This window comes from Dermochelys coriacea, chromosome 9 (genome assembly GCF_009764565.3).
Source record: "Dermochelys coriacea isolate rDerCor1 chromosome 9, rDerCor1.pri.v4, whole genome shotgun sequence".
Taxonomy (NCBI): Eukaryota; Metazoa; Chordata; order Testudines; family Dermochelyidae; genus Dermochelys; species Dermochelys coriacea.
Window position 1 is genome coordinate 21792514 of NC_050076.1, and position 576716 is coordinate 22369229.

Consider the following 576716-nt stretch of genomic DNA (forward strand, 5'->3'; position numbering starts at 1 on the left):
GCCTAATTTAATGGTGTCCAGTTTGCAAATTAATTCCAATTCAACAGTCTCTCGTTAGAGTCCGATTTTGAAGTTTTTTTGTTGTAATACTGCAACTTTTAGGTCTGTAATCAAGTGACCAGAGAGACTGAAGTGTTCTCCGACTGGTTTTTGAATGTTATAATTCTTGACATCTGATTTGTGTCTATTTATTCTTTTACGTAGAGACTGTCCGGTTTAGCCAATGTACATGGCAGAGGAGCATTGCTGGCACATATCACATTGGTAGATGTGCAGGTGAACGAGCCTCTGATAGTGTGGCTGACGTGATTAGGCCCTATGATGGTGTCCCCTTAATAGATATGTGGACACAGTTTGCAACAAAGCCCGTTGCCAGGATAGGTTTCTGGGTTTGTTTTTTTGTTGTTTGGTGTGTGCCATTGTTTCATGTTCTCTGTGTATATAAAATCTCCCTCCTGTATTTTCCACTCCATGCATCCGATGAAGTGAGCTGTAGCTCACTAAAGCTTATGCTCAAATAAATTTGTTAGGCTCTAAGGTGCCACTAGTACTCCTTTTCTTTTTGCGGACACAGACTAACATGGCTGCTACTCTGAAACCTGATAGCTATATGAAACAGAGAGATGTACAAGATCATCAGAGTGCTGTAAGTGCAGCATTAGCACTCTCGTAGTTTTGTCTTTTAAATAAAAGGGCTTAATTTGTCACTTGTTTTTAGAGTGTGTGTTCTCAGAATAGCTTCAGGGATAGAACCTACTGCAAGGCATAAAGGAGCAACTAGTTTGCCAAGATTAACATCCTTTCGGCATGGTCATAAATAGAAAGGGAAGGCTAACCCCCTTTAAATCCCTCCTGGCCAGAGGAAAAACCCTTTCACCTGTAAAGGGTTAAGAAGTTGACCAATGAGGAGACAAGATACTTTCAAAGCTGGAGGTGGGGCCGGGGGAAACAAAGGGTTCTCTCTGTCTGTGGCTTTTGCCGGGACGAGAGCAGGAATGCAGGTCAGAACTCCTGTAAAGGGTTAATAAGCAATCTAGTTAGATATGCATTTGATTCTGTTTTGTTTAAATGGCTGTTAAAATAAGTTGTGCTGAATGGAATGTATATTCCCTTTTTTGTGTCTTTTTGTAACTTAAGGTTTAGCCTAGAGGGATTCTCTATGTTTTGAATCTGATTACCCTGTAAGGTATTTACCATCCTGATTTTACAGAGGTGACTCTTTTACTTTTCTTTAATTAAAATTCTTCTTTTAAGGACCTGATTGATTTTTCATTGTTCTTAAGATCCAAGGGTTTGGGTCTGTATTCACCTATGCAAATTGGTGAGGATTTTTAATCAAGCCTTCCCAAGGAAAGGAGGTGTAGGGCTTGGGAGGATTTGCGGGGAAAAGACGTTTCCAAGTGGGCTCTTTCTCTGTTATATTTGTTAAATGCTTGGTGGTGGCAGCAATAAAGTCCAGGGACAAAAGGTAAAATAGTTTATATCTTGGGGAAGTTTTTACCTAAGCTGGTAAAAATAAGCTTAGGCGATTTTTCATGCAGGTCCCCACATCTGTACCCTAGAGTTCAGAGTGGGGAAGGAACCTTGACAGGCATGAACCCCTGAATGTCCTGTATTCACTCCATATGATTTCTGATACACAAATCTGCTTTTATTTTATTTGTAAACCTTCACTGTCACTGTGTAAGCTTCTCTATGGTTTTCTCACGCTTCTGCCATATTGTCACCAGACTATGATGACCCATCAACATACCACCTCCCCACATGCGGAAAGGTGTTTTTGTTTTTTTACTGTTCCCAGATGGTTAAATACCTCAGGCTCTGGCAGAACAAAGATATAAAGTGAATTCCAAAGCAAAGGACCCCTTATAGAAAAACCATGTATCCTATTTGTTGCTGCCACTCGTTTTAAATAAATAGAGATGCTCTATCTCAAGTGCTTACACTGAACGCCACATTGCAATATTGCATGCAAGAAAAGGCAGCCTTAGATTATAAACAGGAAACTCAGCCATGTAGTATTGTGGAAGAGAAGAAGAAGAAACTAGAACCCAAATTGCATATAGTTAGCTATTATTCCAGTCCTAGTACAGAACTTTGGGGCACTCCACTGTATCCTTTTTGCCAACCTGAATATTGACCATTTATTCCTATGTATTCTTCTGAGTCTCTTTGTCAGTCCTTGACATTACTTTTCATTAGCCTTAATATTTCATAATTTTATCTTTGATTATTATTTCAACCAATTTTTCTGGCAAACTGATCTGTAATTCCCAGAATCACTCCTTCAGTTTGTTTTAAAATAAAGACTGGCATATTTGCTACCATTCAGTTTCCATAGATTATAAAGACAGAGGGGACCACAGTGATAATCTAATCTGATTTCCTGTATAATCTAGGCCATAGGACTTCCCTGAATTATTGTTTGAACTAGAGCATGTCTTTTAGACACACATCCAATCCTGGCTTAGAAAATTGTCAGTGACAGAAGAACCACCACAACCCTGATTAAATTATTCCAATAGTTAGTTACCCTCACTGTTAATAATACGCACCTTATTTTCCATAAGAATTTCTCGAGCTTCAATTTTCAACCAGGGTATCTTGTTATAAAGTTATTTGGCACAGTACCACATCCCATGTGAAAAACAGACAAAGAGGAGGTGGACCTCTCACTGGACTGGCTGAGGAGAGGAAATTCTTCCTCATCTTTTAGTGGGATAAGGGAAAGTGTGCTCCCCCCTTATTTTAAGCACAGACTACATCCATTCTTGTATTCCTAGATTTTCTTCTTTAAACACACATATCCAATTTGTCCAACATTATGCACACGAGTCTCAATGTTCTGTCTTATGTTATAGAACAATTTATTAGTACAGACCTTTTAAAACAAGTTGAGAGAAATAATACATGCTATTCTGAAACATAAGATTACTTTTAATGCTCAGTTATGCTTTAATCTTCCTTACATTATCATTAACCTGTTTTGACAGTGATATTTTATTCTTATTAGCGATACAAGAAGTAACCGAATGGAATACCCTAACAAAATCCACACCACAGTGGGTAACTTGCATGAACCTCTCTGGACTGACTCTTGCAATGGATTTCAACAAATCACCCTAAAGGGCTCCATTGAATCTGCAAATAAATAGCACTAACATAAAACTTTCAGTGACTGAAAAACACTGAACTGAATCTACTCTTTAGCTATGTAATAGAGAAATAAAATCCTGACAAAGGTCTAAGATGGAGTAAATTAAAGAGCTTCTGACATAGCTCATTATTCCTACACTGACAGAGTTTTTATAAGTAAGGCAAGACAACAGTAATGCAGATTTTAGGCAGTTTTCTCCCTTGCATGTAATGTCTGCAGTTGAGACAACACATGTATAGGTTCAGAGAGGCAGTAGCTGCAGGCCTTCTGTGCATCATTAGTGTCTGATCGCTGTCAGAATTCTTCAAGAAAGATACCTCTGCTGTTTGACCTGCCAAAGCAGATGAAGGAAATCCAAAGCCTTCAGCCATAATATAGCAGCAAACACAAAACAAATGGAGAGCTCTTCAGCTGGTGAATTTTTTCCCCCCGAATCAGCCTTCAGCATGAACTGTTCCGGTTTGCAAAACCTATTTGCAAAACCCAAACTAATAGTAATAATCAACCCTACCATACATAACCCAGATAAAAATAATGGGGGTTGAACTAGGAATTCATGAAACCCTTTTGAGTTTTCCTTATCCCCGAAACAAACTACAGATCTATAGCACAGACTGCTAAAGGGCAGTGAAAAAGACTTCTGAGGTTGCTCTCCATGTGTCAGAAGACACTAGCAAGTAATAATACCATCCCCAGATGATTCAAGGAGGAAAACTTCCCTGGCTGGGAAACTGGGTGAGAGTCAGGGAGCAGGAAGTTTGCGGGGAGGGAGAGAAGAGACACACGGTTAGGTATCATTCATAGAAACAACATGCAAAAGATGAAGAGGACGAGCTCTGTTCACTTCTCTTGTCTGGGCTAGGCCAGAGAATGGGTTACTGAAAAATTCAAGGAGTACTTGTGGCACCTTAGAGACTAACCAATTTATTAGAGCATAAGCTTTCGTGAGCTACAGCTCACTTCATCGGATGCATCCGATGCTGTAGCTCACGAAAGCTTATGCTCTAATAAATTGGTTAGTCTCTAAGGTGCCACAAGTACTCCTTTTCTTTTTGCGAATACAGACTAACACGGCTGCTACTCTGAAACCTGAAAAATTCAGTTGCTGACATTCATTTTTTTAGAAAAAAAAAAAAAAAATCGGTGTAGTCTCCCCTTTCGCCTAACCCCTCCTGCTGCTGCTGGGCCCAGCCCCTCACAGAATGGGGAGCCCGGCCCACACCCTTCCCCAACAAAAGACTATCCAGGCAGTCGGTGTTAATTATTCTGGACACGCAGAATCCACCCCCTAGAGTTTTTACTGCCCAAACAATTCACTGAGGTAAAGCGTGTCACGTGACGCACGGATTCTCCCCGCTGCCCTCAAGAGCTGTGGGAGACCCCAGCCCCCCCCCCTCCCCGCCCCCCGCTAGGGACTCTCTGCTGTGGCCCCTGAACTCCCAGGTCACGAGATCTCCGCGCCCAGCGCCTCCTGCCCCGAACCGGTCATCCCCCGCATGATCCACGCCGCCTTGCCCGTCACCATCGGCACCACATCCCTCCGCACTCGACGACGGTCCCCGCCCCCCCCGACCCGCAGACGGCGGGGGCGGCCCGATGCAAGGGAGCGGAGATCGGCGCACGCGGCTGCTGTAGCACCAACCCGGGCAGGGCCGCGAGCGGCTCCCGCGGGGCGGCGAATCGCGCCCGCCGGCTAACGGCGCAAGGTCTCTCCCCGCGCGAGTCCTAAATAGGGACACGCTCCCGGCTGCTGCCTGCCTGGAGCTCACCCGGGCGCTATCCCGCCTCGCCCTCACCCCTGCCCGGCCGCGGACGCAGCGGCCTGTCTACAGCAGCCATGGCACCGGCAGCACCGCGCGAAGGTACCTGCCCCTCGCGCCCCCACTTCTTGGGCCTGTCCCTCCCCTGGCGGGGCGGGGCTCGGCTGCTTCCCCCTCTCCAGAGCCCCGGAGGGAACCAGCCGCCTACACGCCCCAGCAGCCTGTGCGCTTCCGCCTCCCTTGTGATGGGCAGGAACCAGCTCCAAGGCTGCTGGGGCCTGTAGTCTGGGGAGCAGACGGGCGCCTAGCATTAGAGAGGACTGAAGACGCCTGGCCCGGCCCAACATCAGGCATCCCAATCCCCAGCCTGCCCTCCACAACTCCTTCAGCAGGCAGAGCAGCATCTCAGGCCTAGCACTAGGCTTTGCAAGGCCCCATGCAGCCAGCTCTCTCTCCATCTGTGAGTGCCCCCATGGCGTCATATGTTGCTCCAGCCTTTGGTTACTCCATAGCCTCCCTCCAACCACAACGCCTCCCCCCTTGGGTGGGTGAGGGGGGGGGGGAAATCGGGTCATTCAGGGCTTTGACCTTCGCTGTAGCGAGCTGGTCAGAGGGGAATCACAGAGGTGAAGTAGGCTGGTGCTGTGCCAGGGGGTGCCACTGGTAGGCATGTAGCAGGCAAGGCTTCTGGAAGTGCAGGGTCCTATGCAGCTGTATGGGACACATAGGCTGAAGTCTGCAATCAAAGCAGTTGGTGTTGGGGGAGGCGGCATTTGAAAGCCCTGGATCTATCCCTCACCTGTCAGTGGCAGGTGTAAATCTATAGGTTAATTTAATCTGGTTTTGCTGTTGTAATATGATACATAGATTCAATTCCCCTTCCTCATGCCTTTGCCCCACGCTCCTCAGGAACATGGGTCAAACTCTGCTGTGCAACCGTTAACTAATTTTCTCTGCTTTTCTAATCACCTGTGCCCCACAGCTGGTTCCACATGTTACTAACTGTCAAGAAGAAAAGGGTGGGTTTATCAGGGTTGGTGAAGAGACATAAAAGGGAGCAGGGGTTGGGGTAGCTACTATCATCCAGCTGCCCAGGAGCAGATAACAGCTACTTCTTCAGTACCCACACTTCTCTTTGTCATTTTACATATACACAGAAGTAACACTTCCTATGCTGTGTATTCCTCACAATCACTCTCATTATAGCAGCAAGTGGCATAAGAAAAACATGGTAATGACAGCATAAGATCATTTGGGAATTACAAGGTTTAACTAATTATGAGCTTTTCAGGATTATTGCCTTCTTTGATGTTTGTACAGGTCTCACCACATTCATGTAGGCTACTGAGAACAAGTCATTTAAAAATCCTGATGACAAGCACCATAGCAGCAACACTATATATTACCATACTGGCTTAGAGTCTAATGAAAATTAAAATATAAAATAAGCAAATAGGCTGACTGCTGATAAGGCAATTTCAAAAACAATATTACATGAAACTCCAGACTAAATATTCTTCTCAGGTTTGGCTATCCCTGTGCTTTGTCTTAGTCTAAATTGTCTCTAGAGGTTTTAGCAGTTTCTAGGGCTTTTTCCCTCAGGACCTGTCTGGTCCAAACCCTAGGTGTCTTCTTAAATCTTTATTTTGGTTGCAATAACAAGCCAGCTGCACCACTGAGTCAGCAAAACCGACTTAAAAACATTTTCCCAGGAGGGTTAACACCTGCTAACAGAGATGGGTGTTTCAGAAAAGCTCTGCCAAAGTTACAACGTACCACTTTTTCACAGCATGATTTTAAGATAGCAATATAGTTATTGATCAACTTCTAAATTAGTCATAAAAAATAACAGGAAAAAGCCAAATACAGTCTAACTGTAGCATCATTCTTTTTCTGCATATGTCGGGTCACGAGTAAAAGGTGCTAGATGAGAAAAATAGGTCTTGCTTTTCATAAGTGATGTTTTAAAGAGAAAAATTTTAGAACATTCAGCATATTCTCTGACGATAAAAGTCAAGTCTCTAGAGGAATTACAGCACTACAAGATATTAAATCTGTCTTCTAAAATTGCTTTAACTATAAGGAACTAAATTTTAAGTGTGCCTAACAGGAATTTTTCTCTTTTCTTTCTGTCTCTGATGCAGGAAGTTATTTTTACTAGAACAAATTTAAAATGAACAGAGCTTTTTAATATTGTTTCCAAACTTTTCAGAATATCAATTTTTAATCTCATAGGATTCTCCAGTTATCTTAGTGTGGATTCTTCCTTCCCCCCAACCCTAACCCCACAGGTCCAATATTGCAAACACTTAGGCACGTGAATAGCTTTGCTCATGTGAGTAGTCCCACTGACTTCAATAGAAATACTCATATCAATAAAATTACACGTGTGTGTAAATGTTTGCAGGATCAGGGCCATAGATCCTTAAGACTGTCAGTGTCTGAGGTTCAGGTTGCATGAACATTGGCAGTTATACAGAGTTTGACCCAACTGTTCACTCTGTGCTCCTCAGTTTATTGTATAGTCCAATTCCCCTTCCTACAATATAGGCAAATTTAGCATCCAGATGTCCAGCAGATACTGAGTATTTGTTAACTCCCTGAGAATAGAAATGCTACTTAGTGTCTTTCACTGAAATCCCAATTGGCAAAATGGTGCTTTTGGGTTTACAAACATCTCCTGGGATCAACATAAGGGAGTGAACTGAAGGGGGAAGAAGGTCAAGGTACAATAGTGGAGAAATAGTCATTCACCCAAGGAACAATTTTTTTTCTCCTTCCACATGGGCAAGTTGCAAGGCCAACAGCAGTCAGCAAACATTAAATCTGCTTTAACCACGTCTTCATTTTGAAATCTCCTCCCCACAAGATTTCTAATTTTTTCTAAATAAAGCACAATTTTGGTCTTACACATTTATACCATGTTCTAATCACCACCTACCTCTCTCTAAAATGTACAATAGCTTAAATAATTATACATATTTGGAGTCTTGTACATGCATCTGAAAGCAAAATATGGCCTACAAATTACAAATGATAATGAAGGGAAAGTGACATGCATTACTCTCCAGAAATGCATCACTTTTGCTGTCTTAGGGAGCGCCATTGACAGCTCTTAGAGGGGGTTGCATCCAACTCTCCCTGCAAAAGTGAAAGTCATTCAGTCAATCTACAGAAATACAACTAATCGGGAAAGGAGCAGAGGAGACAGTTCATTTTCAGAGACTGGGATTCTGTTGTTGATTTTATCACCTAGATACTACAGGAATGAGCACACATGAGATAGAAAGGAAGTGGGGCTAAGGAAAGTGAAGGGCCTTCAGAATGTACAAAGTCACCAAGGGTTATTTTGTAAAATATCCAAGGGAAATGAGGACACTTCCAGTGTTTCAGGATAGGGCCCTTAAAATGTCATTTACTTCATCAGAATGACTACCTTGTTAGTCACTTGTACTGTGCCATGTCCATCAGTGACACTATGTAACAGTCATTAATAAATTATGGGATCTGCAGTTTTATAGGATTTTTAAGTAATTAATCATGGTTTCTGACAGAGCCCCGAAAGCAATGCAATTGGCAATAGCCAACCTATTTAAGCAGGATGGCTCCTGCAGGTTCTGCTGTCACGCTCATTTGTACTAACACAATGATTTCAGCTTATAGCAGTAAAAGGTAGATGTGTGCATCAGGAGTGGATGGTGTCCTTTACTTTGACCCCCTGAACCTTCTATATTGCATGTGTTCCCACAGCGAGACCTAGTGAGACTCCAACTCCAACGCTAAGGAAAAGACCAATACACAGGGGTCATCTGTGCACTGAAGAGAAAGCTAATTCACCACACGCTGCTGTTATGTCTAATACTAAGGGAGTATAGTACTCCTGTTTTACAGTTGTCTCACCTCAATCAACAACTCCTACCAGCCCTTTCAAATTGGATGCTTTAGGATTCTACACTTGCCCTGTCACCTTTCCTTGTCACAACACTGATTATCCTCTTCACAGTGAAACTGCAAAGCAGAAAGAAAAGGAGTACTTGTGGCACCTTAGAGACTAACATTTATTAGAGCATAAGCTTTCGTGAGCTACAGCTCACTTCATCGGATGCATCCGATGAAGTGAGCTGTAGCTCACGAAAGCTTATGCTCTAATAAATGTTAGTCTCTAAGGTGCCACAAGTACTCCTTTTCTTTTTGCGAATACAGACTAACACGGCTGCTACTCTGAAACCTGCAAAGCAGAGACACAAATCATGTTTATGTCTTGTGTTTGTTTTTTGCCATACAGAAGTTATAGAAAATATCTATGCAGCAAATGGAGGAGCATCCCTCAGCTGGAAAGTGATATAATACTTGCCAAGCAAGCTGTTATTGAAGGAGAGAAGGTGACAGCTTCATTCTCTTCCTCTGTGTGCTGTCCATGCTGCTTCTGCTATTGCGCCTTCTGTTGCCACTATACTGGCTCTGCTTTATTCCCCGGGACATTGAAAACAGTACAGTAATTACCTCTATTTGTTGCACTTCGGGCAGAGTTTACAACCAGGATTTATTCTGGCCTGAACCTTGACCTCTATAAAAAAAAAAGTGGACCCAGACTGTGCTCATCTCTCTCTTGGCTGAAGTGGCAGTAAGAAAACATTTTCTCTATGCTCCGAGTCGTACAACACTTTGTGGTCTCTCTCTTAAATATAATGAATGAACATTGTCACCTAATGAAGTCATCTCAAAGATTTAATTTCCTATTAAAACTAATGGTGTTAAAAAAAATTTAAAAAATAGAGAGAGAGAGAGAACCTCACATCCAACCCGTTTTTTGTTTCTGGGTGCAGGAGGAGCAGAGGTATCCAGCTCTGCTTTGATGTATATCAGATGCATTGTCCTGGGAACATCCCTGCAAGATTCCTAAACAGAAGTTTGAAACAACTACAGGAGGGAGTGTCCCCAATGATTCCCTCCCAGATTTTGCAGTGAGCCCAGTGACTGCCAGGAAAGGACTTTGGGAGTGTGGTCAGTGCTATGTGAATATGCATATTGCACAACACAGCCTATAGTTGATGTGCTTCACTAGCAAGTCTTAATTTAAGGAGCTTCCCAGTAACCTAGGGTAGAAGAGTTTTCAGATACCAGTTCGCAGGGCAAGGAATTATTGGAAGAACACGTATTCTAGAAATATTTCCCTAGTACCAAGGAATAGAATAGTCCTCAGAGAACCCCAAAGTACTTTATTAACATGAACCAAGCCTCAGACTAAAGCTCCAAATCCCATTCATTCCACAATGCTGTGGTCGATGAATTTGACACAGAATCTATCCCTTGCTGAAAAATTGTGCTCCCGATTTTTTTTCAGTTGAAATGAAGTGGCCACAAAATATTTTTCATCCTATCTAATTTAAATGTGGCTGTTCCTGTTAGCCATATAAATGTACAGTCTTTTTCTGAATCCTACTAAATTCTTGGTCTTGATATCTTCTGGTATTGAGTTCCACAGGTTAATTATATGCAATATTAAAATGTATTTCCTTTTAGACTTTTTTTTTGCCTTTAAATTCCATTGGCTATCGCTTGTTCACATGTGCTTTATCTATTTTATGTATAATTTAGTATAGCTCTATCATGTCACCTCTGATTCCTCTCTTTTCTAAATAGTCCTAATCGTTTCTCTCTCTTGTCAAATGGAAGAGATTATTAATATTTTCCTTCTTAGTCACTGATCCCGACCTCTATTTCTGCAAAAATAACGTGATTAAATTTTTTCAAAAAGTGGGGGGAATCACTTTAATGACAGTCTAAAATTACTAGATATTTTGCTAATCTTACCATTTCATATACAGGATTGCTAAGCAGTCGCAAATGGGAAGGGAGATGATCTGTGCAATTATGAATGAGAGTGTAAGTGGTCCATGAATCACTCTATTATGGCATGGCTCACCCTATGAAAATGTTTGAGAACCGCTGATTTAAGTAAGAGAGCATTAGGGCATCACTGGTTCATATAGCTACTATAGATAAGCACATTAGCAGGATGTTTCTGAAATATTAATATTTAAATTGTAGTAATAAGGTTTCAAAGTTGATGCCCTTCTGAGACAAATGAAGAGGTCTAATGCTTTTTAGTCCTTCTGGAGGCAGGCTCAGAAAGGCAAGACAATGCAACCTTTGGATAATCAAGGCTTTGGACTCTTTATTTAAAGCCTGCAGAGTCTCTATCCCTGTGACCTGGGCTAAGGCCTGCTGAGTTCAGAAGCGATGATGGAAAGAACCAGGAAGAGAGGTTGAAGCTGCCTGAAGCACTCTTCCCTCCTCCCGACACTCTACCTGGTACAAATTTCTATGCAGAAGCCCTTAGGTATAAAAAAGGCTTAATCTAGGTCATGTCCTTTTCCTGCCACTCCCTTTTCCTCACTGAAATGAGCCAGTTGGCTACTTCCATTATCCAGGCCATACTTTTCTGACCATGTAGATGACAGGGGCTTTTGAATAATTGATGGTTGGATATACTGCATTATTTATTCTGCAGTGAAGATACTCTATTATATTAGTTATACTGTACTGCATTAGTTCGCACTCTGTAATCAGTCTTCACAAGCAGAAAGTAGAGGAAGTGATTTTTTTCAAATGAAGGCGTAGAAGCTGGAAAATCATTCATTCATTGAAATACCACAAGTTTGCCAAACTTGTAGATTCCTTGTGTGCTTATATTTCAAATTCTACTTATATCTTTACGATTCTGAAAACAAAAAAGCAGAATAATAACTCTTCAGAAGTAGAATATACGACACCCCTACGTTAATTACTGCTTAAAAAATGGGATAGCTTGCTCCTCTCCAGTGTGTCAGCTCAATACTTTTCAAAGAGTTTTCCTCAGCAAAAGTCAGTGCTGTCCATTGATAGTAATCACTACATTTTACAGAGAAGGGAGGTTTCCTTCATATTTTATTCTTGTAATGATTAAGATAGGAAGAAAGACTCATTCAGAATGAGAATTTGAGAAGGGTTTTCTTTATCTTCATAAATTTTCTACCAGCAACTTTCAACAAGTCCCCTGCATGTCTGCACTACAAATATAATCTGTAGTGTTGCTTTTTCTCTTCAACTGAATGTAGCAAAAGTTCAGTATTTTCCTTTATATATGGATCTTAAGCTGATTCTTTATTCAGATATTTTACTACATCTGTCCTAGTTTCACTAATTCTATAGAATAAGAAGTAGAAAACTAGTTTTGAATAGTCAAGTCAAAATTTAAGACTGTAATCAAATGTCTCTGGGGAATTTATATAAAGCTATGAAACAAAAAGGCACACTAACTTGTGTACATTTTAATCTCTTTAGCTTTTCAAGGAGACTCATTTATTAACATTACATGAATCTGTTACCTTCCTACAGGGAGAATGAGAAGTCATCTATAAAACTGAGAAACTTTCCAGTTAACTCTAATTTTACCTTCACAGCTTTACCATAAAAATCCCATGTTATAGCTGTATACCATTTCTACAACCCATGTAAATTGGACAGGAGTCTCTGTAGCTTGTCAGTACCACAGGATGCCAATGTTAAAGGAGGAGTCACTGGTGAGCAGCACAGGCACTCACTCCCTCAACAAGAGCTGCTGCTGGCCAATGAGTTAATTTGTCTCCTGCATAGCAATAAAATATTATTACTTGGCAAACCATGAATTGATGGTGCCTTTTGTATATGTCAAAGCAGACTGAACTACTTTCACACACCAGATGTTAACACTTCATTTGTTTCAGAGTAGCAGCCGTGTTAGTCTGTATTCGCAAAAAGAAAAGGAGTACTTGTGGCACCTTAGAGACTAACAAATTTATTAGAGCATAAGCTTTCGTGAGCTACAGAGCTCTGTTTTTTCCACCAAATGCATCCGATGAAGTGAGCTGTAGCTCACGAAAGCTTATGCTCTAATAAATTTGTTAGTCTCTAAGGTGCCACAAGTACTCCTTTTCTTTTTACTTCATTTGTTATAAGTGAAACCCTGTGGCCAGAAACTTCAGAGGGAAAGTGCTCTCAACACCATCTTGATGAAAAAAGAAAAGTATTGCCTTACAGAGCTTTATTTGCATAGGCTACTTATCTACAATCCTCTAGTGCCATTTGGGGAGTCACCATAACTGGAAACTGAATTTTGGAAAGTAATGGGTTCCCAGAGAAGGAGGACCATAGTTCTTACTTTGTGGTAAGAAGCCTGTTTCCAAACAGCCAGGATTCTGCTTAAGGGCCCTGTGATGGGTTGGTTCACAGAAACCCCCTTGGGAACTGCCACCTGATGTGCTGGGACTACCTCTGAGCCCATTTTCCCTGTCAGCTTGGGACTTCAGTGCCCTGCCTGGTTGTGCCAGACATGCTAGTCCATTACAAATACAGACCCTGGTCTGAACCACGTCCCCCAAAAACTGCAGGATTAACTGAAAACAGCTTAAGTGTTCCTGTCTCCAACACGCAGATATCAAGTTCCCAATGGGATCCAAACCCCAGATAAATCCATTTTACTCTGTATAAAGCTCATACAGGGTAAACTCATAAATTGTTCACCCTCTATAGCGCCAATAGAGATATGCACAGCTATTTGCTCCCCCAGGTATTAATACTTGCTCTGAGTTAATTTATAAGTAAAAAGTGATTTTATTACAATATAAAAAGTAGGATTTAAGTGGTTCCAAGTAATAACAGACAGAACAAAGTGAATTATCAAGCAAAATAAAACACGCAAGTCTAAGCCTAATACAATAAGAAACTAAATGCAGGTAAATCTCACCCTCAGAGATGTTCCAATAAGCTTCTTTGACTGATTAGACTCCTTCCTAGTCTGGGTCCAGCAATCACTCACATCCCTGTAGTTACTGTCCTTTGTTCCAGTTTCTTTCAGGCATCTCTTTGGGGTGGAGAGGCTATCTCTTGAGCCAGCTGAAGACAAAATGGAGGGATTTCCAGGGGCTTATATAGTCTCTCTCTTGTGGGTGGAAACCCCTCTCACCCCTTGAATAGAATCACAGCTACAAGATGGAATTTTGGAGTCACATGGGCAAGTCACATGTCCATGCATGACTCAGTTCTCTACAGGCCGAGCCATTGCCCACATTAGCCTGAACGTTCCCAGGCAAGGTCAGATGTGGATTGGCGTCTATCAAGGTCCATTGTTAGCCAAGTACTTCCATTTACTTGAATAACCCCTTCACACTATGTTGATCAAATCTGCCTTAGGTGCTTTTTACAGCAAACACTTTAAATACAAGCATAGAGCCAATGCTCATAATTTCAGATATAAAAATGATACATGCATACGAATAGGATGAATACATTCAGTAAAACATACCCTTTTCAAAGATATGTTACATGGCATATCTAGCATAAAACATATTCCAGTTATGACATATTTGCACTGGTAACCATATTTCTATAAAGCATTATGGGGTGCAACTTCACAGGTCCTAAGCATGCCTAGTTTCCTGCCCATGGGAACTTTACTGCAAGAGATAATACAGATTGAGGACTTTGCTGCAAGAGATGATGCAGAGTACAGGAACTGAGTGGACTCAGGCAAGGCTCTGCCTACCCACCACATTACTAAAGCTCAATTGATAAGCTGGATGGTGGTGCCTCCTGGTGGGATCAGGCAAGTAGCTCCTTTGGAACTGGAGACAGACCTGTAAAGAGATACCTGAACTTCTGCTACTCATTGATCCAAAATGTGAGTGGGATTGGTGAGGTGTTGCCATCAAGGGACATTCTCATTGTTGAGTGGGAAGGGAATTAGATGGAGTTATTGTCAAAGTTACTAGAAGAAGGTATTTTACTCTATCTTAATATCTATTCTGCTGCCAGGTTTCCCCAAGTTTATGGCTTATTCCCTTTAACCTAATAAAGAGTTCATTGTCTGTACACAGTCCTAGAGTGCTTCTGATGTCTGTTCAGAGCACCCAGGGAAGGTGCTTTTAATTTTCCCAGGTTTCTGGGTGGCAGCTAGACCTTCTTTATTATTTTTTAATAGAAACCCTAGATATATTGAACCTGGCCCTTCTTGCTGCCATTAAGCAGTTGGCAGAAGGATTACATAAATCTCATCTTTTCAGCATAGATCTTGCCATAGCTATTTTGGAGGCTGTGGTAATCCAAGCTCTCTCTCATATACTTGGATTTCTTAGCTAATCATAACCAATTAATGCTTAACATTCAAACTAGATTGGAAGTGGGCTAGGAGTCTGGGACACCCTTTGGAAACATTCTGAAATCTGCAGAACTAAATTATTTAGTTTCTACAAATTACGTCCCCAATCCCACAAAGCACTTAAACACATGAATAGTCATGCTGACTTCAAGCATGTGTTCTGGTAGATGGGGCCCTCTGGCACTTATCTTGTAATGTAGATATAGACGTAGCTTGAGTAACCTGCGTAATCCTATTGAAGTCAACAGGACTACTCACATGTAAAGCTACACCTGTGCTGAAGTGTTTGCAGGCTCAGCACTGTTTAGCTTCCAAGCTAAGACCCTCCACGTTATCTGCAAATGTAAAACATCAATAGCATAGACACTAAAATGGAAAGATCACTTACTGCAGAAATAGAAAGCATAAATACTGTACAGGGTTGTTATAAGATAGCCACTGAGACCTTATTAAATGGATGTATGTGTGCTTGTAACAGTTCTATTTATGCCTTCCTGTGTTCCTGTTAACTGTCTAACTCTTGTTTACACTGATCTTACTGCTTGTGCACTCATTTTCTTTAATCAAATATTTAATCATTAGAAATAACTTGTTCTGCTAGTTCTGGTGTCAGTCACAGAGCTTCACATAATGGATGTTAAAAAACAAGAAAATAAAGATTAAACTAGCCCTATCAGGCATAATTTTTCTGTCATGCTGCTGAACTGTATTATGCATCATTCACTTTTCTCTCAAATAGCCTTCTGAGTCATAGGTTCTCAACCCACACAAGGGCTCGGAACAAGTGTTGAAGGGCATAATTGCCTTCCTTGTCAATATGGCTAGATGTAGGTCCTGAAACTTTTAAAAACTGTAACCTGTGTTCAACATAGAAAAGTTGAGAACCATTGTGGTTTTATTTATTTTTTGCATTACAATAGTGCCTAGAAGCACTAACTGAGATCAGAGCTCTATTGTGCATGGTACTGTTCAGATTAGTAACAGTCTCTGCCACAGAAAGCTTACATTCTAAATAGACAATACTGACAGAGTTAGGCTAAGTCTACACTGCAAGACAGGAGTTTCAGGTACCCACCTATTTCTGGCAGGTTTGTACTCAGCACAGTTCAGCTATGCCTCCCCTGCCAATACCCATGCTACCTCAGCTACACTGCTATTTGTACTCATGTTAGCTTGAGTATCACACCCCTAGCACGTAGTGTAGACATAGCCTAAGAGGAGAAACAGGAGCATAGAGAGGTGAAGTGACTCGCCTAAGGTCATCCGGCAGGTCAGTGGCAGAGCTAGGAGCAGAACCCACATCTCCCAACTCCCAATCCAGATTACTGTCTATTTGATCACACTACCTCCAAAGCTGAATCCTAGGCTTTGTCTACACTGGTAAGTGAAAGACAAAACTTGTCGTTCAGAGGTGTTAAAAAACACCCACGCAAAAGACAAAAGTTTTGTTGACAACAAGTGCCAGTGTGAACAGTGCTTTGTCAGCAGGAGCACTCTCCTGATTACAGTGCTAACGCCGCTCATTGGGGGTGGAAGTTTGTTGGCAGGAGAGCTCTCTCTTGCTGACTGTCATAAATATAAAGGGAAGGGTAACCACCTTTCTGTCCCCAGTGCTATAAAATCCCTCCTGGCCAGAGGCAAAACCCTTTCATCTGTAAAGGATTAAGAAGCTAAGATAACCTCGCTGACACCTGACCAAAATGACCAATGAGGAGACAAGATACTTTCAAAGCTGGAGTGGGGGCAGGCGGGGGGGGTGGTGGAAATAAAGGGTCTGTCTGTGTGATGCTTTTGCCAGGACCAGGTCAGGAATGGTTTTCAGAACTTCTATTAAGTTAGTAAGTAATCTAGCCAGAAATGTGTTAGATTTATTTTGTTTAATGGCTGCTAAAATAGCTGTGCTGAATGGAATGTATGTTCCTGTTTTTGTGTCTTTTTGTAACTTAAGGTTTTGCCTAGAGGGATTCTCTATGTTTTGAATCTGATTACCCTGTAAGGTAATTACCATCCTGATTTTTACAGAGGTGATTCTTTTACTTTTTCTTTAATTAAAATTCTTCTTTTAAGAACCTGATTGCTTTTTCATTGTTTTTAAGATCCAAGGGTTTGGGTCTGTGTTCTTCTATGCAAATTGGTGAGGATTTTTATCAAGCCTTCCCCAGGAAAGGGGGTGTAGGGCTTGGGGGAGATATTTTGGGGGGAAGACGTCTTCAAGTGGGCTCTTTCCCTGTTCTTTGTTTAACATGCTTGGCGGTGGCAGCATAGGGTTCAAGGACAAAGCAAAGTTTGTACCTTGGGGAAGTTTTTAACCTAAGATGGTAGGAATAAGCTTAGGGGGTCTTTCATGCATGTCCCCACATCTGTACCCTAGAGTTCAGAATTGGGAAGGAACCTTGACATGGTTGACAAACAGCAGCTACGCTGTGCGCCTTTTAGTAGCATGGCTGTAGCATCACAGCCATGTTGCTAAAAGCTGCGTAGTATAGACGTAGCCCAAGCAAAGGGCTGCAAATCTGCAGGTGTGAGATTTGAGGTGAGTTTTTTTTAAAGCATCACATTCTAACCAACTGAAGTTTAACATCATCTTCTCACCTTAACATAAACTGTCCATAAAATCAAGTAAAGCCTCTTTTCCTTTTTACCACTTTAAGAGGAAGACAGCAAGTTAGCATTTTAATTACTAGACTGAATAGTGAGGGTAATCCCCTCACAAGACAAGAGTATTTAGGTTATTCAATACTAAGGAAAACAGCAAGGAACCCCAGAAGGACTTTACAATGTTCCACTGTTCCTGAAAGACTTCAGCGATCTGGGAAGGGAGGTGAAGGAGAGGAATATCCAGATGAATATCCAGAGAAGAAAGAAGGCAAAAGATACTGGAGGTGAACAGCTGATTAGGTAAATAGCATAGGGGAGAAGGTTTTGGTTTTGTGGAACACTGAGGCAGCTCTATGAAAAAGGGGTTGTATTGTTCTGATGGCTTCCATGTCAGTAGTTGGGGTACCAATCTCCTGGATGATTAGTCAGTCAGGAGGGCTCTAAACCAATGGTTTCCATGACATTTTTGGTGGCCTCAGAGTGCAGCCACCAACTTGCGGGTGGCTGCTCTGACACTTTTTCCTTAATACACTTAATTAACTTTAGGAAAAAATAAATAAGCACATGTACACATCCAAATCATTGCAATTTATTTATTGCTAGCTAGCAAGTCTGCTGTGAAGTCTGCACTATTAGGTGCTGTGGTTCAGCCCCAGCACAAATGAAGCACTGGATGGGGGGAGATGGATGGGGAGGCAGGGGGTCCACAAGCAATGGGGGGAGCCCAGGAATGCAGTAGGGGCCCTCGGGAAGGTGGGTTTGGAACTCTCCTGCCTCCTGTGGAGTCCAAGGTTCCTCCAGCATTGTGCCCCATGTGTATCCCGAGACAGTGTAGGGTATTGACCCCTGCTGGTGGTACCAACAAACTCCAAGGCAGTACATCCAGGATCAACAGGGAGGGGAGGGGGCCACAGCTTTGCTCCCCCCTTACACTCAATCACCTCCTAGAAAGCTGTTGTGCCCACAAAAAAAGCCGCTGGTGTCCACATTTGAAAAACACTGCCCTAAACAACATAGGAGCATGGTGGTAATGGGGTAACCATCATATAAATATATAAAACAGCCTCATGGTGTCATGCATGAGAGGAATCCAAGCATGGGCATGTAAAGAATACATTTTTATATTGTCTGTATACTAATGATAGGAGCCGAGGTATTAAACAAGGAGTTGGAAATGGTCATATGAAAACATGTGATATGGTTGTATGCATTGTTGTTGTAGCCATGTTGATCCCAGGTTGAGAGAAGGTGGGTGAACCAGTATCTTTTAAAACCCCCTCCAACTGCACACCTCTAGTTGTCACCTGCCACCCCACACTGGAACCCATACAGGATATAATTGGACAATTAAAGCCCATATTCAATGGGGACCCTGTCCTGAAAGAAATCTTTCCTGAATCCCCTTTTTTGGCCTTCAGACAACCCCTCCACCTCATCAGAAGCAAGCTCTAGAGTCTAAGAGACACCAGCTCAAAGTGGCACCAGACCCTACCAGAACAACAGATGAAAAACCTGCAGACATACCTCTACTGTTACAATAATCAACACCCCCCCACCACAACCCACCTTTCAAGAGCCAAAGGTTGGATACATGCCTATCACAATATGTGTCATACTTCATCCAGTTCACTAGATGCCCCAACAGAATGCAAAAAGACGCAAAAGAATGAATGGACACAAATCAGACGTCAAGAATTATAACATTCAAAAACCAGTTGGAGAACACTTCAATCTCTCTGGTCACTCGATCACAGACCTAAGAGTGGCTATACTTCAACAAAAAAGCTTCAAAAACAGACTCCAACGAGAGACTGCTGAATTGGAATTAATTTGCAAACTGGATACAATTAACTTAGGCTTGAATAGAGACTGGGAATGGATGAGTCATTACACAAAGTAAAACTATTTCCCCATGGTATTTCTCCCTCCCACCCCACCCCCCACTGTTCCTCTGATATTCTTGTTAACTGCTGGAATTAGCCTACCTTGCTTGTCACCATGAAAGGTTTTCCTCCTTTCCCCCCCCTGCTGTTGGTGATGGCTTATCTTAAGTGATCACTCTCCTTACAGTGTGTATGATAAACCCATTGTTTCATGTTCTCTGTGTGTGTGTGTGTATATAAATCTCTCCTCTGTTTTTTCCACCAAATGCATCCGATGAAGTGAGCTGTAGCTCACGAAAGCTTATGCTCTAATAAATTTGTTAGTCTCTAAGGTGCCACAAGTACTCCTTTTCTTTTTGCAAACATACAAATATCACTTTTCAGAGCAGCAGACTTACTAGCTAGCAAGTCTTGAAGCAAACAAAACAAGCAAGAGAAACAACAACAAAAGACAAGAACATGCAAAACACTTTATTTTTGTTTCTATTCAGTTTTGATCCAGTAAAGGATAGAGACAGTTGTACATTATTTGTATGGAGTTTAAAAAAACACACCCTTACATAAATAAATTACAATGATTTGGACATGTATATGTGCATATTTATTTGTTTTTCCTAAAGTTAGTTAAGTATGTTAGGAAAAATTGTCAAAGCAGCCACCAGAAAAAGTTGGTGGCTGCATTCTGAGGCCACCAAAAAAATTGTTGAGAACCCCAACTAATTTCCCAGACCTGAAAAGCTCTTTGTAAACACCTCTCTCTCACCAACAGAAGTTGGTACAATAAAAGATATTACCTCATTCCCCTTTTCTCTCTAATATATGGTTAGCAAATGGGTCTGTCACAGGATTATCACTCATTGCTAGATGGTGCCCCCTTTGGACAATTCCAGGGATTAGCTCCACCTGATTCAGCACCCCCTATCTTCTGCTGTTGTATTCTCCTCTCACTCGCAGCCCTGATCTACACTACGAGTTTAGGTCGAATTTAGCAGCGTTAGATCTATTTAACCCTGCACCTATCCACACAATGAAGCCATTTTTGTTGACTTAAAGGGCTCTTAAAATTGATTTCTGTACTTCTCCCCGACGAGGGGATTAGCGCTGATATCGACATCACCGGGTCAAATTTGGGGTAGTGTGGATGCAATTTGATGGTATTGGCCTCCAGGAGCTATCCCAGAGTGCTCCATTGTGACTGCTCTGGACAGCACTTTTAACTCAGATGCACTAGCTAGGTACACAGGAAAAGCACCAGGAACTTTTGAATTTCATTTCCTGTTTGGCCAGTGTGGCGAGGTCATCAGCACAGGTGACCATGCAGTCCCAGAATTGCAAAAGAGCTCAAGCATGGACTGAACGGGAGGTACTGGATCTGATCGCTCTCTGGGGAGACAAATCTGTGCTATCAGAATTCCATTCCAAAAGACGACATGCCAAAATATTTGGAAAAAAATCTCCAAGGGCATGAAGGACAGAGGCTATAACAGGGACCCAGAGAAGTGCCGTGTGAAACTTAAGGAGCTCAGGCAAGCCTACCAAAAATCCAAAGAGGCAAACAGCCGCTGTGGGTCAGACCCCCCCAGACATGCCACTTCTATGATGAGCTGCATGCAGTTCTAGGTGGTGCCCTTACCACTACCCCACCCCTGTACATGGACTCCTGCAAGGGGAAGTCTCACACAACAGGGATGAGGAAGATGATGAGAAGGAGGATGAAACCATTCTCCCCGATAGCCAGGAATTGTTTGTCACCCTGGAGCCAATACCCTCCCAAGGCGGGCTCCCAGCCATTGAAGGTGGAGAAGGCACCTCTGGTGAGTGTACCTTTGTAAATATAATATAATACAGAGGCACAGTACAGCTGCTTTATGACTCAGTCCTCTGGCCAGGTCACACTTTAATTTCCCTTTTGGGGGAGTCTTCCAAAGTCTCTCCTCACAAGCAGGATCAGGCAGTCTTCACACCTACTGCCCTGACAAGTTCGCTCCTGTAACGAGTCAGCCAGACTTCCTAGTCACTATCCTATGCAATAGTGCTCTGCAATGGATAGTAGGGGAGCCAAGGCCCATCCACCCACCGCTACTCTAGGTTCCACTTCAGAGGCCTGTCAGTGAGCAGTGAAGGGCTATATCTACATCAACCTTACTACTTTTACCCCAGATTCCTTTCTACTATGCTACTTCTCTCTTGCTTTCTCTCTTACTTCAATGACAGGAACTGTACACTGGTGCCAGCCTCCTGGCTTTATAGAAGCCCCCACACCTGTTCCCTCACAGGTGAGATTCCTCCTAATCAGCAACCTGTACACAGCCTAAATCTCCCCTTTTTGCAGCTTAATTGGCTGATTAGGCCCATCTGGCCTAATTCAGCTCTTGCAGGGGCAGTTGGGGGAGTACACCCCATCACAGAGTCATATGACTGGAATGTTAAAATTGATGATTACAACTTGTGCCATAAGAAGAGGATGGGGAAAAGAGGAAGGAGTGGTATAAAACATCAAAGACACTGTTATTAGTAAAATTAAGGCTATCCTGACCTTACAGACCACTTAATCTCAGAGAACAGAACAAACTGCTCTTTAAGCATCTGTCTGTAATGTACAGGAAGAAAATTGTGTTATCTGGAGTGACTTCAACCCTATATTTTCACACAGGGGAACATTTGCTGGACTCCTCAGTTGGCCAATAACAAAATTCCTTAGTTTCTAAAAATATTAAAATGTTCTCTGGTCTCTTTGTCACCTTCAAGGGATATATTCAACAGAGGCTCTATCAAGCTGCATCAAGAATGATGAAGAGTAAAGGGATTTCATTTATCTTTAAGATAATCTGATATGCCAATCATATAGGAAGGCAAATCAGGGACAAATGTTTGATATAAAAATTTATGAAACATGAAATGGGCTCTAAGAGTAAGTCTTCCCATACACCTGAAACAATAGGTCTCTCTGAAGTGTCAGGGTCCTGAATAATTTTATGGTGCTTTGTAGCTGTAAAATGATGAAGTACAGTATGTGAGGAAAGAATTAAAAAGATAATTGAATACTGGTTCATAAATCCATGAAGATTCAAGTGCCACACTATGGGCATTAAACAATTCTTGCTAAGAAATATTTCTTCCCAGTTAGATTGTAAAGGTTAATAATAAGTAAAATCTTCTGCCTAAACATCTCTTATATTTCTTATAAGACATGACACCATTGACCCTCAGTTATCAGTCATTTATTTGATGATTATGCCTGCATTTGCTAGTAAAGATTATTCTTCACTCTTTGATTAAATTAGAACATGATCTCAGACTTGGATTAATACAGAGTAGTAATATCTCATTCCTCCATTGAGAATATGTCCTAATTTAGGATCAGGCCAGGGAGTGGAGTGAATGTTCTTCTTTAAGTTTTGAAAGTGATCAGACTTCTTAGAAGACCACTCGTGATATTTGCATTATTAATCATAAAGGTGGATATTGCATATGTATAAGAGAAGATATTTTTAAACTAGCCATAAAATCTCTAAAGTTCTACAATAACAAATGGCCACTAACAAGAAAGGGGCACTGTTACAGGATGGTTGGCCCCTTGAACTGAAGTAGATCCAGCGCCACTGTGCCAAAACAGGTGCTTCCACTTGGGCCAATTAAATGGGCAGGGCTGCACCAGAGGCCATAAAGGATCTGAGAGAGGCTTAGTGAGTTACAACTGAGTGGGAGTGGTACCGGAACCGGAACCAGAACCAGAGTCAGAGTCCCCTGGGAAGACAGGCAGTGAGAACATGGAGTGTAAAGGGTAAGCTGAGGAACTGTTAAGTTTGGACAATAAAACTGCCTAAGAGATGGGGGTGCAGTGGGGGGAGTGAGTCCTTACCAACCTGGTGACACCCCCTGTCTTATTACAGGTACAAAAAAATGTGTATATAAAATAGTTACTCCAGAGACCTCCTTTCAGATATTTTCATATTTGGTGGCCAAAGAAAGAGTTGACTGCTTTTGAATCCTGACAGGCCTGCAGAGTCAACATAGCTAAAATTGAGTGCCCTCCAGAATCTGTTGTCTTGTGTATCATCAGTGTAATAGCTTCCTAAATTCCAAATAGCTATGAAATGAGGCTACTCCTGCATACCCACCTTTGAGACTCACTCTTGACTGAACACTATGTAAATGCAAAGCACCATTAACAACTAATAGCACCCAACAGACATAGCTCTGAGTCTCCAGTTAAAGCATCAGATCACACTCCCCTCCAGAGCCAGGAGTAAAACCCACAAGACCTGATTCCCAGTATTCTGTTATTGTCTAGCAAATAGTTATGGTACCCAAGGGCAAAGGGGTCTGCTAGAGATAGCAGCCTATTACTGCTATCTGTTAATAGAGCTGTTCCTTTAGCTCTACTGATAGAAATCTGTGGGGTGGATCTGAAAGCCCTAAGTTCAAACCCTGCTGATGACCCATACAGGAGTACATTACAGTTGTATAAATAAGTATTTTTTCCAGTTTTCTTTTTACCAAAAACTAAACAAATATTACATTAAAGGAACACTGTCAAAGATGCAAAATAAAGCATTCAAAATGTGGAAATGCCAGAATTAAGGCTTCCTGTGTAACATCAATTCTACGCTCTTGTGTAGCTACAGTCTTTAATTTTGTGATCACATTCTATTTATGTACTGTTTGAGACTACAAAGTATGTGCTTTTTAGTTGAACATCACTCTTTTTTATATAAATTTTCAGAATACTTACAGTTTTTATTTTTGTCTTAACTTTGATTTGGCATTAATGGCAAAAGCCAATTTCTGGTTTTTCATTATTCCACTGCATTAGTGAAACTAGGACATGTGATAAAAGAAATATCTGAATAAAAGGAGCTTAAGAGCCATACATAGGGAAAAGACTGAACTGTCAAGTTCACATGGAAAAAGTAGCATTATAGATTATCTTGGCAGTGCAGCAATGCAGAAGACTTGTTGCTGAAAGTTGCTGTTAGAAAACTTAGGAAAATAAAAGAAAAATCCTTCATAATACTATTTAATGTTTTAATCATTACAAGAATAAAATATGAAGGACCATCTGTCAGATATTACTAATTAGTATGGATGGACAGCATCTTTTGTTGAAGAAAACTCTCTGAAAAGCATTGCGCTGACATACATTGGAGAGGAGCAGGTTGTCCCCTCTTTTTAACAGCAGTTAATGTAAGGATGCAGTATATTCTACTTCTAAAAAGATTTATTGTGCTGCTCTTATTGGGCTTCCAAAATTGAAAGTATGGGTGAAGGAAAGAGATAAGCATGGTCATAGAAATTCATGCACAGAGGATCAACAAATTCTGCAGATTTAGCATCTCTCTACAGAGAATTTTAATATTTTTCCTAGATTTTAAGCTCTCATTTAAAGAAAAAAGTTTTTAGCCCCTCTTTCTGGAAAGATCATTGCAGAATGTAAATTCACAGATTAATAGATTCCAAAGCCAGAAGGGACTATTGTGATCATCTAGTCTCACCTCCTGTATAACACAAGCTATAGAACCAACCTTGATTTAATGCACCCTGTGCAGCCTCCATTATCTGAACCTCCCATGTCAGAAAGCCTGCTATCTAACATAGGGCATTGTCCCCTCACTCTGTTAGATGTTAGAACAGCAAGTATCTCCCCATCCAAACCAGAACTAAAAAATAGGCCCTTTCCCATGTTGGTGCCACACCAGAAACAAAATATGAGAGGAGAGATTGGGGGTAAGGTTTCAGTTTTCACCCATTTCTAGTTTTAACGGGATAATGCTAATGCCCTAAGACAGTATCTGGTTCCTCTTTGCACTGAGAAATAGTTTTCACCTCTAAAACTCACTTTTGTTTCACATTCCAGATCTACTCTAAGCAACGAGTAAGCTTCTTCATTAGGGCACAATGTTCATTCATTATATTTAACGGAGAGACCATAAAGTGTTATGGGAGCCGGTATAGAGCAAAGCAAACATGTTCTTTCATACTGCTACTTCAGTCAAGAGAGAGATGAGCACAGTCTCTGTCCATTTTCTATAGAGGTAAAGATTCATACCAGAATAAATCCTGGCTGTCAGCTCCACCAGCAGTGCAGCAAATAGAGGCAGTTACTGTACTGTTTTCAATGTCCTGAGGAATAAATCAAAGCTGATATAATGGCAGCAGGAGAAGAGCAATAGCTGCAGCAGGAGCATGAACTGCACATGGAGGAAGGGAATGAGGCTGTCACTTTCCCTCCTTCGATAACAGCTCGCATGGGGCCATGTGCAGTGTTATATCACTTTCCAGCAGAGGGATGCTCCTCTGTATGCTGCATGGATATTGTCTGTAACTTCAGTACGGTAACAAATAAACATGACACACACACATGATTTGTGTCTCGGCTGCACAGTTTCACTGTGAAGAGGATAATCAGTGTTTGACAAGGAAAGGTGACAGGGCAAGTGTAGACTCCTAAAACATCCAATTTGAAAAGTCTGACTGAGGCAAAACAACTGTAAAACAGGAGTATTTAGTATTAGACATGACAGCAGTGTGTGGAGAATTAGCTGTCTCTTCAGTGCACAGATGACCCCTGAATATTGATCTTTTTCTTAGTGTTGGAGTTGAAGTCTCGCTGTTGGAACATATATGATACAGTAGGTTCAGGGGGTCAAAGTAAAGGTATGATCTACTTATGGTGCTCATGGTGCACTAATTTTTACTGCTGTAAGCTGAAATCATTTGATATATGCCATCATGTGCCAGCAATGCCCCTCTGCCATGTACATTGGCCAAACCAGACAGTCACTATGCAAAAGAATAAATGGACATAAATCTGACATCTAGAATTATAACATTCAAAAACCAGTAGGTGAACACTTCAATCTCCCTGGACACTCAATAAAAGACTTAAAAGTGGCAATTCTTCAACAAAAAGCTTCAAAAACAGACTCCACCGAGAAACTGCAGAACTGGAACTAATTTGCAAACTGGACACCATCAAATTAGGCCTGAATAAAGACCGGGAGTGGATGGGTCACTACAAAAACTAATTTCACCTGTTGATACTCGCACCTTCTTGTCAACAGTTTGAAATGGGACACCTTGATTACATTGGCCTCATTAGCACTACAAAAGTGATTTCCACCCCTTCTTGTCAACTGTTGAGAATAGCCCACTTCCACCTTAATTGAATTGGCTCATTAGCACTGACCCCCCACTTGGTAAGGCAACTCCCATCTTTTCATATGCTGTGTATTTATACCTCCCTACTGTATTTGCCACTCCATGCATCTGATGAAGTGTGTTTTAGCCCACGAAAGCTTATGCCCAAATAAATTTGTTAGTCTCTAAGGTGTTGTTTTTGTGGATACAGATTAACATGGCTACCATTCTGAAACCTAAAATCATTGTGTTAGTACTAATGAGTGTGACAGCAGAACCTACAGGACTCTAAGGTGCCACAAGGACTCCTCGTTGTTTTTACTTTTAAATAGGGTGTTTTCACTGTTTTTAATTAGCAGTGATTAATTACTTAAATTTTACTGTTACTTAATTACTTAAATTTTTAATTAAGCAGTGATTAATTACTTAAAACCCCTATCAAATTGCAGATCTCATAATTTATTAATGACTGTTACATTGTGTTGCTGATGGGCATGGCATGGTACAAGGGTCTAACAAGACAGGATCACTTCTTTGTGGAGCTGACAGTAAGCAACTTAATATGTTAATTGATGAGTGCCCTCAACTCCCACTGATGCTACATGGAGTTGAGATACTTTCTTTTACTCTCTAAGAACTACTACCTTGCAGAATGGTAATTAACAGCTATAAACAATTGTGGGTAGGGGACAAAGGGATGGAGACAATATAAACAATGGGACAAAACCACAGTATTTGTCTGCCCCCCCACCCCCACTGTTTGTAGTTTAAGATTTGTAGCGGGGTTATGGTCAGGCATACTGTAAAGTAGGCAGCCCCAAAGCATCTCTTAAGGTGGAAAGTCATCTGAGAGTAGAGTGTTTGCAGGAGTGATTGGCTATAAAAAAGGCGTTCACAGCATCTGATCGCATCATTTAACAGAGGGGTGCCATAAGAGCAAACTGCACCCCCAGGAATGAATCTGGCTCTCTTACCTTTTGCTTTACTCCATGTCATCATGGACTGCCTCAGATAATGTGATTGTGGCAAACTTGCAGACAGTCGGGTTTATGTGAATGCTGAGAGCAGTCACCCCTGCAGGGAGGAATGATGGATTTAGTATTATCCTGGTATCATTTTCCTAAAACATACTGTTGATTAGAAATTAATATTGATTAAGAGGATGTGATGGTGGGGCAGTCTGCAACTGTTTCAAACTCATTCCCCTGAGCTGGTATCACCTTCACAGTGTGGTGCCTCGGGAGACCTAGTATAGCTGTGGGAATTAGAGAAAATAACGGCGATAGAAAGAAATTTTAAAACAAAAACATTCTAGTTCACTGAAGAATGTCATGTGAGGTCTCAAATGAAACTGCTGTCACTCTGGTCCTTAAGATTGTAGTGAAATGTATGTACAGATACTATTTAAGGAGTTGTGTGTGTATATACTGCAAATATCTTTTAAGGTCTGTGTGAAGGTACCATAAAAATGGAAAAACAGATTTACCTCCAGACAGGAGGTTAAAAAAAGGTGTCTCTCTCTGTTATGATGTAAATTACTGTTTTCAGTGTTGTTCTAGCCATGTTGGTCCCACAATATGGAAGAGACAAAGTGGGTGAGGTAATATCACCCATCTTGTCTCTTGGGATGTAAATTAAGCATTGTAAACTAACATAATGACTGTCCATCTACATACAAAGTTAACAGGAAAGGAGCCCACAGCAATAAACAAGCCACGGAAGGTTATCCTGGATGTGTGCAAAGATAATGAATGTTGTGGGTGGGGTATTGGTAGAAGGCAAGAAGACACCCCATCTTCCTACCCTACAAAGTAAATGGACAGTGCATTTACATTAATGAAAACAGGATCTCAACCAACCTTGACTGAAAATTCTGCAGAGAACTTTTGTTGAGATAAACTTCTTTAGGCAGGAGATTAACCTGTTAGTTAAGTTTAGTTTCTAGAAGGCATTTTTGTTTTATATGTAACCATTTGTTTCCAATGTTCTTACTCACTATTACCTCAATCTTGAGTCTTTGATAATAAATTTATTCTTGTTTTCACTATAACTATATCTAAGTGCTAGGATGTTAAGAAAAGTGCTGATCCTGGATTGAATCTTACAAGCTAGTGTGTTCTGTTCCTTTAGAAATGGTGGACCTAGTAGTTCTGTGAGTAGCCAGTGTTAGGGGATGGATATCCCAGGGGAATGTTTCAAAGAGACTTGGGGACTGAGGTGTATGTATTGTTAAACTGCAAGGCAAAGTAAGGCTGACATAGCCTAGAAGGGAGTACTTGAGTGGCTAACAGGCTAGTTGTTGGTGGTAGAAAGGTGACACCCAGCTAAGCACAAGCAGGTCTCCTTCATGCATGCTAGAGGGAGAGTATAACAAGGTGACTTCACAATCTTGGGTGCTCTGGCAACCAGGCCTCACCATGTGCGATATGTTGGGAGCCTGATAAAGCGAAGGTGGCATGATTGGAGTACTGTTGCATTCCAGAAATCCACTGCTGCTGTAACAGGTCCCTTCTGGCCTGTTGCAGCTGAATGCAAGTTAGAGTAACCCTGAGGTAGCCCAACCAGCCTTAGGATTGGATGCAAGGAGGGTATAAAGGTGGCATCAAGTCACGTTGATCTCCCTCACCTCAGATCTGGTACCAAGCAGAACTCAGCCAGACTAAGAATCTAGCCCAGAACACAGCCCATAATATTTTACAAAGAGTGTATTTGAAGGCAGTAAAGGTACAAGGAATTTAAGCTTGTAAATCAAAGTTATGCACGTCACATAATGCAAATTAAACAGTCTAGAACACAATACAAGAAACATCTGCTTAACCAAGTAAACGTTAATGACAAAAATTAGGATTCTTTTGTTGTTGATTTCTATCTATTTGTGCCCAAGCCTGAGAAAGATGTAATAAGAAAGCTATCAGTTTATTGCCAATTCAAAGTGGCTCTAAACAAATATTTATTGCTAACACCTTGTTGAAATTTTCATTGTTGGTAAGTATGTGATGCATTAATCCACCAGCCACTGTTCTGACACATTTCCAAATATATCTTCACTTTGTAGTAATGCAAAGTTATGGTGCGATATAAATATTTAATGAGATAATGCATTAGCACAAGGCTTTGGCAGTCAAGATAATCTTCTGATTCACCCATTGAGTTGTTCTGTGATATCACAGTCATGTACCAACCCCAGGTGAATTTATATCTGGAAAATAATAAGAAAAATACATGCATTGAATAATTGCAACATTAAGGGCCTAATAATGGAAACCTGTGGGAAATGAAAGGGCATTTTGCAATTAGAGGGTGTATAGGTTATGACCATGATCAGAGACTTCCAGGATGAAATTCTGGTCCTACTGGGGTCCATGACAAACCTCCTATTAACTTCAGTGGAAGCAGAATTTCATTCCTGGTTTCTAATTCCACTTCTGCCCCTGTGTAACCTTAAACAAATTGTTTAATCTCTCTGTGTTCCAGTTTTTCTGAAAGTATCTGTTATAAATCTGGATAGTCTGGTAACTAACTACCTGTGACTACGGAGACTACAGTAACTCTTCTTGTCCACCCTTTTCTCTTCTTCCTTCCTATTTGTCTATTTCCTGTTGCATATTACCTGTATCACAGACTGTGATCTCTCTAGGACTGGGTTGATATTTGTTTTCTCTTTATAGAGTGACTAGTACAATGAGGCCCTAATTCCTCTTTGGGATCCTGTGGTGCTATCACAATAACTAATAACAAATTCAAAAAAATGTTCAGGCCCAATTCTGTTTCTTGGTGACTTGGTTTATAGGTGCTGGAGGATGGGGAACATCACAAATTATCACTTAGAGATATTGGGCCAAATTGTGCCTTAAATCAAGTGTATGCATCTTCCCTTGACTTCAGTGTTTCTTGGGACACACTTGGCCATGTGTGATGGGGTGCCCACCCCACACAGGAATGAAGGGGGTTAAGATGGCCAGACAGGCCAATTAACTCCACAGGCCACACCTGGAGGAGGAGCCAGGGAGTAGGGAACTAATTGGAAGCAGGTTCAGCTGGGCAGAAATAGGAGTTAGGACTGCTAGGGAGAAGGGACTTTGCTATCCCAGAAAGGGGGAACACTGAGTGACCTGGCTGGAGGGCTCAGTCATGAAGAGGATGCTGTGGTTCTTGGAGTGAGAAAGGGACTGCAGGCCACAGAAAGAGACAGAGTGATGGTGTGCAAACTGTGGAGGTGGTGGGGGGCAGGGATCTCCCTCCATGCTGTTCCTGCCTGCAAGCACCGCCCCAAAGCTCCCATTGGCCGGGAACAGGGAGCTGTGCTCAATGGGAGCTGTGGGGGTGGTTTTTGCAGAGAGGTGGTAGCATGCAGAGCCACGTGTCTCTCCCCTCCCTTCCCGCTCCAGGGACCGCAAGGGCGTGCTGGCCCCTTCTGGGAGTGGTATGGGACCAGGGTAGGCGGGGAGTCTGCCTTCGCCTCGCTACACCACTGACTGGGAGCTGCCTAAGGTAAGTGCCGCTTGGCAGGAGGCTGCACCTCAATCTCCAGCCCAGAGCCAGCACCCTGAACCCCCTCTTGCACCCCAACACTCTGCTCCAGCCCAGAGCCCCTCCTGTACCCAAACTCCCTCCCAGGGTTTACACTCCTCACCCCCTCCTGCACCTCAACCTCCTGACCCAGGCTCAGCCCAGAGCCCCCTTCCACACTGTGAACCCCTCGGCCCCAGCCCAGAGCTCACACCCCCTTCTGAACCCCAACCCCCTACCCCAGCTGGTGAAAGTGAGTGAAGGTGGGGGAGATCGAGCGACGAAGAGAGTGGGGGATGGAGTGAGTGGGGCAGGATTTGGGGAAAGGGACGGGGTAGATCCTATGTTGCCCTTAAATTTAAAAAGTGATCTTGGGCGTAAAAAGATTGGAGACCACTGCCCTAGAGTGATGAGGAGGAGTTGTCAGACAAGCGGTGAGTGATGAATCCTGTGACACCATGTTATAAAAAAAGACAAAAATATGGAATCCCTCTCTCTGTGACTTTTCTACTACCAGTGGTAAAAATATTCTTCTGTTTTGGAAACTCAAATGTTAATGTTTGTCTATTGAAAAAAAAATGAGTAAACCTCACATCACTCATCTCTGTGTGTGCATTCCTGGGTTTTCTGTCCATGTACAGGGTAATGAAAACCTTCAATCTTGTGCTTTCCACCACACTCAGGACATGCACCAATGGCCCAGGAATATACAGCTTCTCTGTATATGCTCTGTGGTTTGGTGTGTATGTATAAAGTACCCCCTGTACTATGTACCTATGTTGGTATGAGCCATGCTGAAAAAGTTTACTGTTTCTAATCCCAGTGTAGACAGAATTTAACAATGTAATAAGTGCTGTATAGTCTATAGGCTAAACTATAACAGACTCAGCTGTTTGTTCCTCTGTATCTCAGAATTTGACATAACACGTTTCTAGCAAGAACAATTTCTAACTTTATAAATCTGAACTCTGCCTCTACAGCCAAACTGGCTGGTTCAGAATGGGTGGTCCAACCTTTTCAGTGCTGTGATTTGGATGTTTGTTTTGGATGCTAGTTTTCCACAGGCCACATACATAAATACATCCTCTACAAAAAGGATTCCTCCATGCAGCATAACCTCACATGTATGGTGGGTGCAAGCAAAGGTGAAAGTAACATTTACACTTACCGGTATGGGGGCCGGGCCTTGGGCGGAAGGGACTGGGCTGGGGGTCAGCATCCTCCAGCCAGCCCATTTGCGCTGCCTGGCCCGTGGTGGCTGAACCCCCTAAAATGGCATACAGCTCATCATAGAAGCGGCATGTTTGGGGCTCTGACCCGGAGCGGCCGTTGGCCATCCGGTTTTCTGGTAGGCTTGCCTCAGCTCCTTAAGTTTCACGCGGCACTGCTTCAGGTCCCTGTTATGGCCTCTGTCCTTCATGCCCTGGGAGATTTTCACAAATGTTTTGGCATTTCGAAAACTGGAACGTAGTTCTGATAGCACAGATTCCTCTCCCCATACAGCGATCAGATCCCGTACCTCCCGTTTGGTCCATGCTGGAGCTCTTCTGCGATTCTGGGACTCCATCATGGTCACCTCTGCTGATGAGCTCTGCATGGTCACCTGCAGCTTGCCACACTGGCCAAACAGGAAATTGAAATGCAAAAGTTCGCGGGCCTTTTCCTGTCTACCTGGTCAGTGCATCTGAATTGAGAGTGCTGTCCAGAGCGGTCACAATGGAGCACTCTGGGATAGCTCCCAGAGGCCAATACCATCTAACTGCGTCCACATCGATTTAACTCTGCTAAATTAGACCTCAACGCCTAGTGTAGACCAGGGCTTAGTCTCTAAGGTGCCACAAGTATTACTTTTTGTATTACTACACAGGTTGACCTAGACAAAACCAAACAATGTTGCAACTCTGGGACCGGATCCTTCACTGGTATAATGGAGCTATGCTGATTTACACCAGCTAAAGATATGGTCCTTGGTATTTGAGTGAAGTCAAACCCAATATAAACCATTTTGGCCTTTTAACTTGTGTTTGGAGATGAGAAAAAGAACTTGTTCTATATGTAAATTCCTCCATTTCCCCATTATTTTCTTTCCCCGTCCATCCCTTTGTTTTTATTCATCTGTATTTGTCTCACCACATGTATGTAAACCCAAAAGCAGAATTTTGCCAAATGGGGATTTATGTGAAAGATACTGTTAAAGCACCACTTTCTTGTCCCAGGAAATCACAATCAGTCATTCATTAGTATACACTATGGGCCTGAGTCTTAGGCCCCTTTTCTCATGCTCTGGCAGTGTATCAGAGACTATGTATTTGGGTACAAAATGTAGCCTATTATGATGGAAGGGAAACTGAGAATCACATTTCTCCAGCCTCACTCTGTGCCTAATTGATCACCATATTTGGGGTCAGGAAGGAATTTCCCCCAAGTCATATTGGCAGAGACCGTAGGTGTGGGGGTTGCTTTGCTCTGCAGCATGGGGTATGGGCCACTTGCAGGTTTAAACTAGCGTAAATGATGGGGGGGGGCACAGAGCAAGGGAGGTAGAGTGAGGAGAAGAGAAGGGGAGAGGAAGGGGGAGGGGATAGGGAAGAGAAGGGAATATGGGAATGGGTGGAGGGAAGCAGTGTTGGATCATATTAAAGAAGTTCTGTATTAAAATCACAAATTAGTTTGATTCCCCATAGTTTAAATTCCAGGGCATTAATAATTAAGAGGTCTCTTGGTTTTTGGTACTGTTTCTCTCCCTCTGTGTGTGAAACTTGCAAGCTGCTAATTGTGTTAGTACATTCTAAGACAGTCTGTTCTCAAAGCAATTCTTTGTAACAATTCTTTGTAACTACTCACACAGAGAGAGACTCAAAGCAATACTCTGTAACAACAGAAACAGCACCCAGAGACTCCCTGCCCTTTTGTTGTATTCATCTTGCTTTGTTAACAATTGTGATTAAAGTAGAGAGAGAGGATGTATGTGGATGGATGCTTGGTGTGGATAATAACTGAATGATCAGGGAGGTGCCAGCCTAAGAATTCAGTGTCCATCGGCTGAAGAAGGCATCAAGTGGAAATAACCAGAGGACCCCCGAAGGGCAGACTGGAATCCACCCAACAGCCTCAAGAATGGGAGAACCAAATAACAAGATAACATCTGGCAGCACGGAGCCGTCAGGAATGTGCCATCTGCTGACGGATTCAGCAACAGCATGATGAAGCAATTATCATAGACTGGCACAGGAAGAAATTCCTATAAAAATGGACTCTAGAAAGTGAGAACTTTGGGGTCTGATTCTCCAAACCAACTTCCAGGAACATCAGATGAGCATCTAACAAGGCCCTGCTCCCTCCTCCTGTCCAGGCCACCTGGCCAGTGGCTTGGCATGAACAACTCTAAGGCTGGTAACTATGATAACAACCTTGCAGAACCAGTGTGTGTGTGTGTGTGTGTGTGTGTGTGTGTGTGTGTGTGTGTGTATGAATGAATGAATGTGTGAATAAATATGAAATTGAATGGAATGTTATAGCTATAACTAACTGCTTACTATGATTCTTTCTGTATTCACAATAAATGTGGCATTTTGCCTTTTCCCCTTTAATAAGATCTTGCTGGCTTTTATTTTATTGGTATAACAGCAGGAGCCCAGCATGTAGCATTCCCTGGGCAGCAGCAGCCCCACCAGGGAGGCAACTGCATCAGCACCAGAGCAGTGACATCACCGCAGCAGCCGGTGCCAGAGCGGTTGCCAATAGCAGCTGGGGCTCCCCCATTACGCCGTCCCGTCCCCCACAGCACCAGCAGCCCACGTAGCACTGTAGGTGTGGGGAGAGAGCCAGTGAACCAAGGGGACTGGCTTCAGTGTGCACATGCATGCTTTGCCTCCCCAAATATAGCAGTCAAACTACGCCTATAGCCCTGGGACTGGAGGAGCTCTAGCTCCCTGCTGCGGCCTAAAGGCTGGTGGAGCTGTCCCTGCTGTGGCTCGGGGCCATGGCGAGGGAGGAGGGGACAGAGCTTCTTCAGTCTTGGGGCCTCAATGCAGGGGGGAGAAAGGAGCAAGGTTGTGGGGCTGCAGTGGGGGGGGGCAGAATGGGGCTGACTGTGTGTGGAACGGGGCAGGGCGGCAGGGGGAAGGGGCAGAACTGGGATGGGATTGCAAGCGGAAGGGGTGAGGAGGGGTCCCCCACTTGCTTTGGCCCAGGGCCCCACAAAACCTTAATCTGACTCTGTATATAACACAGGCCATAGAACATTCCCAAAATAAATCCTAGAGCATATTTTTAAAAAAACATCCAATCCTGATTTAACTATAGCCAGTGATGTAGAAGCCACCATAACCTTGGTAAACTGTTCCACTGGTTTACTCTCTCTGTAAAAAATGTATGCCTTATTTCCAGTCTGAATTTCTCTAGCTTCATCTTATAGCCATTGGATCATATCATACCTTTCTGTGCTAGATTGAAGAGTTCATTATTAAATATATGTTTCCCATATACATACTTACAGACTGTACTCAAGTCATCCTTTAACTTCATTGTTAAACTAAATAAATTGAGCTCCTTGAATTCATCACCATGATGCATGTCTTCTAATTCTTTAATTATGCTTGTGGCTCTTCTCTGAACCCTCTCCAATGTATCAACATCCTTCTTGAATTGTGAAATGCAGAGGTAAAATAACCTCTCTACTTCTATTTGAGATTCCCCTGCTTAAGCATCTTAGAATTGCATTAGCTCTTTTAGCCAAAGTGTCATGTTGGGAATTCATGTTCAGCTGATTATCCACATGACTCCAAGTCTTCTGAGGATAGATTCCCCCTTCCTGTGTGTATGGCCTATAGTCTTTGGTCCCAGATACTACATTTAGCCATATTACAGGGCATATTGTTTGCAACATCCCTACAGCAAATTCCCTTGGTGGGGTTAAGTGCGACAAGGAAGATTCCACACTGAGATTCCTGGCATTCGCTACAAGATTAAAATAAATATATCATTCTGAAAACAATACTCTGAAAGCTTTGCTGATTTTTAACTCTGAGATCAAAAGAAAAGAGAATGTTCCAACAGAAAGTTAGGCTCTAGTTTCCTATTGTGAAAACAATTGTACAAGACAATTTAATATCTTGCAGTGCTGTAATTCCTGTGGAGATATTCTTTTCTTTGTCATGGCTAGAGAACACTCTGAATATTCTCAGATTTGTTTCTTTAAATATCTGAAATAATGAGCAATAATCATAAATCAGCAAGAGTTATAACCCCCCAAAAAGATGTTCCTCCTTATCTGAAATAATTTTAAAAAAAGATTGTTTTATAGTTAGCACTGATACTGGATTTTCTGTTACTACTTTTGGCTAATTTATATGTTCATCAATAGAAAGGGGAAAATATCTGGTAAGGTTCTTTTTTTATTTTAATACATACAATCCAATACTTTTCCTACAGATAGAGGGCCTAATTCTCCATTCAGCTACGTTAGTGTAAATCTGGAATTGACTCCATTCTTGTCACTCTAAATTTACCCTGAGGTAACTGAGAAGAAAACTTGTATCAAAATCTTTGTCACAGAGGATATTATAAAATATGTATGTTGTAGAATTTTGATAGGACTATTACAAGCAACCTTCCATCAAACTGAATCCTGAATTACACTTTAACGTTTACTAGGCAGATTGCAGAATTACGGAACCATCTTTTCACAATCCATCCCCAGGGTGAAATAATGATGCACTCAATCAGCATCCAGAGTAAATTAAATAGAATTATAGCTTGATTATTATTTAAATTTGCCTTATACATATCTTTATATAATTACATATTCTGAGAATAAAAACTTCTTATTACAAGCAAGAAATTACAGCATTAACAGTGCTGAGTAAATTACCCAACAGTAAATTACTTTCCCAACATTAATTTTTGAATTCTGGTTACCATGGAAATTACTGACAAATGAAAATCATGTGTTGCATATTTTCAGAATCAAAAACCTTTTAAAACTGAATTCCAGAGGCCCCAAATGATGACTCCATTACCCTATGCAATATGTATCTAATCTATGTTCTACCCATCACCATAGTTTCTGAATGTTGTATTTATAGTAACAGCTAATTTGCTGTTACAATTAACACCTCAAGCAAATGGAGTCAACAACCATACTATTCTGTGGTACTTTGTAAGCAGCAGAAGGAGCTGTTGAGCAAGAAATGCCTTTACATTTTCAGAGGTCATTATGTAATGACTATTACTATCAGTGTAGTGGAGACTGTGAATTTATGGAGTTAATTCAATTATTGTTCATAATTCAGTTCAGAAACAAACAAAATGCAACCCCCCCCCCCCCCCACCTTACGAATTCACTATCAATTTGCAGCATTGGCATGAGTAGCATAGGATCCTGTCAGTGTCTTTCCACTTACCCCATTGCTACAGGAAGGTGTCTTGCCTGAGTGAGCAGTGCAGGACTGAACCCAAAGAATGCACTGTAAAACACTTAGGTGTTCAGTTATTCACATTGGTCTGACTGAACATTCCTTCTGAATTCTATAACTTTGCATATAAGGTGCCTAGCTGTGGAACTTGTGCTCAGATTGTTCCATTTTAACTTTTGGATAGTTCCATTTGAAGTTGTGCTGAATGGAAGAAGATAGGGCTCTGTAATACTTTACAGCATACTCTGAAGATGCTTCTGTTTCTACTGCAACTATTTTCCCAAACTTTTCAGTTGTACCAATTTAGCAGATTTGAATCTTGTCTGTACCCTGTAGTTTCCCTTGCTCCCTCTTCAGATGTACATGCTCTAATCTAACCTACAGTTTGGGTTCCAGAGCATTCCAATGTCATAACGAAGATGAGTTTTTAACAACTCCAGCTCGCTGGCAGGTTAGAACATGCACAATTCAATAAGAGGCGGGGATCATTGTCTTGTCATTAATGGCCAGATTCAGCATGGTGTGGAGCACCTTCTACTCCCATAGGACTGAATGGGAGTTGAGGGTACTCAGCACCATGCTGAATCAGGCCTCTTGATAAGTATGTAGAATACCAGTCACCCAACCTGAAAAACCAATATTGAGTCACATACTGGTGGCTAGGAACCACTATTGCAAGATGTATGACTTGCACATCATCCAGGATGGAACCATTCTGGTTCACTTTGTAAATCCTACTACAGCCTGAATTAAAACTGTCCATGAAACACAACTTTAATACAAGCAGTGGTACCCACAGGATACCATATACATTTTTATTTTATGACAGTGATGATTATTCTCTACATTTTAAAATGTATGTTAAACCTTTAAACACAAAAATAAAGATAAGTTGATGTCAAAAAGAGAAGCAATAATTCAGCAGTTACTAAAAACATTATGGAACAAATGTTGCTGTAGCAGACACAGGCATCTCTCACATAAGGCTATCCAGCTAATATAATAAAACAATTCAAAAAGAAGTTCCTTCAGCAGATAGGCAGATACAGCAAAAAGCCAGGAAGAAACAATTGGCTCTCTGAGGGCACATCAACACTGGCAAATAGACAGTCAGGGGATTGTGTTATAATGGTTTCATCTTGCCTGTTTAGATGGGACTAAACTGTAGCCTGGTCTACACTTAAAAATTTTGCTGGCATACTTATGACTATTAGGATTGTGGAAAAAAAAATCACACGCTAACTGACATAGCTGTACTAGCGAAAGCCTTCCTGTAGACAGTTAAATCTGCAAAAAAGACCTCTTGCTTGTATAACTTCATTGGCAGCGGGTATAATAGGCCAGGTGAGGCTTAGCCTCCCCTGGTGAGACTTAGGCTCCCCTGGTGTAGCTGTCAGAGCCTGAGCCGTGGTGTCCCTGCCTGTGCTCCGCCCCTTCTCCCGAGGCCCCGCCACCTGCCTCCACTCCACCAACCTGCCCCTAGAGTTCCCCGCTGCCCTCCTCTCCTCCATCCGCCTCTGCTGCAAGGCCCCCACATCCCTTCTCTCCTCACCCCCCTCTCCTGTGAGGCCCCACCACTGCCTGGTGAGTCCCTCCTCTCCTTTACTTCACTCCGGAGGTCCCTGCCGCTCCCCGCATCCATCCTCTCCTCTCCCTCATGAGGCCCTCCCCCACTTGCTGCATCCCTGTGGGCGGTGGGGGCCTTGTGGGGAAAGGGAGTAGGAGAGGAGGGATGCAGGGAGTGGCAGGTGTGGGGGTCTCGTGGGGGAAAAGGGTTTGGAGGAGAAGAGGGAAGGGGGGGGCCTTGCAGGGAAGGAGGTGTGGAAGAGAGAAGGGGTCTGGGGATGGACTGCATGGGGAAGAGGTGGGACAGAGAGCTAGCCTCCCCCAGGGGAAGTTTCACCTGCCACCCATGTATAGCTTATTTTGGTCAGGGCTCGGGGTCTATTACAGGAGGGGGTAGGTTGAGGTTCCGTGGCCTGCAATGTGCAGGAAGTCAGACTAGATGATTGATTGTCCCTTCTGACCTTGTAGTCTGAGGCTATATCTAGAATAACACTTTTGTTGGCAAAACTTTTGTCGGTTAGGGATGTGAAAAAAAACAAACCATCCCTGACAGACAAAAGTTTCACCGACAAAAGTGCCGGTGTGGTCAGCAGTATGTCAGCGGGAGAGTGTCTCCTGCTAACATAGCTACCACCACTCGTTGGGAGGTGTGTGTGGAGGGGTTAATTATGCTGGTGGGAGAGGTTTCTCCCACTGGCATAGAACGGCTACACAGGAGACCTCACAGCGGCGTAGCGGTACAGCTGTGCCACTGTAAGTTCCATAGTGTAGATATACCCTGAAAATCTGAGCTTGCTGGTAGAACTCTACCAGTAAAACACTCATGTAAACAAGGCCTGTATTGCAATCATGTTGCAAAACCCTGGGTCCAAATCTTGGACTGCAGCTAGAAAGCTTGCAGCCCAATGCAGGGGGGAGGTCTGAACTGTATATATGAAGTAGATGACACTCACAATAGAAATGTTGGTTGCCCTGAGAATACTTTTGGAGTAGTCTCTTACTATACTATACAACAAATTGTGGTCTTCCTGTAACTGCTTTTATTATGAGACCATATATATTAACAGAACTGTATTGGTTGTGTCAAAAGGCAAGAACTGTAGTTTGTGTTTAAATATATTGGAATATTTAAGGGCAAAGAGGATACGTTAATATCAATTCTTTGCTGAGACAAGAGGATAACCTTGGAAAATTGTTTAGTTTCCTTTTGTTCCTGAGCTGCAGGTAAATAAAGGTCAAAGCAATTATTGGGGACATTTTATGTAAGTATAATGGTGATATTCCTGTATTAAATGAAAGACGTGTTCCTCATAATGGAAAAGTACTTAGAATAACATAGAGAGACATTGATGTGAGTTTTGAAATATTGGAGTTTTTACAAAGTCCTGGTACCTACAGGGAAGTGATTACATGAGAATCTCAACTTGTTTGTTTCTAGCTCTTGAGATTGTAGAGAAAATCCTGAAAATGTGAACTGAGCTCACTTCAAATGGCTCAGAATCCAGAAGGTTGGGCTGAGCTTTGAGATAGTGTGGGTGAAGTGCTGCTGTGGGGAAGGATAGAAGTTGGGAATGTCTTTATCAGTGGGGAATTACATTACAACATTAGTAAAATCTGCAATATACCTTTTCATCTGATCAGCACTAAAATAATATAATTTGATCAGCTACTAACTGTTCCCCGCCTGCCCTGCCCCCCATAGCATATGAATTGTGCCCTGTGTAGGAAGGCAGCACAGCGTAGTGATTAAAGAATGGCTCTAGGAGTCAGATAATGTGGGTTCTGATACTACTCTGTCAAAAGTGTCTACTAATTTTGGGTGCCCAACTTGAGGTACCTAGGGCCTAACTTTGAGGTGCTGAGCACCCTTAATGCTAATACATTTCAAGAGGAGTTGCCGGTGCTCAGCACCTCTGAAAATGAGGAGCCTGATTTACCATTGCATTTCTCCACTTACACAGCAATGTAACTCTATTGAACTCACTAGCTGTCACCCAGTTGAGGCACCCAAAATTAGGGGTGCTAGGGAGGCTCCTGAAAATTTAGGCCTAAAAGATTTTCTCAAGGTCACACAGCAATCCAGTGTTTCTCAATTTCCCCACGAATATAATACCAAACTTTGTGTAGGTACTTGGTATACTTGAATTAAAAGTGCTGTATGAATGTTACAATTAAGTATCTTCATATCCAACAGTAGACCTTAACTTCCCTGCTTCTGATGCCTGGATGTGAGAGTCAGATATATACAAATAGGTGTTTCTGGTTACCGTTAGGTTAAGCTGTTTGACATAATGTGCTGAAACTGATCTTTGCAAAATAAGCTAAGAAATCTAGTGCTTAGATATTTCCTTCTAACTGAAAAAGAAGTATGTGGAAGGGAAGATGTGTCCCTAAACACTGAGTGTTGGCCAAAAGGCACTCTATGTTGACTGGTTTTCTTGTCTCTTGTGGTTCTCTGATTAATTTTCCAGCCACACTTGTGTTGGTGGGGGTTATGTCAGCTGTCATATTCCTTTAAGGTTGGTTGATAAATTTGGTCAGTTTCTAAAAGCACCATCAGTCAGCTAGCTGGAAAGCAAATGCAACAGAAATAATATAGTGTCATTTTTCTTCCAGCAATGGTCTCTGCAATACAGTCACACGTGGTAGCTTTCACTGGTTTTTAATTAGTAGACACACATCTATTGGCTAAAGTTAGTCGAAAAACAAAACATTTATTAAAAAATTGTGCTTTATTTTCTATTGAAAAGTCATCTGGATGGAAATGCTAACTGGCTCTACAAGTAGTTTAATCATTTGGAAATTGAAAATCTGCTACCTTCATTCCTCCACCTGTCTGTGAATATGAATATTTGGGACCAATTACCAGGCTCATCTAAAAATATTAATATTAAACTCCCTTCAGATCCAAATTTATTACTGTTTTGTTTTTTAACTTCATTAGATCTTGATCCAGTAAGATCATACTAGGAGTTGCTGCCATTGGATTTAGAAATATTCATCTTCAGTCTCAGCTGAGCTTATGCTTTCACTGCCATGTTCTTCTGATGCCACTTCCTGCTGAGATGAGGAAGAGTCTGGAAAATCTGTAATATCAAAGCTGTAGTATAGTCTCATCTAGCAGTTTGCATCCATCTTCACTTCCATGTCCTTTCTTTTAAATGCATTATTTAAAAATATATTTTTGGCCCCTACCTCGGCAAAGAGAGCTGACCACTTGTCTGACAGTATTTGTCTTCTCCCCTATGAACGGAGCTGGCTGCAGATGACAAGGTTAATCACAAAGCCACAGAGGTTTTCAGAAACAAAAAAGGGGACTCAAATTAACACTCATTTCCTTCTCTTAACTAAGCTCTTATACCAAAATTCCTTAGCACTAAAGTCTGTGCTGTTTGACAAAGCATAGAGATTAAAACCTAAACAGTTTATCCATTTACTTTTTCTTCTGAGAGTGACTCTTTTGTAAGCTGGATGTGTATTTTAATCACCAGGAAATGTGTTGTGGCCTTTATACTGGCCATCTTCACAAGTGGTGTGAAACCATTCCCACCCCCCACATTAAGAGATTCGCTCAACCTGCCAAGGCCGAAATGTGTAACAAAGATCCAAAGGAAGGAGCCCTCCACCCCTCTGAAAAGCTTAACGAAGATATTCAAAATGTTGATTCCTTCTTGTAACATTAATAACATTCTGTAAGTTTCGTTTGATTCTTTACGTCTGATGTAAAGAGTTTTCAATAGCAAAAGTGAAGGAACATCAACTTTGGGTGGAATGAAGGTATGGATAAGGGGTCCTCTAAAATAAAGGCCATGTGTGGGGCCCTGGAGGGATGGGAGAACCCAGCCTTAGCTCGATGGACCCTTGCAAAGCCTTCTGCCAGCCTTCTGCCTGACACCTCACCCTGTCTGCCGAAGGCGTTGCAGAGGGGAGGCAGGGAGGAACAAGAGTTGGGAATTTTTCAACGCAAAATTTTTCATCAGAAAACCTCAATTAATTACTAATTAATAAAAACTTTAACAGTTTTGATGAAATTTCCTCTGTGTAGATTTCTCAGGCCCAGGATGGAATTTCTCATCAGAAAGGGACCAGACCACCCCAAGGTCAACATTTCTGCATAGGGAAGATGGAGGCTGAAGTCCCTGCTCTGAAGCAGGCAGTGAGAGATGTGAACCCATCCCAGGTGAGCTGAATGCCAGAAGCCTTGGCTGCCCTGGGCTGGACACTCTCACTCCCTCTCTTCACAAGAGAACGTGCAAGGTCTCGATTTCCCCTCCGACCCGCCTGGGAACAGATGTTGAAACCTTCATTGCCCCCAACCCAAGTCCTGTTTTGTGCCCAGCCCACGGTGGGGCCAAGTCACCCACCCCTCAGTGCACAGAACCCGGCTAGACCGGGCCAGGCGTTTTCAGTCCTTGTCCAGGGTCCAGCCTGCTGCTAGGCCGGGGCCAGGCGTCTGCAGTCCCCATCTAGCCTGCTCCCCAGACTACAGCCCCCAGCAGCCTTTGGGCTGGTTCCTGCCACAGCGAGGCGGAAGCGCACAGGCTGCTGGGGCTTGTAGGCGGCTGGGTCCCTCTGGGGAGGAGGAGGTGGCGGAGCCCCGCCTCGGCCGGGGGAGGGACAGGCGCAAGACGTGGGGGGCGGGGGGGGGGGCGAGAGGCAGGTTGGTACCTGCGCGCGGCCCTGCTGGGGCCATCGCTGCTTTGGGCGGACGGCTGGCGCCGGAGCCGGGCAGGGGTGAGGCGGGAGAACGGGGTGTGCGCCCGAGCCGCCCAGGCCTGAGGGAGCCGGTGCCCGTGAGCTCCAGGCGGGCAGCAGCCGGGGGGGCTCCGCAAGTGGGACCCGGCCCCTGGCTTTGCAGTGCTAGCGGGCAGTGTCCGGATCCTGCTCCTGGCGTCCCCGCAGCGCCAGGCAGGCAAGCCGGGGACCCTGCCCTTGCGGGGCGCGCAGCCTTAGCAGAGCGTGCCCTGCTCCGGGCGTCAGACCCGTCCCTGCAGCAGGCAGAGGAGGGGGCGAGCCGGAGCCCCGCTGCTCGGGGGTTTGCATTGTGCGCTGTTCTCCGCTGCCTCTGTCCTAGCCGCCGGGCTGGGTGGCCCGCGCTGGAGCGGGCTAGGTTGCCCTTGCCGGATGTGCATTAGTAGAACACAACGCGAGTCGATTTGCTGCCCTGCATCAAAGCTGGCTGCAGCCATCCCTGTGTGAGACCCCTGAAGCAGGGGCCGCCGGGGGAACCTGACCTTGCCTTGCAGTAGCAGAGCAATTGTGTCATCGGGCCGCGTACATCCCGCTGTAGCATCCGAATAACCCTGCCCTTGTTTGTTGCACTAACAGAGAGTACATTGGTCTTTGCTGTTTCACATCAGATCTGCCCCTGTGGGAGCTGGCTGAAGCAGCAGCAAGAGGAGGTGGCGGCTAACCAACCCTGTCCTTGTTGGATTACTTTGTAGCACCAACATGCGCTGATCTCTGCCTTGCATCAGATCCATCCCAGCCGTCTCTTTGTGAGTGAGTGAGCCCACTTGAAGCAGCAGCAGGAGCAAGAGGCTGCAGCTAGCCCTGCCCTCACTGGGCTTGCATTAGCACAGCATGCATTGATTTGCTGCCTTGTCTTAGACCCATCCCAGCCATCGGGGTGCGTGGTGCATGGTGTGGGAGATACACTGTCTCTATAATAAATGATAGAGGATACAATGACTTTGCTGTCTCTGCTGGGCCGGATCATGCGTTACTTCTTGCTAAGACCAGAGACCCTGTTCCTGCTGTGCATCAGCCTGGCCCTCTGGAGTTATTTCTTCCACACCGATGAAGTGAAAACCATCGTCAAGTCCAGCAGGGATGCTGTGAAGATGGTGAAGGGCAAGGTGGCTGAGATCATGCAGAATGATAGGTTCGGGGGGCTGGATGTGCTGGATGCAGAGTTCTCCAAGACCTGGGAGTTCAAGAGCCACAATGTGGCCGTCTACTCCATCCAAGGGCGGAGGGACCACATGGAGGACAGGTTCGAAGTGATCACGGACCTTGTCAACAGGACCCATCCCTCTATCTTCGGGATATTTGATGGGCATGGAGGAGAGGCAAGTTTGTGGGGTGATTAATGCTCACAAGGGGGAATGAATGGATGAGTCCCCATTTCTGGGGCTTCTTTTGGGCTAGATGTTCACTTTTTTTTTTTTTTTTTTTTAGTTCCAACAGCGAGTTCCTAGGCTCAGGGGCAGGGCTAAGTCTTGGGTCTCCCTTGTCTTCCAGTATCAGAGCTCTTGGAGGAAGCGGGGAGAATCCGTGCATCGGCACGCTTTACAGCAGGGAATTGTTTGGACAGTAAAAGCTCCAGGAGGTGGATTCTGCCTTGCAGAATAATTAATACAGACTGCCTGGATAATCTTTTGTCAGGAAATGGTGTGATCTGGGCTCCCCATTTTGTGAGGGACTGGACTCAGCAACAGCAATGGGGGTTAGTCTAGGGGTAGACTACACAGAATAAACTTTTTTTTTGGTAAAGAATTAATATGAGCAACCCTAAGTTTTCATACATAGGAAGAAGCTTTATTTCCCTCAGTAACCCACCCTCTTGGTCAAGGCAAGAGAAGCGGAGCTTCTCTTTATCTCTTGCATCTCTCCTGTTTAATGATTTGTTTCTTCTTTTGAGGGGAAAGCCAGGGAAATTCATGTTGCCACTAAAATTTTTTGCTTGCTGGTGCTAAACCTTTTATTTCCCAGCCAAGGAAGTTTTTCTTTTTTTCACATTGTTTTCTGTGGCTTACATTATTACTTGATGAGATGCATCTTTACCTCAAGCAGTAGTTGTGAAAACCTTCTTTAGCTTTTTCCCCCATCTAGGAGTACAAAGTTGCCCTTTAACTGTTGGCATTGCACACAAAGAGCAAGTTCTTGTAACTGTGGCTTATTTTTCAGAGTGGAAAGGAAATTTAGAAGGAAGGTCCCTTTATGATATCCTAGCTTCAGCCCTGTTATCTGTACAGTATCAGGTTTGTGTATGATTAGGGTAGGAGTTTTTTGGAGGAGTTGGAGAAGAGAAGCATGTTAAAATTTCTTCTCACCAGTTGAAGAGTCTGTTTCTGTATGTTTGTTACTGTGCTGTGGCATGATGGCTTTGGATTTCCTTCAGCTGCTCTCGCATATCAAGCAGCCAAGGTATCTTCCTGGAAAAGCTCTGACAGAGATCAGGCACTTGGGGAGCACACAAGGACAGCAGCTGCTGCCCTTCTAAACCTAAATGTGCTGTTCCTAAACCCCATGCATTGGACAGATGGGAGAAAATTGCCTTTATCTCCTTTCAGACAAAATGATAGACATCTACATTGCTATTGTCTTGCCTTGGTTAGGATTTTGTCACCTCAGTAATAACAACCGATTGTATAAGTAAACTTAACACTTTGATTATTAAAGGCTTTTGTCAGGTTTTTATATTTGGTTGTGACCAATACCGTATTTTTCCTCTTGGATTGGAAGGAGGGGTACATGGCAGTGCTAGGTTCCTAGCCATCCTCCAAGGAGTGGCAATTAATTTGTATAGAGAACAAATTCATGCCTGCCCTGCCCTCCACAAACCTGATAAAGATCATCTCTGAACTGCTCTGTCCTCTGAGCAATGTCTGAAACCAGAACGTGGATTAGAAATGCAAGTTTAAATTTTTTGAAAACTCTAAACAATTTTCGTTGTATACACCAGCCAGTCAAACCGTGTCTGGAACAACATTGAATTTTGTTTAAAAAGCCCAATGTAGACAAATGCATAGTACAAGCTGTGTGTGTGTGTGTGTGTTCGTTCTGTCCTTCTCCTCTGTGGGGACAGGAGGTGCTAGAGGAAATCTAAGCATTTCTTTCCAAAGCTGAAGATACTAAATAATGCAAGATTAGAAAGTGCAGTTAAATAACAAAAATATTAATACAAGTACTTTCACTTTTAATAGACGTAGGTCTGACCTCAGATTCTAACACTATATACATGTGATATATTGAACTAATAACTTTATATCTCTGCAAACCTCATTTACCTTCTATACTAATATCCACCCGCTGCCGGTGCCTCTGAGAATTTGTTCTAATTGATTAACATTGTGGGCAGTGTTTAAAATAAAAATCTCTAATTTTGAGGGCTTTAATAGATCTCTCCAAACTTTACTCAAGCTAATATTTTACAATACAAATTCAGTACCCATTATCTAGCTTTCAAATGAAAGTATTATATGGGTCCTTATTTACTACTTTTCTTAAGAATAAGTGTCTAAGCGCTTCATACATAAATGGTTTTCTGTTTTTGTGGTGTTGCATAAAAGAAAATGAGTTATCAGAGCATGACGTGCCTGGCCTATGTGCATCACATTAAACACCCTGTGGGCATAACAGTTAATTTTATCTACATATGCTTTGTTGATTTGAAGAGTAGCATAATACTTGCTTTTATTGCATGCAAAATATTTGTCTCGTTTTGGAGTCTTATGTTTAAAGAGTTTTTCTGGATATCTGGGGGGAATCCTAAAACAAGGTTAATGGCTCCTTGGAATACTGTGCCTAAACATATAATAAAGATTTCATAATGACTTAATTTTCCATTATTTTTTTTTGGCTAAGTAGCTTCTATAAAACCTCTTGTCTTGCATGCAAAGGAGAAGGGAATGGCAGTCCCTGAGTTATATGTGGAACAATACGTGAAGCAGATTTTACTTTTCTTAACAAAGAGCACTGCAAACATAAAATGCTGAATTAATTCTTCCCTACTATTTGTTGCCACATCAGGTGAAGGACAGAGAAGCATCAGCCAAGTAATATTAATTGCTGTGCAATGTTAATTTGTGAACATTTTAATTATTTTAATATTGTTAGTTTTACATAAGTAATTCTATTAGGAGTGTGGGTGATTACAAGACAAGAGAGGCAATCTTTAGTCTGAATGGTCAGAAGCCACCCACTGCAAATTTTGATGGCTGCCTAGACAATAAGTAGACAGTCAAGAATAAAAATTCGTGGCATATGTTATAGTTAAAGGTCTGGTTAGCTACTGCAGTTATGAAAGTTAAAAGGAAAATTACTTTGGGGAATGAAACTTGATGCATTATATCGTGTATAGTGCAAACTTTCTTTAGGTAAAAATTGATTTGACTATTTCTTGAAGAGCAATATGAACTACTCTTGCAGTATGTGTAGAGAAGTGTGTGTGTGTTAATGGTTAAGGCAGATAACTGGCAGAAGAAGATATGGAATCAGTTCATCTGACACTTTATGGTGTGACTTTGGACAGTTCTCTTAAAGGTGATCTACAAATGGGGGTAAAAAACTGGTTGGTGCCTTTTTTAGTTTTTTTAGGATATAAAGAAGGCCTGAAAGGCTGTGTATGCATTTTTAAAAAGAAATTCAGGTCCCATACAGGCTGGAAGAGTGTGAGGAATAGAAAACTAGTTCAATGGTATAATAACAAACCATAAGCATAAAAACAGACCAGCTGAAAGAGGAAGGGATGTTTAGTCATACTTTAACACTGATAATTTTAAATGTATAGCTGTATTGATATAGTTGGCTTTTCTTAACAATATAGGAAGGGAAACTTAAATAAAATCAATAAATAGCTACATACTGGATGTTCTCAATAACTAGGGTAAAAGGAGCATTTTGCAATTGATATCATATTGGCCTAGTTAAATGCTTAGAATGTTGAATGTTCTTTTCAACTTTTTTGGGATCTTGGGAAGGGGAGAGGGCAGAAGGCATTCACCAAATAAACAATTAATGGCTTATTTAAAATACTTGCAAACCACTCAGTACACCCTTTTGTGCCAGAAGATCTAGAAATTAATGTTCTAAGTAATCAGCAGGAGATGCTGATAATTGATTAACTTAGTTGGTGCTGCAATGTATAAAGTGGGTGGAGTTGGGGGGCGGAGAGCAGTGGCCAGCAGATAACAGTGTAGAGTCCTTACTAATGTTGTCAGGAATGTACTGTATGTAGGTCACTCTACCCTTCCAGCCTTCTGCAAATATTGTAAAAACTTTCTTAAATTCTGTGCCCAGTAAACCAACTAGAGATGATGGCAGACTACTGGAAGGAAAATAGTGTTCTATTTTACCTTTTTGACAAAAAAAATTAAAAAATCCCACCACCCCCATTTTTTTTTCTCAAGCATTCGTTTTTATCCTGATAATGAGAGCTTTTGGTGCAGTGCATTATAAGGAAGAAAACAGGCTGATCAGTTGTTTTGCCTTTACTGGTATCTATTGAACACAGAGCTTGTCAAAACTTGTACATGACACAGAGGTAATTGTCTATTTCCTGTAACACTGAAGATAAAGTTTCATCACTAGCATTAAAACAAATTAGCTCATCTTGGGCTGATTTGATTAATTGACATTAAAGGTTCCTATTTGCAGACTTTACTCTTGTATTCTAGAAGTATTTTAATTTAAGTTATGTCTGAAGGAAGTAAATGAGCTTTGATTTTTTTTTATTTGCCAGATAACGCTATATCTCATTTTTAATGTACATTTTCCAAGACAGTCAGAGTTCATATGAGCACAAGGAATTGTTAGGGTTACTAATGGTTTTCCTTTTATAGTAACTTCCTTCATTCTTCAATCTGGGATCCTTTGCAAAGCATGTACTGTTTTGAGTAAATACTTAGAGTGATGGGGTTATGTTGATACATGAGTCTCAAATCTCTATTGGCCCAAAGAATCCCCCTCCTCCCAAAATAAAATGAAATATAGCAAAATTTCTATTTTTGGATAGTAAAACAGTCTCAGCTTACGAGTATGATGTCAGAGAGCTACATTTCTCACATTGCAAAATTACTCTTATATCATTCTAATTAAGACGTGCTGTATACACAAGCACAAGTTAAGCTATAGGTATGATATTTAAGCCAATTTTGTTAAACTGGTGGAAAACCTTAATTTCATTTTTAAACGTGGCTTATCTGTTTAGTTTGCACTAGCAAACTTACAGGTGCAAGCCAAACTGAGATAAATTATTTTAAACAGATGTATGTGTCCAGACACTGACTTGCATTGGTTTAACTCAGTGGTTCTCAACTGTGGTCCACTGCTTGTTCAGGGAAAGCCCCTGGCTCACCAGGCCGGTTTGTTTACCTGCTGCGTCTGCAGGTTCGGACGATTGTGGCTCCCACTGGCCGCGGTTTGCCGCTCCAGGCCAGGGGGGACTGCAGGAAGTGGCGCAGGCTGAGGGATGATGAAATGATAAACAGAAGAAATAGTATTTTTCAGTTGACCTCAGACAAGTACTGTAGTGCAATCTCTTTATCGTGAAAGTGCAACTTACAAATGTAGATGTTTTATTTTTGAATGCAGTTATGTAACAAAAAAAAATCTAAATTTTAGAGCCTCCAGTCCACTCAGTCCTACTTCTTGTTCAACCAATCGCTAGGACAAACAAGTTTGTTTACATTTACAGGAGATAATGCTGCCTGTTTCTTACTTATGTCACCAGAAAGTGAGAACAGGCATTGCATGACACTTTTGTAGCTGGCATTGCAAGGTATTTACGTGCCAGATATGCTAAACATTCATATGCCCTTTCATACTTCGGCCACCATTCCAGAGGACATGCTTCCATGCTGATGATGCTCGTTAAAAAAAAATGTGTTAATTAAATTTGTGACTGAACATGGGGGAGAATTGTATGTCCCCTGCTCTGTTTACCTGCGTTCTTTGATATACTGGGCCATCGTTAGGCATACACGGAATATGCAGCTGTGTAGCCAAATTTCATGGTGCCCATGGCAGTTACATGCTGCGTATGTGGTTTTGATTCCAGCAGCCAGCCCCATTCCCCGGCCAGTCCCCCTGCTCTGCCCCCACCCTGCCCCAATTTGATCCCTTCCTCCAAACCCCCACCCTTGCTCCACCCCACCCCACCTCTTCTCACCCTGCTCTGCCCCCACCCGCCCCCATTCCACCCCTTGCTCCCTCCTCGAGTGATGTGGCCCGCGGGATTAGCGGGGGTACTGGAGCCAGCAGAAGGCCTCTGGCTTGCCTCACACTCAACAGCAGCGGGAAGCCCAGCGACCCGGCCCCAGCCCGCTCCACTCTGCCAACTTCCAGCTGTGTTGCTCTGATTCCCGCTGACTGTGCTGCTGGCACCAGGCCCCCCTCTAATCCCTACGCTGCCCTGGGCCTCCCTGCTGTGCTGCTGGCCCCACAGCTCCTTGCCCTGCAGCCCCTGAGCGCAACCCTTCCTCCCCTCTGGCGGAGGGGCCGGCTCCACCGGCGGAATGGCCGCTTCCCCTGCAGAACGGGTGCAGGTGCTTGGGCTGCGTAGGGCACCACTATAGGTAGGGACGGCCCTGGCCATATAGTTCATGTTATAGCAGTCTCGGATGATGACCCAGCACATGTTGTCCATTTTAGGAACACTTTCACTGTAGATTTGACAAAACGCAAAGAAGGTACCAATGTGAGATTGCTAAAGATAGCTACAGCATTCAATGCAAGTTTAAGAATCTGAAGTGCCTTCCAAAATATGAGAGGGACGAGGCGTGGAGCATGCTTTCAGAAGTCTTAAAAGAGCAACACTCCGATGCGCAACTACAGAACCCAAGCCACCAAAAAAGAAAATCAACGTTCTGCTGGTGACATCGGAGTCAGATAATGAAAATGAACACGCGTTGGTCTGCCAGTGCTTTGGATTGTTATCGAGCAGAACCTGTCATCAACATGGACGCATGTCGTCTGGAATGGTGGTTGAAGCATGAAGGGACATATGACTCTTTAGGACATCTGGCACATAAATATAATTGCAACACCGCACATCAGTGCCATGAGAAAGCCTGTTCTCACTTTCAGGTGACATTGTAAATAAGAGAAGGCAGCATTATCTCCTGCAAATGTAAACAAACTTGTTTGCCTGAGCAATTGGCTGAAGAAGAAATAGGACTGAGTTAACTTGCAGGCTCTAAAATTTACATTGTTTTGTTTTTGAATGCAGTGTTTTTGGTACATAATTCTTCATTTGTAAGTTCAACTTTCATGATAAAGAGTTTGCACTACAGTACTTGTATTAGTATTTTTCCATTCACACTATTTCTTTTGTTTTTTTACAGTGCAAATACTTTTAATCAAAAATAAATGTAAGTGAGCACTGTACACTTTGTATTCTGTGTTGTAATTGAAATCATATATTTGAAAATACAGAAAACATCCAAAAATATTAAATGAATGGTATTCTAATATTGTTAACAGTGTGATTAATCATGTGATTAATTTTTTTAATTGTTTGACAGCCCTAGTTAAAATGAATAACTGCGATTGTCTGGTCTCTGGAGACTTGACTTTCAAGCCAGCCTGTGGCTTGTAGAAGTGGTGTTCTGTAGAGCCCTGCAGTGGGACTGGAATATAGCCATAATAGCTGGAGCAGGTGGGTGGGATTGTTGTGGATGGGATTGGCGTGCAAAAAAAACCCCCAGACTGTGGTAATTTGCAGGAAAACACTAAATCTTTCCTCTATTTGTCGTAAATAGAATTTCAGCCATTTTTTAAAAGAAAGATTTTAATACTTAAATTTAAGCATGGGATAGAAGAAAAAAATTTGATGTGTATTATAACAAGGTTTAAGCAAGATTTGTTTTATACTTTTAGTGGTAAAAATTGTCTGTATTCCGTTTATATAATAATGGATCCTATTTATTGTTAGTGGCACGGGGAAGCTCTCTCTCTCTTGCAGGGATTTGCGGCATCTAAGGTTTTTGTGGGTGGGAACAGGATAAAATGCAAGAAACAATGTAGAAGCGGGAGTGGGTATTGTGGAGCAGAAACAGGATGGGAGGGGGATTTAAAAAAGTAGTCCAGTGCAGGGCTCAGGTGTTCTGTTTCTAGCTGTTGGGTAAGAGAAGAAGCTTTATCTTTTCTCCCTCTTCCAGTTTTTCCTGGATGTTACAAGACAGACAGTTCTCCTCTACTCAATTCATATTTTCCCCCAGACATTTTGTAGTCACTTTACTCCTCCATAAATAACTACACTCTTCTGCTTAGCACAAAGCTCAAACATCAACAGGAAATTGACATGATTCTTAAGTCTCATTGCTGCCCATAAGGTTCTATATAGCAGCTAGTGAAACGGACCAATTTCCTGTTAATTTCTCTCAATTGACTGGTAAACCTGTATACCAGTAGAGGCACTGCAGCTGTAGGAAGGCAGCACTGTATCATCAGTTTATATTGGTTCTTGTTAGGAAGACCCTTTGCATCTAGAAGGGCTAAGTAATAACTTAGAAATATTAAAATGAAAGTTTTTAAATTTGTTAAACACTGTTGATTTATGCCCCCACAGTTGCTAGAGAAAGCTTCTCCAATTCTCTGAGCGGATTTCTCCAAGCATCTGCACCCTTTGATTGAATGCACTGACTACTCTGTATGAGCATCCTTCTGATTTTTAAATCCTTTAGATTGTTGTTATTAAAGGATTTAAATACTTACTGTCAAATGAAAAGACTTGATCAGAAAAGTACAGTATAGAAAACTTAAATTCTGACATACCTACAGACATTTTTTCCTGCAAGTTATCAGAATATTAGCAAATAATTTAGTTTATTGAATGAACGGGGTAGAGAGAGATGGGGGAAGATTTTTAATAGCAGTTTGAGAGCTGTCCATTATACCATAATGCATTGTAAAATGACACAGTTCTTCTTGGACCTGTATAGATGGTGCTATTGCAGACTGTTCTATCTGTTCAATAAGTTAGTCCATGAAATAATAAACAGACAATCCTTGTAGTGACTAGTAGGGTTTCAGGTCTAGAATAACAAAAAGGCAATAAATATTCTGATTAAATTTTTGATGAAACAATGAATTTTATTCTAGGAAAGTAGCTCAAGGATGAGAGGTGCTCAGGTGGGATAGAGCCTCTTAAATGAGTAGAGAAGCCCCAGGATTGTCAGGTAATACATGAAGTGGGGCAGGGCAAAGAAACAGCAGCATAATTATTCTTCTTGGGAGCCTTAATGAACTTCAGTGAGAGAGCTGCATGACAGCATGGGTAGTACCAATCATACCGCTGATGATACAAATTGATTATTATGATGCTGAAACATTGCCAGCTCTCATCATCTCCGACCTTGTCTGATTCACAGCTGTGTGAGCAGCTGACATCTCCAGCCAGACAAATCAAAGTACGTGTTGTAACTGCTAACCACAATTGCAATTATCCATTGCACTGCATGTCGGTGAACCTCAAAGCTCCCCTGGAGAATGAACATTTATTTGCATTTACTTTCAATCTTAAAATTTCTGTTATTTCCTTGCAAATTTTCTAGTCATCATTACTGTTGGCAAATCTTTTTTTAAACAAAAACCCCCTTAGGATAAACATTAATTTAATAAAATTCTGTTTTTAATAGCAGAGACTGTCAGTGCTGTGTTCAACCAATAAACTGTTTAATGAAATAATCTCTTTACATTTCATTTTCTACCAGTTATAAAACTTCTGGAAGGCATTAAGCATTTCTTCTAATCAGTGAAAGTGCATGTCCCATAATGTACTTCTCTGGGTCCATCCCAGGTCATGTACCATTTTAAAATAACTAAACAAAACAAAACCTTGCATTTAAATGAGGATGTGTTACTTTGCAGGTAATCTAGATGGATCACTAAACTGAAATTGCCTAAATCTCTTTTCCCAACCCAGTGAGGTAATTGTATTGGGATAACTGGTATTGATTTAGTGTTATGTAAAATATAAATCAGGGTTCTGTACATGTGCATGGAATCTTAGTGGGGGAAACTTTAAAAAATGTTTTGGGTAAGATATGATTTTTTAGACCTGAATTTTAATTAAAATGTTATAATTTGACATAAAAAACTCTCTGGATTCTCTCTAGTTTTAAAAAAAGGTCTTTTATAGGACACTGAACAAAACTGTGAGGGATGTGGGAGATCCCTGAAATGTTTTATGAATAGTCCCATCTGTTTGACTGTTGTTGTCTTGTTTGCTGTATTGATTACAAGGCATTAATTCCAGGCAGGAAAGTAGTAAATAGTCTCAAAACCGCACTGTTCACGGAATGGACCACGGAGGTGTCATTTTCTTTTTTAAAGTTTACTCTGAACATGCTGATTTCAACATCCTGGCTGGTACAGAGCTGATGGATGGATCCAGGCAGAAACTGGAACAAAGGACTTCAGGAGGGATAAAAGCAGAATCCTGAAATGGGGCTGAGGGGGTGTGTGAAAGAGAGGCAAGGACTTTGAGCATGGGAAACTAGGCCCATCTAAAACCTTAGGTAAAATGGTTTTGCTAAAATCCTTTCTTTTGTTATGCTGTGTTCCTACTGCTGAGATAAACAATTTGTTTTGAGAAAACTATTTTCACTGGTGTGAACTCCCAAAGGTGTCAAACCCCATCAGACCTGCTAAGTAATCACAGTTGGCATACATGTGGATGTGAATAGCAGTGCCTTCTGAAGTGCTGCGTGGTAACCCCCCCCATGTGGATGCTGGGGGGTGCAAACTAACAGGTTGTTTGCATTAATGAAATCCTCTTCAAACAGGGCTATATTAACATGAACTAGAACCTTTTAGTTTGTGATGGCACATCCACATAGGGGAAAAAGAAAAGGAGTACTTGTGGCACTTTAGAGAAGTACTCCTTTTCTTTTTGCGAATACAGACTAACATGGCTGCTACTCTGAAACCACATAGGGGAGTTACTTTGGTACACACTGCTATTTAGCAAAAAGAAAAGGAGTACTTGTGGCACCTTAGAGACTAACAAATTTATTAGAGCATAAGCTTTCGTGAGCTACAGCTCACTTCATCGGATGCATCCGATGAAGTGAGCTGTAGCTCACGAAAGCTTATGCTCTAATAAATTTGTTAGTCTCTAAGGTGCCACAAGTACTCCTTTTCTTTTTGCGAATACAGACTAACACGGCTGCTACTCTGAAAACTGCTATTTAGCCCCCCCTTCCCTGTTAGTCCAACTGCAGAGCAGTGTAGAGACACCAAGAGGCCTAATACGTGGGGGAGGGGTGCAGACACAACAGAAAGGTCTAAGGTGCAACTGACACTGAATTGTGACAAAAATGATGGGACCATATTCTGTCAAGTGCATGAAAAGTGTGTAGCCACCCTGTCTTCCTCATAAGTGATATGGGGCTACTGTAAGCTGTGGTTTAACATCCATTTGTACATAGACTACAAGCAAGCTTGCCACACTACCATTATATGCCATACTACCATTATATTTCAACAAAGAGACAGAATAGTTGAGGGCATAGAAGCCATTAGTGAGTCAGGGAATATTTGTCAACTTGCAGACCATGCCCCAGACACCTTGGCTACGTCCCTGCATGGAAGGCCTATGGAGAGGCATTTCCAGTGTCAGTTTTCCTGATTCTGGACGCTAACTTTTGCTCTGTGCTCCTACTGCTGGTAATCAGTTTGTTGCCATGTGCCTATACTCGTCATAGGGGACTTGGCTCAGTATTTTGTTTTCCGTATAAATATTTTGCAGTAGCAATTGATGGAGTGTCACGATTCCCAGAACTGTGTGGCCTTAATGTTGCTTCTCTTCTAAAAGAAATGCTAACTACTACTTAAGTTATAAACAAATATGGGCATGTTAACGTCTCCTTTTGGAAGAGAGTGAATAAGTATTCTAAATGTTGACTTTTGCAAGAGTCTTATACACAATAGGAGAAAACAAAACAGTGCAAAAAGGTGTGTTTTTAATACAAATGAAGTCAACATGTAGCTAACTTAATAAAGTTCAGTTCCTCATAATGAAGATGGATTGCTATGTAACATTGCAAATGATTGTTAGAACATCTTATTGTACAAATAAGTGAACTACATGGCAACTGAATAGAACTTTTCTCAAAGCTGCTAATTACAGGCTGTGATATTGGAAGAAATAGCCGACCATTCAGAGTGATTGAATCCCCTTGGATGCACATTGCATGGAAGAGCCAAAGACTATAATGCACTGGAATAGTACCTTTTTAAAGTGGTAATGATATTTTTAAAGCTATGGGACAGAAGCACTTTCTAACTCCTTCTGCCTCCCAGAAATGCTTGGTGGTCTGCTTGAATATAAAATAGTTGTTTAAGTATGGTTGTGGTTGCGGAGTTCTACATGGGTTGTCTTCAAAACCAGCTTTACTTGAGCATCAAGTCTTTGAATTACTTCACTGGGAGAATATGCAGAGTGCACCTGAAGTCTTAATTATAATCGTTCTTTCCTTTTTATTTTTTTTTTTTAGTTGCTTGGATTGAAGTTTACAAATTCTTAAAGATAAGTTAATGTAAACTTGTTTCTGAACTAGACTGGGAATTCTTTATAGCTGTTTCAGATAAACTACACAGCATTTTCAATTTATACACCACGAAAGAAGAATCAAATGAAAATGCATCCAGAGTACCAGCAACTTTTTAAGAGGCTGGCCTTCACTTGCACTGGCTTCTCCAAAGAGATTTAAAAGCTTTTTTGCAGGTGGAATATACATCTCTTACTGAAGTCTTCCTTCATAGCCAGCTGTTTTAAAACCATGTTGCTGAACAGCAGGAAAGGGCATATCCTAAAACCCATTATGATTAAACACAAATGAATAGGGCCCTACCCAAATTCATTGCCATGACAAACGTGTCACGGACATGAAATCTTGTCTTTTATGTGCTTTTATCCTGTATTATACAGATTTCACAGAGACCACCAGCATTTTCCCAGATTGGGGATCCTGACCCAAAAGGGAGTTGCTGGGGGTTCACAAGGTTATTTTAGGGAGGTTGTGGTATTGCCACCTTAATTGTGCACTGCCTTCAGAGCTGGGCGTCCAGAGAACAGCGGCTGCTGGCCAAGCGCCCAGCTCTGAAGGCAGCATCCTGCCAGCAGCAGCGCAAAGTAAGGGTGGCAATGCTATACTATGCCACCCTTATTTCTATGCTGCTGCCTTCAGAACAGGGCAGCTGGAGAGTGGTAGCTGCTGATTGAAGGCCCAGCTCTGCAGGCAGCATCGCAGAAGTAAGGGTGGCTATACCATGCCATGCTATCCTTACTTCTGCTCTGCTGATGGTGACGACTCTGCCTTCAGAGCTGGGATCCTGGCCAGCAGCCACTGCTCTCCAGCTGCCCAGCTCTGAAGGCAGTGCCACCACCAGCAGCAGCGCAGAAGTAAGGGTAGCAGTACTGCAACCCTCCCTTAATGGCCTTGCAACCCCTCCTCGCCCCGTCCACAACTCATTTTTGAGTCAGGACCCCGACAATTACAACCACCGTGAAATTTCAGATTTATCTGAAATAATGAAATTTACAATTTTAAAATCCCATGAATGTGAAATTGACCAAAATGGACCATGAATTTGGTAGGGCCCTACAGAGGGAGAGAGAGAGCTGAAAATAAGACACAGTTGTTGTTAGAATTCTTGAAACTAAATCATGAGCAACCTGTTAAACTACGCAGCATTTCTTTTCTTGGCAAGTTAATCAAGAAAGTGGTGGCATTTAAGCTCCAGCAGCACTTGTCCTCCATCAGCATTGCATATCCTTCACAAGAATTTTTAGGGCAGAACATGATATAGCAAAGGCCCTGCTAATTCTGATTATCTAAGGGCCTCAGATTAGAAACAATGCTGATGTCTTTGCTGGATCACAATAGGGTGCGTGCTTGGATCCCTTGGAGTCATGAAGGACACTTCTAACCAAGCAGGCCCCTCTATTTTGTGGCTCTCCATAATCACAATATTCTTTCCTCTCTAAATATCTGCATGCGACCGCATCAAGATGTGCAATATCATAGACTCATGCTAGCAGTACTTTAATGTGCAGATGATACTTGACTACTTCGCCCAGCTATGCACCCCTTGCTTATCACCAAGGTGTTCTAATACCTGGAAGAGATAAATGGAGGGATAAAGAACAGGTAGCTAACGCTCAATGGAGGAAGACATGATTACTTATGGAGTTATGAACTTTGATGGCTGGCTGTCTATAGTATTGCATCTCTAAATTGTGAAACTATGCGGAATGTTCAAAAACTGGTCTGTAGGTTTTTGTTTGATAATCCAAAATAGTTTCTTAGGGCTTGTCTTCGCTACTGGGAGATAGATGCAAGTGCAATTGATGCAGTGGGGGTCGATTTAGCAGGGCTAGTGAAGATCCGCTAAATTGACGGCATTGCGATCTCCGGTTGACTCTGGTACTGGAGCTCCCCAAGAAGAGTAAGGTAAGTCAACCAGAGAGCGTCTCCTGTCAACGCAGTGCAGTAAAGACACTGTGGTAAGTCGCCCTAAGCTATGTCACGCAGCTGGAGTAGAGTAACTTAGGTCGACTTAACCCGGTAGTGTAGACAAGGCCTTAGTTTTGTAAGATTTGTAACTGTACTGGGCTTACAGAGATCATCTTACTTACCAGTAGTCTAACCTCATTTAAACAGTAGACAACATCAGACCAGTTGTCAAATTAGTATGAAGTCCAAGTCATGCAGAACTTCCCACATATGGATTTCTCACAGGATTTCTTTCCTCTCTGACTGGCCAGGCAGATACGTACACTTTCCACATTGGACCACTGTTGTACATGAAACAGAAGCCACAGGCTCCTCACACCTGTGCACATCTGAACTCTGCTAGTTTCCTTGTTCACTTCTGAACAGAATATAAGTACTGGCCTATCTACAGAGCTATAAAAGAGAGGGACCTGGCTGCTAGAGAAATTGGCCTTACCTTCTGTGGCCTGCAAAGTAGTTGCACTCCAGAGTACAGCTGATGTGGCTATAAGATCTAAATTTAGGTTATCGGTGGCTGGGAACAGAGCTTTCCTAGTAATAGGATGCTGGCTATAGAATTCTTTGCCTTAAGAGACTGTATGGAGCCCAACCCTAGATTTGTTTATTTGGAAGTAAGATTTAGCTTTCTGTAAAAAGTCTCTTCCATGGGAATGATGCCTTTAAATAAATAACTTGGCCCTTAAACGGTGACAGGTTTCAGAGTGGTAGCCATGTTAGTCTGTATCAGCAAAAAGAATGAAGAATCCTTGTGGCACCTAAGAGGACTAACACATTTACTTCAGCATAAGCTTTCATGGCTAAAGCCACTTCATCAGATGCATGCAGTGGAAAATACAGTAGAAGATAGATAGATATAGATGTATATACAGAGAACATGAAAAATGGGGGTTGCCATGCCTACTCTTAACGAGGGCCAATCGATTAAGGTGGCTATATCAGCAGGAGAAAAATAACTTTTGTAGTGATAATCAGAATGGCCCATTTCAAACAGTTGACAAGAAGGTGTGAGTAACAGTATGGGGAAAAGTAGCATGGAGAAACTGTTTTCAGTTTGTCTAATGACTCATCCTCTCCTAGTCTTTATTCAAGCCTAATTTAATGGTGTCCAGTTTTGCAAATTAATTCCAGTTCTGCAGTTTCTCACTGGAGTGTGTTTTGAAGTTTTTTTTTGTTGAAGAATTGCAACTTTAGATCTGTAATTGAGTGTCCAGGGAGGTTGAAGTGTTCTCTGACAGGTTTTTGAATGTTATAATTCTTGACGTCTGATATGTGTCCATTTTATTCTTTTGCGTAGAGACTGTCCGGTTTGGCCAATGTACATGGCAGAGGGGCATTGCTGGCACATAATGGCATATATCACATTGGTAGATGTGCAGGTGAACGAGCCTCTGATAGTGTGGCTGATGTGATTAGGTCCTATGATGGTGTCTCTTGAATAGATATGTGGAAAGAGATGGCAACAGGCTTTGTTGCAAGGATAGGTTCCTGGGTGAGTATTTTTGTTGTGGTGTGTGGTTGTGTTGCTGGTGGTATTACTTCAGGTTGGGGGGCTGTCTGTAAGCGAGGACTGGCCTATCTCCCAAGATCTGTGAGAGTGAGGGGATCATCCTTCAGGATAGGTTTGTAGATCCTTGATGATGCACTGGAGAGGTTTTAGTTGGGGGCTGAAGGTGACGGCTAGTGGCTTTCTGTTACTTTCTTTGTAGGGCCTGTCTTGGAGTAGATGACTTCTGAGTACTCTTCTGGCTCTGTCAATCTGTTCTTTACTTCAGCAGGTGGGTATTGTAGTTGTAGCAATGCATGATAGAGATCTTGTAGGTGTTTGTCTCTGTCTGAGGGGTTGGAGCAAATGCGGTTGTATCTTAGAGCTTGGCTGTAGAAAATGGATCGTTGTGGTGTGGTCTGGATGAAAGCTGGAGGCATGTAGGTAGGCATAGCAGTCAATAGGTTTCCGGTATAGAGTGGTATTTATGTGACCATTGCTTATTAGCACTGTAGTGTCCAGGAAGTGGATCTTTGTGTGGACTCGTCGAGGCTGAGGTTGATGGTGGGATGAAATTGTTGAAATCATGGTGGAATTCCTCAAGGGCTTCTTTTCCATGGGGCCAGATGGACGAAGATGTCATCAATGTAGCACAAGTAGAGTAGGGGCATTAGGGGACGAGAGCGGAGGAAGCGTTGTTCTAAGTCAGCCATAAAAATGTTGGCATACTGTGGGGCCATGTGGGTACCCATAGCCATGCCACTGATTTGAAGGTATACATTGTCCCCAAATGTGAAATAGTTTGGGTGAGGACAAAGTCGCAAAGTTCAGCCACCAGGTTTGCCGTGACATTATCGGGATATTGTTCCTGATGGCTTGTAGTCCATCTTTGTGTGGAATGTTGGTGTAGAGGGCTTCTACATCCATAGTGGCCAGGATGGTGTTTTCTGGAAGATCACCAATGGATTGTAATTTCCTCAGGAAGTCGGTGGTGTCTCGAAGATAGCTAGGAGTGCTGGTAGCATAGGGTCTGAGGAGAGAGTCTACATAGCCAGACAGTCCTGCTGTCAGGATGTCAATGCCTGAGATGATGGGCATCCAGGATTTCAGGTTTATGGATCTTGGATAGCAGATAGAATACCCTGGTCGGCCGTTCTAGGGGGTGTGTCTGTGCAGATATGTTCTTGTGCTTTTTTCAGGGAGTTTCTTGAGCAGATGGTGTAGTTTTCTTTGATAACCCTCAGTGGATCAGAGGGTAATGGCCTGTAGAATGTGGTGTTAGAGAGCTGCCTAGCAGCCTCTCGTTCATATTCCGACCTATTCATGATGACGACAGCATGTCCCTCGTCAGCCTTTTTGATTATGATGGCAGAGTTGTTCCTGAGGCTGTGGATGGCATTGTGTTTGCACGGCTGAGGTTATGGGGCAAGTAATGCTGCTTTTCCCCAATTTCAGCCTGTGCATGTTGGCGGAAGCACTCTATGTAGAAGTCCAGTCTGTTTTTTCGACCTTCAGGAGGAGTCCACCCAGAATCCTTCTTTTTGTAGTTTAGTAGGATGGTTTCTGTGGGTTGTATGTTGTTCAGAGGAGTGTTGGAAATATTCCTTGAGTCAGAGATGTCGAAAGTAGGATTCTGGGTCACCACAGGAACTGTATCATGTTTGTGGGGGTGGAGGGGCAGAAGGAGAGGCCCCGAGATAGGACAGATTCTTCTGTGCTGGACTAAGAGTATTGCTGGATAGATTAACAATGTTTTTGGGTGGGTTAAGGGAACCACTGTTGTGGCCCCTTGTGACATGTACTAGTTTAGATAGTTTAGTGTCCTGTTTCCTTTGTAGAGAAGCAAATGTGTGTTGTAAATGGCTTGTCTAGTTTTTGTCCAGCCACGAGGACTCCAGCCACGAGGAAGTGTGTGTCTAAGGTTGTTTTTTATGAGAGAATTCAGTTGTGAGAGCTCATTCTTAATCTTTCCCTGTTTGCTGTACCAGATGTTGATCAGGTGGTTCCGCAGTTTCTTTGAGAGTGTGGCACTATCTGTCAGCATAGTCCTGTGTGGTATGTAGATTGTAATGGATTTTTGAAAGTTTATGCTCAAATCATGTGTTAGTCTCTAAGGTGCCACAAGTCCTCATTCTTTTTGGCCCTTAAAAGTGGACTCTGCATTGTTTATACACTCTAAGCATGTGAAGATGAGATGTGGATACAGGGTCTGGTAGCTTGCGAGAAAAATACCTGTGACTTTTATGGGGAAAAAATGTCTAAATGATTCTTTCTCTTGTATGCTGTAACTGTCTGATTCAGGCTGACAGTCCCAGGTGCAGCAAGGACACAAGCATGGGATGCTGCTGAAAGAGCATGTGTGCTTTTTGCTTCAAGTTATTAATACCCCAGAAGACAGTGAGCCCCTGGAAATAATAAGGGTCTGCCTGTAGCAGTGTCCAAGGGCGTCAAGTCTACAGTGGGCTTAACTCTCAGTGACCCCTGTGGATTAACTAGCTAGGGCTTCCAGTTTCCTCTGTGTGTCCAGGTGGATAGAAACTGAGCTGAGTCTTGTGCCATTTCTGAGATATCTCTTCCCCACAAAAACCCTTTACTTCCTTCTCAGGTAGGGACTTGGTGCCTCTCTTCGTGAGGCAACAAGGATCTTTGGGGGTAGGGGAATGAAGGACTTGAAAGGCTTGACTTAGTTTCTGTCCTTTATTGATCAGTATAAAGGAGGAGGAAAGTCTATTGCAGACTAATCCATCAAGGTGCTAACAAGGTTAACCAGCTGCAGCTTGGGTCTCCCAGAGCTGCCAGAGGTAGTCCCCTCCATTCTCTCTGTCTGTTGCTGGTGTATTTGTGGGCTCAGTAAATATTCTGAAGGAGTAGGCAATGATCCTCAGCAGTATCTTCATGCTTGCTGCCCCGAAGGATCTAGCAGACCAGCTTCCTGGACGCTGCAGACAGTTCTGAGAGTGACTGCAGCAGCACAGTGGGGAATTGTGTCCTCAGCGCAGGTAAGGAAATAAAGGTGATGAGTACGATCCATTTAAAGGCCTTTTTTAAAGGAAATAGACCCAAAGAAGGTGAGGTCAGTGCATTTTACCACCTGTTTTAAAAGTATAAAATTAAGAGTGAAATCCTGCTCTGTGCTGGTTTGGTTGAGTGGGATGCTTCATCGCTGATGGGAATTGCACTAATTAATGAAGGCATTTGTAGGGTGAAAAAGGAAAATTGAAGTGAACAGTAAATGGAAGTTAAGTGCATTTGAAATAAGAATAGAGGAAAAGTGTCAGGAGCTGCAGCATGTGTGTGCAAGAACTCCCCATGTATGGAGAGAAACCAAATGAACTGAATAAATTAGAGTGCTGAACATATGTCCACTATCTTCATATTAGGGATGTTGCCATTTCTGAAAGCTAGTAGTTTCAGGGAACTCTATTGGTTACTGGAGAGAATCCTGTGTGCGAATGAGAGAGCAGGCAGACTGTATATTCCTGTAGTTCTTACAGTAGAGAGGAAGAGTGGTCAAGTTTTTGTTGAGAAGTAGCTCAAGGGAAACCCGTGCGCTCAGAACAAACTTACTGGAGTAAGGCTAGAAGGGCAGGCTTCAACCATTGGAGAAACATGTATTCTCCAATAAACAGTTTCAGGGATGCAAATTTCTGCATCACATCTTAACCCACGTCATTAACTATTAAGCTTTCCTCGCCAAAGATCAAATAATTAGCAGAACTAACTTAAACAAATATCAAAGTGTGGGGATCATTGTTCATGAAAGCTTGCTGTACAGGTCAAAGAGAAGGCAGATTAAACACCCCTGATTTAGGCTAGCTGGTCATCTCCAGGAACAAAAAAGCACCACATTTTCTTCCTACCTTTGTGGATTCTTGCATGATGCTGCTGCCCAGGCTACCAACGGTAATATCAGGCAAGACTTCCTGACATACAGTGGAAACTTATTTACTACAATGGCCTTTTGATAGATATAGCACAGAATGCCTTCAAATGACAAAAGTGGAAATATGGTGACAAACATTGCTTGTATCACCTAAAGTGTGCTGGGCACTTTACAAGCTATAAGAGAGAGAAATTATTTCTGGGAAGAGCTTAAACTGTAGTGCAGACATAATACAGATAAACAAGTGAGTTGGGAGGTATGAGGAACTAAAAGGAGGAGGGTGGAACTGAGCAGCCTACAGAAGGGTAGAGGAAACAAAGTGAGGGTTGGATGATGGTAAGAGGAGGAGGTGAGGTGGAGGGTGTGAATAGCAAGTGAGATAGCTTTAGTAAAGCAAAAGAACTTGGGCGGGGAGGCAGGAGAGCCCCTGCTGCTGGAGCAACGTGTTTAGCAGGCTTAAGACCTTGTTTAGTTTAATTACAGTTCTGCTCTGTAGAAATAGAATTGTAGAGTTCCACACGAGGTGTGGAATTTTCAGAAAGCACTGAAGTCACTTAGGAATACAACTCCCATTGGATTTGTGCTCTAAATTCACATAGGTGCTTTTGAAATAGGATTTGTGCTCTAAATTCACATAGGTGCTTTTGTGTCAGTGAATTGTGGTTCAATTGGCTCAAGCCACAGCCTCTCAAAATGGGTGCCTGTCATTAGGTTCCTAGAGACAAATGCAGACACCTAAATGAGTGGCCTAATAATTGTGAGCGCTCATGACTTCAACAGGAGTTGCTAGGTACACTCCATTCCTGAAAATCAGGACAAGTAAGGATTTGAGACCATAGGCATGTACTTTGGAAAAGCTGGCTTCAGTTTATAGATAGAAAGAGATGTTTTTTTCAGACTGTTGCATCTGTAAAAACTCAGCCTAGCATCTAACACCTAAGCTGGGTTCTTTCTGGTTTGTGCTTTACAAACAATAAAGAAATGTTGAAGCTTTTCATGCCAAATTCTTCTGTCAGTTACTTATGCAGCTCCATTGTCAGTTATATCTAGTGGCAGAATAGGAACTGGAATTTGCTAAAATATCAGATGCATGAGCCAGAGTTTAATTTGATTAACAGTTTTGATTCTGAAGCACTAACAGGAGGACTCCTCTGTGCTAACCCCAGGTGCTTTTGTTTTGCTTGTAACCCTTAAACTGGACCTCAAGAAGCTATCTTGATGTTTAATCCTTGTAATTGTTTTTTTTTTAAACCTAGCAAAAAGCCTAAATTCCAGATGTACTTCTTTCTTTTTGTTTTAATAAAATTTACCTTTTTTTTTTTTTTTTTTAAGAACAGGATTGGACTTTTGTGTTCCTAAGAGGTTTTGTGCATATGTTGTTTGATTAACTGGTGACAAAAGCTGATTTCCTTTGTTTTCTTTCTCGGCTCTTCCCCAGAGTGGGGGTGAAAGGGCTTGAGGGTACCCCACAGGAAGGAATTCCCAAGTGCACCTTCCCGGGTTCTGCAAAAGAGTTTTTGCACTTGGGTGGTCTAGCAGCATCTACCCATCCAAGGTTAGAAAAAAGTTGTAACCATTGGAGTTTAATACAAGCTTGGAGTGGCCAGTATTAATTTTAGAATCCTTGTGCTCAAAGTGCCAGAGTGGGGAATCAGCCTTGTCAGTAGTTAACTCGTGCGATTAACTCAAAAAAATTAACTGTGATTTAAAAAAAATTAATCACAATTAATTGCACTGTTAATCGAATACCAATTGAATTGTATTAAATATTTTTGAATGTTGCTCTACATTTCAAATATATTGATTTCAATTACAACCACAGAATACAAAGTGTTACAGTGCTCACTTTATATTATTTCTGATTACAAATATTTTGCACTATAAAAATGATAAATAAAAGAAATAGTATTTTGCAATTCACCTCATAACAAGTACTGTAATGTAATCTGTTTTATCGTGAAAGTGTAACTTACAAATGTAGATTTTTTTTTGTTCGTTACTGCACTCAAAAACAAAACAATGTAAAACTTTAGAGCCTACAAGTCCACTGAGTCCTACTTTTTGTTCAGCCAATTGCTAAGACAAACAAGTTTGTTTACATTTACAGGAGATAATGCTGACTGATTCTTATTTACAGTGTCACCTGAAAGTGAGAAACAGGCATTCACATGGCTTTGTAGCTGGTATTGCAAGGTATTTACATGCCACATATGCTAAACATTCATATGCCCCTTCATGCTTCAGCCACCATTCTAGAGGACGTGCTTCCATGCTGATGATGTCATTTTAAAAAAAAGCATTAATTAAATTTGTGACTGAACTCCTGGGGGAGAATTGTATGTCTCCTGTTCTGTTTTACCCACATTCTGCCATTATTTCATCTTATAGCAGTCTCAGATGATGACCCAGCACATGTGCATTTTAAGAACACTTTCACAGCAGATTTGACAAAATGTAAAGAAGGTACCAACGTGAGATTTCTAGGGATAGATAAAGGCATTTGGCCCAAGGGGTTAAGAATCTGAGGTGCCTTCCAAAATCTGAGAGGAACGAGGTGTTGAGGATGCTTCAGATATCTTAAAAGAGCAATGCGAAAACTATAGAACCCCAATCACCAAAAAAAAAATGGACCTTCTGCTGGTGACATCGGACTCAGATGATGAACATGAATATGCGTCAGTCCCTCTGCTTTGGATTGTTATCGAGCAGAACCCGTTATCAGCATGGACGCATGTCTTCTGGAATGGTGTTTGAAGTATGAAGGGACATATGAATCTTTAGCGCATCTGGGACATAAATATCTTGCAACGCTGGCTACAAAAGTGCCATGCGAACGCCTGTTCTCACTTAGAGGGTGACATTGTAAATAAGAAGTGGGCACCATTATCTCCTGCAAATTGTAACCAAACTTGTTTGTCTGAGCGATTGGCTGAAATAGGACTGAGTGGACCCATAGGTTCTAAAAGTTTTACTTTTGTTTTATTTTTGAATGCTGTTACTTTTTGGTACATAACTCTACATTTGTAAGTTCAAGTTTCACTATGAAGAGATGGCCCTACAGTACTTTACAGTACTGTATTAGATGAATTGAAATGTACTATTTCTTTTGTTTTTAAAGTGCAAATATTTGTAATAAAATAAATATAAAGTGAGCACTGTACACTTCGTATTCTGTGTTGTAATTGAAATCAATGTATTTGAAAATGTAGAAAAATCCAAAAATATTTAAATAAATGGTATTCTATTATTGTTTAATAGTGTGATTAATCGCGATTACATTTTTTAATTGCTTGACAGCCCTTTCGTCACTTTAAAGAGAGCCAGATACCTTAAATTAAGGGGGATTAGTATGAAATGACAAAGAGAAACTGTGAAGTTCAAGTAAAAATAAATGTTTTGTTGTGAACTGATTTTTTATAAACATGTCTGTAAGATGTTTGTAAAATCTGGTTGTATTTTACATCCTCTTTCCTGAAGAGTCTGAATTAAAATGTCATAGCAATGGTATCTGAGCAGTATGTACCTCCCTCTGTAATCACCAACTGCCTGGTTGAGAGAGGATAATGATTCTCAGGTTGCTAATTAGCAGTTCTTCATTGCAGTAGCTGAGGTTACAGCCTTATGTGGACACCACAATTTAGGCCCTACAAAGAGCTTGCCCTGGTATAGCAAAGAGTGGGAAATGGGGGCCTGGTACTTCCAAATATGCATGTGTGATTAGGAAACAAAACAAACACATTCATAAGAGATTCCTTTGAAAAGAAATCCATTTTATTCACCATAATGAAACACTAAAAGGCAAAAATAAATTTGTTTGGCACGTTTCATTTCAGCACAAGTAAAAGATCTCCAGATTTGTAGGCACTGCAGACTATTTCTTGGTATGATTCCCAAAGAATTGGGATTTATTCCCTTTTAGGCATAGAGGCTAAATCTGCCTTTTCAGTTTTGAATGTTCCCTGAAGGACCTGTTGAATTGTGTGAGATGTAGAAGTTGGTGTTGTCAGAAGTGTTGGAAGACTTTTTCAATAGGATGTTTAGGGGAGAGAGCAGCCCAAGTGCCAGAAAGATGACTGCTACCAACAAACCTTTTTTTTTTAAACAAAAACAAAAAAAAACCCTGCTTAAACCTCATCGTGGGCCAGTTGAAGTTCATATGCACCTGTGAAATCATTGTCGTAACAGTCAGTGTTTTCTGACACTGGTGGATTATTCATTGTGTTGCCTGCATCCTGTCTACATTTAATGTTCCGATAGTGGCTACAAGTGATGGAGCTGCAACCATAGGGACATTTTTAGGAAAAAATGTACTGCAGACTTGATGTTAGATCAGTGGTTCCCAAACTGGGATTCATGAAATATTACACGGGGTTCTCGGGAAAAAATTCCCTAATGGTGGACAGAGTTGTCCTTAGGAACCCTGGGCAGTGCGGGGCCAGCAGCCCAGAGCCCCTGGATTTCCAAACTCTAAACTGATGAAAGCAAGCGCATCTATCACACTGAGGAGATTTAACTTCAAGACTCCTTATAAGAAATGGAAAGGGAGGTGGATATTTTTTGCTGTTTTTAAATTAAATAGGCAACTAGTGTTGTTTTTTAAAATTATGATGAAGAACAACTTTAAGGTCATTGTAACATGCATTGTTTGCCTGGACTGCTCAAGACCTGAATGCTTGTGTAGGAGGAACTCTGAGTTGGCTTCTTAAATACCTTCATGCTGTTTCACATCTGATACTCCTTGATGAAACATAGGAGCCTTGTCTTTATAACAGACTTATTCAAAGTGACAAACTACGAAAGTGAGATCTTGGAAGAGTGTTGCCGTTTCATATTGTAATAAAAATACTGTAATGATAATTAATAATAGTGTGTAATAAGCATGTCATAAAAACAAATTTTATATTGCAAGATCAATGTTTTATAATTTATACTCGGGTAAAGGAGAAAATCCTTGGAAATATTCATTTTTAGGAGGGGGTTCACGAGACTTGACATTTTAATGAAAGGGGTTCACGGGTTGTCAAAGCTTGGGAACCACTGCCTTAGATCCTAACCTTTTACTCACATTTTACCATGGAATTCTTCAGTTCACTAAGAAATAATTCTAAATACTGAATGAAAAGAGTGACAAACTCAGAAAAGTAATATCCTTTGACAAAGAAGAAGAAGAAACTTGAAGTCTTGGTGCTTGTATTGCTAATTCAATCTGTAATTACGGCTGTAGGGCATGAAGTCAGTAACTACATGACAATTTGAAATCCTATACAGAACACTAAAAAAGTTATGCTTAGCAGCACCATATAGCTGCAATTACTGTTGACCTTCTAACATCTGCCACGTGACTGCAGTCGCTATAAGTATCATGAATCATGTATAAACAAAACTGAAACATGACAAACTTTATTGTAATTTGCAAGTATCCTACTCTATCTAACTGAACTGTTGTACTGTGTTTAACTCAGCATTCAAGCATTAGAGTTTGTGTGGCTGCTTTCAGCAGACAGGTTGTAGCTTTTCTCCTATACGTTCTCCAAGTAAGTTCCTGACTTTTCTGATGTCTTCATGAGTTCCCATTTGTCCCCTGTTTTTTACAAAAGCTATCAATTTGTGTATTAGTTGTTTAGCGCATACTAATGAAAAGGAGTAGCATTCTGGGCAAACCATTTTGAGAGCCGCAGGAACTCTGGATATCTTGGATGTGCTTCATAATATTGGGGTATTGTGATATTGTAATGATTGATATAGTATAAGAACTTAGATGGATGCAAAAATAAAATTTCAGATAGAATACAGATGCAATTTCAAAGGTCTTTTGCCAGTACTGCTGTATTAGAGATGAATAGGTTGCACACTAATTGCAATGCACCTTGATATTGATAATGTGCTTAAAGGTTTGCAAAGAGCCAAGTCTTGCTCTGTGATATAACATCCTATCAGGGAAAAGAGCATCTTGTGCACAACCCTGAAGCTTTAATGGATATTGGATAGCACTTTAAATCTTCCTTAAGAAGAGAGAATAGAGCTATAGAATACAGAATAGCATCAGTTTATGAATATTTGGAGATGCAGCCACCTCCTTCAGTCCTGCTTTATTTCCTGCAAAGTAAGTAGAAATCTTTAACTACTTAAATATAATCTTTGGTAGTCATAGAGGAGTGAATATTTGATGCTCTTCTCCATGGTTTTCCTCCTATCAGTCACTGAGGAAAAAGCCGCTGGAAGGGCTGACCCAGCCTATTCTATTCTATATAGGTTTTTACACTATGTTCGTTGCTGTATTTGAGTACCTTCCAGTTGTGCATTAACTTGACTTGCATCTGTTACATGTTTGTCTTCTCCTCCACTCCCCAGGGGCAGAAGTGTATGAAGTGTTAATTTATTTTCTTACACGGTTACAAACACATGGCAGTATGAATATGTTTGAGAAGGTCATGAAGTTTCTGAGTCCCTTAGTTCCTTTGGGAATTTTGTGTCTGTTTTTGGCCCCTGAGAAAGCTCTGTCTTCTGCATAAATAAACTTTACCATTATTATAGAAGGTTCTTTTGTGCCATAGGAGTAATGGTTCTTGAACATGCTTCATCCTGGAGCTTTAAAGTTTAGATGATCTTTTCAGTACCCAGGGCCTAGGCCACTGAGTGGCTTGAAGATAAAGAACAAGACTTTGAACTTGATTAGATATTCTGTAGGAAGCCAGTGTAGGGAGTGCAAGATAAGTTTGATGTATTTGTGGTAGCTAGTGGTGCTGGGGAAGACTTGCTGCTGGAAATGAGGTAATGGTCCCCATATTGCTGTCAGTGGGAGTTGGGCACCTATTTCTCTTAGGCACTATTTAAAATCACACTCCAAATTAACATTGTAGGTCAGGATGAAGGTGCATTGGAACAGCTTGCACAATACTTACCTGCACTGTACTGGGATCTAGTCAGTGACATTGAGCCTTCTTTTTCATTCACACCAAAATCACAAAAGTGTTTAGTTCATTGAGGAGGTGGAGTAAAAAAAGTCTACGTTTATTTCATGATAGGATCACAGTGCATGCATACATTTTTATTTTGGAGGGCATTCTGTGCCAAAAAATTAAAATTCTGCACACAGTATTTTAAAACTGTGCAAATTTTATTTGTCAAATAAATGTGGAGGCTCTAACATGGCATTGGGGAGCACAGGCCACAGGCTGCACAGAGCTGGGAGCTTACTGTGCAGCTCCCCTCCCCCGGGACACAGACTTAGCGGTGAGGCTTCACTCAACCCTGACAGAGTGCAAGGACCGCGCCTGGCCCAGAAATACCCCAGGGCCCTGCCCCTCCATGCCAGGTGCACCAGGTGTGTGCAGGCAGGCTCAGCAAGGCAGGATCCAAGTGTGGAGGGACTTAGTGTGGGGTGATCCAGGTGTGGGTGAGAGGGTTCTATGTGGGGCAGTCTGGGTGCGGGCGGTTCAGTGAGGGATCCGGGTGCAGAGGGGATCTGGATGCACAGGGGCTTGTTGGGGGTAGGGGTGGGTGCCATGGTAATGGGACTTTGCAGGGGGGTCCAGGGGAAGGTGGTTTAGGATAAGCGAGGGGGAGGGGGTCTGGGAATGGGGGGGATAGGTCTTGACAGCGGGGTCTAGGTGTTGGCAACTCTGGGGGGGGGGTCCAGATGCTGGAGGAGTGGGGTGGGAATCCAGGTGCAGCTGGTTGGGGCTCGTTGGGGTGAGGATCCGGGTGCGGATGGCTTGTTAGGGTGATCTAGGTGCAAGGGGAGTGGGGATCATTGTGTGGGGGTCTGGGTTTGAGGGGGTCTGGATGCATGGGGTTTGGTGGATGGGGGAGCAGCTCCCTGTACAGGGATCCCTCCCCCTGCAGCTGAGAAGCAATGGGTGCAGGAAGCAGGGGGAGGGGGAGTTTGCAGTGCTTCCTGCAGCGGGGGGGGGGGGGGGGGATGGGTTTGACCCGGCCCCGGATGCTGTCCAGGGGAAGAGGAAGTCCCGTCCTCCCCAGTCCAGACTACCAGCTGAGCCTGGCACAGGGTAGGAGCCATCAGCCAGGTCTTCCCCAGTCTCACCTCCTGCCCCACAGTGATTTACCTCTCTGCCAGCTGCCCTGGGCACCCAAAACATACTGCTGGGGTCAGTTGCGTAACCGCTCTTGTGACTTTCATTTTTTTCCCTGTTAGAAAGTCATTTTTCTGTGGGGAAGCAAAGAAATCCGTGGGAGACGTACACTCTGTGCATGCACAGTGGTGCAGCATTCCCCCAGGAGTAATAAATGTTGTGAGATCATGCTTAGAAGTTCTTGTAAAGCTGAAAGCAGATATAACCATAAACATGGTTTGTACCCTGAAAATATATTTAGTAGGAAATTTTACCTGCTAAGATAGATGTCTGTGTTTGGAGTGAGAGCTGTACTTGACCGCATATGCATGTAAGATCAATGACACTGCTATATCCTCATTAATTTCCATGTAGTTTGTTTACTTTTGCGTGTTTTAATTTACAGAAGCTGGTTAAACGATATCCTTTCCTTGTGCATGTAGATTTGACTTAAAGGAGAGGAATGTAGAATACAGTGAAATATTCTTTTGCTCACACTTTAGAAAGGTTGCTTAGAGCTGCCCTAAGAGTGAAGTTCACAAATATTTTACATCACTAACACGGTAAAAATTGCAACAGTATGTTGGCTGAATAATTTATTTCTCCTTGGTTTAAAGCCTGTGCCTTCCCTGCTATAGATTAAAGTTCTCTAAGACCTTTCTAGTTGTAAACTATCAAGGCATATGACATGAGAGTAAAATGAAAATCTAAATTGAGACTTAACCAGATCCTATATATGTAAAGAAAGAGGTGGTGGAGCGAGGGGGACCGGGGGCAGGGGGAGGGAGGGGAGAAGAAAAAGGTATCATGCAGCTTGTTGTCTTGATATTGATTTATTTTTTTTATTTGGTAGGAGGCGTAGGGGTAGTGCTCAGTACTTCTTGTTACCAGCCCAGATTGCACTTTCAGTTCTAATCCGACTCCTTGGATCAATAGGGGCTAGAAGTGCTGCATGGAGGGCACTCACTGGGTACTGGTGAGTTCCTTGTATGAACTGCAGTCTCTCACTGCTCAATTAAGGACTGGTATTGACTGGCTCTGAAGGGGGGAAGGTGTTGTTCCTCTCAAGCATGGAGGAGGATAGTGGCCATGGGGCAGAGCTTAGAGGAAATATGTGAAGTGTGATGTATTGAAAATGAGAAGGGGGCAGAAAAGTGCAGGACACTCCCCACCATCCTCAAAGACTGTTTTCCCATCAAGTCAGTATTTCTAGAGCCGTGGTTCCCTGAGGCTGTTTTTGGAGGCTATGTGCCTTGGGGTGGCTTGGCAGATAGCAGGTGGATTTCAAAGTCATCTAACAGCGGGACAAAGAGTAGTGGCATTTGAATCCGCTCAAACACCTGCCTGCAGCTCTTGGAAAGTAGTATCTCTGCCTTAGATCACATAACTGAAATATTAGAAACTGAGGCTCCGGACTCACTATACAAGTTGGCTTTCATGAAGGAATGGAAAACTCCAATCCAATGAGCTTTTTCCAGAACGGATCCCAAAGCTACATGTAAAAGGTAATAAAATTTTTTAAAAAAACTAATCAGACACCAGAAATGGCTAAGAAAAACAAACTTAGCACCGCACCTGCACTTATTTGCTTTCAGCACTTTAAAGACAAGGAATCCATTTTACAGGCTGCCATGAGAGGGATCATTCTGAAAAGGGGAAACCCATTTTTTCCTGTTTTTTTTCCTCTCCCCTTTTTCAGAGACAGGGAACTACATTCAGCCATCAAGGACTCTACTCAGTGTGTCAGATATCTTACTTTCTACCCAGCAACCTTGAAGGCGCAAGACTTTCAAAAATTGAAGCCTAAAGTTAGGCTCCTAAATCTGTGTAGGCACCTGCTTGACCTTCAAAAGTGTTGAAATCGATAGGAGCTTTTGAGCTTTTGTTTTGGCATTTTTGAAAATAAGCAGAAATTCTATTTGAAAAACTATAGATTCCATTTCCAGTATTTTCAGCATTATCCTCTGAGTGGGCGATCTTGTTTTCTAGGAACTGCAGGCATCCTTCCTCCTCCCCTCCCCCCGCATTGATTGAAGACAACCAACTAAAAAGTTTGAATGATATAATTCAAAGTTTGTCATGATTAATTTCATTTACTATTAAACATGCTCAGCAAACTTCATAGTGCTTGAAAAACTCCATTTCCTATGAATATTATAATATGGGTATTTAAAAAAAAGCGGGGGGGGAGAGAGAACATTGTCTGTTACCTTATGTTCTTTCGTAATTATAAATCAGACAGGAACCAGCTGACTATTATTGGATGTTTCTGCGATAACTTTAATTATTCAACCTTTATTCTATCTATAATGTTGGTTGTTTAATAAGCAGTCCATTTGTTTCTGAAAAGGAGGGTGGAAATTGCTTTGAGAACATATTTCCTTAGCAACAAGAAAGGGAAAGCATGGTGGGGAGAGAGGAAATGTAGCAGGTACTTCACCAGCTGAAAGAACGATGCAGTAAGTGATCATTGCAAATTGATCAGTTGAGGGCAGCTGCTTGGCCCTCTCAAACTTAGAGCTAACCCCACTAAGTTGTAGTGTAGACATAACTTCAGTTGTGATGCTTTTCAGCCATCTGCTTGGAGATCTCCACAAATAGTTTCTTCTTGTGGTGGTTGGCTGTGAGCTGCTTGCACTGACATTTCTCCCCAGACAGCAAGGAGATCAAGGATGTCACCATGGCTCCAAGTGTCTGCTCGAGGCATATTGAAAGGCTTCAGGCGCATTATTGCAGCAATTCTGATATATTCAAATCCAGATTAAAATGGGCAAATTCTGGGCTTGTGCCAGTTTTTTTTAATGGGGGAGGGGACATCTGATCAACTTGACCCCAAAGCAGTGGAGGGCACACAGGTAAACAGACAGGTTGGTTACAGATGCTTGCCAAGCAGAGTGGGATAGCAGTTGGAGGATGCATCAAGTGAGGTATTTCCAGTAGAGACAGGGAAGTGTTAGTATCATTATACTGTATAAGGCACTGGTGAGATCTCATCTGGAATACCGTGTGCAATTCTGGTCTCCCATGTTTAAAAAAGATTAATTTAAAGTAGAACAGGTACAGATAAGGACTACTAGGATGATCTGAGGAATGGGAATCCTACGTGATGAGAGGAGACTCAAAGAGCTTGGCTTGTTTAGCCTAACCAAAAGAAGGCTGAGAGGAGATATGATTGCTCTCTAGAAATACATCCGAGGGAAAAATACCAGGGAGGGAGAGTTATTTAAGTTAAGCACCAATGTAGACACAAGAACAAATGGATATGAACTGGCCATCAACAAGTTTAGGCTTGAAATTAGACGAAGGCTTCTACCATCAGAGGAATAAAGTTCTGCAACAGCCTTCCAAGGGGAGCAGTAGGGGCAGAAAACCTACCTGTCTTCAAGATTAAGCTTGATAAGTTTATGAAAGGGATGATATGATGAGACTGCCTACAATGGCATGTAGCTGATCTGTGACTGCTAGCACCAAATATCTCCAATGGTGGTTGATGGGACGCTAGCTGGAGTAGGCTCTGAATTACTACAGAGAATTCTTTCCCAGATGTCTGACTAGTGGGTCTTGCACACATGCTCTGTGTTTAACTGATTGCCATATTTGGGATCAGGAGGGAATTTTCCCCCCGGTCAGATTGGCAGAGACCCTGGGGGTTTTTTTGCTTTCCTCTGCAGAATGTGACACAGGTCACTTGAAGGTGTAAACTACTGTAAATGGTGGATTCTATGTAACTTGAAGTAATTAAATCATGATTTGAGGACTTCAGTAATTCAGCCAGAGGTTAGGGGTCTATTACAGGAGTGGGTAGGTGAGGTTTTGTGGCCTGCAATATGAAGGACATCAGACTAGAGGATCATGATTGTCCCTTCTGGCCTTAGTCTGTGAGTCTGAGTCTAGGGGCTTGTCTACACTGGCACTTTACAGCACTGCAACTTTTTCACTCAGGGGTGTGAAAAAACACTCTCCTGAGCACTGCAAGTTTCAGTGCTGTAAAGTGCCAGTGTAGACAGTGCACCAGCATTGGGATCTGCGTTCCCAGCATTGGTAGCTATTCCCCTCGTGGAGGTGGTTTTTTTTTTTATAGTGCTGGAGAGCTCTCTCCCAGCATTTGGCTGCAACTACACAAGCCACGTTAAAGTGCTGCCACGGCAGTGCTTTAACGTTGCTAATGAAGACGTGCCCTTAGAGACTGCCAAAGTAGTGCATAATCGCATTGCGTCCACACCAACAGTCTGCACTAACTCAATTCACATCAAATTTCCAACAGAATAGGGACTAAGCATGCTTTAAGAGTTTGCATCATTTGTACATAGGCTTTTTCAATCTGTTAGTACTGACTAACACCCACATGGTAGCCAGCCATACCCTCATTTATGCTAAAAACGAGTAATTGCTCATTTTATCCATGAACATAAATAGCATTATTTTGAAATAAATGACAAGGAGGCAGACTCTGCACAGGTTTTGTATGAAATCTATAGAATTAAACACTAGAAGAATGACCATTCCAGATGTGACACACAGGAAAAAAACAATCTTGAATGGATTTTTAGTGCTTTCCGAGAAGGTGAAGCAGCTCAGTTTGACAGTGTTACTGAATTGTGAAGGCACCAGGAAATTTCTTCCATGCCCAGAACTTTTTAATAAAAGACAGATATATGCTTTCAAAAATCTGTGTTAATGTTTTGCTATCCTGCCAATTATCCAAAAGTTATGTCCATAACTACACCAGAAGAAAATAAAAACTGATAAAGCATTAATATAAACACTTGATTCTACAAAATTTTATTCACCCTCAGTAGTTCTTGATACAACATAAATACACAATTTTTTGAAGAACCTAAAAATCTGGCAGATGCCTAAGAGCAAAAAAGTACATTTTGAAGTAGAGAGATCACAGCTGAAGTTTAGAATACTATAAAGGACTTTCTAAATGGTAAAACTCCAGTTGGTGGACAGTGTTGGCAGGGAGTTCTAGAAATCTTTACAGGAGTTTCTAATCCTTCAAATGTTCACTCACACCCTTGAATAAGGAAAACTTTGCCCAAAAAGCAATATAATCCTACTTTATCCCCCACCCCAGAAATCTAGAAGATTATAAATTGTACCAATATAATAAATTTAGACATTCAAATACCAGAAAAAATAATTGTAAACCATACGTCTACTTCTAACCGCATCATTACTAATTCACATGGACTAATCTGCATTTATTCTAGGGAAAGCCATAAATCAAAATACTTAAAGAACATTAACCATTCTTTACGTTAAACAAACAAAGGCAGCTGCTTTACAGCATTGGATGTAGGAAGGCATTCAGTAAAGTGCTTTGGATCTATATCTTTGTAGTACTGGAGCTATTTATTTAATCTGACATCAATTTATAACCTCAATCAAACTGTTCTAAAATTTTCCATATGCATTGGTTTATTTGAAAGCTTCCAGTGGAGACTTTTTACTTTGAATATATAAATAGGGATGATTGGAGCAGGGTGGCTCACCAATGAAGTTTATTGCAAGCTACTTTTGGCTGTCTGCTGTGTTGAACCATTTTTTTTCTTCCTCATTCCCTCTTTGCATGCCCCCTTCCAGTCGCACACTTTCCTTGACCTGAATTATGTCCTTGACTATGTATTGTCCTTGTTGTAGTCTATTTGTAGTGGAGATAATAATAGAAAATTTATTATCTTACTGTAAGAATCCCCTGGATGACACTGATTTGATTCTGCATTCAGCTCTTTGCCTTCAGGAGACTGAAAAACCTAACTCTCTCGTAAACCAAAAAAATGAGCTCCCTAGGACTTTATTACAAAAACAGACATTTGCTTCTCTCCTTGGTTCTTTAGTTGTGCTTTAGCTAATCTAAATTTATATATGAGATTAAGAAAACTCTTCTTCTGGTCTCATTGAGCATAAATATATGGGAAAAATCTTAATTTTAAATGTTTCCACCTGTCAAGGAATGTTTGTTTGTTTTTGGCAGGAGGGAAGAAATTATTTGATCATATCAGAAGTGTCATGCCCCTTTCACCACTAAGGGACACAAATATGTGCGACCTAATTCACTTTCTCTGAAAGGAAGTGCACCTGAGACAATCCTATTTTCATTAAAATTAGAAATGTAGTTTATGGAAACATTCTAACTCGACATGCTGAATGGCTACAGACTTAAAAGAAATCTGTCAGCTAGTTACCAGTAAATTTTGCACGTGTTTGATTTGCTTCAGTAATTGGTTGCAGCTGCGTGTGTGTGATATATATGGACTTGCTTATTATTTGAATTCTCATTTTGAAATACAGAATTAAAAATTCTCTGATGTGGGATGTTTGTTGTGATGTCTTACATAAGTGTCTAGCACGTCGGGACTACAAAAAATAGCAAAGATGCATTGCGACTTCGTCATAACTTCAGCTGTGATTATGGAAGCCACAATAAACTATTGGAATTGACCACATGGATTTTGCACTGTAAATATAAGGCTGAGGCTCTTCAAAAACAAGAGGACCCATGTTGAACAGTTTGTCTTTGTTTTGACAGTTATTGGTCCTATCAGCAGAAAACTCATAAACAATCTCATCTTGGCCTCATTGTTGAACATATCTTACAAGTTCTTATTATGGTTCATTTTCACAACGTAATCAAAAATGTCCATTTGCCCAAATTAGCTTTCATGCATCTTGACAGCTTGCACTGTTTCATTTCAGACATCTTTTAAATGATAAACAACCTAGACTTCAATAAACCACTCCAAAAGTAGGTCTACTTCTGATGTTAGCTGTCGTTTCCTTTCTAAGTGACTTTCCTCTAAACTTTAAGTTAGAGGAAAGTCAAATCGTATTTATAAACTTAAAAAATGTTAACCTTACTGCTCATCCCTTATGGGAATAAAAGATGGGTTAATGTTCTTTCTAGGCTACACAAGCAACTGACTGGTGGCAGTTACTTCAGTTACTTGACTGTATTCTGATACTGTTTGGCCTGGGTGGGGTAAGACTGTAGAAATGGTATTTTCTTTTAAATAAAAAAAACCCTTTTAGGCTAGAATAAATTCTAGGAATATTTGTATTTTAATCTCATAAACCTTCCCCTTCAATGTAATCGCCTGAGTTTAACATTGTTGGACAGCAAACTGCTCTCCTGTTGTTGCTAAACTCCATTGATTGCTTAGTATGGTTGGGAGCTCTGTTTTAAAGAGATACAGAACATGAAATGAAAGGGAAACCATTTTAATTTTGAAACTGGAAAAAAGTTTAAATAAGCTTAATTGAAAGTTTCTGTTTGGAAAACTCATAGTACTGGTTCAGATCCTTAAAATCTTCATAATGGTAGCATTTTTTTTGCTTTTCTTGGAGAAAAATTAACTGACTTGCTTTTTATCGCTTCTCAATTTGTTTTAAACTTTTTAAAGAGATTTTTTCAAATTAAAGTTTGATTTCAGAAATTGGCTGAATAAGAAAAATATTTTAAATCTTTATTGCAACGCTAGATGAATATTCATACTTGTCTCTCCAAATATAGAATCATATTGAAAGTGATTATGGCAGTAGTCAGAGACAGTGGCAGCCTTCCAGTATATTGGTTTGGGATTAAGATCTCAGTCTGCAGAAGTATTTGCTTATTTGGTATTTTCAGTTCAAGGATTCAGTCAGAAAAATAAACAAAGTAACACACTTCTAGCCTGGCAAGATAATTTGAAAACCACTATGAATTAGAGCACGTAATATTGATTTTCAGTTTTTCTTATTTGAGATGTGAGGTTTATAAAGCCATTAAGATATGGTAAAACTTAATGGTGACAAACAACAATATAAAAAGATGGAAAATTCAGTAATGGCATTCTTAAAAGGCTTCAGTGAGCTCTCTTTGGAGCATGTCTTCTCTGAAGCTAGTATGTGTAATCTGCCCCCTGAAGAGGCATCACTATCTGACTTTTGTTGGAGGAAGAAAAAAAAAAAAAGGCAGGTGAACCTGCCCAGATGAAAATAAATATTCATATTCATTTTAAAATTGAGTGTATTTACTTAAATAAAAAAGTACCCATGGTGAGCTAGATGCTTTATGGATGAATATGAAGACAGAAACCTTATCTCCAAAATGTACAGGAGTATCAACATGTTAACTTCTCAGCGTTTTGCTTTAACATATTGGAGAGCCTTGGAAAGCAGAGAGATCAGACTAAAAATGACTTTCTACTCCCATCTGTTGATTACCATAGTTACAAATGAGTGGGATTTGTGTTAAATTCATGTTGTGTAACATAAGGTTGTCCAGCTGTTAGACAGGAAGAAATGGATAAACAAGGTGAGAGAAATCTCTTGTATGCATTGAAAAGTGTTTCAAGAGGCTAGTTCAGGGGTCGGCAACCTTTCAGAAGTGGTGTTCCGAGTCTTCATTTATTCATTTTAATTTAAGGTTTTGCGTGCCAGTAATACATTTTAACGTTTTTAGAAGGTCTCTTTCTATAAGTAATATATATAATATATAATATATAACTAAAGTATTGTTGTATGTAAAGTAAATAAGGTTTTTAAAATGTTTAAGAAGCTTCATTTATAATTAAATTAAAATGCAGAGTTTATAAGTTTAGTGTGATCCTTGCCCTTGCTTTTCCTTGCTGAGGTTTCCAATGTTTGGCATGTATTTGGATACTTTAAGCTGCACACAGGCTTCTGTGTGATCAGTTGTTAACCAGCTCTGAGAGGGACAGAGGATAGATTTCGTGTATGAAAATACCTGTTCACACAGGTATGTGGATCCAAATGCTGAAAGCATTGCAAACACAATTTTCTTCGATCAGTTAAATTTCTTCAGACAGGGACATCCAAGCAGGTCAGAATAGAGGCCATGATCTCTCTCGGTAGCTTCAAGTGCACTCCGCAGATCCAAACTTTGATGCCCACAATTCTGAGCTTTTTAACTTAATGAGCTGCATTTCAAAATCTTCAACACCCATCCACTGAAATACAGACAAATCCAAGTCGCTTTCATTGAACTTTTCAGATTTAATTAGAAAGGAAAGCATGGGGCCAAATCGCCGGAAATCTTGAAATCTGTCAGAAAATTCTGATTCCAGTTCTTGCATGTACATTCTAATCTCAACATCAAATGCAGTGCGCTGTTCCACGTGGCGTGATAGTGATATAAGCAGCAAATCAGGACTTAAAAATATCCCAGTACAGTGGCACTGGAATAATTTTTAAGGTGAGGGTGTTGAGCTGTGCCCCCTCTTGCCCTGTGTGCACCCCTCACTGCTGGGGCCAGTGGGCCACAGCTGGGGCCAGCTGCAGAGCTCCAGGTCAATGGCTGGGACCCCAAGCCGGCAGCAGAGCCCCCCCCGACTGGTGGCCGGGGCTGACAGCGGGCTGAGCAGGGCCAGTGGACGGAACCCCGGCTGGCAGGGGGCCGGCAGCGGAGCCCCCGGGACCGGTGGCCAGGACCCGGGGCTGGCAACGGGCTGAGCGGGGCTGGCAGAGGGAACCCCAGCTGGTAGGGGGCTGGCAGCTGGTACCCCAGGCCAGCCGCGGAGCCCCCCGGGCCAGTGACCAGGACCTGGGCAGTGTGAGTGCCACTGAAAATCAGCTTGCGTGCTGCCTTTGGCACGCATGCCATAGGTTGCCTACCGCTGGGCTAGTTTATTGGCTAGAAAATTACAAAGATATGACAGATTCAAGTACTCCCAAAGGGATGTTTTTAACTAGAGGAGCTATTTTGTTAGCCTACATTCAAAATTATACAGAACACATTTTTAAATGGTAAAAATAGCTAGTGAAATAATTCTGATTTTATTGTTGATTCTTCTTTTGTACATTTCCCCTTTTTAAAATTTGAAAGACTAGTGAGTTCATAAATCCTAGTACAGTTTTTTTTGAGAGTTTCTAGGTTTTTCCTTTTAATAGACTAAAGATAGCTAGTTTACTTCTCAGCTATGACTACTAGAAATAAAATCCTGTTTTTAATTACTTGCTTGTAAATAGAGATTTAGGTAGCATGTATATTATAAATGGCACCATTTTATTAAAAATGTCAGAAGTTGGAGAATTAAACTAAACTATTGGAGTTTAAACTCCAGCAGTGCAATACAGTACAGTACAAAATAGGAACAAAACCTGAGGGCCAGAAACAGTTACTTGAGAAGACTTCTTAATTAATTTAAATGTGTGAAGGAAAATTTGATCTGCTAAATACATATATAAATGTTTCTTTTTAAAAAGTTTGCCATAGAGAAGAAGCTCTTCTCAATCCTGTAATTGTATTGAGAAAAAGCTCTTCTCAATAACTGTAATTAATGAAGTATCTGTTTGCATCAAAAATTGTAATTATTGTTTTATGTTTCAGCATGTAGCACAGTCTCCTTTGGAATAGGTACATATTCTGATGTATAGAATTCAGAAAGTGATTTGATATTGGAGCTACTTCAAAAGCCAGTTGGTTATACAGTTCCACTCTACACTGTAACATTACTGTGTTGGGGGACCAGGTTATAACCAGGTAATGACCTGATCGTTAAGTGTTCATTTGTCAGTGTAGATGAGACTAAACAAACTTAAGCGTTTCTTTCCAAATTGTCTATAGCCCTGCAAATTGTTTGGTTTGTGTCTAAAATAATTTTAGTTCAGTTTACACTGGCAAGACTGAACTTGAAATGTAAGACCAGTACTTTTTATAAAATCATCCAAGTGGTAGCATTATGGGCTCCCCTGGTAGACAGTGCTCACTAGGTGTCACAGATCTGGTTGAGCTCAGTCAGTTGGACATTCATTAGACTTCTGTGAGGGGATCCAAATGCCGAATTCCCCATGCCCTTAGCTTGCTGTGTCTGGGCAGAGTTTAGGCACTCTCTGGCTTTGGGCATTTATTCCAGGTACAGGCCTCATGTCCAACACCTCTCTTGACAGTGGGAACCTGTGACGGGGTGCTCAACTAATTGTTAGGATGGTGCCGCCTCCTAGTCTTTCTGGGGAATAGCTCGCAAGATCAACACCACTTCCCACAGTTGCATGCAGTCTCTCCACCACACTCTCTGTATCTGCAGCACCTCTCTCGCTCCAGAAGCTACTGCTGCTGCCTCTTCATGACTTAGCCCTCTGGCCAGGTCACTCTACGTGTTTTCCCCTTCTGGGGTACCAAAGTCTTCCTTCAGCAATCTAGGCAGATTTCCCATTCACTGCCTTGTCGTGCCACTCCCTCCATGGCTGGCAGGGAAACCCGGGCCCACCCTCAATTCCGGGTTCCGGATCAGGGACCCTCTAGCCAGCAGTCAAGGCCCGTTCCCTTCTAGACTTTTACTGCCTTTCCCTAAGCCCTGTCCTACCTTCCTGGCTTCTCCCTTCTGCCAGAGAGTGATCTCAGACTTTCCCAGCAGCCCCCTTCTGCTGCCGATTTCCTGCCTTTATAATCCCAGCCCAGCTCCTTCCTCCTCAGCTGGGCTTCCTCATTCAATCAAGAGATTGCTTAGCCACCTGAATACTCTCAGCTGTGGCCTGTTGGGTTAATTAGCCCCTTCTCAGACTGCATTAACCTTTTCAGGGCAAGTGAGGGGTGTACACCCCATCACAGGACTGCATGATCCAATTGTCTAGGCCCTGGAACTAGTGCTGTCTCCCTTGAGCCTCTCTAGAGTCTCTTGCCCGTTCCCTAGAATCCCATCAAATGTGTGAGCCTTCTGGTTTACTGTTTACCTCTTTGGGGCATTTGACAGTGAAGGCCAACAGACACAGAGACTTTGCACAGAATTCTAAATTGCTCTTTACTTAACAGAACACAGGCTTATACAAAATAATAAACATACCAATATGCATTTCTCTGTCTCAGGTTCCTCACAGCTTATGAGGTTTTTTTGGGTGTGGGTAGAGTCTTCCGACTTGTCTAGGGTCCTTTGCCTGCAGTTCATGGCTTCTCTTCAGAATCAAGAAGCTTTTCCAACTCAGCCAGCTTTCTCTGACCTTGGCTGGTCAAGCAATTAAATCGAAATCCAAACTGCCCCTGCTACAAAAGCCTGCCCATCTCTTTCAGTCTCCTGCCCAAAACTTCCTGTCCCTTCAAAAGCATTCACCTCTGTTCCTCCGTGAGTACTTTTTCAAACCCCTTCATTGTCACCTCACTTCATTTGTCCTGTTTGGGAATTTTCCACTCTCTGTACTTCCCCCTCCCTGCAGACGAGTTGTAGGAACTAGCTGCAGCCAGTTTCCTTAACATGCGCATTGTTTTGGTCAGAGTACAGTTGTTAACATAACGTTAGCAACTCTCCATTTTCCCTGGTCTGGTGGGTATGTTCTGCAGCCCATATCAGCAAGTGGTGGATGCCACATTCTCATTCTCAGTTGTACAGACGGTTTCCCCAAATCATTCCACCAAGACCTATAATGACCTTTTACTGGTCAAATTTCAGGGTCCATACTCTATCCTTCTCCTCCTTGATCTGGTCTGTCTGTCTGCCTTTTTGTGACGTTGATCATACTGGACTTGAAATTCTGTTATCCCTGGGCTTTTATGACTGCATCCTCTCCTGGTTCTGGTTCTCCTCCTCTGTTTTGGATTGCTTCAGTATCTTGTTTGATGGGTCCTTCTCTTCCTCTTTTTATGGGAGTCTCCCAGGGTTCTGCTGTTGGCCCCTGTTCTTCTCCTTCTACACTTTCTAAATATGGTGGTGACTACAAACTTCATGCTGTTGACTCACAAATCTCCCTCTCCACTCTGGACTGGTCTCCCTTCATCCAGACTAAAATGACAGAATCCTTGTCTAAACTCTGATCCCCTTGCACTGTTACTATTGTAATATTTCTTGACATTTGCTTGTCTGAGGACCAAGCCTAGCAGCCGAAATGAAAACTACCTGCACTGCCATAACACTCCACTACCTGAGCCATGCTTTATACGGTCACATCAAAGGTTCCAAATCAATTAATTAATTTTGCTCCCCCCCAATAATTTGGCACCTCTTCCAATATGCGCACACCAATTAATATATTCTGAACCCCCCTCTTTCCCAAATATGTTAATACTGAGCCTTTTTACCTGTTTGCAGGGTTCCTTTTGAGGTTGCCCCTTCTTGGACATACACAAACCATCAGCATCCTACTTCCTTTCTCTATCCGTTTCCCCTCATTTCTGGTAAATCAGCCTGCATTCCAAATGCTCTGTCCCCCCTCCCTTCTTAAAGGAGAAGTTGCATTTTTGCCAAAATTATAATGTCTTTTTGGCAGGGAGAAGGTTTGCATGTTCATTCACAGAGGCTCTGGGCTGTTTTAGAGTGAGCATGCTTCCAGGGTTGCTGGGGCACATACAAACATTACAGGGTTTGAAATGAAAGTAGTTACCTGCCAGTAATAAAAGAAGTCGCATCAGAATATTTTCAGATACTTTCCAGTGGCAGAGTCATTTTCAGTGCCTAATTAGAATTACTGTTTTGCTTTAGCATTTGGGAATACAAATCTGAAACGCAACCTAGAAAAAAAGTATAGTTAAATTTGTCACTTGTAATGTTGAATGAGTAGCATTACCTTTTAAAATTCAATGTTTACAGACTCTTAAAATGAACATTTTTTGCATCATGGTTGAACCTCTTACAATTAAACAGCTGACTGTCTAATACAATTCTCAGCTGGGAAAAAGACCAAAATTGACTCTGACAGTGCTCTTTCACTCTATGGGTTTCTCATTTTGATCACCCATACAGAATTATCAGCTATAAATAGAAATAAGCTAATTTGATGAAGAGGCTGTAGTTCTGCAGATAATTGAACAAATATGTCCCTGTACTAAAAACACACAACTTCTCTCCCACCCAATCCCAAAGAGACAACAATTGTGCTGGGGGTATGGGAAGTAAAGAAAATAGAGAAGAACAATAATGGATTGTGCAAAAAAAAAAATCCCTACTTCACATGCTTTCCGAATAGAAGGCAATTGTTCCTTTGAAAGCTTTCTGCTCTGTTGGCTTCCTTATTCTCTTGCAGGAATGGCGTGCCTACTCTGAAGCAGGGTATGCTGTTTTGACAAAAGGGCTTTTTATTTATTTATTTATTTATTTGCATTCACAAATGTTTTTGGTTGCCAGATCTTTTTTTAACTGATTTTTACCTTCATATTTGGAGTGAGTTTTTCCTAACATCACTTATTTTTGTCTTTTAATCACAGTAAATTAATCCAGTGCTATCTCTTTTTAGTTCTGATTCTTATGCCGACAACAGAGTTTTTGAGAGAGGTCCAGAATGTAAACAGAGAGAAAAAGCTGTGTAGTGCTTCAGCGCTGGGTGGCAATAATTTAAATATTCAACTAGTCTCGGATGACTTTGGTGGGTTCCCTGTGCCTCAGCTACATCTTACCCTCCACTCTTTTCATCAGTCCTTTACTCCTGCTTTTAAGTTTCCTAATCATGTCAGCCATACTTTCAGGATGCTCACATCTGCACCTTCCAGCAGAGCACAGTATTTCCACAGGCTTTCATTGACTTCATTGGGTTTTGGGTTAGGCCCTAACTGGTTTGTGGCAGACAGATTTGGATTAGATATTCTCTCTTGCATAAGCAGTAAAACATTAGGGCCAGCAAATCACATAGTGACTTGTAAGTGTGTGTAAATGGCTACAGGATGTGAAGGGCAAAGACTTTGCATCTTGTCTAGGTACAGCAAAGCCCTCTTGTTTCTGGTCCCTCAGCCCTGCTTAGGCTTTGTCTACACACCCAGTCCAATATAAGTTTCACTGCCAAAAGTGCTGGTCGGCAGGAGAGGCTTTTCTGCTGACATAGCTATTGCTGCTTGTTGAAGGTGGTTTAATTATGCCAGCAGGAGAACTCTCTTGAGCAGTACGGCTGTGCCGCTGTAAGGTCCGTAATGTAGACGCAGTCTTAGGGATGGAGTTCATTCTTTCTCAGCATTCTCCTAGGATGTGCATCCTCTATACTTAGCATCTGATCCTATTTTCTGCTGTGATCTAGTCATGTGAACAGCTCCCCGGGAACCAGTAGAAAAAATGAAATACTTAAAGGTTTTCAAACTTAAGGTAGGTAGGTGATTACAGACCCATGTCTGTCTCATTTAAATGCTTCCACGTCTGTATCCTTCAATTTTCCTTTTTTATTAAGAGCTATACTATGAACTAGAAACACTTCCTGTTTAACTTCTAGACAGTTAAGTTTTAAATACCACGTAATCACAGTTGGCTAACTCATGAAAGTCATGACCATGGAAAGCCTGGGGAGAGGATTCAAGATCATCAGGAGGATTAAGCTAATATATCTTTTTTTTAAAATGACTCTTCATATAGTGAATTCTGTGGCTTGCGTTAGTTGTCATTTCATGAAGATCTGCTTTTTTTGTGTGTTTAGCCTTGACTGCTAGCTTGGCATAAGTTACACATAAGTGTCTCAATGATACTTATGTAAATGGGAAGAGGTATTAATCCTACTTTCCAATATGTAATTTTTTATTGGGTTGTTAGCACAAATGACGTGCAAAGATTGTCTGCAGTGCTGCTTCTGTATTTTTCACATTCCTTTAGTGATTTTTTTAAGTGAGATTTTATTTTCCTAAAACTGGTGAAGCTGACATTGGGTGATTGATGTCCTAAAAGTGAAGAATTATTTAAAAAAAAATATTGGTACCATGTGTTCATCCTCTCCAAATATAAACCTTTGGCTCACCCATCTCTGTCCATAATTCTTTAAAACTGGGAATTCTGTGGTAGCCATGTATCCAAGGTATCTGGAGTCCATCTCCTTACATACGAGATGGGACTCCTCCCTGAACGTATGGGGGATGTAAGGCACCAGTCAACTGATATTATACTGCTCCCCTTTTCTAGTGTACTTGCTGGCTCATCAATTCCATTGAAAATAAATACATAGCTGCATATTCTAATAGGAGTGCATATAATCCAAATGTTTCTGTTGTAGTGAAAATATTCACAGGTTTCAGAGTAGCAGCCGTGTTAGTCTGTATTCGCAAAAAGAAAAGGAGTACTTGTGGCACCTTAGAGACTAACAAATTTATTAGAGCATAACCTTTCGTGAGCTACAGCTCACTTCATCGGATGCATTTGGTGGAAAAAACAGAGGAGAGATTTATATACACACACACACAGAGAACATGAAACAATGGGTTTATCATACACACTGTAAGGAGAGTGATCACTTAAGATAAGCCATCACCAACAGCAGGGGGGGGAAAGGAGGAAAACCTTTCATGGTGACAAGCAGGTAGGCTAATTCCAGCAGTTAACAAGAATATCAGAGGAACAGTGGGGGGTGGGGTGGGAGGGAGAAATACCATGGGGAAATAGTTTTACTTTGTGTAATGACTCATCCATTCCCAGTCTCTATTCAAGCCTAAGTTAATTGTATCCAGTTTGCAAATTAATTCCAATTCAGCAGTCTCTCGTTGGAGTCTGTTTTTGAAGCTTTTTTGTTGAAGTATAGCCACTCTTAGGTCTGTGATCGAGTGACCAGAGAGATTGAAGTGATGATCATCAAGGATCTACAACCTATCCTGAAGGACGAGCCATCGTTCTCTCAGATCTTGGGAGACAGACCAGTCCTTGCTTACAGACAGCCCCCCAATCTGAAGCAAATACTCACCAGCAACCACAAACCACACAACAGAACCACTAACCCAGGAACCTATCCTTGCAACAAAGCCTGTTGCCAACTCTGTCCACATATCTATTCAGGGGATACCATCATAGGGCCTAATCACATCAGCCACACTATCAGAGGCTCGTTCACCTGCGCATCTACCAATGTGATATATGCCATCATGTGCCAGCAATGCCCCTCTGCCATGTACATTGGCCAAACTGGACAGTCTCTACGTAAAAGAATGAATGGACACAAATCAGATGTCAAGAATTATAACATTCAAAAACCAGTTGGAGAACACTTCAATCTGAGCTGTAGCTCACGAAAGCTTATGCTCTAATAAATTTGTTAGTCTCTAAGGTGCCACGGGTACTCCTTTTCTTTTTGCGAATACAGACTAACATGGCTGCTCCTCTGAAACCTGAAAATATTGAGTCAGTCAAGTCTGAAAAATAATGTAGTGGCAGATTAAATAAATCAGTCAATAAAAATACAGCACTCAGTTCTATATTTTAGATTTGTGTTCTTGAGTTAAACAAACAAGTAACTCTTTGTTTGTCCAAAATAACAAAATTATCATACAAATAAATGTGAACAGAACAGTTGCATAAACCTACTTAAATATATTAAGAGCTTTAAAATGCGGTTGTATTCTCAGGGAGGTACTATAAGAAATTTAGAAATACAACGTTCTGTATACATGTTGGACAAAGTCCTAGAAAAAGGTTATTTTCATCTCCTTTCTTTTCACAGCCCATTGCATACAATATGATCATGTTTTCTTTACAGGAAGAACAGAAATCTAGTTGCAAATATTAAACTTATTGCTTCTCCTTCAGTGAGTGTGAAAGTCTTTTAGAAGACCTGCACAAGCATAATTTAGCATATATTTTGCTTTGTCTTGCAGAAAAAGGAATGTAATGCATATAATATATGGAGAATTGGTGGAAATAAAATTTAAAATAAAAAGTACCAAGTGTATGTCTGTGTAGATTATGCTCTTATTCTGGATCTTTGAAGATCTGGCTTCAAATTTAACATAAGGGTTCAAGTGAAAATAATTTGTTCTGTAGTAGGTGGCGTGTTCCCTTCTTCAAGTGATCACACAATTCGGCACAAGTGACAGTATGCACTTGGGAGAAGTACAGCACTGAAAGAATGGGAATCTTGCAGGTGTGGTAGGAAAAGCTGGTGCTTGGCATGAGCTCATGTTAAGGGCGTCTGATTTTCAGGAATAGTAATATTTTATTAAATTCACACCAAAATGAAAAAAAAAATCTTGCAAAGAAAAGCATAACTGAATAGGAAAGAAACTTGAACAGCGTGGGCCTGAATCTCAGGCAAACAGCTTTTGATGCGTCTTTTGCAGCATAAACGGGTCTTTAAAGTAGATGGAAATTACTCCATGCCTCCTAGAGGAAAGCTATCATAAGAGCTCTACACTGTCCCTGCTTCTAGCCTAATGGGTCTATGCAGGGCATACCAGAGTGCACTTCACTATGGCTGTTTTCTGTGTCCCAGTGCCCAAAGGGGGCTGTGGAAGAAAGTATAAATCAGAACAGTTCTGTGACTAAACTAACTTGTGCCCTAGCAGACAGGGATTACAAAAGTACCATAGTCCTCTTTTTTTCCCCCTCCCACTTCCATTGTTGCCTGAAGTGTAGGAACTGAGTAAATGAAACATCAGGGCCTGTGTATCTTTACAAGACTTTTAAATCAACATCAATGTAAATAAAATTGCCTGTCTGCTTTTTCCTAACCAAATAAATAAATAAATAAATGAACAAAAATTCAGCTTCAGTGTGACAGGATCCAAATTGCCTGTGTGTGAAATTCTGATTGTTAAAAAAAGTTTTCTACTGCTGATTATACAGGTTCATTAGTGACTTTTTGAACATTGGATTGGAAGGTGGACATGTAGCAAGTTATACCTCACTAATAGAAATATAAATCTTTCGTGTGTGTTTACATTCTCCCTGACTTCATTTCAATAGACCAAAATGTTCAGAAATTGATCATTTAGTTTTTCTTTCCTAAAGAACATCTCTTCACTCAACGTAGTTGTTCAAAATGTATGTTTTGTTTTACTCTCTACTCTGTATTAGTTATGTCCATGATTCTAAAATAAAAATCCAGGTGCTTTTGGACCTCTGCTGTAGATCACGCTTTCTTTAAAATGTTGGTTCCTGTTCCTCTAAGTTTTCAAAGTGGTGCAGAGAAATTTAGCCATGTAATGGCTCTTGCTATTAAAGGGTGTTTCCACTGCTAAATCCTACTTTAGGCCTCAGGCAGATTCTCTGCTCTCTGTGTGCTGCTCAGGTGGCACAAAGAGCATGGCAACTGACTGCAAACCCCTAGCTGAGGATTCCCCAGGCAAGAAGCAGTTTACAGGAAATGTGGAGCCAGTTTTTATGCCATCTTCTCAATATTTCCCAGCAAGTATAGCTCGGTGGCAGGGACAGGGATTGGCCAAAGTGCTCCAGCTATTTCCAGTTGGCAGATAATATCTTGTGGGGTTGAGGGCTTAGCCTGTGGCATAGGTGCAGCCAGACAGAGAACCAGAACCTAAATGAACCTAGATGCAGGAGAGAATCTCTCCCTGTGTCTCTAAGTGACATCCTCACTTATTTTAATGTAGCTTTCTGTGAACTTTATAGAATGAGTGTGAAGTTTCTATTTTGAATAAAATGACAATCTTGTGGATTTCTGCATGTCTCTGCTATTGATCACTCACTGAACTGCAGGAGCCAGTCCAAATGGTTATTGCATTTTCCATGTTGACTGTGGCCCTGAATGAAGAGTCCTTAATCTACAGCACAGAAGACAACAGATTTAGCTAGATACATACTGTTTTTGTCTCTTGCTCCAGATCAAACTGACTGCAAGTTCAGGAATTGGTTGCTGTCTGTACAGAATGAATTTATTGAATGATTTTTGATGAATGACTAATTATAGAGCTCTCCAAGTTCCAGTGTTTAAGAAACACTCAATTTTAAATGTGTTACAAATGTAGTCTGCTCTGTTTCTCTCAAAGGGTCAAACTCTAAATGCTGGAGGTAACTGAAGATTAGTTAAGATATTTTTTAAAGTAATGAATGATGCTTTTAGTATGTATGGCAAGTGTTTCACAAAGCAAGAGATCAGATGGTATGCTAACACTGTAGGAATTGGCTGGAAATAAACAGTCCTGAGGAGGAAAGATTTATTTAAAAAAAAAAAAAAGAAATAGAGAGAACCTGGGGAATTACAAACCAGTCAGCTTACCTTCAGTACCCGGAAAGATAATGGAGCAAATAATTAAGCAACCAGTTTGCAAACACCTAGAAGATAATAAGGTGATAAGTAACAACATGGATTTGTCAAGAACAAATCATGTCAAACCATCCTAATAGCTTTCTTTGACAGAGTAGCAAGCCTTGTGGATGGGGGGAAGCGGTAGATGTGGTATATCTTGACTTTAGTAGGACTTTTGATACTGTCTCGCATGACCTTCTCACAAACAAACCAGGGAAATACAATCTAGATGGAGCTACTATAAGGTGAGTGCATAACTGGTTAGAAAACTGTTCCCAGAGCGTAATCATCAGTGGTTCACAGTCAAGCTGGAAGAGCATATCGAGTGGGGTCCTGCAGGGATCAGTTCTGGATGCAATTCTGTTCAATATCTTCATCAATGACTTAGATATTGGTGTAGAGCAGGGGTCGGCAACCTTTTAGAAGTGGTGTGCCGAGTCTTCATTTATTCACTTTAATTTAAAGTTTCGCATGCCAGTAATACATTTTAATGTTTTTAGAAGTTCTCTCTCTATAAGTCTATATATTATATAACTAAACTATTGTCGTATGTAAACAAGGTTTTCAAAATGTTTAAGAAGCTTCATTTAAAATTAAATTAAAATGCTGATCTTATGCTGCTGGCCCGCTCAGCCCATTGCTGGCCTAGGGTTCTGTTCACCTAGGCTAGCAGCAGGCTGAGTGGCAGGCAGAACCCCAGATGGGTAGCGGGCTGAGTGGGGCCGGTGGCTGGGACCCCAGACTGGCAGTGGGCTGAGCGGCTCAGTCTGCTGCCGCTCAGCCCGCAGTCGGTCTGGGGTTCCGTCCACTGGCTCCTGCCAGCCAGGGTCCCAGCTGCCAGCCCCTCTCAGCCTGCTGCCGGTCTGGAGTCCCGGCCCTGTTCACATAGAGTAGGTACCTACCTTCTCCCTGGTTCTAGCCATTCTCTTTCTCTCTCTGCACTGAGATGAGGGTGGGAGTGTGCTGAGAACAGGGCTGGGGGTGAAGGAACAGGCTGGGGTTTGGGGTGCAGGGTCTGGCCAGGAGCTAGAATGAGGGAGAGGCTCAGGGTTGGGGCAGGAGGTTTGGGTGTGGAGCGCTTACCTGGGCAGCTCCCATTTGGTGTGAGGGGTGCAGGTGGGAATGTGGGGTGTGTGTGTGTGTGTGTGTGTGTGTGTGTGTGTGTGTGTGTGCAGGAGCTCCCGTGTGGTGGTCAGGGTGCAAGTGGGGATGTGGGGGGTGCAAGAGTCGGGGCAGCGGGCTGGGGGTGTGAGAGGACGGTGCAGGAGTCAGGGCGGAGGACTGGGTATATGTGTGGGGTACCGGAGTCAGGGCTGGGGTTGTGGGGGCATGCAGGGGTCAGGGCATGGGGCTGGGGGTGTGGGGGGGTGCAGGGGTGAGGGCAGAGGGCTGGGTGTGTGTGAGGAGGGTTCAGGGGTCAGGGCAGAGGGCTGGGGGTGTGGGCTGGGGTCGTGGGGGTGCTCCCAGCCCCCTGCCCTGAGTGGCTCACGGCAGGGGGCTGGAGGGGATAAGCCCTAATTCCACCCCCCTTCCCCATGGTCCCCGGAGCAGAGATCCCACTGCGGCTCCACTTTTACCTCTCCCTCTCTGATCGGCTGCAGGGAGAGAGAGGAGGAAGGGCAGGAACACAGCACGCTGGGGGAAGAGGCGGGGGGAGGGGGAAGCTTGCCTGCCCTGCAAGGAATGGGGTGGGGGGGCGGAAAAGAGCGGGCCGGGCCGGGCAGGATTTTTAGTGGCATGCAGCTGTCTGCCCGGGTCCGGCAGACAGCAGCATGCCATTAAAAATTGGCTCACATGCCATGTTTGGCATGCGTGACATAGGTGCCGATCCCTAGTGTAGAAAGTATACTTATAAAGTTTGTTGACAATACCAAGCTGAGAGGGGTTGCAAGTGTTTTGGACGAGAGAACTAAAATTCAAAATGATCAGGACAAACTGGAGAAATGGTCTGAAGAAAATAGAATGGACAAATGCAAAGTACTCCACTTAAGAAGGAAAAATAAGTTGCACGCATATAAAATGGGAAATGAACTGCCTAGGAAGGGATCTGAGGGTCATAATGGATCACAAGCTACCTATGAGTCACCAGTGTAATGCTGTTGCAAAAAAAGCAAACATCATTCTGGGAAGTATTAGCAGGACTATTGTAAGCAAGACACAAGAAGTAATTTTTCCGCTGTACTCCATGCTGATTAGCCCTGAACTGGAGAACTGTGTCCAGTTCTGGGCACCATATTCCAGGAAATACGTGGACAAACTGGAGAAAGTCCAGAGGAGAGCAACAAAAATGGTTTAAAGGTCTAGAAAACATGACCTCTGAGGGAAGATTGAAAAAAAAAAAAAAGGGTTTGTTTTGCCTGAAGAAGAGAAGACTGGGAGGGGACATAACCATTTTCAAGTACATAAAGATTTGTTACAAGGAGGAGGGAGAAAAATGGTTTGTCATTAACCTCTGAGGATAGGAGAAGAAGCTTAAATGGGCTTAAATTGCAGCAAGGGTGGTTTAGGTTGGACATTAGGAAGTTTTTCTTAACTGTCAGGGTGGTTAAGTACGGGAATAAATTGCCAAGGGAAGTTGTGGCATCTCCATCATTAAGAGATTTTTAAGAGCAAGTTAGACAAGCATCTGTCAGGGATGGTCTAGATAATACTTAGTCCTGCCATGCAAGGGACTGGACTAGATGACCTCTCGAGGTCTCTTCCAAGTCCTGTGATTCTATAATCTGAAGCCAGTTAAAACCAGGACAGCCAAGAATCCAGAAATGCAGAAGAACCATTTTTTTTAAATTTCTCTTCTACATGGTTTTATGCATTAATTTTGCATTTTTAAAAAAGCTTAATCTTTTGCAGATGTTGTAAGATGCATGCAAAGAATTCCTGTTCCCTCCTTTCCCCTTTTCAAAAAAGCAAAGATGTATGATAAAAACATTTTTTTGCAGCTAGTACAGCTACTCTGTATTTTAGCTATAATAAAAGTAGTAGTTTGGAGGGAGGCAATTATTTCCATCCATTTTCTTTTAAAGGTGCTTCAGTAAGAGTGTTTTAGATAGCAGTGGGATAATATTTTTATTTTAGTGGCATTCTGTTCTTCGGCGAGGGGATGGATCCCTTATTGCACATATTCAATGGAAAGAACCCAGAAACGAACACCTGAAAAAGCAGAGGCGATTTCCTGGGTTTTTGAAGGAGCTGTTGTGCCTATTCTGCTCAACTTGTCTACACAGGCCTTTTATTCAATACGCTTTGTCGTAGTCATCAAAAAATTAGAGAACCTGAGGCCCATTCTGGACTTGGAGTGGTTAAATCAATCTAAGTACCAGAAATTCAAAATAATCCTTGGGCATGACTGTGCCTGCAATCTGCCAAGGGTGCTTCCTGGCCTCGGTAGAGATGAAAGGTTGCATACCTTCATGCCCAAAACCCTAAGGGTTGCAACTGACCTGCTATATTTCCAGATATAACCAGTGAAAAGTTTCAGAGTAGCAGCCATGTTAGTCTGTATTCGCAAAAAGAAAAGGAGTACTTGTGGCACCTTAGAGACTAACAAATTTATTTGAGCATAAGCTTTCGTGAGCTACAGCTCACTTCATCGGATGCATGCAGTGGAAAATACAGTGGGGAGATTTTATATACACAGAGAACATGAAACAATGGGTGTTACCATACATACTGTAACGAGAGTGATCAGGTAAGGTGAGCTATTACCAGCAGGAGAGAAAAAAAACCTTTTGTAGTGATAATCAAGGTGGGCCATTTCCAGCAGTTGACAAGAACATGTGAGGAACAGTAGGGGAGGAAAATAAACATGGGGAAATCGTTTTACTTTGTGTAATGACACATCCACTAATTAGGCTTGAATAAAGACTGGGAGTGGATGTGTCATTACACAAAGTAAAACTATTTCCCCATGTTTATTTTCCTCCTCTACTGTTCCTCACATGTTCTTGTCAACTGTTGGAAATGGCCCACCTTGATTACAGTCACCAGCTGCTCAGCTCTGAAGGCAGTGCCACCACCAACAGCAGCACAGAAGTAAGGGTAGCAGTACTGCAACACCTCTTCAATAACCTCCCAATTCCTTTTTGGGTCAGGACCCCTACAATTACAGCACCGTGAAATTTCAGATTTAAATAGCTGAAATAAGGAAATTTACAATTTTTAAAATTATATGACTGTGAAATTGACCAAAATGGACCGTGAATTTGGTAGGGCCCTACTTATGAGGAAAGGTTTAAAAAAAACCTAGGTATGTTTAGTTTTCAGAAAAGGAGACGGAGGCTGAGGGGGCTGATGACAGTCTTCAAATATGGTAAGGGCTGCTATAAAGAGGATGGTGATCAATTGTTTTCCATGTACTCTGAAGATAGGACAAGAAGTAATGGGCTTAATTGGCATCAAGGGAGATTTAGGTTAGATATTGGGGGAAAAATGTCTAACTATAAGAATAGTTAAACTCAGGTATAGGCTTCCAAAGGAGGTTGTGTAATCCCTGTCATTGGGGGATTTTAAGAACAGGTTAGACCAGTGGTTCCTAAACTTGTTCCGCCGCTTGTGCAGGCAAAGCCCCTGGTGGGCCGGACCGATTTGTTTACCTGTGGTGTCCGCAGGTTCGGCCGATCGCGGCTCCCACTGGCCACGATTCGCTGCTGCAGGCCAATGGGAGGTGCTGGAAGCGGTGGCCAGTACGTCCCTCGGCCCACGCTGCTTCCAGCAGCTCCCATTGGCCTGGAGCAGCGAACTGCAGCCACTGGGAGCCACGATCGGCCGAACCTGCGGACGCAGCAGCTAAACAAACCGGCCCAGCCCTCCAGGGGCTTTCCCTGCACAAGCGGTGGAACAAGTTTGGGAACCACTGGGTTAGACAGACCCCCCTGTCAGGGATGGTCTAGGTTTACTTGATCCTGATTCAGTTTGGGGCCTGCACTAGATGACTTTTCAAAGGCCCTTCCTGCTCCACATTTCCAGGTTCTGTAAGTTAGTGATTTTTTTCTTTCCAGCTTACAGAAGAAGGCTACAGTTACTTGATCTTTTCACTGTTAAAGTGCAGTGGCATTTTCACATGTATTGAAACCATCAATTCATTGGTCACTAACCTGTTAATTAAATGATGTATGTTCATTCTGCTTTAATTGTATCTTTTATGATGAGTAGCTATGAACCCAGCGCGTTTGTCAACAAGTATTCAGCTTGTGAACCTTGTTTTAAGAAGCCATTTGTTTTGACAGCAATCAGCCTTATGAAAGGTAAATGACATGCTTATTACTATCTGTTTCATGCTTTAAAGCACCTCTCAAACTTCTTCATCAACAGTAATGACTATGATCAATATGCAGCTGTTGCAAGTAAAATAAATTCCTAATTAACTGTATGAATAACTTAAATTTCTTGATTTTTTTTTTCCCACCCCCTTTAAATTTGACGAAGACTTTCAGGTATAGATTTATTTCTACTATACGCTAAAATAATTATTTTAAATTAGCAACAGTATGCTTCTATAAAATAACATGGAATATGTACTTACATAGCACCTCTTTCATCCAGGGAATCCCAAAGCATTTTATAAACATTAAGTAAGCCTCAAAAAATTGTGTGAAGTAGTAAATATTATTCTGGTTTTGCAGATGGAAGTTCTTGGCTGTTAAGGCCTCAGTTTTTGGCTGTCTAGCTGAGATACATAAGGCTCAATTTTCAGAGTTCCTATTGACTTGTAAGAGTTGGGAGTGCTCAGCACCTCTGCAAAACAGGCTTTAGGTGTCTCATGTTGGACATCTATAAAACTGAGGAGTCCAGAATAGTGGCCACTTCAGAAAATTCAGACCCAAGTCACTTGCCAAAGGTTTCCCAGTGACTTAATCAGGGAGTCTGTAAAAGAAACTAGGAGACCTGACACCCAATCCTTGCTTTAGTCTGTAGAAAATACTGCATCCTCTTGTCTAATTCCCTCCCCGCCCCCTTTTTTTTGGAAGCAAAGTGGAACTTGAAGAGAAGATAAACAGTCTTATTTGATTGTGTTCTAGAAGATGTTGCTCTTTGAAATGGCCATTAACTATGCAAGAGGGTTGTTCACTTTTCATAAAGCCATTTACATTGTGGCACCTTAGAGACTAACAAATTTATTTGAGCATAAGCTTTCGTGAGCTACAGCTCACTTCATCGGATGCATGCAGTGGAAAATACCGTAGGGGGATTTTATATACACAGAGAACATGAAACAATGGGTGTTACCATACACACTGTAATGAGAGTGATCATGTATGGTGAGCTGGAGAGAAAAAAAAACCCAGAAAAGATTCGCATCATAGAATGATTGTTCTCTGCTGACCCAAGGTTGTGTAATGGTCATGTGGAAACCATGTTTTGAGGGGAAAGCATGCCATTGGTGTTCCCTAGCCTAGGTGTCTGTATGTAAAATGCTGTATCAATCAAGGCCAATTATAGTGGGAAATGGAGCATTGGCAACTACACTGTTAAGAGGGCAATTATTTTAGGATATTCTTTCTAAAGATAAGCATCTCCAGCAAAATCATTTGCCCAAATTACAGATTTGCAGTATAAAATTAAATAGGCACTTCAGTATTCCTGAACTGAGGAATTATTCATAGCATAATATACATATGAATTATATTTAGAATGTGCAGATTCAAAGCTCCATTCACTTTGACTTTACTCATGGATTTTAGTAATATTTTATACTATGTTACCATGTATCTTGGAATTGAGTAGGCATGAGTGGGTTTCTTCTGTGAAACATTGTTTTAGCAGCCCAGAGGAGAAGGAATGCAGAAATAGAGTTTTGCTTTTAAACTCTGTAGTCATTCAAAGTGCAGCATGGGATGGAGAAAGATCTTCTGATTTTAGAAAAGAAATCATGAATTTTAAAAAACTTTAATCTGTAAGAAAATACAATCTCTAGTGATGTACAGTATGTGTGGTACTGCTGTGTCATGAATATAAGGGAAGGCTAGCAACCTTTATGTATGAAGTAGCGTAAAATCCGTACTTAGCAGCTGTACTGGATTGCTTTACCTGTAAGGGGTAAAGCAGTTCAAATAACCTAGTTGGCACCCGACCAGAAGGGCCAATGGGGAAAGAAGATGCTTTCAAATCTGGGGCGGGGGAAGGGTTTGTTTGTTCTCTTTTGTTGTTCCTTCTCTGGACAGAGGGAGAAGCCAAGCAGGTAAAACTTTTTCTGAAAATATACCTGGAATAATCCACATAAAACCACAGAAATTGTAAGTAGGGCAAGGACATGCGTTAGGTTATCTCTTGTTTTAGCTTGTGAATTTTTCCTGTGCTATAAAGGTAGTTTTATTCCTGTTTTTGTAACTGTGAAGCTGAGCCCAGAGGGGAATCCTCTGTGTTTTAAATCTTTTTGTTACCTTCCATCCTGATTTTGCAGGTGTGATTCTTTTACTTTTTTCTTTATTATAAAGTTCTTCTTTTAAGAACCTGATTGATTTTAGTGTCCTGAAGACAAAGGGTCTGGTCTGTGCTCACATTGCTAAGGCAATTGGTTGGTATATTATTCCCAAGCCTCCCCAGGAAAGGGGGTGAAGGGACTTGGGGGGATATTTTGGGGGAATAGGGATTCCAAGTGACCCTTCCCTGAATTTTTGTGTAAATCACTTAGTGGTGACAGCAATACCATCCAAGGACAAGGAAAGGAATGTGTGCCTTGGGGAAGTTTTAACCTAAACTGGTAGAATATAAATTTAGGGAGTCTTTCATGCGGGTCCCCACATTTGTACCTCAGAGTGGTGGCGGGGAACTCTGACAGCTGTAATCAGAGTGATTGATACTCTTGGATCTAATATAAAGTTGTCTTCTTAATTTTCTTAGTAAATACACGTACATATTCTTTGTAAGTAAACACCTAACAGAATTGGGCTGTGAATAAATTATCTGTTATATCTCCAGTATAAGCACATAAGATTTGTTGCCATTGTAAATGCTGTTCAAGGAGGAGAGGACTGCATTGGTCAAGGTACAAATAAGGGTGGGCTGAGAAGTTTGTTTCTTTCTTGGTATTTGTTAAAAATATATATAATGGAGGTGAAAAAGTTGTCATTGAACCATTCTAGTCATGATGGACCTGTGACTTGCCTATGGTCCTGTTTAATTATGCAGCTATGTAAAACCAAATCAAGTTGTTGATGATAAAAAGTAGTTACCTTCCAATGCCTGTACACTGTGTTAAGAGAAATGAGCCTATCATTCTGAGCCCAATTACACTTGGGTACATATTTTCCTTTCAGAATTGCTGCCACCACCACATAGATGTTCGCTGGGAACTTTATGGGCAGTCTTGGCAGAGTGTCTAAGGATGGAATGAGCATGGAGACAGAATTGCCCTCACCCCTAGAGGGAATTGTTCTCCAGATGAGGGTTGAGGCAAATTGTCAGGATTTTGGGAAACTTGCCATGTCATTGCCCAGGCTGTACATATCTCTTAAATAAACAGAATTTCAATTGCCAGAGCTGTTAGCCTTTCTCAAGCATAAAACCGCATTTAAAAAGAGAATATTAAAAACAGGGGTTGGCAACCTTTGGCACACGATCCATCAGGGTAATCCGCTGGCGGGCCATGAGACATTTTGTTTATGGTGACTGTCCACAGGCACAGCCCCCTGTAGCTCCCATTGGCCGGGAATGGCAAACCGTGGCAGCTGGGGGACTGTGAGCAGGTTTCAGGGGGCTGCCAAACAGGGCCAGCATTCGACTCGCTGGGGCCCAAGGTAGAAAGTCGAAGCTCCACTGCACCGAAGCCCAGGGCCCTGAGCCCCGTCACCCAGGGCTGAAGCTGAAGTCTGAGCAATCTAGCTTTGCAGGGGCCCCTGTGGCATGGGGCCCCAGGCAATGTCTGGCTTGCTACCCCCCAACACCGGCCCTGGCTGTTATATGCAGAAAACCAGTTGTTGTGGCACAGGTGGGCCATGGAGGTTTTTATAGCATGTTGGGGGGAGGGGGGAAGGCGTCTCAGAAAGAAAAAGATTGGGAACCTCTACTCTTGTGTATGATACCTCTCTTGATCACTGTGGAGGAATTTCTGTCCATGAAGTATCTTTTCTGTGGTGAGATGTATTGTAAATTTACAATATATAACCAGAAATGATATATTCCTTACAGTGATGCTGAGAACATTTAATCATGTTACTGTATTCTTGTGATTACAAATCACATCTTCTCTGCAGGTTTCAGAGTAGCAGCCATGTTAGTCTGTATTCGCAAAAAGAAAAGGAGTACTTGTGGCACCTTAAAGACTAACAAATTTATTTGAGCATAAGCTTTCGTGAGCTACAGCTTACTTCATCGGATGCATTTGGTGGAAAATACAGAGCCCACTGTATTTTCCACCAAATGCATCCGATGAAGTGAGCTGTAGCTCACAAAAGCTTATGCTCAAATAAATTTGTTAATCTTCTCTGCAATCATTGTGGGTTTTATATCTGCATCAGCCCATTAATAGTGCAGGATACCAAGCCTTCTTTAGAAACAAGGTTTATTAAGTTATTTCATTTTAAACATGTTGCCATGCCATCATGCAGACAAAAAACATTCAGATCCTAAATCAAACACGAAGCTCCTCCTCCTCTTTCCATTACAACACTTAAACTAAATATGTGAGCTGTCTAATCTTTAAACTGCAAAACTAAAACACTTCTTCTGAGACTGATTTTAAAGCAACGCCTTTTTCTTAAGTTGATGTTGGATAAAGTTTGTTGCAGACGGTGTATATAAGGCAAAGGCCTAATACAGGGAAATGCCTAAAAGGAATATATGTTATTTTTATTTATAGCAATATAATGGTGTTAAAAGTATCATAAATTCTTTAGAATGTGCTATTCTCTTTCAGTGAAGCTTATCAAAGACTATTTTGCCACTTTTTTTAAATGATGTTCCAGGAACAAGTTCCAAATATTATTTAATATTTAATTTTCATCTGTTATTTTTCCCTGCTGGGTTTTCAGCACAACATAAGTTCAAACGTCAAAAAAGGAAGCTATAATCAAATTAAATCTTTCTTTGTGATTTAAGGATTCACTATAAATACAACGAAACAAGGTAACTCTATTTCTCCTAACTTTCTTCACCTCTTCTTGTGGGTCTAAAAGGAAAAATTACACTCTTTGAATGTTTGTTTTCATAGACTGAAAGGAAGGGACTTCAATGGGATTTGTATGTGAAAACTGAATGCAGAATTTGGATCTTTCTTTCCTTCCTCTAAATAGTCTCTTCAGCTATGCCTTACGCTTTTACTTACAGTGCAGCTTCCCCCTCTATCTGGGTTATCGCCCTTCTACATTTTAGCCTGATTGAGAAAATGTACAATTAGATGTTGAGCGTGATTTGACCCAGTCTACATGGGCTGCCTAGCCAGTTTCAGTTGAGAGATGGTCAGAAAGCCATGCTTAAATATAATTTTCAAACACTGCTTTTTCCTCTAGTGTAGTGTAGTGTATGGAAGCATCACATTGTTCCCACCTTTCAGATCTTTTCTTTAAACTCTCTTTTCCTTTAGCATAGTATTTACAATTTACAGTACAATCCTTTCACCTTTACTCTCCCTCCATTACTGCATCTTGCATTCCCACCTCACTGTAACAAGTCCTCAGGAACACTTCTTTAGATATTTACCTCCCTTAAATTATGACTTGATTTACACTCACTCTTTGTATATCGGTGACAGATTGGATTTTAATCTGTCCATAAGTCAGATTTGGTAAAGTAGAATTAATTTTAGAATGAGTTATGAATATTATATAAACCCTGGACCTTTAAAGGGGACTGATTCAGCTCCTGGCTGATGCCTTCAGCCAAGACAATTAGCATGTAGAAGCATGGTAGTTATGCCAGAGTAAAAGAGTAGAAAACACTGAAGAAGGGAGGGGATTTCTTAATTTCTTTTTATTAAGGTAATAAGATTCATAGGTAGAATGTGTGTTTTACTGGGATATATTCTTGAAAAGAACTGTTTAATTTGTGGAAGAAAAAACAAGGAATCAAATTGTTTAGAGCAGGAACATTCAGTGGACGTGTCACAAGAGGTGTTGATGATATTCCTAGAATGAACATCTTTGTAAAATCTTCAGTGGGGAATGTTCAATAAAATAGCTTTTGGCTTGGAAACTAGGGTCTTTTGTGCTCAAGTCCACAGGAAAACTTACAATCCACTTCATAGAACTTTGGGAAGCTCTGTTTATTATGGAAATACTGACAGTCATCGCTGTAATGATATTGGTATCACTTCATTACAGTCTTATCAGGACATGTCTAAATATTAGACACTTCATTTCTGAGACAATTATGCAGTGAATGAAAGCTGCATCCTGTTTTATTAACTACAAACACTAGCATTCATGCATTGTTAAGGCTGAGAAATCAAGCACTTAAAAGTTGGGAAGTTCCAAAAAGAAAATTTCTGCTGTATCCTTAAGTCTGCCAAATACACATTGTGCATGTATGTGTGTATTTCAATTTTCAGCATTAAACACACACAGTAATATGTACAGGTTTACATTTCATAAGGAGAACAGGAACAGAAGAACTACATATGTGCAACTTGGCATAACTAATGTTGTGGCTGCTAGAAAAGGCTAGAATAAACTTCACTTTGACTATGCTAATTTAACCCTCCATGGAGGGTTGGTATAGGCCCACGCCATCATTTTAACCGTCCTTGTGGCAGAGTAGCCAGAACTCCGTACGTGTGGTGGAAGGGGCTATGAATCAAGGAGTGAGATGAAGGAAGGAATATCAGATCCACAGTTGCGTACATCTAGAAGTCCAGCCCAACCCCCTTTCTTCATTCTCTCCTCCCCCCCCGGATGCAGATGCAGGGGTGCTGGAACAATTTTTATAGTGGGGGTGCTGAGAGCCATTAAACCAAACTGTAAAACCTGTATATAATGGAAATCACTTCAAGCCAGGGGGTGTGGTAGCACCCCCAGGACCTCTAGTTCCAGCACTTTATGTGCAGATGAGTTGTAAATCTACCCACTCCCCATACCACCATTTACTCAAGCTCCGTGTGGGGTGAGGTAAACTTCAACTTCAGTTTACAAACAGCAAACCTCCAAAGCAGCATTATAAAAATAGATTTCTAGTAGGGCTGTCAAGCAATTAAAAAAATTAACCATGATTGATTGTGCTGTTAAACAATAATAGAATACTATTTATATAAATGTTTCTGGATGTTACTATTTTTTTGTTTCTACAGTGCAAATATTTGTAATAAAAATAACTATAAAGCAGAGGCGGGCAAACGTTTTGGCCCGAGGGCCACATCAGGGTTCAAAACTGTATGGAGGGCCAGGTAGGGAAGGCTGTGCCTCCCCAAACAGCCTGGCTCCCGCCCCCTATCCACCCCTTCCCACTTCCCGCTCCCTGACTTCCCCCCTCAGAACCCCTCACCCATCCAACTCCCCCCCTGCTCCTTGTCCCCGACTCCCCCTCCCGGGACCCCCCGCCCCAACTGCCCCCTGGAACCCCACCCCCTATCCAGCCCCCCCTATTTCCCAGCCCCTGCCCCCCACCGAACCTCTGCCCTATCCAACCATCCCCTCACCGCCCCCAGACCTCTGCCCCATCCAACCGCTCCCTGTCCTCTGACTGCCCCCTGGGATCTCCTGCCCCATATCGAACCCCCCGGCCCCCTTACCATGCCGCTCAGAGCAGCATGTCTGGAGCCGCGCTGCCCGGCTGGAACCAGACACACTTCCCTGCACGAGTGTGCAGCCCCGCCGCCCAGAGTGCTGCCCACACGGCGACCTGGCTGTGGGGGAGGGAGAACAGTAAGGGAGGAGCTGGGGGCTAGCCTCCCCGATGGGGAGCTCGGGGCCGAGCCGGATGTGGCCCATGGTCTGTAGTTTGCCCACTTCTGCTATAAAGTGGGCAGCGTACACTTTGTATTCTGTGTTGTAATTGAAATCAATATATTTGAAAGCGTAGAAATACATTCAAAATATTTAATACATTTCAATTGATTCTCTATTGTTTAACAGTGGGATTAAACCTGCAATCAATCACAATTAATTTTTTTATCACAACTAATTTTTTGAGTTAATCGCGTGTATTAACTGCAATTAGTCGATGGCCCTAGTTTCTAGCAATTTAAATGTGGCAAAAGATGTTTTCCTTTTAGCACTGATGATCTTTTTTCTGCCAGAAATGCCTTCATATCTAATCCATGAAATGCATGACTGAATAAGAACTGCACTGTCTCACTGCATGAACAATAATGGTGATTGAGTACCAAATAGATGAGTCAGTAAACTAGGTTTCAGAGTAGCAGCCGTGTTAGTCTGTATTCGCAAAAAGAAAAGGGGTACTTGTGGCACCTTAGAGACTAACAAATTTATTTGAGCATAAGCTTTCGTGAGCTACAGCTATGGTCTTCTTTTATTCAAAGAACGCACTTCAGTAGACAAACCAGTCATAGTAAACCTTTTTGCTTTTGTAAAACAGGAATTCTGCTTATCTTGTTTTTGTTCTAAATCCTCTGAATCGGATTCCGTAGTTTAGATTAATCCTTCTGGAGTGTCATTTTTCAGATGTTATCTTCAGAGTTTATAGAGAACAATAGTTCAGAATTATCTTCTGATTCAGTGTTCTATTATATGTTGGTCCTTCTTGTCTTTGCTTAGAACTAGCATCACATTCCTTATGTGGGTTGGATTTTAATAACTTTCATAAGATGTAGTGGTAGTCTTCCGTCCTCTCACTTTACCTTCTGGGTTTAATTCCTGTTAATGTATCTCCAGCTCTATTTTTCTTTGTTCTGGGACCAGGGTGGATTTGATTTAAATCAAATTGATTTAAATCATGATTTAAATCTTGAGTCAGGAAGACTCAATTTAATCTTGGATTTCTGCATAAAAGTGCATTCTTGTTGATTATTATAAGCTTAATATATACTCTTCACAACTCAGAGATAGATTTAGGTTTCATTTTAGAAGGTACACACTATACATTTTCAAAGCGATTTATTTTGAAAACTTTTCAGATTAGTTTTACAGCTATATCAGAAAATGAATGATTGTTTGGTTATTTCATTTACCAAAAGTAATTGAAGCAGATAGTTCACCTCCCAATGACTTAATAAATATCTCCAATTCAACAAGTTAATCATTAATATTTGGAGGATTTTCTTGCCATGCTGTATTAGGAGGAGAATGTCACCAGACAGACATTTAAATTGTTTTATTTAACTAGAACAACATTATGTATTCTGGATTTTTTTCTTCAACAGCAAACATATAATATTTTAACAAAACAAGCATATGAATTTTTGAATTTAAACATTCAAGTTTTTTAAAATCATGTTTTGTTTTTGTTAAAATTGTTTCTAACTAACTAAAATAGTCTATTTAATTTTTTTTTAAATATTTCATTTAACTAAGTCAGCCAGGTCAACATGAGGAACTTAAGATATTGGCTTCTGCAGCTAACTCAGTCATCTTCTCTTTAATTTTCCTGTTTGTTCATAATCTGGAAAAAAAAAACAAGTTTTCCTGCTTTTTCAGGTCCTAAACGATTTCTCAATTTAGAATGAATTAGTCCAAAGGAAGAAAATATTCTTTCTACACCAGCAGAGGAAGTTACTGCTGTTAAAAGTGAGATTGTCTCTTTAACAGTCTCTGAATCCAAGTGCTTAAATGACTTCCACCAGTTCACTGGTGTGACTTTCTTAAAACATCATCAGCAAACATATATTTTTTGAATGATTCTTATTCCCAAAGTGGGTCTCTCTTACGGCCTGCTGCCATTATAGATTTTTCCTTCTAGTGAGAGAATAGTATAGTAGATCTCAAATCAATGAAGGCTACACTCAGAAAGACCTCAAGACTTCTGGAATATGCTGCTCAAACAGTTTCACTTTTGTTTCTGCTGCCTGTCCCTCCCTTCTAACATTTATCTCCAGACTTCTCCTTGTCCAGATCTATTCTGCTCCCAGTAATCTTCTATTCACTGAACTTTTTGAAACTTTGCAGTTTTAGAGAGAGGTAAGGGATTGACTCTATACACAAATTTGCAGAGGTACAATAGAGTTGAGGTCTGTTATTTCTCACCTCTATATATTATTTATTTATTTAAAAACATTTTTGCTGTTAAGAAGCATGTTATCTCTGGAGACACAAATTCACAGTTTGAGAACTGCAAAACTAAACATCTCTTCTGATGGTATCTTCTAGACTGAGCACTGAGTCCCATTGGGTAGATAGAAAGATAAACCTAAATAATCCATACAGAAACCCCTGGAATTCCATAAGATTGGGTCCCTAATCCATGAACTATTGCAACTAATTTACAAAACTTTTCTTAAACATTACATGAATATATTCTCATACTATAGAATTAGAATTTATAATCCCTATTACATTATAGCTCCAAAGATATAGCTCATCATGGATCTTAATTAAAACTATCTTTAGGTAGGTTTTTTCCTCAAAAAGCATTTTATCAAAAAAATCCGATTTTAAATAAAAAAAATCCAATTTTTTTTAAAAATTATTTTATTTTTTTAATTTTTTTAAATCATTGATTTTTACCCACCCTGTCTGGGACTGAATTTGTACCTTTTTAAAACCCATATCACAACTGCTCCTGTGCTTTTTGTGCAGAATACATTTTTCTAGTTTGTTTGTTTTTTGTTGCTAGTAAAAGATACCAGTTTAACAGCTCTAGAGACTGAAGTACAGAACAGGTGCAACACAGGATGTCAAAACACCTACATACAGGTTAATATAACCATACAAATCCTCAGTGGAGGTGGGACTAAAACCTTCATCTTTCTGCTCCGAAAATGGGCTTCTACTATATGAACTGGCAGTAGTAAAATGTCCTTTTTATCCTCTACGAAACTCGACATTGACCATTAACACGGTCATACTGACATTCTTTCCTTCTCCTAACTCCTACCCTGCCATATACAAGCAGTGCATATTGTAATGGGTACCAGCTGTGTGAGCTTCCCTGCCCTACTCCAGCAGTGAGAGCTTTAGTTAGGATTTGTCTGCACTTGCAGTTATTCAGGAATAACTACTGAAGACTCCATGTGTAGGCACTCCTATTCCGGAACATGAGCGTTTTGTTCCGGTTTAGCTTAATCCAGTTTGAAAGTGTTGGAATTATTCAGGAATGGTATTTGTGCTTTAAATTTATACCCTACCTTAATCTGGAGTAATTTTCAAGTGTAGACAAGTCCTCAATATACAAGATTGCTAATTTCTTGAGTGCTGTCTGTAGTGAAGATTTCACGATGGGGACACTTTTCTAGTAATAGCTGAAAAAGGCTACCAACTCAGTTCATGTAGAGTAGACCACTGAACAGCAATAAACGGGAAACAGCTTTTACTCCTGGGGGAGTTCTGTGCCAAAAAATTAAAAATTCTGCAAAATTCTGCCCGTTTTATTTGTCAAAATAACACTACATAAGATGAAGTGAGCTGTAGCTCACGAAAGCTTATGCTCTAATAAATTTGTTAGTCTCTAAGGTGCCACAAGTACTCCTTTTCTTTTTGCGAATACAGATTAACACGGCTGCTGCTCTGAAACCTACATAAGTACGGCAGTTTCAATTATTTTTGTAATTTTATTTCAAAATACCCGTCAGCAAGTATGTCTGTGACAATATAGACACACACAAAAATTCCCCCAGGAGTAAAGAGTTAAAGAAACCCCCATGACAATCCAGTTCCTGTTTCTCTGCCCTCTCCCCACCCCAAGCCCAGTCAAGAGGCCAGACACCCACAACCCCTCCTCCCAGAGCCCACCTGTGGCTCCCCCAGCCTAGACACCGTCCTCCCTACCCTCCCCCCAGAGCCCAGTTGGTAGGCCCCCTAGCCCAGTCACCTGCACCCAGCCCCAGAGCCTAGCTGCGGGCCCATCCCCCCCCCCCAGACACCTGCCTCCTTCCTCCCTAGAGCTCAGCCATACCCTCCTCCAGCCCAAACACCTGCTGCCTATCTCTCAGAGCCCAGGGATCCAGAGGGAGAAACAGCCTGATGCTCAGTCCCAGGCTTATGTGGAGTTTCCTGCGTGCTGCCATCTAATTCCCTCAGGGCATGCAGACAACTGCAGCTGCCAGGAACTTGCTATTCCCCCCTCCCCACACTGCAGTGTCTTCTACGTGCGAGCTGTGCTTTGCCTGATCCTGTGGCTCCAGTGCAGCCAGCAGCACTGCAGCACATTTCTGTGGAGGAAAAGAAAAATCTGCACAAAAACCAATAATTTCTGAAAAATTCTGCATTGCGCAGTGGCGCAGAATTCCCTCAGGAGTAAGCTTTGACACTACCAACCTGAATTGTGTGTGAACTGCCACATAGATGTCAGCTTCCCTGAGCTACTCAATCTCCTTCCCTGTCATACTTTATTTTCAGAACAGGACCATAATCAATGCTAGTGCTTATACTGTATGATTTCCAAAATGGGCTTCAGAAGGCCAATACACAATTTTACCCTTTAGTCTGATGGGTGAATCAATTTCACCGTAACTAACAAAGCATAACATTATGATTGTGAAGTAATTGGAGTTTCTTAAGCATGAAGGATTTCTAAAGCAGAAACAAATCCGTTTGAACTTTTTAAAACAACAGTGCATGTTATCAACAACTGAAACATTTAAGCTTCAGACTCTGCATCTCTCTGTGAATATCACTATGCAAGTAAAGCAATTTGGTGGCCAGGGCTATATTTACACTTCTCATTAAACAAAAATGCATATAGTCTTTTAGAAAGATTCCACATTTTGCAGTAATAGACCTTATTCTCAGTTTATGATGTATTGGAGATGCAGGTTCACTACAGCATTCTCATTAGCTCATGATGTGTTTCTTCATTATTTTTTGTAATGGAACAGACTATCATGCTACATATATTCCTAGGTATCCTGTATTTTGTTTAAATCAACTATAACAAAATACAGGATTGATGTTAATTCACTATTGCATATGAGAGAGATTATATACAGGTTACCTTTAAGTGCTTAAGAAGGAATCCAAACAGGTAACAATAGACTATGTCATGTTCACTGCCATACTGTGTAAATGTCAGTGAAATGTATTATATCTCAAGGGTGTAGCAGAGGAGGGTGGGAATTAATGATTGTGAATCCAGTTCATTTATTTTTGGAGTGGAAGTTTTGTTTACTTGTATCTTCAGTTTGTGTCAGTGTTTTTAAATATGTTAAATGTTTGAATAACTTACAGGATTTAGAACGTTTTTCTTGAGGTTTATGAGAGAAGTATCATTGTATTTAGAGCTGTTATCTCTGTATAGCTAACTCATAAACAGTTTTCTCTAACCATAAAGTGATTATATCTTGGTAAATGTTTTTGCATTCACATCCAGAACAAAATTACCTCTGAAATTCAAATCCAGTGCTACGGTACTTTCCCTTGATTCTCTGTTTGGGATCTCGTAACTGTTCCACTATGAAAGGTATTTCTTAGGAGTTTAAGTAGTGATAGCTGGGAAGAAAACAGAGTGGAGAAAGCTGAAATATAAAACATATGTTGGAGACCATTTGGCCACTTATTAATCATAGGATTTAAAAAGGAGTTTTCAGGTTGTACATGGTTTCTAGTATTAAAACTGGGGCTCTGTAAAATTTTAATTACAAAATGTCCAAACATTGGCAGACAACAGTTTGTTCTTTGCTTTTAATTTTCATTAAAATTCAAACCCAAAGCTGGGGTAGTTGATGTAGTTGAACCTCTGTGAACCATTCTGCCACTGACTAATAGTGTAACCTTGTCCAAGTAACATACTGTACTTTTGTGGTCTGTTTATCCAGATGTAAAGCATTTTGAGATCTGATGCCAGCACTGCACAGAGGCAAATTAGTTAGATAGCGAGCTTAATTTATTAGACCGTAAGCTCTCATTTATTATATGCTTGCACAGCACCTAGCACAATGAGGCCCAGCTTGGCTGGAGCATTCAGACACGACTGCAATATAAATGTTTAATAATAATCACCTTGCCCATAAGTATATCTTAGGCCAATTAATTTTGTATTTTTCTCCTTCTCATTTTTTTTGGCACTACTATGGTTGTTATTTATTATTTGTATTATCATAGCACTGAGACATTCTAATAATGGACGAGGACCACATTGTGCTAGGTGCCGTACAAACACAGAAGCCAAAGACAGTCCCTGCCCCAAAGATTTTGCAATCTATGTATAAGGCGAGAGACACAGATGGATACAGACCAACCAACAGGAGTACAAGGAAACAGTGAGATAATATTGGTTATCGTGATAGGTTGTGGTCTTAGCACCAGCAGCTAACTGTTGTCAATTTTTTTTGTGGGCATCATGGCAAAGGAGAGTATTAAGGAAAGATTTGAAGGAGAATAATGAAGTGGTTTGGGGATGTTTACAGGAAACACCTCACAAGCATGAAGGGCAGCTAGTAACCTCTGCTGCAAAGGCTGGTGCTATAATTGATGTTAATGGTGCTTATACTGAAGGTTGTTTTATTCCTTGGGGAATTCTGTACCAGTGTGCATGCACACAATTCATGTCTTGCGCAGAATTTTTTTTCCTGCAGAAAATACATTCTTGCTAAGAAGTGCTGCAGTTCCACCTTTCACCCACCAGAGGCTGCTGTGGTGCCAGAACAGCCAGCTGCATTCATCACAGCACCCTGCCTACCGAGCCAGGTTAGGACAGACAGAGTGGGGCACATGGGGTTGCTGGGGGGGGGGTCACAGACTGGGGTTCAGAAGGGCTAGTGGGGGGAAAGACTAGGGTGCGGGCTCAGGAGCTAATGGGGTGACAGCATTGAGCCGGGGCTGAATGGGAAGGGCGCTGCAGAGCCACATAGGGACAAGGGATGGGGGGGGTGTGGGGATAAGGAGATGTGCCTGACTGAATGGGAGAGGCTTGGGGTCATTCAGGGTCGGAATGGGGGAGGCTCCCCAACTTCCTATCAATCCCCCCTCCACCAAAACAACCCTTATTCATACGTCTCCCAACCATACCCATCAACCCTCCAGGTTCACTCCTAGGCTCCTTCCCTCTCCTTCAGCTCCTCCCTTACCCCTGACTTCCCCAAGTATTTGCACTGCTTCTGTATTGTAGTTTAAATGAATTACTCAAAGTTCTGTATTAATATGCCTAATAAGGAATCTATTTGTCAAAAAAAAATTACCTGAATCTTTTTTTTTGTTTGTCTGTATTGTTCCAAGCATACTTGCTGACAGGTATTTTGAAATAAATTACCGAAATAATTGAAACTGACATGATCATATTGTTGTTCGACAAATAAAATATGCAGAATTTTGTAGAATTTTAAATTTTTTGGTACAGAATTCCCTCAGGAACTCTTATTATTCCTTTGATTTATAGTTGTTCTTAAATAAAATACAGGATAAGGAATAAGAGCCACAATTTTGCTTGTGCAGATTTTGTTTCCTAAGGTCAGAAGACAGAGTAATTCCCTAAAGAACTACAGTTGCCCTGACTAGCCAGGAAAACTGTATGAGACCAATCTGAATAATTCACAACGTGATGAGATGGGGTCAACAAAGCAAGTTAGTAATCTAAACATGTAACTTACTGCTGTGACCAACCTAGGTGTGTCCAAACTGCACCCTACTTCAGTTTTAAGATTTGCGTCTCATAGCTGACAGTATATTACACGTGACTGTGCGGGAGCTCAGTTGATTCTTTACAATTAAACAGTTATTTAATTTAAGCAAGCCTGAATTGCTAATATGTTCAAAATCCTTTTCATGCAAGTCAGATCATTAACTGGAACCAGAGCAATCTCTAGAAAAGCCTTAAGCATGTTTCTCCCTTCATTAATATAAATTAAATTTTCTCTGTAGATGTTATGGGCCTACTATATTTAAGGGCGATGTTGCATGGATTCTAAGACCATCAAACAGTTTCACGTTTATTGGATTAACCTCTAACCTTTCTAGTCTTAAAAATATCTCAGAACATTAGATGTAAAGAAGCCATTATTTTTTGGTTTACGGCTACATGTTGGATGTAATCTGTTTCATTTTTCATTTTCTGTAATTATTTTTCCAACCTTTCTTCTATGGCAGAGACAATATATGAATTTCAATAAACTGTGAAAGGGAGTGCGTGAGGGGAATAACAATTTTGAGATGTGGGGATAGATTGCTTGTCTACGTTTCTTTTTAAACAGAAGTTTCTCCCTCCTCTTTATTTTCCAAAGAATAGTTCCTTCTTATTATTTGTGTTGCAGTAGGGTCCAAAATATATCTTCTGTGGTGGGATTTTTCTAGGCCACCTAAATAATTTCAGAGGACAGATCCCAATGAAAATCAGTGTGACTTGTATTCCAGATTACTGGTCTGCACACAGTTTTTGTACTGATTTTAGTTATTTCTATTAGAGTGGTGATTTCTTTTTACCAAAATAATTAAAGTGGTACAATCTCTAGTGTGGATGTAGTTATACTGGAAGAAAAATGTCATTTAGATGGTTAATTTTTGCTTAAAAAATGGTACTATTTGGCTTTGCAACCTGACTTGGAAGTCCATTCCATATACTTGCCACTCTGTGTTTAAATTGAGTATTACCTCATTGCTTAGCTTTTGCTCTCTGTGCCCTAGTCTACACTACAAGTTTAGGTCGAATTTAGCAGCGTTTGATCGATTTAATCCTGCACCTGTCCACACAACGAAGCCATTTTTGTCAACTTAAAGGGCTCTTAAAATCGATTTCTGTGCTCCTCCCCGATGAGGGGATTAGTGCTGAAATCAACATTGTTGGGTCGAATTTGGAGTAGTGTGGATGCAATTCGATGGTATTGGCCTCCGGGAGCTATCCCAGAGTGCTCCATTGTGACTGCTCTGGACAGCACTTTCAACTCAGATGCACTAGTCAGGTACACATGAAAAGCCCCGAGAACTTTTGAATTTCATTTCCTGTTTGGCCAGCGTGGCAAGCTCATCACCAGAGGTGACCATGCAGTCCCAGAATTGCAAAAGAGCTCCAGCATGGACCGAACGGGAGGTACTGGATCTGATTGCTGTATGGGGAGACAAATCCGTGCTATCAGAACTCCATTCCAAAAGACAAAATGCCAATATATTTGACAAAATCTCCAAGGGCATGATGGTCAGAGGCCACAACAGGGACCCGCAGCAGTGCCACATGAAAATTAAGGAGGTCAGGCAAGCCTACCAAAGAGGCAAATGGCTGCTCTGGATCAGAGCCCCAGACATGCCACTTCTATGATGAGCTGCATGCAATTCTATGGAGCGACCCTACTATCACCCCACCCCTGTCTGTGGACACCTGCAAGGGGGGAGTCTCACACAACAGGCATGAAGATTTTGGGGACAAGGAAGATGAGGAGGAGGATAGCGCACAGCAGACAAGCGGAGAAACCGTTCTCCCCAACAGCCAGGAACTGTTTATCACCCTCCCAAGGCAGGCTCCCGGACCATGAAGCAGGAGAAGGCATCTCTGGTGAGTGTACCTTTGTAAATATAATACAGGATTTAAAAGCAAGCGTGTTTAATGATTAATTTCCCCTGAAGACTTTGGGATGCATTTGCGGCCAGTACAGCCCTTCCTTTTAAATGGCCAATTGAACAGGTGCTTGGTATGGGAAAGGAGGGCACTGCTTTGAAAGCATTCACACGTGTTATGAGGGTTGAAGAAGCTGAAAGACTGGCTTACCATGGCTGCCTGCAAGCCAGATTCTATTGCCTAGCCCTGTGTGTGTGATCTTTCACACCAAACCGGCAGGCCCTCAATATAAGAGGCAAAATGCGACCTTTTGTACCGAAAGCACATATGCTATGTAATGTTAAAAGTTTGGTTCACCGTGAAAGAGTCTACCCATTGTTCTCTAAAATATGTCTTTTTAAATACTACTCTTCCTTTTTTTCCTCCCGCAGGTGCAAATGTTTCAACACTCCCACATCATCTCTGTCCCAGAGGCTAGTGCAGATAAGAAGGCGAAAAAAATGCACTCACGATGAAATGTTCTCTGAGCTCATGCAGTCCTCCAGCACTGAAAGAGCTCAGCAGAATACATGGAGGCAAACAATGGCAGAGTCCGGGAAAGCAGAAAATGAATGCGAGGACAGGAGGGACGAGCAAGATGAGAGGTTGCACGAGCAAGAGGAGAGGTGGCGGCAGCGTGATAAAGGAGGCAGGATGCAATGCTGAGGCTACTGGGGGATCAAACTGATGTGCTCTGGCGTCTGGTGGAGCTGCAGGAAAGGCAGCAGGAGCACAGATCGCCGCTGCAGTCCCTGTGTAACAGCCCACCCTCCTCCCCAAGTTCCATAGCCTCCTCACCCAGATGCCCAAGAATGCGGGGTGGGAGGGCCTCCAGGCTCCCAACTACTCCACCCTAGAGGACTGCCCAAGCAACAGAAGGCTGTCATTCAATAAGTTTTGAAGTGCAGTGTGGCCTTGTCCTTCCCTCCTCCCCTCATCCACCACCCCACCTGGTGCTTCCCTCCTCCCGCACCCCTCCCGGGCTACCTTGGCAGTTATCCCCTTATTTGTGAGATGAATTAATAAAGAATGCATGATTTTGAAACAACAATGACTTTGTCTCTGTAAGTGGTGATCGAAGGGGGGAGGGCGGTTGGCTTACAGGGAAGTAGAGTGAACCAAGGGGGTGGGTTTCCATCAAGGAGAAACAAACAGAAGTGTCACACCGTAGCCTGGCCAGTCATGAAACTGGTTTTCAAAGCTTCTCTGATGCGTAGCGCGCCTGGCTGTGCTCTTCTAATCACCCTGGTGTCTGGCTGCATGTAATCAGCGGCCAGGCAATTTGCCTCAACCTCCCACCCCGCCATAAATGTCTCCCCCTTACTCTCACAGATATTGTGGAGCACACAGCAAGCAGTAATAGCAATGGGAATATTGGTTTTGCTGAGGTCTAACTGAGTCAGTAAACTGCTCCAGCGTGCTTTTAAACATCTAAATGCACATTCTACCACCATTCTGCACTTGCTCAACCTATAGTTGAAAAGCTCCTTACTACTGTCCAGGGTGCCTGTGTATGGCTTCATGAGCCATGGCATTAAGGGGTAGGCTGGGTCCCCAAGGATATCTATAGGCATTTCAACATCCCCAATGGTTATTTTCTGGTCTGGGAAGAAAGTCCCTTCCTGCAGCTTTTGAAACAGACCAGAGTTCCTGAAGATGTGAGCATCATGTACCCTTCCCAGCCATCCCATGTTGATGTTGGTGTAACGTCCCTTGTGATCCACCAGTGCTTGTAGCACCATTGAAAAGTACCCCTTGCGGTTTATGTACTCGCTGGCTTGATGCTCCGGTGCCAAGATAGGGATATGGGTTCCATCTATGGCCCCACCACAGTTAGGGAATCCCATTGCAGCAAAGCCATTCACTATGACCTGCACATTTCCCAGAGTCACTACCCTTGATAGCAGCAGCTCAGTGACTGCATTGGCTACGTGGATCACAGTAGCCCCCACAGTAGCTTTGCCCACTCCAAATTGATTCCCGACTGACCGGAGTTGCAAGCTTCCAGAGCGAACTGTGAGGGTTGTGTGAACTGTAAGGGCTGCTCTCATCTTGGTATTCTTGTGCTTCAGGGCAGGGGAAAGTAAGTCACAAAGTTCCATGGAAATGCCCTTACGCATACGAAAGTTTCGCAGCCACTGGGAATCATCCCAGACCCGCAACACTGTGCGGTCCCACCAGTCTGTGCTTGTTTCCCGGGCCCAGAATCGGCGTTCCATGGCATGAGCCTGCCCTATTGTCACCAGGATGTCCAAATTGCTGGGGGCCGTGCTTTGAGAGAAGTCTGTGTCCATGTCCTCATCACGGCGCTGCCGTTGCCTCCTCGCCTGCTTTTGCAGGGTTATGGTTCTGCACATACTGTAGGATAATGTGCTAGGTGTTTACAATGCTCATAACTCATAACTGTGGTGATCTGAGCGGGCTCCATGCTTGCTGTGGTATGGCATCTGCAGGAGAGCAGAGTTGCAACGGAAGTGGTGGAGGACGACAGTTAGCACCGCGCACATTTCCTGAGGAAGAACACACATACCCAGGAGCCCATGACAGACAACATGGAGAAGTTTGCTATTGAGACAGTAGCAGCAGAGAAGAGTTGCAGCAAAAGCAGTGTATGATGACGGTTATCAGTCATCCTGTACTGTCTGCTGCCAACAGCACCCAGGACACAACTGCGGCGGTGTCAGTGAGCTGAGCTGAGCGGGCTGCACGCTTGCTGTGGTATGGCACCTGCGCGGGGAAAAAAGGCACAAAACGATTGTCTGCCATTGCTTTCACTGAGGGAGGGCCGACTGATGACATGTACCCAAAATCACCCGCGACAATGTTTTTGCCCCATCAGGCATTGGGAGCTTAACCCAGAACTCCAATGGGCGGCGGAGACTGTGGGAACTCTGAGATAGCTACCCACAGTGCACCGCTCCGTAAGTTGACACTAGCCAAAGTAGTGAGGACGCACTTCACCGACTTAATGCGTTTAGTGTGGACATATGCAATCGACTGTACAGGAATGTGATGAAATTGCTTGATTTTTTTGCTTAAAATCAAGGGCAACACTCTTTGAATTACTACAAGTTTAGGTCCTTTATTGTCCAACTGTTTGTTCTTTGCTGGAGGAGTTTTCAGGTATGAATTCCTGCACGCTAGCTCCTTTGAAACAGAATTCAAATGCAGCTACTAGTGGGTAGACCAAATGCCTGAACATTTAAAAACCAGTATCCCCAGCTTTCTGTAGGTATGTGGTCAAGAAAGAGCTATGTACTATTTTCAAACAAATCCAGAAATGTCTGAATAGGTATCCCTTTTCAGTTAGAACAAGAAGAACCAAAAGATACTAGTGCCTGAGGCCCCTTTGAAGTACGGGAATCGATTAAGTGAGTCATAGCCAGGTGATCCTAGCAAGAAACATATAACTGCAGAGGGCAGTGGAAAAAACCTTAACATTACTACCAGTCTGTCCTGGGGGACAGTTCCTTCCCCATCCCACATACGGTGATCAGTTAGAGCCTGAGCATGTGACCAAGAACAAACCAGCCAAACACCTGAGAGAAGGAATTCTCAGTGCCATCTGAGAACACTGGCCCACCCCATCCTGTGTCTCATCTCCAGCTGTGGCCATCTCTGATGTTTCAGAGGAAGGAGACACAACAATCCCAGAATAAAATGGGGGTAGATGTGGAGGGGAGGAATTTCTTCCTGATCCTGACAGACCAGCTAAAGCCCTGAAGCATGAGATTTTAGGAACATAAGACATGAAGTGGAAGGGACTACCAGGGTTGCTGTGCCTTGCTCCCCAGCGCTACAAGCAACCTATCATACAACCCCACTCATAAATTTATCAAGCTCTCTCTTAAAAGTAGTTAAGTTGTTTGCCCCCACAATTCCTATTGAGAAGTTATTTCAGAACCTCACTCCTCTGATAGTCAGAAACTTTCTTCTATTTTCCAACCTAAATGTATTTATAACGAGTTTATACTGATGTGTTCCTGTGCCAACATTGTCCTTTAGCTTAAATATTCACCTTCCCTGGTGTTTAACCCCCCACCCCCCAAAGTATTTAGAGAGCAATCAAATCCCCTCTTGGTCTTTGTTCTGCTAGACTAAACAAGCCAATCTTCTAGGTAGTATGCTAAAAATAGCAGCGAAGGTATGCGCCATGGGTTTCAGGCTAAGCCTGATCAGAACTCTGGATACCTACTTACATTGTTAGCCTGTGCTGAAGCCAGCATCACCACATTTTCACTCTTTTGTGGGGTTGTTTTTAGCAGTGTTATTGAGATTAAAACTAGCACATGTGTGCCTGTCCAAGCCACAGTCACGCCTCTGATTGCAGTGCACACACATCCTCAGAGACCCCTTACTGTCTCTTATGAATGATATGTAAGGCCCTTCTTGAATTGCGGGATGATTATCAAAAAATTATGGCTGTTGTGGACAAGCCATGGAAAACTGCGGAAAAGTAATAACTGACATTATTATTTGTGGTAATAAAGTCCATTACTAGTTTTCTGCGATTTTCTGCTGTCGGCCTCCTGGGACTGAGAGCGGTAGCCTGGGGCTGACAGCAGGAACATGGGCTCAAAGCAGGGGCTTCTGTTATTGGCTGTTTGTAGCTCAGAGCAGCCGCGCAGGGTTCCACTTTCAGCCCCACTCACAGCAGGGATCCTGCTGTCAAAACTGTGGTGGAAGCCTAATATTGTGGAATCTGCAGTTTCCTTAATATTGCTAGTTAAGTAGGTCCTTAATGATCTGCCATTGGATAAAAGCCCATTTGTTGTCATTTTTCAGCTGAAGACTCATTACGTTTCAAAGTGAGCTCCAACTTAGACATGAAACACTTTATTTTAAGACATTGTTTTGGGTCATATCTTTAGTTTTCTTTGTTTCATAATAGTAAAAGTTCCTCACCAAATGGAGCTCACTGTCACCGTTACCAGGCTAACTGCACCTCTGGCCCCACCTTGTCTCTTTGAGTGCACCCTTTTTCAGGCTTTAGGCCTCAAGCTATCACCTTTCTTATGATGGAATCACACAGTTCTTCTGTTCTGAGACTAAACCCTGCATTGCGGTCTCCTGTGTTTCAGCTATGATTACCTTATCAGGTCTGACTTCTATTCAGTACTTTTAGTTGTTCTTTAAGTACATGTAAGTGTGCACACGCCTCATGCATGCCTACAGTAGGACCCACACTGACTACATCTCAAAGATCTACAGTTATTGTATGGTAAGCAGCCATATTTATTTTCTCTGGGAGCAATGACAGTGTTATCCAGAGACAAGACACCCTTCTTAGAGCAATGGAATATTTATTAGAACAAAAGCATTTAAGAGAAAACAGATATTTCAAACAATGAACCAGTCTATATGCTTGCATGTCTTCCCCTAAGACTTACCATTCCCTGGAAGAGGGGAAGGTCCAAGCTTTTTTAGATACTCCCACAGGTATCAGAGTAGCAGCCGTGTTAGTCTGTATTCGCAAAAAGAAAAGGAGTACCCGTGGCACCTTAGAGACTAACAAATTTATTGGAGCATAAGCTTTCGTGAGCTACAGCTCACTTCATCGGATGCATTTAGTGGAAAAAGCAGAGGAGAGATTTATATACACACACACAGAGAACATGAAACAATGGGTTTATCATACACACTGTAAGGAGAGTGATCACTTAAGATAAGCCATCACCAGCAGCAGGGGGGGGAAAGGAGGAAAACCTTTCATGGTGACAAGCAAGGTAGGCTAATTCCAGCAGTTAACAAGAATATCAGAGGAACAGTGGGGGGGGGGTGGGAGGGAGAAATACCATGGGGAAATAGTTTTACTTTGTGTAATGACTCATCCATTCCCAGTCTCTATTCAAGCCTAAGTTAATTGTATCCAGTTTGCAAATTAATTCCAATTCAGCAGTCTCTCGTTGGAGTCTGTTTTTGAAGCTTTTTTGTTGAAGTATAGCCACTCTTAGGTCTGTGATCGAGTGACCAGAGAGATTGAAGTGTTCTCCAACTGGTTTTTGAATGTTATAATTCTTGACGTCTGATTTGTGTCCATTCATTCTTTTACGTAGAGACTGTCCAGTTTGGCCAATGTACATGGCAGAGGGGCATTGCTGGCACATGATGGCATATATCACATTGGTAGATGCGCAGGTGAACGAGCCTCTGATAGTGTGGCTGATGTGATTAGGCCCTATGATGGTATCCCCTGAATAGATATGTGGACAGAGTTGGCAACGGGCTTTGTTGCACGGATTGGTTCCTGGGTTAGTGGTTCTGTTGTGTGGTGTGTGGTTGCTGGTGAGTATTTGCTTCAGATTGGGGGGCTGTCTGTAAGCAAGGACTGGTCTGTCTCCCAAGATCTGTGAGAGTGATGGGTCGTCCTTCAGGATAGGTTGTAGATCCTTGATGATGCGTTGGAGAGGTTTTAGTTGGGGGCTGAAGGTGATGGCTAGTGGCGTTCTGTTGTTTTCTTTGTTGGGCCTGTCCTGTAGTAGGTGACTTCTGGGTACTCTTCTGGCTCTGTCAATCTGTTTCTTCACTTCAGCAGGTGGGTATTGTAGTTGTAGGAATGCATGGTAGAGATCTTGTAGGTGTTTGTCTCTGTCTGAGGGGTTGGAGCAAATGCGGTTATATCGTAGCGCTTGGCTGTAGACAATGGATCGAGTGGTATGATCTGGGTGAAAGCTAGAGGCATGTAGGTAGGAATAGCGGTCAGTAGGTTTCCGATATAGGGTGGTGTTTATGTGACCATCGCTTATTAGCACCGTAGTGTTCAGGAAGTGGATCTCTTGTGTGGACTGGTCCAGGCTGAGGTTGATGGTGGGATGGAAATTGTTGAAATCATGGTGGAATTCCTCAAGAGCTTCTTTTCCATGGGTCCAGATGATGAAGATGTCATCAATGTAGCGCAAATAGAGTAGGGGCATTAGGGGACGAGAGCTGAGGAAGCGTTGTTCTAAGTCAGCCATAAAAATGTTGGCATACTGTGGGGCCATGCGGGTACCCATCGCAGTGCCGCTGATTTGAAGGTATACATTGTCACCAAATGTGACACACAGAGGCTCGTTCACCTGCGCATCTACCAATGTGATATATGCCATCATGTGCCAGCAATGCCCCTCTGCCATGTACATTGGCCAAACTGGACAGTCTCTACGTAAAAGAATGAATGGACACAAATCAGACGTCAAGAATTATAACATTCAAAAACCAGTTGGAGAACACTTCAATCTCTCTGGTCACTCGATCACAGACCTAAGAGTGGCTATACTTCAACAAAAAAGCTTCAAAAACAGACTCCAACGAGAGACTGCTGAATTGGAATTAATTTGCAAACTGGATACAATTAACTTAGGCTTGAATAGAGACTGGGAATGGATGAGTCATTACACAAAGTAAAACTATTTCCCCATGGTATTTCTCCCTCCCACCCCCCACCCCCCCCACTGTTCCTCTGATATTCTTGTTAACTGCTGGAATTAGTCTACCTTGCTTGTCACCATGAAAGGTTTTCCTCCTTTCCCCCCCCTGCTGCTAGTGATGGCTTATCTTAAGTGATCACTCTCCTTACAGTGTGTATGATAAACCCATTGTTTCATGTTCTCTGTGTGTGTGTATATAAATCTCTCCTCTGCTTTTTCCACCAAATGCATCCGATGAAGTGAGCTGTAGCTCACGAAAGCTTATGCTCTAATAAATTTGTTAGTCTCTAAGGTGCCACGGGTACTCCTTTTCTTTTTCCCACAGGTAACCTGTCTGTGTCCATGTCAGAGCTCAGTGACAACATCCCTCCCCATTTGCTTCCGGGAGTCTCATTTTAAATCTTGCCCAGTCCTTGGATCACTGTTTTCACAGGAATCAAGTCACATTTAAACTGTTTATAAAGGTACTGTAGTAGTCTTTTAAAAAAAAATGTGGAAACTAACCTAAAGCTGTTCCCTGTAGCACAGCATCCCACCTGCAGAATAGTTTTTGGAACAGAGAACTGATCTGTAATTCTAGAGCCCAATCTCCCAGAGGTTTATTATAGTTGGTCTGTGATTCTTTTTATAGAAGGAGTGTTGTTCAGAGGTGGTAGGGAAAATGCTATAGATCAGTGTGTGTGTGGGCATGCGCGCATGTTTCCTTTTGGGTAACTTGTGTTTTCACAGCTCTTTGTGAGTTTGGATATGAGCACTGTGCCCGTGACTTGTATTGCCTCACACTGGCCTCTGACTATCACCCTGTCCTTACTGCACTAATAAAAACATACAAAATGTTTATAGCCATGGATTGATGAAAGCTATTGCGGAAAAACCTGAGGATGTTGAATATAATGTTTTTTGGAAGAGTGCAGTTTCAACAAAGGTAAAATAACATCAAATGGTGCAGCTTCCTACTACCCCTGCCACCTGTTGGGAATTTCCTTTCAAAGACACAGTTGTTTTCCTGAAGTGTTTCTTTTGGAGGAGGTTTGCCTTTTGGGTCTCTTCCTTCTCAAACTAATGTCATGAAATCCCTCTGCTTTCATCTTTTATTGCTCTGCTTGACCTTGAACATGTCCAAAAATAGAGGTGCATTTCTGTGCAGTTTTTGGAACTGTGCTAGGGAGATGCTTCAGCAGTCACGTAAACAAAAATCTCTCTTGTCAGCATCCAACAATTCCCTTATCTCCTTTTATGGAGGCTCATAAACTTGTAGAGATCTCCCCTGCCAAGTTCAGGACATAAATATATGAATTATTAGCAAACTTTAAATCCAGATGCCAGAGTCTAATCCTGTGATTGACCTAGTTTGTGATAATATGGAGATATGAAAAGAGGACATGCTTTTTATGCTTGTAGTAAATATTTCTATAAGGTACTGAAGTATCTATATATTTCTACACTTTAAGTGATTTCCAGATTATTCAGGGATAGACTCGTACGTTTGATTTAAAAAAACTTGTCTTATTTTGACCAGGTATCAGCTATTAAGTTAAAATTCCCAAAAATGTATATTTAAAATGTTACAAGTAACATGCAATGCTGTTTGTTTAGCATACACTGAGCCAAGTTTTCAACTGTGAGCAACCTAATAAGTCATCCACAACCCACGTGTGGATGCTCAGGTCAGTACTCAAGTATATGAATGCCAATTTTAATTTCTGTCTATCCTACTTAGATTGGACCATCACTGTAGTATCTGAGTGCCTCACATTCTTTAATGATTTTATCCTCACAACACCCCTATGAGGTACGAAAGTGCTAGCATAATCCCATTTTACAGATGGGAACTGAGGTACAGAGAGAGGTTAGGTGACTTGCCTAAGGTCACACAGGAAATCTGTGGTCTCCAAGCTCTAGGCTAGTGTCCTAATCACTGGACCATGCTTCCTCTTTACGGCTACAGGATTTGGATAGCATCTTAGGGTGTTCATGTCTTGAAAATGAGCTCTGTGTTTTCTGAAAATGCTTATCATGGACAAGACAAAAATAAGTCATGTTATATGATACACTAGTATCAATAATGCAGCACTTTTCATCCCAGGTACTTCATAAACTATTCACACTGGAATGTCTTCACCTGTCAATGAAATGTAGGCAGGCCATTCATCCGGTTTTAACACAGACAGTCCTGCTTTTCTAAGGTTTGTTCCCCATTGGGTACTGAGAGAAAACTGGATGTGCTTTTGCCCAGCGTGAGATGGGACGCTATTTTGAAGAGTATGCTACCTCGCCCACACTAATATGGCTGCATGCGAGGTCTTACTGGTGTTGGTAGGGTGGCATATGTTTCAAAATGACATCTTCATGTAGCATGACCGTGCGCATATGGTACAGTTGAGGTCACGTTGGTGGGGGTAGGCCCATTCTATTCCTGGAAGTACTGGAATGTCCAGTATTTTGGGGATGTGTGAATGGCCACCTTAGTGAAAGATAGATTTCCCCAGAGTGGAAAGCAGCAGTTCTCGTAATAAGTATACAATAATTCTACATACTACATGAGGCAGAAAGGGGGAAGAATATACTGTATCAATTAAAACAGATGGGGAATTCAGATGTGACTACCCAAAGAAATTTGTCCAGGACACAAGGATAACAACACTGCTATGAAAAATTCCATGATGTTTTCAATGACTCTAAATGCTTAGGACTTAGATTTTGTATTTCATCCAAAATATGGCACTTCCTTTAGAAAGCTAATGCCTCTAATGTGCTGTTTGGAGGGAAGAGTTCCATCCTAGTTCTCCCAAACACCAATTCCTGCAGCATCCTGTAGGTTTATTTTTGTTTTTGTTTTTTGAGGTCAATTTTTTAAATATTGATCCTTCATAGTTTGGGAAATTGGACAGTATCACAACCCATGGAGTTATGACTGCAGATACAGAGTATGAATGTTAATTCATATACTCTAGAATGATAAATCACTCACTGAAGCATAGTGAAAGCATTATTTCTTCTCCAAATACATTCAGACTGAAGTTTGCATGCTTTTTCAAAATAACTCAGACACCTCAGAAAGGATTTGAGATAATTTAGTTAGCAGATATCTGCTTTCCATAACCTTTATATTTGCCAGATTGATGTGACATTTACTAAAAACTCAGTCATAAGAGATTTTTTGTAAGTGCTATATTTGTAACTATTTTGAACTTTGGCCATTTTTGCTAGCCATATGGGAATGGTGTCTAAATGAGCTTTTTAACATATGAGCTTTTTCAACTCAGTTGTTGGAAAATATTCACTGTGGATATGGATAAAGTAAAATAATTTCACTTTTAATTGGATTATGTGTAATGAGCCATTGTGATTAGTGCTTAGTTATAATTTTTTGTTCTATAATGCAGTTAAATAATTTTAGATGTTACAAAACAGTTACATAGTATTTAATACTTATAAATCCTAACATTTTGCTATTTAAAATCAGTGGTTCTCTTTCAAGCTCTTTTTAAAAGAATTCATTCTTAGTATGATCACATCCCTCTTTCCAAATTCTTCACAAGAAAGGATATTTCCTGTTGGTAACTGTTTCTCTTTAGAATTTTTCTGTTAAGAGCACATTGTTGTTTGATTTAGTGCTCCTGAAAGTAAAGCACTAATTACTCTGCTGGTTTGTTTCACTTACAGCAAGCTTAGAACTTCAAAAATCATCTCTGACCTGTGACCCACGCCTATTATTCCAGTTTTGTGCCTGTCTTGAGTGTAGAACGTCAATCCTCCCCAACTGTGTCCTGGTTTTGTGGTATGCACAAATTAAGAATGATGAGACTATGAAACTTGTGTTCACTTGTAATATAAACAAGGATTGGATTTTAGATCCCTGTGGTGAAAGATAGTGTTTTCAGCACTATGTAAAGTTATGCTCCCTCTACTGCGGCTCAGTTGGTGGACCCATCAGTACATTGTTGATGGACCCATCAAGTACCCATAAGTACAATGGGTACTTATACAAGTACAAGTACCCATAAGTTGGGTCCATCAAGCACCCAACCTATGGTTCCATCAAGTACAAATGGTGGGAGTCTGCTGTAGACCACCAGACCAGGGGGATGAGGTGGACGAGGCTTTCTTCCGACAACTAACAGAAGTTACTAGATCACAGGCCCTGTTTCTCATGGGAGACTTCAATCACCCTGATATCTGCTGGGAGAGCAATAGCAGTGCACAGACAATCCAGGAAGTTTTTGGAAAATGTAGGGGACAATTTCCTGGTGAAGTGTTGGAGGAACCAACTAGGGGCAGAGCTCTTCTTGACCTGCTGCTCACAAACCGAGAAGAATTAGTAGGGCAAGCAAAAGTGGATGGGAACCTAGGAGGCAGTGACAATGAGATGGTCGAGTTCAGGATCTTGACACAAGGAAGAAAGGAGAGCAGCAGAATATGGACCTTGGACTTCAGAAAAGCAGACTTTGACTCCCTCAGGGAACTGATGGGCAGGATCCCCTGGGAGAATAACATGAGGGGGAAAGGAGTCCAGGAGAGCTGGCTGTATTTTAAAGAATCCTTATTGAGGTTGCAGGAATAAACCTTCCCTTCTACTACAAGAAGGATGTGGAAAAATTGGAACACGTCCAGCAGAGGGCAACAAAAATAATTAGGGGGCTGGAGCACATGACTTATGAGGCGAGGCTGAGGGAACTGGGATTGTTTAGTCTGCGGAAGAGAAGAATTAGGGGGGATTTGATAGCTGCTTTCAACTATCTGAAGGGGGGTTCCAAAGAGGATGGATCTAGACTGTTCTCAGTGGTACCAGATGACAGAACAAGGAGTAATGGTCTCAAGTTGCAATGGGGGAGGTTTAGGTTGGATATTAGGAAAAACTTTTTCACTAGGAGAGTGGTGCAGCACTGGAATGGGTTACCTAGGGAGGTAATGGAATCTCCTTCCTTAGATGTTTTCAAGGTCAGGCTTGACAAAGTCCTGGCTGGGATGATTTAGTTGGGGACTGGTCCTGCTTTGAGCAGGGGGTTAGACTAGATGACCTCTAGAGGTCCCTTCCAACCCTGATATTCTATGGTACGTTGCAGTAACAGTTGAGGCCAGTAAAGAGAGAGCAGCAGTTATGTAACTAGAAACTTAGAACTGGAGCAAGGTTCTGGTTTCATTTAGGAATATGAAAGAGGAATCTCTTATGAAAGAAAAACCTGTTCCTCACAAATACCAAAATATTTTGAAACCTACTGACAGCTTAGCTTAACACAGATATTTTCAGGCTCTTTCATGCATCATCAGTCCAATAGTATGGCAGTTCTAGAAAATACTTGAGCTTTATAAAATAAGATTTTCCAGATGTAAAATAACCTCCTTACTTGATGGATAAATTTTTGTCAAGCATTAAAAGCACATATTTTACTAACTGAATCTTCTGTTTAATTTTTTAAAATATACACAAATAGATGGGTTTATGATGCTACAAAAATGTGCTAGTATGCTTCTGTTGCAGCTAGCAGAGGTATGTAAATCCAGCTTTAGAAAGTCAGAAAAGTGCTATGGTTTGATCAGTCCAAACACTGATATATTTTTTGAAACAAACCTTTTTTTTAAAGCTATTCCTGAATTAATATGCCAAGAATTTGTGTGGGGGGGAGGGGTTTATGTTGTGACATTTCTCCAGTCCATTCTTGTGCTGTTAGTGACCTACATGACTTCCATTTCCAGTTCATATATATTTTATTGTGGGAAGAGGGCTTTTAATAGTTTCAGCATATATGAGGTAGCAGTTTTGACTTGTAACAGAATGTTCAGCTAAGCAAGTTATAAATCCAGTGGGCTTTCTTCATCCTTATCGAGCAATGAGTGTTTTGTAGTAAATTAGTCTTCGCTTTGGCTTCCTATTTTCCACCACATCAGATTTAAACTTTTTCTCCTTGCCTTCAAGGCCCTATACAAATACTCTCCAGCCTACACTTCTGATCCTCTCTCTCTCTGCACTCTGTCAGCAATGCCTTGTTCATTTCCTTCTCTCATTCCCAAATGTTTGACTTCCCAATTGACTGAGCAACAGCCCTCCTCACTTTCAAGTCCCTCCTACAGAATTACTTTTTCCATGGTGCTTCACCGGAAGTGAACATATCACCATCCTAAGCCTGCCTCCCCCTTCCCCAATTGCCCTTTCCCACACATACTGAGGCCCTGAGTCTTTCTTACATTGTCTTAATCTTATGTCTTCCACAGAGCATGGTTGGTGCTTAATAAATACTATTAATTATTATTATTTGCATAACCAAATAGTTTTGGGAAATGCTGTATTCTGAGCATGCTCAAATAGAGGTAGTGGTATCTTGGAACAGTACTTAAGATCAGATATAATTTCATATCTATTTGATTTCCAGTGATGAGCCCTTCTGACTAATATTAACACTAGTGGTGATGATGAAACGTTTAAAATAGGGCTGTCAATTAATTGAAGTTAACTCACGCAATTAGTTTGTCAATTTAACAAAGAAATTTATATGTACCAGGCTTGTTATCCCAAGGGGAGTCTCTAACCACTCTTAAATCAAATGCACTGCTTCACGTAGAATAAACAAACAGATTTATTAACTACAAAGATAGATTTTAAGTGATTATAAGTCAAAGCACAATAAGTCAGATTTGGTCAAATGAAATAAAATCAGAATGCATTCTAAACTGATCTTAACATTTTCAATGCCCTTTCAAACTTAGATGCTTCTCATCACAGGCTGGCTGGTTGCTCTTCAGCCAGGCTCTCCCCTTTGATCAGCGCTTCAGTCGCTTGGTGGTGGTGTCTGTAGATGTAGGTGGAAGAGAGAGGAAGAGCATGGCAAACATCTCTCTTATCATATCCTTGCTTCCCTCCCCCCTTTGGAGTCAAGTAATTATTACCTCATCGCAGTCCCAAACAGACCAAAGGAAGGGGGGTGACTCACTCGAGAGTCCAACAGATCCTTTGTTGTTGCCTCGGCCAGTGTCCTTTGTCCTGTGAGGCTGGGCTGGGTTTATCCCATACATGCCCTGATGAGGTGTAAACTGCTCCTCTGCTCTTGAAGAGTTTTTGCCTGGGCTTGCTTTAAGCCATGAGGACACTTTTTGAGCCTTATAACTATATACATGAAATTACAAACTATAGCATGACTGTAACAATGACTATAACATTACTATAACAACAATGCACAGTGCATCATGAGCCTTCCGAAGACACCCGACATGACAAACTTTGCATTGGATACCACACAATCATTTTATAAAGATGAACATGGGAGTGTAGGGTGTTCCCATGAGGTACAGAATGCATCTGATGAAGTGAGCTGTAGCTCTCGAAAGCTTATGCTCAAATAAATTTGTTAGTCTGTAAGGTGCCACAAGTACTCCTTTTCTTTTTGCGAATACAGACTAACATGGCTGCTACTCTGAAACCAACAACTAAGAGAGACTATTTGAATCTAGCCAGTATCCTTAATTCTGAATCTGTTACACAGTAGGAAAGCAACCTTTTACACATTATCTTATCAATTATCCAAATATTACAGCCTGTCACCCTCACATGCATAGGAAAAGGCAGTTCCCCAAGTTTGCTAGGATTTGGGGTTGATGTGGGATATGTTGTTCCTTTCAGCCTCGTGTTCTGTAGATGGCCACAGTTATAGTGCTGTTCTTTCAGCTTCAAGAGAGACTCCAATATTGCCCATTAAATTAGTCACAAGGAGTTCTTTGTGCAACAAGGGTATGTTTACGCTGCAGCTGGGAGCAAGCCTCCTAGCCAACAGACTCTCACTAGCAGGGCTCTGCTAGCATGCTAAAAGCAGTGTAGACATTGTGGCTTGGGTGGTGGCTTGGGCTTTCAAGCTTACCCAGCCACCTGGGTCTGAGCTCAGGTGACTAGCCCGAGTCTCTGCTGGAGCCTCAATGTCAACACTGCAAAAAGAAAAGGAGTACTTGTGGCACCTTAGAGACTAACAGATTTATTTATTAGTCTCTCAGGTGCCACAAGTACTCCTTTTCTTTTTGCAGATACAGACTAACACAGCTGCTACTTTGAAAAATGTCAACACTGCTGTTTTTAGCATGGTAGCTCAAACAAACCTGTCTATCCAGGCTTGCTTCCAGGTGCAGTGTAGACATACCCCAAGTGACTATCCCTCAATATAACCTCCCTGTCAGCCCAACGTTACCTCCTTCATGATTTGACTGACTCCACTGGAAAGAGGAATGAGTGATCTGTGATTACTCAAAAAATCTCCAAACAACCAGTGTCTCACTGCAGCTTGAAACTTCCATATAGTCCCTGGGTTGACCAAAATTTCCTGTTTCTAAATCCAATATAAGGAAACTTGAATTTGAAATTGGAGAAAGCAGTAGGGTCAACACAAATTGTTTTCCTTATGTGCCAGATCTCCAAGCTATGGATTTTTCCAGTCTTCCTTTTGCAGAAACAGGATAGTTGTGATTCCCCACAGAGAACTAAGTTACAGCTAAGAGTTATCTGAATTGTTGCAGCCCCCCCCCCGCCCTTTAAAATCAGAGGTAGGGTTTTTATTTTACTTTTTAATCAGAGGAATGGATCTACACTATTCAGTAGTTAGGAACTAGGAATACAAAGTTGTTTCTATGTATTACAGTATATAATTTTTTAAAGTTCTAACCAGTGGCACACTTGTTTAGTTTCCATTGGCATAGTCCATAGAACAAAATTTTATCTCATTGTTATTGTCAGTGCTTGGCAAAATCTATCCAATTCCACCCTCTCACTTCTTCATTATAACATAGATCCTTTAGCTCCACCTTGCAGAGCTGAAGCATGCAGGTTTGCATATATTGGATTTGTCGTATGTGATTTGTGTTCCAAACAAAGTTGATCACTCAAAACGCTGCAAGGGGGTGGAATTTTTCAGAACTCGAATAGATTAAATTACATCATTGTGGAAATAACTTCAGACAGGCTTTTGTTTCTCATCAGTGTAACGATAGCATTTGGTATTTTATTAAAAAGTAAAGTGCCAAATCTGACTTTTTTATGCTACACCCTTTAATAGACAGTGAAGAGGAAAACAGCCACAGAATTGCTTGAGCCAATCATTAAAAAAAAAAAAAAAATTGCCCTGAGCTCCTTGCCATATTTCCACCTCAATATATTTACTAAATGAATATTTTATCAGTCTGACAGAGCAGAATGGAAATCATTAATATTATTAGTTTTTTTAGAAAGAGTTTTAAAATAAGTGTTAGTTACTTTGCTTAAGAAAGAAATAACCTTTACCTTAGAGTGCACATTCTTCTTAGTTTATATTGTCATGGATAGACAATACAAACAATGAAGGTACTCTGCAAATGATGACATCTAACTATCGGGTTTCATAAATTAGTTTTCAAGTGAAAACAAAAATATTTCTTGAAATCATAAATATAAAAGTATTTAAACTCTTTAAGTGCTTGCTGCTTGACGTTGTAAATCTACATTACATTTAGCTTACTTAATGGCCATGATCCAAAGCACTGAGAAGGGTTAATAGGACATGGCCGTAAAACAAAAATACAATAACCTGTAATAAAAATCAAGTCAACCACTAGTAGTTCTGAATCTAAATAAAATTCTGGGCCAATTCCTTGGCTCTGGATAGAAACTTGCAGCCCCAGCTGGGGGTGCATAAGTTGCATAAAGCTCATCTTTGTGCTTTCTGGATCTTTAGACTGTTGTATGCAAGGCCAGTGCCCTTACATTGACCACTAATAGCACAAAGGGCATGAACAGTAGTCAAGGATCTGTGTGACTGACACATGTGGATGCTGGTTCACCCTTTACTCTAGTCACATCCTTTAGCTGGTAGCAGGAGGCATGTGGGAGCTTGTACATCATTGGAGGATCTCTCTTGCTCTGGGGTGATCCTCCCTTGTCTGGTTATACGAACTGTGTGGACAGAATCCATTGGTGGTGTAACACAAAGTGATTTCACTACACTGGTGGATATAGCCCATTGAGCTTACAAGAAAGGGGATGGGAAATAAATTTTTGGAAGAAATAGCATTAAGAAGACAGAGTCTTGAGATGGGATTTAAAATAAATGAGAATTTAATAAAGAGAGAGGGGCAGAAAGAGATTTCCGAAGAGTTGGGGAGACAAAAACATGACATTTAGAAATAGCGATAGAAGAATGAAACTTGTAAAATAGCAAGAAAATAGATAATGTCTTATAGTTCCTCAATTACAAGTGGAAGCTAATGTAAAGCTTTAAACAATTACGATAACTTTTGCAAAGCAAGAAGTCCGTTCATGATACAATGTAATGAAGAATTTCCATGTGTGATAGCTCTTATCCAATGGAATACAATCAGATTAACTGTGATTGCTTTTGTCACTGTATTTCTATAATTGCTGCGTAGTAAGTACTACCTTTTCCCATGATGCTGTGGAACAGCAATCTCACATTCACATGGTTTATTCCACATTATTTAGTATATGGGTTTTATATGCCATTTGCCTATGGCATAATTTGGTCTAGATTTTTCTATGTCCTTTCCTTTCCATCTTTTGAATTTCTTAGTTGCGTTCATCCCTCATCTATGACTTGTAGCTCATATTCAAATTGTCTAATACAAAATTCAGAAAAAACACTAAAAATCCTCACCAATAAAATGTTTTTATGGTTTTAACTACCAATGTGCATCAAACGTGAGGCTTCTTATCACTGTTTCCTACAGCAACTGCTCAGCAAATTTGATTTACCAGTTCACTAATATCCTCTGTTCGTAAGTGTTGCATATACGTGTTTCAAAAGGGGGCTTTATGGACAACATAAATTGAAATGAGAAGTTCAGAAGTAGACTTGATTAAATTTTCTCAAGCTTTTTTACATATTTATTTATTTGGTATTGACATTTGCAGAGCACCTTAAATGGAAAATAAAATTGTGTTTCTTTGAAGTATAACTTCTGTAGATAAAGCTTAAATTAAATTTACCATGTCATGCTGACTTGTTCTTAGTTAATAAGGTTTGATTCCCTTTCTTTTCAGAACACTTCAGTTATAATTATTTTTATAGTTGTAGCTCTGCAGGATGAGGATCATGCAATCCAGTATTTATTTTGTAGAAGCTTTTGTTGTTGTTGTTTCTGTAATGGGGTGGATTAAAAGTACTCAAGATTCAATCAAAAAGGCCAAGCAAGGCAAACTAATCTGGTTTTGCAGTATTGAGCTGGCATACACACTGTGAGATGGATTGGCATAGTGTTTTGTTTTGTTTTATTCTGTAGCTTGCGCAGCTACCTTCCATCACTTTCGAGTGCAAAGTTCCTGCTTCTGAGGGGAGCCTAGCTTAGCGCTTCTTGCCAACAATCACCCCAACCAAAGAAGCTGTTCTCAGAAAAATTGGTTTTTGAAAATGGGATAATCTCTGTTAAGAGAGAATCAATAGGCTTTAGGTTTATGCAGTGCCCTGATGTTGAGCGGTGCAGTGAATAATGTCAGAAACTGGGGGATCTGCCTGCAGAAAATCTCTTGGAATTTACTGATGCTCTTAGAAGCAGCATTAACTTCCGATCCATGATTTACTTTCTCTTTGGGGAAAATTATGTGCAGCTACAGTTTGGCGCACTGGACACCCAATGTATTGTGAGAGTACAGGATGGATTTGGGGCAATGGGATTATCTTGTGTGCTTAACTACAGGACCGGAGATTTAAAAAAATGAGTGCCTAAAAATCCTAAATCCATATTTAGGCACTTAACTAAGTAGTCTGATTACCAAAAGCATTGAGCACTAGGAACTCCCATTTATTTTAGTGAAAGCTGCCTTTAATATCCTTGATCAGTGCATCTCCCTTTACATATTATCAGAGTGGATAAAAATTGATGATTTTTTTTAAAAGGATGTTTTATTTAAATGGGATTTTCTTGATTTAAAACCAGATTTAATATTTAAATTAAATACATTTTTCCTTTTAAAATAAAACATTTAAAATTAAATTTAAAATTGACAACCTATGTTATGACCTAAATTTACTATAATTATAAAAACATTTAAATTAAAAACTATTCATGCAGCACATGTGTGCTGCGGAAGTTTTAAAGTAGACCACTAAATTGGTGGAAGTCACTAGCTAAGCATCTGGAGCCAGAGTTTGACGAAATGCTAAAGCAGCTTTTGACAGAAGTAGTCTCTGCTGCAGGTTCAGAGAGAATATTTTCTTCAATTCAAATTCATTTAACTACTTCAGTTCAGTGGCTAGCTCACTGGAAGTTGAATAAATAGGAAAGCTTGTTTTCTAATCTATGACTAAAAATGTGAATGGGATCTACTAGTTCTAAAGTCTCGAAGCACATGGTAAGCAGTAATAATCAGTTCCATTTCTTAACTTCAGATAATATTTCCCTTTTTAATAAATCAGTTAGTTTTATATGCAAAACTTGTCTTGATAAGCTTAATTTTTTTAAAATATGAAGCACGTTTAGGGTAGTTTTGTTTTTTACAAATAAGAATTTTAAAATGCTGTTTTTGTACATTTTTAATTGAATTCCAATTTCCATCCCAATGCAGCTTGAGGCAAATCTGAAGTTTAAAAAAAAACAAAAAAAACAAACAAACATCATCTAGTAAATAAGAAATGTATCTATCATTTTCTAACATAATAAAGTAAAAATTAATAATCTGAATTGTAACAATGGCAGGCCAGATGCCAGCTCTTGCCCAGACCGCTGGCATTAGCTAAGAACTGACAGCCTTGTAGCAATAGACCAGACCAGGTCACCTGTATGTTAGGTTTGCTCAAAATAGGTATTAATCTTATAAGAAAGTCTTTAGTGTTTAAACTCTGTGAACTACTTGTAAATTGCTGCCTGCATTAATCTCATTTATAATGTCTGAATTCACTGCTATAAGAAAATATGTAAGTTTTGTTTTATAACTTTGAAAATGATTGCTCTGAACTTGTGAACTTGTCAAAATCAGATGGGCCATCAAGGATCATTGCAATACAAATAATTGGTTAATGGCCCTATCACACACTCATAGAGGAGTATGTGCAGAAGACATCATCCACTTGCTTTGAATGCTGGAAAAGAGAAATAAAAATAGCTGATGTGAAGATTTTTCAACCTTTTGGCTGATTGAACTCTAAAGGACCAGAGACTAAACTGAAGCTAGAGATTCCCAGGGCTGCCTTCTGGGACTGCTCTGAAAGACTCTTTGAATTGACAAAAAGAAAAGGAGTACTTGTGGCACCTTAGAGACTAACAAATTTATTAGAGCATAAGCTTTCATGAGCTACAGCTCACTTCATCGGATGCATTTGGTGGAAAAAACAGAGGAGAGATTTATATACACACACACAGAGAACATGAAACAATGGGTTTATCATACACACTGTAAGGAGAGTGATCACTTAAGATAAGCCATCACCCACAGCAGGGGGGGGAAAGGAGGAAAACCTTCCATGGTGACAAGCAGGTAGGCTAATTCCAGCAGTTAACAAGAATATCAGAGGAACAGTGGGGGGTGGGGTGGGGGGGAGAAATACCATGGGGAAATAGTTTTACTTTGTGTAATGACTCATCCATTCCCAGTCTCTATTCAAGCCTAAGTTAATTGTATCCAGTTTGCAAATTAATTCCAATTCAGCAGTCTCTCGTTGGAGTCTGTTTTTGAAGCTTTTTTGTTGAAGTATAGCCACTCTTAGGTCTGTGATCGAGTGACCAGAGAGATTGAAGTGTTCTCCAACTGGTTTTTGAATGTTATAATTCTTGACGTCTGATTTGTGTCCATTCATTCTTTTACGTAGAGACTGTCCAGTTTGGCCAATGTACATGGCAGAGGGGCATTGCTGGCACATGATGGCATATATCACATTGGTAGATGCGCAGGTGAACGAGCCTCTGATAGTGTGGCTGATGTGATTAGGCCCTATGATGGTATCCCCTGAATAGATATGTGGACAGAGTTGGCAACGGGCTTTGTTGCAAGGATAGGTTCCTGGGTTAGTGGTTCTGTTGTGTGGTGTGTGGTTGCTGGTGAGTATTTGCTTCAGATTGGGGGGCTGTCTGTAAGCAAGGACTGGTCTGTCTCCCAAGATCTGAGAGAGCGATGGCTCGTCCTTCAGGATAGGTTGTAGATCCTTGATGATGCGTTGGAGGGGTTTTAGTTGGGGGCTGAAGGTGATGGCTAGTGGCGTTCTGTTGTTTTCTTTGTTGGGCCTGTCCAGTAGTAGGTGACTTCTGGGTACTCTTCTGGCTCTGTCAATCTGTTTCTTCACTTCAGCAGGTGGGTACTGTAGTTGTAGGAATGCATGATAGAGATCTTGTAGGTGTTTGTCTCTGTCTGAGTGGTTGGAGCAAATGCGGTTATATCGTAGCGCTTGGCTGTAGACAATGGATCGAGTGGTATGATCTGGATGAAAGCTAGAGGCATGTAGGTAGGAATAGCGGTCAGTAGGTTTCCGATATAGGGTGGTGTTTATGTGACCATCGCTTATTAGCACCGTAGTGTCCAGGAAGTGAATCTCTTGTGTGGACTGGTCCAGGCTGAGGTTGATGGTGGGATGGAAATTGTTGAAATCATGGTGGAATTCCTCAAGAGCTTCTTTTCCATGGGTCCAGATGATGAAGATGTCATCAATGTAGCGCAAGTAGAGTAGGGGCATTAGGGGACGAGAGCTGAGGAAGCGTTGTTCTAAGTCAGCCATAAAAATGTTGGCATACTGTGGGGCCATGCGGGTACCCATCGCAGTGCCGCTGATTTGAAGGTATACATTGTCACCAAATGTGAAATAGTTATGGGTCAGGACAAAGTCACAAAGTTCTGCCACCAGGTTAGCCGTGACAGTATCGGGGATACTGTTCCTGACGGCTTGTAGTCCATCGTTGTGTGGAATGTTGGTGTAGAGGGCTTCTACATCCATAGTGGCTAGGATGGTGTTTTTAGGAAGATCACCAATGGACTGTAGTTTCCTTAGGAAATCGGTGGTGTCTCGAAGATAGCTGGGAGTGCTGGTAACGAAGGGCCTGAGGAGGGAGTCTACATAGCCAGACAATCCATCAGGGATACCATCATAGGGCCTAATCACATCAGCCACACTATCAGAGGCTCGTTCACCTGCGCATCTACCAATGTGATATATGCCATCATGTGCCAGCAATGCCCCTCTGCCATGTACATTGGCCAAACTGGACAGTCTCTACGTAAAAGAATGAATGGACACAAATCAGACGTCAAGAATTATAACATTCAAAAACCAGTTGGAGAACACTTCAATCTCTCTGGTCACTCGATCACAGACCTAAGAGTGGCTATACTTCAACAAAAAATCTTCAAAAACAGACTCCAACGAGAGACTGCTGAATTGGAATTAATTTGCAAACTGGATACAATTAACTTAGGCTTGAATAGAGACTGGGAATGGATGAGTCATTACACAAAGTAAAACTATTTCCCCATGGTATTTCTCCCCCCCACCCCACCCCCCACTGTTCCTCTGATATTCTTGTTAACTGCTGGAATTAGCCTACCTGCTTGTCACCATGGAAGGTTTTCCTCCTTTCCCCCCCCTGCTGTGGGTGATGGCTTATCTTAAGTGATCACTCTCCTTACAGTGTGTATGATAAACCCATTGTTTCATGTTCTCTGTGTGTGTGTATATAAATCTCTCCTCTGTTTTTTCCACCAAATGCATCCGATGAAGTGAGCTGTAGCTCACGAAAGCTTATGCTCTAATAAATTTGTTAGTCTCTAAGGTGCCACAAGTACTCCTTTTCTTTTTGCGAATACAGACTAACACGGCTGCTACTCTGAAACCTTTGAATTGACAGATCACTTCAACTCTGTCACTCTTAGGATTTAGATGGTAACTCATTTGTATGTATATGTTTGCTTGCTTTAACCTGTAAATAACTCTTATTCTTTTTTTTCTAGTTAATAACCGTTAAATAGTTTATTACAGGATTGGCTACAGGCAATGTCTTTGTAAGACATCTAGGCTACCAATTAATCTGGGGTAAGTGACTGGTTTCTTGGGACTGGAAGCAACTTGAATATGGTCTGATTTTTGGTTTAAGTCACCATTTATCATTTTAAATCCAGTTTGAGTGGTAAGATAGACTGGAGGGTCTAAAGTGACTGTCTGTGACTCCATGGTAAGACTGTTATAGTGATCCAGGAGTTCACATTTGGTACTGACTTGGTGAAATCTAATTATAGAACACAATACTAGTTTGGGGTGTCTGCCCTTTTTTTGACAGTCTGCCCTGAGGTAGGCACTCACAGTCGTGAGCCAATCCAGACAGCAGGACATGAATAAATGCTTTAAAATGCTTATAGTGTATCCTCCTGGTTAGCAAAAAGAAATACCAAATGTCATGTAAAAGCAATCTATGTTAAGGCCTAAATATACCATCATTATAAAGATCATTTAAATTAAAAAATAATATTCATGTAGTACATGTGTGCTGCTGACATTTTAAAGAAAGTCAAACCACTAATCTTCTGGAAGTTACTGACTAAGCTCTGGAGCCAGAGTTGCAAATAAACAGGTTGATAACAATTAAAACATTTCTTTAGGAAAATTACTAAAAGGTACACATATAAAACAAGATTAAAACTGATTGTTTAAACCAAGGTTTCCTAACTGCTTTAAATCATGTTTGATTTGAATTAATCCACCTTGCACCTTATCTCTGGGTTTTCATGGCTGTGTGCTGCCTGGGCTCACTTCATAACTTTTCTGACCCTCCATCATAACCCACTTTGAGGTTGCACCTCCTGCCTCCCTTCTGTCCACTCCTCACTTCAAATTCATTCCCTAGGTGATCTTTCACTCCTGTGACTTCCACTGCCGTTTCAGCATTAGTGGCTCCAAAATCAGTTTCTCCCCTCTATCCTCCATCTAGCAATGTGTGTCTGACTCTTTCCAGTGTTTCCTGTGGATGTTTCATTTGTTGTGTTCAAAACTAAGGTTTTCTTCCTCTTGACCCCCGTCCCCCCAAACTCTCTCAACATCCACCGATCCTGTCCTTTATCCCTTCTCCACGAAAATCAACATCAGCATTCCTGTCAACCGTTCTTACAACTCTGAGGTCCTCTTAGACTCTCCGGTCTCATTGCCTTGTAAAAATGTACTGCTACTTCCTCTACAGTGTGTCCCTATCTTTCAAATTCAATTGCCAAGAAACTATTCCATTTCTTAGTTGTCTACACCTTGACACCACCAGCCTTCTTTCTCCCATGTCCATCGTTCCAGTCTATGCAGACACAGCAACCAAAATAATTTTCTTTTCCATTCCTTTTTATTCTGACCACAACTCATCCCTTTTTAAATACTTACTGAGGTTCCAACTCTTGTAAAGTTCAAGCTTCCCTGCCCTTCACCTTCAAAACTCTGTCCTGGGTTATACTACTGAATATTCTATTGTTGTTTTATTTTTGTATGCAGTAGCACCTAGGAGTCCCACATGTGGGCTAATACCCCCAGTGTATTAGGTACTCTGCAAACACAGAACATAAAGGTGGTCCCTAACTCAAAGAGCTTACATTTTATATAAGACATAATAGGACGATATCAATGGTTACATTACAAGACACAACAGGAAGATATCAATATTTGTCAAAGCTTCAGAGTCAAGTTGGAAGGACATATCGAGTGGGGACCTGCAGGGATCTGTCTTGGGTTGAGTTCTATTCAATATCTTAATGAATTACTTGGATAATGGCTAAGGTTAAGATTTTGTCAAGAGCCAACTTGCTAAGAAGTATGAAGTGGGAAAGTGAGATTTCTTTTAAACATTTTTAACATCTGAATTTTAAATGATTGCAAACACTATTGCCTAATATTTAGTTTTGGAAGGTGAGATGGAATAAAAGGGAAAGGTCAGGGGTCAGGAGCTGGGTGACAGATTGGGAAGTGGGGGGAGCAATTAGTATGGGAAAATTGTGATATTGGTGCTGAGAGCTAGTACCATGGGCCTATAATTATTGCCTTGTTCAGTTTTCCTGTTTTTAATAGGAGGCTAATAAAAGCACAGTATAAGGCCTTCCAATTAATTGGGAGGCTGTGTAGTCCAGTGGCTAGGGCTCTGGATTGGGAGATCTGAATTGTGATCTCAGCTCTGCCTCTAACTTCCTGTGTGATCCAGGGCAAGCCACTTCTTTCAGTGACTCAGTTTCCCTTATGTAAAATGAAGATAATGATGTCTCCTCACTTTCAGATGCTCAGATATCATGGTGATTGATGTGTTTGGTAGGAGAATTGAGTAGAACTTATTTCCACAGAGTGCACATAAAGCAGTGCTGTGGGAGTGGCATCCTTACACCCCTCTTTCCTTTACTCACAATACCAATTTTGGAACAGATTGCCTCTGCTATGCGTGCTTAGGCGCCATAGATTAAAGAGGTGGCAATTCTGAGGTCACTGCCAGCACTTGCTTCACTAGAAACTCAGGCAACACCCTATTTTGCTGCCTAACCACTTGACAAAGGAGACTCTACATTTTATTGGGCTCTCTGAATGCCAACCCTGTTTTTCTTATTTAGAAATATTGGCTCAGCCCTATTTAAATTCCTGTTCAAACTTGTAGAATCTAAAGGTTAAATATTTGTGGGAACTTTCCAAAACGTTAAGTTCTGTTCCATCAGTTGCTTTGCTACATGTTTCCAATAAAGGTACGTGCATTCCATCATCTCAAGACTCGCTATGAAATCTGAAAACATCAGACTGTGTCACTTTAATATACAAATATATTGAGCAATACCAAAGGCTTAAAATCAAAGCTGTTCTGTTATCTCTTCAGAGCAGGAACTCTTTCAGGGAGGTTCTACTGGAAAGGCAGAATAATTTCCAGTTGTGTCTTTGAAGTTTTCTGGTGTGATATCACGGACATTTAATGCATGCTGTGGCTGCTCTTAAAATAGAGAGAAATTGCAAAGTGAAGCGATAACACAAAGAAGCTGTTTAAACATTTAATCAGTCTCACTTTTTAGAGTTTGCTCATTCAGTTTCAATATGAAGCAAACTCAGTCATGTCAGTATCTTTCAGTCTCTTACTGATGAAATTACTTAAGTTAGATATAGTACAGTGTGGTGGTATGATATACAAAGCACAAATTACTGAATGTGGTGATTACAACATACACTTAAATGGTATTAACTCAAGGTTCATAGTATGTGTCTGTTATTACAGTCAATGAACATAAAGCATGGCTCCAACAGAACTTGGGATACCTAACAGAATTTATTTAATTCATTCATTATTTTATCTTACAGTGCAATGGAACTGATTGTTTCACTCACCCAAGTGAAATAGTTCCATTCTAATTTTCTCTGGTTTATTCACAATTTTTTAAATAACAGAGGAATGATGTTTTTGTAGCTAACCAACAGTTTGCTGGAATACTGAATCCTAATCTTAGCTCTGCCACAGGGTATCTGTGTAACCTTGGATAAATCATTTAATTGCTCACTGAGGTTGCTCCATCTATTAAATCAGGAAAATCAGGACTTGAAAAATGTATCTGACCTTCTATATTTTTAAGGACCAAACCTACCAGCCAAGGTGAAAATATCTCTGTGGCCACATTCCTGTGATGTAAAGGAACATTCCTGTGATGTAAAGTTGTATTGTGTTGTCTACTATATTTAATGATAACATATTTCAATCAACTTTCATTCTTTGGAAGTGTAACTTTCATCTCCCTTGATTTCATGACACCTTTCTCTCCTTGCCTTGTATTCCACCCAATTGTAAATTTCTTTTTGTTTTCCTGTGTTTCATTTTGGTGTTGTCCTCAGCGTCTGTTTTCTCTTTTCCTTCTCTCCCATTATTTCCCCTTATCCCTTTCTTTCCCTATATGATTTTAGGCAAATTATTTAATCTCGCTGTGCCTTATGCACTTGAATACGAAAACATAGGCACCGACCCTGTAGGTGCTCCGGGGCTGGAGCACCTTGGGGGAAAATTAGTGGGTGCTCTGCACCCCCTGGCAGCCAAACTCTCCTCCCCTCCCTGCCCCCCTCGCCCCACCTCACCTCCTCCTTCGCCTCCTCCCCTGAGCGCGCTGCATCCCCACTCCTCTGCCTACCTTCCAGCGCTTCCCACTGCCAAACAGCTGTTTGGCGGCAGGGTTGGAGGGAGAGGGAGGAGCGAGAACATGGCATGCTCAGGGGAAGAGGCAGGGCCAGGGTGGGGATTTGGGAAGGAATCGGAATAGGGGCAGGGAGGGGGAAAGTTGGGGTGGGGACTTTGGGGAAGGGGTTGGAATGGGGGTGGGGCAGGGGTGGAGTCGGGGCAGAGCGAGGGGCAGAGGGGGGTCGAGCACCCACCGGCAGAAGCAGAAGTCGGCGCCTATTTACTAAAGTGATAGTGGCAATTCACATATCTAGAAGGATAGGCACAATGCTATTTTAACTCCTACCTCCGAAGGTGTGAGCATATAGCTTAGACACTCCAATACAACCCTATATTGATGGCAGGTGAAGCATCTGGGAAAGGTGTGAGGATTGGGGAGGACAAACAATCCCCACACAAACAGAAGGGCCACTCATCTGGAGGGTAAAATGGAAGGATATGGAGAACTTTAGAGAATTTCACTGCTGCTAGCAGCTATCGCTGAGCTTCAGCGTTCCCAGATCTTCTTGCTGCGGACAAGGCTTCCTTGCTGATCTGTTCCCAGCTGCAAGATACCCACGTGGAAAGGAGGAATGTGGCCAGCCTTTTTCTGTCTCTGTTCCTCCCTTTAAGGGGATGGAGGAAAGAATCTCGCAGAGAAGTGCCAGCATGGGATACCCCATACCTTCTACCCCTGTGCACCACCTCAGTCAGGCTCTACATACAGGTTATTTTCAACAAAACAAAAAGGTATGGGGGGGGAATTCTATCCTCAGGTGTGCATGTGTAATTGCTATTTTTTTAAGTGAGGGTTGCATATGTATAACTGAGGACAAAATTTGGCCCTTATCTGTTTAAATGCCTTTGGATTCAATAATCTCAGAAGGCTTTTGTAACATAGGCAAGAAAATCTTTTTAATATGACTTAATTTGACTATGTACCTTGTAAAGTGAGACCATAAAACATAGTTGGGTTTTTCCTATCTAGAGACCCAACTTACGCCTTACACCTTGTCTTTCCCTAAGGATGCTGCTTTATAGTGTTTCTGCATACTGAAATGGTGGTGAAAATGGCTCCAGAAGATGAGGGTACACTGGGGACTTTATCTTTTTCTGTTTATGCATTTTAATTTGCTGCTTTTCAGTTTGATAGAAGTGCCTGTCTGTTTGTTTAATGAAGTTCATATGCTGTTATAACTATTTTAATTAATATTACAATTACTATCTGTCATTAATCCTGCCCACACTGGATGGTTGTATGTTTCTTACCCGAGGGTATGTTTTGAGGTGTGGGGTTTTTTTGTACTATTCATATTTATTGTAAGTTGACAAGCACTGTAACTTGAGAGGCAAAAAATAATAATCCTAAATTAAAGACATTTTCATGGCCATTTTTGGGGCTGTGTGTTTCATTGTATTACTGATCTGCCAATTCTTTCCTTTACTCTGCTTTTTGTTGGGGGTTGGGAAGGGGAAAGAATTGCTATCAAATATTAATCTCAGTGTAGGATCAGGGAGAGAACTATTCTATGCTGTATCTCCTGTATTATAGAGATGACTTTGAGTTATATACCAAAAGACTCAGTATGTCCAGCAAGGCATGTTTTTACCTGAAGGATTCTTCTAAGCTGACTTTTTACATTTGCTCCTCCGTAGGATTTATAAATATTAATGATTGTGAAGTGTAAGGGTCTCTCTGGAGTAGAGCATTGCAGGTGCCCCATTTTGTGGCAGTCTGGTTCCTTCCACAGTAGGCATAGCCTTCTTCTTTCCTTCCTTTGTAGTCTTTGAATTTGTTCAGGAGTGGCTCAAAAAGGACTTAACATCCTTTGAGTGCAAGTATTGGCCCATAGTGCTCTCAAAGGCTACTTAATGGAGTGTAACTCCTTAGTGGTCAGTGTCCTAAGGCGTTTCCTACCTCAGGGCCCTCTCTGGATCCTAAAAGCCCTCTGTTCAGACCCATTTGGACTACAGTAGAACCTCAGAGTTACGCACACCTCAGGAATGGAGATTGTTCACAACTCTGAACAAAACTTTAGGGTTGTTCCTTCAAAAGTTTACAGCTGAACATTGACTTAATACAGCTTTGAAACATTCCTATGCTGAAGAAATATGCTGCTTTCCATTTATTTTTTTAGTAGTTTACGTTTACCACAGTACTCTGTATTAGCTGGATTAGCGGGGTTTTTTGTTGTTTCTGTGTGGTTTCTGCTGTTGCCTATTTGCCTACTTCCAGTTCCAAATGAGGGGTGTGTCAATTCTTAACTCGGGTATTTGTAACTCTGAGGTTCTACTGTATTAAATTGCATTCCTCCTCACTTTGTCTCCTAGAAAGTTTCCTTCAAAATGACTGTTACTTTGGTCATGAGAAAAGGGGAATTAGCAGCTCTGACCTCCAGCTGACAACATCCACAAAGAGAAACTAGTTCTCTGCACTGGTTCTGTTTTTCTTCCAAGGCGGTGTCTGCTTTCCATTTTAATTACATTTCCCTCCTTACCTTCTAGCCTAACCCTCCAAACAGCCAAAAAGAAATTTTGGCATTCCCTCAATGCCTCTCGCAAAGCCTACCTCTCCAGTGCAAGAGTTAATGAAATACAATTTCCTTTGTCTTGTTCAGGGGTCTTCCGGAGGGAGAGAGAGCTTCTATCTATGAACTCTCCCACTTGATCCATTCCTGCATCCAGCTTGTTTACTCTGTCAGTTTTCCTTGTATGGTCAAACTTCTATGCTAGTGCAGTTGCCCCATGTTGGGTGAAGAGAATCTAGACCAAGTGACTAGTGAAAAGAAGGGTATGATAGGTTAATCTTTGACCTTTCCATTTGGAAGTCATCGATGGGGCAACTGTGAGAGAGGAGGATTGGGAATGAAAATCTTGTTTTCTACTTGGACACCTCCTGCCTTTCCGAAAGCTAAGGAACAAGAGATCCAGGGTTCACAGAGCTCAGTCATAGAAAACAATTGATTCATGGATTTTTTAAGTCCAGAAGAGATCTAGTCTGACTTCCTGCATACAGCAGGCCAAAGGACTTGCCTGAATTAATTGCTACTTCAATAGCTGTTGTTAAACTACAGCATACCTTTTAGAAAAATGTACAAGAATCCACCACAACCCTGGGTAAATTGTTCCAATGGTTAATCACCCTCAGTGTTAAAAACATGCACCTTATGCTAGTCTGAATATATTTAGCTTTAACTTCCAGCCATTGGATCTTGTTATATCTTTGTTTGAAGAGTGCTCTGTTATCAAATTTTTGGTTCCCGTATAGGTACTTATAGACTGTAATCAAGTGACCCCTTAACCGTCTCTTTGTTAGACTCAAGGAGCTCAGTCTATTTTGCTTATCATTATAAGGCATGTTTTCCAATTCTTTAATAATTCTCATGGCCCTTATCTGAATCCTTTCCAATTTTTCAACATCCTTCTTGAAAAGTGGGCACCAGAACCAGACACGGTATTCCAATAGTGGTTGTACCAGTGCCCTGTATAGAGGTAATATAACCTCCCTACTCCTGCTTGATGTTCCCCTGTTCAGACATCCAAGGATCGCATTAGCCCTTTTATGCACGGTGTTGCACTATGAGCTATGTTCAGCTGATTATCCACCATGATCCCCAAATCTGACAAGCAAGAAAAATGTGTTTTTTCTGAGTGAATGGTCCTGCACTGCAGAAGAGTTACAGGCGACTGGAATTTATTTCATTCTTGAGTGGTGCTGAATTAGTCTTGCATAAATAGTGAATGCTACACTTTCTGAACCAACTTCTTCCCCATTAGTTGTAGCATAGGTTGACATTGGCCTTCTCAAAAACTTAGTGAGGAATGAACCTAAGTAAAGAAGCTAAAATTGTTTTTTTAAACAGAGCTCATTGAATCATCCAAGTTGTTACCTTGATAATATTTAATTTCCATATCCATTGCTAAAGGAAAATGTCATCAGGCCCATGTGTTAAATTTATTTAAAAGATTAGATGGCTGCATTTTTCCTTTTCGCTGGTCATGCCCAGTATTTGTTAGAGCTATCAGAGAGATAGTATGGGATTCCATTAACTACTGCTGCTACCAGCTGCTGTTTTGCCAGCTACTTATTAATGTCTCATGTTCTGCTAACTGATAGGCACTGCAGAACACATCTGCAGATCCTGGATTAACCCTTAGGCTCTGCCACATCAAATACTTTTTCTTTTTTAAAAAAAATCCTGAAGTGGTTTATCTCCATTATTCTTACCTTCTTTTAATTACAATACTGGATGTACCATAGAGAGAGTTTTTTAATGGGATTCCTTAATGCAGTGTTTTTAAGGTCATCTGACATTTGTTTGGGCCTTTCATTTTCCTTAGGAGTATTTTCAGTGTTAGACTCCTTCTGTAGAGTACAAGCTTTCTCAAACTCAGAGCCAGGTCTTCTGGAGGGGAAGGGAACAGCATCTTGATGGAGTCGAGCTTTTTTTTTTTTTTTTTCTTCTTCCACCAAATGCATCCGATGAAGTGAGCTGTAGCTCATGAAAGCTTATGCTCTAATAAATGTGTTAGTCTCTAAGGTGCCACAAGTACTCCTTTTCTTGATGGAGTCAGAATCTTATGTGTTCTCTTCTTTAGTAATCTTGGAAATAAGAAAATGCAGTTTGCTGTCTGGAGTGTACTGTGAGATTTCATGTCTGCTTGCTTCAGCTTGAGCCTCTCTTATTGTCAGCAGGGCTACAGCGACAGAGCAAGGTTTCCTCTGCAGTGGCTGTTTCCAGCCATTGGGAGCTGCTGTGACCCCAGCACTGATGGCAAAGAGATCGACTGTTCAGCTCTCAGTGGTATACCCTGCTGGTGTCCAGCTGTCATGAAGCCTCCAGGGAGGATAAAGTGGGGAGGAGGCAGAAGCAGCAGACAGATTACTTGGAGCCCTTCTGGCAGGGAGGTGAGGGAGACTGAATGGGAGCACAGTGGCTCAAGGGGGAACAGTTGGGGGTGGGGGGGGCACACTCCTATGATATTGGTCAGAGTGACACGGAGAAGCAGGGTCAGAATGGCTGCTCAAGGATCTTCCTCCCTTCCAGTACAATATCACCCAGCTGCAGTCTCTCCTTCCACCTTTAATCACCCCATCTTCAGGCTGTCCCAAGCTCATCCATCTCACTCAACATGTCTCGGTAAGGCCATTATGAGCATACTTTAGTATCCACTAACAGTTGGTATTTGTGAATGTGGGCTGGAATTCTGAGTTGTCTCTTGAGCAGCACAGCCTAGGTGAGGAAGGGGTCGAGGGGAAGACAAAAAGTCTTTAAGCTGCCTTTTGCAATCTTCAAATTCTGGACCCAGCCCTTATCACAACTTGAACAGTTACATCAGTCTTGGTTGACAGGCTATGACCTTCTTGGCTGGCTCCCAACATGGGTTCCAACTGCCTCACTTCCTACCATTGAACATATCCTATGCTGGGAGCTCTACCAGATGTCTTCATAGGTCTTCCCTGCCAACCCTACTCCAGTGGAGAACTCCCCTATATTATGGGGATTCTTCTGGGCCTCTTACTTGGTTCTACATGGACTATTTATAAGTATAGAGGATAAATGAGAACTTATAATTTTACATATTGTGACAAAACTCTGTCCTTGCCTCTGTGGGTCCTACGTTTCCTGGCGGATTTCGCTAGCCTCAGAGGCTCACTGTGACCCTGCACATAACCCTTCTCTCTCTAGAGACAAGGGTCACAGTCTACTGAGCCATTTTCATCATAAGCCAGCGAGGGAGGTGAGGAGAAGTTATCCTTCCTTGCATAGTCTCTGTTGTCTCCCAATCTCAGTGATTAATCAGGGGGGCAAAGGTGGGGTGAGGGGAAGCCCGGGCCCAGCCTCTACTCCGGGCTCCAACCCAGGGACCCTAATAGTGTCAGCTATGGTAGCTGACCTTTTAGAGACATTACATGTACAATTCCATGGGCTACTTCCCCCACAGCAGCCCTCACTTCCACTTCACCCTTACCTCAGGGCCTCCTTCCTTGTGCCTGATATGGTGTGTACTACTCAGCCTCTACAACCACGCAACTTCCTCCCACAGCTCCTGACATGCACACCCATCTGACTAACTGTGAGGCTTTTAACTAGTTTCAGCCAGCCCGATTGGCTTCAGGTGTCCCAATCAACCTAGCCTTCTCCCTGCCTTCTGGAAAGTTCTTAATTGACTTAATTATGTCTTAATTGACCTGGAACAGCTGCCATTTCACTTATCCTGGTATCAGGGATTTGTTCAGCCAGGAGCTAATATATCTATCTTCCACTACTTTTCTATAGCCATTTGGTCTTGCCCAGTCACATATCCCCCCCCACCCTCTGCTCAACACCATACAGTTGGGCAACTTGGGACGACAGGCAGTATGCTCGTGACAGACCACCAGCGTTGCCATGGTGGCATCCAGCCTTGTGCCGTATGCAGAACTGGAATGGTTGGAGGGATAAAAACCACCTGGTGACCCTTGCATTCTTTTCCTTATTCCGCTGCATCAACTTGTCCGTCCATGCACCCCTCCAAGACTTTGCATACTACAGATGTCAAATTAACAGGCCTGTAGTTACCCGGCTCACTTTTTTTTCCCTTTCTTAAAAATAGGAACTATGTTAGCAATTCTCTAATCATATGGTACAACCCCTGAGTTTACAGATTCATTAAAAATTCTTGCTAATGGGCTTGCAATTTCATTTGCCAATTCCTTTAATATTATTCTTGGATGAAGATTATCTGGGCCCCCCGATTTAGTCCCATTAAGCTGTTTGAGTTTCGCTTCTACCTCAGATATGGTAATATCTACCTCCATATCCTCATTCCCATTTGTCATGCTACCATTATCCCTAAGATCCTCTTTAGCCTTATTAAAAGACTGAGGCAAAGTATTTGTTTAGATATTAGGCCATGCCCAGATTATCCTTGACCTCCACTCCATCCTCAGTGTCTAGTGGCCCCACTTCTTCTTTCTTTGTTTTCTTCTTATTTGTATGGCTGTAGAACCTTTTACTATTGGTTTTAATTCCCTTTGCAAGGTCCAACTCTACTTGACTTTTAGCCTGTCTCACTTTATCCCTACATGTTCTGACCTCAATAAGGTAGCTTTCCTTGCTGATCCCTCCCATCTTCCACTCCCTGTATGCTTTCTGCTTTTTCTTATTCACCTCTCTGAGATACTTGTTCATCCAGCTTGGTCTACAACTCCTGCCTATAAAAAAGAAAAGGAGTACTTGTGGCACCTTAGAGACTAATAAATTTATTTGAGCATAAGCTTTCGTGAGCTACAGTTCACTTCATCGGATGCTCACGAAAGCTTATGCTCTAATAAATTTGTTAGTCTCTAAGGTGCCACATGTACTCCTTTTCTTTTTTGCTAATACAGACTAACACGGCTGCTACTCTGAACTCCTGCCTATGAATTTTTTCCTCTTTCTTGGGATGCAGGCTTCCGATAGCTTCTGCAGCTTTGATTTAAAATAATCCCAGGCCTTCTCTGCCTTTAGATCCATAAATTCTTCAATCCAATCCACTTCCCTAAGTAATTTCCTTAATTTTTGAAAGTCAGCCCTTTTGAAATAAAATACCCTAGTTGCAGATTTATTTTTGTTAATCCTTCTTTCAGTTTGAACTGAATTAGCTCATGATCACCTGAGCCAAGATTATTCCCTACAACCATTTCTTCTATGAGGTCCTCACCACTCACCAAAACCAAATCTAAAATGGTATCCCCTCTAGTCGGTTCAGCAACTACTTAATGAAGGAATCCATCAGCTATTGTATCTAGGAAAATCTGAGCCCTATTATTATTACTAGCACTCGTCCTCCAGTCTATATCTGGGAAGTTAAAGTCTCCCATGATCACACAGTTTCCATTAGTATTTACTTCATTAAAAACATTAAAAAGGGCTCTATCCATATCCAAATTAGATCCCGGAGGTCTATAGCACACCCCAAGCACTATCCCAGGGGAGGCTCTAATAGTTTTCTTCCCCAGTGTAATTTTTGCCCCGACGGACTCTGTCTTATCCATTCCATCGCTTCTTATTTCTTTACATTCTACCTCATCATTGATATACAATGCTACTCCACCACCTTTACCTTTGTTTCTGTCTTTCCTAAAGAGCACATACCCTTCAATACCTGTAGTCCAGTCATGATTACTATTCCACCATGTTTCTGTTATCCCTATAATATCTGGTTTCACTTCCTGCATCAGTAGCTCTAGTTTCTCCATTTTGTTACCTAGGCTCCTCATTGGTGTACAAACATCTTAATTTTTGCTGTTTGGCCTCGCTCACGTTCTGTACCCTGTTAGGCATGGTCATTCTACAGCCAGTATAGCCTATTATACTGGTATCCACACTGCCCTTCCTCCTTGTATACATTCTCCTACCCACAACTGTATCCTTTCTTACTTCGTTTTCTTCCCTCTTAATGCTAAAATGCAGCATAGAGATTACGTGGACATCTCCCAACCATCTCCCCCAAATTCCTAGTTAAAGCTCTCTTAATCAGTTGTGCCAGCCTCCATCCTAGAAATCTATTTCCTTCCCTACTCAGATGAAGTCCATCCCGAGAGAATTGTCCGCTGTCCATGAATGCCTCCCAGTGGCCATGCATCCCAAAGCCCTCCTTATAGCACCACTGCCTAAGCCGTTTGTTGGTAGTCATAATCTTGTCACACCTTTGTTGCCCTTCTTTAGGAACAGGCAGAGAATCCCACTAAAGATCACCTGAGCCTCAATTTCCTTAAGCGTCTTCCCCAGCTTAGCATAGTCTCCCTTAATACTTTACAGTGAGAATCTAGCCATATCATTTGTTCCCACATGAATGATAATTAGGGGATTCTTTCCCGCTCCCTTTAGGATCCTTTTCAACCTCAGGTCTACATCCCGTATCTTAGCACCTGGAAGACTGCATACCCTTCGATTCTCTGGATCAGCTCTGGTTACAGGCCTGTCTTTTCTTCTCAGTAAAGAGTCCCCGATCACATAGACCTGCCTTTTCCTGGTGACTGTGCTATTCTCTAGTCTATCCCTTGTTCCCTCTGGCTGCAAGTTCTTTCCATTCCTATTTTCCCTTGTAATCCTCTTCAGCCCATCCTGTATCCTCCTGGGGCTCATATTTGGTGTAGACTCTTCCCCTTTTCCTTTAGCACTAGCCATTCTTCTCTTCTTCCTTGCCCTTCCACCTTCAGTGACTATCTGCTGAGCCCCTTCATCTTCCAACTCTGCAAACCTGTTCTTGAGCTCTATTTCTCCTTCACTAGCCTGTCTTTTCCTCTGCCTGGTTCTTTTAGTCACAGGCTTCCACTGACCACTTTCCTCACCCAGCCGTCTCCCCTCAGAATTCCTCAGTCCTCCTTCCATCTGCAAGTCTGAGCTTTTCCGTTCAGATACCTCATGTCTTTGCTCCATAATCTGCTTGAACCCCTTCCTAAACTCAACCAGACTTTCCACCTGCATCTCCAAACCTCGGATCTTTTCCTCCATCAGCTCTATCAGGCTGCATTTCATGTAGACAAAACTCTTACCAGATACCTCCTCTAGGATCATGTACATACCACAGCTTCCACATCCAGTCATCTTCATTGTGTCTTCCACGACATGAGTCACTCCCACTGCTGCCTCTGTATCTGTCATAGCCTTCCCACCTAAATCCTGTTAATCTGGGAAACACAAACCACAGCAAAACACCACCCCCCACAGCAAAAACAAACCCCAAACAAGCATCACAACACAAACTCCCACTGAAACTCCCCTGTTTACAGCTCTGTTTGCTAGCTCCTGTGCCACTACAGCTGTCTATGCTGCTGCCTGACTGTCTGGCTACCTTTATAGGACCCCTAGTCAGAGAAGCCCCACCCCCTAATCAGGGCTCAGCTTCTCTCCCAGCACAAAGCCCCTACAAGCCTCTATACGTACAAATACAAAACCAAATACAAATACCTTCTCCTCCAACAGAACTCCCACTCAAACGCCTCTGTTCACAGCTCTATTTGCTAGCTCCTGTGCCGCTACATAAGAATGATTAAAGGATTAGAAAACCATGCCTTAATAGTGAGAGAACAAGAGGCTCAATCTATTTAGTTTATTGAGGAGAAGGTTAAGGGGCAATTTGATCACAGTTTCCTATATGGGGAAGAGAAATTTGTTAATAGAGACCCTTTCAATCTCATAGACAAGAGTATTACAAGTTCCAGTAGTTGGAACTTGAAGCTGGACAGGTTTAACTAGAAATGAAGCACACATGTTTAACAATGAGAGTAATTAATTGTTGCAAAAGTTTACCATTGGCTGTGGTGAATTTTTCATCAATGAAAATTTTTAAATCAAGATTCAATGTTTTTTTTAAAAGATTTTCTGTAATTCATACAGGAATTAATCCAGGGAAGTCCTTTGTCCTGTTTTATGCAGAAGGTCAGAATATATGATGACAATGGTCCTATCTGGCCTTATAATCTGTTAATTATAAATGAAGATTTGAGGTTCTGTTTGTGGCCCTGCCACTTAGTGTATATCAGGCAAATCAGTTAACCTCTCTTTGGTTCAATTTCCGCATTTGTAAAATGGGCTTATTACTTAAATGACTGACATGGAGTTTGTATCTTAATTCATTGATCTTTGTAGAATGAGATATTTAGAGGAAAGGTGGTATACAAATATATCCCTAGTGCAAGATGCAAAATATTATTTTATGTTTATTTCCACCTTTTCTGCTCCAAGATATGGAGCAGAAGCAGATATTATTTTCTCCACAAATGCCGTACAACTATTTTGCTATAAGCTTGATATTACATAAAAACTTTTCATCTGACTAGTGTTTTGGATTGCGGGAGAGAACAGCACATATCATTTTTATATGACAAATTATGTTGACTTACTTGCTTCTTATCCTAGGATATTTAAATAAACAACCTATTTAAAGAGTGAAAAGTGCCATCTTGGGGATGTAACTAAAATGCAGAATTTAGAACTATAAATCATCAGCATTTATCCGTTAGTTTTACATTTTCCATTTTGTGATGTAATTATGTGGAAGCGCTTGTAGCCATACATCCAGATATAAACTACGTCAAGGAAGAGCAAGCCTATCTGTGCTCAAAGCATAAAATCAGAGCAAAGCTCTGCAACAGATGGCCTTTTCTTTCCACTTCATGGACACCAGTTCTCACTGGACAGTTCATTATTTTCTACAATTGAAGCAGCTGTGGATTACTGTAATTATAGATTTACTATATCCCTGATAATCCAGTGTGAATACTAATTCAAACTTTACACGTCTCCTTGGAACCAGGTTAATTTTCTCATGATTATGAGACTTCTGATTGACTAAAGACTTTGTGAAACTAATGTTTTTTTTACATTTTTCTTGTTGCAGAATCATGCGTGCACTGTTTGCAGGATGACGGTCATGCTGTTCATGCTCAATCTTGTGTGTGTCATAAAACAGAATTTTTGAACTCTGGAGACTAGGTACCGAGTGGCTAGGCAGCAGTTCTGCAGAAAAGGACCTAGGAGTTACAATGGACGAGAAGCTGGATATGAGTCAACAGTGTGCCCTTGTTGCCAAGAAGGCTAACAGCATTTTGGGCTGTATAATTAGGAGCATTGCCAGCAGATGGAGGGACGAGATCATTCCCCTCTATTCGGCATTGATGAGGCCTCATCTGGAGTACTGTGTTCTGTTTCGGCCCCACACTACTAGCAGGATGTGGAAAAATTGGAAAGAGTCCAGTGGAGGGCAACAAAATGATTAGGGGGCTGGAGCACAGGATTTATGAGGAGAGGCTGAGGGGACTGGGATTATTTATATAGAGAAGAATGAGGGGGGATTTGATAGCTGCTTTCAACTACCTGAAAAGGGGTTCCAAAGAGGATGGAGCTAGACTGTTCTCAGTGGTAGCAGATGATAGAACAAAGAGTAATGGTCTCACGTTGCAGTGTGGGAGGTTTAGGTTGGATATTAGGAAAAACTTTTTCACTAGGAGGGTGGTGAAGCACTGGAATGGGTTACCTAGGGAGGTGGTGGAATCTCCTTCCTTAGAGTTTTCAAGGTCAGGCTTGACAAAGTCCTGGCTGGGATGATTTAGTTGGGGATTGGTCCTGTTTTGATCCGGGGGTTAGATTAGATGACCTCCTGAGGTCCCTTCCAACCATGATATTCTATGATACCTTTCTTGCATCATCCTTTTTCTGTAAATTACTATTAGTCTAAAATACTGAAAACTGCTCTTGAGGGTTTTTTAAATTACAAAGTGATCAACAATAAATGGTATAATTCTTATGCACAAATTTTACTGTGTGCTTGAATATTCTTTTATGGGAAAAGTACTACTTTTTTATAACAGGAAAAGTATACTAAGTATGGCAAAAATGTAATGCACTAGGGAATGCTCTTAAAGTGTTTCTTTGCATATAACTATTTTAAAACATGTTTCTTTGCTTTAAGGGACAAATTCCTAACACTTCTAATGTCATATAGAGGTCTTAACTGGGGTTGTGAGACCCTAATATATGCTCTACTATTACATATAGATATTAAGAGCCTGCCTATCTTCTTATTCACAAGATTTTTGTACCAGTATTGTTCTACTGACTTCAGTTGGGTTATTCTTGATTCATGCTGGTGTGAGAGCACAATCAGATCCTAAATATCTAGTGCCAAATTCAGGACTCAAACATGTGTTCAGTACTCTTTTAAATCAGTTGAAGTGGCACACATGTCAGAAGGCAGAGTTCTAATATCTACTTCAATCAACACAAACTTTTCTGGCATTGTAATGTGAATAGATTGTCACCGTATTCTGAGAAGATATGCTATCTGCAGTGAAACTAAGGCCTGGTCTGCATTACCAGACCAACTTTTGCTATCAAAAGTTGTCTTGTCAGCACAAGATTGCAGACATCCACACCCAAATTTTATGCAAAACCCAGACTTTCTCTCACCAAAATAAAACCATCTTCTCAAATGACGTAAGTCCTCTACCAACACTTCTGCTGGCAAAATGCCAGAGTGGATGCTGCATTACCTGTACTAGTAAAAATAGTCCTTTAGCAACAGTCCTACAATGCCCCTATCCTTGTGACAGTGACTGCACCTGACCCAGTTTTGAACTCCTCTGCCCAGGGCTCTCACTGAGCACTACCCCTCTTCAGATCCCTACCATGTTTTGGAAATGCCTGGTTTTTTTTTGCAAGTACAGCTACTAGCCCATCTCTTCGAGCAGACAGGTATGGCTCTGCACAAAGATGAGCTTCAGCTAAAATTGTGCTGCTGCCTGGACCAGGAAAGAAGTCCAGGTTCTCCTTACCCTGTGGGGAGAAGGGGCATCTTAAACGCAATTGTGGAGTAACCATGGGAATAAAGATGCCTCTGCAAAAATTGCAAAGGGGGTGCAAGAGCTGGTCTATGAAAAGGAGGAGAAGCAATGCTGGGTAAAGGCAAAGAAGCTACGGCAGTCATACCAGCAGGTGAAGGAGGCCAACAGAAAATCTGGGGCCATGCCACTCATACTTGCTGCTTCTGTGGTGAGCTCCATGCTACACTAGGCGGGTACCCCACCACCACACTGAGTATGACTGTGAACACCTTGCGAGACCAAAGGCGGGAACCTCAGTAATGACGAGCTCATTGCGTAGGGGGTGCAAACCCTATGGAGAGCCAGGAGCTCTTCAGTACCCAGGCCCTAATGAGCCCAGAAAGGAAGAGGAAGGGAGGTCAGGTAGATATATTATTGCATGACTTTTTTTTAATGTATAATTTTTTTTTCCCCTCCCCATCATGGTGTCTGAAACTTCTGCTGTCCTTTCAAAATGGCAACGATTTGTGCATGGTCAATGTATCAGTCTGGGAAGAATGACCCTCCTTGTATCTTCTCAAAAAGTCCTATGTTTCTAAAGATGTGAGTGTCATGCACCTTCTCTGACCAGCCAGCGTTAGTGTCAGTGAAACATCACTGGTGATCCACCAGTGCTTGCATAACCATGGAAAAATACCCCTTTCTATTTACGTACTCAGGGCTTGTCTACATGGGACATTAGTGCACATCAAGCTAGCATATGACACTCAGAATGCTGGCTTGTCGTGCAGTAATGTCCTATGTGGATACTTCAATAGCTCCCTTAGAGTTCTGTGATGCACTTTGGCATACTCCCACTTCAAACGGCAAAGCACTCTGGAACTTTTAGTGTACTGTAGCAGTGTCCGCATGGAATGTTACTGCATAGCAAGCTATGCATAGATTCCATAGATTCACACCTGGCTTGCTGTGCCTTAAGCCCTTGGAGGCAAGGTGTGTGAGGTGGTGTTGAATCTGCATAGGTGTCCTGTCTATCACCCCATCATAGTTCAGGAAGACCATTGCTTCAGATCCCTCTATCACTTCCTGAACATTGCTGAGAGTCACAGTCCTGTGCAGCAGGAGATGCTTAGTGGCTGACAGCTGCCCCCACCACGGATTTGCCAGCATTAAATTGATTGCACACTGAGTGATTGGAAGTGTGCAGCCTGGATTTCTGAGCATGATCACCACCTACTTTTCCACTGTTCATAGATTCATAGATACTAAGGTCAGAAGGGACTATTCTGATCATCTAGTCCGACCTCCTGCACAGCGCAGGCCACAGAATCTCACCCACCCACTCCTACAAAAAACCTCACCTATGTCTGAGCTATTGAAGTTCTTAAATCATGGTTTAAAGACTTCAAGAAGCAGAGAAGCCTCCCTCAAGTCACGCATGCCCCATGCTACAGAGGAAGGCAAAAAACCTCCAGGGCCTCTCCAATCTGCCCTGGAGGAAAATTCATTCCCGACCCCAGATATGGCGATCAGCTAAACCCTGAGCATATGGGCAAGATTCACCAGCCAGATACTACAGAAAATTCTTTCCTGGGTAACTCAGATCCCATCCATCTAATGTCTCATCTCAGGGGATTTGGCCTATTTACCCTGAATATTTAAAGATCAATTACTTACCAAAATCCCATTATCCCGTCATACCATCTCCTCCATAAACTTATCAAGTAGAATCTTAAAACCAGATAGATCTTTTGCCCCCACTGCTTCCCTTGGAAGGCTATTCCAAATCTTCACTCCTCTGACGGTTAGAAACCTTCGTCTAATTTCAAGTCTAAACTTCTTGATGGCCAGTTTATACCCATTTGTTCTTGTGTCCACATTCGTGCTGAGCTGAAATAATTCCTCTCCCTCTCCTGTATTTATCCCTCTGATACATTTATAGAGAGCAATCATATCTTCCCTCAACCTTCTTTTAGTTAGGCTAAACAAGCCAAGCTCCTTGAGTCTCCTTTCATAAGACAAGTTTTCCATTCCTCGGATCATCCTAGTAGCCCTTCTCTGTACCTGCTCCAGTTTGAATTCATCCTTTTTAAACATGGGAGACCAGAACTGCACACAGTATTCTAGGTGAGGTCTCACCAGTGCCTTGTATAATGGTACTAAAACCTCCTTATCCCTACTGGAAATGCCTCTCCTGATGCATCCCAAAACCGCATTAGCTTTTTTCACAGCCATATCACATTGACAGCTCATAGTCATCCTATGATCAACCAATACTCCAAGGTCCTTCTCCTCTTCCGTTACTTCTAATTGATGCGTCCCCAACTTATAACTAAAATTCTTGTTATTAATCCCTAAATGCATAACCTTACACTTCTCACTATTAAATTTCATCCTATTACTATTACTCCAGTTTACAAGGTCATCCAGATCCTTCTGTATAATATCCCGATCCTTCTTTGAATTGGCAATACCTCCCAGCTTTGTATCATCTGCAAACTTTATTAGCACACTCCCACTTTTTGTGCCGAGGTCAGTAATAAAAAGATTAAATAAGATTGGTCCCAAAACCAATCCCTGAGGAACTCCACTGGTAGCCTCCCTCCAACCTGACAGTTCGCCTTTCAGTAGGACCCGTTGCTGTCTCTCCTTTAACCAATTCCTTACCCACCTTTTGATGTTCATATTGATCCCCATCTTCTCCAATTTAACTAATAATTCCCCATGTGGCAGGGTATCAAATGCCTTACTGAAATCTCGGTAAATTAGATCCACTGCATTTCCTTTATCTAAAAAATCTGTTACCTTTTCAAAAAAGGAGATTAGGTTGGTTTGGCACGATCTACCTTTTGTAAAACCATGTTGTATTTTGTCCCATTTACCATTGACTTCAATGTCCTTAACTAATTTCTCCTTCAAAATTTTTTCCAGGACCTTGCATACTACAGATGTCAAACTAACTGGCCTGTAGTTACCCGGATCACTTTTTTTTCCTTTTTTAAAAATAGGAACTATATTAGCAATTCTCCAATCATTTGGTACTACTCCTGAGTTTACAGATTCATTAAAAATTCTTGCTAATGGGCTTGCAATTTCAGGTGCCAATTCCTTTAATATTCTTGGATGAAGATTATCTGGGCCCCCCGATTTAGTCCCATTAAACTGTTTGAGTTTCGCTTCTACCTCAGATATGGTAATATCTACCTCCATATCCTCATTCCCATTTGTCATGCTACCATTATCCCTAAGATCCTCTTTAGCCTTATTAAAGACTGAGGCAAAGTATTTGTTTAGATATTGGGCCATGCCTAAATTATCTTTATCTCCACTCCAACCTCAGTGTTAAGCGGCCCCACTTCTTCTTTCTTAGTTTTCTTCTTATTTATATGGCTATAGAACCTTTTACTATTCCCTTTGCAAGGTCCAACTCTACTTGACTTTTAGCCTGTCTCACTTTATCCCTACATGTTCTGACCTCAATGAGGTAGCTTTCCTTGCTGATCCCTCCCATCTTCCACTCCCTGTATGCTTTCTGCTTTTTCTTATTCACCTCTCTGAGATACTTGTTCATCCAGCTTGGTCTACAACTCCTGCCTATAAAAAAGAAAAGGAGTACTTGTGGCACCTTAGAGACTAATAAATTTATTTGAGCATAAGCTTTCGTGAGCTACAGTTCACTTCATCGGATGCTCACGAAAGCTTATGCTCAAATAAATTTGTTAGTCTCTAAGGTGCCACATGTACTCCTTTTCTTTTTTGCTAATACAGACTAACACGGCTGCTACTCTGAACTCCTGCCTATGAATCTTTTCCTCTTTCTTGGGATGCAGGCTTCCGATAGCTTCTGCAGCTTTGATTTAAAGTAATCCCAGGCCTTCTCTGCCTTTAGATCCATAAGTTCTTCAATCCAATCCACTTCCCTAAGTAATTTCCTTAATTTTTGAAAGTCAGCCCTTTTGAAATCAAAAACTCTAGTTGCAGATTTATTTTTGTTAATCCTTCCATTTAGTTTGAACTGAATTAGCTCATGATCACTTGAGCCAAGATTGTGGCCTACAACCATTTCTTCTATGAGGTCCTCGCTACTCACCAAAAACAAATCTAAAATGGCATCCCCTCTGTCAATCAGATTGACAGAGCCAGAAGAGTACCCAGAAGTCACCTACTACAGGACAGGCCCAACAAAGAAAACAACAGAACGCCACTAGCCATCACCTTCAGCCCCCAACTAAAACCCCTCCAACGCATCATCAAGGATCTACAACCTATCCTGAAGGACGAGCCATCGCTCTCTCAGATCTTGGGAGACAGACCAGTCCTTGCTTACAGACAGCCCCCCAATCTGAAGCAAATACTCACCAGCAACCACACACCACACAACAGAACCACTAACCCAGGAACCTATCCTTGCAACAAAGCCCGTTGCCAACTCTGTCCACATATCTATTCAGGGGATACCATCATAGGGCCTAATCACATCAGCCACACTATCAGAGGCTCGTTCACCTGCGCATCTACCAATGTGATATATGCCATCATGTGCCAGCAATGCCCCTCTGCCATGTACATTGGCCAAACTGGACAATCTCTACGTAAAAGAATGAATGGACACAAATCAGACGTCAAGAATTATAACATTCAAAAACCAGTTGGAGAACACTTCAATCTCTCTGGTCACTCGATCACAGACCTAAGAGTGGCTATACTTCAACAAAAAAGCTTCAAAAACAGACTCCAACGAGAGACTGCTGAATTGGAATTAATTTGCAAACTGGATACAATTAACTTAGGCTTGAATAGAGACTGGGAATGGATGAGTCATTACACAAAGTAAAACTATTTCCCCATGGTATTTCTCCCTCCCACCCCACCCCCCACTGTTCCTCTGATATTCTTGTTAACTGCTGGAATTAGCCTACCTGCTTGTCACCATGAAAGGTTTTCCTCCTTCCCCCCCCTGCTGTTGGTGATGGCTTATCTTAAGTGATCACTCTCCTTACAGTGTGTATGATAAACCCATTGTTTCATGTTCTCTGTGTGTGTGTATATAAATCTCTCCTCTGTTTTTTCCACCAAATGCATCCGATGAAGTGAGCTGTAGCTCACGAAAGCTTATGCTCTAATAAATTTGTTAGTCTCTAAGGTGCCACAAGTACTCCTTTTCTTTTTCCAAATGGGACAGGATCGCCAGTCTACAGAGGGCCCCAATCCTTTGGGAAGGGTTGGAAGGACCGACACCAGCCAGAGCCTTGTGGGAAAAGGGGGTGATCTCTGGTAAACATAGTAACGAGTGTAGGTTCTGTTGGTTTTAATGTATTTTCTCTACAGTGCTTTACCTTAAGAATAAAATATCTCCTCTTAGAAAGAACTGTGTGATAACCTATAACTGATATAATATAACATATAGCTATTCATAATCTCTGAAGAGAAGAGAAGCAGACCTGTTTGTGTGCCTGACCAAGTAGAAGGGAATAACTCATCTACAAAGTCTGCCATTTTCTGCTGTAATCATGTTCAGAAAACTGTCTCTAGAATTTTTTTTACTGTAGAAAAAGTGTTTTGATTTGGTTTTAATTCACTCTCTTGATTAAAATAAAATTAAAAATCTGTTCAAACTGTAAAAAAAAATAATTAAATTTAAGCATAGACCATACACAGAAATTTCAGACCCTAATAGGCACTTGGTATAAAGTTGGGTACAGAACCAAGCAAGTACAGTTATATGGTGATAGTGTATTATTTACAGAAGTGGATCCACTGAGCTTTATATAATATGGCTAGATAATATTTGGCAATATGAAACCAGATAATTTACCTAATTTATCTAGGTAAAAAAGTACCTAGATAAATTAGGTAATAGAGTTTATTGTTGTTCAGTATTTAATGTTAGCATGCAACCTGGAAAAATGTAAAAGGCACCCATGTATGGGAGGAGGGAGTTTGAAGTTGACCATGTGTAACAAATCTTTCTTCCCCTTTGATCATGTGAGCTTCTGTCTTGTGTAATGGCAACTGTGTCCCTTTATAGTTAAACTTAATGTAGCTGGTGAAGTTATTGCTCAGAAAAGGTACTAGACTGATAGCAGTGAATACAGAAGTCCTCCTATGAAGAAGCCAGCTTTAGTGTGGAGCGAGGAAGGGGAGGGGGAGAAGGTGGCACCTGAGGTTCCTTTAAAGAGAGAGAAAGAAATATATACAGAAAGAAGAGGAGGCTGAAAGGTGTGAGGAGAAAACCTTGATTATGTTTTTAAGCCATTCAACTAAGGGTGCATAATTAGACTTTAGCAGAAGAAATTTCTGAAATAAAGCTTCCCCTCACCCCAGCTGCTAGGGCAGAATTGCATGCCTACAAAGTACAAAGGTGATCAGTTTGTGTAATGGCTTTGTTTCCTGCAAATCAGTGGGCGGGGATTCTTCATTCTGCCAGTTCCCTACATTGGAAATCTATTTTTATTATAAATGATGACCTCCCTTCCAGGTAATTAGATTCTTCAGTTGCCTTATATGTGAGCATGCTTATCATAACTGTTATCTGCGGCATTAAAAATGGTGCACTCGTTTTCCACAGACTTTGAAGGTCACTTAGCATTTGCCTTCTTAATAAACAATTTGTAATAAAGTAACTTGGTCAGTTCTTGTACATGAAACCATTTACAGGTGGCTGTGCCTTTTCTGCTTATGAGTATTATCTTATTCACGGTTTTGATGTTGGAACTACTTTGATTTTTGGAAAAGAGGCTTTCTCAATTGTGCATGGAAAGTTATGTAATTCAGTAGATGACATATCTGTTGTATTCCTCCTACCCAATTGCTCTCTATATTCACTATTCACATTACCATCTGTCAGTGATGATGGAGGATAGCAAGTAAGAGTTTGCAATGAGCAGATCCCCCGATCATTGTCAGTTTGAGAAGATTTGCCACAGGTGCCTTTTTATTCTGATATATGTGGTTTAATGAGACTTGCCTAATTGCCCCACAGGCTGCTGGAGAAGTGGTTCAGAGTGTTCCATGTGTGAGAAATATTCAAGGTCAGTGAATTTGCATCAGTGAAAAAGGTTCTGAATTTTAAAGGTTGAACAGATTGGTAATTCCTGGCCATAAAAATTTTTGAGCTGTAGCAATCTGTGCAGAATGTGATGAAAATGAAGATGTATGTAACTTTGCTATACATATGGCGTTGTCTTTCACATATCAGATACTCTCCTCATCTTCTATATAACATCTCTGCCTGTCTCCATTTTAAGATGCTTTTTAGTCATTGTTTGGACAATACCAAGATCCATTCACCCACCATTTGAAGTATTAGATATTGTCCAAAACAGCTCAAGAGCAATTTATAGTACTAGCAAGAGACAGGCAGGAAAGCACCCATAAATATATGGAAGATGGGTACAGTGTCTGAAATGTGATATATGATATGCTGCCCTTTTCCTAAATTCCTCACTACTGATATTTGAAAATCTATTTGAAATCACCTTTTATAGTAAATCAGGGTGACTTTTCTCTGATCCAGTCATCACTTGCCTTTTAGAATAGATTTATGAAGAAACCTGGTAATTAACTGTTTCAGACTTTCACTTATACACGTGCAATGAGACTCCCAAACAGTCACACTACAGAAAAGAAGACCAATTTTCAGCAATGAGTTAGGCCATGACTACACTACCACTTACGTTGCTCAGGGGTATGAAAAAAACATTCCCCTGAGCGACATAAGTTTTGCTGACATAAGTGGTAGTGTGCACAATGCTATGTCAATGGAAGAGCTTCTCCTGCCAACATAGCTCGTTGGGAGCTGTTTAATTATGTCGATGGGAGAGTTCTCTCCTATCGGCACAGAGCGGCTACACAAGAGATTTTACAATGACACAGCTGCATCAGTACAACTGTGCTGCTTTAAGATCTCCTAGTGTACACATAGCCTTAATATGGATTTTCAAGCAGTTTCAGTTTGAATATAGATCCTTCATCAAGTAAACAGACATGACGTGGAAAAAACTGTAGCTGAGGGATGCTAATTACTCTTGGGATTCAGGTTATTACAGAGTGAGACATTTCCTAGTGTGATTTTAATGTAGGTTTATTCAAAGTGAATGGAGGGAAAATATATGATTTTGTGAATAAACTCTGCTTTCTTTATTGCATGAATTTTAAAAAAGAATAAGTTATACTATATAGATATGATAGCTTTAAAATCAATTAGGTACTTTTTAAGTGAATTGGAGAGGGGCATTTAGGAATGGAGGAAAACCCAGTGAGAATTCAAGCTGCTGCATTCTCAAGTATTGGGAGTAAATTGGTAGAAACACCTCTCCCCCCAAGCAAATAATAGGTTACTATAGATAAGCCTAGAAATGAGTCATTAATCTACGTTTCTCAGTCCTTCCTTTTGAAGCAGTGATCTGTTTGAGGAAGGAGTTAAAGTGGATTTCTCCGAAGTACATTACCAGGAAGTTACCAGAATTCAACAGCTTGCTCGGTCCCATTAATCAGAATTTCCTAAACTCATGTCACAACGTTAAATGTCATGGGGGCAGTCAAAATAGGGTCAAGACAGCTATATGTTTGAGGACAGAATTAAACAGACCCATGTAACAGAGAGAATTGAAGCTGCATTAATCTAAGTGCTAGGTATTGCAGGTTTCCTGAGTCCACAGTTTTCTCAGGTTATGTGTGCTCTGATAGAGGATTTGACCTTTACAGGATTGTTCTGATAGAGCTGTTCTTTCTCAGCTTCAAACAAACAAATCACAAGGTCTCATCGCAAGGCTCTTTTAGATCATCATTTTTCTTGTTTCTCTAGCTTTCTATTAAATGAGAAGTGAAGATGCTATAAACTGTGGACTGTAGAGAGTAGATCTAGAATGGAAAGTTGTCTGTGAAGAAGATGGCCATTGTTTACCTATGCCCAGTGGCTTCCAACCATTTTATAGACCTAGGTAAGGAATCTGTCGTGTTTCATAGACAATGGTGAAATAAATTGTTTAGTATTGTATGTCACATGCTTCAAAAAAACCCAAAGACTTGTGACTTTTCACACATAATATTTTGTTCTCGCACTTGCAGTGCGGAATGTTATTTCGCCTTATCTATACCCTTAGATTGTACAGGAACATACTGAAAGATTCTGTAAATCCAGTATATATCTACTTGTGCAGCTGTATCACTGAACAACCTGAGCTTCCCTCAAGATCAAGCCTTAATGCCTCTATTAGGATAGAGGAAAAATCTGTAAAGTTGCTAGAGTAACTTGTTTTAGTAAAATCCACAAGAACTTGAATATTTATTGCATTTAACTCACAGTATGATTCATTAAAACCTGTCATGTCACACACAAGCAGGATTAGAAAGTATTTAGTTTATTATGAATGCATTTATTTAAATCAAGGCAAGATACTGGAACCATTCCTTTCTGTTGCAATGTCTAGTTTTGTCTCGGATGTGTGCATAGATTCCCACTTAAGTCATTTGGAACTGTAGGACTGAATTTTAACATTTTCTGGTGACAAGGAAGTTGGCTCCTTTTTAACAAACCACAATATCTAGGACGACAGTACACAGAGAGAAGGGAAACCAGTTTTGAAGGAGTCTAGTAGGGGTGAATTGGATTTTGCCCTGGCCTTTTTCTAGAGACCTAAGTTCAAATTATGATACAAATGGAAATGTGTTTTTGGTTGCATCATAGTCTTATAGACTTGCCTACATCACAGAACCATCAGAAGAGTCTGTCTTGTCTGGTCTCTATACCCAGGACTAGATTAATTGGGGTGTGTTTGATCAAGATTAAAGTGCATTAGCCGAACTGTCCGTATGGAACTTTACACAGTTCCTACCCATACTGTGCCTGGTTTTAGTATTTAATACTCCCTCAATTTCATGAGGTCCATATTCTCTCACATATTTAACTCTTCAGGGACTGAAAATGACTGCCTTCTTTTAATAAGGGTTTAAGCATAAAATTGCACATAGTGCTGTTGTCAGTACTAGCAAAAATTCAATTAAAGGCTTGCCTGTCACAGTGTAACAGACTGTAACCCAACCCAGATTTTAATGTTCTGTAATTGAATACCTTGCAGTACCTCCAAAATGAGGAAGTATATGCATCCTGACATTGTTTTTCCAAGGAGCTTGGAGCCAAAGAGCAGCTGTCAGAAGTTTAATGATATGCTACTGTAACAAAGATGAATTTCAAGGTAGACAGAAGTAAATTAAAGTATGTGCCACTGCTGTTACTGCTGCCAGATTGTCATGTACATCCAGCTTCCTGCAAGGGCAATGAAACCTTGACTGTGCTAAAAGTCTGACTGAATATTAGCCCTCTGACATACCCTTTCATGCAACAGCAAGGTGCTGACAAAGTTTAGGAGGCTTGTGTTAACCTCTCTTGGGTTTAAATTATATACATAGTAGAAGAACCTGCAGATCTGATCTAAATTATTTTGCACATAATTCAGCCTTATTTCCCATTATTTTTTAAATATTATTTCTTCTTCTCTTTTCACTGCTGTACCCTGGGTTCATCTTACTCCCTTTGCTATCATACAGTCCTCTAGCTAAAATGGTAGTTGATTGATATATTTTCTTTTGAGCTGGAACTCTTCTGCTGGTGATTGTCATGGGAGGGTGCAGTTGGCACTTTCCTATGCTTAAAAGGCAAACACTGAGCTTCCGTCAGTTTCAAGACAGGTGTTCTGTAGAAGCCTAACACCATTCCTGATATATAGGCTCCCAGATGGTAACACAAAGTGGTGCTGTTATACCATTGAGAAAGCCACTCCTCCCCCCCCCACCCTTCTCTTAATAAAAAAAATGAAATGCTGCTGTTTCAGTAGAGCTTGAAAAAAATTAATTGTCCTATTCAGTTCAGTGACGCATGAAGATATTTCTTTGCTCAAATGACCATATTTCAATTGAACTTATAATGTGTAGGAAATATGATTTAATGAAATCAAAAGAATTTGAAAAATTCAGATTCCAGAATTGACTTTCGGAAAAACAGCCCTAAGACCTTTTTAGATTTTTTTTCATGGGGAATAATGTTTATCACAGTTAAATACTATTCTGTTCTATACCATGCTCATCGCCCATAACTAAGTGCCTTCTAGTCATGCATTAAGCAACGTCTGTCACATGTTTTGTTATTTAATCATGTCCTCAGAGGGAAAAGTATGTGCAAAAGAGTGTCTTGTTTTGGTAGGGTGTGGATTTTTCTTTATAAATAGGCCTGTTGCTATGTGTGTGTTAGAGAAGGTGAGATCAAAGAAATGTGCCTTACACTTGGAGCAGAAAAAAGTGAGATTGGTGACTGTCCTTAATTCCTATGTATTTCATTTCATCATCACTGTGGCAGTCTGTACCCCATGTTGACCCCTTTTATAGGACCATGATAAAGTTTGTACAAAGTATGTCTTTTGCGGCATCATTTGAAAACTCATAATTTGCTGATCATTATTGTCCTGTAAAATATGTATGGTAACACTGTATGTAAAGTTATAAGATTCTACTGTATGATATTACTAAGACATGTTCCAAGTCTGGAGAGCAGTCACAAGCCAGTTCCCCAAAGATAAAAGGCTATCTGATGTCTCAGCCAGGCATCAACAAAATCAAATGGACATAATGCACTGGTTAAGTGGCCATTCTTTGGCAGGAAAGAGGATGTGGGTGAAATTCTGCATCGTGTCAAAGAAACAGCGGGGTGGTCCCATCCACACAGATTTTGTCTCCTGAACCTCAGCTGGAAATGATTCTCAAAGAAGAGAAAGAACTATAAGAAGGGAGAACAGATGCCTCATGTTCTCTCCCTTTCTCTCTGCTCATGATTAAGGCTAAGATTTAGTCATGGGTATTTTTAGTAAAAATAATGGACGGGTCACAGGTAGTAAACAAAAATTCACAGCCCATGACCTGTCCATGACTTGTACCATATAACCCTGACTAAATCTTGGGTGCTCTGGAGGGGGGGCTCTGGGGGCGCCAAGGGTGCTCTGGAGGTCAGGGCTCCAGGGATGCCACTGGGAAATGGGGACAGCCTGGGTGCGCCGCTGGTGCTGGAAGGGAGTGGCAGGAGGCGACTGGGGGGCGCTGCACTGTTAGTGCTGGGGGAGGGTGAGACAGCAGCGACATGCAGCCCTGGGCTGGTGCTGTGTGTGTGTGCGTGCGATCTGAGACTGCTGCTGGTGCTTGGAGAGAGGGCGGGGTGGACTGAGACTGCTCCATCAGCAGCCAGTGCAGCTGGCCCGAAGTCTGCCTGAGCAGCTCGTGCAGCCCTTTGGTCAGTTGCACCCCTCTCTGCAGAAGTGAGGGAGGTCCTGGAAAGTCTCCGAATCCGTGACCTCCATGACAGATTCGCAGCCTTTCTCATGGTATCGACAGCACTTGAAAAACATAGGAAGCAACACTGGAGTGGGGGAGCGATCCTGACTGAAAGAAATTCATCCAGTAAAACTGCTGGAACATGTGGTGAGAGAGACTTTGCTTTGAATTCACTTAGCTTGTTAAGCTAGGCATTAGTTAGATGCATTTTACTTTTATTTTCTTGTAACCAATTCTGACCTTTATGCCTCATTACTTGTAATCACTTAAAATCTATCTTTTTTTGTTAATAAACTTGTTTTGTTTTGTTATTTTGTCTAAATCTGTGTTTGGATTGAAGTATTTGGGAAACTCCATTTGAGATAACAGGATTTGTGCATATTTTCTATTAATAAAATGAAAGGCTTTAAATGAGCTTGTATTGTCCAGGAGAGAGCTGGGCAGTACAAGATGCACATTTCTGGGGGAAAGTCTGGAACTGGGAATTTGCTAGTGTTACTCTGCAATGGAATTCAAGAGTGGCTGGCTTACAGCACTCATACAATATAACTGGGAGTAATTTACATGCTGGAGGCTATGTGTGAGCAGACCAGGAATGGTGGCTCTCACAGCAAAGCAGTGTAAAAGGTATCCCAGGTTGGAGGATTGAGGGGATACAGCTGTTCATCAGTCCAGATTGTACCGTGGGTAATGTCACAACCACCCCCACAGAAAGTTCTGTCTCCTGCACAGATGAGCTTTACACTTACTGTTCTGGATCACAGTCTTTGTCCCAAAGCTTTAGACAGTCTTTTAGGTATCTGGGGCCCAGGACCTGGAATGCTTGGAAGATGAGGACTGAAACTTTGAACTTGATTTGAAATTCTGTGGGAGGCCAGCGTAGAGAGCAGAGGACAGGATTGATGTGTTCGCAGGAGCCTGTGTTGCTGAGATGATGTGCTACAATGTTCTGTACTAGTTGGAGTTTCCTAAGTGCTGAAGGCTTCATGCCAAGTTATATCACATTGCTGTAGTGCAGCCGAGAAGTGATGAAGGCAAGAATAACTGAGGTCAGGTCTTTATCTTTCAGGGTGGGATGGAGTCTCCTATCCAACTAGAGATGGCCGAAAGGGTTACTCATGGATGCTTTGAGAGCTCAGCGTCAGCTAGGAATCAAGAGTACTCTTAGACTATAGACTGAATTGATCAACTCTGAGTGTGTGCCTTCAAACAAAAGAGACTGCACAGTGGCTGCATGCTCTTCAAAATGCTTTCCTCTACCCACCAGCATCACCTCTGTTTTGTTCAGGTTCAGCTATCTATGTGGTGAAGGATGGGTAGAGCTGTGTATCACCTACATATTCCTGGCACTTGAGTCCATGTCATCTGACCAGTTCACTTAGTGGTTGCATGTAGATGTTGATTTTGGTCTATTAAGATACTCTCTTAATTTATTAAATGCAGATTCAGATCCACTGCAGGTACTTTGTAGTCACATCAAAATAATTTTTTAGTCCGATCACAGTTGTACTTATTTTAGTTTTTGAAACCTTGTAGAGATTATCTATTGGACATCTTCATTATTTAATTTTTTTATGTCTACCATAGATGTAATATGTAAAGGCTGCAAGATTTGCATGTGTTTTTTCTTCTTCTTCTTTAAGAAAAATGTATTGTACATGAGAGATTGAACAAATTTTTTTTCAACAGTGTTTCAATTTCTACTTTAGTCTCCCCTTCATATTTTGTTTTTAGGTCATCCTATAAGTAATCTTTCATATGTGCATGTCATCACTTGTTTAAATAACCAAGTGGTGTCTGTCTGCCTTTCTTGGCTTCAGAAGGTTAAAGAACAGTCTAATTGTTTTCCTGTTAAGTATAATACCTCAGTATGACAGTGGATTCCTGAGATACGTTTGGAAATATAAATCACATAATTTTTTTCTGTACCTTTCAAAAAATATACCCAGTTTAAGAGTGAATGTTGAAATATTATGTTATCTTCAGATTATGACATGTACTGAAATGGCTGATCTCAACTTGGCAAGTTTTGAAGGGGCTGTATAATCATCTTGATGAGAATTATAAATGTACTATGTAATGTATGTATGTTGTAAGGAGGGTTTTCTGGATAAAGTTCTGTTGTTTGTATCCTTTATTTTAGAATTGTCTCTGAAACCTACAGAAATATCGTTATAGAAAGCATAAACTATTTGCAAGGAAGAATTAAATGTAAATGCCTGAACTTGACACCAAGATAGGGAGAGGCTAATTACTTTATGGTGTATCTTTTGGCTTTCCAGCGCTATGAGAAAATGACTATTAAAATCTAGCATTAAGTATGTTGTACTCATTTAGTGAGGTCTTTTACATTTTATGGAATAATGTTATTTGTTCTGTACTGCCAGGTTGCAGACAAATTGAACACAACTACAATGATATTTTAAGGTGTAATTTAATCACCAATTGACTTAGGGATACTAACTACAAACCTGGAAAATGTGTATGTGCAGAACTAAAAAGGTAACTTCTCATCAGTCTCGAAATAGTTCATTTTTTAAAATCTTTTTTGATACTAGCAGGGAAGTCCAAGCACTCAGCAATGGCCTTTGCCACATCTTTCCTTTCCAGCAGTGTTGGTATGACAGGAGCAAAAATCACATGCCTAAAAAGGAGAAGAATTTTCTGTTTGAGTGGTGTTCATGAAAGGTTCCAGCACTGGAAAAGAGAAAGCTATCCTGTATTTCTCCACAGAAGACAGTATCAGAGCAACCTTCTCCCACACTGACTCAACAAAGAATCTCATCCTTCATCTGAAGGAGCCAGTTAAATTTTAGCTCAACCCACCTAATTTGGTACAACCATGCCACCATGTGTTAATATGCTTCTTTCAGGCATTGACTGGGCATACTGTAATATTCTTTTATGTATTTTGTTGTATAGTGTTCCTGGGTGCTTCTACTACCTTCTTTCCCAGAGCTAAGTGCATTTTAACAGTGGGAAAAGCGATTGCTTTGTATGATTTGAAGGGTGATTTAAGTTCACATAAGACGCTACTTACTCATTGTGTGATGTAATATTTTAAGTGTGTGTATGTGTGTGTACATGCACGTACATACATTAGCAAATTTAGCTATGATGGTAAATGACTGGTCAAGCATGGGTAATAGTAACTGAATTACTGAAACCAAATGTTACACCATAAACTTCCTGCTGATTAATTTAAATATGCCTCAACTAGAGATGAATCCAGTCACTTCAGTGTATCTCTAATTCACTACAATTCTTTAGGGGGTATAGTCATTCCATCAATGAATGTGTGTAACTCCCAGTTACACTAATGGAAGTGAAAAGTACATAGGAAAGTGTTGTAATTAATTCCAACCTTATTGTATTCAGACTAGTCTTTGTGCAAGGTGCATCATTAAATACAGTGTGTTCAGGCTCTGATTATGGCTGAGTCATAGCAGATCCATGGTTAAGGTTGAAATTTGCCATTGATTGATTGATTGTTGTATTACTGTAGCACCTAGGAGCTCCAGCCACATTATATTAGGTACTGTACAAACACACAAGAAAAAAAAGTTGATCTAGGAACTAAATCTATATGTATAGATAATATAGGCCACTAGCTTTTGGAAGGAGCATGCCAAATTATGTGATTTAGAAATCCACATTAATACGGTGTGGCTCTGTGTCACCCTCTGGTGGCTAGAGTACATACAAAGATTTATGATTGCTGCTGCAGTCATGCTGATAGACCCAGTTCTGTAGTTCAGGTAGTAGAGACTCATGCTTTTACTTCCCAGGTTCACTCCCTGCAGATTACCCAAATAGTAGACGTTAAAAATTGTTATAATCTAATCCATGTTTGATGGCCCTTATAGGTGATTAGTTTGGTGGGTCCCAATTCCAGCCCATGTGGGTATGTCTACATAGCAAAGAAAAACCTGTGGCTGGCCCATGCCAGCTGACTTGTGTTTGCGGGGCTCGGGCTACAGGGCTGTTTCACTGCTGTGTAGGTTTCTGGGCTTGGGCTGGAGCCCGAACTCTGGGCCCTTCCACCTCATTGGCTCCTTGAGCCCAGGTGCCAGCCCGAATCCAAAAGGATACATAGCAATGAATCAGCCCCGGAAGCCCTCGTCAGCTGGCACGGGCCAGACATAGGTGGTTCTTTGGTGTGTAGACATGCCTTATGCTACAAACTCATTGGTGTGCTTTGCACAAGATTTTAAGTTCTTTGGATCAGAGACTGTCTCTTACTATGTATGTAGTGCCTAGCACCGTGGAATCCTGATCTCAGTTGGATTCTCAAGCAACAGCTGCTGCAGCAGCGACCAAAATAACATTACTCGCAACAAATTTGTGAAAGTTAGCTACAGTAGTGTTCACTTTCACATTGGGGGTTTGCAGGGGGAGCTCAAAAATCAGAAGACAGACCAAAAACCATGATTTAATATTAAAAACACGACAATTTTTAGGGGCCTGATTCATGGTTTTGGCACTTTAAGGGGATGGCAGTGCTAAGTGTGAATGTTATCTTAAGTAATTTCCTTTTTTTAATAAAAAGTGTTTGCAGTGTGAAGAAATATATTGGAGGAACATTAATTCTTAAATTTAAAAAGAATTTGTGTATGGGGGGGGAGGGTAGGAGGAATGTAGATAAAGCTGTCCAGAAGAAGTTGCACTTAGAGCTAATTGACACATTTGGTTCTTTTCTATATAGTCAGCAGCAGACTATGTGAAGTCCCGCCTGCCTGAAGTCCTGAAACAACATCTTCAAGACTATGAGAAAGACAAAGAAAACAGTGTGTTGTCTTACCAAACCATCCTGGAACAGCAAATTCTGTCAATAGACCGAGAAATGCTGGAAAAATTGACTATATCCTATGATGAAGCAGGTATATTCACTTTTCTTTCTATTTTGCAACTAATGGAAAAAATGGGTCAGCTTTCCTTCAGTCTTGAAATTCTTTTAAGTTGCTAGTGGTTGTGTTGGAAAATTTAAACTTTGGCCTCAAAGTTATGAAGTGACTCAATAACACATTTCTTCTACTAAAATCAAGGAAATGCTCCAATTCAAGGGTTGAATACCACATAGCTGGAAGAACAGCTATTTTGCTAATGATGGTTTTGTCCTTTTTAACATACTGTTGGTGGTGGTTGATCTACTCTTACTTTTATAATGTATCTCCAAATTTTGCTACCCTGTAGCAAAGTTCAAATCAGTCTACCTGTGCTGCCTTCTGCAGTAATAATGCAACTGTTCCTAAACTGTAAGCCCCAAAATTGACATTGGTACTGTTGTTTGCTAATTATTATTATTATATTTTATTTATTTTATATTACCAGAAATGTGCTAAGCATTTTCCTAAACAAAATAGAAAGGCATGGATCCTGTCCTGAGGACAGCATAGTCTAAATTTTAGATGTGACATGACAAGGGAGGGTAGCCAAGAGTAGAGAAGTGATGGGGTGACAGAAGACATGAGTTTATAGCAATGCAATCGTATGGTTCTTCAGTTTTGGCATTTGCACATCTTGATAGTTCAAACAGGGTTTCTTTATTGTTTATTTTTTAATGTTTGTTATTATTTACTGGATTCTTGTCTTAATCCAGTTGGTAAGCCACTCCATTTTGTAAGTCCTTGATCCAGTCTTCAAATACAACATTTCTCAAACTGGGGTCCGTGGACCCGTAGGGGTGCCAGCAAGGCTACTCCAGAGGGTCCGCTGATCAACTCCTCCCCCTTCCTCCCAGTGCTTCCTGCACGTCAGGGAACAGCTGTTCTGTGGCGTGCAGGAGGTGCTGGGAGAGAGGGGGAGGAGTGAGGACAGGGCGCACTCAGGGGAGGGGTGGAAAGAGGCAGGGAAGAGGAGGGGCAGGGGTGAGGCCTTGGGCTGAGCTGTGGGGGAGGGTTTGGAGTCCACAAAAAAATTTAAATCAAAATGTGGGTCCTTGGGTTGCTAAAGTTTGAGAACCGCGGTTCTAATACATTCTCATCTTGGGAAACTGGGTACAGCATTTACATGCTGATACACAGAAGCTGACTTTCAAAAATAGCCATCAATGTGCACCACATATCATGTACCAGGGAGCCCTACCATCTGGAACCCTAAGCTTTACCCTCTGAAACCATAATTCAGTCCAGGGAGTTGAGGTTATGTCCTGAGGATATTATCTGAGTTTAAAGGAATGTTTTATATCCAGTCCTCTTATCTCCCAGTTTTTCTTATCAAAACCATCTATTATCTTTTTTGTAAGCTATCCAAAAATTCCACTTGTTTCAACAGTTAACTGATATAGTTAGTCTGACATCATTAATGATGCTATTGCTCAAGCAAGGAATCAAATAAAAGGGGACCTTGTTTGTTTCAGTATTAAAATAGTTGGGGGGGGGGGTGTATGTACATATCTACCAATATACAAAGAGCCTGATCCTAGAGTTGAATCTATAAGGATGGACCCTTGCACCTGTGCAGAGCCCTGTTGATATCATTGGGACTCTGCCTGGATATAAGGATCTACCCATAATGATGCAGATGCAGAATTCAGAACATTGTATGCATTTTTGTGTATATTACAATTTTGTGTTGCAGATTTTGTGTGGACTAATTTCATTCAATGTGTGTGTGTGTGTGTGTGTGTGTGTGTGTGTGTTAAAAATATACCATATATTTCTACAAACCCAAACGTGTTTTGATGGCATCGTTAGTAAATAATACATCATGTAAAAATAACATAACCTTAATAACTCTTTACCACTTGCATAATACTAATCAAGAATGTTTATGCAGAATAATTTAAATGCTAAACAAAATACATTAATGAAAACTGCTTTTACAGATGCCATTAAAATGCAGTCTGTTAGTCATTGAAGAAATAGCAAATTTCCTGAACATATTTTTCCTCCATCTTCATTTCAGTGATGAAATGAATAGTTGGCACCCTTTCACCAGGGTTGTGTACTACAATTTTTAATACCCGTTTTGTTTTTTTAAAAGCACAGATATAGAAGATTCACACAAAAATATCCTTGCCCACAGCAACTTGCCATCCTTTATGAACAAAGCTATTTAACATATATTCTGTATTGTTACTTTTGTATCACGTCAGTAAGCAAATACTGTTTAGGCTTTTCAGTTTTTTAGCTGTCTTAGTTTAGATGGACATAATTGGGGAAATTAATTAGGATTTTTTTTATTTCCATGGCTTCTTGAATATTTGGTCCTTGCTGCTTCTGTAGGAGGTTTAATTAGTATATGAATTATTATAAATAAAATGTGGATGTCTTGTATCAGGCTGCAGTAGGAATTTGGTGGTATTCACAAGTTCAGTGTTAACCAATAGTTAGTCACAGTTTTAGGGTTCTGTTATTCATATGTTCTTGATTCAACGTTACCCTGCTTCTGCTGACTTTAATCCCTTTATTCTCCTCTACCCGATGTACTATCTATCTATTTCAACATAAATAATTTCATGTCCATTATGACAGGTCTGCCTAAACCCATTTGTTGGTATTTCTTACATAGCCTGATAGAGTAGCCAGTGAAGCAATAGAACCACAAACTCAGGAGGTGCTAGGTGCCCAAAATCCTCTGCAATAAATGTTTTGTCACATAGATAGTGATGAGGAGGTTCTAGCACATGATAATGCAGAAGAAATTTTTAGAGAAAACACATTAAAATAACCCCAGAGATTATTGGACAAGGACTCTTCATAGTGTGAGAGAGAATTCTTAATGAGCAGCTTCTGAACTTAGACCCCGATTCCTAGATTGTTTTCCTCTCTGGACTCTTCCGTTGTAGGTCCTTTGTCTGTCTAAATTATATGGTTTCTGTTACCATAATGTCTGAGCAACACACATTCACAACATCCCTGCAAGATTGGGAAAGTACTGTTATTCCTCATTTTACAGATCGTATATCTGTCCCTAAGTGACTTGTGCAAAGTCACACAGGAATCCTGTGGCAGAAATCCAGGCAAGCGCCCCACTGGACCATCCTTCCTTTCAGTATCTAGTCCTCTTATGTCTAGTCTCTCACAAAAAAGAATAGTTGGGAAGAAGTGGCTACATCTATCAACAGCACCAGACTAGATTAGAAGATAATAGAAAATTTGAAGAACATAGTCCTGACTTTCTAACTGTAAATCTTTTTAGAATAATTTCTAACCCCTCTTTCCCATTTGTTAGAGGAGACCCTAAACCATAACCCGGAACAGAGACCTGAACTCTTGAATCCCAACTGGAACAGAATTTCAGGGGAAGGAGGGAAGGAGTCAATAATCTTTTAATTTCATCCTTCCTGTGGAAAGATTAGCATAAATGCTAAATGTAGAGATTGAAACACTTTTTCCCCCAGAATTTAAATGTAGGCCTTACCACCATTGACCCAATTCTTGGCAGGTGTCAACCAATTCATCTTTTCATTTTGCAGAGCTCATTGTTTGCTCATATGAGCAAAGAAGGGTATAGTTGGTGCAAACAAATGCCAGATGCATTTGTAGAGGCATTGTGAAAATGTCACACAACGTTTTTGGTAAATTCTAGAAATGTTGATTACATCGCAATAAGAAACTTGAATGGCTCCTAGCTTTTCTAGTTTTTCCTTCACCATCCATCATGCGTAGTTCAGATATTTGTAACTTCTTTTTTGCATGCACATCAGTATATTGGGATGTAATTTACTGGAAAATATGCTAACTCCATATAGGCAAGTCCATAATTAATTTTGACCCAGTAATAATCTACCTGAATAATCTCCTAATAATTACTATCATCCGAGGTTCTCTTCCTTCAATCAACTTTGGAAAACCAAATACGCAGTAGTGTCACATTTGAATTATTTTTCTTACAACGTGGTACTTATTCTTTAGTAGCCAGATTTATTTACTTCATCTGCTTTGTTTATACTCTTGCCCACTGTATCACTTGCCCACTGATTCTTTTTAACTACTTCGATCTCAGAAACTCTCAATTACCATACCATTTGCAGATTATACATACTGTGTACTAAAAAGATATTTAGGTTCTTGAAGGGCAAAGTACTTAACATGACCAGCAAAGGATTTAATTTTTTTAATTGTGCCTTTAATTCTGCTTTTGTTCCATTTTAAAAATATCTGAAAGGCCAAGTTTGGTCTTCCCTGGTGTCTCTGGACAAGCTTGGATATCTCAGGATGTGAATTATGAGGTCTTAACAGGGACTTTCATTCTCCAAAATGTTAATTACTTGTTGATATTAAATAGTTTATAGGATTGGTATCTTTGTTTTTTGTTATAATCATCTGGTTTTAGTCACTTTGATTCAGAGAGATTTGTTAGGAAGAAAAAAGTAGTTGAGAAAACTGACAATTCTTGTTGACTGGATGAGAGAGAAAACATTATTTTCCTTTATTGAAAGATACATGTTTGTGCAATGGAAACCACTTGGTGCAAATATTTAGGGATTTAAATGCTGAAATGAAGCAATCGTGCAGAATAACTATAAACATAATTAAATTAGAAAAGTCTTTCAACGTATAATATATTTTGAAAATAATACCTAGAGCAACACAATGTAAACCAAGAGCCAATATTTAGAACCATAATCAGGAAGAAATATCTCTAATGGTAAAAACATTGAGCTGGAGCTGGCTTAGCATTCTGATCAAGTCACTTGTTTACTACAAAAGAAGTAAATGATGCTACCTGTTCCTGAAGTGAGGTCTGATTACAAGTACAGTGCAAAATGTGTATACTTAAAAATAATTGCTGCAGTTGTTCACAATTCCAATTCAGCTATTCAGTGATACAGCAATTGCATTGGCATTATCACCTTCTCCTGTTGTGTATAAAAAAAAACTGCAGTATTTTTGCCAGACACCTTTTAATGTAATAAGGTCAAACCATTTTCAGTATATATCGAATGCAGGAATGGGGCGACAAAAAACACAGTAATTTAAAATAGAACAGATTGTTATAATATCACTTAAAAGTACACTTTTACACCAGCAGGAGAGTATGCTGGATGTCAGCAAAATGTATCTTGCGGCTGATGCTCCAGTGCTTAACATCTGTAATCATAAGCAGCTGGGGTTCTGCTAAGTGTCAGCCAGAGATATTGAAAAGTTACAAAATATGAAGTACCTGATACACTGAAACTTAATTTTGGAAATTGGCTTTAACAAGGCTCTACCCTTAATGGTGTTGCACTCATACAAAGACAAAAAGGTAGATAAGCATCTAAATTATTACTTTATGTGGAGTAAGTAAATGTTGGTCGTAGTTCTTATGTTGAGAGCAATTTTATCAGCGATCTCTGAGGCTAAACTGGACTAATGTGGAGCTTCTGCCTGCTGCTTAGAAGCAAGTACATTTCAGGCTCCACTTCCCTTTACAATAGTCCAGTAAACTCCTTGGAGAAGTACATGGATCGCTGCACTCTGATGGCATAGTTATAGATGTCTTAAAATAACCCTCAGACAGATGGTTTTAAATATCTGTTTATATTAACTATTACTTCCCTCCTACGACTTCCAATATTTTGCTCCTTGCAGAATTCAAATCTTTTTAAACAGCAAATTGTTAGATGCCAAGTACAACTATATTTGGAAAAGATCCTGCTAAATGGGTTTATTGTACAATTTTGCTTGTTAATTTTGCCTTTTTGCCATAGCATGCTATATTAATAATTTGCAGCTTCAGCGGAGTCAACGTTCCTAATGCCTCTCCTTGTAAATCTTTCCCTGTAGAAAATCAGTACATCAAAGCCAGCATATAAAATGAGATCATCTAAAAATGGTCATATAGTCATATGTTGACAAGCTTTTTTAGTGAAGTTTAACTAAGAAAGCTTCACAAAATGAAACTAGGTCAAATGTGACAGTGGGTTCAAATCCTCTCATAATCTTTAAATCCCTTAGTGTAAAAAATGGTATTCTTGACTAGCTAAGGTTGGGTTAATTTTGTTCAAGGGTACTTTTTTCCTTTGGAGCCTTATTGAATGATGATCCTCTTTCTTATATTTACTACATTTATAAATGTCTGGGACAGTTAATATCTATTCTGTACAAATAAAAGAGTAGGACATTTCTAAGACATCATGGCACTGAATTTTTGAGTATATTTTCAGAAACTAGTCAAAGACCAATAGGGAATTCTTATAATATCTCCCCACCCCCGGCCACTCAAGCCTATGAGGTTAGCTTAAAAAAAACTGATGACCTGTACCCTGAAGGCTTTTGCAACTTCAGTATGATGTTTATCATTCTATGGCACTCCAGATACTCCATTTCTCCCTGCCATCAAGTGACGACAGAAAACATTGAAACTTAGGTGATGTAATTACCCCCTACAAAAAGTGCCAGCCAGACCAGATCTCACCTGTGGTTTTTAAATCTCTGGTAGGTAAAAGGCATCTCTGTAGCAAGCACTTCGGCATGGGATCACTGGAGGTCTGAGGGAGCTGGCAATCTTAAAGCCTGATGGCTGCTAGTGTGCATGTATGCTCTGCACTTTCAAAGATAATTGGAAATATTATAACTGTCTGAGGCAATAGTTAGATTGTTAGTGAGCTGAGGCAGCTGGTTATTTTTATAGTTATTGATGGCTTCACTGTTACCTTGTCTGCCCCATTCCTCCCTCCCCATTTCTTGGGTTATCCACCTATTTCATCATATGCCACGATTTTAAGTACTTTTTCTATTATATGTTTGAACAGTGCTTAGCATACAGGGGTCCTGATCACGGATTGGGATGGGTACGTGCTACCATAAAACAAATAATAATAAGGCGGAGTTACCTCTCAGTCCACTCACCTGAAGCACATTACTGCAGAAAGGTGATTGCTGCATCTCCACATTTCTACAAACCACTTTCTGCGTGTTTATCTGAACTTATCTTATCTTATCTTAACTTGATCTGAGTTGCATCCGATGAAGTGAGCTGTAGCTCACGAAAGCTTATGCTCTAATACATTTGTTAGTCTCTAAGGTGCCACAAGTACTCCTTTTCTTTTTGCGAATACAGACTAACAAGGCTGCTACTCTGAAATTTATCTGAACTGATACCCTATCTGAGTAACTTTATCTTATTTCAGCTGCTGACGCTGTTAGCCTGCAAGCCAGCTGCTCTCTTACACAGAGTTCTTTGCTTTATAAATTATGCTTTTTAGTCTATTTGCTCACCTTTTTCCTTTCTAATCCCCTTTCAATATGGCTAGCTAAATGAAACCAATCACATCTGAGATTTATTTTCTCACTGAGCATTTGTACACTAGCAACTCAGGTCCCTAGCTGTCCAAAAACTCTGATCTTAGGAACAAAAGTTACTTTCAACTGAGGAACAACACAGGATGTGTCTATGCCGCAATCAGATATATGACTGCAGCATGTGCAGGCATATCCTAGCTAGCTTTGATCTAGCTAGCTCAAATAACTGTAGCAGTGAAGCCTTGGCAGCACGGCCTGTACAAGCACCCCCAAGGATCCTGGGTATGTCCTTGAGTGGCTAGCCCGTGTTGACACCTTTACTGCTACTGTAAATGGAGCTAGCTAGATTAAAGACAGCCCATACTATATCTACATGTGCTGCAGTCACCCTTCTGATTGCAATGGAGACGTACCTTCAGGCATTAGTATCTTGTATATCTTACACTACCTGTATATGAAATGGGGCTCTTCACACCATGGCTACTTCAGTTTCATCAGTGCATTCTCTCTGCATTAAGAGTCACACAATGCCTCAAAGCGTCATAGTCTCTCCCCAATCCATGCAAGATTAGATGATGAATAGCCCTTGTCAGGTGAATTCTCCTTACCCAGCCCGGTGCTGGTTAAGCTACATACCTTATGTAAGATTGTTTTAGGACTCAGCATTCTGTAAACTACATTCAAGCCCAAATGTAGAATTACTGGATTTCCCTCAAACTTTCGGATTGGAGACTGATGGCAGTCTGCCTGGATCCGAGGCATGCACAGGGATTTAAATGTGACTACTTTTGGAAGGGCACCTTAAACACCAGTCCCCCACTGCCTCCCCCATCCGTTGTCCTGAGCTCCCTTCTCTGCACCTCAGGTGGGCTCCAAACATTTCCAGAGGCTGCAGATGAGGAAGGCAGGCTTCCCCGTGCCCCCTCTGGCAGAGCTGTGCAGCTAGACCGGCTCCCCTGCTCCACGCTCCCTCCAGTGGGGCTCAGTGGGAGTGCTAGCTGCAGTGCCTTTCCCAGGAGCGTTCAGTGGCACTCAGCCTAACTCCCACCCTGGAAGAAAGAGAGGAGGACAGGCTCAGGGATGGAAATCCTGGCAGGGGGGGCCTGGGCAGAAGCTAGAGAGAGTGGTGGAGATGATTATTGGGGTGGGTAGGGGGCATGCCCTCTGCACCCCTGGGGCATGTCCCTGCCTGGATCCAAAGCCTTGGGTCCGTGAGAAGCCACTACATTCTGACTGAAATACAGAGAGGCAAAAACATCAAAGATTAAATGTCTGTCTCACAAAAAGAGACCCTGGTAATGTGGTTGCTCTTAGAAAAGGGTCTGGGGCCTGGCAATGTGGCTAGCCCTCTTCCATTTACAGAGCTCCAGTGAGGTCAGATCAATCTGGTTCCACTCGGACAAATTGACTATAGTAACTTATGCAAACAAGGAGAAAAATTGAAGCAGGGGCATGAAAATGAAAGTATGAGGTGTATTTATTTTTGTGTTGTATGCAACATCTGTGACTGCTAGTAGCAAATATCTCCAATGGCTGGAGATGAGACAGTAGATGGGGTGGTCTCTGAGTTACTACAGAAACAGTGTAGCACCCACAGTGACAGCACCCCAAGAAGAATTATTTCCCAAGTGTCTGGCTGGTGGGTCTCGCTGACACGTTCAGGGTCTAACTCATTGCCATATTTGGGGTGGGAAGGAATTTTCCCACAGGTCAGATTGGCAGAGAACCTGGGGTTTTTCGCCTTCATCTGCAGTGTGAGGCACAGGTCATTTGCTGGTTTAAACTAGAGTAAATGGGGGATTCCCTGTAACTTGAAGTCTTTAAATCTTGATTTGAGGGCTTCAGTAACTCAGCCAGTGGTTATGGGTCTATTGCAGGAGTAGCCAGGTGAAGTTCTGTGGCCTGCGATGTGCAGAAGCTCAGACTAGATAATCACAATGATCCCTTCTGACCTTAAAGTCTATGGGTATGTCTACACTACGAAATTAGGTCGAATTTATAGAAGTCGGTTTTGTAGAAAGCGTTTTTATACAGTTGAGTGTGTGTCCCCACACAAATGCTCTAAGTGCATGTAGTCGGCAGACTGTGTCTACAGTACTGAGGCAACCGTCGACTTCCGGAGCTTTGCACTGTGGGTAGCTATCCCACAGTTCCTGCAGTCTCCACCGCCCATTTGAATTCTGGGTAGAAATCCCAGTGCCTGATGGGGCTAAAACATTGTCGCGGGTGGTTCTGGGTACATATCGTCAGGCCCCTGTTCCCTCCCTCCCTCCGTAAAAGCAAGGGCAAACAATCATTTTATACCTTTCTTCTTGAGTTACCTATGCAGAGGCCATACCATGGCAAGCATGGAGCCCGCTCAACTAACCGTCACCATATGTCTCCTGAGTGCTGGCGGACATGGTACTGCATTGCTACACAGCAGCAGTTTATTGCCTTTTGGCAGCAGACAGTGCAGTATGACTAGTTGCCGTTGTCGACGTAGTCCTGGGTGCTCTTAAACCGGGCGCCTGGGCAAACATGGGAGTGACTCAGCCAAGTAATTTCCCTTGTTTCGTCTCATGGCGATTGAGTCCTACCAGCAGTGCACTGTCTTTTAATCTGCAGCTAGCAGAAGATGATGGCCAGTAATCATACTGCACCGTCTTCTGCCGAGCACCCGGGAGGTGACAATGGCTAGCGGTCGTACTGCACAGTCTTCTGTCAACATGATGTATAAAGATAGATGAACTGGCTCAAAACAAGAAATAGACCAGATTTGTTTTGTATTCATTTTCTCCTCCCTCCCTTCGTGAAATCGACGGCCTGCTAAACCCAGTTTTGAGTTTTATCCTTGAGGTTTTGAGTTCTATCCTTGAGGCGGCTATTCAGTTTCTCACAAAGCCACTCCCTTTGTTGATTTTAATTCCCTGTAAGCCATGTTGTCAGTCACCCCTCCCTCCGTCAGGGCAACAGCAGACAATCGTTCCGCGCCTTTTTTCTGTGCAGACGCCATACCACGGCAAGCATGGAGTGCGCTCAGATCACTTTGGCAATTAGGAGCACATTAAACACCACACACATTATCCACCAGTATATACAGCACCAGAACCTGGCAAAGTGAAACCGGGCGAGTAGGCAACATCAGCGCGGTGACGAGAGTGATGAGGACATGGACACAGTCTTCTCTCAAAGCACGGGCCCTGCCGATGTGGGCATCATGGTGCTAATGAGGCAGGTTCATGCAGTGGAATGCCGATTCTGGGCTCGGGAAACAAGCACAGACTGGTGGGACCGCATAGTGTTGCAGGTCTGGGACGATTCCCAGTGGCTGCGAAACTTTGGCTTGCGTAAGGGCACTTTCATGGAACTTTGTGACTTGCTTTCCCTTGCCCTGAGGCGCAAGAATACCAAGATGAGAACAGAGTTCAGTTGAGAAGCGAGTGGCAATAGCCCTGTGGAAGCTTGCAACGCCAGACAGCTACCGGTCAGTCGGGAATCAATTTGGAGTGGGCAAATCTACTGTGGGGGCTGCTGTGATGCAAGTAGCCAATACAATCAAAGATCTGCTGATATCAAGGGTAGTGACCCTGGGAAATGTGCAGGTCATAGTAGATGGCTTTGCTGCAATGGGATTCCCTAACTGTGGTGGGGCTATAGACGGAACCCATATCCCTATCTTGGCACCGGAGCACCAAGCCAGCGAGTACATAAACTGCAAGGGGTACTTTTCAATAGTGCTGCAAGCACTGGTGGATCACAAGGGAGGTTTCACCAACATCAACGTGGGATGGCCGGGAAAGGTACATGACGCTCGCATCTTCAGGAACTCTGGTCTGTTTCAAAAGCTGCAGGAAGGGACTTTCTTCCCAGACCAGAAAATAACCATTGGGGATGTTGAAATGCCTATAGATATCCTTGGGGACCCAGCCTACCCCTTAATGCTATGGCTCATGAAGCCATACATAGGAAGCCTGGAGAGTAGTCAGTAGCTGTTCAACTACCGGCTGAGCAAGTGCAGAATGGTGGTAGAATGTGCATTTGGACGTTTAAAAGCGCTCTGGCGCAGTTTACTGACTTGGTTAGACCTCAGCGAAACCAATATTCCCACTATTATTACTGCTTGCTGTGTGCTTCACAATATCTGTGAGAGTAAGAGGGAGACGTTTATGGCGGGGTGGGAGGTTGAGGCAAATCGCCTGGCTGCTGGTTACGCACAGCCAGACACCAGGGCAGTTAGAAGAGCACAGGAGGGTGCGGTGCGCATCAGAGAAGCTTTGAAAACCAGTTTCATGATTGGCCAGGCTATGGTGTGAAAGTTCTGTTTGTTTCTCCTTGATGAAATCCCCCGCCCCTCGGTTCATTCTATTTCCCTGTAAGCTAACCACTCTCTCCACCTCCCTTCGATCACCGCTTGCAGAGGCAATAAAGTCATTGCTTCACATTCATGCATTCTTTATTAATTCATCACACAAATAGGGGGATAATTACCAAGGTAGCCCAGGAGGGGTGGTGGAGGAGGGAAGGACAAGGCCACACAGCTCTTTAAAAGTTTAAAACTTATTGAATGCCAGCCTTCTGTTACTTGGGCAATCCTCTGGGGTGGAGTGGCTAGGTGGCCGGAGGCCGCCCCATCGAGTTCTTGGGTGTCTGGGTGAGGAGGCTATGGAACTTGGGGAGGAGGGTGGTTGGTTACACAGGGGCTGTAGCAGCGGTCTGTGTTCCTGCTGTCTTTCCTGCAGCTCAACCATATGCTGAAGCATATTAGTTTGATTCTCCAGCAGCCTCAGCATTGAATCCTGCCTCCTCTCATCGCGCTGCCGCAACCTTTCAGCTTCCGCCCTCTCTTCAGCCCGCCACCTCTCCTCCCAGTCATTTTGTGCTTTTCTGCACTCTGACATTGTCTGCCTCCATGCATTCATCTGTGCTCTGTCAGTGTGGGAGGACAGCATGAGCTCAGAGAACTTTTTTTCGCCTTCTAATCTTCGCTAGCCTCTGGGAAGGAGAAGATCCTGTGATCCTTGAAACACATGCAGCTGGTGGAGGAAAAAAAAAGGGACAGTGGTATTTGAAAAGACACATTTTATAGAACAGTGGGTACACTCTTTCACGGTAAACCTTGCTGTTAACATTACATACATAGCACATATGCTTTCGTTACAAGGTCGCATTTTGCCTCCCCCCACCGCGTGGCTAACAGCGGGGAACATTTCTGTTCAGTCATAAGCAAAAGCCCAGCAGGAACGGGCACCTCTGAATGTCCTCTTAAGAAAAGCACCCTATTTCTACCAGGTGACCATGAATGATATCACTTTCCTGAGGATAACACAGAGAGATTAAGAACGGATAATGTTTGAACGCCAGCAAACATACACTGCAATGCTTTGTTCTACAGTGATTCCCGAGTACGTGCTACTGACCTGGAGTGGTAAAGTTTCCTACCATGGTGGATGGAATAAGGCTGCCCTCCCCAGAAACCTTTTGCAAGGGCTTTGGGAGTATATCCAGGAGAGCCACGAATGCCAGGGCAAATTCATCATTAAACATGCTGGCTTTTAAACCTTGTATAGTATTTTAAAAGATACACTCACCAGAGTTCCCTTCTCCGCCTGGCAGGTCCAGGAGGCAGCCTTGGGTGGGTTCAGGGGGTACTGGCTCCAGGTCCAGGGTGAGAAACAGTTCCTGGCTGTCGGAAAAAACGGTTTCTCCGCTTGTTTGCTGTGAGCTATCTACAGCCTCCTCATCATAGTCTTCCTCATCCCCAAGACCTGCTTCCATGTTGCTTCCATCTCCATTGAAGGAGTCAAACAACATGGCTGGGGTAGTGGTGGCTGAACCCCCTAAAATGGCATGCAGCTCATCAGAGAAGCGGCATGTTTGGGGCTCTGACCCAGAGCGGCCGTTGGCCTCTCTGGTTTTCTGTTAGGTTTGCCACAGCTCCTTAAGTTTCACGCGGCACTGCTTCGGGTCCCTGTTATGGCCTCTGTCCTTCATGCCCTGGAAGATTTTCACAAATGTTTTCGCATTTCAAAAACTGGAACGTAGTTCTGATAGCACGGATTCCTCTCCCCATACAGCGATCAGATCCCGTACCTCCCGTTCGGTCCATGCTGGAGCTCTTTTGCGATTTTGGGACTCCATCATGGTCACCTCTGCTGATGAGCTCTGCATGGTCACCTCTGCTGATGAGCTCTGCATGGTCACCTGCACCTTGCCACACTGGCCAAACAGGAAATTGAAATGCAAAAGTTCGCGGGCCTTTTCCTGTCTACCTGGTCAGTGCATCTGAATTGAGAGTGCTGTCCAGAACGGTCACAATGGAGCACTCTGGGATAGCTCCCGGAAGCCAATATCATCTAATTGCATCCACAGTACCCCAAATTCAACCCAGAAAAACCGATTTCAGCGCTAATCCCCTTGTCGGGGGTGGAGTAAGGAAATTGATTTTTAAGAGCCCTTTAAGTCCAAAAAAAAAAAAAAAAAAGGGCTTCGTCATGTGGACGGGTACAGGGTTACATCAATTTAACGCTGCTAAATTCAACCTCAATGCCTAGTGTAGACCAGGGCTTTGGATCTATGAGTAAAGGCCTGAAAGTTTTTTATTTGTAATAAATTTGGGAGGTTTTCTGCTTGCTTTTTGTCTCTTTAATATAAGGGATCTAAACGTTGATCTTCTGTGTTGGTTTTTTTGCTTGAGGCCTTGAAAGTGGGGTCAGAATCTCGATACACGTAACTTGTGAACCCTACAATTTAACTGAAGGAGTGGAATTGTTGAACGAATAACAGACAACATTTCTTCAAAATGGATGTTAGTCATTGAAGTTAAGGGAACCAAAAAGATTGAGTCTGACTAATAATCCTTTCACCTCTCAAATGCCAAGCTTTCAGGTTTTTGTGATACTATAATTTCACTAGTTCTCCAGTCTCTATAATCTTTCAAGGTAGAGAAGACTTGAATGTTTTATGGGTTAAAAACAAACAAAAAACAAAACAAAATACCCCAAGCAATGTATTTTTTTTTCTTTTGATAAAAACCTGGAGGGTGTCGTTCCACATAGTGGTGCCCAAACTTTTCCTGTCACGCCCCTCCTTACCAGTAATGGAATCTTCACCTCCCCACCTTCATTACTGCACAGTTGGTTCAGCAGAGGAGCTTGGGCAGAAGGTGGAGCTTGGGGCTGAACTGGAGCTGGGGGAGGAGCTGGTGTTAGAGGCGGGAGATGGAGGGAGCTGTGGCTGGGGGCAGAGCAAGTGGCAGAGTGGAGCAGGGCTGGGAGCAATGTGGAGCTGGGTGCTGCTCTCTCCCTGCTCCCCGTGGGGACCAACCTGGACCCTGGCGCACATGCCCCCGAAACATTCCTCTGCACCCGGTGAGGGGGGGCGTCACACAGTTTAGGGATCACTGTTTTACATCATAAAGAAGCAAACTTACACATAATGAAAAAGCAGAAGCCTAATTTTTTCTCCTGTTTCCGGTTACTTTTAATTAACTGTTGAGGTGTCTGACTTCAGAAATAACACCTATGGACGCATGCAGAGCATGTTGTTTTGCACTGCTTATCTTAATATTATTCCAAGCAGTGGTGGTATAGAAAGATGTCAATTTGCTGGAAATTCCAGATCGGAAGAAAGAATTCCCATTCCAGGCTTTTGTTAGAAAGCCATCTATCTGTGGTTTAGAGATCTTTTGTTGCCTGGTGACTGATTTGGAGAATAATGCCTGGAGAGCTCTAGTGAACTATGAAGTGGGGTGTGGAAAGTTTACTCTGCCTAGAAACTTGACAGACCGTTTAGAATTAGAGTTCCTTCTGTATGAGAATTTCTTCTGCAGCAGAATGGACAAAAATTGTGCCAGTATAAACAGAATGCTGAAATAGGATGCAGCAGCATAGAATCACCACTGGATATGCCTTTGTAACACGCTGCCTTGCCTTCCTTTCACTCTGAGCAGTAGTACTCCACTGCACTGCGGTATTGAAGGACTTTTCCACTGCTTAGGACTTCATACTGTCATGCAGCAGACTTAAAATCTAGGCTGCCTCTGAAAACATTTTAATGCTAGTGCCAGTACGTGAAAAAGCACACTGCAAGATATATACATGTATGTGTTTGTGCCGCCCATCTGTAGGGATTACTCTGCTTGCACTCATAATCCCTGTTTTATGTGCATGCAGCATTTCATGCCAAGTTAAATTGTTGGTTGCATGTTTGTCCCCCATCCCCATTTGGAATCCCTCTTGGATTGCACATGGATGGGGAAAGAAGAGAGGTAGAGAGTACAGGAAAAACGGAGGTTCCTTCAAAGTCCACATTACAGCACATAACATAACATCCCCCATTAAAGTTGAGAGACTGGCCATAAACAGGGAAAGCCACACCCCTTATGCTGTAATATCTCCCATAATATCAACATATAATTGGTGGCTCCCATCTAGAATGTGGAGTAAACAATGAGGGAGCAAAATTTGCAGATGATACAAACCTACACAAGATAGTTAAATCCAAAGCAGACCGTGAAGAGTTACAAAGGTATCCTTGGTGATCTACCAGTTCCTTGGTGTCAACATCTGGCAGCATACTAGTAGGCAGATTTCTTGGATGGCATCTCTGCTTAGGTGCTGTGAAAGCACAATAGAAATGTAGCCAGGTGCATGCAATGTGGGGGTTAAACACTACAGAAACTGGAAGGTGCTTTTGGTGCAGAAGAAGGGAGTAGGTCAGGGGCAGGCAAACTTTTTGACTTGAGGACAGCATCGGGTTTTGGAAATTGTATGGAGGGCTGATTAGGGGAGGATGTGCCTCTTATCCTCGCACCGCTTCTCACCCCCTGACACCCCCCCCAGGACTCCTGCCCCATCCAGCCCCCCGTGCCCTGATGGCCCCCCGGAACCCCTGCCCCATCCACCCTCCCACCACTCCCTGTCCCCTGACCGTGCCCGGAACCCCCACCCCTGAGTGCCTCTCACCGCCCCATCCAATCCCTCCTCTTATTCCTGACTGCCCCCTGGGACTCTGCCCCATCCAACCACCCCTTCTCCCTGACCGCCCCTGGAACTCGTGCCCCTGACTGTCCCCCGCTGCCCCATCCAACCCCGCTCCTTCCTGACTGCCCCCCGGGGACCCCTGCCCCATCCAACAACCCCTTCTCCCTGTCCCCTGACTGTCCCCTGCCCCCTCATCCATCCCCCCCTTTCCTGACTGCCCTCCCGAGACCCCTGCCCCCATTCAACACCCCTGTTCCCTGCCCTCTGACTGTCCCAACCCCTATCCACACCCTCACCTGCGACCACCCCCCAACACCCCTGCCCTCTATCCAACCCCCCCCCACCATGCTGCCTGGAGCACCGGTGGCTGATGGCGCTACAGCCACACCACCCGGCTGGAGCCAGCCACGCAATTGTGCAGCACAGAGCACCGGGTCAGGCTGGGCTCTGCAGCTGCGCTGCCCCAGGAGCTTGCAGCCCCGCCGCCCAGAGCATTGCACTGGCGGTGCAGTGAGCTGAGGCTGCAGGGGAGGGGCCGGGCCAGGAGCTCAGGGGCCGGGCAGGAGGGTTCTGCGGGCCGGATGTGGCCCAAGGGCTGTAGTTTCCCCACCTCTGGAGTAGGTAGAGGGTAAGAAAATAAGATCCATATAGAATTGCAGGAAGGCAATGGAGGACTCTCAGAACTTGTGCTTCATTAGCCTCTGTCCTCAGTGGAAAGTAGGCAGGTTACCAGCCTGGGTTAAAGTGGAACCTGGGTTCAAAGCTATATGACCTCCCTGGCCAGCTAGCCCAGGTTTAAATCACCACCAAACCTATATCAGATGTTTTTGTGTGTGGACAGTAGGAGGGTTGGAGACATCACCTGGGTAAGAGTCTGGGTTACTTCTTTAGTGAAGACATTGTGACATTGCATCCCATAATACTTTATAGAAATATGCTTATGATTGTAAATATGATCTAAATGGAATATGTTTTAGGCTACATATGCCATGTAACACATCTTTGCAATAGTTATGTTCTACAGAATGTATTCATCCTGTTTGTATACATGTCTCATTTTTATATCTGAAGTTATGAGTGTTTGCTCTGTGCTTGTATTTAAAGTGTTTGCTGTAGGAAGCACCTAAGGCAGATCTGGTCAACATAGTGTGAAGGGGTTATTCAAGTAAATGGAAGTACTTGGCTAACAGTGGACCTTGACAGACGCCAATCCACATCTGAGCTTGCCTGGGAATGTTCAAACTAGCATGTGGACACTGGCATCAGCCTGTAAAGAACTGAGTCATGCATGGACATGTGACTCCAAAACTCCATCGTGTAGCTGTAATTCTACATAGAGGAAGAGAGGGGTTTCCACCCACAAGAGAACTATATTTCCCTTGGGAAACTTCTCTATTTTGTCTTCAGCTGGCCCAAGAGATAGCCTCGCCACCTCAAACAAAGGCCTGAAGGAAAGTACAGTAACAAAGTACTGAAACAAAGGACAGTAACTACAGGGGTGTGAGTGACTGCTGGACCCAGATTAGAAGGAGGCTAGTCTGTCAAAGAAGCTTATTGGAACATCTCTGAGGGTGAGATTTAGCTGCATTTAGTTTCCTCCTGTATTAGGCTTAGACTTGCGTGTTTTATTTTATTTGGTAATTTACTTTGTTCTGTCTGTTAATACTTGGAACCACTTAAATCCTACTTTGTGTATTTAATAAAATCACTTTTTACTTATTAATTAACACAGAGTAAGTATTAATACCTGTGGGGGGCAAACAGCTGTGTGTATCTCTCGATCAGTGTTATAGATGGCGAACAATTTATGAGTTTACCCTGTATAAGCTTTATACAGAGCTGTCAAGGTTCCTTCCCCACTCTGAACTCTAGGGTACAAATGTGGGGCTCTGCATAAAAGACCCCCTAAGCTTATTTTTACCAGCTTAGGTTAAAACTTCCCCAAGCTACAAACTGTTTTACCTTTTGTCCTTGGACCTTATGTTGGACCTTATGCTGCCACCACCAAAGTATCTAACAAAAATAACAGGGAAAGTGCCCACTTGGAAACGTCCCCCCAAGCACTACACCCCCTTTCCTGGGGAAGGCTTGATAAAAATCCTCACCAATTTGCATAGGTGAACACAGACCCAAACCTTTGGATCTTAAGAACAATGAAAAAGCAATCAGGTTCTTAAAAGAGAATTTTAATTAAAGAAAAAGAAAAACCTCTGTAAAATCAGGAAGGGAAATACCTTACAGAGTAGTCAGATTCAAAACATAGAGAATCCCTCTAGGCAAAACCTTAAGTTACAAAAAGACACAAAAACAGGAATATACATCCCATTCAGCACAACTTATTTTATCAGCCATTTAAACAAAACAGAATCTAACGCATATCTAACTAGATTGCTTACTAACTCTTTCCAGGAGTTCTGACCTGCATTCCTGCTCTGGTCCCAGCAAAAGCATCACACAGACAGAGAGAACCCTTTGTTCTGCCCCCCTCCAGCTTTGAAAGTATCTTGTCTCCTCATTGGTCATTTTGGTCAGGTGCCAGTGAGGTTATCTTAGCTTCTTAACCCTTTACAGGTGAAAGGGTTTTTCCTCTGGCCAGGAGGGATTTAAAGGTGTTTACCCTTCCCTTTATATTTATGACAAGAGTAAAACCGATTTATTCGGGGTTTGGACCCAACTGGGAGCGGGAGACAGGAGCACTTCTTAAGCTGTTTTCAGTTAAGCCTGCAGTTGTGGGAGACGTGGTTCAGACTTTGATCTGTGTTTGCAGCAGGCAAGTGTGTCTGGCTCAAACAAGGCAAGGTACTGAAGTCCCAATCTGGCAGGGAAAACGGGCTCAGAGGTAGTGTCAGCACATCAGGTGGCAGTCCCAAAGGGGTTTCTGTGACCCAACTAGTCATAGACGTATTCATAGTTGGGAGATCAAGATGTGCCAGAAACAAGCCTAGATAACCACTTAAAGGTGTTATACTCTTAATCCTCTCTCTTCTGTGTCTTTCCCACATCCTTTATTCTTCTCATTGCACAATGTCCAATGTTAGACCCTGCCTAGAGAGTTTACAATCCATCTTTTCTGTTTGTTTTTTAAACAGACTACTTTGACTACTGAATAAATAATTCTTAAATGCCTACATACTGTAAAACCCCATTTATATGCTAATAAGTTTTATTTGGTTAGGAGTTAATGCAAGTGATCTTTCACTTAAGTGTCTTTAAGATAGCAGAAGAGCATGACAGTTATTTACAGAGGCCCTCAATTAAATTAGCTGCATTCTGACATATAATTGTGCTACTGATATTTGTTAGTCCTTCATAAAACCTGATTGCCAGAGCCTATGGATAATGCACTTGTAGTAAAAACAGTTTGTCAAATGTAATCTCCAGTCTTGAAGGGGATTTTCGAACAGATGTGTCCTGTTAATGTTAGTGCTGACTGAGCAATCAGATGTTCACAGCATCTATAAACTAGTTGTTATTTATACTTCCCTTGATGGATTTGCTAATTAAATCCCTTAAATTGATTTTAGTACCTATCAGCTGAAGCTTCTCACAGCTGATGCTTATTAAGGTAGATAGCCCAGAAAATCCAGGTTCATTTTTTGTTTCAGAGTAAATATTTTGTGCCTGATTCTCCACTAACTTACAATAGTGTGAATTAAGAGTAACTCCTTGGAACTCAGAGTTACACTGGGTATAAACCTGATGCAAATGAAAGAACAAGATCCTTCTTATGTTTTCAACCAGTTTTCCCTATTCCACTGACTGCTAGTCTGTTTAATTTTCAGTCTTGATTTGATTGCCAGTCTAGTTAAAATCAGTTAAACATGTTCTATGTATTATTCCAGCCAGTTACTATAAGTCATAGAACTCTAATTCAATTTTTAGCCTTTGGCACAAGTGACCTGTGGTTGTGTCCAGCCTCCCTGTTCATATAGCTTTATAGTTAAAATCATTTGAAAAGGATATCAAGTTGTCCTTTAGCCTGTTTGCAAGAGGACCGAGCAAATATTGGAATACTGAAGGTCAGGGCTGGCTCTAGGCTATTTTTGCTATTCTGGGAAACTTATGCACTTCACAGCAAAACTCACAATCACTAAGCATTTTGCTGCCCTTTTACTGCGCAAGGCAGTCTGTTCTGCTTAAAATGAAGACCCTGATTCTGCTGCAGGTCATTGTCAAATTTACTTCTTCAAAGCAAATTAGTGTCACAAATATAAATCTTGAAATATTGTTGGCTTTGAGGTTATAGCATCTACCATTTGTCTGAAAACACTAAAATCTGCAGATTCTGTTTTACTTTTACGTTTGGGTTATTTCCATACTTGAAAATAGTATTTGCTTTAATGAAATTCTTTAGTTTGTTGGCTGTTTGGTGATATTGCTGTAGCTTTGTACCATGTGCCAGAGCTTTGATTTTTTTTTATTTGATGTCTCATATCCATACATGACTGTATTTCTATTTCATGTCTGCATTAAAGCTTAGCAGCTGATAGTCTTCTTATTGATTCCCAGTTAATATGTTGCCTGAGAAATATTCAACAATGTTTTTGTTGATTATTTGCATGGAGAAGATGAAACGTTTCTAAATTTACTTGTGAGATCTGGTTTAGTGACCAACCTAATGTTGGAAGAATATGGAATGAATTCCTACCTGTCCTTATTTTGTGTGTGTGTGTGTGGTGTGTGTGTGTGTGTGTGTTAAATCAAACATTCATCTTAAACGGCAATTGTCTTCTCTAGCGGCAGTGTATGGAAAACACTAACAGTGCTAAACTTTTGACAGTGATGCAGCTCCTAGTGGATCAGTAGACACAAGGAACCTACAATGGTACATCAGCCTTATGAAGGTATTCAATTGAGTCTGGGACCTCTCTCAACAGAAGTCATTGAATACTATCTTCCTGTAAGACCTTCATTAGTTTATGCTTTTTTCTTTAAATTCTGTCCATTCTTCCCTATAGTTAAGTTGCTATGATTCTCACTGAATCACCCTATTTTTTTCATTCTATTCTGTATAGGTTTTATATCATACTTTTCACTGTAGTATTTGAGAGCCTTCTGGTCATCCTTTAAGCCACATGACTAACATCTGTCACATATTGTTTGTTCTCTCACCCTCTCTCCAGAGGGAGAAGCTTGTGCAGTGGAACATCATGTTTTTGAAGTGTTTTTTTTATATGGGAAAAAGATATATACACCTGTTGTGTGTTTATGTCAGAAAAGGAAAGGTCAAAGAAACGTGCCTTGCAATTGAAACAGAAGGTGGTGAAGTTTGTTGTGGTCCTGAGTTACTGGGAGAGTTCATCACACAGTGAGACTGCCTCCAGAGAAGGTTTGTGCCCTGCACAGACAAGCTTTACTTTTATTGTTGAGAATTCCAGTGTGCCAGAGGAGAGTACTTGTCAATCATGACCTTCATCTCGGATCTTTAGACAATCTTTTAGATATCCTGGGACCGGGCCACGGAGCGCTTTGAAGATAAGGATTGAGACCTTGGACTTGATTTGAGATTCTAGAGGAAGCTAGTCTAGAAGGCAAAGGACAGGTTTGATATGTTTGCAGTAGCCTGTGTTACTGAGGAGATGTACTAAATACCTTACAGCCTTATACGGTACATTTTATTCAAATCCCATTTGAGTCTAGAGAGAGACAATATTTTCCTGTGATTGATGGGTAATTAGTTCATTTGATTCCTCTACTATGTTCTGTTTTGACCAAATACAAAGGCATCAACTCTGTTCTATCAAGACTTTGAGAATATTCAGTACAGTTGCCAAACTAAAATGAAATTCACTTAGCATAGTGACTTGAGTTAAAATTACACAGATGCTTTATAAGAGTGACTCCAGATCAAAATAGATAAACAATTGCCCTTAGACTTTAGCTCTGCACTTTAGTGTAAGAATTGGAGAGAAAACATTCAAGAACAGACTGAGAAAGATCAATTTAATTCCTAGTTGAAAGTAACAACTATAACTAGAAGTTAAGCTAGAAATGGTGATATTTAGTTCATAGATCACAATATAGCTCTGACTTTTGAACAAGAAAATACTAAATACAAATCCTTTCATTTATTTTATTTTTATGTTCCTTTGTGTATCATTTTATAAAACCATTTGTTTTCTGATTAATACAAAAGCCTATTTGCATAATTGTAATTACACAATGTACTCCGCATATTTTATACATTATTAACAAATTAACTGACGAGGAAAGAATATTCCAATTTTTTGATTAAATCCCATTAGCAAAATTTATCATTTTGTTTTCTAGAGAGCATTCTGGTATGATCATAGTGATGTAACACATTTTTTGCTGTAAACCAATTATACGGCTATTGTTTCAACTTATCAATTAAGATTTTAAACTTCAGCCAAGACCAGGAGAATTTCTGAATAAAATTTTAATTAGCTTAGTACTTTAACATACAAAAGGAAAACCACAGTAGCTTTGTGGTTCAAGGCACTTTTTTGCATGCTACACAGTTACATTCTTGTCTGTTGGTTGCATAGCATATTACAGATTTCTTGTTTATAATATTGGCTGTTTGGTTTGTGGTGTTTTGTAGAAGGAATATTTTAAGTCACATGGAAAGTAGTTATTGCCTATGCACATTAGCTGTTTATCTCTTTAAAAATAATATATTAGAAACCTTGAGAACTTATTTTGTCATATGGTATGCAGAGTAGATTCATTATATGAAACTAAGATAGTTTTGTGTTTAGTGTACTGTGGTCTGAAAGCTCTTTGAAACTAGTAATATCACAATGTAAAAAGTTGGAATTTATGATGGTGGTATAAAATTTCAGCCTTGCAAAAGTGTCTTGAAAATGTATTAGTGCAATGATAAAATCTACTCTCTGTCTGACCTTAATGATTGATAATGAATAAACTAGTGACATTTTAGTCACCCATCAAAAGAAGAAAAAATCCTCAACATAGACTTTTTTTTTTAAAAAAGCTGCAGTTCCTACAGAGTGCCTTCCTAAAGCCATTCACAAATATGAATGAATTTAGGTTCGTATCACCCTGCAAAGTAGTCATTATCTCACTCTTTTGGATGGGGAAACTGAGGCACAGAGCAGCTAAGTGACTTCCCCAGATTCACACAACATGTATGAGAAGGCCAAAATGGAACCCAGGTCTTCTGGTCATCTGCTTTAACCATTTGAACATGCTTCGTCCATTCACAAATTACATTAAGTCCCAATCTGTTTTAAAGTAACACTGAGAACTTGATTAAGCCTACCATTGCAATGCTATTTGATAGTTTAGGTTCAGACTCTGTCCTTAATGACTGTGTGAGTAGGGATTGTAGAGAGACAGCGTGGTTGTTTTTGAGAGCAGGGGATTGGGAATCAGGACTCTCCTAGGCTGTGTTCTCAAATCTGCTATTGTCTCACTCTGTGAACCAGGATAAGGCAGTCACAGCAACATTTGCAAAAAGAGCCCACCAGTTTTGTGTACCTAATTCTTTGAGTATCCAACTTGAGACTCCCAGAGCATGATTCTTGGAGGTACTGAGCATCTGCTGCTCTTATTGAGTGCAACTGGGTTTGTGGACTTCTGAAAAAGCAGGCTCTAGGTGTGAAATCATGGCCCCACTCAAGTCAATGGGAATTTTATTACTGATTTTAGAGGAACCAGGATTTCACCCAAGGTGGTCAGTGAAACTAGAAGTACTCAAAATTAGTCAACTCTTCTGAAAATTTGTGCTTTCATCTCTCTCTGATTCAGTTTATCCATCTGTGAAATTGGGCACAGAGACACTGAGGCACAGGTAGTGTTGGTGAAACACTTTCCATTTATCAAGTACTTCTCCTTTGAAGATCTCAAAGTATTTTTCTTATTCTTTTTTTAGGAGTCAGTCTGGACTTTTCCCAGTAAAAAAGTTCTGCAAAGCTAAGTTATTCCCTCAGTTATAGCTGTGCAATCCATTGTCTCCATATTATCCCCTCATTCAGTGACACTCTTGCAGTACCTTTGCCCCTTGCCTGATTAAAATTTAGGACATAATTTTGTTGATCCATGTAATGGGCCAGCCCATCTCCTGTGGGTCCCTTTGTGGCCTAGGGTCACACTGCAGGCAACCTGTCTCAGTTGCTCCTCTTGAAGCATTCAAGACTTCATCCAGGCTTCTCCCCCCCCCCCTTGGGGAGGGGGTTGGGTTGGGTTGGGTTGGGTTGTGTCAAAAATAGCCCACACCGGGGACTGAGTTTATAAATATAAAGCTCAAAATCCCAAACAAAGTCCATTCTTAAGTGCACACAATAGAGGCTATTTTCCTCCTCTCAAGTCTTCCTGCCTGAGCCTTTGCAGTCTCTCTCTTGCTTGGACAGAGTCTCTCCCAGGCCTCCCTGCCTGGGGCAACTGCCCTGGTCTCATGGGGTATGTCAACACCGCAGTTAGACACCTGTGGCTGGTCCATGCCAGCTGACTCAGGCTCCTAGGGCTTGGGCTAAGGGGCTGTTTAATTGCATTGTAGACATCCAGGCTTGGGCTCCAGCCTGAGCTCCAAGACCCTTCCACCTTGCAGTCAGCTGGCACAGATCAGCCACAGGTTTTTAATTGCAGTGTAGACATATCCTTCGTACAGGAGCCTCTGTAGACTCTGCCATGTTTTCCTGGCTTCCCCCTTCATTACAGCCACCTGGTGCCCTTTATAGAGAATTACCTGTTTCAACCCAGGTGTGCCTTATTCTGTAATAAAGGTTGACTGGCCCAGCCCTTCATTGGCTAGCCCATCCTGTTACTATGCAGCTCACACTTTCTCAGTTGGGGTAGCTCAGCAGTCCTAAAGTAAACAGCAATAAAAAAAGACAACTTGCTTTTGTCACTAGAATCAATAGAAATGTTTGTTCTTTGCTTAGTTACTTTTTAAACTTCACTCTAACCAAGACTATACTATACTATAGTATCACGTTACTATAAAGACAGTTCTTTTATTTGTTTATGTTGTTTGTTCAGTGTCTTGGGTTATTTAACAGTCAATAAAAGACCTTTATATATTTCTGAACAGCTGTAGCAGCATATATATAGCTAGTATGAATGCTGTGTATACAGTTATTTTTGTTGCTGGTGCTTGGAGGGATTTTATAATTAGAACAATTTAGATTTGTAGCACATATATAAGTGGTTGTGTTAAACTGATTATTTATATTACTACTTCAGTCTCCCAAAATATAAGGCTCACAGGGAAGCCTTGGTAAGAGACTTCCTTTTCTTTCATGTGAAGACCTTGCCAAGGCCGTCCTCTCCTTTGATACGTGCAAAGTAGACTGCTGCCATACAGCACAGTGAAGGCTGCTTGGAAGTAGGGCTGCCCAGAAAACAAGAATTCCATTTTGCAAAAAATTTCAAGGTTTTAACATTTGTTTCCATTCCACATCAGGATGTGGAAAAAATGAGAGTGCCCCAAAATAGTTAATTGCCCCATGTAAAGTTCCTATCTGGCTTTACTTAGAAGATTCTGCTAACATAGAATCAAGTCATCTGTTGAAATATATTTTGCCTGTGTTCTGAATAGCTGTTAGTCAGTTTTTCAGGTGAAATTCAAATTGCTGATTAACATCTAAAGAGCCTTTCAATGGCCTTGGCTTAAGCCATCACAGAGGCCACCTCTCCTTCTCTGACACACCACGTCACCTGCATCCCGAACACTTCAGTTAACTGCACCAGGGATGAGACTCTGAGCATCCAGGGTCAAGCTATTCTTAGTATCAGTAAGAAAAAGAATATCCAGCTGCAAAACATTTTCCTAGCCAGTAAACTAAACTGTTGTGAAACTAAATTTAGGAGCAATGCCAAGAAAAACATTTTTGAACTGATATGAAGTTCCCTTTTGTACTCAGATTATCTCTTATAAGAGAGAAATTAATCACATTGGTTTTGACTGGCGTGAAGATGGAAGTACTGGATTACTATCCATTTTTATGCTGTGAGAGCTGCGCTGTATTGATGAGGTAATACAATGAACAGTCTAGAAAATGGAAAGGCTGTTAACAAGTAGTTCAATTTTTTCAGTAATTATCTTTCCTTACTTCACACCCAAAATTTAAGGCATGCCTAGACTCAAAATGCGACAACAGTGCAGCTGCACCACTGCAGCCCTTCAGTGAAGACACTACCTACGCCAACAGGAGGGGTTCCCCCATCAGTATAGGTACTCCATGTTCCTGAGAGGCAGTAGTTGGGTCAACAGGAGAATTCTCCTGTGAACCTAGGGTGTCTACTCTGGGGGTTAGGTCAGTTTAATTGCATTGCTCAGGGGTGTGGATTTTTCAGTCTTGAGTGCCATAGTTATACCTACCTAATTTCCTAGTGTAGATCAGACTTTAATGTCACCAGAAGGTTTTTGTTATTTGCTAACTGTTGTTTTCATACCTGAGAAACAACAATTTTTAGATTCTTTCCTTGCCCCCACAGAAGCCATGTCTCCACAATGTGGCAATACACACTACAGGGGTGAGATTTGTAAAGTGCACTAAAGTATTGAGCACCAAGATCCTGCTAGTGAGCACTAAAAGTTCCCTAATGAGTTTTAACTTAGTACCATCCAGCATGTACTTTGATAAGTGTCCCTCGGAAACAGGTTGGGTCAGCTCATGAACTTCTGCTCACAGGCCCAGTGGACTAGGATGGCACTGAATAAATTCAGTGTCAGCTTCAAAGATTGTCCCACAGGAGTGGGTTTGGTCACCTCTTGCACCCCTGCATGAGGGAGTCATCTCAGGCTAGTCACTGCCAAGGTCCCTGGGTCTGTTCAGGTTGATCTAGGAGACCTAGCTATGTGCCTAAACTGGGTCTGGCTCTCTAGCTGTTGGTTCCAGTTTCGAAAGGATCTGGATCCACAAAACTCGGATCCAGCAGCCACTCATGGACTGGGGATGCAAACCTGGATCCAAAACAGAACACAGATCCAGAGTTACCAAAACAAAACAAAAAACCCCAAAACACTGCATTACTGTGTATGGCTTTGGATCTATTTGGATCCACAGCAAGAGCCTGAATCCAGATTCCAAAGTCAAACATGAAGGACGGCCAAGCACAGTTACCAAGAATGAATCCCATTAACTTGGCATCCAGCCAGAACGAGGATCTGACATCTCTGTTCAGTGCTGGCCATATATTGCACATTTTCACATTTATCGTGACCTGACAGGGCTTCAACTTCCTGGAATTGTTAGTCCTCATTTAGAACAAAGGCAGCGTCCCTGGCATGCCCTCACGCTATTTTCATTTAATCATATTGTATGACTGACAGTGCAGTGAAATGTGGAAAATGTTCCTTCTTTAAGACTTGTTTTGGGAGAGCAAAATCGATTTGCTTCTATTCATTCTTGACCTGGCATCCAGAGCAGATACTTGTTTGTCCGTTCTGCTGTCCTTGATTATCTAGAGCTCCTCAGCCCACCTTCCTGGCAATTGTACTGCTTGCTAAATCCCACAAGTGGGAATATGCAGAGGCCACTCAATGAAGATAGGAAGGTTACTTTCCTGTATATTTTGCATGTTCACACTCCCCACACTTACACCCACACCCACTTCTTTGGAGTCTCAGGTTAGAAATTCCTGAATTAATGGAAGGAATTGAGAGGTGGTTGGGGCCCCTATCCCGCTCATACCCTGGGAACCTTCCAGGATGGGAGGGAAAGAGGGGAGCAAGTGACCCCAAGGGACACTACTTTCCAGAAGGTTCTGGGAGCTTGCAGTGAAGGCACCTTGATCCCACAGTGTGAATATACAGAGGCTGATCGGAAAGAACTCTGGTTACAGGTAAATAACCTTCATTTGTTTTGGGTTTCATAGAAATTTTCTGTGCAAAAAAGATCCATTTTCAGACCAGCTCTAGAAAAGATGTGTCCAATTACAACTGTGGAGAAAGAAGTTAAAGCAGAGGGATTCAACCTAGATCAAATGGAGGGCCACTCTGTCTTCAAATGAACTTGCTGCTTTGTAATGTTTGTGGCATGACATGCAATGTTGTTATATTGACTATGGAACAGTATTATCCCCTTTCTACCCCATGCTCCTCCTGGCTATTGGGAAGCAGGGACAGGAGATTCTTTTATTCCCCCACACCCATCCACTCTCTTACTCTACATGCTGTGATCTGCATTTTGCTCACGTTGCCTGAGGCCCATGTAGAGAACCAGTCTAGCAGCTACCTAGCAAGAGCTGCATGGCAAGTCTAGGACAGAACCTAAGTTAAAGAGAGATGAAGATAAGAACTACAGTAATAGAGAAAATTACATATCTGGACACAGAAACTACACTACATTTATTAGTTATAAGCTAAAATTCTTCCAGGATAAAATATGTGGTTTATAAATAAGGAGAGAAACTACATGTACTGTGGTTTGGCACTAGAGTGTAAGCGTACTGTGGCAAATTGCCGGCACTACTTTGATGGGTCTCACGCTTTCTTTTCTTGGGGAGGGTTCAGGGCACCATTTCTCACCCTCTGAACTGGGGTATTACTAACTAGTGTCCTAGAGGAGGGGCGTGGAGAGGGAGGGACCCAGGCCTGCCCTCTACTCCAGGTCCCACCCCAGGGCCTAGGGATAGCGGTAAACTGCTTGAACTAGCGTTCCTTCCCCTGGGCTACTTCCCTCTCCTGCCCTTCAGCTTGTGGGGCTTCCTGCCCTCCCTCTTCACAAACCAGGTGTCCCTTTGCCTAGGGTCTTGGTCCTCTTAGCCCACTGCAACACTTCTCCAAACTCTCCTCTGCTTCCATCCAAAGTGCTCTCTGCTCCAACACCAATCCATTCTGCTTCAACTCCTTCCTTTGTCTGATTGAAGCTGGGGCGTTTTATCAGGTGACTGACTTCAGGCACTCTAATTGGCTTCAGGTGCTTTAATTAATCTATAGCAAACTTTCTTCCCTCTGCAGGGAATAAGGCTGCCTTCTAACACGCTCCTGCTGCCCTCTGGCCATGCTGTATCACAGTACATATAAATATGTTTCAATTTTTCCACTCTCTTGAATTGCTTTGAATAATTGCACCATCTTTGAGAGACTATTTAAGCTTGAAAATATTAGACCTTGCTTAATTATGATGTAAATTCATGCCTGAGTACCACTGAATAAAGGCAGGAAAAGTTCATTTTCAGTCCAGCAAAATGAATACCTGATTCCCAGTCTCTCTGTGTGCATTTAGGCTCAATGGATATGATGGATTTGCATTCTTCTAGTGCCAAAAATCATGGAAGCAGTGAGGAAACTATATACCAACAAATGTATCAAAATGGAATCCATACTTTCCAAAAGTAGCTGATTTTTTTCTGCTTACCATTCAGTCTCAAGTCACTAATAGTAAAGTATTGATTGTCAAACAACATGGGGAGGATATAAAATGTGTTTGGATAAAGGACTGATTTGGTTACAGGTAAAAGCACAGGTCAGTATGCGGTGGACAAAATTTCGTAACTTGGTGCCTAACGTAAGGCACTAATTAAATAAGTGGCCTGATTTCAAGAGGTGCGGACCACCTGATAGAACCACTGAAGTCAGCAGAATATTCTGGAATTATACAGATGAAGCTGGAAGCAGAAATTTGGCCCAATATATTCAGCCACTATCTGTCAGTCTTGGTGTGTGCAGCTGTATGTTTCTAGTGGAATGCAGAATGAGGAGTTGTGACCTTTTGTAATTGTCTGTCTTGTTCTTGAGCCCACAGCAGGTGCTTTTCAAAGCAATGTACCTATATTTGTTTCTGCATCCATATCTACTCTTATTCTTAGCAAACTGGTTATATTGGTCTTGGTTATTCTTTCATTACCAGCTCAAAAACTTCTTCATTTAACACTACAAATGCTGGCAGGTCTCTAATTTCAAACAGTTACCAATATTCCTGGTCTTAATGAGACTCTGCCTGACTTGTTACAATCTCTTTACCACAGGCCATTCTTCTTGTTCGGGTAAGCATCTGGTTTTTTTTAGCTACATTCTGAGCTGTTTTTTGCATGTAGGCTGCTTGCTCTGATGGGGGATGTCCTCTGCAGCCTTTTAAAATCTCCCAATCTATTGCTAATTTTAAAATTAAATACCACAGTTTTGCTATGATCATGTGAAAATTCAATTTGTGCCCTGACAGTCTGCCACCCCCTAATTCCCTGCAAAATAAATTAACATTGTGCTGCAAGGAATTTTTCTCACTTAGCTAGTTTGTGGCTGGGTTCCCTCTTGGGATGATCTGACTAGCCTACAATTTTTAAATGCACTTGCTAGTAATTTCATTGAGGGATTTTGCTCCTTTTCATAGCAAAAACGGCTCTATTGTTCTTTTTATTTTACTATGGCAAATTGCACTCAGTGGATATCGTGACTTGCCAATTCTTTTCCCACGTGCCTTTGCTCTGAAAAGTAAATTTCGGCACTTGGGTGGCTTCCCTTGCTCATTCTTCCTCCATTTCTTGAGAGTTTTATCCCATTTCTATTTAACCCTCATACCTGAGGAGGAATCTTATCCCCTTCTAACTTAAATAAGAAAAAGCAGCCTCTCTTGTCAATTGTTTGGATATGTTCTTCATACTGTCTATTATTGCATTTATTATCACATTGTTTACTGCAACATTCTTTGACTTACGTACTCTCAAGGAGTGAGAATCCTTCATTGCTGGTATCTTTTGAGAAGGGGAAATTACTTGCCTTGTAATTCTCCTCTGAAGATATCATTATGCAAAATTCTCTCTCCCACCCACTTCCTCTCAGAGTTAGGGGATTAAAATAATGAGTGTGTGTGTCAGGTGTCTGTCTTTTGGACATGCATTTCTCCATTGCCCATTTTCTTTTCTGGGACCCCTTTTTCATTTAGGAGAGAAGGGGAAAATTGTTGCATTATATATGTAATTAAAAGTATAGGGATCTGTTGCCTGCTGCTTTTGAAAGATCCTGGCTCGAATGTTCTGAGGCCTCTGAGGTTAGAGCAAGTTTTGTGGGGCAAATCCCTCAAACCAATCTACAAGTGCTGCAGAGGATCAAAAACCTTCAGCACCACAAAAGCTTCACACTTGGGGCACAAGACCCATAAGTAAGAATGTTGCATGATGCTATCTTCAGAGGAGCAGAACTACAAACCAAATAATTTTCCATTCCTGTAGCGCATTGTATATTTTATTTTTATTAATTTTTAAATAGCAATGTTATTGGGTAGGCAAACCATAAAATTATTAATTATGTAACATACCTATAAGTATTCAGGTATGTCATGATAATGAAGAATCTGAAGTAGCAGTAAAGCCACGCATAGTAATTTAGTGTTAGCAGATTTTATTATTCAGGTTTAGCATCCAATGGAGCCCCTTTAAACCTCACGTTGCCTCTTTAAACCTTTAGCCATCCTAAAACAGTAGAGAAAGAGACCAGTAACAGCAAAAGGCAAGTGAGTAGAATGCCAGCTAGTGAAATACAGACATCAAGAGCAACACGATATAATTTTATTTTAAACAGATACCTTCCTTCCTTGATGGGAGATGTGCTTCTGTCTATTCCAAGTACCAGTTTTCGAGTTCTAGACTCTGCCCCACTGATACAGATTTAGAACTTTCACCTACTTCTGTTGAAAATGTAGTTCTGTAAATGATTCTTCCCATGAAAAGTTTCAGAGTAGCAGCCATGTTAGTCTGTATTCGCAAAAAGAAAAGGAGTACCTGTGGCACCTTAGAGACTAACAAATTTATTAATTTGTTAGTCTCTCAGGTGCCACAAGTACTCTTTTTTTCTTTTTTCCCATGAAAAGAGATTCTCTACTGTAAACAGATTCCAAGCTCAGCAGACAAATTTTTTTCTGATTTCATTTAAAATGCAGATAACATTGTAAGTAGTTGTGCTTTGTTCCTACTCTACCAATATAAACTCTCCATTCCACTTTTAGCTCCATATCTTTATTTTCCTATTTATCTCCCTGCTTCTCACCTCTCAGATGTATTCCCTTTTGCCTTGTCTCTTCCTATCAGGAGCAGCAGAAGCTCCCTAAAAGTGGGGGGCCACTGGTGCCCAAACCGAGGCCCTGCGCCCCACTCACTCCACTTCTTCCCCAAGGCCCTGCCCTCCTGCTAACTCCTTTCCACCCCTTAATCTCCCATCACTTGCCCTTACAGCTGGTAAAAAGTGATGGGGCCATGGCCCTCCAGCCTTCCTGTTCTGGCGCCCCTTGTTCTTATATCTCAACCTTCACATACTATGCCACTATAATAAACAGCTACTGGTGTATTTTTCATATGCTTTGAAAGCTTCTGCCAGCACCTTATTTCTCAGAAATTCTTCCCCTCAAACAATTTTTTCCTCACGGGCCACTGTCCCACCTCAAAACCTCCTTGTTTTTAGAAAAATTTTGAGAAAAGTCCTATCCTCGCATATTCAGCCACCTCTCCCAAAATAACTTCAGTGATTTAATCCTCCCGTCCATTCACAGTACTGGAACTTCCCTTTGGTGGGAGGGGGCAGGGTGCTTTTTTTCTTTTTTCCATGTGGCCCAATTTTGTTTTCTTTCTTTTTTTTTAATTTTTTTTTCACCTCCATGAAACAATGGTGGATGCTGCTGCTCCTCCTCTGCAGTTTTGGAAATTAAAAGGACTGTTCAGAGCATCAAGAAAGGGAATATAAACCAAAGTGTTCGGAAATTAAGACCAGTAAGATTTCTTTGATTATAGTAATTTATGGAACATTAGTTGCCATAACAACAAAATAAGGTTTTAGTTTGTCAGTATTTTTCTTTATAAGGTGAATATAGCGTCCATGAAAAAAGCTACATGGACATACCTTGTATAAAGTCCTCTCTTTAGCCATAGAAGTCACAGACCCCAGGCAATGGCAATGCAAAGAAATGGATAACTGGGGTGTACAACTTTTGTGGTTTAAAAAAAGGACTTTGTTCCCAAGAAGGGTCACTGGTGCACAATTCTTTGTATTTCTCCCCTAAAATACAATGCCTAAAGCTGAACCTAGTCCTGAGGGGAAATCTACAGAATCAGTCAAACCTTCGCCTTTCTGCTGAGACTGCTAATCACTGTGCCAGTTGTGACTGGTAGTTGATTTTATTTATTTAACTGTGCATGTTCGTCCAACACCAACTCATTTTTCATAGCCCACTGAACAGCCTTCTGCTGGCAATGACTATTCATCAGAGCTGAGACTGAACCAATGATCTGATGAAGATGGAAGGCACTGTATCAGCTGAAAATACCTTGACCCACTTTGTATACCCATATAGGGTCATATTCAACTCCCAAGGAAGTAAATGGGAATCTTTCAATGGACTGTAAAGGGAGTTGGATCTTGCCTGTAGTATGTAATTACTTTTAATCAGGTTTCTCTTATTTTCTGATAAATTTTTCTTCTTTAGACAAAATAATTATGTAAAACCCAGTAGAGTCAGTGCATCCTTGACTTTTACCATTTGCACTGTTTAACTCTAAATTCTAATTGTAGAAATCTTATTCCATTTTTAAAAAAATCTGCCTGTGCAGCTGGTATACTACAGGGTTTCAATTTCCTGGTGATTTCTTTTTAAACTGCTCAGCTGGTTGTAACTAGGGACTAATACAACATGTGTTTTCAATTTCAGACACTTTATGTTGGGAATTTTCCACTATGCAGTTACATTACATCTGGATGCAACAGACAAGAGCACAATGTTTTCTACCTCTATACAACGTTAAACAAATGAAATAAAAATAGATGGAAAAGAAAACAAAGTAAAATAAGTTTGCTTTCTCATGCAATGGCAAAGTGCATGGTGAGGTCAGGGATTCAGTGCTAACTCAGCCATCATTCAGGCACTGCAGTAAAGATTGAAACTACTGAACTTTCATAAATCAAATTGGACATTATATCCTGTCTTCAGTTCTTTTCTCTCATGCTAACATAGCACATATATACTGTAAGACTATATTCATAGTTACATCCATAATTACAAATGCTAAACAAAAATTACATTTATGAAATATTTTTCTTTGTAAATGTCTTGATCTCCAGAGTGTCATCTGTAATATTTTTCTTACCTGTATATTTTTCAGATTTCTGTACACCTGATGGTATTCATTTTACCTTATTAACATAGTCTATGGGAAAAATATGTGTTCTGTTAGTATCACTAGAAAAGGGGAAGGTTATTTGCTGAGCATCAAGATAAACTTGTTCACATTAGAGACAATGGATTCTGTTACAAATGTCAAACTAAGAAGGCAACTAAGGTTAAAAACTGAGATTTTATGCTATCCACTCACCTTCCAATTACTATATCTTTTTAGAGTTACTCTAGAAACTCTGAAAGTAAAAATAGTTGTAAAAGTGTGGCAAATGTACAGATAATAACAGCTGTTGTACTGTTTGTGAGTCCTGTTACATCTGGTTGCCATTTTGGATTTCACTCCTGAGATGCAATGAGTCTTTTTCAGCTTTATTTTCAGTTCAGACAGGTTATTTGACATTTATCTTTGCTCCACCATATTTGGCTTGAAAACAAAGCTTTTAAAAATGTAAAAGAATCTGTTTTGTTAGATCGTAGGAGCATATCTAACAAGGCAGTCTGGATTCAGCAGATTTCAGAACTCTCTAGATCCCTGGAGTCTGATAGCACTTTACTTACTTCTTGTACCTCTGTAACAGGAAACTTAGTAAGTGAGGGCACATGAGGGCACACTTAATTTTCTTATTCAGAAGGAGCTTTGTGCAGTTGAAAATACTAATAAACTGTTGTTCAGGCAGATAATTCAGTGACCTCAAAGTTGTTGTTCGTTGTTTTTTAGTTTGAATGAACAACTGCCCTGTGCCAAAATAGTTTGCGTCCTTCATTTGGAACTGCAGTCTAACAGGCTTGCTACCCAGAGTCCTGAAAGGTCTCTGTGTAGGGTTTCAGTCTGTTTATGCTACAGTTGTCTGTATTCTTGCTGTTCGTTGCTTAAATATTGATTTTAGTCATCTTGTGCATATTTCAAAAGACATGCAGTAGTGAGCTACTTATTTTTAATATTGCCTTTTTTACTTTTTATAGAACTTAAAACTTACAAAGTAAGGTCTGTATTCTGTCTTCGACCTTTTGGTTGAACAACTCAAATCTTATCCTATCCTATACTAAGGGCTAGCTCCAGCTGGCAAATCTGTGTCATCTTAAGCAGTAATAATAATAATAGTAATATTTAACAGGAACACTTACCATAGATCTCACATAACTTCACAAATATGGGTAAGGATCATCATCCCTAATTTACAAATAGAGGTAAATAAGTCATTAAGACTGTATACATACTAGGCTTTTAAAAAAAATCCCACCGTTGTTGTTGCTGGTGTATCTCCATTGGTGGAAGGTAATGATGGAAATGCTAGTACAGACAGTGCTTTAAGAAGGTGCTTGTGTTTAAATCACAGAGTCCTCTAAATCTGCTTAGATCAGATCAATTCAAAACAGTAACACTAGTAGCCACTGGTGCCTTGTCTGTGTTAGGTTTCAGAGTGGTAGCTGTGTTAGTCTGTATCAGCAAAAACAATGAGGAGTCCTTGTGGCACCTTAGAGACTAACAAATTGATTTGATGCATCTGATGAAGTGGGTTCTAGCCCACGAAAGCTTATGCCCAAATAAATTTATTAGTCTCTAAGGTGCCACAAGGACTCCTCGTTGTTTTTGTCTCTGTTAGTGCTCTCAGCATTGCTACCACCAATGCAGCTGCACTGGTGGAAAATTTTTCATACCTGGTACAGACAAGATCAGAGAAGTTGAAATTGTGCAATGAGCATGTGGCAGAGTTAGTAGTAGAATCCAGGTTGCATGGTGCTCAATCCCGTAGGTTACGACTGGCCCTTTTAATGTAACTCCGTTTTAAATAAACTCAGTGCCTTCAGTACAATTTGGTTTGACCTTTAGTTAAAGAATGTTTCTTCCAGGTAAATGATTTTTGTTGGCTCCTTGGGTTTTTGCATAAAGAGGCTTCTCTATATATACTGTAATTAAGTGAACCCTCAAAAGGTTATTAAAGCTAATATTAAAAAAATCATATAATACATAGTTTGAGAAAAGAATGTCTGTACATTTGGGTATAGTGCTTAGATTATCCAAATCCAAAGTTTGTTTTTAAAGTCATATGATACATAGAGTACATAATCAACAATAACCCAAATTTAGGTGAATAGATTTAACAATACAGTTCAGGTATTAAAATCCGAATACTCAGGTACATCACTCATGAAAAGTTGTACAGAGATTTGGTTGTGGAAAGCAAAATATAACAATGAATGGAGTTTGTCCCTCAGTAATTGAGAATTAGGTAGGTTGTCCATTTAGAAAATACAATCCATGAGGAAACTATTGCAGTTACTTTCCTGACTGTGCTTCTCATCATACTAAAATTAACATTTTTTTCTTAGCAACAAACTGGAAACTGTTCCCACTTACTTTTATAACCTTTCAGTCAGCTGCAAAAAAAATTATATAACCAACTGTATAGTGAAAAATATTTCCAGGTTGAAGCTGTGTAAAGCAGACCCTTATTTTAAAAGTCATCCTTGAGAACCAACACACTGCAACTAAACAGAATATTTTATTTATACCAGTCATGACATTATCAAGTATGAACATAGGGATTGCACTGAAACGCTGTAATTCTGGATATGGACAACCAAGCAGCAAGTCACTGACATTATAAGGATTTAGATTTAAGACCCCCAGAACATAGGCTCAAATCCTAATTCATCTCTTCAGGAGCCAAGGCACAGAGGCCTGAAGTCACTGCTAATAGTTAGATGTATAGGACTTCTAGTTTGATGAATTCTCTGAATTTTTGGTTTAAAATCTTTTGCTTAAAAAGATGCAAGTTCGGAGATCCTGCTTTGAAGCACTCCATGTGGTCCTGAGCCCTGGTCTACATTAGGCGTTGAGGTCGAACTTAGCAGCCTTAAATTGATGTAACCCTGCACATGACAAAGCCCTTTTTTTCGACTTAAAGGGCTCTTAAAATCGATTTCCTTACTCCACCCCCAACAAGGGGATAGCGCTGAAATCGGTTTTGCTGGGTCGAATTTGGTGTACTATGGACGCAATTAGATGATATTGGCCTCCGGGAGCTATCCCAGAGTGCTCCATTGTGACCGTTCTGGACAGCACTCTCAATTCAGATGCACTGACCAGGTAGACAGGAAAAGGCCCGCGAACTTTTGCATTTCAATTTCCTGTTTGGCCAGTGTGGCAAGCTGCAGGTGACCATGCAGAGCTCATCAGCAGAGGTGACCATGATGGAGTTCCAGAATCGCAAAAGAGCTCCAGCATGGACCGAATGGGAGGTACGGGATCTGATCACTGTATGGGGAGAGGATTTCGTGCTATCAGAACTACGTTCCAGTTTTCGTAATGCCAAAACATTTGTGAAAATCTCCAAGGGCATGAAGGACAGAGGCCATAACAGAGACCCGAAGCAGTGCCGCATGAAACTTAAGGAGCTGAGGCAAGCCTACCAGAAAACCAGAGAGGCCAATGGCCGCTCTGGGTCAGAGCCTCAAACATGCCGCTTCTATAATGAGCTGCATGCCATTTTAGGGGGTTCAGCCACCACTACCCCAGCCGTGTTGTTTGACTCCTTCAATGGAGATGGAGGCAACACGGAAGCAGGTTTTGGGGACGAGGAAGACGATGATGCTGAGGTTGTAGATAGCTCACAGCAAAGAAGCGGAGAAACCGTTTTTCCCGACAGCCAGGAACTGTTTCTCACCCTGGACCTGGAGCCAGTACCCACCCAAGGCTGCCTCCCGGACCCGCCAGGTGGAGAAGGGACCTCTGGTGAGTGTACCTTTTAAAATACTATACAAGGTTTAAAAGCCAGCATGTTTAATGATTAATTTGCCCTGGCATTCGTGGCTTTCCTGGATATACTCCCAAAGCCTTCGCAAAGTTTCTGGGGAGGGCAGCCTTATTCCATCCACCATGGTAGAACACTTTACCACGCCAGGCCAGTAGCACATACTCGGGAACCATTGTAGAAAAAAGCATTGCAGTGTATGTTTGCTGGCGTTCAAACAACATCTGTTCTTTATCTCTCTGTATTATCCTCAGGAAAGTGATATTCATGGTCACCTGGTTGAAATAGGGTGCTTTTCTTAAGGGGACATTCAGAGGTGCCCGTTCCTGCTGGGCTGTTTGCCTATGGCTGAACAGAAATGTTCCCCGCTGTTAGCCACGCGGGGGGGGAGGGGGATGCAAAATGCGACCTTGTAACGAAAGCACATGTGCTATGTATGTACTGTTAACAGCAAGGTTTACCGTGAAAGAGTGTACCCATTGTTCTATAAAATGTGTCTTTTCAAATACCACTGTCCCTTTTTTTTCCTCCACCAGCTGCATGTGTTTCAAGGATCACAGGATCTTCTCCTTCCCAGAGGCTAGCGAAGATTAGAAGGCGAAAAAAACGCACTCACGATGAAATGTTCTCTGAGCTCATGCTGTCCTCCCACACTGACAGAGCACAGATGAATGCATGGAGGCAGACAATGTCAGAGTGCAGGAAAGCATAAAATGACTGGGAGGAGAGGTGGCGGGCTGAAGAGAGGGCGGAAGCTGAAAGGTGGCGGCAGCGTGATGAGAGGAGGCAGGATTCAATGCTGAAGCTGTTGGAGGATCAAACTAATATGCTCCAGCGTATGGTTGAGCTGCAGGAAAGGCAGCAGGAGCAAAGACCGCTGCTACAGCCCCTGTGTAACCAACCGCCCTCCTCCCCAAGTTCCACAGCCTCCTCACCCAGACACCCAAGAACGCGGTGGGGGGGCCTCCGGGCACCTATCCACTACACCCCAGAGGATTGCCCAAGTAATAGAAGGCTGGCATTCAATAAGTTTTAAACTTTTAAAATGCTGTGTGGCCTTGTCCTTCCCTCCTCCACCACCCCTCCTGGGCTACCTTGGTAATTATCCCCCTATTTGTGTGATGAATTAATAAAGAATGCATGAATGTGAAGCAACAATGACTTTATTGCCTCTGCAAGTGGTGATCAAAGGGAGGTGGGGAGGGTGGTTAGCTTACAGGGAACTAGAGTGAACCAAGGGGCGCGGGGTTTCATCAAGAAGAAACAAACAGAACTTTCACACCATAGCCTGGCCAGTCATGAAAGTGGTTTTCAAAGCTTCTCTGATGCGCACCTGTGCTCTTCTAACCACCCCGGCGTCTGGCTGTGTGTAACCAGCAGCCAGGCGATTTGCCTTAACCTCCCACCCCACCGAAAATGTCTCCCCTTTACTCTCACAGATATTGTGGAGCCTACAGCAAGTAGTAATAACAATGGGAATATTGGTTTTGCTGAGGTCTAACTGAGTCAATAAACTGCGCCAGCGCGCTTTTAATCGTCCAAATGCACATTCTACCACCATTCTGCACTTGCTCAGCCGGTAGTTGAACAGCTCCTTACTACTCTCCAGGCTGCCTATGTATGGCTTCATGAGCCATGGCATTAAGGGGTAGGCTGGGTCCCCAAGGATAACTATAGGCATTTCAACATCCCCAACAGTTATTTTCTAGTCTGGGAAGAAAGTCCCTTCCTGCAGCTTTTGAAACAGACCAGAGTTCCTGAAGATGCGAGCGTCCATGTACCTTTCCTGGCCATCCCACGTTGATATTGCTGAAACGTCCCTTGTGATCCACCGGTGCTTGCAGCACTATTGAAAAGTACCCCTTGCGGTTTATGTACTCGCTGGCTTGGTGCTCCGGTGCCAAGATAGGGATATGGGTTCCATTTATGGCCCCACCACAGTTAGGGAATCCCATTGCAGCAAAGCCATCTACTATGACCTGCACATTTCCCAGGGTCACTACCCTTGATATCAGCAGATCTTTGATTGCATTGGCTGCTTGCATCACAGCAGCCCCTACAGTAGACTTGCCCACTCCAAATTGATTCCCGACTGATCGGTAGCTGTCTGGCATTGCAAGCTTCCACAGGGCTATTGCCACTCGCTTCTCAACTGTGAGGGCTGCTCTCATCTTGGTATTCTTGCGCCTCAGGGCAGGGGAAAGCAAGTCACAAAGTTCCATGAAAATGCCCTTACACATGCAAAAGTTTCACAGCCACTGGGAATCGTCCCAGACCCGCAACACTATGCGGTCCCACCAGTCTGTGCTTTTTTCCTGGGCCCAGAATCGGCATTCCACTGCATGAGCCTGCCCCATTAGCACCATGATGCCCACATTGCCAGAGCACGTGCTTTGAGAGAAGTCTGTGTCCATGTCCTCATCACTCTCGTAACTGCGCTGACGTCGCCTACTCGCCCGGTTTCGCTTTGCCAGGTTCTGGTGCTGCATATACTGCTGGATAATGCGTGTGGTGTTTAATGTGCTCCTAATTGCCAAACTGATCTGAGCGGGCTCCATGCTTGCCATGGTATGGCGTCTGTACAGAAAAAATGCGCAAAATGATTGTCTGCTGTTGCCGTGACGGAGGGAGGGGTGACTGACGACATGGCTTACAGGGTTGGCTTACAGGGAATTAAAATCAATAAAGCGGGTGGCTTTGCAAGAAACTGAATGGCTGCCTCAAGGATAGAACTCAAAACTGGGTTTAGCAGGCCGTTGATTTCACAGAGGGAGGGAGGGAGGAGAAAATGAATACAAAACAAATCTGGTCTATTTCTTGTTTTGAGCCACTTCATCTATCTTTATACATCTTGCTGGCAGCAGACTGTGCAGTGAGACCGCTAGCCATTGTCACCTCCTGGGTGCTTGGCAGAAGACGGTGCAGTATGACTACTGGCCATTGTCTTCTGCTAGCTGCAAATTAAAAGTCAGTGTACTGCCAGTAGTACTCAATCGCCATGAGACAAAACAAGGGAAATGACCTGGCTGAGTCACTCCCATGTTTGCCCAGGTGCCCCGTTAAAAGACCACCCAGGACTACGTCGACGACGGCTACCAGTCATACTGCACTGTCTGCTGCCAAAAGGCAATAAACTGCTACTGTGTAGCAATGCAGTACCACGTCCGCCAGCACTTGGGAGACATACGGTGATGGTTAACTGAGCAGGCTCCATACTTGCCATGGTATGGCGTCTGCACAGGTAACTCAAGAAAAAGGCGCAAAACGATTGTCTGCCCTTGCTTTTACGGAGGGAGGGAGGGAACGGGGGCCTGACGATATGTACCCAGAACCACCCACGACAATGTTTTAGCCCCATCAGGCACTGGGATTTCTACCCAGAATTCAAATGGGCGGTGGAGACTGCGGGAACTGTGGGATAGCTACCCACAGTGCAAAGCTCCGGAAGTTGACGGTTGCCTCGGTACTGTGGACACAGTCCGCCGACTACATGCGCTTAGAGCGTGGGGACACACACACTCGACTGTATAAAAACGCTTTCTACAAAACCGACTTCTATAAATTCGACCTAATTTCATAGTGTAGATATACCCTGAGAGGCCAAGATATGAGCCCTTGGTGAAGCAGGCTTGCTAGCATTGCTAAATCTATGATCTCAGATTCCCACTAGACTAACATCTGTAGGACATGCCATCAGGAGCTTCTTGCAGAATTCCATCTGTATATAACCCACCTACTGACTCCATGCATCTCCCATGATCCCCTCCCTGGCACTGGCAGCATGGCTAGATCATCCTGTTGCCCTCTGCTCACAAGTAGCTGCTTCCCTGCTACTAACTGGCCATATATGACTGCTTGTCAGCGCAGCAGTAACATATGGTCTTTAAGTTGTGGTTTCTTCAGGGAACATGCTGTGTAGAGTAGCTGTTCCCTTCCACCTCCTCCTCTTGGCTGCATAGTGGTTCTGCATCATTAGTTATCTACCTTAAATAGTCCTAGAAGCTACAGGCAAATTCCATAATTACAGGTGTGCTTCTCCTGTGTGCAGCCCTCCTGTTTTGCCTACCCCATTTCTGTGAGGGTTTGGTTTATATATTTTCCTGTGAGCCACATAAAGATGGTCATATAAGTACTGTAGAAGTGGTTTGTGTTTTCTGAGATCCATTTTTATTGAGATCCCTTTATGCACTATACCCCTTCTAATGTAGATAAATAAATACATGTTGGAAAAGTTATGAAAGATTTTGGATACTGCCCATCACTGTCTTTTCCCAGCTAACGCTATTTTTCCTTGTTAGTCTCTATTATTGAGATGGTAAAAACCTCATTTTCTTATGAATAATCAGATATGAATTAGCTAACAGAGGTGAAAATTCACCTTGTTCTTTTTTGACCTAGGTAAAAAGAAAAGAAAGCAACCATGGAATTAAATTACTGTTAAATGATACTAGAGTATGGGTTATGTTGATGTGAAACTAAATTAATTTCAGCAGTACTCCGTAGTCTAAGCTACATGTCAGGAACATTCTTTGGAAGTATATAAATGAACATTTAAAAAGGCTTGTTTGCTTGCTTGGTCCTTTAAAACATTCATTAAATTGTAATAGCAAGTCTAAAGCCCCCTAAAGCAGGGCAATATTTTTAAAAAGCATCGGATGAAGTGAGCTGTAGCTCACGAAAGCTTATACTCTAATAAATTTGTTAGTCTCTAAGGTGCCACAAGTACTCCTTTTCTTTTTTCAATATATTGTAGTAATGGAAAAGAAGAAAAAACAGAAGGTGTTTTCTTTGTTGGTTTTAGTTTTGTGCAGCTTTCTACTCTGTATCAATTAAATATTGGAAATGAATAACATTTCATTTGTTAAAAAGATGATGGTACTGGGATGACATCTCAGTATTGACCACTATCACTTATGTGAGTGGATGAGGAATATTAAGAGCCCTCAGCCTGATGATGAAAGTGTTTAGCCATGCCTTCCTGTATTTCTTTTTTGCATCTCTGGGTTCCCTGCTGGCAAGTTACATTGTTGGCATTTGTTTTGATTGGCGTTCTAGCCAAATAATCACTCTCTTCAGCAATTTATAAAGCACGAATTGTGGAAGGCTTGACGTGTCACAGCTTTTACTGCCATGTCCACTGGATATTTTGCTTGCTGATTTTCAGTTAACAGTACAATAGGGCCCTTCATCAAGAATTAAAGCAAGCCCCAAGAACATGCTTCTCTTTGTCTCAGAAAAGCTGGTTTGTTTCCTGATGTTTTAATGTCTATCTGCTATTTTTTCATTGTTAGTTTTTGATGGAGTAATTTTATTTATATTGATAAATCATTGTACTAAAAGTAATCCGGTCTTCTGGTGTGTTTATAAATGTCATAGGCATCTGAAATAGGTAAATACTATTCAGTAATTCAAGGAAATTCTCTTTACACAGAGCAGTTTGTCTGGAAGTATTCTGTAAAATATATCTTGCCTGAAACAGAACTTACTAGTGAATGAGTATTTGTCATATTGTCCAGAGACGAAAACACAGTAGGTGTCTAGAAGAGAGGCATATGTCCTTGCCAGCTATACTGAAATAGAGCAGAAAGGAAAGCAGGGAAGGATTATCAACAATTGTCATGCAGAGAAGTATGTTTTGTAGGTAGGATGACTTATAAGGTATCAGTTGGGTTTTTTTTTCTGACCTCCAACTTCAAGGGACTAAGGTGTTTAGGGTGAAGGGACAGAAATGCAGGAACAGAAACAACTGATACACCTCCAAAATATTTACCATCATTGTTCCCTCTGATACCTCACAATAACATTCCTATATTATTTATTTGTAACAATTCCTAGTTCTTTGTTTTCAATGACAGCATGAAAGTTACAATATGTTTACACAGAGGGGTTAATGGTAAGTAATACCAATAGCATGCAGGTGAGGCACCTGTCCCGCTTTCAGTTTGCAGTGTGTAAACACACGATGGCAGTTTGCTGTGAACTGAGAGGGAGTTAATTCTCAGGGGTGTCCTGTGGTCCTTTGCTTTGCGGCTGAACAAAGTGCATCCTGGGATTGTTTTTGCTGTGAATTGTGGGATGCAAAGGGGAAGCCAGGTAGGTTCAAACTTTAAAAAAAAAAAAACATGTTTCTGCTGTTTCCATCCCATGCTTCCTTTTGTGTAGGCTAGCACAATTTTTGAATTGCTGTGCGCCAGCATGTATCCAAAAATGCACTGCCCTGCCATGGTGACAAGCGCGAATATGTAGTGGCTCTTTCACTGCATTACAGCATTCAAAACTGAATGCATTGGGCACTAGACCTTGCCCGCTGCACCACTGAACAGATGGTGCAGGGGAATATTCAACAGCAGCAGCAGGAGAACCCTACAAAGCTCTTGCAGCAGGATGAGGATACCGCGCTGTTGGAACTAAAGGACCGGTTCCTGACTCAGCTACACAGTGCTCAGTACTGTTTCTAGGCCCAGCAAACCAGCATGGATAGATGGGAAAGGATCATTTTGCAGGCCTGGGGTGACCAGAAGTCATCAGAGAATTTCAGCATGGGGGAGGGCCATTTTTTAAAAGATTTGTGCAGAACTAGCCCTGGACTAGCTGCAGCTCTAGTGGAGATAAGGTACTGTTTAGCTGGGTTGTAAAGCTGGGTAACCCTAAGATTATTATTGATGGCTTTGCACACATGAGGTTCCCAAACTGTATAGAGGCAACTGATGGTACCCAGGTGCCTATCATTTCCCCCCCCCCCCCCGCCCTCCGCTCCATAGGACCACAACAGAGAATTTATAAATAGAAAGGGGAGTTTCTCCATCATTCTCCAAAGACTGGTGGTCCACCGTGGGAGGCTTACAAACATAAATGTTGGGTGGTCTGGAAGGGTCCACCATGTGAGAATCTTTTGGAACTCAGTTTTATTTAAATTCACGTAGAAAGAATTGTTTGCCCGAGTGCCCACTATGGACATTAATGGTGTGGAGGATGGTTCAGTACTCTGGGAGACTCCACTTTTCCTCTGGTATCCTGATTAATGAAGTGATTCACAGGCTGCTTCGACAGAAGGAAGGAACATTTTAACTATCGCCTGAGTAGCTGCAGAATGGAGGTAGAGTGTTCTTTTGGTTGTTTGAAAGGCAGATGGTGCTGTATATGCAATCACTTGGAAGCAATATAAAAAACCATCCCGACCATTATAGCTGCATTCTGTGCCCTGCCCAATATTTGTGAGACTAAAGGAGAAAGTCTTAACAATGGTTGGGAGGGTAGGGCACAGAGACTTGGTGATTTGAGCAGCCAGCAAGGTGCCCCATAGAGAACGCTCACACCCTGCGGAATATTGTCTGGGATGCCTATTGTTCATATTTTGAGTCTCAAACATTCTAATCTGTGGAGGGGAGGATGGGGATAGACTGTGAGCAGTGCAGTATTGCTTATGGATGGTGGAAGTGGGACATTATATATTTTTGTAAAACTGTATGAATTATTTTAGCTTTATTTAAAGAATTTTATGTTACATGCAGTGATGAATCATAATGGACTAAAATGGATTATAAATGGTTTTTATTATGAAACAGTAACAAAGCCAGAAATAAGGTTTGAATTGAACTGATGGATAACTAACAATTGCATTTTGTTTGAAAATACATTTACCAAAACCATCTGACTAAGCAACAAAAATCAAACCTTTAAATAAAAAAATTGTGCAAACCAAATTGAAAGTGCAGCATTGCAAAAATGGAGTATAATATTTACCTAGCTGACAGCTAGGTTTTGGGGTTCATGACTGCAAACTGTTGTTCATTTTTATTTATTTTGCAGGCTCTTTTTATAGACTCAAATTCTTGTTTTATTTCTGTGACTCTGAAGTGTTTTGGAGCATTTATACCATCTTATCTAGGTGCAAGTATAATCCATAAGCAATGAGCATTAATGTAATGACAATTTTGAAGTTATCTTTTGTTACAAAACTTCATATTTTCATATCGTCTGGGCCTCCAGGTCACACAATGATTTGTTTGACTATATATTTGGCTTTTGCCTTCCCCAAACTAATACAAGATACAATGTGTATATAAAACTTTATACATAAAAACAAGTTAATCAGATTCCAAACTGGAAAAATGGAAAACATGAAATAATAGCTTGATTAAACTTGGCTTTTTTTCATTTTCATTTCTACTAAATGGACAAATGAGCCACAATACCTGGGTGTCCTTATTTATTTGATACAACAACCAACATACTATATTCTTCAAATCTCTTATTTACTAACAGTGACCTTAGCCACTTTGCTCTTGTCTTGTCATAGAATATACAGTGCAACATGTCCTCAAGTTTGCCCTTACCACTATCTTAAATCATACTTTATACCCTTATAGCTGGCCTGCAGAGGATGTGCAACCTATTTACATCTAATGCTAAGGCTCGGCATGGCCAGATGTACATAAGCTCCCAATTTTGACAGCTGTTCTTTCTGTAAAGGTACACAGAAGGTTATACTTCAACCATATTTATTTTATTAATGCATTTTTTAAAGTACTAGCTGCCATTCAGTAGCTGCCCCTAGGCTGTTGTGCCAAGAGAACTTTTCTCTCCTATTACTTTCCTTGACCAGCAGGAGAAGACAGCTATCAGGTCTAGACTGGGAACCGATTTCCTCCTGTCCCAACTTCTCTCTGCCTTTCTTAATTTGAAGCACATTCTCCTGCTAGTGAATTTTATTAAATCTGAGCAACAGACACCTTATTTTTTAACACCTATTTTACCCATCATCCCATGAGAGAGAAATACAAGCTGTATCCTGGAAGAAATTTCTATTTCCAAGCAGGTTTATGCTATAGAGTCATTTTAAAAATGTCTAAACGACAAAGCAGATGAGAGACGCTGTGCTGTGGGAATGACCCTGTAATCCCAGCCTATCAGAGTTAAAATCTGATAGACTAAAAATATTTTTAGACAAAATGGACTGTCACATTTGATCAATGCCATTAAATAGATTGTCATCAAAGTACTAGATGTTTCAGTCAGATACATGTGCGGCTGCTGTTCCCTATGGCTGCTGAGTACAGATAACAACTGAGGAAACTGCAGTGTAACTAGTGGTGATGTTTATTTCATTGTCTTGCCTCTTTTTCAGGTACTACCTGTTTGATTGCATTGCTGTCAGATAAAGAACTTACAGTGGCCAATGTTGGTGATTCACGGGGAGTCCTGTGTGATAAGGATGGAAATGCTATCCCTTTGTCACATGATCACAAACCCTATCAACTGAAGGAGAGAAAGAGGATTAAAAGAGCTGGTAAGATTTGTCAGTTCAAACAAGGCATTCTTTAATAATTTATTCTGTAGATAATACACAATTATTTTTTTCATATGTGATGTATGCTCCTGAAAGGTGCCAGGTTGACATCTTGGAGAATGAAGTTTCCATGGTATAGAATATTTAGCACTTATGTAGCACTTCTCAGCCATAGATCTCAAAATGCACATGGGGAATCAGAGGCAGAGGCAGCGATTTGTTCAGGATTCTTTGGCAAGTCAGTGGCAAAGCTGGCAATAGCTCCCAAGTCTCCTGACACCCCACTGAGTGTCCTATCCACTGCACCCAGTTGCTTACCTCCACAGAATAGGTTAATCAGTGGTAGCAGCAATGCAAACTTCTCCATACAACACTAACAACCTTTTGCTGCAAGAAACCACCTCTAGGAATGAGGGCAGTTGAGTCTGCATGACCTATTCGAACCGCACTACCTCCACTAAAGCTACTATCAAGGATGCCAGCTGTAACTGAGGTTTCAGAACATAACACTTGTGTGGTAATAACTTGAGTTCTGAACCAAAGTCATGAAGGGTTTAGGAAGATGTTTCATATTTAGTGAGTGGTATATATTCTTTTAGGGTAGATATGTAATTTGAGGCCAAGAATTTAGCAAGACTGAGGAATTGGACGTGTATGAATAACAAGAATATCCAGTTACATTAGTTAATCACAGAATTGAATCATAGGACTGGAAGGGACCTCAATAGGACTCCTAGTCCAGTCCCCTGCACTCCAGGCAGGACTAAGTATTCAATGCTAACAAAGAGTATTGGAATAGAGATAAAACCACATGCTTCAGAGTTTAAACCAATCTAACTATTAGGATTAGAATGAGATCTTCGTAGGGTCAGATTATCTCACCTCTGCCTCTTGCAGGGTTTCTCCCAATCCCATGCTCTGGGTGTCCCTGAACCTCTGACAGCTCGAAGTTGTGACTGGACAACAGGGGATGGATCACTCAATAATTGCCCAATTCAGTTCATTCCCTCGGAAACATATGGCACTGGCCACCGTCAGAAGACAGGATACTCGGCTAGATGGACCCAGTGTGGCCATTCTTGCGTTCTTCTCAAGCATCTGGTCCTGGCCACTGTCAGAGACATGATCCTGAACTAGATGGATCTTGGATCTAATCCAGTATGGCAATTTCTGTATTCCTGTGTAAATGAGCAGAAGCATCGAAATTGTTTATGCATCAACAGTTCATTGTCCCGAGGAAACAAAAACTTGCAGATGCTCCTTATAGTTTTTCAGTCTCTTGAGTATTCACAAAGATACAGTAGACATGCTTGTTTTAAACCATTATAACTGCTCATCCCTCACCTGCAGAGACTAGATAAACAAATTGCAGAAAAGAAATTTGGTGTTAGAAAAGTGCCTTCCCCATCCTTGTCATCCACTCCTCTTACATCTGTCTTGGGATATCATGATCATTCTATATGACAGAAGCATCTTTCCAGGGGTGTTTTTTACAACAAGGGATGCTGGTGTCTCAGCACTTGAAAGACCTCCAGTCACATTGACCCCATGACAGCATTCTCTGTCTCTAGTACTTGTGCTGCTCAAATCTACCTTTTCTATCTTCCTTAACCCTTTGTCTTTTAAAGAAAAATAAGCCTCAGAGCCTCATTCTGATGAATTTTTGCTGTCAGACATCATCCATCATTTAGCCATCATCATTGTCATAGTTTAAGGCAACAGCACCTGTATTCACTCTCCGTGGATTCTCAAGGGCACCCACTGTGGGCTCCCAGCTCCTCAGCTGTCATTTCTCTTGGGTGGAAACCCACATCTCTCCCTCCTGATCAGGGATTTTTCCAGGCTGCACAGTTCCCTGCCTATACTGTGATACTCCTAGTAAACCAGACGGCCTAAACAGGCCAGCATCTGCACTTTGCTGTCTCTTGGAAAGTTATGAACAGCTGTAATTGCCCACAGCTACACAGCTCTTCGTAAGCAAGCACATTTATTCTTAAGGTGGAAGCATTACAGAGAAAACATTAAATATAAAAAATAACCTAAGCATATGCTAATAAGCTTACCAGAGATCACTCAACTTCAGCAAGGACTCTGGTAGGAGTCAGTCATTCAGACTCTGCTAAGAGGTTTTTCTGTGGCTACAAATTCATACCAGCCTTAGCTGAGAATTAGCACCCCCATGAACAGCTCAGGCTTTCCTTTATGCAGTTGGGCCTTTGAACTTGAGACTCTGGGAACAGGTTATCAGTCGACAGTGGTCCTCTTCTCATGGTATAGCTGCAAAAGGCTGGGCTTTTGCATAAACGGAGGTGGGGAACTTGCATTCACCTCCCACTAGAGATTCCCCAGGTAAACCACTTGACACTGCTTTGTCCAGAAGTCCATTTTTTGTTTGGCACATTATACAGTACAGTCCTTTGAAGTTCATAATACTTCCCAGAGTTCACATCACCTCTCTTCCCTACAGAAGTTACATACAGTCTTGGCCAACACTAATACATAAATCATTCATTTAAAATAGTAGACTCCAAGGATACTTAAACTTAATTCAGTAAGATTTTTCAAGGATATTGCAGGAAATTACCATACCTGTAACTCTTGTATCTTAAACAGGCAGACAATCACATCTTCGTTGGGTGGCCTTAGGAGGCAGGATAGTCCATTTAACAGAGCAGCAGACTGGAAGTCAGGAGGCCTGGCTTCTGTTCCTAATAATGCTGTCACTGAACTGATGTTTGGCCTTAGCACAAGCACTTCTCTGTCTGTAAAATGTAGATGATCATGCTTATCCCCCATTGTAAAGCATTTAGAGATCTGTGAATTAAAACTGTGATAAGTGCTCAGTGTTATCATCAGGGAGTGGATTGTGCAGTCTCCTGAGATGCTTCTCTTCCCACTTCTTAAAAAGCCCCTAAAAACTTCCCACCACAAAATGGGATTTTAGAATGGCTTCTATTAGCACTGTATTTATTAGCGTTCCCTCCCATTCCTGTTTTTCTAAATTTGTACCAGACATCTGCATTCTCAATTACTTCGTTTTATGAGGATGAGTGTTAGTTATGGATTTGTTTTGCTTTTTAGCATGTTGCATAGTGCCCCCCTTGGCTCCAGGGTGTGTTTTCAATAGAACCCTCTCTCCTGATGCTTTTTCTTTCAGTACTGACTGTGACCGTGGGCCTTTAGGGAACCCAATTAATATCAAAGTCCTCTTTATCCACAAATTGCAGTTACAGCAGCAGTAGTATCTAATGTTAAATGCAGGACACTCTCTCGGTAATGGCAATAGAAAAGGCAAATATCTGGCAGTGATAAAGTGCAAAAATAAGGGGATATTGAGAAGATCTGAATGGCAAACCCAGTTTGTGTAGTTTGTCCTCCACCAAAGTATTGCAATAAAAGAATAGTTTTCATAGACTGTGCCTTCCTTTTCTAATCCCCAATCTTACTGAATTTCAGTGAAGCACACTGTGGTTATTCTGAGCATGATCAGTTGAGAGTTTAGGCTTTTCTGACACATTTCCTTTTGATTGGAGTTCCTTTCATCTTCAGATTTTATTATAATTATCATTGTTGTTGTTATTAGACCAATACCTTTTTCTCTGGATGCTAAGCAAGTCTACTTGGAGCAGAAATCCAGAACAGAGCAGAAGCAAGAGCTAGCCAACATTTCTAATAAACTTCAAAACTCTAAAGGTCGGTCCTGATAATTCCCTGTTCCTGTGTTTTTGGCCTAGATTATCTCTAAGGGCTTGTCTACACAAGGACATTGAACTTCTTGATTTTTTTTTCTTATATTCGGAAGAACAGGTCTCATTAGAAAGATGAATGTTCTAGCTCTCTGCAACTCAAGAAAAAATACTCTTGCTAGCCTCACTTAATGTGTTTTCCTCTCTGCTGTGTATTATCTCATTTTTATTATCATCATTAATATAACCTTCTACTTTTATAATGTAGACAGTGCTATTAACGACACAGACACCAATCCATACCTCTGCTAGGTACTTTTACATATTGCTTAACAGTCCTTGAGATTTTAATATTTACAATATTAACATAGACACAGGGTGCTAAAATTGTAATTATGAAGTCTATAGCAATACCATAATATATCTGTTACCCCGCTTTGCTCCATTTTTCCATGAACTGATCATAAGATTTTTATGCTAATACATTTATGATTTAAAACCATGATACTACCTTTGAAGAGGTGGACAGTTACTGTCTTATCAAAGGCAGTTACAGAAAGACACAAAATAATCACATCATGATGCTGAATTACAATTTTTCCCTCATCACATTCCATCATTAGAAGGCAGTGTCACAATCCGGGCCCCATGTGTAATACAGTTATGCAGCTGCATAATTGTATTGCAGGTGAGATTTCACTTAAAAGTTAAGTCCCTAGCCCTGGGGTGGAGAAGACAACCATCAGAATGTGAATCTGGTATAAACTGATGCAGTAATCTCTGTCTTAGTCTGCAAACAATAGCCTGAAACATTGGCTCAGAGAAAATGTTAACTTTCCTGTGCATCTCAGTGGCATGTTAATACTGAGGTAACAAATATCACCTGATCTGTCACTTGTGGATGTAGTCGCAGACATTGAGGTGGGAGTGGACTGGGGTGGCTCGATGCTGTCAAGGGTTGCTGGAGTGAGAGATGAGGAATTCAAGTGCCTTCTCTCTCACCTCAGTGAGCCCTCCCCTCCTATTCACAGCCAGAAGCGGGAGGGAAAGAATCTTCTCCTCAATGCCAAACCCTTCAGCTGGCTCCCAAAACAACCTCACAACTTCCTGTGAGCTAAATCCTCCTAGTATTCCCTACCTAACAATGAAATCTCCATCTTCTCCTGACAAGTCCTTCATTGCTGCTCTTCATTGTCAGAACAAAACTTGCAGCACTTTGAAAGTACAAATTTTGGGGGCTGCCTAAAATAAATTAAGTCTAATACCAAAGTAAATAACACAAGAGTGACTGGACTAGGAGAGGGGAGAAATGGATTTTGGGAGTGAGATGCCACATAATGCTGGAGTCTTTGCCACATAGTTTAAAAATAATGTGTTACAAAAGTCACTGGAATTTGATCATAACTTGCGATATGTCTACACCAATGGCTCTCAGCCTTTCCAGAGTACTATACCCCTTTCAGGAATCTGATTTATCTTGCATATCCCATGTTTCACCTCACTTAAAAAATACTTGCTTATAAAATCAGACATAAAAACACAAAAGTGTCACAGCACAGTTACTGAAAAATTGCTTACTTTCTCCTTTTTACCATATAATTATAAAATAAATCAATTGGAGTATATTGTACTTACATTTCAGTTTATAGTATATAAAGCAGTATCAACAAGTCATTTTCTGTATGAAATTTTAGTTTGTACTGACTTCACTAGTGCTTTTCACATAGCCTGTTGAAAACTAGGCAAATATCTAGATGAGTTGATGTACCCTCTGGAAGACCTCTGTGTACCCCAGGGGTTCACATACTCTTGGTTGAGAACCAGTGGTTTACACTATGGAGACTATACCGGCATAGCTATGGTGGCATAGCTCTGTGGCATAAATTCAGTCTACAACCACTGACAGGAGCGGATTTTTGGTTGGAATAGGTACACCATTAGCTATGTTGATGGAATCTCAGAGACCCAGTCGGCTGTGAAGCATTGAATTAGATGCTTGCCTTGAAAAAATTCCATTTAGGGTTGTGAAGAGCCACGTGCAATTTTGGAGCCACAAATTGACTGTCACTGATGTAAATGCAAGTTATTCACCTTGAACAATATAATCCTTTAAACTGAGCTGTCTAAAAAGCAAAATTTTGTATTGTTGCCAAAATCTTTTTTCTGTAAATAGGGATTATTCCTCATCAGTAACCGTTAGAGATGCAGAATATTTGGTTTTAATGAGAATTTTTAAGTATTCTGTTTTTATGATTGAAAAAAGAAAACATTAAAAGTAATAAAAAAATACTTTTTCATCCAGCCCTGTGGTATACAACATGTGCCATAGAAAAACTTCAGTCATTGCTTTACAAAGACAGCAAAAAAATCATTTTGTATCCATCAGATCTTGCTGTATATATTAGAATAAGTAGATACAATGAGTCTGTTGCATCAGATGTCTTCTCTGTACGCATAATAAAAGCTACAGGCAATGCATTCCTTGAATTACAGGTGTATGGCATGCTCTAAAATTAACTGTCATATATTGCAAATTTATGCTTTTCCTATTATCCCAAAACACACAAGACTACATTCTGACTATTTGCTCTCTTGTAGTCTTGTTTTTTTCCCCAGTTTGTCCGGTGGATCTTCTGCACAGGCAAATAAGTGTACTGGCTACATGTCATTCCAAGAGGCCACTCAAAAATGTATAATTGCATATAGCAACTACCCAGGGTTTGATTGACTGTATGTTTGAAAAGGTGTTTCAGATACAGTCTTAGAAATTCCCAGTGTCGGGAACTGTGCATGTCTTAATATTGAGACACCATTTTATACAGTCTTCAATGGAGGTGGGCAGGGAGTGAGAATTATGTACAAATATTTGAGACTTCTGAATAGAATTTTCCTTCATGCCCCTCATTATTCACTTTGCAAACATTCAGGCAAAAATGTTCTGTTCAGACTGATGTTCAAATAAATTAAGTTTCAGGCTTTAACCAAGAATCAATTAACTGAAATACAGTTTCAAGTGGAAGCAGAAATAGTTTAAAGATTAGGTCATCCAACTAGGGGGAACAGGGAATCATGTGACTTTTGTGACCTGTCACGCAAACCCAAATAATCAGTTGTGGATAACATAGTTGCAGTGAATAGTTTGCAAGCAATAATAGGCTGGAATTTATTTGTAAGGCAAAAAAATATTATTTTGAATAGCAAATTTGTAAAAAAAAAATTATTTTTACGGACAATTGGCAAATCATGAAAAATGACTGCATTTATCAAATGTGAATTTTTCATGCATGTGGAGTCCACAGTGAAGACAAAGTGACAATTTTACTAATTTTTCTTCTTTTTGGATGAAGAACTTCCATAACTTTAATGTTTATATTTTAAAAGGAGCAAAAAGTGTCTTAAAATATAAATAAATCTTGATCTGTTAGTTCCATGCCTTGTCCTTGAGCATTATACAGTTACCTAGCACACAAACTTCCTTTTAAAATCTTATTGCTAAGGACCAAAGCCTGGCCACACGGAAGTCAGAAGGGGAATTTTGTCATTGACTTCAGTGTGACCATAATTTTCCCCTCCTCCCACTCCATTCATCATGAATTATGCTTTGCTCTGAGGATGGTGCTGCTATTTGTACCAAGCAATCAGCTCCCTTCTATTTTCTGTGCTGAAGGAGAATTGAATTATTTTCAGAACAAGAGTGTTCTGGGTCATCATCATTATACCTCACCCAAGACAATTTGATGGAGGTGTCCATAAATGCTTTTATATATGTGCCTTTTGGTGAGAGTGAGATTTTGGTCTTGCTGCAAGTGTTTTCAATGTTCCCTTTCCTTCATACATCCTTCCAAATGAGGGAAAACCTGTTGGTGAATTGTACAAAAGGAGAAGAGCTTTATTAAAACCAGAATCTAGAGATTCACTTTGTGTATTGTCTGAGCACTGACACAAGGCTCACTGCAAGGTAAACTGCTTAAAATAAGGGAGACCTCTCTCTTCACAGCAGTTTATCAGACTCATTTGAGGAGTAAAAAACACAAAGTTGTGCTTTGTTTTGAAAGGAGGGCCATCCGTGATGTTATGTTTCACCTATTTCAATAGCACTGGCTCCCATGTAGACCCAGTCCAACTCTTCACAGCATTGTCTTGATGTTTATCTTACTTCAGGCAGCTTCTGTTTTTTTAGATATGTAATGTTTTTCATCTGTTTTTTTTCACAGATTTTACAGTGAATCTGGCAGTAAGTCATAAAGATGCAGTTTAACAGAATTTGTGTTTCATTGCAGGTGGCTTCATCAGCTTTAATGGCTCCTGGCGTGTTCAGGGGATTTTGGCCATGTCCCGCTCACTAGGAGATTATCCACTGAAAAATCTGAATGTTGTTATCCCTGACCCAGATATTCTGACCTTTGATCTGGACAAACTACAGCCGGAGTTCATGATCTTAGCATCTGATGGCCTGTGGGATGCTTTCAGCAATGAAGAGGCTGTTCGATTCATCAAGGAACGCCTGGATGAACCACATTTTGGTGCAAAGAGTATAGTTCTGCAGTCATTTTACAGAGGATGTCCTGATAACATAACAGTTATGGTGGTGAAGTTCAGGAATAGCAGCAAAACAGAAGAACAGTGAATTTATAACAGCTCTCTCCCTCTTCTCTGGTGAACTTAAAATAAACTCTTGTATTTTAATGTGGTAGAAAGTTCTAGTAATTATCATTAGGATTGTATGTAAAAGGAATGGGAAAGATCCCTCTGATCTGTTCTTTGCTGAACAAAAAGAACAACACGGCAACTATGTTTTGGATAGTTATAATAATTAAGTTCCCCACATTGTCCTGCCTCACATGACCTGCCCCTCCTTTGAAATGGAAGGGTCAGGTCATATTCTAGTTAATTTCTAAGGTGTAAAATTCCTGCCTAAGGCTTTTTCAAATACTGATGATTTCTTAATTTTCCTTTCTAATAGCTGAAGCTGCATTCAAATTGGCACTGAAGGGGCAAGGCAGTCATAAGCGAGTGATAGGAATGACCCTGCTTTTCACTCATATATGAAACTAATCTCACAGTTGCACTCTTCAGTGCTTTGCATCCTTGTTTATCTAATCTGCAGTGATAGTCAGATTGAAAAAGATTTGTAATTATTGATCTGTGCTTTACATGAAGAAAAAAGAGAAGCTAAACGCTAGCCTCTGCCAGTCCACAATTGGCTACCCTCTGCCAGTCCACAATTGGCCACCCTCTTCATAATTTCATAATGAAATATGCCCTTTCTACTACATGATTAAGTAAATAATTGAGTTCCGTGTATCCATGTGACTATCCAGTCTGTGTATGATTTTCATTACACTTCCCCATGCCATACTGTATTCAAATCAACTGATAAACTCCCTCACCAAATTCTGAGGTTTGATGCCTTCAGTCACCAAGAAACTAGTTCTGTCATTGTTGAAGACTGCTTAGCATTGATTCAGTTCACACTTGCTTCTGCTTTTTAGCAAAGAATTTTCATAGACAAGTAGAGAAAAAAATACAAGATGCTTTCAAGCAAGGCAGAGCTTTTTATGATGTTCTGGGGAGTTTCAGTAACACTGAAACTTAATTCAAAATATTTGTCAAAGAAAAAAACCCTAAAACAACGCTTATGGCACTTAGCGTTCAAGGCTGTACACCACCATTGCCATGTAAATTATTGGGAATATGCTTTAGTGCTGAAACATTCTCATAACTGTAACCAAGAAACTTTTAAGTTCTGATTTTCAACAATAATTGTATTTGGAATCGGTAAATAATGTAAATTTTAGTATAGACAGCAACCTTTCAAATCTGGTATAGATCTGGAAATCGCTGGTTACTTTATCATATAGTGATCTGGAAACAGAACAGTAACAGAGAATAGATAGTGTCTTGGATTCTCTTTGTGAATAATAGATCAGACATACTAATGAAAACCGGAAAATCTAAAACAGAAAGAGAAGAGTGTGGGCACAGGCTTCTTACCTCATTTTGAGACCTTCATGGAATTGATTGTTTAATGAAAGATTTAATTAAAAGATCCAACAGCTGTACTAAGGGGAAAAAAAACAAATTTAGTGGATTTTTAATTGTAGCTTTGCAATCAAACTGAAGTCGTAAGAGGAAATATTAATGATCTCACTTCAGTTAAATTGCACTGATCTCATTTCTAAAGCTCTTCCAGGTTAGAGTGCTCTGCAATGATGTGAATGTTGTGCAGAGGTTTCATGATGGTCCTTTTAAGTGTGAAACCCTGTACAATGCTAGAGCAGGAGTTCTCAAAGTGAACTCCAAGGAGCATTTGCTGAAGCCTTTGCCTTCCCCTTTCCAGCTGCTTCGAGAGGCAGACAGGCCCGTTCTTGCAGGAAAGAATCCAAATGGTTGTGGAAACAGCTTCTTAGGGAAAAAGAGAGAGGCTGAGAGGTTTACTCCGCAAAGGTACCGCTACAAATGTAGAGGAGGAACCTGTAGAAATGAGCAGGTAATATAGCCCTGGAGCTTTCTCAATCGAGTACTTCAGCAGAAAACCGAATTACTTCAGCCTGTAGCTACAATCTTGCTGTAATGAATCTGAGTTATGACTTCCATACATACACAGGTGGGGAGCTGGAACTAGAATGATGGTCCTTTAATCCCAATCTGTATGCCTCTACCACATGAGCTAAAGGAAAATTCTCGAAGCAGGTACTAAGATTAGGCCCTGTACCCTCCCTGTAGCTCAGCCAATAGATCACAGAAGGGAACTCCAGAGCTCTACAGGAGTGCAGGTAGAGTCACTTCACCTCCTGTGGAGCAGCTAGACCTGTATCAGGAGCCCAGGAAAAAGGATTTGACTGTGTTGTTAACTGTAGATTTACAAATTCAAGTACCATAGTTGACACAGGTAAGGTGTGGGGTGGTGATTGGGAAGGCAGGTAGGTGATCCACAAGATACTGTTGCCTTAGCAATGGGCCTAGAGCGTTGCACAGGACTATTCTTTAATCCTGCTCCCACTATTATGGCAGCAGGATCTATGTGATCTCAATCCTGCTGCAAGGCTGGGCTCTACCACAGTGTAGAAGCATTTGAGAAACTCAGTACAGGAGCACAGAATAGCTTTTGTGGGTGGCACTGACCTATGTATTTATTCCAGGATTAGACTCAGAACTTACTCTTGCCTGATAACTAAACAAAGCTATTTCAGCCTATGTTCAATGTTTGCATTTGTGAAAGCATTAGTTATTTTTCTACCTTTTCTTGAATTTTCCTTTTATTTTTTTCCTTGATGGTTAACTCCTTTGCTATGCACTGTGTATGAAACCTGTAGCTTTAATAGTCTGCCATAGCACTGTCAATAACTGCAATAACTCCCTTCCTTTGCCAAAGAAATTCACTTCCGCCATCTGTGTTTGATGTGACTGGTGGATTTTATTCTTAATTTAAAAAAAAAGGGGGGGGAGGGAAGAGAGACTCACTTTAGGGTTAAAGAAAGTGGTATATGAAGAGGGAAGGGACTGTGCAAATTTGCCCCCACACTCTGTCAATGCATCTACCTTAAAAACCTACTTTCCTAAGCCTTTCCCTGTAAACCCTGCCAGTCATGTTGAAGTTTATAACGATTTTGTGAGGTGGACAGCTACCCACAAGGGACAAGACTAAGAAGATATACATCTCACTTATAAAAGTCTTTAATGTTCAGGTGGTTGGGACACTCACCTGGGATGTGGGAAACCAAGGCTCAAGGCCCTGCTCCATATCAGAGTGGGGATTTGAAAACAGGCCTCCTGTATCTCAGATGCATGACCAAACCACTGACCTACTGTGTATTCTTGTGAGGGATGGACACACATTGCTTTCCCCTCCCCACCCAAAAAATGTCCTGATCAGTTTGTCCCCAGCTGTCTTTAAGGGGGTTAGGGGTGCTCGGAGCATACCTATCAAAACAGGCACCACAGGCAAGAGAGGCAGGGAATGTCTCGCTGGCAGTGAGTAGCTTGGTGGTATCATTACCTTCGGTGCTTTTGCACAGGCCCAGCAGCAGAAACTTAGGCACCTAGGGAGCTTAGGTGGGTACAGGGTGAGGCAGCATCTGAGCAGGGGTTTTGAGGATTTCAGTGGCACCTAAGTGTTGGACTTAAGCATCTAAAGGGGCAGTTAGGCACCTAAGTCCCTTTGTGGATCTAGCCTAAAGTGGCTGTATCCATGTCCAAATACCTGGTCCCTTGAGTCCGTGTGTCCAGATGTGAAAGGCCACTATATTAAAGTGGTGCCATGTCCAACATATGTATTGTTCATTATTAAATATTGTAAACTTGTAGTTACATCTCACTTTTTTTTTTTAAATGTTGCTCTTATTGGCAATGGTATTCTAAACTGGTGGTTTTCCAGAGCCAAATTAACTGAGTATACTTTCATACATATTCTTATAGCAGACCCTTGCAGTTTTACTGTGTTGTGTTATACGAGTGCTGTACTGTGAACTCTTTGCAAGGACTGTGCTTTACTAATTAAAGAGCTATAATCTATCCTCATATTCTGGCTGTCAGTGAAGTCCAGATGTACATAATACACTGCCTTTCTGTGTGATAATCTCTCCCTCTAGTGTCTTGCCCAAGGAAGCATAGTAGCCTATTGACTGGTTTCAGAGTAGCAGCCGTACTCCTTTTCTTTTAGCCTATTGACTGAAAGTTAATATAGTAGAACCTCAGTTATGAACACCAGAGTTACGAACTGACTGGTCAACCCCACACATCATTTGGAATTGCAGTGAGGTAGCAGCAGAGACACCCTCCCCTCTCCGCCAAAAAGGGAACATTTAAAAAAAAAAATTGACAAGGTAGGGAAACTTTCTATGCTTGTTTCATTTAAATTACGATGGTTAAAAGCAGCATTTTTCTTCCGCATAGTAAAGTTTCCAAGCTGTATTAAGTCAATGTTCAGTTGTAAACTTTGAAACAACAACCATAACATTTTCTTCAGTTACAAACAACCTCCATTCCCGAGGTGGTCATAACTCTGAGGTGCTACTGTAGTAGCTCCTTTAGCACAAGCAAAAGATGCATGTTCTTGAAGGATGAAATTTACCCCAGTGCAGAGGTCCCTATGTAAGGTATATGCATGCCCACTGCACAGGAGTGAACTTTATACTGGTGCTGAAGGTCCCAGATTCAGTCTCCACTGATGATTGTGGTGTCTGAACATATGCACCCATGGTTTATTACGTATACAGATCCAAGAGCAGAATTTAGCCCCCAAAAAGGTACAAACCAAAAAGGTTTGAAGCAACTTAACTGTTTGTCTGTGGCATCTAAAAGTTTGGTGACAGTACAGCTTGTTCAGGCTACTGTGGCCAAACATGCAGGTTCTGAAATTCACAGATCATCTCCAGGTTGGCAGCATCAGCTGTTTTATTTTTTGTCACTTTTTTTTCCCCCTGTAACATTTAGTATTAAGCACAGTGTCTGCTCAGTGAAATGCTCCAGAAGATGATTTTTAAAAATAAAGGGCACGAGTAGTGATCTTACTCCCATTGAAGTCAGTGGAAGATTTGTCATTGATTTAAGTGAAAGGATCAATAGTAAAATCAGTATTAGATTGTTGGTATAGTGACATTTGTTTTATGGTAACCTACCTGCAGTGGGTAAAGGATTTAGTGTTCATTCTGTATAACAGCTATCCGATGGTGCTTTTGCTTTATTAAAGTCAGAAGAAATTTTTTGCTTTAGAGCAGTTAGGCCAGCTTGAAGTAACAATATATTTGCTAAATAAATTCTAATTCTGTATTTTGAAAATATAAAAAAATGTTCAAGAAGCCAGCTACCTTTTAACAGACAAGATGTCACTGTACTAAACAGTAGGAAGATACATGAATGTTTATTTCACATGGATTGGGGGAGAGGGAGCGGCCGGCGGTGGAAATCAGCATTTTTCTTTTAAAAAAACCTCAGCCTTCCATTTTCTAAAATAGGTTTTAGGCCTTAATCTAGAAGGTTGTGCTGCAGCAGTCTACCAGTCCAGAGTAACATTTAGGATCAGGACCTTAAAAAAGTAGTTTTGGAAAATGGAAGGTTCAGGTTTTTTATTTAAGTGACAGGCAATTAATGTTACTAGTAGCTTGTGGTTTAGCAGACATAATAATAATATAGCTGCTAATCTTTAATGGTGGTTTAGATTTGGAAAGATAATTACAAACTTAAGACTGGAACCTCATGAGACATTTACATTCTAAATTAAGTATACTTTTGTATATTGAGTTACTAGGCTTGTTTATATAGCACTGAAGGACTTGGTTTTTCTGTGTCATATACAAAAGTTTCCTTGAGCAGGACCTCTGAACATGGAGCATATATAGAATCAGCTATTACATGAGTATCTTAGGTACAGTAAAATGTACAAGGGCAGAGCAACTGAAGCTTATCTAAAACTATAAATATGATTGTGAACACCACATTAGAGGCCTTCTGGAGGAAAAAGGTTTGAATCCTACTTTTAGAAGAGGCTAGTTTCTTGTATCTTCCTGGGGTCAAAAGGGGAAAAAGTCCATATTCCTTGAGCCACAGAGGGAAAATGGGACAGTATTTCCCTGCATTTACAAGTCCTAGGTTCCAACAGCTCGATCCCTTGAACCTTTGGAGGTACACTAGTTTATAGGGAACCAGCTGCTCAGAAATCCTGTTCTGTGTGTATTCGATACAGGTAATTCATAATAAATCACTAATCAGTTATGGTTAGATTCTTTATAAGTCTAAATGCAGAATCTATGCAGCTATAACACATTGGTTTCAGTTAGTGGTCAAATGTTGGTCCCAGAACAGACAATCATGTGTCTGAGTAGAGTCTAAGTAAAATACCACTTTTTAAAGACTATCACAGGGACCATCCCTTTAGAGCATTAGTGTTCAAAAGCCAAAAGTCTGAAATAGTTTTTGTTCTATATTGAAATCAGTTCAACTCTCCTTGATTCACCTGTATAATCTGAGTAGTGTGAGATGTGAAATATGGACAGTAGTTTACCAAGGCTGGTTTTACCACTAAGACCTAGTTCTTGGCTAGTTTCATGACCATTCCTTTTTTAATTTATTATAATGAGACTTTTGGGATCCCTATGACTCTACAACTGTAGTGGAATGAGGAGCAGCAGTGTACTTTAGAAGTAATAATACAAAGACTAGTATTGCAGTTAGAGATTGTAGAACTATGGCTGGCTCTGTTATATAGAAGAGCGCTCAGGAAAAATGCTTACACTTTGATCAGATCAGTATTTTGTTACCTTTTTGTGCATTATAAGAGCAGAGCCTGAGGTATGTATGACAAGTAACGGAACTACACTGTCTAAACAACTAGTGTTTACTTTGCTACAACGTCATAGTCAAGATTCTCTTTATGCTTTACGAAGTTTGCAGTTGCTTGTTGTTCAAAACCAAAAGCACTTAGTTTGCATTTTTATTTCAGAAATCTAAGTTGTAAGAGAAAGGTCTTTACTATAGCTTTAAGGAACACTGCAGACAAAGCGTTACAAAGAGTCCTGGGTAAACCAGCAGATTACTTTTTCCTTATTTTACATGGTGAGTCAGCATGTATGTACTATTGACACCTTAAATGAACTTTTAAAAGTCTGGCTCTTAAGAATCAGTCAGCTTAATGTAGATTGCAGAAAGTAATTAGTAACTACAGTCACAAGGCTAGAGATAGTGAGGTTTTAGCTATAAAGTTTAAACCTGAGTGTAATTGTTTTATTTATTCTACTTGATATATTCAATACAGTGCAGCATTTGCTTGTTTTGAGGATGCAAAATAAAGCCCCATAATTGAAGGTGAGACACCATAATAGCACAGGTTATAGTCTCTGAGATTAGAAAGTTACTTTATCGGGTATCTACAATCTAAAACTACAGGGGCCTGTTAGGGATTATAATTCCTTTATGATTATCAGAGGCCCAACATGTATTTAGCTTAATTTTCATATTTTAGCAAACATGGACCCTACTACACAAGGAAATAAGATAAAAGCCATATATCCTTGCCTTGTGGAAAGTGTGCGTTTCCCTTCCATCATAGATTACTATTAGTATACAAACATGGTGTTTCAACCTTTGAAGTGTAATTTTTTTTTTTTTTAAAATAGCATCAAGTAGATCACTTTAACAAGCAGCATTCAGAGGAACATTTCAAATCCCTCCCAAATCATATATTCTACTTCAAGAATAGGAAAACCTATAATTTTCCTGTAAGGATCCTAAATGTCACTCAGCCTCAATCTCCTTGACATCAGTGGGAATTTTGTCTAAGGAGTGCAGTATTGAGTCCCATGTTTGCAGCTTCTGGGTTTTATAATTAAGTAACATATCTGATATAGTCAGAAGATTAGGAATTCAGTGTTCACATCCTATTTAGTTTACCCCTAATCAGTTTCTAGTTCAAGTTTGTGTTGTACATTATGTACGCTGAATCCAGACTTCAAGCATATTTAAACTCAGTTTAAAATTACTCAAACTTTTAAAAACAAAACTATACCAAGATAAATGAAACAGGTGATTAATACAATTTGCTATAAATCTACTGTACATTTTCTTTAGTACTGTACAAATGGCAGACAAAACAATGCCAAAATATATGCAGTCTGGGTCTTCGTTAAAATGGTTCATCCTGCAATGCACCTAATCAGTTTAAGTATTTACTATTTGTATTTGAAGGTACGCAATCAATGAATCCCAGTAAAATGTCTAAACACTTAACTCTGCAAACTCTACTGGAAGAATATACAGGTGATGGATACAGTGGTAATTTTACATTGTGAATGCTATTTTCAATACACTAGAATAAAACTCTAAATACTAAACACTGTTTGAGGCATTTTTGTGCACACCACCTCTGAGAATATGTATGATCCTGAAGGAGGTTTGACCTGCGTCATTTGCAAGGCCAATAAGTTCATAAACAGGGTCATAAGAAATCTTAGGCTGAAGTTGACACTTCATTTCTATCAGAAGATGTTAAGGGGACAGAGTTGTTTGGGTCCAAATTGTAGCCTACATTAAAATTGACGGTGTAAATTCATACGATTATTTTAAATTCCCCTCTTATCAGGTTTGTTTTGTTTTTAAAAATAGCCAACATTTCCGTTGAAGTAACATGGCAAGCCGTATTACACATTTTATGCTTCTAGTAATAAATACGTTCAAATCTGTTTAGAAACGGGAGAAGCAAGAAAAAAGTCTAAGTTACTAAGAGGCTGTTTCAAATTAAAACAGTTTTGTCACTAAGTTACAATTTCAGGTTGAATAAACTGTGTATTAATCTACATTTCTGAAGGCAAAAGCCCTGCAATCGCTGATCAGTGAACCTTGTCAGGCACAAAATTATCTTGCTTGGAGAAAGTTACTTTTCTCTTATTGTCATACCTATTTTTGCAGCTACAGCCATCTGCCTTGCATCAGCTTTGTGAAGACTGAAGCCTTTTGTGATTCCACCTAAAGTATTGTTTTTAAAAAGCAATATTAACCACTGTCCAACTATACTGACTATCAGCATTCATGGGGCAAACACTCACTATTAAAATAAACGTTCATGTCATGGTAGGTTTAAAATAAGCTGTTTTTATAGGTGAGAATTTTTCAATGTATGCCCATTCATTGGACAAGATGATGTATACAAGTTGAACATGTTCCTTCCCACCCAACTATAGTAAGACTCATATCAAATCATAAGTGGATCCCAGAAGTTTAGTTGTTGCAGTTTTGCAGTAATTTTCTAGTTCTAAAATTAGAATAGCACTTCCTCCCCACCATATTTAAATAAGACATTACCCATCTTTAGAATTTCATTAAACTATACAAGCTAGTTTAAATAAAACTAGCACACAACCTTGAATTGAATCACAGTGAGCACCCTTCTAGAACAAAGTTCAAAATATTGGGGTCTACAGTTTGTGGTGAACACAATTTCCTCCCCTAAGACTAAGATTCCACTTTCATATTTAAGTTAACCTGTAAGATATGATGTATGGTTATACAAAGTTATCAAAACTCACTGATCATAGTGCACATTAAAAAATATTGATGAAACCTCATTCTTGGTACTAGTAGTGGAGTTATTTTATACCTATTCTACATTTGTCTCTAAGAGACTATTTAAAAGACAAATTAAATGTAAATACATCACTAGCTATAGTATGAGTAGAAATAAAGTGGCAGGGCTCTGTCATTCTAGATGTACAGGATGTCACTGTTGTATCTTTGGTATGTGATAGATTTTAGACGTGTCAAGAATAATAAATGTGTTAATGCAATTGCAGAGTCTGTATTGCTATCAGAAGCGTAAACTACTGGAAACATGGCCTTGCTGATATGACTAAGACAATAAAATACTCACCTTTACATACAAAATATAGTTTTCTTTTGTTACAATTCCAGTTAGAAAAAGAGTCTAGAAATAGTTCCAAATTTTTATTTTGAACTCTGAACCAAACAGTTCATTTTGCAAATGGAATCTGATCTCAGCATTTGAAAGCCATTTCAACAAACAAGTTTCACAGCAAATCTCATTGCTTATTCTCCCTGCTTAGATTCTGGTAGGTGTGGAGATGAGCCTATTAGTGCATAAATTTTGCTGTCCTATATTGCTGAACAACTTGAAAATAAGTTTATTTGAACTAAGTTACACTGCTGTAGATCTGGCCCTCTATTTTAATATACTGAGAACACTGTTAGCACTAAAATAATGCAGCTTTCTGAAGCCATTAAGGCAATTCTATAAAATATATTTATAGGCACCTAAAAAAGCAGCCACATTTTCGCTAATGCTGAGTATCTAGAAATCCTGCTGACTTCAGTGAAAACATAGGAGCCTAAAATTAAACAGCTAATTTGGAAAATCTTGGCACAATATTTCTAAAGGAATCATTGGGGTTGACTAAGCAAGCAACTTTGAGCATCATGCAGTGCAGAGGAGGAGTTCATGTGTTGATGGGGGCCCAGAATGAGACATTCCCTAAAGTAGACAGGGTACCCCTCTGAAGGAAAACAGACAGCAGTTTGCCCCAGGATCTAGGTTTGTGGGACAGTTCTTTGAGAAAAGAAGGGTGCTGCTGCTGCAGTTCCATAAATCCCAGGACAACAGATTACTGGGGAGGTGGTAGGAAACTCAGGCAGGATGACCCCATACTTGCAGCAGACTGTTCAGAAATGAACCAGAGGGGTGGAGTGAGCAGAGTACTGTTACCATATAATTTAAATAAATTCTGGAATAAAAAAGGCGCAACAAAGTCTCATTCTCAATTTAAAAACATACTGAAAACCCTCTAGAGATATTCTGCTGTTTTTTTAGTTGTGCCTTGTAATCAGGGTGGTCCCATAAGCCTGAGTGATCCTTTCTAAAACCCCATTTCCATTTCCTTGTTCTACAAAACTCAATTTACACACTTTCTACAGTGCAATTCAAACCAAGAGGCCAGGACAAAGCAGTCAGCTTTTGACAGACCTATAACATGGGATCATTGGCAAATGAGTGAAGTGTCCGTCAATAAATCCTGCCAAAATCTAATCATTTCACTTGAAGATATACCATGTACTGCAATCAAGTGTCTATATTTACAGATGTTAAAGTTAATTTTGTGTAAGAAGAAGAGTTGTGTATCTTCTAGAATATGGATGTTCACATTTATCATATTTAAGCAAATTCCAACATAAACATCTTCAAATTTAATAGGTTTGATATGACTCATCATTTCATAAATCTTCAGAGCCAGTTTTCCATCAAGTATATACCCCATTCCACTACAGTATGAAGGATATACCTTAAATGGATATTCATCATAAGAAATGTATGTTTTTCTGTAAAACCCTCTGTAGGAAAAGTTATCAATTAGAGGGTAACCAGTAAAAAAACTGTCTGAAGAATTTATATTTTGAAGAAATGTTACTAAGTTGCCAGGGTTGATGAAAACATCAGAATCCGTCTTCATAATGTATTTAGTATTTGAACAAAACTCAGACACCCATCTGAATGCCATGATTGTTTTCAAGGTAAGATTGTTATAAGTATCCATAAAATCTTGGCGAATTATGTCACCATACAGAATGCTTTCATCTTCTATTGATAATGCATCTAAGCTGTCTTCTCTTTCAGCTCCTTGCCCTAATAAGAACAGTACTAGAATCTGACGGTCCCCCCAGGATTTTTTAGAACCCCATGTTACTCTAATGGCCTGCCTTGCCTCTATATCTGTAGGTTGCGAAGACACCATGACGACCAGAAACGGATTTGTATCTTTGCATTTGAAACGCTCCCGCAGTGTGAAGAAGAAGTTCTGCTTGTAAACTGGCTCATATTCATAGAAATACATCCAGTTTGTATGCTCTATCACAGTATGCGAAGGATGTGTCATGTACCATGTCATTATTATGACAGAGAGCATAGAGAGTGCCAAAAAAATCCATTTTAAGTATTTCATAGACATATTCACCAGAAGCAGCTACAAGATAGACGTGTGTAGTAGAATTTCAAGAGGCTTACAAAGTCCTGGATCACAAATTTTGGGAGCCAGCTTCTTGCTGAAAGAAATGCAGATGAAAAAAGGTTAGTACATTAAGAATGCAATTGTACTCATTTTATTATCTGCCTAAAATTGTAACTACAAAACATGGCTTGATATCATGGAGGTCAGAAAAGGAAAACTACACTGGCCCTGCTAAACACTGTTCTTTAGCCACCACTTATATCTTGAACACCACATACTGATTATGACTGAAGTTTGCTTGTAACTAGAGGAGTGGTGACTGATCTTATTCATGGCTTTCTCCTTGGGAGTCCCATCTACTAAAGGACCAAGTATAGAGCACCCTTAATTCCAGAGACAGTTGAGGGCTCTCAGCACATCAGCCCAGTTTTTTAGACTCATTTAAAGCTTGATGTTCGAGGGACAGTGGCACACAAAAAACAGATGACTAAAGTGTTTTGTTTTTTAAAAATTACTGCTCAAAACCCATAATAGTTAGCAATTTCTTTTGATGGAAAGATGATAAATAATTTTATTACATTTGTAGTTAGAAATTTTTATGTAAGCAGGAAGTGACCAGGAGGATATAAACAAATGCAGACAAATATGCCGTCTCATCCCATTTTTAGACCCAGCACAGCCGCATCTCCTAATTAACTGCATGCTCTTGGCTGAATATGCTAGTCAACCTCTATACAAGCAAACTGAACAAATATTAGAATTACAAGCCTACAACCATAAGTATTTCAGTGACACACCAAGCTCTTTATAATATGCTCAACACAAAGAAATGGCTATTTCCTACAAAACAACTATATAATAAACAATTTGTTTAGTTATGAACATGTTGAACTAGCCAATTACATAAAGGGACAATCTACCCAATCCTGCCAGAGAGCTTTATCATTGACTTAAATGGGAGCAAGACTGATTCATTCTACAGTAGATCAGGTTCAAACCTTAAGGTTTGTGCCAGAAAAGTTTGCAAGCTTATTATGTAAATACATACACCTCTACAATGACTTTTAGGATAGTCTGGTCAAGCCAGAATATCCTAATAACTGCATGCAATATCATGAGGCTTCAACACATACAAAACTGTGTCACTGCAATTTAGCATGTGCTTCTATGTGCATTATTTGGTACTTGCATAATGAGTATTTTTGAAAGAAATTCTAAGAGTTATGGAAAGATACTTTGAATCTCCAGTTTTGCAAATTAGAAATTGTCTACGTATACTTTGCTTTCATATTACAGCAGTCTAACTTTCTAATTAAAAATTACTTTGGTATAATACGTTTCAGAGCACTAGAGAGAGAGAGAGAGAGAATGTTTACTTGGCAACTATATTGCTGCTTTCTGTATTATTCCTCCATCCTCATTCATCTTCTACACAAGAAGAGTTTCTGTAAACATTTCTCTTCTGATGGTGCCCTGGAGCTGATGTCAAAGTATGTTGCTGTTAGATTTCACTATCTAAGAGATTTAAGATCTTTTACTTCATTATGAAAGGAGGAAAATACTGGATTCCACTGCAGACCTAAAACCAAAAAACCCTACAACTTCCACCCTTCCCACCCCAAAAAAACCCCAGCCCCCCTCCCCCCCCGCAGATGAAATTAATCTAATGCAGCTGATAGCACTAAGAATCCTGATCTCCTTACTCAAAACTCCAATGAAGTCAATGAGATTTTTCACCAAGAAGCAGAACAAACTGAGGAAACTATGATGAAAAAGGGAGCTACCAAAGTCATTTTTATGCTGTTAAGTTTATTAACAAGATGGCCTTACTCCTGGGCCTCAGAAGACAGCAGGAGACCTCTGAGGGGATGTCATATCCAACTAGCAATTCCTCCTCATATGGACAGGAATAGCCACGCATGTTTTATCCTGAAAGGAAAGACTAGTCAGTAAACAAAGTAAAAGCTTACTCCCTAACATCACAAACTATTAAGCAGCATCTGACTCAAGCTATCATCAGGGCAACATACTGCCGTGCACAGCAAAGCCATTCAACAGAAATGACATACAAATCCCATTCCAGAATACAGACTACAGGCCTGATTCTATTCTCACTGCAGTCAATGGGAGTCTTGCCATCAACTATAATGAGAGCAGGACTAACCCTATCCATTGTTTCTACAGCTTGGTTGCTTTACAGATAATGTAAGAATTGGCAGGTGACAACTGAGGAAGATAGCAGCACAGAGTAAAAGATATGAGCTAGCAATCTTAAATGGATACATGCACACACAACCCAGCTGATCCATTCTCTCACAGTAGTCTCCCAAAATTGACATGGGATTGCACAAAATGTAATCAGTAACATAATGAGTGCTGGTAGTTACGCTACAGCAGTGGCAGTGTTAACAAAGCTTGATGTGCAAAAATCCCTACTACAATATGATTAGAAATGGTATCCTTGGAAAGCACTCAAAAAAAAATGAAATATGCCCATCTGCATCATACAAGAGATTAGGTATTCCCAAACAAACGAGTTTGAATGTGTGCAGTTTTGAGCTATTACAAATAAGCAGGAATCCTAGAAATATGTTTGCCAAAAAAAAAAAAAAAAAAAAAAGAAGTTTTTACAGAGACTCTTTAGTTTTTACATTTTGTAAAAAAACAAACAGTGAAACCATGATTTATCCAGTCTAATTGAGACCAGGGCCAAATCAGATAATCAAAAATTCTGATAATCAGAAGAATGGGCAAAGAGCTTTCTATCTCTTATTTTAAGATGGGGAGCTTGGGCAGTCAGCCTCAGGCAGCTGGTGGTTCAGTTAATACAACGAGTTGGATAACAGAGGCTCAGATAAACATTGTGTTCAACTGATTTCTGTATATATTATGGCTAGGGAAACTAAAGTTCAGTGTTTCACTTTAATTGCAGAAAGACACAGATATTTATGGGATTTTATCAGAGTATTGGGGAGGGTCGGTGTTTTCCACAGAAAACTGGGATTCCTGCTAATAAGTAATGGTATGGCATTACCAAACTAATTACCAAGATTCACTACATCGTGGGAAGTTCAGTCACTCTTCCTATTTACAGGAAGATATTATCCAGTCTTCTCTTATATGGACATTATAGTTCATGTGGTATTTCTCCTTGCCCACCTCATAAAGTGTGATATATGCCGGATGTTCCCTTTCACTTCAGGGGCAACTGCTTGTCACTGACATTCAATGTGCATCATTTAATATAGTTATAAGAAATAAAAAGGGAGTGTGTGTACGCAATCATGGTTGGATGTCAGTGACATGTTCGCCCTCCATGTGATAAAACCACTGCCTTGATCCAACCCTGGATCCAGATTCAGGATGCTGAAAATGCATGTAGCCTTCTCCTAAAAAAATAAAAATGGGGGCTCCAGGATAGGATTGATATATTGAGCATTATGTGATCATGACACCAATTTGGACCCTCACCTTAAACTGGCACAACAGTATTGGCAACTCCAAGCATTCAAAAAATCATGAGATTTTTTAAAAAAATTACGTTTACAGTACTGTTTGCCTTCTAGTTTTGGGGCCTTTTCGAGCTTTTGTTCACAAGTACAAGGGCTAGAAACTTTTTTTTAAATGACAGCAGAGATTCTCATGTAATCACATGACCCTAAGTATCTTAAAAAAAAAAAGACCAAATATCACAAGCTTGTTTAAGTCACAACAGTGAGCTAGACTGTAGATCCCTACTAGCTCGTCCAAGAAACATATGTGGAACATAGAAAACATCCCCAAACCTGCCATTGTGATGTTAATTCCAGATTACTGGAGTCACCACCACTGTCAGATGAGGAGGAGAAGAGTGTTCATGGCCTAGCATGGGAGTGATCTTCCACTGCTTTTGGTAATGATGTGATGGAGGATGAAGAGGCCCCAACTCCAACCTCTGAAAAAAGGGAAAAACTCCTAAGGGAATAGAAATGCAAAAATAGGAGCATCTACACAAACATTCACTTGTTTCCTCTTCACACCCTATCCTGGCTTAAATGCACCCCATCCAGAAGCCACAAATGTTATCAACCCTGCAATCAAGTTTACACAGCCATCTGAGACGACTCCTCTCCTTCCCTCTTCAGAGAGTTACGAAGGAACAACATGGAACAGGTTTGCTTCAGGAGAAAGAAGAAGCTGAAACAGAGCTACTGGTCTCTCTATATATTAGCAACCTGAAAACTACCTTGTGTTCAACCACATAACTTTCAATGGCATACCAGCACAGAAACATCATCCACTCTAAAATTTAACCCCTCCAATGCTCGAGAGCATACAACCCCTATACCAAAGCTAAGGGCCAGCAACACAAGAGCAGAGTCAGAAACTGCTACATGTAGCAAAAGCTGACACAAGGCAAAATTTGCTATCTTCACTTCTCTCAGTCAAGCAGCAAATTATAATAGGAGGGTTGTCCTTGTCAGAATTTGCTGCTCCTCACTTTTCCCCATCCTTGTGATGTCAGTTTTGAATAAAATTTGACAATGCTGCCCCATGGAGCTAGCAATAGCAACTGGCAATGGTTCAGTAACAGTGCTGCCATAATAAGCAGACATGAGGAACGACAGAGACTGGGCCATTGTTTGTGCGTGTTCTACAGATTCAAATTCCGGCACTTATCTGCATGCACTCCAGCTGCCATTAACTATGTTAGATTTAACTTTATAGAATTGAAGAGATGTGTCTGTGATACGAGATGCACGTATGTACCTTGAGGGATCAAACAGGTCTCATTTCAGCACTGAGTTCTGCATGCTTTGTCAGTCTGGGATGGTTTGTGTGTGGCAAGCTCAGTGTTTAAGTGTGGGTAGCTCCTGTTTGTTTAGCTGAACCTAAGCCCAAGTTTTGCTGGAGCAAAGAGAAAGAGTTAGACTTAGTTATATAATGTTCATGTGCTGCATTCCCAAAATATGCTGCAGCATCTCTAAGGATAAAGGATAACAATGTGTGTTATTGGGGCATTACTAAAAGGGAGGAAAGATATGGTCACATTGCAAGGGTGCCACATACCTTAACTTTGTACTTCCTGTTTTTAGAGGTTTAAGTTTAGCTACTTTCTGCACTCTGGAAAGGCATGAAGCAGCACTGGGCAACCTTCATTCTGCATTAACAAAGTTTTTAGGCAGTTAATTTCCTTGGGCTTGGGTTTTTTTGGTTTTTCTTTTTAAATATACAATTTCTTAGCATCTCCATAACCCAGCTCTCCCTCTCCACTGCCTCTGGCTAGTTGGCAATAATTATTACCACAATCACCGAAGACAATGTTGCATGTTAATCCCTTTACTATCCAACATCATTTCCCCAGGTCAGGGGCCTCCAGTCTCTGCCTGTTTAGCAAGTTGGTCTTACCTGCTCCCCATGCCAGAGCAGATATCAGCAGAGATCCTGCAAGTTAAGAAGCTGGGGAGAGGATGCAGGAACTAACATGGAGTCAGGCCTATTTTTTAGAAGGAAAAATAAATATGGAGGGCATGTCTGGATCCCTCCTATGCACCCCATACTTCCCTGCACAACTCTGACCTCCCTCTTCCTTTAGCAGCAGCATGAGGAAGGGCGAGTCTGGAGCACCTTCCTCACTGCAGGAGGCACCATGATTTAACCCTAATTTTTTTTTTCCCCTCCTTACATTTTTTACCTGTAATATGAAGTTGCTCTAAGACAATTATTCACTGGAAACATTCAGTCTTATTTATATGGTCAAATATATAGGAAATATATAAACCATTTTCATTTGTAATGCGAAGCAATTTTGGCTAAGGGAGGATAAGTTACTATAATTTGAAATCATTGGTTGACAATTTGTTCATCTCAAAGTATTCATTATTTAGCTTAATTTTTCCCCACACTAACATTTTGTTATGGTACAGCTATACTGTTGCAGTTCCAATAAAATATTAATCGGGTCTAATCACTCAGTAGGCCTGTTTTTGGACCTATGTTTCATACACCACGATAGATACATCAATGAAAACCCCTAGTAAAGATACGCTGCAGCAGTGTAATCTTGATCTGGTGTAGTTCACAGCATGCCTGTTTTTAAAGGTCATGATTACCTACAGTGCATTACAAAGACACAAGAACTTTGCAATGTTGCTGCTACATTGACATTGGTAAACCATTTGAACAGGAAAAAAATAAGTTAAACTAGAGTTATGACATTTTTCAGAGTAGCAGCCGTGTTAGTCTGTATTCGCAAAAAGAAAAGAAGTACTTGTGGCACCTTAGAGACTAACAAATTTATTTGAGCATAAGCTTTCATGAGCTACAGCTCACTTCATCAGATGCATTCAGTGGAAAATACAGTGGGGAGATGATTTATATACACAGAGAACATGAAACAATGGGTGTTATCATATCACTGTAAGGAGAGCGATTACTTAAGATGAGCTATTACTAGTGTAACCCTTCTGCCCGTCAGAGTTGGCAGCAACAAGGGCCGGGTTCAGTATTCCATTCCAATAACATAATGCAAAACCAGCTCGAGCCCCCACCCAGTGACCTGGGACAAATCTATACCACCCCCAATGGACGCCTCCAAGAGGCAATACTTCCCCTCTTGCAAGCACAGAGCCTGAGTGTAGCAAAAAGCCTTTTAATAACAGAGAAACAATGTGGCATTACGTTGGGGAAACACCACCAACAGGATTCATAACACAACCCATGAGCAAAAACCCCACCCCAAGTAAATTGGGCCGTGTCCTTTCCCTTTGGTTCTTGAGTCCAGCAAACCAAAATCATCCAAAGTCCCAAAAGTCCAACGACCCAAAAGTCTCTGTCCCTGGTCAGGGCAGCCCTAGAGTTTGAAAGTTTATCTGCAGAGTTTTGCCTCCCAACCTGGGTGGAGATGGGGGTGGAGGGGGGTAAGGGGTACCTTACATGGTCCAAAGCTGATTGCCTCACCTCTCCATGGGACTCCACTGTGCCAGCCGCCCCCCATGAGCTGCTTCAGGCATCCCACAGACTGCAATGCTCCACAAGCTGCTCTGCTCACCATCCCACAAACTGCTCCGCCATATATCTTCAGGCTCCCCCTGCTACTTAACACAACGCTCAGTGATTTCAGCTCTTAGTAAGTTTAGCTCTTTTGTGATTTCAGCCTGTAGTAGGGGAGCCTCAATGCTGGTGCACCATTAGCCCAAAGTGAATTCAGTCAGCAGCCTGTAACTAGATTAGATTCCTAATAGAATCAAAATTAGCTCTGATATTCCACAATGGAGAGAGGAATAATTGCAATTGGCATGTAAGGCCCTCACCAGGGGGCCCATACCACCAAGCATTAATGCCTGTCCCCAGCCTCTCTCTCTACTGGGTTTTGGAACCCAAGACCCTTGCCTAGCGAGTACTGCTTAGTTGATGGTGAGTCCCTCCATCACAACAAAAGGCCGAGTACAGTTCCACTATCCTTGATTCACAATCAAGTTTACTCCTGCCCCAGTAACAGAGAAACTGGGGCTCCTACAGCAGCCAGTAACCATCTAGGTAGGGTGGGTGTGCCTAGGTTTTCCACAACCCACCATGACTCACCACCAGATGTCAGGGTAGAGCTCATCCTGACTCTGCTTACATCAGCAGAGGGGGGGCATAACTTAGTTACAGGTAAACAATGACATGCATCTGAATAGAGTTAATCAAGAGAAGGGATGGTGTGCTAAGGGCAATTTGTAATAAAATAGCATTTTAAAAACAAATTACAAATTTAAAAGTAAAATAAATGGCAAGATGTAACACTTACAGTGGCCGTGTTAGTCTGTATTCGCAAAAAGAAAAGGAGTACTTGTGGCACTGTAGAGACTAACAAATTTATTTGAGCATAAGCTTTCATGAGCTACAGCTCACTTCATCAGTGGGTAACAGGAAATGGAGTCCCATATAGGCTCACCGAATGGTAGTTAAGCCAAAGCTGACACTGCCGTCAGGCTCACTACAGTCATGTTATGCCTGCGGAGGCGTTCTCCTCACACGAACCCAGGCAGAGTTGTGACCAGTTTTAGGGTGATGGTCGTGTCAGGGAACCAACTTTTTTTGGCCACTCAGTACCTTATTTCAGGCTGCAACACGTCGGCATAGGGCTATACTACACTTCTAAGGCCACTAATCTGGGGCACAGGTGCTAAGGCGGCACAGCCAGCCAGGAGCACCTGCCCCGCTGGCGACCACTGCAGGTGGCTCACCCCATCTATGGGAACTTCAAACCACTCCGCAGGGCTCTCCTCCCTGCCACCCCATGTCCACCTTTGTTACCCCCAGCTCCCGCCCCTCTGCCCCCTCCTTCCACCCAGGGCCGGCTCTACAGGTTTTGCAGCCCCAAGCAGCGAAAGAAGACTACCGCCGCGGACGGCAAAAGAAAAGCTGCCGGCCCTGCTTCCACCCTCGGGGCAAGCTGCACCCATCCCCCTCCCTCTTTCTCTCCCCTTAGCCCCCCTCCATAGCAGCAGCCGGTCTGAGGGCCAGTAAGGGGAGGCTTCGGCAGACGTTACTGAGCATACGCAGTAACCCTTCCAGGGAATAGCGGTCCTGATACCACAATAATGGGAGCGGGGGTGGTGGCGCAACCCTCCCCAGCGCTCCCAAGTCCCGCCAGCCGCCTCCCGCGCTCAAGGGCGGGTGAGCCCCCCGCCCCCCCGCCAGCCGCCTCCCGCGCTCAAGGGCGGGTGAGCCCACCCCGTCAGCCCCGCCTCCGCGCTCAAGGGAGGGTGACACCCCCGCCAGCCGCCTCCCGCGATCAAGGGCGGGTGAGCCCCCCGCCGACAGCCAGCCGCCTCCCACGCGCTTCAAGGCGGGTGAGCCCCCCGCCCCCCGCAGCCGCCTCCCGCGCTCAAGGGCGGGTGAGCCCCAGACCCCAGCCAGCCGCCTCCGCGCTCAAGGGCGGGTGAGCCCCCCGCCAGCCGCCTCCCGCGCTCAAGGGCGGGTGAGCCCCCCGCCAGCCGCCTCCCGCGCTCAAGGGCGGGTGAGCCCCCCGCCAGCCGCCTCCCGCGCTCAAGGGCGGGTGAGCCCCCCGCCCCCCCGCCAGCCGCCTCCCGCGCTCAAGGGCGGGTGAGCCCCCCCCGCCAGCCGCCTCCCGCGCTCAAGGGCGGGTGAGCCCCCCCCGCCAGCCGCCTCCCGCGCTCAAGGGCGGGTGAGCCCCCCCCGCCAGCCGCCTCCCGCGCTCAAGGGCGGGTGAGCCCCCCCCGCCAGCCGCCTCCCGCGCTCAAGGGCGGGTGAGCCCCCCCCGCCAGCCGCCTCCCGCGCTCAAGGGCGGGTGAGCCCCCCCCGCCAGCCGCCTCCCGCGCTCAAGGGCGGGTGAGCCCCCCGCCCCCCCCGCCAGCCGCCCCCCGCGCTCAAGGGCGGGTGAGCCCCCCGCCCCCCCACCAGCCGCCTCCCGCGCTCAAGGGCGGGTGAGCCCCCCGCCCCCCACGCTCAAGGGCGGGTGAGCCCCCCGCCCCCCACGCTCAAGGGCGGGTGAGCCCCCCGCCCCCCCGCCAGCCGCCTCCCGCGCTCAAGGGCGGGTGAGCCCCCCGCCCCCCCGCCAGCCGCCTCCCGCGCTCAAGGGCGGGTGAGCCCCCCGCCCCCCCGCCAGCCGCCTCCCGCGCTCAAGGGCGGGTGAGCCCCCCGCCCCCCCCGCCAGCCGCCTCCCGCGCTCAAGGGCGGGTGAGCCCCCCACCCCCCCCGCCAGCCGCCTCCCGCGCTCAAGGGCGGGTGAGCCCCCCGCCCCCCCCGCCAGCCGCCTCCCGCGCTCAAGGGCGGGTGAGCCCCCCGCCCCCCCCGCCAGCCGCCTCCCGCGCTCAAGGGCGGGTGAGCCCCCCGCCCCCCCCGCCAGCCGCCTCCCGCGCTCAAGGGCGGGTGAGCCCCCCCCCGCCAGCCGCCTCCCGCGCTCAAGGGCGGGTGAGCCCCCCCCCGCCAGCCGCCTCCCGCGCTCAAGGGCGGGTGAGCCCCCCCCCGCCAGCCGCCTCCCGCGCTCACGGGCGGGTGAGCCCCCCCCCGCCAGCCGCCTCCCGCGCTCAAGGGCGGGTGAGCCCCCCCCGCCAGCCGCCTCCCGCGCTCAAGGGCGGGTGAGCCCCCCCCCGCCAGCCGCCTCCCGCGCTCAAGGGCGGGTGAGCCCCCCCCCGCCAGCCGCCTCCCGCGCTCAAGGGCGGGTGAGCCCCCCCCCGCCAGCCGCCTCCCGCGCTCAAGGGCGGGTGAGCCCCCCCCCGCCAGCCGCCTCCCGCGCTCAAGGGCGGGTGAGCCCCCCGCCAGCCGCCTCCCGCGCTCAAGGGCGGGTGAGCCCCCCCGCCAGCCGCCTCCCGCGCTCAAGGGCGGGTGAGCCCCCCGCCCCCCCGCCAGCCGCCTCCCGCGCTCAAGGGCGGGTGAGCCCCCCGCCCCCCCCCGCCAGCCGCCTCCCGCGCTCAAGGGCGGGTGAGCCCCCCCCGCCAGCCGCCTCCCGCGCTCAAGGGCGGGTGAGCCCCCCGCCCCCCGCGCTCAAGGGCGGGTGAGCCCCCCGCCAGCCGCCTCCCGCGCTCAAGGGCGGGTGAGCCCTCGCCGCTACTGACACGCCTGCGCCCTACCTTCGGGCCGCTCGCAGGCCTCAGCCCCGCGCATGGGCGGTGGGTGAACCTCCCACTTCCGGGAGACGAGGCCGCAGACTCACCCATGGCCCCGCCCGCCGTGGTGGGAGGAGCCGCGGAGGCTAGCCGCGGGGTCGCGGGGCCGAGTGGCGGGTCACCCTCTCCCCGGCCGGCCTATATAGTTAGGCGGCAGCGACATGGGGAATTTGAGAATCTCGGTGGCACTTAAGCGTGGGACGCAGATGCCTAATTGGCTCGCTAGACGCCTGTGTTGCCGTGTGGACCTATCCCATAGTGCTTGCTCGCCTGTCTCGCTCCCTTGACTTTAATTCCAGCCTCCCGGTGTGACTTAATACCCGTATCCCAGGTTTCAGAGTTGCAGCCGTGTTAGTCTGTATTCGCAAAAAGAAAAGGAGGACTTGTGGCACCTTAGAGACTAACCAATTTATTAGAGCATAAGCTTTCGTGAGCTACAGCTCACTTCATCGGATGTACCCGTATCCCATTGACTTCAAATTGACTACTCATGTTAGTCAGCACTCCTGAGACTGATAAGTGTTTGAAGGCTTAGTCCCAAAGTTACAGTACTAACATACTAAAATGTGTTGCTGTCTTGAAGAAAAACATTGCATCCCATTATCAAAATCCAGAGAGGTCTGAACAAAGGCCCGGATCCAAATATTGAGTCACTTGGATTCACAGCTGAATCACAATTTTGCAACTGGCTCCTATCTCTTTCTGTACAGTGCTATCTGTTTAATGGGCTTAACCAAATATCTGAATACAAACACCCTCAAACTATGGGAAAATTTGGCTCAGAGCCAAACTACATCTTGGACTCGTCTGTAGGTAAAAGGACAACATCAGGGTACTTGTCATCTTTTCATAAATGTTGCTTATAGCTAAAGGCAATTAAATAGACCTAAAAAGCCGTAAGTGGCTTAGGAGCTATAGGCTACATTCACAAAAGGCCCTAGATCAGTGGCTAAACAGTTTGTTTACATTGACTGTCCCTCAAGCACGGCCGCCCACAGCTCCCAGTAGCCGCTGTTCCCAGCCAATGGGAGCTGTGGGCGGCTGTGCCTCAGGGACAGTCAATGTAAACAAACTGTCTCGTGGCCCACCAGCGGATTACCTTGATGGGCCGCAGGTTGCCCACCACTGTCTTAGATGCTTAAATCTCAGCATCAGACGCCACTGGTATTTAGAAACCCTGTAGGTACCTCCGTTTTTGCCTCTGAACATACATACTGCAGAATCAATCTGGATGCCTAAGTTCCAGTGCAATGGACAACCAGGGGAAGATAGGCACTCCTTCACCTAACTTGGCTTTGGGGCCCAATATACTAAGCAGCCTTGGCACTTGCTTATGGGATTGGGCCCGGCACACAAGCTCACCCACACAACTGTGATGTAGAGGATGCCCATAACTTTAGGGCATTCACCCTTGTTCAAGTTTCCCCTCCATCTGAGTGGGAAAAGAGATTTGAACAGAGATCTGCCATCTCTTAGGGGAGTGACCTAATTATTGCACTATGGGATAGTTTGATGTGTTGAAGCTGTTCCACTGTGGATAAATAATTAAAGTGTCATTGGAGTAGGGAAACCACTTCCTGAATTTCCTATATGGTGGCTAAGTGCTCTGACTGCCAGGCTATAGAGTCATTCTCTTTCACTGGCCCAATGATTCTAAAGTTGGGAGTAGCTATGCTTAGCATTGCCATGCCTAAATTTCTGTCTCACTGCGCTTTAGTGAATTCTCCTCTGCTTACTAGATGTTTTCTATGAAGGTCCCTTCACTTTAAATTCACTTCCCACCTACAAAGCTTTGCTATTCTCTCTCTCTCTCTAGGTTATGAAGACAGATGAGCATTATGACAGTAAAAAGAAAAGGAGTACTTGTGGCACCTTAGAGACTAACAAATTTATTAGAACATAAGCTTTCGTGAGCTACAGCTCACTTCATCGAATGCATCCGATGAAGTGAGCTATAGCTCATGAAAGCTTATGCTTTAATAAATTTGTTAGTCTCTAAGGTGCCACAAGTACTCCTTTTCTTTTTGCGAATACAGACTAACACGGCTGCTACTCTGAAACCTGTCATTATGACAGTAGTTAGTGGTGGAAGAGGGAGCAATTTCTTTCAATCTTTATTTTGGCTGCCTATTGACAGTTAGGGGTCTGGCACAATTACTGAAGTAAGGATGATAATAAAAGGAGCTGTAATAACAAGTGTAGTTAAAATTATGTCTAGAGCAACGGATAGTTCCTTTTCATGTTAATGAATCAAAATAAATTAAATCATATGTAATATTTTAAGACTATCACCTTGAGTGGCTCTATAATTTCAAAGAAATTATGAGGAAAAACTAGGACTTGCTTTGTCTATTAGGACCTGAGAATCAAAGTTTTATTTATTTGAAAGCACACCACAAAATTGTATAATTCTAAAGGGAAACATAGGCCTAATCCTCTCAGGTGTTGACACCTTCTGAAAGGTAGTGGGAACCCTAACACCTACAACAGAGTTCATAACTAAGGGTGCTCAGCACATTACAAGATCAGGCTCAGAGTTATCTGAAAAGGGTGTAGCCCAAGCTTTGGAATTTTCTATGTAAATAATAATTAGCCTTGGGCCAAGGAGGTGTGTTTGGCTTGAACATAGGCTGCTGGTCAACATGCAGATATCCCCTGGCTAGGATTTGGGTTTACATTTGACAGCACCAAAATCTCATGAACTGTTCTGGAGAGATTTCTGTCACCTTGGCCTGCATCTGAACCAGATTTGGAAAATAGGCTCCGTCCAGTTTTGAGATTGCAGTTGAGTCCCAATTCCACTAATAATGAAAACACTGAACATTTGTAAAAGAAAGCTAGAGATTATGTATTGTATTTAGGTGGAGATAAATGGTAACCCTAACTACTAATACTTCTGGCTGTTCCATATAGTTTTAAATTATTGTGACATTTAAAAAGAGCACCAGGGAAGATCACTGAAGTCAATCAGACTTATACCAGGTTTGATCCCTATGTAGATCCACAGAAAGTTCTGGAAAACTATGAGTGTCATACTGTTTAGAAACAATTAGTCTCTCTTGATTTCCCTCCCCTCCCCTCACCTTGTTCCATTGCCTAGCATATTGGTGCAAACACAAAATCTTTATTTGCTGTAACATCACAACTTGTTGCTGTGGGCGTGATTATACAGAAACAAACAGAAGATTATGATTTCCAGCAAATTTGCATCTTATCAAGGGCTATATCATAAAGTAGGTGTAGGTGCTCTGAGAGGCAGAGCATCTTTATAAACAATTAGACACAAACATAACAAATTTGCTGTTTGTGACTATAACTTCCTCAGCAACCAATGCTGATGTCACAATCAAAGATGATGCCTTCAGGTAATGAATAAGCAGGAGGAGCAAATTACTCTGAACTAAAAATATGTTTCTTTAGACTATTATGGTTTGAATTGGTCCACATAGCCTGATAAATTATAATAGAAACCAATTTCTAAAAAAAAAGTGTGTAAAAGAGCTGACACACATCCATACTGATTTTAAAGGCCAGTGCAGTTAGGGCCTGAAAATCCTCTGTAAAGTGCTTTCCTTGTAATAACTATTAATAATATCATGGATAATAACACTTTATGGCTTTTCTTTTGAGTTGCCAAGCGCTATGGCTCTTATTAACATTAGTGAGAGTTGTGAGTGCTGAGCACTGTTGAAAATCAAACCAAAAACATTCAATGTGCCACAGAAACATTAACTATTTAATCAATGTATTTGTTGTACTTACAGCCCTCATTGTCTGTGATTATCACTCATTGTGTTATGTCTTATTCTAGGCCCTGGAACAACTCACGTAAGGAGGGTTTGCATGCTCAGACTAGGAACTTTGTCAGCTTGTACTTTTGTAATGGTCAAAAATCCATACAACACTCCCACTCTCCCATGAGGTAAGTAAGTAAAAATTATTATCCATGTTTCACAGAAAGGGAAGTTGAGGAAGAATGGTTAAGTGATTTTTCTCATGGCCACACAGTGAATCAGGATTAGAACTCCAAAATTGGTGATTTCCAAGCACATGCCTTGTGTGTTGTTACAAATCCACTGCCTGTTCAGTGTTATATGTATTTATACTCTCTTATAATGTATAAATAGCCCATACACCACAAGAGCAGGCTTTTTACGTAAGTATGGCATTGCTACTGTTCAGCATGTTCAGAAATACTGTAACCTTTGGGCTTCATGACTAATTGGTATATTCTCAAAAAGAAAAGGAGTACTTGTGGCACCTTAGAGACTAACAAATTTATTAGAGCATAAGCTTTCGTGAGCTACAGCTCACTTCATCGGAGTGAGCTGTAGCTCACGAAAGCTTATGCTCTAATAAATTTGTTAGTCTCTAAGGTGCCACAAGTACTCCTTTTCTTTTTGCGAATACAGACTAACACGGCTGCTACTCTGAAACCTGGTATATTCTCGTGTCTGCTCCACCCAAAGGCTAGGCAGAGAACATTATACCTTCATAAAATACTGTTTGCCTATTATCAAGTTGATAAGGACTCTATATAAATACACAAAGGCTTATTCTTCATAGCACAAAGCCTCTTCTACTTCCTCTTCTTTTACTTTTTGCTTCATCTCATGGAGAAAGAAGGGCTTTCTGACAAAAATCACCCTGATAGAAGAAATAACATCTTTAAGACATAATACAGATAATTACAGCAAGAATGGGTCTGCTGAGTTCCAAACACTGCAAAGTCAAACCAGCTAAGATATTAATGCTGGGACTCGATTCAGCCGGGAAATCTACACTATTGTACAAGTTAAAGTTTAATGATGTTTTCCTAACACTCCCAACAATCGGTTTTAACGTGGAAATGATTGAAACAGAGCAAAATATTGCTATAACAATCTGGGACGTTGGAGGGCAACATAAAATGAGGACATTTTGGTGCAATTACTTTGAAAATGCCGATGGCCTGGTGTACGTTGTGGACAGCACTGATAAGCAACGTCTGGAAGATTCAAAGAAAGAATTTGAACTCATCTTAAAGAATGAATTTGTAAAGAATGTGCCTGTTGTTTTGCTAGCTAACAAGCAGGATCTTCCTGGAGCTTTGAATGCTGAGGAAATAACCAGGAAATTCAACATGCAGAAACATTGCAGTGATAGAAATTGGTATGTACAGCCTTGTTGTGCCATCACTGGGGAAGGTCTGCCAGAAGCATTCCAGAGAATAGCAGCATTTGCAAAAAACTGGAAAAAATCCAGAGAAGAAGCTTTTACAATTTTCAAGCAAGATGAAAAGTTGTAAGAGTCTTCATTATCCCATCTGGGGAAAGCTAACATGGAGAGTTTATTATGGGAATTAAATCTGCATATTGGAAGATTTGACTCTGCAGGACTTTTAAAAGACTATTATATAGCAAAATGTAGTCAGAGCAAGCTAAATTACTATGTTGTTACATTTGCATACTCTTTCAGAGCTACTGTTTCATAGTATTTTAATTAAATGACATATTTGTAGCCTAAGTCCAGATATTTGGCTATGTTAAACTGCATGATGTAATACTAAAAAGGTGCATTTAAACATTTTAAATGTTCTACAGTCGTTTTATTTATGCTTGTTTAATTACACAAAATGTACAAGAGCTGAGATAAATGGGTCATTGAGCAAGCAAAGGAAAAGTAAAAAACCATTATTTCATATTACTTAACATACTGTATTTGTAAGTGCTTTGTCAATATGTTTATTATACAGGCATATATAAATTATTACACAAGAAAGTAATTTTGATAGCTAATTTATTTTTAACTATTATATCATTTTACCAATACTTAAAAGATAAAGGCTTTCTCCTTTCAATTATATACAAGAGAAACTGTGTACTTGGAACAGAAGCATTCACATTACTGCTTTCTCAGGAACCAGTCCTGTTCACACTGATTTCAGTTAGAGCAGGATCAGACCCTCAAACCCATAGAATGATCAGACCAAGCTGATTCTGTTTTTTGTGGGGTTTGTGTGTATTTTATATCATTTTCAATCATGATTAGGGCTGGTGTTTTCCAGATATTGCCAATATTGCTGTGTTTTTTCCCAAAATTACCTTTCATTTCCAGAATTGCCAATTCCAGAGGCAAAGCATGGGGAGAGGGCATGCGGGTCACATGCCCCCTCCAGATTTCTGCCAGGGTTTATATCTGCTGACTACTCCCCAGGGCGCAGGGCAGAGGTTGGGGGCTGGCTTTTGTATGAGACTCGCTACCAACTTCTCCCCTCCTCACACAGGCCTGGGCTCAGCAATACCACCGTGGAGCTTCCTTCTCCTGGACAGGCAAGGCACTTGGACTCCCTTGTCATGCTGCACAATGGAGAGCACTTGCACCTTTTCTCAGCAGCATCCACAGCTCCTCTCCCCTGCTCATCTGCCCTGCGCACAGCTGGTTCCTGGCCTCTCTCCCAACACACAGCTGCACTGTTTCTATGAGCTTGGCAGCAGCTGGGAAATCTTCTGAAATACAAGCTGTTATAAAGACCCTTGTACAATATGAAATTGACTTTTCAAATGCAGTGGTTTATGTGACAGATAATGCAAAGCATATGCAAAAGTCATTCAAAGACGGTTTCAGTGGCATTTTAACCAGCTGTATTCATGTGACCTGCTGGGCACACATTAAAGCTTTACCAGGCAAGTGCTGATGCCATTTGTATACAGAAGTGGACCATCTGTGTGCACTAATAAAAAAGCTGTTCCCCACTCAGACACTCATTTCAGACACTACCTTATCGACCATGGAGTTGAAAGCCCAACATTTAGAACTGGTTGTAACAAGATGGAATAATTGGTTTAAAGCCATAGATTAACTCTGCCATCATGTGGAGTACTACATCATGTGGGGTTTGTTGCTCGAGAAATCGAAGTGGAGGACATGACTGCCATTTTAGAGGAACTAAGTGCTTTAGTGCAGAGTGAATCACTTGTGCAGATAAATTTTTATTCAAGCAGAAGCAACTCCACTTTTTTAGACAATACTTAAATTTGAATCACGGTTGACATTACGAATAGAAGTGTACAACATTACATCTGATCTGCTGGCAAGACTTCAGTGCAAAGGACAGAATGCACTGGACAATCTCAAATGTCAAGTTTTTCAACCTGCAAGTTTTTTAACCTGTACTTAAATACAGACAAACAGCAGTATATAGGGGTTTTTTTGTTTTGATTTTTTTTTTTTTGCTATCTGAGAATCCTTGATCCCAATCAAGTTTGTGTACTCTCCCACAACTTCAGTGACTACAAACAGAGTTCTGCTGAGTTCTGTGCCTTGAGAGTTAGTGGGCAGTTTACTTCAACATTGTAAATGAACTTCCTAGTACCAATGACGTTTCTCTCTCCAGTTTTTGGAAAAGCATGGACAAACATTTGCCAAGACTTAGGCTATGTCTACACTAGCATCTTAAGTCAACTTATGTTAGGTTGACTAGCAGTCAACACATTAATTACTGCAGTGGCTGATGTCCACCTCTTTCTGTCAGTGGTGTGTGTCCTCAACAGGAGCATTTCCACCAACTGAAGGGGGCAGTATGGGGGACAGAGAGCCAGAGCTCTCAGCTCCCCACTGGGAGCCCAGCTGCTCCCTGGGACTTCTTGCTTCCCACTCCTAGTCGGGAGCAGGGGGGAAATAAATTGAAAATAAGGCAATCTGGGGCTGTTAGAAAGGTGATATGATCTATCAGAGAAAGGGAAGAGCCTAGAGGATGTAAAAGGAAGTTTAGTTTGATAGTTTTCTGTTCAGTAAGAACTCACTTATCAATAGACACAGCTGGGAAACCCTTATGTCTTTATAGATGTAGTTGTGAAATCCTCACTTTTGTATTGTTTTGACCAATGTCTTTAAAAACAAACAAATAAAAATTCAAAAGGGAGTAATGGGTGGAATAGCCCATCCCCTCATTATTTTGTTAACCAATTAGGCCTAATTTCTGACAGCAATTTTGGTCCACTGATTTACAGACCCACACTTTATTTGTTTACAACATGATCTTAACATGCTCCTTGAGTAATATTAGGCCTTTTTATTTAGACTAATTCAGTTTGTTTGTCTTCCTTTTGCACCTTTTCTCATTAAAATTTATTGTTACAGGTTACTGTAACACTTTTACCCTCTTCTCCACAGTTAGGCTTACAAATGGGGTAAATTTGTAGGTCCAATTATTAGAAATCAGCTATGGCTATGGATTCCCCTATGGGCTCACTCCTGCAAAATGCTGATTTTCCTCAGCTTTCTTTAAAATCAGTGTGGCCCAATCCTGTTTCCATTCACGCCAACTCAAGTTTTGTCCTTGATTTTGGGTCAAATCCTGTTACTAGTGCTGATTGAAAACATTTTGACAGAACAGTTTCACATCAGAAAATGCTATTATCAAAATATTTTGCAGGAAAGTGTTAACTTTGACAACATTGATAAAAAAAGTTTTGAAACAAATTAGAAATGGAGTATTTAGTTTTGATTCTCTCATGTGTTCCAACTTTGTATCATTTCCATTTATGTTATAATTTTAAATATATTTAATATTTTATGTTTTGACATTATTGAAACATTTTGATTTGATAAGGTTGTTTTGATTTTTCCAAAAATACTATTTCACAATAGTTCATTGCACAGAATATTTCAAAATTTCAACTTTTCTTCCAGATTCAGAGCAAAAACAAATTTTGAAATGTTGGAATTTTTTTCGGGACAGGAATTCAGTTTTCTAACCATCTCTAGCTACTACCCCTAATCAGATCTGAAGGTGATCACCATGTGGGAGGATTAGGCACCAAAACCTTAAATAGTAGAAATGTGACAAGTATGTCACATTTGGCTCTAGATCCAAACTTCCAAAAAGTTTGGAGGCATTTAGAGCTTGGGATTTTTATTAGGACCCATTGCTACACTGTAGCATACTATATGACGATGCTTCTTCAGGACACATTTAAAATCTACCATTGAACTCAAACAAGATCTAATTTTTTTAATACAGATAATTAATTGCCCAGCCATTGAAAAAATTTATGATTTTTCTCTATACATTTTATTACAGCATATATTTGTTATGTACATACACTCAATAAATATGTAAAATGCCACCTGTTCATAGAATCTGCCATTCATACTTTATTGGAATACATAGCAGGAATCCTTACTGAAGACATAAATAACATAATAAGGAACACAAGCACACTAAAATATCTTTTTCTTATGTACTTTTACTATTGGGGATTCCAGTAAGTGAATGTTAACAATTTGATAACTGGAGCAAAGTAAAGCTTGATTTTTTTCATTGTATCCATCATCCTCTATGGCTAAACCAGTTAAAAATTCAAGATACTCAATTAAAACAATAATAGTTGAAATCACCCTTTTCCCCAATGTTGTGAATTTAACATAATTTAATTCTAAGGCTAAAAAAAGTAATGGTGCCTGTGACAGATTTAATTTATGCTAGACATTTTACATGGGTACCTTGCCTTGTCAGCAGGGAGAAGAGGCATAATGAGATTATTATTCCTATATGTCCAGTAACCCAACTCATTTATAGTTTAAATAATGTTACATTCCCAGCCGTTTTGAGCAATCTGCAGCCCACTCTGAGGAAAGGAAGGATAGCCAGTGATTAAGGTGCTTGCTTTGGACCCAGGAGAGGTGGGTTTCATTTCCCTGTTTCTACCATAGGCTTCTCAGACCATGGACAAATGACTTAGTCTCTCTGTGCTTCTGTTCCCCATTGATAAAATGTACTTTCCTACAGTCCCTTCTGAGAAAGCTACTGCAAATTTCAATATGCCTGTTTTCCCCAGTGGCAAAATTTATGCACAAAGTAATTCATGTGTAAAAGATTATTTTGTTTCTTCCTATGCGTAAGTTACCATGAAAACAGGTAGGAACTACAGGGCCTTTGGAATATCAGGTTTCACAAATGCTAAGCAAGAAGGAAAGCATCCAGCAATAACATGTTGACTCATTCAAAAAATATTCATGAAAAGTCACCGAGGTAAACAGAAGAGGGTTTCTTAACAGAACTTTCTATTAAAACTTATAGTAATGATAGTGGGCCAGATCCTGAGTCATGCTGAACATTTGCATTTCTACAGACAGAGACTTGCAAGTATTCAGACCCTTTCAGGGTCTGGCCCAGTCCTTTTAAGTACCATGTCAGGTTATGATCCAGTCATGCAGAGAAATGAGAAGCAGAAACATTCTTTTTTCTAATGTGATCCCTGGTATTTCAATAAATGTTAAATACAGAAAGAATGTAACATTCTAGATGGAGAGCTTCATAAGTATTTGTAAGTAAATTTGGCATACATTTAATTCTCCCATTGTATAAACTATTGGTATTTACCTTAATTACATGTTGATTTTATAAGCCTTAATCTAGTTCACTATCCTGAGGACCTCCTTAGGGACATTTGCTCCTACAGACATTGGTTTTAATAAATGCACTGATGTCTCTAATTAGACAAAATGACACACTGAAACTGATTTGAAGAAAATGTCTTCTTTTAAAGCTGTAGTCAAAGAATAAGAAATTGTCTTTGTTTCTCATCATGTGATAGTCCGCAACATGAGTAATTATTTTTTAGTTTTTCTATGCTGTACAATATTTAAAGGAACCTAGGGAGGGCCAGGTTGGAAAATGCTGCCAACCCAGACATTTCAGGGTATTGTATTCCTAGTGTCCCATTCCACCAGGGATAGACTGTAATGCCAGAGGGATACTTACTGCTGATGCTCCTGTACCATGTGACTTGGAGTTTGAACAGCATCATACAGCCTAAGATTACTGTGAAGATAATTCACTAATTCTCTGTGGAGTTTAAGTTTTCTGTCCCTATATCACAGGCCATTAGATGCTCCTCTTCCTCTTTTTAACAGTAGACTTCTTTCATAGCCATCCACCTCTATTCTGGTCCCAAATTTCATTAGTGGAAATTTCAAAGGAGCCCTCCAGCTGAAATCAACGTCCAGAAATTATTGTTTGGTTCTCTCTAGAGAACATTTTTGTTTCCTTGTGTCAGTGACTGTCTTTTGATTTCAAGTTCACAAAAGTAGATTAGTGCTATGAACATTTTATTTATAGTTAAATTTCATGCTTGATTACACTTTATTTTACATTTTATTAAACCCCAAATGATCATTTAAAAACTCCTGAATCAACAAATTATTTACAAAACTAGTCCAAAAAATTCAACTTTAAAGTATTATGGCCTTGATCTGGCATTCTCTGCAGACTAAAAACTCCCAGGAGTCTGTGGACCCAATCTTGCTTCTAATTAACTCAAAGGGAGTTTTGCCATTCGTTTAGTGGAAGCAGAATAAGACCCTATATATGAAAGGCAATAGGTTTAGGCCAACATTTTCAGAAGTGGCCACTGATTTTGATTGTCCATTGTAAGACACCTCTGGATTGTTTCTCCTTGCACATAAACTATTTTTACACCAACGTGCATTCATTAATTTCAGCAGGGTTACACACATGGTTGATTTATACCTGTCTAAGTTAGAAGAGAATCAGGTCATTAGGGGTGTCAGTGGCCTGAACTAGTGGCCGCCGTTGAAAATTTTGGTCATAGCAGCTAATGCAGTGGTGGTTCCCTTTCAGTGGTATTCCAAGTCCAATTTACTTTTACTCTACATTTTCTATATTCTCCTTCATTTTAAACATCTGAACAGTTAAAGCCTGAAGTTACCTTCTCTCTGATGGGCCCAGTTGTTGGGTTGTGCTATAAACGTAAATAGATAGACATAGCACAGAAGGTATTGCAGCCACAATGTTCTGTGAATATTGATTGCAGTGGCCATTGAGCAAACCACAGTTTCACAGGCATCTAGCAAGGCCTGTAATGTTGTTTTCACCACCAAATGGCCCTCTATAGCCACATCTCTCAGTTCATCCCAGGTGTTTTGAGGAAGTTTCTCACTGAGCCACAACACTTCATTCCATTGCAAGAAATCGTATTTGGCCAACAAAATTTGGTAGTTGGCTATATGAAACTGCAAGGTAGCTGAGGAGTATACTTTCTATCCAGGAAGTCCAACTTCTTGGGCTTCTTAAACCTGGGCATAGAGTTAGGAGGGTCAGGCAGCTTAGATTTTTCACAAGCCACTGCGACAAGCAGGAACCAAGTGTGCCATTTTTAGAGTTCACCCAAAGAGTGGCTTGATAAGAGGTTAAGTGACTGCTTGCCATAAATCTTTGGGTGCCTGGCTATGATTCAATTCCCTGACACCAGTAGCCAATTGACCGGTATAAGGTCTAACCCTGGCTCTCACTAGCCCAGTTACTTTTTGCAGGGTAACACCAACAGCCCCTCCAGTCAGGGGAGGCAGGTTCGTATAATTTTGGTGGTGCCCAGAACAGGTCCAAATCCCACCTCCCCCCATGAGTGGGGCTTGGGGTGTGGGAGAGGCTCAGGGCTAGGACAGAGGGTTGGGGTAAGGGCTGCGCACTGGGGCCAGGGATGCGGGGTTCATGGTGCAGGAGGGGGCTCAGGGCTACGGCAGAGGGTTGGCGTGCAGGAGGGTGAGGTCTCTGGCTGGGGGTGTGGCTCTGGGGGGGCAGGGCCAGGGATGAGGAGTTTGGGATGCAGGCAGGATGGGGGCTGGGGCCAGAGTGGAGGACTCCCCCCAACCTTCTCGCTGCCAGCAGCAGTGAGCTCCAGAGGAGGGGCCTCCCCTCTCTCCTCCCCCGGCAGCACATTCACCCAGCACCACTGTCACTGCATGTGCTTCTAGGGCCCCTCTCAGGTCCAGGAAGCCCCTCGCATCCCCTATGGAGATGCTCGGGGGGGTGGGGTGGGGCTGCCATAACCTATGTGCCTCCTCCCCTCCTCCCTCCGCAGGTAGCAGCTGGTTCTGCTCCCTTTCGTAGCCAGCAGAGGTCGGTGAGGGAGCGCAGGCAGGGACGCTCCTGGGGAGACAGGTGGGGGCAGGGGGACAGTCCAGGTGAGGCATGCGGGGCGGCACCTCGGGCCCATATAACCCACCGCCCCTGCTTCCAGTCCTGAGACTCCCCAAATACATCCCACGTAAGTTTTTAACTGCCAGACACTTGGTCTTTTCCCCTCTGGTTTGTCACCCCTGGAGGCATGAGACCAGCCCCCCAGATAGCAATTTACTTTGGCATACACACTCCACACAGTTTGCACACCAGAGATCTGCTTTGGATAAAAAAAGAAACAAAAAGTTTATTTAGTAGAAAAATCACAGATTAAAAGATGGAATTGTAAGGAAAAGCGAACATATACAAGTTACACAAAAAATAAACGTAAAGATGCAACCTCAGGCTTTACACTTTTGTATTAGGTAAAATCACTTTTCTTATGTGAGTTATCTATTGTCTTAAAATAGTTTCCTAGCATATGCTCTAGCTACAGGAGAGATCCAGCATCCTGAAACTGTCCCAAGCTTGCTTTTAAAAGGCTTTTTCCTTTTATTTTTGTCTCAGTCCATGATGACTCATGGTTAATCAGAATAGAGAAACTCCCTCCTGTCTTGCTGTTCCAGAGCTTGGATGTTGTTTTTAATTCTGAGTTGTCTGAATGTCTTTCCACTAACTCTAATGGTCCACCATTGTCTTTTCTTTAGCTGAACAATGGATAGTTACTTGAAACTGGTTTGGTAGGTGCCCTTCCTTGTTTGACTGCTCACTGCCCTACTATCAAATGGAGCTGACGTTGCATCACAGATTATATACACAAATACATAAATTCATAACTCCAGTCTGTATAAATAACCCATAATGACCATCAAGTTCAGAACATTACAAACTTTCATAAAGGATCTTACTTGATATATTTTATAGTACAATAACATAGTATGCAATCAATGGTTTAACTTCTTATTTTAGAGATTTAAACCGTCTGTTCTCCCCTTGAAGTATCTAGACCCTGACTGTCACACCAGGTGAGCAAAGATGAACACCAGCTCCTTATGGAGAACTTTATATCTGTGGTGTGCCTTTTTCATGTGTCTGAGAGATGCCAGGGTTTTCTGCAAATCTCTGGCCACCTTAGGAATTCCATCGTTAATAGGAATGGTCAGTCAGCTCTGTGATGTTGGGTGGAGAATGTCAAACAATTGATGCAACCTTTCTTGGACCACCTCCAAAAGATTTCCTAAAATGTCTGCCATTCTTTTTAAGGAGCTCCTAAAAGGTTTTTAAATCTATTGTAGAAAAAGTAGACTTGATCACAGCTTCATCAGGTAATGGAGAGAAGACAAGAGGAATAGGCTGGTCCTAATTCTCTTCAACAAGGTCCTCCTCCTTACTACCTAGTGAATCACCACACTTCTCTGTGAATTTCCAGGGGCAAGGACAATTGAGACCATTATTGCCAGTAGGCTATAGTTGCAGCAGAACAGTTCTACTGTGACTCCCTGGCTTGAGAGGGAGGATTCCTTTGTCTTTCAGTACTACTCAGGCTGGTAGACCAACCTCTCTCTATGCAGCACCATTTTTCATGGTTTTAAATCTCTAAGCAATCTTTTTCTTAGGTTTATTTTGTTCTGGTTCAGATGAGGTCCTCCTCCCCCGGGCCAATATCAGTAAAAGAGACTAAATCAGAAAAGTTTCAGAGTAGCAGCCGTGTTAGTCTGTATTCGCAAAAAGAAAAGGAGTACTTGTGGCACCTTAGAGACTAACAAATTTATTAGAGCATAAGCTTTCGTGAGCTACAGCGATGAAGTGAGCTGTAGCTCACGAAAGCTTATGCTCTAATAAATTTGTTAGTCTCTAAGGTGCCACAAGTACTCCTTTTCTTGAATCAGAAAAAAAAACCTAGCTTCTACCTTTCTGTTAACGTTATCAAATTTTTAAATAAGAAAAGATTAACATTGTCCCTACAGTTAACATCAAGTAAAACACAATGCCACAGTTTTGATTTTGATATAACTCCTGTAAATCTGCACTGAAATGTTTGCTCTCTTTTTTCACCAATAAGTAATTACCTTGAAAATAAATCATAATAGGGAGAATCCACTATCAGTTAGGAGGAAAATTAAAGCTAGAGATAGAAGAATGAAAATTGTTCTAAGTACAACAAATGTTATACACTGGCTCACATTTTATTTCCTTTTTTAATTGACTCTAAGTTGTATATCAGTTTGTAATTTCACCTCTTCTTCCTTTTCCCAACCATCAGAAATACCAAGTCCCAATCTATTATGATGCAGTGATGACATCACAGGAATGATTATCCATGATAACATATATAAAAGCATTCAATAATACAAACAGGCAGTACTTTGAAAAGCTCTCCCCCAGCACATCTTGGGTATCTGTTGATTTGAATGTTGGGCAGATGAATATTCTGGGTTGAGAACCTTATCAGGTGAGAGAGAAACTACAGTAAGGAAACAGACAGAAGATGGGAGTCTGAAGGTGGCATGGGGAAAAAATATACTGTAGGAGCATAGGTTTCAGAGTAGCAGCCGTGTTAGTCTGTATTCGCAAAAAGAAAAGGAGTACTTATGGCACCTTAGAGACTAACAAATTTATTAGAGCATAAGCTTTCGTGAGCTACAGCTCACTTCATCGGATGCATTTGGTGGAAAAAAAAAACACCAAAAAAAATATTTTTTTCCACCAAATGCATCCGATGAAGTGAGCTGTAGCTCACGAAAGCTTATCCTCTAATAAATTTGTTAGTCTCTAAGGTGCCATAAGTACTCCTTTTCTTGTAGGAGCATAGTAAGAAAAGGGAAAGTTACCATTTCAAGATAGGGAAGGAATGAGAAGTAAGAGGATACTGAAAGGACTGATCTAGGATAAGGGACTTGGATTAGAATTGCTGGAGGAAGAAAGCACAAGGAAATTGAGGGGGTTGAAGAAAGAAGTAGAAGGAACCTCTAGGAGTTCCACTCCAGTATATGGCAGTAATCTATGTAGTAGAAAATGAGGCCCTGAATTTCATCTTTCTTAATTAGCTTAATTCACAGGAACAGAGTGCATAGTTGTTTGTTTCCAGCTTTTTGACATGACATTCTATCTGGGTTTTTTTTATTAACTATTTAATAAGTCATTTGCACTGCAAGCTTTCCCTTTTAGTAAACCTTACATTTAACAATAAGGGCCTGCTGGTACAAACACTCTCACATGTGGAACTATATACATACATGAAGAAAATTACTCATGTGCATGTTAGCAGGACTGGATCTCAAACAGCAAAATGCAACATTAGCAGACAGGTACTGTACAAAATATAGGAACAGAGTAAATTCTTGCAGTAACTTTAAACAACTATTTTTACAAATAGGCTTCATATTATTCAGTGAATGCAGCAAGGTGTATGTAAATAAAAATGACACAGCTGAAAGAAAAATAGTGCTGTTGAAAATCACTACTGCTCCATGGAGAGCAATTTTGAAGCCATACATATTTTTAAAAATAACATATAGCACTACTGAACTAGATACATAAGGATAGTTAAGCACTGGAACAGGCTTCCCAGGGAGACTGTGGAATCCCCATCATTAGAGGTTTATAAGAATAGGACTTGGATGTCTTCTTGAAGTTCCTTCCATCCCTCCATTTCTATGATTATGATTATGTATTATTCTATGTAGTGGGAGCCATTCGAGTTTGGAAGTTAGGATCTTCTCCCTGAATAGAAAGGGCCAGGATGGGCTCATCTGTATGTTTAAAATAGCCCAAGATAATGATTGTCTGTGTGACAGGGTGGACTAGGCCCAGAGGCCCCCTTCTGGAGGCCTCAGGATCCTGATATATTCATCCCAGGAAAAGAGTAGTGGAGCTAAGTCCTCCAAGCAATCTAGAGAGGCTGTGTAGGAAGCAGCCAATCGGGGGGGAGGGAAGGCTGCAAAGGAAGCAGCCAGTCAAAGGCTGTAGGGAGCAACCAATCAGGGCCCAGTATGGCTTTATAAAAAGGAGCTGCAGCAGTAGTAACAGTTAGTTTCTTGCTGGAGCCAGAGGAGGTGCCTGTCTGGACAAAGGGAACTACAGCACCATGGACAGCTTAGTGCTGGAAGGGACCAGAGGAGCAAGGAAGAACTCCTGGCTGGCTGTTAGGCCTAACATAAAAGAGCCCTGAGATAAGGGTGAAGCTTTAGTGAAGGCTGGGCCTGTGGGGAAGTGGCCCAGGGAACTGAAGGTAGTTTTATTAAATGGATGTGGAGGGGTGTGGCTGCTATTCTTAGGGTGCCTGGATTGGGACCTGGAATAGTAGATAGGCCTGAGTCTTCCCCACCCATAGCCCACTGGGGAAGTGGTCTACAATTGTACAGTATAAATCCCCAGAAGGAGATCTGAACTACTTAGTGGCCTAGCTGGAGAGTTCAGTCAGAGGGAAATCCATATTGCCTAATAGGGGATGTAGTCCATCTAGAAGATGTTGACCCAAAGTACAACTTCTATAAGGTAATGTGCCATGATAAAGAGAGATTTTGTTGAACTGATTGAAAATGAAAGGTTTTGGGTCTGTTTATAAAATGATATATTTTGATTCTGGTCAAACTGATCTGAAATGAAATTTTGTATTTTGGATTTTCTGTCTAGAAATCTAAAATGAAATATTTCAATTTTCCTGATGAAAAAAATCAAAATTATGATACTGTGGAAAGTGCATTTTCCATTTAAATGATTTTCCAATGGAAAATTCCCAACCAATTCTGCCTACTAATGCTCTTATCAGTTACCGTAACAGGTGGAAGAATTTTTTTGTTTTTCTGGTTGATCCACAGATTTTAGATTTCTGGATTCTATTCCTGGCTCTGTCAAAAGCTTTCTATATGACCTTTAAGCCTAAATTTTCAAAAAAGTGTACACTTGTTTGTTTTTTGAATGACCCATTTGAGACACATTAACCAAAAGTTCCTCTCTAAAATTAGTCTGTTTTATTATAACTAAGCTAATTGTGCTGTTTAGACAGGCCATTAAAGTGTGAACGAGCCTATGACATGAGGTCCTTGCTATCTCACTTTACCCGACTGACATTTAAGGAGCTCAAGAGATAGTATACTCCACCCCAGGCCCACTATTTTAAACACCTACAGCTGAGAATTTTTCTCCCTAAACATAGAAATGCCACATTTGAACCTGTCAAATGAACAGTTGCCTTTGAGAGTATCATTGCCACCAACAACAAGGAAGTCAAGACTTTTTAAATTTCTAATGTAGAAAATGTGCAGAAAACCAAAAACTCTTTGGTTTCACTGTACAGGATAAAGAGGCAAAAAAGGGCCCTCTGTTTCGTTTCTTGCTTTGTAGTTTATCTTTAATCTTTACTCTATACATTCATGTTCTGACAAGTACATTTTGCTTGTGCCAAGATCACTCAAATGAGGGAAAAAATAGAAGCTAACTTTTTAGATCTGTTTATTTTATTGTAATAGTCATTTTGTATTGTAATGTGAGGATTTGCTGTGCTTTGTGTTTTGTTTTGTTATATGCTGAAATCTGAATCAGTCACTGGTTTGGTTGGTTCATATTATCTTTATAAAGACAGGTTTGTATTGTTGTTGGATGCCGTGTACGTGTGACCTTGACCAGAAAGTGACATTTTAAAAAGTTCTTGTGACAAGTATTGTGAAACCCAAGTCATCAATAGGTTTTTCCAACCAGTTCTTCCTGATTGAACTATGAAGGTACAGAGGACTTAACCTGCAGCAACACAACCATTTTATTGTTTCACAAGCCCTATAGACAATTTTTGCAAAAATTTCCTTTTGTTGCCACTCCCGGTTCAGCTTCACCAGCATTCCCAATGTTGAGAGAGGGGCCACTGTGGATAGGCTGCCCCTGCCAGCTGCTGTGCCACCCTTTTAAGCATGTCAATTAGGCCTGCTCTGAAGTTTAGGTAACATAGTGCCTAAAACATCAGTGGGAACTGATAACCTGCCTATAGTAAGGCTCCAAACATTGTTTCCACCAGTGGAGCTGATATTCTGTTAACACTGTGAAACTTTTACAAAATTTCTTTTGCATAGACAAGGCCACAAAGTTCCAGAGTAACTGAAGACAGTTATAGACCAAATCCTTGATCAGTTATAATCAGGCCTTACTCAGGCAGAACCATTAGTTTCTCTACAAGTTTAGCCTAAGTCAGAATTAAGTACAAACTGGAGGCCAGATCATTTCCCCATGTGAAAATAATCACAGATGGGCCAGGAAACTGACTTTTCTTGTAGAATTTCCTGTAATTTTTGAGGTGGGGAAGGAAGAACAGTGGTTTATTCCATGTGAAGGAAGACACAGATCCAGCAGCCCCCAAATATCAGGAAATCACTGAGAAGCCCTATATCTCTGCACCACCTCTCAGCCTCCTGCAACCATATGTGGTTCTGTTTGGAGCTGCACTGTCAAGAATTCTCTTACCAGTGCTTGCACATGGTCTCTTACCATTCAAAAGGATTCCTCAGTGCAGAGGAGGCTCTATGCTATATTACAGCTTTCGGCTGCATTAACTTTCCTCTTGGTTGTCTGCCAGTGTTTGCTCATGGGGCTTCTATTCAGGGGGCAGTTTTGGCTAATGAAGCAACAGAAATCCCAGGGAAGGTAAGTGTGCCCTCTTGGGGGGTGAATTCTCCTCGAGGGAGCTTTGCTGGAGATGTAACTTGCAACTCCCTACACTAACACCATGGAATCTGCCCCATAATGTTTCCAAAAGTTTTTTTGATCTTTTGTGTGGTTGTCCTGTGTTCTCAGTGACCTCCTGGTAGGAGGGGCCTGCTGAACCTTTGGTTTCTTCTACTCGAACACTACTATCCAGGAGAGCAGAGGGATATTTTGTACATATTTTAATAAAAACCCATTAAAATCTTTTGGGATGGTCTTCAAGTATATATTGCACCACACAAGAAGAATGACTAAAGCTTTATCTCCACTAGTACTTTTGTCAGCAAAACTTTTGTTGGTCGGGGTGTGAAAAAATGCCCCCCTGACTGACATAAGTTTCACCAACAACACCAATGTGGACAGCGCTATGTCAGTGGGAGATGCTCTCCCGCTGACATACCCACTGTCGCTCATTGAGGGTGGTTTAATTATGCTGACAGGAGAGCTCTATCCCATAGGGATAGTGACTACATGGGAGACCTTACAGCTGTACCGCTGTAAGGTCTGTAGTGTAGACCTAGCCTAAGGTTATAGAAATATTAAATCAGGTCCCAGAGATATTTATTATGAATACATACCAAAAGAATTAAGAATTGTACTTATTTCTCAGGAGAATCCCTTCACGCTATTCAAAGTGGAGTGTGAGAATTTTCATATGAAGGTTGGATTAATTTGAATAAAGATCCAGGAATAAAAAACAATGGGTGAAAATGTGCCTGAGGCTCCCATTTAAATTAACAAGAATTGTACACATATATGCAAGGCAGAATTTGGCTTACTGAATATTTCATTGTTAATTATGTTGGTAGTTTCTGACTTTAAAGGCTAGTCACTCTGAGCCTGATTCTATCACCCTTACTCATCATGAATAGTACTTTACTCTGCAAATAGTTCTAGTGACTTCAGTGGTGAGCGAGGGTTAGAGAATTGGCCCCTAATGTCTACTTTTTTTTAGTAGACATAATAATCCAAATTCAGCAGAGCCATAAAAAGTTGTTGTGCATGATTCTGATCTCATAAGATTTTAAATTTGTAACTTCAAGTCAGTGAAGTTATACCCATGTAAAACTGGTGTATTTGAGAACTTCGATTCTGTGTTCTCATCAAGCCAGAATGCAAAGGGAGGTTGGCAAAGTTGCTTTGATATCACCTTTACCCCTCCCAGATTCTGGGGCAGATGTTAGAGCAGCCCATGAGGTGACTCTACTATAGTGGCCCCAGCATCTTGGAAACCATCAGACAGACTGCAGTGTACTCCAGCCACACTCCCTCTGTTTCCAAAATGACACCTGCCTTGGCCACACCCTCCTGATTCCCACCACATGTCCATTCTGCCCCAACTGTGCTCCTGGAATGCCTCTCTTCCAGGAGCTGTAATGGTGTGACTGAGAGCAGTTCTGTCACCCCCATGTCAACTGACCAGTTCTGCACACTGTACAATCCATATACAATAGCAGACCCAGCATACAAGGGCTGCAGTGGAGCCCATAATTGTGTGTGTAACTAACTGTTAAACACACACGCATTAATAGTGAATATTTTTAAAGCTCACACATTAAGTACATTACATGATAAAGAGAAATCCATAGTTCCTGCCCCAATCTAAGGATGAAGAATCTTAGCTAACAGAATGTGTTACTGAAATAATTTGTTCACAAATAAGCATTTTCTCCCTTCCAATTTTTTTTGCCTCCGCTTGAGCCTGTAGTGAAATCATAATCTGATGTGTATGATAATGTAGTCTATTGCCAGAGAAATAAGTGCTATTGTGTGACACTTTCAATATTCTATCTTCAGTGCAGAATCAATAAGCAAGAGGGAAAAACTATAGCTTAATTTAGAGATGGGCTCAAGTGATGTACAGCCAGGGTTGCTAGATTTCTACTGCATTAATAGCCTAAAGGCACTTAAACTAGCCCAGTCAGTTTATTAAAACAAAGTTTCCTTAACACATTGGTCTATACATCAAATAACAAATGAGAGCTTTCATTAATTCCTAATATAAATTATATTCCTGCTTTAAAAATCAAATGTTACAAATTTTAAGAGACCTTAATCTTACCACTCTAGAAAGAGTAGAGATTTTAGTAAACTAAAGCAGTGCACTTAAACTGGAAATAGAAGCCTCAGCTTGCTATCCATGAAAATGAAGATCATGTTGTGATCAAACATTTGGAGATTAAAAATAAAGACCAGAGATTACAAGCATTAAAAAGGAGAAAAACAGGACTAAACATGTTTGAAACCATTGTGCTTTTCATAAATTGTCATATTTGTGTATTTGACTTGACTTAAACCACAAACCCTTCTCTAAGGGGTAAAAAGGGAAAATAAAAATGGGTCAGACTGAACTTCTCACATCCTACTTAAGTATATATTCCTTTGTGTTCTACTCCCATATCACTATCACAAAGAAGAGTTGCTCTTCCCCATTCTCTACTCCTCAATACATACTCCTTCTTCTATTATTGAATGAAACAAGCAACTTCTACCTTCCCCACTGAAATAATAATAAGTGAGCTCAAGGGTAGGGAAGTTAAAGGCAAATAGGAGGCGGCCAAGTGGGAACTGGATGGGAGTGCAGCACTTTGCTGTACACAGGCAGCCAACTAAACCTTTGCAGAGCTTGACAGATTGCACTGGAGCTGCACAAGGGTGCAGCAGTCACACTGTGCTCAGTACGCTGCAGGACCTCAGCATTGATGTGCCCATTCTGCCCACAAAACCTTAGTAAGAGTTCTGCCGCTCCATGCGCTGCTAGGGGGGTGTCTGGATAAAGCAGCTTCAGCGGTGGCCTCAGTGAGAGACTGAGCCTGTTACCCTCTCATGAATCCACTGAGTAGCGTGCTGGAAAGAGCCCATCGAGCAAGACCATGACTTCAGCACTGAAACAGGGAGGTGTCGTGTGTGCAGGGGGCAAGGGGCTCCTGCTTCCCAGCTCAGCCACAGCCTACTCTGGGCTCACAGCACCTGGGCAGCTGGGGTGCAGAGAGGCAACGGCTGAGCACGCACCAGTTGCGGGGGGAGAGCAAAGCCACTGGGGGCCTCCCCTCCTGCCACCCGCTGACGAGGGCAGGGAGAATCAGTCCTAAAGTGTCCAACGGGAATGGGCTCCCTGCGTGCCAGCCCCCTCCCATCATATGCGGGACACAGTGTGACCAAGGGCCACTCTTACTCCCTCAGTCTGTGGCTGGGCCCACGGGGCACTGAACTCCCAAGCTCTGCAGCTCCAGGGCATCAGGGGGACATGGCTGAGGCAGTCCAAAATGTAACAGCCTATAAGTAAACTAGCCCAAAATACCACAACCCGTGACTGCTCAAATACTGCAGCTGGCGTTCCACAGACTTGGCAACATTGTCCTGATGATGAGCACCTTCAGCTCCTTTTACAGTGAGAGTTGAGGACACTCAGCACCTGTCAAAACAAAACAACAGCAAAACAAGGACACTGGACTTCAGAAAGGTGTATTTCAGCCAACTCAGAGAAATAGTAGGCAAAGTCCCATGGAAAGACCAGTTAGGAAGAAAAGAAGTCAAAGGGGGCTGGCAGTTCCTAAAAGATGTAATACTTTGAACATCTTCCACAGGCATTACTTTGGAATGAGTTGATCTTATAAATTTCTGCTGTAGATTTCCATGACTCTTCTCCATAAAGGAGGACAGACATAATGCCATGTTAAAATTCATATTTTTGTTTCAATGCCAATCATCATGCTACTTTTTGAAATCTTTTCAAATTTACAAAAGTTGTTTGCTGCTTTTGATATTCTTCACTTGACATTTAGCATGTCATAACCAATACATATCTCCCTAAATAGGTAAAATGACTTACTATTAGTGTTTCTCTGTCTACTGTGTTGATTGCTTTTAGGACATTGATAGATGACAAAATATATGGCTCCTTGTTGCTAAACAAACCAATTCCATTAAATGATGTGTTGAACTAAGCAGGACAATGTTATCAGCAAAAACAAGTTCATCCAACTGTACTTTATAATTTATCCATAAAATTCCTCGTTTGCCTTCTAAAGTTACTTGCATCACGGCATAGTCAATGATCAGTGCAAACCCTAGTGGGGACATAATACTCCAGTTGTAATCTCTCTTATACCAGTGTAAATCGGGAACAACTCCAATGAAGTCAAATGGGGTGATGACATTAAACCAGTGTCTGAGATCAGAATTCGACCCAATATTCTTTTTTTTTTTTAAACCAGAACTTAGAAAGCATGGTAATGTATTACAACAGGACTTCATGGTAGTCAGCATTCTGCCCAGTGAAGTGGGAGATATGGATTTGGTTTCCAATCAGAGGACTAGATCCTCAGCTGGTGTAAATCAGCAATGCTCCATTGAAGTCAATGGAGTTGCACTAATTTATGCCATCTAAGGATCTGGCATGTAGTGTTTTTTACTCCCTGTGAAGGCAGTCTTTGGGGAATATGGTATATGCAGTGATTGAGAGAGTACCCTGCATTGCTTTATAGCTAATTATGGAGTGGTATTAATAGATAGTTTCCCTTTTCAATCTAGTGCACTGTTGATAGGGAAATGTTGGCCACAAGTTCAGGGATACAAAAAGTAGAGAAATCTTGGAATACAAAATCCTTAGGGACTCAATATGAAGGGAGGGAGTTGGGAGGGAAGCCTGGTCACAGCAATGAAACTAAACTGATGCAGTGACATCAACAGACCTTTGGCTTTATCAAAATCTTGAGTATGTATTGAAGCAATGTTCAAGAACATCTTTCAATGACTTCAGTGTCTTGTACAACATAGTTACAACACAGTTACAATGGAAAGGCATTGAATCTCATGACAGTGTGGATATTTTAGGATTTATCCAATAATTTTACAATTTAGCTTATTAATTTGGACAGCTGAGCTGCTGGAAAGTGACTTTCGAACACCATTCTGACTGACAAAGGCAGTTTTTTAAAAAGATAAAAATTCTCCCTGCCATTAAGTGGAAACAAAAATCCCTTCCCTGCCCAAGCAGTGGTAGCAATAGCAGAGGTATGTAAGGTTAGAAAATAAGGTCAGGAAAATGATCAAAAATGAGAATCTGGCACAAACTGTTCAATCAGTATAAGACAAGCAAAATTGATGGAGCGGGGTGGTTTGTTGTGGTTTGGGTTTTCACATCCTTCCTGAATCAATTTCTGCAATGTGCACTCGCATTAGTATCTTTCGTTCTTCTCTGTAATTTGCTGTTGCTTCCATCTGCTGTATGGTGTTGAGATCAACCTCTCCCAAATAAGGATTCTTCTTAAGGTTTCTTTTGGGTGCCTTTATTTCCTCACACCAGTTGGCTTCCACTTGATGACTTCATATGGGAGTCTCTGTTGGCATCCAGAGTACATGCCCCAAATACAGTAGAACTCCATTTATCCAGTCTAATTGCCAGATCAGATACTCGAGATAAACCTGAGAATGGGAAAATAAGATGCTGCTATGCCATCTAGTGGCTAAAGGAGAGATCGTCTGCTTCTGGTTTGCAGAGAGACGGGTAAAGGAAGATCTGATAAACGTGGTTCTACTGTACATCTAGTACTTCCTTCTGATTCTAGTGGAGGCAAGCTGGATGGTGATTTCTTGGATCTTTGTTGGCAATTAAGTCATTCCATCCAATGCCGAGGATCTTTCTGTAGGCACTCTATTTAGCAGGTGTCTAGTTTTTGGTCTAATCTTTTGGTAGATCACCAGCTCTCACAACCACATGTTAACACTAGTGTGAAATAGGGTTGCATCTTATTTCCGCTGTTGTTTGGGACTGGCATAGACTAGATAACAAAGAAGTTGTTTATTAGCAATACTAAAACTGGTATAGAATGGATGTAACACTCTGGGGTTCATCTGGGCCAGTAAGGGCTTCTGTCACCTTCTGCCTGGGCCATAACTAGGGCAGGGCGAGTGGGGCAGCTGCCCAGGGCACAAAGCCAGAAGGGGTGGAAAAATGAGGCAGTGAAGGATCAGCCCCAATGGTATCAGAATGGTATCACTCAACCCTATCTCCCCACTGCAGGATTGGGCCCAGCAGCATCAGCCAGAGCCCAGGGTGCTCAGTGGGCCACCCTGCAGGATTGGTCCCAGTGACCCTGGCCAGAGCAAGCTCTCCCTGCTGTGCTAGGACCATGGTGGCAGCAGGCAGGCAGAGCACTGAGTGCCGCCAGCTGCCTGACTGTGGGCCTGAACAGAGGCATGTATTCTCATGGCCTGGGTATCCAGAGCTGGCGAAAGCGAGTCTGTCTGTCAGCAGCAGCTGCCTGCCCCCAGCACCTGGGCTGGGTTCCGGGCTCACATGGCAGAGCTTGGGCCATGTGACTGTAAGCCTGACAGCCACAGTTGGGGCAGAGCAGCCAAAGGGAACAAGGGGCAGTTCCATTGTGTGTGCAGGGACCATGGAGTGAGTGACCCAGCTTCAATGGCAGGTCCCTAGATGGTGAATGTGATGTGACCAAGCTGCTGAGAAGCAGGTGCCCAAGGGGCATGAATAGTCCAGGGAGCTCCTGTGGGAGCATATTATGGCAGCCAGGCTCCCTGGGCAGCAGCCAGCTCCAGGGGGTCTCGCCAGCCAGCACCAAGCTCCTTTGGTGCAGAAGCAAGCATGCATCAGGGGCACGGGCAATGGATTCTCCCTAAAAATGGGAGAGCCACAAGGCCCTGCCCCTTCCAAGTCCCTGCCCCCGGCCAAGCCAGAGCTGTTAGGAGGCAGGCGAACAGTGCAGGAGAAGAGTGCAATCCAGTTGGGTTCCAAGGCTCAAATACTCAGTGTAAAACTAAAACAAATATCTGTGTGTGTAAAAATGTGTATTTGTTTGTGTATGTTGTGATGGGGCAAGGCCAGATGGCTATAGAAAAGTAGTGGGAGATAGATATATTAGCTCCAGGCTAAACAAATCTCTGGTACCAGGTTAAGTGAAATGGAAGCTGCTCCAGGTCAATTAAGATACCTGGGGCCAATTAAGAACTTTCCAGAAGGCAGGGAGAATGCTATGTAGATTGGGACACCTGAAGCCAATCAGGGGCTGGCTGAAACTAGTTAAAAGCCTCACAGTTACTCAGGTGGGTGTGCATGTCAGGAGCTGTGGGAGGAAGTTGCATGGGTGGAGAGGCTGAGTAGTACACACCATATCAGGCACAAGGAAAGAGGCCCTGGGGTAAGGGTGAAGTGGAGCTTGAGGAAGTGAGGGCTGCTGTGGGGGAAGTAGCCCAGGGAATTGTACATGTCATGTTTCTAAAAGGTCAGCTACCATAGCTGACACTATTAGGGTCCCTGGGCTGGAGCCCGGAGTAGAGGGTGGCCCTGGGCTCCACCACACACCTTTGCCCCTTGTTTAATCACTGTGACTGGGAGACAACAGAGACTGTGCAAGGAAGGATAACTTCTTCTCACCTCCCTCACTGGCTTATGATGAAAATGGCTCAGTAGACTGACCCTTGTCTCTAGAGAAAGAGGGGTTACGTGGAGGGTCACAGTGAGCCTCTGAGGCTAGCGAAATCCGCCAGGAAATGCGGGATCCACGTGACAAAGCTCTGTCCTTGCCTCCAACTGGTGTTAGAAGTGGGATTTCGTTCACAGTGTGGTGGAAGAAAGGTTTAAAAAAAAAGTGCACTGGGTCTTGGATTTTTTTTTGTTTTTGTTTGTTTGCTTTATACCATAACGGAGGAGGTGGTAAGAGCTCTGGTACAAGCCACGGCAGCCCAGCAGGAGGCCACCCGGGTTCAGGCAAAGGCACAACAGGAGTCTATGCGGCTACAGCAGGAAACCAATCAATTACTGATGAGCCGGGCGACCCAAGATCGTGCCCTCTTGAGAGAGGTGGTGGACCAGCTGAAGATCCTCACCACCCAGGCCCGGGGGTCCGACGGGACGCAAACCCTGAGGGCCACTGGTTGTCTGCCAAAGATGACGTCAGGAGATGACGTAGAGGCATATCTCTTCTCATTCGAAAGGACTGCTCAGCGTGAGGCGTGGCCCCAGGAGCAGTGGGCCAGCATTCTCGCCCCTTTTTTGTGTGAAGAGGCCCAGAAGGCCTACTTTGACTTGCCTGCCACTGATGCCACTGACTATACCCGTCTGAAGGCAGAGATCGTAGCACCATCGGGGTAACGGCAGTAGTAAGGGCCCAGAGGTTCTATGAGTGGAAATACCAGGAGAACAAACCCCCGAGGTCCCAGCGATTCGACCTCATACACCTCGCACGGAAGTGGTTACAGCCCGAGGTGTGCAGGCTGGAGGAGATTTTGGAGACCCTGGTCATAGACCATTACATGCGGGGACTGCCGCCAGATCTCCGCAAATGGGTAGGCCAGAACGATCCGTACACGTACAACGAGATGATCACACTGGTAGAAAGACGTATGACAGCCAGGGAACTGACCTGACTACCCAAGGAAGGCCCCTTTCGAAGCAAGCACCCTACCCCAACCCTGGAAGGTTGGGCAGCCAAACCCCCGGGGAGTCCTAGGTGGAAGAAGGGGGGGGCCGAAAACCAGCGGGGATCTCAGAAGGAAGGGATTGGCCTGAGTGGAGGGAACCCCATGTCTAAAGCCCCTAACCCCTGGGATAGGGGAGTGATTAAAAGCATTTATAGATGTTATGCATGTGGGGATACATAGCAGCACAGTGTCCCAGCACCGAGGAGCCTATGCAATCTAACTTGGGGGATTGGGAGGTCCCATGTGCCCTTATCCACCTCACGGGGGTCGCACTAGCCCCGCATAATTACACCAGGCCAGTGAGGATAAATGCAGCAGAGACTCAGCGCTTGTGGACTCTGGGAGTGCTATCACCCTCATATCGGGTAAGCTGGAAAAAATAGTCAGCCGCTACAAGCCAAACACGTAGCAGTGACCTGCATGCATGGGGCCAGGAGCCATTACTCCACCATCCCAGTGGAGATAGAGGTTCAGGGAAACCCCATTGAGGTGACCGTGGGCGTAGTTCCTAAACTCCCATATCCTGTAGTCATTGGGAGACTGTGACCCTTGTCTCTAGAGAGAGAAGGGTTACGTGGAGGGTCACAGTGAGCCTCTGAGACTAGCGAAATCCGCCAGGAAACGTGGGACCCACCGAGGCAAGGACAGAGCTTTGTCATAGTGTGTGTGTATGTGTATGTGTGTATTATATATATATAATTTATTTATTATCTTTCATCTGGTATATTATACCTGATGAAAGATGATAAAATATCCTTCCCACAATCCACTTTTTTAATTCTAGGTATTCCATTTCAAGTCTGAAATGGCATATAAACCCCAGGATTAATGAGTATTTTTGCAGATAATTTTTAACTTTCTTTTTTTTTTTAAATAAAATGAGGCCTAGGGTTTGCTGGATCTCAAAATCCATTTTCAGTAAATCGTTTTACATCAATGCACATTTGAAAAAACAAACAAACATGAGCACCTGCTGAAAGTTAGAGGAAGTTGGATCACTCTGTGGGTTTATCTGAAGGGGGTTTTTAAGACAACATCTTGCTAATCAACCATTAAGTTACTGCTTACTCAAGTTACAGTGCAAAATCTATAAAATAATGAACAAGAACCCATTTGCAAACTTAAAATATATTGCCTGGAAATAAAAAGTACACATTGTTATAATGGGAATTTATCAGCTAAAAGAATTTGTACATAACCTAACATTTAAAAAAAATTGTGGCCTGATTCTCAGATACACTAAGGTTCCTCTACACCATTCTTGCAGTGTAAAAGTGCCTTAAAGTGGGCAGAAACTGCTTCCTGAGAATACCTCTTGTGTAGGAGCAGGCCTCTGAGGCAGTGTATGCGCTGGTGGAAGGGGTCTACATTGGCAAGCCACTTCATAAGTGAGTAGTGTAGAGCCAGCTGCAATGACCTTATTCCACCTGAAGACTTTTTAAGCCAGCTCAGTCCCCTTTTTGCTGTTTGAGCAATGCAACAATGGATGGAATATAGACTAGGCTCTAGTTCAGTGGTTCCCAAACTGGGGTTCGCGAACCCCTGGGGGTTCACAGAACGTTACAGGGGGTTTGCCAGAAAAATTTCACTAATGGCGGCCAGAGGACCCCGGGCATTGGAGGCAGCAGGTGGGACCTGGTTGCAGGGCAGATAGCCCGAGCCCCAGGGAGAGCGGGGCTGGGCAATTGGGGGTGGCAGCCCGAACCCCAGTGCTCTGCACAGGGCTGGCAGCCCGAGCTCCAGGGAGAGCGGGGTCAGACAGTTGGGGGTGGCAGCCCGAGCCCTACCCCCGTCAGCAAGGGAGCCAGCCACCAGAACCCCAGTGCTCCACACGGGGCTGGCAGCCCAAGCCCCAGGGAGAGCGGGGCCAGGCAGTTGGGACTGGCAGCCCAAGCCCTGGTGGTCAGCGGGACCTGCAGCCTGAGCTCAGTGGAGCTCAGTTGACTGAGAAAGTTAATGGGGTCCAGCAGCAGGAGTCCCACGGAGTGTGGAGGAAATTTAAACTTAAATCTCTGGAAATATTCATTTTTAGGAGGGGGTTCATGAGATTTCACAATTTAGTGAAAGGGTTCACGGGCTGTTAAGTTTGGAAACCACTGCTCTAGTTCCATGTCTCTGGGCATTTGCATTTAGAACTCCACTCTGAGAAATATATTAAAGCCATAGTTTTGTACACATCACATATCATCCTGGAATATATCATACCTATTAAACTTGTGTAATGTACATATTTTGTTATACTGTAAATACTTTCATCCAACTACACCCTTTTTGGAGAAACTTTAAGTACCTGAGTCTCTGTACTTTTTTGGAAGATGGCATAATGCCAGGAAACCAACTATTTAAAAGGGAGTCTGCTGTCAACCCTTCAAATCCATAATTTCTTCTAAGTGTTTGGCGATCAGCAGTGCTGATCTGAGGGTAAAATGAAGCCAATGGTGCGGAAGAGTGAGAAACTGCTTGAAGAAATCACCGACAGTGAACTTTTAAATTCTTTGCTTTAGTTATGGTTATCATACATGGAATGGCTACTTGTGCTACTCTTTAACACTATTGCAAATACTCTCCATAGTGCCCTCATGAAGAAATACAATTACCATGGTATCTCTGAGAGCTAGATAAATTAGACTGTAGTTAAACATCATAGACCTGCTTCATCCCTGATGTCTCAATTAAAGTCAATAGAGTTACAATAAGCATAACTTCATTGGATGCATTTGGTGGAAAGTACCCACTGTATTTTCCACCAAATGCATCTGATGAAGTGAGCTGTAGCTCACGAAAGCTTATGCTCAAATAAATTTGTTAGTCTCTAAGGTGCCACAAGTACTCCTTTTCTTTTTGCGAATACACACTAACATGGCTGCTACTCTGAAATAAGCATAACTATATCCTCTGTGAATTATTCTCCAAATGATAACAGACCAAAAGACAGATCAAAGACTACTGAAGGACAGGTTTCAGAGTAGTGTCTATCATGCATTCCTACAACTACAATACCCACCTGCTGAAGTGAAGAAACAGATTGACAGAGCCAGAATAGTACCCAGAAGTCACCTACTACAGGACAGGCCCAACAAAGAAAATAACAGAATGCCACTAGCCATCACCTTCAGCCCCCAACTAAAACCTCTCCAACGCATCATCAAGGATCTACAACCTATCCTGAAGGATGACCCATCACTCTCACAGATCTTGGGAGACAGACCAGTCCTTGCTTACAGACAGCCCCCCAATCTGAAGCAAATACTCACCAGCAACCACACACCACACAACAGAACCACCAACCCAGGAACCTATCCTTGCAACAAAGCCCGTTGCCAACTCTGTCCACATATCTATTCAGGGGACACCATCATAGGGCCTAATCACATCAGCCACACTATCAGAGGCTCGTTCACCTGCGCATCTACCAATGTGATATGTGCCAGCAATGCCCCTCTGCCATGTACATTGGTCAAACTGGACAGTCTCTACGTAAAAGAATGAATGGACACAAATCAGACGTCAAAAATTATAACATTCAAAAACCAGTTGGAGAACACTTCAGTCTCTCTGGTCACTCAATTACAGACCTAAGAGTGGCTATCCTTCAACAAAAAAGCTTCAAAAACAGACTCCAACGAGAGACTGCTGATTTGGAATTAATTTGCAAACTGGATACAATTAACTTAGGCTTGAATAGAGACTGGGAATAGATGAGTCATTACACAAAGTAAAACTATTTCCCCATGTTATTTCTCCACCCCACCCAACCCCACCCCACCCCCCACTGTTCCTCAGATATTCTTGTTAACTGCTGGAACTAGCCTACCTTGCTTGTCACCATGAAAGGTTTTCCTCCTTTCCCCCCCCTGCTGCTGGTGATGGCTTATCTTAAGTGATCACTCTCCTTACAGTGTGTATGATAAACCCATTGTTTCATGTTCTCTGTGTGTGTGTATATAAATCTCTCCTCTGTTTTTTCCACCAAATGCATCCAATGAAGTGAGCTGCAGCTCATGAAAGCTTATGCTCTAACAAATTTGTTAGTCTCTAAGGTGCCACAAGTACCCCTTTTCTTTTTACTGAAGGACAAGCTCCTTTCTATGAACACGCAATTTAATGGGAGCTAAGAATGTGATTCATGAAAAATATATACCCATAAGAATGTTATGCTAGATCTGACAATTTTAGAAGCTTTGAAAGTTCGAGACAGGTCTGAATTTGAATGGGAATCCTCCAGGGAACAAACTGCAAGTCACAAAATAATAGAAAAATTATTGTACAGTCCTCCCTATCTCACAGTTTGTTGCAAAATAATGTGGGATTAAGGTCATAGGAAACAACAGTGGGAGGGTTTTGGGTGCTGCAGGGCAGTGGAGTGGGAAGACTTTGTGTAGGGCTATTACAGGTTGTTGGTACTGGTTGAGGGGTAGATGTAGGGGTAGATGCATCTACATTGGAGCTGGTACAGATATTGGCTTTTTTTTTCCCTCCTCTCCCCTTCTTCTCACACCCACAGGTTATTTAATCCTAGATCAGAGCTGAATTGTGGTGGTGAAATGTGGAAGAGAGGGGTTCAGCTCTAATGTGTTTGGATGAGAAATGAAAAGGGCAGTACAGCAGCAGGAGAGAGTAAGGAGGGAGCAAGATGTTCTTTCCTCAGGCTCCTATTGGATCTTAGACCATATAATTTTCCTTTTCCCCTTCCACCACCACCAATCAAGGGCCTGACCATTTGTGATAATTTAAAATCTCAGGATGTTATCTGTAAAATGTGAGCTAAACCCTGGTATTTTCAATTTCGATAAATAAGTTTCAATAAAGATAATTGCATTCTGCCAATCAAAGGGCTCAATTGTGCCTTTAAGACACTGGCCCATATTGAAGGCTTTTTGGAGCTATACAACTCCAAGAAATATTCTGCACACTGCTTCCCAGATCTCCCAGGTGCACAAGGGGAGTGACTGGGAAGCATTTATAAGTAGTTCTGTATAATAATGTGCTTTTAAGTGCCTTCCCTTTAAGTTACAAGACTAATGCCTTCGTGTTGTTATAGTGGTAACTCTTTCATGTTTTGTAGTATTTGTCCATATAGATATTATGGTAAAGAATGTAAAGCTTCTTTGATAAATTTCTTTTCACTCTCTAAAATTTTCAGATGATGGCCTTTTCAGTGCCCAATAACTCAGAAACACTGGAACTTTAAATATACTAACTATATTATCAAGGCAGTATGACTGAAGTCTTCAGCCTTTTGCTATCATGGCCTTTAGTCGCACTTTTGATATGTTTAGAAAACTTTTTCTGTGTTCTACCCTCCTGGTACACAGTGGTCAATAACTGCACATCTGAGTATCTAAGTCCCTGAATATAGTTGCCAGTGCAATCTTCTCTCCTTCATCATGTCAATGTGTCTGATTATGATAGACATGTTAAGCTAGGACAACTTGAAAGAGGGGAAGAGAATGAGGAATTTTAAGTGTCCCATTGAAACACGCAACACAATCCTTAATCACAATAGGAGGCTTTAAAATCTGTCTGAAAATTAAAACAAATTGAGGGAGACTTCTTTCAAAGACTTACACAGAACAGGTTATGAACAGCAGGAATCATACAAGAAACTCAGCAGCAGAAGCTTCAGCAAAAAACAAGGGAGGAACTTTCCACACTAGCAAAGGAAGAAAAGACACTTTTAACCCATTGACCTCTTCCTATTCCAATGATGCAGCCACATTCTGCTGAGGACAATCATAAGCTGAACAATTAGAAAAATTGCAAAAATGAGCTAGAACTGAAAACACTGATGGAATCTTTTGTTTCTCTGAATCAAAATGGAAAACATCAATTTGAAATTAAGTCACTTTAAAAAAATAAGCTATGAGCTCTGCCATTTTCTTGTGGTTTTACAATCATTGTGCTATTTTTTTCCTAGGCCATTACTGTAGTAAAGGCCTACATAAATAATGGAAAGTAAATACAAAATACAAATTTTCTCTTTAATCTATTAATAGTCATGAGAGGAAAATGTCTCCTTTAAGTGTGATTCATTTGCACTCACTGGCCATTCTACTGGTCTGTGGGGCCATAGTCATCCACACATTTGTGACTGTTAAACTTGATTACTACAACTATTTCTATGTAGGAATAAACACCACTTACTTTGAAAAGGCTCCAACCCATACAAAATGCAAACACCTATCTAGTTAACAACAAAGGTTCTTATGAGCAATAGTCCCTCTAATTTTTGACAGGCTATGTGTGCAAAAAATTTCTTCTGTGCAAATTGTTGTGCTTCTGTGCAAATTTTTGTGTGTGTGGTATTTTGCCATGTGCACGGGGTTTAAGATCTGTGTGCACGCGCACATGCACACAGCTTAGAGGGAACAGTGCTTATGAGCCCATCATCCCAGTATAGTACTCTCTACATCAGTGATGGGCAACCTGTGGCCCATCAGGGTAATCTGCTGGTGGGCCACCAGACTTTTTGTTTACATTTGGACAGCCGCCCACAGCTCCCAGTGGCCGCGGTTCACCATTCCCGTAAATTGAGAGTTTACAATTGAGAGAGCACATCCCTGTGGCCCACACCGCTTCCCACACTCCCAACTGTGTGGTCACTGGGAGCGACCGTGCAAATGTAAACAAAATGTCTGGAGGCCGGCCAGAGGATTACCCTGACGGGCTGCAGGTTGCCCACCACTGCTCTACATTATCTCCCTAGTGAACAGAGAACCAAATTTCAAATCTATCCTGGACTCCAGATTCAAAAACCATCGCTTGAGTCTGCTAGCACTAGTAACTTGAGTTGGCTGGCATGACTCAGTGAATAGGTCAGACCTCGAATGAGCTTCCCTCAACAGCTGCATGCCCAGTCCTCTCCCAGTCTCCTATGGCCCCACCCTCAAGAGCCTTGAAATCACCCAGTGGCCGCACCCATCTCAGCTAGGCTGCCTCGGCCTGTGGGGTCCTGGTACAGCCACCTTGGTGTCACTGCCAGCAGGGCCCCTAGGAGTCCCTGGTACTGCCCCTGTAGAGCCCCTCTGCACCAAACCCCATGAGTCCCCCTTTCCCCCCACCTCCATAAAATCCGTTAGGGAGTCCCCCTCCAGCACTGGGCATTCACGGCCCACCTTACAATTTCCTTACCCAGATGTGGCCCTCAGGCCAAAAAGTTTGCCCACCCCTGACTTAGGGTATCCACTGATTCCAAAGAAGCTACTGTTCTGTCTCAAACTAATCCCACCGTCACTGGGGGAGGTGCAAATTTGATGGCGGTAAAGGGGAGTTGGATGGAGGTAGAGGAAGTGACTCAGAGTTGGGAAAAAATAAGAAACAGTGAAAGCTGAGAGCCCTAGTACCCTGTCATCCCCAAGTGCTGGTTTCTGCATGAGCGCAGGGATAGGATAAGCAAAACACAGTTTTGTTCTGTGGTTATTTTAACAACACAGTGAAAAGTTTTGTAACAGTTAATAATAAATAATAACAACATCCAGCAGCTACTAACCGCCTATGTGCCTCCTCCCGCCCAGCAGCGGGTGCCGCACAGGCTCTTGCCCGCCAGGCTAGAGACAGAGGGAGAAGCCTTTGCAGCTCCCAAGGTACGCGCACAGCCGCCGAGTGGGGCGGGAAGGAGGATCATGATGACGTTGTTGTTGACTTTTAGCTGAGTCAACAACAGAAGAAACGCTGCTGCTGCTGCTGCAGGAGGAGGAGGAGGAGAAGGGCACCCCCGCCCTCGAAAAATCTGGGGCCCAAAATGGCTGTCCGGCTTCGGAACCCCCGCTGGCTACTGTGAAAGAAGCACTCGCTCCGTCACCCTTCTCGTCCTCGGGGCCTTCCCCCTACCTGTCTCCACCTCGCCCCCACATCGAGCGCCTTGTCCCGTCTCCGCCTTCTCACCTCCGCTCCCTCCCCCAACGCAGTGCCCGCCCTCCAAGTTCTTTCCTCCCATTCGCCGCCGGCCCGTGTCTCCACAGCCAATCCGAGGGCGCGGCCTGTAAGGGTGGGCGTGGCCTCGGCCGGCTAGATCGAGGCTACCTCCTCCTTTCTCCTCCCCTCCCACCTCGGCTCTATCCCTTTGCTGGTTACCGGCACATTTCGCGGCCCAGGCAGCCGAAGCTAGCGAGCGGCCGGAAGGAAGCCAGGAAGTGCGGAGGCGGAGGCGGCAGCGGCGGCCTAGTGGCGCAGGCCGCAGCGCGGACAGCCAGGGAGAGTGAGTGAGTGAGTGAGTGAGCGAGCGAGCGAGGCGGCAGCGCCGGGCAGGGGATCCCGGCAGGCCCGGGAGGAGGCCGCGCTCCTTCTCTCCCGCCATGGCCGACAACGAGAAACTAGACAACCAACGGCTGAAGAACTTCAAGAACAAAGGCCGCGACCTGGAGGTACTTCCCACAGCACCCTGCGGGAGGGGCCGGGCATGGCGGCGGGACTGGGCCGCTGTGCTCTGGCGTCTCTCCTAATCCCGCGCCCGGCACCACCGCCTCCCTCCTGCTGCTGTATCAGCCGAGGGCCTGCTCTGGGGCTGAGGCCTGCACTGCCGGCTGGGGAGGGGAGGGAGTGCCTTCCCCTTTCTCCTCGCAAGGGAAGCTACTGGGGGGGGGGGGGGGGGTGAGCGCGGACGGGCTGAGCCCTTCGCTTCCCCGGCCGGGAACGGGCTGTCTTCTCCTCCTCACCCGGACAGCTGTGGGGCCGAGGGTGGCTGCCCGGTGTGGGGAGTGTCTGCGCTGACAGGGGAGTTAAAGCCTTTCGGCATTTCCCTTTCCTGGGTGTCTTCCTTTGCTGTACACCAGGGAGAGGAACAGGGCGGCTGCTGACGGGTGAGTGGATATGGGGGGTAGGGGGGAACCTTCTCTCGTCCTTCTCTCTGTAAGAAGCTGGTAGCCGCTGACATGGAGGGATTTCCACTGACTCTTAGCTCTTCCTAGTGCGCGTGTTATGTCTTTGCTTCAGGCTTCATGTACTTTATTTTACTGCTCCTTGTCAACCTGCGATACCGGAGGGAAGGCTTCAGCCAGCACGGTAGCCGAGTTGTTTCAATATTTAATTGTGGAGTACCTACAGGGCAATGCATAGTTAAAATGCAAAATATTATTTATAAACTCATTGCCCTAACGCAGGTGCACCTATAGCTCTATGGAAACCGTTAAAGTACAGTAAAATATATTTTGTACAACCTCACGTTGATTTGGCACTGTTATGATTTGTGTCAAGTACCCTCTGGATGTCAACCACATCAATCCACCCCCTTCCCAGATAGTGATGAAAGCAGTTCTGATTTAGGCCAGTGAAGACCCTTACTGAAAAGTGTCCTGTCGTTGATGGTCCTTGTTTCAGCTATAGGAGCTGCTGCATCAATATCATATGGGACAGAGACAATTAGTCAAATACGCCAGTCCTAAGCAATTCAGAGTTTCTTCATAAAGCATACTCTATTAAAAATCAGCTCCTTGCTTCCAGTAGTTTCTGTGTGGAGGTCTAGTTAAGATCCCAGAACACTGACATAACGTTATCTGCATGAAACACCACTTAAGTGGGCATCTGTTCTCTGCTCTAACTTCAATTTCTGAATGGGCTCAACGTGTGGTAAAGCATAGTATAATCTAACATTGAGATGACACACAGGCATGGGTAGGACCATAGGAGGTTTACTTTTGAAAGTACAAGATGCATTTGCCTCTCCTTCACTAATCGGGGTGGGGGAGGAATCTCTGATACCTGGGCATGTTGGATTAATCCAGGATCCAATAATGTCTAGGTTTTGAACTCAATCAGATATGCCAATATCATTTTTTGCTTTTTTTGTTTACCTGAAATGTTTGGGGATGTCAAATAATGAAATAATTGAGTGTAAAGCAATTCAGGGAATAAATTATTAGTTTAATATTAAAGGATTCAGAAACTGGGGTTCTGCGGTCTTTGTGTAGAAAGTACCTTCCCCAATGAAATGTTCACTGGTTGCTCTCCAAATATTAAAAAACCCAAAAAACAAAAACAAACTATTATAATTCCAGAAGTTTTATTGTGAAGGTTTTTATTTAAAACAAACCACATACATTTCATTCTCTTCTGTATATTTAGTATGAAAAAATATAATTGAGTTCTCTTAAATCACTACTACTACTTCTGATGCCTAAACATTGCATCTTAATGTTGCTCTAAAGTCTAAACTCTAAAGTCGTATTGTGTATATATGTTAATCCTGAATCCTTCCCACAAAAATCATAGGCCTTTATAATTTGGATAACACACAGAAATGGAATGTGATAGTATGTCTAGTTTTAGTTATTGATTAAATCTTAGAGAGACATCAATTTAAAGATCACCTTCTTCTTGGAAAACTTTTTACCTATATTTGTTTCAAGTAGCCAGTAAAATTACTATTATTGAAAGCATCTAGAGGAAAATATTTCTCTTAGCTTGTTTATTTTAGGCATTTTATAGTAATTTAACAGTTTTTCTTCTTTGAGAGGGAAACATTTTAAAATAGGAAAATTTGTAAAACCGCAAAAATTGGCAGGGGGACTTGGTGATATGTGAAATACACGTACATTGGCCAAACTGGACAGTCTCTACGTAAAAGAATAAATGGACACACATCAGATGTCAAGAATTATAACATTCAAAAACCAGTTGGAGAACACTTCAGTCTCTCTGGTCACTCAATTACAGACCTAAAAGTGGCAATTCTTCAACAAAAAAAACTTTAAAAACAGACTCCAAGGAGAGACTGCTGAATTGGAATTAATTTGCAAACTGGATACAATTAACTCTAGGCTTGAATAAAGACTGGGAGTGGATGTGTCATTACACAAAGTAAAACTATTTCCCAATGTTTATTCCTTCCCCCCCCCCCAACATTCTTGTCAACTCCTGGAAATGGCCCACCTTTGATTATCGCTACAAAAGGTTCTCCCCCCACCCCCGCTGGTAATAGCTCACCTTACCTGATTACTCTCCTTGTAGTGTGTATGGTAACACCCATTGTTTCATGTTTTCTGTGTATATAACTCTCCCCACTGTATTTTCCACTGAATGCATCCAGTGAAGTGAGCCAGTAGCTCACGATAGGTTATACTCAAATAAATTTGCTAGTCTCTAAGGTGTCACAAGTCCTCCTTTTCTTGGTACAGAGTTTAAAAATCTTCTAAAATTATTAATTTCAGGTAGGCTATGTGCCATTAGTGTGGTGGGTTTTTTTTATCTGCTATTAAAGTAGCCTTGTGCAAAATGAAAACATTGTTAAGCAGTTAAGTCTTGTTAAATTTTAGAGACTGACCTCTCTCTAACAAATCTTGGAACATATGGTCAGTACTTAAAATAACTACTGTGGATGATCATTTTTCATACAATAGCTCAGGCTTGTGACTATCATTCTTATTTATTAACTGTTTATACATCACATTTTTTCATTGCAGCATGAAATGTATGGCTGCATTTAGTCAAGTATTCTGCTTTAGCAACTGTTGATGTTTTTTGACCTAGTTCGTAATGCAAATTTAATATTGCATTGTTTTTAGAAGAAAAACATCTCTTCACGTCAGAAATGAATACTGTAGTCCCCTGCTAAAGTTAGCCATTTATCCATTAGTTTCTTTATTACAAAATTTCAGTTGGTCTTCTATCCCATAGTAGAGCCCCCCAAAAAAGACATTAAAAAGTTTTGTACAGATTGCACAACTACCTTTTGCATTTGTTTCAGTGAATGCCAGATTAATAGATAGGTATAATGATCACTAAAGAGTAACGTTCAGATGTAGTAGTGGAAAGACTAGAGAATAAAGATTATTTGTGATTCAGTTTCAAAAGTTTGTGCTTCTCTTCTGTTCAGAGTCGCACATCAGTACAGCTGTTAATCCCTAGTAACTTTAGACTGTATTTAATTGGAACGTTTTAAGTTACAGGCTTCTTATGTATAGCATTTTTGTGTTTTAGATAGACAATAAAAGAAAACTTTAAAATGTCTAATTCACATGCCTGCATGTGTACATATGTTTCACGGCCAAGTTCTGCTTATACCTATGAACTTCTTCAAGTACTACAGAAAATTAGTTGGCACTAGGTTTTTATTTGTATTTTGTAAACTTTCATAAAGTCCTTCATACAAAAGCATGCATGTATGGATATGTTGCATTCAAAATGTGCAGTTTACATATTTAGCTGAAGTTCTGGTGACTGTAATGGGTAATGCATGACACTATTATTGTACAGAAAGTGTCAAATTCATCTTTGCACAGATTTTTACTTATATGCCCGCTTGTTTCCTCCAGTTAGTCTGCTGTCAGTGTCGTCCTGATCTCTCTTCTCAAAATCAGTCCACTGGAAGAGGTCATCGCATATTAGTTCTTACGTGTTCATACTGTCTCAGTATTTGCCATATATAATACTAAAGTACTGTACAAAGTATAATAAATCGATAATTCCTAAATCTTGAAAAAGTTTATTAAATGTCAAGTTGGATCTGTGCAGACTATATTTAAAATTACAGGACGAAGTCAGCCTTCACAGAAAAGCCAACTATCTCACTGACCTTTTTTCTCTATAGCTGTGTTAACAAAACTATATATAAATTACTGTGTATGTCCATCTGCCAGGAATGAAATGGACAGCCGGGTAAGACCAGTACATAAGCTTCTTCCTTAGTCTTGTCATCCTGTCTTTTGTACTGGAAGCATGGGTCATATGCCTGTTCTTTTTTTTTTCTTTTATGCTCTCTTTGAGTCAGAGAGGTGAGCTGCTTTTCCATTTACTGTGAGTATAGATGAAATACCAACCTATTCTATTTCTGGCGCGTCCTCTGGATATAGCTCTGTAAGCCTTGAAACCAAACGTTACGTCTTGCCTCACTAATACCATTTTGAGGCTGTGTATTCTCTAAAGGAATAAACCAGTGGTCTAGAACCAGGTTAAGCACAAACAGTTCAGTGTCTCCATGCTAGTTCTGTTGTTTCATGTTTTGAACCCCTGCAGTTTTGTCCCACTCTGTGCTAGCACAGTTGCATTGCTCTCTAAACATCTGTGGCAGTTTCCAGAATTGGTGTTTTGTGGAAAACTTTGAAAGTCAGTGGTTTACTGAGGGACAATAATAAAGTATGTAATAGAAAAGTTTGAGCTATTCGTGCTGTTATCGCAGAGTCCATTGTCCACGATAGTCTGAAACAGTTTAATGCTGACTATAGACAAGACCTGAGAGTCTTTCAACAAGAAAGAAACTGGTTAGATCCAAACAGAGCTTTAAGTTCCTCTCTCCTGATGGTGGTATTGGATGAGCTGTTTAGACCCTTTGTAATTCTTCCTTTGTAGAGGATACTCCTACAGTGTACAGCTCTGTGTTTCTTGAAACTGCATATTGGGTCTTACTCCAAGTTGGTGACAGTTAGCCAGTGTTGGAATTATCGTGCTAGTATCCAACTCTGGATAAAGATACTATTCTTCCTGCAATGTAGCATTGCTTTGGTTAGTTTGCAGGACCTAATTTATTATTATGCACATAGAGGGGATTGTAACTATTAACAGTCCCAGTGAGATCATAGGGAGACGTTGTGTTATTTTGAAAGCCATGGTCGAGAGTAAGAATGGAAATTTACCTGGTCTCTTGTCAAGGAGGCCCCAAAACGATATATTCATCTGCCTATAAGAAAAGGAGTACTTGTGGCACCTTAGAGACTAACAAATTTATTAGAGCATAAGCTTTCGTGAGCTACAGCTCACTTCATCGGATGCCATCGGAGGCATCCGATGAAGTGAGCTGTAGCTCACGAAAGCTTATGCTCTAATAAATTTGTTAGTCTCTAAGGTGCCACAAGTACTCCTTTTCTTTTTGCGAATACAGACTAACACGGCTGCTACTCTGAAACCTGTCATCTGCCTATAGGATCTTGATTGATACTTAGCTTGTTAAATGACGGCTGGAGCTCTTATCAAATGGGCAAGATTGTGTGGCCTTTGTTTGAGGAAGAACCTCTAAAATTGTCAGGCATCAGTGCTGGGGTCATGCTGCCAGAACATGTCTGTGAGGTGTGATCGAGTGGTGCCACCATTATCTCTCTGGTGGTCCTGCTGTAAGATTTGTCAGTGCAAGTACTTGTGGTGGTATTTTTTTTTTATTTGCCTTCCTTATCTCTGGATAGACAGCAGCATCTTGACCACAGATAAATAATTTGCCCATAAAATACTGAAACCTGAGGCTGATTGCAAGAGGATAGTAAGGGATTGTCTGTCATAGCACACCCTCAGTGTGACATTAGTCCTGAGTATGCTACAGAGAATGCAGGCAAAAGTCTGTGGAAGGCAGATGCCAGGGATGGGGAAACTGTGAATCCTGGATTTGGAGCAAGCATCAGGGAACCATCTGTGGCAAATTTCTTTCCTTTTAACATGTATGGTTGCTTCTTATTAATATGTAAGAATATGCAGTACCTAAAAAAATTAAATGTGCCCCAAAGTGGAGATTGAACTTTCAGTCCTAGATCCTGTGCTGCAGCCTAGAAGCACCCAGTTAAGGAAAGGACTGCAAAGATGGCTTTTGTGTTCTGAACTGGGTTGGTCCCATAATTTAGCTCAAAGCATACCACTCTAAATTCCATTAGCCATAGTTGCGAGGGATCAGCATGAGATAAGGTTGCCCCCTTCCCTCAACTTGGTCGGTAATTTGTCAGTGGTGTGGCATAAAGTAACTCTACAGGAGGATCTGGCCTCCAATTTCCTAAACTCAAATTCTGCTGCACTACTTCTGCCAGAGATGACATGTATAGTCTTGGCTTTCCAACAGAAGTAATATAGGTGCAGGAGAGATGGGTAATGCTAACATCACAGCAGGTGTGCGTCTGCAATCCAGGGAGGAATTTGGCACCTACATACCATAGTGATGGACATGTTTGAAAGCTGTAGCCTGAGATGTACCATGAGATGACGACACCTGCATTTAGTGCTAGTGTCAGTTTAACAAATTATCGTATTTGTAAGAGAAACTTTTATCAATGCTCATGTATCATGTCATGCCAGTAAAGAAATTTGAATTAAAACTGTTACAAAATATTACACTGTATATATTTTCAAAGTTTTAAACACTATCACTTATATTACATTTATTTGATTCACAACTATTATGTGTATATTCCAGTAAAAGCATGTAAATGGATAATTACAACTTTAGTTCTTTATCTCATCTTGTGTGTTGTAGTAATTTGTCACCAGTTCAGATATAGAAGAGAAACCCAAATACTTTGTCAAAATGACAGTTGTTTCTTGTCTTTCTACTTACTAGGTCATGTTACGGAATTCTAACTATTGTTTCCATATGCTAATTTATCAGTAGTATTACATGTCCAATAAAATTATTGCTTCGTGTTCTCAAAACACATTGAGGTGTCACCTTCTTTTACTGTGACAGGTTTCAGAGTAGCAGCCGTGTTAGTCTGTATTCGCAAAAAGAAAAGGAGTACTTGTGGCACCTTGGAGACTAACAAATGTGTTTATATAGCTCATGAAAGCTTATGCTCAAATAAATTTGTTAGTCTCTAAGGTGCCACAAGTACTCCTTTTCTTTTTGCTTCTTTTACTCTATTTGCAGTATGCTTTAGACAGTTCCCTTTGGTTCTCTTTACCATTTAATGTCATGTGGAATTGCTGAGAAAAGCTTATTTTGATAATGGAGCTGGAGTTATTTAATAACTGAATATATTTCTGAAACTAGCAACCTTCTTCAGCGTACTGGTAGTGTTAAAGATCTAGTATTACTGTTTGTCTGTTTGTATAGGGCATTGCATTTTTGTAGGCTTAACCTTGAGGATTGCAACATCAACTCTTCTATAAATCCAAGCTGTACAACTGGATTTCCTATTCAGTTATTTTAATAACTTCAGTATAAAAATTCTGATTTTTAATTGATTGCCCTTTTATATTATATGTGCTGCCTACTTCCTTTTTCTAGACCAGTGGTTCCCAAACTTGTTATGCCGCTTGTGCAGGGAAATACCCTGGCGGGCTGGGCCGGTTTTTTTACCTGTCACATCCGTAGGTTCGGCCGATCGCGGCTCCTGGTGGCCGCAGTTCTGCTCCAGGCCAACAGGAGCTGTTGGAAGTGGCGGATAAACAAACCGGCCCGGCCCACCAGGGGCTTTCCCCGCACAAGTGGCGGAACAAGTTTGGGAACCACTTTTCTAGACTATAGTGCTTTTATGTCGTAGGACACAGTGTACTTATGGACTGTGGCTCTTGTCCAGTTGTCCTGGGTGATGCAACTGTTTTATAGGGTCTTCTGCTGTGTTTTTGATACATTAAGCCATTATAGTTTCTGAATCCTGTGTCCTGTGATGTCTGATGCTTTTATCAGTGTTTCATTTTTTTGTTCATCAATATGTAAGATAACTTTCCTGTGTTCTACCTCCTTGTAAAATCTTTTTTTTTTAAAGCAACATTTTGTAACACACTTAACTATGAGTTGAAGCAGAGAATAGAACACGTGATTTAATTGTGTTGGGTATGATTTTGCTTTTGCTTCTCATTGTGTGCCTCCTTCTGAATTGGTCCACAGGCAATGAAAGAATCATCCAAAGGCCAAAGAGAGCTTGATTAATTTGACTTGGAATGGGAAGGAACTAGTTAGTGTTGCAATTTTTTCTTCCCCATTGTTTTGTTCATCTGCCTGGCCAAAAAGGAAAAGTCATTCTGTAGATGTAACAGGTGACAAACTGGATGTCATGTGTCCTACCCAGCTCTTATGAAACAGTTTTACTTTATAGTGAAACGTATTACTTTTACAGGAATACAAACCATAATCACCTGTATCTGTCACATTCAAATTTCAAGTCCTTGTCTTTAAAGCTTTGGCAATTCCTTTGCTCTGCATAAGTGTTACTCCAAGCAGTTTCCTTCTCCTTTTCCATGCTGTTCCTTAGGCTTGGAAGCCTTCAGCTTCTTGAACAAGTCAACCATTCTTTCTTCATTCAATTCTCTCATTTAAAACAATTCTCAATTCTCCTTTTCTAATTCACCATAGAAACAAATTGTTAAGAAACAACTTGAGATCTCATTATAGAAAGAAACAAAAACTTATAAGTTGTCATTTTTGCTAGATCTTATTAAAATTAAATGTAATAGCTACAGTTAAAGTGACAGTCAACTTGAAATGAAGAGTTGCAAGTATTTTCAGGTACTGCATCAGCACCTAGATCATCCTGCCAATTTCTGTAATTTTACAATCACAGTTTCTATTTTCAAATATTTCTCTCCCCTGTGACTGTGTGAAAGATCCAAACAAGGAATTGACTAATCAGGAAATGTGGTGAAACTGACTACCCACAAAGTACTGATAAATGTTCAAGTAAACAAACTGAAAATAATTTCTCTAATCATTCTGTTGTAATTTTAGTTGTATTTGTAATATAACAATAAACCATTTTCAAACAAATGTTTTTTCTAAGTTGAATATTTGTCAATGCCCTTTATTCTAAACTGTTCATGTGTGCAGTAACTTAATAATCAAATTTCTTAATGCTCTCTTTTGCTAATATCTGTTTATGCACAAGTGTGTGAAATTTTGAATTTTTACTTTAAATGTCTGGAAAAATCTTACACATTTACAAATGTATATTGAATTATGCAGGCTCCTTTGAAGCCTTTGGATGAACTCAGGCTATGCCTGGTCTACAGGAGCCCTGGTCTCAGCTGTGTGTGTATCAGGAGAGAACATTCTAATTCTGTCTGATAAATAGATCTATATTACAAAATTTGGTTTTCTTTTTAAAAATCTCTATTTTTACTTCACTGAAATCTTGAAAAATCATTAAGGTTGCAAAGTGAAGCATTCTGGTCAGCTAATGATGAGGTTGCCTTTACAACCTTCACTTTTACTTCTGTGTGTATACTCGTATTTTAATTACACAATCATCTTCCAATCTATGTATTCAACAAGGCAGACATTCTGCAGATATAATAGTATCTGTATAGTGAAGGTGTACATAATAAACAACATAGAACAGTCCTTTTAGATTAAGTTTGGATCAGATTTTATTTGCCATTTCCACAGTGTAAACTCGAAATAGATCCACTGAATTGATGGACTTGCACAGCTGTGGAATCAGTAACAAAGTAGTTTTGGGCTCTCTGCACAGGCTGGACAATGTACAGTGAGCGAAGCAGGGATTAGTAGAAAGTTAAGTAGAATTTTTATTGTCTCATTCACTGTGTACTGTCCAAGGTATGTTCATAAGAATGGCCATACTGGGTCCGACCAAAGGTCCATCCAGCCCAGTATCTTGTCTACCGACAGTGGCCAATTCCAGGTGCTCCAGAGGGAGTGAACCTAACAGATAATGATCAAGTGATCTCTCTCCTGCCATCCATCTCCACCCTCTGACAAACAGAGGCTAGGGACACCATTCCTTACCCATCCTGGCTAATAGCCATTAATGGACTTAACCTCTATGAATTTATCCAGTTCTCTTTTAAGCCCTGTTATAGTCCTAGCCTTCACAACCTCCTCAGGCAAGGCGTTCCACAGGTTGACTGTGTGCTGAGTGAAGAAGAACTTCCTTTTATTTGTTTTAAATCCGCTGCCCATTAATTTCATCTGGTGGCCCCTAGTTCTTGTATTATGGGAACAAGTACATAACTTTTCCTTATTCACTTTCTCCACACCACTCATGATTTTATATACCTCTATCCCCCCTTAGTCTCCTCTTTTCCGAGCTGAAAAGTCCTAGCCTCTTTAATCTCTCCTCATATGGGACCCATTCCAAACCCCTAATCATTTTAGTAGCCCTTTTCTGAACCTTTTCTAATGCCAGTATATCTTTTTTGAGATAAGGGGACCACATCTGTACGCAGTATTCAAGATGTGGGCATACCATGGATTTATGTAAGGACAATAAGTATTCTCCGTCTTATTCTCTATCCCTTTTTTAATGATTACTAAAAAAAAATCCCATTTTCTTTTTTGACTGCCACTGCACACTGCATGGACGTCTTTAAAAACTATCCACGATGACTCCAAGATCTTTTTCCTGATTAGTTGTAGCTAAATTGTTTGAATTGTTAAAGGTGTTGAATTATAGTATCAATACTATAATTAAAATTGCATCATAATGCATATGCAAAAGAGGATAGTTAAAATTTTGCCAACAACCTCAACATTTGCATTTCCAGACATTTGAGTGATTCCATTTGCAACTTAAACTTTCAAATGTCTGTTATTTAATACCATTGGTAAATCAGAAAAGTGCCAAGCGCACCGTTTCATAATTATATAGAATTATTTATAAGTATTGTTCCTGAGAAATTGCCTGGTGCTGTATTCATGGTATAACCAAAGAAATTACAGCTCAGGCCTGGCCTACTCCTAAAACATAGCTATGTCACTCGGGTATAAAAAGTTCACAGCCCTGAGATATGTAGTTAAGCTGTCCTAAGCCCTGGTATAAACACTGCTAGGTCAATGGGAAGAATTCTTTCATTGACCTAGCTACCACCTCTCATGGAGGTGGATTTACTACAGCAATGGAAAAACCCATTCCCTTACTGAAACAAATGTCTGCACTACAGTGCCACAATTGTGCTTCTGTAGTGCTTGTAGTATAGCCTCTGATTTAAACAGAGCTATTTCCCTGTTACATCAGTCTTTTTGTCTCAAGAACTACTGTTAATCTTTAAGTGCCCTCCAAGTACAGGTGAATAATTACAAGTGGTACACCAGTTTTCACTAGTGTAACTTAACATTGGACTAGTTGTATTAAAATATTTTAGTTTAACTCTGAAATAAACGTATTCTGAAAACCCAAACCCAGAAAGGGCTATACAGTTCTGTCTGGAAAATTGTGAAATGTTGTACAGAGCCTTCTAATTTATCATCTTCTCTATTGGCGTGTAATGGTATTTATAAGAATGGGTTTTTATTGTTATCCTGTTTTCTGATATAAACAATGTATTCCCCTCACTTCTTTCCTCCTGCCACCCTACATAATTTATTTCTTTGTTTCCATGTTGTACTTTCCTTGTTGGATAGTCCCTTTATTAGTTTGTATTTTGGACAAATAGGATTGAGGAAATTTATGCAAGTGTTGAGCAGATATTATACAGGACAAATAATGTTATTGTATTAAGTAACAAACAGAGATAAAGCTGTATTTAATGCTAGTTTTATATTTCAAAATAAAATCCCATACTGATGAACTGAAAGTAGTTACTTGATCTCTATTTACATTAAAGAAGTCTTCTAAAAGTAAAATATTTAGAAAGCTGCTAAAACACGTTAAATCACATCACAATGACTTGGTCCAGATTGGGAGTATTCTGTAATTATTTTATCTTAAACTTTTCAGACAATGAGAAGACAACGAAATGAAGTTGTCGTGGAGTTAAGAAAGGTAAGATGAATTAGCATTTTTACTAAATATAACTTTTATGTCTCAGGCATTTGAGTAGAAATTACAAAACTTTTTTGTGTCTGTGGCAAAGACAATCATAGTGTTTACTTTTTTATAGGTTTCAGAGTAGCAGCAGTGTTGGTCTGTATTCGCAAAAAGAAAAGGGTTACTTGTGGCACCTTAGAGAGTAACAAATTTATTTGAGCATAAGTTTTCGTGAGCTACAGCTCACTTCATCGGATGCATTCAGTGGACTGAATTCATTGAATGCATCCAATGAAGTGAGCTGTAGCTCATGAAAGCTTATGCTCAAATAAATTTGTTACTCTCTAAGGTGCCACAAGTACTCCTTTTCTTTTTACTTTTTTATAGACCATTTAAAAGGATGTTGTTAAATTGTATTTGTCTTTTCAGGGTCGGTGTAGACACTCACATTTTTGGTGGGGAGGGAAGCTTCAAAGCGGATCCTACAAAGTCGGGAACTAAAAATGCACATTAGTTGTCTGTTTATAAATGAATGACTGTAACTTAATTTAAACTAGTTACACGAAGATCTTTAAGTCGAAACATCCCCTTGGATGTTGCCTCACTGATAACCAGTGCTTGCATTACCCTTTATTTGCTTCCTGTCTCTAATAACAATAATCGCTGGCTGTTCCCATTAGCCCCATCCCATCCACTGGTTTCAGTGACATAGGCGAATTAATTTTGGTTTCTTCCTCCCATGAAGAATTAGGGCTTTAAGGAATATTTCAATTTCTGTGTTGCTGAAACCATCCTCTATCAATACTCATTGTGAATCCTGTCCTTACTCCTTGTTTTAGGATTTGGGTAAGCTTTGGTCCTAATAATTCCCAAGAATGACAGTGGACTCCTTTTTTACTTGCAACTTAACAAGAATCATGGCTTCTCCTTCACGCTTGCAAACAGATAATCAGGTCAAGCCTACTACATGCTTGGGGGAAGGGCAAAAAATCCTCAGATGTCCATACTTCTCTATAGCGAGAAAAGATATTCCGGCCATTAAATCAGCAGTCAACTATAGCCCAAAACATACAGGGAGGCAAGAGTTAAAAGCTGTAATCCTTCAACATATATTATTGCCATTTAAGTAAAATAAAATCACCATAGGAGAGATGGCTGGGGTGACCTTTTAGTGATAGAAATGTGTGCACTATTTTGTCTTCCCACTTGCCCCACATGTTGGGGAGGAGACCAGTGGACTGAACTGGCAAGCATCATACCCATCGATCAGGGCTGTTAGAGAACCTAGAACTTGGGCATGGTGAGAAAAGAAGGATGGCAACAAAACTGTCCTGTTGCAGTTGGCACGTATTAAAAGATTAAAACTAGTATGAGCATCCCTACAATACGCTAATATATGATGGAGAAAAATTAGGAAAGCAGTCAGGTTTGTTAAATATTTTTAGTGGGTGAGATTTGAAACCATACATTGAAAAATACATTGATTTTTTTTTTTTTTTTTTGTTTAAGAAGCTGCTGTGAAAATGCAGAATGTTTACACAGCATTGGGATTGTGGAATATGTTTGGAAAGTATGTTAACTTTCACTTGGACATCTTAAATTCATTTCCATGCTTAAGTCTTTTCAAGTGGAATACTAATTTGCCAAGCTTTGTTTTTTCAACATCTGAATCTGTATTTTCGGGTTGTCAAACTCCATGATGCTCCATAGTAGCCATGGCATATTTTGCAATACCAGACTACTGATTCGTTTGCTCTGAAATCTGAACAGCATTTCCACAAAGATTTTGATGCTGGGGTGGAAGTCTTCAAATTCTCTTTCTGTGCCAGAGCAATAAGTGCCAAGTTGGGAACCAAAAAAAAAAAATAGCATTCAGTTCAGTATAATTTTAGATGAAGCAAAAGGTGGGTGTAGAAGGTAAAACTTTGGATGTTGGGACTGGGGGAGTATAAGCCATTAAAGCGCTGAGGAAAAAAAACTTAGGACAAAATGTACGACTTTTAAGGTTAACAGAAAATCGAATGCAGTGAATTTAGTGGTTTCAGTGATGAATATAGACAAATGAGTTGTATATAGGTCATGTCACATACAGTAAAATCTGATACAGCTATAGCAATAATCAAGGGAAGGCCATCTTGTTCTTCGGGAAGGTATAAATCATGGGTGGGCAAACTTTTTCGCCCGAGGGCCACATTGCGGTGCGAAACTGTATGGAGGGCTGGGTAGGGAAGGCTGTGCCCCCCAAACAGCCTGGCCCCCATCCCTGTTTGCCCCCTCCCACTGCCTGCCCCCCTGACTGTCCCCCTCAGAACCCCCAACCCATCCAATCCCCCCTGCTCCTTGTCCCCTGACTGCCCCCTCCTGGCACCCCACCCTAGGATCCCACCCCCTATCCAACCTCCCCCCGTCCACTGACTGACCTGACCTATCCACACCCTTGCCCCCTGACAGGCCCCCTGGGACTACCATACCCTGACCACCCCAGAACCTCCGCCCCATCCAACCGCTCGCTCCCTGTCCCCTGACTGCCCCCCTGGACTTCCTACCTAACCCCCCCACCACCACGTGCACCACTGCCCCCTTACCATGCTGCTCAGAGCGGCAGGCGTTTGCAGCCCTGCTGCCCGCACAGCAGCATGACTGTGTGGGAGGGGAAACAGCGGGGAAGAGGCTGGGGCGAGCCTCCTGGGCCAGGAGCTCAGGGGCCGGGTTGGATGTGGCCCGCGGGCAGTAGTTTGCCCATCTCTAGTATAAATGGTGAGCACTCATCTTAGTCACGTACTTCAATGCCTGGCTTGAATGTCTGAGCATTAATAGTACCAATGAAATACTTCCTTTTACGTTGTGGGTAAAAGTAAGTCATCTCAGCTTCTGCGGGGGGGGAGGGAATAAAGCTACAAAACACAGCAAATTTATTTTTCTTTAAAGAACAAGAGAGATGAACACCTGTTAAAGAGAAGAAATGTACCCCATGAAGATATCTGTGAAGATTCAGATATAGATGGCGATTTCAGAGTGGTAAGAATTAACACTGTCTGTCTAAAGTTTATTTCTTAACTTTTTTTTAAAAAAGTGTATCTAACTGCTTTGGGTTTTTTTCCCCCAGCAAAACACCTCGTTGGAGGCAATAGTTCAGGTAAAAATATTTATTTTTTCCTGAACTTTTTTGGCTTAATGACAAATATAAAATGGCTGAATTCTAAGTTATTAATTTTATTGTAGAATGCTTCAAGTGACAACCAGGGTATCCAGTTAAGTGCAGTGCAGGCTGCAAGGTAAGAGCACAGTTTATTCAGCTTTACTGTTTCTACCCTTGCTTCTTATATAGGGCTACTAAATTAAGAAAATCATGAATTCTTGCACTAGTTGATAGAATGGTGATGTCATCTGTGGATCAAGTTCACCAAATATTAGTGCTGTAATAGCGTATCTTGTGTAAACTTTGTTTATAAAAACCAAACTGAGAGAATGTAGATATTAAGGTTGAATTCTCTTAATAAATATTCATGTGAACTCTAGGATTTTAGTAAATGCCATACTACTGACTTTCAAAATAAATTGAGTAAAGATCCTAATTAATTTCATATGCATAAATAGTCATGGAACACAGTTTCCCTTTTAATTTAAATAAGTTGTCTGAGGTGTTTAAATCATCACAAGACTACCAGATACCTAACAAGTTAGACTAATTGGCAAATACTTGAAGACACTTTAAGTCAGGGGTTCTCAAACTGGGGGTCGGGACTCCTCAGGAGGTTGTAAGATTATTACATTGGCGGGTCACAAGCTGTCAGCCTCCACCCCAAACCCCGCTTTGCCTCCAGCATTTATAATGGTATTAAATATATAAGCAAGTGTTTTTAATTTATAAGTGGGGGTTGCACTCAGCGGCTTGCTGTGTGAAAGGAGTCACCAGGACAATAGTTTGAGAACCTCTGCTTTAAGTTAATGAAACCTTTGAACCTCTTAACCAGTCAAGTAGCAGTTCTTGAGCTGTTTACTCTAAGGATTTGTCTACATGAGAAAGTTGCACCAATTTAACTTGGTGTGATTTTTTTAAAGCGTATTTAGTTAAACTGGTGCAAGGCTGTATGGACGCTTATTTCAGTTTAAACCAGATAAGGAATTTATTTGAAATAAACTGAAACATGACTGGTTTAAATGGAAATAAGAAAGTCCACATAGTCTTTTTCACTGATTAAATTGGTTTAGAAACAATTTTAAGTTAACTGAGTGCAACTTTTGCATGTAGACAAGGCCTACAAGCAGAGGTCCTTTTAATCTTAAAATAAGGTGTGAAAGCTATTTAGTTGTTTTTCTTATACTGCTCTGCCACCTTACACAGCATCTGAAGCTTGAGCAGAAGGGAGGACATGATCTACCTGTAATTTCCTGAAATACATGACTAGAGTACATGGCAAGGACAGAGCATTGTTTGAACAGGAGCAGTTACAAATAACTGGAGTTAACTGATTCTTGGGTTATGAGCTGCCTGAGAGGACAGCAAATACGTTTGTTGTAGTTTTTTAATAAACCTAAACTGTGCAGTATTTTGCCATTAAAAGTGAATATTGGGGTGGGTTTTTTTTGTAGGAACTGGGGTATGTGTTGTAATTAATCCTAGGATAACTTATTAATATTTTGTCTGTAAATCTACATCTCTCCTAAAAAGGAAGTTTTTCTTCTCTGTTGGCAATATAAATATACATCTGCAGTAACATCACGCAGCTTTTACAAACTTTAAATATTCAAAGCCCCTAACCGGATTGTATTAAGATATTTTCACTGTGCAGACTCTGCTTTACTTGCCAGTTTAAGGCAGTGGCCACTGGTAGTGTTCAGGACTGGAAGCAGCAGCAGTCAGTCACAGCTACTTTTCTTGTCTACCATGTTCACTGTCCCCCTCTAGGGACACAGTTTGGTGTGGGCTGGGGCAGGAGGAAAGGAATGTGCTTCTGATCTTCCCCCCAGCTTTGTTCTTCTGAAGTAGTCCCACTTGCGCTCCCTACAGGCCTTCAGTAACGTCATGGATGTTGAAAAGGGAGGTTAAAGGAGTTAAACTTTAAGTGGGTTTGTACTCCCTCCTTCCTAGCAGCATGTGCTTTGTATTAGGCCTGTCGATTAATCGCAGTTAACTCACGTGATTAACTCAATAAAGTTAATCGCAGTTTTAGTTGCACTGTTAAACAATAGAATACCAATTGAAATTTATTTAACCTTTTGGATGTTTTTCTACATTTTCATATGTATTATGTTCTGTGTTGTAATTGAAATCAGTGTATATTATTCTTTATTATAAATATTTCCACTAAAAATGATAAATAGTATTTTTCAATTCACCTCATACAAGTACTGTAGTGCAATCTCTTTGTCATGAACGTGCAACTTACAAATGTAGGGGTCTGTAATTACACTTAAACAATGTAAAACTTCAGAGCCTACAAGTCCACTCAGTCCTACTTGTTCAGCCAATTGCAAAGACAAATAAGTTTGTTTACATTTAGAGGAGATCAGGCATTTGCATGACACTTTTTGTAGCCGGCATTGCAAGGTATTTATGTGCCAGATATGCTAAACATTCATATGCCCATTCATGCTTTGACCACCATGCTCGAGGACATACTTCCATGCTGATGACACTTGTTTAAAAAAAAAAAAAAAAAAAAAAAGCATTAATTAAATTTGTGACTGAACTCCTTGGTGGAGAACTGTATGTCCCCTGCTGTGTTACCCACATTCTGCCATATATTTCATGTTATAGCAGACTCGGATGATGACCCAGCACATGTTCATTTTAAGAACACTTCCGCTGCAGATTTGACAAAGCGCAAGGAAGGTATCAATGTGAGATTTCTAAAGATAGCTATAGAACTTTACCCAAGGTTTTTGCGGAATCTGAAGTGCCTTTCAAAATCTGAGAGGGACCAGGCGTGGAGCATGCTTTCAGAAGTCTTAAAAGATCAACACTCCAATGCGGAAACTACAGAACCCGAACCACCAAAAAAGAAAATCAGCTTTCTGCTGATGGCATCTGACTCAGATCATGAAAATGACCATGCGTTGGTTCACACTGCTTTGGATTGTTATCGAGCAGAATCCGTTATCAGCATGGATGCATGTCCCCTGAAATGGTTGGTCGAAGCATGAAGGAACATATGAATCTTTAGGGCACCTGACACGTAAATATCTTGCAATGCCGGCTACAACATGAGAATGCCTGTTCTGACTATCAGGTGACGTTGTAAACAAGAAGCAAACAGCATTATGACCTGCAAATGTAAGCAAAATTGTTTGAGCGATTGGGTGAACGAGAAGTAGGACAGTGTGGACAGGCTCTTAAAATTTTACATTGTTTTATTTTGAATGTAGTTTTTTGTACATAATTCTATATTTATAAGTTCAACTTCCATGATAAAGAGATTGCACTACAGTACTTGTATGAGGTGAATTGAAATACTATCTTTTGGGTTTTTTTACAGTGCAAATACTCATAATCAAAAATAAATATGAAGTAAGCACTGTGCACTTTGTGTTCTGCATTGTAATTTTAATCAATATATTTTAAAATGTAGAAAACATCCAAAAATATTAAAATAAATGGTATTCAATTTTTTTTATTATGCAGTGCAGTTAATTTTTTTTTTTTTTTAATCGTGTGACAGTCCTAATTTGTATCCCCCCACACACTGACTCCTTAGTGAGGAAGAGGGAGGAAAGCATGTTCTGGCAGTCCTAACAAAGCAGCCAACACCTTGCTTCTTATCCTTTGCACCAGCTGGGAAGGTAATGCTGGGGAGGGGCATGTGGATGACTGACTTACTCCTGTCACGGGTTTATCATGATGACAAACCAGGTGTTCAACTCAACAGTCATACTCTTTTTAGAGTAGTAGCAGAAGAGGCAGTGGGATTGGCTGAAATAGTAGCGATGTACACAACTTTTCAGCAGTGCTAAATTCACTTATTTTTAAAATCCTATTTGACTTTGGGGGATTTGTCTGCAAATGTCGTATTTTCTCCTTTGTTTCTAAACAGGAAGCTTCTTTCCAGTGATCGCAATCCACCAATTGATGACTTAATAAAATCTGGAATACTACCTATTTTAGTGCACTGTCTTGAAAGAGATGACAAGTGAGTGTGTTACTTTTTTAAAAGAAAGTACTGATAGGAAAAGTTAATTGTTTTGAGAAGACTTCATAGAAATCCTTTGACAAAATAATTTGTGCAAGCATTTGCAAGTGTACATGTTATCCTACTGTATTAGATTCAGATAGTTTCACTGTAATACAAAACATATTCTAACTTTACACTTTTATCTGTAGTCCTTCTTTACAGTTTGAAGCTGCATGGGCTTTGACAAACATTGCATCTGGAACCTCTGAACAAACACAGGCTGTAGTTCAATCTAGTAAGTTGATCAATTTTGATGATGATGCATTTCATGTGCACACTGTAATTTCTTCAGAAGTATGAGGATCAAGTGATGATTTAATAAGAACCTACACCCCATCTCTCTTCCTCAAGTGTTCACTAATATACACTACGTAGTACTTTCATATGATAGCCACAGGATGTTGAAACTGAATTGTCAATCACAGGCACATCGCTGAAGGACCTGCCCAGGAACTCTCCTGCCAGAAATTCTACCCCTTCTCTGGCAAGCAGCATCAGTTGAAGCACACATCTGCTTTTGTTCTTCATTTTCTCAGATTTTAAATTCATTTGGTTTTCCTGATGGTGAGTAATCTCTTGTGAGAACTCACACTATTTTAGCAGAGTTAATATCTGCTGGTTTTCCAGTTTTCAAACACTATATTTTTTTAACTTTTCTTCACAATTAAGAGGGATTCCCTACCTAATTTTGAAGGCGGAGGAAAAGGTACAGACCAAGTCCAGAGAGTGCCTCCTCGGGAATTTACTTCCAAGATTACACTCAAGATAAAATGGTGTCCATATGTTCGAGAATCTGAAGTTAGGAAAGAATTTTTGTCCTTGCAACCCATGTTGCCAGATGAAACAGAAAATTGTTTTATGGTTCTGTGCCTGACATATTTCTCTTAAATCTACTTGAACGTCAACTTGTGAGATCAGGACTCAGTAGAACTTCTCTAGTATTGAATTTGGCAAATAAAGTAGTTGTGCTTTTTGAGATCTGAATATAGAATCACTGCCATGTTCAAGCAGGTTTTTGTAGTTGAATCAAATTCACTTCCTATTCTCTTCGAATTCTTCATGGATCTGCTATTGTAAATAAGGAAAAGGTTATAAACAGACAAGGAAAAAAATGAAGTCCACACAACTGAAAAAGCAGAACAGGAAGTATAAAAATATTATTGAAATCCAAAGACAATGTGATCAAATTTTCACATACTGCACTATGAACTGTCAATGATGAAGATGCTGAATTGCCAACAGTGAAAGGGCAGGGGAAACTTTTCCACTCAAGAAATTTAATGTGTGAAAACCGCACATTTAAAAACTCTTTTCTTATTCTTAAATATTTAATCAAAATGTAGAATTGACTCAGTGTGGCAGTGGTTTTCAAACTGGGGTACACATGGGCTCTTGTGAGGGGGTACGTAATAGCTCTATTATGACCCTACATCAGATGGAGGTATCCTAGAAGATTGGGGTGAGAAGAGACCTCAGGAGGTACTCTAATCCAACCCCCTGCTCAAAGCAGGACCAATCCCAACTCAAGGGTTCTCAAACTGGGGGTTCTGACCACTCAGGGAGTGATGGGGTTATTACTTGCGGATTGTGGGCTGTCAGCCTCCACCCCAAACCGCTCTTCGCCTCCAGCGTTTATAATAGAATTAACTATACAAAAAAGTGCTTTTTAATTTATAAGGGGGGGGTTGCACTCGGAGGCTTGCTATGTGAAAGGGGTACCAGGGCTGTCCGTAGAGAGGTGCGGGGGCCTTGGGCGGAAGTGATTCCATCACTTCCAGGACCCACCACACCAGGTAGGGGAATCTGTGCTTGCCCAAACAGCCAGGCGTGGCTCCGCGTCCTGCCCCAGGCCCCGCTTTGGCAATGACACGAGGCTTGGGTCACGCTGCCTGCCTTCCCGGGGCTAGCGAGGCTGCAGGAGCACTGCTGTAAGCTCTCCCTCGGGTGGAAGGGGCATGGCTGGGGGCTAGCCTCCCCCAGCCAGCAGTTCACTCACTGCCCATGTGCACTGGCCCGTGGGGCCCGGAGTGGTCACCCTATTCACTGTACCCTAAGGACAGCTTTGGGGGTCACCAATACAGAAGTTTGAGAGGCACTGGAATACATTGTTTGGAAATGGGTATGCAGCCTACAAAGTTTTAAAACCACTGCAATAAGGGAAAGTACTGTGCTAAAACTCTATCTGGTTTGAGTGATGAAATTAATATTTTAGCCTGATGACTAGGTTGACACAAGCATAGGTATTCTAATTTAATCTTTTATTAGCTTTATCTTTGATACGAGAAATAAAATGCTTCTTATTTATTGTGATAAATCTGTGACCACTTGACAATAACATAATCTGTTAACTGTTGGAGTTGCTTTTAAAATACAAAGTTAAAATGGATTTTATTTAAAGTTTTTTGTTTGTTTTTTTAATATGAATTTTTGGAATGAAATTTAGAGCCACCTTCTTGGTCTGGGAAGCTGAGAGGTGGTAAAAAGCAGAGAAAATGCTGGAGGGCAAAAAAGATCTTTCCATAGAAGTAATAGATTAATCCTGAATATCAAACTTTGATCAAATAACTACATGAGCAAATCCAAGGCAAATGTTTTACAGAATTAATCAGTGTAAAGATCACAGATCTTTTTAAAAAAATTACTTTAAGTCTTCAGTTCTTCATCTGAGAGAGTTTGTGTCTAATCAGAGAATGAATCTGTGTTGTGAAACTGCAGTTGGTTACAAAATTAATTATCCTTCTTTCTTGGGGCATTGTCAAAGGCCACTGAAATCAATGTAGGATCCTACTGAATTCAAAGGAGTTGGATTGAGCTGTCAGAGCAGGTGTTTTCTCTAATATTGATAGTCTCCCCTCCCAATACAATTTAGATTGCTGCAAGTGTATCTAGGTTCGGTTTTGCATGTTGCATTAGGATTAGGACTGTTGATTAATCGCAGTTAACTCACGTGATGAACTCAAAAAAAAAAATCGTAAAATTTTGAAATATATTGATTTCTATTCCCACATAGAATACAAGGTGTACAGTGCTCACTTTATATTATTATTTTTATTACAAATGTTTGTCCTGTAAAAATGATAAACAAAAGAAATAGTACTTTTCAATTCTCCTCATACAAGTATTGTAGTGCAATCTCTTTATCGTGAAAGTGTAACTTACAAATGTAGATGTTTTGTTTTTGAATGCGGTTATGTAATAAAAAAAAAAAAACTTTAGAGCCTACGAGTCCACTCAATTCTACTTCTTGTTCAGCCAATTGCTAAGACAAGTTTGTTTACATTTACAGGAGATAATGCTGCCCGCTTCTTATTTACAATGTTACCTAAGGTTTCAGAGTAGCAGCCGTGTTAGTCTGTATTCGCAAAAAAAAAAAGGAGTACTTGTGGCACCTTAGAGACTAACAAATTTAAGTGAGCTGTAGCTCACGAAAGCTTATGCTCAAATAAATTTGTTAGTCTCTAAGGTGACACAAGTACTCTTTTTTTTTTTTTTTTTTTTTTTGTTTTTTTTTTGCGCGAATGTTACCTAAAAGTCAGAACAGGCGTTCTCATGGCACTTTTGTAGCTGGCGTTGCAATGTATTTATGTGCCAATACGCTAAACATTCGTAGGCCCCTGCGTGCTTCAGCCACCATTCCAGAGGACATGCTTCCATGCTGATAATGCTCATTAAAAAAGTAATGCATTAATTAAATTTGTGACTGAACTCCTTGGGGAAAAATTGTACGTCTCCTGTTCTGTTTTACCAATTTTCTGCCATATGTTTCATGTTATAGCAGTCTTGGATGATGATGACTCGGCACATGTTTGTTTTAAGAACACTTTCACAGCAGATTTGACAAAACGCAAAGAAGGTACCAATGTGAGATTTCTAAAAATATCTACAGCTCTCAACCCAAGGTTTAAATATTTGAAGTGCCGTCCAAAATCTGAGAGGGATGAAGTGTGAAGCATGCTTTCCGAAGTCTTTAAAAGAGCAACACTCAGATGGGGAAACTACAGAACTAGAACCACCAGATAAGAAAATCAACCTTCTGCTGGTGGCATCTGACTCAAATGATAAAAATGGACATGCGTCAGTCCACTCTGCTTTGTATTGTTATCTAGTAGAACCTGTCATCATAGACGCCCATCTTCTGGGATGGTGGTTGAAGCATGAAGGGACATATGAATCTTTAACGTATCTGGCACATAAATACCTTGCGACGCTGGCTACAACAGTGTCATGCGAATACCTGTTCTCACTTTCAGGTGACATTGTAAATAAGAAGCGGGCAGCATTATCTCCTGCAAATTGAAACAAAACTTGTTTGTTTGAGTAATTGGCTGAAGTGGGACTGAGTTTTACGTTATTTTTTTTTTACATTACAAAGTTTTATATTGTTTTTGAATGCAGTTTTTTTACATAACTCTACATTAGTAAGTTCAGTTTTAATGATAGAGATTGCACTACAGTACTTTTATTAAGTGGATTGAAAAATACTATTTTTGTTTTTTACAGTTCAAATATTTGTAATCAAAAACAAAGTGAGCGCTGTGTACTTTGTATTCTGTGTTGTAATTGAAAACAATACATTTGCAAATGTGTAAACTACCCAAAAATATTTTAATAAATGGTATTCTGTTATTATTTAACAGTGCAATTAATCGAGATTAATTTTTTCAATTGCTTGACAGCCCTAATTAGAATCATTTTTATTTCTGCTATATTAAAGCTAACTTTTCAATGGATCGAAAGCCAGGATTGAGTCTGGCAGTTTGGATTTTTCTACTCATGGACTTAGATTAGAGACAATGTAAACACACCTAGTTCCATTGAAGTACTCCTTACTCAAACATTATGGAAGTATGGGTACTCTCTCTTGTAATGGTTTATTTGAATGAAGAAGATGGCCTATTAGCATCTCTCAAAAACTACCAGTCATTGTAATTACTGGAGGTATTTTTCCTATTATTACACTAGCTTTGTAAATCCTCTTGTTTAATATTGAATAAGGTCAGTGGCTAATAAACATGTTTTAATAATTAAACTGACATTTGACCCGTTATGTGTCAGGAGGGACAGCGGTGTGGTGTGTCTGCTTAGAAAACTAACAGTTTGACTATAAAATCAAATTTATAAATGAAACCTTCTCCTATATCCCCCCAAATTTAATGGAAATTCACTAAAGTCCTACACCCAGTGAACTGGGACCAAATAGTTAAAGTAAACGGGTCCTTCAGTGTTAACGAGTATTGAGTCCTTCCTCCCGACCACGCTTCTTCAGGAGGTGTTGCACGAGTACCTTAGCTTTTGGGGTGTAAGAGTACGGAGTTAAGAGCATCTTCCAGATAATATCACAATGTTTAAATGTTGACTCAGCAGTGACTGTGCTTGGGAGCTGGCCCCTGCTCCTATTGTTTCCATGTATGAGGCAGGAATGTAAGTATCTTATTCTTGGTGAGTGATTTTTGTTAAACCCCTTCCTTACAGATCAATTTACTTTTTTTGCCAGTCATTCATTGACAGTATTTGAAACATCGGAATCTCTTTTTTGGTAATCAGCTGGATTGCCCCTTTATCTAAAATTTTCAAGAGCCAGGAAGAGAAGACAGGATATGTAGGTGGCAGCTTATGTTGCTGTACAAATACTTTGATAAAAATGTTCAAGATTTTGCTCATTAAAAGTTCCTAACTAAAACTTCTGTTAATAACCGGTGATGGAAAAAAATGTAGAAAATATATAACCAATTAATGATGATTATTGACTTTTTTCAAATTAACTAATTGTGCTTGTTGGATTGATATTAAACTGTTGAAATTCCATTTCAGACAGTTCCAGTGATGATTATATAAATAAAACAGTTCAACATTAATATTGAAATTCAGTGGTAATTAATAGAACTAAATACAGAATTTCAACATTAACCATTTATTAAGAATAATTACTTAGAATTTAAACTTGTCATACAAAGTTATATAAAAATAACTACCTTAAATCTTTTGTTCTCATTATTTTGGTCTGAAGTGCAGACCCTTCTGTGAAAGAATGGTATGAAAGGAAAAGTTGTGTTATGATCTATGTTTATATTTGAACATCATCTGGAAAAAGAGTGAAGTCTCATTAACCAGAATACACACACAGCCAAAGAAAATCTTCACATCATGGGGTAATGGAATGTCAGTTTTTAACTTAAGAGCAAACGATAATGAGCACATCACTTTGGAACTAAGACTTTTTGAGTAACAGAGTGCTTTATTTTTCAGATGCTGTGCCACTTTTTCTGAGGCTGCTGCATTCACCCCATCAAAATGTGTGTGAGCAAGCAGTATGGGCTTTAGGCAATATCATAGGTTTGTGTTACTCTTACTATAAAAATACAGAAGTTTTTTTTTGAAATCAAATTAATAAACCAATTTGGATTCTGTTTATTTTTTTTTTTAAATTAGAAGTATGCTTAACTATAAGAGCAATGGGATTGGCTCAAATACATGGACTTAATTTCTCTCAAAATGCTCTTTGCTTAACTCTTTCTGCTTTCTCTCTTGCCCCTCCTCTAACACGTACATCTTTCAGTCCAGGTACAAGAAAAGGAAAGAATGTCTGGCAAACAAATCACATGCATAATGTTATAATGAAAAACAACTTAAAACAGTTTTCATTATAAAGGCTCTGGATCGTCATCAGAGCTCACACTTTAGTCACCATAGCTTTCATAGTACTTAATCTTTCTGGCCAAGCTTTTGGCTAACCTAAAACTTTCGTTTGTCTCTTCTTGATTATTGATGTAAGTGATATACCACAGAGATATTCAAATATCATAGTGGTGAGTGTAGTCTAAAAACGTCAGCCCCCCCATGTCTCAAATTCCTGAAATGTAGTGGGTTTAGGTATTGCTTAGATTGTGACAATAAGCTAAGCCCTGGTCTATGCTGGGGCGGGGGGATCGATCTAAGTTACGCAACGTCAGCTACGTGAATAAAGTAGCTGAAGTTGATGTACTTAAATCAAATTACCGTGGTGTCTTCACTGCGGCGAGTCGACTGCTGACACTCTCCCATCGACTCCGTCTCTTGAGGAGTTGGAGTACAGGAGTTGATGGGAGATCACTTGGGGATCGATTTATTGCGTCTAGAGACGCGATAAATCGGTCCCCACTGGCTCGATTGCTGCCTGCTGATCTGGCGGGTAGTGAAGACATACCCTAAGTTTTCAAAAATTCTGATTCTAGTTTTTCTTAAAAGATTAGTACGGTATTGTTACTTGGACCTGGGAGTGATGATGATCCTTCGCTGTTAACAATACAGCTTGGATATGACAATGCTGAGGACCATATAAGTATCTAGGTGGATGCAATACACCTCAACCTGTGGGGATATCATAGTAAACTGAAAATGTTCTATTCAGTTTCAAGCAATATGGAACTTGTCACAGAGCATTTTTGTCTGGATCAGTAACCTGTTATGATTGATGGGTTTCTATTATACCTTGTCCTCATGGTCGTTAATCACTATCTTTTTTCATTTGTTTTTAATCATGGATAACTACCTCTTCAGAATTCAGCAAATCACTTTTTGCTAGCACAAAGTATATTTAATGTGATGTGAATCAAAAAGGGGAGCAGTTATTTACTGCATGTTGAATGAGGTGTTTCTTGTACAGTCAGTTGGCAAGTCACATTTTGACTAATGGTGTCTATTGCATCCAAAGGTTTAGACAATTTTACATAGATCTTAATAGTGAAGGGTTTAAGTTTACAAAAATAAAGACATACTGGAAAGCTAATTTTGTCACTTGCCAGGATGTTGAATATTGGATATGCTATTCTCTGCATTACCAAAATGAAGTGTGTAAAGAAGTTACTCATAGTTTCTCGACTACCTTCTACTCAGATTACTGAACAATTTAATAATGCTAAACAGTGGGTATTGGGGAAACTGTCTGTTCTGAGAAGTTTTCCTTTTGGGGGTGTGTAGAAATAAATGTTATACCCCTGGTTCCAGATTTGCAGCTGACCTGAGGCCCAACCTCATGCCCAAATTGTGCTTGGAGACTGGAAGAATAGCCCTTGGGTCATCTAACAACTAGGCCCTTGGTTATTTAACATGGGAACGTAGTTCTACAACACCATCCCTTGTAAATAGTTTTACCTTTGTAAAACGATTTAATGTTTACACAGGTGATGGACCCCAGTGTCGAGATTATGTTATTAGTCTTGGAGTGGTGAAACCTCTGCTGTCCTTCATCAGTCCATCTATTCCCATAACATTCTTAAGGAATGTTACTTGGGTCATGGTCAACTTATGCCGTCACAAAGACCCACCTCCGCCGATGGAAACCATTCAGGAGGTGAACTGAATTATTCATTTATAAATTAAATTAAATTAAACAAGTTAAATTGTTGAATGTCTTGAATATTTCTATTTAATATTAACACACTGTCTCCCCTCCAGATCCTTCCAGCCCTCTGTGTTTTAATTCACCACACAGATGTAAATGTGAGTAAAAATATTTTCCACAAATTATTTTGTGACCAAGTCATGGACAGGTCACGGGCCGTGAATTTTTGTTTACTGCCCATGACCTGTCCATGACTTACTAAAAATACCTGTGACTAAAAGGTAGCCTTATCCATAAGTACATATGAGATGATTTTTTATTTATTTATTTTTATTTTTGGTTTGGGGATCAAACTGAAAAATCGGAAGGAAAAAATGAGTTTGGATTGAACCAAAACTGGATTTTTTTTCAGCTTTTTTCTCCAAAAAACTTAACTTTAAATATAATAGCCTTATAACTTAGATCTTTGCACATCTTCTTTAGATATTTCTCTCTTTATGGGTTTGACACTGTATTTTTTTTTGTTTGTTTTTAATGTTAGATATTGGTAGATACAGTCTGGGCTCTCTCCTACCTAACGGATGCTGGCAATGAACAGATCCAGATGGTGATAGACTCTGGAATAGTCCCTCATTTGGTTCCCCTTCTCAGCCACCAAGAAGTTAAAGTGCAAGTAAGTTTAGATAGCAATATCTTAATTTATTTCAAAATATAGAAATATACAGTACTAAAGTGGCTTACTTTTTTAAATTGTTTAGTTATCACGATGATTGATTAAAGGTTTATCAGCAAACATTTATTTGCAAAATACTTAGGTTATCAAAATGTCAGTTACCTGGTTTGTGGTAACGTTTGAATGAAATAATATTTTGCTCTGTTCACTGTTTTCATGCTTAACTTACAGATAAAAATATTGTTCTAAATGTTCAAGTCTTTAAATACAGTGTGTTGTTTCAGACTGCTGCACTCAGAGCTGTAGGCAACATTGTTACTGGTACTGATGAACAGACACAAGTAGTTCTGAATTGTGAAGCTCTTTCACACTTCCCAGCACTACTGACACATCCCAAAGAAAAAATTAATAAGGTATGTAAATAAGTTTTGGGTGTGAAATTTACCAACAGGAATAGATTTTATTTATTTGCCCTGTATTGTAAATATTATTGACCAAATGTCAGTATGACACTGTTTTCCCCAAATACTGTAACCTGATAATAAGTCTTTGTTACAATACCAGTTTCTTGCTGATAAGTCTTGATCTTGCTATATTTTCCTTTACTTATTTAAATTAAGCCATTAGTATCCTAAAAGAATCTGAGGATCTGCATAGTTATCCTTACCAAATATAGTAATTCGTTGTAATAACTTCATCAATATCTGGGCATTCCAGAATGTGTTAGAAACCAGTATTCATCAATCCATAATCCCAGCAGTAAGTTGAAATTTGTATGAAATTTTATCTTTATTTTTTGCTGTTAGGTTGGCGATTTCCCTGGGAAAACTAATTAAGGTCAGGGCACTGGTAAATACTGGCTTAAACCTTGTTTAAACTGGGAAAAATAATTGCATCCGTGTTCAGCAAGCATAGAACGAATCTTTTCAAACTTTGGGTATATCATTCAAAACTGAGGAATAAGAACATAAGAATGTCCCTACTGGGTCAGACCAAAGGACCATCTAGTCCAGTATCCGGTCTTCCGACAGTGGCCAGTGTCAGGTGCCCCAGAGGGAATGAACAAAACAAATAATCATCAAGTGATCCATCCCCTGTCGCTCATTCCTAGCTTCTGACAAACGGAGGCTAGGGACACCATTCCTGCCCATCCTGGCTAATACCATTGATGGACCAACTAAAGATCAGACATACATATGACTTTTACACAAATACAGCCCTAAAAACAAGTGAGACTTAGAAGGTTTGCCAATTTACCTGACTACTCTTTGAGTGAAAAATCCATATTATCTTTCCAGACTCCTAAAATAAAATCCTTCTTTCTCCTTCTGCCTACCTATTCCTCCTGCCATCCCTCTCTTTGCCTCTGTTACATTCTTTAGAATTTTTAATGAATCTGTAAACTCAGAGGTTATACTGTATGATTGGAGAATTGCTAACATAGTTCCTTTTTTTAAGAAAGGGGAAAAAAAGTGATCCGGTAACTACAGGCCTGTTAGTTTGACATCTATAGTATGCAAGGTCTTGGAAAAAATTTTGAAGGAGAAAGTAGTTAAGGATATTGAAGTCAATGGTAAATGGGACAAAATACAACATGGTTTTACAAAAGATAGATTGTGCCAAACCAACTTGATCTCCTTCTTCTTTGAGAAAGTAACAGATTTTTTAGACAAAAGAAATGCAGTGGATCTAATTTACCTAGATTTCAGTAAGGCGTTTGATACCATGCCACATGGGGGATTATTAGTTAAATTGGAAAAGATGGGGATCAATATGAAAACTGAAAGGTGGATAAGGAATTGGTTAACGGAGACTTCAGCGGGTCCTACTGAAAGGTGAACTGTCAGGTTGAAGGGAGGTTACCAGTGGAGTTCCTCAGGAATCAGTTTTGGGACCAATCTTGTTTAATCTTTTTATTACTGACCTTGGCACAAAAAGTGGGAGTGTGCTAATAAAGTTTGCGGATGATATAAAGCTGGGAGGTATTGCCACTTTAGAGAAGGACCGGGAAATCAGACAGGAAGATTTGGATGACCTTGTAAACTGGAGTAATAGTAATAGGATGAAATTTAATAGTGAGAAGTGTAAGGTTATGCATTAATAACAAGAATTTTAGTTATAAGCTGGGGACTCATCAATTAGAAGTAATGGAGGAGGAGAAGGACCTTGGAGTATTGGTTGATCACAGGATGATTATGAGCCGCCAATGTGATATGGCCGTGAAAAAAACTAATGCCGTCTTGGGATGCATCAGGCGAGGTATTTCCAGTAGAGATAAGGAGGTTTTAATACTGTTATACAAAGCACTGGTGAGACCTCACCTGGAATACTGTGCAGTTCTGGTCTCCCATGTTTAAGAAGGATGAACTCAAACTGGAACAGGTACAGAGAAGGGCTACTAGGATGATCTGAGGAATGGAAAACTTGTCTTATGAAAGGAAACTTAAGGAGCTTGGGTTGGTTAGCCTAACTAAAAGAAGGTTGAGGGGAGATATGACTGCTCTCTCTAAATATATCAAAGGGATAAATACCGGAGAGGGAGAGGAATTATTTAAGCTCAGTACCAGTGTGGACACAAGAACAAATGGATATAAACTGGTCATTGGGAGGTTTTGTCTTGAAGTTAGACAAAGGTTTCTAACCATCAGAGGAGTGAAGTTTTGGAATAGCCTTCCAAGGGAAGCAGTGGGGGCAAAAGACATATCTGGCTTTAAGATTAAACTCAATAAGTTTATGGAGGAGATGGTATGATGGGATAACATGATTTTGGTAATTAATTGATTTTCGACTATTAGCGGTAGATATTCCCAATGGCCTGTGATGGGATGTTAGATGGGGTGGGATCTGAGTTACTACAGAGAATTCTTTCCTGGGTATCTGGCTGGTGAATCTTGCCCATATGCTCAGGGTTTAGCTGATCGCCGTATTTGGGGTCAGGAAGGAATTTTCCTCCAGGGCAGATTGGAAGAGGTTTTTTGCCTTCCTCTGTAGCATGGGGCACAGGTCACTTGCTGGAGGATTTTCTGCTTCTTGAAGTCTTTAAACCACGATTTGAGGACTTCAGTAGCTCAGACATAGGTGAGAGGTTTATCGCAGATGTGGGTGGGTGAGATTCTGTGGCCTGCGTTGTGCAGGAGGTCGAACTAGAAGATCATAATGGTCCCTTCTGACCTTAGTATCTATGAATCTATCCTCCATGAATTTATCTAGTTCTTTTTTTGAACCTGTTATGGTCTTGGCCTTCACAAGGAGTGAAGGAGTTTCACAGGTTGACTGTGCATTGCATGAAGAAATACTTCCTTTTATTTGTTTTGAACCTGCTGCCTATTTAATTTCATTTGGTGACCCCTAGTTCTTGTGTGATGAGAAGGAGTAAACAAATTTTCCTTATCTACTTTCTCTACACCAGTCATGATTTTATAGTCCTCGATCATATCTCCCCTTAGCTGTCTCTTTTCCAAGCTGAAAAGTCCCAGTCTTATAAATCTCTCCTCATACGGAAGCCGTTCAATACCCCCTAATCATTTTTGTTGCTCTTTTCTGAATCTTTTCCAGTTCCAATATATCTCTTTTTTGAGATGAGGTGACCACATCTGCACACGGTATTCAAGATGTGGGCATACAATGGATTTATAGAGTAGGCAACATGGTATTTTCTGTCCTATTATCTATCCCTTTCTTTAATTATTCCCAGCATTGTTTGCTTTTTTGACTGCCGCTGTGCATTGAGTGAATGTTTTCAAAGACCTATCCACAATGATTCCAAGATCTTTCTTGAGTGTTAACAGCTAATCTAGACCCCATCATTTTATATGTATAGTTGGGATTATGTTTTCCAATGTGCATTACTTTGCATTTATCAACATTAAATTTCATCTGCCATTTTGTTGTCCAGTCACCAGTTTTGAGAGAGCTCTGTGTAATCTGCCTGGGTCTTAACTATCTTTAGTAATTTTGTGTCATCTGCAAATTTTGCCACCTCACTGTTTACTCCTTTTTTCCAAATCATGTATGAATATGTTGAATAGGACTAGTCCCAGAACAGACCCCTGGGGGATGCCACTATTTACCTCTCTCCATTCTGAAAACTGACCATTTATACCTATCGTTTTTCCTGTCTTTTAACCAGTTATCAATACATGAAAGCACCTTCCCTCTTATCCCAAGAGCCCTTGGTGAGGGACCTTGTCAAAGGCTTTCTGAAAATCTAAGTACACTATATCCACTGGATCCCCTTGGTCCATATGCTTGTGACCCCCCTCAAAGAATTCTAGTAGATTGGTGAGGCATGGTTTCCCTTTACTAAAACCATGTTGACTCTTCCTCCACAAATTATGTTCATCTATCTGCCTGACAATATTGTTCTTTATTATAATTTCAACCAGTTTGCCCAGTACTGAAGTCAGGCTTACAGGCCTGTAGTTGCCAGGATCACCTCTGGGGCCTTTTTAAAAATTGGCATCACATTAGCTATCCTCCAGTCATCTGGTACAGAAGCTGATTTAAATGATAGATTACAGACTACAGTTAGTAGTTCTGCAATTTCACATTTGAGTTCCTTCAGAACTCTTGGGTGAATACCATCTGGTCCTGGTGACTTATTCCTGTTTAATTTATTCATTTGTTCCAAAACCACTTCTAATGATACCTCAATTTGGGACAGTCCCTCACATCCTTAGCCATGAAGACTGATGCAAAGAATTCATTTAGTTTCTCCACAATGGCCTTATCATCCTTGAATGCTCCTTTAGCACTCAATCGTCCAGTGGCCCCACTGGTTGTTTAGCAGGCTTCTTGCTTCTGATGTACTTTTAAAAAAAAAAAAAAAAAAAAAAAAAAGTTGCTATTACTTTTGAGTCTTTGGCTAACTGTTCCTCAAATTCTTTTTTGGCCTTCCTAATTGTATTTTTACACTTCATTCGCCAGTGTTTATGCTCTTTTCTCTTTTCCTCATTAGGATTTAACTTCCACTTTTTAAAGGATGCCTTTTTGCCTCTCACTGCATCTTTTACTTTGTTTAGCCACAGTGGCTCTTTCTTGGTTCTCTTACTATGTTTTTTTAATTTGGGGTATACGTTTAAGTTGAGCCTCTATTATGGTGTCTTTAAAAAGTTTCCACGCAGTTTACAGAGAGATTACTTTTGGTACTGTACCCTTTAATTTGTGTTTAACTAATCTCCTCATTTTTGTATAGTTCCCCTTTCTGAAATTAAATGCTACAGTGTTAGGCCGCTGTGGTGTTTTTCCTGCCACAGGGATATGAAATTTAATTATATTATGGTCACTATTACCAAGCGGTCCAACTATATTCACCTCTTGGATCAGGTCCTGTGCTTCACTTAGTACTAAATCAAGTCCTATAGGCTTGGTCATCCACTACATCAAAGTTGGTCTTCTGCTACAAAATGTTACATGTCCAAATGGACCTGGACTGGGTAGTCTATGCTTCTGATTGCTTGATGCTTCAATCCTAAAACTCTGTTTTCATATAATCAATTTTTCTTTATATTCATTTATACAGTATTGGAAACTGAAATGAGTTCTGACATTTTATAACATCCTTGAGAAAATACCAAACCAAAATGTATACAGATATTCCAGAGTTCAGTATTATAATTACATATTAGTAGTATTCCCACTGCAGTTTAATTTAGGGTTGTACAAATACATTAATCTACAAATCTACTGCCTTATGTAATCACAAATTACATAAGTAACTAAAACTAAGTGTAATTTGGTATATATTAATGATAGTTTTTAAAGTAGTCCCAGTTTAAAGCATTTTCTAACAGTTTTTTTTCACTGGGGTGGTAAAAATCATGATTTTACCTTGTAAAAACCACCCTGGTAAATACCATGTCATTCTTGTCTGTAAGCATTAGGCTTGTTTACCTATGAAATAAATAGTCTTCTGTGTTTACATTAAAAACTAAAAACACCATAATGCTGTTAGTTAATAAAAGTAATGTGAACTTGGAATACAGTTGATTAAACTGACTCTCTCTTGGAAATTATGAAAGGAAATTGGATGTTTGTTTGAGTGGTGTGCATGATTGGAAACACTCTAATTTAACACTTTATACTTTTGAATATTAATGTTTTATAATGTGTTTTTGAGGGAGAGAATGTACAAAGGCTACATGGGTGCACTATAAAGTGCTGATTTCGGAGTGCATTTGAGGCATGTTGAAATTTTGGGGAGGGGGTTTTCTTGGTTTGGTGTGGGTTTTTTTTTCAACATTGCCAGTGATTAGTGCCCAAAATAAGCTCACCAGCTGAATATAGACAGCCTAAAAATCTCTCTAACGGGTTCATTGACATAAATGATCCTGTGATTTGATCCAAGAGTTCAGCAGAATGTTAAGTCAGAAAATCTGTAAGTCACATTTACGCTTTTAAGTTGAATAAGCAGCTTCCAATGAAATTGTCACACCAAGACGCATGAAATGAAGCGTTTATATAAAGTAACTGGTATAGCTGATGGGTAGCCAAGTTATCCAGTTAACCATAATAATGATGATAGTCCTCAGTTTAATGACTTATCTGCAAAATTATTGCTTCTGCTGGACTAAGTTATCTTGAATAAAATTGGTAAAATAATCTAACTTTGGTCCTACTGACTTAAATCTTGAAGCTGCATGAAAGTTTGAGCCTATGTTGTAATTCTTGTGACAGTCATCTGCAGTCGTCTTTCTTATGGAGGGGTTTATGTGACTGTCTCTAACATAACTGTGACTATACCACATTGGGCGCGCAGCTTCATGATCAATACCTTGTTGGGTTGAATGTTGCCATTCTTGCAGTTCATAACTTCCTTGTACATGATGTAAAGTAAAATCGCAGCTTATGAACTAAAGTGTCTGCATTTGTATGTGGGCCTGTTCTTGTTCATGTTAAAGACAACAAATTTCTGCTAACTTCACCGGAAGTAGGAAGATAATCCTCTTCCTACTCTATGCATTTTGGATCAAGTTTTCAACTTGCCTGGCAGTAGTTGAAAAATCTTGTAAATTTAGTGAGAATCTTGTATTTTTTAATTAATATTGGCCTGCGTGTGTTGAATTTTATATAAGTTTGCAGGTCTAGAATGGGGTTTTTTTTAGTTGTTGGTTTGTAACTGTTAATCGTGCACTGAGATCTAATTAGATCTTGGGTAACTTTTATCATTGATCTCAGCCTTGGGAAAACTTCACCCAGGCTGGGGTTGGTTTTTTTTTTCTTTTTCTTTGGACAAAGAAAACATTAATTTTGTTATCTTCTTGGTAGTGGTGAGCAAATACTACAGGGCCTTAATCTTAAAAATGTGCATTAAATCAGTGAATATGCTTTTTCTGGATACTTCAGAACAGGGACATGGAGGAACAGATCTTGCAGGGGCTAGGGAGAAAAGAGTGCCTTTGTCACTGTCTGTCGAGCGATGTTGATGAATAACTCCCTTTGGAGCCCATCCAGCCCTCCGCTGAAAATAATGCTGCTATTATGAATGCACTTCCAGGATATGGAATGAACTGTGAGGGTTCATTGGGGTTGTGATATATTTGTAGGAAAAAAAATACCAGTTAATCTACCAGGTTTAGAGAAGATGGCAATAATCCTGTTTGGTCTCCCATTGTAAAAATCACCTTTTGTTGCCCTCTCCTTTTAATGTAACTAATTTGGGTTATTGTTTGCAGTGTTGTAGTCATGATGGTCCCAGGATATTAGGGTGATTAGGTGGGGTGAGGTAATTATCTTTTATTGGATCAACTTTTCTGTTTGTGAAGGAGATAAGTGACAGCCTGACAGTCCCGCCAATAGAAATTGATCCAATAAATGTTACCCTCACCCAACTTGTCTCTAATTGTATTAGTATGATTCTTAATGCAACTACATACAGAACTACGCTATTTAAATCTTTAATTGTATTGACTGAGTTCTAAAGTATGTTTTCAACTTAAGAATTTATGATTTTACTAGAATTGTAAATGCATGAAATCTTGCTGGAATGAAAATAGAATATTCAAATATTTCTTCATTGTTTTTTTTTTTTTTAAAGCTTATCTTTTTTTCTTCCTGCAGGAAGCTGTATGGTTCCTATCTAACATCACTGCAGGAAACCAGCAGCAAGTTCAGGCGGTGATAGATGCAAACCTTGTTCCAATGATAATACACCTTTTAGATAAGGTGGGATAATAAATATTTAATTCTGTACTGTTAGCCCTGCTTTTTCCTCTTGCCGTTATTGAATTTCTGATGATTGCCTATAGACTTTATTGTAAATCTGTTTTCTGTTTTAATTGGTTTGAGCTAAGAGTAAAAAGCAAATTTGCCTATATCACTAATTAAAGCATAATACTTTAGTTAATGCAAGTCTAAATTTCCCTTCATATGTCAATGCTTGTCTAATCCATAGAGGAAAAGTAGTTTAGGGAAATGACCTTTTGAGAAATATCTTCTTACTACTCTAAATCTCATTACATTAATATTTAATAAAATAATTACAGCCATTCAGGTTTCAGAGTAGCAGCCGTGTTAGTCTGTATTCGCAAAAAAGAAAAGGAGTACTTGTGGCACCTTAGAGACTAACAAATTTAACCTTATGCTCAAATAAATTTGTTAGTCTCTAAGGTGCCACAAGTACTCCTTTTCTTTTTTTACAGCCATTCAGAAGTTATTGTGGCAAAATTCTACTCTTCCTTGTAGAAAAAGAGGTGGGAATGATCCTATACTCAAATGTCTCAGAATTTCAGCAGACTTCATGAGAGTCAAGAATCAGTTTAATAATTTTTAGTAGAATACTTTTCAAGCGTTCTATTTAATCTTGAAGGTTTTCTTTTGCCTTTTTTCTTTACTTGAAAACATTATAAGGAATTCTTTAGTGAGGACATTTGCTAATCCAGTTGCTTAGGTTGCCATACTTACTTACCTACTTCCAGCAGAGTAATCCTAAATTAATCACGGCCTGGAGCAGGAGAACACAGAATAGATGATGTCCCATTTTAAATCTTTACCACTGTAATTTAACAAAAGTAGATATCTATAATAGAAATAACTATATATTTGTGGTAGTTGTCTGCTAGCAGCTCTCCCTGCGGTAGGTATGGAATTCCACATATATGTTCATTCCTCTGTCTTTGGTGGGGAGAAATCGGAGCAGCTGTTAGCAGACATTCCAGGATGCTTTCACTTCCCATCACCATCTCAATCTCTGATTGCTGGAGGGAAGAGGCTTGCTACTGTTGTACTAAGGTTTAAATATGATGGTTGGGTATGTGTGTGGAATACCAAGTGCAGGGTCAGTTTTTATCTTGCTTAGTCTGTTTATTTTATTTTTTTCCGTATTTATTTTTAGTCTCCCGGTGACAGAAGACTAAGGGAATTAACCTCCTGGTTAATGGAGAGAATAGGAGGTTACAGCACAGGAGGACAAAGTCACAAGTGGGAGGAATAAGGAGTGACAAGATCATCATGAGTCTCTTACTAGTAGCATGTAGACTTACGAGCCCTGATTTGTAACTTAGTTACTACCAATATGTTATACATCCTGAGAACAGAATTCCATAAAGGAAGCATGATTTTCTATTAAATCTAGTTTTTTGGGGGGGTGAAATAAACAGATTGGGTAGGATAAAAGCTCACTGAGACCAAATGCTGACTCTCAGCTTCTAAAACAATATGGCATATCAGAATTAACACAGTGCAATGTCTCTTCATTGCTATGTCTGTTACATGCTGCTGGTATAGGATGGAAGGGGATAATGCTACAATTACTTCTTTCTTCTTCCCATCGCTTCTGCAGTTCTCTGCTCTGGGTCTAAAGTGTTTTCCTCTGTCTTGTAGCTGAAGGCTGTGCAAGTGGGACAGTGGCACATAGCTATGGTGGGTTGGATAGGAGGTAGAAGAGCAGAAGTATGAAGGTAGTATTGGGGAAAACAAACTCCTTCCTCTCCCTCCGTAGATCCTAGCATTTTACAAGATTTTTCTGCCTTTCTTTTTTTTTTTTGTTTTTTTGTTTTTTTAATTTATTAACCTCAACCTAAACTAATGGGGACACAACCCAAAAGGCACACTGTGGAATCCCTACCATTGGAGGTTTTTAAGAACAGGTTAGACAAACACCTATCAGTAATAGTCTAGGTATATTTGGGGTCCTGGTTTGGCCGGGGGGATGGGCTAGAGTCTTAAGGTCCCTTCCAGTGTTATTTTTCTGTGATTCCAAATAATGTTCAGCCAACTATTATTGTATTTTAGGGTGATTTTGGTACTCAGAAAGAAGCTGCTTGGGCTATAAGCAACTTAACAATCAGTGGAAGAAAAGATCAAGTAAGTTAAATCTTTCTCCAAAATTAGTTTACTACTTACCTTTTTCCTTCTTTGAGTGTATTTGACATGTTACAAGTGGGATATTCAGTAATTTAAATTACCTGCCAAAATAGTCTCCTCAGACTCCTCCTTTCATTGATTTACGGTGATTAAGGAAACAAGAGATGTAAGAGCACGCTCTGGTTTCCATTTTTGGCCTTACGTAAGAATAGGAGTATCAGTGGTGACTAATTTTGAGGGATTAAAATTAGTTGCATTGTACTGCTGTACACATTAATATTTATCTGAATAATTGCACTCAGTCTCCATTAATATTCTTGAGCTGTAGGTACCTGTACTCTTGCTGGGAACAAAGAGTACAAAAAATAAGCGTGAAAACCATTCAAGGATGGCTTTTTTTTCCTAATGGTCCAACTTCTGTCACTGTCATTGAAATTACTGTGACAACAGAGCATACCAGGTAAATTAGGTGGGAAGCAGTATCCAAATTGGAATAATATCTGGACGCAAAATGTAGCTTAAGTTTATGTCCTGCTTCAAAAAGATCAGGCTAAAACTTTTTTTTTTTTTTTTTAATGTTTGGGTTAGAGTCTATCAAAATGCAACCATCAGTGCCTTTCATTGTGTAACCTAAATGTAATAACATTTTACTTTATGCAGCATAAAAATTCGTATTTATTTTTTATGAATTTTTTAAAATGTTCTATACTGAAATTCTAAAAGCACTGGTTTCTAGAACATTTTCTTCAAGTGCTTGTCTCTGTGTGAGTACACATGCTCCCAGAGCTGGAGAATTTTGAAAGCAGTGTCCGTTGGTCCCCCACATGTGCCCTGGTTCACCTCATGCTTCTGACCAAAGACATAAGGGATGGGGTGGGGGCGGGCAGACCAACCGTCTCGCCAGTTCCTTCCCACCACCACATATTTGGGGTCAGAACCTTCAGTGTCTGAAGTTTCAGCTTTCTCCTTTCTGTGAATATATTTAGATGCCTGTAAATAGTTTTTATAGTTCTAGAGTTATAAAGTTTTTGTCTGATAATTTTAGCGTTAGTCTCCCTGACTTGGGGAGCACATCCCCTGAACCCGTTAGGGTACTGGACTGTGCCCAGGACTCTGGGCTTCAAAATTTGTCTTCCTGCCTGTGATTCTTCTCGGTCAGCGACAGTCACCAATGCTGCTTGTAATGCCTCATGGCAAGCCCACTGTCTGCCATATGTTCCCTGGCCATACCGAGAAACGGTGGGATCCTGGCCTTAAACCAATAAGAGGCCACAAGGCCACAATTGGACCCACACCGGGACCCTCCACCCCGAACAGTGTTGTGACTCAGCAAGGAGTATGCTTCCTGCCATGAGGTCTGACTTATGAGCAAGGGAGTCTGCCCCCAACAAATCCAATAAGACCCTGCCAAAGGAAGAGCAGAGAGCATTCTCATAATCATGACTGTCTTTCTCCAAATCCATTTTAAAGAAGTTGGATTCAGACTAGACTTAACTGTGCAAGTCTGTAAGCTCAGCCCAAGAGAACTTCAGACATCCTAAGTCTGAGACATGACAAGAAAGCCCATGAGTCTAGGGCTCCATCGGCACTGGACTGTGATCTGGCAATGCCTCTGGCACCCCCAGACACAAACCCCAGGATCTGCCAGAACTGATGAAAACCGAACACAGAGAGCACTGGTTATCTGTGGTACCATCTCTGTCTTCAACGGCTGTGGCACAGACCGTCTTTGCTGCAGCTCTGGCAGTTTGTGCAGACAGGACCCTGCTCGCTCCAGGAATTGCTGAGACTTACACTCCTCCTAAGGACATCTTTGCTCTTGCAGATCTGGAGTCTCCCAGTCCATCAGTTTCCTCCCTCTTGAGAGAGGTTACAACTCCTCTAGAGAGCTGGCCTTTGGGAGGAGTCTGTCTCCCATTCCATCTTCAGGCTATGATTTCTCTCGAACAACTCTGTTGGTACCACTTTTTGAATGGTAATCAACTTCCTTCTCATTGGGAGATTCCGAACTGCCCAATGAATCTTTATTCCTTCCTCCAAAATACAATGTTCCAGTCAGAAAACCTGGAATACCTTGGGACCATCCTCCATCTCATTGCCTGTCTCAGAACCATGCCATGGGGACCTCTGCAGCCCCTATTTGACCCATCATGTTGGCCATACTGGGGGCTGTGGGACCAGTACCATCCCACAGTGACAGTCCGGTGTGCTAGGGAGTCACCCCTTCCCACCCTCTAAGAGGCCAACTGAAGCTGCCTCCAGATCCTACTGAGGAGTATTCACTGGATCCAGTGGTTCCACTGAAACTGATGAGATTGCCATCTTTGTCTCCAGATGAGGCAGTGATTCCAATGTTTCCATCCCCTGCCAGTGACTGTCCGCAGTTCCAGGAATTCCTTTGCAGAAGTGGAGGGGAGCTACAGATTCCTCTTGAGTAGGTTCAAGATCCTCAACGCAAGCTCCTGGACATCCTTCAGACCCCTGGCTCCAGTTAAATAGTATTCCTGTTAATGAAGCCATCATGGAGCCAACTAGAGCAGTCTGGCATATTCCAGCTACCTGTGCCCCTACCCCAGGAGGGCAGAGAAACCGTACTATGTTCCAGCCAAAGGGGAAAAATTTCTGTTTTCTCACACTGTTCCTAACATTTTAGTCATCCAGGCCACCATGGAGAGATGTAGGCATCAACACCCCCAATATATCCTGACTGACAAGGAGGGCAAGCGTCTTGACTTATTGGGAAAGAAGGTCTTGTCTTCTAGTCTCTTGTTCAGGATATCCATCTACCCAGCACTAATGGCTAAGAATGACTTCTGAACTATTCAGATTAATGGAATTTACTGACCGTCTCCCACATCAGGACAGCGCTTGTTTCCAGGCTCTCATAGAAGACAAAATAGTTTCCAGGCCCACTCTCCAATCAGCAATAGATGCTGATACATCTTCCAGGGCAACTACTATTGCCATCATAATGTGTAGAGTTGTTCTCCATACATTGGGGTCTAGCACACAGTTGAGTCACATCTGTTTAATTAGAAGACAGATGAGCCCTTATGGATTTTAAAGGGCTCCAAGGCCACCCTCAGCTCCCTGAAAATATATATACCTGCCCCAAAGAGAAAATTCTACTGACAGACTAGCCTAGACAGAGGGCTCAGTAGTACTTCCACCAAAGAAGATTCAAAGATTCAGGTTTCAAAAGACTCATTTCTCTGCAGCTTCTGCAACAGATTCCTCATCCCAGTCCTAGCCCTCAGCTTAAATTGTTATTTTTGACGGGAGCTTGAAAGCGGCAACCACTAAATCCAAAACCTGACTTCCATACACCATTTGGGGGTCATCTAGCACGCTTTCAACACCTGGAGTGCAATAACAGATAAATTGTGCTGAACATCATTCATTCCAGGTGTATAATAGTTTGTCCCTGCCCTTCAAAAAACCCCTTCCCCATCCTCTTGGGGGGGGGGGGGGGACGACACCACTCTAATAAGAATATTCTCAAACAAGAAGTAGAATTTCTCATACAGCAAGGAGCAATAGAGTGGGTTCCTCTTCAGTACCAAGGGAGTGATTTTTACTTGACATAGTTCATAGAACATAGAGAGGCAGCTTTGGAAACCCATTCTTGACCTTCATAATTTCACCCACTTTATTTACAAACTCAAGTTTTGAATGATGATGTTGGCATCTATGATTTCCATTCCTGGAAAAGAACATGTGGTTTACAGCTCTTGACATGACATGAAAGACACTTACTTTCATGTGGACATCCACTCCATTCCCAGACGCGTTCTCGGATTCATGGTGGATTCCAACCACATTCAATAGAGTATTCCCTCTCAGCATTGCTACCACCTCCAGTATCTTTACCAAGGTGTTCTCTGTTGTAGCAGCTTATATCAGATGCCATGGTTTCACTGTTTTCCCTTACCTCAGTGACAGTCCCCTGTCGCCAGATCACACCAAGAGGCCTATGCCTCAACTTTGACAATGACTCCTCTCCTTTTTGGGGGTCAGTGCAAACACGGAGAAATCCATTCTCACCCCTACAGAGACTTCATCAGGGCATTCTTAAATTCAATCATGGCAAGAGCTTACCTGCTGAAGGACAGGCTTCAGGCTATGAAAACAACCCCGTAGTACCAGTCCAGAGCTGTCTCTTTCCTAGGCCATATGGGCTCATACTTTTATGTCACACCATTTGCAGTCCTTCATCTTCGTTACTTACAAGCATGACTTCAACTTGTATTCTCACCAAACTGACAGTCCATGGGCACCGTAGTGACTGTTGCCAAAGTGATATTGTCCCTGTTAAGGGGAAGAATTGCCATCAGATGTTCATCAGCGCTCCCTTCCTCACCTCCACACTGGACAAATGATCATTACCAATGCATCTCTGTTGGGTTGGGGAGCCCATATGAACAACCATACAGCAAAAGGCACCTGAACATCTGAAGAGTCCAGGAGGCACATCAATATTCTAGAACTGTGAACAGTTCAAAGGGCTTGTGAAGCTTTTGGTCAGACCACCTGAACTATGTCTACCCTCCACTACCATTCCTGCCTCGAGTTTTGTGCGGTATTTGGCAAGACTGGCATGGGTTATTCTCATTGCCTCCAACTAGCCCAGACAGCTTTGGTTCCCTAACCTCCTACACATGTCGTCACTGGTACCAATAGTTTTTCCTACTTTTCCTGATCTCCTGACCCAAAGGAATGGCGAGATCAATCATCCCAACCCATGTCTGCTTCATCTCAGAGCCTGTTTTTTGGATGGACATCATTCTTAGAGCAATCATGTTCTGAAGCTATAAAGAATATCTTTTCTAATAGTAGGAGGGATTCCACTAGAAAATGTTATTTAGAAAAATGCTTCTACTTAGCTATCTGAGTACATCAGACACCTACTCCTCAGAAGCTGCATGTTTTCCTCTCAGTCTCGGCTATGGTCTTTCCTTAAACACAAAAGATTTGTCCGTCAGCTCCTTATGGATCCAATTGGCAGCAATCAGTGCATATCATCCATCTTCACAGAGCTACTGAGTCTTCACACCCCCAATGACAAGTAGATTCTGTAAAGGGAAAATCAGAATCTTTCTGCCTATTTAAAACAAAAACCAAAAACACCACCTCCTCAATGGGACTTGAAACTTGTTCTGTGAATACTCACTAAGCCTCATTTTGAACAATTAGCTTCTTGCTCTGTCTCCCTTGTCCATGAAAGTCACATTCCTGGTAGCCATCACCTCAGCCAGGAGCACTGGTGAACTTGGAACTCTGGCAGATTTTCCTTATGCTATATTCCATAAGGACGTTTCATTATGTTTCCACCTTAAATTTCACTTCCAAAGTAGTCTGAGTTTCACCAGAACCAGTTATCACTTACCTGCATTCTTCCCAAAACCTCATGCATCCACAGAAGAAAGGAGACTCCATTTCCTCACTGTTTGGCTAACTTTAGCCTTTTACCCGTAGAGAATAAAACCAATCGGAAAGTCTCCTGGACTTCATCACCATGATGGAAACAGTCAGGGGTCAGGTGGTATCCTATCAGAGAATCTCAAAATGGATCTCGGGCTGTAATTTGCTCTATCAGTTACCTTATCTTTCACCTCCTCTTTAAGAGCTCGTTCTACTAGAGCACAAGTGATGTCTATGGCATTGCTTCAAGAAGTGTTTTTCTACTTGACATCTGCAAGGCAGCTACATGGAGTTCCATCCACACATTTGTGAGACACTGCCTTGATACAGTCTTTCATTCAGCTCTGCTGTCTACACCCTTGCATCCTCCTACTATTTGAGTATTGCTTGTCAATCACCACTGTAGAATACACATAGGACCAGCACTGAAAGGAAAGAAAGTTGTTTACCTTATAGTAGCTGGAGGTTCTTTGAGATGTATGGTCCTTATCTGTATTCCACTACCTACCCTACTTCCCCTCTGCTTCAGATCTTCTCTGATTCATGGTAGAGAAGGAACTGGAGAGGCAGCCAGTCCATCCTGCCCTTTTATCTCCTCTGTCAGAAGCACGAGGTCAGCCCATGCACACACACGGACCAACAGAGACTGCTTTCAAAATGCTCCAAATTGAGGCATATGGAGCATATTTGTACCCACAGTGGAATAGATGGGGACCACACATCTCAAAGAACCGCCTTATAGTAGGGCTGTCAACTTAATTGCAGTTAACTCATGTGATTAACTTTAAAAAATGAATTGTGATTTAAAAAATTAATCTTAATTTAATTTAATGCAGCTTTAATTGCACTGTTAAACAATATTTAATAGACATAAGAGACAAGAAGGAAAGACTACATGAAATAAGAAAAAAGTTGATTCAAAGTATGTACTGAACAGTATAAGAAAGATGCCTACCTTATAGTACTGTAGGTACTATACTATAAGGTAGGGCTGTCGAGCGATTAAAAAAATTAATTGCAATTAATCGAACAATTAAACAATAATAAAATACTATTTATTTTGGATGTTTTCTACATTTTCAAATATATTGATTTATTGATATATTGTATTCAATTACAACATAGAATACAAAGTGTACCGTGCCCACTTTATATTATGGTTTTTGTTACAAATATTTGCACTGTAAAAATGATAAGAAATAGCATTTTTCAGTTCACCACATACAAGTTCTGTAGTGCATTTTCTTTATCATGAAAGTGCAACTTATAAATATATATTTTGTTACATAACTGCACTCAAAAACAAAACAATGTAAAGCTTTAGAGCCTATAAGTCCACTCAGTCCTCCTTCTTGTTCAGTCAATCACTAAGACAAACAAGTGTATTTACATTTATGGAAGATAATGCCTGCTTCTTATTTACAGTGTTACCTGAAAGTGAGAACAGGCATTCACATGGCAATTTTGTAGCTGGCGTTGCAAGGTATTCACATGCCAGATATGCAAAACATTTGTATGCCCCTTCGTGCTTTGGCCACCATTCCAGAGGACCATGCTTCTATGCTGATGACACTTGTTCAAAAAGTAATGAATTAATTAAATTTGTGACTGAACTTCTTTGGGGGAGAATTGTACGTCTCCTGCTCTGTTTTACCCACATTCTGCCATATATTTCATGTTATAGCAATCTCAGATGATGACCCAGCACGTATTTTTCATTTTAAGAACACTTTCACAGCAGATTTGACAAAACGCAAAGAAGGTACCAATGTGAGATTTCTAAAGATAGCAACAGCACTTGACCCAAGGTTTAAAAATCTGAAGTGCCTTCCAAAATCTGAGTGGGACAAGGTATGGAGCATGCTTTCAGAAGTCTTAAAAGAGCAACTCTCCGATGCGGAAATTACAAAAAAAGAAAATCAACCATCTGCTGGTGCAGGAGTGGGCAAACTTTTTGGCCCGAGGGCCATATTGGGGTGGGGAAATTGCATGCAGGGCCATGAATGATGGGCTGGGACAGGGAGTGCGGGGTGTGGGAGGGGGTGCGGTGTGCAGGAAGGGGCTCAGGGCAAGGGGTTGGGGAAGAGGAGGGGTGTGGATTGTATGAGGGGGCTCAGGGAAGGGGGTTGGGGTGCAAGAAGGGATGCACAGTGCGGGGGGGGCTCAGGGCAGTGGTGCAGGAAGGAGTGCGGGGAGGGGGCTCAGGGCAGGGGGTTGGGGTGTAGGAGGGGTGCGGGGTGCAGCAGGGGACTCAGGCGGGATGCGGCAGGGGCTCAGGGCAGGGGGTTGGAGCTCAGGAGGGGTGCGGGCTCCAGCCTGGTGCCAGTTACTTGGGGTGGCTACAGGGTGGCAGTGGCACACACTGGGGCCAAGGCATGCTCCCTCCCAGCCCTGCGCCACTCTGGGAAGCAGCCGGCACCACATCCCTGTGACCCCAGGGGAGCAGAGGGCTCCGTGCTGCCCTTGCCTGTGGGTACCTCCCCTGAAGTTTCTATTGGCCCCATTCCTGGCAAATGGGAGCTTCGGGGGAGGTACCCACAGTCAAGGACAGCACGCGGGGCCCTCTGCCTCTCCTTCCCAGGGGCCACAGGGACGTGGTGCTAGCCACTTCCCAAGCGGCATGGGGCCTGCAGCATGGCAATCCCACAGGCCAGATCCAAAGCCTTGAGAGGCCAGATCCGGCCCACAGGCCATAGTTTGCCCACCCCTGTGCTGCTGGCATCTGGCTCAGATGATGAAAATGAACATGCAGCAGTCCATATTGCTTTGGATTGTTATCGAGCAGAATCAGTCATCAACATGGACATGTCCTCTGGAATAGTGGTTAAAGCATGAAGGGACATATGAACCTTTAGCGCATCTGGCAAGTAAATATCTTGCGATGCTGGCTACAGCAGTGCCATATGAGTGCCTGTTCAGACTTTCAGGTGACATTATAAACAAGAAGCGGGCAGCATTATCTCCCACAAATATGAACACACTTTTTTGTCTGAGCAAGAAGTAGGACTGAGTGGACTTATAGGCTCAACAGTGTTACATTTTTATTTTTGCATGCAGTTATTTTTGTACATAATTCTACATTTGTAAGTTCAACTTTCATGATAGAAGTTGCACTACAGTACTTGCAATGGGGGAATTGAAAAATTATTATTTCTTTTACCATTTTTACAGTGCAAATATTTGTAATAAAAATAAATATAAAGTGAGCACTGTACACTTTGTATTCTGTGTTGTAATTGAAATCAATATATTTGAAAATGCAGAAAACATCCAAAAGTATTTAAATAAGTAGTATTTTATTATTGTTTAAGCAGCGAGGTAATCACGATTAATTTTTTTAATCGCTTGACAGCCCAAACTTACAGTATAGTACCTATAGTACTATAAGGTAAGCAACTTCCTTATACTGTTCAGTGCATACTTTGAATAAACTTTTTTCTTATTTCAAGTAGTCTTTCCTTCTTGTCTCTTCTGTCTATCAAAAACATTTTTTTGTGGTGCCAGTAGCTTCCCTTCCTTTTCTTGCATCTTTTTACCTCTCACACACTAATACTGTTACATTTTAACTTTTTATGTATGTTGTTTTCTTTCCTAGGTGGCATATCTAATTCAACAAAATGTAATTCCTCCCTTTTGCAACTTGTTAACAGTAAAAGATGCTCAAGTTGTACAAGTAGTGCTGGATGGACTAAGTAATATATTAAAAATGGCTGAAGATGAAGCAGAGACCATAGCCAATCTTATAGAAGAGTGTGGAGGTATGATTTTTTTGAATAACTAGTTGGTGTTACCGTTATAACTAATGGTTTGAACATTAACCACAAATATACTCATGGACTTCGCCGTTTATTACATCTTTGTCTTATTTTTTGTTTAACTGTTTGTATCAAATCTCAGTGTAAGGTTCACTTGCTTAGTGATTTGAGATATTTTAACAAACTTTTCTATTTGAAGAAACCTTAAATTGAATATATGTAGTGTATATGACCTAACTAGAAAAATATATTTCACAAATTAGTACATGGAGGGTACCTTTACCTCACAGGCTGCAAACTGAATCAGACTTGATCAAATTATGCCCAGATAAATTTTAAAACAAAATATTACATGGTAATTTTGTTAATGGCTTTCAGGCATGTTTTTATTTTTTTAAATTGTTAAACACTTAAACAGCTGCCATCCAGTTGGAGCTCTCTTTGAGGAAAATAAACCATTTTAGTATTAAATGTTTAATTCAGTTACCACTACAAGTTCTATGGAAAACTCCTATGTTGCAGGTAACTTCATTGAGATAAGAGAGTGGTGCTCCTTAAAATAAGAAATGCAAAGTCCATGGATGTATAGTATGAATAGATGAAGTTCAGGAGGGAACATACTAAAGTGAGAGGCATTTGAGTAACTATATATTATGTTTAAATAAAATAAACTCTCAAACTTCTTGATATATTTAGTTAGGTTGTGCTTCTATCTGCTGGATGGATAGATAGATACATATTGGATATACTCTACACAGCGGTAGTACAGTCTAATTGTCTAGGTAATCACCATAGTATCTGAGCACCTCAAACTTCAATCAGTTTTTATTTTCCCTACATCTCTGGGAAACTTTTACAGTTAGAGAACTGAGGCACAGAGTGACTTGCCAAAAGTCACACAGGAAGTCTGTGACAGAGTTGGTAATTAAACCAGATTCTCAGTTTCAATCGAGTGATTTAACTGACTCTTTTGTAAGGCAGTGTAAAACTCTGTTACTTTTTTCTTCATTTACTACTTGTTTGATAAGTATGATTAGTAGGACACATCTCAGGCTTTTTCTTTTATATCTGACATAATTCTGCCATTAAGGACTTGTCTACACATGTTAAAGTGGATTAAACTAAATCGGAACAAATGTATTCCAGAGTAAGTATGCACACATGCAGCTAATCGGGAACAATTCCATGGGGAGACAAGCATATATATTGAATACTATGGAGATATGGTAGCCACATGAGGGAGAAACTGCCTTTTGCCACTCAGTAGATAAAATGGCAAAAAAAATTTTGCTAAGGCAGAGTTAAGCTGCCCAGTGGGAGTTCATGTTCTTGCAGAACATTTAGTTCAGCAGACTTCAGAAAACCAGTAAATATGGAGTTATGATACATGCTCATGTAACCTTGACTCTGGTCCCTTGGAGCTGGGAATAACCACTGGGATTTATCTGCATACTCTGCAGCTGCATTCAGTTTGTGAGTTGTAGCTGTGTTGACTGACTGGTTTAACTGTGGAGGCAATAGGTGGGACAGGTTGGAAAGGGTGTGTTTGAGCTGACGAGTTGGATTAGTTTGAGAGGCCTCACAGAGCTGTGATTGTCATATAAGGAGATCAAAGTTTGCATTCACCTTGTGTATGAGAAACGGAAAGGGCAGAATGTAAACCCTGAGGGGCTAGCTATATCATTTTATTTCAAAATTATGATAGGTTGTCTGAGGGTACATCTACCCTGGAATAAAAGACCCAAGGCATGGCTGCAGCTGGCCCAGGTCAGCTGACTCAGGCTTGAGCTGCAGAGCTAAAAATTTCAGTGTAGATGTTCGGGCTCAGGGACCCTCCCCACTTGTGGAATCCAAGGGCTCGGGCTCCAGGCTAAGCCCAAACATCTATACAGAAATTTTACAGCCCTGCACCAGCGACTCAGGCCAGCCACAGGTGTTTAAGTACTTTGTAGATGTACCATTTAGTAGCAAGGCGCTACGGGGTGGGGAGAATCTTTACACGGGGATTATCAGCAGTCAGGTGGGTTATGAGAGCAGTCTGTGGGCTTACTGATGGGTAAGGACAAGTATAGATTTAGGTGTATCCTGTGAGTAAGTATAAAGTGGTTGTTAAATTTCACAAGTGTGGTACTCTGTCAGGAGTATAGGCTAAGTATTTTACTATAGGGCAGGGTAGTTCCTTTCCTATAGAGTGAAAAGGCAGGGTGCAAATGTGTTTTGGGGCATCACTTTAAGAGGGGTAGTTAAGGTACGCTCCCACATAACCTTAACTCTTTTTTTTTTTTTTTTCGGGCTTTGTGACGTTTGGGCTCTTTGAGTAATTGCACATCATATCCATTGTAGGTGTGTTCTTTTTCCCCTCAGTAGTATCCATTGGGGTGCCCTCTGCCGCATGCCGTTGTATGCTGGTATAAAAGAGCAGAGCTATCCCCATCCAGTTCCATCTTATCACCAGTGATGGTTGGTGCAAATGCAGACTTGATTAATACAAGTACTTCTCTCGTTCTTCTTTGTATATAGTTAGGTATAGTAAGTTGGGGGGTTTTTTAGTCAATTTTTGATGATTTTACAGCTAGGTTTCCATTTTTTGGTTTCTTTTTTGATCGTTTGTCCTCTTTCACTGCTGGTACTGGAATGATACCTTGCTCACCGACATTTAAGTCCTGCAAGATTTCTGCAAATCCTGTTCCAGTCAGCTACCTGTATCAGTCCTGCCTGAAAGCTTAGGAGAATCCCACATCAGCGACACATATTTTATCTGTAAAAGTTTCAAACCCCACTCAAAAAGAGATAGGGAGGCATGGCTTAAGTTCTTGCTTATGGAAGCAGCACTTCAGCCCCCATCAGAGGGGGTCACAGGAATAAAGTGCCCCAAGTACTTCATCTTCAGTACGGAGCACCCCAACAGATGTCTGCAGTTCCTCAGTCCCATTCCCCTGTACCAAAAAAAAAATCAGACCTTTCTCAGGTTCCACCTCTTGCTCTTCTGCATTGGTACTGAAGCACGACCGAGGCAGATGCTCCACAAAGCGTTTGGGAGAGAGGCCATCCCTGGAAAGCTCGTCACCTCCCAAGGAGGTCTCACTGCCTCCAGACTCTGTGCTATGTTTGTTAAGGCCATTCCTTCAAGGACACTTGCAGACCCAACAGCCGGTGCCAGTCCCAATCACCCTGGCAGCACATGCAGATGCAGAAGACTTGCTTAGCCTCTTAGTGCTGGTATTGCTGACAGCAGAAGGCTCGCAGCCGATGCCAGTGCCTGCAGCTTATACCTCACCATATCTAGATCCTGCAATACCATTACTCAAACCTCTGTTGAAGCCTGTCTTGTTGAGAGGAGAGCCTCCTATGATTTTTGCAGTACTGCTATCACTGGGCTCAGACTGTCTATCAGACCCATCTGCATCGACCACTACTTTGCCTCAGACATTTGACTCTTCTTTGGACACAGAAGTGAAGTCCTCTCTATCTTGTCCCGGACACTACATCTCCCATCAGAGTTGTTGGGACCATGGGCTATCCAGCAACCCCAGCACTGGGCCCCGGCTTATATCAATGGCCATTGTGGCACTGTGGAGCCTTCCTCTCCAGCCAGGTCCTCCCCTCAACATTCTCGGACACAGTCATGGAGGGTGCACCAGAGACACCAGAACAGAGAGCACCATCCCCTGGTACCAAGACTGGTTCCAGGCAGCCTCTCCACCACAAGTTATGGACCAGCCACCATCTCGGATGAGAGAGGCTCATCCCATCTAGTCACCTCTTCCAAATAGGCATTTTGATGGGATATTCAAGGACCGTGTACTAGCTACCTTAGTTCTATCTGTTCCCCATCTTTTATTTACCAGTCCCTTACCTCACTTCTTAAGTGCATGGGCCCACAAATTGTCAGATTGGTGGGTCTTAAGCGTGGTAGAATGGGCGTGTACCATCTAGTTTATTTCTACCCTTCCCCTGTCCCTCTTCAGGAATCACTCTCTGATGAGATTGCCCTTCAGCCGGAGGTCCAGTGTCATCTTCAGGCAGGGTCCACAGAGGAAGTTCCATTATTCCTCAGGGGACAAGACTTCTATTCCCTCCACTTCCTGATCCCCAGAGCAAAAGGGGGTTTCAGGCCTATTTTAAATCCAAGAGAGCAGCTTACCTTTCCGGTAAAGAGAACATGGTAGCAGATCAGCTGAGCAGATCCTTCTTCAATCAACTTAACCAGTCATTACATCCAGAGATAACAAAGTCCATCTTCCATCTGTGGGGAACTCCCCAAGTGGATCTGTTTTGCAACAAGAACCAACAGAAAATGCCCTCAGCTCTGTTCCTAGAGAGGGCTCAGCCAAGGCTCACTGACAGATGCCTTTCTCCTATCCTGGAAGCATTTCTTTCCATACACCTTCCCTTCAGTTCCTTTACTGCCCAGAATAGTATTCAAAATAAAACAAGACCATGCTCACCTCATTCTTGTAGCACCAAATGGCCTTGTCAACATTGATACTTGACAACTTCTCTAACCCTTCCGTTAGATCTAGACTTAATCCCAGGGGACCATGGACATCTGCTCCTTCCCAAGCTCTCCATCTAGCAGTGTGGCTGCTTCATGGCTGGAACCTTTTGAAAAATCCTGCTTGAAGGATGTCCAAAATGTGCTTCTGAATACCAGAAATCTCTTGACTAGAAACACTTGGCCAGGTAAGTGAAAGTTCTTCTCCGTTTGGTATTGTAGGAAAGGTGTATCTCCAAAGCGAGCACTCCCCACACCCCCAAGTGGCATAAGTTTGCCAACGTAAGTGGTAATGTAGATATGGCCTACTTTTTTTGTCATTTAATTTCTGGGAGTGGGATTACAGAAAGAAAACTTGTTAGTAGAAGTCATTGTTTCCTACATACTAACTACAAGTGGACTACTGATCCTTGGCTAGTCTGAGTTTCCCCTCACGTTTCCCTCCCCTACTCCTGTAGTCTCTCTAGGTTTAACACAGAGCTCTACACATCCATCTGCAGCATAGAAGGCGCAGAGGTGTGAAGTGGCCCATTCATCTCAATGTGATGGTCTCATCTGAATGAGAACACCAGAAGGCAGGGTGGATTTGATTTAAATTAAATTGCTTTGAATCATTTAAATCACTAGTCAGGAAGACTTGATTTAATCATGGATTTCTACATAAAAGTGCATTCTTGTTGGTTGTTATAACCTTAATACATATTCTTCACAACTCAGAGATAGATGTAGGTTTCAGTTTTAGAAGGTACACACTATACATTTTTGAAAACTTTTCAGATTAGTTTTACAGCTATATCAGAAAATGAATGCTTGGTTATTTCATTTACCAAAGGTAATTGAAGCAGATATTTATGAAGTCATTAGGAGGTGAACTATCTCCAATTCAATATGTGGTGGATTTTCTTGCCATGCTGTATTTGGATGAGAACATCACCAGACAGAGATTTTTAAATTATTGTATTTAACTAAAACAACATTATGTATTCTGGATTATTTTCTTCGACAAACATATAATATTTTAACAGAACAAGGATATGAATTTTTGAATTTAGTTAAACATGCGGGGTTTTTTTGTTTGAATTGTTTTAACTAAAATAGTTAAATGAAATAATTAAAAAAAAATTTAAATCAACTATGTCAGCCAGGTCAACATGAGACACTTAAGATATTGGCTTCTGCAGTTAATTTAATCGTCTTCACCTATGTGTTCCTGTTTGTTCATAATCTGGAAAAGAAAAACAAGCTTTCCTGCTTTTTCAGGTCCCAAACGATTTCTCAATGTGGAATGAATTAGTCCAAAGGAAGACAATATATTCTTTCTCCACTGGCAGAAGAAGTTACTGCTGTTAAAAGTGAGATTATCACTTCAATAGTCTCTGAATCCAAGTGCTTAAGTGACTTCCACCAGTTCACTGGTGTGTCTTTCTTTAAAACATCATCAGCAAACATATATTTCTAGAATGGTTCACCTTTAGCTCTGAAGTTTATTGTAGTTGGCGTTATGGAGGGATGATAGCTGGATGTCCATGTCATAGCCAACTCCTCTTCTTCAGCAATTAAGTTTTGACCCTGGTACCGAGTATTAGAATATATGCAAGAAAACGAGCTGGAGATAGTGCTGGTCCTGTTCGTTTTTTTAATGCTTGTAATTTAACTCTGTCATTGCATATTTCTCTTTTTAAGTTCTCACTCAGTTCCTTCCAAATTTCAGCAGCGTCAGCAATAGAACAGCTATTTCCCTGCATTTTGTTCAAGCCTACAGAAATAGGCTTCAGGTTACTCAGCATGTGTTCAACATTTCTCTTAAGCCCCATGTTGAGAACTTTGGCTGTGACAATGTGAAACAAAATAGTGAAAAAATAGATGGCAAACTGTCATCAGATTAGGCCAGTTCTTGATATAGTGCTCAAAACAGTCCACTACTGAGTTCCATCGCTCGTCTTGTGAGAGTGTTAGCTTGGTTCCTCCCACTTTTTTCAGAGCAGCTGCTGCAAAGTGGTTGTTATGGAAGTATTTTGCAATTTCATCAACATTAGCCTTTATTTCTGGAACACTGAAGTCTTTGGCTAGGAGGTGCATCAAATGAACACTGCAACTGTGTGTTATTAGCTTTGGACTCTCTCTCTTCTAAATTTCTTCCTATCTTGGATACATTTACAGCATTGTCTGTGACCAAGCTACTAGCAAGTACTACACATTGGAATTTTTTTTTCAGTTTGTTATAGCTTTTACTGCTGCTACTTATTCTGCTCTGTGTGCATTTCCTGATATATCAATTGTTTCTGTAAGGAAGACATTCCCTTCTGTTGTCACACAAGCACATACAACAGGATCATTGTGGACATTGCTTCACCCATCAAGACTCAGGTTAACAATTTCACCCTTTAGACCTTTTGCACACTGCTCAATTTCTTTTTCATACCCTTTATCCAGCAATTTGCCTGCGACATCTGCTCTGTTGTGTGGACTGTATCCTGGTCTTAATGACTGAAACATGTTGTTAAAGTGTGGGTTCTCAATCATTGGGAAAGAGTTTGTTCCATAAACAAATGGGGCAATGTTACATCAATTACCTCTTTTTCTAATCTGCTGGTTCTCATAACAAACTTATCTATGGTGGTTTCTGGATGATGGAGATATTTTTCCTTTTTGCTACAGGTGATATACTGTGGCTATGTGACATACGTGACTGAAACACTATCATTGGCAGATAACTCTGAAACTATAGAAAATGATGGTGATCTTGAAGGTGGATAGTCTTCAGAACCCTATATGTTGAGGATGGATTCTCCTAAACAAAATAAGTCAATGCAGTTATTTAATTATTATTACCATACTGCTCTTTTATTATTACTCATTGCATTCACTGACACTCCGTACTACTTTAAAGGTGAAAGTATAAAAGGAAGATCTGCCTATTTCAGCTATTTATTTTTTATCACAACTGCATCTAAAATGGTAGTACCATCGAGTAACAACTATATTTTTTTCTTCAAGCATAAGAATTCAAGAGTAGTTCAGAAGGAAGACAGGCAGTCCTTAAGAAAAGTATGGAATAAGAAAGTTTACTAACCTGAAGATCCTGAATGTTCAGACATGTTCCTTTCATCATCTTCAACGCAGCTTCCTCCTGAGAAGGAACACTTCTTATAATGTTTCATTCAGGCAACCAGGCCTTGCATTTCTTTGTTGCCCTGTTTTGCATTTTGCACGCATGCCTGTCTAACCCACAGGTAGAGGAACTTCATTAAAATATTCCCAAACTGGATCTCTTTTACGGCCTGCTGCCATTATAGGTTTTCCCTTCTAGTGAGAGAATGGTATGGTAGATCTCAAATCAATGAAGGCTACACTCAGAAAGACCTCAAGACGCTGCTCAAACAGTTTCACTTTTGTTTCTACTGCCTATCCCTCACTTCTCAAATTTATCTCCAGACGATTTCTCCTTGTCCAGATCTATTCCACCCCCAACAATCTTCCATTCATTGAACTTTTTGAAACTTTGCACTTTTAGAGAAAGATAAGGGATTGACTTTGTGTACACAAATTTGCAGAGGGACAATAGAGTTGAAGTGTGTTTTCTCACCTCTATTTATTTTATTTATTTATTTAAATTTATTTATTTATTTATTTTTAAAAAATTTTGCTGTTATCTTTGGAGACACAAGTCCACCATTTGAGAACTCCAAAACTGATCATCTCTGATGGTATCTTCTAGGCTGAGCACTAAGTCCCATTGGGTATATAGAAAGATTAACCTAAATCTATATAGAAGCCCCTGGAACACCATAAGATTGGATCCCTAATCCATCAACTATTGGAACTCATTTATAAAGCTTTTCTTAAGAATTACGTGACTATATTGTCTCATACTATAGAATTAGAATTTATAATCCTTATTCCATTATGAGATCTGAGCTATAATGTATCTTTAGATATGTTTTTTCCTCAAAAAGCATTTTGTCAAAAAAAATCTTTTTTTTAAATCATTGATTTCTTTATCCATCTTGCTGAAGGAGATGAATATAGCATCTCTGAAAAATGAAATGTGTGAACTGCTCCATTCATGTCAGTGGGTGTTCTCATCTCCCCTTCACTGTCCGGGAGAGTTTTTGATATGGGTCAAGCATGCCCATTCTTGTCTCCTCACACCAGTGTCAGTAGTGTGTTCTTGGTACATGCTTCAAACATACCTGTTCTAAACTCCCCGTACAGAGGGCAGATCTTCCCCAGATACTGGCTCAGGTGGGGTGGCAGTAGGGAGTGAGGCTTGACCCTCAAATAAGGCAAGTTCTGTTCCAGAACCCGGCTCACAGAAAGTGTGCGGTTAGACCCCTATAATTTGGCAGGTACCTTCCCTCCCCCTCCCCAAGATCCCAGCTCACATGGTGGAAGGGAGCGGGGCTCAGATCCCACCCCTGAAAGACAAGCTCCCTCCAGAAACTGGGGCACATGGGGGGGTCAGACCCCCATAGATGGCCAGGAATCCCCCAGATCCTGGTGCACATAAAGTGAGGCAGAGAGCGGAGCTCAGACACTTCCAGAGAGACATGTGCGTTCATCCCAGCTCACCGGGTGGGTCAGGGAGACTGTCTCAGACCTCCTAGATAGGCAAGAGGCCCCAGATCCTGGCACACATGGTGGGATAAGGATCTGGGGGATCTGAGCCCCTCTCTCTATGCACATGTACACTGAAGGGGTGAATGTGGGGCCCTGTCCCTATTCTCCCCCAGCTCCCTGCCACTTATCCTCATGGGTCCTTCACCAGATCCCCCAATACCTCTAATGTCCCCTATCACCATTTATCCTGGCCCCTTGATGCAGTCCCAAAACCTTGACTGCTCTTCCACTCCCCATTGCACCATCCCCTAAAATGCCCTTCTCCTGCAGGCAGCTGTTCACAGGTCTAATTTTTTAATAATATTTTGATTATATCCTTCAAAATAAACAAATATGCCAGCCAACCTTTTCCCAGTTTCTGCTCAAGGTGGGGTTTGAATTGAGGTTGGCTGAGTTGGTCAGATTTGAATAACTATTACTACTTATCCCCTTAAACCATCTAGCTGGTCTAAAATTTTGAGGTCTAGCAGTCCTGTTAACTTATCTGGCTGCACATGCTCACTATAATTAAGGCTACATTTTAGTCACGGGCAATTTTAGTAAAAGTCACAGGCAGTAAACAAAAATTAACGGCCTGTGACCTGTCCATGATTTTTACTGTATACCTCTGACTAAAACTTGGGGGGAGGGGTGGCCCGGGGGGTACCACAGGTGCACAGGGGGTGCCACGGATGCTTGAGGGTTGGCGGGGCTGGGGCTGGGGCTGGGAACCTCTGCCAATGGGAGCTACAGGGGTGGTGCCTGCCGGCAGAGGCAGCACATGGAGCTAGGAGCTGTGGGAAGGGAGTTCCTGTAGCCCTTCCAGGGAGCCCGTCCTGGGTAAGCACTGCCCTGCACTCCAGCCCTGAGTACCCCCACACCCAAACTCTTGCTGTTGGGGGGGGTGGGCAAGACTGCCCCAGCAGCAGCTGGTGTGCCTGGCCCAAGGGCTGCCTGAACTGCTCAGGCGACCTCTGGGCCTGGCACACTAGCCGTTGCAGAGGTCACAGAAAGTCGTGGAATCTGTGACAAACAAGGATCCTTAACTGTAGGATTAGGCACATGAATAGGTCCTGAAGAAGAGCTCTATGGAGCTCAGAAGCTTTTCTCATGAACGGAAGTTGGTCCAATAAAAGTTATTACCTCACCCACCATGTCTCGCTCTCATACTTAACTTTGGAATTTGGTTTTGTTATGGATTTACTGACTTTCATCATGAATATTTCAAAGCAGTAAAGAATATGATTCAACTATCCGCTAAAAGCATTAAAAGAAACCTCAATTTTATCTTGATACCAGAGCACACAAAACCCTTTTGACGTTTCCTGTGACTTCTATGTAGTTATACCTTAAAGCGAATTGTCCTTTTAGGATTCCCAGTAAAGCAGGGTGCATACTACAGAAATGATTATCTTCCATGTAGATTAATTTTGTGAAATGCAATTGGAAAATACTATGTCCAGTTCATGCCAGTGACTCTCGTTTTAAAATTTACTTATTTGCACTGGTATTTGAGGTGCCTTTGTAGCTAAGATGAACAAAGTGAAGTTTGAGTACGAACTGTTGAACCCAAATCATTTATTTAAAATAATGAAAAAAAAAAAGTACTTGATAATTCACTGTATAGCACATAAGAACCATTAACTTAGAACTTGTATTATCATGATGTGTATGGAGCAGGTTGTGCTTGGCTGTCAAATATAATACAGCAGAACCCCATTTATCCAATCTAATTGGAACCTGGACCAGATCTGATCATCAAAAATCCAGAGAATGGAAAAGTGTGTTGCTGCAGCAGCACCTATTGGTCACAAAAGAGATCGCCCACTTCTGGCCCTGGAGTCCTGTTCAGTTAATGCAGAAAGCCTAATAGAGGGTCAGATAAATGAGATTCTAATTCTACTGTATTTTAATGCTTAATTTAATTCCATCTCTTAAATATTTCTTAAAGGGCTGGAGAAAATTGAACAGCTACAAAATCATGAAAATGAAGACATCTACAAACTGGCTTATGAGATCATTGATCAGTTCTTCTCTTCAGATGATGTAAGTATGTAGTAGCAGGGTAATCTATTCTGCTTTCAATCATATTTAATCTTTTCTTACAAACATGGTTAAGGATAATTACAACAGTTCTTAAATCTCTGTGAGCGCTATAGCATTATTTGTGGTTGTCTCTGAGTAACATACTGTCAGGTTGTGCAGTTTTATTATTTTGCTACCAAAGAACATACTCCCAAAGCTGCAATATTCTTTCAGGTGATACAACTAAATGATTCATGCTCTAAAACAAAACATCTTACTGAAAGTATAATCTTTTTTGTCTTTATCAATAAAATAGACTAAAAAGAAAGACATTAATATTGACATCAAGAAAAACTAAATTGGTAGCACCAAATTAGCTGGCTCTATAACTTCAAAAATCCCTGTTTAACTTTATTCAGCAGCCATTTAAAAAGTGAAATCACAGGATGAAATTACAGAGTAGAGTATATGAAATGTCTAATACCTCATATAACAAAAACCAGTACATGAACACTGTTTAATCCAGATTCATTTGGACAGCCAAAGTAATACTAACTTACACACACACACACATGCTAAAACAGCATTAGAACTTCAAAAATACCAAAGGCATTGCTGGGTAGTTCAGTCATCTTGAGAATAGTCTGGTGGTGGTCTCATTTTAGAAGTATTCAAATACGTGCCGCTGTCTGTATGTCCATACTACTATTTTTAGTGTGCTAACTGAAGCAGAACTAGCACATCTATCTACCCGGGTTGCCCCCTCAATTTTGATTCTTCTTTTCTTGTCCGAATAGTGTTGCTACACCCTCTCTGTCATTCAGTTTGTAATTCATATTTGAATTCATAAAGTGCTTCGGGGTGATTCAGGGTGAAAGGTATGTAAATATAGTATTGCTGATTGTGAGCCATATGGTGTCAGACTACTACAAGTAGGCTACATCAGCATCTATAGTTTAGCTTTATCTATTGTTTAAAAAAACTCATCTAGTCTTATAAGCATGAGAATCGTTCTGTGATGTAAAACTTGTTTCAACTAGTGTTTGTCTTCTCTGCACCCATTAAAAGTACTTTTTTGGTGTGTTGTTTTTTTATAGATTGATGAAGATCCTAGCCTTGTTCCAGAGGCAATACAAGGTGGAACATTTGGTTTCAATTCATCTGCCAATGTACCAGCAGAAGGGTTCCAGTTTTAGAGTGATATTTTGGTGGTTAGATACAATGCAGCACTGAATAAAAAATGGTTTGACCCATCAATCTTGGCTTATGGGATCCGCTGCTGCATTAAATCGGGAAAGAAAATGTGAAGATTTCATTTGGAATCACAGAAAAGCCCAAATGAAGTCAAGATGGCGAGTGGGTGCGAGTGAGAATGAGTGGCAAAATGTAATGAAAAACTTCACTGAATGCTTATTTAGGTTGTTCAAAGAAAAAGGGCTACAGGTCAAAGATCTTCAGTGCCTGAGAAGGAACAATGACTTACTAGAGCAATTGGGGGGGAAAATGCAGTACTATTATCATCAAGCTTTGTAAGCATAAAAGAGAATAGGATGCCCATATAAGTCCAAGGAGAATGAGCCCAGGCCTTGCTATGAAGCACTGTGTGAATGGACAACATTGAATGAATGTCTGGACTCAGCTGTGGAGCCAGGCTCATGTTTCAAACCTGGGGCTCTTCACTCATGAAGCAGACTCCTAGTCCTGGAGTGGCGTGTGTACGAGAGTATGGTTGTGATGCTGTATGTGAACGCATGCAAGCTTGATTCGCCTTCAGGGGGCTGATAATAAACCTAGTAAATTATCAAAATGAGTTCATAAGTGTTAACTTACACTGGACACACACATAAAGACCGGTTTAGCAGCAGACTCTGGTTTACTCCTGCAGCCTGTTTTGTTTTATTTTTTCCCTGTTTCTTTTAGTTATTTTTAATTTCTTTCCTGTATGGCTTATTATTAGTTGCTTGTAAAGTCAGAATTTTCAGGAAGGCTTCCCTGTGCATTTGCACCAGATGAATGTTTGATGTTATGAAAAGCTTTCCATATCATCAAAACAAATTTGTGTAGATTTTTGCATGAAAAAACATACATTTCCCTCCAAATAGACTGTGTTGCAGTACATAAGTTGCCATAATAGTAGAAAACAGTAAAATGTGGTAATAAATTCATCATCCTTTTCATTTTCAAAGATAACATAATGATCTCTTTGCATGTGGTAATCTACAGCATAGCTCATTTTTAGATTTTGTTGAGTCCTGTAACCAAATGTTTCTTTTGTGGTAGAATACTGTGCTGTTCAATGTTACTTGTTTTCAAACTTTGTTTTCTATGAAAATGATATGGAAACTTCTAAAAATGAAATTTGGTGCATATGTACTGCTGAATAAAGACCGAAGAAGAGGTGTGAATAGATGTACAAATCCAAGTCCTGGTTTGAATACCTTTAATAATATGCCTAATCTGTCCAATTGTTTTAGACTCTTTTTATCTTAGATGTAGGCAGCCATGAACAATCTATTTTGAGCCACTTTAGAGAGAAAACTTTGTATTTTTAAAACTTGCATAAAAAACATGCAAGTGTTTTTATAATTGGAGTAATGCCTCAGTTTTGAGGTTCTGCACACTAAATTAAAGGTGACATTACAAATTTATACAAAAAGGAGAACTCTTTATAAGGTGGCTCATTGTAGGAAATGCTGTGCCTTCCCCTTTGAGCACAAGTGTTGCATGAACAACAGTTTGCTATAATAAAACATACCGGATTAGTCACCATTAGCATCTATATCTACCTTGTGTTTTAAAATCAACTGGTAATTCTGAAACACTGTAGAATGGATAAAGATTATTTTGTGATCATAACTCTTTGTTGGACTAGAGTATTTTTACAGCATTCCTTGTCATCAGAAACATGGTTAAAGTTTAAAACTAGAAGCAGCAGAAAACTAGCTTGTGAAATTTATCTAAGTAGAGTGCAGGCTAGGCTGTCTTGGGGAAATAAACGTTAAATCTTTAAAACAATGTTGTATTATTTGGTGTGTGTCTTTTTGTATAAACTCAGATTGTAGTGAAGAAGTTAAAAAGCATTTGTGTACAAAGCAGGCAAAAAATGGTTAGTTTAACAAAATGTTCATATAAACTGTTACTTCCATACCCTTTTAACCCTTTAATGTGTTTCAGACATACCTCTCAACCTGCCAAAGGCCCAAATATGGGATGCAATATGAGAGACAGACCCAAAGAGAAGAATATGAACTGTTATTCATGTAGGGAATTTAAGACTGTAAATTAGCTTTCTACAACTTCACTTCCCTATTTCTTTATATCTAATAAAAAATAATATGCAATAATAAGTGAGAAAACACAATTTCTATAGAACATATAAATAGGTTCAGGACTAAAATGAGTGATGCTTGAAATGAGGGACATTTCAGAGGAAGTTATGGCTTCAGAACCGACATGAGAGTTGATTACTTTCATGCATTATGTAAATCATAGAGTACACTGGACCCTCACTAGAATGCAGGATTTGGATCCATGCATGGTACTGTATTAATGCGGGAACCGCGTTAAAATGAATTTCAGTTAAAGTAATTAAATTTGGGATCCATGGCTGCAACCGCGTTATATGTGAATTTGCACTATATAGATGCGCATTCTAGCAAGGGTCCGGTGTATATTAAGTATGTAATTCCATCAGATGTTTTGCTAATATTGAACAAAATTGCATCTTAAGTAATTATGTTCCACCTATATTATCTCTTTTTACTTTCAATTGCATACCTAAATCTCCCCAAAAAACACAATTCACTTGTGAGTTTTCATACAGTTCTTTTCACAAGTAGCTCTAAAATGCTTTACAAAATAAGGGAAGGCTAGCATCCTTATAGTTTTACAGATGGAGAAACCGAGATCTAGAATGACTTGCCTAATCTCACACTATGTTGATAGCAGAACTGCAAGTAGAACCCAGGTTTCCTAACTTGAAGACTAGTCCCCTATTCATTGGACAGTGTGCCTCCCTGGTTTATTGTTGCAGGTTCAGCATGGTTGCCATATCTTTCCCTTTTGAGGCATCTTCATTGACTGCCTCTACGTTGGGATTTTTCAAAATCACCTAAATGAGTTCAGATCTTAATAGTGGGTCTTGGATGCCTAATTTACTTAAGCACTCTTGAAATCCCACCCTCAGACTTCAAAACATTTTGCTTTTTGTGAAGGAAAAAGGGACTATACAAATGAAAATTTTTCATAAATCTTTCATCTGTAACTTATGACTCAGTGATACAGTAGGACTTTTGGAATTAAAATGTGAAGTTTGTATTTCAAATAAGTTTACAGAAAAACTTTAATTTACTAAAAGTTTACAATTAAATGTCTTTGCATTTTTAATACAGTTTGTTAGAAAACTTTTGTATTCCTAATTGTTTAGCTTGTACAGTGTAGCGATTTTGGTAAAGAAAGCAAAAACTAAACTTAATTATACAGAAGGATTGCTGAATTACAGAAGACTACATTTTCAAAAGTGAGTATTTATATTTGTGCCTGACTTTCAGAAGAAATTACTGACTCTTCATAGGAGTTAATAGTTTTGTAGGTCTTGCATGCAATATTTTTTATTATAAAACTTAAATCTAAAAAGGTCAACTTATTAGAATGTTAATGTGGTTTAATAGATTTAGTCAATTTATAAAAATCAATTGTGTATTAACTGCTCTTACAAGTTTTTTTTTTCTAACAGGTTTAAATTTGAATCAGTTACTGTACTTTCTAGACTGCTGAAAACATCAGCCATGAATCGATTAAGTAGTTAAGCGCCAGGAAAATGTACTTTTAAGTTACAATATTCACGTTTGTGCCCCTGGAGCAAAATATATTCTAATTAGTACATTAGAGAATAATGGCCAGGGTGTTATAAAATTGGATGCCTAAAATTAGACTCCTTAGACCACCTAAATAAATGGCTAATAGATCTGACTTCCAAAAGTGCTGAGCATCACTTGCATTAATCAGAGCTACTGGAACCTCAGCAATTTTTAAAATCAGGCCACTTATTTAGGTGTCCAGATACTAATTTAGGATTTTGCCCCATGTCTTTGTACTTGTATTCTTTTTTTCAATGTTAACTTCACATTAGAAGAGGGTTTCTTGTACGTTCATTTCTCTTCCAGTGTGATGTAGAATTACATACTGTATCCTACTATGAAGTGTTTTTACCCCAGTTATATTCTATGCTACATAAGAAAGTTAGGGAGAGGCAGATAAATATCTGGTGAAATGTTGACTCTTAGCAATGATCAGGGTATTCAAACAGTGTGGTAAGGCACTACAGTCTTTTGAACAAAATACATTTAACTACTAAATATAGTTGGATTGCACCTAATTTATTGAATATACTTGTTTTAGCTGAAGCCTTAATAGCAAAACAGCAAAGGATGAGCCTGTGACTTGAGATGGAGCCATTGTGTGTGCTGTTCTCAGCTTCCTGCCTTTTTAACATGGTGATTTATTCTTTATTTAGTTTTGATTTATTTTTAGTTTCAACACAGTTGTGGTTATTGGGGGAGTTACCCACCCTCTTTTGCTTTAGGATTCCTATTTTTAGTTCATTAGACCTCCAGGTTATGCCAAAGACCCTGGGGTTTAAACCCTGCCATATTTACCAGAGGTCTTTTCCCCAAAATGCTGTCAAAATGAAAGGATTGTATGGCATCTAAAGGCAGGTCTCAAAAAGACAGAGAAGCAGGACTAAAGTTCCTTCTAGTAGAACACTAACTAGCCCCAGTGGGGTCCGCTTCCCACCCCGTCATACATCGTCCCCTAGGCCGCTCCAGTGACTCTTGCAGTTTGAGTAGTACCTTCAGAAGCTAAGTCATCCAAGAAGAAGCTTCTTTCCCCAACTGTGGAAAAGATAGAGGGATAGGTCACCCCATAATTCCCACACTGAGACGTCTGTCCTTCCAGGGGTACAACTGAGGCTCTGTCTGACTCTGGTACTAAGCTACTGGTTTTGCACAAGAAGCAGTATACTGAGAGGTCTCGTAACACAGGGAGTTGTCAGCCTCAGAACCAACTGATGCCTTGTGGTGCCAGCATGTGCACAGGCCACCTACTCATGGTCTGGTACCATCACCTTCCCAGCACCAGAGCTGAGACATCAAAGAAGTTCCTCTCTAAAAGCCTCTCTGGTATCACCTCAGCACTAACCCCTTCTCCAGGCTCTGGTGCTGACTCAGACTTTTTGATACTATAGCCCTCTAGCACCCTCCAGATTTCTTTCCCCAGAGGAGCTTTTCATACTGGAGGTACTGGAGTCTCCCCTGCTATGGGCCTCTATGAAAGCCCCTTCCCTGATACCATTCAGACACCTGCAACTGCAGTCCCCAAGACTGAACCCCAGTCAGACCTTCAGTACTGGAACATATGTCTGATGCTCCCCCCTTTCAGCCCAGGGGATACTTCTTCAGACTCTGAAGTCTTGCTACAGGGTGCTCTTGGCACGATACCATCACATCCTTGTGACCCACTATGTGGAAGATGATCTTCCGGGCCACACCAGATGCTCTAGATCCAGGAGTTGAGTACCCATGGCGATCCTCCCCCTATCTACTGAAATTCCTGGGGTTATGTTGGTGAACAATTTTATAGGCTCCTAGCCAGAAAGAGTCCCCAATACCTGCTGGTACCACAGCACTCACAGGCACCAACTGACCAATCTTTGGTACATGATTGTCCCCTTGTATGCCTCTTTGACAAGAAGAGGCAGTCAAGAACAACAGGACCCATGGATTAGAGGGAGCTTACCCCCATCTGTGAAGTCCTCTTCATCTTGAGGCAGTAATGCTTCCACCACCCTCTTACGCTGATGACTTTCAGGCCTTCCAAGACTGCAAGAATGCCTGACAGAATCTTTCCAGATTCTATTAGAAGAGATCCAGGAGTCTCAACACTCCTTTGTGGATATTTTAAATATTATCCCTCAGGGGAACATCACCCTTCCAATGAAGTTCTGCTTATCGCCTACTTGCACAGTTTGCAAACACCGGCCACTATTCAGCCCACCTATATTATATTTTGTCTATGGGAATAAACCATTTTTTTTCCACCTCATTCCCAATTCCCTGATGGTGGTTGCATCTAATGAAAAAAACACTCCAGATCCTCTCCTCTCCTATGGTAACAAGTTCAACATTTAGACTGTGGGGACTCTCTGATTTCAGATGGCAAATTAGCAAGCCCTGTTTGCAAAATATGATTTTAACACTTGTTTGAGTTCATACATTTTATTGAACATCTGCCACAGGACCAGAGGGACCAATTTTAGGGTCTTATTTTGAAGGGTCAATTGATATCAAAACCCTCCCTCCACACTGCTCTGGAAATGGTTTCTAGATCCTTAGCTATGGCTGTGGTTATGAGGAGAGTATCCTGGCTCCAGTTTTCCGATCACCTGACAGGAGTGCAGAATACAGTTGAAAACCTTCCGTTTGAAGGGCCCAAGCTCTTTAATGCTGAGACAGACTGCTGAGGGACTCAAAGACGACCTTACGGTCTCTAGGAATTTATGTTCCTGCAACAGACTGTTTAGTAGGTCCAAAACATCACCGCACTCTAGACCATTTCAGTACCATATGCCAAAGACTTTCCCCGGACCTTTTGGCTTTCAGAGGAGATCTAGAGAGCAAAAAAAAAAAAGGGGGGGAGGGGAATACCCCTTTCTATATCATCTGCACCTCCGTCTAATAATCAGTTTTGACATCTCGGTTGATGCCTTGCATCTTCAGGCTTCCTACTTTCCTGTATCCTGTGCTGCATGATTCCATTCACCCTTACTTTGGAGACAGTTTATCGCACTTCCTCTCGGCCTGGAAACATTGCCTCAGATAAATGGAGTTGGTCAGTATGGGATATTCCATACACTTCCACACTATTCCCCCTTCCTCATCCATCTTCAGGGATCTCTCTCATGAACAGTTCTTAACACAGACCACTCTCTCCTACTCTTAGGGATGATCAAAGCGGTTCTCCCACAATTCTTTGGAAGAGGATTCAATTCCAACTATTTCCTAGTTCCCGAGAAGGGCAGAGGATGAAGGCCAATCCTCAACCTCAGAAACCTGAAGAGCTATATACTTTCCTAGCACTTCAGGATGTTGATGCTAGCTACTATCATCCCATCAGGAGACTGCTTTGTTGGTCTCAACCTCCAGGTGCCTACTTTCATATAGCTAGCTACCCATCCCACAAAGGTTTCCTATGTTTCATAATGGGCTTAGAACACTATCAGTTCCCAGTCCCTCCCTTCAACAACTCTCTCAGCTGTAGAGGCACATTTAAATCAGTGTGGCATAGCAATATTCCCATAACTGGATGATTGGCTCCTCAGGGATCGATCAGCTCTAGAGGTCCAGTTGGCAACCTTCAAGGCTCTAGCCCTATTTCAGTCCCTGGGCCTTCGCATCAATCGGAGGAAGTCTACATTCACCCCAGTCCAAAGAATAGATTTAGTCATAGTCGCTCTAGACTCCATAACTCCCATTGTATCTCCCCAAAGAAAGATTCTCTACTCTGTCCAGTCTAATCTCAACGATACAACAAAGCACACAAACAACTCCAAGGATGTACTTAAGACTCTTGAGGCCCATGTTGGCCTCCACATTTGTCATACTTCATGCACAGTTGCATCTCAGGTGCCTTCAGGCATGGCTAAGGACTGTGTATACCCCAAACAGACAGTCTTTCCAAATGCATCACACTACCTCAGAAAGTTCTGGACTCCCTCAGGTGGTGGAAGGACCTACTGAAAATCTGTGTGGGGACTTTACCCTCATAGATCCTCACAACAGATTCTTCTTTTTTCAGATGGGGGAACTCATCACCCAGAGACCACAGAGCACATGAAGTGGTCTGCACAAGAGATTCTGCTCCACGTCAACATCCTAAAGCTGAGAGCAGTTCAATATGCTTGTCAACACTTCCTTCACACAGTACAGGGCCACTCCATCAGGTTAATGCTGGTCAACCAGGCAGCGATTAATTATATCGACTGTCAGGGCACAGCAAAATCCCCTCCTTATGTGAAGAGTTGCTAAAACTTTAGAACTAGTGCATTCTCAATATTTTACTCAAACTGCATCAGGAAAGAGCGAAGGTTATTCTCATTATTACTATTACTCACTATTCTGGCTGAGACATGGTTCCTAAATGGTTTTCAAGCCTGGAGCTATCCTGTTCAGTTAAGGTCCAGACTGTTCTATCTAGCAGGAAACCTTGTATTCACAAAACTTATCTTCAAAAGTATAAACACTTCCATTCCTGGTGTTTTCTTCACTCTTTTCAAGCATCAAAAGTTGTGTTCTCCATCTGTTGGATTTAAAGTAGGGCTGTCAAGCGATTAATAGCACTGTTAAACAACAATAGAATACCATATATTTTAAATATTTTTGGATGTTTACTACACTTTCAAATATATTTTGATTACAACGCCAAATACAAAGTATACAGTGCTCACTTTGTATTTATTTTTTATTACAAATATTTGCACTGTAAAAACAATTATTTTTCAGTTCACCTCATACAAGTACTGTAGTGCAATCTCTATTGTGAAAGTGTAACTTACAAATGTAGAATTATGTACAAAAAAACTGCATTCGGAAAATAAAACAATGTAAAACTAGAACTTACAAGTCCCCCAGTCCTACTTCTTGGTCAGCCAATCACAAGCTTGGTTATAATTTGCAGGAGATAATGCTGCCCGCTTCTTGTTTACAGTGTCATCTGAAAGTGAGAACAGGTGTTCACATGGCACTGTTGTAGCTGGTGTTGCAAGATATTTACATGCCAGATACGCTAAAGATTCAAATGTCACTTCATGCTTCAACCACCGTTCTGCAGAACATGCTTCCATGCTGCTGATGTGTTCTGCTTGATAATGATCCAAAGCAGTGTGGACTGATGCGTGCTCATCTTCATCACCTGAGTCAGATGCCACCAGCAGATGGATGATTCTTTTTTGGTGGTTTGGGTTCTGTAGCTTCTGCATCAGTGTGTTGCTTTTTTAAGACTTCTAAAAGCATGCTCCACACCTTGTCCCTCTCAGATTTTGGACAGCACTTCAGATTCTTAAACCTTGGTTCGAGTGCAGTAGCTATTTTTAGAAAACTCACTTCATTACTTTCTTTGCATTTTGTCAAACCTGCTGTGAAAGTGTTGTTAAAAGGAACATGTGCTGGGTCATCATCCGAGATTGCTATAACATGAAATCTATGCAGAATGTGGGTAAAACAGAACAGGAGACATACACTTCTCCCCCCCCAAGGAGTTCAGTCACAAATGTAATTGATGCATTTTTTTTTAATGAGCATCATAAACATGGAAGCATGTCCTCTGGAATGGTGGCCGAAGCATGAAGGGGCATATGAATGTTTAGCATATCTGGCATGTAAATACCTTGCAACGCCGGCTACAAAAGTGCCATGCGAATGCCTGTTCTCACTTTCAGGTGACATTGTGAATAAGAAGCAGGCAGCAGTATTTCCTATCAATGTAAACAAGCTTGTTTGTCTTAGCAATTGGCAGAATAAGAAGTAGGACTGAATGGACTTGTAGGTTCTAAAGTTTTACACTGTTTTATTTTTGAGTGTAGTTATGTAACCAAAAAGAAATCTGCATTTGTAAGTTAAATTTTCACAATAGAGATTGCACTTCAGTACTTGTATGAGGTGAATTGAAAAATACTTTATATTTTTTATTACAAATGTATGCACCGTAAAAATGATAAAGTAAGCACTGTGCACTTTTTATTCTGTTGTAATTAAAATCAATATTGAAAAATAGCCTGACCTATTTAATAAATTTCAATTTGTATTCTGTTAAGTGCGATTAATCGTGATTAAATTTTTTAATCAGGATTTTTTTTTTTTGAGTTAACTGCAATTAATTGACAGACCTAATTTAAAGATAAGCTCCATCAATAAACTCGGAGTATATTTGGACCCATTATAGCCTTCCATTCACATATCAAAGACTTCTCCATTTTTGTCCACCTCACTAAAACCACATTCCTGAAGGGCTAACACAACTTGTTTTCCCTGTAAGGAACCTGACCACCCAGTGTGACCTTAATTTGGATCTCAATTCCCTGAGGAAACCCCCTTTAATTTATAGCTGCCTGTTCTCTCCACCTCTTCCTCAAGACTTAATTCTTTAAAGCCATCACTTAACTAGATGACTGGAAGAGCTTGGAGCTTTCATGGCAGACCTGCTATTTGCTGCCTTTTATAGGATATTATAACAATTTGTCCCTATCTTCACTTCCTCCCTTATGGGTAAATATAATTTTCGTTGCTTTTGAATAAGTTTTAGAACAACCCCACTATTAAGAATTCTGACAGTTTAGCAGTTTTCTCTGTAGAAGCAAGATAGACATTTCACTATCCATGAAGCCCTATGGCAATCGAAAAAGAGCAAAAAAAACTAGTTATAGTAATCTGCATGTGTACTGCATTAGATAATTTAGGCTTTGATCCTGCAAACACTTATGCAGGAGTATAATTTTACTCACATGAGTTTACTTCAGTGGAATTACTCATATGAACAAAGTAACAAATATGCAAAAGTATTTGCAGAATTGGTCTTTAATCACTCGAATTAGGATTATATTGTTTGGTGCTTGCAATTAGTGTGATCCCCACATTTTCTGGACATTGCTGATTGCAACAATGTGGGCCAGATTCATTAAAATGTTAGAATGTTCACCTTTTGAATATTATATTGCGAGGCTGCCAGATAGTTTCCTGATGAGCACAAGCAAGAGAAGGGAAATGCCAGAATTTAGGAGTATGTGTAACCTAGCCAAAACTGAGGAGAATATAGTGAAAGGCATCTCTCTAGTCCCAAGGCGTTCTCTCTACAGAATTTCAAAGGCAAACCTGATGTGTCGGAGCATATTAAAAAAAAAAAAGATGGCAAGAACCATTTGCAGTGGGAAGTGTTAGGTAATTTAAATATAGGAGTTTCTACCATCTCCCCCTATAATAGACATACTATAGTTATACAAGGAATTAAAGAAAATGATATATACTAGAAAGAAAAACATCTTCCTTTCAATACTTGACAATGGCAGAGAGTCCATAAGCTACAAAAACTATAGACGTGTCTCTATACTGTGAGACACCAAATTACCGGCAAGAATGCTGGTCACAAGGCTGCAAACAATTATTTTTTTTAAATCGTACATCTGGATCAAATAGACTTTATTAAAGGAAATTTAGTAGCAGAAAATGTGTAAAGTTTACATACTGCTGCTGGTAGCCAATAAGGTTTGGCTATTGCCAAAGTAAGTCTGAGGAGACGTACAAAAACTCTGAAAGAATTAACATCACTCCACTCCAATAACCACAGTAAAAATTTGCTGAAAATTCAACCTATTTAAAGGTAATTAAATTTCAAATTTTCTCACACTCCCCTACTCAATGATTTCCGAGTTTCTGAAGAAATACAAGACAAGATGTATTTTTCTTCAAGCTATTAATGTTGCCGTACATATTCAATATGAAATCTTTCATTATACATGATCATTTTGTTAACTGTAATGAGCTCTTGGTTTTCATGTCTAAGTTTATAGAAAAGAGCATTGAATGGTTGTTAAATAGTTATATTAAAGAGCGGTCTGGGGCTAAAAAATAAACTTAGCTTATATAAACACAATTCAAAATGGCTCTGGTACGCTGGACAGAAGTGGAGCGTTCTGGTTTTTAATTAATTATGTTATATCCACATTACCAATGCCAGATCACTGCATGGGGCTGTTTTCCCCACATTTACGACAGTTTAGTAAAATGTTTCATGCCGTGATCTCTGAACACCTATTAAGAATACATCAGCATATCAGAACTTGTCGGTTAATTCCACCAATTCATCTGCATGAATCCTCCTAATTATGGATGACACCCATAATTTTGGATAACAGATTAGCAACCCATTTACACCAATTTAGTAAGCCTCTCTGGTCTTTATACCAAGCAGTATCAGGATTCTTCAATCTCTTTGTCATCCTGTGTTGTGTTATGTCTTGTTTAAACTGCAAGCTCCTTGGAGTAAAAATACATTTTACTTAGTCTATAAATTGTCATGAACATCTAAATTCAGGAGATATCAGGGAGTCTAAATTTAATTTGCACTCATGAGGAATTGCACTCAATATGGGTGCAAATAAATGCAGGAGCAGTTTTTAGAGACTGCTTTTGTGCATTTGACTCAGTTCTCTGAGGATTACCCATATTAATAGTTATCATGGGTACTGACCAGTGGAAGCTGTACAGCCTTCCCAAGTTACACAGAAACTACTGTTATGATAGTTGGAGACAGCACCTCCAGGTGACACTCTGTATGACAAATGCCACATATGACACTGACTGTGTATAAGTACAGGTCTACTTGTGAGTAAGGGGCTATGACTTACATTGTCAATAGCACAATAAAGCATTTTGTTAATATGTATAGCATTTTTGTTAACTATTTTGAAAAGCATACCGATGAAGATTGTGAATTTATTTCTATCATGTTACACAATACTCTTCTATAATTGTGGAGATACTGGAGGATCCAGCATCAATGTAGTGTTCTGGATTATTGAAGTTTGTGTTATGAGCTAAAGGTAGATATGTTGCCATTTGATCTATTTATCCCCATAGATTTGTAGGCTTCCATGTAGGCTACCTATTTTGTACCACTTCCCATTCTTAAAGATGGATTATCCTTGGTGCCTGGTAAAGCTTTCAATTTGATCAGATTTGGGATGGGAGGATTTAGGGTGAACAGTGCAATAAGGCAAGACACTTTAAGAATGAACAGTGATCTTTGTTCCAATAAATTTTGCTTCAGTGCACTTGTGGTACACAGCCAGCACAAACCCATTTTTGGAGGAACAAAAGGATAATTCCTTCCCAAACACAGAACAGTCAGCATTTCAGTTAAAGATTCACCCTTCAGATCTGGCGGGAGGAATTGCCGTAAAGAATTATTTTCAGGGATTTGCTCTGACCTTAGCTTATCTCAGGTTTTCAGCTGTCTAGGGCCCAGCACCTACTACTATTTGCCTCCTATGGTCTCTGTGGGATAGACAGTGCTGTTGAAAGCCACTACCCAACTCAAGCATCCTACTCTATTTACAAAGATTCTCCACTCTTGATGCAAAAGTACATACTTTTAAGGCAGCATCAGTAATGGACTTACAAAATGGGTGCAACCCTTGCAACTGTGCATGAACCTCAGGATTATGGATACACATGGTGTTGTGTTTGTTTCCTTTCTGTTCAAACAGTAAGCAAAATGTTTAAGGTGATATCCCTTTAACAGAAAGAATGGAATATTCAAATCAGCATGTTTCAAGGCAGGGCATTTGGAAATAACATTTGTAGAGAGCTGGGCTGGGCTGAAGAGAAGCTGAAGGCTGATAGGAAAGAGATTAAAAGGAAAAAAAGTATTAAAGCGTTAGAAAGATGCTGGAAGGAATAGAAGAGAGAGAAGGAATAGAGAAAAGTAAAATAGGAAATATGGAAACGAGTAGTGAATTTGGAGGGAGTAAATAGTTTTACAGTTCTTAGCAGTGGCATCACTATATTTTCAAAGGCCAAAATATGACTATTATCCCCATTTTATGGAGGCGGGGGCAGACACAGAGTAGGTTGTGACTTGTCTAAGGCCACAAAATTGCCTAGATGGGTTTAAGAATAACAATACTTTAGTATCTAGATTAGTACAAATTAAGGAAAATGACACTAAAGAATGTTTTTAAAGTAACATACATTGATCCTGATTCTAGTCTCCTACTGATTTTATACTGGTGTAACCCCAACTACCATCCCTTGATTTAAACTGGTGTAAGTAAGAGCAGAATCAGAGGCATTGTTTGTCATAGTTTGTAGTTAAACAGAAAAAAATTGACTGTAATCACAAAAACCTATTTTTTTAAAAAAATGGTAACCTATCCTTAACTGTTGTTCCTTTAGATGTAAGGCAGACATGTATTCTATGTGAGTGGGTGAGTAACTCATGCACCAGAGCTGGAGAACTTTGCCTAGCAGTACCTGTAGGGGTGGCGCTTGCACCCTCTGGCCTTCCCCTCCCCATGCTGTAAATGGGTGGTGTCACCCTGAACCCCTCAGTTCCTTTGCACCAACCATCAGTAGTACAGACTCCGATGCAGAAAGAATGGAGGGCAGGTCAGGGAATACACATTTGCATCACATCTCAAAAAATAAGAGTTACAGTTTTTCTGCAAGTAGATGCAGCCATGTAGTTTATATGGGTGACTCACAAGCAATATTTGTCTGAGGTGCAGTTCAGAGTCTATTTAAAGAAGGACTGCAGGACTGCCTGCCCAAAGTTTGCATCTGATCTAGACGCTGCTGTAATGGCATAGTGGTTTGCAATAGTATGCACAGAGGACCAAGTGGACACCCTGCAAATGTCCAGTATAGGAATGTCATTTAGAAATGCCATTGGTGTTGCTTGAGCTCTCATGGAATGAGCTTGTACTCCTTTAGGAGGCACAGCCTTGGCTACTTTGTATGCTGTCATGATACAGAAAGTTATCTACCTGGAGACGGTTTGTTAAAAGATCTCTTGACCCTTCAACAGATCCACACATGATCCAAACAGTTGAGGTGATGAATGGAAAGGTTTAGATCTACCAGATAAAAAACTAGACATTGCCTGATCCTTTGGGTGAAGATGCTGCTCCTCTGGAGTTGAATGCAGCTTAGGGAAGAACACTGATATATAATTTGTTTCAAGTGAAAATGGGAAACTACCTTAGATAAAAACGTAGGGTGTGGCCACAGGATTACTTTGTCTCTGGAAAATTGTATGTAAGAAGGCTCTGAAATTAAAGCCTGTAACTCCCTCACTCTCCTTGCAGATGTTATAGCCACAAAGAAGGCAGTTTTCTGATACAGATGGGAGAAAGAAAAGCTCTGCAACATGGCCAGCAGATGCCAGGGAACAAAGGAGGATGAGCCAATAGAAGCTATAGCACCAGAGAACTCCTGAACTAGAGGAGAATCCGGGATTGAGAGGCAATGCAAGTTTGATGCCGCCTGGTATGCCATTGACTTGGAGACAGTCAACACTGGTGCTGACATCATTGTATCAGACTCAACAGATGCCCCATGATCAGAACTAGAGTTGACAGTACAGGCCCTTACTGCTCCTGATGCTGTACTGGGGCACAGTTGGACAGACCTGCTCCATTCTGCATGGAATATGGTGCTGGTCTGCACTTCTCTTAAAAAAAGGAATCTCCTGGAGCCATAGAATTGTCCTGACCTTGTTTTAGAGAACCTCTTCCTTGCATAGGGTGGCCAGATGTCACCAATTTTATAGGGACAGTCCTGATTTTGGGGTATTTTTCTTCTATAGACTCCTATTACCCCAACCCCCTGTCCTGATTTTTCACATTTGCTGTCTGGTCACCCTATCCTTGCCACACCAGAGACGGGTGAACAAGCCCTTTTCCTCTGCAGGGAGATACCAGAGCCTGATTTCAGATTGGCATCACTTGTCAGATCTGAAGGTGACTGCTGCTCAGAAGGCCTCAGTTCTGAAGTGGGCCAGAAGGTGCTGCTTCAGCTGCAAGTCTTTCGCCATCTGAGTCCTCTCTGTGAACAACTTGCTGATAGAATACTACTCTTTAACATATGCCTTATTGAGACATAAGCACCTCGTTTGGGGGGTGCTGTTGGGGATGGCCCGCACTGCACCACAGACAATGCATGAATCCTAGTGAGGGCATCATGCAGGGCAGCCAACTATTCTGCTAACACTTAAACTGAACCCAAGATACTACTACGATATACATGATAAAGTTCTCAGAAGACAGAGCAATAGTGTGAAGTGAAGATACCAGACCAAGCTCTGACTCTAGCCCACGGGTGGACAAACTTTTTGGCCCAAGGGCCACATCTGAGTATGGACATTGTATAGCGGGTCATGAATGCTCACAAAATTGGGGGTTGAGGTGTGGATGGCAGTGAGGGCTCTAGCTGGGGGTGTGGGTTCTGGGCTGAGGCTTAGGGGAGGAGGGGGATCAGGGCTGGGGCAGGGGGTTGGGGTGTGGGATGGGGTGAGGGGTGCAGGCTCCAGGCGGTGCTTACCTCGAGCAGTTCCCAGAAGCAGCAGCATGTCCCCTATCCAGCTCCTACACGGAGGTGTGGCCAGGTAGCTCTGCGCAGTGCCCCGTCCACAGGCACTGTCCCTGCAGCACCCATAGGCTGAGGGGGCGGCGTGTGGGCAGCCCCCTGGATGCCCTTACATGTAGGAGCTGGAGGAGGGACATGCCGCTGCTTCCAGGAGTCATGCGGAGCAGGGCAACCCCGACACTGCTCCCGATCTGGAACTCGAGGGCCAGATTAAAATGTCTGGAGGGCCGGATGTTGCCCCTGGGCCGTAGTTTGCCCATCCCTGCTTTAGCCACAGGCCATGAGAAGGAACTGAGGGAGTTGAGACAGTTCTGTCTTTATGCAGCCAGGGGTGGGGTTATGGCTGCAGGGCATGAGCACCACCCTATGGGTGCTGGTAGGCAAAGTTCTCTCATTCTAGTGCATGCAGCATGCACACCCCCACATGGAATACATGGCTGCATCTACTCAAAGAAGAAACATCATTTAGGGTGAGTGCCAAATCCATTTCCTTTTACCTGGCCAATATTTGTGACTAATGGAGGTCATTTTCTTTTAGTATTGACTACTGAAATACATCACATTTTGTATGAGAAGGCAGAAAATATCTTAATAATTGAACAGCAGGGAGGGATGTGTTCTGCACTAGTTACAAAACAGGCAATCTGATTTGAAACCCCTTGGATCTGATTCTGTATTATACTAGGTCTCTTTGCACTGCTCTACAATTAAATCATACATAATGAAAACGTTAGTAGTTTTCACTTTTGGGTTGTCATGTATTAGTTCAATGTTGCACTTATTGGATTTCAGACAATGCAGAGTAATATTGATTTTAAATTCCAACCAAACTATTTTAACTGATTTTTTTTTAAATTTTTATTAGATTTTGTAATTTTTTAAAATGAAAACTACCTGTCTACTTAATGCTATATAAAAAGTCAGAAATACCTAATGCTTTATTATTATGAACACCCTTTATTTAATTAATTATGCTATTATGGTGGGCCTTCTAAAAGAGCTATGGAAATTGTGAGCCACATTGATTTCAATGGGACCAGAATTTAGCCCACTTATCCGTAAGGGGACTTTTTATTACAAAATGTTTTGGAAATAAACTATTCTGTTACTTAAATTTCAGCCTTAAGTAGAGTTTGAATAATCTGTTGCTGTATAAAAAGCTTACTAATGTATCTATCTATCTCTCAGGTAAGGTTTTATTCACTCTTTAGTTAGTATGATATATTTTAAAAGAAATCTTAAAACTGTGCTATGTTTAAGACTATAAAAGAGAGAAAATAGTTTTATTGTGTGTGTACGCATGCGCACACACACGTGTGTGTGTATGTATACACACACACTGTGTGTGTGTGTGTATGTATATGTATGTATATATAAAGACAAATCCATAAAATACTCTTAACACTGTTACAACATTCAACAAGATGCAGAATTGCCCAGTTCAATAGCAAGAACACAGTGGAAGGCTTGTGGAAGCCCAATCCTCATTAACCACTTGAGGACTTGCAAATCTAAATTAAACTTGGCAGTGTCACTCCTATGGAGGACCATTTCCTTATTTTTAGGAGTAGTTTTAAGGCAGTTTTTAAAGATGCTGTTTTTTTATGGTTTTGCTGCATAGCTCCTGGAGAGCTGTAATCCTTTTGAGGCTCAGTTTTAAGACACTTTGGTGCAAGTCTTCCTTTCTGGAGAGGAAGGATTCTGGTTTGTCACCTCCTGATCTCTCCATTCCAGGGAATTACTTGAAGGATGCTTTGTTGGAAGTCTCTCCTTTTGACAAGATGGATTTTCCTAGGGCAGGAGATATTTTCTCATTTGGGAAGTTATTTGCCAGTGGGTGAGGCAGGATTTTGCTGCATCAGTCTCTTATTGTAGTGTGGAAAGGAGGCTGAGTAGTGTCCCTTTCAGGGGGGAGGGTGATCAGTCTCTTGCTGCAGTGAAACAGGGCTTTTTCTGGAGTGGGAGTCAGTCACTGGTTGTATGAAGAGCAGTCGCTACCATTTGGGATTCAGTCTCTCCCTGTACAAATGGGAGACTCCCTGCCACTTGGGATTCAGTGTTGCCCTGTCTGAAGGGGAAATCCTCTTCTATTGCGGGCTCAGTCTCTGCCTGTCTGAAGGGGAGACCCGCCTCCACTTGGGTCAGTTTCTCCCCTTATGAAAAGGAGGCTCCCTGCCAGTCGGGGTTCAATCTCCCCCTGTATGAAGGGGAGGCTCCCTGCCAGTCGGGGTTCAATCTCCCCCTGTATGAAGGGGAGGCTCCCTGCCAGTCGGGGTTCAATCTCTCCCTGTATGAAGGGGAGGCTCCCTGCCATCCCGGGTTCCGCTTCCCCCTGTACCAAGGCCACCACCTTCTCATTTCGGGGGTCAGTCTCCCGCTCCGATGCGGGGAGGCTGTTCTCTGGGCCACTAGCCCCTTCTCCCTCCCGCTGGAGGAAGCTCGGTCTTTTCCTCCTCCGCGCCATCCCAGGAGGGGAGAGACCTGCGGCAGGTCCCACACGGGCTGAGGCGCTGCAGCTGAGGCCGGTCGCCGCGGCCGCTAAGGCGCAGGCTAGGATGGAGAGGAAGAAGCTTTGGCCAGGGCTCGAGGAGAAGCCACGGTGCTGCAGCTCCTTCTCCGTTCGGAGTCTGCTCCGTACTAACTGGAAGAGGCAGGAGCACAGCGCCGCGGCGCCAGCAGCGAGTAGGGTGGCCGAGCCATGCAGGAGGGGAGCGGCCACGCCGCCCCGCCGCAGCCCCAGGAAGTCCAGCACCAAGGCCCCGTAGCCGCTCAGGACGGCCAGGACGCAGCAGACAGCTATAGAAGCCATCAGGACGCCTCCGGCCCGCCCCAGGAGCGGGGAGTCAGGAGCAGGATCTCTCGGGTGCACGGCCCAGACCACCCCTAGTACCGACTGGTTCCTCCCGTCGCCGCTGCTCACTAGGACCCAGCTGGGGTAGGCCCCGGCCGCGCACATCACGCCGAGGGCTAAGCATTGGGCCACGGCTGCGGCCAGGCTGCCCCGTCGTCTTCTGCCTGCTCCCGGGATCAGCCGACGCCGCTCTTCAGAGAGCGGCCTGCCGTGGGCCGCCCCCTCCGCCTCCATGGCGGCCGTGCGGGACGGGGGAAGGGGAGTCGATTCCGCTACCCGCCGTGCCTTTGAAATAACGGGGCCGCGGGGGGCAGCGCAATCCGCGCCCCTACCGCAGGGGGAGCTGTGGCCCGGGCGCAGCGAAAGGGCTGCGGCGGTGGCGGGCGGCTGGGGGCGCCTAGCCCCGCCCCTTCCGCGCGGCCCGGAACCCAGAGCCCCGCCCCCCAAGCGGGGCCCTGTGGGCGGAGTGCGGCTGGGGCCAGGCCTGGCTGGTTGGGCGGCTCAGCTCCCACAGCAATGGGTCCGGACGCTGGCGGGTTTAGCGGAGGGTCTCGGCGGACCAGCATTTCCAAATACTGTTTGTACCGTTGGCTAACTATGGTAGAGCGCTTCGGATAAGAGCACTTTATAAAAAAAAAAAAAATGTAAAAAACTTTTGGGGTGCAGGGTCTGGGCAGGGCTTATGGTGCGGTAGAGGGCTCGGGTCTGGGAGGAAGTTAGGTGCAGGAACAGGCTGAGGGTTGGGGTGTAGGGTGTGGCCAGGAGTGAGGGTGTGGGAGGGGGCTCAGGGCTGGGACGGGGGTTGGGGTGTGGAGTGCTTACCTGGGGAAGCTGCTGTCTGGGTGAGGAGGTAGGGCAGGGTGCAGGAATCGGGGGGGGGGGTGCAGGAGTCAGGGCTGGGAGCGTGTGAGGAGGTGGAGGAGTCAGGGAGCACAGGTGGCTGGGGGGGTTGAGGGGGTGCAGGAGTCATGGCAGGGGGTGTGAGGGGGGTGCAGGAGTCAGGGAGCATAGGTGGCTGAGGGGGTGCAGGAGTCAGGGTTGGGGATGCAGGGTCTGAGAGAGGGTGCAGGAGCAGGTTGGGGTGCAGGGTCTGGCCAGGAGTTAGGGTGCAGGAGGGGGCTCAGGGTTGGGATAAGAGGTTAGGGTGTGGAGCACTTACCTGGGGCAGCTCCCATTTGGTGCAAGGGGTGCAGGTGGGAATGTCGGGGCAGGTGCAGGAGCTCCTGTTTGGTGCTCAGGCTGGGGGTGTATGAGGGGGGGTGCAGGAGTCAGGGAAGGCAGGGGGTGTGTGAGGGGGGTGCAGGAGTCAGGACTGTGGGCATAGGGGTGCTCCCTGCCCCAGCCCTCTGCCCTGAGTGGCTCACAGCAGGGGGCTGGGGGGGGGTATGTTTATTATTTTCCAGGGTCCAGGTCCCGTGCCAGGGCACCCTGTGTTTCACTAAATCTGTCTCTGGAAGAAGAAAAATAATTAAGTGATTGGGTCTACTTTTGTAACTTCTTTGTGAAATACATAGTTTTGTGTCAGCAAAACTGTTCTGATTAATCTGATGCAGAAGAGAGAGAATTTTATATTTTCAGACATAATTCCAGACATTTCACATATGTTTATATGAGGCCCTTCAAAATACCAATTTTATGTTATCAGGACAGATGTTTAAGTATTTTTGAATAATGGGACTTATTATTTATAGTGAATATCATGATTTGGTTACTTTTTCAAGGTTATTGTAATAGTAATCTCTGAGAGTGTATACATTTTTATTCCAACATGACTCAATTATCCAAACATTATAAATAAATACAAAATAATTCAGCCTTTGTTGAAAATGTGCACAATATTTGGCACTTTGACCTACAAATTCTTGATGATTATCAGTATAACAGATGGTAGATCACAATGTCAGTCTATTAATCCTTCATAATTCATCCACTTTCTGGTATTCTCAACCTCTGGTTTTCCCACCAGTAGCCAGGAAAGGAAGTGCTCTGCATCCTTTATTTTAATCTCACCACCTTCAACGGCTTGCATGGCAGTTACAATCCATCTGGTCCTGGACTGGGCTCTCTTCAAAGCCTTAACTCAGCTCCATAGCCTAATGAACAAGAGAATAAAACTATGTTGAACGCTTGACGTTGCTGAACACTTGATTTTTAACTTCTGCGTTCCTAAAGAGTAGTAAATGATATTAGGTCTGATTTTGATACTGTGGAAGCAAATGACAAAACTCTTTACTCCCTGGTGTTGGATAAAGGTTCACTTATTTAGCAGATAGGTCTAACAAATATTTATTAAGGCAAGACACTCCTCACAGTCACCTCCAGCATCAGACAATACAGCTTCCACCTCCCTTTGTTTCACAAATGTATTTATAACTTTTTGTTATCTTTTCTTAAACAGGTATTAGATTCTCATTTACATGTTAACCAGTGGTGGAAGTAGAAATCATTTCTTACCGGTACTGCACTCATGGGAGGGACATGACCTCCCCACATGACCCTCATGTGACTCCTCCTCACCCAGCCCAGGGCCCCCACACTCTTCGCTGCCCTCTCTTCCGACTCCCCCCTTTCCTGTATAAAATTTTACAACTGCATCTGTTAAACAGAAGTAGTTGTAAAATGATGCTTTGGGCCCCTGGTGCCAACTGTACTTTCAGGTGTCATTGAGGATCCAGCAGCACCCCAAATTGAAAACTTCTTTAATGAAAGAAGGATAGGAAGGACAATTACCCCCATTTCCCTTAACACACTATCAATGCCTCCCTTACATCCAAACTAGGCTTCTGCCAGCTTGCCTTTATCTAAGTATTGCTCTCCACCAGGCACTAGGAAAGCAAAGATGCTGCGCCATCTGAGTTTGATGGAGAAGAGGCATAGAACTGTGTGTGCCATGTACATCTTGATAGAACTACAGCCCAAATTATTTTCCTCAGCATGACATACAGGAGGAGCAATCAAAATCAGCCTGGCGGAACATGCATGAGAACTGTCTCAGGACAGATAAGCAATTGATCAAAATCACATTCTCTGATCTCTTGGGGCCAAATCCTGTTCCCATTGAGATCAAAAGGAGTTTTGCTATTGAGTTAAATGGGAACAGGCTTTGACATTTGGAGAGGAAAGAACAAAACCACTCAAGCAAGGGCTATGTTGCTTATACCACAGTTATCAAAGGCTGCTGACTGATGTGAGAAAGCAGACATCTGATCTTTGTCCATTGCAAGGGAGAAATCAGCAATCCGTAAGGCTAGAACAGTCTCTGTACCATATCCAACTCATCCAACTCCAGCTGCAAAGGATCAAGGAAATATGAAGCTCCAGATTACCTTAAAGTCCTCAGTCCCTTGGTTAGAATGCTCCCAATTGTATATGTTCGTAGTCCAGAGGCTGGAGCAGGAAAGAGGCAACACAGATATATTACCAGGCCAGGGCCTTTTAGCTTCTGCCAAGTGCCAAGTAAAGGGAAATCTGTTCTTACTGTGAAAGATGGTGTTTGGAGTCACATGGGCAAGTTACATGTCCATCACTCCCACCCATATTCTAGTTAGAACATTCACAAAAAGTCCATTGTAAGGGACTGCGGAAGACTTTGTTATGGCCTAGCCAGGGAACTTCCGCTTTCTCGAGCCGAGAGAACTGTGGGACATAGATAGCTGCTTCGTTATTTTGGGATAGAGTTAGTTTCTGAAGGACACAGCTGCTTTGTTATTGTAGGAGATATTTCTTGAAGGACACAGCTGCTTTGCATGGCCCTTCGCCAAGTAGTAGAAAGCCCCCCTTTAAGAAGCACCTAACTTTATATTCATGAGCTGTTTTTGTGTAATGCTTATTAATGCTGACTGTCTGCCCCTCTGTCAGACTCCATCCCAGGCAGAGCTCCGGTGTGCTGGGTTCCCCGCCTTCGTGACTGCAACGCTTGGAGTCCCCGTTGCGGGTGGATCACTAACCTTCAATAAAGCCAATAACTCACAGCTGTGCGTAAGCCTCGTTTTTCTCAGAATACTCCTGCCAGACCTGTGGTGCTTCGGAGCACCGTGGCCCAGAACACCATTAACTGTAGACAGGCGTTTTCCAGGGTCCATTGTGAGCTAAGTGTTCCTTAATGGGCCATTCAACTTGACTTCTCCCTTCAGGTGCTGGGTAAATACCTTGTGGGTGTTACCACAGGAGCAAACATGTAGTAAACATAGCTAATATTCATAACTTCAGATACTAAGTTGAATATACATGCATAGAAATAGCATAATGATAAGTACCAGCTATTTCACCTACATGACTATTCTCAAAAGAGATTCTGAAAAATCACACCACGTACCTCAGACCCTATGTGCCAGCACCATGCCCCACTGGAGTTTTGTTATATATTATGTAACAACAGATATGGAGTCAGTGACATGACTCTGTTTAGCTTAAAAGAGTAAGGTTAATTTTTAGCTGTTCAGGTGTGACTGCACCTTTAGTCAGTGAGGGCATACTGGCTGGCACACAATCAGGTTAATGGGCTACAGTGTTCCTTTGCAGTTAACTTTTTAATGTTCATTTTGTGCTGAGGTGGTTTAAAGCATAAATAACCTCAGCACAGATTTTTAGGTTTGCAAATCTGTGAACCTCTGCCTATTTGAGATTTTAATTATTATTATTTTTTGCTGGTCATAATGTGGGAGGGTATCTCTCAGCACTCTGCTCATGAGGTTATGTATGTGTCTTGTAGCACTCTTCTGAACACCAGTTGGAGGGAAATTTTTTTTTTCAGTAAGTGTGGACTGATTCTTTTCTCTTAGAAGGCATGTAATTTTTTCAGGTTCACACTGATTAACACAGGAAACAATTGGGGTTGTTAAACTTTCCTCAAATTCCATAGAAAATTAAGTTCAGCTATATTTTCCAGTACAGTGATGAAATGGGTGTTCGTATATACAAACATCAACATGCTTAACTACTACAAATATGTAGTATTTCAATCTGTTTATATTAGGGTTACCATACATCCATATGTTCCCAGACATGCCTGGCTTTTTGGTTCTTAAATTGCCGTTCGGTAGGAATTTTTAAATATCTAAAAACGTCCAGGATTTTGCCATTATTATTTTTCCCCAAAGAAGAGTTGATCATTCAAAAAAGAGAGTGAATGTTGATTATTTGAGAAAGAAAGTGAATGTTGATCACTCAAGAGAATGCCCGCTTTTCCCCCCTAGCTCCCAGCACTTGAGCCGTGAAACAGGTGTTTCGCGCGGCTGGGAGGGAGGGGGGAGAAGGGGGAACACAGCGTGCTCAGGAGAGGAGGCGGGGCTGTGGATTTGGGGAAGGGGTGCGAGGGGGCAGAGTTGGGGAGGGGACTTTGGGGAAGGAGTTGGAATGGGGGTGGGGAGAGGATGGAGTTGGGTCAGGGCCAGAGGCGGGGGCCACGAGCAAACTGCCCCTCCCCCATGGAGTGTCCTCTTTTTTGAATGTTCAAATATGTAACCCTAGTTTATATGGAAGTTGGGTGAGGAGCCATTTCAGCATATGTATGACTTATTAAAAGACAAATTTTAAGTAGAACTGTATCCTAAACTGCATTATGGTATTGTACCCAAACATTGCATTTCAATGGGAGATTCAACTTCCTTTATAGGAACAGAACAGACTCCTGAAACTCTTACCACAAAAGTGATCCATAGACATGCAAATAGTAAGAGTTTCAGGAATCTGTTAGACTAGTTTGGCTGCAAAGAAGAATTCTGTGTACAGTGGGGAGAACACCCTGATACCTGTCAGGCTGCAGAACTGGCTGACATCAGAATCCAAACATCCTCTGGTCAGTGCAAGCAGAGGCATTCCTCTAATGATTTGGACTTGATGTGATGCAGTATGAATGTCATGGATAATTCAGAGCAATGGGGAGAAACAGAATCAAAAACACTGTTTAAACACTTTCTGTTCCCACCCCACCCCCCGCCACTCCCTTCTTGAGGACTCCTGACCAATGTAACAGCACAATACATGTGCTAACAAACTTAAAGCCTTTGTTTAAGTTTGTTAGCAAATGAATTGTGCTGTTAAAGCCATATAAAGAATGAATGCACTCCAGAGCCATGTTCTTCTCCTTTAAGGAACAGAGCGTAGCCCCCACTCCAGTACCCCGTATCCCTAAAAATCTCTTGCCGGTACTGTGTACTAGAGAGTATCACCCTACTTGCACTACTGATGTTAACTCTCCTCCCCCCTGAGTACAGGTTTAGTGTTAGTTCAAGCCAGTCTTTTCTAGCTTTTTAGTTACTTTATCTTTGCTTGTTCTCACAAACATCATTGCTCTGCAGTTCCTTACACATACAGGTCTACTCTTACACTGTTAAATGTTATCAGAACAGACTCTTAAAATCCACAACAGGCTTTTGTCAGGTCTATATATGCCTTCGCTTCCAACACCTTGTACCTGTACTGGTCCCCTGTATAGGAATGCAGTTTACCCTTTATGTAAATTAAAATCCATCTGGGAAAATGCTGACTATAAGACAATTACCGAAAGGGACATAGAAAGTCCTTTGTGGATATAGATTACCTATTGACTTAATTTTTGTTTGCCTTGTATGTCATGACAATTTCATCAAATATGTCATTATTAGCAAATCTAAATTTTCACACTGAATGTAGCTTCAGCAAATTCACCAGTTTCTTCTCCCTTGACATAAGTGCCTTTCCCCCAATTATGAAAATTCAGTACTGTTCATACGTGTACAATCTGTATAGTAATTTCTCAAACGCCAAGTTGAAGCCTATGTGTTGTAGAATATATCTGGTGGACCAATGTGTTTGTGTGATAAATATGAAGAGTGGCACTGTCTGTGAATCTGCCAGAACTGAAGAGCCATTTCCTATTTTATAAAGGCTTTGGAATGTGATGATCAGGATCCTTATAATCTCCCATACACTTTTATTTAATTTTATCCCACTAAGTTAAAATTTTTTATAGAACATGTATTAGAAGACTGCACAATCATTACTAGTAGGAAATGTATATATGTTCAATATATGAGCACCCAAAGAACTCCTAAAATCTATATCTACTGTTCCTATAAGAAGTATAGGATCCTAGAAAACACTTTGATGCACATGTTCTCTACACTGACAGGTACCAGGACATCATGGCAGTCCAGTTCCACAACAGGTTCAGAAAGTAGCAGCCTTCTTGCATATACAAAAGAGAGTAATCATATCCTCGAACAAGTCAATTAATATCAGGATTCTGTTAAAAATTGCCTTTATTTTCAAAATCCTCTATCTGCTTGATTCAGCCTTGCTGGCAAATAATGTGCCCCTCCATGCCCTATGCACTTCATTAATCTAATAGTAGCAACCTCTTAGATTTCTTTCAAACAACGTCACCACTGTCCATACAATAGTCTTCTTCTTTTCAGTTCTTGCTGTCTTGAGGAGCTGTCTTCCTGTATATCTCTGCCTGACTGGCTACATATATACTGAGATTGTTAAGCAATTCACCTTGTTATTGAGCTACCCCTGGTGTAGCTCCATGAGTGCTAGTGTAAGCGGGGGAATAGCCCCGCTATTGTGGGGAACTTTCCTGGCTTCTGCACTACCCCGGTGAAGTGGGCTAGCGAAAGGATCTGAGTCCTCGCTCCCACTTCCTTTACCCAGTGGTCTCCCTGCCCTTGAGGACTCCCCTTCCACTCTCCTGTCTGGCGCAGTCCTACTCTGGCAGAGTTACCCCAACGAGGCTGGGCATAGGACCCCTGGGGGGTTCGACCCCCAACCCTGCTGTGGTCACCTAGGACAGGGGCTAGGGTATCCCCACTCCGGGATACTCTCTCTGCACTGGGCACTCCTCTGACCCACCGACCATTACATACAAGTTAAAGCAAATGCAAGTTATTTAATCAACAATTAATTTTAAAAAGAATAACGAAAAATGGGAAAGGTTAAAGGAAACACATCAACCCACTCTGTGGCAGGGAACATCGCAAACAGTGTCTCTGGAATGTCCGGGCAGTTCACAATCTGTTTCTTGCAAGTCCCAGGCCTTCTTCTCAGGCCCTGGCTGTGCTGTAGGGATGCTGTGGGTTGGATACTTGCTCTGGTGGTGGCCACACGCTCTCAGGCTCTAGGTGGCAGGACCCTTCTTCCGAGCGTTGCCCCCGCCCTGTCAGGGTTACGATCCAAGCCTGGCTTGCAGAGCCTCTTGGCTGAGTTATCTCCCTGAGCTGGGCCCACTGCCCAGGGTCCCCCTCGCTCTCCCCAGCTGCTCACCACACCCAGCTCCAGACTGCTCCAGCCCCAGCTCCACCGCTCTGCCTCCAGCTCCCTCGGCTGCTTCTCTGGCCCCTCTGCCTCTGATTGCCACAGCTCCGCTCCCAGGACAGGTCCGTTCTGCAGGCTGCCCCCGTGACTCTGCTGCCAGCACTGACCTGCCCCGTGGGCAGCCCCTCTGGCCCTGGCTCCCGCAGCCCTCCTCCCAGGGCAAGTCTGCTCACTTTGGGCTGTGCCTCTGGCTTTGGGGCTGCAGCTCTGCTCCCAGGACAGGGTCTGCTCTCTCTGAATCTGGCACAGCTGTTCCCCAGCTCAGCTTGGACCTCTGCTTTCTCCTTAGCTCGGCCCGACTCTGTCTGACCCAGGCAAATCCAGCTCACATGGAGGATGGGACCTCCCTGATTAGCCTGCCTGCCCTGTCATTCAGGCTGACCTGGAGCATTGGCCTCTCCCCATTGTTCCTGGGGACTATCAGTCTCAGGGTCCTGATTTCCCATAGACTCTTCCCCTTTTAGTACTGGGAGCTAGCCAACCAAAACACCCCCACTGAATGTTAATAAGGGGGCAACAGTCCCCTTACTCTAGCAACGAAAATGAAATGAGCACTAGGATAGACTGGCGGCAAATATTTTTATCACCAGTCCTGTAATTTTCTGGCCAGCTAGTACAACTTCCATTGTTGCTACTACTGGTGGAACAGTACTGGTGTGAGACTAACAGTGGGAGAATTGCCTAAACTTTTTTGCATTGACAAGGCAATTGACTTACTGTCCCATGCATCTCCAAGCCCTCACAGGGGCCAGGGAATCTGTGCCTGATGGATATCTCCTATCACTCAGGTAGGGTGACCAGATGTCCTGATTTAATAAGGACAGTCCTGATAGTTGGGGCTTTTGCTTATATAGGAGCCTATTACCCTCCACCCCCCGTCCCAATTTTTCACCCTTGCTATCTGGTCATCCTACACCCAGGGCAAGCCAGGGAAACTGCACCTGGGGGGGCACCCGTGAGTCCAATCTAGAGCTAGAAGAAATGTAAATCTCGGATAAAAACCTGGCCCCACTGAAGTGAGTAGCCAGCTTTGTCATTGACCTTAACAGAGCCAAGATTTCACGCCCCTGGGTCCAAGCAAGAACATGTGAGCTGCGCACACTGACTTTAGTGAATAGGGTATATCTACACTTGAAGTGCTATAGCAGCACAGCTGTGCCACTGTCATGCTTCAGTACAGGCACCACCTATGGGACAGGAGGGGTCTTCCCGTTGGCATCGATAATCCATCTCCGCTGGAAGCAGCAGCTAGCTCCATAGAATAACTCTTCCATCAACCTGGTGCTGTCTACAAGGGCTTTAGATGGTCTTCCCACACCACCCAGGGGCGTGGATTTTCCCCACCCAGCTCATTTTTAGCGTAGACCAGGCCTAAATGCGTTGGGCAGGTGGGAAGACCCCCCCCCCCTCAGGGCAGGAGAGCGGCGTGACTACAGCTCCGGCGCAGCCTAAGCCAAATAGCCCTTAACGGCCGTTTGCTTGAGGCGTTGCTAGTTTGAAAGTAGGAACCGTTCAAACGCAGCCACTCGCCGCAGCTTTACTTTCGAACTGAACGTTCTGCGGCCGTGGGTTGGCTGCCGGGTCTCAGCGGCGCATGCGCGACACGGGGTTCCGTAGCGTCGCTGCCTTCCTTCCTCTCCCCGAGGGAGCCGCTGATAGGCGGGGGCGGGGGCGGGGGCGGGGTTTCGGGGCTGGGAGCCCTAGTAGGGAGGGTGTCAGTGCTGCCTGAGGGGAGTCCTGCGCGGGCGAGGTGAGTTTCCCCTGCTACGGCTAACCACGGGGGGGGAGGGGCATGGGGCAGCTGAGCGGGGCTGTGTGGCCTGGCGTTTGTAAAGGGGATTAGCGGACGGGCAGGACTAAAGCGTTGGGGATTGTGGGGCCCTTAAAGGGGAAGGCGCTGGCCAGGCTGCGGGATGTAGCCCCTACCCCCATTGCTCTGGCGGGGGCTAGCTAAAGACGGGCGTTACGCAGGGTACCTGCGCCCTGGCAGGGCGGTGTAATTGTCTGCTGAGAGTCAGCTGCCGCCCCTTCTTCTCCGGGTGCTGCTGGCGGGACTCCCGCGATGTGGTCTCCAGGCGCTGCAGGGCACGTCGCTTGCCCTCCCCGTGTCTGGGGGGATAATGGCTCCTTCGCAGGAGGGGCTGCTGTAAAATGTCTGAATTAAAGGAACTTGTGCTAATAAACATGCTGAACGTTTATAAAGGCGTCTTGAGGTTTTTGACTGGAAGGTGCTGCCTACATTGAAAGGGTTTCTTGCTAAAGTTTCCCAGTTGAACTGGGACAGAAAACCACAAGTCTTTGCTGGTAAGTGATACTTCCGCTGCCTCTACCCTTCACAGTGGGTATGCCCGCTTTCCCCTCCCTTTTTAATTACAAAAAGGATTTAATTGTACCTTATATTCCTGAAGTACTATTAATAAGCAAGTGCTTCACAAACTACTGACTCGGGCAGTTCATTTGATGCTGCTGTTACTCATACTCCTACTGAGTAAGGGCTAAAAGAAAAGGAGTACCCGTGGCACCTTAGAGACTAACAAATTTATTAGAGCATAAGCTTTCGTGAGCTACAGCTCACTCACGAAAGCTTATGCTCTAATAAATTTGTTAGTCTCTAAGGTGCCACGGGTACTCCTTTTCTTTTTGCGAATACAGACTAACACGGCTGCTACTCTGAAACCTGAGTAAGGGCTGTCAGGCTTCTTAGTGGTCCTCCTAAAATGCACCAGTTCTGAGGGGGAGAAGAGTTGTGATTGAGAAGGGCTGATGCTTCCTAGTCAGTGTGTTTGGATCCTTTTCTTTCTTCAGCTGGAGCTACTGAGACCACTGGTTGGACAAGAAAGCTCAGGGAGTCCGGGTCTGCTGCTCTCCTCTGACTGAGCTATCCCAGGCCAGCTGATTGCTGAGCAGGTTGGAGCTAAGGGTTGTGCTCAGCACAGGCTCCAGCAGTGTGTTCTCCCCAAGCAGGAATATCCTTTGTGTGGGGGGAAAAAAAAATAGGACTTGTGGGGGACAAGGTGGTTGAGGTCATCTCGTTATTGGACCAACTTAAAAGATATTACTTCACCCGTGTTGTGTCCCTAATATCCTAGGACGGACATGGCTACAAACACTGCATAGAATTAGAGGGGTCATTATAAGGCTGCCTGATTCTGGACTATTTCCCAGAGATGAGGGATGTCCTGATTCTTGTTTTCTACTATTCTATATTTGTATCTTTCAGCAAATTATGTCATTTCATTGTTCACCCCTTCTTCCAGATTATTAATATAGACATTAAGCAGCAGGAGCTGGATTCACAAAGAGGACTTAGTTATTGCAATGCTGAGCATTGCAATGCCTAACCTCTAAGTACCATGCCTTTCAGTGGAATTCACAGCCTTGAGGTAGGTGCCCAGGCATATAGGGAACAGTTGTGTGGTTAAGGCTATGTCTACATTGTACTTTCATTGTTAAAACGTTTGTTGCTCAGGGGTGTGGAAAAAAAACAAACAAAAAAACAATCCCGAATGACAAAAGTTTTAATGACGAAAAGTGCCAGTGTGGACCAGGGCCGTCCTTAGGATTTTTGGTGCCCTATGCAGTATTATTAAACTGGTGCCCTTATGCTCCATTGAAAGCGGTCCCCAGACGGTGCTGCTGACCCCAGTGTGTCAAGGGGGCACAGCCATCACCCCTACCCACAGGAACCCCCCCCCCCAATTGATGACACACAGTGAGCTTCCTACGCAGCAGATGCTGTGGCAGTGACTCAAGACAGGCTTCATGTTGTCACATGGAGGCTGCATCTTGCCAGAGCCGTTGGCCCTCCTGCAGCCCCTAGCAATTCCTGGCTCACCACGAGCATTTTGAAAGGACATACCAAGCAGTAATAACAGCAATAATATGAGTGAGTGAGTGTGTGTGTGTGAGAGAGAACGAGCCAGTGCATGTGAGAGAGACTGAGTGTGTGACAGTGTGTGTGTTGGGGAGTGTGGGACTGTGACTTGTGAGAGGCAGAGTGTATATGGGTGTGAGCCAGTCTGTGTGTGCATTAGGGAAGTGTGAGAGACGGTGAGCGCACTGTCACTTTAAGCCCCCCCCCTCGCATGGAAGTTTCGCTCCTCTTGTCCTGGCCCCCGCTGGAGACCAAGCGGCACAGGCAGGCAGTGTCCAGGGAGGAACTCTGCTCCGGGCAGCGGTGGGCTGGCTCTGCGCTGCCCTGGGCTCCCCAAGGCTGGGTTGGACTCGGCAGAGCTGGAGGCTGGAGCCCTTAGCTGTCCGGCTGAGGAGTGAGTGAGCAAGTGAGGGAAAGGGCGGGGAGAAGCCTGTTGGCCCAGCGCGGGGGAGAGGCTGGAGAAAAGAGGATTCCAGCTGTGGCCAGCGAGGGGAATGGTGCCCCAAATTTTCGGGTGCCCTACTCAGCCGCGTATGCCTAAGGATGGCCCTGGTGTGGACAGTGCTTTGTCAGTGGGAGCCACTCTCCTATAGATGAAGCTACCGCCCCTTGTTGGGGGTAGTTTTATTTTGTCCTCAGGAGAGCTCTCTCCTGGCGACAAACAGCGGCTACACTGCTTATCTTAGAACTGCACGACTGCAGTAGCACAACCATGCCATTGCAAGGTGCACAGTATAAACATAGCCTAAGAAAGGAGTTCAGAGAAGCTAGCAAGAAGGGAGCTGACTAAACTGGCCTGAAGTGAAAAGCAGAGGAGAAAGTGGGGCTTAAATGCTTCATTTCCATTGATCTGGCCTTAGCTATCTGACTGAGAGGCTGGAGGTAGGTGGCTGTCTGTGCTCAGGATTCACAGCCATGGACTTTTTCTTGGAGTTAGGCACCCATCCCATATTAACCTTGTTTTGGGGGTGGGGCAGGGAATAGTGAGAGAACACCACCCTATTATAGCTAATAGCTCAGTGGTTAAGTCACTTGCCCAGGAGTGGGGAGACTTGTCTTAAAATCCCCACTCTGTTGGATTTGGAGCAGCGAGTGGAACCCAGGTCTCCCGGGAGAGTGCCCTCACCACCAGGCTATTAGATATTCTTTGGTTGGGCTCCCTGAAATCTCTCATTTTGAAGCTGTTCCATTTTGTATACATATTTACTGTGTGATAGATACTTTCTTGCCATTTTTATGACTCTAATAGCTCAGTGGTTAGGGCCCTCACCTGGGATATGGACATTGGGCAATTGGGTACAATGGGGTGCACACATAGGGGAGATGATGCCCAGTCTGATAATCCTGTTGGGGTTTAGGCATGAGCTAGGGCACCAAGCAGCTTGGCATCAGGATGTAGGCAGTTTTGTGCATGCCCACCAGCAGAAACTCATGTGCCTAGAGGGTTAGGTGGCAGCTGAGCGGTGGTTTTGTGAATGTCAGTGGTACCTAAATGTTTTATTTGTGCACATGAGGAGGTCAGCAGTGGCTTAAGGCCCTTGTGAATCTAGCCCCTGTCCTACCAGTACCCTGATTTCTGGGGTACCCACTAATGTATTTTGATTTCACTATCTTTTGCTTCATAGTTAGCAAGCTTCCTTAACAATATCTGGTGAAGTATTCTTATCAAAAAGTCTTAGAAAAAGTCTAAATAACACTATATCCACCAGTTCTACTTTGTTACTATTTTGTTAGTTGTTGAAACAATTTTAAAGTTCCACCCTCTTTGGTTAGCCCAGGATTCTAAATTCAAATTCTTATTTATTTATGGTAGCAACCATTATGTAATAAGTGCATTTCAAACACTGAAGAAAGATTGTGGCTTCTCTGCAGAGCTCACAATTTAAGGACACCCTTAAGGACACAATTTAAGGTTAAGGAAAGGAGTCTAAGAACAAAAATAGTCAGTTTATATACAAGTTAATTTGATTCACTGGAAGCGATATGAAGTTCTGGTGGCTTGGCATCTTGCTGAAAAGTGGTATCACAAGTGATACCAGCACTGTGGGAAACACTTTGAGGCAAAGCTCCACTAGTTTTAATGAATGTGAAATAGGGAACATATTATTAAGAGATGAAACTGAGCCATGCTTTTTGAGAATAGGCTTTATTACCTTTTTGCTTAAAGGTGACCTGAAAATGAATATGACCATCAGTCTGCTCCTTTATCCCCTTGCTTTTTACAACAGAAATGCAGGTCTTCCCTATCCTGAAAGATTGTATGGCCTTATCTACACTAGGAATAGTTTTGAAAACTTTTTTACTGTGCCTAACATTAATTCAGAGAATCATAGAAATTTATGGCTGGCAGGGACCTCAAATAGTCACAAAGTCCAGCCTCCTGCACTGAGACAGGTGTTTGTCTGACTTATTCTTAAAAACCTCCAATGATGACAGTTCCACAACCTCCCTTGGAAGCCTATTCCAGAGTTTAACTACCCTTGTAGACAGACAGTTTTTCCTAATATCTAACCTAAATCTCCCTTGCTGCAGATTAAGCCCACTATTTCTTGCTCTACCTTCAGTGGACATGGAAAACAATTGATCACAGACCTTTTTATACAACCCATCAACTTATTGGAAGACCGTTATCAGATCCTCCCTCGCTACACATACCCACATGTAACCTTTCTTCATAGGTCAGGTTTTCTAAACCTTTGTTAATTTTTGTTGCTCTCCTCTGGACACTCCAATATATCCATATCTTTCCTAAAGTGTGGCACTCAGAATTGAACACTGTACTCCATCAGACCAGGTAGTAATAGAGAACTTTAATTACCCAGGCAGCCATTGGAAAAGTAATATGGTCAAACAAAATTTAAAATAAGTTCTTGGAATATATTAGGAACAACGTTTTTATTACAGAAATTGGAGGAAGAAACTGGGGCAAAGCCATTTTAGACTTAATTTGGATCAAAAGAGAGGAATTGGTAGTAAACCTGAAGGTGGAAGACAATTTAGGTGAAAGTGATCATGACATGATAGATTTCATGATTCTAAGGTAAGGAAGGAGTCAGAGCAGCAGAATAAGGACAATGGACTTCAAAAAAGCAGACTTTAACAAACTCGGAGAACTGGTAGGTAAGGCCCCAAAAGAAGAAAATCTAAGGAAAAAAGGAGTTCAGGAGAACTGATGGTTTCTCAAGGAGATAATATTAAAAGCAAAACTGCAAACTATCCCAATGCTAAAGAAAGATGAGAAGAATAGTAAGATGCCGATATGGCTAGATCAGGAGCTTTTTAACTACCTGAAGATCAAAAAGGTATCCTACAAAATGTGGGAACGTGGATGAATTGTTGAGGATTACAAAAGAATAGCATAAGCATGTATGGGGCAAAATCAGAAAGGCTAAGGCACAAAATGAGTTTACAGCTAGCAAGCGACATAAAAGGCAATAGGAAGAGGTTCTTTAAATACATTAGGAGGAAGAGCAGGTATGGGTTGTCTCTGCCTGGTGGCACAGTAACAAAGCTGCGTGGAACGGAGCCTGCAGCTGGGCTCTTGGGAGGAGGTGTGGGTGTCTAGACCGGGGTCGGGGGACCCTGTGTAACCCCCTTTAGCAGCACCACCCAAATAGTCTCTTGCAGTATACACACACCCCTCTAGCACCCCCCAAATGCCCCCTCCCAGTACACACACCCTCTAGTGCCCCAGATACCCCCTCCGGAACCCCCCGCCCCCAGCTTCTCTTCCCGTTAGTGCTCTCTATTTGGGAACTTGAAATATGGTAATCGTATGGGGGCAAAACGAAAAAATGAGAATCAACTAAAAGACTGGAGGGGCAGAGTTTTCTCCCAAGATGTGCCCAGCTGGCACATGTGACACACCCAGACTGAGCTGCCCGACAAAAGCATAACAGAGAAATAGGAACTGGGTTGTCATAGGAGTTTCTTTAACTCTACTCCTGGTGGAATCTTTTTTTGGTCATCTGTATTGTTACAGACATACCTGCTGACATATTTTGAATAATTATTCAAAAATTATTCAAAATAATTGAAACAGTTGTGATTATATTGCATTATCTTGACAAATAAGGTATGCAGAATTTTAAAATATTGTGTACAGAATTTTTAATTTTTTGGCACAGAATTCCCCCAGGAGTAGCACATATTGTGATAGCCAGTGACCCGGGTCCTAGTGGGGAGCTAGTTATGATCTACATAATAGTTAAGTACATAATAGTTATGATCATTAAATATGATCAGTCAGGGTGAACTGCAAAGAATGGGGCAGACAATCCCCATAAAGATGGTGGATATTCCAATACTGATATTTACCAAGCCAGTATAAAACAGTTTCTTTTATTACCTTACTGGTTATTCAGAAGTCCGAACAACCCAGTTCTCTTAAAGTGATCCAGCCTCAGGCCTCCATCTAGCTATCCACATCAAATATGATGAACGTTTCTGTACCTTATTTCATCATTTAAAATAAAAGGTTCCACCAATCCCAAAGGATCAGATACATTACCTGCCAGGTTATTGAATATTCCAGATCTTACCCAAATACATGCTACAGCCAATTCTTAATAACTAAACTAAACTTTATTAAAAAGCAAAAGAGAGATGGTATGGTTAAAAGATCAATATACATACAGACATGAGCTCAGTTCATTTAGGTGCAGATTCATAGCAGAGATGGTGAGCTTTGTAGTTGCAAAAAGTTCTTTTAGAAATAGTTCATAAGTTATAGTCCAATGTCCAAATATCATATTCAGGACATACCAGCATAACTGGGACCTCAGGCTTCCCCTGATAGCCTAAGCAGATCTGAGATGACAGAATAAGGACCCAAGTATCTTTCATACAATTTCATGTCTTTTGACAAGTTGGGAGTTCAAAAGGTAATTAGCACGACTTTGAAGGAGGTCCATCACCGGTACTTAGCTATAGAATTAACAAGGCAATTTGCTTGTTCCTCCACCATTCACAGATTATTTGCTATACATTTCAAAGAGAGATTAATACAGAGATATCCATGTTTACAATTCATTTAAAAAATAGGATGTTCTTTTGACCTCTGAATTATCAGAATACATAATCATAGCATAGACAGGGAGTGTTGATTTCATTTTTGACCCTACTCATACATATGTAAATATACAAAAACACAAACATTATCTCCGCACATGTCTTTTGAGGGTTATTTAGTTGGCAGGATATTTAACCCTTTCTAGCCATGCGTCACAAGGACCCATTGACCTTGAAAGGTGTGTTGTGGTGGGTGTTGATCGTTATAGCAGTGGAGATAAGTCTGGAAGTTTTGCATCTGCTCTGAGAGGGTCTGGTGCCACTTTGAGTTGGTGGGTCCTGGTCTGTCAGGAGCTTGTTTCTGATGATGAGCTTGGAGAGGTTGGGGGGTTGTTTGAAGGCCAGAAGAGGGGGTTCAGGAAAGATTTCTTTCAGGATAGGGTCGCCATCAAATACAGGTTGTAGTTGTTTGATACCCCATATAGGTTCCAGTGTAGGGTGGTAGGTGACAACTTGTGGTGTTTGGTTGGAGAGGGTTTTGTTTCTGTATCTAAGCAGATTTTCTCAGGGTATTTGGGTGGCCCATTTAATGATGCAATCTTCTTCTTTGGTGGAGTGCCCTTATTTTATGAAGGCAGTTTTGAGTGGCTTGAGGTGTATATTCTAGACATTCTCCTGAGAGCATATTCTGTGGTATCTGAGTGCTTGGGTGTAGATAATAGATTTCCTGGTGTGTTTGGGGTGTTTCCTTAATCACCACACCTACCTTCATAGATCCAGTATACTGTTTAGTCATGGAAGTCATGGATTCCATGACTTTACTGGACCTCCGTGACTTCTTTGGCTTCAGCTGTCAGCTACTGAAGGTCAGCTATTATTAGCAGGAGAAAAAAAACGTTTGTAGTGATAATCAGGATGGCTCATTTCAAACAGTTGACAAGTGTGAGTAACAGTAGGGGGAAAATTAGCATGGGGAAATAGTTTTTAGTTTGTGTAGTGACTCATCCACTCCCAGTCTTTATTCAAGCCTAATTTAATGTTGTCCAGTTTGCAAATTAATTCCAGTTCTGCAGTTTCTCATGAGTCTGTTTTTGAAGTTTTTTTTTTTGTTGAAGAATTGCGACTTTTAGGTCTGTAATTGAGTGTCCAGGGAGGTTGAAGTGTTCTCCGACTGGTTTTTGAATGTTACAATTCTTGACATCTGTTTTATTTCCATTTATTGTTTTGTGTAGAGACTATCCGGTTTGGCCAATGTACATGGCAGAGGGGCATTGCTGGCACATGATGGCATATATCACATTGGTAGATGTGCAGGTGAATGAGCCTCTGATAGTGTGGCTGATGTGATTAGGTCCTACGATGGTGTCCCTTGAATAGATAGGTGGACAGAGTTGGCAACAGGCTTTGTTGCAAGGATAGGTTCCTGGGTTAGTGTTTTTGTTGTTGTGTGGTATATGGATGCTGGTGAGTATTTGCTTCATGTTGGGGGGCTGTGTGTAAGCGAGGGCTGGCCTGAGTCAAACTGCATTTTTGGATCTCAGAGAACTGGAACACTTCTGGAAGTGTTCTTCCAGAATTAGATGAGGTGTTCTGGATAAGCTACTCGGGGGAAATTCTGCAAACAGTATTTTAAAATTCTGCATATTTAATCAAAATAACACAATATAATCATGTCTGTTTCAATTATTTTGGTAATTTATTTCAAAATACCTTTCAGCAAGTATGTTTGTAACATACAGACAACAAAAAATGATTCAGGAAATGTTTTTTTGACAAATAGATTCCTTAGTAAGCATACAGAACTTTGAGTAATAATTCATTTACATTACAATATAGAAATGTATTTCCCATACACCCCAGAAGCAGCCCAAAGGTTTGGGGGAGTCAGGAATAATGCAGAAGCTGAGGGAAAGGGAAGTAATTGCTGGGAAGGAGCCTGGGAATGAACCTGGAGGGTTGTTTGGGTGTGGGAGGGAAAAGTATGGAACCGTTTTTTGGGGGGAAGGATTATTAGGGGTTGTTGCATCATTCCTCATGCAGACCCTGATTGAACCCTAGTCTCTCCCTCTCACTTAGGCACATCTGCCCCTGTCCTCCATGCAGCCACCCGTTGTCCCTATGTGTACCTGCATCCCTACCAATGTTCCCTCTAATTTTTTCCATTCATGTGTGGAATAAATTTTGTTTTAGGCACATACCTCAGTGAACATGTGAAACAAAACCTAGATATAATGCATATTTTTAAAAAGTTACCATAGGGATAATTACTCCATCCAGGATAGGTTAGGCATTTTAGAGCTCACTACTCAAAGAATTACATTTAAGTGTAAGAGAAATAAAAATTATGAAATGCATAGACCAGTCAAAACACTAAAATAACACTTTGAAAGAATAAAATTACAGAGAATATATCTGCATTGCAGGAAGTACCAAGAAGTAACAACAACAATAATACAAGTATGTGTTGGGAGGTGTGTGTGTGACACAGAGAAAGTGTGTGTATGTGTGTGACACATGGCTGGGAAAAGCCATGTGCTGTCTCTTTAAGATACTCACTGAAAGCTCTCCTGCTGTGTCCTGAGCCCTGTTGTCTCCCCTCCTGCACTCTGTGGAGATGAGATGGGATGGGGGGAGGGGGAGAGAGAGAGTGTGTGTGTGTGTGTGTGTGTGTGTGTGTGTGTGTGAGACAGAGACTGTGAGCTAGCTGCTGGGGAAATCTCAGAAATAGTGCACTGTCTCTTTAAGAAAGGCACTCAGACACTCACCATTCAGACCGCAGCAGCTCGGAGTCCTCCTGAGCCACCCTGTCTCCTTGGCCCTGCTCTGCAGAGATAGGGTACCGGGGCCGGGGTAGGAGGACACCCTGACATCAGCACCCTCCCTCACTTCCCCCCTCCCTCTGCTCTGCACTTCCAGCAGGAGGGTCTCAGGAGCAGCTGCAGGACTGGGGGGAGGGGAGGGTCACCTGAACACATGCTGTCTGTCGGCTGTGCACACTCTGATATCATATGTGGTGCGCCACGCCAGGCTCCGGTTGCGATCCCTGCAGCAATGGCTAGCGACGGTCTACTTCCAGTCCAGGAACCACCTGGAGAAGGTTGTCACCATCCCTGTGACAGTACTTACCACGCTGCGATGGTGAACCGACCCCGGAAAAGTCCTGGAAGGAGTTTCCTTTGTCAGCGCTCCTCGCTCAGTCGAGTTGGTTTAGGACGCCTTGGATCAGGGACGCATCTCGGCACCCTCCAGACCCAAGGTATGTGGTTCCCAGAGGAATCAATGCTACACATAAATGTCAAAGAGCTTCAGGCGGTGCGCAGAGCATACGTGGTCTTCTACCTTACCTGTTGGTCAGAGTGGCCAGAGTCCTCGTGGACAACACAGCCTCAGTGTTCTACATCAACAGGCAAAGCAGAGCATGATCCTCAGCCCTTTGCCAAGAGGCATTCCATCTCTGGGAATTCTGCATCAACCATGGAATCCATCTAGAAGCGTGTCAGCTTCCAGAGGCCAGGAACATGCTAGCAGATCACCTAAGCAGGGACTTCTCCTCTCACCATGAGTGGGTGCTCCACCTGAAGGTAGCCGGCATCATCTTCCAAAGGTGGGGAACTCCCCAAGTCTCTTTCATCTATCAAGGTCCACTTGGCTGCTATTTTGGCCTTCCGTCCTTTGTTCCAGGGCAGGTCGGTCTTTGCTTACAAGATGGTCCGATTTTTAAAAGGTCTGGAGTGACTCTACCCTCAGGTCCGTGACCCGGTCCCTCTGTGGGACTTAAATCTCATACCTTTGAGGCTCCTCGGCTTCCTCTTCAAACCATTGTCTGTTTCTGGTAGCAATAGCATCTGCCCATAGGGGCTCTGAGATTATGGCGCTTACCTCAGAGCCGACCTAGATGGTGTTCTACAAGGACAAGGTGTGGCTGTGGCTGCATCTAACCTTTCCGCCCGAGGTAGGTTCACAGTTTCATGCCAGCCAGGACACAATATGAGTGTAAATTACACTCTCTGGATGTCAGGAGAGCATTAGCCTTCTACCTCGAAAGAACTAAGCCGTTCCATAAATCGACACAGCTGTTCGTCACGGTAGCAGACCGAATGAAGGGCTGTCCAGTGTCCACCCAAAGAATTTCATTATGGATCACTTGCTTATTTTTTGCCAACTCCCCTTCTGGAATTTTTGTCTTTCCCCATCCCCTTTCCTTGGATCTTTTGGGCTCTCCTCTGATTTCTCTCTCCCTGCACCTCACCTCTTTACTTCTTCCCCATGATGTCCAAGCTTAACTGCTTGTGCAGTTCCTCAACATTGCTGTCAGGAGCAGAGTGAAACTGAATATAGACATTACCTTTTGCTTCCTCAATGTCTATAGAGGAAAGGCTCTATGCAAGAGCAACTCAGACATGATCCTCAACTGTTGAGTCATGGGAAAGCAAGCAGTACAGGAGAATTTTAAAAATGCATGATACCTTTGCCAAATGTCAGCACCAACTTCTTGGATAGTCTTTTGAAGTGTGTGAATGTAGTGACAGTAAAGATGGAGAAATTCATTCTCATATCTATCAGAGTTCCCCTTCATAGAACCCTTGAACAGTGGAATGTTGTGCTATGGGATGTGTGTGTACGCCTAACTTGCAAGCTTCTGTAGCCATGTGACCACGCTCTATAGTGTTGATCTGTGATGGCAGTACATGCTGAAAACAAAAGTTACTGTGGTAAATCCTTTTTTAAGTTTTTGAAACCTATTCACTAATAAGCAACTGCCAACACACTTTAAATCTCTGTTGCCTGGGAAACATTCCCTGGTGTTTCTGTGGTAATGGGAATTTGGCTCCCTCGGGCTAGTAGCTGTATGGTTCTTGAGTTATGAAACAGTTTTGTCCTGAACTGAACACAGACCTACAGATTAGTTTCACTTTCTACTTTTTTTAGCTTGTAGCTGTGAACAAACTAGGCAGAAACATATTTGCTGGTGGTAAATGCTGTTTGTTTTCAATATGTATTCTTTTTCATAGTTTGAGATGATTCATTTATGGTGAGGACACACAATATTTTGCAGTTTCAAACTAATTTCCTGAAGATAAAATTAATCTGCATATGTCATAAAGAGAACAGGCCACAATGATTTTTTTGAATGAAAGGATGTCTATCTCCGTTGACAATTTTTTTCCTGATGTATAAGATATAGGTGTGTGGTTAAAATGATTTTCTTTCTTTCTTTCAATTCAGGGCTATGTGCTAAATCTAGTAATTCATAATAACTACCCTGTTTACTTAAATATTACAATATGAATAGAAGTAAACAAACTTAGTAGTTTAAATCAGTATTTTAGTTAATTTGAAATACAAGTCCCATAATACTCATGAACTGACATTTTTGAATGGTTTATTTTGTGTGTCTTTACTCTGAGAATTAATTGAGTTAACTAAAAGCACTGGTTTGAGCCAGGTGGCGTTGGCAGGGTCCTCACCCAGCTCTGCCAAAGGATCTTAATTTTGACCTGCAATATTACTGATGTTGAAATAAAAATAACAGTACATACAAAATCAAAAATATTTCATAAACATGAGTGCCCAACAAATACAGCCCACTGTAGACTTGCTGATTTGAAGCTGTATCAACAAAGTAACAAAGGCTGTCATTCTCCAATACAAAAAGGTATTCCTCAGTCTTTAAATAATGTTGTATTAAGTATAATTCTGATTGTTTATCAACAAAATGCAATGGTATATGTTCTGACTCACAAATCTTTGGAACAAAAAGAAAGAAAAACACACCTCCTCCCCAACACCAGTCTTGAAGCTTTTGAATAGAGAAGCTGTTTTTTCCTCAAGTCACCCACATGAAATAAACCACCGCTGGTCAGACATCATAGATGTCAACTGAACAATTACACGTGTTATGCAAGTACAGTAATTACTACTACAAAACCAGCTACAAGTCATGATACAATAAAAAGACTAGAAACACATTTGAATAAAACACAATTTAATTAACACAATTCCTGATTAGCTATAATCCTAATTAAACAAATAGCCATAAAAAAGGAAATTTAAAGGAGATTTGTGCAGGTGCAATAGTCCACCAGCATGTTATCAATTGCAGAATTGGAGCCTAGTAGGAGTTGTGATTCAGAATAAAGATTAGGTAAAGTGCTTTTTATAATGCAGCAAAATCTAAATAATTGAACTACAGAATCAATTAAAGGGATGAGGCAAAAGTGCTGCAGTGATCAGTGTTAACATTAATTTTCTTAATAAAACAATCACAAAGAAGCAGAATAACTTGTTAGAAAAGTTAGTGTTAATGCGATCATTTGTGACGTAAGTGTGATTTCACTAAATTGGCTGAAAGGAAAAAATGAAACATGTAAATGGTCTGAAATGGAATTTAGATTAAGCCTAAATTTGTGGTGTAACAAAAGGATGTAAAAAGCAAGCAAAAGAAACACGATCTTATGATGAGCGACCCTTTAAACACAGTACTTGGAAATTAGAATCTATTGTGTGCACCAGAACATTTTAATACATCTAATCAATTCAGTAATGTTACAGGAGAACAATACGATGTTATTCCTGGGGCAATTCTGCACCAAAAAATTAAAAAGTTTTATTTGTTAGAATAGCAAAATATAATCAGACCAGTTTCAATTATTTTTGGTCATTTATTTAAAAATACCTGTTAGCAAGTATATCTGTAACAATACAAAACAATAAAAAAGATTCAGGAAATGTTTTTTGACAAATAGATTTCTTACTAGGCATATTAATACAGAACTCTGAGTAAAAAGAAAAGGAGTACTTGTGGCACCTTAGAGACTAACAAATTTATTTGAGCATAAGCTTTCGTGAGCTACAGCTCACTTCATCGGAAGCATCCGTTGAAGTGAGCTGTAGCTCACGGAAGCTTATGCTCAAATAAATTTGTTAGTCTCTAAGGTGCCACAAGTACTCCTTTTCTTTTTGCGAATACAGACTAACGCGGCTGCTACTCTGAGAACTCTGAGTAATACATTTAAACTACAATGCAGAACCGTATTTCCCGCACTCCTCAGAAGCAGTGCAAAGGGAGTCAGGGATAATGGAGGAGCTGAGGGAGAGAGAAGTAAATTGCTGGGAAGGAGACCGGGTATGAACTTGGAGAGTTGTTGGGTACGGGTGGGAAAAGTATGGAACAGGTTTTTTTTGCAGGGGAGGGAATAGGGAGGGATTGTTAGGGAGCTTCCCCCATGCAGACCCTGGCTGACCACTAGCCTCTCCCATTCAATCAGGCACATCTGCCCCTGTCCCCTTGTGTTTCTGCACCCCCATGTTTCCTTGCACCCCCTGTCCACATGTATCCCTCCAGCCACCCCCTGTCCCTGTGTATCTCTGCACCCCTCCCCCATCACTATGTGGCCCTGCACCTCCCTCCCCACTGTGGCCCTGTGCCTCCACTTCCATTCAGCCCCTGCCCCAGTCTGTCCCCCCCAATAGTGCTTATGAGCCCCATCTGACTTCCCGAGTACTGCACGCTGTCTGTTTTCCCCATGGCCCGTCTCCTAACCTGGCCTGCTGTGAAGAAGGCAGGCTCTTTTTCTTCCTTAGCTGGTGGGGAGCTGCTGTTTTGGTCTATCACAACAGTGCCCTCTAGTGGGGAAAAAGGCAGAACTGCAGCAACATTTTGGCAGAAGTTTTTTCTGTGCAAAAGTTAAAAATATGTGGGGCTCGTTAGTTATGCACACGCACAGCAGCACAGAATTCCCCCAGGAGTAATGATGTAGTAGAATTAAATCTGGGTTTATGTAAGGTATTGTATTATAATTCAGGAGAGCCCTAAATATTTTAAAACAATAATCTAAATAAAGATAATGCAATCACTGGGAAATTAGAAGCTATTAAACAATGTGCTTGGCAATAGCTTGCAGCCATGGACATTTACAATTATATTTTATTAGCAGCCAGGGATTATACCCTATATTTTGCAGGAAAGCTAATTTTCATAGCATTGACCCATCTCCCTTCTATTCACAATTGCACAACTTCCCTGTGCTGACTACGATTGCTTACATTAGAAAAGTATGTTTATAACTATCTTTTAATGTAATTAGTGTTCTGTTTTTTTTTTTTTTTAAAAGTTAATGACCATCAGGGAGATTTTCCAAAACACCTAAGGAATTTAGAAGCATAAAGTCCTAATGACTTTATTGACTAGTTCTTTTCTCACCTGGATTTTCTTTCCCACTTGGTTGCTGTGATCCCACTGGTGGTGCCAGCCCTCTTGTTTCCTCTCCTCCTGTCGTGTTCTAGCAACCTTAAGTAAGCTCCTCATCTTCAGCTTTGCCATACAGAACAAGTTGGAAAAGAGAGGTTACTTACTTTACAGTAACGAGTTCTTCAAGATGTATGGTACTTCAGGGTATTCACTGAGGATGTGTATGCACCTAAGATTTGAAGATTCTTCATTAGATTCTTCATTCTTCATTGATAGTCTGTACCCGTGGCTCTGAATTCAGAGCATAAGGGGCGGTAAGGACCAACCAGCGCTCCAGTTCCTACTCCAGGAAGGATCCTAAGCAGAGGGGGAGGAGAGAAAGTAATGGAATACCCATAGGGACTACATATCTCAAAGAACTCAAGTTATGGTAAGGTAAGCAACCTTTCTCTTTCTTTAAAGAGTGGTCTCTGTGTGTATTCATTGTAATTACTCAAAGGAGGAGGATGGGAGGAGCTATGTTTTACCTCAGATACTGCAGGACTGCTGTTCCCCAGAATATATCTGCAGAAGAAGCCTGCACCAGGGTGTAATGCCTAGTAAAGGTGTGTACTGAACACTATGTTGCTGCTCTACAGATTTCTATGAGTGGTGTACCCTGGAGAGAAGTGACAGAGGTGGCTTGTGCTCTGGTCAAATGGGCCTTCATGCCCTGATGTGGGGGAAGAGTTTCCACTTGTTCACAACAAAGCAGAATGTAGCCTAAAATCAATTTCTGGAATTTTTGCAGTGAGATTGCTTTCCCCTTTCATCTGATCAACAACAGAAACAAATAATCGCAGGGATTTCCTTTACAGTAGAAAGCCATAGTTCTGTGGACATCTAGAGAAGGGAGCATCTTGTCCTCTCTGGTGATATGAGATTTTGCATAGAAGACATAGATGTATGGATGGATTCAGATGGAATTTGGAGAGAACCTTTGGAATGAATTTGGGGTATAATTTTAGTTTACCTTATCTTTATGGAACACGGTCTGCCATAAATGCCCCAAATTTATCTAATTCTTCTGGCCATGGTGATAGCCATCAGGACAGCCACTTTCATAGATAGATGGAGAAGAGAGCATGAGGCCAAAGTTTCAAATATTGAATTCATAAGTGCAGACAGACCAGATTAAGTTCCCAGTTAGGAGCTGGTTTTGATACCAGAGGAAAGGCTCTGATGAAAATGAAGATGATGAAAGGCTCTTAAAAAAATCTCAGTCGTAGGGTGGGTGAAGATTGAGCAGTTTTCTTCTGTTTATTGAGGATGGAGTGGACTTCCTCTGAATATGACCTCTCTAGGTTTGTTGTCAGTCCAAATATCAGGCTGTGAAGTAAAGGGGTGGGTTGGTCGGTCTAGCCTTCATTTTGAGTGGGAAGCAATTGTAAGCATATACAAAGATGAGAGGTCATTTGGAGGATTCTGATGACCCAAAACTGTCTCAACTACAAAGGGGCAACTAGGATTACTGTTGCTTTGTCCTGCTTGATCTTATTAAGGACATGAGGTTAGAGGGGGATGAGTGGGAAAGCATACATTTCTGCTACAGTGTACTCTTTGGTATTTCTTGGAAGGTTCAGTGGCCTTCTGATGGTAAAATGGCTGATGAGAAGGAGGTTGTCTGTATGAAGATAGTTTGGAGTACTTCTTACGAGGTGCTGGGGTGTGTGCCCCAACGACCAGTGGGTTGCCCAGGAGTCTTTGAGGGTATGTAACAACTCACCAATTTTCTCACTGAACAAATTGTTGTACTCGAAGGGGAAGTCATCCACAGTAGCTTGAACTTTCTTGGGAAACCCTGATGAATGAAGCCACAAAGTCCATAATAACCGAAGTTGCCATGGAGTGGGAAGCTATGTCAGCTGCATCTAACGCTGCCTGGAGGAACAATCAGTTATCAGCTTATCCTTCATCAAAAATAGCCTGAAATTGAGGCCTGAGTTCCTACAGAAGCTTGTTAGCAAACTCAGACAATTTATTTTAGTGAATAAAGTAATATTTAGACATCAGTGCCTGATAATTCATTATATGAAATTGTAGGTTGGTGGAAGAGAAACTTTCTTCCAAGGACCTCCAATTTTCTGGCATCCTTGTTGGAAGGAGTGGATCTAGGCTGGTGGAGTCTGTTGAATTCAGTGACTGCCTGGACCACTAAGGAATTTGGGGCAGGATGGGAAAACAAATACTGTGCTCTTTAGATGGAACAAAGCATCTTTTCTCCATCTTTTTCAGAATAAAGGCATGGGGGGCTGGAGTGTGCCAAATTGTCTTGGCTGGTTCCAATATGGTCACTTGACTGGAAGTGCCTACTTGCTATGTTCTAGAGGATGTCCAGCAGCTTGTAATTAGGGTCCTGAACTTCCTCCAGGGGACTCTGGAGAGCCCCTGTGATTTTCCTCAGGAGGTTCTGAAATTTTATGTGATTATCAGGTGCCAATGGTGAGGCCAATGCAACTGCCTTATTAGGAGATGAGGACGAGAGAGCTGCAATTGGATTGAGTGGGCATGGTTGCTTGGGCTGTTCCTCCTCCTCCTCATAGCATCCTGAGGGGGCTGAAACTCTTCTCTGGAAGGTGATCTCTAACTCCTGCTCAGATCTCTTGAAGTCAGGAGATCTATATTATGGATTCCAAGTGCCCCAATAGGTCCAATATGTGGGCTCTTACGGTTACAGAGATGGTGCCCTCTGTACCCTTATGAGTTTGATGAGGGTACCATTGGTTGTACACCTGATAGTTTATTTTATGAGAGTGAAAGGGTGCCTAGGAGACTCTGGAACCCCTGTTGGGGGTAATCTTGCATCTCACACTGATTTGAAGACCCACTGCGTTGGCCTCAAACCTGCTGGAGGAGCATGAGACTTTGCATTCTAGAGGTGAAGCTGTTGGTACCACATCTCATGATACTGTGGCTGGTAGGTAGGACCAGTGAATAGCACAGCGACTATGTAGCCCCTCTGGGAATGATCAGTTCTGAGAGTATTGTCAACTCTGGGTCAGTATAAACTGTTAGGTCATGGAGGATGGTATAACCAGGTTTAGCAGATGGAGAGTGAGAGGGACTTCAGTCTCTAGGCAGAACTATCAATGTAGAGTTGTGTTGATCTTCAGTATCACCTGCTGTGTGTTGGGACCACTGAGTGAGTCCTCCTCTTTGTGGTGTGGTACTGCCGGTACATTCAGTGCTTGATTCTTTTTCTCCCTTGGTGGTGCTATGGTTGGTCCTTCCCACTTTCCCACCCCCTGCACAGGCAGTGGTTTTGGAGTATACTTGGTTCTCAGTGCCCCCAGTATTGACCCTTGCTCCTTGTGAGCTTCAGACATGCCCATACTGGGGTGTGGACTCTCACCTGTCTGACTGATTTCTCCTGCTTCTTATGAGGATGCTTCTTTACTCTCCTCTCATCTCTGCCTGCTAGAGTCCTTAGGCCTAAGATCTGATTCCCATAGGACAAGGGAATGTCAAGTCTGGAGGGGCACTACTACTTCATGGTTCATATGTACAGGGGGGTTAGAAGGTCCAGGATCAGACTGGGGCCTCATGGAATGCTCCATCATGTCTTCAGAGTTGGCATTTGAATGTTTGTTGTATTTGAGGTGGAAAAGAACCTGGAGGGAACATGATCCTCCCCTGGCAATATAAGCGGGAGTCATGGGGATCACCAACTGGGAAGACCCAGGGACAGGCTGTGCAGCACTTGAAGCCCAGGGATCTTGGGCATACTAGGTTCCCCCGAACTGTGAGGGTAATTGGGTTGGGGGAACCCCTAATCCCAAAATTGCCATCAAACTATATGTTAAAACTAACTACCCAGCTATAAAGTTATTTACCGTAAAAAAAAAAAAATGACTAGGAAGGCATGAACACTAGGACAGCTTCAGACACTGAGGAATAACAGCTAAAGTACCAGTTTAGCAGCTAGGACCTTGGTTGATAAATTCCATGTTACTGTAGGCTGGTCATTAAAATTGTAATTTATTTTAAACCAGTTCATTATATATAAACTAAATTGTATAAATGGACTATTTTTTGTTGTTATAGGAAATGCATCATTTTGAGGAGGAATTAACTTGTTCCATTTGCTATAGTATATTTGAAGACCCACGGGTACTACCATGTTCTCACACATTTTGTAGAAATTGTCTGGAAAGCATTCTTCAGCTATCAAGCAACTTTTCCATATGGAGACCACTAAGGCTTCCACTGAAGTGTCCCAATTGCAGAAGTATTGTTGAAATTCCTCCATCTGGTACTGAGTCATTACCTATCAACTTTGCATTAAAGGCTATCATTGACAAATATCAGCAAGAAGACCACCCAGATGTTTCAACATGTAGTGAACATTATAGGCAGCCATTAAACGTTTATTGTCTTTTGGATAGAAAATTAGTGTGTGGCCATTGTCTTACAATAGGTAAACATTATGGTCATCCCATAGATGACCTTCAGAGTGCCTACATGAAAGAAAAGGAGACTCCTGGGAAACTCCTTGAGCAATTAACTGATGAACATTGGACTAATGTATGTTTCCTTATTGAAAAGTTGGAAGAACAGAAATCTCATTGTGAAAACATTGTTCAAGATGATAAGAAAGCTGTATTGCAATATTTTAAGAAACTTAATGACACATTGGAGCATAAAAAGCAAGCTTTGCTAGCTGCTTTGGATGAAGTTAATGCTCACATTTCTGAAGAATATGCACCACTCGTTGAAAACATGAAAAGAATCAGAGAAGAACAGCTTGATTTAATGTCATTGAACTCATCTGTTCAAGAAGAGGAGTCTCCACTTCTTTTCCTTGAGAAGGTTGATGATGTGCGCCAACGCATAAAAGCTTTGAAACAAAAGCAACTACCAGATATCAAACCTGCTGAAGTTTATCCACGAATAGGACAGCTATTGAAGGATGTGTGGTCCAAAACTGAAATTGGTCAGATTAACAAGATCCTCACTCCAAAAATAAAGCTGATTTCAAAAGGGAAGGTATGCCACAAAGGCAATGAGAAGGAAAGAGGACAGTCTAAGGAATTGCACCAGCCTATAAATCCTCTAACAGTGATTCTAATTTCTATGATGATAGTGATGATTATGATTTCATGTACTAAACCAGTATTGTCAGTTGTAAATGAAGTAACTTTGATCTATATTTCAGACCTCTTGCAGTTTGTTTATCAAGATCTGTGCAACAACTTGCAGGCAGTAATGGAAAGGCTATGCCATACATCTAATTTACTGATGGAATTCATGGGGAGAATTGTTTCTTTTTCTTTCTGAATATCTGAAATACTGAGATTAGCAGTTAGGATAATTATAGGAATTCTCGTTATGTTTGAACTATTGTACAAGGCTTGGTTTTTTTAGTTTTTATCTAAATGCTATTGAAATAATAGGTCCTTTACAAAAAATTTAAACTGGTTTTCTAGATTAATTAGTACCAGAATCAGTACACCGAATCACCCCCATTTGCAGAAATATGTGAAGGACAAGACTGAAGAGTGTGTGGGGCAGGGTTCTCTCTTAATACCCCAATTTTTCCCTTATCTTTTCCTGTCCTTTGCCCCCACTACCCTGCCCATTTCTGAATCTCTGCTTTTTGCTGATTATCATTCAACTCAATGAGAGCTGGATGGTAATTCCTCCTAAAGTAGTATGTACCACTCTTCAGTTGCATGTAAGGGGTCACAGTCAAATACATTGCTACTTCATCAGTTGCCCATACTAATTTGTAATGTAGGAGAGCCTAAAGATACTAAACATGCATCTCCAGGAAAAAATCAAGAACAAATCAGAATTGATGCATGTTCTCTCTAAGAAATCCATAAGTTCACAGATTCCAACCTACGAAAGGCAGTTTACAACAGACTGTAACTACTTCTCAAGCATCTACTACCCAGTCCCTTCTTTAAACTAATTTTTTAGGTAGGGTGTGGCTAAAAGTACCACAGAATTAAATATGGGAAGAGAAGACAAATGTTTTAGACATTAAAACTGAGATGGGTAAATCAAATTGTTGAGCCAGTCATTGGCTCCAGTGTACAAAAAGTGTATATTATAAGTGTGTGTGTGTGTGTGTGTGTGTGTGTGTATATATAGCATTTTAGTAGACCTACTATGCTATCTATAGTGAAACCATTTTTTGGTCATTAAATCATTTATGAAATGACTGGGGTTCATCCTGTTGGCTCCAGGCTGTTAGTTGGATCATATTGCTTCAAATTTCCTTATGTACATCATGTATAAGTGATCTTGTATCTTTGAAGTAGGTGCAGGTGCTACTCTCAAACTTTTGGGATAATATTCCTTGGTAAAATGTAAAAGTACAGTCCCAAAAAGTGCTGAATGTGTGCTGCTTTACTAAATGACCTAAATGTGCAAGCAAGAAATTCTAGTTAAGATATGGGGTGAAATCCTGCACCAACTGTAGTAAATGGTAGAACACCCACAGACTTCAGTGGGGCGAGGATTTCATCTTTATTTATTTATTTATTTATTTTTTAAAGAAAAAACTGTAAAAAAATAATGTGAAAATGCAGTATAAATGTCCGCTTAAATATTACTGCACATACATTTAATTTGAAATGTAGTCTACTTTACTCTGAAACAAAAATGTTGACACCCTTCCTCTATAATCAAATTAAGTGCAGTATATTCCATTAGTTAAAATACAAGGGGCTGATTATGTCCCCACTGAAGTTAATTTTTAATAGGTTGATTGATTTACACTTAACAGTGAAGATTTCCCAGTAGCATGAGTCTTTGGATTGATGCTATGGGAATAACTCACCACACATGAGCTCCAAATGGTAGGTTAATTTTGATGCCAGTTCTTTTTTAAAAAAAAAAAAAAAAAAAAAAAAAAAAAAAAAGAAAAAAAGATTTTTAAAAATACTGTTTGTACCATATCAACAAATGTGTTTTTAGTTTTTTTAAAAAGTCCATTTATACTGTAGTACAGCAACACGCCCGCTTAAACTAAGCGATTAGCATTCATGTAGCACTTCACATTTTAAAAGCCTTATTTAAAAAAAAAAAACACATATTCAAGGCATCATCCTGCAAAATGCCAAGAACCTTCAATTCCCATTGACTTCAGTGGAAGTTGAGGATGGTCAGCATCTCGCAGTATCAAACCCCAAGTTAAAGCATTAGTAGTCTTAACTATCACAGTGTTGAGCATCTTCAACATCAACCAGGATTGGGCCCTTGATCCTGTAAAATGGTACTTTAAGCGATCGTTCTTGTACCATACAAACGAGGCTCTACATACCAACTAACAATTTGTGCACTCAATTTTAAAACTCAGGCCCAAAATGTAGAGTTTAAAAAAACCCAACCGAAATGTAATATTTAGAAGTGTGTGTGATTATTTTAAAAAAGAAATTATAATAGTACATCTTTGTTTAGAGCTGGAAATGCCTCTGTAAAAGAGTTTACAATCTTTACAAAGTAGCAGTATGTTAGGACAGGAAAATGGAAAGTACAACTAATTTTTTTCATTGTTCAGCCAGAAAGTAATGGAAATAAGCAGCCAGCATAAAGAGGAATCCAATCAATTATATTCAGAAGTGTGTTTCTAAAAAGTTACATTTGAGGTAAGGCTAGCAGTGGGTAGAGACTTCTGTTTTGGATGGGAAGCGGGGGTATTTGGACCACTGCATATTAAGCATGGTTCTGTATTAAAGTATACAAATTCATCTAATCTTAATATATGGAGGATTTTCTTAATTCCCATTAATACTAAGGGCCAGATTTTTAAAGGCATTTAGGCATCTAATGATACAGATAGGCATCTAGTGGAATTTTCAAAAGTACCTAGGCACCTAATTTCAATGACCTTAAGTGTCTGATTGGATCTCTTCTCTCAGAATGTCTTGTATATTAGTTTCCTGATGTTTTAAATATTTTACAAATATGTTTATAATGCAATTTTACTTTTCCAGATGACATGGATTATTTAGAAAATGTCATTGTAACATTTGACTTCAAAAAAATTCAGAATCTATATTTATTCATGTACTGGATATTTTAATAAATCTATCTAAAAACATATTATGTTGGGGAAGTGGGTACCTCTTATTCTCTCACCCCATATAACCACCTTTAATTCAACACCAAGCTGGAATGGTGGGTTGAACTGATGTCATGAGAGACGGAAGAAGTTACTCACCTTGTACCTTGTTTTTCAAGATGTATCCCCCATAGGTGCATCACTGTAGGTGTGTCTGCGTCCCTGCACTACTGATTGGAGAACTTCGGTAGCAGTGTCCATGCAGCCCACGCATGCAACCCTCCTCAGTTCTTTCTTGATTGCCCCAGACTAGAGAGAGAGTTATAGCTGTCTGTTCACTGATTGATTAGCAATTCTAAAAGAATTAACAGTTTTTAGCTTCCCTCAAAGATTTTTCTTTGTTACTCTGTTTGTATTTTATTTGGCCCTGCTTAAAAAAAAAAAAAAAAAAAAGGGCTTGTTTCCTGCCAACCCCAGTGGGTGAGGAACCTCCCTGGACAAGGGTGTGTACGACTCCCAAGGAATCCATCCCAGTGACTGGCGGACACTTGCAGTGTGTTCACTGCCTGGGAGAGAAGCATATTCCAAAAAAGTGTAGCTTGTGTCAGCAACTGAAGCCCAGATCCAGCAGACAGAGCTAAGACTCAAACTCCTACTCATGAAGCCAGCCTTCAACCCCGGGTGTCCCAGTGGGAGCTCACACCACTCTCTACTTTGAGGGGAGGTGAGCCCAGAGAGATGATCCACTCTTATAAGGCCTCTAAGAAAAGGTCAGTGAGTCCCCATAGCGAGCCCCGATTGAGCCAAAAATGATCTCTGGCTTGATCAGTATCATCGATACTGACAGTGCCAAAGCCATCTAAATCTGCTACATGGGGCATGCATGGTATCGAGTTGATGGAGCAAGTCATGGGCACCCCTCTCTTCTCACCCCATATAACCCCCTTTAACTCAATACCAGGCTCGAAGCTGGGTTGAACCAATGTTATCAAAGCAAGTAGTTTGACAGTGCGGATTACAGATTCCATCTAGCCTTTCTAAATTCCCCATTTTTCTCTGTAGAATGAATTGCAGGAAGATGCTCCCACTCCTTTGTCTAGAAAATGTTAAAGTACCTGATAGACTAAAATTTCTCTCTGGAGAGGCGTATCATACTTTAATTAGGTCTGTTAGCATTAGAGATCCTGAGAATAAAAAAACTGTCTTTGGCACCAGTTTTACTTCAGACTTTCCAGCTCATGCGTCAGTATATCATGCACTGCCAGCCCTACACCTGCTCAGTTCCTTCTTACTGCATGTGATGGTTAGTTGGAGCATCTCTTCTCACTTTGAGCCTTAGGGCCTTGTAAATAGTTGTTTTTAGTAGTTAGTGTTAAGTATTTAAGTGTAGTTAGGAGTTAGAGTCCCAGTGGGGACTTTGTCCTCAGTCTCCAGGGTTTAAACCCTCCGCGGACTGAAACAGGCCTATGCCTGTAAGTGACCTCCACAGCAGCTGCCTCAAGTACTCGGGGAAATCATGTGAAGGACAAGTGGTCGTATTTGTAAATATTTTCGACCCAGGACTCGGAAAGAGTGGGATATTTGTTTGTGGGCTCTCCTCCTGGAGGCTGCCCTTCATCTAGCTTCCGAGTCGTCCCTCCAAGACTTGGCTAGTACCTCAGCCTTGGTTCGGAGCGCAACCCCGGCACGGAGCTCAGCTGGCACCACTCCCTGTTTCTGGTGCCCAGAAAGAAAATGAAGAGACACGGCTCCCCAGCACCAGGCAAGAAAGGCCATGGAGCATCGCACAAAGGATCCAGTTTGTGCTGCCCTGCCACTCCAGAGCCACGTGGATGGGCCTCCCTAGTCACGGCCGTTAGCCCCTTAAAGGATCCACCACTGACTCCTGGGAATGATAGCGGACCCAAGCTTTGGACGGCATCGATGCCTTCCCAAGCTCCACCAGCACTGAGAGAGCAGAGGCCTCTGCCCATGCCACCAGCACAACAGGAAGCATCAAAGGCTCCCTATGTGGGCAAACTAGCCACTAAGACCTATGGGGGCAGTGGAGCACCACCAATCTCCTGAGACAAGGCAGCATTCTCCATCTCCGTGCCACAGATCTCCAGCGTCGCAGACCATGTCCTCTGCTCGGCCTTGGTCACCGGCATTGCGATCATGGTCCCCGCCATCTCAACATGGATCATCTTGGGGGAGGCACCAGTCTCCATTCCACCGGCACCATTCGCCCTCCCACCGGTCATCCTCTCGTCACAGATCTTGCTCGCCTGCCCCGTGGGAACATTCCTCATCGCAATTCTGGTCCCCCTGGCCGATCCTCCCACTCCAAACACCGGTCTCTAGTGGCGATAGCCAGCGGGGAGACACAGCGGTGACGGCCCCACTGTAGTCACTGGAAGGGGATTCCTCCAGCACAGAAGGGCAGTTCAGCCCCTTGCCAAGACCCCACCAGTTTGAATGGGCACCTGAGGCACGCATCGACATCTATAATGTCGCCTTGGCAGCACAGCAAGTGGTCAGCGCTGTGGCCTTATTGGAGTGTGTTGGGCATGCCAGAGATGATGATGCCTCCTTTACACCGCTCATCTGCTGCTGCCTCAGTGCATGAGATGAGCTTGGAGGTTGAGGTAGAGGAGACAGCGCTCACCGCAAAACTCCCCTCCCCAACAGGGGATAATGCCCCGGAGCCTCCCTTGGCGATAGTCATCATCCTCATCCTCAGCTGAGGTGGTCGTGGGATCCTCAAGGGCTAGCCCACGAGACAATTTTCTGCTTCGATGCGTGGCTGAGAACTTGAGCCTAGAGATGGAGGAGCTGGCCAAGCAGGCAGACACGTGTTCAATGTCTTCTCAGCCTCTACCCTGGCCTGTGTTGCACTACCAGTACATGACAGGGTCCTGAAAATTGCCTCTGGCAAACCCCATCATCCATCCCTCCCCAGCTCCAAAAGGCTCGAAAAGAAGTACTTCATCCTAGCCAAAGGGTTCAAGTACCTTTATACCCACCCACCTCTAGGTTCACTGGTTGTCTCTGTGGCCAACAAAAAGGTAAAACAGGAGCACAGTAGTTCAATTTCCAAAAATAAAGAGGCCAAAAGACTGGACCTTTTTGGGAGAAAAATTTATTCAACAGCCAACGTGCAATTCCGAGTGGCGAACCATCAGGCCCTCTTGGGCAGGTACAATTTTAACTTATGAGACTTGCTCCATAAGTTCAAGGATTCCCTTCCCTCAGGGTCTGGCCCAGGAATTTGGCACCAGGGTGTAGGAAAGCACCGTGATGCCTAGGAGCTCTCTCCAGATGACGTGGGACATGACAGACTTGGTGGCTAGGGTGGTCGTGGCGGCAATGGTCATGCAGCGCAGCTCCTGGCTTCAGACTGCTGGCCTGTCCCAAGAGATGCAGACCTCTATCCAGCACTTCCCATTCAAAGGGAACGGTCTTTTTTCAGAGCAGACTGATATGAGGCTGCATGGATTAAAGGACACTTGGGCCTGAAGGTTCGTCAGCGCCTGCTGCCATGTAGGTGGAACCAGGGGCCAGAGACTGAAGTCCTGCAGCTGGAGGCCAGGGCTGCGTGGCCAGAGCCGACGTAGGGAGGTCAGTACCTACTGCCCCATGTTCAGAGTCCAGGATCACCCGCCCAGGTTCCTGAAATCCCACTGCTGGAGCCTGCTGCCCAAACCCCCTCCCCCCCCCAACATGGGTTGAGAACTCATCTTGCTCCTGCAGCATTGTGCCCCACCTCTCTCCAGAGGCAGTGCATCCAGGAGCAACAAGGAGGGAGGGGGAGGAGCCAGTGCTTTGCCCCCAGCTTCCCGTCATCACCCAGGAGGCTGTTGTGGCCACACAAAAAGCCCATGGTGGCCACACTTGAGAAATGTTGTGCTAAGGAGTCCCCTTTTCAGTCCCTGTCATAAATATAAAGGGAAGGGTAACCACCTTTTTGTATACAGTGCTATAAAATCCCTCCTGGCCAGAGGCAAAGTCCTTTTACCTGTAAAGGGTTAAGAAGCTCAGGGCACCTGACTCAAAATGACCAATGAGGGGACAAGATACTTTCAAATCCGGAGAGGGGATGGGAAAAGCTTTTGTCTGTCTGTCTGTGTAATACCTTTGCAGGGAACAGATCAACGATGCAAACCCTCCAACTCCTGTAGAGTTAATAAGTAATCTAGCTAGAAAATGCATTAGGTTTTCTTTGTTTTGGCTTGTGAAATTCGCTGTGCTGGAGGAAATGTGTATGCCTGTTTTTGTGTCTTTTTGTAATTTAAGGTTTTGCCTAGAGGGATTCTCTGTGTTTTGAATCTGACTGCCTGTAAGATTATCTTCCATTCTGATCTTACAGAGTTGTTCTCTTATCTTTTTTTGTTCTTCTAATAAAGTTCTGTTTTTTAAGAATCTGATTGGGGTTTTGGAGTCTTAAAAATCCAAGGCTGGCTTGTGCTCATCTTGTTTGTTCTCAAGCCTCCCCAGGAAAGGGGATGGAGGACTTGGGGGGATATTTTGGGGAAATAGGAACTCCAAGTGGTCCTTTCCCTGTTCTTTGTCTAAATCACTTGGTGGTGGCAGCATACTGTTCAAGGACAAGGCGAAATTTGTGCCTTGGGAATGTTTTTAACCTAAGCTAGTAAAAATGAGCTTAGGAGGGTCTTTCATGCCGATCCCCACATCTGTACCCTAGAGTTCAGAGTGGGGAGGAAACCCTGAGAGTCCCCTTCTTGACAAAAATACTCATCAGTTTGGGGAGTTTGATTGGACCACCTGCAGTTCCAAAGCACCTGGTTCCCAAATGACATGAGGCTACATGGAAACATCCTAGAGCTCAAAGCCATCAGACTTGGCTGTATAGTGTTCCTACCAGTCCTTCAAAACTTGTTAGTGCAGATCTTCAGAAAAGCATGAGGGCCATGCACTACCTAACAAGCAAGTGGAACTGGTGCCATTGGAATGAGTTAACACGGATGGCTCTTCACCTCCCAGGAGTCAAACAATTTAGACCTCCTGAGCAGGCAGTCGAATGGTTATTACACAGAGCCATCTTGAAAGCAATATTCCATAAGTTAGGGATACCTGAAGTACTTGTTCAGCACCTAGGACAACGCAAAATGCCAGAACTTTGCTCTAGAGGAGGCCTGAGTCCAGGGTTGCTACCAGATGCCTTCCTCTGGAACAAGGGCTTGCTGTATTCTTTCCCATCACCTCCCCAATTCCCAAAAATCAAGAGAGACAAATTCACTATAATTTTGGTGGTTCCATTCTAGTGAAGACTGTTCTGGCTCACATACTTACTTTGCATGTCTGTTGAGCTTTCAGAATTGCCTGGATCTGATCTGATCTCATAGCATCATGGCCAGATATTCCATTCAGAGCTGAAATCAAACACCTGACTGCATGGCTGTTGACTGGCTGAGTACCATGGACAAATGCTGCTTCCTACTGGTTCAGGAAATGCAAAACTTTCTAGCTTGTAGTAGAAAGAAGACCACCATAACTATTTACACTGCTAAATGGAAGAGGTTGTTTATTTGGGCGATGAAAACATCACCTATTTTAGGAGTATCACTAGTTGCCATCCTGGAGTACACTTGCTTGCCCTAAAGTATTCAGGCCCCTCCATCAGTTCCATAAGAGTACATTTGGCAGCTATATCTGCCCATCATCCCCTCAAAGGCCACACTGCCTTCTTTTGCCCAACAGTAGCTAAGTTTCTCAAAGAATTTATTCATATTTTCCCACAGTAAGAAAGAAAGACTTCTCCTATGGGACTTCACTTTGAACCATTGGTGAGCTGCTCTTTGTACCATTTGTCAACAAAGACAGTCATTTTAGTGGCTATAATCCCAGCCAGAAGGGATAAGGGAGATCCAAGCCCTTATGGCATTTCCAATTTATACAGTATTCCACAAGTACAAAGTAAATAAGGCTTCAACCAAAGTGGTCTTCTCCTTTCAGATGATCCACCTACCAGTTTTCTTCCCCAACTCCCATACTCCTTGGGAGTGAAGGGAAGCCAAACGTCGCATCTTTAGGCGCTCTCTTACTATCTAGCCAAAACAAAAGCATTCAGGCATTCTCCTAAATTATTACTAGTGTTTGTCAACAGAATAGACAACCCATCTCCACCCAAAGATTATTGAAATTGGTCTCTGACTATATTAGAAAGTAGTCCACTTGGATCCACACCTGTTTAGTTTAGGATCCATTTAACCAGCACTCAGGCAGCCTCTGCTGCTTCTCTGAGAAGCATTCCAGTCTAATGTTTGTAAAGCAGCTACCTGGAGTTCAGTTCAAACCTTTAGTCAGATTACTTCAGATTAGACACCTGCTTTGTCAGAGCTGTTGTGTAGTGATTGGTTCAGTAGGCTGTGAGGACCCACCTCCAGGCCACCAGTTACACTTTTGCTGACTCACAAGCAGCAATACATGTGGGTAATCACAAAGAAGAGAGAACAGTTGCTTACTCCACAGTAATTGTAGTTCTTTGAAATGTGTTATCCACATTTTTCAAAACTTGCTCTCCTTTCCCACTCCTACAGCATCCTTGGCAATCTGGATTCTGATTTTAGCAAAAGAACCCTTTATGCTCTTGTCTACAGGGAGTCAGATGGCATGTAGGGGGCAGCTATGGCCCCAAAGGACACTGCTATTCAAAAACGTTCTGGTCTCCTCCTCATGGGGTTGGGGGCATATACGTACCAAGAGTGAAATCTGTGTGGATGACACAGCCAAGAAACAGAGTTATTGTAAGGTAAGTAACTCTTCTTTCATGCATGTGGTACTGTCATGATAACTGTACCAGGATGTTGGATACCACTGGTACTTGAGTGCTGGGTAACAAAGTGCTGGATACCACTGGGTACTGAGATGGTGGGTACCAAAGTTAGTGCCAGAGGAAATGTGGTCTGCAGTGTTAGCCTGTTCTGCCATTCTTCTGTTTCAAAGTTGGTACTAAGTTGTCAGAGTGACCTTCTTATCCATTGGCTACCCTTTAAATGCAGAACCTGAGACCAGTCTAACACATGGTGAGACTCTTTGTGTTTTGCTTTCATAAGCACCAGAGGGGTGACCTTCCTCTCAGATCTGAAGGAGGAAGGATTAGCTGCTCAGCTGGTCTCAGAAGCTAATGCTCAGAAGCTAATGACAACAGAGCCCCAAAGCATTGTGATGATCAAAGATAGCTGACAGATATACTCTTATAGAGCTGATGGAGAGGCCTGCACACCTTAGGATGAGCAGATCCAGGATAGTGGTTAGTAGTACTTCTGAAGGACATCAGTGATATTTCCATTGCCCAGATAGAGAACCTCATTCATTTAGAAGCTTACCATAAATCTCATGGGTACTATAAAGTGGATCAAATGGCATTATTTTCAACCCAGAAAGTACAATCATTACTGTTGAGAGTGGTAGTAAATGCTCAGTCATCAATGCCAGGGCTTTTTGGTACCATAGATGGGCCCTCAGTCTGTTCTGGGTCCTCTGGTCCTGGGGGCTTCAGCATGAGTATGGGAAAAGTTCAGGCACCCTATTTCTGGGAGCTTCAGGGCTAATTGTTTCGATCCTCTGTACGAGGTGCAGTGGTGGCTTTGGTAGACTGCATTGAGGTTGTGGGTGGCTGCCAGTTGCGAAGATATCAGTGGAACCTGATTTGGGCCCAGAATTGCCTCTTATGCTGGGTCTGCTTAGTGCCAGAGTGGGCGGTCTGTGTCTTCAGTCACTATGGGAGCAATGCTTCTTGCATCCTCTACTGTCAGAGGATGACAGGGATGGCCTGGTAGACTCTATAGTGGAGGAGTGGGTCTTCAATACTGAATGGGCTCTGGAACCCGAGGTGGACTGTTACCTGACAGGAATGCTCTGGGAGGCAGGTTGGTTGGTGAGGTGGTCTTCTCTCCCTTGGGCCGATGAAGTCCTCATGGAGCTCTCCAGCAAGACATGTATAGAACATTCGTGTGCTTCCCCAAGGCAAAAAGGAATTTTGCATCCATCATTAATGGGGCAGGACTTGAATCTGATGGTCTTAGACTCTGCCATGTACAGAGGAGTGGTCCAATGTTGGAGGGACTTCCTGGAGTCAAAGTCCTCTTCTAAATCCCTCCTTTTTATTTTTATTTTTTTTTGCCAGTTGTCTTAATTTAAAAAAAACCTGTACTAACTACAACTGGAAACTAAGTAGAAAAAACAATCATAGCGTGTAGACACACAAATACTGCAGATATTCAGTCTAACAGCCTAAGAAGGAACTGGAGAGCAGTTGCAGCCTTCCTTCCCATTATGCCCTTGTTTGTGGAGCGCAGGAGGGCACACAGGCTCAGGTGTGGCCCCAGTAGACATTGCTATTAAAAGATATTCTAGTCTTGAATACATGTGATGCATACACACCAGAAGTAAAATATGCGTTGACAATCAATTGTAGAGAAAGTGTAGGTATTCTAGGTCTGGATGAAGAAATCCCTGCTTCAAGAGGTCTGGTCTTCTCTTCAGGTGCAATGTGGATTCTTTGGCTGCTAAACAAGTCCAAGGTGCATTCTGGGCCAGGGGAAACCTAGGACAAAGACTTCAATTCTTTTGTCTTTTCTGTAACCTTAATTTGAACTATCTTGGAAGGTAGCAAATTCTTCTTTGCCCAGGACATTTACATTGCTGCAGAGAAGCTTTGATCTCAAGTTACTCCCAGATTTTAGAAGTAATATAAATACTCATGCTTCAAACATAAGCCAACCTCTAATGGAAGGTACTAGAAGCTTATTCTAGATATGTGGTCCCTATCTGGATTCCAAACATGGAGTGTGCATGCTCGCCATATGCCAGAACTGTTCATAATAGTGTCCGCTGACCGCATGGTGTGTCCGAGGCTTTAAGAGGCTGTGCAGGTCGACGCCACTCCAGTTCCCTCATACCAGTAAGCAAAGGAGCCTGAAGCAGAGGGGATGGAGGGCGGGATTGGAATCCAGATATGGACCACATGTCTTGAAGAACCTCCAGTTACAGTAAATAACCACCTCTTCCTCTTTGACTGATGATCCCTATGTGGATTCTAAGCGTGGGAGAGTAGCAAGTAGTGCTCGGCGCAGAGGTAAGTGTGACGGTTCTTGAGACGACATTGTCTGTAGAACAGCCTGATTGACTGCCACATCCATCACCAAGGCAGTGGCAATGGTGTACTGGGCGGAAAAGGTGTGGACAGAGGACCAAGTATCACCCTACAAATGTCCTGACATGGGACATCCGCAAGGAAAGCCAACGTGGCAGCAGACGCTCGCATGGAGTGGGCCAAGACGAGCAGGGGAAGAGAGAACATGAGAGAGCACATAGCAGTCCGTTATAAAATGGGAGATCTATTTGGAGAGGTGTTGCAAAGAGAGGGCGCGGCTCAGGCAGCACTCTGCAATGGTGATGAAGAGCCTGAGGGATGCCCAGAAGGTGCGGGTATGTTGGAGATAAAAGGCTAATGCCCGGCTGACATCGAGAGAGTGAAACGCATACTCCCTGGGAGAGGTGTGCGGTTTAGGGTAGAGGATCGGCATGCACTGGTTGAAGTGGAATGGGGAGGCCACCTTGGAGAGGGATTTGGAATGAAGACACAGGGAGACCTTGTCTCTGTGGAAGATGGTAAAAGGCAGGGCTGGCATTATGGCTGCTAGCTGGCTAACTTGCTGGGTGGAGGTGATAGCCACCAAAAAGATCACCTTCATGGAAAGATGGATGAGGGAGCAGGTCAGAGGGTGGCTTAATGAGGGCGGAGAGGACAAGATTTAGGTCCCAGGAGGGACTAGTCTTCTGCACGGAAGGGAAGGCATTGAGAATGCTGTGAAGGAAGAAGGTGAAGATGGAAAAGCCATTCACAGGGCGAAGGAAGGCACTGAGCGCTGCCAGGGGGATGCAGACGGAGGAGTGGGTGAGGCCCAATTGGCGGAAGTGAAGGAGGTATTCCAGGAGGATGAGGATGGAGATGAAGTCCAACAGATGTCGGTGGCTGTGCGCCCATTTGGTGAAGTGGCACCATTTAGCCTGTTAACAGGCTCTAGTGGATTGGCATCTGCAATGAGAGAGGACATTGTGCATGGTGGATGGAGCCCCATCCAAATACCAGGCCCTGAGATGGAGCAGGCCTCAGTTGGGTTGTTGTAGGCGGCTGTTTGAGGAGATCCAGAAGGGCTGGAAGATGGATTGTGTGGGCGAGCAGAGAACTGAAGGAAATCTGGGTACCAATACTGGCGAGGCCTGGGGACGGGCTATTAGAAGAACCATTGCTCGATCAAGTCACACTTAGTGCAGGACTTGGGAGTAGGGAGATGGGTGGAAATGCATATCATTTTGGTGGTCCAGGGAATAACAAGCGTGTTGCCCTGTGAACCCTAAGGAGGGCTCCTCTGGAGCAGAAGAGAGGAAGTTTGTGGTTGTCTAGCGTCGTCAAGAAGTCCCAGTGCGGCGAGCCCCACTGGCAAAAGAGCAATTGGAGGGTGGGATCATGAAGCTGCCACTCATGATTGGTGAGGAAAGAATGGCTGAGCATGTCCTCCAGAGAATTGCTTCTGCCCAGGAGGTGTATAGCATAGATGGTCACCCTGTGCCTGAGACACCAATTCCAAAGAAGGCTGGCCCTCACGCAGAGGGAGGAGGACCTGGCCATGCTCTGCTTGTTGATGTATACAACTGCTGTCATGTTATTGGAAAGCAGCTGAATATGGTGAGAATGGATGAAAGGCAGGTACGCCCAGCAGGCAAGGCAGACGGCCCGTAGTTCCAGAATGTTGATTTGCATCCAGCTTCCCAGGGCAACCAGAGACCATGAGCTGCATGGCCGTCCAGGTGGGTCCCCCAGCCCGCATGCGAGGCATCCATGGTGAGAGTGATGTGGCGTGTTGGGGGTATGAACAGGATGCTGGCCAGGACCACAGTTGGATTTCTCCACCAGGTGAGGGAAGCCAGTACGAGGTGTGGGGAGGGGATCAGGATTGGCTGGCCCAGATGGTCTGACTGCGGGCTGTAGACTGAACAGAGCCACAGCTGGAGGCAACACATATGAAGGTGAGCATACAATGTAACCGAGGAGCAGGCCACCATAAGGCCTAGGAGGGAAAGGCAATGGTGTGGTGCATACTTGGACAGTGGCGGAGTTGCATGATGAGAGTGGTGAGGTTGGGGAAGTGGTCAGAGGGGAGACACCTTCACCGTATGACTGATTTTTCCCTCGCTGATGCAAATTCCCAACTTGCCAAGGAAGGTGTGACAAGGAGGCAGGGGGAGCCAGTTGTCAAGGTAGGGGAATAAGGAATGGCCCAGCCAACACATGTAGGCTGCCATGACTGAAAATGGGAGCCGCAGGGGTGGTGCTTTTGGACAGGGCAGCATGCAGGGTCGCCTGGCTGCGCCTCCACGTAGGAGCCAGAGAGGGAACATGCCGCTGCTTTTGGGAGCTGCTGCCTTGAGGTAAGCGCTACCTGGAGCCTGCACCCCTGACCCCCTCCTATGCCTCAATCCCCTTCCCCATCCCTGATCCCCCTCCTGCCCTCCAAACCCTTCTGTCCCAGCCTGGAGCAACCTCCTGTACCCTGAACTCATTTCTGGCCCCATCCAAGAGCTCGCACCCCCTCCCACACCCCAATCCCCCATATGGTGAGCATTCATGGTCAGCCATACAATTTCCATACTCAGATGTGCCCCTCGGGCCAAAAAGTTTGCCCACCCCTGCCTGGGGAGCTTGAAAGATTGCCTGCCATCTGTCCCAAGTGGGCTAGCAGTAGGGTGACCACATGTCCCGATTTTATAGGGACAGTCCCTATTTTTGGTGCTTTTTCTTATATAGGCCACCTATTACCCCCCACCCCATCCCGATTTTTCACGCTTGCTATCCGGTCACCCTAGCTAGCAGCTATGTAGGTATTGTAGGAGCAACCTAGTATTAATAAATTGGGAGGGGTTTCTCATTTACCTCTCTGTAATACCCATGATGGTGCAACTTTGCAGGGAGTGGAATAGTCATATTAGTCTGATCTGGTTGCAGACTGCCTGAAGTGCTCCTTATGTAGTGGGGGAGGGGAAGGAAGAGACCTTTATTTTCCTAGAAGAGGAAGGGTTTATGACTCATGATCAGAAGGCACAAATCCCATTCTGCTGCTGCCTACACCTGAGCCCTTTTCATTGGCAGAGCGAGGGTCCTTCAGCTGAAAGCCAGACAGGCATAAATAATTCCTAGTACACTGCAGTCTAAGGTAGGGCTTCACTAGAGTAACAGGCTTTTCTGCATGCCCATACATGCTGCCACATGGTAGTAAACTTGATACAGAGTTCATATAGCCTGTGGGTAGAAGACCCACCCTTCAGGGTGGGGGAATTAAAAGTGAGGGGGTTTAACCCCTACTGTTTACCCCACTTGTTCATTAACATTAAATGTTGTAACATGAGAATTCATAGTGGGAGGAAGGGGAACTTGTAGGTGACCCACTTCTTTCCCCAGGAGCTGAGGATCCACTTTGGTATTGTGGAAGGAGGAAGAGGGAGCAGAGCAAGAAACAACTTTGGATCCCTTTTATGGACACCCAGCCAGCCAGTTGCTATAAAATCCCTCTTAGTAGCTGTTCTCTAATTGCTTTACCTGCAAAGGGTTTAAAAAGTCACACTGCTATGCATAGGTAAAAGGAAATGAGTGGGCACCTGGCCAAAAGAGCCAATGGAAATGCTAGAACTTTTTAAGATTGAAAAAAGACTGCCCTTTTGTCTGTCTTTTGTTGTTCTCCTGGGGAGAGGAGGACAGGGCAACAGCAATGCTGTTTGGGCCAGTTATGAAAAATCATCAGTATCATACCTAGAAACTACTCATTTGAGACCCCAGATATGTAAGTAGATCAGGGAAATGTCTAGGAAGAAGCAATTAGGTTTATCCTTTTTATTTTGTTATGGCTTGTGGATTATGCTGTGTTAACCCCAGGTGCTTTTGTTTTGCTTGTAACCTTTGAGCTGGACCTCAAGAAAGTTATTTCCTAGTGCTTAATTCTGGTAGTTGCTCTTTTAAAATCTAGCTCTAGTCTGAGTTCCCAGATGTATTTTTTTTATTATTAATAAAATTTACCTTTTTTAAGAACAGAATTGGATTTGTGTGTCTTAAGAAGTTTGTGCACGTGGTTTAATTAGCTGGTGGCAACAGCTGATTTCCTTTTTTCCCCCCTCAGCTCTTTCCCAGAGTAGGGGTGAAAGGGCTTGAGGGTACCCCACAGGAAGGAATTTCCAAGTGTGCCTTCCTGGGCTCTCAAGGGGTTTTGCGCTTGGCTGGTGGCAGCATCTATCAATCCAAGGTCAGAGAAAAGCTGTAACCTTGGGAGTTTAATACAAGCCTGGAGTGGCCAATATTAATTTTTAGAATCCTTGTGGGCCCCACCTTCTGCACTTGAAGTGCCAGAGTGGGGAATTAGCCTCGACATGGTGAAATCATTTTAAACCAGAGAGAGACCTCAGGATTTTAAAAGGACACATTTTTCCTTTTGGCAGCCTGCAAAGCCAGGGAGGTTTTCTTCTTCTTCTTCTTCTTCTTCTTTTCATTCTTTGCTGCCTGAGGGGGGAATAGACATGCAAAGGGTTCAGCCAGCAAAGCCAGGGAGTCCTACAAGCAGTTTATTTTTTTCCCCTAGCTTCGTAGCAACAAAATAGCTAGGCTATAGTAGCGCAGCCCTGTGCATGAGGTTGCAGTCAGGCACTGAAACCCTAGAGCAACCAGTCTTCCCAAATTGGCATGTGTCTTAAATATAAAGGGAAGGTTAACCACCCTTCTGTATACAGTGCTATAAAATCCCTCCTGGCCAAAGGCAAAACCGTTTCACCTGTAAAGGTTAAGAAGCTCAGGTAACTTAGCTGGCACCTGCCTCAAAATGACCAATGAGAGGACAAGATACTTTTAAATCTGGAGTGGGGGGGAACAAAGGGTTGGTCTGTCTGTGTGATGCTTTTGCTGGGAACAGATCAGGAATGCAGCCTCACAACTCCTATTAAGTTAGTAAGTAATCTAGCTAGAAATGTGTTAGATTTCCTTTTGTTTAATGGCTGGTAAAATAAGCTGTGTTGGATGGAATGTATATTCTGGTTTTTGTGTCTTTTTGTAACTGAAGGTTTTACCTGGAGGGATTCTCTATGTTTTGAATCTGATTACCCTGTAAAGTATTTACCATCCTGATTTTACAGAGATGATTCTTTAATTTAAAATTCTTCTTTTAAGAAGGTGATTGATTTTTCATTGTTCTTAAGATCCAAGGGTTTGGGTCTATATTCACCTGTACAAATTGGTGAGGATTCTTATCAAGCCTTCCCCAGGAAAGGGGGTGAAGGGCTTAGGGGGATATTTTGGGGAAAGACATCTCCAAGTGGGCTCTTTCCCTGTTCTTTGTTTAAAATGCTTGGTGGTGGCAGCATGCGGTTCAAGGACAAGCAAAGTTTGTGCCTTGGGGAAGTTTTTAACCTAAGTTGGTAAGAATAAGCTTAGGGGGTCTTACATGCAGGTCCCCACCATCTGTACCCTACAAAGTAGGGTGGGGAAGAAACCTTGACAGCATGCTACAGAAAAGACAAGATCAAGCCCAGACATCCAGCTCCATGACAGAAATGCAGGGAGGAGATAGGGGACTGGAGATTTCCCCAGAGGGAATGTTCACCCCTCTCCAACCCAAGATTCAGGTGTCAATGGCAGCAGTTGTAGATCCAGTTCCTGGGACCCAGCCAGAACTAGGCTAAGGATCAGAACTGGCGAAGCAGTCAGCTCCAGAGCCTGTGCTTGCAACCCCACCAGTCAGGGGAGCCAGCACCAAAGGGTGCCACACAACCTGCACCTGCAGCAGCAGCTAAACTAGTGCAAGAATCATAGAATCATAGAATATCAGGGTTGGAAGGGACCCCAGAAGGTCATCTAGTCCAACCCCCTGCTCAAAGCAGGACCAAGTCCCAGTTAAATCATCCTAGCCAGGGCTTTGTCAAGCCTGACCTTAAAAACCTCTAAGGAAGGAGATTCTACCACCTCCCTAGGTAACGCATTCCAGTGTTTCACCACCCTCTTAGTGAAAAAGTTTTTCCTAATATCCAATCTAAACCTCCCCCATTGCAACTTGAGTTCAACTGGAGCCTGAAATATGACCTAGTGCATCAGTGGAGAGTGGTTCACAGGTGATAGACACCCCCATCACCTGCATCGCTACCAGAAGGACCAAACCCAAGTCCACAACCCAGCGAGGAACTGTCTCCAGCATCAAGGTGGCAGTTCCAGGCAGAGCAGGAAGTGGATGAAACCTCAAGGGAGCTTGGACAGCAGCATGAAGTGACCACCACCTCTCAGCTCTTCTAATAGGTCCAAGTTTGTTGCAGAAAGAGGACTTGTACAAGGAAACCCTTTCTGGTGGGCACAAGGAGGACTGGCATCCTCAGAGACAGGTGGTAGTTTGAACTAAGTATAGGGAAAAGTTCTTGAGCTTAGCCCATGATGACCTTAGTGGTCATGCTGGGGTGAACAGGACCAAAGACAGTTTGGGAAAGTCATTCCACTGGGAGGGAAGAGGCAAGAACGTTTCTACCTATGTCCAGTCTTGTAAGGTGTGCCAGATGGTGGGAAAGCCCCAAGACCCTGTCAAGGCCCCTTTCCAGCCTCTTCCCATAATTAAGGTTCCATTTCAGCATGTAGCTATGGATATTCTGGGTCATTTCCCTAAGATGACAGCCAGAGGAAAGCTGTACATACTGACCTTTGTGGATTTTGCCACCCCATGGTCGGAAGCAATAACTCTAAGCAACATCAAGACTAAAAACATGAGGCATTGGTAGACATTTTACCTACCAAGGGTAGGTTGGCTCTCTGTCATCCTTATGGATTTGGGAACTCAATTCCTGGAAGGGACCATGAAACATCTTTGGGAAGCTCATAGAATATTAGTGTTGGAAGAGACCTCAGGAGGTCATCTAGTCCAATCCCCTGCTCAAAGTAGGACTGACACCAACTAAATCATCTCAGCCAAGTCTTTGTCAAGCTGACTCATGGGTGAACCACATTGTTGCCACCCCTTAAACAAATGGCCTACTGGAGAAGTTTAATGGAACTTTGGGGGCCATGATATGTAAATTCATGAATAAGCAGTCTAATGCTTGGGATCTCATGTTGCAGCAGTTGTTCTTTACCACATCCCAGTTTGGGGTTTTCACCCTTTGAACTCATTTGACCATTACAGTTGGTGAAGCAGCAATGGGAGCGGGTTACATCTTCTGCAGGAACTTACATTTTGGACTTTGTAACCAACCTTCAAAACAACCTTAAAAACTTTAGCCCTTGTTCGAGAAAACCTACAGGATGCTCAACAAGAGCAAAAGGCCTGTTATGATAAACATGACAGAGCATTCCTTCAGAGTAGGTGACCAAGTAATGGTCTGAAAGTGCTCCAGGCCAAGATGGAAATGTTGTGGGAGAGGCCATTTATGGTCCAAGAGCACCTTAGAGCTGTTAATTACCTCATAGCATTCCCAGACCCTACCCTAAAACCTAAAGTATTCCTGTGATAAATAGGGTGACCAGATGTCCTGATTTTATAGGGACAGTCCTGATTTTGGGTCTTTTTCTTATATAGGGTCTTATTACCTCCAACCCCGTCCTGATTTTTCACATTTGCTGTCTGGTCGCCCTAGTGATAAATGGAGGAGGATGGTAGCTCCCTTTTATGGACCCAGCCAGTCACTTAGCTATAAAATCCCTCCTAGTAGCTGTTCTCTACTTGCTTTACCTGTAAAGGGTTAAAAAGTCTCTCTGCATAGGTAAAAGGAAGGGAGCGGGCACCTGACCAAAAAAGCCAATAGGAAGGCTAGAACTTTTTAAAATTGGGAAAAAACATCCCCTTTGTCTGTTGAGAGAGCGGGACAGAACAGAGATACTGTAAAAAGCTTTGGGCCAGGTATGCAAAATCATCAAATCATACCTAGAAACTACTCATTTAAAACCCCAAATATGTAAGTAGATCAGGAAATATCTAGGAAGATGTGCTTAGGTTTATTACTTTTCTTTCTTTATGGCTTGTGGACTCCTCTGTGCTAACCCCAGATGCTTTTGTTTTGCTTGTAACCTTTAAACTGGACCTCAAGAAGGTTATTCTTGATGCTGAATTTTTGCAAGTGGGTTTTTTAAATCTAGCAATAGCCTGAGTTTCAAATGCTTTTTCTTTTTAATAAAATTCACCTTTAAGAACAGGATTGGATTTTTGTGTCCCTAAGAGGTTTGTGCACATGTTTAATTAGCTGGTGGCAACAGCTGATTTCCTTTTTCCTTTTCATCTCTTCCCTGGAAAGGGTGAAAGGGCTTGAGGGTACCCCCCATGAAGGAATTCCCAAGTGCACCTTCCTGGGTTCTCAAAGGGGTTTTTGCACTTGGTTGGTGGTAGCACCATCTACCCATTCAAGGTCAGAGAAAAGCTGCAACTCTTAATAGAAGCCTGAATGCAGGCCAGTATTAAATTTTTAGAATCCTTGTAGGTCCGTACTTTCTGTACTCAAAGTGCCAGAGTGGGGAACCCACCATGTCAAGGCACTCAAGGGGGCGCTACAGCTGGCCCTACACATACTGCTAAGGCAAAAATCTCCATGACTATGCGCCTGGATGTGCACACACCCTACACTGGAATAGACACGAGCAAAACCTCTTGAAGAACAGTTACGAAAAGGTAGGTAACTGTTTTTTCTTGCTTTTTGGTCTTTGGCTCCCTTTTGGAATCTGCCATCTACAGGTTCTCCTCCTACCACTCAGATTAATTTTTCAGAACCTTGTTTTGATCATGCAACTCCCTTTTTCAGCAGTTGTCCAAAGTTCACTCAGGCCTCTCATTTGGGTATAGTCCTTGACAGTGCCTTCATTCAGCCCCCACCGTACTCAGGCTATACCTAAATCATGCTCTTTCTTCCTTCATAGCATTTCCAAAATCTTTTTTGTTTTTGGTCATCTGCATTCTTCTCTCCAGTCTTTGAGACCCATCTGGGCCCATTCATAGAATCATAGCAATTTACGGTTGGAAGGTACCTCAAGAAGTCATCAAGCCTAGCCTCTGCACTGAAGCAGGACCAAGTAAACCTAGACTATCCCTGACAGGTGTTTGTCTAATCTATTTTGAAACTTCCAATGATGGGGATTCCACAGCCTCCTTTCAAAGCCTATTCCAGACCTTAACTACTGTAAGTTTTTTTTGTAATATCTAACCTAAAATTTCCTTTGCTGCAGATTAAGTCCATTACTTGACCTACCTTCAGTGGACATGGAGAACAATTGATCACAGTCCTTTATACTAGCACCTAAACATATTGGAAGACTTAACAGGTTCCTCCTCAGTCTTCTTTTCACAACGCTACCCTTGTCCAGCTTTTTAACCTTTCATCATAGGTCAGGCTTTCTAAACCTCCTACCATTTTTGCTACTCTTCTGTGGACTCCAATTTGTCCATCTTTCCTAAAATGTGGTGCCTAGAAATCAAAGCACACAGCACTCCACCTGAGGCACCACCAATGCCAAACAGAGTGGGACAATTCTCTCTTGTCAGACATACCACCCTCCTGTTAATAACTTTTTGGGTGTATTTAGCCCTTTTCACAACTGCCCCACTTTGTTGACTCATTCAATTTGTGGTTCACTATAGCCCCCAGATCCTTTTTAGTAGTACCACCTCACCTAGCCAGTTAGAAAGGAAAAATCAAATGCAAAGTACTTACCTTTACTGAATTTCAACTTGCTCAATTTAGACTAACCCTTCAATTTCTCAGTTGTTTGGAAGACGGGATTAGAATTCAAAAGTGTTTGCAACCCCTCCCAACTTTGGTGTCATCTGCAAATTTTATAAGCGTACTCTCCACTCCATTATGCAATAAATTAAAATATTGGATGTACTAGACCCAGGACTGACCTCAGATTCCCTACTAGATATGCCCTCCCAGTTGGGCAGAAAACCATTGATAACTAACTACTCTGACTAGTTATTCAGCCAGTTGTACCCCCACCTTCACAGTAATTTTATCTTGACTGCATTCCCTAGTTTGCTTATGAGAATATCTCATGGGACTGTGTCAAAAGTCTTACTAAAATCTAGATACATTATCTGCTGCTTCTCCCCTATCCAGTAAGCCTGTCAAAGGAAATTAGGTAGGATTGGTGTGATTTATACTTGACAAATCCACACTGGGTATTCCTTATAATGCTGCTATCCTTCTGCTGCTTACAAGATACTGTTTAATAATTTGTTTCAGCATTTTTCCAGGTGCTGAAGTGAGGCTAGCTGATCTATAATTCCACAGGTCCTTCCTGTTTGCATTTTTAAAGATAGGTACTATGTTTGCCCTTTTCCAGTGCTGTGAGTTTTCACTAGTCAAAAATTGTTAATGATTCCAAAATTGCTTCAGCTAGTTCCTTATGAATCCTAGGATGAACTTCATGACTGCTGACTTGAATGCATCCAACTTAAAACACCTGTCTTATTGATCTCATCCTTTATTAGCTCTCCTTCCCTTTGAAGTAGAGGACCTACATTTTCCTTTCTTTTCCTCCTGGTGTTTTTAAAGAACCTCTTCCTATTGCCTTACGTCTCTTCTAGGTGTACGTCAGTTTCTGCTTTAGCCTTTCAGCTTTTGTCCCTACACAATTGTGCTATTCTTTTATATTAAAAGATATGCTGACGCTAAAGTTATCTTTCTGACTTGTCACTCCTCCTATCCCAAGAACCTCCATTGCCAACTTCTGATTACCACCTTTAAGGTACTTAAACTCAGCTCCCCCCAAGATAGCCTATCTTCTGTTCTCCCATATGCATGGAACACCCTCCCCAAATCAAATCTGCACAACTAACTAACCTGTTCCTTTCTTAATATAATGCCTGTACCGGAGTGCATTGCCTAATTATAATGGGTAATTAGTGATTCATTAACCTGAAGCCTCTAAATTGTACACAAATATATGAAACGTGTGTTCTACAACTATCACTACTGTTTTCCTTACCTTTTCTTCCCCCCAAATGCATATCCCCCTCAGTATTCTACCTGCAGCTGTCACATCTTGTCCATATTTATATGGCAAGGTCTTTGGGGCAGCAGCTCTTATTTTAAGTTTGTACAGCACCATTACAATGAGGCACCAAATCCTTACTGTAATACAGACATTTAGTGTTTAAATAAGCACATTCTTTTCTTAATCATGGAAACTGTGTACACCACACTTCCATCAATATGACACAGAGACATCTCTGAACATGATAGTTGCATTCAACAAGAACTTGAGTTAGTTAACTTTTATTTTAATAAAATACTCAGTAAAAAGCGGTTTAAAAATCTACAGGTAGAACCCAAACATTGATATATGGCCTACAGAATTAAAATGCAACTAGATACACACTTTTGGAAACAGTTCTGTTATGCTCAAAGTGATATAAATTAAGATATCTATAAAAATTAAGTGTAGCCAATCAACAGAAAATTATTAGGAAGCCAAGAAGCTCAAATAATGAAAGCTAAGATATTTACAAAACTTTATGGAACTATGAATGAATCACAAAACACAATCAAGCTAATAGATGAGCAACAGAAATGCAATGAAAATACATATTAGTAATAAGATTTCACTTAACAGAATTTACACATTCAGCAGCATCCAACAGAACCAAGTTCAGCAAGTCCTTTAGAAGCAATAACTTTTGGGTTTGTTGCAACACTTTTTGTTGTATTGTGAGTCTTATAAATTCCAATTAATCTATCTGCAATTTCAAACATGTTATTTCGCAGAGAGATGATGATAAACTGTGCATTTTTTGTTTGCTCCTGGAAAAGAAATAAATCATTTCATATTAGTTCACAATATTTTAAAAAACTATGCTCTTATGTGAAGTTTAGTCATTAAAGCAAGTAGAGATAACTTGGAAATCTTGGATTTAGAACAGCTGTACATTAGAAAAGGACCCTCCTTTTAATATGCATTACAGTTCAGGAAAAAAAGATTCTCAGGTACTGATTGTCCAGAAAATCTGTGGGCCTCAGTAGTTTGGCGCTTGCAATAGTATAATCCTAATTCTAATGATCAAGGCCCAATCCTGCAAATACTTTTGCATAGGTGTTACTTCACTCACATGAGTGATTCCATTGAAGTCAATTTATGGGAGTAAAACTATACTCCTGCATAAGTCATTTGCAGGCTCAAAGCTTAAACTGTCAAATGCAGTACACGTGCAGACTACTATTGCTACAGTTCTTTTGCTCTTTTTTGATTTCCACAGGGCTTACATACAATGCAACAAGGCAAACTACTAAACTATCAGAATTCTTAAGACTGGGACTGCTTTAAAATTTACACAAAAGCAGAGAAGATTGATTCTATTTTCCTCTATTGAGTACAGTCAGAAGGAAGTAGCCTTCTGTTATCAGAAAACAAACCATTTAGGGATGCTGGTTTTATGCAACATGGAATGCAAGATGAAAAGTGATAATGAATAATCACCTAAAGTTAGATATTCCGTTACTTGTATTTTAAAATACTTTATTGCCTGACATTTGAGGAAGAATAAAAACAACAACAGTATAATCTAATAGTTGCTTTCTCTTCCTGAATAGCCAATCAAACCACTAAAAGCCCTAACCCCCTAAAAGTTAGGGGCCTGATTTTCAGAAGAGCTCGGCATCCAGGATTGAGAACAATGGGAGCTGCTACATGCTGAGCACCACTTATGAAAATCTGTCCACTTATTTAAGTGCCTAAAAGGGAGCTATTGGATGCCCAAGTCTTGAAAATCTAACCATAAATAGATGTCTACAGTGAAGATCATATTTCACAACCGTTAAAATTTGACATTACAGCCAGAATTGCTATAGAAGAGCATTGATAATTTCTGGGAGAGAGGAAACTATTCTGGTAAATACTGTAGTGTAGTTATTCTATAGAGAAGTACTTACATATATATAAAATGCTACAATTGATACATTTTTAAAGTCAAGGGCTGCATCAATCTCATCCATGAAGTAAAGGGGAGTTGGCTTATAATGATGAAGTGCAAAAACCAAAGCTAGTGAACTAAGAGTCTTCTCTCCCCCTGATAGATTAAATATCTTCTTCCAGCTTTTCTTTGGTGGCCGTACACTGAAACAATTAAGAGTTTATAAATTAATTCCATTCATATTTATTAGTGTAGAAATTACAGTTTATTATGGTGTGAAAAAAATCTTCATGCCTCAGTAAGTAATACTCATATTGTCTTAAGCTTTAAATGTCCCTTGTAGAAATCATAATATTTAAAAGCACATGAATAGTTACCTTTCCGAAATGCTCTTTACACTTAATATGGAATGGATCTACAATCAGAATCAATTTGACATATGGGGAAGAACCCATAATATTCACTTGTTCTTCAAAACCAGCCACACACAATCTTAAGTGTAGCCCATTACTAAAATGGACAATTTCCCATAAACCAAATGGTTTAACTCTGTCTGTGTTGGAAATTATGAATTCCTTACAGATTAATGTTCCATGTTGAAGCTTCAGAACTGCTGGTGTCATTTTACAATTATTTTTTCTTGACAGAAGGAGTGACTTCTCCATACAAACTACATTACATTTGTTCTCTCCCCCTGGAATTCATCTATTCTGTTTAACTCTGAAACAGTGCAGTAAAATACGTCTTTCCTTACTATCCTTACATTAATATCCATAAAAGAAATAACTGTGGTTGGTTCAGAATAACTTTTCTACTTCTTTAGTTCATGTTTTAGAGCTGTTCAATGAATATTTAAACCATAAAAATCAGGTTAAGAAATTAACATTATTAAAAACAGTTTCAGTATGACCAAATGTTTGACAAACCTGAACATGATTCCTTCAGAGAAAGGATCCAGACTGTCTACAAGCTCTAATTCAGCATCTCCTCCCAAGGTAAGCATTTGGTAATTTTCCTTTAGTTTACTGGTTATTACATTAAATCCTGCCATAAACTCATTAAGCCTTTGTTTTCTAAGGTCTTCATAAGCCTGTCTAAAGTTGTCTCTCTCACTGGTAATTTCATCCAACTCTGCCACACGCTTCAAATACAGTTCTTCCTGCCGGAGAAAAAAATGGAAACAAATGAAGTTGTTCCTTTACTTAAATTTAATTTAAGACCAAGTTACTTCTACTTTTTGAAAGAGCAATTTTTACTATTAGTAGCAGATAACCACTTACATTATCACCTTAAAAAAGGAGGGAGGGTTATGGAGAGCACATTTATCGAAAGGGAAGTAAGCTTTTTTGAGTGAATGTCCAAATAGATTCTATTCTTGGTGGAAAACAAGTAGTCTTTTTACTTAGAGTTTGGTACTAAGTGTCCAACTTAAGCAATGGCTACAGGACAGTCATACCAAAATGAGCATCCAATCTGGGAGTCTATGCCTAGTAGTAGTGTTCTGTAAAAGTATGGACCAAATTCCATATAGCTGTCCTACAAATTAAAAAAAAAGGATTTTTTCAAATGGACAGCAGCAGCTTTTTGAGCTCTGGCGGAACAAGCTTTTATGGGGCTAGATGAGGCTTTCATGCTTTGAGACAGAATGTTTTGAATTTCAGCTGAACAGCTTCTTTCAGGTGAAGCAATCTAGCCAGCATTCAGGCTGTTGAATGTAAGGAAGCTGGGTCCAGGTGTAGGATCTCACAGTTTTTCTGTGAGACTATTGGGGAGGGCCAACAAGGTGATTGCACTGGGGATGCTGGGGGGACTGTACTGAGAAGTTCATCAGAACCAAACTGTCTGGTCCATGCTGTGGGTTTCCTAATAAAATCATTCTGTGTCATGCCTACACACAGCAATCCCAGTGTCCTAAAGGATGAGATAGGTGGCTATGTCAGTGAACCTAGGAATGCACCACCTCTCGAAGAAAATGTCTTGTTGTGGTCAGTGACAAAACACATCTTGCTGGACAACTCCAGCTTGTAAAAGATGTTCTGTAGAACTGTGTCTTTGACTGACCACTTGTGGTCCCAGAGGGGACCAAGGCATCAAGTTTGAAGGTGATCTAGATGAGCTCCCCATCCCTGAGTGACACACTATTATCAAGACACAGGTGCAGAGGGGATATTCTGTTCTACACCTGAAGAAGATCTTTCCACTAGTTTAATAAGGAGATGACTTCTTGAAGGACTGTAAGGATCATGTCCATGTGGTAGCTGCTGGGTTAATACGCTGATTTTAGCCACCCTTGCACACAGCACAGGTGAACTGTATCAAGTAGATGCATGGGGCAGTGTGTCCCAAGAGTCTGAGGGATGTTCTCAGGTGCCTGAGGGTGCCTTTGGGTAAGCTTTACGTTGAATTATGTTCATTGTAGTTTGGAATTTCTCTCATTGGAAGTAAGCTTTCAATAACCTAAAATCTAACAGTGTTCCTATGAAATCTATGCTTTGAGTTGGAATAAGTGTGGGTTTCTCTCTTTTTGGCTTTGAGGCCCAAGATGGCAAACAGCTCTAGTTATTTGAGTTGAGTTTGTCACAGTAGATCTACCTAGAATCAGCTACTCATTGAGGTAAGGGTAGAACTGGATCCTTTGACTTCTCAGACGATCTGCCAAAACTGTTACACCCTTGGTGCTGTTGAAAGACCAAAGGACAAGACTGTACCAGCAGGGAGGCCTTCTTCCTATGAACCTGGGATACTTCCAGATGAATGGATGTGACAGTAACTCCCTTGGAGTTAGAGAGCCCAGAGCCAGTCGGAAGCTCTAACAAAGGAATTATGGAACCTGTAGCCAGAGTCACCATCCCGAACTTGAAATGATGGATGAATTTGTAAAGATAAAGGTTCAGAATTGGATACCAACCCCCTTTCTTTGGGATGAGAAAGTAATGGGAATTTTTAGGGTACCTCTACTGCTCCGAGTTTGTAAAAAAGGTTCAGCTGTATCTTGTGAAAAAAAGACAATGGGGTTTGAAAAAAAGATCAGTGGATATGAAAACTGGAATTAGATAGAATATGGCATTTACAATTTTTAGGACATACTGGTCTGAAGTGATCTAGGCTACCTGAAAATAAAAAGGAGTGGCCATTGGGGAGGGAGGGTGATGATCCTAGCTGAATATCCAGACTGCGCAAGGGCCGAGGAAGAGGCTTTGAGTTGTCTTCATTAGAACCTGCTTCCTTCTTGGTAGCTCCAACGTCCTCGAGGGTTGGTACTAGTAAAAGGCAGAGGGATGCTGCCTGAAGGAAGACTGTTGTCTTGCTTCCTTCTTTCATGGGGCTAGAACATACAAACCCTATGAATCCACATTCATGGAATACCATGACCTGGTATTCTTTAACAAGTGGAGGACCTCATCCATTTTGAATTAAAAAGTTCACTACCCTCAAGTGAAAGTCCTCAGTTGTAGTTTGGACCTTCCTGGAGATCCCAGAGGACTGGAGCCAAGACGACACACTCATTGAAAATGAGAGTATTTAAATCCCTTGGAAAGGACCTTATACCTTTTGTCAAATTGCCTGGATGTGGCCAGTACTGATGTTAACATATGCCACAGGTTCTTTGAAGGCTCCAACAGAATTTCATTTAGTGGCATAGCAAGTTTGCAGAACGAGGAAGGGATGCAAGATATCCAGGAGCTTGCGGGACTTTTCCTGCACCACTTGTCATGGAATATCCAATGTCTCTGCCATGCATTTGAGGTCCTGGAATGCCTTAAAGTTATTCACTGAGGCAGGCGTAGATGGGGTTAATTGTCTCATCATGGGAGGATGAGGAGAGCAGGGCACCAGTAGTAGTTCTCCTTGTGGCTGTTGTTCCTCATCATTTTTCTTCTGTCTTTTTAAGATCTGAGGCTACACTAATTGCCCTGGCTGTGCTGATCTATACTACCTCTTTGGGAAGAGCGATCCTGGAGGAACATGTGGAAAATTACTCAAAGAAAAATGCCTGATTAGTTGGGTGACCATGTATTACAACAGCAGTGACCAGAATATTACACATTGACTGATTCAAGCAATGCCAAATGAAATACACGAAGTTACTACCTGCTGGGGATGGTGGTAAAGCAATGTAAAGAGATTAAGCTTAATGTGATACTAATAGTAAATAACAAAGCCTTACCTTTTTATTATATTCTGCAATGGCACCAAGGTTTGGTTTCATTTCATGACACTGGGCTTCTAAAAGAGCTATTTGATTAGTTAGAATGTCTGGATCTTTAATTGCTTCAAGTTCCTCTTGGTTTAGTACTGAAAGCTCTTCAACTAGTTTATCTTCTATGGGATGCAGTGATATTTTTGATATCTAGAATTCAGTTTAGACAGTTACTGAATATCACGTTTATGCTTCACAGTACTAGTTGTCAAATAAACCTTGAAAATAGCTTTTAATACTAAATAGTACCAATTTTTAAAAAAAATCAGGTTAAATCCATTGGATCAGTACCCACATAGCCCTCTGAAACTACCAATTAGGTCTTTCCCATTTCAACCCATTTTTGGTTCCCATTCAACCTACTCTATTCAGTGTTGGGAAAACAGTCTCTACAATATGCACTGAAGGTCAACAAATACAGTCTTTTACCTTTATAATTCTGCTTCTCAAAACATGCATGCAGGATTCTCACAAATGTGTCTTAAGGTTTTGGAGTCTCTACAGGCAGCAGTAGTGGGTAAATATGCAAGTCACCCTGATTACTAGTGGTCATACACTACTCAGAATATTCTACATAGAACATTCCAATCAGTTCCCAGGGGAGTGAGAAGCAGGTAGCCCTAAATGGGGAATGAAGCCTTAGTAAAATATTCATGTTGGTAAGGGAAAAGAATTATTTTTGCATTCTGCTGTCCCCAAAATTAACTTTAAAAGCTAGGCTGTAAATAAGGCCTTGTCTAAACACAAAAGTTGCACTGATTTAAATAAAACTGTCTTTTAAGTAGGTGTCAATCAGCTGAAATAGTGAAACCAGAACAAGTCCCTATGTGGGCACACTTAAATCTGGTTACAGCTATCTTATATTGATTAAACTTAACTTGGTCAATTACTAAGTGAAGCTACTAGAGTCTAAGACAGTTGAAAACAGTATAGCCACAGAGGAATTTGATCTGGTTTTACTAATTCTATTTAAAAGAATTTTACATAAATCAATCAGTGTAACTTTTAGGTTCACACAGGTCTTAGATTTGAATGCTATCTATTTCCCTGAACAGATGGAGATGTGCATCAGCCAGCCTATTATTCATATAAGGGAGTAAGTGCATGTTCAACCTATGCAGGTAAGCCAAGACTACCAATAAATATTTCATGAAAATGTGAAGCAGACTATCAAGAAGGAAATTGGTAGTTTTATTCCAATCCAATGAATATCAGGGTTACTTTCAGTGTCTGGGAAGCATCCCTATCTGCCCATCAGCATCTACCAGGTGTAGCATGCATAGGCAGTTGCCTGCCTCCAGAAGAGACATAATGGCTCTCAAGGTGACCATCTTGAGTTTTTTCTTTGACCGTGTATTGATTTAGGTCCTTGAGTTTTAGGATGAGTAGGAACCCTGAACTATTTGGAATCAAAACTTCTTCTTTTGTCTGTTGCATGGGCTCAATGGCTCCAAGGAACGTGAGCCACACCTTAATCAACTTGCACCAAAATAGGGTGCCAGGGCATAGAAACTGGACTGGAGTTCCTAGTCCAGGTATCTTTTGATCATAACTCTTGATAGTTTCTGGACAGGTGCTAAGTCAATTATAGCTGACATTGTTCATAAATAAAGTGTGGAAAAGAAAGGTAGAGATGTTATGCTGGCTCTCTCAAAGATAAAAATGAATTCACAGAAGGAGCAGGTTGATTGAAAAGGAAGGTGCCATTTTTATAGTTGCTTTTCAGAGCCATCACATTTCAAGAAAATATACTCTATACCAAAGGCCTTTTAAAAGTAATTTTTAAAAATACTTTTGGTTACATTCACCCATTTATCAGGAGACAAATTGTCACTACACTGAGATTAATCGCTCATGGTTTACAAAATATGAAACCAAAATAAAATATTAAGTATTAAATATCTTACCTCTCTTTGCCAATATTTAATCTTTGATTGATGCTCACCAATATGACTGTCTATTTGTTCAATTTTAAGTCTAATATTAAGAGCCTCTTTTTGAAGAGCATGTTCATCTTCTTGAATTGCTTTCATTTCTTGAAGTAAATTGCGATGCTCCTCCTGAACCTCTGGTAATGACTCCTAAGCAGAAACACCAAAAAATGTAAAAAGAAAAGGAGAACTTGTGGCACCTTAGAGACTAACCAATTTATTTGAGCATAAGCTTTCATGAGCTACAGCTCACTTCATCGGATGCATTCAGTTTTAGCTCATGAAAGCTTATGATCAAATAAATTGGTTAGTCTCTACGGTGCCACAAGTACTCCTTTTCTTTTTGCAAATACAGATTAACACGGCTGCTACTCTGAAACCAAAAAATGTGACGGTGAAGTTCAGTTAGTTGTTTGGGAAAGGCTTGTATTTCCAGTTCTATCATTTTAAAAAGTTTCTATTATAGTCTCCATATTTTTAAGTAAGTACCAGTTAAAATCTGTATATACACCAAAGAAACATTTTTGCTAGCATTTGTTTTAAACTAGCTTCTGAATCTGAACAAACCATTCTGTGAAAGTATGTCTTGAAATCTGTGTTTGAATTTGCAGAGCTGGATTATATTAATTCTGTTAAGAGTATGCTTTGGAAGATAGTCAGTTCCAGTAGGTTGTGATGGTGTCATAGAAGCTGCCTTACTCCTGGGAACATCAGCCACCCAGGCTGCCTGGTACTCGCTCTCTCATAACCTGTGGATAATGTTCAGCTAAGGTAGGTGACTGCACTGCAACACTCCCCAACTTCTGCCACTGAATGCCTCCCCCTCCTTTCTCGGGGAAAAAAAGTAGGGAAGATAAGATAGCATCATTTTTGTCAATTTAAGCAGCAACTTGAAAGAGGAGAATTATGCTATTTGCATAGCCATATCATCATACAACAGGCAGGCCTTGGCTTCTCAGTTACCCTTAAACAAATCAAGAGCACCATTTCCCCATCTTGATTTCTTGTTTGCATGTGTTTTCTCCCATTAAGGCAGCCCGCTCAGTTTTTAGGTGCAATTTGAAACTAAGAATTCTGCTTTAAGCACTCAGATCAGAATTCTTGTAAATTTTGTTGGTTAACCTCGGAAGAATGGATCAAGGTAACTCGAAGGTAGAAAATTCTAAATTTAAAACCTGCCTGAAAACTGGTTCAGTAGGGCAAAATATTTAACATCCGATTTTGTGTTGGTTCTGCAGTAAAGAGCTCAAGGCACTGTAGGCCTCACAAAAGATAGTCCTCTTTTATTTTATCTTTGACTGGATTTTTGGAGGATAGGAAGAAGAGTGGAAGACTTTTTATAAGATAAGAGACATTACCCAAATATTTTTTTAAGATGACCAAATTTGAGGTTTAGATATCCTTTTCATGAGTACGCTTCTTGCTAAACTTGCAACCCCTTTTGGTTTTGTTATGCCTAGACCTTAGATGCCAATGGCTAAGAAAATTCATTAGCACTTAGCGAAAGTCGACTTGCCACAAAAATCTGACAAGATTGCAAGCCTCCTTATCCATAATCTCTGCCTGTAGAAAATTAGTCCTGTGAAGTACATCCTTTTGGAAGAAGCACAAAGAACCGATATTACACCTACTTCAGCTTGTTTGCAGTTATTCATAACTTCAGTAGCTTTCTCTTCCAATGTTGTTAACTCTTCTGTTAGATCTTTCATTTCCTTTTCATTATCTCCAATTTCCTTCTCAGTGCGAAGAACAGATTCTTCTGACTTTTTCAGATTTCTGAATAAAGTAGGTATTTAAGATGTTTGCATATTAACATACAATTATGGTAAACATTTAGAAGTCTGGAAAGCACAATTAGTCTAGTTTACAGAGAAAATATATGTGCTACAGTATATGTAATCAACAGATAAGGCTTACTTTATTATTTACACTCCAGTTTTTATCCCTGGGAAATACTACAATACATGGGGTCTTCCTTCCTGAATCCATACCTACAACGGATGCTTGTAATAGGATTACTTAATTTGTGTTCTCACTGAGTTAGAGTCTTGACATTTGGTGTATGCATTTGTTATGGATTGCTGAGTATACAACATATCCCCAGTTTCTTCTGGGAGAAGTCACCAAAAGATCAGTCTTTTCAGATTTCAGTTGTTCAAGTGCCATTTTGAACTTGTATCTTAATGTTGTACATTCATTCATTATGGGCAAATGATTATAGAAAAACATAGGTTGCCATTTGTATCAGATAATGAAAAGGTCACTGGTGTAACAATGTACAAAAGTTATATTTCTTGTTAGGCAACCATGTTTGGTATGAGGACTACAACTGGAGACATAAATATTTTGAATTCAAAGAGGTTTTAGTCAAGGACCTGTTGGTTAGTGAGTGTGCTGCAGGCACCAATGACACTAGTCACATCTACTGAAATGGTGAATTACCATCAATTAATAGAGATTAAAAAAAGCTGGTGAAGAATTTATAAAACTCCGCTCCAGTTGGAAGGCTATTTTTGTATTTCCATTGAAGGCATTAAAATCTTTGCCATAAACTAAACACTAGACTGGGGAGCAGAGAATTTGCTTCTAATTGACACTAAAAATGATTCAACCGTGAGGCCACAGCACAGGCAGTTCACTTAATCTGTACACCTCAGTTTTTCTTTCTATAACATGAGTATACTACTAACCTATTTGTTAGAGAAAAGAGTGAGAACCACTAGCCTATCACAATCAGCCCCATGTTAGAAGAGAGAAAGTGTGTGTCCCTCCCAACTCCCTTCCCTCTAACCATAAAAGAAAGAGAAGGTGGTCATGACCCCTAAGATGACAAACCTTACAAACAAGGGATTCATGTTTGCGAAGTGACCAAGATAAAAGCATTATATCACTACGGTATCAGTGCTGATGTGTTTTAACTTGAGCACATAAAAATGTTTACCTGTCTGCAGTCTTGATTGCCACCTGGGCTTTAGTAATAGCAGAAGCACATTCATCTATTTCCTTATTTATCTTATCAAGTTTGTCTTGCTGAGCTTTAAGTTTATGATTATTGATCTCAATTATGAGATTATGTAATCTTTTAACTTCACTTTCCACTTTACTAGCCTTTTCAGCAACACTCTCATAATCTGTCAATACAAAAGTTTGTGAATGGTATGGTTAAACAAAAATGAAAATTTTTAATACCTAGCAGTTTAATATCTTTAACAGGAGAACTGAATAAGTTTCAATCAGTTCACAAAACTATTATTTTCAGTGCTAAAACAAACATGCTAGGTCTAAATTAGAGAAGGTCTGCTGATATACCTATACAAGCAAGCCCTCCTCATGTAGACATAGATTATATAGTCAAAAAAGTGCTTTTGCCAGTATGGCTTATACCAGTTCCCTGAACAAAATACTCTACATAAGCCAAAAACACTTATGTCCCTGTAGAAATGTCATAAAAGGTCACACCTCTAGCAGACATTACCATACTGGCAAAAGTTTCTAGTGTAGACCTAGCCACAATCCATTACTGCATCACTGTTCTTGGCTGCATTATGTGGCTACATAAAACCCTTGTTGATAACCTTCCAGACAATATCATAAATATTTTCTGCATTCATTTGACTGTCAAAGTTTGGAAGAGGCTAGCACTGAAAGAACTAATAATTAACCCTTATTCAGTAGTTTTTCATATATTTAAACTTTTTTGATCAGCAGCAGACCATATTTAGATACCACAGAATTGTGTGTGGAATAAAAAGCCTTCATATTTTTGGACATAAATAGATGAGTTTTAATAAAAATAGAACCCCTACCAAAAAGGAGTTGAACTCAGCTGAAAGAAATGGTACATCTCCTGAGCCTTTCCATTTTTACCATCTGCTCTTCCAGGTGGCCAGAGTCCATAGCCAGCTTTAGGGCTCTTATCAGACTACCAACCTAATTTTCAGCCAAGAAAACTCACCAGCTCCTTCTAGCATCTATAATTTCTATACAGAACTTCACCCTTGACTTCCATTCAAACTTATAGAAACTATAGCACTGACCCTCCTTCCCCTAACTCCTCTGGTTATGCATCATACCTTTGCCTAATTCTAAGCTTCTGCAGCTCTGCTTGCCAGGATAGCTAACCACTCTTCTAAATCAACTAGCTCTTCTAGCAGGAATAAATACAAAGCCTCAACCAGTTAGATATCCTTTGGCCAAGCTGGCTGCCCCTTAGTTTTCTCCAGAGGTCACAATGATAATCTGTTAAGAGTTTCAAGAATTCTAAGCAGTAGCCAAAAGCTCTCTTACTACCCAGGTGTGTAACCCCACTTTCCCCAGGATGATTATTGCTTTGTAAAGATACTGGTGGAGACAGTGGTTGAAATAAAAATCAGAAACCATCTTTGTTACAAATGTGGGGCCAGGCCCAGGTTCAGCTTTGCTCTTAAAGCAAGATCCTACAGAATCACAGAATATTAGGGTTGGAAGAGACCTCAGGAGGTCATCTAGTCCAATCCCTGCTCAAAGCAGGACCAAAACCATCTAAATCATCCCAGCCGGGCTTTGTCAAGCCGGGCCTTAAAAACCTCTAAGGATGGAGGTTCCACCACCTCCCTAGGTAACCCATTCCAGTACTTCATCACCCTCCTAGTGAAATAGTGTTTCCCAATATCCAACCTAGACTTCCACTGCAATGGACTCAAGTTGCTTCTTGTTCTGCCTTCTGCAACCACTGAGGACAGCCTAGCTCCATCCTCTTTGGAACCCCCCTTCAGGTATTGAAGACTGCTATCAAATCCCCCCTTCACTCTTTTCTGCTCACTAAATAACCCAAATCTCCTCAACCTCTCCTCGTAAGTCATGTGCTCCTGCCCTCTAATCATTTTTGTTGTCCTTCGCTGGACTCTCCAATTTGTTTAAATCCCTTCTGTAGTGGGGGGACAAAACTGGACACAATACTCCAGGTGTGGCCTCACCAGCGCCAAATAGAGGGGAATAATCACTTCCCTCGATCTGCTGGCAATGCTCCTACTAATACAGCTCAATATACCATTGGCCTTCTTGGCAACAAGGGCACACTGCTGACTCCTATCCAGCTTCTCGTCCACAGTAATCCCCAGGTCCTTTTCTGCAGAACTGCTGCTTAGCCAGTCGGTCCCCAGCCTGTAGCGGTGCATTGGATTCTTCCTTCTTAAGTGCAGGACTCTGCACTTGTCCTTGTTGAACCTCATCAGATTTCTTTTGGCCCAATCCTCCAATTAGTCTAGGTCACTCTGGAACCTATCCTTACCCTCAGCGTATCTACCTCTCCCCCCAACTTAGTGTCATCTGTGAACTTGCTGAGGGTACAATTCACCCATCATCCAGATCATTAATAAGGATGTTGAACAAAACCAGCCCCAAGACCAACCCCTGGGGCACTCGACTTGATACCAGCTGCCAACTAGACATCGAGCCGTTGATCACTACCCGTTGAGCCTGACAATGTAGCCAGCTTTCTATCCACCTTATAGTCCATTCATCCAATCCATACTACTTTAACTTGCTGGCAAGAATACTGTGGGAGACCATATCAAAAGCTTTGCTCAAGTCAAGAGATATCACATCCACCGCTTTCTCCATATCCACAGAGCCAGTTATCTCATCATAGAAGGCAATCAGGTTGGTCAAGCATGACTTGCCCTTGGTGAATCCTGATCACCTTCCTCTCCTCCAAATGCTTCAAAATGGATTCCTTGAGGACCTGCTCCATGATTTTGCCAGGGACTGAAGTGAGGCTGACCGGTCTGTAGTTCCCCAGGTTCTCTTTCTTCCCCTTTTAAAATATGGACACAATATTTGCCTTTTTCCAGTCGTCCGGGACCTCCCCCAATCGCCACGAATTTTCAAAGATAATGGTTCTGCAATCACATCAGCCAGTTCCCTCAGTACCCTTGGATGCATTAGATCTGGACCCATGGACTTGTGCATGTCCAGCTTTTCTACATAGTCCTTAACCTGTTCTTTCACCACTGAGGGCTGCTCACTTCCTCCCCATACTCTGTTGCCCAGTGCAGCAGTCTGGGAGTTGACCTTGTCTGTGAAGACTGAGGCAAAAAAAGCATTGAGTACTTCAGCTTTTTCCACATCTGTCACTACGTTGCCCCTCCCATTCAGTAAGCGTCCCACACTTTCCCTGACCACCTTCTTGTTGCTAACATACCTATAGAAACCCTTCTTGTTACCCCTCACATCCCTTGCGAGCTGCAACTCCAATCGTGCCTTGGCATTCCTGATACCACCCCTGCATGCTCAAGCAATATTTTTGTACTCCTCCCTAATCTGTCCAAATTTCCACTTCTTGTAAGCTTCCTTTTTGAGTTTAAGTTCACCAAAGATTTCACTGTTAAACCAAGCTGGTCACCTGCCATATTTGCTATTCTTTCTGCACATTGGGATGGTTTGTTCCTGCTCTCTCAATAAGGCTTCTTTCCCCCTCCTATTAGCGTCCCAGGGGATCCTGTCCATTTCCCTAAGGGAGCCTGTTTGCTTTTCTGAAGTCCAAGGTCTGTATTTTGCTACTCTCATTTCTTCCTTTTGTCAGGATCCTGAACTCAACCATGGTCACTGCTGCCTAGGTTGCCACCCACTTTTACTCTCTACCAATTCTTCCTTGTTTGTAAGCAGCAGGTCAAGAGGAGCTCAGACTGAAAGGGCTCTTTTTGTAAGCCTATTCAGAAACAAATTCAGATGTTGGGGACCAATCAGTTCATGAACAGAAGGGTATAGATTTGTAAGATCTTTAAAGAACTCTTCACAAAGGATGGACAAATAAATGTCAAGATCTCTTTCAAAACAGTGTGAGATGCTGAGACAGCAGCCAAATAAATCTTAGCTGTTGCTAATCACAATTTTGTAGTTTTAAAGAAAAAGTCCAATATTGCATACTGGTTCAAGGCCTCTGACCTGAGAGAATCTCCAGAACAGTTTTCATTTCAATTTCAATGAGAGCTCTAAGTTACTAAGCACCTTTGAAAAAATCAGACCTCTTATTTAAGTGCCTACTTAGGAGACTAATTTTAGGATATAATTTTTTTGAAAATCTTAGCCTAATTCTGTAACAAACTTATTAGCTACTTAGATGAAAAACAAGCTAGTCACTCTGCGCAAGGGAGAAGAGGCAAGTTTTCATGTCTACACCAATTGACAGAAGAAAAAGAACTGAGGGATGGTTAGAGGTGGGGTACTTCTAGAGTCTGTCAGTAGAATATATGGATACAAAAAGGTGCACACGCTCCCTTGCTACCAGTACCGCTCAAAAAAAAAAGTACTGTAGCCATCTGGACAGGCAGGTGTCTCCTATAGTATGGTTCTGTGAAGGCAGTGTCATGAAAGAAAAAATATTAAAAGAACTGTCAAATTGTTAACACGTACGCCTTATTTTATACCAAAACCAAAGAATTATACGAAAATAATTATGCTTACTGTTTTGTTTCTTCAATTGGAAAATGAAGATACACATTTCTTCATAAATAGCAAAACTATATAATTTGTATGCATTTTATAGTGAATAGGACTATACAAAAAACAAAGAATAAAGTCCAGTGATTGTGATTAAAGCAATTGTTTATCAAGTTCTGCACAAAACCATAATTTTTCTAACTTTTTGAGTTACTATTGTCCAGGGTTTAGGCATAGTTTGCTTGCCGAAAACTATGATCTGAATTGCTTGCGATGGTGTGCACAACATCATATAAAGTGTAATGCAGCTGAATTAAAGTAAAAACAAAAAACAGATTTGATTTTTTCATATTAATTTTTGGATTAACAAACCTCAACATTATTAAGAAATATCAGTAAAAATACAACACAAATTATGTTTCAACCATTTAAGTAAGTTACCTTCAGCGCAGGTTTTGGTTGTAAAGATCCTAAATTACATGCGAACATGAACAAATGAAAGTAACAGTAAGAAAAGGACTTTACCTAAAAATATTCCTGTAAAACAGCACTGAAGAAGAGAACGTGTCTCAAAGTTTTTTTTATATTGAAGGGCTAAAATCCATTAACATGTACGTAAGATCTTAACTACAGTTTCTGTTAAGAACTTTTCATATAGGCCCAGAATCCACAGCTTGGTCTGGGCCATGAGGGCTAGCTAACAATGAACAATACATGGCTAAAAGAAAGCTGGGGCAGACAGACAACCTTGTGCATTTCAAGTCAATGAGCGGAGTCAGCATAACTCTAGATGGTGGGCCGTAATTGGGTGTCCTTATCGCAAGTTACAGACACACAAAGTGCTGAGAAAGGCCTCAAGGTTAACCCCCTGGTGCAGGAAGATGATAATGGTACAATACTCCTCAGATGCCGAACAGAGTTCAGGGAGAGGCTTAACATGATTGACATGAGTTATGACATTCTCCCCTCACAGATGTATGCCAATCCTAGTCCACAGAAATGCAAGGGTAAAACTATAAACAATTGTTATTATTAAATAGTAATTACTGCTTCTTTGCTTTACATTTCCAGGAACGTACCTGTTGGTCAACCAGGAGCCATTATGTAATCTTTTAGACCATTGGCTTTATTGTACTTATCTTGTCTTGCTGCTAGAACCTATCCAGAGGCTCGGGACTCCCCCTCGTCGCTTCTCTCCGCTCAATGAGCTGTGCGTAATAAACCCTTGTGCTTGATTCTACATTGTGTCCATTTCTGTTCCTTCAATATCATTGGTCAATCTGAACAAAAGTTATAAAATTCACCCCAATCGTGATTCATAAGTGGATATTGCTATAATTTATATCTAGAACTAAAATAAAACATACCTTTTTTGAAAGTATTAAGGGTTTTTTCTAGCTGTTTCTGTTTGTTCTTGTCAGGAGCAGCAGCAATTACATTAGCCTCAAGTTCTTTAACCTGGACTTTCAAATGAGCTTCTTGTTCTGATAAACTCTACAAAATAGAAGACTGTTAGAATACTGTACTAAGAATGAAAGACTTCATTTTAGCAAGGGGTGTAAGAGCTGTCAAAGTTAACATAATAGCAATATACTTTCAGCCTTAACTATGGAGATACTTGGCACCTCTCTGAAACAAACATTTACCTGGATACTCGCAGTATACTTTTCTAAAGTGTTTCTCATTTCCTGGACACACAGACGCAATTTTACTATGGCTTCTTCAAGTTGCACTTTCTCTTCTTGATACTGCATTGCTTTTATGGAATCCTTTTGCAGTTGAGATTCCATTTTATTGGCCTATAAATATAAATGTTATATAAAAGTTAGATTACAAAAATCATTTATATAGCACTACCTCTTTAAACTGAGATGTACAACACAACAAGACCCATACCCCTGAACAATTTATAATCTCCTAAAAACAAAAGAAACTCAACAGAAAACCTGGGACAACAGTTCAGGGAAGAACAAACAAGTAAGATTATTGCTGACGAAACAGACTCAGACAGTGAAAGAGAAGACAGAATTGTAAGAGAAGAGGAAACTGAAGACGACTTCTTGTCAGAATGTTTGGGGCAGGGAAGAAGGTTACAAATAGGTGACACTAGAGAAGTCTTGACATGGGATGGTGGTAAAAGGGTTGATGAGAAAATAATAAAACTATTTAGAAAAGAAGATAGTCCTGAAAGGGGAAAGAACGAGGGCTTGTCTACACACAGAATTGCACTGGTTTGTAATAAAGGTGTTATTTCAAGCAGATTAATTTGAATTGAATAAGAGACTGTGGATACTTATGTCAGTTTAAACCAGGTTTACTTTGGTTTATCTTAGAGCTGATTAGGAACAGGTTTAAGATAAACCAAAACGAGCATCCCCACAAGAGGTTTTGAACAGCTGTAACAACTTGTGCAGATTTATCTATAGACAACCCCTTAGTTAATAAAATAGTCTTTAGTCCAAAGATTTTTCTAAAAATCACTAGGCAGCACAGGACCTGAGGTAGGAAATGCACAACAAAGCCAAAGATGAAGATTTAAGGAGCAGACAGCTTGGTGTGAGAGTAAGAGAGACAGCAGAAAAAAAAAACCAGGTAATTAAAATGGAAAATTAAGTCCCCTAGAATAAGGCAGCACAAGAGGCATTAAAATCAGGGAAAAAGAATGGGGAACCAGAGAATGGTAAATAATGGCTATTTAAGGGGAAACTGAAAGAAACCTCTTAGTAATTGTGGCTCTTCAATTGGTCATCAATATGGATCCCGTTCTATGTGCATGTGCATGAGGTTCTTGGGCAATGCATGTCCTCACATTCCCCCCACCCAAAGGCGTAAAGGGAAGAGCGGCTTCAACTGTCCCCATGATAATTCAGAATCCTATACAAGGACAATTCCAAAAAAGTGGGCATGGAAGTCAGGTCATGTGAGCCACACAGATGACAGAGAACAACCTGTTATAATAAAGATAAGTAACATTTTTTTCCTTCAAGTATCTGTCTGTGTGGATTCCACTAAGTGACTGATCAATAGTGTCCATCTGAAAGGTAGGACTGAGGAATTCTGACCACCACCGACTAAACACCTCCATCTTACCAAATTTGGCATCTGATCTTGTGGCCATGTCAAATGGATAAGTGTTTAAAAGTAAAGGGATTACTCCACATAGCTGCCTTGCAAGTTTCAGATAGGGGGATGTTCCTGAAGCATCCTGAAGGAGAAGATGTAAAGTATACTCTAGTGGAGCGATCTTTAATATTTGGAGGGAGAGATATATCAATCATATGACATGTGTTATGCAGTGTACATCAATTTTGATATTCTTGGAGAGGAGACAATTTGACTGTTAGAGGCACCAAAGACAGCAAAAGAAATACAAGGAGACACTCTGTATGACTTTGTCCGATCAATGTAATATAACAAAGAACATGAAATGTCCAAGATGTGGAGTTTATCTCCTGGGAAGGAATGGAGTTCTGGAAAGAAAATGGGTAAAATAAATAAATTAGTTCCAATGAAAGTCTGACAAAACTTTGGGAATAAACTTGGGATTATGTCAACACCACCTCATTTCTGTGGAATGTTGAGTAAAGGTTAGTCCTGAGAGCTTACAGTTTGCTGACCCTTCTGGCTGATGTAATGGCAACTAAAAAGTCTGTCTTGAGAGTAAAGTGGTATAAAGAACATTCAGAAAGAAGCTCTAAAGGGAGGCTCCATAAGGCTTGTAAGGACAATACTGAGATCCCATGTCAGAGGTTCTCTTATCACTAGGGGATGAATGTGTAGCAATCCCTTTAGAAATGCAGATAGAGAGGTGAGAAAAAAAATGAACATGATCACAAGCGAGAGTGGCATACTGATAATGTTCTAAGGTGGACTGTGATGTAATAGAACGTGAATCGAAACTGCAGTCAAGAATTTTGGGCTAGGGGCCTTCAAGCGATCCAGGTTGCGTTGTACAGCCTAAATTGAAATATTTTCCATATAGAGGAATAAGTCTTCCTTGTGGAGAGTTTGCTACTTTGTAGAAGAACCTCTTATACTTGTATCTCGTTTCTGCTGGTAGGATGCAACCAGCCAAAATCCAGACTGTTATACATAGTGACCTCACATCTTGATGAAGTATCTGTCCCCAGTTCTGATATGTTTAGATAGTCTGAAAGTGGTATGGAAGGCTGAATAGGCATTTTGAGATCTGTCAGCCAGAACTGTTTCAACCAATACAGAGCTATCAGGTTCAGCGTAGCTATATTATGTCTGACTTTACATACAACTTTCAGAATCAAAGGAATCTGTGGAAATGCGTACGAGACTTGATCCCATGGTTCTGAGGAAGGATTCCTATAATGTTGCTGGACTTGTGCCTCTCCTGGAAGAAGAGGTTGGACTTTTGCATTGTCTTGTATGGTAAACAAGTCTACTGTCGAAATATTGGCTTGATGGAAGCCTTCAGAGCTCCCTCAGCAGACGATCCATTGCCAACCATGAGTAAGTCTGCTAGTTTACTGTTGATTCCTGGAAGATGAACAACTGACATTATCCCATGTTGTTGACAGCCTCTTGACAGACAGGTGATGAGCAGGCATCTCTTTGTTTTAGAGGAAATTATCATTGCTGAAGGTAGGTAGATGCCTCCTGCCTGGACTGCCCCGAATATTGACAAGGCTTACGATTTGGGGTCGAGGTGAAGATGTCCAAAGAATGGAGTGTAACCCTGGAACAGTTAAGGGAGTGCAGTGCATCAGCCATGCACATGTGCACTAAATAATTCTGTGCCCTTGAAGGGAAAATCCTCTGACTTTACACTTCTCTGAGAATACCAGAGGCCTGCAGCCACAAAACTCTGCACTTAGTTACTACAGTGGCCATAGATCAAGCCTCCATGTCTGATGCATCTATGGCTGCCTATAGCAAATGTTTTTGTTACTAGCTGATCCTCTGAAATGGCGCTTTTCAACTCCTCTATTAAGTCTTGTGGGAGTTTAGTTAGAAAGGAGGGTAACTTTGCAGTTACAAATTGTTAATTACCAGACCTTATTTGCAGTAATGTTGATGAATAGATCTTTCTTTCAAATAAATCTAGTTCCTGGGGGTCTTTGTCTTTTGGGTTGCTCTTAGTAAGCCACACTGGTTCAGATCAATGGTCTATCTAGCCCAGTGTGCTGTCTTCCAACAGCGGTCAGTGCCAGATGCTTCAGAGGGAGTGAACTGAGCAGGGCGATTATTGAGAGTGATCCATCCCTGTAGTCCAGTCCCAGCGTTCGACAGTCAGAGGCTTAGGGTCACCCAAAACATAGCGTTGCATCCCTGACTATCTTGGCTAATAGCAATTGATGGATCTATCTTCCATGAACTTGTCTAATTCTTTTTTGAAATCAGTTATATTTTTGGCCTTCACATCCCTGGCAACGAGATCCACAGGTGACTATACATTGTGTGAAGAAGTACTTCCTTATGTTTGTTTTAAACCTGCTGCCTATTAATTTCCCCTGGTTCATGTGTTATGAAGGGGTAAATAACATTTCCCTATTCATTTTATCCATACTATTCATGATTTTATAGATCTCTATCATATCCCCCTTTAAGTAGTCCTTCTCAACTGAATGGTCCCAATTTTTTTTAATCTCTTCTCATATGGAAGCTGTTCTATACCCTTAATTTTTGTTGCCCTTCTCTGTACTTTTTTCAGTTCTGAAGTATCTTTTTTGAGATGGGGCATACCAAGGACTTATATAGTGGCATTATATTTTTTGTCTTATTATCTATCCCTTTTCTAATAGCTTCTAACATTGTTAGCTTTTTTGACTGCCGCTGCACATTGAGCAGATGTTTTCAGAGAACTATCCATGATGACTCCAAGATCTCTTTCTTGAGTGGTAACAGCTAATTTAGACCCCATCATATTGTATGTATAGTTGGGATTATGTTTTACAATGTGCATTATATTGCATTTATCAAATTGAATTTCATCTGCTATTTTGTGCCAGTCATCCATTTTGAGAGATCCCCCTGTAACTGTTCGCAGTCTGCTTTGTACTTAGCTATCTTGAATAATTTTGTATCTGCAAACTTTGCCACCTCACTGTTTACCCCTTTTTCCACATGTTGAACAGCACTGATCCCAGTACAGATCCTGGGCAGACCCCCTTTTTACCTCTCTTCACTGTGAAAACTGACCATTTATTACTCCCCTTTGTTTCCTATCTTCTAACCAGTTACTGATCAATGAGAGGACCTTCCCTCTTATCCCATGACTACTTACTTTGCTTAAGAGCCTTTGGTCAGGGACATTATCAAAGTCCAAGTACATTATATCCACTGGATACCCTTCGTCCACATTTGTTGACATCCTCAGTGAATTCTAATAGAATGAGGCGGCATGATTTCCCTTTACAAAAGCCTTGTTGACTTTTCCCCAACATACTGTGTTCATCTACATATCTGATAATTCTGTTCTTTACTATAGTTTCAACCAATTTGCCTGGTAGTGAAGTTAGTCTGGTTGGCCTTTCTGTGGACTGCAGAAATCTTAAACTTTGTGTTACAGAATTAGAATGTAAACCTAAAAAATGTAAGCTCCTGTGTGGCCTCCCAAGGCAATATTGACTGTTTTCCTGCACAACAGTTCCTTATTTTCAGTCCTTCTCCTGCATTAGTTTCTTTTTTTCAATCAATTTCCTAGTTATTAAAGGTGTCACATACACATGCATATAAAATCGGTGCAACATCTATAAACACAGTGTAGCACTAGAATGAGAGATAACAAAATTCTTTATAAAGTACATTATGCAACTATCAATGTGATTTGAAATACTCTAATACAAATCTCATTAAACAGTATCAGGTTTATTTAGTCTTTTCCAGAAAGCTATAGCACTGATTGATAAGTAATATTTAAACAATGTTGATGTTCTCTGCACAATATTTGTATATAAACGATTTAAATAAAATCAGGAAGTGTAAATATAGGAGAGGAATTTTGAAGAAACACTTTTCTATGTGCAATTATGAACTAACCTCTTCTTCTGAAATTTCAACCACAACGGAGGATCCCATTCTACCCTTCATTATGTTACGTCCACCTCCACTCATTGTTCCTAAAGTAGGATAAGGAAAAAAAAAGTTAAGCTAATTTCAATTTGCTATCCAACAATAAAACCATGAAGATATAAATTTAGTTATGTATCTTTAAATACCTGATTGTTCTACTATCTGTCCTTGCAAAGTTACAACTCTCCATCTTGTGTCCTTTTGGAATGCTACTCTGATAGCCTGATCCAAGTTATTGGCTACTAGAGTATCACGTAATGCAAAGTAAAAGGCATGGCGAATCTTCTCATCTTTTACTTTCACCATATCAAAGAGACGAGGAGTGTTTTCTGGAGTCTGAATTTTATTCATACTTTTTCCCCATACTCTCATCTGTATGGAAGAAGAGGAATCTCAGAATAAGTTAAAACAACATTTTAATACTCTAAGGTGAACTAAGGCCTCTGAGTGTACACAGTAATTCCCGAGCACTATACTGTTGCCACATTCTTCAGAATGCCAGTGGACATTAAATAATGTTACCAAAGAGATGTCTGCTCACTTGCAAGATAAAAAAACCCAAGAGGTTGATTATTATATTAGCGTATACAATAAGATATTTGTTCAGAACAAATTTGTTCAGCCTATAATACAGGGGGGAGTCAACAGTCTAGCTTATTTCCAGAAAACCAATACTTACTTTGTCCAAGGCTATAAATGTGGCAACTCCAATTCCTTGACTCTTCAAGAAGTTCACACATTCCTGAGCTGTATCAATTGTATCTACAACAATGTAGTCTAAGGCACCGCAAGATGACGAGATAGCAACGTCATACTTTTCATCAATAGCTCCTAAGTCTCCCTAGTAATTGACATATAAAACAGACAGTTATTTTGATCAGTATGGTAATTAACAGTGATACCCATCTTTTCTAGATACAAATAGAGAGAAGACAAAAAACATGTTAACACAACCTGAAATGTATGTATTTTATGTATACCTGACATTTTCTCATCCTGTTTTCACAGTTCAGAATACTTGTGAAATGTAGAAAGTTAACCTTTATACAGAACTCACAATGCCATCTGTGCTACAGATCACTATTTACGTATTTCTAATGTGCACGCTATTAAGGTATGGTAGTGGAAATACTTAGTACTTATATAGCAGTTTTTATGTTAAAAACAATGTACAGACATCTGATTAGTCTGATACTCCATGCTAAATTATCTTTCTGTCTGGAGCATAAATCATTACTCCTTTAATTAAAGTTTTAGTGAGTCAGTGTGGCCTAGTGGACAGAGCATTGTCTGGGACATGGGAGATTTAGGTTCCATTCCCTGTTCTGCCCTCGCATGCTGGGTGACCTTAGGTAAATCAGTTCACCTTTGTGCCTTGGTTTCCCCATCTGTGAATTGGGCATAATGATATGGTTCAAAGCGCTTTTAAGATTTGCAGGTAAAAAACACTATATAAGAGCTAGGTTTAGTATTTAATCACTGCTCCATCACCTTCTATATGACTTGAGAGAACTATTTAACCTACCTCAGTTTTCCCACTTCTGAAATAGAGATGATAATCCTCAAATGGGGGTTGCATGGCTTATATTATCTCTACAGTGGTTTGAATATATCTGCTAATGGAAAATTTACTACTTGATTTTCCCCCTTGGTATTGACATCTATACCAACACATTATGAGAGGTGGCGTCTTTTATTACAGTTATCAGATGCATTTTCAATGTCAATTCTACGTGTTAGAAATATTTCTTCCATTATTTTAAAATGGCAGTAAGAAGTCTGTTCCATCAAATTATTTTGTAATTGCTAACACAATGAATTACAACGTACTGTTTGAACACCGTTACCCCCCCATTTTCTACCCCATTGCAACCTCCAAAATATGGGGCTATCGTGGTGGGGCAGGAAGAGGGCATGGCCAGGCCACAGTGGGTTCTATCATAGACAAGTGGCTTTGGTTAGAGCAGACCAAAGGCTGCTCTTATGCTGGGTCAATTGTAAACTGGACCAGAGAATCAAGAAATTGTAATTGGTTTTCTGAAAACCCTCAGCCTTCAGTGAATTTTGACATAAGAATGAATCCAAGCAATTAATTTTAACAAGTTAAACATATAAAATACTAAGTGTTTGTAGGATTCCTACTTTGTTGTATTGAGTTTTGTTTAACAGTTGACAGAAAGGACTAGGACAGTAATTCTCAAACTTTTTTACTGGTGACCCCTATCACATAGCAAGCCTCTGAGTGCAATCCCCCTTATAAATTAAAAACACTTTTATATATATTTAACATTATTATAAATGATGAGGCAAAGCAGGGTTTGGGATGGAGGCTGATAGCTCGCGACCCCCGACATAATCTCACGACCCAAGGGGTCCTGACCTCCAGTTTGGAACCCTTGGACTAGGAGTTTGCAGTTCTGCTACTGGCTTTTTCACTTCTTCAGTAAGAGATTCTCCCAGGGTCACAGTCTTTGAGTTGGACGCCCTGTTTGTTAAAACAGGAATTGTAACAGGCTTACATAAATATGTAAAATGCTTTGAGATCCTTGGATACAAGTCTACATAGGGGTGCAAAATATTATATTGTATGGTTCATTTACTGAGGACAATTCCAATAAGAGTGATGACACCTGTGAAATATAAAAGCCCGTTTGTTAATGATACATTAATTCTTAAACTTTACCAGTCTTCCATATATTCCAGGAATTTTTCCAGATTTCTTCTGCTGAAGTAGACCATCAAGAACCTTTCCTCGACTGCGATTTATTGCCAAAGAACTTTTTGCTTCTTCTACCTTCTGACGTAACTCTCGAACAAGGTTCTTAGTGTCCATTTCCTCTCTTCCAAGTTTCTCAAGCTCATTCTCTTTCTACCAATAGTTAAAAAAAGTTAATTGAAAATATTCATAGCTGAAAATCTCAGAAGCAGTCTATATATTTAAAGTTCAGGCACACTTATAGTAATGATTGTATAAGAAAAGTTAATAAAGAGTAAAATCATCAACCATAAGATATCAGAGATAGCAAATGCTTAGTGTTAAGCAAACAATGAATGGAAACATTCTTTATTCAAACAGCTACTTCTAAAATTAAATGGAAAAATACATTATACTTTATAATGTGTACTTTCTGACAAAGTTTTAAGAGAAGCTACATATTTTGATTGACTTTTTCCAAGGGAGCTGGATGCACAATTTATTTAGGCTCCTTGGAAAATCCCAGCCTTAAGGAGAAAAACAAATAGAAAATATAGTATATGTGCAATCTAAATTAAAATCAGGAAGTGCAAACAGTTGTACAAACTTAAAATTACAACAAGATTGTTGATTTCCAGAGCTTAATGTCAGCAATTAAGTATCCCAAATATGCTTTGAAGTTCAAACTTCACTGAGAAGAAATAGTGTTTTGATCTTTGCCATTGCTTGGTTGGAGATCATTTTCTACTTGTTTACATAAGGGTTATTTCTTTGCAATTGAAACAAATGTCTAAAATTTCTAAAACTTGGAGAATATTGTACAATGCAGCAGTATATTAGAAACATTTTTATACTTCTCATAGTTAAGAATTTTTTGGGAATCATTTTACTACACGCATTTCAATGTTCAATAAAAACATCCTTTATGGAAGCTATTCTAGCACCATTTGAGAGCACCACCCTCTCCTGCCAACCCCCTTCTCTAGATCAACAATCACCTTCATGTCTGATAGCTGAGCAAAAAGAAAGATGGAACAATTTCATTGTTTGTTGAATTCTTAGCACATGGTACCAAGCATGTTTAGATATGATTTTTTAGTCACTTAATTACTACCTCCCCATCCAACCAAAAAAAGTTAATATGGATGTAGTCCTCATTGAGGATTACTAAGATTCAAGTTTAGCCCCTTATAAACAGAAAATAAATGGTAACTTTTAGATAAACTCAAGAATTTTTACTCAAACATCCAGGGATGGGAGAAGTTTAAATTGCCAAATTAAATGTAAAAATGTAAGAAGAAAAGCCAAAAAGGAGTTTGAAGAACAGCTAGCCAAAAACTCAAAAGGTAACAAAATGTTTTTTAGGTACATCAGAAGCAGGAAGCCTGCTAAACAACCAGTGGGGCCCCTGATGATCAAGATACAAAAGGAGCACTTAAAGACGATAAAGTCATCGAGGAGAAACTAAATGAATTATTTGCTTCAGTCTTCACAGCTGAGGATGTTAGGAAGATTCCCAAACCTGAGACGTCTTTTGTAGGTGACAAATCGGAGGAATTGTCACAGATTGAAGTGTCACTAGAAGAGGTTTTGGAATTAATTGAGAAACTTAATAGTACAGTAACAAGTCACTGGGACCAGATGGCATTCCCCCAAGAGTGCTGAAAGAACTCATATGTGAAATTGTGGAACTATTAACTATGGTTTGTAACCTGTATTTAAGTCAGCTACTGTACCCAATGACTGGAAGATAGCTAATGTAATGCCAGTATTTAAGAAGGGCTCTAGACGTGATCCTGGCAATTGCAGACTGGTAAGTCTAACGTTAGTACTGGGCAAATTAGTTGAAACAATAGTAAAGAATAAAATTGTCAGACACATAGAAGAACATTAATTGTTGGGCAAAAGTCAACACGGTTTCCGTAAAGGGAGATCATGTCTTACTAATCTAATAGAGTTCTTTGAAGGGGTCAAACAAACATGTGGATAAGGGGGATCCAGTGGACATAGCGTACTTAGATTTCCAGAAAGCCTTTGACAAGGTCCTTCACCAAAGGCTCTTACATAAATTAAGTTGTCATGGGACAAGAGGGAAGATCCTTTCATGGATTGAGAACTGGTTAAAAGACAAGGAACAAAGAGTAGGAATAAATGGTAAATTTTCAGAATGGAGAGGGGTAACTAGTGGTGTTCCCCAAGGATCAGTCCTAGGACCAATCCTATTCAACTTATTCATAAATGATCTGGAGAAAGGGGTAAACAGTGAGGTGGCAAAGTCTGCAGATGATACTAAACTGCTTAAGATAGTTAAGACCAAAGCAGACGGTGAAGAACTTCAAAAAGATCTCACAAAACTAAGTAATTGGGCAATAAAATGGCAAATGAAATTTAATGTGCATAAATGTAAAGTAATGCACATTGGAAAAAATAACCCCAACTATACATACAATATGATGGGGGCTAATTTAGCTATTACTGATTAGGAGAAAGATCTTGGAGTCATCGTGGATAGTTCTCTGAAGATGTCCACACAGTGTGCATCAGCAGTCAAAAAAGCAAACAGGATGTTAGGAATCATTAAAAAAGAGAGAATAAGACGGAGAATGTCTTATTGCCCTTATATAAATCCATGGTATGCCCACATCTTGAATACTGCATACAGATGTGGTCCCCTCATCTCAAAAAAGATACACTGGAATTAGAAAAGGTTCAGAAAAGGGCAACTAAAATGATTAGGGGTTTGGAACCGGTCCCTATGAGGAGAGATTAAAGAGGCTAGGACTTTTCAGCTTGGAAAAGAGGAGACTAAGGGGGATATGACAGAGGTATATAAAATCATGAGTGATGTGAAGAAAGTGAATAAGGGAAAGTTATTTACTTGTTCCCATAATATAAGAACTAGGGGCCACCAAATTAAATTTATGGATAGCAGGTTTAAAAACAAATAAAAGGAAGTTCTTCTTCACTCAGCACACAGTCAACCTATGGAACTCTTCGCCTGAGAAGGTTGTGAAGGCTAGGACTATAACAGGGTTTAAAAGAGAACTGGATAAATTAATGGAGGTTAAGTCCATTAATGGCTATTAGCCAGGATGGGTAAGGAATGGTGTCCCTAGCCTCTGCTTGTCAGAGGGTGGAGATGGATGGCAGGAGACAGAGAGATCACTTGATCATTACCTGTTAGGTTCACTCCCTCTGGGGCACCTGGTATTGGGCACTGCCGATAGACAGGATACTGCGCTGGATGGACCTTTAGTCTGACCCAGTATGGCCATTCTTATGTAAGTTTAACTTTGAACAGGGACCAACCTTAGAAATAAGTGAATGTTTCAGGAAGCTGTGTAAAGTCAGGTTAATATAGTGAATACCATTTTGCAAGGTTACAGTAGGAATTATTAGGTGACTGACATAACACAAGTTATCCTACCTTTTTTGCCTGCACCTTTATTTTCACAAATTATTTTCTCAAGATTTAAAGAATTCTCAAAGTAGTTTTCAAATTTTGTCTAGTCCCATTATATGTTCAAGTGGCAATACTATAGCAACTGTTTGGGAGGCAATGACTAAAACAAATGAACAATGTTTTAACAGAGACAAGGTGAGTGAGGTAATATCAGTGAGACACAAACTTTTGAGGTTAAAACAGAACTCTTCTTCAGGTCTGGGAAATGTAATCAGAGCATCACAGCTAAGTACAAGATAAAACAGCACAAGTTGTTAACACACATTTCAAGGGACTACTCAAGGTGAAGTTAAAGGGCTACTTCACCTTGAACGGTCCCTTGAAATATGCATTCACAACTTACGCAAAACAACCTGGTATTTAGCTATGACGCTCTGGGTATGTCTAAACTGCAATTAAAAACCTACAACTGGCCTGTGCCAGCTGACTTGGGCTCATGGGGCTCAAGCTATGGAGCTGTTTAACTGCGGTGTAAATGTTTGGGTTCAGGCTTAAACCTGGGCTCTAGGACCCTGCAACAAACCCATAGACTGAGTCAGCTGGCATAGGCCAGCCATGGGTTTTAAATTGCACCGTAGACATTCTGTCTGAGTACGTTTCCCAGACCTGAAGAAGAGCTCTGTGTAAGTTTGAAACCTTGTCTCTCACCAACAGAAGTTATTACTTCACATACCTTGTCTCTAATATCCTTGGACCAACGCAGCTACAACAATAATAGTGTTTTAATAAACTTTCTGAATTTACATTTAGGCTGAGAATAAAGAAATTATCTAGAAGGTTTTTTTTTGTTTTGTTTTTTTGAAAGTTACCCTTTGGGTTAAAAATTTTCATGTTAATATGTTGTTTCTCAAGCTCTGGGTAAATTTCTGTTTGGTGGTTTGAGAAAGAAGGCTTTATGTATTAACTAGTTTCTCAGGTTAAAAAAGAAAAGATGTTTCACAACTCCAAAATTTGGTATTGACTTAGCCCTTAATGAGAACAAGTGTGTTTGACACACATGAAAAATTGTATTTAGAAATAATAAAATTGTGTTAGGTGTAAATGAATGCATATGAATGAGGTCATGCTTTTTTCTTCAGTTTTACTTTTGAGGTAAAGGAAACTCAGCTAGAAGCCACAACAACATGAAGCTAAGAATTTAAATGCACAAGTCAGTACACTCCAAGTTTTAATTCATGGCAACCATACTACTACTACAAACCATCCATTTATGAATTTTTCTATTACTGTATCCTTTGAACAGTGCAGCTTACTTTAAAAAAACCTCAGGGTCAAAATGTAAGTTTTAAGATTAGAAATGTTTCCATAATTTTTTAATTTATTTATTTATTTATTTAAAACTCCACTGAGAAATTTTAAGCAAACAACTCCCTATAACGTTTGAAACCTGAACACTGCATTATAATGAATCTGGAAATACACCATAACTAATAAGAAAGCAAGACTGTTTATTTTCATTGTCGAAGATGAAAAATGTGAACAGCAGAAGCAGAAATTTGATTAAAATTTTCACTTAGTCTAAGGTATTAACTGAGTAGGTAGAGAAATTTTGTTCACAACATGATTTTAAGCTGACACTGTTTCCTTAAAATACATTTCTAGCCTGAAATGTGACTGTAAGAGTTGCTTAAATGGAATTTTTTATTTAGAGTATCTGACTTAGATACTATTGGCTGAATTTACAAGGACAATCTCCCCTCCCCCCCCACCACAAAAAATTGCCAGTCCTGAAAACTCACTGAATATGAAATGTCAAACCATGTTTATTCAGGTTTAATCACCACCACCAATATAAAACATCCTTCAGGCCATATTCTTCCCTTGGAAAAAAATAGTTACTGGCCTCCTGTAATAATTGTTCTTCATGTCCATTCCATATTAGGTGCACTGTGTTCATCGTTGCCAAATATTTTCCCCTCAGTAGTATTCATCAGACCAGCTCTAGTACTTCTGGTGCTGCACACTTATGCACCAGCATAAGGAGCGCTGCTGGCCCCACATCCTCTCAGTTCCTTCTTGCCAGCTAACTCCGTACATCAAGAACACTAAACCATTCTGCAGATCCATGCAACTCTTTGTGGCAGCAGCAGAGAGGACGAAAACCCTACTGGTTTCAGCCCAGAGAATCTCATCCTGGATAACCTCTGGCCAGAAACACTACTGAAGAGGCCTGAGCTCTCGTGAAATGAGAAGTGACATTCACCTTTCATAGCATGCCCAAATACAAGAGGTTATCCAGGATGAGATTCTCTGAGCTGAAACCGGTAGGCCTTTCATCCGCTCTGCTGCTGCCACAAAGAGTTGCATGGATCTGCAGAATGGTTTAGTCTTCTCGATGTACAAGGTGAGGGCACGCCTAAAACCCAACGAGTGAAGCTGCCGCTCTTCTGAATTCTTGTGAGGCTTCGGGAAGACGACAAACAGGAAAATGGCCTGATTACTATGGAACAGCAAAATCACGGTTAGCTGGAAGGCTGGATGTGCGCACAGCAGGACCTTATACTTAAAGAACATCATGTATGGTGGTGTGACGTAAGGGTCCTGATTTCAGAGATCTTTCTGGCTGAGGTAATTGCTACCAGGAAGGCGACCTTCCAGGAAAGCAGCAGCAGAGGGCACAACAGTAGGGGTTCAAAGGGAGGGCATATCAGTTTCAACAGGACTAGGTTTAAGTCCCATGGAGGAATCGGATTGTGAATCCGAGGGTAAAGTCTCTCCAACCCTTTAAAAAAAAAAAAAAAAAAAAAAAAAAAAAAAAAAAAAAAAAGCTAATTGTCATCTTGTGAGGGAAAACTGACCTATTGCCCACTTAGTGAGGTAGGTAGCCCTAGTGAATGGCTTCCTCCTACCCAGCAAGACCTGTAGAACCTGTTCTGAACAGGCTTGCTCTTCTGGGTTCAGCCATGTAACTTCCATGTAGACAGGTGAAGGAACCTCAAGCTCGAGTGGAGTAAGTGGCCATGGTCTTGTGAAATTAGGTCTGGGTGGAATGGTAGCGGAGGGCTACTGATAAGTCGAGCACCATGCCGAACCAGTGTTGGCGTCGCCATGGCAGGGCTATAAGAATAATTCTCGCTTGTCCCGCTTGATTTTCAGGACCAGGTGAACTAGAAGAAATATGTAGAATAGGAGCTCTGTCCATGGAAGCAGGAAGGCATTGAAAAAGGAGCCCAGGCTGTGCCCACACAGCAAGTAAAATTGATGGCATTTCCTGTTTTGCTTGGTCATGAACAGGTCTACCTGGGCACATCCCAACCTTTGGAAGATTAACCTGGTGACCTCTGGGTGAAGGGACCACTCATGGTGAGAGGAAAAGGATCTGCTGAGATGATCTCCCAGGATGTTCCAGGCTCCTGGAAAATGTGGAGCCTCAAAAATGGGTGGAGTGCCCCATTTCCAAAGAATTTCCAAAGATGGATGGTCTCCTGACACAGGGCAAAGGAGAACGCTCCTCCCTGCTTATTGATTTAGAACATGACCATGGTGTTGTCCATAACACTTGAACTACCTTGCCTAAGTTGGGAGGAAGGAAGACTTGGCAAGCCAAGTGGATTGCTCTGAGGCAATTGAGGTGGGCTCCCCAACCTAGGTCTGATGTGTCAGACATTGGGGACACTGATGGCTGGGAGGGAGGGAGGAGGGGGAACGACAAAGGGAATGCCTGCCATTACCAACCATGGGTCCTTTTGCTATTCAATGAAGGCAAGGACTGGGGCTCGAACAGTAAGCACCAAGTCCAAGTTGTGCCTGTTCAGAGAGTACACTGAAGCTAACCAATCTGCAGGGGCTTCAGATGCAGCCTTGCATACTGGACCACATAAGGGCATGCAGTCATGTGCCCCAGTAACCTGAAGCAAACCTGGGCTGTTGTGATTGAGTGAGCCATGACCTTGAATATCAAGTCTGACATAGTCCAGAATCATGCCTCTGGAAGGAAGGCTCTGGACTGGGTTGAGTCAAGCACTGCCCCGATAAACTCTATTATCTGAATTGGAATGAGAGTTGACTTTTGGTAGTTTATCAGCAAGCCAGTGCTCTGAAGGTGACTTGGACCAGATTGATGCTATTCTTTATTTGAGCCTCTGAACAACCCATGATCAGCCAGTCGTTGAGGTACAGGTAGACTTGAACGCCTCACCTTCTGAAGAAGGCAGCTACCGCCACCAGGCATTTCATAAAAACCAGGGGGGCTGCTGATATGCCAAATGGGAGAATTGTGAATTGGTAATGAGTCTATTTTACAGTAAACCTGAGGAATCTTCTGTGGCAACAGAACATGAAAGTGTGAAAGAAGTGTCCTTCAAGTCAAGGGTGGTGTACCAGTTCCCTGGATCCAGGGAGGGGATAGTAGAAGCCAGGGAGACCATGCGGAACTTCAGTTTCTTGAAATAACCCTTAAAGCGATGCATGTCCAGGATAGGGCGAAGGCCCCCACTGGCTTTGGGATTAGAAAATGTTAGGAGTAAAACCCCTTCCCTCTCAATCTGAGGTACCGCTTCCGCAGCCCCCACCTGCAGGAGGATCTGTACCTCCTGACCTAGGAGTTGCTTGTGAGAAGGGTCCCTGAAGAGGGACAGGGATGGGAGTGGGAGAGGAGGGGTGGATGAGAACTGAAGGGTATAACTGTCCACCACTGTATTTAGCACCCAGTGGTACAATTTAATGTGGGACGACGCCAGGCTGATGTGGGAAAGTCAGTCCAAAAACAAAGGGGGGGTGGGGGGAGGGTCATGATCCAAGGTGGGAACTGGTATCACACCCTCAGAAGGCATGTTTGAATCCACTGGAGTACCTATGCAACCTCAGCAGTGAAGATGAGGTGGATGGGAGCGACTGACAATGCTTGTAACCTCTGCCTCTCTATTGTACAGATCCTATCTCGGTGGTGAAGCCGAAAAATGGGCCAGTTATTGAGACCAGAAGTGCTTCCTTGCAATAGATGGAGCATAGAGGCCCAGGGACCTGAGGGTAGCCCTTGGAGTCTAGTTTTCAGAGCAAACAGACACAATGAGGAGTCGTCGAAAGGGAGGTGCGGGATCGACTGCTGGACTTCTTGAGGTCACCCCAAGGAATGTAGCCAAGAGCATCACCTTATGGACACTGCAGCGGCCATCATCCTGTCTGCTGTGTCAGCTAAGTCCAGTGCTACCTGGACAGAGGCTCTAGCAACATTCTTACTCTCCTTTAAGAGGGCAGAGAATTCCTGCCTTGAGTCCTGAGGCATGGAGTCTTTAAATTTGGACAAGGAATCCCACACGTTGTAATTGTATCTCCCCAGCAGGGCTTGCTGGTTTGAGATAAGTAGCTGAAGACCCCCTGTGGAATAAACTTTCCTCCCAAGCAGAGAGTTTCTTTGCGTCCTTTTGTTGGGGGTAGCACTCTCATTGGCCGCCAATACAATTAGGGGCCCAGGAGGGGTATAAGAGTATAGGTACTCATACCTCTTGGCTGGCACATAATATTTCTTCTCTGACCCCTTCAAAGGCAGAGGGAGGGAGAGAAAATGGGGTCTGCCAGAGGGCTTTCACCGTATCCATTACTGTCTCGTTAATGGGTAGGGCCACCTTAGATGGTGCTGTTGCATCCAGAATGTCAATGAGGCTGTGGAACGATTCTTTGAGTGCCTCAGTCTCTAGCCCCAGGTTATCACCTATCTGCTTCAGAAGCTCCTGATAGACTTTGAAGTCATCTTGTGGCAGCAAGATAGTTGGTCCCCAGATGGCCTTGTCTGGAGAAGAAGAAGAGACCTGTACCAGAGGAAGGGCTTCTCCCTCTTCTTCAGCCTTGTCATAAATATAAAGGGAAGGGTAAACACCTTTAAAATACCTCCTGGCCAGAGGAAAAATCCTTTCACCTGTAAAGGGTTAAGAAACTAGGATAACCTCGCTGGCACCTGACCGTAATGACCAATGAGCAGACAAGATACTTTCAAAGCTGGAGGGAGGGAAAAAACAAAGGGTCTGTCTGTCTATGTGATGCTTTTGCCAGGGACAGAACAGGAATGGAGTCTTAGAACTTAGTAAGTAATCTAGCTAGATATGCATTAGATTATGATTTCTTTAAATGGCTGAGAAATTACACTGTGCTGAATAGAATGAATATTCTTGTCTTTGCGTCTTTCTTGTAACTTAAGGTTTTGCCTCGAGGGATTCTCTATGTTTTGAATCTAATTACCCTGTAAGGTATTTACCATCCTGATTTTACAGAGGTGATTCTTTTTACCTTTTCTTATATTAAAATTCTTCGTGTAAGAAATTGAATGCTTTTTTCACTGTTCTTAAGATCCAAGGGTTTGGGGCTGTGGTCACCTATGCAAACTGGTGAGGATTTTTATCAAGCCTTCCCCAGGCAGGGGGGTGAAAGGTTTTGGTGAGGATTTTGGGGGGGAAAGACGTTCCCAAACAACGTTTTCCCAGTAAACCCAGTCAAACTTTTGGTGGTGGCAGTGGCAGTCCAAGGGCAAGGGTAAAATAGTTTGTACCTTGGGGAAGTTTTAACCTAAGCTGGTAAAAGTAAGCTTAGGAGGTTTTCATGCAGGTCCCCACATCTGTACCCTAGAGTTCAGAGTGGGGAAGGAATCTTGACAAGCCTAAATTACCTTCATGGGGTCCAGGTCTGGTGTATCGGTACCAGGTCCGGTACCCAGAGGAGCAGGGGCCCTCCTCTCAGAGTCAATCAAATATGATTGGTGAGAAGATAGACCAGGTACTGGGGGAAATCCTGATCTGTTCCAGAATGGCTATTGCATAAGCCACTGTCCACCTGGCCAGGTATCTGCAGGGGGACCCACACAGAGGTCCTGAAGCACATAGGATAGGTACTGATGGTGGCTCTTGGGTTGGGTGCAGGGCTCCACTTCTGGTTCAGACCACGAGTCCTCCCGAGATGAGCACGGTGGAACGGTACCCCTCCCCTCACTTCTGTCATTCACTGCTGAGGGTCTGGGGACCAGTGGTGGACCAGGGATGACCTCGTAGAGGAAAGGAGGGTCGGCTTGCCTCTAGAAGGTACCGAAGGTTCCAGTGCTAGGAAGGAGCACCATGCTCTCTCCTGCTTGTGTTTATTGGAGCTGGCAGTTGTCCCAATGGAGACAGTGGTACCGGGAACGATAAGTCCCTGGCCACCACAAAGGACTCTGGAGTTTAAGGCACCACAATTTCACTGGTGCCTTGATGATTTCCTGATGTTGGAGGGAGATTCTGCATCAGACTCAATGGTGCTGCTGTGGGACTGGAGGTAGAAGGAGGAGTGGCCTAAGTTAGGTTGTACTCCACTGCCTTGGCCCTGCTTGCCTTTCTATTGGTGCACTGCTTTTTATGCTTCTTCCTCAGCATCGAAGATGGAGCATGGTGCCGGGATGCACGTGATACCAGAGGAATGCTTCACATCAAGGGTGAAGTGCTTGGCTCCGAAGGAGGATAGCCTTCAGTTTGCTCTCTCTGTCCTTCTTTGTACAAGGCTTAAAGTCCCAATAAATTAAACAGAGCGCTCTCATGCGAGTTTCCGCCAGACATTTCAAACAACTGGAGTGCAGGTCGCTCATGGGCATAGGCTTGATGCAGGAGGCAGAAAGTTTGAAGCCCGGGGACCAGGGCATGCCTGGCCCTGGGGCGAAGGAAACCCCTCAACAATAAGGGAGGGGTTCTAACTAGCTACACTAGTACTATTTACAATATTTACAGTATAACTATACTAATACTAATTAAGATACAGAGAAAAAAAAACACAGAAAATGTCTTGCCGAAGTAAGAGGAGTTGTTCCAGAAACCATTATGGGCGGTTAGAAGGAACCGAGAGTGCGGGGCCAGCGGCGCCCGTTATACCAGCAAATAAGTGCACAGCACCAGAGGGTGCTAGAGTCAGCCCAACAGATACCACTGAGGGAAAAATCTCTGGCAATGGTGCACATGACACATGCACACCTAACATGGAATGGACATGAGCAAGCACTCAAAGAAGCAGCACAACCCATCAGCGACTACAGCTCATTTTCCCATAACTTCATTGGCTCTGAAGTTTTAATAGTAGTTAAAGAAACTTTTACTACTAAATTAAACAAATAGACTCAATGTGCATAGGGAGTACAAAGATCTACTGATTATGATGGGGTCCATTTCCATGTTTTTCACAGTGCAACTAAACTTAAATATATGTATAGAGAGACTACAACATAAGCATGAAACAGCTCCTGAATGAATGATTCTTAAATGAAATATGAAACTTAAGTCTAACCTGCTTTAGTTCCTGTTCAGCTTGAGGTAGTTTTGTATCTAGCTCTTTGATACCAGCTATCCTTTCCTTAAGGGTTCCTGAAGCTGTCTTTAGAGCCTCTTTTGCTTTATTTAACTGAGATACTGCTGTATTATGATGGCTGAGGTAGATATCAAGTTCCGATTGGGCTACATCCATCTTAGAACGTGCTTCATTCACTGTTTTGCTGAACTCCATAAGTTCTTTTTCTTTGCCCTGTAGAAATGGACAGCACATTACATTAGAAATAGTTAAAATAAAGAAACTGAAAACTGGTGGGATGACTGAGCTGTGTAAGGTAATATATTCTATACATAGCTGAGCGAGAGAAGCAGCAGAGGAGAGGTGGCATGCTCTTAATCTCTTGAACAGTAAGTTATGGTGAATTTGGCATAAATAGGCTTAGTTAAATAAAAACAGGTCCCCTACTATCATAGTAGAAATCTGAATTGTGAATTTTGATGACAATCAGGAACAACAAATAAAACACAACCACTGCTAGATATCCATTCTCACCCCATCCTGGATTTAGGGTCCAGTAATATACCGAAGTGAAGTAAGGCATTATGTTCTAATTAAATCAAACTGTGATTTGGAAGCCACTGTTGTTTTTCAAGCCCAGCTTTATTCCAGTTACTCAATTGGCAAAAGAGATAGACGCTCTTCATGAATTAAACAAACTGAATGGAGGTTTTCAACTACAAGAAAGAGTACAAAGATTATATAACATAAAGCCAACTTTACACCGGACAAGTTTTAAACAAAGTTACAGAATATTAGCTAATTATTGTAATATTAATTAGGTGTTGAAATTTTTTTGACTAGCCCTCTTCAAATACTTTGACAGAAGAGTTTTTTGTTGGAAAATACAGTTTAGTTGAAATCCATACATATCATACGAACATGTCTATCTCAACTAAATTTAACAGCAGAAAGTTAAAATTATTCATTTTGGTATGGTAAAAAGTTTCATTTTGACTACAGTAATTTTCAACATTATTGAAACAAAGCGAGTCAATGGTTTCAAACTGACATTTTTTAGAATTTCCTTTTTGTTCCGATTCAGAACAAAAACAAATCTTGAAACGTGAGAATTTCCCACTGAATGGAAATTCCATTTCCAGCCTGCTCTATATTTGAAGCTAGTGCCTGAGAGAGCAATATTCCTGTACAAAATAGCTTCCTTGAAATACCTTTGAACCATCTAACTCATATTAATGTAAATAGTCTAAGCTTATGGACATCAGAATGTTTCAAACCTCTTTCTGTTTCTGAAGTCCTTGTGTTTCCTGTTTAAGGCTATCCATAACTTCTTTTAATTTTTCTTCTTCTTGCTCCTTTTCCTTTTCAAGAACTTCTTTCTTAGATGATGCTTCACTGATAGTTGTCACACTGTTGCCAGGTACACTTTTAAATTGTTGAACCTGTTAAGGAAGAAATTTTTAACTTTTTCCATTAACTGGTACAAAAAGTAAAGTTTCTTTTTTATCTTTAAGTTTTGCCTTCTTATGCTATGGACAATGAGGAAAACCTGAGGAAATGTAAACATCTATGAGTCCTGACATCACGCGGAGACTATCTACATCATCTACCTTCAGGACTGCAAATATCACCCTGCTTCAGCGATGAAGTACATACATAAAGTATCTCTAAAGGGCAGTTTTATTCACTAACATTGCTTTATGTAAGTGAGCAAGAACAAAGTTGTTTTTAGTTTCACCCTCCAAATTGCTATTTAGCTAGAGACCAGCACTCTAGAATTTGGGCTGTGGCTCCTTGTCTTCTCTTTGGATCTTTGGCTGATTGTCAAGCTTTTAATAGTATCTCCTCCCAACAGTCTCACTCAGTTCCAGTCAGAGACTTCTCAAGCACTAATCGAAACAAAATTCTGAACACACCCACACCCACACCCACACCCCCACCTCCACCCCCACCCACCCACCCCCACCCCCTACTTCGATGGAGTTTGATTGGTTCTCTTCTTCAAAGAAAGGAAACGTATGTGATAGGACCATAAGAATGAGTGAAAAGCAGGCAGATTGGTGTCTCCTGTTATACTTGGGCTGCGCCTTAGGAGGATAATTTGGCTGTCTCCCATAAGACTTTTTTCTGGAGTTGATAACGGTATCGTTTGTGATACAGGTTCCAGGTGTATATTCCTAAATGAGTACAATGTAGCCTTAGAGCAGTGGTCCCCAAACTTTTTATGTCATGCACCCCCTTAACCCTGCTCCTGCCCCTCAGAGCTAGGGTTATTGCTGTGGCTCTGCTGGGAGTGGGGCTGGAACCATGGCTGGGATCAGGGCCTGGAGTGGAACCGTGGCCAGGCCCAGAGCAGAGCTGGGGGCACAATGGGGCTGGGTGGCACTTCTTTCTAACCCCCCGTGGGGACTGGCCCAGGGGCAGGCCCCAGTTTGGGGACCACTGCCTTAAAATTTTTTAAGGAACATAGAACGGTGTGCTCACTGAATAAATCCATCCCTTCAAAGGACTTTTATTGTGATTTCCCCTTCTCATGGAATGCCCAATGCCTTAATCCATCAAGCCCTTTTCTTTGTCACTACTGTGGCCATGGATCCAGTCATCATGTCTGAAGAGTCCATTGTTGCTTGTAAGGCTGTTTTGGTCACTAAGTTGCCCCTCTGCTTATCTTTCAGCTCTTTTCTGTTCTAAGGTGGGTACTTTGCCAGAAAGGGTTTCACTTGCTCCTTGTTCAAAAAAATTATATTTAGCTAGAAGAGCCTAGAGTTATTTGCCCCTTGAGGTGGAGGGGGGTGGAGGAATAGGATTTGCTCTTGAACAGGTCAAATTCCTTTGAGTCCTTGTCCTTTGGGGTGCTTTTGTTCAACTTGGATTTCTCCTGAACTGCTGAAACAATCAAGGAGCCTGGGTTGGAATGGGCACAGTAGTACTGAAACCTTTTTGGAGGGACTTGGTATTGCTTCTCCACACTTCTTGTATGAGGTGGTATTGTGGCAGGTATTTATTATAGGGTCTTAGCAGGGTTAAGCAGTCTATTTATTGGAAAGGTGATTTGTCTGGGCCTGAAGTCGCCAATAAGTTGAGTAACATAAGAGATTTGTCTTATGACAGATGTGTATTTCTAGAGTGTCTGCAATTCTCATAACTAGTTATGGAAATGACTGGAATTCATCTGGTGCTGGTATCCTGGTCACCACTTCATCAGGTGAGGAGGAAGAAATGTCTTTGGATGATGAAGCAGAATGTTGTTGCTGCTTCTTCTGATGCTGTTTCTTCCTTTTAAGTGTTGGTGGATGGTCTGGCCTGGCATGCCATTGGGAAATGTAATTTTTATCTCCTCCTGGAATGAGACACAGATCTGCTCCTGGAAGTGTGTGAAGGTTGTTCTCAGTAAGTCATACAACTGGCATGCTGTATGAATATGGCTGGCTTGTTTGATGATGGCCAATCCAATATGATTTCTAATGTAGTTGGAGCTCAGAACTATAATGAGCACCACCAAGTCTTTCTGCATTCTTGGCCACAGATCTCAGGGAAGAAGGTTCACTGCTCAAAGGAGAAGAGAACATGTGCCCTAAAGATAGAGAGGGGGAGTACATTTTCTCGAGGGGCAGAGACCCTATGGTGATCTTGGTCACAGGGTCCACACTAGTGCTGATAACTTTGTTGGTACAGAGATCATTCCGGATTTCTCTAATGACATATCCTATAGTATCAGCGACTCTGCTAAAGGTATCAACACAGAGGGCTATATTATCGATACAGATTAGGGGGGTGGGGGGAGGGAGGCCAGAAAGTTTACTTGGTGCTGTGAAGGTAGGAGGCTCTTTGTCCCTAGTATTCAATTCCATTTGGGGCTTAGTAGCTTTCTTCCTGGAGTCCTTGTGTGGTTTTTTCTTGTGAGAAGGCACTGAGTTCCATCCGGTGCCTCTACTCTTATGTTCAGTTCTGGGCATTACATGTCTGCTGGACACAACATCAGAGTGCCATCTCTGGTATTTTGTGGGCTCTAGTATCCATCCACCCCTTATTTGAGGAGGCAGTCAGTGATTGCTCCAACAAGTAATGCTTTTGTTGAGCATTCTGTGACTTGCCAGTCCTCAGAGAACAACTGACATTCTAAGCATCTCTCATGCCCATCCTTTAACAGGATTAGACTAACACAAGAAGGACAGGGCTTGAAGCTTAGGAGCAGGTTTAGAGTCCATTATGTTGAATTACCCTATACAGGGGGATCCAACCATCAGAAGCCAGCTCAGATGGGCTGAACTCATTCACTCTGGTCTTCTCTATGTGAAATAAAATTCTGAGGGGTTTTTAAGGGTTTAGCCAGAGCTAAAGACTAGAGGGTCAGACATTTACTATGTTCTCTCATGCTACTATGGGCAGCAAGAGGGAAATGAGGGAGGGCAGCAGCCATACAACTCTTTATACCCTTATATGGGAACATAAGGAGGCACAGGGCACTTGTGCACTACAGTAGGATCCACACTGACATACATTTGAGGAACACCTAGCAGTTCCCTAGATAACCTTGTGAAGGAACAGCAGTCCAGATGCTAGACTGGTGGTTTGCATCATAAAACAGTAGCCCATATCCTTAGAAATATATAATTTTGGCCAATATATCCCCTTTTCTTCCTTTTCACAGCTATCACTGCCCTAATTTGGGTAATCTTGTATATTAGTTATGGAGGGGACAATAACAGCTGCAGAATAGATGCCTGAAGAGGCTGTTACTTCTTCAAGAACAGCAAGATAATTTTTTTAAATTACTCTTATTAACATTATATGGAATAAGCAGCCTAGTTAAGTCCATCCTCAGTTATGCCACATTTGGAATTCATGTGAAACCAGGAGTTCTGCTCTTAACAGCTATAAACTAACAAACTCTTAATGAATTATGGCAGTGCTAACTAAGCCTTTCTGTACCCTCTTTGCTATGTGTGGCTCTATTGGCAACTTCTCCCAATAACTGAGATCAGGAGTCTTTTTCCTGAATAAGTAAATATCACATCACAGATACCTACTTACAAGGAAGTGAAACTTCCTACACTTACTTACTGGAGATAGTAGTCACAGCTGTAGGAGAAACATAAAATGTGTAGAAGTGAGCCACCTTGAGTCCAGGACAGGGAAACATGACATTTTAAAACATTGATAGACATTTGAGCTGGGAGGGGACAGAGACAATTAAATCATTACACTTGCTACACAGAAGGGATGTTCAGTTTTCTTTGGCAACAATCAAGTTACTACACTGTTAAACAGTTTGGCAATCAACCTGGTAGTTGGATCCATTTGGAGACGTAGGCATGAAGGCTCAAGAAAATGATCTAATTCCTTAAAAGCTGATTTTCAAACTAAAAATAAAAAAATTGATATCATGAGTTTCATTCTCCACTCACTTTAAATACTAGACAAAAATCTTGATTTCTAGTGTAAAACAAATTTAAAAAAATTTCTGGCCTTCTTTGCATCATAAAGCAGCAAAAAATTTCTTTTGTAGGTACCTTAAAAAAAATGAGACGCCCCAATCTAGAGTAGATCAAAATATTTGATTGTTTAAGATGGTAAGAGTTGCAAGTTTCGTAGATATACCTTTTCTTTATCCTTTTCAAGCTGCTTCAGAAGTTTTTTAGCTTTGCTTTTGGCATGTTTTAGTTTTTCCCTCACTGTCACATCGTGCAAATCCAGCTGAGTAAATTTCTCTTTGTTTTCCTCTATGAACTTTGTAATTTTATTGAGTTTTCTAAAAAGAGAAAAAGGTCAGTCACTTTTGTATTAAAATCATTTTCACCAAAAATTGGTTTAGCTAGTGAACCTCTATGAGGCCTTGAATTGAAAGTGGTGCTGTTTGTTTTTTATAAAAACATCCAGCTTTTTATTACACTCACTATTTCCCTGTAGCACCAGTGCTGCAAAACAGAAGCACTGACTGTTTGTCAAGCAGCAAAAGCCATGCACTGCTGTGGAAAGCAACATTTTCTCCAATACATGTATGGCTAGCAATGCTCACTGATGAATTCTCATGACCTCATGAGATAGGAGGGAGCCTCACTGTCTGGGTTCCTTCCCCACTCTGAACTTTGGGGTACAGATGTGGGGACCCACATGCAGGACCCCCTAAGCTTATTTTTTTATCAGCTTAGGTTAAAAAAAAAAAAAAAAAAAAAAACCACTTTCCCAAGGCACAAATTCCACCTTGTCCTTGAACAGTATGCTGCCACCACCAAGTGATTTAGACAAAGAATCAGGGAAAGGACCACTTGGAGTTCCTGTTCCCCCAAAATATCCCCCCAAGCCCTTACACCCCCTTTCCTGGGGAAGCTTGAGAATAATATCCTAACCAACTGGTTACAAAGTGAACACAGACCCAAAACCGTGGATCTTTGGACACTGGAAAAAAAAAATAAAAATCAAATCAGTTCTTAAAAGAAGAATTTTATTTAAAAGAAAAAGAAAAAGAAAGGTATTAATCCCCTTTGTAAAATCAGGTTGAAAGATAACTTTACAGGGTAACAAAAGATGCACAAAACACAGAGGAACCCCCTCTAGCCTTAGTTTCAAAGTTACAACAAAACAGGGATAAACCTCCCTCCAGCAAAGGGAAAATTCACAAGTTGAGAAAACGAAGATAAACTAATACGCCTTCCCTGGCTGTACTTCCAATTTCTGTAATATGAGAGACTGGTTCAGAATGGTTTGGAGGACATGGATTGACGTCCGGTCCTTCTTAGTCACAAGAGCGAACGAACACAGAAACAAAGAACCCAGAACAAAGCCTCTCTCCCCTCTGCCCCGCCTCAGATTTGAAAGCATCTTTTGTTCCCATTGGTTCCTTTGGTCAGGTGCCAACCAGGTTATTTGAGCTTCTTAACCCTTTACAGGTAAGGAGGAATTCTAGGCTACCCTTAGCTGTATGGTTATGACACTCACGCTGTAATCAGAATATAGACTAAGTACTGGTAGCCTCATCCATCCATTATGTAGCCAAACCAAGTCTTCCATTGTTCTACAACTGGATATAGAAATATTATAATTAAACTAAAGAAAAGATGTTAAACTGCTGCTATGTACATGTAACAATTCCCAGGCTGAACATAAGCAGCAAATGCAAAAATAAGTAGACTAGCTACACCAGACAAATGGACTGCAACCCCTATTGAAAAAAAAACCTCAGATGCAAAGACCATTCTCAGATGACAGGAAGGGGATTTGATTGCTAACTATGTATATCATTACCTAGTGATTAAAACGTGTATTTTAGAAAGACATCCAGTCTTGATTAAAAGCCTCTCTCAAGTGATTTGAGAATTTACCATATCCCTTGATAAACATATTCCACTGGTTCATACCCTTACTGTTAAAATTGTTGTTTCTTTGCAGTATGAGTTTCTAACTTCAATTTCCAGTCACTGGATCTTATTATGGCTTTTTTGTTAGACAAAGAGCTCACCACTTAAAGGATATCTGAATGAGGACATTACCGTCTGGAAAACCTCTGCATTTAGACCTCACTCTCCTGAATTGAGCCCCTTCTGCAATCCAACCAGCTTTTATGTTTGAGAGTCCCTTTAACGGAGTCGCTTGAGAAGCTACCAGATCGATGACTATCTGGCTAGCCTGATTACTTCCTAATTGAGTGAATGAATGCAAGTCCCCATCCTCCCTCATTTGTTGAGGTGGTTTTATTGAGGTAGCAACAAAAGTGAAATTATTTAATATCCAGCCTCTCCAGAAGGCAGCAGTCTCTAGGTGGTTTGAATATTTAAAAAGAGTGTACACAAATACATGGAGTTTGTTGCAATTTAGAAATGTGATAAAAAATTATTAATCTGTTCTGTAACTACTGTTCTTTGAGATGTATTGCACATGTCCATTCCACTTTTTTTTTTTTTTTTTTTTTTGACAACCAGCTAAGGCTGCTCAGTCAATCATTTCCCCCCCCCCCCCATTGGTACCTGTTGTTGCCACACACCCTTGCAATTAGACAAGGGGCAGAGCCATCTCTGATACCCCTTCTTGCTGGAAACTCTGATGCAAAGGGGTAGGAAGGTAGGTCATGGAGGGACATGTGCAACGCTCCTCAAAGCACAACAGGTATGGAACAGGTTGGTAAGAAATGGTTATTCACCGTGGGCAGTAACTGTGGTTCTTCGAGACATGTCCCCAGATGGGTGCTCCAATATAGGTGAACTTGTGCCAGCTGCACCTTTGATCAGAGAAGTCTCATAGCAGCGTCTGAACAGCCCACACGAGTGTTACTCAGTTTCGTACTCCATCCTGTTATATAGCAGTGTGTAGGTGAACGGCCCTCAGTTCCCTCTCTACCACATAGCTCCACAGCAGACAACTTCAAAGCAATCGGGAAGGAGGGCGGGTAGTGGAGTACCCATAGAGACACACATCTCCAAGAACTACAGTTTCTGAACAGGATGAGTAACCATTTCTTCTTCTTCTAGTCATGTCCCCATGGGTGCTCCACTGTAAGTGACTACCAAGCAGTTCTCTTTAAGTAGGAAGGAGCTTCAGAGTCAAAATCTAGTATTGAAGAAAGTAAAGCTGAGCCAAATGCAGTATCAGAGCTGAATTGTGAGTTATTGCAGGGGTTCTCAAGCTTGCTTTTTTTTTTTTTTTTTTGAGGCCCCCACAACATGCTATAAAAACTCCATGGCCCACCAGTGCCACAACTATTTTTCTGAATATATAAGCCAGTGCAAAAGTTACAGGGTAGCAAGCAGGGCAATTGCCTGGGCCCTGTGAAGCTAAGCTGCCCAGAATTTGGCTTCAGCCCCAGGTGGCAGGGCTCAGAGGCTTTAGTCCTGCACAATGGAGCTTTGGATTTCTGCCCTGTGCCCCAGCAAGTCTAACACTGACCCTGCTTGGGTGGACCTCCTGAAACCTGCTCGTGGTCCCCCAGGGTGCCCCGGATCCCTGGTTGGGAACCACTGAGTTATTGCATAGCGCTCAGCAAAGGTATGTACAGAGGTCCAAGTCACAGCTCTACATATTTCAGTGATGGGAACATATTTGAGAGAGGCTACAGAGAAAGAAATACATCTCATACAGTGAGTCTAAGTCCAATGGTGCTTGGAGATTACAAGGTTGGTAGCAACAGCGAATGCAGTTGGATATCCAACTGGAAAGTCTTTGTTTAGAGACTGCAGACCCTTGTGATCTGTCTGCAATTGAGACAAATAGTTCAGGGATCTTTCTGAAAGTTTTTGTTGGCAAACCCTCAGAGTTTGAGGATGACTGTCTTCCATAAAAAGATGGCCAATTATTGCTGGTGGATCTGCAGGTGGCTAATGAGACCAATCCGGGATCCACAGATCTTGTCACAGTTGGAGCAGACTTTTCCCAGTGGAGGGGGTGGATCTGGATCATTGAGTCAAGCTGCGGTATATTCTTTTCTCCTTTCCCATTTCCTATTGTCTCTGTTGGACCTTGAAATACTGGGATCCTTGCCACAAGGTTATTTTCCATTTTGGTCAGTCAAGAGCTTGAATTTCCCATGAGTTTATGTCAATACTGCACTTCTTCATGTTGGTTTTGAGGGTATCTTTGAAGTGCTTTTTTTGCCTGCTCCTCCTCAGTTGTAAGAACATGACCTGTTTCAGAAGTCAATTGTCCGGCATTTGAAGAATATGACCAGCCCAACAGACCTGTTGGTGGATGTTCATAGCTTCAATGCTAGAGGTTTTGGCTTGGGACAGAACACTGAAGTTGGTATGTTGGTCATCCTCCTTGATTCAAAAGATCTTGTGGAGCCACTGTTTATGATATTGTTCAAGAACCTTGAGGTCTATACTGTACGTGACCCAGGTTTTGGCAGCGTACAAAAGAGCAGGGATACAATGGACTGAAATCTGAGAAGCTTGGTTTGATTCTCGATATCATGATTTTCAAACACATGTTCCTGCACGTATCTGAAAACTGCACTTGCACATTGGAGGTGGTGTTGAATTTCCTTGTCAATGTCAATTTTCTGCAACAGATGACTTCCAAGGTGTAAAAAAGTTTTGGATGTTCTCCAGGGTCTCTTTATTGATCTGAACTATGGGAGCATGATCCTGGTGATTCGGAGCCCGCTGGTGGAGTACTTTAGTTTTCTAGATGTTGCGTGTCAGGCCGAGTTGGTTGTAGGCCTCAGAAAAAAATGACTATTTTTAAAGATCTTCGTCCGAGTGGGCACAAAGGGCACAGTTGTCTTGTGTGGTCTATAATTAAAGTACAGTCTGCCACATGCCTCAACAGCTGGAGACAGTTCTTGACTGGGGTGTGAGGAATGATATGGATTGTATAGATTATGTTGGTTCAGGCCACTAATCTGTGCATTAGGAGGTAGGCTCTTGCTGCTATTGAATCAAGATGAGAATGTATGAATTCTAACTTTTGCAGAGGAGTTAAGGTGGACTTTTGAATGTTCTATTACAGGCCCAATTTGAGAAAGAGGCCTACGACTTTGTAAATTGCCCATGAAGTTACGTCCAGGGAACAACTTTTCAGAAGCCAATCGTCTAGGTTTGGGAACACCAGAATTTCTTTTCAGTGGAGGTGGGCTGCTAGTACTGACATGACCTTTGAAAACTCTTGGGGCAGACGACAGCCCAAAAGAGCACCCTGTACTGAAAATGGTCTTACCCGATAGGAAGAAAATGTAGGAATCTTCTGTGTGATGGGTTGATTGTGATATAGAAATGCATCCTGAATGTTGAGGTCTAAGAACCAATCCACTTGGTTTAGTGATGGAATTATTGCTGCAAGTGTGTCTTCACAAAGGTTTTGAGTAGCCTTAAAATTAGGATGGGTCTCCAGCTGCAATTTTTTAGAACCTGGAAATACCTAAAATAAAACCCTTTCCCTCTGTGCTGCTTGGGAACTGGTTCTATAGAAACCAAGAGTAGAAGAGAGTCTATTTCCTGTCATAGCAGGTTCTTGTGAGAGGGGTGTCTGAAGAGGAACGGGGAAGGAAAGAGGCAGGCAAAAGAGAATGGAAGTGAGTACCCAGTGGAAATGATCTCCAAAACCCACCTGTCTATAGTAATTGCCTCCTACGCCTACCAGAAGTGGCAAAGATAGTTGCTAAAGGGAGGAGGGCAGGTGAAATATTGTAGTTGATATGAAAGGGGATATCAGCTCAGGACCATGACCGCCCTGTCCAAATAGGTGCTTTGAGGTAGAGGGTTGGGAAGTTGAAGGTTGGGAAGTGGGTGGTTCTCTCTTTTGGAACCTGTCTCTTGCATTGAGGTTCATACGAGCTCTGGAAACCCAAGAATTTGGGTGGTGGTGATGCGGGGGGGTGTAGCAGGATCTCTGTGCTGTCTAGACCCACTAAATTTTCTCTTTCAGATAGATGTACAGATCTCCAGAGAACAAAGTGGCCCTGGAGTCCTTCAATATGTGCAGTGATTCGTCTGTGCTGTCAGTGAATAGTTTAAGTGCCATCAAAAGAAAAAGTCTTGAATTGTATTCCGGGCCTCCACTGGAAATACTCAGAGGTGAAACCAGGAGGCCGTCCTCATAAGTACCACCCTAAAATCAAATGAGCAGCAGTATCAAGAGAGGCCTGCAGAGATATTCTGACAAGCACCTGGTCTTCGGCAATAATTGACTGGAATTGCTCTCTGTTTTGCTGGTAGATGCTAAATAAAGGAGTTCATCTTAGTATAAATGTGTATGGTTGCATGTCACCATTAATACCTGATATTTGGCAATTTTGAATTGCAAAGTGGCTGACAAATATGATTTTCTACTGAACAGGTTGAAGCGTTCATGATCTTTATCATAGGGCATGGTGCTGCCATGTTCGTTAACTGCCTCAACCACTAAGGAGTTAGGAGAAGTATGAGAAAATACAAATTTTAAGTTCTTAGAGAGGACATAATATTTTTCATCTGCTCTCTAGCATGTGGACAGAATTGATGCTAGGGTGTGCCAAATGACCTTTGAATGGTCCAGGAAGGCCTCGTTAACAGGCATGGCAATGTGGGCAGATGAAGCTGTATGAAGGATGTCAAACAGCTTATGATATGTTTCTTTAACCTCCTCAAGAGGTATCTGAAAAGAATTTATGACCCACTTGAAAAGGACCTGGAACTATTTAAAATAATCAGCCACAGATGGTGGAGGTGGCATGACCGCTTCATCTGAGGATGAAAAAGATGTTGGCTGGTGAAGAGATCTCTTTATTAGCCCTAGCTTTTAGTTCCTCAAAGTTTTCTTCCTTAGGTCAGTGTGTCCTGGAGAGGGAGGATGATGAAGGCTTTTGATCTCTGTGATGGGTGGTGCTTGAGGCCCTAGAAAATTGCTGTCAATAGGCTACCCAAGGGTCCCAGTATGACCAAGAAAGCGGTACATATGGCATGGAGAGCGTCACCAGTGGGTGCCCATACCAGCAAGATGGTGGTTGTGGACGTCTTTCATGAGCAAGATCAACTTCCTCAGAGCCCCCTGAAAAGAGCCTCTATAGGGATGGAGTGGAGAACCTTGGACAGATACACGAGAGACCGATGCAAGATCTTCAGAATCCCCCTCTACCAAGTCACTCTGAAGCGGAGGAGCACCAATAGAAACATGAGGTGAAACCGTTTGGTACTGAGTGAATGTCTGGAGATCTGGAGGTCCTCAGTATCAAGAGTATATTGGAGCTGAGCTATGGTAAGTTGGGCATCTGGGGGAAAGCAAAACTCTTGCAGTACTGAGAATGTTGTCCCATATCCATGGCCTGTGCCTAAGTTATGGCTGAGGAACTTGATGGTACCATGAATCTCGACCACTCCAAGGTGAGTCCAGATAAAGCCTGAAGGGGCTTCTTTGGTACTAAGTGAGAAGAGGTAGTGCTCTTCTTGGCACCTTGCTCCATTGATTGTACTAATGACCTTTTGGAGCCCAGGACTTCACAATCCTTAGGCTTAACTGTGCCCTTGATACCTGAGGAACCACCAGCCTCATGCTACCAGATCAAAGAACAGTGGCTGCTGAAGTCATCAGAAATGACGACTTCTTTCAGGTAGATTCCCTAACCTGGAGAACTCAAAGAACAGTCTTTGGGAATCTTGGCTCTTCCTCTTAGACGTCCTCAAGGAGTGCAGTTCGGAGATGGTGGAGTCAGCGAAAAGGGACAGGAAAGTGGAAAACCAGTGCTGCCAAAGCTACACTGGGGCCATACATATGAATTGAGCATTGTGGTGCATGATTTTTAGCTAAACTCTGAAGTGGGATTGGTGGGAAATCATACAGGAGCTTGCCCATCCAAGGCAACAGGAAAGCCTCCAAGAGGGAACCTGGAATTGTGACCTTGCAGGGAGCAAGGCGCTGCCACTTCCTGTTGATTATTGTTGGAAACAGGTCTACCAGAGGAGTCTCTCAGATGGAAAATGCCCGTGGCTACATTTTGACATAGAGAACACTTGTGGTGATTCATAAACAATCTGCTTAGGTGGTCTGCAAGCTTATTTTGCACCCCTCAAAAGAAAGAAGCTGTGAGGTCAATCAAAGTGGCGATGCAAAAGTCATAGTTGCATTGCTTCTTTGCAGAGCTGGAGAAAGTGGGCCCCCTCCCTGCCTGTTGAGACAGATCACTACCACTGGCTTCTACCCTTGATATGGGGTAAGAAAGCTTGAAGCCAGTTGGATAGCTCTCAACTCCCTTATATTTACGTGTAGTGATAGTCCTTTGTGGATCATAACCCCTGCCTCTGAAGAGAGCCCAGATGAGCCCCCCATCCCAGGGTAGATATCTGTCACTAACATCAATGAAGGCTGAGGTGGGAAAACGGAACACCTACACTAACAGGGTTCATCCACCAGTCCAAAGAAGCTAAAATCTGAGAGAGTAACTTTACTCCTAGATTGAGAGGAGGGTTGGCTCAGAGCGAATACGGAGGCCAGCCAAGTCTGTTGTTCCCTGAGGCACAATCCGGTATGTTGGACTGCATTTGCGCAAGAGGCCATGTGCCCCAGAAGCCTCATATGATTCCATGCTGTCGTAGTTAGGTGAGCCTTGAGATCAAGGACGACCAATTCAATTATCTGAAATGTTGACCATAGAAGGAAAGCTGTGGCTTGAGTCAAGTTCAGAACTGCCGGTATGAATTCTATCCTCTTCACTGGGGAGAGGACAGACTTCTCGGTGTTGATTAACAGTCCCAGAGCATTGAAAGTTGACTGGATAAGAGAGAAACTGGATTGTAACTGAACTCTTGATCGGATTCTTACCAACCAGTTGTCCAGGTAGGGATACACTTGCCCACCCAGTTTCCTCAGAAAAGCAGCTCCCACTGACATACATATTTTTTAAAAAAAACTCTGGCAGATGCAGACAGACCAAGGTTTATCATTGTGAACGGGTAGCGAGGATTGTCTATTAGGAACCTTAAATGCTTCATGTGGCCCTGAACTGAAATGTGTATCCCACTTTCATAGTGTTTAAGACCGATCAGTGTGAAGTGATTCAGGCATCATGCACCTAGGAAGTGAGAGGAACCCTTCTCTTGAAAACACAGGGAAAGGAGAGGCTGGAATGTTGGAGAGGCATCGTGTCCTTGACCAACCCATCAAAATATATGTTTAGAGCCCCCAGGGTGCCAAGATGAACTAGGAGCTCTTGCAATAGAAGGGGGTGGGGTCTGTATCTATTCCTTTTTCTTAATAGGTCTTTTTTAAGCACAAGAGTAGCATGTCGGTCAGACTGCTAAGGATGAAAGTGCTTTCTTTTGGGGGTAGGGTTACATATGCCCAGAGACTTTAAAGTCGCTCTGGAGTCTTTTAATCCATGAAGCGTCATCCGTCTGCACTGAAAATAGAGAGGACTCTTCAAATGGCAGGTCCTGAACAGTCTGCTGGACTTCCTTGGGCAGCCCTGAAGACTGCATCGATGAGCACCTGTGCATGGTAAAAGCAGAGGCCATGGCCCTAGTAGCCAAGTCAGCAGCATCCAAACCAGCTTGCACTGATGTTCTAGCCACCAGCTTTCCTTCATTTACCAGCAAAAGAAACTCGTTTCCCACAAAAACGACGAGTCCTTGTGGCACTTTAGAGACTAACTAATTTATTTGGAAATAAGCTGCCCACGAAAGCTTATGCCCAAATAAAATTGTTAGTCTCTAAAGTGCCACAAGGACTCCTCATTGTTTTTGTTGATCCAGCCTAACACGGCTAGCACTCTGAATCTTGTTTCCCGTGCTCTAGTAACTTGTCTTTAAACTTTAATATCAAATCCAAGATATTAAAGTCATGCTGGCCTAACAAAGCCTGTTCTGAAATTCTAAGCTGTAATCCAGCCCTAGAACAATTTTTCCTACCAAACAGGTCAAGTTTTTTGCATCCTTTGATTTCGAGGTAGCAGCCTGCTGCCCCTAGTATTCCCTTTCATTGGCAGCCGCAACAACCAACGACTCCAGGAATGGGAAAAAAAAAAAAAAAAAAAAATACTTGAAGCCTTGGGAGAGTACTTAGTATCAACACTTATCCCTCTTGGATATGTGATGAAGTGAAGATGGAGTTTGCAACAGGGCCTTGGTGGGCTCTAAAATTGGCTCATTAATTGGTAAGGCCACAAGGGAGGGCCCAACTGTGGCCAAAACATTAACAGCTCTATGGGATGACTCCTAATGTCCTTCACTTGGATATCCAAGGCTGAAGCAAGACTTTTCAAAATCTCCCGGGAAGCCTTGAAGACATCAGGTAGGGTGAGGACCCTTTCACAGAAAGGGCACCATCTGGGGAAGAGGAAGATAGAGACAATTGAGTTTAAGGCTAAGCCTCCTCTGGTAATTGACCGACAGGATCCTCCTATACTCTTATCTCCTGACTTGGAGATGGGAGGAAACACCCCAGGGATTCCAAAAGGGCCATTGAAAAGGTGGGGTCCCAGCACCTTCCTAGCCACATATCCCACCAATGCAGCATCTCAGAAGCATCCCAGGGGGCAAGGTCTCAGAAGGGATTCATAATCTGAAGACTAAGCTTCTTTTGACCACAGAGGGGCTATGCCCCTCAATACTAGTGCAGAGAACCCAGAGACGACTGAAACAAGGCCATCATTGCCAGCTTTCCGCTTTATGATATCGCAGGATGAGAGCACTGACAAAACAAGTGACTGACATGGAACTGAGCACTGAACCAATTGAACCAAGACAGAGTGAGCTGATGGTACTGGTTTCCTACACCACTGAGGAAACTAGCACTGACAAAGACAAGACCTTTGCTGTCGCAAATGCCTCCAAGTGTAGTTGGTACAAGAATGATCTCAGTTTAGTGAGTAACCAAAGATGACAGCATTGTAGAAGTTGAAGGTGATGCTTGGGGTTCTGGACACAAAGGTACTGGCCCCTTGCCAGAATCAACTGTGCCTCCTTAAGAGACGAACTGGACAAGGAATGCTTAGATTCAGGATGCACACTACTCAACCCTTTTGTCCCCTTCTTGGTGGGCTTAGGAGCTGGAGATCTTCCTCTTCCAGTCTCTTCCTTAAAAACCTTGTACTTCATCCTCAGCACTGGAGACTGTGAGCAGTACTGGGACTTCTCCAACACGGGTGTAGTGTTTTTCCAAAGCTAAAGAGAGGTTGTCCCTCCCACCCCCCTCCAAGCAGGAAGGCTTCAATAGTGGTCTCGGAGCAGCTTCTGTCAAAAGAAACTTCAGCCTAGCCTCTCTGTCATTTTTGGTCCTAGGCTTGAAGTCCGTACAAATTTGGTAACAATCTGATAGCTGAGATTCACCCAGGCACTTTGAACAGGTAGTGTGTGGGCCACTCACAGGCATTGGTTTGGAACAAGAACAATAAGGCTTGGAGCCCAGTGAGGCATTCTTCGATACCAAAACCAGGATCTCAAGCAGTGGAACCAAAAAAACATTAAAAAAAAAAATTTTAATCACTAACACTATGAACAAGGCTAAGTTTTTGTCATGGACATTTTTAGTAAAAGTCAGGGACAGGTCACAGGCTGCTGAGAGATTTTGTTTATTTTCCGTGACCTGTCGCTGACTTTTACTAAAAATATCCATGACAAAAGGGGTAGGTGGGTTCAGCACCCACTGCTGCTGGGGCTCCCAGGACCCCCATTGATGCAGTGAGTGGGTGCTCCAGGATCTCCCTGCCCCTGGGGCTGGGCTGCTGTGCAGGTGGGGCTGGCTGGGAGCTCCAGCCCCAAGACAGAAAATGTCATGGAGGTCAATGGAAGTCACGGATTCCATGACCTCCATGACATAATCGTAGCCTTAACTATAAATAACATGTAACCATCTACAAAAAATAAAGGACACAGAGAACTTGCTAAAGCAAGACCAACAGATCCAACAACTGTCACGGGTGGCAAGAATGAACTGAGGGGAGTTGGGGTGGCTCCGCCCTTTATGCCTGCTCACAAGGGTTTATGGTGGTAGACAATGCCCGAGCTGCTCTGATGAAGGGAAAAAAGGGAAAAAAAAGTTTGACCACAGTATGTGGGGCACACACAAATCAAGAGTAGAATGCACATGTCCAGTCACTCAAAGAAGAACTAAAGTTAATCCACAGTCATTCTGTTAGGTTAGAGTTCAAAAGGTGATGATCAGGGAAAGATCCTTTCACAACATAATCGCTAATAGAAGCTGGATCCATAGATCTTGCAATATATAAACACCATTTTGAGAATTGGAACGATATAGATTGTTTTAAAACTTTTTAGTATTGTAACCAAACTAGGGTGATGACGTCAAAGTAACAAGAAAAACTGGGGAAGGGCGATAGAAACTATTTAGATCAAAAGCCTAACAAACAATTAGAAGAAATGACATCTGAAAGAATCAAAACATCCCAGACCCCTTCAAAGAGTTCTCCAATAGAAAAGGAAATACAGGATTTGATATTCAAAATATTTCTAGATTAATCACCCCTGTGAAAGAAAACCCTTCAGACCTTCACTAAACTTCATAAAGCAGTAAAAGAAAACCACAATCCAATTATCTGCCCTCTTCTTTATGGGTTATCTTTAAGGACATTCTCTTTAAAAAAAAAAAAAAAAAAAAAAAAAAGGCATCCGCTTAAACTGCCATTTTATCATAGAACTATGCCATACTTGAAGACACAGTTCTGAATTATAACCTTACAATCCAATCTGCATTGCAGCACTGCCCTAGGAACCAGACTGTGAGAGTGTCATAATGTGGCTGTTTGTGTGCATAGGTGGTGACTGAAAAGAGACCCACAATCTACCCACTGTGCAGGGGAAGAGTGGCAACCTAATGGCAGATGCTTTCTGTCCCTCTGTAGGTTCTGCCAACGTAGGAAGCCAGTGTGGTAGTTAAGGGGGCTCATAGCTGCATAAGATGCAGCAATGATCACAAATGAGCCCTTAATGCTTTACAATAGGTCACGCATAAAAAGAGAATATTTTCTTTAATAATACGTTCATTCAAGTATAATCAATCCTAATTGGAAATATGAAAGTACAACATGAGCACGTACGAACTTAGTGGTCATTTGTGGTGTCAGTAATACAGACTAGGTACAAAAGACCAGTTGATATGGGAAGAGTCAAAACAGAAATGACAAAACAGTTTGTTTTCTGAACTCAAAGCTTTACATGTGCAAAGTGCATGACATGCTATTACAGTTTGTGAGATAATGGAAGTACTTACTTTTCTACATCTTTCAAAGCTTTATTCTTAACTTTCATTTCATCAGCAAGTTTACTATTCTTTGTGTTAATATTTTTAGTGTCTTCATGAATTTTTTTCTTTTGGCTTTCCATTTCAGTTATCCGATTCTGTAGGTCATAACTAGAGAAAATACATATATTTTACATATTTGAGGATTACAAAAAAAGTCACTTGTATCAAACTTATTAGATTTAAAAAAATAGATTTGAGAATTTTGGAATCCTACAATTACAACAATCATCACTGTAAAATTAAATATTCAATCCTCCAGCTGATCATTGCTAGACAGTCTTGTGCACTTAAAATGGGATTAAAGAAATCCAAAGATTTTACAGTTTAAAAAATGTAAATTTCAGGCTTGTCTATATGGTGGAGTAATGTGTCCTACAGAGGTGTAATTTCTAAAGTGTACTAACATGTGCTCATTAATTGGTCCATGTAGACCCTGTTGGTACGCACTAAAGTTTTCCTAGTGCACTGTAACATAATGCAGTACTAGGTTAACAGATGCTAGGGAACCCTGAGTGCACACCAGTAAGGCCTACATGGACAAATTAATGTGTAACATGTTAGTGTGCTTTAGTAATCATACTTCCTGTAGGGAACATTGCTGCTTGATGTAGACAAACCCTTAGTTATCAATTTAAAATATCTAGTTTCTCTTTAAATTAGGAGGTTGGTCTTAAGAAGTCCACCAGCCAAACTACTTTACTTTGGGTGGGGGCAGTGTGGGAAAGGATGAGATTAAAAACAGGTTAAAAAGTGAAAGAAAGCTGGCAACCAAGTTTTTATGTGCCAACATGGACCATTGCTATTTGAAAGTATTATCTAATATTTTTAAACTTAATACTTCGCATAAATGGGCACTCATTTTACTTAGCATTCTTTTAAATTTGCACTAGTCAGTGAAACTTTTGAGTGTTCCTGGAGAGTCATGTAGACAAAATATTTACAAGTGAAAAAACAGGGTAGCTAACGAGTAACTGCACTACAAATATGGAAACCAACATTAAAAGTTCAGAAAAGAAGGTGTTGCTTACATGTAGTATTGGCAAATACGATTCTTTTCCTTAAACATTTTGTTTTCCAAAGAAAGAAATTCAATGGCTTTGTTTCTCTCTCCTTCTAAAGCATCTTTTTCTTTCTCCACCATTTTAACTCTGTTTAACTACAAAAGATAAATACAACATCTAAGTCAATTCACATTCTAAGAGCACTTCAGAGAAAGAATAACGAACAGTGAGAAAACTGATCACACTATATATGGCAGTCAATTAAGATCATATACAGAAAAAAAAAATCCAAAATTAACCTCACAACACAATTTAAGATTGTGAGCTTTTTGAGGAAGGGACCTACTGTATAGCACAATGGAGCCTGAACCTATTTAAGGATTCTAAGCAATAATGTAAGACAATCAAGAACATAAATTCTGACTAACCTAAGGAATTTTACAAGAAAATGCCCACCAGAATATACAAGACATGGAATCAGATTTTTTTTTTTTTAAAAAAAAAAAAAAACAATCAAGGGCTCCCACTTGTTTCAATATCAGTTCAGTCAAACCAAAGATAGCACAGGCGGGAATTTTTTTTAAAAAAAAAATCTCTAACAGACTGCTTAAGTGTATTATTTTTGCTATATCTGTTGCTCTTGAAGAACAATGTTTAAGTAGCCCCTTTTCAGCGTAAGTACTTATACAGCCACCATTGTTATAGTAGAAAACTACTTCCTAACTATTTAAATAAACTTTTACTTCTCAGTCTGCAAGGAGAAATAGTTTGATAACTTTGTGCATCAAGAATTTACGAAGGGAAAGCCAAGTCAAATAACTTAGCATTGTCTTTAGTTCGGAAAGTAGTTAAATTCTGTAGTTATTCTTTTGAGAAAGCAAGTTCTATAGTCTATGTCCAGCTTCTGTGAAAGTTTTATTTTCTACACTTGCAAGCCTCCTCATATGATTATGAGTGCTTCATTGTTCCAGTGGAATACTTCAACCTTTTTCATACCAGAACTACTGTGGAGTTTCCTGCTTTTCTCCTATTAGCAATATAGGAAATGTAGGACATAACCTTGATAACATAAGAAAGGCAAATGGGAGAATCCATGTTATATCCTGTACTTGAAAGAAACGGTTACTTACTTGTATTCTGTTTTTCTCTGAGATGTTGTGCCCATACACATTTCACTCCAGGGGTGTGTGCCCAGTGCACGTGGGCCAGAGATTCCGATCAGCAGTACTGTCAGAGCTGTTCCTGCATGTCCTTGCACCTTCAACTAGGAGCATACAGAGTGGGGCTGCCTCAATCCCCTCTCGATTCCTTTGCACTAGAGTCCTGATGACATTAGACTCCGAATAGTGGGGGATGGAGGATGGGATGTGGAATATGTATATGTGCACAACATATCAGAGAACCAGTTACTGTACAGGTAAATAACTTTCTTCTTTCTGCACACACACATTATATATATATTCTATGTTAGGCAATTCCCAAGCATGAGCCCAATGGTAGTAGGAACTCAGAAATTATTTAAACAATTTTACCACAGATGGTCTTTCTGCTGTACACTTTGGCAATTCATAATGCTGCATGAAAGTGTGAACAGAGACTCAAGTTGCTGCTCTGCAGATGTCTATAACAGGGACATTACTGAGGAAGGCTGAGATGGTATGGGCCCTTGTAGAATGAGCAGTAGTTCTCTGGTGGTGTGAGGCTTCCAAGTTCATAACAGGTTCATGTACATAAAGAAATCTTATTAGGTAGCCTCTACTTGAGAGCCTCGTCCTCTCATTGTCTCAGCCTAAGACATTAAGTCTGAGGGAGGATCTAAAAGACAGAGTCCTGTCAATGTAGAATGACAGTGCCCTGCACACATCCAAGGCATGCAACATCTCCTCATACTTATGGGTGTGCAGTTTAGAAAAAGATGATCAGTAGGACTACCACCTGATTTAGATGGAATTCTGACACACTTTTGATATATAGTGTTGTTGTAGCCGTATTGGTCCCAGGATATTAGTGTTTGATAGGAATTTCAGATGAGGTTGTAAAGATGCTTGGTCCTTAAATTATACATAGTAGACCTCCAACTCCCTCATTCTCCTAGCAAATATTAACTCTAAGAATGCTGTTTTAGCAGACAAATGAAAAAGGGAGCAGGTGGATAAGGCTCATAGGGTGGTCTCATACACAATGACAAGACCAAGTTAAGGTCCTAAGGTGAAAGTGTAGGTCATTAACTGCAACCAGAGGTTCTTTGAGATGTGTCATTCTGATCTGTATTCCACACATGGGGTATGCATGCATGCCATGTGCACAAATCCAAAATTATTCAAAGCAGTGTCTGTTGACCCAAATGTGCATAGTAGCTCTCCTTGCATTCCCAACCTAGGAGATAAGATTCAGTGAGGGTCAATGCCTCTGGAGTTCCTCCTCTTACTGCAAACACAATAGGATCTGAAGCAGAGGGGATGGAGGGGAAGTAGAGGAATACAGATAGGGACCCCACATCTCGAAGAACCTCCAGTTACAGTAAGTAACCACCACCACTACTCTGAGTGATGATCCCTATGAGTATTCCACAAGCAGCATTCAGACTGGAGGAGGGTGCGAGGAAGCTGATATCAAAGATGCTGACAATACTGCTGATTCCACCAGTGATTAATAGGTTGCAAATGTGTGGATCAAACTCCAGGTGGCTGCTTTACAGATATTTTGCAGTGGAAATGTCTGATAAGGATGTCATGGAGGCAGTTCGTGCTTGTGTGGAGTGAGCTGTGACACCCATAGGGAGAGGAATGTTTGTTATCTTGTAGCACTTTAAGATGCATCGCAAGACCACTTAGAAATCCTCTGGGAGGATATGTCTTGCTCACGCAATCTCTCTGCTATGGGGATAAAATGTCTTGGTGATTTACTAATGGGTTTGGTTCTTTGCAGATAGAATGCCAGGCCACGGTAGACATCAAGGGAGTTAAGTCTCTTTGTCACAAGATGGCTGCTCCACCCAGGGGGTCCCCTGGGTAAACATCAGCATTGTATGTTGCTAATGCTGTTGCAGCCATTGCAAAGCATTTTGGGAAGGGTTAAAGGTGCAAGTGTGGAGTGGAAGATTCCTTTGCAGGTTGCGACAGGTCAAAGAGGGAGGGAGAGAAAGGAATGGGTTAAGTCTACGATTCAGCTAGGCTTGAAGATAAGGCCATTGCACTCTGATACCTGCCAAGACTGAAGGGAGGTGTGTGAGTGCACCCCCCCAAACCAGCCGTGAGAAAGGAAGATTGAGCTGAGCAAACCTGTAGGGACTGCAAAACCCAGCAAGATAGTGAAGGCCAGCAAGGGGGTAAACAACCGCTGTAGTGTCCCTGAAGACAATGTGTTTTGGGAAAGCTGAAGAAGCCACTAAGGCCGGTTTGAACTGTTACACAGAGCTTGGGGAACAAAGGTCCCAGAAGGAGACGCCCACAAGAGACCCCAGGGACTTAAAAACCCTCCTGGAAGCCGAAGCAAATAGGAGATCAACAGCGGACCCTGGACGATGTGTGCATGGGACAAGAACTCCCATCTACCCCTCCCGCTCTTCTTCTTACATTACACCCAGGCTTGGCCAGCCTTGGGTAGTATGAGTGAGAGTATGAAAGTGGGTTAGGGCTTGGGGCACTAATGATTTCTTCCTTCCTTTGAGTGACGTGGGGAATGGAATCCCCAGAACTCTCCGCTGTTATTTTATTATTTTATCAATAAAGCTTTAAAATTCAGTTATTTGGTGTGTCATCTCCTCCCCAAATAATCCTGCGACCTCAGCCTGATCTGATGCCTCAGGCAGATGTGACATATTTGTTACCACTTATCTTCAGAAGTTTGTCCGAGAGGTCCAGGGAGGAATTGCCCCAAGGATTCCAGAATGACTATGAGCAGGTCACTGTCCCTGCTGCCATACCGCCACTGCAGATGCCGCAGCAGTCTCATGGGCTGGCGGTGATTCACCCCTTCTTGGCTGAACTCCTGCTCTGACTCGGACCACTGCCCCTCCGGTGAGCAGGGCAGAGCTGTGTAAGCCTGAATCTACCAACTGACCTTCGCCGGCAATCGGTGAGAAGAGGGCAAGTATCAGTGCCTGCTCAACAAGTGGTACCAGAAAGGTGAGACTGGCATCGTGATGGGGAGCGATCCCGTACCAGTGGGGATCAACGCCTGGGAGATCGTCTATGCCACAGCACAGATTGCTATAGCAATCCCTGCCAGGAGGCTCGCCAGTACCAAGGGTACGGGGACCGGTGCCTTGACTTTGGTGTCCCATGTCTCATAGGGGAGAGTGCAGCGTTGGAGACCTGGGTCTTCTGGTCAGCGACCGAGGTTGCGGACTGGGGTCCTAGGCTGTGTTGATGGGGATCTACTCATGAGGTCTGGGACTGAGGAAATTCCACTGCCCTATAGGGCGGTCCCAAGACAGGCTTGTCCTAGGAGAGTGGGGCCCTAGTCAAGTCCAGCACAGCATGTGTAGTGCCGGCCAGCTTACTGGGTCTTTAGCCACCGGGGCCACTTCAGGCAACAAAGGTCCTAGGAGGAGCTGGGGTCCCCTGCAGCTCCTAGGAGTCGGAATCCTGGCTGGGTTAGGGGTCCGACCACAGCAGTACCCCCATGAACCTCCGGGGTGAACATATGGCCTGACATAAGTCCTTTGCCGAAGGCCCCCCCTTTCCCTCTCCTGTCAGGGAGCCCTTCTTCTTCTGCCATTTCTTAGGCTCTGGTGAGGGGGGAACGGTGATGAGCAGGAACCAGTGTTGGCGGTGCGCTCCGCACCGATGCCAAGGGGCTAGGAGTGGAATCTGAATGGGAGGGCTCCAATGCAGGCGGAAGCAGACTCCATGAGGAGGGCCCTCAAGCGGATATCCAACTCCTTCTGGGTTCTAGGGCAAAAGTTCTTACAGATACTGCACTTGTCCTTTATATGGGACTCCCCCAAGCACTTCAAACAGAAGTCATGGGGGTCACTAATAGGCATCAGTCTGTTGCATGATGAGCATGGTCTGAAGCCTGGGGAAGGGGGCATGCCCCGCTGCAGGGCAAAGTCCCAGCCAGGACTCTATCTATTAAACTAACACTAACAATTAAACTAATGGATAACTAAGTACCTAAGAACTATATACAAAGGAGGTAACAATAGCTATTAAGAATCACTAATGTTCTTGCAATGCAAGACGAGGTGCTCCAACCAACTGTCACGGGCGGTAAGAAGGAACTGAGATGGCATAGGGCCGGCAGCATCTAATTTACCACCATATGAGCGCGAGACTCAAGAGGGCGCCACAGCCAATCCTACGGATACGGCTAAGGCAAAAATCTCTGACAACTGTGCACGTGGCCATGCACACACCTAGAGTGGAATCAAAATGAGCAAGTACTCAAAGAAGAACTGCTAACTGTGGTATGTAATCTATTGCTTAAATCATCTTCTGTACTAAATGATAGCTAATTTGATGCCAATTTTTAATAAGGTTTCAGAAGCAATACTGGCAATTATATACAAGTAAGCCCAACTTCAGTAGCAGACAAATTGGTTGAAACTATAGTAAAGAACAGACTTATCAGACACACAGATGAATACAATTTGTTGGAGAAGAGTGAACATGGCTTTTGTAAAGGGAAATCATGCCTCACTGATCTATTAGAATTCTTTGAGGGGGGCAATAAACATGTGGACAAGGTTGATCCAGTGGATACAGTGTACTTGGACTTTCAGAAAGCCTTTTGATCAGGTCCTTCACTAAAGGCTTTTAAGCAAAGAAACCAGTCATGGGATAAGAGGGAGGTCCTCTCATGGATCAGTAACTGGTTAAAAGATAGGAAACAAAAAGTAGGAATAAATGGTCAATTTTCACAATGGAGAAAAGTAAATAGCAGGGTCCCCCAGGCATCGGTACTGGGATCAGTGCTGTTCAACATACTCATATATGATCTGGAAAAAGGGGTAAAACAGTGAGGTGGCAGAATTTGCAGACGGATACTAAATTAATCAAGATAGTTAAGTCCAAAGCTGACTGCAAACATTTACAAAAGTATCTCATTAAACTGGGCAACAAAATGACAGATTAAATTCAATGTTGATAAATGCAAAGTAATGAACAATGGAAAACATAATCCCAACTATATATACACAAAATGATGGGGTTTAAATTAGCTGTTACCACTCAAAAAGATCTTGCAGTCACTGCAGATAGTTCTCTGAAAACATCTACTCAATGTCCAGTGGCAGTAAAAAACAAAACAAAACAAAAAAACAAGCTTACAATGTTAGAAACCCCTTAGGAAAGGGATAGATGCTAAAACAAAAAATTTCATAATGCCACTACATAAATCCATGGTACGCTCACACCTGGAATACTGTGTGCAGTTTCGTTCTCCTCATCTCCAAAGACAGATACTAGAATTGGAAAACATACAGAGAATGGCAACAAAAATTAGGGATATGGAGCAGCTTCCATGAGCGCAGAGATTAAAAAGACTGGGACTATTCAACTTGGAAAAGAGACAACTAAGGGAAGATACGAGAGAGATGTATAAAATCATGAATTGTGTGGAGAAAATGAATGAGGAAGTGTTATTTACCCATTCACATAACACAAGAATCAGAGATCCCACAATGAAATTAACAGGCAGCATGTTTAAAATAAACAAAAGAAAGTACTTCTTCACACAATGGAGTCAACCTGTGGAACTCATTGCCAGGGGATATTGTGAAGGCCAAAACTATAACTGGGTTCAAAAAAGAATTAGATAAATTTTTGGAGGATACGTCCATCAGCGGCTATTAGCCAAGATGGTCAGGAATGCAACCTCATGCTTTTGGTGTCCCTAGGCCTCTAAACACTAGGTGCTGGTCATACCTGGCGAATGGCAAGAGTAACCTCTCGACTATCTATTGGGGCTAAACTGTCACTGCAGAGATACCAGTGTGACTTTCTCCTCCGATTCACCCAAATCCAAGAACTGCTCCATCAGTAGAGGCGGTGTAGTTGGTACCGGGGATATCTGCCAGATGTTGGAGGTAAAGCTCCTGGGACAGTGATATAGACTTCTCCAGAGTAAGGACATCCCTCAGAAGGGCTGGGACAGACAGAAATGGAAACTGTGGATAAGGGAGGAATATATCTTCCAGCATTATACAAGGTTCAGTATGCACTTGTGTCCTAGGGATTCCCATAGTTAAGTCTGACAGTCTCTAGATAGATGAGGCAACACTGAGGATGAGTCTGGACCAGTACTCAGAACTGGTGAACGTCGAGTCTTATACTTCAGTACTGAGGGAACCAGCGGATCTTTCTTTTTATGCATCTTGCCCTCCAATCTGGGGGGTCTTCATCAGAGCCGATTCCTTAGGTTTTGCATATCTCACCCAACTGAACAGGCTTGGGGAGGAAGTATGTTTCTCATGGACAGTCCTCGATGGGAATCTGTCCTTGCATCCATGAGTGCATCCTCTACTCTCATGGGGAACCCTCAAAGAAGAGTCCTAGCCCTTAGATGTTGAGGGCTCTGCTCCAAGGCACATGGTTGGAGGGGCGCTGCAGGCCAACGTACAGAGTGGTCTCCCTGGCCTGAATCAGAGAGGGGCCTCATACAGCCTTCTCCACCAGGTGCTTACATAGGTGAAGCTCCAGGGCTTCTCAAGTTCTGGGTGGCAAGGGGCAACAGATACTGTACTTCACAGAGTTATGTGCCTCACCCAAACTGCACAGGCAGCATTGATGTTTGTCGCTGATAGAGAAGGATCAAGGACAGGTGATGCAATTCTCAAATCCCAGGACTTTGGGCACAGTTCCAAAGACAGGGAGGGGTTCACCAACCAGGGAGAGAGACAAACACTCTGTACTATACTAAAAAATGTAACTACAAATCTAAGAATATAACTGTTTACAAATATTTTCTTTATAGGTCATGAAACCAAGTAAAGGAGGACACAATTCCAACTCGGGCTACGCGGCAGTAGAGAAGCAACTGGAGACGCGTTGACCTGCACTGCCTCTTATACCTTTGGTCGGGAGCACAAGGATAGTTACTACACGTGCAGACCAACAGACACTGCTCTGAAGAGGTTCTGGACTTGGGTGCATGGCACACATGTGTACCCCACATGTAGAACACACATAGGGACCATCACTCAAAGAAGAGATGGTATTGTAGACTGTGGATAGACTAATTAGTCCTTTTAAAACTCTCCTGACCATAGGGGGTTGGTGATGGTGGTGACTGGTCTTGAAAGGCTGAGATGGCCACCAGATGAATTTTAATGAGCTCACTGGCAGGCCTGATTCTTTCAGTTCTAGTAGGTGTTCCAATATCTTGAATCTGTGATGCAGATGGAGACAGAGCATCCAGATCAAGAACCTTTTCCACTTAGCCAGATCGGTAGCTGTTATGGATTCACGGGGTCTGGGATATGGCCCAGCGTGTAACCAATCCCTTGGGAGTGACCCCTTGTGTGTCCTGGACCCCAATGATTCCACAGAGTTCCAAAGGGGTAGGACCTTGACTCCATGACTCTGAAAAACTGGACCTTTGGAAACCAGCAATCCTTGTCTCTCTCCTTAGCTCCCTGCAATGAATCCAGTCAAGCCAGACTCCTGCTGGACGCTTCTCCATACCCTTCAGGGCACAATGTTCAGTTAATATTTGCAGCGACCCCAGCAATCTTTTCGAAACAAGGTAGCAATGTATTAGTCACCTGGCATGCAATTTTGAAATACAGAGAAGCAAGAGTTAAGAAAGAGTTCAGACTGGCTAAAGCCAGGGCACCCCAAATCCATGCTATGTAGGAACTACCTATGCTTCCTTTGTCCGTCCCTTTTGTCTACCAGCCCATGTGTCTCTGTCAGCAGAGCTCTTAATACAGCCACCTGACACCTCGTTTTACAGCCATGCTTTATTCACATGTTCAGCTGCCTCTGCAGCTAGGTGTTAATTTTGGTCTTTGAGGTTCTCATAATCTCTATAGCGTCTTCCATTCAAATGTGTTGATTCCAGCCCACACAGTCCTTGTAGCTTTATGGCAGGGGTGGCCAAAATGTGGCTCGCAAGCCACACATGGCTCTTACTGTTAAAATGCAGCTTGTGGAGTCCCACCTTATACTCCTCCCTCCATTTTCCATCTACCAGACAGGAAGGTGGGGGAGAAGGGGGAAGTTTGGGATCTCTGCCTTGCAGCAGGGTAGTGGCTTGTGGCTTCTGTCCAGAGGGAAGGAAGGTTTCCGGGTGCACTCCAGCTCTTGAACTTCTGAAGATTGTCCTATGTGGCTTGGAGAGTCAGTAAGTTTGGCTACCCCTGCTATATATCTCAAAATACCTAGACTGACTTCCCATGTCCTAGGGAGAAAATGGATTATTTCCCCCAAAGGGTAACAATGCCAAGGTATCAAGTCATATAGACAGCTCATAAATATATTACAGAAAATTCCCACATTTGTCACAGTAGTTCTAGGATAATTTTTTTTTCTATTAACATCTTCTGAACCAGATGAAAATAGATTCTATCTATAGCTGTTAGCCACCAAACATCCACGCTGTGAGGCTGAGACTGCATGGATTGGAGTGCAGCACCTGACTGTTATGCTAAGATATATAGAGAGGACTGGTAACATGAATGGAGGTTGGATTGAAAGGGTCTGCAGGTCCACGTACTAATACTACCCCAGCCAAGATGGGGCTAAGAAATATCATTATGGAGTGTTCTTGTTTCAGCTGTTTACTTTGGGAATCAGTGGATTGGAGGGTATTCTTACAGGAACTCCAGTCCCCAGTGTACTAGGAATGCATCTTTCACATAGCTTGGGCTATGACCAGCCATGTAACAGAAGCAGCTGCACTTCTAGTCTCTGGTTGCAAACCAGTTCATATTGGGAAATCATCAGCTCTGGAATACTGCCCACAGTATCTTGCTCTCCAGAGAACAATCATGATTTCCTATGAACTTCCTGCTGAGACGATTTTTTTTTAAATTAATGTACAATATTCTTAAAAGTAAAACAAAAACCCCTAATTTTTTCCTCATGAATGTTACCTTTATGCTTTCAATTGCTTTTCTGAAATAAAAAGTTCCAGCCGTTAAGGATTTTGTTCTATATTTGACTTTTAGAGAATGAATGCTCATGAGGACTCACCTTCTCTCCTCTCTGTTCATTTAACATCTCAACTCTGCGACACAGAACTTGAATGGGATCTTTTAACCGTCCCGATCCTATTAGGTCTTCTAAGTATTCAAGCATACCTTCATCATGTTCATTCTGGCCTTTTGGTTTCATCATTGCAATCTGTTCAACTTCTCCCTTAAAAAAAAAAAATCTAGATTCTATCATTCTTAGGGGGTTGGGGTTCTTTCTTTAAGAGAAAGAAGGTATTGGGATGCAGAGAAAATGAAGATCTTTACTATTCTAAGCATTTATGTGACAAGTCAGATGTTATATATTACAACATAGTAAGGCAGCAGTCAGAACTAGTTAGTCACAATACCCATATATCTAGTGAGGCAGTTAAGAATATAATGAAAATTTTCTCCCTCTGAAGATACTATGATGATGGTGGGAAAGAAAAAATCTGTTCTCCGTAGCCCACCCTCCAAACTAAACTTCATCACTCTATAAAACTTCAAAAGGCACATCTCCCTCGCCTGAGAGGGGAAAACAAAAACAAAAATGACAACCCCATACCATTTAAGACTGTTTTATTTACATAAAAAAGCATTTAAGATAGTTTGATCAGGAGTGGAGCCCTATTAAAAGTAATAGTTTGGAAAAAAATGTTTCAGGAGCAGTGTTCTGATTGGTCGCTTGAACCTTTTGGGTGTCCAGTTGGACATTATTAAAAAACAAAAAGCCTTATTAAATACTTGTTAACTTTCCCTGCTATATTTATTTCTTCCTGCACAGCATTATCTCAATGTATATACCACAGAACATTTTACTAAAAACAGCAGCAGATCTAATTTTTTATTATAAGGTAGAATGGGAAATGAGTTGTAAAAGAATTATAAAAGAATTTGAGGTGAAGATAAACAATGTAGTTTAGCTCTTGCTGTGGTAAATGGAGCAAATTTTTTATTTTTAAAAAACCAATTACATACTTCACCATATGCTTGGAACAAAGAGTTGATACATCTTCCAAATTCATTCAAATTATTGCATAATATTTAGTCTAAATTCAAAATTGTAAAGTAACAAAAAGATATCAGAAGTGCATGTATATTTAATAAATTTATTATTTGTATTGCCATAGTGCCTAAGAGCCCTACTCATGGCCAAGGATCCCATCGTACTAGGATTACACAAAACAGACCAAAAGAAAAGTCCCAAACAGTTTATAACCAAAGACAAGCATTTTAGCTATGTGGATGGATAGGAAAGGCGATATCTTAGAGATCGTTATACAGCAAAAGTCTGCAAGATAGAAATAGCTTGGGTATGAGGATCTAGAAGGAAGTCAAAGTCAAAAGTGATACATAGGTTAAAGACCCAATTAACAGGCAAGATGGTAGTACTGTCCACAGTGATCGAAAAAGGACATAGGGAACTCAATCTCTGTTTTAGCCATGTTTGAGCTTGGACTGATGGCTAGACATCCACAAGGAGATCTCGGAGAGACAGGCCAAGATTTTAGTTTGGACAGAATGGGAAAAATTTCTTACTGATAATTTCCTTTCTGCTAGCACTGTCTCCCAAGATTCTGGATATCTGGGCTGCTCCTTTCTATAGCTCATGGAGGTGTATAAAAGATTTGGCTCCATATGCCTGGCTACTGACAAATAAGTTATTCTAAAGAAGTGAAAAAACTTGAATAATGAATATTCGAGAAGTAATGAACTGACTATGTCCAGCAGACAAAACAGCCAAGAAAGCATTGGGTCAAATCCAAGCAAAGCTCCATTTGTGAGGTAGCCTTCTCAGGCTCAGCAGATACTGAGTTGTGCCCAGCCAGTTGACCTTAACTCTATTAGGTCTTGGAGCTATGAGTTGAACAGGAATGTGGGACTGCCAACCCACCAAAGCAAACGTGACTCCAATGTGGAAAAATGGACCAGGAAGAGAATAAGGAAAGTCTCTAAAGACTAGAAGGATTCAGACAGTCTGAGAAAGCTACCTCGCAAATGGAGCACTGCTTGGATTTGACCCAGTGCTTTCTTGGCTACTCTACCATGCCTATATAGGGGCAGAATTGCTGGCAGGGAGACACTATGGTGGAAGTTCAGGGTGGATTAAACTATCAGATTGCTTAAAACCAACCCAGGGAGGAGGAAAAAAGCCTGAAAAAGAGAAACTGTTTGGGGGGGCAGCAGCAAGAAGGAAAAAATAATAATGGAAGAGATAAAAAGAGCAGCGTAACTGCCAACTGACTGCTGCCACTGAGGAAGAGAATCTGGTGGCAAGAAGGAGCAAAGGATACATCGCCAGTGCCAGATCTTTGATCCACCTCCGTAAGCTGTAGCATAGAGGGGAGCAGCCCAGATGCCCAGAATTGTGTGAGATGCTGTGCTGCAGAAACAGACAGGTCAGAAGTAGATCTGAGAGTCATCAGCATAGAGATGGTATTTGAATTTGTATTTGCAGACTAGGTTATCTAGAGATAAGATACAGAGGAAGAAGAAAAGGGGACCAAGGAGAGAGCTTATTGGCACTGTCAGAAAGCTGAATAGGGGATGAGGAGGATCCTCTGAAGGACTTATTATAGAGGTGGAGAACTAGGAGAGAGGAGTTACAGAAGCCATGATAGTACAAGATTTTAAAAAGAGGAGCAACAGCCAACTGTATAGAAGGTGTCTAACATCAAGGAGGATGAAGATGGGGTACTCATTTTGAACTTTGGCTAGGAAGAGGTCAGACTTTGGGAAGAGCAGTTTCATTTACTTATTTGGTATAGGATGACACCTAGTGGCCTCACTTTTCTCTCACTAGAAAATATGCAAGCCCTGTGCAGTTGAGAAGAGAAAAAACACAATAGAGCCACATCTTGTTAATTTTACATGTTTTGTATACTTATTTCTCTTCCTGCACAAAAAACTCCACATTAATATTGAGTCGTATGTAGGAGCACTTTTTATTCTTTTATTTCAAAGCTATAAAAAAAAAGTGTAGGCATATAAACTTTGTTAGTTTTCTTTATTGGACAAACTATTAATAAATACTAATGTCAATAGGTATTAAATTGACACAAAATAAAGCAATCCTTTTTATAAGCTGTCACATTACATACCCTTATTACCAGAGTATACAGTATATATACCAAAATGCAAGTATTTTCTAATGAGTACAGTTCAACGGGGCTACAGTTCTTATTGCTCACTAAATTAATGGAATGATTGGTCTGTTTATACATTAAGGAAGATAATAAACTAGTAACAGAAATATTTTTTTTAATTCAAGTGTTGAATTCAGATATTTCCAGCAGCTTCTTTCTACTACAGGCACTGTAAAAGTAAAGAATTCATTGTATAACTTCAAGATGGCAATTATACAGTTTGACCATGTATCCCTTCCAGATGTTCAATTCTAACTAGATGCAAAATACATAACTAGGCCGGGGTTTTGAACACCACTTGTGCTGTTCTAAGGGAGCTATCACATGCTTGCTCTTGTCCATAACTTGAAAGAGTATTTAAAGAAAACAGCACCAGCAAAAGTGAAACTCAAGAGACAACAGACACACATTCAGAGAGAAAGAGGAGAGCGATAAGCTTAAGCATATCTGGTGTAGCTCTTGTGCCTGAAGGAGAAGGAAAAAACCCTTAGTTTAAAAATACTAGGATATACTATTTAAAGGAATGTCTAACGAATGTAGAAATTCAAGTTGACAGTATCCCTCCAACATCTATAAACCTCTCATTAAAAAAAAAAAATCTCAATCTCAAAACTGTGCCCCAAGGAAAATCTTTCAACAGTTTACCTTACATTATATGCCTCTTACTGAAAAATGAATGTCTGGGGGCAGGGGCAGAAGCACACACAGATGTAATGATATATACATGATTATGTATGAATAGATGTATAAGTGATATCTGTGAAGGACCACCATCATTGACTATAGCATAAGAGCTCCTTTGATATGCTGGACTTATATTTCTAGGTGTCCTCGATCCCAAACAGAGATGCCCAGGGCTTGAAAAATTTCTTCAGTGCTCAATAATACCAAGAACTAAATCAACTCACAAAGAGAAAACACCGCTTTTCTGTTTTCCCAGTGGTCTGGTTTCACCACTAGCTGAGATTTTTTTAGTCAATGAAAGCTGGGCATCCCCCTTATCACTAATTGGAACACGTTACACCAACCTCCAGCTTTAGATTAGAAGACAGCCCTCCTATGCACTGGTTCAGGATTGTGTAGACCAGGGGTAGGCAAACTATGGCCTGCAGGCGAGATCCGGCCCACGAGCTGTTTTAAGTTGGCCTGTGAGCTCCCGCTGGAGCGCTGGGTTGGGGGCCGCACCACACAGCTCGGCCTCACTCTGGAGCTTCAGCCGGGGTGCCGGATTTGGGGCCGCACCACGCAGCTCCCGGAAACTGCAGCATGGCCCCGCTCCAAGGGTTGCTCCATGTGTTGGAGCTGGAGAAAGGACATGCCTCTGCTTCCAGGAGCCACTTGAGGTAAGCGCAACTTGGAGCCTGCTCCCGAGCTTCTCCCCATGCCCCAACCCCCTGCCTGAGCCCTGATCCCCCTCCTGCTCTCCAAACCCCTCAATCCCAGCATGGAGCACCCACCTGCACCCCAAACCTCTTATCCCCAGCCCCATCCCAGAGCCCGCACCCCCAGCCAGAACCTGCACCCCTTCTGAACCGCTAGGTCCCAGCCCAGAGCCCCCTCCTACACCCCAAACTCCTCATCCCCAGCCCGCACCCTCAACCCCTCCCACACCCCAACTCCAATTTTGTGAGCATTCATGGCCCGCCAGACAATTTCTATTCCCCGATGTGGCCCTCCGGCCAAAAAGTTGTCCACCCCGGTGTAGACTGTTCTATATATAATTTCTTTCCCTTGCTTCTTTAGCTTCACTAGCCTTACTCTCTATCCAATTTCACTTTTTTTTTTTTGCATTGTTTCTTTACTGCTTTGTCAAGGTTGCTGTAGGTTTGTTTTGTTTCTTCAGTTGCATGTTGTAGTACTAGAACCTTTTGTTTTCTTCTTTTTGTCTATAAATTTTCCATGTTTCTTCTGAGACCAATGTTCTTTATTGCTTCCTCTCTTTCTACCAATTATCTTTTCAGCTGCTTCTAGAATAGAAGTTTTGAAAAGATCCCAGTATTTTTCCACTTGGTTTTCTTCAAGATCTTTAAAGGGCCTCAAACTTACTCTTGACCTCTATCTGGTACTCTTTTCGTATCCTGCAATCTTATAGTTTCTGTATATTGAATAATCTGGGTCTGTGTTCTTTCTTTTTAAGCGCTTTAAACTTCAATTTGATGTTTGCTTTCAGCAAATAATGATCGTTCCCTGTATCTGCTCCTTTGAATACTCTTGTGTTTAACACTGATGTTTTCCACCTCTGACTAACACAAAGTTGATCTCTTTGTGCACGGCCATCTGGTGAAATCCATGCCTTTTTGTGTATGTTTTAATGTTGGAACAAAGAGTTGCAGATGTTAAGACTGTTTTCAGCACAAAATTCAAGAAGTCTTGTGTCAGTGCCTGTCGTTGTTCCAGTTGTATGTGGGCCGATGCCTGTTTCCCAACCTCTTCTTTCATTTCCGATCTGGGCATTAAAATATCCCATAACCAGGAAAGATTATCCTTTGGTATTTCTTTCATTACATCGTTTAAATCTGTATAGAATTTCTCTTAGATTAACAGGATAGGGATCAAAATTAAGAAGTGTTCCAGTGAAAAGGAAACAAGGAGAAATTTTGAAAACAGGAGGAACAAGAAAACAGATGGATGGAACACTTCAAAGACGTGATAAATCAACCAGAACCAATTACAAGACTGCAATATAAGAATGATAAAGCATTAGATCTCGATCTAGATGTATCTGAGGTAAAAATCGAAAAAGCATTGAAGAAGCTGAAAAACAAGGCAGCACCGAGTTGGACAGCATTCATCCCGAGATGCTTAAATAAGGAGGTGAACATGTGGAATCAGTCATCTGTTCGCTGTGCAACAAAATATGGATGGAGGCGAAAGTGCCAGAAGAATGGACCCTCGATTATCATAATCAAATTACCAAAGAAAGGTGATCTAAACAATTGTTCAAATTGGAGGAGAGTAACGCTTCTATCTATCTGTCAGAGGAAAAATATTAGCACCATTCCTCCTGAACAGAATGAAAGGAAAGATGGATACCATCTTATGTGAACAACAATCTGGATTTAGACAAGGGAGACCCTGCACAGATGCTATTTTCACCCCGAGACAGATTACTGAGAACACAGTTGAATTCCAAAGATTGAGTAAGCCCTTCAGCATCAAGACAGGTATAAGGCAGGGATGCGTCCCATCTCTTTTTTTGTTTATGCCAGTCATCGATTATGGATTAAAACAATGTGACAGTGATACATATGGCCTAACATGGAACAATTCAAGGCTATTTGATCTAAACTCTGCTGATGACATTGCTCTTATCAGTGAAGATGCCAATAGACTACAAAAATGCACAAACCAAGTAAGAGAAGTAATGGAGAAGATAGGTTTGAGATACAATGCAAAGAAATGTAAAGTCATGTTAATGGGGACTATAGGGATAGAAATTAAAACTGAAGAGGAGAAACTGTAAACGGTGGATAATTTTATGCATCTTGGAAGTACCATCAGCCAAGATGGTAATAATTCCGAGGAAGAAATAAGAATTGGGAAGGCAAACGCTGCATTTGGAAGACCCAAAAACATCTCCCTCAAGACAAAACTGAACGTGTACAAAGCAATTGTTGTTATTGCCATTACAACATATAGCTGTGAGACATGGCAACTTACCAAGAAAGATACACAAAAGCTGGATGCATATCACAAATTTCTGAGAAGAACATTGGGAATAACAGAGATAGAAAGACGAATGAAGAAGTCAGAAAAATTACTGGACAAGGCACCTCTCACAAATAATCTACAAAAGACATCAGCGGCTCGGACATGTGCTGAGAATGGAAAAAGAACGCTTACCAAATACTTCCCTGAATGGAAGCCAGAACATGCAAGAGAGGAAGACCGTGAATAACATGGAAATGAACAGTTCTGAATGACATCAAGCACCTCAACATGAAATGGGAAGATCTGAAGAGAAGGGCAGTTGACAGGCAAGGATGGCAAATGTGGGTAGCCCAATGTGCAGCAAAGCACGGGATGGACTAAGGTCTCCTACACACAGCTCTCCTGGAGTGGCTGGTGTTTCCCTCCGAGACCATTGCTCCCTCAGCCCAAAACAGGGAGCAGCAGTCTCCAAAGGAAGGCCCTAGGCAACCTGAAGACCAATGGTGGTGAAGGTTGCCTTCAACATACCTCCATGCCAGCAGCAGGCTCCTCTTGCTTGGGGAGGGAGCTCCTTGCCAACATCACCCCACCAAGACATCACTGTATCGCTTTACTTTCCAGTCATGAGCATAGGGTTATCTTTGCAGATGTAAGGGCTAGAAAAAAAGTTTTTAAAAGCAAAAGCTTATATTCTGTAGTATTTTCCTGAGCTAGGAAAATGGATATTTCAAACTCTACTGGTATCCATGCTTTTAAAAATCCCTCCTATAAAAAGGATCTGCTGATAAAGGATCAAACTCACCAGACAGCAGAAGCAAAAACAGAAGCAGAAACTCTGGAAGCAGAAGACCTATGGGTATTCCTGTTGCCACTGTCCTGTAGAAGGGGCAGAAAACTGGGAGAGAACCCAGGAGAGATTTCTTTCAAGTTACTTTCAAGAAAATCAAGGCAATCAGATATTGTGTTGGTCCTTTGTTTGGGCCATTTGAACTCTAGTAAGTGACTTCAGGTAAGCCTCAGAGTCTTCCATTCTGAAGGAAGACAGACTGCTGAGCCTGGAGTCACAGAAAGCAGTGGAGCCAAAACCTTTTGAATGATGGTATCACATTTTATTTTGTGATTAGAGGTCTCCATGTTAGTAAGTTACCCTGTGACATGGGTGGTGTTCTTTGCCAAAGTGTTTGAGAAGAATTTTTGAGGCACTCAGAGAAGGGAAAGCGAAGGGTGGGGCATTTGCAGGGGCGACACCAGAAGGGGAACTCTGAGAAGGTGACTCTATGGGTATATCTATACTACCCGCTGGATCGGTGGGCAGCAATCTACCCCCGAGTGCTCTCCCATAGACTCCGGTACTCCACGAGGGCGAGAAGCGCAAGCGGAGGCAACGGGGGAGAGGCAGCAGTTGACTCACCACAGTGAAGACTTCAGCTACATTATTCATGTAGTTGAAGTTGCGCAACTTAGATCGATTCCCCCCCAGTGTAGACCAGGCCTTTGACATTATCATTACTGAACAAACAGGAAGTAGTGTTTTATCTTCAGACAAATTTTTGAGTATAGTTTACAAGTTGTCAAACATATAAGCAGAATAATAGAGTCTATTCCAAGTCTTCCTTTACCTACTTCCTTTACAGGTGACACATCTCAATGTCAAACCTGATCTGGGTAACTTCACCTACAAGTGGCCCATGCCAGCTGATTTTGGCTAACGGACTGTTTGATTGTGGTGTAGACATCTCAGCTGAGCCTTGAGCCCCTCTTACCTCATGCGGCCCTAGAGCCTAGCACCAGTCCAAACCCAAACATCTACACCGCAATCTAACAGCTCCTTACCTTGAGTGAGCTGGCACAGGCCAGCTGCAGGTGTCTAACTGCAGTGTAGATACACCCTCAGTATTAGACAATCAAGTCCAGTCTTCATCATGTTTGAAAACTATGGAGTTCAGAGGTGTGTTTGACAGGATCAGAAAGACAAGCTCTAATTTTAGGAATAAGCAAAAGCTAAGAGAAGCACATTAAAACCTGTAGACACATTCTTTAGCAATACATCTGTAGCTAGCAGTTTTAGATTCAGGAAACGGAGAAAGTTTCAATAAGAAAGTTAAGTCTTTCACTGTAAATATTAGTTTTTATATTAGATTCACCTCCAAATGTCCAACTAAATTAATCCCTAACTGTACACTCTGCATTCCTTAAGTATACTCACCTTAGGCTGTGATCCTAAATTGTGTATGGGATCTAGTATTCTAGAATAAGGAAAACATGTTAATTTCACTATTTTCAAATATCTCTTGTGATGCCTCAAATGTACTTCCAAAGCCAGATAAAAGGAGTTATACAAACCTCTGCCTTATTTCATCTGAGTCTCACACAAGGTTTAGGAATAACGGCTTAAAGTCTCTTAGAAAGCTAACCCGTTGCTTTCTGCTTAAATTTGAAATTACTCCATAGATTTGTACGATTTTCATTTGAAATGCAGGTCTTCAATTTAAATAAGTGTCTTATTTCAATTTGAAGTGATGTATTCTCATGATTTCTATCGATTTAAAAAAAAAATCTGAATTGCAGATAATACAGAACTCCCAAATAGCAGCCTTTGATGTTGAGTTGACAGCTCAACTGCAGGGACACAAATTGAACTATTCAAGGTATCTTACCTTTTTAAGAACCCAGAGTGCAGTGGCAAGTTAACTGCTTATTGACCCTAAATTTTCCTACAGCAGTCATTATGGTTTATTACTCCTTCATGTGAAGTTGAGGGAAATGAGAAGAAATTTATATTGATGTACCATCACTACATGGATTACATCCAGTTCAATGTTTTTTAATAATTTTGTACGTGTAGTATGTTTGCCTTCATAGTGATTGGCCAAGGTAGGAGTTTGCATGAGTACAAACTGGATCTTCTTAATCTGGATAAGACAATGGTGATACTTGTTGATTGGTGGAAATCAGTATCTATAGAGAATGGCAGGTTTTCCAGTTGTATAAATAAGATGTGTAATTTAGGAGCAACCTCTGGTCACCTTATTGCCTCTGGAGTCTTAGGTAGTGTTAGAATGGGGAAAGCACTTCCAATCTGCGTTTAGTAGGATAATTATTCAATAATTTATGATACTGAAGTTTACGTGGTGCTTTACAAACCATAAGATGCTTTCCCTGCCTCAAACTGCTTACTATCCAAGAAGGACAAGACAAACCAGAAAAAGACAATGGACAATACTCTTCAAAAGTGAGATTAAGGGAATTTAACACTGAGAAGAATATAGGAAGTTTTCTAGACAGAAACGAGGTTAAAGGAAGAAAGTTGGTCAACTGTCAAACTTGTTTCACATGTGGAGGGGAGAAAAGCATTACAGAAGGCCCAAAGCCAATAGCGGGAGAAAGTGGAATAAAGGAAACAGCAGGGCAACTGGATTGGGAGAAAGAGGCAAACAAAAGGCGGGGGGGGGGTGCGCGTGGAGGGAGATTAGAAAGAAGTGAGAGCAGAGATATAGATGGGGACAAAATTATGTGCAAAGCTTTAGAATCAAGGATGAGGAGACAGAGTTTGATCTAGAAAGAGCCAGGAAGCCAGTATCTTCAGATAAGGCAAGTGGTCAGCTAAGTTCCCTCTAAGCTGTGTGGCTGCGCAGCTACATGTTAAGCCTGGTGCAGGGGCTCAGGGCTGCAGCAGAGAGAGCAACCTCCCCCTGCTGGCCCCAGTGTAGGCCTGCTGAGGCCAGGGGAGCCAACATCCCAAACCCCTCATTCCTGGACCCACCCCAGAGTCATCACCCCTAGTCAGAGCCCTCACCCCCTGCATCCAACCCTCTCCCTCAGCCCTCTCCCAGTCTGAACCTCTCAGCCCCACCCCCACCACATGAATTTTGTTATGTGCACCAATATGAAGGTGATGTGTCACACATCCTCTCCATATTGGTGCAAATAATTTATTCCGCACATGGATGTAAAAAAAATTAGAGGGAACACTGGTGGTCAGGTGAAGGTCTAGTTTGATGTTGCTGAAGAGGAGGATTACTTTAGCTGTGACATTTTGGAGTGAGGGAAAGTTAAAACAATCAAGGCAAATGATAATCAAAGTATAGAAAAAAGGTTTTAAGTAGTGGGGGGAGTGACAATTGTAACTGATCTGGACCTTGCCAGGACATACGTATGGCCTTTTACCCCCAGATGGGATTACTATAATATGCAGCACATAGCACTGCCCCCCCCCCCCAAAATAGCTGCATATTGTATGGAATATGGAGGCCTACCATAGAAACATATTACACAAAGGATCCAAAGTCTGCCAGGGCTCTCGTTTCAATTCAGGGTGCAATTCAAAAAGTTATACCTGTTGATATTTAAAACCCTAAATTGGTCTGGGTGCTAGCTACTTGAAAAACTGTCTCAGTGAACCTTTAAAACAGTTTGGGACCTTGCTTACTGTTCAAAGATTTAAGCTAGGGGCTCAAATTTGCTTTCCCACTTCCTCTAACAGAGCCCACTCTATAGGCTTTTGAGACAGTATAAACACTGCCTACATAGATTTTGCCTAATGGAGTGGATTATGTATCTGCTTATAGCAGATAGAGTTTGATGTCAGTCATCTAATTTTGTCCTTTTAAAATATATATAGACGTACCCAGATATGATGGCTTCAAATGGGGGAGTAGTGCTTTTTCAAAGAAATACTGGCACCAGTGTCCACACACTATTAGGAGACTATTAGAAAGACTACTGTGGCTACCTACATCTTCACAAAAAGTCATACGTGCTGGTGATTAAAGGAGACAGTCATGCAGTGTACACCCAGTGTTTAGTTGTAATAAAGAAATTAACAGATACAAATACAAAGTATTTTTTTTAAATCATAAGCATGGAGTTACCAACAATGTAATATGGTGTCATAAATATAAAGGGAAGGGCAAACACCTTTAAAATCCCTCCTGGCCAGAGGAAAAACCCTTTCACCTGTAAAAGGTTAAGAAGCTAGGATAACCTCACTGGCACCTGACCAAAATGACCAATGAGGAGACAAGATGCTTTCAAAGCTGGAGGGGAGCGAAGGGGAACAAAGGGTCTCTGTCTGTGTGAGGCTTTTGCCGGGAACAGAACAGGAATGGAGTATTAGAACTTAGTAAGTAATCTAGCTAGATATGCATTAGATTGTTTTGTTTAAATGGCTGATCAAATAAGCTGTGCTGAATGGAATGTAAATTCCTGTTTTTGTGTCTTTTTGTAACTTAAGGTTTTGCTCAGAGGGATTCTCTACGTTTTGAATCTGATTACCCTGTAAGGTATTTACCATCCTGATTTTATACAGGTGATTCTTTTACTTTTTTTCTTCTATTAAAATTCTTCTTCTAAGAACCTGATTGCTTTTTCATTGTTCTTAAGATCCAAGGGTTTGGGTCTGTGTTCACCTATGCAAATTGGTGAGGACTTTTATCAGGCCTTCCCCAGGAAAGGGGGTGTAGGGTTTGGGGAGGATTTTGGGGGGAAAAGGTGTTTCCAAGCAGGCTCTTTCCCTGTTATATATTTGTTAGGCGCTTGGTGGTGGCAGCAATAAAGTCCAAGGGCAAAAGGTAAAATAGTTTGTACCTTGGGGAAGTTTTAACCTAAGCTGGTAAAAATAAGCTTAGGGGGTTTTTCATGCAGGTCCCCACATCTGAACCCTAGAGTTCAGAGTGGGGAAGGAACCTTGACATATGGCTACATAGAGAGACAGAGACTACTGCTTTATTGAAGAGTCTCTCTCCATTAATTTTGTAAATACTGGGTTATAAGAAATCATATTTGCTAGAAACTGGATACAGGAGTATTTATGTATTCTTTTTAAGCCAATTTCTCAGTGGGTCCATTTAAGTGCTGTTCACGCAGGAGGATGGCAGGAGTTCCTGTTTCAATGGAGACAGTTACAACTGCCATGAAGGGTTTCTTCCATATTGTTATACCAGGCAAAAAAAAGCTAAATTAAAATATAAATTACCAGGGATTTAAAGGTAAAAGGAGAATTACAAGATTATGCCTAAAAGTAACTATTACAAATCCAGAAAGTTTAGAGTTTAGTTTGGTTTTGTTTTTTTAAAATATCCATACACTAAATATGAAAATGTACAGTTAAGGTACCCAAACCATCATAACTCTGCCCTGGAGTGCTGACATGAGGGAACTAAATAAAAACTGACCCTAAAAGACAGTTTTATTAAATCGGGAACCACAAACACTAAATGCCTTGAAACTGTAGTCATGTAGTTATTGCACATTATTAATGGGGCATGGTTAAGGCTGTATGAGTGCCTTAACTGCATAGTCCCGTGAAAGGAAAAGCTTGTATGTAGGCTTGGAAAAATTAGATTTTATATAATTATAATGAATACTGATGTTTAGTTTTAAGCATTATTTATCTATTTAAATTTTTACAGTTGTGGGAAATTATGGGGGAGGTCGGACAATTTAACAACTGGTGTTGAGATTCGAGAAGTTTAAGCTTCATAACCATTAAAACACAAACTGTCGTCATAATATGTCAAAATATACATTGTATATTTCCTTAAACAAGTTCTCAAACCACATCTTACTTTGCATATCTGTAAGTTTTGATCAATGGAAATATTTTCCCATCAGTGGTATGTATATGGTAAAAGACCTTTGACAACATTTACCAATAAAAATCTAACCTTCCAACCTTATTTATGTGGCAATACAAACCTTATATTAAACTTGAGTTTATATTTTAAGTGGATCTCATTTTGATAGGCTTTAAATAACTTTTCATCAAGATGAAGATTCCAGAAGATAAGCTCTTTGACTGATAAGAGTTCCAAAATAAAAAGTTGACTAAGATGGCCAGTTTCTATGAAGAAACTGAAGTTGATGAAACCGAACAAGTTTGAACTTCTTAAATTTTTGCTAATGGATGACTGAGTGAATAGTCATTGCTAGGGGTTTTTTTTCAGTCAGCTATTTTTATTTTGTGATGAAGTGATGACAATGTCGAAGACCTCTTCACCTGGCAAAGACCTTGCCAGATTTCTCAAAAGTGGTCTCATGTAATCTGAATTTTTTTATTTTTTGTATTGGTCATAGACTTAGTCTTTGTAATAAGTAAAACACTGAATATTTTCAAAATTGCTGATTCAAGTGGAACTTTCCCAAGTTGACGCTTCCTAAAAGAATCTAATTCAAACCAGATTCAAAGAATAAGTGAAGTTTGAAAGACAAGAATTTAAACTAAGGCACAGAAGCCTCACCATTCAGGTCCGCAAGCTATTTGAGGGACGATGGACATTCCAGAATCTTCAAGCTTCATCACCTTGGGGAGAAGGCATGACATCAACATAAAGGCCACTCCAGTCTCTGACTAGCCTCTCTTGCTATTGGGTCTTCAGATGCAGGGAAGCACTGTGCTAGCAGAATACCACAACCTGATTCCTTGATTGAAGTTTGAGTGCCTACTCAGAGTCCAGAATATGAAGAGTTTGTAAATCCTAGTTATCATAAGTACCTCTTTTTTATTTTTGACCCTTTTTTTTATTTTGTTAGTTTAACTGGTTGATGTCTCAACCTAGTTATTTTTAGAATGTGGAAGTGCAGGATGTGTGCATACATATACTATGAGCACCCACAAAGTTCATATGGGGACAGCACCTGTAAGAAATATACCCCACATTTAAACAGTCCTAAATCTCTCAAAATTATTTTAGAGCATGTTTCGTGTTTAAAAGTGTTGAGACATGCTTATCAAGTGTTCTGCTAAAGCCTGTTTTTATAAAAAAAATTTCTGGGGGCCAGGGGAGAAGTAGCGGGAAGAAAGGGTTAGTGCCACTGCATCATGGAATTCTGAGGAAGCTTTATAATTGACTCGGAGGTTGTGGCCCCGATATTAGATAATTTGGTTTTGGTATTAAGCTACTTAAACATACATATGATTGACTGATTATAAATCACAATGAAAAGAATATGTTTTACTGTTTAGTTTAATATTAAACAGCTTAGCTTTAAGTCTTTTAACAAAATGTATAAAAAGATGCTAAGTTACATTTCTTTCAGTAGGCAATGTGGGTCCAAGATGTGAGTGGATAACAACTGGACAACCTAAACGCCTGACAAACTCCCCATAGTTAGTTTTTTTGTTCTTACATTCCCGTGGCTCGCTATGTTTGAATCTTAATTCTCAATGTCCTGAGTTTGCAATGCCTGGTTTTGATATATCTACACTGTATTTTTTTTTTAAACCCTTAAAGTTGAGGATATGTATTCTCAACTTAACTTGAACGGGTAATTTTCTACTTGACAATTACTCTGTTTTGTTAAAGTTATACAAGAACTTTACTGCAGCATGTAAATTAGATTAGGAGAAGATGATTGATAGAACTACCTCTATTATAGTGATTGCATTTAATAAGTTGAGCTATTGACCTGGCTCCATCTACTAGTCTATGATCATAATGAATTTAGCTTAATTACACCTAATTTCTTCAGTATAGCCTATGCACAAGACTAATCATTAACTATATGAAAACATGACGAGTGTGTTAACACAAAGATAATTCAGGACAAAAACGGTCCATAATAAGCACTACAGTTCTTAAATCTATTTATAAATGAATTTTAACTCAAACTAAGACATTTTTGTACTCAGAGTAAATGCTATAAATTTAAGGACAATGGCCCAGATAACCTGAAGATATTTAGGCCAATATGTTTTTCTTCATATGTAACAAACGGGCTGATGTTCTCCTTTAAGTTCAACACTCAGTTTTAACTATGGCATTGTAACCAGTACCTCCATAGTTGCCAGTAACAATTCTAACTCTCTGATTGTGCGCAAACTAAGTAATTATTTTCTTGCTAGTTAGACATATTTATACGGTGGGTTTGCATCATCACATGCTAGGTGTAATGATTTTTTTTTTTAAATTCCTTTAAAAAGGAGGTATGCTTAATATAAAAAATGAGAACTGCCCAATTCAGGGACGAAGGTGTGAAACTCCAGTTGCCCTGTAAAGGAAAAATGACTGATTTGCTTGATCAAAAGAGTAGCTCCGCTTTCAATTCTTGAATAAGAACGTTAATATGGAAGGTTAGACAAAGCTGCCTATTTACAGGCAGAGCCTACAGTGGTACATCTCCCTTGGAGTATCAAGCACAGTAGAGCCATAGTTAGGATGAGGATATTAATCCTCAAAAATTTATATCCAGCTGCTTCATTAAGGCATTTCACGCACTGCAAGAGGAGTTATTCACTGAATGGGTATTTCGCATAATTGAACCCTCAAGATCTACTCTTTCCCCCTTTGTAGCTCCTCTTAAGTATAGAAACAGGAATTGCTTATATAGTCAACAGCAGAAGGAAACTCTAGTGACCCCTCAGATTTGCTGGAAGAAGAAACCACGAGAGAGTTATAGTTTATATTTTGCAGAATATTTTGACTTTGTAAAAGAGGTTTTATTAAAACAAAGTTCAGTAACACTCATACTTGAGTCAGATAATTCCAGTCATAATTCCATGTCCTTCCATCTCTGAATTTCCATTCTGGCCTGATTTTAGCAACTACCATTTTGAGACACATTAGCGCTAGGAGTACTACATACATAAATTTAAAAGCTTAAAATTGTAGACATAAATTAAAATAAAAAGTCTCAGATGATGTAACTACTAGTCTCGGCTGTAGTTTTTTGCAACAGCCAGTACAAGTTACATTAGGACTGAAGTGAAAGAGGCAAGAAGGTAATGAGAATTGGCAGGTCACAAGATGCTGGACCAGACATGAATGCTATTTTACAAATGGTAAGATCTAGCCCTTTTACTTTCACTGGTCCAGGTAAAGTCTCAAGCCAGTGTAATTTTCAATTCCTGAATCCAACACTGGCCACCTACAGAGATGTCATACCAGATTGTTTCACCTAATTCCATTTTTTTATGTTCCTACAGATACATTGAGAAAACAGCTTCATCTGTCTCATCTCCCCTCCCATTTGTAGTTGTTCTTCCACTATGGTGTTGACTGTGCTAGCAAAAAATGCCTTCAATTTCTTTGCTTCTTCTAGGTAACTGACTTCAATTTTTCAGTGGGGGTGGGGTAGGGAGTGAAGGAACGAGGTGAAGAGAGAAAAATCATTAATGCTAGAAACCTAAATACTGGATATGCTTTTTTCAAAATGGAATTTTATAATGGCAACCACACTTGACCTTCACTGTTCAACTGAGATTTTTTTTTCAAGCAAAAAAATGCTGTAACCAAGAAACTGATTTCCACAGAATTTTCAGACGACTTATTATGCACTCTTATAACTAATGCTACCTTATTCTCCCCTCCACTCTTGCAAAGCAGTCTCTCACAGAGCTCTCGCTGCTCCGAGTTGAAACCCCTACAAGTCTATTAACAGGACGGGACTGGGAAAATAATAGACTTGTAGGGGTTTCTTTCTTTTTTGCAGTTATGTCTCATTTTCTAGTCTGGAATTTCTCCATATATGCCAAATAGGAAAAATTCACCATCCTTATAATTTCTGCCAGTACATCCCCAGAAAATTAAGCATTAGTGGGTGCGGGTTGAGAAAAATAATCAATATAATAATACAGTGGATAGTTTAATTACATACTGGAGTCCTGTAAGTATCTTAGATATACATTTTGAGAATTTTAATTCAAATGTTTGATAGATGCACATGTATAGGAGACTTTCAATGATACCCTAATTTGCCCAAAGCTGAGAAATTCAGAATTAACCAGTTACAGTAATAGCTGAACTTTGTATAGGATAATTATGTGTTCATAATGCAGTAGTACTCCAACTTAAGAGTTATCTTTGCTAAACTGTTATTTACACATATTTTGACTGTAATTTTGGAAGCTCTCTCAAGAACATCCTGTTCAGCTCTGTGCTAAATATGATTCCTTAAGTTAAGGCTGTGAGTGTAAGTCTTAGTTTTGGAATCCAAGCCAGAGATTGACAATCTCAAGAAAATGCAACATTTGACTGTATAATTCATAAAAAATATTTCCATCTGGAAGATAACACAATTTAAATATACTAATTCTGCTCTATTATTGTGCTAATGAATAGCTAGATGAGATGCAAAGCGTAGTCTGTCCATACCCATGTTTAATAAGAGACAAATAAAAACCTCACAAAACATTCACTTTTCCAGTGTTCAACAAGTTTGCTAATTACAAAGAGTAACACTGTAAGCAAATGTAGATTTTATGATCTGCAGTCAGATTCTAAACAAATCCAGTAAGTATCAGAAGATACTCCCTGAATATAACTGAGAATTATAGAGCCTTAGACTTTAAATCTGACAATATACAATAAGCATATGTATTAATCTTTAAAAAGTCAGATTTCTCAAACCATAAAAGAGTGTGTGTGTGTGTGTGTGTGTGTGTGTTTTTGAGAAATGTTTATCCGACATGGAAGTCTAATGAAAAATTTAGTTACCTCTAAACATTGTTTTAGAACACTGGAAGTATAAAAGAGGCAATAATTATCATATCCCTTCACTTCAGCATGAAGCATAACACTAACACAGCAGTAGCATAAACTACTTTTAGTACTCACTTGAATAAATCTGTGTATTGCTTATGAGCATTTTATATATAGGAATTGAACTTTCACATGGAATAAAACAAATGCAATAAAGACATTATGTAAAATTAATCCTATCCACTGCTCACAAACTTGTCCTAAAAGTGGAGGAAAAAACAAACCAACCTGTTTCCTTATTGGAAAGCAAACTGCTCCCCCAACCACTAAATCTCCTAACCCTCTAAAAAGCGATTCCTAAAATATTTCCATGGGCCAACAGGTGAAAGGAGATTTTAATATATAAAACTTTTGCTGGCAGCAGTCTTAAGTTATAAGACAAAAATACATTGCCACTGGCTGAAAACTTATTAATACACTGCAGAATGTTATCAGTTAGAACTACTGGGACTATATTTTTTCCTTAAAATTGCTTAAAGGTTACCTGAAAATTTTAGAATTAAAAACCTATCAAGATTAGAAATGTATATTTTAAATAATCAGCATAAAAGGATATGTTCAGCACATAACTTTCAATCTACCTTAGAGGAAAATGTATTGAAAAGCTCACCATATTTTACTTTTAATACTTCAACAATTTAGCAGAAATTAAGATTATTCTGGAAAGTAACTGAATAAGAGACAGCTATCTACTGTAGGACTGGATTTTTCCATTCTTCTTTAGAGATTGAAGTTAAATTGTGCACTGAACTGCCTCTCATCTTGGAGACATTTAGCAGAATTGTAATCTTAATAGTTTTTTCCCCCATTTGCTGGTCACATTCAAGTGTCTTTGCCTATCCCCAGGAAGTCTACAATCTTGACAGATCTCTAGAAGTTCTTCCCCTTTAGTTAATATTCCTTTTAGTCATATCCACCATCATTCCAGCAAAAATGAAGTAAACAAGATGGCCCTCCAAGCTTAAAGCTAATCACTGTCTAGAGGAGCCATTGTTGGCTGTACTACTTGTTGCTCACCTCCATGAGTTTAGCATGCTGTAGCCAGAACATCAAGCCCACAAACACAAATTAACTCAATTCTTGTTCTACATACAAATTCTTAACATTGCCATTATAAGCAAGGTTTTGAAAAAATAACCTTAGTTTTATTTGCTGTCATTTACAGCTAACTGTTTTACATCACAATTTCAGTAAACTTTTAAAATCACATTATCTTAAACCCAACAGCAAGATGCTGGACTTTTCTACAATATGGTATACTTTTATTATAAGCTTTACAATGACAAATTTCATTTTTGAATTATAGTTTTAGATTTCAAAATGTTCCACAGGCTAAGTACACCTGGACAATTTTAAGTGTTTACCCCCAAATTAATAAAGTTAGCTGCTATAATCAAAAACCTAAAGTACGTGATGCTGAAGTTTAAGTAACATTTCCCCCTACTTAAATATTGTTAATTTTCTATTTTAACTGAAGCCAGTCTTCAAATAGTTTTCAAAGGTTTAAAACCAAAATATTTGTCAAGTCCAGTTTTAGGAGAATAATTTTTCCAACAAAGCTTTTAGATCCTATTAGGGGGTGTAATACCTGAGTAACTTTTCTGACAAGGGCTCTTTGTTGTAAATGGTACTGCTCCTGCTGCCCGCCCCCTCAACCAAAAAAACCCCAAAACAAAACAGGGTTCTTTGAAGACTGTAGGCAGAGAGGCTATTTTAGAAGTTGTGCTTCAAGTGTGTTCAGAATAGCAAACAAAACTAAATGGATTTGATAGAGAGAACCATACTAATTCATTTCCATTTAGTTTGACTAAAATTTAGGTCCCTAAAATTGGGCATCTAAATCTATTAGGAAAAAGAGAAGAAAACTAAGTAGAAATAGAGATAGTCCAAAGGTAGGTATTTTTTCTACTGAATCCAGTAATTTTAGGTACTGAATAACTAAAAGTTTAGTTACTATAAGTAGGTTACATTTTGCCTTTGATCTTTATACAAATGTCTCAATCTACAGCTTAATTTTCACCATCATCAATGAGGACAGTAGTCTATATCCTAAACTTACACTCTGGCCCACACCCCTTAATTAAAAATAGAATTGGGCCCTCTCCTCAGAATGAGCAAAATATTCTTGTTATACACGATTTAACTGGTCAGGATTTGAGGTATTCACCACTTAAAATTGGACTAAAAAAAATTTCATTTAATCTTTGAAAACACAGGGATATATTAAGTCCAGTTTCAGTTATATCAGAAAAGTAATAACCCTTAAGTGGAAATGTTATTTATTGATTCTTAAATTACAGCAGCATAGACTTTAAATGCTTAATCATGGGGAGAGTCATATTAAAAAAAAGTGTCCTTACATTTACATAAATATTTTTAGCTATAATCCCCAGGCCTCAAATATTCAAAACTGTCACGTTCCCCCATTGGTATTTATCAGTTCACATTCCCTTTGTATCAACTAATGATCAGCATCTATTTGAAGCGGAGCTCTACAGACATTTGCACAGGGAAATGGACTTGCTTTATTGAGGAAGACTATTTGCATAGAAATCTGATACATTTTCCCCTACACAGTTAATAGTACTTCGCCCATACAAGGCCAGAGGTGGAGGAGCAGGGAAGAAAGGGCAGGGTGGTGGGTCTAATGCTGGTTACACAACATTCACTCCCTTTCCCATCATCAGGTGAAAACAGTGGGACTTATACGTGGTGGCTCCCCTCCAATAACTTTATTTTGGTAGTCCAGTGGACTACTATAATAATAGGCGAGTTTTCACTAATTCTGAATACATATTTATTGGAGGGTTGGTTTTTTTGGGAGGGGGTGGGAGAGAGGAATGGAAGAAAGCCACCTACATTAAAAAGAACTATATTTGGCAGGATTCTTTCCCAGATATTCCCCACCTTCGTCCAAGTACTGGAGAAAACATCTTATACCAGGGGTCGGCAACCTTTGGCATGTGGCCCATCAGGGTAATCTGCTGACAGGCTGTGAGACATTTGTTTACGTTGACCATCCACAAGAACGCCCCCCCCCCCCCCCGCAGCTCCCAGTGGCCGTGGTTCACTGTTCCTGGCCAACGGGTGCTGCAGGAAGCCCAATATTTTTAAGTTGGGAAGCCCTGGATACTTTTTTGCAGGCTTTTTTCCTCAAAAGGTGAATGTAGGACACCAGCCCCTTCACCTTTAAACCAGGAAGTGGAAATAAGAGTTCCAGGAATGGCAAATTCTCTAAAACAAAACAAAAACAAACCAACCTCATTTTTAAAAAGCTTGAATGAGGTTCGCTCTGAGCTTTAATTACTTAATTGTGCAAGGCTGATTTATGTACTCAAATACTTTAAAAGTGTATTTTTAAAAACTCCATCTTCTGCAGTTGTCAAAGAAGCGTAAAGAATAGCATGCTTAATGTGATGATAGTATATACAGACTGAAAGCAACACTAACTTCAATATGTACATACTATTGAAGTAAAAACATTTCAATGTCATAAAACACTACGTAGACAAATCTAATTATTTCACATTTGAATTGACTCAGTATTGATGCATCTTATCTAAAGGATAAACAAGTTGCTGAATCTCTGCCACGCTTAAGCAGCACAATAATATTGGGGTTTAAGATTTACTTTACTACACCAATATTTACGTGCTGCTAGGGCGGAACAAATATAGCAATTCTTCTATTCATCCAAAATTTCAGGAACACACAGCAGTACAAACCTTTGGACTAGAAGTATCTTCAACTGTTTCTCTTCCTTAAATTTCCAAAGCAGCAAATAATGATTCGCATTTTTGTTAGAGCATGCAAACCATGATGTGCTGCTAGAGTACTTTAAGGCCTCAAATACAAGACTCAAAGTACCTAGACAAATTTACTTTGTTAGGAGTTTGAGAAAAGTTATACTTTTAAACTCAGAACTAATCAGACTTACCTGTAAAATTAAAAATCTATTATGGTCCAGGTCAATTCCATGGCTTCGAAGCAGAATACCAACGTCTTTGAATGTTTTCTTCTTCCCACTGATGTGGTAGACAGAAGAATTATCTCTGTAGGCAGTTCTAGATACACAGAAATTGCTGTTGGGAATGACTTCATAATCATCCCCTTCCTGTTTTGAGGAAAAAACAAAACCAGAAAAACAATTGTTGGTATTAGGTCACAGCTTACTTCAGATTTCACTGTTAAGTGCAGTTTTACCCTCATGTTCAAGCTTTTACAAGGCAACTGTACCCTGGTTCCCAGTTCTATTGAAGTGTATAATAAATCTTAGACCATGCACACCTCACTAAACATGCAATTTTTTGCTTCCAAAAAACCCTGAAAACAGCATAGAAGCACTCTATACAAGTTTAAACTGAGTGGGCCTTAATTTTATGCCTCTCCCTCCTCTTACCCCAGCTACTGCTTTAAAACACCATAGTCTCTGTTTAGCATCTAATGACATTTTTTTTTCTTGCTACACTCTCCATGCATATCAAAAAGAAAAAACCTTGTTCAAATTCAAAGAGGCTACTACTTCTTTTAATCTTTATATTAGGATGCCTTGAATATTTTAACATAATTGCTGTCTTATTTTTGACTAAGTTAGCCCTGAAGGAAAACAAACAAACAAAAAAAAACATTAAGGAAGAACTTTAGCTAAGTGCCTCTGAAGCCATTGTACAAATAGAAGATACAAAAAATGACAATAAAAATGGACACGTTGAACAAATATATATAAATGTTTTTGTAGCTGGTCAAGAGATCTTTGCTTTACCTGAAAGCAATAGGCACAATAAAACTGACACCAAATTTTAGTTTTAAAAAGTAAGTTTTAAAGGAACACAGGTAGTTTTAAAATTTAAGAAAGTGGTTTGCCACTTTAATGGAATAGCCCCCTCCAAATACAATTAACTTTAATATCAAATCCATTCGAAGTTGTTTTACTTCATGAAATTAGCTTCTAGGTATTATGCAGATACAAATGAAAGCCATAATAAATTTAATTATTGGAACAGTCTAGTATAATAAAAATACAAGTCAAATTTTTATTTGTATTCAGATGTACTTTAATGCAGACAAATAGTGCTTCAACTGAAATGCACGAGGAGTATTTTACCCTTGCCTAGAATTATATATTCTGGTAACCTATTAACTAAAATCTTTTGACTTTCAAGAAGCTTTTTATGATTTACATCGGAAAGCAAATACACTTTCCCTTTTTTATTTCTTCAGATACACGCACAAAATTATCCCAAGCAACATTTCTTGGACAATCAAGGCAATATTTGAGCAATGATAAACAATTTATTGAAAAATATTAGAATCCTTTAAGTAAAAATTTCCATCAAGCTGTAAGTAATAATAAATCAGCAATACTACATAAAAGTTCGCACTAAGTAAAGTGGAAAACAAAACAGATAGAAAAATAAAAGAATTTAATGTATTTCAATCAAAATGAAGGTCACATCAACATCTTATCCCTAATATTTCAGAAAATGTTTAGTCTTTTTAGGTGAAAGTCTTGTGATTAGTTTATCAATTTAAACAATGTAATATAAATAGTGTGCATATACGATAAAAACTTCAATTTTAAGCTGTAGTAAGTTGATATTGAAGTAGAAAATATCTAAGGCTGATAAGTATAAAAATATCCAGCTGTTAATCCTCAAATCTTAAAAAAAAAATCTGCATAATGCATGTTACAATTTAGAACACATTATGTATCTGATCTTAACTTAAAATAGTATCAATGAAATCACTTGCACACAACCCTAGAAAGCGTGTGTGTGAGATAAATATAAACATTTCTAATGTGACTTGATGGTAGAATAAGGTTTAGTATTTTTAAACAACTTTAAAATAATGTATTACCAAACACTAGTCATCCAGAAGTTCTAATGAAAAGTTATATCTACTCAAAGTGGAAATTAAGCACTACAAAGAAACAAATCTCCTTGAAGTTGTGTACTTTTTCAGCCAGTTAGTTTGAAGTATTCTACTTCATAAAGGTAAGCCGATCACATGGGCGAGTTTTTTCATCCTAAGCTAGTTCCACATTAAGACAGTAAAATGTTAAATTCTCAAATCCTTAAGGGGAGGGGGGGAAGCCTCAGCATACTTTTTCCTTTAAGCAGAAGAATACGTACCTTGTCAACGATCTTTTGAAAGTGAACTTCCACAGTACAACTCTGGATGTTCTTGTGTTCATCAGAATTATGGATCAGCACAGAAAGCTTTTTGGATCTGATTTTTTGTGCCCGATACCCAAATACAAAAAGCATTGAATCAATGACATTGGATTTTCCACTGCCATTTGGTCCAATAATACAAGAAAAACGCTGCATAACAGAAAGAAACAACATTCAAATTTACAATAGAAACTAGCCAATTTGCTTCATATATTTCATTTGTAGACAGCTGAAAATACTGTTATTTCTAGTGCAGGAAATTGCAGACTATTGGGAAGCTTAGTTTTTACTGCCGGGGGGGGGGGAGGGGAAAAAAAAAAAAGTTCAACCTATTCAACACACACCTCCGGTTAGCTCAGATTTCTAAGTTTTATTCTGTAAAGTCAGAAAGCTATATTGTACTCAGAAAGCATGGTTTATAAAGTTCATAATTAACCACATAATTTTCTTGTATTTGTGATTTAACCCCTAAACGCTGTTCAGTAAATCAAATAAAGCAAAAGATATATACTTAAGTTGTAATTTACTTCTAATTCAGATTAGAAGACAGACAGTATAAAAACTTACATTTTAGCTATAAGTAATCTATTGTCCTGTAAATAAAATTAGAGTATTATCATTGAAGTAATTCTCACTCTTCCACTATAAATATATAAAATAAGACGTTATTTGCTGATAAGTTGTGTTCACAGTACTATAAGGAGTACTAGAGACACAACAAAATTTTACTTCAGTTTAGAAGTTACTTAAAATAGAAAGATACCTTATGAAAAGGTCCCAGAATTTGCTCCCCTGCGTAGGATTTGAAGTTCTGGTTTACAATATGAGTTATCATGAGGCGAGGAGCTCCAGCTTCATTGGTCATTGCTGGAGGTGGGGGAGGAGAGATGCTACTCAAAATCTCTTCTAAACTTCGATCATCAAGTACCCCATTTGAGGCTGCTAAAAACATCCAAAATAACAAGAAAAAACTATATAATGTCTCAATGACTAGAGAGACCTTCTAAATGCCTAGTTCAAGCAGAAAAAGTACAAAAATTTGCTTCTACACAAACTAGGAATCTATACTTTCACTTTAAATTATTAAAACTGAACGTAAGTGAAAGAAAGATGCTTTAACTCCAAGGAGCTAATTTTTAAGAAAGTAGACATTTAAGATGTCACATCCGTTCAATAGTGGGGTTACTCTTTCATTATATAATGCTTATTCTAGCACTTTGCAAGGCAGTGTGAAATACAATAGTTACATTTAAAAAGCCTACAAATCCGTACAAATGGGCAAAGTCTTTCTAATTAATAACCGGACAGCCACATTTCAGGCATGCTCACACACACTGTAAGGAGGAGGAGATCCGAGTATGGCTGAACAATGCCCTGAAAAACTGTAATGACAGCACAACTTACTCTTGAAAGGCAGGAAGTTTGTTACGAAAACAAACTGGCCCCTTAGATTTCAATTATAGTTTTAAGTAAAACTACTTTTCAACTGTTAAAAGCAACTTTTTCTTTAAGTAGACAACTCTGACATCACTTTCCACATATTAACCATTTATCAAAAACATCTTACTTCAATAACATCAAATACATGGTTACCTAAAAACCATTTTCTACAGATATTTCCAGCAGAAAATCAACTCTAACACAAGTTTAATACGTAACGAATAATTGCCTAAAAGTCATTCATTTTAAGAAGATTTCAAGTCACTGCCACTTATTCCAGCCCAAGAAATCCCATATTGCGGGATGCATCTGTAGCTAAAATAATCCTGCTACCACAATCGGAAGTACTAGACAACATAGCAAGAATATGAAATCTAGACTTAGCTGGAAGAAACATCATCTACCAACAGCATTTTTACCTAAACTGAAACACCGATGCAAATGCTTTAACTCTTTCAAAGCCATATTTGCAGTTTTAAAATCAGATTTAAATTCAACTTGTCTAAATAAAAAATTACTGCATCCCTTTCTAGAAAGGAGCTGAATCTTAACTGGAGTGGTCTTAAGCAAGATACCGTCATCAAGACATATCACTAAATTTACATGCTTGGTACATCGGGATCATAAACACTTACGTTGCTGAGATGCTTCACTGATGCACGTGTCGGCTTCTTTTTCCACTTCCATATCACCGTTGGATTCCTCCAAGGGCTCTTTGCCTTTTTGAAGGACTGCAGTGGAGATTTTGGTCCTCTTGCTTGGCATGATTTCTGTTGGCTGTTCCCCTCCAATTCCAAGCAATCAAACTACCCAAGGGATATGTCTCCTTTGCTAACACAAACAAGAAAAACCCCATGACCCAAGTGCTGGGCGTATCACCCATTAAGGGCTATAACTGTGCATGTGTATCCAAAATGACTAATAATAAGCTGAAATCCATATGAATTTTGACAATAGGATCAGGATTTCAAACAAACTAAAACTCAGCCTTTAGTCACCATATTTTAAAGTCCCTTAAAACGGTAGCTTTCTCATAATGGTGGCTTTTACATATCCGTAGGGGGACATCATCTATTGAAACCCGTCATACAGACACATTCTGATGTGGCAGCATTAAAACACAACATCTATATTCAGATAAAGAATAATTATGATGTGCTGGCAAGTGTCATTTCAGTAACAAACAATCAGTGAATATCCCAAGCAGATAAGTACTTGAAGAATCACTTTTATATATACACACCTAAGATTTTCTAACAAACATTTTCAATAGCCCAATCTAATAATACTCAAATACCATTTCCACTCTATAAAGTCTCTAGTCCAAAGGACATTAAACTGAACTGTTTCCTGAAAATGTAGCTAAATGCTCCCTATTGTCAATGCTCAACACTTAAAGACAGCACACCAAACAAAAAGCAAATTAAGTATCAGAAGTAGATTGATGTTAATGCTTGATCAAGGGGGAAAAAAAACAGTACAAAAGTCCACCATTTGGCACTAAAGGCAGTTGCCAAAAAAGCAAGACTAGAAAGCAGCTCAGGAGAAAGATGAAAAGCAAGAAGCCTGAACTAGTAAAATAGTCTCCTCAAAGAGCCTAAATTACTCCATCACAGCAAGTGGTGAATTTAGCATGGAGAAAAACAGACAAGAAAGTTTTCTTCTCATGAGATAAGAAACTGACGTGGCTGGAAAGTCATCTTACAATGGGTGCCAATCATTTGACATTTTTAGACCTACCTACAGCCCCAACCCACACATGAGCCCTTCATTTGGGAAAGTGGGGGTGGAAGATAGAGGGAGAATTCGTTTTAAGGCAATTTGAGTCTATGCCCATTATAAAGGATTTCCCCATGGTTGTTTAAAAAAAAAAAAAAAAAGACTAAGTTCTATAGGATTTTTTTTAGAACGTTAATTCAAATTGAGTAGGGTAGTTAATTGTACAAAAATACTGAAAATAGATTTAAGAGAGTCATTTACAATATAACTATTTATCATCAGCTTTTAAATCTGGGTTCCCTCGCATCTCAATCTGAATCACCTTGCCAAGCATGAATCACTTAGCCCAGTTACTCCCTGATCATCTAATAGGTATTTAAGTCCAAACCCACCGCCCACAAAACTAAAATCAAAGGTGTTTCTTAAAATCAACACTTATGGACCTGCTCCCAAGCGAGAGTCTCATTACAACTGGGAAAAAAAATTAAAAACCAAGAAGATTCCCATTTGGAAAAGCTTCAATGCGAGGACAGTAACTGATGTCAGCGTCCAGTGATTGCGTTAGGCATTTCCCTCGGAATTGTTTTGGAATCAACCCGTCATCCTAAAGTTCCTCCTCAGCCCCTTGGTCTGGATCTATAAGGGTTTTCCTAGGGTATAATTGTCAGAAGTAGTTGAAAATACAGTCACAGAGAAGACTGTAGTCTGCAGACAGATTAAAATCAGGCCTCTCAAATTCTCCAGATACTCTTTTCCACTGAATGCATCCGATGAAGTGAGCTGTAGCTCACGAAAGCTTATGCTCAAATACATTTGTTAGTCTCTAAGGTGCCACAAGTACTCCTTTTCTTTTTGCGAATACAGACTAACACGGCTGCTACTCTGAAACCTTTCATACTCTGGTTTCTCTTCACATCGTATGTATCGCAAACTTGTTACTGTGCCTCCCCTCCAGTGATTGGTATCCAATGAATGGGTCCCCATAGGTCCATAAGGATACAACGGGGAATTCGCTCTCCCCCATAGGTTGCCATGGACCCCCACCCATGGCTCGGTAGATATAATACTGCTGGTGAAGGTAGGGTCGCCGCCCCGAGGAACGGAATCACACCGCTCTGCTCTTCGCGTGAGGAGTGCCGCTCCGTCCTCGGGAAGGGCCAGTTGCATTGGTGGTGGTACGGAGCGGCCGTCGGACAGTTGCCCCACCCCGCGGGATTGCAGATTACAAGAAGTGGGAAAAGAAGCCGCCACCTTTCGCTCCCCCGAAGGGGGGGGGGGAGGAAAAGAAAGGGAGGGGGGAAAAAAGTCCACCGCCCCTTGCTCCCCACCCGCCAGTACAGCTTACGTAGGGAAATCTACAGCTACCCCCCAGGCAGGCTCCATAGGGAGGTCCCCCAGCTCCAGTTACAGGGAAGAGAGCCCCCCAGCTCCACCTGTCCCCAGATAAATTACTAGGCACTTTGCTGGAGTCGCCCCAGGCTTCGCAGTCCTGTCAACAAGCAGAGCTGGTACCTGGGACACGGAGCAGGCGGCGAGCTGCCCCGGCAAGACTTCGGGTAACGCTGGCTCTGGAGAGTCCGGCCGGCTCCTACCTGCTGCAGCTTGGCGGCTTCTACACTCGAAAATGGCGCCCAAACTCCAAACTCGAACCGAAATTCGTTAGAAACGCGCGGAGCATGCTGGGTAAAGAGGGGGCTGGTTGTCGGCCTCCCACAGGTTTGAAAGGATGAAAAAAAAAAAAAAAACCCTCCGGCGCCATATTGTTTTCCGTTACTGCGCGGAACGGGGTAAAAATAAAATAAAAATATTTACATTGTTTCGGTAATTTTTAATTTAAAGCAAATAAAAAGAATGTTACTTAAAGGCGCCTAAATGGGGAAAAATCCCACTAATTTGAATGATACAGTGGGTCAATGGGAGGAGCTTCGTTGCCTGGTAACGGCCTGTGGGGCGATGGCGGACGAAACTGAAAAAGGAATAAACATATTTTTAAAAATTTTAAAATATACAATAATAGTAAATATATTTTTTAAAAGATATTAATTAACAGGCCGGTCCGATGACGTCAGTGGTTTGTCACCTGGCTTGGGAGGGTCCGTTAGGTAGACGGGGGAGTAAGGAAGTCTCGCGCGGGAAATCTCGCGGGAAGTAGCTATAGCGACAGATCGGCTTCCCTGCGAGCGTTCGCTAGCAGAGCGGAGGGGACTGAGAGATTAGTAAGTAGTCTCGCTCGTTGCTTCCCCCCGTATCAGGAGTTCTAGGGTGCCCTTAACTGGGGAGGAAGAAGCTTGTGTTAAATCTGTGAGGGGCTGGGAGCAACTGACAGCCCAAGTGCTAGCGACAGGGTCCTGCCCTGGAGAGGGTTCTCTACGCTCATCCACTCTCCCAGCCTGAGACTTGTACCCCCTAGACCGACCCCCTGCCTTGGACAGGTACATTTCCAAACGGGGAGTTGGAGGCGTTTCCCCCTGGTACCAAAGGTGCTGGAACAATTTATATAGTGGGGGTGCTAAGAGCCATTGAACCAAAATGTAAACCCTGTATAGAATACAAAAAGAAAAGGAGGACTTGTGGCACCTTAGAGACTAACAAATTTATTAGAGCATAAGCTTTCGTGAGCTACAGTTCACTTCATCGGATGCGAATACAGACTAATACGGCTGCTACTCTGAAACCTGTATAGAATGGAAGTCACTTCAAGCCAGGGGATGTGGCAGCACCCCTAATTCCAGCACCTAGGCCTGTTACCTGTCCTGGGGAAGTGAGAGGATGTGGGGGAAGCCCTCTACTCCTGTAATGCAAGGGTCTGGAGTGGCAACCCCCTATAATTTCCCTGGGGAAACTGGGAGGGGGGAACCTGGTCAAGAAAGAGCTGAGGGAACGCTCACTCCATCCTAGTTTGTAGTAAGCAATCTCCCCCCCTCCCCCCACAGCGTCCCTTGAGGAAGGGGAAAGGCAGGGTGGTTTTGTTGGTCCCTCTAACCTGCCTGGTAAGACCATGATGAAAAATTTACTACTGTAACCTTTTCTGAGGATGGGTCCCCACAGTAACTTACCTGAAGAAAAATTGTGCCATGTGACTGGAGGGAGGGGCATGAATGGAAGATGCTATGAATGGGAGGGGGAATGTGAGTGGGTGAGCAGAAGTGGGTGGTGGGATTTAGAGAAGCATAGGGGTTAAGTGAAGTTTTTAGAGAATGTCACAAGGCTCTGGGGGTAGAGGGACTAGGAGTTGTGCAGGAGGTGGGGATGCAGTGGGGAGAGCCCAGTTCTGTACTGTAGCATTGGTGCATCTGTCCCCATAGCACTGCTTTGGCATATCAGGGAGCTAAGACAGCAGCATTATGCAGTGGGACTGGTCTCTCACCCTAGAGATCCTTCAGTCACATCCCTGTTTCTTTGCCATAAACCCTCCAATGTTCCCATTAAGCCACCTGTAACCCACTCATTTTCCTGTCTGTCTCTCACAGTCATTCTTGCTCCTGCTTAATTCCCCAGTGCACTCTGCAGGTACAGGACTTTGCCTGGGGCATGATAGAGGAGCGAATCTGCAGGGGGCAGGGCTATGGGGAGGAAGCATGTGAAACACAGATCTGTAGTAGGGCCTTAGGGTGGATAAAATATCAGTGTTGGTAGCTATCTCCGTGAATAACTCTCAGTATTAATACATCTTTCTGAAAACTAAAAAAATAGTGTTAGTTTAGAGTTCAGGTTGCTCCAATGCAAATCCCACAAATACCAAGAAAAGTACTAGGTAAGGCAATCTTCATTCATATTTATTAATGCCTTCATGTGCTTCAAATGCAGTCACAAACTTATCGCTTCCCCCAACAAAAACTCCCTTGCTTGATTATTTAGAGAGAGAATGAAATATAGCAGTGTTAAAAAAAATTCAAAGGCTTTGATAAATCCATTGTGAATCTATGGAGACCTTGTTTAGAAGGTTGTCACATATTTAAACTTAATATACAAGGCTGCACAAAGCTGGCACAAAGCTGCACAAAGCTGGCACAAAGGACCCAATTCTGAGAGGCACCTTGTGCTAGTCCTCTCCACTCCAAGTACCTATGGAATTAGGCCCTAAACTAGTGGGATTTTTTGCAATACCAGGACACACTCAACAGAATCCTTCATCACAAAGGGAGAGGCTGTAAAACTATCCAAGTGATAGCTGGAAGCCTTAAATCTCACTCGCATTCCAAATTTTGACCCAGATAGATTAAAAGATTAGTCTCTATAGACCTAAATACATAAATTTGTTATTTGGACATGAAAAAGCCTAAAGTTGGAGAGCTAAGTGGTGAAACACCTAATGCTGTCAGGCACTATTGTTAACTATTTCCATGCTGATCTCTTTAGCAAACACCTTCAGCTAGTGTTGCTGGTGAGGAAAGAAGAGTTCAAGCCCACCTCTTCCCTCCATTAAAATCCTCTTCATCCTTGCCTACAGTGTTGGAGGAAAGAGAAGATGCATCCCCCTTCTCTGTGCAAAAAGCCTCAAGTCTTTAAGATATTCTTTATTCATTGTACTTAACATTTACTTGTGTCTGGCCTAAATTCCAAGTTGTAGTGACTAACAGTGAGTGGCATCTGAATGCTGTTCACTGTCCTCTGTGAAAGGATTTGGAGGTCTCAGTCTAGTTCCTAATGAATACGTGTGCATAGTACTGTTTGCAATCGTGGGTATTATGATAACTGACCTCTCTTTTTAAAAAAAAAAAAAATAAAAAAAAATCTTTTATTGGACCAACTTCTGTTGGTGAGAGAGAAGTTTTGGAGTTTGGGAAACTGACGCAATGTCTATATATTACTGCTTATGTATGTATAACCTGTATCGCTCAGGGATGTGAATAAGCCACCTTCCTGCGTGACATAAGTTACACCAACAAAAGCGCTGGAGTTAGTATTGCAATTTGGCTTTGGTGGAGGCACAACTATAAAACTGTAGTCACGTGTAAAGAAGATTAATACTGTAAATTGGGAGTAAATATATTTCTTATTAAAACCCTAGTTATTTAAATTATGTCCAAAAAACTGCATGAAAGCTGCAAAGCCATTCACTCAAAAGTTAGGAAATGTTAGAATTAATGTTGCCCAGACAATCTTAATTTGCCTCTCCTCCCCTTGAGCGTATGCATTATGATATAGTCTTTAATTACATGATTACATACTACTTTTCCCACAGGACTCCTATCTCTTTCATAGCCTAGGATAGATGGTGCCAAGGAAATGAATCAGGGTTGTGTAGTGGATGAGAGATTTGTCTGTAGGACTACTGCCTCATTTGTTGCAGTAGGTGGAAGGTGTATAGTGAATGAGGCAGGAGATTTATAGGAGAAGAAAGGATGATCTCATGGTTAAAGTGTTGAATGCCATCTTGGTGAACTGGATTCTATCCATGCCTCTGCCACAGAGTTCCTGTGTGATGCTGGCCTTGTTCACTTAAACCAAACTTTTCACAGCCACTGATTGTGTGTTCCTCTTTTTTGAGGCACTCAAAATGAGAGCTGAGGCCAGATTTACAGAAGCGTTGCGCACTTCACAACTACAACTGAGGTTGATTGGAGCTGTGCTTTAAACATATAAAGTACTATAATAATGCTAGGGAACCTGAAAAATCAGATTATAGGTGTCTCTAGTTGGGTACCTAAAGTTAATGGACAGTTTTGGCCTTAATCTCTCTGTGCCTCAGTTCTCCAGCTGTAAAATGAGGATAATATCACCACATTTCACAGGGATGTTGTGAAAATAAATTAATTAATGTCTGTGAAGCATGTGGATACTAGGTGAGAGCACCACAGAAACAAATACCCATGAGAAAATTAATTTGTGTTCAATGTAGGGTTTGTGTCATATGTGTTAACTAAATCTGGCGCCACACATTGAATGAAAATAAATAAAAAATGTATGAGGCAGTATGTATTCATGTAGTTAGACTATTTCATAGGCATATGGGCTAAATTAAGGTTACACGGGCAGCGTTAATTCTGGCATATCCTAACTTTTGAATATTTGACTTTGCAATCTTGTTTTTGTTGCAGTTTTTTGTAATTTCAGTTCAGTTCATTTTATAAAAAAGGTTAATACAGTAGTTCTACAACTTTGAACCAAATTGACCCCCAACTTGGATACCTTTAGATCCACAACACCAACTTCTTTCATTTGAGCTTACTGAGTAACTGGTAGCAGTAGCAGGCTATCATCCTCTGTGGAAGAGTCTTATGAGACACTTTACCAGTGGGTTTCACAGCCTGCTTATGGCAGAGGAAGGTAGAGATTCAGGATCCTAGATTCTATTGCTGGTTCTGAAGAGTAGTATTCTGTAATGGTTATAGATCCTTATTCCTTCAGCTCATGTCCCTGGTCCCCTCCATTCCTATCTTCTTCCTCTGTTCCTACCCGCCATTGTCGTGCTTCAGCTCCTGTTCCTTCTCCCTCTGCTCCTATCCACCCTCTTGCATCAATTCCTGTCCACCTCTGCTTCCTTTCCCCATCCTCTGGGTCCTGCAACCCCCTTGTCCTGTCTCTCCACCCCTCTTCTATTCCTCACCCATCTGCATTTCAGCCAGGCTGATTCTTCCTATTTCTCTACAGTGTCTGGGCACCTGCTGGGGGAGCACTGAGAGTTGATGATCTCCCTGCTCTCAGTACTGATGCATGCTACCACTGCTGCCTTGGCATCCAGGAAGAGTAATTGCAGGGAAACCCTTGTTCAGTCTCTGCAGCCCTGGGATGGAGTATGTTCAGTTGCTCTCTGGGGATGGTATGTGCTCAGCAAATAGACTCTTCAGAGTGTTTAGGTGCCAGACTCTAACAAGTATCTATTGAGCTTGTGCAATCTGTTTTTTTGAGGTTCATAACTTGATCACATTTGGGTAAATTTTCACGGGGATGGCAAAAGCCACATCCCTGACACCAGGGAAATACCCCATGCGCACAAATGTCAAGCCCTTGCCCAAAAGCATGGAGGAGGTAGAGCTTCTGGACAAAAAGTTTGTAGGTTTTTTTGTTATACATGGACAAAATAATGTATTTAACTCCTAGTTTCATTCTTGGAAATGGCTGAATGGTTCTAGCTGAAACTTTATTTAAAAAAAAAAGTGTGAGGCAGAAACCTAGGATGGAAAATTTCAGCCCAAATGGTTAAAGTTTGACAAAGTTATAAGCAACTGAAAACAAGATCTTACAGTGGGAAGGTTTCAGGATGCATTACCAGCTTCACCAATAATTATCCTTACCCTGTAGTGGCAAGGCATGAATATCTTTATACTCTGATGGTTTCTCTCTCTGATTTTTCTTGGGATACTACATTTAGGGATGATGTTTTCCAAGATGGTCTGTGATTTCAAACAGTTCATAAAGGATACCCTGTCCTAATGTCAGTATACTCTACAAGACTGCACACTTTCAACATGTACTCTTACAATTAAGCAGTTCTAGCATCACTTGTTCTTGAAATTGTTTAGCGTAGGGCTTCTCAGGACAAATTTTTTGGTGGTCTCAGAGTGCAGCCACCAACTCTTGCTGGTGGCCGCTCTCACTTTTTCCTAAAACATTTAATTAGCTTTAGGAAAAACAAATAAATATGCACATAGACATGTCCAAATCATTGTAATTTATTTATTGCTGCTAGTAAGTCTGTTGTGAAAAGTGATATTAACAAACAAGTATCACTTTCCACAGCAGACTTACTCAGGCCTGTCAAGTCTGGGGACAAATTAAGTCCTGGTGGGGGGAGGGGAGGTGTCGGGAGAGGCATCAGGGGACTGGAGCCTGGGCTCTGCTGCTGCACAGCCAGGGCCTGGTGCTGGAGCCTGAAGCCCCTGGCCAGAGCCTGCCGCTCTGCCACCCCAGGGCTGAAGCCCAAAGCTGGAGCCCCAGTGTCCCTGGGAATGTGGGGAATTCACTGACTGCCTTCTCCTCTAGCATTGTACCCCAGGTGTTTCCATAGGGGGCCAAGGCCTAATCCCTGCTGGTGGCTCCGGCAATCAACACCAGGGCAGTGTATCTGAGAGCAACAGAGAGTTGGAGGGGCTGCTATATTGCGCCCCTCTCCCCCATCACAGCCCAGGAGGCTGTGGCTGCAATAAAAGCCCTGGTGGCCACATTTGAGAAACACTGGTGTCCACATTAATTATCCCAGTTTGCTCATTGTAGATACACACAGCACTTTCTCCTACCAGTGTTGTCCCTGCAAACTGTGCTACCCATTACATAATTCTGAACATAGCTGTCTTGAGCAGGTGCATAGCATGAAAGAAAGTCTATACTTGGCAGGGGTGGATCAAAATCAATGACCTTTTTATTTATAGTTGTTTTCCTGAAAAAGCATTTTATCTAAAGATAGTTTTAATTAAGATACATTATAGTTCAAAGATATCTCATCATGGAATAGGGATTATAAATTCTAATTCTATAGTATGAGACAATATATTCATGGAATGTTTAAGAAAAGTTTTGTAAATGAGTTCCAATAGTTCCTGGATTAGGGACCCAATTTTATGAGGTTCCAGGGGCTTCTGTATAGATTAGGTATTGAATAATCTATCTACCCAATGGGACTCAGTGCTTAGTCTAGAACAGGGGTTCTCAAACTGTGGGTCAACAACCCTCAGGGAGTTGCAAGGTTATTACATGGGGGGTCGTGAGCTGTCAGCCTCCACTCCAAATCCTGTTTGCCTCCAGCATTTATAATGGTGTTAAATTAAAAAAACTTTTTTATATATTTGTAAGCAGGGTCACACTCAAAGGCTTGCTATGTGAAAGGGGTCACCAGTACAAAAGTTCAAGAACCACTGGTCTAAAAGATACCATCAGAGATGCTTAGTTTTGCAGGTCTCAAACTGTGGATTTGTGTCTCCAGAGATAACATGCTTTTTAACAGCAAAAATGTTTTTAAATAAATCATATATAGAGGTGAGAAATAAGACCTCAACCCTGTTGTCCCTCTGCAAATTTGTGTACACAGAGTCAATCCCTTACTTGTCTCTAAAAGTGCAAAGTTTCAAAAAGTTCAATGAAGAAGATTGTTGGGGGCGGAATAGATCTGGACAAGGAGAAGAAGTCTGGAGACAAATGTGAGAAGGGAGGGACAGGCAGTAGAAACAAAAGTGAAACTGTTTTGAACAGCATATTCCAGAAGTCTTTAGGTCTTTCTGAGTGTAGTAGCCTTCATTGATTTGAGATCTACCATACCATTCTCTCACTAGAAGGGAAAACCTATAATGGCAGCAGGCCGTAAAAGAGACCCACTTTTGGAATAAGAACCATTCAAGAAATATGTATGATGATCTTTTAAAGAAAGTCACACCAGTGAACTGGTGGAAGTAATTTAAGCATTTGGATTCAGAGACTGTTGAAGTGATGATCTCACTTTTAACAGCAGTAGCTTCTTCTGCTGGTGTAGAAAGAATATTTTCTTCCTTTGGACTAATTCATTTCAAATTGAGAAGTTGTTGGGACCGGAAAAAGCAGGAAAGCTTGTTTTTCTTTTCCAGATTATGAACAAACAGGAAAATGAAGGTGAAGACGTCTGCGTTAACTGCAGAAGCCAATATTTTAAGTTTCTCATGTTGACCTGGTTGACATAGTCAATTTAATTTTTGTTTTTAAATATTTCATTAACTATTTTAGTCAAAAACAATTTTAACAAAAACAAACCTGATTTTAAAAAACTTGAATGTTTAACTAAATTCAAAAATTCATATGCTTGTTTTGTTAAAATATTACGTTTGCTGTTGAAGAAAAAAATAATCCAGAATACATAACGTTGTTGTTTTAGTTAAATAAAACAATGTAAATGTCTGTCTGGTGGTGATCTCCTCCAAATACAGCATGGGAAGAAAATCCTTCAAATATTAATGATGAACCTGTTGAATTGGAGATGGTTCATCTCCCTATGACTTTAGCAAAGGTATTTGAAGCAGATATTTATAAAGTACATAACCAAATAATCATTCATTTTCTGATATAGCTGTAAAACTAATCTGAAAAGTTTTTAAAATAAATCACTTTAAAATGTATAGTGTGTACCTTCTAAAAATGAAACTTGCATCTATCTCTGAGTTGTGAAGAATATGTATTAAGGTTATAACAACCAACAAGAATGCACTTTTATGGAGAAATCCATGATTAAATCAAGTCTTCCTGACTAGTGATTTAAATCAATTTGATTTAAATCAAATCCACCCTAATACTTGGTAGCATATTACATGTTACACATATGCAATATGTGCATATTTTGGACCAGATCATCAGTATAAATTAAGATAGCCCATTTGAAGTCAGTAGAGCTATGCTAATTTAAACCAACTGAGGCTCTGGTCCAAAATATGTAATCTATAGTACTTATATCGGAGAGCGAGACTTTTTTAAACCCCTTTTCTTCAACAGTCTGTCAGTTTATTCTAGTGATTAAATTTTAGTTATTCTGTCCTGCCCATGGAGAGAGGCATACTTTTTGTATGCAGATACCACTGCTAATCATCATCTTATGTTCAACGTGCCTCAGCTGGCATGTGATCAGGATTCATCACTGAATTTGGTCTGCTGGTTATATCATTAGCTTCCCCGGTGTGGACCTGGGTACTGATGGGGAATGTGATGTGAATGTTGATCCTTGCCCCCCAGTAGTCAAGAACTGTCAGCAAATCTGTTGCCTGTAAATGCCAGCCATGTACTTCTTTGACTTCCTATTCTTCTTTGGTCAACAACATCACATACATTGCTCATCTATGCTTAATTGAAGACTTTGTGTGAATTGTATTGCTGGCCTTCTTTAAAGAACATGTACAACATGCATTGCTTTAAAACATTTTATTTTGGGTATTGGTATTTTCCTTTTTAATGGTGATTACTCATGACATTTTAAAAAAAATCTTTACAGGTGTAACCTATCCAGTGAAGAAGTAATCTTTTTTTATACTTTTTAATGTTTCATCTGGACTAGCAAAACCAAGAAATTTAGAAAAAATGAGGCTGAAGACTTCACACTTAAAGGAACCAAAACATATCCTTTGTCTCAAAACAAAGTGTATTAACTTTACACAGCACTCTTGGTAAAATAGTATTATGTTTATCATGTTCTAGTAAAATATGAGATGTGATTGATTGTAAAGACAGTGCAAAGTTATTTTACAGATTCTGGAGACTTAATTTTACTTTTTTTTAAAGATTTTTACTGTTTTCTGCAAAATGTAAAGGCCCAATACTGCAAGGTGTTAAGCACCTCAAGCTGGGTACTCAATACCCTCCATTCTCAGTAACTTGTGTTGGAATCTAGGGTGTTCAGCACCTTGCAGAAGGTGTCAAGATTTTGCAGGAAAGCTTTTTGTTTGTTTTTTCCCTTTCTTCTCTTAGAGGATTTACTCCTGCAAAGAGATTTTTCTCATGCAGTTAATAATTGCACTCCTTTATCAATTTGTCTGCAATAAGACTAACAAATGATAGCACCAACAAAGGGGTACGCTTACCTAATACCATCCTGTTACTCTTAAATGAGTGATCTCCATCCCTTGTGTGATATTGCTATAATGAAAACCAAAATCTGACCAAATGTGTTTTAACTTATGTATTTTGACACCAAGGCCCTCCTGTAGATGGAGCCTAAGCTTTTATCTGTGTTTAATACATGTGCAGTTTAATTAGACATGATGCTTTTAAAGTCACATACTCTGTCAAATTCCTTTTTTGCTCTTTATTTTCTTCCAACTTTCTGTTGCTTCTTTACAGTGCATTACTTTTCTTTGTGTCAAGATCTTCCACAAAAATAACTTCTATATATATATAGATCTGTTTTTTAAATAGCCAACATTAAATATTTAAAATATTTTTTTCCTTATTATCACTTTATTTTTTGCAATACTTAGAGATGAGGTATATTCTAAGATGACTTTCAAGTAACCAAAATTCAAGACTTCCTTAATTCAATTACACATAAAGAATTGGTTAGCTGTGTGGGCTGGACTACAGCTGATGAGCTGTATTCATGTAGTGATGATCACCACATCATGAAATGGAACTTGTTAACTTGTGAAACAACTCAAGTAGTGAAGCTTCCTAATGATATCTACCCCATAGATCTTCATTGGTTTCCCAAAAATATAGGTGGAAAGAAGCAATCCCAAGCTGAGAGTTTTGTACTTACAAGCTCTGATGGTAAGTGTTCTTTTAAAATATGTAGATCTTATAAATTGCTAGTAAAAAAAAAAGTGCTTATGCCACTCTTAAATTCCAAATTATTTGCTATTATAATGTGTAATAAAAGCAAATTAAAATATAGCAAAATTGTACTGGTTTTAAAACTAATTATTTTTACAAAATTGCTTCTGAGAATACATTATGCCTAATGTGATAGAAAAATACTAGTTGCATCCCTTTTTGATATAGGGTCAAATTCAATCATCCTTAATTGAGCAAAATGTTCTTATTTTGTAGTTCATAAATTGATCTGAATGTGTGCATATCTGTATGGATGTCAAGAATTATAAAAATTATCATTTGTAGCAAAAATATCAAATTTTTTTTTTGGAAGGATGTATTAAACTTTAATCTTCAATTCAATCTGTAACTGTTGGAGACCAGGATAAGGATAATGCTTTTTCTAAGCATCTGGTTCTGGTCACTATCAGGGCCAGGATACTGGACTGGATGAACCTTGGCTCTGATCCAATATGGCAACTCCATGTGGATTTTGTGATGTTTGTTTGTTTTTTTTTCCTTTTACCCCTTAAAGATATTTGACCCCAATTCTGAAATACACTGGCCAATCCTTGTACCTGTATGAAGAAGCTCAACCACTTAATTCAGTAGGGTTCTGCACAGCTGCAGGTGCCTGCCCACGTACACTTCAGGATCATGGCATTAAGTTTACTCCTGGGGAAATTCTGCGCCACTGTGCATGCAGAATTTGCGCAGAAGTTATGGGTTTTGCACAGAATTTCCTTTTCCTCCACAGAAATGGGCTGCAGAGCTGCTGGCTACCACTAGGGGCCGCTGGTCCTGGCAGAGCACAGCTCGCAGGTAGAAGATACTGCCAGTGGGAGGGAGCTGGAGGGTTCCCGGCGGCTGCAATTCTCAGCATGCCCTGAAGGAAGGAGGTGGCATGCAGGAATCTCCATACAAGCCCAAGACCCAGATTTGGGCTGTTTCTTCCTCTGGATCCCTGGGCTCGTGTGTGGGGCCTGGGGGCAGTCTAGCAGCTGGGGTCTGGAGGGGAGTGTCTGGGCGGGGGTCCTGTAGGTTGTGTGGGCTAAGGGGAACCCTATGGCTGGTCTCTGAGGGGTAGGGGGTGCAAGTGTCTGGGCTGGGGGGTGCCCTGCAGCTGAACTCTGGGGGAAGGGAGCATGGATGTTTGGCACTGCTGCTGGACTCTTGCAGGAGGGGGCAGAGAAACAGGAACTGGGTTGTAGTAGGGGTTTCCTTAACTTTCTACTACCGGAGGAATTTTTTTGTCTGTATTGTTACAGACATACACCTCTACTCCTTGGGAGCCAAAAAAATCTAACCGCGTTATATCGAACTTGCTTTGGCCTCAAGGATTTCCGTTATTAATAGTCACTTCCTGCTCCCTGACTGACCCCCTCAGAACCTCCGACCCATCCAACCCCTCCCAGCTCCTTGTCCCCTGACTACACCCTCCAGAGACCCCCCCAACCACCCCTCCCAAGACCTCACTCCTATCTAAGCCCCCCTGCTCCTTGTCCCCTGACTGCCCCCTCCAGAAACCTCCCCTGCTCCCTGTCCCCTGACTGCTCCAACCACTATCCACACCCCCGCCCTCTGACAGGCCCCCCAGGACTCCCATGCCCTATCCAACTTCCCCGTCCCCGACCATCCTGCCCCCAGAACCTCTGAACCATCCAACTGCCCCCCCGAGATCCTCTGCCCCGGCCCTGCACCCATAACACGCTGCTCAGAGTAGAGTGTCGGAGCCTGACGTGCTGATTCACCGGAGCGCACAGCCCCGCCCCCCAGAGCTCTGCTTTATCGCATTTTATCCGAATTTGTGTTATATTGGGTCACGTTATATCGGGGTAGAGGTATCGTTGCTAATAGGTATTTGAAATAAATATCCAAAATAATTGAAACTGGCATGATTATATAGTGTTATTTTGACAAATAAAAGTGCTGAATTTTGCAGAATTTTAAAATGTGCACCAAATTTTTAATTTTTTGGTGCAGAGTAATTAAGGGGGAAATATTTTTTTCTTATATTATTACTAGAAATCTTCCCACCCCCCCGCCCCCCATTTTCCCTCACTGTATTCCATTGAGCTATCAAAGGAAAAGTTTTGGTGCAGAAACATAATTCTTTAACTTTCCTCAGTAATGAAAATCCACTGTGAAATAACCCATCCAGGAAAGACTGTGCTTGCTCTCTGTAGCTGCTCATACCTGTTACTCAATGTGCTGGCAGAAGCCGTAATCAAGTGAAATTGAATGAATCCAAAGGACAGTGCACTGTGATTGCAAACTACTCAAAGAGCTTTCCTCTGCCAACCAGCGTAACTCCATCATACTCAGGTTCAGCTGTTCTTCATCCACAAGTTGATCTCATCCAAACGTGGGCCAGCTGGATGTTAGTTACAGAAAGTATAGGTAGTCTTGTGTGTCATCTGTGTATTGTTGGCACTTAAGTCCATCCATTTTACTATTTCTCCTAGTGGTGACATATAGATATGGAACAGGACCAGAGAAATAAACCAATCCTTGTGTGGGACTCCAGAAGTGAGGAGTCTGGTGGCAGAGGTGCAGTTTCTCATCATTGCCTTTTGGAAATGTCCCTTCAGGAAAGATTCATACAATTTTTTTAGTACGTTTCTCTCTGGACCTCTGCCTGCTCTCTCAAGCAGGACAGCAGTATCTTCTGGTCAACAGTATCAAATGCTTCACAGAAGTTCTAGGAGGATGAGAAAGGAGGTCTGTTCATCATCTATTACCAGCATGAAATCCCCCATCCGTCCTGCTAATGCTATTTCTGTCCATTATTCTAGCCTGAATCCACGGTGTGTCACTGGTGTAGGATCCTAGCTCCAGCTAGTTGAGCTTGTCAGCCTTTGGCTAGTTTTTCTGTGAGCTTGCTCAGGAGCAGAAGTTTTGATACTAGGCAGTTGCTAGTTTGATCTGACATCAGGGTTGGTTTCTTCAGTGGTGGTTGGACTTACTGTGTGTTTGAAGGAGGAAGGGAAAATTGTTTTCTTGAATGAGGCAGTGGCTGCTTCAGTCAGAAGTGGAATCAGTTAATCATAACCCCTTTGTTGACAGGGTGTAGGTTGGATTCACAGGTCTTAGGTCAAGACCCATTGAGAAGTGAATGGACTGAAGTTAGGGGAAAGAGAGAAGTCTGTTTGGCTGGTTAATGAGGATTGGAGTTATGTAACTTGAGAAGCCTTCTCAAATGCACATGACCTTTTCAGCTAAGTAGGATGATAGTTCTTAACAGCATGTGGTGCCAGGCTCTGCTGTGGACTGTAGGCAGTCATGGTTAATGAAGTGTTTTACTATCTGTGTAAGAGTGCACTCACTGTAAGTGCACCCCCCATGGCTGGGCATGGTAGCACTTCCTACCAACAGTTGATCTGGCCCTGCTCTAGTCTCTCTTTTTATGACTTGGCCCTCCAGCTGCGTTGCTTTAAGATCTCTCACTTTCTGGAGTATCAATAATCCCACACAGACAGTCCCATTTGACACTGGTCATCAGTATGAAGTCCAGAGCTCTACCCAGACTCCTCTTCCGTTCTACTCCCTTATCAGATTACTGGCCCTAAAGCTTCTCCCTGGAGTCTTTTAACCAAACTCAAAAGTGGGGGTGGGGGGAAATACTAAAAGCAACTTCTCCTTCCCTGGGCTTGAATTTTTAATCCATCGTGGATCCTCCCCCAGCTCTCTGTTCTGCAGAATGCTGCCTTCCTGGACTCTTGATGCTAGTCTGGATCCTCAACTCCAATCTACCCCGAAGTCCATCTGCCTGTGGGTTGACCTTTCAGGCTCACTTTAGGAATCTGCAACTTTGCTATCCTGTCCTATCAGATCCAGGGTGTAGACACCCTCATGAAACTCCTCTGCTCTCTACTACTCAGAGAGGTACTAGAGTTGTGACACACACACACACACTCGTAGCTGCTTTCTACTGTGAGCTTTCACTATTTATATAAACAACTCAACTCCTCCCCCATCTAGGACTCATCTTCGGTTCGGTCTGGCCCATGCTCCAGGTGCAGCCAAGTATGTTAATTGGTCTCTCAGGCCCATTTTAACCATTCCACCACCTGTGTGGGTAAACACCTCATCACACTACCCTGCATAGCTTCTGTAGAGGTTGTGCAGTAAATTCTCTCTGCATAAACTTGGAGAAATTCTTTGTGTTTCAGCCATTTATTTTCTGCTATTTGGCAGTTGTTTCCATACCTCTTTCTACATCTGGTGCAGCGGTCAGAAAAATCAAGGAGTTATTTGTGGACAATAGGGAGACTCTAGCCTCCACAATCAAATCTGCTGGCCGTTTGAAGACCAGTGTGTAGGTTGTTGAGACTAGAGTATTTTTATGAAGATTCACCATATCATCAAATCCTTGACCTATGGATAGAGTGCTCCTGTCCTTTAGCGTATTTTGGAATTTGATGGGATCCATGAGTTACTTGCCCTCAATTCCTATAGTGGGGAACTTTAGGTTCTTTCTACTATGTGTTGCTCTGAATCTGTAGAGAACCATCACTGATGAAGTGAACTGAATGTGTAGTCTTTGAAATTTGCTTTAATATCATTTTTTTTACAGAAGCTGGAGCCATTGAGCCCTTGTATGTTCTTGACACTGAGCTTGCTTGTATCATCTTTTTTTATTAGTTTCAGATATGCTACATCAGGTCCCAACAAAATCAGGATTCATATGATGATCCAGACCCTTTTGAGGTTATTGCATCCTCCTCCTTTAGCTTTACACTTCCAGTTTGAGGTACAGTGATGGAAACTTTTGAAGCATCTGTAGCATTTAGGACTGGCTGAGGGTTTGAATAAGATCCAGATGCTTTAAACATCTTGGAGATGGGGGGAAGATACCATCCCCTCCCCCATGCCCACAGGCTTGTGTTAGATCAGAGTGTCTCAGAATTTGCTAGGAATGTGGCTTGAAGCCCTCCCATTTAGTTTAGAGAACAGCAAGAACTTTAGGACAGAAGCAGTCATTCTTGTAGCTAAGATCATGTGTCTGCCCCAGTCCCTAAAAAACATTTATTCTGCAGTGAAGGAAATATGGTTACATCCAAATTGCATCCTAGCTTCTTGCAAGAAGATGGAGAAAAGTGTTCTGCACAACGGGTCACTTTGTTTATTATCCCACCCTTCACATGATACTCTCTGGTGGTTGACAACATTGGGGAAAAATAACCAGCTCTCTCCTGAGCGTTCCCTCTAATTTTTCCCGTGCATATGCGGAATGAATTTTGTTATGTGCACCAATATGGACGTGATAACAAAATTCAGATGGTGGGGGTGGGGCCAAGGGGTTCGGAGTGTGAGAGGGGGCTTAGGGCTGGGGCAGAGGGTTGGGGTGCAGGGGAGTGAGGGCTTCGGCTGGGGCTGCAGGCTCTGAGGTGGGGCTGGGAATGAGGGGCTCAGGGCTGGGGCAGAGGGTTGGGGTTGGGGGAGTTGAGAGTTGTGGAGTGGGGCCGGGGATGAGTGTTTTCGGGTGCAAGCTGCCCTGGGGCTACAGCATGGAGAGAGGACTCTTCCCCACCTCTCTCTCCACAACAGCACCTGGGCTGATGCGGAGAGGCGCCTTTTTCCTGCAGCTGTGGCAGGTCCAGGTTGGGGCTGAGAGAGGGGCACCTGAATTTGGTGCTCCCACTCTTGCATCACTGTTGGGAGCATCACAAGTAGTTACTACAACCACTATCAGGCAGAGGGTGAGATTCTGCTCTGTGCAATGGGCCAGCACAAACCTGGGCATCACTTGAGCCCTGCCCATGTGCTGGTGCTTCCAGATATGCAGCCCTTTTGGGGTCAGTGTCTTGTGTGCTGTGCTAGGTGATGAGTGTTTGCAGGATCAGGCCCTTATTAGTGACATCTCACAAAACAGGGCTGGAAAGTGTAATCCCAAGACACTGTGGTGCCTGCGCTACTCCACTGACACTCTGTAAGCTGGGCCTGGGCTGGGCCTGTCAGGTACGTCCCCTCTCAGGAGCAGCATGTAGCAGCACTGCTTTCCACCAATGCTGGCTGGAGCCTCTGGGGAGCACAGCTAGTGCACACTCATCGCAGAGCGAGCAGCAGCCTGCGCTCCCTCCTGCCTCAGCCAGCACTTGGTGCTCCTTCCATTTGGGACAGGAACAAAGATCCAATATTGGGATTTCTGGGGGGATGGAGTCTGATTTCTCTCAGCTCTAGTCCCTCCCCCAAGAATTCCATTACAATGTCTCCATCCTTGCTTAAAGCCATGTTCTGGGCAGACAGGGAGCTGCCGGGCAGAGGCGCCACTCCACCAACTGCAGCAGGTCTGGGTTGGGGCTGGGGGAGAGGTGCCTTTCTCCCTGCTGTGACAGGTCCAGGGCTGGGGCAGGGGGGCCTCCTCCACCGGCTGGGGCAGGTCCCAGGCTGGCTTGGGGCCAGGGGAGGGGCACCTCTCCTTGTCGTCATAGGTCCAGGGCTGGGGAAGAGGCATCTCTTCCTGCCACAACCCTGAGCGCCTGTGTAGCCCATAATAGGCTGCTGCACACCTGTGCAGTTTAGAGGGAACTTAGTCTTCCCCCCTTCCTCACCTTCTCCCCTGAGTCACATCTGTCAATTTCTTAAATGTTTGTGTTGTAGACCTTCTTATTAATAATTCGGTTGTTAAGCGCCATTGCTATATACAACACACTAAAGACACAGTCCCAGCCACAAGGAGCTTACAGTCTAAAATACAAAGGTCAGATAAGAGAAACCAAGAGGATGGTGATAACTTACAATTCTTGTCGTGGGCTTTTATTTTTTTTTAAATATAAATGGGAATAATGGTGAGTTAGCATTTGTTAGCCTTGCATAAGAAAGAGGTATTATCATTCTGGTGTTATAGTGGATTTAACTGACTTCAGATTTTATCATTGCTAGTCCTAAGATGGTTACAGGGTTTCTTTGTGAGCAAAGTAAGATACAGAACACTCTTCCTCAATGTGAGAGTTACACTACTCTGGTTTGGGGAGTGAGAAACTTGACAATAGAATCCAAGACTCCTGCATGGCAGTGCAGAGCATAAAGAGTTGGGCACTAGACTAACCAGCATAGAAATTGCTAAAATGCAACTGATATTTCAATTTTACATCAATGAGTTAGTGAATCTATCTTTGATCAGATCTTTTATGTCGTCAGTACAGCATATGGGTTATAGAATTGCAGCATCCTAGAATGAGAACAAAGTCCAGGGTAGTATATCTGATGTAAACAGTTACATTTACAAGAGTAACTGGTATTATTCCTATCAATGCATTTAAACTGGATCCATGATTGTGGGAATCAGCATTCTTCTTGACCATCTTGCATTTTCTGGAGTCTTCCAAGCAGCGGCATTCTTCAGAATCATCATAAACTGGGCTGAGTTCTATTCTTGAACATTATCACCTTTTTCTTTCACGGTCGGTGCACAAGATGTGAGGGGCAGTTTGTGTCGGGATTTTTTTTAGCACTGCCTATCATCCCATCCCCCCTTTACTTTTCCTCTCCCTGTGGTTTTAGAATCTTTTTTTTAGTACTTCATTTCTGCACAATCTGAAACTTATTAAACCTATAAAGAGTGAAATGTAGACCATTGTAGCTAGTGGCTATTTTGCAAGTTTGTTAGTCCTTGTAAGAAATACTAGGTCTTAGTACAGAGCTTTCATTATGAACATTTATTTCTTAAAATTGCTTGATGTGTCAAATCAAAATGTACAGCTCTGAGTATTTAGCAGATTGCAGGATTGGGACCTTCATGTTAAGAAGGCAAAGACTTATGCACGTGCTAAATTTTATGCACTGTGAGTAATCACATTGACATCAATGTTACAACTTGCAGTGTGTAATATTAAGCTAGTGTATATGTCTTTGCAGGGTCAGTGCCTAAATATTCAATAATATGAATGTTACTTTTGGGGAAATTGCGCCACTACATGTGTTCAGAATTCATATTCCCTGCAGATTTCTTTGCTTTCCCTGCAGAAAAAATGACTTTTTGACAGGAAAGCAAAGGGAAGCCTCGAGCGGTTATGTGCCCCTCCCTGACAGCAGGGCCGTATTGTTTTGGGTGCCTGAAGAAGCCAGTGGAGAGGTAAATAACTGTCGGAAGTGTGGGGAAGCAGGGTTGGGGATGCCCCAGCTGGTGGCTCCTACTCTGCACTGCCTCAGCTCCTCTTCCCCTTGCAAGGAGCGGCGGGGCCAAATCGGACCCACCCCTAGAAGCCTTCCCTGGCAGCAGGAAGCTCTGCTTCCTGCCCCCATCGCTCTTCAGGTGTGGGGGGAGGGATTGTCACTGTATGAGGAGCTGTTCCTCAATCTGCCTGTACATCTGGACCATCACCCCCCTGTACCCAGAACCCTCTCCCGGCCAAGCCTCACACCCCAGAGCTGCCCCTGCCCCCCCCCATACTGAGCTTCCCCGTACACCCAGACCTGCTGAGCCATCTGCCTTGAACCCCCCACCCCAATGAGCCCCACTCCTGCTGCACCTAGACTACCATGACGAGCCCCCTCCACACCTGGACCCCCACCCTTATGAGCTCCACTCCCACAAATCCAGACTCTCCCCCCTCCCCCCACTGAGCCACATCCACCTTCACCTGGACACTCCTGCAGAGTCCCATTTCCCCTGCACCCGGAACCCCCCAACAAGCCTTTGTGCTCCTGATCCTCCCCACACTTGGACCCCTTACCGAACCCCCCACATCCAGATTGCCTCACACAGAACCCTCTCACCCCACACCTGGACCTGTCCACACTAAACCCTCCACACTTGGATCTTGCTGGGCTGAGCCTGCCCCACACCTGGATCGGGGCTAGGGCTAGGCATGCATGCAAGACTCTGTCCCTCTCACTTGCTATCTTCCTGCACCTGGTGAAGAAGGCAGGGTCCTGGGATGTTTCTGGGGTAGGCATGGCCCTTGTGCTGTGTCAGGGTTGGGTGCAGCCTCACTACATGTCTCGGGTGAAGGGGCAGGGCCTGCAGGGTGATTTCCCACCTCCATGCAGCCAGTGGCCTGTGCTCCCCACTGCCATGCAGGAGCCATCACATTTATTTATTGACAAATAAAATATGCAGAATTTTAAAATATTGTGTGCAGAATTTTTTTCATGTTTTTTTGGTGCAGACTTCCCTCAGGAGTAGAAGATATGTCGTGTTCCCTACTTGTCCCTATCAGCGTGTTTTAAACAAACTGATGTACTAAATTGATTACTAAAACCCGAACAATTCTGTTTTGGGCATTGCAGGTGCCCAAAGGCATCTCTGTTGCATTTTCATCTCTTCCTATTATATTTGTTAGGGCATCCCATGTATGAATGTAGTTACTTCACAAGTCATGCCTCACTGTACAAGGTGGGAAGCAATTTTTCTTTGTATTTTCTCTCACTTAACTTAATTTTGAGGGCATTTTTCAGAACAAAGTTAAATTTTTAGTCTGGGGAGGGAAAAATACAAAGGACTCATTAGATTTTTCTGCAAAAGTGTTAGAATAAATAAGTTTAGTGCTTGAAATCCCACTGTCTTTGAACAAATGCCTTCTTTCTTGTTCCATCTTTATAGAAATCAATGTAATCTAGCATACAGTATCACTAGTTATCCTTCACACCAAAGATGACTGAAGGTTGTAATGTACAATTTTTTTTCTCTTACCAAATGCTTTCATATCACTAAAATATGTGGTAATCTAAAGAACTTTATGCCTGGAATAGTAGATCTCTTTAGAAAACCAAATAGTCAAAAATGCTACAGGAAATATACCAGCTATATAGATGAATCCAAAAACATCAGTTACTGGTTTGATTAATGGTTTGATTCATAAAAAAGCTTTATGAATTCATCCTGAACTTTTTATAGCAGGGGGAAAAATAAAATGTTTTTTTGTGATAGCTCTTCTGACCACATATATAATAAATTGACTTTAGGCCTCTCAAAACTATTTAAGCAGCACAGTGGCTAATATTATTAATTTGATTAACTGTTTTCTTATAACACATTTCTTGTAAAATAAACCAGTACTATAGTATTATTTTACTGAGTTAACCAGCTACTACTGATGCATTTAAAATCTGTTACTTTGGCAGTCAGCTTACACACACTACAGTATTCATTTTATGTATAGACTATTTTTGTGAGGTGCTTATCACGATAGTATCTGAACACCTCACAAATATGAATGGATATATTTTCTCATCCCCTTTCTGAGATGGGGAGGATTATCCACATTTTGCATATGGGGAATTGAGATGTAGAGAGCGAGCTTGATTTTTCAGAAATGCTCAGAATCCAAAACTCCAGTGAAAACGGTTTATGCTCAGCTCCTCTGAAACTCCATTTTTAAAGGGTCTGATGGCAGAGACGCTTTGCACTGACTACAGTTAGAAAGTGATGTGTGCAAGGTTTTGTAGGAAGTCTGCATCATATACAGGAATAAATCCAGGATTACCTGGGTCTCAGTATTGTGGAAGACCGTCCTTCTACTCTAGATTTCAGTTAAATGCAAAACAGATAAAATATAGGCAGAATTGTTATGGTTGCCCAACGCTTCCCGTTATAATACCCTGATTTCATTTGTTACAACTTTGCTGAACTTTTCCAACCTGAAATTATCCATTCCAGGAGTCTGCTTCACCTGAATTTTTTTTTGGAAATTTTCAGCTACAATGGTCAAGAATTGAGAATGAAATCGGGGAAAAAATGCATCATTTACCCATTTAAATATATATATTTATCTTGGCCACTGAATGAGACAGGGGTCCTGAGGATAAACTAGTAGATGGGATCATATAATTAGTCTATATTGTGATGCATATACAAATGGGGGCTCAACTAAGGTTTTATGGTCAATCTTAATTCTAGCATTTCCCAATTTTTGAGCGCTTGACTCTGAAATTTTGATCTTTTAACTTAGTTGGCTTTTTTTTTTTTTTGGCTGAGCTTATGAAGGCCTTAAACACACAAATGCGATCAACTTGAGTGAATGTAATGTGATAACTTTTGAATGCTACATCTGATCAATTCCAAAACTTCAGGGAATGTCCTAGGCATCAGTGGCTAGAACCCCATTCATTTTTGTGGAAAATGAGACAAATAAAAGGGAGAAATTGGGGGACAAGTGAAGTCTCTGCTGGCCCTTCAGTACAGCCATAGCTTCAAACTCCTCTGCAATTGTCTATAGATCAAACAACTGTTTGATGGCACCCATTAATATCTTCCAGCATAAAAATACTCCAGGCTCATTTCTGCCTACCTTACCAATACAGTTTAACATGTTGATAGCCTGAATGTTCATCTCCCAGACATTGGTGAGAGGGAAATGGGGGACTGTAGTATAGGAAAGGGGCACACAAGCCCTGATGGTGTGGAGATTGTGGGATCCCATGGAGGCAAGAGGTTGAGGCAGAGCTCCTGGCATGGGAAGAGGATTGAAGGATTCTGCTATAGGGCACATAGAACCCCTACCTTGCGGGGAGGAATGGGGGACCCTGAAGTAGGAGGCACATAAAACCCCTGGTATGGGATTGAAGGGGGGAATGGAGGGCATGGGGGAAGTGGGGATGGTGGTACACATAGAGCAGCCAGTATAGGAGGAGAATGAAGGACCCTGGAATGGAAAGAGGTGAAAATGAGGGGGGCACACAGAACTGGTTTGTGGGGAGTTTCAGGAAAAAGAGGCAGTTGGGAAGGTGTCACTCGAGGGGCAAGGTGGCACTGGGAGGGGGGGAGAAGTGCATTAACGGGGCCAGCGGCCTCCAACATGATTCCTCCCCGGAGCACACCCTGTGGCGTGCAGGAAGCTCTGGGAGGGAGGGGGAGGAGTTGAGTGGGGGCCCCGCAGACCCCCTGGGGTACCTTCATGGATCCCCAGGGTCCGCAGACCCCAGTTTGAGAAACTCTGCACTAGAGCACAGCAGCTAATCCACAACAGCTAGATAACCTCACTGGAGGAAAAGTGAAGCAGGGTATAGAAAGCAAAAACTGACTAACAAAATAACACCCCACCCATACATGTGTTCACACTAGCTAACTATAAACAAAAGTAGATGAATGAACAGATGCAGCAGGAGCCTTTTTTTTTTTTGTCCGTCCAAGCAACAGCTCACAATAATTGGAGTCTGCTGTACAGATCAGCACCTTTTATCTTTGTGGGGCAATTTCTACTTGGACAGTTGTGATTAGAACTCTGAAAACAGGCACAGAGCACAGATAATTTATACTTTCAGCCTAGACATTCATCTTTTGAGAAACCACTTTGTAAGCTGTCTCCATGGAAAAATTTGCTAAGAAATTGTAACTTTGTATTTCACTAATATTATTTATGAACTAACTTTTCTTTACTAATGTTCATTGTACTGTTTGTTAAAGAGTATACATTACAAAGTTCTTTCGGGAGGTTTTCTCTGTGTGAATCTTCCTTTGTGTTGTGAAAGTGTGTTAAAGTGACACTTCCACAATGAAACTATCAAATTTTAAAAAAACCGAAGTAAAACTTGGTAATGTACTGTCAGCGATGTAATATGCCTTATCATTATTGATTCATGACCCAATTCTGCAGTTTTTCTGAGTATCCTCAACAGCCAATTGATTTAATTGTGTGAGAACTGTTGGCAATTTGCCAGGTCCAGTGGAAGTTGAATATCATGTTTTTACTAGGCTAGATTTGTTTCTGATGGAACTCTAGACGATGGTGGAGTTATACGAGAAGTAAACTATAACCTTTTGGTTTTAATTCTGAGTCACATGTCTGTCCCTTGCGATATAACTGTTTATTTTTTACTTAAGTGAATGTTCTTGTCATTATTGTTGCTATCCAAAATTCAAAAAAATATAAATAAGGCAATAATTAACAAAGCTCTTAGGATAGCTGTTTTTCACCTGATTTGTTTTACCAGTGTTGATATCATTTAACAATAGACCAAAATTTAAAAGAGTGGCTTATGGTAGCTAATGAACAAAACAGACAAGGTTCATGTTCTGTGTTTGAATAGGCTGTTAATCTCCAATTTGAAATCCCTCCAGAAATGCAAAGCAACATTAAGTTTAAGGATAGTTTCTAGTTTCATTACATAATAAAAGTGTGTGTGTGGGGGGACCATATCTTAACATATCTGAAGCCTTAATGTAAGGCTGCAGTTGAATCACTTCCATCTACTCCTATGGTGCTCAAATTTTTCTAGTTGTACCCCCCCCCCCACCATTAACTGCACCTCCCCCCCCCTTACTATTAACTGAATCTGTCTGTGTTCCCCTCCATTACTGCACAGCCAAGGCTTCCTCAGCTTGGGGGCTGAATGGGAATGGGGGCAGAGCAGGTCTGGAAGCATGGCATTCCCTCCCTGGGGGCTGGCCTGGGCCTGGAGGCAGAGCAGGACTCTGGGGCTGAACAGGGTTGGGGAAGGAGCGAGGCTGGGAGTGAGCTGGTGTGGGGGCAGAGCAGGGCTGGAAGCATGGTGCTCCCTCCCTGCCCCTTGTGGGGGCTGGCCTGGGCCTCATCCCATACTTCCCTAACCCCCCCCCCCCGCAACATTCCTCCACACACCCCTAGGGGCGCATGCCCCCAGTTTGGGGACCATTGATCAACTCCAAGCCATGGTATTATGGATAAAGCATATGGGTGAAATTTTCACTTCCAATATTGGCCTTTGGGGTAAGAAGTCCTCTTTCTTCCCTACACCCGCCAATACTGCATAGGGTTTTAAAGTTTATTTTTTTAAAAATCTGTATTTTAAACCAGAAACTCCCACACTGGGTCTTTAAAATGGATTTGGAAAATTGTATGCCTAGGATGAGGAAAGAGAATAAAATCGGTAAATCTAACTTGGGTGTGGTATATTTGTTCAGTCTCACTGAAATTAGTGTTACTAATTCTGAAAAAAATTCTATGTGGGGGAAAGAGGAAACTTAATATAGCTTAGAAAACTGCAAAAGTCGTTTTCATCTGCATTAGGAACATATAGAAAAATGAATAACAAAAGACATTGTCATCCAATAAAATTTGAAATTATATATAACACACAAACTATGTTAAAAGAACACTATTAAGGTTGGAAAGTCAAGCACTCAAAATTTAGGAAATGCCAATATTAAGGCTGCCTTTGTGATCTTAATTTGGCCTCCTTGTGCATATACAGTATGATTTAAGGCTACGATTTAGTAATGAAGGTCACAGCAGTCACAGATTCCATGACTTTACTGGACCTCTGTGACTTCTTCGGCTTCAGCTGTCAGCAGCTGGAGCCTGGGCTATGCTTCCCCGCCCCACAGTTGGCGCTTCAGCTGGGGGCGTACGTCCTTCCCTGCCCCACGGTGGGGTTGCAGCTGGGCCTGCACACCCATGCCCTACAGCTTCCACTGGGGGTTGCAGCCAGGGCCATGCACCCCTGCCCCACAGCTTCCGCCGGGGGCTGCCACTGAAGCCCTCCGCCCCTGCCCTGTGGCTTGCAGTGAAGGCTGCAGCCTTCCATGCGCCCCTACTCTGTGGCTTGCAAAAAAAATCAAGAGTGTGTAATCTTGTAATTAAAGTCTCTGTATCATACTTAACCGTGACAAAATCTTAGCCTTATTTTTAGTAAAAGTCACGGACAGGTCACGGGCAATAAATAAAAATTCACTGAGCCTGGGACCTGACCGTGGTCTTTACTAAAAATAACCATGACAAAATCTTAGCCTTAAGTATGATGCAGTCTTTATTTACGTGATTACATACTATTAAATTTTTTGCACAGGACCTGTGCCTCATTCAGGGCTTGCTCAGGCGATGAATTAGAGTTGTATAGTGAAGGAGACTGTTAACTGTAGAGCACCTGCTCCATTAGTTGCAGAAGTTGGAAGTCATGTAGTTAAAGAGGTAGGAGATTGCAGGAAGAGAAAGGATGGTCTCATGATGAAGGCAATTGAATGGTTCTCTGGAAAATTGGATTCTATCCCTGAACAGAGTTCCTGTGATGGTGGCCAAGTCACTGAAACCAAATGCTTCACAGGAGGTCACTAGTTGTCTGTTCCTTATTTTTGTGGGGGGGATACCTGACTTTAGACCTTGAGATCTGATTTGCAGAAGTACTAAGCACTCACAGCTGCAACAGAAATCAATGGGAGCTGTGCTTTGACATATTAAGGGCTATATAATCCTAAGTACTCTAAAAATCAGGTCTTAGGTTTCTCAACCTGGGCACCCAAAATTAGTGGATACTTTTGACCTTAATTTCTCTGTGCCTCTGCTTCCCATATGTAAAATGGGGATAATGATACGCACTGATTTCATAGGGGTATTAAAATAAATTGATTAATGTTTGTGATACACTCAGGTACTATAGTGATGATCACCATAGAAAAGTGTATGAGGAAGTTGATAATTCAATTTTCAGAACAGGGTTTGAATAGTATACAGTAGATATCATGGGTCTACTTAATTCAGTGTGGGGAAAAAAAACAAAATATTGAACAGTTGCTTACTAATGGAGCATCATCCATTCTGTGCACTAAATGAGGCAGGGGTTCTGTGGAAAAAAATAAAAGCCAGAAGGGACCACTGTGGTCATTTATTCTGACTTCCTACACAACATAGACCATAGGGCTTATCTAAATTAATTCCTGATTGAACTAGAGCAAGTCTTTCACAAAAATGTAGCTGAGGCCTTGCCTGAGATGAGTAATTAACACATGGAGGGAGGCATCATTTCTTGGATGATAGAATTAGGGAGCTAAACAGATCATTAGTTTGAAAACAGAATTTTTTGCTAAATAAGATAAGTAAATAGTGAGTAGGCTAAAAAGACAGAATGTCTGAACTAGTTAAGATAGGAGGGAGAACATCCAGGGAACAAAGGACAAGATAAGTTAAAGAGTAGGATCAGGTAATGAGTAGGTCCAACTTGGATAATACATGGACAGAGCATGCAGAAAACAGTTTGGTTCCTGCGAAGTAACAAAGCCAATCCAAAAAGGTGTGATCCAAATGTAATGAGATGTGTAATGTATATAGTAAGAAACATAAACCCTTGTATCAGAGGCTTAGTCTGAGGCCTAAAGCCTGAACTAAAGTACTTCCAGGCATTTCTAAGCAAAGCTGGGCTGTGAGCCAGAGGCAGGCCCTAATTGCAGAACTTGGCAAGAAAAAGGCTCCTAGAAAGCACACGCAATGATATAAATAGTAATAAGGAGAACGTGTGCCAAGATGGCACCTGGACATCCCAATACGAGGACACTTCACAGAGATAACAAGGAACAGGCAGGTGCATCCCAAAGACAGGTTCAAAAGGACAGCATGATGGACAGATCCGTTTGAACCAACATGATCAAAGGGGGAGACAGCATCCTAATGAGTCAAGGGGCTGTACCTCAATACGTCAGTAGGATGAGTAATCTGTCCTGCAACTGTATAAAAATAGGTCCCGGAGCGCATATCTTTGTCCAGCCTGGGGGCAGTGGAGTGTCCCACCACTGACTGAGCTGTGTCCATTGCCAGGGGGCACATATTTGTAGTATGTCCTGTAGAGTCTGTAGGAAACTATTACTGTGCTTCGTTTGACAATAAACCTGGCCAGGTGCCTTCGTACCTTACTATAGTCTGTGGTCTTTGGGGTTTCTCTCGGAGTTCGCTGTGTCAGCTATCTGCGCAGAGCTGGGGCAATACACAGAGGGAACACGCACGCAGCCGACTGTTATCGTCATCGAACCAGAGCAGAGCACCTCACCGGTAGCTACCAACAACAATGTATATAAAGGGAGAGGGGTTCTGTGTAACTTTGGAGCTGTGATGTATCCTGCATCCACCCTCCCCTTATTTTAAGTCTGATCAACTGAGTGAAGTGTTGCTGTATGCCAAATAAAGGTACCTGAGTGATGAAGTCTGTATTTGAACTGAGTTTTTGGGAAGCCAAGCAGAAAGAGGTCTCAGAGGAAATCCCAACAAACATTCAAACTTTATTTAAAATTTTCCAGTAATGGAGATGTGACAGTGAACGCTATATGTTTATGTTTATAAGTGTGGATATAATGTAACTGGAATATGCTTTATGCAAAAGATCTCTTGAAAGGAATCATTACAAAGCTTATAATCTACTGAGTGTGATCATCCATTTTGTATGAATGTATCATTCTTGTATCTGAAACTAGGAATATGAAATACTCTGAGGTCCTATTATAATTATGCAAAGTGTGGGCCATTAATCGGGGTTTGGAATGTTGATGACTCCCATTAACCAGGACAATTGGTTGTAAATTGCTCTGTTTACTTGTATACTGTATATGTGTGTGCCAGCGAGTGGGTAATGAAGTTTCACAGGACATGTGATCATGTCACCTGAACTGGAATCCATCTTTAACCTGGTGCTTTTCCATTTAGAAGGAGGGGTGGGAACCCACAGAGAGACAAAAGATTCCCGCCTTGTGCCAAAACTAGTAAAGGGGGTGGAACAGAACAAAGAGGGCCAGTCATGGAGAAATCCCCTAGTTACCACCTGAGCTGGAACTAACAAGGATTGTACCAGGGGAAAGGATTGGGCTCAGACTAGGAAGGAGTCTTGTCTGTAAAAGAAGCTCATTGGAACATCTCTGAGGGTGAGATTTACCTGTATTCAGTTTCTTAAATGTATTAGGCTTAGACGTGCATGTTTTATTTTGCTTGGTAACTTACTTTGCTCTGTCTGTTGTTACTTGAAACCACTTAAATCCTACTTTTTATACTTTTGTTTATTATTAAACTCAGAGTAAGTGATTAATACCCTAGGGGAGCAAACAACTGCACATATCTCTCTTTCAGTGTTATAGAGGGCAGATAAATTATGAGTTTACCTTGTATAAGCTTTATACAGAGTAAAACAGATTTATTTGGGGTTTGGATCCCATTGGGAGTTGAGTGTCTGGGTGCTGGAGACAGGAGCACTTCTTAAGCTGTTTTCAGTTAAGTCTGCAGCTTTGAGGGTGTGGTTCAGACCCTGGGTCTGTGTTGCAGCAGGCTTGCATGTCTGGCTCAACGAGGTAGGGTTCTGGAGACCCAAACTGGCAGAGAAAGTTAGGAAGTTTTTCCTGATGTCCAGTCTAAACCGCCCTTGCTGCAATTTTAGCCCATTGCTGCTTGTCTTATCCTCAGAGGTTAAGAAGAAATTTTTTTCTCCCTCCTCCTTGCAACAACCTTTTTATATACTTGAAAACTCTTATGTCCCCTCTGTCTTCTCTTCTCCAGACTGAACAAACCCAATTTTTTTCAATCTTCCCTCATAGGTCCTGTTTTCTAGACCTTTAATCATTTTTGTTGCTTTTCTCTGGACTTTCTCCAATTTTTTCACATCTTTCCTGAAATGTGGCATCCAGAACTGGACACACAACTCCAGTTGAGGCCTAATCAGTGCAGAGTAGAGCAGAAGAATTACTTCTCGTGTCTTGCTTACAATACTCCTGCTAATACATCCCAGAATGATGTTTGCTTTTTTTTGGAACTGCGTTACACTGTTGACTCATATTTAGCTTGTGGTCCACTATGACCCCCAGATCCATTTCCGCAGTACTCCTTCCTAGGCAATCATTTCCCATTTTGTATGTGTGTGCAACTGATTGTTCCTTCCTATGTGGAGTACTTTGCATTTGTCCTTACTGAGTTTCATCTTATTTATTTCAGACCATTTCTGCAGTTTGTCCAGATCATTTTGAATTTTAATCCTGTCCTCCAAAGCACTTGCAACCCCTTCCAGCTTGGTATCGTCCACAAACTTTATAAGTGTACTCTCTATGCCATTATCTAAGTCAGTGGTTCCCAAACTTGTTCCGCCGCTTGTGTAGGGAAAGCCCCTGGCGGGCCGGGCTGATTTGTTTACCTGCCGCGTCCGCAGGTTCGGCCGATTGTAGCTCCCAGTGGCCGCGGTAAGCTGCTCCAAGCCAATGGGAGCTGCGGGAAGTATCGGCTAGTACGTCTCTCAGCCAGTGCTACTTCTAGCAGCTCCCATTGGCCTGAAGCAGCTTACCGCGGCCACTGGGAGCCATGATCGGCCGAACCTGCGGACATGGCCGGTAAACAAACAGGCCCGGCCCGCCAGGGGCTTTCCCTGCACAAGCGGAACAAGTTTGGGAACCACTGATCTAAATCATTGATGAAGATATTGAACAGAACCGGACCCAGATCTGACCTATGTGGGACTCCACCCATTATGCCCTTCCAGCATGACTGTTAACGACTGATAACTACCCTCTGGCAACTATTTTCCAAACAGTTATACACCCACTTTATAGTATTTCCATCTAGGTTATATTTCCCTAGTTTGTTTATGAGAAGGTCATGTGAGACAGTATGAAAAGCCTTACTAAAGTCAAGATATACCACATCTACCGCTTCCCCCCGTATCCACAAGGCTTGTTACCCTGTCAAAGAAAGCTGTCGGATTGGTTTGATATGCTTTGTTCTTGACTAATCCATGCTGACTGTTATTTATCACCTGATTATCTTCTAGGTGTTTGCAAATTGATTGCTTAATTATTTGCTCCATTATCTTTCCAGGTACAGAAGTTAAGATGACTGGTCTGTAATTCCCCAGGTTGTCATTATTTTCCCTTTTATAGATGGACACTATATTTGGCCTTTTACAGTCTTCTGGAATCTCTCCTGTCTTCATGACTTTTCGAAGATAAATGATAATGGCTCAGATATCTCCTCAGTCAGTAACTTGAGTATGCTAGGATGCATTTAATCAGGCCCTGATGATTTGAAGACATCTAACTTGTCTAAGTAATTTTTGACTTGTTGTTTGCCTATTTTAGGCTCTGATCCTGCCTCATTTTTACTGGTATTCACTATGTTAGACGTCCAATTGCCACTAATCTTCTTGGTGAAAACCAAAAGAAAGAAGTCGTTAAGCATCTCTGCCATTTCCACATTTTCTGTTATTGTTTTCCCCCCCTCATTGAGTAACAGGCCTACTCTGTCCTTGGTCTTCCTCTTGCTTCTAATGTATTTGTAGAATGTTTTCTTGTTTCCTTTTATGTCCCTAGCTAGTTTGATCTCGTTTTGTGCCTTGGCTTTTCTAATTTTGTCTCGACATATTTGTGTTATTTGTTTATATTCATCCTTTGTAATTTGACCAAGTTTCCATGTTTTGTTGGACTTTTTTTTGAGTTTTAGATCATTGAAGATCTCCTGGTTAAGCCAGGGTGGTCTCTGGCAGTGGATTCTGGGAGATTTTGAGACTTAAGGGAACCTAGCTGTGAGTAGAAGTGAAACTCCTGTAATCCCATAGGTAAAATCCCTGATTTTCCTAGAGTAGCAGAGGTGAATGCAAAAACACATTTATGATGGCAGAAGAGCTGTTGTACAGCTGTAAACAGCAACATGTTTAAAATCAGTTACAAAAAGTTGTAGTATAGACAGTCCTGTAGGGCTAAATCTTCCCTTTAGATGTTTAGGGGCAGCTCCCATGGAATTTATTGTGGTCCGTGTGCATCTGATGTCAAATTTATGTTTATTAGATTGATCATTGGACTTACTGTGAATCTGTATTGGTTTGCTCATGCATCCTATTACTCAGTTTCTTAACTAATAAATTTCCTTAAGTCTACATATGACAAGTAATTGATTTTGTTATTATGTTCCCCTATATATGCTGTTCTTCTGTATTACCAGGCACACTGTACTCCTTTTAGATGAACAAAAATATTTTAATATGGTCTATAACAGCAGACCACTTGGTACCTTTCTGTAAGATTAACTCTAATCAACCCCATTACTTTCTAGATTTTAATAGGGACAAAATTGTATTGGTGGCATGTTTCAAGTTCTACAAACATGAAATAATAATTTTGATCTAGTTAACCACAAGTTAGGAATAAATGCACAAAACCCCACCTTCCAGCAGGCTAATAGTGAACTATTAGCATATGAATGTTTGCAAAGGGAAAGACTGGAATTCAAAGTGGAAATAAAATTGTTTAAAAAGATTTAATCTTTGTTCACCAAGATCTCTCTGTCCATGCTGCTTTAATGAGTTTATGGTGTGCAAACAACCAAGCTTTCTTCCACAATGGGAAAATGTTGAAGCAGCACATTCCATCTTTGGCTTGGCTGGATATTGTACAGCATAAGACAGCCCCAGTACCTGGAGCCTTTGCTTCGCACCAGAGAGGTCCTTTTTTTTTTTTTTTTTTTCCCTTCTCTTCCCCCCTGCAAAAGCACAGGCACACTGGGAGAAAAGCCAGTTTCAGAGTCTTTAAAAGTAACTTGCATACAATCCTGGGAATTATCACCTCAACAACTTTCTTCAGTGGTGACTTTACACGCGTAGGTAAGACTGATATAAGATGGTGCATTTAGGAAATATATCAGTCTCTAGGAGACTTATTAGGAGAATTTAAAAAACAGTTTTAAAAGAAATGACTGTCTTCCAACTGTTGCTGAACAACTAGTTTTTAGTTCAATTAACGATCTTTGTTTCAAACTGCATTTTTTGGAGTAGATTCTATTTCACTAAGTACAATTGTACTCATCTGCATCTGTCTCCAAAATTTTTTGATTTATAATTCAGGCAGTAGCTTTCCTTTAAATGTAAAGGATGACTTAAAATATAAAATTTTATAGTTGATGGCTATAGTTATTGTCTAAGATACTAGACAATTATAAATAATAAACAGTATATTCCATTGTTAAAGTCTGTATATTTATCTTGGTATTTTGATTACAAAACACATAAAATATAGTCCCATTAGAATCTCTTAATAATAAAAAGAAATACAGATAGAATACTTCAGATGTGATATTAAACGTGTAAAAATCCCACTTTGAGCTATCAAAAACCAAAAGTAATATTTCATGATTTGAATTCCAATAAAGAACTGTATTTCACAATTGTCACAGTCCCACTGCCTGGCAATAAATTTAACTGCCTTGAAATCAAGCTGCAAGTTTAAAAAAACTTCTCAAATGTTTTTCCTGTAACCCAAATATTTAATGCATTAATACAGGCTGAAAACTTGCAGACTCAGTATATTGGTAATAGACTATATATCCTTTAACTTATACTATAGATTGCCCATGGAGCCATCTGGAAAAGGAGCATAGTATATATATTGGCATCAAGCTTCTTGTCACTAATTCCAAACGCTAATATATTCCCCTCAATATCTGCAATTCCACAAAACACATGTTTCATCCACTCTGTTTTGAAACATTTCTTGGACCGAATGAATAGAAAAGGGTAAGTAGGTGAATTTATCTTTCTTGTAGAGTATGAAATGTGGCTGGCAATTAACCTTCATTGTCCAGTTTTATTACAAACCTGGATGTCAGCCAGTTTACTCACTTACAGGTTTGATGCTGCTCCCAGGTCAATTGAAAAACTTCCATTGACTTGAATGGTGCTTGATCAAGTCCTATATCAGCATCTTTTTATGCTTTCACTTGTTTACATTGTTCAGGTATCACTGATTAAGGCAAATTTGCAGTTCTGTACATGATTTCCGCCAGTACCAAAATGGAGTTTACTTATCTTCATAAGATAATTTCCCTTGACAAAAACAATGAGGAGTCCAATGGCACCTTAAAGACTAACAGATTTATTTGGGCATAAGCTTTCATGGGTAAAAAACTCACTTTTTCAGATGCATGGAGTGAAAATTACAGATACAGGCATGGATATACTGGCATGTGAAGAGATGGGAGTTACCTTACAAGTGGAGAACCAGTGTTAACAAGGCCAGTTCAGTCAGGATGGATGTGGTCCACTCCCACTAACTGATGAACAGATCTCAATACCAAGAGAGGGGAAAATTACTTTTGTAGTGAGCCAGCCACTCCCAGTCTCTATTCAAGCGCGAGTTAATGGTGGTGTTTGCAAATGAATTGTAGCTCTGTATGCAGCCGATGAAGTGAGCTGTAGCTCACGAAAGCTTATGCTCAAATAAATTCATTAGTCTTTAAGGTGCCACGAGTACTCCTTTTCTTTTTGCGGATACAGACTAACACGGCTGCTACTCTGAAACCTGTAGCTCTGCAGTTTCTCTTTTGAAGTCTGTGCCATTCATGCACCAGTATATCTATGCCTGTATCTGTAATTTTCACTCCATGCATCTGAAGAAGTGAGTTTTTTACCCACAAAAGCTTATGCCCAAATAAATCTGTTTGTCTTTAAGGTGCCACCGGACTCCTCGTTGTTTTTGTGTATACAGACTAATACGGCTACCCCTCTGGTACTTTCCCTTGACAATTAGTTTTAAGTTTTCCATCCTCAAAATCTGTTTAAGTGATTGATCTTGCAGTGCAGCTGCGATATTTTGTGGATTATGTACTATAGGATCTATAGTGGTATTCATTTTATATTTGGGAGTTACCTGAGGAATGCAAGATTAAATACATCATTGTATTCTTACTTCAGAATTTTAGGCCATCTGGATTAGCAGGTGTTAAGTAGTACTAGATCTGGAAGCTTCCCACTGTTATTACCAAGTTAATGAAATCAATACTGTGTTGCTGTATTTACAATGAGGCACTTTAAATATCTTGTATTCTTGTTATGACTGTAATTTGCTGTATGTACCTTGCACATCCAGTGCTTCACCATGACCAAACACTTTCTGGATTGTATGCTTATGGGTGTTTCAAGATTTATTTTGTGGGTATTATAGTAGCTTGTGTAATAATGTTTAATTTACACTTAACCTGTTGATGCTTACCTCCCATAGTATTACCTGTGAACACTTGGTTTAGTTGGGCTGCTGCTGCTAAAACTGTTGCTGCTGTTTGTCATATGGGAGTGATTGTCTCCATGAAAACACTATCTGTGTATTGTAAGGCTGCTCATCCAATCCATGTATTCTTTTGGTTTGCATATTTCTGTGTAATTTCCTTTAATATTTGTGGGAAATCTGTCCTTTTACTATCAATTCATCTGACTTGTAGGGAAAGTAGATTTTTAACACTGGATTGGAAGAATCACTTGAGAATATATAGTAAGAAATAGTCTGGCAGGGAAGTGTGCTGGATGGCTTAATAAGTCCTTTTATTTTCTAATGTCTATGATTCTAAGAAAAAAAATCAACACATAGAAGACCTGATGAATGTTTTATGTATGATTTTGTCTTTTTCTAACAGCGTTTGCCTAAATTCAAATAGAGGCTTTGCATAATATTGTGGAGATCAACAGCACTTGGTTCCTGTTGTTTGCTCTCTGAAAGATCAACCAGAAAACCCTCTGTTTTTTAAAGTGTTTTCTGTTATTTTTTTGTCTTTGTTACTGACTTATTTAAAGACTGAAAATGTTTGTCCAGTCCAATTTGTAAAATAAAGCATGAGAAAGCTGTGAATATGATTAAACACATTTCAGGCTTGTTATAACACAGACCACTTAAATTTTGCTGTTGTGGTTACCATGATGTTATCAGATGTCTTCATGTGTGTATTACCTTCTAGGCAGTTCACAGTTAACTGGGTAAACATTTGTATCTGTGAGATTGCATATACACTCCTGTGATCAATCTATCCAAAGGATAAATTCCTTTTTGTACACAAGCATGCAATGAACTGCATTTATTTTCCTCCTTTGACCACCTCATTTGAACTCTGCCCACTAATCTATCTTTGCTGGAACTACATTTAATATTCCAAAGCTTTGAGAAGATGTCCAACAGTTTCTACTGCTATTTACTTTAAAAATAAATCCCACAAAAATTACACTTGCTGTATTCAGTCCTTGAGTAGAGATAGTCTTAAAGTCTGGTGTCTTGTTCTTCCTAATGCTAGAAATATATGCTATGCTCTACTGCTCGAATGTGTGATAGATACAGTATTGTTATCTGGCTCAGGTGGATTGTGGCATAACAGGCTTTAAAATTATAACACCCTAATGCCCTCATGTGGAGAGGTCTTTAACAATTAATCTGATAAACCTGTCATGCTGAGATCAGTACATGGAAACTCAGGCAGCCTGTTGTTGCAGGCGGGATAAATTCAAAATAGTGCCAGGACATGAAAAATAACTTTTCTTCTTCGAGTGCTTAATCAAGTCCATTCTATTGTAGGTGTGGGTGCTCACCACATACATTGGTCCTGGAAGTTTTTCCCTCCGTGGTATCCATAGGGGACCGGCTCTGGTGCCCTCTGGAGTGGCACACGTATGCACCAGTATAAGAGGCACCACCGGCTTCCCTCTCTCCCGGTTCCTTGTTACCGCCAGTGACAATGCTGGAATATTTCCTTACCTTGGAATGCTTTTCTATCTCAACTGTGCCTAGTAGCAAATTTATTGTATATAGTTGTTTTGTTTAGTTAATAGTTCCCTTAGTGTTAAGTTAGAATTAGTTAGTTCTTCTTTGAGTGCTTGCTCATGTCCATTCCATATTAGGTGTGTGTTCTTGCCACATTCACCGGTGCCAGAAGTTTTTCCCTCAGCAGTATCCATAGGGGACCGGCTCTGGTGCCCTCTGGAGTGGCTCCTGCATGGCACGGTATAAGGGGTGCTGCTCGCTCCCCCCACCCTCAGTTCCTTCTTGCCACCAGTGATGGTTCTGGAACGTCTGCTGCTTCAGTTAGCACTGTTTGTTCTCTGTTTTTGCGAACTTTGAAAACCTGTAATATAGTTTATCATTTACCCTTATTAGTAGTTCTCAAAGTTTTCATTGTTCCCAAACATGACCCTAGACTTTAAGCCCTGTGATGGCTGCAATGGGCTAGGCCCATCAGCAATCCACATTCCAGCTGCCTAAGGTGCTTAGGCAAAGGGCACATAAGTGACAAGTGCCATATCCGCAAATTGTTTAAGCTTAGGATGAAGGAGTGTGATATCCGTATAAAAGTGCTCCTAATGGAGTCAGCACTCACTCCAGCACCGGAGCAGCAGTCTGACTCCGCACCGAATACCGCGGCCTCTGTGCCCAGTGCTCTGCCGGTGCCATCCACGGGTCGGTGCCGGCCCTCCTCCACAGCTCTGGTCAAGAAGCCAAAAAAGACTGTGAGGGGAAGATTTCATACCTCTCGTAAGGGAAAGGAGAGGGCTGGGGGCGAGCCACGACCTGTACCGGGCAGCCCCCTTCAGAAAGTCTGGCCCCACCTCAAGTCAAGCAGTGCAGCCCACCCCATGCTTCGCCTGCAACTCTGGACAGCGGTGCAGACCCTGGACAGCTTCAGATGCTGTCGATCCCCAAAGCCCTTCAAGCAGCTCAGGAGATCCTGATGCCGCCCAAACTGGCTCCAGTGGTACCCCAGCCTTGGGGAAAACCTGCTTTGGTACCTATGCATGTGTCTCCACCTCAGCGGCATTGTTCCCCCTCTAGAGGGATGTCCTGCCATTGCTCGCCGGCCCGTCGCACCTCAGGACTAGAGAGGCAGGCTCAGCCTCTTGGTCTCGGCGAAAGGGGCACCGATCGAAGGACTCGAGGCATACCTCGCCAGCAGATTGGCGCAGACCCTCTGAGGCACGCACCAGTGCAGCACCACTTCCCGCCACAGGGGTGCCCCATCTGTGCTTGCCTCATCAGTGCCACCACCCCCGGATGCAGGTCGGCTTACCTGCCAAAGGTCCCAGTGTCGGTCCCCGGACTCTAGGCAGGGTTCATTCAGGGTTCCGGTGTTGATTGCCAGCAGTCTGGCGCAGACCTGCAGAGGCGATCACAAGTCCCCAGGGCTCCGGTGCTGGGAGCGTCTGAGTCGGTCTCCCAATCTTAGGCACTGCTCCAGAGGGATGAGACACCGGTCCCCAGAGCCCCATCACTGGTCTCCAGATTGCTGGTACGGATCACCGCAAGCATATCGACGATCTCCGAGATGTCGATCCTCTTGCTCCCAGTCTTTGGAGCAGCACCGCTCTCAAAGCATGAGGTGTTTGATCACCAGGGTACCATCGCCAATCTGCCAAATGCCGCCACCAGTCACTGGAGTCACAGCACCAAGAGCCATTGTTCTGGTACAGGTCCCCAACGGAGGTCCATGGAGAGAGCCAATGGGAACAGGGTAGACAGGTGGCCTCGGTACCATCCTGGTCTCCCAGACAAGTGTCTCCCTTTTTGGGCTCTGACAATGAAGAGGAAGACCTGCCTGCAAGCCAAGGTCACCCACTGGGGACATCGGCATTCCCCTTTGGGCCACCAGTGGCTGCATGGCAACTCTGGAACCCTGGGGGGTTTCCCCATCCGTTGCAGGGACATTGGTCGTCCTCAGGGGCATCCAAAAGACAGTCGGTGGCAGTCTCCCGCCTGCCCCCTGACTCGGACACAGAGTTAGAGTAAGCTCCCTGGGGACAGCCAGCCTTAGCTGAGGCTAGTCTGGCAGAAGTAGTGGAGTTGGCAGACCCACCTGTACCTGCCTCCTCATTGTCTTCGCCCGATGAGGCAATAGCAGAGCCTTCTCACGTGGTCCCCCAGGATGATTCAAGGGCCCACCAGGAGCTTTTGAAGAGGGTGGCATCAAAGCTGGGGCTGGAAGCCAAGTTGCTGGCAGAGCCCGTAGACTCCTTGCTCGATGTATTAAGTTCAGCAGCCTCCTCCAGGGTGGCATTGCCTATACATGAGGGAGTGGTGAAGCTAATCAAGGCCCTGTATCAGACACCCTCCTCCCTGTCCCCCATCTTAAAGCAGATGGAAGGAAATTACTATGTCCCCGCTAAGGGTTTTGAACATCTTTATACCCACCCAGCTCCAAGCTCACTGGTTATATCAGAAGCTAATGAGCACGATAGAAAGGGCTAACCTTGATCAATGCTTAAGAATAAGGAGGCAAAGAGGACTGATCTCTTTGGTAGAAAGATTTATTCTTTGTCCAGCCTCCAGTTGAGAGTGGCCAACCATCAGACCTTGCTTGGCTGTTACGATTTTAATATTTGGCAGTCTATGGCCAAGTTTGTGGACCTGCTGCCAGAGGAGCCGCGGAAGGAATTCCTGGCTATCCTCGATGAGGGCCAGGTTGTGGCCAGGGCATCCCTCCAAGTGGCTTCAGGTGCAGCAGATTCTGCGGTCTGGATCATGGCTTCAGCCATTTCTATGAGGCGCGTGTCTTGGTTTCACTCATCGGGTCTGTCAGTGGAGGTTCAGCAATCCATCCATGACTTCCCATTCGATGGCCTGCACTGTTCTCAGAACAGACAGACAGTAAATTACACGGCCTAAAAGACTCTGGGCTACCTTGTGCTCTCTGGGCCTTTACATGGCGGGGCCTGCAAGGAAGCAGTTTAAACTGCAACAGTCCCACAGATTCAGGACCCAACCTCGATCAGAGCTCTTCTGCAAGAAGGACCAGGACTATAAGCACTGGCAGGGCCATCAGCTGGCCCCCTCAGCTCACTCGAGCTCTACCCGCAACCAATCAGGTAATAAGCAGGCATTTTGAAGATGACCTTTCAACCTGTGTCCTGGATCCAGCACTACTGATTTTTTTTGTTTTTTTCCCCAAACACTTGTCTCCCTTCCTTCCTGCCTGGGCCTCTATAGCATCGGACCAATGGGTCCTCAGTATAGTAGCAGGGGGTATACCCTCCAGTTTATTTCTATCCCACTCTCCTTTTCCCTCCCAGTCCCTCTTCAGGGACCCTTCTCACAAGTGTCTGCTCGCTCAGGAGATGCAGGGCCTTCTGCAGGTGGGAGCCATGGAGTAAGTCCCTCTGCACTTGAGGGGGAAAGGGTTTTACTCCCACTATTTTTTTTTATCCCAAAGGCCCATGGGGTCTACGCCCCATCCTCAACCTGTTGTGCCTCAACAAGTGTCTTAAGAAGTTGAAGTTACACATGGTCTCCCTGGCCTCCATCATTCCTTCCCTGGATCCAGGAGACTGCCCTCGACCTGAAAGACGCTTACTTTCACATACCGATATTTTATGGACACAGACAGTTCCTACATTTCATAGGACCGCCCACTACTAATTCGCAGTGCTCCCTCTTGGTCTAGCAATGGTGCCAGCGGTGTTTACGAAGTGCATGTTAGTGGTGGCAGCCTACCTCAGACGTCAGGATATCAAGATCTACCCGTACCTCAATGATTGGCTCATGAAAAGCCGTTCCAGGGTTCAGGTCCAGTGCAGTGTTGAAATGTTGCAAGTCACTTGTCAAGCTCTGGGCCTGTTGGTAAACGAACAAAAATCAACGTTGATCCTGGTCCAAATGATAGTTTATTGGACCGGTACTCGACTCTGCCCGAGCCAGAGCATTCCTACCAGAGGCCAGGTTCAGGGCAACGTCAGATCTGATTGCCAGCGTCACTGCCCATCTGCTCACCACTGCCTGGGACTGTCTCAGACTATTGGGGCGCATGGCAGCATGCATCTATATTTTCCAACATGCGTGATTCAGCTGGTGTCAGTCTACTCCCTGGCCAGACATCCCCTAGGCAAGGTCATCACGATCCCACCGAGGGTACTTACTTCCCTGCAGTGGTGGTCCGACCCAATTCTGATGTTGGAAGGTGTTTTGTTCATGAATCTGCAATCCACGGTCTCCCTGATTTCATCCAACCTGGGCTGGGGAGTGCATCTTGGTACAGTGAGGACTCGGGGGTTATGGTCTTGAGAGGAGCTCGCATTACATATTAATGCCAGGGAGCTCAGAATCCTCCATCTGGCTTGCAGTGTCTTCCTTTCCCAACTGTCCAGTCGGGGTGGTGCAGGTTTTGATGGGCGGGCAGGGAGGAGCTCATTCGTTGGCTCTGTGGCAGCCCTCCATCTCTGGGACTTATGCATTCAGCATGCAATCCATCTGAAGGCCTTGCACCTCCCCAGCATCTGGAACACATTGTCGGATAGCCTCAGTAGGTCCTTCTTCTCTCAGCACCAGTGGTCTCTTCACTCAGAGGTCATCAGAATGAGCTTCCAGAAGTGGGGAGCTTCTTGAGTGGATCTGTTTGCCACCAGACAGAACAGAAAGTGTTATCAGTTCTGCTCTCTCCAAGGCCTCGGCAGATGCTCACTTTCTGATGCCTTTCTCCTGTCTTGATCAGGAGACCTGATGTCTTGCCAATTCCGCTCATCAACAGAGTCCTCTCAAAAATCAAGAGGGACAAGGTACAGGTCGTTATGATCGTCCAGCATGGCCTCGCCAGCATTGGTTTGGCATGCTCATGGACCTGGCCGTAGCAGCCCTGTAGCCACTTCCCAGCCACCTCAACCTACTCTCGCAGGATCACGGTCAGCTCCTGCACCCGAACCTAGCCTGTCTCCACCTCACGGCTTGGATGCTGCATGTGGCTGAATCCATAGGGACAAAAACGGTCTAGTCAGATACAGCATTTTCTCGTGGAGAGCAGAAAGCCCTCTACCAAAGCATCTGACCTGACAAAGTGGAAGCATTTTTCCTGTGGGGCATCGGAGCGGAATATCTCCCTGACACAATCATCTCTGCAGTCCATCCTGGATTACCTGCTTCACTTAGAGCACCAGGGCTTTGCCTTCTCTTCAATCAAGGTGCACCTGGTTGGCAGCCATATCGGCCTTCCTGCCAAAGGAGTTGTTGCACTTTCCTGTCAACCAGGATATCTTCCTCACAGTATTCTGTCCAAAGCCTTACACGACCAATGAGGGGAGGCGACTGCATACTCTGGATGTCAGCCGTGCCCTGGCTTTCTATCTGGGGCGCACCAAGCCCTTCTGCAGATTGACCCAGATTTTTATCACAATAGCTGACAGGATGAAGGACCTTCTGGTGTCCTTTCAGAGGATTTTGAATTGGATCACCACCTGTATCCATACTTATTATAAGTTGGCACAGGCTGTGCCTCCACTGATAGTGAAGGCATATTTGACTAGGGCTCAGGCATCTTCGGCTGCCTTCCTGGTTCATGTCCCTATCCATGATATCTGCAGGGCCACGACGTGGTCTTCGGTACACACATTCACAATGCATTATGCCATCACTCAGCAGACCACAGATGATGCTGGCTTTGGCAGAGCCGTGTTGCAATCAACATGTCCATGAACTCCTCCAGTTGTACTGCTTAGGAGTCACCTATAATGGAATGGACATGAGCAAGCACTCGAAGAAGAAGACAGTTACCTTTTGTAACTATTGTTCTTTGAGTTGTGTTGCTCATGTCCATTCCATTACCTGCCCTCCTTCCCATCTGTTGGAGTTCTGGCAAGAAGGAACTGAGGGAGGGGACAGCAGGCAGCGTGCCTTATACTGGTACATCTGCGCGCCACTCCAGAGGGCACCAGAGTTGATCCCCTACGGATACCACTGAGGGAAAAACTTCTGGCACCAGTGAATGTGGCAAACACACACACCTACAATGGAATGGACGTGAACAACACATCTCGAAGAACAATAGTTACAATTCTCTCTAGAGAAATTGCTTCTGCTGGTCCCCAGTCTTGGGGGGGAAAAGTGCAATAAGCCCTAGATTTATTTAGAAAACAGTGATCATTGAGGTTATCTGTATTCCATCTTACAGATACGAATTACTAGTTTGAGGTTATTTAAGGGATTGGAACCCCTGTCTCCCTCAGTTGCCTCTATTGTTCCAGACAGCAGGTCTTGGAATCTTTGCTCTATTTAGCTACTTTTCAGGATAGTACATTCCTGCTCTTATTTTTCTTTTCTTTTTATTTGTATTAGTTATAGTACTATATAAACATTTTTAAAATATAGTTTAGTGTTAGTCTAGTTTTTAAGGTGCTTAGCTCTGGATCATTGTATAGTTCTAAGCCAGTTATTGTTCAGGCTGTTCCAGGGCTCCAGTTCCTCTTTGATCTGATCTTTGGTCCAGCTTGAAGCTGATCTTCTTCATGGCGTGACTGGGTAAAAAATTTTGGATTAAACAGTCTGTATCATTTGGAAAGAAAGGCCTGTTTGTACTTTTGTTGAAGTCAGCAGTAGTGTTGCCAATGTCTTAAGTGGAAGTGGGCCCAAAATATCCAGAACAGACCAACATTTTAGAAAATTTTAATTCTTCAGAGAAGGGCACTCCCCAGCATGATAGTCAGTTTGTACCAGCTTTTACCCTTTGGTGCTGAGTGGACTTTCAAATATAAGGGGGGGATCAGAAGTAGGAATTCCTTGGTTTGAGGCACTTTTGATTCAGTTTAATTCCATATGTATTATAGTTTTGAGGCAGTGAAATGGCACAAACTAATTTAGGTTAGTCAAGTCCAGATAAAACTGAGAGGGACCTAACCAAGGTAGCTGAATTTGCAGCACGGTGTCAAATGCAGTTCAATGCTAATAAATGCAAAGTAATGCACATTGGAGGGAAACATTTAGACTATTCATATACTGTACGGGAGTCTCAATTGTATCAGGAGAGGAAAGGGTTTGGGCATCAATATGGACAGCTAAATGAAGACCTTGGCTCAATGTAATGTTGTGATAGAAAACAACTCAAGCTGTTATGATAATGGTCACCCTATGTCTAAAAGGATATTACAGAATTAGAGCGCATTTAGAGAAGTTGACTAAAGTGCACAGGGATGTGTGAAAAGTGAAAATGAAAATACTGGGATTGTTTATCTTAAAAAGGAGAAAATAAAAGGGGACAAGATAAAATAATAAATGTGAGCTTCTATTCTCCCTATGTCAACTCAAGAACAAAGGGACATTACGTTAAATTAAAAGGTGGCAATTTCAAAACTGATGAAAGGAAATCCTTTTTCACAAAAAGGTAGCAAGATTCAAAAAGGGATTAGACATGTGAATATCAAGAATATTCAGAGTTGTAGTAAATGCGCACCTACATTTTTAAGAGATAGTAAACCTCATGCTTATATTTTTAAACTAATCTAGCAATTAGAGACTGTGAGGTTTCTTGTGCTTTCATCTGAGGTGCCTGGTGCTGGCCACTTGGAGACAAGATACTAGACTAGATGGGAATTCCTATGTTCCTATGAAATAAACAGTATTTTAATTTTAATCAGTTTTTAAAACTGTGGAGGACATGATGTTAAGGTTATGGGCACCATGTATAAATAAGATATCTAATTTTCTAACTTAACTTTTTTTAGGCAAGTTCCATTTGATTTCAAAGATAGGAAGAGTGGAAAAAAGTGTAGAGGCTCACTGTGGAGCTGTACTTGCAGGAAGATGGAATTATGAGGGAACAGCGTTGGTTACAGGTAAGAGTTTTTCCTTAAAGAATTAAAGATGGAAATTAAAGTAATAAAAAGGCCCTTAAGAGAGAGCATAATTTAAAGATATGAGGTTAATATGCTAAATAGCTTCAAAGAAGGGAATACACCACTTATGTATTAGGGCCAGGGCTTGTGTACAGGGCCACTTAATGTGTGTCAAGCCAGGGCATAAATCTACAGCACTCTAGCCTGCCACACACTAATTGGCTGTGTGGACCCTGCTGCCATGCACAAAAAGTGCCATAAATAGTGCACTTTGATTTACTCCTATTTTTGTGGTGGTGGGGTCCACGCATCCACTTAGTGTGCGGGAGGCTGATGCACTGTAGATTCACACCCCAGCTTGCTATGCACTGAGTCGCCTTATGGACACACACCTACGTTATTAAACAATTCAATTTATGGAATGTAAGTAACTACTTCCCCTGAGGGATAAATCCGGTTGAATTTGTATAGAGGCAACTTTGAGGTGAATCCTTGACATTTATTTAGAAGCTGCAGATTGAAATTTCATAAACTTAATTGCAGTTACACCAAATTTAGATAGATAAAACTGAATCTGAGTCTACAGACAAGAGACCCAGCATTAAATACATAAGAAAAAGAGCAGTGATCCAAGAATGGGGCCACTACATTGTTGATTTTAATAAATTTAACTGAATTAATTAATACATTTAAAAATAAGAACAGTGATTTACAGTAAAGGTAATGTTCTTTTGGTTAATGGATCGTTATGCAGGGATAACTCATCAATACCAGTTAAAATAATTAATTCTGATGGTATTTTTTTATGCATAAGACAATCAGAAGAAATTATTGAAAAATGTAAAATATGTTAATATTCAGATGTTTAAATGTAATTTTTTGTACTTAGACTTTTTTGTTTTTTACTTATGAAATTAGATAAACAGCACTATTATTGGCTGTCTTACATTCTAGGTAGTTACTATATTCTATATTAAACATTTAATGTGTGTGCACACAAATGCATACATTAGTGACCACTCTAGTAAAGATTGCCTAAGTGTTTTCACTTTAAACCCATCTTGAGTTGCTCAGCTTTTTGAGATGTTTCACTTTTTGGGACTGACTTTTTCAGATCTTGGACTCCGCTCACATTGAATCTCTCTGTTTTTAGAAACATAAGTAAAAATAGTTCACCTGTTTCTGAGTAGAAAGAAAGTTACAATAAATAAAATTCCTCTTTCTCCCACCCCAAAAAAATCACTCCAGTGCTCAAACAAAAAGGAAGAAGAAGAATGTTCTTGTAACTGTTGTTGGATAGTTACAACAGATTTGGTGTTTGAAGTAGAAAAGCAAAATTTGGCAATAAATAGACCTCATGGAGGGGAAATGACTTTGTGTTCTAGTGATAATTTATTTTCAACTATCTGAGTTAGAAGACTTTGCAAATAGAACTCTGCTGTACATTTTTAATTATGATAGCACTTTAAAGTAACACTTGGCTTGAAGGTAGGCTGCAGTGTGTGTATACAGACTTTGCTTCATAGTGAATATGTATATAGTGAAGGTGCACATTGAGCCTTTTGGAGCATTTCCTCATTCAGACTCCCTACTTCAAGATTTTTGGGAATTTGCAATTTAATTATGGAAATCAAGCTTTTAGAGTTGAGAGTTCCTATAAACTTTATCCTCAAATTTCACCATATAAATCACCAGTTTAACTTCTAAGGCCTGATACTACTGTCTTTCTATCTGCAAAAACTTAAGGATATCAGGTCTGGGTTACTAAACTGTAAACAAATGAGCCGTACCAGTAATGATGAATAGGGGATGTGGAGTGAGGGGAGAGTTGGGTAATTATTGACTCTCCCTTACCAGAAGCAGTGTCAGGCAAGATGACTACAGGACTCTAGGTGGACGAGAAGCTGTGATGACAGCAGCAGAAAAGCAGTTTAAATATGTTTTCCATAAGACACATTCTTTCTAATTAGCAATTTAAATAAATGAATAAATACATAGAATTAACCTTAAGTGTACCTAAATTTATAACTGTCATATATTTTAATTTTTTTGAATTTTGAAAGAAATGGGATGACTTTCTGTTGTTTACAGTTGGTGAAGATGGACAAATAAAAATCTGGTCTAAAAGTGGAATGCTAAGATCCACTTTAGCACAGCAAGGTAAGTTAATTGATTTCCTTAAAGCTTGGTTTTACATGTTTAATTTTGGCTATATATAATATATTATAGTGCCTTTCCCTAAATCTGGCGGTAGTTGCTTAGATCAGGATATTAGGGCTTAACTCAATTCAATTAAAATCAAAGGGAATTTTTTCTGTTGACTTCACCAGAAGTTAGATCAGGTCGTATTCTTTGAGAGGCAGCCTTCTTTGAAAGCCTATCGCATCTGAAAACTGTAGGCTTTTGGTTGGCAAGTACTGATTCTAGGTTTGCATATGTATCCTGTTCCAAAACATTTTTCAGAGAATATATCAGCTACAAAAGTTGTCAAATAAAATTATAACAGTAGGTCAATAAATGAAGTTTGAAAAGTTTATCTTTAAGAATTGGTTATTTAAAAAAATCAAAATATATTAATATTTTCTGATATAAAATCTACTTTAATTAAGTGAATTGCAAACTTGCAACTTGAATAATATTTGCATGTCCTCAAATGAAAAACATTAATATTCTTTCACCAAGTGCATCGTTGACATGCATGGAATCTTCGTTACCAGTGACACTCTGACACTCTATGACATTCTCTGTATCTGCTGGGCCAGGACCCAGCTTCGTTTTCAGTATCCATGCCTCTTTCAGGACCCAGTATATGGTCCAGATATGTACCAGTACTGTCAACTGTTCCTTTGGTACCGATGGCACCACTGGGTTGAGCCGTGGATGACACTGGACACATGGTAGTCCCATCAGGAGTGGCCCCATTGCCACCATGAAGCTATTTGAAGAGATCCTCACAGTCAAGCTCAGAGGCATCTTCCTCCCCTTCCCCATCTCGCTCTTGCTCTCGAAGGTCATTGAGACACACGAAAGCTTATGCTCTAATAAATTTGTTAGTCTCTAAGGTGCCACAAGTACTCCTTTTCTTTTTGCGAATACAGACTAACACGGCTGCTACTCTAAAAGCAGGAATCATAGTTAGTACCGGGAAAATACCGTTCCTGCAGTAGAGACAGGGGACCAAGGCCTAATTCTTTCTGGCTGCCGATGCCGTATCCTTACCTGCAGTGGCCTCTGTGGAATCCCTGCGAAGTCCCTCAACAAAGTCTCAGGCATCTGCTCACTCTAGGGCAAGATTACCTGTACCTCCAGTAGGATTTTCCCATTGGAATCACCAGTCCTGCAGCGAACAGCAGAGGGGGCTTCCTCTGCAATAGGGCATTCTGAATCTTTAGGTCAGTCAGATGTTGTTCCTCAAGACATTCCATTGGTCCCAACTAGATCTTCCTCCTCATCAACAGATGATGCAGCAATACTCCAGTCCTCATCTCCGGTACCAGAAGATTTCAGGTCAGATCAGGATCTGTTCAGATGTATGGTGTCAGCCTTAGGTGTTCAGACCCAGTTTGTATAGGAAAACACAAATAAATTGTAGAATATCCTCCAGCCATCACTTCCTTGGAGAGTTTCACTCCCTATAAATGAAGCAATACTAGAGCCTGCTAAATCCCTATGGAATGCCCTGGCTTCATTAACACCCACAGAAAAGCGCACTGACAAAAAAAATACTATGTGCCATGCAGGGCTTCCAATATTTTTTCTCTCATTTGGCTCCAAATTCCCTGGTTATGACAGTAGCAAATGAGCGAGTGAGACAGGAAAGATATAAATCTACACCTAAAGAAAGAATCTAAAAGGTTAGATTTGATGGGGAGAAAGATCTATTTGACTTCTTGCAGATGTGTATTTCAAACCAGCAAGCTCTGTTATTGAAATAGGATTTTGTGAACTGGGATGCTATGTCCAAGTTTTGGACAAGTTGCCAGAATCCTCAAGAAAGGAGTTCAAGGACTTTGATATGAAAGGCTGTTTAGTGGCCAAAACATCCTTACATCTTCCCTGGATATAGTGGATGCTTTGTCTAGGCTCATGTCCTCAGCTGTAACAATTAGAAGAATCTCATGGTTATAAAACTCTAGTGTAGCTCCTGAAATCCAACAATGCATTGAAGGCTTGCCATTTCATGGTCGCCTGCTGTTTTCAGAGAAAATTGATGACACAGTTCGAGCTGACAGAGTCTTTTAGGGACTCCCATGCCACCTTATGCTCATTGGGGTTTTATATTCAGGCCACGAAGAGATGGCATTTTGAAAACCAACAGAAACAACAATATTGTCCTTGGTAATATTTCCATCAGTCCTCCTACCCTATGAGGCAGCAAAATTTCCCTAGAGGGGGGACAAATCACAGAGGAGGAAACCTTCTGAGTCTAGCTTTAGTCAAATGGCCCCTCCTTCTCTTCTGGCTTTTTGAGACCACATCTGGGGAACAGTGATTCATATTCTCCTTCACAATACCACTGCAATGTATTACAGGAACAAGCAGAGGGGGTGCCTGCTCCAACCCGCTTTTTCAGGAAGCAATAAAGTTTTGTCATCTCTTCATCGAGGAAGATATGGCTACAGTGGCTCACTTGTCAGGCTCTCAGAACCAACTGGCTCATCACCTTAATCAAACATGGGTGGTCTCTAAAGAACAGTGTACTGAGGTCCATTTTCTGGCAATGGGGTATCCCTTCTATAGACTTGTTTGTGACAAAAGACAACAGGAAATGTCATCTGTTCTGTTCTCGAGCAAGACTAACCCCAGAGTCTCTTACCAACACCTTCCATCTGAATTGTGAGGGGAACATGATGCATGCTTTCTCTCTCTGATCCCTCAAGCTCAAATTGGATCACGCCAGACTGATTCTGAGTGCACAAGCATAGTTGAGGCACTTTTGATTTTCTGACCTTTTCTGACCTTCTCTCTCTATCGGCTCGACCTCCCCAACCCACTCACTCAGCATCACAGTCAGGTAGTTCATCTGGCTTTAAGCAGTCTGCGCCTTACTGTATAGATGCTTCGTGGCTAGACAAAGAGGAGGGGCAATGCTCAGAAGCAGTTAGACACATTCTGCTTAATAGTAGAAAACCAGCCACAAAGCCAACCTATTTGCTTAAGTGCACGTGGTTTTCTATTTGGGCAACGTCCAAGCAAATTCAGCTCACATTAGCACAGATTCAGAACATTTTGGATTATTTGCTGCAGGTGAGCTCCCTGAAGGTTCACTTGGTGGTGATTTCAGCTTTCCTTCCTCCCAGTCAAGGGAAGTCGGTATTTTCAAAACCTATGATAAGATTTTTTAAGAGTATTACCCATTTTTTTCCACTGGTGAAGGAAAGAGTGCCACTGTGGGACCTTAATACGGTCCTGGGTGCACTGATGGATCCTTTGTTTGAGCTGACAGCAACATGTTCATGGGCTCTCCTCTCACAGAAGATGGCCTTCCTTGTGGCTATAACATTCACAAGAAGAGTTAGTGAGTTGCAGGCCTTAATGGCACATCCTCTGTACACTCAGTTCTTCATGGACAAGGTGGTTTAAGACAATGCTCATTATTTTTGTCCAAAGTGGTATCTTGGTTCCACCTTCGTCAGGTTATTTACTAATCTATATTTTTCCCAAACCACATTCAAGTGTGGAGGAACAGCATCTACATAACTTAGATGTCAGTTGATGTTTAACATTTTATTTAGAAAGTCCTAAGCCATTTCATTCATCACCTTGACTCTGTGTTCTACACTGAGCAGATGAAGGGACAACCAGTCCCTACTCGGACTATTCACAGGTGGACAGTTGCCTGCATTACCACTGCTAAGGGAGGGGCTCATATGATGCCTCCACAGTGATTGCAGGCTCATTTCCAAGAGCTCAGGTGACATTGGATGCGTTCCTTAAGGATGTCTCAGTTGTGGATATCTGCAAGGCTGTGCATACCTTTGCTAGACATTACACTGTCACACCGACATCAAGATCAGATACAAACTTGGGGAAGGCAGTCCTGAAATCACTATTTAAATAGATTCTGAGCCCACTTCTTGCTATAACTGTTTGTGAGTTACCTGAGTGGAATACTTGTTTACAGCCACTTGAAAAAGAAAAGACTGTTTACCTGCATCGTCACTTCTTGTTCTTTGAGATTTCGGTGCATCAGAGTCTTCAGCCAGTGATTTTGATGGGAAAGAACTGAAGGGGGACATGGCAGTTCTGCCCTTGTGTAGCTATGGGAGGGGAGCACGAGCACCACCTCCATGGGTACTACTAAGCAAAATTCTCTGACTTTGACACGTTGGGTGCATGCACACCTGAGTGGAATACATGTCTGCACTAACATCTCAAAGAACAACAGTTATGGTCCAGATAAGTAACCATCTTTTTCATGGTGACTCTCTTGTTGTAACAAGAAATGTTTGCTCTGCTGTTCACCTGTCAATCCATCTTCATATATTGATTTTCCATGCATGCTTTTTCTCTCTTCTGGTTTCCCAATGCATTGATGCCTATAGTGATGCTCACATGTTGGACTAAATTCACAGTTGGTGCAAGTGGGCACCATTCTGAATCTTGAAACTAAATTCACAGAAAATGTTGTTTCATACTTCCATAGAATTTAAGGCCAGAAACCATGATTTGATCATCTAGTCTGACCACTTGCATATCGCAGACCTTTAAATTTCACCCAATTACCCCTATATTGAATGCAATAACTTGGATTAGACTAAAGCATTTCAGTCTTTAGGACCTTTAAATTGTTTTGTACCACAGGCAGAAAACAGGTGACACCAGTGCCTGCGGCCCCTGCAATGGCAGGGAGCTGATTAGGTGTGAGAATGATTTAGGTAAGATGGTATCAGCAGGCAATCCACGCCCCATGTTGCAAAGAAAAGTGAAAAATCCCCAGGGTCCCTGCTAGTCGCAATTCCAAATGGCTCTTGACATGTCCAATATGGTGTCCAGATCAATGGCCACTGCACTGACTATGCAGAGATTCTACTAATTTTTTTTTACTCCTAGATTAGTCAGAAAATAAGCTTTCCTGCTTTTTAGCACCAGATTGGTTTCTTAACTTTGAGTGAACTAGTCAGTGAAGTGATCTAGTTGAATAGATTGTAAAATAAATAAATAAATAAATACATTCTTTTTGTACCTATAGAAAGGCTACTGCTGTCAAAAGCTGTAGAAACTAGGTGTGCGGTTGAGATCTACTAGTCTAAAACCTTGCAGGACATGGTGACCATCAACAACCAGGTCAATTCACTAATTCCAGATAATACATCCTTAGTTTTAAAGTCAAAACATTTTGATAATGTTTAGCATTTCAACCTACTCTGATTCCAGGTCTTTAGCCAGTGACTTCCACCAGTTCAGGGACTTGACTTTCTGGAAAATTTGGAAGGAAACGTATTGCTATGTATTATTTTGTTTATTTAATTTAATAGATTTATTATATTTAATAGATTATTTTAATAGATTATAATAAATTTAGGCCCCAACATAGATTTTCAATTTCAAATTTAATTTTAAATAGGTTTATTTGTAAAACAAACAAAAAAAAATCTGTATTTAATTTACATTGTAAAAATTCTTTTTTTTTTTTAAATCAGTGATTTTTTTTATCCACCCTGCCTCCAGCATAGGCCAAGCAGTTTTGGTTCTCTGAGCTAATGAACCTTTCAGTTGAGTGGTCTGTCACCTAACTAGTCTTATCAGACTTGATCTCACAAAACAATGGGCACATCCCTTCTCTGGATATGATGTCCCTGCACCTGACCACCTGGGATGTTGGCAGGATGACTCCTAGAGAGGGAAGCTGCTCTCCTGCAAGCAGGACGTTCTCATTCACAGCAGGAAACCCTGAACTAGGTTAACATATAGATCAAATTGAAGAGATTCTCTTCTGGGCAATGTAACATCAACTTTTACCAGTAACGTGCTATGTTAGAATATTCTTACTCCCTTTAAATGAACTGGATTCTTCTTTTGATTTGGATGCATCTAGCAACAGTATCTACTGGTTATCCCCTGTTAGGGGATACATTGTTTCCTCGCACCCAATGGTGGTGTGATTTCTCAAAGGGCTCATTAATATGTTTACATCCATTCCAGAGATTTATCCATCATGGGACCACACCTTGATGCTGACAGGACTGATGGGTTCCCATTTGAGTCTCTGGCTACGTGCTGTTTCTACCACCTTCCAGTGAAAACTGCCTTCATGGTGGTTATCATGTCTGCTAGATGGATAGAGGAGATTCAGACTTTCAGGGCAGACCGACCATATACACTCTTCCACAAAGACAGAATCCAGGCCTCACTTGAAGGTTCTCAGGTGGTCTCAGATTTCACATCAACCAATCTATTCACCTCCCAGTTTTCTTCCTAAAACCACATCCCTCTCTGAGTGAAAAACACCACATGTTGAATGTTGTGAAAACACTATCTTTTTATTTTGACAGAACCAAACCATTCAGATACAAATGTAGATGCTTTGTGGCATTTGCTGAAAGGGTTACGGTTAACCAATATCTTCCTAGAGTAGGGGTTCTCAAACTGGGGGTTGCAAGATGGTTACATGGGGGTCAGGAGCTATCAGCTCTGTATGGCTGGCAGCCCCAAGATCCCATTAAATTAAATTCCCCCTCCCAGTTTAAATTTATAAAAGGGGGGTAACACTCTGAGGCTTCCTGTGTGAATGGGGTCACCAATACAAAGTTTGAAAACCACTGTCTGAGAGAATATCTAAATGGGCCTTTCGCTGTATTAAGGTTTTTATTATACCCCAGGAAAGACCTCCCCGGGCAAGTTAGGGCTCACTCCGCCTCTACCCTGGCAGTCTCCATGTCCTGTCTGGTGAATGTCCCCATACCAGAAATATACAGAGCAGCAACATGGACTTTGATTCACAGATTCCATTATTCTTCCATTATTTCCTGATGCAGGCTTTCAGATTGGATGTGAACTTTGGTAGGGCAGTCCTGGAGTCACTCTTCAAGTAGGCCTCCACACATTCATCTTCTGACACTGGGATAACTGTTTGTCAGTCACCCTGAGTAGAATCTCTGTGGACAGTCACTTGAAGAAGAAAGAAGTGTTGCTTACCCTAGTAACTGTAGCTCTTTGAGAATGTGTATTGACAACACAACTCAATCCCACCCTCTGTCCATGGCGTTTGGATTCCTGCTCCTGGGATTTTTACTAGTGAAGGAAGTGAGTGTGGTTTGCTGCTACCTTGCCCATTATACTTTCTGCTATGGGAAGTGAGAGGATGTACAGAGTGCAGGCACGGCCACAGCAGACACTGCTATTAAAAAAATATTCAATCTAATCTATGTACATGGGGTGCATCTGCACTGAGAGTGGAATCTTTAGGCAACATATGTTAAAGAACCTCTGTTATTGTAGGGTAAGTAACTGTTCTTTTTTGAATGCTGATCTCTGTGTGTATTCCTCTGTGAATACACAAGTGTTCCATGTGCCTGAGATCAGAGAATTTTAGCAAGTAGCATCTTTTGGTATACGCATGCACTCTTGCTCTCCTTGTGTTTTATGCCGAGGGCAAAAGGGGCAGTGTGGACTGATGCCTCTCCAGTTCTTTCATACAGTTGCCTGGTGTGAGTCAGACTCCAGTGTCTGGAACTGACCCTCTTTTTGACTTTTTTCCTATAGATATTTCCCAAGTTTTCATATAATTAGTAGATATTGTTAGTAGTATAATAAGTTTAGATAGTGGTTAGTTATAATTCCCGCCCTGGTGAATCCTCCAATTCCCTGGCCTGGGCCTTGGAGCCAAAGGTTTAGCTCTTATGAGAAGAAAGGTGTTTAGTTCTACCAGCCTTTATTTTAGAATTTCCAACTCTCAAGCCGAGCTGGCAAAATGTAAGTTTTTATTATTCTAAGTTCCTGGACTATGAAGGCAAGTTTCCTAGGAGGATAGGGTTCAATTTCAAGCCCTTATTGACAAGGACAGATTCATGGCAAGAACGTGTTACAAGCAGCAGTTGACACTGCCAATACTGCATCAAGATCCATGACAACTGCTATAGTGATGCACTGGGAAACTTGGCTATGCTCTTTGAGGTTCCCCAAGGAAGTACAGAACAGTATGCAGGACTTGCCCTCTGATAAAGTTAATCTTTTCAACCAGAAGACAGAGGAGTCTTTGCATTCAGTAAAACACTCCAGGGCAATCCTCCACTCCTAACCCTGAAGAGGAAGAATCATGAGCAGTCTTACAAGATGAGGTCTTTACCACAGTTCTTCTACCACCAGCGGTCTTACAAGCCACCTCACAAATGGCGGAAGGTGCAAAAACTGAGATGGATTGCCCCAACCATCTGTACTGCAGCTACCCAGCTTCCCATCCCCACTCCCCGGATGCTTGTGAGTTGTGAACCAGTGTTGATGCTGTCTCCACCTACTTCCAAGGTCTGCTTTGGAGAACGTCTAGCACAAATTTCCCACAACTGGAGAGCAAAAACAGACATATGGGTGCTGAATATAATCCATTCCAGCTATGCCTTAGAGTTTGTCTCCCTATCTCCTACAAAACCTCTTTCCCCATGTCTCTTTAGGGACCAGTCTCACAAGGAGATCCTTCTTCAGAAGGTAGAATCCCTCCTCCAATGGGGAGCAATAGAGAGGGTACTGCTTCAGCCTTAAGTAAAAGGATTTATTCCAAATATTTTCTAGTCCCCAAAACAACAGGAGAATGGAGACCCATTCTTGGACTGTGGTAGCTCAGTGTGTTTAATTGCAAGTTAAAATTCCACATGGTTATGTTGTCATCAATAATACCATTCCTAGAAAAAGACATATAGTTCACAATTCTCAATATGAAAGACTCAGACTTCGACATCAATATTCAAATATCTAGATTACTGGCTTCTCACAGGCAAGATATGTCCAGAAGTCATAACAAGTATTCCATTGCTACTCCATCTATAGGCATCCCTGGGAATCTCTGTGAACATGGAAAAGTCTTCTCTGGCTCCAACCCAGACTATAGATCTAATAAAAGTGACTTTAGACTCAATCAGAGCAAAGGCATCTCTCACTGTGGACAGATTCCAGCCATGGGCATCCTGATAGATCAGGTTATGCACAACTGTCAGGCATTGGTCCAGATTTGCCTTACTCTCATGGGTCACATGGTATCATGTATTTATGTAACACTGTTCACCAGACTCCACTTCTGATGTCTGCATGCTTGGCTTTGAACAGAATATACATTGAGCAAACACAGCATGAATACTTTATTGATAATACGCACCAAGACAAGGGTCTCTCTGACTAGGTGGAAAGATCTTGCACAAGCGTGGTTGCATGCTCCTTTCCTATGCCCCACACCCAACAGAATAATAATTGCAGATGCCTCTTTGGTAGGTTGGGGGGCTTATGTGGACAGTCAAACAGCACTGGACACTTGCACACCCTGGGAAATCTAGACCTCTGAACAGTCCAAGAATCATGCAGGGCATTCTTACTATGAATCCAGTCTCACCACGTTCTCATAATGTCAGGCAATATGAGAAGCATATTTTACATAAACAAACAGGTAGGAGGAAGATCCATTCCCCCATTTATCAAGCACCACATTACCCTATTGGCAGTATACCTCCCAGGAACCCAGAATTCACTGGCAGCCAATCTCAGCAGGCACTTTGCCACTGATCATGAGTGGGATTTGCACAGCTCAGTGGTGAACAGCATCTCAGTGGGGACACCCTACCTGTGACAAACAGGAAGTGCAGAACATACTATTCCAGGGAACTCAGGGCCAGTTCTCCAGAGGCAGTGCTCTCTTACTCCCTGTCAGAGTTGCTGGCTGAGGCAGGAGCAGATGCAGGTTGGAGTAGGGGCTGGATAGCGTGAAAACAGGCAAAGACTAGAGCAGAAGCTGAAGCAAGCGCTGGCAGGAGTAGGAGCAAGGGCAGTCTGTTGAAACTACTGGCAGTGGGAGTGTTCTTGATTAGGGAGTGATGATGAGCAGACAGAAGAGAGTGCTTCCTTTAGGAGCCAGTGTCCCTACCTTGGGATCACCTTGGTGGGTCATCACCTGTGGATTGGCTGAACCCTGGTGAAATGACCTAGGGCATATCACAAGACCTGCAGGTAATAGTCTCTGATGATCCATCACACTCTCTGGCTCAGGGATGACCTATTGGATTTAAGTAGGCTTGGGTTCAGAGGCTTTGGCGGGCTCAGACTCAGAAGTGTCACATTTCCTTGGACAGACTATTTGACTTCTATCCCATTGCTTCCTCGAATACTGCAGAAGATTAGTCAGAACAGAGCTCATCATGCCCAAATGGCCCAGACATTTCTGGTTCTTGGGTCACCTACATCTGTCAACTCAGTCACTCATCAGAATTCATCCCTTCCTGGACCTATGACTCAAGAGAACCTCAGGGTCAGACATCTCAGTCTTGAAGTTCTTCAACTCACAGGTTGGTATTTGGATGGGCATCAGACCTAGAATGTTCCTGTTCTGAAAGCATATCCCATTCTCACTAACAGCAGAAAGGACTTAACATTTTCTGGTAATCTTGCCAAGCGGAAGTGTTTCTCTGTCTGGGCCCAGCAGCACCATATGTCTCCTGAGACAATGGGTATTCATGATATTTTGGTTTACCCCCTTACCCTCAAGATGACAGGATCTTTCCCTTAGCTCAATATAGATTCACCTCTTGGCAGTCAGCACATGACACCCTCCAACGGATGGCTACTCTCTTTACTCACTGTCAGATTCCAGGGTGCAGTCCAGACCAGTGAAAGGTTGTGTCACGGCCTGCCCCATAACCTTGGATGCCTCACAATGTTTTGCTGTTGCAAACCTGGGCTGCTCACCAACAGCCTAATAGCATGCAGGGTACACCCTGAGTATCTATGTAAACCTGTAGTCCTGGTCCTGCAACTCTGACCCCAGCAGCCTGTGAGCAACACACCAATCACACTCCAGCTTCCAGAATCGTTGGTTACTACTTGCAGGGAGATTCCAATACTCCCAGTCCTGAATTTTCCTTAAAACGTATGTTCTGCACTGTTCAATCCTCTCCTGGACACTTCAGGTATTATAGGTCTGTTGCCCCTATAAGGGGCAAATATATGACAGTTTGGTACTTTAATTGGAGTTACCAAACACCATTCAGTTTAAACACAACACCGGATTAGTTTTTATTAAAAAATAAAACAAGGGTATTTAACTACAAAGAGAGAGATTTTAAGTGAGTACAAGTACAAGGTATTAAAGTCAGAAATGGTTACAAGAGAAATAAAGATTAAATGCTTTCTTTTAGCTAAAAGTTAACAAATTAGACTTGGTTGAAGATAAAATCCTTACTACAAGTTCCCAGCAACCAAATTTTTATGCCAGGATCCCTCTCAAAAGGCTGCTTCCTTTGTTGTCTTAGGTGAAAGAGAGATAGGGAGAGAGAGAACTTGGGGTATTTTGCCCCTCACTTTTATAGGCCACTCACCCTTTGAAATGGGTTTTTTTTAATGATGACTCCTCAAAGCAAAGTTTATTCAAACCGTAAGTAAGGTGACATGGAGTCTGGAAGTAAAAGTAGTCCCGTGCTCTTTCTTTTCCCCGTGTATGCTGAAATGCAGATTTGTCTTGTCTCCTTGCTGTCTCATGGAACCTGTTTACTTTTTATACGTAAATTGAAGTTTCCTTTGTTTAGGAAAGACCTGTTTTAACCACTCCTCAAAGAAATACCAAAATTATTATATTACTGCCTAGGAGTTTCAGACAGTTTTCAGTCTCTTTCTGTGTTTCAGAGAAGAGAATGCAGATAACCAACTCTTGTTGCCTAGATCCTTTTTCACTTTTGAATGTTCTTCATCCCTGTTCTAACATAGGCGTTTCTCCCACCCCTCCTGAAATTGGGATGTTTCTACAGATTAACCACACTCTAGAAAGGAGACGTATACAAATATGGTGTAACTTAATGACAGAGCCATGTTTTACCTTTATTTTCATGCAAGTTATCACACGTAAAAAGAAGACAAAAGTTTAATACGTAACAACAGTAATAAAATGTTTTAACATATGTTCTAGTGTACTCTTTTACAGATTGGCTGATTTGTACTGTTAAACTCTTAAAGGCCCTGGTTCAGCAAAGTACTTAACCACATGCCTAGGTTAACCGAAGGAGCCAGGCCTAGTGAAGTCAGGCTACTCACATGCTGAAGTACTTTGCTGAATTGGGGCCATACAGACAGACCTACTTTTGAGTTTGGTTTGGTAAACTAAGCTTTGAACTCTGATACAGCCTTCCAGATATTTTTAAACTTACTTTAAAGCAATATAGTTTAGAAATGCTAGTGTGACAAACTGCAAAATATTTATTTTTATATCTATTTCTTAAAATATTTCCCTTTCTAATGACTATAAAATGTTGCTGATTTTGTATTTGAAATTTCTTGCATTTGTAGTCTATTTCAGTTAAGACACACAACTAGGTTTTGTTTTTCAGACTTTGTACATTGAGATCATGTGACCTTTTGACATTTTTTAAGAAACCACATGCACCTGGGTTTGGGTTAAATGTCAGACCCTTATCTCTCTCTAAAACAAATTATCTAAATCCTTTCAACACGTCGAAGGCATTTTTAACCACAGGAGTGGAGGCAAAAAAATGTATTTCTGTTGTTTTAAGGAAGTTCATAGCTCAAATATAATGTGTTTTTCACATTTACAGTGTGAAAAGTAAGATAAGCCAACAATCCTTTGACATCTATTTTTATAAATTGTTTTGCAATATATGCTATTCCCTATTTCTCAATTGATAACATGCAAAAATGCCAGATAACACTTTTTCATGGTTGTACATTTTCAAGTCAAATAACTTAGTGTTGTAAAGCTTGCAAAGCAAGAGCCAAATTCTGCTCTGAGATATGCATGTTGAACTTCCATTGACTTTGCTGAGAGTTGCATATATGTCTGAGGGTAGAACTGGGCACCAGTGAATGACTATCTTACCTTTCTTTTACTTTTGCTTTCAGTTTGTGTTTGATCTAGGGCTAGATCCTGCAAGGCACGGCATCCCCTTTAGCGTCCACTTTACAGGATCAGGCTCCGATAGAATATTCTAAATTGACGGAAAGTTGACTCTGTTCCCACAGACTTGATTGGGAATTTTTTAGGATCTTATGCCAATTAAAACATTAAGTAATTATATTATGGTCATTGTGTTAAACTTTATCTTTTAATTTATCATAAGAATTGCAATAATGGTTTGGACCAGTGGTCCACCTAGTCCAGTTTCCTGACTCCAAAAATGGCCGGTACTAGAGCTTAAGGGAAAGTGTACACAACAGGGCATTTGGAGTGATCCCATCCCTGTCTTCCCCTCCTGGCTTCTGGCAGTCAGAGGTTTAGGGTTGCCCTGAGTATAGGATTACATTCCTGACCATCTTGGCTAATAGCCATTGATGGCCCTATTTTCCATAAGATTATCTAGTTCTTTTTTTAGTCCAGTTATACATTTGTCCATCACAAAATCCCATTGCAGTGATTTCCATAAGTCAATTGTGTGTTGTGTGGAAAATGTACTTACTGTTTGTTTTAACCCTACTGCCTATTCATTTCATCTGGTGACCCCTGGTTTTTGTATTGTGGGAAAGGATAAATAGCACTTTCCCTCCCAATATTCATGATTTTATAAACCTCTCATCATATCTCCCGCCCTCCACCCCATAGTCGTCTCTTTTCTAAGCTGACAGCCATAATCTTTTTAGTCTCTCCTTGTATGGAAGCTGTTTGATTCCCTTGATCATCTTTGTTGCCCTTCTCTGAACCTTTGGAAGTTTCACTATATACTTTTTGAGATGGGGCAACCAGAACTGGACACAGTACTGAAAATGTGGGTGCACCATGGTTTTATATAGTGCCACTATATTTTCAGTCTTATTTTCTGTCCCTTTCCTAATAGTTGCTAATATTTCATAAGCCTTTTTGATTGCTGCTGCGCACTAGTTTTCAGATACTCCATGGTGAGGCCAATATCTTTTTTTTTTCTTTTTTTTTTTTTTTAGTAGAAACCCATTATATATGTGTACTTGGAATTATATTTTCCAGTGTGCACTTATCAATGTTGAATTTCATTTGGCAATTTCATCTGCCCAGTAACCTAGTTTTGTGAGATCACACCATAACTCTGTACTCAGCTTTGGACTTACAAAATTATTCAAGATAGTTATCATCTGCTATCATCTTTGTGTCATCTTATTAAAAGATGGTAGAATTATCATTGCTTAAATGTTTTACCCATTTTATTCACTTGTTATTGCCCTTGATCACTGTACTCCCCCCAACCCCCCAAAACAAAACAGAAGGAAAAAAAAACCCTTTTGAAGGAACTTCCATTATTCCACTTCATGTTTCTGATCCAGAATCTGAGAGATTCACTTTTGCCTCCAGGATTGTACCTGAATTTCAATTTACAGCTAAGTATCAAACAGATAAACTTAGATAAAATGTGAGCAGATTGAGACATGATGGTTAAAATGTGAGTCAACCCTTATGGGGGAAAGAGAGAACATTCTTGGTATTTTATGCAGAGTTCGTAGTGATACCTGTAGTTAAGGCTGCTCAGCTCCTACCATTGCTCATGATTTTTAGCCATTTTCTTGCATGTCATCCCTTCTAGAATCTGTACTCCTACAGTGTTCCATTCATATTCTTGCATTCCGCTGAAATCACAGAGCAACAGATTGACGCACCTGGTATTTCAAGCAGTACTAACATATATTTTGCCTGACATTTCTTGTACTCTGGGATAAATCTTCACTGCAGTTAGCCTAGGCTAGCCTAGCATGGGTTGAGCATCCCAACTACAAAGTCTACCCCTCCAGACCCATGTTACTTCATCTACAGTGGTAGTGTAATAGTCTATGTGCAGTGTTGGATTATTGGTGGGTTAACCTATGATTCTTAGCAATGCATTAAATGGAGCTGCTCTATTATTTTTGTGGTGAGCTGCGCTTGCGCTCTCTCTTTCCTCTCTCTCACCTAGCATGGAACCACTGTATGTGGCAGTGACATATTTCATGTGAATAACTTGCAAGTGGAATCACTCGTTATTAATGCAGAAGGTTCTGAAGGCAGAACAGCATTTAGTAGCAAGAACTTTTAATGAGAATGTCATTAAAGAATTCAGTCTGCAAACCACAAAGTGATTTGTAGCACACTTGACTAACTTCTTTGCCTCTTCATTTCTTTCCTGTTCACTAAACATAAAAATGTTGTTTTAGGTACATTTCTCCAATTTATGCGTCTTTCTGATACCACTCCATAGCTTTACTAGAAGACTGGTGTCAGTTCTGACCA

At 41.6% G+C, this 576716-nt stretch overlaps 8 protein-coding genes, 3 long non-coding RNA genes and 1 other non-coding gene across 72 annotated transcripts in view; 8 read left to right on the plus strand and 4 right to left on the minus strand.

The window, feature by feature from the left end:
* Positions 1-4883: 4883 nt before the first annotated feature.
* On the plus strand, positions 4884-9690 carry LOC122455846. 2 transcript variants are annotated; one of them, XR_006274341.1, is made up of 2 exons: positions 4884-5019; positions 9203-9690. It is a non-coding gene; the product is annotated as an uncharacterized LOC122455846 (long non-coding RNA). The 2 variants fall into 2 exon arrangements; XR_006274342.1 differs by lacking the exon at positions 4884-5019 and adding an exon at positions 5114-5377.
* Positions 9691-23020: 13330 nt separating this feature from the next.
* On the plus strand, positions 23021-238080 carry PPM1L (protein phosphatase, Mg2+/Mn2+ dependent 1L). Of its 5 annotated transcripts, none has more exons than XM_043492375.1 (7): positions 30886-30914; positions 31104-31206; positions 43252-43386; positions 44535-45277; positions 173056-173230; positions 220398-220559; positions 228526-238080. In XM_043492375.1, the coding sequence occupies exons 4-7, from the start codon at positions 44879-44881 to the stop codon at positions 228870-228872; spliced, it is 1083 nt and encodes a 360-aa protein (XP_043348310.1). In that variant the 5' UTR covers positions 30886-30914; positions 31104-31206; positions 43252-43386; positions 44535-44878; the 3' UTR covers positions 228873-238080. The 5 variants fall into 5 exon arrangements, with proteins under 5 accessions (XP_038270991.1, XP_043348310.1, XP_043348311.1 ...); XM_043492376.1 differs by having other exon boundaries at positions 44567-45277; XM_038415059.2 differs by lacking the exons at positions 30886-30914; positions 31104-31206; positions 43252-43386 and adding an exon at positions 43801-43940.
* On the minus strand, positions 220394-233661 carry LOC119860889. 2 transcript variants are annotated; one of them, XR_006274266.1, is made up of 5 exons: positions 233526-233661; positions 227970-228102; positions 223149-223373; positions 221442-221729; positions 220394-220528 (listed from the first exon to the last, which is right to left on the minus strand). It is a non-coding gene; the product is annotated as an uncharacterized LOC119860889 (long non-coding RNA). The 2 variants fall into 2 exon arrangements; XR_006274265.1 differs by lacking the exons at positions 227970-228102; positions 233526-233661 and having other exon boundaries at positions 223149-225718.
* Positions 234949-287205, minus strand: B3GALNT1 (beta-1,3-N-acetylgalactosaminyltransferase 1 (globoside blood group)). Of its 25 annotated transcripts, none has more exons than XM_043492388.1 (6): positions 245740-245830; positions 245440-245577; positions 244480-244624; positions 242549-242619; positions 242067-242169; positions 234949-240784 (listed from the first exon to the last, which is right to left on the minus strand). In XM_043492388.1, the coding sequence occupies exon 6, from the start codon at positions 240688-240690 to the stop codon at positions 239725-239727; it is 966 nt and encodes a 321-aa protein (XP_043348323.1). In that variant the 5' UTR covers positions 240691-240784; positions 242067-242169; positions 242549-242619; positions 244480-244624; positions 245440-245577; positions 245740-245830; the 3' UTR covers positions 234949-239724. The 25 variants fall into 25 exon arrangements, with proteins under 25 accessions (XP_043348323.1, XP_043348328.1, XP_043348324.1 ...); XM_043492393.1 differs by having other exon boundaries at positions 242521-242619; XM_043492389.1 differs by lacking the exons at positions 245440-245577; positions 245740-245830 and adding an exon at positions 286814-287205.
* Positions 255730-257801, plus strand: ARL14 (ADP ribosylation factor like GTPase 14). Its single transcript, XM_043492400.1, has one exon. The coding sequence runs from the start codon at positions 255985-255987 to the stop codon at positions 256570-256572; it is 588 nt and encodes a 195-aa protein (XP_043348335.1). The 5' UTR covers positions 255730-255984; the 3' UTR covers positions 256573-257801.
* Positions 287206-287233: 28 nt separating the features above from the next.
* KPNA4 (karyopherin subunit alpha 4) lies at positions 287234-349428 on the plus strand. Of its 3 annotated transcripts, none has more exons than XM_038415815.2 (17): positions 287234-287687; positions 299622-299666; positions 302580-302669; positions 302758-302787; positions 302874-302926; positions 306686-306781; positions 306973-307058; positions 313070-313156; positions 314983-315152; positions 315257-315301; positions 315685-315816; positions 316101-316229; positions 323875-323979; positions 326047-326118; positions 335135-335297; positions 346340-346434; positions 347511-349428. In XM_038415815.2, the coding sequence occupies exons 1-17, from the start codon at positions 287619-287621 to the stop codon at positions 347607-347609; spliced, it is 1566 nt and encodes a 521-aa protein (XP_038271743.1). In that variant the 5' UTR covers positions 287234-287618; the 3' UTR covers positions 347610-349428. The 3 variants fall into 3 exon arrangements, with proteins under 3 accessions (XP_038271743.1, XP_038271745.1, XP_043348309.1); XM_038415817.2 differs by having other exon boundaries at positions 287344-287687; positions 326065-326118; XM_043492374.1 differs by lacking the exons at positions 287234-287687; positions 299622-299666 and adding an exon at positions 300054-300998.
* LOC119861992 lies at positions 321822-322161 on the plus strand. Its single transcript, XR_005295107.1, has one exon.
* Positions 349429-364357: 14929 nt separating the features above from the next.
* On the minus strand, positions 364358-366852 carry LOC122455796. Its single transcript, XM_043492399.1, has 2 exons — positions 365890-366852; positions 364358-365844 (listed from the first exon to the last, which is right to left on the minus strand). The coding sequence occupies exons 1-2, from the start codon at positions 366691-366693 to the stop codon at positions 365707-365709; spliced, it is 942 nt and encodes a 313-aa protein (XP_043348334.1). The 5' UTR covers positions 366694-366852; the 3' UTR covers positions 364358-365706.
* A 9590-nt stretch (positions 366853-376442) lies between these two features.
* TRIM59 (tripartite motif containing 59) lies at positions 376443-453888 on the plus strand. 15 transcript variants are annotated; one of them, XR_006274065.1, is made up of 8 exons: positions 417146-417557; positions 425683-425939; positions 428534-428693; positions 436413-436551; positions 439616-439955; positions 443394-445203; positions 451640-451846; positions 453415-453888. XR_006274065.1 is itself a non-coding variant. In XM_043491890.1 (4 exons), the coding sequence occupies exons 1-3, from the start codon at positions 392257-392259 to the stop codon at positions 399446-399448; spliced, it is 1014 nt and encodes a 337-aa protein (XP_043347825.1). In that variant the 5' UTR covers positions 391725-392256; the 3' UTR covers positions 399449-399463; positions 414443-414723. The 15 variants fall into 15 exon arrangements, 8 of the variants coding, with proteins under 8 accessions (XP_038271807.1, XP_043347824.1, XP_038271806.1 ...); XR_006274064.1 differs by lacking the exon at positions 417146-417557 and adding an exon at positions 421993-422785; XR_006274067.1 differs by lacking the exon at positions 425683-425939.
* On the minus strand, positions 420144-515940 carry SMC4 (structural maintenance of chromosomes 4). 9 transcript variants are annotated; one of them, XM_043491875.1, is made up of 25 exons: positions 515681-515871; positions 513085-513280; positions 511773-511951; positions 510968-511159; positions 508771-508947; positions 486579-486743; positions 482798-482845; positions 476464-476591; positions 475403-475543; positions 462377-462527; positions 458053-458217; positions 456776-457009; positions 445069-445254; positions 443065-443226; positions 442532-442757; positions 442353-442432; positions 436988-437140; positions 436709-436835; positions 430864-431053; positions 429554-429698; positions 427899-428072; positions 425959-426141; positions 422717-422949; positions 421810-421993; positions 420144-420684 (listed from the first exon to the last, which is right to left on the minus strand). In XM_043491875.1, exons 2-25 carry the CDS (start codon positions 513212-513214, stop codon positions 420508-420510), a joined length of 3930 nt encoding a protein of 1309 aa, XP_043347810.1. In that variant the 5' UTR covers positions 513215-513280; positions 515681-515871; the 3' UTR covers positions 420144-420507. The 9 variants fall into 9 exon arrangements, with proteins under 9 accessions (XP_043347810.1, XP_043347813.1, XP_043347811.1 ...); XM_043491878.1 differs by having other exon boundaries at positions 511773-511948; positions 515681-515836; XM_043491876.1 differs by having other exon boundaries at positions 513085-513275; positions 515681-515823.
* On the plus strand, positions 458062-468452 carry LOC122455677. Its single transcript, XR_006274070.1, has 4 exons — positions 458062-458195; positions 458290-458423; positions 467216-467438; positions 468131-468452. It is a non-coding gene; the product is annotated as an uncharacterized LOC122455677 (long non-coding RNA).
* Positions 515941-516248: 308 nt separating the features above from the next.
* Positions 516249-576716, plus strand: part of IFT80 (intraflagellar transport 80) — a 145016-nt gene continuing 84548 nt past the window's right edge. For 3 of the 7 annotated variants that reach the window (XM_038417223.2, XM_038417225.2, XM_043491883.1), the window contains exons 1-5: positions 516250-516384; positions 525054-525176; positions 526103-526324; positions 559235-559345; positions 561437-561505. In XM_038417223.2, the coding sequence (XP_038273151.1) occupies positions 525140-525176; positions 526103-526324; positions 559235-559345; positions 561437-561505 (439 nt within the window). In that variant the 5' untranslated portion in view covers positions 516250-516384; positions 525054-525139. Of the gene's footprint in view, positions 516385-520779; positions 520932-523665; positions 523691-525053; positions 525177-526102; positions 526325-559234; positions 559346-561436; positions 561506-576716 lie in introns of those variants that run through there. The other 4 variants (XM_043491885.1, XM_043491881.1, XM_043491882.1 and 1 more) reach the window with 4 other exon arrangements.

Bases quoted from the DNA above. Each gene is read 5' to 3' on its own strand.
- PPM1L (XM_043492375.1), top strand. From the start codon at position 44,879: ATGATAGAGGATACAATGACTTTGCTGTCTCTGCTGGGCCGGATCATG. The intron at 45,278-173,055 runs GCAAGTTTGTGG...TTTTCTATATAG, and splicing joins TTGATGGGCATGGAGGAGAG to TCAGCAGCAGACTATGTGAA. The intron at 173,231-220,397 runs GTATATTCACTT...CCTCTTTTTCAG, and splicing joins TATATCCTATGATGAAGCAG to GTACTACCTGTTTGATTGCA.
- B3GALNT1 (XM_043492380.1), bottom strand. From the start codon at position 240,690: ATGTCTATGAAATACTTAAAATGGATTTTTTTGGCACTCTCTATGCTC.
- ARL14 (XM_043492400.1), top strand. From the start codon at position 255,985: ATGGGTCTGCTGAGTTCCAAACACTGCAAAGTCAAACCAGCTAAGATA.
- KPNA4 (XM_038415815.2), top strand. From the start codon at position 287,619: ATGGCCGACAACGAGAAACTAGACAACCAACGGCTGAAGAACTTCAAG. The intron at 313,157-314,982 runs GTTTGTGTTACT...ATGTTTACACAG, and splicing joins GGCTTTAGGCAATATCATAG to GTGATGGACCCCAGTGTCGA. The intron at 335,298-346,339 runs GTATGATTTTTT...TATTTCTTAAAG, and splicing joins TCTTATAGAAGAGTGTGGAG to GGCTGGAGAAAATTGAACAG.
- LOC122455796 (XM_043492399.1), bottom strand. From the start codon at position 366,693: ATGGAGGCGGAGGGGGCGGCCCACGGCAGGCCGCTCTCTGAAGAGCGG. The intron at 365,845-365,889 runs ATTGAACCCCGA...ATACAGGGGGAG, and splicing joins TCCCCTTCATACAGGGAGAG to ATTGAACCCCGACTGGCAGG.
- SMC4 (XM_043491875.1), bottom strand. From the start codon at position 513,214: ATGCCAAGCAAGAGGACCAAAATCTCCACTGCAGTCCTTCAAAAAGGC. The intron at 437,141-442,352 runs GTTAGTTCATAA...TTATATTTATAG, and splicing joins TTGAAATTTCAGAAGAAGAG to GCCAATAAAATGGAATCTCA. The intron at 431,054-436,708 runs GTATGTTTTATT...TTGTATTGACAG, and splicing joins CCTTAATACTTTCAAAAAAG to ATTATGAGAGTGTTGCTGAA.